The sequence below is a fragment of the Ictidomys tridecemlineatus genome, chromosome 7 (assembly GCF_052094955.1).
Source record: "Ictidomys tridecemlineatus isolate mIctTri1 chromosome 7, mIctTri1.hap1, whole genome shotgun sequence".
In the NCBI taxonomy this organism is placed as follows: Eukaryota; Metazoa; Chordata; class Mammalia; order Rodentia; family Sciuridae; genus Ictidomys; species Ictidomys tridecemlineatus.
In genome coordinates, this window is record NC_135483.1 from 45189816 (window position 1) to 45766531 (window position 576716).

The 576716-nt window shown below is 34.0% G+C and overlaps 1 protein-coding gene and 1 pseudogene across 1 annotated transcript; one reads left to right on the top strand and one right to left on the bottom strand.

The window, feature by feature from the left end:
- Window positions 1–141010: 141010 nt before the first annotated feature.
- Mmp16 (matrix metallopeptidase 16) lies at window positions 141011–398953 on the top strand. The gene is made up of 10 exons (XM_005328635.4): window positions 141011–141426; window positions 257417–257565; window positions 266875–266997; window positions 280302–280606; window positions 314731–314892; window positions 316947–317158; window positions 357169–357307; window positions 375198–375348; window positions 384657–384772; window positions 388798–398953. The coding sequence occupies exons 1-10, from the start codon at window positions 141295–141297 to the stop codon at window positions 389130–389132; spliced, it is 1824 nt and encodes a 607-aa protein (XP_005328692.1). The 5' UTR covers window positions 141011–141294; the 3' UTR covers window positions 389133–398953.
- On the bottom strand, window positions 341568–346400 carry LOC106144980 (small ribosomal subunit protein uS10 pseudogene; annotated as a pseudogene).
- Window positions 398954–576716: the final 177763 nt, after the last annotated feature.

Consider the following 576716-nt stretch of genomic DNA (forward strand, 5'->3'; position numbering starts at 1 on the left):
TTAAATATAAAGGAAAGGTATGATAGAGCTGCAAACTTTGTTGGGTAAAAATATACCTCTGATGGAGAAAAAAAGGTGCTAATCTGAAGTTCTTGAGAATAGCTGTGGCACTTTAAGAGAAAAAAATAAAAGGATATATTCCATCTTTTCTTCTGGTAAGATCCATGATATATCTACCTTGGTTCTTTCTTCTATCTCACTGGGGTTTTTAGTCATTATTCCATGTTACAATAATCCTAATACTATTGCTTACTCCATGGTTAATATTAAAATAATATCAAAATTAACATTCTACAAGTAAATCTCTTATAATTTTAAACTTATGTTTTAGATGATATATTGCATTAATTATATGTACAATTTTTATATGGAAATATAAATATTAACATTTCATGATTCTTCTCAAATTTATGATGGTCTTTTCTAGCACTTTCTAGTTCTTTGTTCTAATTCTTCTACTTTCCTACACAGAAAAGTTGTTAAAAAGGAAAAGAAAACAGGTAAACATGGGAACATTTAATGAGTAATACTTTTGTGTCTTTCCAAAAGAGTTTGTGCCAGTATGTTAGTCTTATGCATAAAAAAAGATGTCAAATTAGAAGTTCAAGATATACTGATAGTCTAAGAAGCAGAGATAGATTTGACTATATGAAGAACCCAGACTTATAAGCCAAGTTAGCCCACCACTTTAACAAAATTATCACTATTTCCTTGACTGTACTCACTCTTTGTATTAGAGTTATGTTTTGTTTTGTTTCTTTTTTAATTGTGTCTACCAGGTGGAAATACCAGCTTTAACTCTGGCTATTTTTGTAGTATTCTGGGAAAAAAAAAACAGCAGGCTGGGTTATTTCAGTAAGCTAATTCTTCAGACAATTTATGTTCTGAAAAATAATACTGTCTTTCTTCAAAAATAAAATTTCTAGACCTTTTTAAAACATTTACTAGAAATTTTTGTCATCCTAGTTTTTCTTACTTTTAACATATTTTCTCTTAAGATATGGTATTTTCCAAACCTTATCTTTGAAATTAAATCAAGATAAACTAGGAACATTATTAAATCACACTTATTTCAGGACTTTAAGGAAAAATTAAACATTGAAGAGTCAAAATTTGAGGCCAACCAACCTCCAAATAGTAATAGCTCAGACAATGAATAAACTTGAGGATGGGGCTGTTAGTGAATTTTGAACAAGGGTTCATAAATTGCTTATGATTTCAAATTGTAAAGAATGCCATTGCATTCCCTGATTTTGAAGATAATTCTGAAAAATGAGATAAATTACAGCAGCAATAGAAAACTTACCCTATACTTAAGTCCTTATTGTTAGGTAACATGACTATGATATTAATTTTATAGAGAATGGTTTCGTTATTATTCCTGATTTTTTTGCAGGTCCTTTGTGGATGTCAGTGAGTCCTGAATATTGTGTAACTTACTCTTCTCTAGAAAATGACACTTATCTTGTAATATAACTTGCATTTATAAAAAGCCATAATATTTTCCTATTTTTCTAATGAGTTACAGTAAGTTGACAAACTAATCATAGTAAAATGTCAGCTTTTGGATGAAAATTTGTGTATATCCCAGTGATATGCATGTTGTATAAAACCTCCATGTCTTGCACTAATATTGTACCAGATGGCACCATCTTGCTGTGGGGAAACCATGGATCTTGTATTATATTTCAAATTAGAATAGGTTGATCTTATTATAGACTGTGAAATTGTATTGAACATCAGATAAGCTATTGCAAATCAGTTCATTTATGATAATAAAAATTAACTTTTATGAAGTGTCTCGGAAAACTTCTGAAGTTGAATTAGGGAACTACAATAGTTCTAATAGGGAGTTTCAGAGAGATTAAAATTTCAGCCAGTATAAGGAAGGGTGAGAATAAAAGTCTAAATCCACAGATTTGATAACTTAAGAACAAAAGATTCGGAAGTAAGCTTTAAAATAGGTAGTAGGAATAGGCGGATGAAAGTCCTTAGCAGGATTTTATACTCATAGGGTCTGGAAATAAGCCAATGGAGTGGGCCAGACTTCTTGAAGACTCATGACACAGGAGATTTCCAAAGGGAACAAACTGACCTCTGAACTCAATTGCAATGTAGGCCAGTCTATAAAACAGCTCTATATAATTGACCAGTCTATGTATTTGGCCTTTATCTGTCACCTTATTGTTTTTCCAACTACATCTCCTACTGCCTCCCTCAGGTCTCACCACACAAGCACACAGACTCCATGTTCGTATTCAGATATCCCATTTGTCTTCCTTTCCTAAGGCTGCTACAAAAATTACCAGAAATTTGGTGGTTTAAAACACAAAAATGTATGCTCTCAGAGATGTAGAGGCGAGAAGTCTGAAATCGCAGAGTCAGCCTGGTGGCACTCTCCCAAAGGCTCTGAAGGAGAATCCTGCTTTGCTCCCTCCAACTCCAGGGGGCTCCAGATGTTCTGAAGCTGTGGCTGCATCACTCCAGCCTCTGCTTTGTCTTCACATGTTATTTACTTCTGTATATCAATCCTCCCTCTGCTTTTTTCTTATATAGTCATCTGCCATTAGACTCCATGGGATAGTCTAGAATTATCTCAAGATCCTCGATTTAAGGATATCTACAAAAGAGCTTTTTCCAAATAAAGTCACAGTTCTGGGGCTTGAAATGGGCATGTATATGTTGGGGAAACAACCCTTAATACTCTACAACACACACTCTTTACTTTCAGAAATCACATTATTTTTCCTGTTTCTTCTGATAAAATTGTTTTCATGAACGTGAGTAGTTCATCTCCTCTCCTGAGTCAGATCTTCCATCTCATCTCATTTCACTTGTCTGGGGAGACTTCCCAGAACATGCCATTTAGAATTGCAATGTCCTTCCCACAAATCCACTGACATCTTGGAGCGCCCTTCTTCCTTATTACCACACAGCATATTACATCTTCATTCCCTTTTACTGTATATATCCATGAATATGTGAGCTCCACATAATAATGATCATTATCCGCTGTTTAATAGTTTGTTCCCAGAACCTAGGAAAGTGACCAGACAGGTGTATAACTAGTAGTCAATAAATAATATTTGAATGAATTTTTTAAATGTAAGCATTGAAAATGTAAAACAATTGTTGAGAAGTGAGAAGACATCTGGTGCACTGAATGAATGGCGTTATTTTCAATAAATGAAACTAAATAAATTACACATCCACCTAAATGCTTAAACAAGGAACCTAAATCATAATTAGTGCTATTCATAGATATTGCTTTTGAATAGGTTATAGATTAAAATGAGAAATGTATAACAATAATGTCTTCAGAAGAAAATATAGTAAATTATATCTTCAGAAACTTGGAGTAGGCAAAGATTTCATTTTAAAAGCACAAAACTACAAATGGCAAAATCTGATAGATAATAATTATTTAGTAACTCTAAATATCAATTAAAAGTGCCTTCAAACAACATCATTAATTGAATTTGAAGGCAAACTATGGACATATAAAAATTATTTGAGATTCTCATTTCCAACTAATGACCCAAAGGAATTTGAAAAGCTACATCACAAAGTATATTCAAGTGCCATTAGAGATATGAAAAGATATGAGTTTCAATCAGCTATCAGGACAATAAAGATAAAACCATAATATTATTTGTACCTATGTCAATAGAAAGGCTAATACAATAACGGATAATAATTAGTTAGATGAAGAATATAAAACTGGAGGCACAACGGAGCTGGTCAGAATGGAAATTGAGACAAGGACTTTGGACAACTCTTTGGAAATGTCTCCTAAAACTGAACAGATATATGCCAAGTACTTTCACTCTTATATTCCAATATACAGTAGAAATATGCGTATATACTTACCAAAAGACAGGCACAATAATGTTCATAGTAGAAATTATTTATAATAGTAACCCTAAATTGGGAATACCTGAAGTGCTCTTCAGTAGACTATTGCACAGCAATGAGAATAAACAAATTTCTAATGTATCCAACATTGATGATGAATCTCACAAATAAAATGTGAAGTGAAAGAAACCAGACACAAATAGGATATTCTCCATACATTAATTTATAGAAAGTTCAAAAACTTTTATCTTGCTTATGGGTAAAAGCTATGTTTATGACTTTGGGGGTGCAATAACTGAAAGAATTTATAAATGGTCTTCTGGATAATGTTCATTTGAGTTCGAAATATGGGTGTATATTAAACTTTCTGATCATTTATCAAGCTATACCCCAGTATTTTAAAATATTTATGTGTGAATATTGTGTTTTATTTTTGAAAGTTTTTTTTAATATCTACCAATCTTTGCACTACTTTTTCAGAAGTCTTTTGTCTGTCACCCCACCATATGTGTGATAGAGTCCCTCTTTCAGTAGGTGCCATATGTCCTCTGAAGTGTTGGCAGAGAAATTTCATAAATTCAGAAAAAAAAAATCAAAAATCAGTCTAGGTTTCACCAAAATTTTACTGTGAATCTAATAGTGTTTCAATGTACCATACATCTCTCTCCATGCACAAAAGGGGAGAAAGAAAAGACTGAATACTTAGGAAAGAAATTTACATAGTTCAGCAACTGTCTTGTGAGCTGGAATTGTATGCTTAGGGTCCAAACTTGGGTGATAGATACATTATTTGTCTACTTATCACAGTGCACTACTATGCAAAAAGCATCATAAATAAATATTCCAAATTTCAGTTCCATTATGTTTGTTGTAATGAACTTTCTCTCCTCCATATTGTCAGTGGATTGAAAATGTTCTTTTTCCTTTTTTATGCTTGAGACAATGACACAATAACTGTTCTTTATTATCTTATTATTTCTCTGAGCAGAAGATGCTTCAGGGTGACCCTGGGGAAAGTCTGTGTGGAGACCTCATTTCTATTACCACTTCTTCACTTGTGTCAGTTAGCATAGGTGAGTGAGTCTCTGGTGTTAATGTCTCTGAAGAGGAATTGAAAAATCCTCCTTCTTGCTCCCCTGTTTTATCAGATAATGAATGCTGATTTTAATAAAGTTGAGTATTAAACTGCATTTGTAATAAGTGGTCGGTAGAATAGTTGCTGATTCTTTGATTATAATTAATCTGCTTGATTTAAAAGGGCTTCTAGACCAAAACTCAGGATACAAGTAAAATACAAAAATCTCAGAACAAAATATCAAAAGCTCTAAGCAATTTTTATTTTGCTCAGAAATTAGTGATAACAATAATTCCTAGAACATACTGTGAGGTCTCAGCAAGGTATAAGTAAACAATAATTGTGGTGGCATTACTACTAAGTTAAACCCTTTACACTATTAGTAATTTGATTCATTTAAAAAAATTGAAATCACCACATAAGCCCTGTGAAATAGGTATTATAAGTATCCCTCATCTCTTAGTAAGAAATCTGAGGCAGAGATTTAAGTAACTTCTCTCAAAGTAATACAGCCAGTGTATGTTGGAACAATACTTAATCAAGTGCCACAGAAACTTCTAGCATCCTGGACATTCAAAGTTAGGCAGCTTTCTAGAAAAAAAAAATATTATAATTGGAATCCATAGTATAAAATTGGGATAAAATTTTTGTAATAAAATTCAGTTTCATTTTCAAAATGCTACATGCATTTTTTAGGAACCATCAGGATATAATATTATATAATTTCTGTGAGAAAATTCTGTTAAATAATACTAAATAGTTTAATATTATTAAGGGATTTGTTTTATTTCTCTCTTTACCAAAATGATGCCATAATAACTATTTATATAGCTAATGTTAAGTAGCTTATGAACAAAAAGGCCAATTTTGGATATAAAGAGAGGTGTCTCAATCTGAACATGGAAAGATAAATGATTGATTCTTTTTGTTTTCTGGTGAGAACACTGAATGCTAGTCGACACACACCTAACCAGATTTCATAAGAAATTTAAAGAATTGTCATTGTGTCATTGTCTAAGTAATCTTATGACAAGTGATTTCCACTTAATATGACTGAGCTGCTGACTCCAGAGCCACTGATAAGGATGTTGGGAAATGAAGGTGCATCAGTGGCTGGCACTGGCCAAAGCAGCTTTGAGGCTAGAACTATGTTTGTCAGCAATTTGCGTAATGCATTAGTCACAGCTCTGTGTCAGAAAAGGGCAGAACATTCCGGGGTTCAGCATCACAGGAAGAAAAATTACTACGTATTTCAATGGGTAAAGGAATACATTTTATAAACTCAGGGGTTAGCAAAGAATTTGAACAAATTGGAAAATATATGTATTCATTATGTAATGTAAGCAAAAGAAAAACATTTTCTATTTCTGAATTGTTCCAAAGACCTTGAAAATTGCAGTTGGATTCTTTTTTCCTTTTACTAATTCTAGCAAGACAAAACCAAACCAAACCAAACCAAAAAGAAAAAAAAATATCAAATAATTTATTTTTCTTATATGGTTATTACACAGATATCTTAATACCATAAACATTTTTTTCAGCCTTATTATTGTTCTCCTTTTCCTCTTCTTCTTTTTCTCCTCAGATTAGTACATTGAACTATCAATAGGAACAGTGGTTGAATTAGTTGCTCTGATATAGATGCATCTTAACATTTTGTGGGTGCACTTATTCCCTCTTAGTTTGTTATGATTCCACTTGGTTGTGAGAGCAGTATCCACTGCAATGACAAGTGTCCCAAGTGACTTGCCTTGGCAAGTAGGAACCTACAAAATCCTCTTCTGATACTGCAGATTTTCAAGTTTTCTCAGAAAAAAAAAATGTACTTTAAAGAATTAAACCAGAAAGTTTATCCTTGTGAGTCTTTCCTAGTTGTTAAAAACCTAATCCTTCTATCTCACTTGGCCCCCATGTTTTTGCCTCAATTCTTCTCAATAAGTACATGTTACCTAAGGAAAAACAGCCAAAAAAGAATGCTCCTGCTACACTGTTCAGGCTTATAAAATATTTTTACAATATATACAACTACTCTCACACACCCACTTTAATATAATCGCTCCCACAACTGTTGAAGTGTAGACTAAGATGCTAATCTATTAGAGTAGAGATGACTAATTTCATTCAATAAAATTTTTAGTCAGCACCTACTGTACTTTAGGCACTGTGCCAAATTCATGTCCTCTTAGTAGCTCAGACTAAAAAGTGAATCTACAAATGAAATTCAATGTGACTAATTCCACAGAAGAACTGTGAGAATTCCAAGTTAAAAACAAATAACTCTTATTATGATCTGTGAACTGAAAAGGTATCACAGTGAAGACAACATTTGGGCCAGATGTTGAACATAATTAGAACTTTACCAGAGAAGTGAATGGAAGTGAATTTAGCCAGAAGGAACAACTTAGGTGAGACATCAAACATGACAGCATGGCCAAAGGATGGCAAGATGCATGAGATGATGAAAATTATACTGAAACAGAAAATTAGATTTAAGTCGGGTTCTGAAGGGACCATTCCTATTGGCAAATGGAAACAATTGTAGTTATACAGCAGATAAGTAAAAGGATTGTTTTGTATATTAGGACAAAAATTCATTGGTAATGAAAGTCAGAAATAAAAACAAATTCAGTGAGAAGTAGTAGAGGCAGCTCAAATGAGAGAGGGAAAAACTGACAGGCCATCTTAATTATTGACTATCATGATCAAAGCAGATGGAGAAATTTACATTGACATTTTGGGCTTAATAACAGGTGGCCCATGGTACAATTAAGCAAGGTACAAAAAGAAGCACGAGTGTATGGGAAGTTACTTCTTGAATATTCTAAATTTTGACTTTTGAGTTGCTTATAAAAAAAATTCAAGCAGTTCTACCCGGTAGGGAAATTCAAAATACTTAATGGCTCTTATTCTTATCACCACCTGTCTTATTTTTTATCAATCCTGATAAGAAGTGAATGAACCTTAATTAGCCAGTGTAGAAAAAGAAAAAGTACCAATTCAGAGAAAATCTAAAGTCAGACTTTTTCCTTTGCACTCATAAATCATTTCTGCCTTTCCTCTTTAATTTAACATCTTTCCCACTTGTATGTCTCTGAGGACGGTAAGCACACAAGTATTCCTTTCACCAACATTTTCCCATAAAGACCATCATCTCTTCGTTCTTCTTCTTTAACGTGAATCAACTCTTTTCCCACACAAACTGTTTTTATGCTAGGTAACCAATCAAATAAAAGGGATAAATCATTGAGAAATTCACTATTATTATCAACTCTTTTAAGAAATATTTGCTAACATAAAGCAATTTGACATGAATGAAATCTAAAGCAGTTGAAAAGTTATCTTTGGGATACAAAGCAGTCTTTTTTCATACACACTAAAAAGTAAGAGTGTTGAGTATGAGGAGTGATCAAGTAGAATAAGAAGTGAGGAATTTTTTTTTAGATTAAAACAATTAGCAACTTATCAAATTACTGAAGCTCCCTAAGTTGTCCAGGATGTCCTCAAACTTGCCATCCTCCTTCCTTAGCCTCCTGATTCACTGAGGTTACAAGTATGCATCACCACACCCTGCTACTTTAACATTATTCTTGATGAAGGACCAGAGTCAGTATGATTTGAGCATTTGTGTAAAATATCCTTTCTATATGAAATGAAATAATTCTTATTTGTTATTTATAAAGTAGCTTATTCTCAACTAATTAAAGCACATAAATTTAAATTAGTTAAGAAATTAAGATAATATGAAGTACCAAGACCTTGACAATAGAGTACTTGGTGAATAGCATTAGGTTGTTAAATGAATGAATTTCAAGTCCGTGATTTTGGTTAGAACTTTAAATATATTAAGAGAGTTCAAATGAACTCAGCACAGCAACTGTGCAGGTACGTGATGTTTAGGACAGATGTTAAATAAAAAATTATGATAGTTAATAAATATTTATGTCACATAAAAATCTTCTTTTAACAAATACTGTCATGTTGTCTAGTATAATATAATAAGGTTATTTTTCACAACTGAAACTACAAATTACCTCAGTAAATACTTGTAATTAACTCTAAAGGAATCTTATTTACCAGATAAGAATAATACTGGTAATAATAATTTTGTTTATATAGTATTTCATGACTTCCTAAGTATTTTCATATGTGTCATCTCATTGTCTTGCCCCAACAACTTTCTAATGAGGAAATTACTTGGTACATTTGCCATTTTAGGTAAGAATATAATTTATTATAGTTTGTTCAGGTTACCTTAGACATGTCATGCAGGCTTGATAGACTATGTTGACTATATCTTGATGGGAAGTCTATCCATTTATTCAACCATTTTCTAAAAAATCCATATTTACCTCCCAATTCTACTTTCAGTGCATTGATACAATGATGAATAAGACAATGTCCTTGGATTTTGTAGAGCTAAAAATTAAATTAATAATTGTTTATTACTGCTATGTTTGGGCTATATACTGTCTGCAAGAGACCCGGATCAGTGATATTAACTTGTGGAGTTGCAGAAAGTGAAACCATGCCAGATGTGTAGGTGAAGTTCAAAATGGTTTTATTCATTTGTTCAAAAGAATGTATTGAGTACTTACCATGTGTCAGACACCATTGTAGGCAATAACATGACAATGAACAAACTAGGCAAAAAAAATCATTTCATTTAGATTTGTGTTGGAGAAATAATAAGCAATAATTTAATAAATAAGTACATATTTATAGCATATTTAATGGCTATAAGTAGGTAAGGAAAGAAAAACCTATGAGTTCAAGAATGTCTATAATTTTCAATGAAAGGCCAAGAAATGATTCTTTAGAATGAAACATTTAGAAACTCTAGTTGGTAGAGAATGAGCCAGGCAGCTCTTTGAGAGTTTCTCAGGCAGAAGGAAAAAATTACAGAGGCCCAGAAGTGCTGTGTTGTCCTTGTTGGAGAAACATCAAGGAGGCTAATAGTGGTGTAACAATTGAACAAGGAGGAGGAAGAGTCAGAATACAGTGAGAGATGTGTTGCACCTATTTCAACATGAGCAGGGATGATCCATTCCACAAATATTACTGCAGGACTCTGTGAACCATCTTTCCTTTTCAATCAACATAAAGCTCAACACCAATGTATGAGAACAAAAAGAAAGATATGAACTCTTATGCAGGAAATATCCACAGTAGAGGCAGGATTCAATTATGATTGATTCTGGACCCAGGAGCATATGAGGGCCCCAATCTCTGTACTCTGGCTTCATCAAATCAAGTGCAGCAAAAGCACTGAGATCCTCTCTGATTGGATGGGCTTGGGTGGATTGGGTGATATGTCTATCATAAACAATATCATGAGGGCCAGGGAGTGGGATATTCTGTGTAACCTAGTGCTGAGTTACCCTAATAGCACCAGACCTATGCGGGAGGGATATTTTATTCTTATGAAAGAAGGATAAAATCAATGCTGAGAAGCTAATAAAAAAATAACCTACAGCAAACCCACAAGGGAAATTATACCTACAATGACAACCAAACAGAGATGATAGTGGACATGAATGTGGAGCCAGAGGAAGGGATTTATAAGACATAGTAAAGAGCTTTGAATTTATTAAAGACAGTAGGCAATCACTGAGGGTTTTCCAAAGGAGAAAAAAAAGATATCTCAGTTTTTTAAAACGGTCATTCAACAATATTAAAAATGAGTTGCAGTAGAACCAGGCAGAGGTGGAAAGACACCACAGTTTAGCCTACTGATAAAACAGATGATTGAAATTTGGAATATCAGTAGCAATAAAGAGAAGTGGATAGTCTTGAGGCACATTTTGAAAAAATCAGCAGGCTTGAAGCCCAGGAGAAAGAAGGGAGAAAGGTAGAATTATAAATGTTCACAAAAGGGTCTTCACAAAATTTGGCAATATTATATTTCTTAAACTTGTCGATACTATTTGGTATGCTTTGTAAATGTATTATGTTGATTTTCTTATTTTATGTCATATATCACTATATACACAGCAAGGAAGTTTTCTTCTCCACTGTGGAATTTAAAAATACCATAACAAGAACAAGCCTTCATCCCCAAAGCTCTAAATAACTGTGTCTGAATTTGCCTTAAGGGTAGTACTTAGCTCAGTCCTCAGCTATTTTTTAACATCATATGAATCTTTATTTTGGTATGATTTTTCATAAAGAAGGGCAGAATTGAGGGCAATCCTTACTTTTTTTGAATGTATAAAAGCACTAAAATAGAATTTTGCATTTATATTCCATTAATTGTCACTAAATATTATACTACAAAGACTCACACAGAATTAAGTATGGGGTCTATCTTTGGTCCATTCACTTTCTTCTCCTGTCCCATTTTATGGTTCAGGGAGGCACACTCCTTAAAAAAAAAAACTATGTTATCAGACTCTTTTATTGTATTGGCTTTCTTCAGAATCTTTTAATACTGTTAATTATAATTTAACCACATCTTCTAGAGGATTCAGAGTTTCTGGCTTAATATAATTCTAGAAATCCATTACTGTACTCACTTTTCAAAGACAGCTGAGTCAGCATGATTCATTGTTCACCATCCATGGTGCTAATGCTGCTGTGGCAACATTTAAACCAGCAGAAGTGACTTCATAGGACTGGTTCAATAGCATGGCTATGAGCAACACTTTATGGCCAGGAATTCAGGTCCTCATAGACATTATGTGAGTCACAGGATATGTTTTAGTATAGACCATCTCCAACTTATAATGGTTTAAATGATGATTTTTGGTCTTTTCTATGGTGAAAAAGTGATACATATTCAACAGAAAGTGTGCTTCAAATTTTGAGTTTGGATATTACCCTGGACTAGCAATATATAGTAGGATATACTCTTTTGATGCTGGACAGCATTAATGAGCCACAACTCCCAGTCAACTTAATCACAAGGGAAAATATCCCATATGCTACAGGGCACTGTGCTTGCTAAGCTGTGATGTTCAGCAGGTTAAGTACATTAAATTACTTATGACATTTTCATTAATGATGTGTTTTTCAGGATACATCCCCATTGTAAGTGGAAAAGCATCTGTATTTTCCTGTGCTATTTAAATTAAAATTGGTTTCTGATTTTTTTTAACTAAACACTTAATTGATAGATACACCAGTATGCACATTTCATAATTCTCTTCATTTCTTCTCAACAACTCGAGTCAAGGTATAGAGAAGGCTCCCTCAATCTTGGATTAATATGGCATTAACTTTGCCAGAAGGATGATGAGCACAGAATCAAAATCAGACAGGAAGGGAAATTGAAATGGATGAATAAAAGGAAAGTCATCCAAACAGATGTATAGAACAATTAAAAGAAGGAGGAGGCAAGAGAGAATGTTTTACTGAGATAAGAAAACCATCTAATTTTGGAGATGAAATGTTGCTGATAATCTCCAGATTCGGGGTATTGCGAGGAAAGAAATTCAGTGAAGTGAAAGGGAGGTTATTGAAAATGTGCATATACACAACCTGAGGGAAAATTAAGGTGAATGGTTCACATATAGTGAATCATAAAGATTATGGGCTAAGATTTCCAATGAAGGAATGCAAGAAAATTGATTTCTATAGTGTTAACGATAAAGAGGGGGCCTTAACAAGAAATGGGCAACAAAGTCAGTTTTGAATGAGAGAAGAGAGCACTGGTGTGGAAACAGTCATCACACTGACCCTGCAGGAGTGTTGGATTTAGCCTTCTGGCCAGTCCTGTGTTTTGTAAACAATACACTTCAAATTAGTGTTTACAAGGCTAAGATGCCATGCATTATTGAGCATAACTAGAAAGAGCCGAAATAAGACATCAAAATCTATACATATATAGTGATAAAACGCTTCCATTTTAATTAGAATGTGGAAATGTGAAGGTCCTTTTAAGTTAATAAATATAGGATGCTGCCCAAATTTTATTTTGGCAAAAATTTTGGCACAATATTAACTTATTTTAAAGTATCTCTTAGTTCTGTTAAATAACATTATGTGTCATTTCTATAGAGAGCTTAAGGGTTTTGTTCAATTATCTAACTTTTATTTGGAGTCACATAATCCTTAAAGGAATGTAATATAGATACTGATGAAGGTACTTGCATTCATGAAAACAACCTTTGGACCCTCCTTTAATGCTTTCTTTTTATAATGTAATTTTAGAGAGTAAAATGCTATAATTACTTAGGAAAACCATTATGAGTTTGCAAATTTGCACCTGTATATTAAAGAAAAACAGCAGAATAATCAAGTAAAACAAAAAAGCACAGCTTACTGAGTGAATTTCTTAGGTTTCTAATGAGGATAAATATTGTTTTTTAAATTTTTTATGGAAAACTATATTTCCTTTTAATATATTGTCCATCTTTTTCTTTTAATCATTTTTTTTCTTATGCTTTAAGGATAGCTAATATTTTACCTATATATTCCAAGTATTTTCATTACCATTTATTTTCCTACTTCCTTTTAGGCTGGCTGACATTTGGTAGTTTTAAATTTCATAAAACATCTAAGTTTCCCTGCAAATTTTCTGGGTTTTGAAGTTTTCACTGAACTGCATCTGAGATCAAAAAGAGTTTTAGTATAACCACTTCTTAATTTTCCAGAAATTATGTTGATATGAGTTGTGAGATGCTGTCCTAAACTTTATTTGCTTGTTTATTACTATTTATTATTATTTACTCATACTTATCATAGCACTAATTACCCAATCTGCACTCATGTAAGTTGATAATTTGAGATAATTCATTTGTCTTCCAACTACTTTCTGGACTTCCTGGTCTGTTCCAATTATCTGTCTGTGCCAGGATCAAAATGTTTCATTTTTAGTTTTATATAAACTTTGATTTTTGGAAGAACAAGTTTGTGGTTTATTTATTCTCATTTGTATTTTATTCTAGAAGAACATTTTAAAACCAATTTGCTAATTAAAATATGGTTTTATTTTTGTTGCAATTGAATTAAAACTAAAAACTAGATAAAATTTGACTTCTTGGAAATATTGAGTCCTTCCTTTGAAAAATATAAACAAATAGAATAATATACCAAACCCTCTTTTATTCATTCTTGCAATTTTAGACGATTTATACAAACACTTAGCACTTCTTAATAAGATATTATATGCAGTCTTCTTTTTATATCATATTTTCTAATTTTAGAAGTACTTGGAGTAGTATTGGGCTCTTTACCTACCTAATTATTTTTAGAAGTCCTAATATTTTTGGTGTCTTTTACTTTTATAAATATCAGTAAAAACTTTCTATTTTCTTTTACAATATTTGTTACCTCTTCTTGTGTGTATGATGTATTAGGAAAAGATTTCATCGTAAAGGGATCACTCTGCACAACATAAACATCATTATAATATTTCCCAAATTTAATTGTAATAGTCTTAGATCACTTATTATTTTAAGAGATACCTTGTATCCCAGACAAAAAAGCAGTGCTTCTATTTCACTTTTATTCTTAATTTAGAAGGGAATTTGTATTTATCAAATGCCTTTTTAACATCTATTGAGTGACCTTTTTTTTTTTTTTTTTTGGTAAGGGGGGGATTGAACCCACGGGCAATTAACCACTGAGCCACAACCCCAACCCTTTTGTGTATTTGCTGAGTTGCTTAGGGTCTCCCTAAATTGCTGAGGGTGACTTTAAACTCATAATCTTGCTGCCTTAGCCTCCAGAGCCGCTGGAATTACAGGCATGTACCACCATACCCAGCAAATGAGTGATCTTAATTTTACTCTTCAGAGTTATTGGCGTGATAAAAATGTTACTTAAAATTAAGAAATCATTGTGCACTAGAACCTAATCACTGTTTATGTGTGCCTTCTCTTATATAAGCTATTCTACTACACATTCCCAAGAGGAACTCGCTAGATTTTATAACTTTGGTAAATGTTTGGCTGTGTGGTGTCCTTCAAAAGCTCATGTGTGAGACAATGCAAGAAGGTTTGGAGGAGAAAAGATTGGGCTATAGCCTTAATCTAATCAGTAAATTAATCTCTAATGGGATTAACTGAGTGGTAACTAGAGGCAAATGGGATGTGGCTGGAGGAAGTGGTTCACTGGGGTCATGGCTATGGGGAATATATTAAGTATAATGATAAGTTATAGAGAGTGGAGTTTTTCTTTCTTTGCTTTCTGATCATCATGTGAGCTACTTCCCTCTGCCATACTTTTCCACCATGATATTGTGCCTCACCTTGAGCCCCAAGGAATGGAGCCAGCCTTCTGTGGACTAAGACTTCTGAAACCATCAGCCCTCAAATAAACTTTTCCTCACCTACAATTGTTTTAGTCAAATCTTTTAGTTCCAGCAGTGGAAAAGTCAACTAAACCAACCTCTTTGCATAGATTTCTGTGAAACTTCAAAACAGTACTAGAGATTTAGATTGATTATACATAGTTTGCCCTTCTTTTTCTTTTTCTGCTCTAGCAATGTGTGATTTAACAAATAGAAACCATATATATTTAAGATGTACACATATACTATTCATTTACTCTAAAGTATTATTCAGATCTACTCTTTGTTGATTCTCTCTCTAGACGAGCTATCCATTGTTGAAAATGGGGTACTGAAGTACATTCTGTGTATACTCTCTCTCTCTTTTAAATTCTGTTATTGTTAAGTTTATATAGTTAGATGCTCCAATGTTGGGTGTAAATGTATTTATTATATTTTTTTGATCAACTGACCCCTTAATCATTGTATCCTGACCTTCTTTGTATCTAGTGACAGATTTTTTACTTAATATCTATTTTATCTATATAAATAAAGCCACCTCTACTTTCTTTTCTTGAATGAAGTATTTTTGTCACCCTTTTAGCCTATGCATGTCCTTCAAACTGAAGTGAGTGTCTTGGAGGCATATAGTTTTTCATCCATTTTATGTCTTTTGATTAGAGAATATAATCTAATGATATTTAAAACAGTTATTAATAGGAAGAATTTGCTACTAGCATTTTGTTAATTATTATCTAACTGCTTTGTAGTACATTTAAGCCCTTGTGCCTCTCTTTATTTTATTTTGGGATTTGATGAACATTTGTAATAATTCGTATTTATTAAGTTTTTTGACCTTCTTATAGTTATGGAAATTATATAAAATAGACAAAAGTCTCTTTTAGCTTGATAAATTAAATCATATGCAAAATTAACTTCTCTCTCCCCATTTTATGTTACCAATGTGACTATTTACATATTTTCATACTGTGCTTTATTTAACAAATTATTGTATTAATAGATATTTTTAAAATTTTTGAAAGTGTTCATTATACTTAAATATGATATATATTATTCTAGTGTTACTCTGATATTGACTATATTCTGACATTTATAGTAAGTTTTACACTTTCCTTTTTTTTTTTACTGCGGGACAGAAGGGATTAAACTCAGGGGCACTTGATCACTAAGCCACATCTCCAGTCCATTTTGTATTTTATTTAGAGACAGGGTCTTACTGAGTTGGTAAGTGCCTCACTTTTTTGGAGACTGGCTTTGAACTCGTGATCCTCCTGCCTCAGCCTCCCAAGCCACTGGGATTACAGGTATGTACCACAGCACCTGGCTTATACTTTCTTATTTGTTTGTTTGTTTGTGGAGCTGAGAATTGAACCCAGTGCCTCACACATGCTAGGTAAGCACTCTTCCACTAAGCCACAACACCAGCCCCCTACTTTGTACCATTATTTAGTATCTTTTCATTTCAACTTGAAGAACCTTTAGCATGTTTTTCTAAGCCAGATCTTGTGGTGATGAATTACCTGACTTCTGTTTTTCTGGGAAGTCTTTATCTCTCATTCTTGAAGGAAATCTTTGCTGATATAGTCCTCTTGGTTGTCAGAATTGGTTTTTTTTTTTTTCCTTGTGATTGTTCTTTGTTATTTTTTTTTTCAGTAGGATGATTTCATCATCCTACTCTCTCTCAGCCTTCCAGGTTTCTAGTAGTCTTATGGAATTGCCTTAGCATGTGAATCATCACTTTTATCTTTTATCTTACTGCTTTCAAATCTCTCTCTTATTTCACTTTTAAGAATTTGATTATAATAAACGCCAATGAAGATCTCTTTACATTTAATATTTGGGGTGTTCCTTGAGCCTAATGTATCTGAATGTTTATTTCCTCTCCAGATTTGGAAATATTGTGTTATTTCTTTAAATAACTTACTGTTCTTTTTCTTTTGGTCTACTTCTTGTGGAACTCTCATAATGCATGTGTTGGTTTGATTGAAAGTGACTCATAGGTCATGTAGACTTTCTTTACTCATTATTCTTTTTTTGGTTTTTGACTATTTTCAAATGACTTATTTACAAGCTAGACTATTGTTTTCTGCCTTTGAATTCTAAATGAAACTTTTTATTTCAGTCATTTTGCTTTTTTAGCTCTAGCATTTCTGTTCAGTTCTTTATTGAAGTCTACCTCTCTGCTCAATTTCTCATTTTGTTCATGTATTGCTATCCTAATTTGGTTTAGTTCTGTTGAAGCTCACTGAACTCCTTTAAGACTGTTAGTGGAATTATTTTTCAGGAAGTTCTTATGTATTCATTTCTTTAAAACGGCTACTGATGCTTTATTTTATTTCTTTGGAGGTATCACATTTCTGCATTATTTGTGATACCCTGTGGGGTCTTTTGTTAGTGACTGTACCTTTGAATAGGTAGATACCTCTTCTTTACATACTAGCATTATTAGAGAAAACAGTCCACTTGTGAGACTGTCCAAATGTTCTGGGCAGTCAGAGTAGAAGTTTTTGCAACTTGCTTCTAAAATCTTTGGGTAGGTTATCCTAGTACATGGGCAAAATCAGCATATTCACTAGAGCTGGGATGATCCCAGAAGTTATGTCTGTACAGGTTGGGCTGTGTGGTGCTACAGGTACTGACCTGGAGCTGGAACATACCTGGAACTGGCCATCCTAGGGCTGGGCTAGAATCTAGGGTTCAGTGAGCCAACCTGGCACAAGGACTGTGCTGGTCCCTAGAAGATGGGGAAATGCCTAGAGCTTGGGACTGCAGTGCCTGACTGGTACCAAGGTAGGCTTACAGCTTTTGGTTCCTGGCTCGGCCCAGAGCCAAGGTACATAGTAACGAGGCTGGAGACTAGGTCTGTGGAAACCAGCCTGGAGCCTGGAGCTATAGGAGTTGACCTAGTACTGAGGTGGTCCTGGAGGATGTTTCCAGAGTGCGGTCCTAGAGTCTGGGGCTGAGAGTTCCAGCCTGGCACAGGAGCAGCCTGGAGCCTGAGCCTACAATGACCAGACTGGCACCTGGGTTCACTGTGATAGGCCTGGTCCTGTGGATCCTGGCAAAGTTTGGTGCTTACTTCATTCTCTTTCACCCACACAGAGGGTATCTCTCCACTGTGGTAGGCACTGGTTTGGAAGAAGGGTGACAGGGATAATGTTAAACTGTCCTTTCTACCATTTTCAAAGGTCTTTTTTCCTGTGTTCTGCTAAGGTATTGTAATCTCTTACTCAGATTCCTTAGCCTTTGTGATGGTATTTTTGTACATTGATGATAATCCAAATTGATGATGTGAGGGGTGAGGAATAAGTGCTGGAACCTCTTGCTCTCCCACTTTGCTTTGTCTTTTCACATCATTTTTGTTTTGTTATGTTGGAATTTTAAGTGGAAATAAACACAATTTGCAATTTGACATAGAAAAAAATATATCTAAATTTTCTAATTAAAACTGGCATTTCAGGAAAAATTCAGATTAACTGACATTTATTGTATCCTACAATTTGAATTTTCTATTTTATACCGTTTAATGACTCACGTGTATTTCTGTATTTCCACAATTAATAAGAGGACATGATGTGGAATTTCCTTATGAAAATGGTAAGAAAATCGAAAACACAGTGCTTCCTTTAAAGGACCTTATTGATTATCTCAGTGACATGAGACCATAAAGCCATATGATGAATATGCCTGTTCTCATAAGAAATTCTGCTTCAAGATATTAGTTTGTCTAACATTGAAACACATGTGGAGATTGACTTTATGTGGCAAGACACTGATGAAAAGAGATTTGTCAGATTTGTTGACAGATCCTAAATGTCAGGTCTCTCATTATTTCCCAAGTAATGTTATTCATATGTTAACCTTTATTTGGGAGTTGTTATTAATCCATCACCTACTAATTACAATATCCTTCATTTATATTTTCTTCTGTAATCACTGTGATCAACTTCACCAATAGAGTCATGGGGACCTGCATGCCCTGCTATTAGAAAGGCCATTAGCTCTCCTCTGAGGTTTCTCCAACTATTTCAATAATTTAAGATCACTAGTCGAGGGCTCAGTTTTTCTGTGAGTATAATACAGACTCTGCTAGCAAACATACACATGGCTTATTGCTATAATTTTAAATTCCTCCTGAGGACTCATCTTCAGAAGTTTGGCAGATGTCTCCAACTTGGGCTCTGGTTTATCACTATTTAAGCTCTTCCTCAATACATTTTGTCATTTATCCCAGAGAACATATTCTGTACCCACTTTGTCAGATCTGGAGACATTTCCATGATTAGTCAGTTGCCATAAAAATGAAGCCTACCAACATCATTACACCTTTCCTCCTATATTCCTAGGTTCTTCCGCACTTTTTTGAATCTCTGGGACTCACTTCATTTCAAAGGACTCATTATCTTTCTCTTCTACAATGATCTACCTTAGCAGTATCTCAGATAAAATGGGGAAATATTGGTGCACACCATTATCTATCTATCTATCTATCTATATCAATATATCTATTTTTTGGGGGGTTATAAGCAAATTTTTAATGAGTAGCAAATTCACAATTATGAATATTAACTAAAACTTAACAAAAGTTTGTAGCTAAATTTGTAGCTTTTTTAATAAAATTTATTTAGTTCTTGATGAACCTTTTATTTTATTCATTTATTATTTTTTCTTTTTTTTATTGATTGTTCAAAACATTACAAAGCTCTTGACGTATCATATTTCATACATTAGATTCAAGTGGGTTATGAACTCCCATTTTTATCCCAAATACAGATTGCAGAATCACATCGGTTACACATCCACATTTTTACATAATGTCATATCAGTGACTGTTGTATTCTGCTACCTTTCCTATCCTCTACTATCCCCCCTCCCCTCCCCTCCCATATTCTCTCTCTACCCCATCTACTGTAATTCATTTCTCTCCTTGTTTATTTTCCCAATCCCCTCACAACCTCTTATATGTAATTTTGTATAACAATGAGGGTCTCCTTCCATTTCCATGCAATATCCCTTTTCTCTCCCTTTCCCTCCCACCTAATGTTAATCTTTTCCTCCTGCTCTTCCTCCCTGCTCTGTTCTTATTTGCTCTCATTATATCAAAGAAGACATCTGGCATTTATTTTTTAGAGTTTGGCTAGCTTCACTAAGCAAAATTTGCTCTAGTGCCATCCATTTCCCTGCAAATTCCATGATTTTGTTATTTTATAGTGCTGCGTAATACTCCATGGTGTATAAATGCCACATTTCTTTTATTCATTCATTTATTGAAGGGCATCTGGGTTGGTTCCACAGTCTAGCTATTGTGAATTGTGCTATGAACATCGATGTGGCAGTATCCCTGTAGTACACTCTTTTAAGGTCTTCAGGGAATAGTCCGAGAAGGGCAATAGCTGGGTCAAATAGTGGTTCCATTCACAGCTTTCCCAGGAATCTCCATACTGCTTTCCAAATTGGCCGCACCAATTTGCGGTCCCACCAGCAATGTACAAGAGTACCCTTTTCCTCACATCCTCGCCAGCACTTGTTGTTGTTTGACTTCCTATTGGCTGCCAATCTTACTGGAGTGAGATGGTATCTTAGGGTGGTTTTGATTTGCATTTCTCTGACTGCTAGAGATGGTGAGCATTTTTTCATGTACTTATTGATTAATTGTATGTCCTCCTCTGAGAAGTGTCTGTTCAGGTCCTTGGCCCATTTGTTGATTGGGTTATTTGTTAACTTATTGTCTAATTTTTTGAGTTCTTTATATACTCTGTATATTAGGGCTCTATCTGAAGTGTGAGGAGTAAAAATTTGTTCCCATGATGTAGGCTCCCTATTTACCTCTCTCATTGTTTCTCTTGCTGAGAAAAATCTTTTCAGTTTAAGTAAGTCCCATTTGTTGATTCTTGTTATTAACCCTTGTGCTATGGGTGTCCTATTAAGGAATTTGGAGCCCAACCCCACAATATGTAGATCGGAGCCAACTTTTCCTTCTATCAGACGCAGAGTCTCTGATTTGATATCAAGCTCCTTGATCCATTTTGAGGTAACTTTTGTGCATAGCGAGAGGAGGGGATTCAGTTTCATTTTGTTGCATATGGATTTCCAGTTTTCCCAACACCATTTGTTGAAGATGCTATCCTTCCTCCATTGCATGCTTTTAGCCCCTTTATCAAATATAAGATAGTTGTAACTTTGTGGATTAGTCTCTGTGTCCTCTATTCTGTACCATTGGTCCCCCCACCTGTTTTGGTACCAGTACCATGCTGTTTTTGTTACTATTGCTCTGTAATATAGTTTGAAATCTGGTATTGCTATACCGCCTGATTCGCTCTTCCTGCTTAGAATTGCTTACAATGTTGAGGTAAGAATTGCTTACAATGTCGAGGTAAGTTCCTGTTATCCCTAGTTTTTCTAATGTTTTGAACATAAAGGGATGCTGTACTTTGTCGAATTTTTTTTCTGGTCTATCGAGATGATCATATGGTTCTTATCTTTAAGTCTATTGATGTGGTGAATAACATTTATTGATTTCCGTATATTTAACCATCCTTGCATCCCAGGGATGAATCCTACTTGATCATGGTGCACAATTTTTTTGATGTGTTTTTGTATCCAATTCGCCAGAATTTTATTGAGGATTTTTGCATCTAGGTTCATTAGAGATATTGGTCTATAGTTTTCCTTCTTTGAGATGTCTTTGTCTGGTTTTGGAATCAGGGTGATGTTGGCCTCATAGAATGAATTTGGAAGAGCTCCCTCTTTTTCTATTTTCTGAAATAACTTGAAAAGTATTGGTATTAATTCTTCTTTAAAGGTTTTGTAAAACTCTGCTGTATACGCATCCGGTCCTGGGCTTTTCTTGGTTGGTAGTCTTTTGATTGCTTCTTCAATTTCATCCATTGATATTGGTCTGTTCAAATTGTGTGTATCCTCCTGACTCAGTCTAGGCAAATCTTATGACTTAAGAAATTTATGGATGTCTTCACTATCTTCTATTTTATTGGAATATACTTTTAAAAATCATTTCTAATTGTCTTCTCTATTTCTGTAGCATCTGTTGTGATATTGCCTTTTTCATCCCGTATGTTAGTAATTTGAGTTCTCTCTCCTCTTCGTTAGCATGGCTAAGGATCTGTCGATCTTATTTATTTGTTCGAAGAATCAATTTTTAGTCTTGTTAATTTTTTCAATAGTTTCTTTTGTTTCAATTTTGTTGATTTCTGCTCTGATTTTAATTATTTCTTGCCTTCTGCTACATTTGCTGTTGTTTTGCTCTTCCTTTTCTAGGTCTTTGAGATGAAGTGTGAGCTCATTTATTTCTTGGTTTTTTCTTTTTTTGAGGAATAACCTCCAGGCGATGAATTTCCCTCTTAAAACTGCTTTCATTGTGTCCATAGATTCCAATATGTTGTGTCTGTATTTTCATTTCTCTCTAAGAATTTTTTGATTTCCTCCTTTATGTCTTCTGTAACCCATTAATCATTCAGTAACATATTGTTCATTTTCCATGTGATGTAGGATTTTTCCTTCCTTCTTTTATCATTGATTTCCAGTTTCATTCCATTATGATCAGATAAAATGCATGGTATTATATCCACCCCTTTATATTTACTGAGGGTTGCCCTATGGCATAATATATGGTCTATTTTTGAGAAGGATCCATGTGCTGCTGAGAAAAAAGTATATCCACTTGATGATGGTTGATATATTCTATATATGTCAGTTAAGTCTAGGTTATTGATTGTGATATTGAGTTCTATAGTTTCTTTATTCAACTTTTGTTTGGAGGATCTGTCCAATGGTGAGAGAGGTGTGTTGAAGTCACCCATAATAATTGTGTTGTGGTCTATTTGATTCTTGAACTTGAGGAGAATTTGTTTTATGAATGTCGCAGTACCATTATTTGGTGCATAAATATTGATAATTGTTATGTCTTGTTGATGAATGGTTCCTTTTAACAGTATATAATGTCCTTCCTTATCCCTTTTGGTTAACTTAGTCTTGACGTCAATTTTATTTGATATGAGGATGGCCACCTATTGTTGGATTTGTTTTTTTAATTCATGTTACCAGCCTATGTCGCTTTATTGGAGAGTTTAAGCCATTAACATTTAGAGTTACTATTGATATATGGTTTGTACTTCCAGCCATGTTTGATTATTTATCTTTTTTTAAAATTTAGTTTGTTTCTCCATGATTATCTTTCCCCGCGTCCTCTCTCTTTTTGAGGCACTTCCCACTGATGGTTTTGGTTGTTGTTTTTCATTTCTTCCTCGTGTAGTGTTTTGTTCAAGACGCTTTGCAATGCTGGTTTTCTGGCTGCAAATTCTTTTAGCTTTTGTTTATCATGAAAGATTTTTATTTCGTTGTCATACCTGAAGCTTAATTTTGCTAGATACAGAATTCTTGGTTGGCATCCATTGTCTTTCAGTGTTTGTAATACATTGTTCCAGGATCTTCTCGCTTTCAGAGTCTGTGATGAAAAGTCCGTTGTTAACCTTATTGGGTTACCCCTGAATGTAACCTGCCTCCTTTCTCTTGTAGCTTTTAATATTTTCTCTTTGTACTGTATAGTGGATATCTTCATAACAATGTGTCTTGGCGTTGGTCTACTGTGATTTTGTGTGCTCGGTGTCCTGTATGCATCTACAAGTTGTATATCCGTTTCCTTTTATATTTCTGGAAAGTTTTCTGTAATTATTTTATTCAGTAGGTTACTCATTCCCTTGGTTTGAATCTCTGTACCTTCCTCTATCCCAATGACTCGTAAGTTTGGTTTTTTTATGTTATCCCATATCTCTTGGATGTTTTTCTCGTGATTTTTTACCAGCCTTTCTGAGTTGGCTAGACTCTTTTCAAGATGATATATTTTGTATTCATTACCTGAAGTTTTCAGGCTTCTACTTGCTCCACTCTGTTAGTGATACTCTCATTTGAGTTTTTAATTTGGTTTATAGGTTCCTTCATTTCTAGAATTATTGTTTGATTTTTTTATAATCTCTATCTCCTGATAAAGATGCTTAACTTCTTCTTTTATCTGTTTATGTAATTCCTTCTCAATGTGTTCTTTCACTGTTTGAATTTGCTGTCTCATGTCCTCTTTAAGGTTCCATTCCATCTGTCTAAGGTGTTTCTTGAGTTCTTTATTTGACCATTTTTCTGATGACTCTAGGTCCTCCTGAGTATTTAGGCTGTCCTTCATTGTTTGTATTCCTTTTCTTCCTTGCTTTTTCATGCTGCTCATGTTACTTCTTGTTCTGTTTGACTGCTGAGTTTACTGTTTACTCCTATAAATTTATTTGATGCTGTCGCCGCTGGTTTCAATGACGTTATCTCCTCCGCCGCATTCTGGTGACGTCAGTTCTCTGCCATGGTGGTATCCCATGTAAATGGCGACAGTTAGTTTCCCTTTGCTGAGTGACAAATGCAACAAGTGGGTCCTGACTGGCTCTCCCAAGCCCCTTTTCAATCTTGTGGCCACTGCCTATGAAGGCTTGGTTGGCATTTACCTCTGTAGGTTCAGAAGGGTCGACCAGTTGTTTCAGTGAGATCGTTTAGTGCTGAGTCACAGCAGTTTGTTTGCGAGAAGCAGGCGAACTGGAGCTTGAATTCAGCCCATCCGGGCTCGGTGTATGTTCTGAGAGGTCCAGACTGTTCACCCCAGATCCACGTCAGCTCAGCATTGCCTAGTGATCCTGAGCAAACAGCATTTAGACAGTTTACAACTCCCTATGCCCGCGCAGCTGAAGAGGTCAGAGACTTGATCTCTCTGCGCCCGCCGCCATGTTGATTTGTCATCAATATATCTATATCTGTATCGATATATATCTATATCTATATCTATATCTATATCTATCTATCTATCTATCTATCTCTATATATATTCCCCTGTGGCTATATCAAGAAATGAGTAAGTATAGACTAAGAAACAAAAATACACATATGCAAATATACAAGCAAACCTATGTTTTGTGTATATATGTGAGAAATTTTCTTTTGTGTGTGTATCCTGAGAAAATTGTTCTTTTACATAATTAAGAATAGTTCTTTTACATAATTAACTTACTTTTACATAATTAAGAAAGGTAATTGAAGTGTCAACACTAATGAGTAGGTCTCTGTGTTTTTCCAGTCAGCGATTTCTAGTCTTGGGACCTTAGCCAAAAAACAGTGTCCACCTCATAGCCACCTTATAGAATTTGTATTTAATTTGTCTGCAAATACAAGAATTCTTCATACATGTGTTTTAAATATATATATAAAATATATAAACAAAACATATAAACATATAATATATATGCATAAACTATATCTTTTATATATAAACATATATTATATCTATTTCTGATGAGGTTAACAATGTGGAATGTAACTGTTTTCTCATAATTGCAGAATCTCATTTTGCTTCTCAAAATTTGCCAATTATACTGTATTAAAGTGATGAGAACAAAATTCATTTCTGCTGATTACCATCTTAGTCTCTCTCCTAAATTAATATGGCAATTGTCTCTAAATTATACCCCTGAAGACAGAACAAAGACCCAGCTATCCCACTCCTCGGTATATACACCAAAAGGACTTAAAAACAGCATACTACAGGGACACAGCTACATCAATGTTTATAGCAGCAAAATTCACAATAGCAAAATTGTGGAACCAATCTAGATGCCCTTCAGTAGATGAATGAATAAAGAAAATGTGGTATATTTACACAATGAAATATTACTCTGCATTAGAACAGAATAAAATCATGGCATTTGCAGGTAAATGGATGAAGTTAGAGAATATTGTGCTAAGTGAAGTAAGCCAATCCCCCAAAACCAAATGCTGAATATTTTCTCTGATATGAGGATGCTGATTCATAATGGGGGTGGGGCATGGGAGGAATGGAGGAAGTTTAGATAGGGCAAAGAGGATAGAGGGAAAGGGAAGAAGCATGGGGGTAGGAAAGATGGTGGAATGAGATGAACATCATTACCCTAAGTACATGTATGAAGACATGAATGGTGTGACTCTACTTTGTGTACGACCAGAGACATGAAAAATTGTACTCTATGGGTAATATGAATTGAAATGCATTCTAGTGTTATATAACAAATTAGAATTTAAAAAAAGATAATATTTTCTTTATTCTTGATATATTTCATACTTGAAAAATACCTAACTAATATAATAGATTTTTTTACAAGTAACTAGTAAAATTCACTTTGTTCTAATAGTTAATATATCATATCTACTGTATAAAATGTTCTTTATCTATTCACTATCCCCTAAAATTGACAAATGGGGTGAAAGAGAACCAACCACGATAATGCTATTGATTTAATATTATTTGCTTTAAAAAGACTGTTAAGTGAAGCAACAATTAGCAGGAGGTGACTCTTCCTTGCTAAAATTTCTGCCACAATTGTACCTATGTAGGAAACTTATTTAGAATTACCATTCTAATATAGCCTTGCTAAGATATTTTCTACACATTTTGGTTAAAATGTATACAAATTCCTTTGTTGCTATCAGAGAATTTTCTTAGTACCTTTGTCCAATTAGAAACAAGAAAGCTCAAGAATTCTTGCTATCATGATGTAGTGTAACAACATGTTTCACTGTAACATGTTTTTAAAAAGGTCAAATCTATAAGTGTTTCATACCTGAAATTGTTTTTAAGAAAGAAATTATTTGGCATGAAGTTTTTTGTTTGTTTGTTTAACACACATATATAACACAGGTGTGTTTTGTATTTACATTTTTTGATGAGCAAAAAATGACCTCCATTAAAAATAACTTTATTCTGTATTGTTTACATGTAACTGATAAAAATTAACATGTAACTAATAAAATATCAAAGTAAGCTACTTAGATAACTTTTCTAAGAAGTTTTGACTTAGATAACCTTTCTGCAAAATATCAAAAGTAATTTTACCCTGAAAGAAAATTCTTTCTCTAACTATTATTAAAGGGTGATCAGTTTCTTAATCCAAACAGTTTTTACTAAATTTAGATAGTCAACCTAATATAAGTAGAATTTAAAGTAGAAAATGGTATAAGATTTATAAGATTCAATCAACAATATATACCAAAATATATAAAGTGTATGATTCCTTTTGCATTATTAATTCACTCTAACAAATGTATTTCAATACAATATTTTAAACTTCTATAAGATGCACTTGCATCAATGCAATATTTATAATCAGAAGCAATTAAAATAATGTGAATTTCAAATAAGATATAAATACCTTAATAAGTCAAGACCCATCAGTACAGTGGAAAATAATGCAAGCTATAAAAATAATGTACTAAATAAAACATTTTACAGAAACATATTTGCTAATTAAAAAATATGTCATGAATGAGACATAATGACATTTTTACTTAGTAAAGATGGTATGCTTATTTTAAATATATAAATAAAATAATAATAAATAAAAATACCTTTGTATAGTATGGGTTTAGAAAATATACTCATAATATTTTTTTGTGGAGGAGAATTGGCAATTAAACCCATGTGTGCTTTACCAATGAACAACATCTTTAGTACTTTTTATTTTTATCTTAAGGATAAGATATCACTACCTTACTGAAGCTGGCCTCTAACTTTCTAACCTCCTGCTTCAGCCTCCCAAATGGCTGGGACGGCAAATATGTGCTACCATTTCTGGTTATATTCATAATTTTTATAAAAGCATATAAAAGGAAATATATAAAATGTACTTTTTGAAATGCATGCATATACATTTGAAAACTTTTATAATTTTTAAAAAATTTTTATAAAAGAATTATTATAAAAGCTTAACCTTATCTTTATAATCTTTATATGTTAAGATTAGCTTTAAAATTTAAGATAAGCAGTTTTATAAATTTTTAATGAGGGATAAGAATTATCTTGCAACAAGAAAAAATAACTATAACTTATACTGAGAGAGAGAGAAAGAGAGAGAGAAAGAGAGAGAGAGAGAGAGAGAGAGAGAGAGAGAGAGAGAGAAAGTAAAAAGAGACAATCTGCAGTGTCATTTTTAAGACACATGATAATACATCAGTCAAGATCCTGACACACTCCTAAATCATACTTATATCTAGGAAGTTATGATTGTCATGGTGATTTCAGTGTACTTATTCTGATTCTGAAATGCAAAGGCTAGTGATTGAACTAAACACTCCTAGAAGTATTAGATATAGTGGTGTTTTTCTGCTCAGGTAGAGTTTGCTTCTACCAATTCAAACCAAGGAATAAATTTTCTGCCTTCAAAAAGAATAGCCTTTATAGATTGTAAGCTTTTGTGATTTTTCACTGATTTTAAAACTTCTTACCCTTGATAGCAGAACAGTTTCCAAAGAGATTCTTATCTGAATTATAAAACTACAAGGAATATTTAAGAATATTAAAAAATCAAGATGGAATTGTTTTCCCCAATTAAGGCTGTATAATTAATACTAGCAGCAAGCTGCCTCCTTAGCCTTTCCCAGCTCCTCCCCAGTGGTTACCCACGAAGCACCTCCAGGCTCTGTAGAACTATGTTTGAAATTGTTGACTTATAACATGATTCAGCCAAAAAATATGGAATTAATTTTAATTTCCTATAGAAATATATGAACAAATGTTACATAATCCTCTAATACGATAAAACTCCCAATAAATTATAGCTACTGTTATATATGATGATGATAAAATGCTAATTACATCGATGCTCAATTATTAGTGTGTAAATGAATTGCTTGTGTGTCTTGTTGAAAATGAAAATTCCTAGATTCTATCTTCAAACCTTTTGAAGGTGATTCTAATTCTGGTAAACAATAATTTAGGGGATTATAAGAGTAAATTTTGGAAAACAACAGCCAAATAGGTTTCACTTGTAGACCCAGGTCAATTTCTAAATCACTTCCAAAGGAAGTTTATTATAATATGGCTCTTCTCAGCTGTTTATTAAATAATAATTGATAAAACTAACAATAATATTAAATAAGAAAGGTGAAGATAAAATATGATCTAAAAGTTGACTAGAAGAATTAAAATAGATTTACATATAAATATATTTATACATTATATATACGTACACATATAGTTTTAAAAATCAAACACACATTAATTTGGTAACTTTGATGTTCAAGCACAGAAATCAGTGGTATTATGGAATGTACTGTCATTATATAGGTCAGAACACAAAGCACATATTCATGGAAATTATTAATTCAACCTGAATAAGTATGACTTTTTTCTGTCAACTACCCCCTGTCAGAAAATAATACCCTATTATATGGTTAAGCTTAAAAGAATACAATTTCAGACTGACATCACAGATTTAAAACATGATAAATTTTTTCAGTTTTTGAATTGGAATGAATACATACCTTTCCATATATACATGAACACATGTAAATACACATATGCACATTTATATGAGCATGTATGCATACACATGAGTACATACATATATATTTATGTGTGTATATATACATAGTAACATATATACACACCTTCATATATTTGGGTGTGAATGTGGGAAAACAACCCCTTTTAAACTCTGCAGTAGCATATACATATTGACATTTTCTTGACAAATAAAAATGAGACAATGTTTAAAAGTTATTTGTGTACATAAAGTTAAGCCAAGAAAATTATCTATAAAGCTCAAAAATACATTTATAAGACAAAATGTTGTCATACGTATCTTCAATCCTATAACTGCATTTTTATGCTTGTAGAGATTGAAACTGTCATAACAGTAGAGACTGAAGGCAGTTAGAGATCATTTACCCTTTCCTTCCTGACAGTTATCATTGCCCTTCTCTCTTAGTGGAAATCTTCAAGGACACAATCAGTAACAGAACTCAGGAGTTACTGCTGAGCAGTTCAGTGAATGGCCTGATAGTAAATATTTTCTTCTTTACAGACTGAAAGGTTTCTGTGGCAACTGCTCAATTCTGGTATTGTAGCAGGCAATGCACCAACCAATGAGTGTGAATGTGTTCCAAAAGCATTTTATTACAGATGCTAAAATTTGAGTTTCATATAAATTCCCTATTTCATCAAATATTATTCTTTTTTTGAAACTTCTTCCAAACTTCTAAAAATAAAGTAACTACTCATAATTCAAGACCCCTAAAAAGGAAGCAGTAGGCTGGAATTGACCTAAAGGTGAGGCTTCTAGGCACCTGCTGAAGACGGAGCGAATCAGTAATTGTAATGGTGGTGATCAGTAAGGAGGGCTGCCAAGACCATTGCCATGTTCCAAGGACAGTCACATATCAGTAGAGATACGAGAGTGAGAATATATACTTTTCTTTATTTTTTGGCCACCTAGGTAATTGTGTTAGTTTTTTGCTTGTTTGTCAATTCCCATAATTAAGTATTTAAGACAAATTACTTTATGATAAAGGGTTTATTAACTCATAGTTTGGGGTGTGTTACAAAGTTGTAACAGCTGCATTCTAAGAAAGTCCTCTCATCTTGGTGAAGGCTCCTTGGCAGATGGTAGATGGTAGCAAGGGCAAGTGTTTGTTGGTGCAAGCATCGTATCTAGAGCCAGGAAGCAGAGAGAGCTGGGAGGAGTCAAGCTTGCTCCATTTATAGCAACCATCTCTAAGAAAGCAAGCTGTTTCAGGACAACTGCCTTCTAAGAGTTCAAGGACCTCCCACTAGACCCCATCTCTTAAAAGTTCCATGGTGCTTCCCAGTACCACCATTTCCTCTGGGAACCATGACTTCAATCAAAATGGACCTTTGGGGGATACTCAAACCACAATCAAACAATATTAGTAATAAATTGAGACTCTGAGGACTTCTAATCTAAACTTGAGAAATAAACAAAAACTTATTTTAGTACCATGATAAAATTTCCTATATTGTTTTCTAGAAATAAAATAGATGAGCACATATGTCAAGCAAAGGTGATTCATAATTCACATTCATAAGTTCTCCTTTTTCATTGCAATTATGCAAACTGGAAAACAGCAGTTGAAAATAGTACTTGAAAATAGCACATAGATCCTGCCATAATTCCTCTAAGAATAACAATAATGCTCTCCCAATGTAATTTATTTTTATTAGAAGAAAAATGTCTTTGTAAGTTAGTAACTAAATAGTCTCAGATTCCATACAAGAAATGTTCTTAGTAGTTTGCATTGACCAAAGTTGTTCATCATAGCCCTTTTTATGATAGCAAAAAAAAAGGAAACATTTAATTTTCAAAAAAATAAGTAATTGTAATAACTGGGCATACATTAAAACTAGAATATATCACAGATACTTAAGTGATTATAAAAATTGCATTTTTCATCTTTGGAAAATACTGGTTTCTGCTTACAGCAATATGGCAGACTAGCAAAACCTGAAAGCCTTCTCCTAGAGACACGTAGAAATCCTAGATGAAATATATGCTTTTGTCAATCCTCTTAAGGAATGGAATAAAGTTCACTAGAAAGAAAATTTATGTTTCAAAATTAAAGAAAGTGCTGACAACCAGAGTAATAAATGTGAATGCTGATAGTGGACATGCCTGGGAGGGCTTTATTGATCTTGTTACCTAAGAGTGTGAATATTATCACTGAGTAAAAGGAAAACAAGAGAGAAAATGAAACACTGCATATTTTACAACCACTTAGAATTTATTTTAACAATGATTCAAGTTAACATGCCTGTGTAATCATTCCACCACACTGTAGAGATTCCAACTGTCCATCAACAATGCTTCAGGATTACTAGCGTTTCGTTTCAACCTTTCCTGAACTTTGCATTATATTCATTTTGCTGGTATTGTCTTTAAAATAAACAAATAAATTCTCCATCCACTACTATGTAAGTCTATTTATATGTAAGCCCATTTACGACTATTATAGCCCCTCACAAAAACATAACCAGGATTAAGTTCATAGCTTTTATAAAAATAGTTTTGGACTCATATTATTCTAAGTAGATTTAGAAATAGTCTACAAACTCTTCAGAATTGTTTTAAACTACTTACAGGGAGGAGTGCATTAAGTTTTCACAGTTTTCAATACTAGTTTATTCTTCCATGTTAAATAACCCCCACAACATTATCACTACTGCAGAGTTCTAAGAAAGTCCTCTCATCTTGCCTTTGCATGTTTTTTTTAAACAAATATATAATAGGATTGGCCTGACTTGCAAAAATGGGCTAATTAATGATTAATTTGGACATGTTCACAAAGCATTAAATACCTGATAATTATCAAGATGAAAAGGGCCTAATAGCCTCAAATTATGTGCCATCATTTGTCCTTATGAAACTCCTATAATCATAGGCTTTCACAGAGCTTTTCTTTGTTATTACCAAAAACTGGAGCACAGAATTATAGAGCAATTCTAACCAGATAAAGGATGTTTTTCCTCTATTCAAAATAGATTCTATTGAAGATAAAGAAGTAAATATGTGTTTTGCTGGTTGTAATTCTAAGACAATCAACCTAATAATAATTAACTGAAATTTCCTAATCAGAAAATATTCAGAGACTTTGAATGTATGAGTTGAAATTTGTGTGGTGATATATAGAAAAAAATATAAATTATGTATATAAAAATGTTTTTATTCTTGTCTTTAGTCTTTTGTTAGTTTAATTAAGATGATAATTATGAATTCAGAATTGTCTGGAGTTCATAATAAACTGTTTAAGTATATTGATTTATATGCCAGTGGTGGTGTCATCCATCACAAATGTCTTTCTGTTTTGAAGTCCTACTATTTCATACCTGATCCTCTTACTTTCTCTTCTTTCTTATTTCACAGACACTTAATAGTTTCTACCTCTGCCCTGATCCCTAAGTCCCATTCTATGGAGAATGCTATTCATAAGACTAATGATATGTGCCTATTTACTCACTTAAAAAGTACTTTGTGTCCCCCATATTAACTGGTTTCTCTTCAGGACTTGCTACTGTCCACCCTTTGCACTGAATATTAACTTCTCACTTACTTGGAAACTGGGACTAGAATTTTCTTGTTTCCAGTTCCTTTGTTTCTACGTTCATGGAAGTTTTCTCCTTTTATGCTACCTTCTTTTCTGTCAGAGACTTCCCAGGATTCTGTCTTTGATATTTTTCTTTATCTCGCTGTATATTATACCTGGGAAACATCCAGATATTGTCATAGTTCTAAATGACAACTACATGCCAATAACTTAGAAATGTCCCTTTCCTCTCCTTATCTCCTGGTGCCAAAATCCAACTGCTTTATAATAATTAGGGTAAAAATAAAAGACAACTCGCTGTAATTTGGATCATCCAAATATATACATATTTAATGTCTGGCAATTTATATATAATGTGAATTTCTTAAAAATTCAAAATACACATGAGGAAAGAAAAATATAAATGTGGTGAAATTTAACAATGAACCTAGAGGCTACCTATTATTTTCAATTATTTGAAATTTCATATTATGATGGGTTGCTTTCATATTTCTTTTTGTTGTTTTACTGAATATCATGCAACATCAATTTAAGAACATGAAATTTATAGAGCATAAAAGTAAGAAATGTGATGAGGTTTCAGAACCCTTTGTGATCACTATTCTTATAAAGTTACTTACTACTTTGGCAACCAAAAAAGATCCAGAGCTACATCTGTTATTTTATATCCTAAGAGTCTCTTGTCACTGTATTCATGCTCTTCGATCAACACATGCCTTCATTATTAAACAAATTGCTTTTTTAAATATTTGCATATTTCTTTTTTAAATATTTGCATAATCTATTTGGTCTACCAATTACTACAGATGTAATCTTGACAAAATTCTTAGCCTCTTTCTGAATCTTTTGCCTTCTTATAGAATGAGAATAATGATGTCACCAATCACATATGATTCAGGTGAATGTTAAATGAATTATTTGCTGAATAAGTAATTTCAAGTATTATTATTTTATTTGCATTATTATATCTGAATGTCAACTATGTGACTATATATATATATATACATATATATATATATATATACACACACACATATATATATATATATATTTCCTATTCAATCTAGTGCTTACATTTTTATATTTTATCTCAATTAAGCATCATATGATCCTCATTAATACAACTATGGAGATTTTAATAATTTTTTGTTCAATAAATATATATCCAGCACTTAAGAGCTTAAGATGAGGCTATGGAGTAAATAGGAAGTGAAAGATTGAAGACATATCATCATATGAAAAATGAAAGAAATTAAGAGTGCATTATATTTTTTTCAATTAGAAGTTTATTGACAACATGGTAAAAGAGTTTTAATAGAATTACTAAAGTGAAACTGATCGTATGACCCAAGTTCTTACATGAGAAGGTATAAACAACAATTAGACATAGGAACAATTTCCAAAAGCTTGGTTATTTAAAAAAATAAATAAAACAAATGAAGAAATTGAGAGAGGACACATTATAAATATTTTTATGAGAATGCAGAATATGTGAGAGGATTAGCAGGAGAGAGCAAGGAAATTTTTGTTTGTTTGTTTGTTTTTTATGATTTTTTTTTATTGTTGGTCGTTCAAAACATTACACAGTTCTTAATACATCATCTTTCACAGTTTGATTCAAGTGGGTTATGAACTCCCAACTTTACCCCGTATACAGATTGCTGTATCACATCAGTTACCCTTCCATTGATTGACATATTGCTTTTCTAGTGTCTGATGTATTCTGCTGTCAGTCCTATTCTCTACTATCCCCCCTCCCCTCCCCTCCCTTCCCCTTTTATCTCTCTACCCCTTCTACTGTAAATCATTTCTTCCATTTGTATTATCTTGCAAGGAAATGTTTGTTCTTAAAACATTGGTATTTATTTTAAATGATGATATTTCAAAAAGCTAAATATTCATACATATTTCAAAAACATCTTCAAAATATCTGAGTTAACATCAGGACTGTGATTTTTAAAATTATTGTACTTACCCTAAAATCATTAAGGAATATATGAATGGATAGATTTCAAATACTAGATTCAGTAGCCATTTGAATATTCTCAGTTAATGTTTGAAAATTGATATGTTCACCTCCTTTCATTCCAAGATACTGTGAGTCATTGCTACTTTAAATATACCGATATATGATCACTTAGACAATATCTCATGTTACTAAGAAACATATATGGAAATTTTCATGTATCTTTAATGGTAGTCAAAATATTTTATTCTGATTAACAACTTAGTAACTATCTTGATTCATTTGATTGTGCATTAGGAATTTTGGTGTCTAGATAAGCTGTATTCTCTATTTAACTTCCTTATCCTGTTGGGAATAGATAAAAAGACAGCTTAGTGTTCAACAGCATATCTAAGTGTGCTCAATACCATCTCAATTTTACATTAGCTCTTTATGCAAATTTAATTAAAGGCTGATGATTTTATACTCAACCATATTGTGTCAAAATAGAAAACTGTCTCTTAAAACTATTATAAAATTTTGCTCAAGAAGAACTGGTGAAACCAGCTACCAATTAATCATAGTACTCTGTAATATCGTAGGTCAAATGATTAACAACGAATATCTCTTTGATTTCTATGTTCACTATTTTTGTAAATTAGCTTACAAACTCTCAAAATAATCATTTATTCATATTTTATCTTTAAATATCAATAAATATGTTAGTTGTCTCTAACTGTGAGAAAATAAACATAGAAGAGGAAAGATGTATCTGGGCTCATGCTTTTGGAGGTTTTAGTATATTGTTGTATGACTTCACTGCTATGAGCCTCTTTGAGGCATAACATCACATAGAGGAGATAGTGAGTTGGAGTAGAGCCACTCACCTCATGTTGGCTAGAAAGCAAAAAGAGAGAGAAAGGGGCTAAGGACAAGATATAGTCACCATAGATACTCCCCAAGGTCCTACTCTTTTCAACTACAGTTTCTACTACAGTTGACCATTCAATTATGAATCTATCAATGACTTAATCCTGTGATAAGGTGAAAGCTCTCATGATCCAATAACTTCCTACTTGTGAACAAAAGTCCCACTTGTGAACATCACTACATTGGGGACCAGGCTTTACCATCAGTCTTTGGGGGACATTCTAGTTCCAAACCATAATAGTACCTTTAGGGCAAAACCATGGTCTTCCTACTCTAGAATTATATGTTCCTTGACTTCAAAAATATGTGCACTCAAGTTGTGTTGTTTTTAATCTTTTAAATTTCATGTTTGTGAGCATTCAGAGTGCAATCAGGTATGTGATTTGTAGTATGTATTTTCCAACTGATAATGTAACACGTGATGAACTAATCTAAGATTTGATTCACTATGTGTAGGAAAGAAAAACCACTGAAGAGTAAAGAAATGAAGTTCAGGCAACTTTTAAAGCAATTTAATATGGAAACAGACTTTATTTTCTGTGAAGGTATTTCTGAACCTCTCACAGACACTTAAAATTTCAATTACTTGAACTCAACTATCATACAGAACCTTACAAAATTTTTCAACTTTGTGACAAAATGAATTTAAAGTTTTGCCATTCACCAGATAATTTGAAAAATGTCATGCTAGTTAATACATATTTTACACTCTAAGTTTGTTTATTTCCTAAAAAAAGGATAATTGCATTTGTCTACTTCACCTTGATTAACACTTTTCACATTTAACAATCCTCATCAATATTTATTGTCTACAATAAAGTGGGGCAGATGGAGGTAAAACTTAATTATTACTTGTAACATTAAGTCTATGGTTTCTCTTTCAAATATTTTACATGGTAAGTATTGAATATTTGAAAATTTCATATTTAACCTTAAAGTGGAGCATATTTTGTGACTCTTTTGTAGGAAAAAAAAACCTCCTGTTTTATAAAAGATATTGGTTTTAATTTGCTGCTAATTAGATATTGGTGAATTGCAAATAGAGTACTCAGTTTTAGTGACTTGATTTTTTTGTTGTTGGTATCAGGGATTGAACTCTGGGACACTTAGCCACCTAGCCATATCCCCATCCCTTTTATTATTTTTTAAACAAAGTCTTGTAAAGTTGTTTAGGTTTGGTAACTTTTAAAATCTTGAACTTTTATAACATATTTACCCAAACTTGATTTTTTGGGAGATACCCTCTATTTTACCTATTTTATAGGATATGAAAAAAAATTATGCAGGAATTAAATATGATTTATTGAAGAAAAATAAGGAACTTTATAATTTAAAGTCAGCATCTTAGTCAATTTTAGGTGCTATGAAATAAGATGCCATAGACAAGATAGATTATAGACAACAGAAATTTAAGATTCTAAGGCTATTGCCAAATATAGATAATTAACTCTGCCATGCACCAAAACAAGAATGAAATAAAAAAGGAATTTCTGAGAAATAGCGACATAAAATTAAATTCAAGACGTAAGTGTACTCATGATGGAGAGATTGAACAAAATTGGATGCAGGCAGCTGGCTGAGCTCATTAATCAGCAAACTGAATTTATTTTATTTAAGACGAAGAGAAAATGAAATGTAGAATGGGATGAAGAAAATGGAAATGCAGGCTCACTGACTGAGATAATTATGCCACTAGAATTTTACCAGGGTTTTTGACAATTCCATTATAACTGCTACAGAAATCACAATAACTGTGAAGTTAAGTTTTCTTGATTTTTGACATTATACGAAATCTTATGGTATCAACTTGTCACTTATACATCAGGCATACAAGTCATATGAAAGTAGCAGGGTACCACACTATGATCTCAAAGTTACCCAGAGTATGAACCACGATCTTAAAAGTAAGAAATTATTCATTACTAGGAATTTTAGTAAGTGTGAGAATATATGTTTAGAAAGATAACTAACTGTACCGTGAATTAGTTCTGAAGGAATACTTTTATGAGGACTCTAATGTATATTTATTTAAGTTAAAATGAAATGTAAGGTTTTTAGACTGAAGAGGCAGAATTTGTAAGTACACGCACATGAGGTATCTGTTAAGATCTTAGCAAATTATTGTATTAAAGATGGAAACTAAGTTCTCAGTGTTTTTCTACTGGGTATTCATCTCATTAATGAAGAAAATGGGGGTGATGGACAGGAGAGGAGTTGTCAGGTACTTCTTGTATCAAGTCTCAGTGGTGTCCCTAAATTGCTAATGCTGGCTTTGAACTTGCGATTCTCCTGCCTCAGCCTCCTGAATTGCAAGGATTACAGGACATTGGGCACTCCTTCCTTCTTCAAAGAATGACATGATATGTGAAAGGACAAGAGAAGTGGAACATTTTTCTCCTGGATGGCTGTCAAACTGACAGGACATGTCCATCCATCTGACCATCTTTCACCTCAGGGAGGGCTCTAAACAATCTTTAAGGAAAAGTCCAAATAGAAGGAGTGAGTCCTAGAGATTTATCCCATAGTATCAAACTGTTTCTTCTACTCTGCCTCTTTTCTTCTGAGAAATGAAGACCCAACATTTAAATAAATAACAATAAAAACATAGAAATAAGCAAGAAAGAATATTGTATGTTCCAACAGTACTGATTAAAACTCTTGAAATTTCAAAATGCATACTGTATTTAAATCACTGACACACTTGAGCTAAATAAAAATATATTTCAATGATGGAAAAATCTATCAATATACTGAAACCAGGGTCAGGTGAAATGGCCTAATAAACCCAGCAGTTCAAGATACAGAGGCAGGAAGATAGCAAATTCAAGGTCAGCCTCAGCAACTTAGTCCCTAGGTATCTTAGTGACACCTTGTCTCAAAATAAATAAATAAAAAGGGCTGGGGAATGTTATGTTATTTAGTGGTTATGCACCCCTGGGTTCAATCCCCAGTACAAAAAAAAAAAAGAAAGAAAGAAAGAAAAACAATCTATCAGTAGGATTCATACTACTTCAGATTCATGCTATTTTATTTATTATTATTATTTTGGTTTTATTGATTTTATTTTTTTAAATACAAAACAGTGGAATGCATTACAATTCGTATTACAAATATGAAGTACAATTTTTCATATCTTTGTATATAGAGTTATGTTCACGCCAATTCATGCTTTTTTCACATTATAATTCTTATTACACATATATACCACAATTTTTCATATCTCTGGTTATATATAAAGTATGTTGACACCCAATTCAAGTCTTTATACATGTACTTTGGATAATGATGTCCATCACATTCCACCGCCCTTGCTAATCTCCTGTCCCCTTCTTTTCTCTCCCACCCCTCTTCCCTATCTAGAATTCATCTAATCCTCCATGCCTCCCTACCCCACTATGAGTCAGCCTCCTTATACCAGAGAAAACATTTGACATTTGTATTTTTGGGATTGGCTAACCCCACTTTGCATTATTTTCTCCAATGCCATCCATTTACCTGCAAATGCCATGATCATACTACTTTAAATCGTGTATATTTTACACAGTTATCTCAAAGAATACCTTTGAACTCTAGTGATTTTATCAAATTATTTTATCTTTGTGATTCATACAGACAATCCATGCATTAGTGTGTCATACATACCTAGTGATACTTATAAGCATCTTACAAAATATTAGACAAAACTGATTATCAAAAGTTTCTACTTAATATTTAGTGGAGTTAATTAGGAAAGCATCAACTGCAAATCAGTATGCAATTTTCCAATTCAAAATCGGAGCTACTTTCTGGTCTGGGGCTGTGAATCAGTGGTGGAGCATTCACCTGGTATGTGTGAGGCACTGGGTTCAATCCTCAATACCACATAAAAATAAATAAAAGAATGGTATTAAAAAAACTTGGAAAAAAATTGGAGCTACTTTCTATTTGTCTTCCTCTAAGTACTATCGTTTAGAAATTAAGAACTTTTTGTATGAGAAATTACATGAAAGTTAAAGAACTAGACCTGAGTTCTGTCTTATAATTATGCTTTCATACTAAGTGAATCATAATTCATTTACTTTCAGGCCAGTTCCCTTCTTATCAGTCTATAATGTAATCATTTGTAAATATGTAGGACTGACTTCACTTCATCCTTTTAAGAAAACTTCCCTAATAGTTCAAACAAAATAGAGAAAGTATTTATTGATTAACATTCCCTCAAGTGGATCCTGCAGGCATTTTTATAATGAAACAATTAGACCTTCCGAGAAGTGCACTACATTTGTTTACTTAGTGAGAAAAGTCTTGAGGTTCATGTAACATGGAGAAGTCATGGCACATTCAAAAGCATTCCTTTTTCCTAACAGTATGCACCAGTAAAATGTCTGTCACATGACAATCTGTGTCATGTTCTTTCAAAAAAAAGTACTTGAAAATGACAAAATATGTTCACAGGATGTGCAATTTTATGTACCACTTCATTCTGAAATTACAGTTGTACCATCAAATCTGAGTTGAGTTCTTACTGATGCTCCATGATTTTAGTTACTAACTTGTCAAAAATATCTTTCAAAGAATGGCTCCTCTGGGTGTCCTTTTATTACTCTATAGACTTTATTATTTTAAGTATTGTGAAAAATTTATTGAACACAATGTCATATACAGTGCTAGCAGAGAAATTGTTTCTCTACTCACAACAACTCTGAACCAAATATGTAGGCTTTACAAATTAAGCATCTCTCCGGATTTCTACAGACACCAACTGGTTATCCTACAATTTAATTTAATTCTGCCACTAAGTACTTAGGGTTAGCACAGACCACACACAGGTTGGGCTAGTCTCATGCAACTGTTATCACTTTAGATTTCAAGTTCTAGTGGCTAAGAGCACTCACACTTTTCCTCCATTGATACAAACGGAGGAATTATAGTAACCCACTCCTCAGGTTCAATCATCTGCTATTATGGCTCATAGAACTCAGGGAAACACTTTCCTTACATTTACCAATTTGCTAAAAAGAATTTTATAAAGAATAGAAATGAACAGTTTGATGAAGAGTTTTCCAGGGAAAGATTCAGAGCACAGGAACTTCTTTCTCCATGGAGTTAGGATGTACCACTCTTTCAGCACAAGAACGTGTTCACCAGCCCAGAAGCTCTTTAAATTCAGTAGTTTGGGATTTTTATGGGGCTTCATCATGTAGGCATAGTTGATTACTAACTCAAATCTCCTCGTCCTCTCCTCTTCCTAGAGAATAGGAGAAGGAGGAGCTAAAAATTCCAACCTTCTCATCACAGCAAGGTCCTTCTGGAGATCAGAACCCAGCCTCAAGCTACCTAGGAGCCCCATGAGAGTCTTCTCATTAAAGTACTTCTCATTAAAGTACTTTCCCATCATGTAGAAATTTTCAAGGGATTTAGGAACTCTAGGTAAGGTGTTTCTATCAATCCCATCACTCAGGAAAGGGTTTTAGGAACTCTGATTGAGGAACCATTAATAGACAACAAGAATATAGTTATTTTTATATCATAGCTACTGCATAAAACACTGTAGCAACTCATGCAATAGCATTATTTTTTCTTTCTTTTTATTTTTATTTGTTTTAATTAGTTATACATGACAGTAGAATGCATTTATGCACTTTGATATATCATACATAGATAGGATATAATTTCTCATTTTTCTGAGTGTACATGTTGCAGAATCATATTGGTCATGAAGTCACATATATACATATAGTAATAATGTCTCTTTCATGGTACTATCTTTCCTATCCCCACATCCCCTCCCCTTCCTGAGATTTCTCAGAAAATTGGGAATGGAACTACCATTTGACCCAGCTATCCCACTCCTTGGCTTATACCCAATGGACTTAAAATCAGCATAATATACTGATGCAGCCACATCAATGTTTATAGCAGCTCAATTCACAATAGTTTGACTATGGAACCAAACTAGATGTCCCTCAATAAATAAAGGGATAAAGAAAATGTGGTATATATACTCAATTGAAATATTACTCATCTCTAAAGAAGAGTGAAGTTATGGCATTTGCCAGTAAATGGTTGGAGTTGGAGAATATCATGCTAAGCTAAATAAGCCAATCCCACAAAACCAAAGGCCGAATATTTTCTCTAATATGTGGATGCTAATTCACAATAAGTTGGGGGGCACTAGAAAAGAATAGCAATAATATTCTTATGAATATTTTGTGAAGAATATGAACTACATGAGAGTAAGAAATATGCCTGGTTTATCACAGTACCTCAGTGATTAGTACTGTGCACAGAACAAGTGTGCATTACCCACTGGAATCATTTAGCAAAACAGTGCTAAAATAGAGGAAAACCAATCCAAAAAGGATTCCTTCATTGTATTCATCTTTACCAATATTTTATGTTTTCTTGTTACTTTCACTTTCTACTTATATTTTTCTTTAACATTTGTATTCTATATTTTGAAGTTGCAAAAATTGGGTTTTAAGTTAGTACCATATTGAAGAGGAATTCATTTGTAATTTCTTTTTTATTGCAACCTCACTTAAAACAAACAAACAAAAAAACAAATGATGAGAGTTGTCTATTCATTTCAGACCAATGAATTAAATTTATAGCAAATGCTCTGGATTATTCTAGCAGAAAAAACACTGTTAAAATCATATAATCTGAAAACACTATCATTAACATTGGAGCTCTATTTCTCAATGGGCAGCCTATGTTTCCTATAGAAAATTTATCTAATTAAAATGCACAACAACAAGGTGCTGTTTTTACTGATTATGTAAGCTTGCTTTTTCTAATGGTCACTAAGTACAATCTGTGGGAAAAAGAATAACTTTGTGGTACATCTCCAACCAATATCATTATTTTTCTGAAGGGTGCAGAGATCTTGGGTGCAGGAGATCACAACTTGTCCTTGAGATAAAATGCACTTTATCTTTCACTTTTATTTTATCCCAAACATGGATACCAGGGCAGAATCTTATTCAATTTTATCACATGTTTACTTAATTGTAACAGAAAGGCAGTGTCCTACAGTAGAAAACATTTTGTAGTATTTTGGCAAAACCCCAAAATAATCATTCTAAAGTTCTGCAGATTTCTTTTTCCAGATGGTATACCTGAAAATTGCAAATTATTTACATAACATGTAAGATATACAGATAACCTTTAACATTCAGCACATGTTTTATTACAACAGAGTGTTATACGGGGTTAAAAAAATGTAAAACAGTTTTTTAAAGAAGCAGTATTAGAAAAATTATTGAAAAGATTTAAAATGCTCAGCGACCACATACTTTCATTCTTTGAAATTTGTATATTTTGAAGCCATTTGGCATTTTTAATACATCCTTAGTTTCTTCCTACTAAGATATTACAAAAATGAATATGTATATGTCTTTGTTGGCTCAGGCTGCGATAATCACAGACTGGGTGGCTCACACAACAGAAGTTTACTTTCTCACAGTTCTAAAGGTTTAAAGTCCAAGATCAAAGTTGTGGCCCATTTGGTTTCTGGTTAGGGCTCTCTTCCTTGCTTGATGTCAGCCATCTTTACTCTGTGTAATCACACATGTGGAGAGGAGAGAGATCTTTATCCATCTCTTCTTATCAGGCTCCCAATTCTATGACACTAGGTCCCCAGACTTTTTTTTTTTAATATTTACTTTTTTAGCTGTAGTTAAATACAATACATTTATTCTAAACATTTAGTTTTATATAGTGCTGAGGATAGAACCCAGAGCCCTGCGCATGCTAGGGGAGCTCTCTACCCCTGAGCCACAACCCCAGCCAGCCCTGGTCCCCAGACTTATGACCTCATGTAACCTTTATCACCTCCTAAAGATCCTTATCCAAATATTGTCACATTAGGGGTTAGGGCTTCAAAATGTTAATTTGGGGAGATATTAATTCAGTCCAAAGTAACATAGTTACTGTTTCTTTTTTGGTACTTATACTTCTAAAATAATTTGAATTCAATATAATAATAATGAATGCCTTCTGAGAAAATTTAGAAAGTTAAAAATGTATATCATCAATATTTTATGATTTTAAGTATAAACCCAACCAATATATAACTTTTACTAGAAAACATATTTTCTACTGTTTTTATTAATAATCCTTTATTCTTTATATATAATTATTTAATCCTATTGCTGGAAATAGAAAATATATAGTTCATGTATCACATGCATGAACTACTCTGATACCAACTGATAAAACTAAAGAAATGTTGCCCTTTTTAAATGAATGACAGTAATTTTCATAAAAGGTACATTTTTTACATTCTGATACATGTTAATTTAAATAAAGATGCTAAAGTTCATATTTTTGGAAGCATTTTTAATTATTGTTTTACTAAACTTTAAGAAAAATATTTTTTATTATTCTCTTTTGAAACATAATAAAATATTCTTTACACAAAAACTACTAGCAAAGATTAGAAAAGAATCCTCCATTGTTACTTTAGAAAAGGCAATGAAGGAGAGAGATAAAATGCTTTATATGGTTTTTAATAAACTTCTCCATTTCCCAAATTGAATCATCAACCACAGTTACCTTAGCTCTGTGCTTGCTTAACCAGGAACAATATGTGGATTAATCATCTGATTTACACAGATACTGAGTTCTAGTCATGGAATGTATCTCTTTAATGAAAGAATAAATCTGAAATGTTTCCTAGAAAACTATTACTATTATTTATTCAATACCATATTTTAGTGACCAAGATTCAAACATATGAAATTATATTGTAGGAACAATAGTTTCTGGGCATTATCAGTTTATAGATTGCTCCTGCATTTACAGTAGCAGGCAATGAATGCTCATTTTCCACTGTGATAGGTGGAGGAATGAATTGTTTTCTGGGTCCTAATGATTCTTCAACCTTATTTCCCATTCTACATAAATCTTTACATTCCAATTAAAATGTAATGAATCAAAGGTGGATTCATTTGATTGGTCAAAACGATTTGTCATGGATATTGTTTAATATTGTTTTGAAGTTTTACTTTTGCAAGAGATTGACATTGCCCTTTTAATTTAGTAACCATGAATGAGAATAATTTTTAAAAAGTTTTAGTTTTTTAAATTTCTAAAAGTTTTAGTTTTTTAAATTGCTAAATGCAATTCAATAATAGAAAAGTGATACTCTAAGCTTATTAACATGATGATTACCATTTCTTTGTATGTATTCATTCTTGCAAAAATTTAAAATTGATGTTTCAACAAATAAAACACAAAAGATTTTTGTTTAATTTGGGAGTTATCAAAAATGCTCATCCATCTGTTATAGTTAATATTCATATTTTAACAATAAATCTGAATAACATGCATTATTTAGACCACTAATAATGGTGATTAATATGATGCTCACACATTCATTGATCAGGTTTACTATAAGTTCACAAACATCAGAAATGTATTTAAATGAACATGGAACAATTAATCCTTCCAAAGGTCAAATCTATACCTGACACCAAAGAGAAGATTTTGGCAAAATTGAAAGGTCAAGGATAGACTCTGGAGTATTCCTAGTGACTATTTTATTATTTCATTTTACATATAGGGAAATTTAATTTTAGTAAGTGGTAGACTCAAGAGTACAACTAAGGAAATAAAATTTTCTTTCTCTTCACATAAATTTAGTGAGCATGGTAATTATAGCCTGATAAAATTCCCTTTTCTCTTCCCAATTAGACAATGAAGTATGAGCTGCTCCATCTGCATATAATTATTTCAGGCCAAAATATCTCAGGATATTCATTCATTTGAAAAAAAACTGTGTACTTTTTGAGGGTCAGGTACTCTTCATAATATTAGGAATACTGTAATAAATTAAATAATGTTCTTTCTTTCATGAAACATGTTGAAGAGTGACAGAAAAAAAAGTGAATGAATATGTAATGAGCCAAACAGAAAAAGTAAAACAATAGTTCAGAGGATGAGAAGGCATGCTATATTAGATGAATAGTCAAAAAATTATCATTGAAAATGGTGACATTTGATTAGATATCTGATTGAAACAAGAGAGATCTTTAAAATATTTAACATAAAAGTTGTCTCTACAGGTGAAAATAGAAAACTTTTAGTTCATTTATAACTGCTTAAGGAAAAATTCATTGAGAGAGGTCCCACTGAGGCAAAATCATTATTGTGGTTGCTTCCCATGTTTTCTTCAAGAAATTTTATAGTTTGTTTTCACTTAGAACAGTTCTGGTAAACTTGGGGATGGTGTAATGTAAGTTTCAATGTGTAGATCCCATATAGATATCAAGTTATTGCAGCAGTATTTATAGAAAAGATTTTCTTTGTTCTGTCAAATGACATTGGCACCTTATAAAAAATCAATTGGACAAATATCTTTGAAACTATTTCTGGACTCTTTATTCTAGTCCATTGATCTATGTGTCTATTTGTCAAATCTAAACAATCTTTTTTTGGTGGGGGGGTGCTTGGGGTACCCATGCTTGACCCCAGGGGCCACATTGACCACTGAGCCACATACCCAGACCTATTTTGTATTTTTTTTAGAGACAGGGTCTCACTGAATTGCTTAGCACCTCCCTGTTGCTGAGGCTGGCTTTGAATTCATGATCTGCCTGTCTCAGCCTCCCAAGCTGCTGGGATTACAGGAGGGCCCCACCACACCTGGCTCAAGTCTAAACAATCTTGATTGCTATACCTTTTATAAATTACTCTAAGACTAATATTTTCTAAAAACTTAAGTATCAGTTTATCGATCTCCACCAAAAAGCTGATTATAGTTTATTATCTGTAGCTCAATTTGGGATTAATTGGTATCTTCAAATTGATGAACATGATTAATTGATCCATTTTTCTAGATCTTCTTCAATTTATTTTTAGCAATGATTTGCAATTTTCACTGTACAGATTTTAGATATCTTTTGTTAGAAATCTTATTAATATTAGATAATTTGTGTACTATTGCAGACAAAATTTGTTTTATAATTTTATCCCTCTTTTTGCTTTCAGTAAGTAAAAATGCAATTGATTTTTGTACATTGCTATTGCTTCCTCCCTAATTAACACATTAATTTTAGTACCTTTATAGATTCTTTAGGATTTTCTAAATCAACATTTACTTTATCTGCAATCAAAGGCAATTATTTCTCTGTTTTCTATCTATATACCTTTTCTTTCTTTTTCCTACTTTATTATAATGGCAAATATCTCCAGTTCAGTAAGCCCAGCATGAGTTAAATTAAGCATCTTTGCCTTATAATGGATCATTTACCCTGACATTTTCCTATCTCAACTAAGTGAGACCCTGTGTCTAAATAAAATATAACAAAGAGCTAGGGATGTGTCTCAGTGGTGAAGCACGCATGGGTTAAATCTCTGGTACCAATTAATAAATAAATAGGGCTGGAAATATAGCCTAGGTAAAGTGTGTCCCTAGTTTCATCCCCAGTACTATGGGAGGAAAAAAGAATATCCAAGAACCTCTACTACAATGTTGAAAAGAAATGGTGAGAGTAATTATTTTATCTTAAAGTGGTGGTTCTAACCTGGGGCTAATCTCACCCCCCTGTGTCCCAGGAGATATTCGTATATTCTAGAGATAGTTTTGGCCTATGCAAATTGGCAACCATTAGATAAGGGTCAGTGATACTGTTGAGCATCCTATAGTTTATCACAACAGGGATTAATGTCTCAAAAATATCAGTAGTGCAAAAGTTGAGAAATTCTGTCTTAGAGGGAAAGTATGCAATCTTAGACTTTTATGCTAAATGTAAACCCACAACCCTAGGGATAAGATAAATTAAATCTTTCAAAAATGAAATCCATAATTATCATAAAGTAGATCCTAATTTAATTAAAACAATAAATTTCCATTATATATGCCTTGTAGAGAGGCAAGATAAAAACTTCTAAAGTGAAAGAAAGTAATAGAGACTTGTGCAATATATTCTTCATTCAGTCAAAATTATTTGAAAATATGAAAAATATACTTGATAACCAAAAAGAAAAATATATTTGAGGACATATTTATAAGAGTTCACAATATTAGCTCTAGCATATAGGAAATTTAAGTAAGATATGATTGTGTTGAATGCATAGAAACAGAGAGAAGATGGTGATTACTAAGTGCTGGAATGAGATGTTGGTAAAAATGTGCAAAGTTTCTGTAAGATAGGATGAGTGCATCCTAGAGGTTTAATGTACAACATGGCAGTAACAGGGCAGTAACAATTCCTCATTGTTTAGCCAAAAGAACTAAAATCAGCATACTATAGTGAGACATGCATAACAATATATATAGTAACACAATTCGTAATTGCCAAACATAGAGTCAGCTTAGGTGCCAATCAGGAGATAAATAGTAAATAAAATATGGCATATACACAATGAAATCTTTCTTAGCCATAAAGAAGAATGAAATTATGTCATTTTCAGGTTAATGCATGAAACTGGAAAACATCATGCTAAGTGAAATAAGCCAGACTCAGATTGTCAAGTGTGGGATTTTTTTTTCATGTGCAAAAACTAGAAATAAGTAAGGAAATTTATAAAAAGGAGAAGCTTGTGAAAAAGAATGGAGAATAGTGGAGTAGAGAATGGGTATTAATGTGGAGGGAGGAGGGATGGGAAGTGGGAGGAATAGTGAAATGAAATTGACCAAACTGTGCTATATGCATGTATAAATATATGACAATGAATTTTACTTTTATGGATAACTTTGATTCACCAATTAAAAAAATAATTAATAGAAGAAAACTGAATAGAAACAGATCAGGAGGACAGAGGAGTACAAAGGGGGTGAGTACAAGGGGGGTTAATACCAGGGATTGGAATAGAGTAAATTATGTTATATGCAATTATGGATATTTCAAAATAAATCCTGCAATTGTGTGTAACTATAATGCATCAATTAAAAATAAAAGTATAAATCAAAAATAGAGAAAAAATATTTTGAAAAACTTCCAGGAAATGTGAGTAAAGAATTCAAACCCAATACAAAATTAGAAATGATCTACTACAGAAAATCTAAAGATAAGCACTCAGTCAGGACTCAGCACTCTGTGGTAGAGCACTTAACAAACACAGTTGAGATTCTGAATTCATTCCAAAGGAGTAGAAAAAGGAGAAGAACTAATCAGTGAATGGGTGTAATAGTATATTGGACAAAACAAAATATAAAAATATTAAACTTGAATACAGACCAATAGAAATTATTCAAAGCCCAGAGTTTAAACAAATCAAAAGGAAGGAAAATGTAAAATATGTGTGAGACAAAGTGAATATATGAAATTAGAATCAATTAGAAAAAGTGAGAAGAGAAATGCAATCAGAAATATATGAAAAGGTAATGTCAGGAGATTTCAAAATGGTGGACTAGATGAAGGGTGCATTCTTAGTTGCTCTGTGCCTCAGAATTCAGGCAGTGGGAATACTGCTTCTTAGAAAGGTAGGTGAAAATGGGATTTCATTAAAATTCAATAGATATAGTCAGAGTGTCTTTGAGACTCAGAAATTTGGGGCATATTAAACAAAGAATAAAGAGTACATTGGTGCCTAGCTGGTATGGCAGCAGCAGCAGTGCCAATACGAGGATTTGCCACAGAAGGAGGGAAAACACAGAAAGAAACACAGGTTTGGTATAGAAAAATTTGAGATCATGCATCCAACCTGAAATGTGCTGATACAGAGGCTGCACAGTGCACTGGTGTTTGAAAAGTGCTCTCTGTTCCCTGGCCTCAGGATGGGAGCCATCTTGAGGTGGTCACAATTCCCTTGGTGCTGGGGAGCCAGCATATTAGAGCAAACAATGCCACAAGGTCCTAGCAAGCTCCTACTGTGCAGCCTAGGGTGTACCTAGCATAATGGGAGTAAAACAGCCACAGAGAAGATTATACCTAGGGGAGGATTCAAGTCAGAAAAGTGCAGGGAATCCCAGTCTTCTTCTGCTTTGAGCCTAGTGACTCATATAACCAGCTGAAGTGGATCTGGAATCTGACCACGCAGGTATGAAAATACTCAGCGACTGTGAGCCAGGTAAGCCTGTGTTCCTGGACAGCAACTGGGCATCAATGTGTGTGAAGGATTGACTCCTCTGTGCCACAGGTAGAATTCTTGAGAGGCTCCTGAGATGCAGACTCCTGACAGAGATTGGCAACTACCAGCCCTTGGGTTGCATTGATCTAATCTCTCCAGAGCAGTACCACCCAATAAATTCCCTAAGGCCAGATTAGACCTAAGCCCCATACACAGGAACTCCACTCATAGAACTCTGCAACAGCTCCACACTGAAACTGCACTGATCTGGTCTGAGTGGACAAAACTCCAACTGACAGTATTTCCCACCCTGGCCTACCTCAAACTGTTAAGAAGGGAAGTTGAGACTTATTTCATCCAACTTCAGTCTTAGGCTATTCCAATAATCAGCTCAGAATGGGAAGGGTTAATAACCACCAACCCCTCTTGAGTGTGCATGCTCCACCCCCACAATAGCTCAAGAAAAAACGAGAAATGGAAAGAAAGGCACAAACAGTGACTACCATCCATTCTTATCAACTATTTTGGCTATCCCAGTGGAGACAATGTCTTCATTTTTAATTAAAAATTCTTTTCCCTCTGTGAGAGAGACAGAAAGAGAGAGGTATTTATGTATGCTGATTGGTCAAGGATACATACACACACACACACACACACACACACACACACACACATACATATATATACATTAAAAATATAGAGAGAGCATAGATAAAAAACAAGTATATAATATATTATATAACATAATTGTTTCTTTTATTCTCATTTTTGGCATTTTTAATTGTAGCTACTTTTTTGTGCTATGGCTTTTGAGGGTTAGAATTTATTTGGCTTGCATATTTTGGGTTTGTCTTGATGTATTTATTTCTTTTGTTTCTCTTTCTCTCTTTTCATCTCCTGCTAACAGCTAAATTACATTATTCTCTTCCTTTCTCCCTTTACCTTGTTACTTCTATTTTTATCCTCCCTCCTTATAACGATCACCTGCTACATCTCTTCTGCATTCTGTTTACTTTTTGAAATTGTAAAATCTTTCCTACCTACCTAGCATTTTCTTTTGTCTTAATTAACTGTATTTTTACCATCTTTTAAAACTAATTGATATATGCAATTCCTGACACATCATTAATGCTGATGTATTTATTACTGCTGTGGATGGCATAATTGATACCTGCTGTTTGCTTTAAATCCAGATATTGTTTGTATTGTTTTTACTGTTGACAATTTCTGGCCCCACCATTCTTGTTTTTTTATGGTAACTAGTATTGTAGATGCCATGGTACTCACTGGATGATTACCTTAGTGCTCTGTATTGTTTGCATTGGTTGTTTTATGGTTTGTTTCACCCTATTTTGTGAGGTGCTGGGAGACTACAAGGATACTGCAAGTTCACAGGGTAGAAACCCTGCTGCCAAACTAAATTTAACCAAAAGACAGCACATCTTCCTGCACATGCAAATTAATACACTCAATCTTTAGCTGTACATTAATACAAAGAATAGGAGGAGACAAAAATCCCAAAACAGCAACCATAGAAGTGGTTAGAGGTGGGTCCCTAGTTCCCACCTATGGACATCCACTGCTACAGCAAAAAGAGATTTAATACAAAGAGTGCGATTACCACACCTATGAGGGGGTCTCAATCTGGATTACTCAATGACACTGTTACAAGTGACTGTACCCTAAAAAGGACCACTCATAAGATGTATCTCAAGGCTCTTGGGGAAAAAAACTAATTCCAAAACCTGTTGAAGGAAGAAAATAATTAAGATCCAAGTCAAAATCAATGAAATTGAGAATTTAGAAAAAAATTCAAAAAGTCAGTGAAGCAAAAAGTTTGCTCTTTGAAAAGATAACTAAGATTGATAAGCCCTTAGCCAAACTAACCAAAAGAAAGAGAGAAAACACAAATTAATAAAATTAGAGGTGAAAAAGGAGAAATCACCACAGACATCTCAGAAATCCAGTAGATAGTTAGGGACTATTTTGAAAAATCATACTCAATAAATCAGAAAATTGAGAGGAAATGAATATCTTTCTAGACAAATGTGATCTTCCCAAACTAAATCAAGAGGCCATAGAATACCTAAACAGATCAATGACTTGTAATGAGATAGAAGCAGTAATAAAAAGCCCTCCAACAAATAAAAGCCCAGGACCAGATGAATGCTCAGCTGAATTCTACTAAATGATTAAAGAAGAACTAATGCTAATATGCCTCAAATTATTACATGAAATAGAAAGTGATAGAACACTTCAAAATTTATGGGAAGCCAGTATCACACTCATACCAAAACCAGATAAGGACACATCAAGGAAAGAAAACTACAGAGCAATATCTGGAATGAACTTAGATACAAAAATATTTAATATTATAAAATATTAGATAATATTAGAAAATCATGCTCAACAACATATTAATATTGTACACTACAACCAGTTTGGTTTTTTACAGAGTTAATAGACTGGTTTAATATAGGCAAATCAATAAATGTAACCTATTACATAAACAGAATTAAGGATGAAAATCATTTAGTTATCTTAATAGATGCAGAGAAGGACTTCAAAAAAATTTAACACTAATTTATGTAAAAACACTGAAGAAACTAAGGGATGGAAGGAAGCTACCTCAATATAATCTATAACAAACACAAAGCCAACCTCATAGTAAACAGGAAAAAAATGGAAAACTTTTTGTTTTTTTAATCTGGGTAAGGTTGTCCACTCCTACTTAATATTAAGAAATTTTAGCCAAAGCAATTAGGCAAAAGAAGGAAATAAAAGGAATAAAATAGGAAAGGGAAAAGTATCTCTGTTTGTAGATGATATCATCCTATACCTAGAAAATCCAAAAACTCCACCAAAAGACTACTAAAGCTAATAAGAGAATTTGACAAAGTAGCAGATTGCAAAATAACCATACAAAAATCAACAACTTTACTATATACCAACAATCAATCTTCTGAAAAAGAAATCAGAATAAAATTACATTCACAATAGCCTCAAACACACACACACACACACACCAAGGAATCAATCTAATCAAGGAGATGAAAGAACTCTACAATGAAAACAATAGAGCAGAGAAAAGAAATTGAAGAAGACCTCAGAATAGATGGACCTCCCATGTTCATGGATAGGCAGAATGAATATTGTTAAATTGGCCTTACTACCAAAAGCAATATACAGAATCAGTGCAATCCCCATCAAAATATGAATGAAATTCTTCATGGAACTAGAAAAAACAGTCCTAAAATTCATTTATAAGAATAAAAAAATCCTAGACTAGCCAAAGCAATATTAAGACAAAAAAAAACACAATACTGGAGACATCACAATACCCAATTTCAAATTACATTATAGAGCTATAGTAACAAAAACTGCATTGTACTGGCATAGAAACAGATACATAAAAAATGGTACAGAATAGAAGAGACAGAGAAAATTCTACACCTCTACAGTCATCTGATTCTTGATAAAGGTGCCAAAAACTTACATTAGAGAAAAAGACAGCCTTTTATACAAATGGTGCTAGGACAAGTGGTTATCCACATGTAGAAGAATGAAACTACACACTTATCTCCCATCAGGTATGAAAATAAACTCAAAATGGATCAAAAACTGAAAACTTAGACCAGAAACAGTATAATTCATAAAAGAAAATGTAGGGTCAACATTCCAGTATGTAGGCACAAGCAACAACTTTCTCAATAGGACCACTTAAGCTTAGGAAATAATGCCAAGAGTTAATAAATGAGATGGCATCATGTTAAAAAGCTTTTTTTTTTTAAAGAGAGAGTGAGAGAGGAGAGAGAGAGAGAGAGAGAGAATTTTTAATATTTTTATTTTTTACTTCTCGGCGGACACAACATCTTTGTTGGTATGTGGTGCTGAGGATCGAACCCGGGCCGCACGCATGCCAGGCGAGCGCGCTACCACTTTAGCCACATCCCCAGCCCCCTTAAAAAGCTTTTACACAACAAATAAAACAATTAGGAATGTGAAGACAGAATCTACATAATGGAAGAAAATCTTTTAGATACTCTTTTGACAGAGGATTAATATCTAAAATCTATAAAGAACTCAAAAGACTTTGTACCAAAAAAATCAAATAATCCAATTAATAAATGGACAAATGAATTAGAAACTTATCAAAAAATGCAAGTGGCCAAAAAATAGATGAAAAAAATGTTCAACATCATTAGCAATTATGGAAATGCAAATTAAAACTACACTGAGATTCATTTTACAGCGTTGAGAATGGCAGTCATCAAGAATACAAATAATACTACATGCTAGAGAGGATGTGGAGAAAAGGAACACTATTACACTATTGGTAGATTTTAAATTAGTAAACCACTGTGGAAATCATCATGGAGATTCCTCAAAAGACTAGGTATGGAACCACAATATGACCCAATTATGCCACTGCTCAGCATTTTTTTTAAAGACCTGAAGTCTTCACACATACATGCATACCCATGTTTATAGCAGACTAATTCACAATAGATAAACTATGGAACCAGCCTAGGTGTCTATCAATAGATGAATGGATAGAGAAAATGTGTTATATATACACAATGGAGTTTTATTCAGCTCTAAAGAAAAACGAAATTGTGTCATTTGCAGGAAAATGGTTTGAAAAGAAACCATTATGTTGAATGAAGTAAATCAAACTCAGATAGTGATGGGACATTTGTTTTCTCTCATGTGGAAGCCAGAGAGGAAAAAGAAAAAAAAAAAGAGGTGGGAGTGGATCTCATGGAAATCGAAGGGAGATCAGTATAGGAAAGGGACATGGGTGGGCAGAGCTGAGGGAGGGGGAAAGTGGTGGGGAGTGATATTGGCCAAATTATATTGTTATATGTTGTGCAAGTATGAATATGTAAAACAAAACCACATCATTACATACCACTATAATGTACCAATAAAAAATGTGTGGAAAGCAGCATGAATATCATAAACTGCTATAGATGTAACAGAATTTCAAATAGCTATGAATATTTGTTGGTAGTCATAGGAAAGTCATTTAGCTTGTAGAGTAGATCTAGCCCATAGTTTAGTTTAGATGTGCGCTAATGGGCAACTGCTTCTTTTGTGCAGCAGAAATCTCTTATCCCTGTGTAGGTTAAATTCTACATAATCAGAAAATAAATTTAAATAAGAAAAGTATATTTTTCTGAGTCAAATACTGGCTAATACAAAGGTAACAAGTTGTTATTAACAGGGGAAACATAACAAGAATCAGTGCTGCATAAGGTAGTATTTTTCTCAACTTAATTGAATTTTTATAAGTATCTTTTGAATTTATTATATTTCTCTAAATAACTATTGGAACTTTGGAAATGCCTTATTAAAAAGAATTCATAAAATGTAAGGGAAAATTTATAAGTAACAAAACTTTTAAATTAAAAAAATCTCATTTTTATGAGTAAAAACAAAGAAGGTATTTTACTTTTATCTGCATGCCAGATAAAAGTAAAATATTTAAGTTTCAAATCATATTCAACCAATTCACTATAAAAGAATACTTGATGGCTGAGTTATAGACAGTAATGTGATCCTGCCTAGTATGGGCAGTAACACAGTGATCTGCCATTGTATGTTAAAATGATACTATGCCATTCTAAGAATAGGGAGAGATAAGTTCACACTTAAACACTGTTCTCTTATATGTATGTTTTCCAGGAAACAATTCATGAATCAAATGGTGTTAAGGCTAAATGGGGTACCATTAAGCAGTATGTGTATGTGTTGATTACAATTTGTGAAAGGAATTTATTGCAAAACAGGAGCTTTATAGGGTAATAACTATAAATGCATAACATATTTCAAACACAGTGAATATTTTGATTTTCTCATCCAGGAAATTATATTAAGCTTATTTCCTTATTAATTCAATTTTAGCAACTATTTTCATAAACCTCAAATTTCACATGTATTATACAGTTATGTATTACTAAATAATGGGGCTATGTTCTAAGAAATGTGCTATTAGGCGAGCTCATTATTGTGTAACCATAATAGACTTAAACTAAGATAGCTACAAAGTTACTAGGTAATATAATCTGGTATATTCTATTAAATATAATGTAATCCATTGTATATATGCTATGTGATTGACTGAAATGTTATGTTTTTCATGACTATATTTTATCTAATAGAATGATTATATCCAAAGTAATATGAAGATTTCCTAAATGCTTTTTTGTCATTCAACTTTTTCTCAAAAAGTTCAAGTAAGAAAAAAAATTTCAAATTTATGAGCAAAACACATCTTCTGCTCTTTAGACCAAGCAAAGAGGTCATTTTGAGTTGCAATTTTTCCTGCAAAAATAGAAATTCCATCAAGAAAATATGTGCAATGACCTTTTGGAAATCTACTGCCAAAGACTCCCCACATTTCTGTGGAAAGTAAGAAGTTTCTTCACAACAAACAGTGCCAAATCAGGATGATAGATTAAAATCTGTGTGGCAGACAGTAAATGGTGTTTAAACTGATAAGAGTCTATTTCTGATAGAAACATATATTACTACAGCCCACATTATTTTAGAAAATATTTTTTAAAGTGATGTTTCTTACAGTGCCTTTTTAAAAGTATGTAAGCACATTTAAGCTTCACTCAATTTTGGAAAATAATTTAAAGAAGTTGTGTCTAATAAAAGTAGCTAGACATTACTACTTTTAAAAGACTCCCTAAACTATTTTCTGCTGACTAGTAAATTACAAACTGAGTGATTTAATAAGTGCTATTTTGACTTGGAATTTTTTTATTTTTTATTTTTTTGTATGAAAAGGCCATTATACAGAAGTTCAGCATTTACCCCTAATCTGATCATTCATTAATAATGTATTCCCAAAGTCATTCTTCTTTTAGTTTGTCACAAATTTCTGTTATGCAGATAACAAAAAAGTACAGTAATACTCAACAGAAGAGTACAAATTGGTAATCTTGTGCTCAGAATGCAGAACTGAAAAGTAATCTAACCACCTGAATGACAAGTCAGTACAAAATCATAATAAGAGGTCCATTGATAACTTCGTGTATTTTTTACATATAGTTTAATCTGAACATGCGCAGAGGGCATTTTCTGTAAATGGATGCATAGAGTGAGGTGAGACTTGAATAAAATAGGAAAGAACACAAAATTGTCCATTTATTCATTCAGTAGTCAAATATTCATTGAGATAAGCATTCCTATTTACTATGGAAAGAATAATGGCCAGACCAATGGGGAAAAAAGATAATCATTGAAGAGCAATAAAAATATCACTTATAATGACGTATATGTGGTACCTGTCACAATTCAGTATTGGAGGATCTAGGGAGAAATGTTCAGTGGACATTTTCCCTCAGTTTTTGGCTGTTACAAATAAAACTACTAATATGTCTCTGTGTTAGTTAGCTTTCTATCCCTGACACAATACCAGAAATAATCAACTTAAAAATAGGAAAGGTATATTTTGGCTCACAGTTAGTGCATGGTAACTTGGTTCCATTGCGTTTGGGTCTATGGCAGTACATCATGGCCAGAGCACATAGTGGACCAAACTAGTAACCTCATGGTTGCTGGGAGCAAGGAGAGAGAGCAAGAAAATTGTGTCACACAATACCCATTGAGGGCAAGACCCAAACACCTCCAGGCCATATCTCTTCAAAGTTTCACTATTTCCTAATTGTGCCACTGTTAGGTACTAAAGTGACTTAGAGTTCTTTGCTAAAACTAGAGTTTACAAGTACTAAAGGCAAAGAGAGGTTGCAGAAACTTTACTAAATGTGGGTCAAGCAGAGAAGCACATGAGGAAAGAAATTGAAACAAATGACAGGAAAGTCTAAAGCTTATCCCTGAGCTAAGGAAGCGTTATCAGAATGATGACCTTTAGCGGTATTTGGTGAAATCACTCTGAAATAGTTAAATTTAACTTAGGAAATGAGTCATTGCTATTGTCTTAAAAAAAATAGTTCTTTAAAATGAAGCGGTACTAAGTAGCTAACAAATAATCATTGCATGCAGGCTGTGCCCAGCTTGCACTGTGGTAAATTTTTAAGAATTAAATGCTACACTGTTGAACTATTTCCAAAAATCAATGTGAAAGGGGGTCAAAGAAGAGTATGGCAATTCTCAGGCATGGATGAACAATTATAAGCTAAAGGAAATGCTTAAATGTTCCACTCTCCTTAGGGAAATCTCTGTCTCAGAATTCTCACTACCTTTAAAAGAAAATTATTTCCTTTGAAAGAGAACATTTTCAAAGACTTTCAAGACTGTGAACTGGCATCAGAAGAAACCAGCTTCATTTTGTGGATGTTTACAAGACAATTAGCTACATAATAGGAAAATAAACATAGTCAAGCACAAGTAGGGAAAGAAAATGAGAGATAAGGAAGACACAATACTAAAAAGAACCACAAAATACTATAACATAAAAAGGGATAATTTAGGCTTGCAAAATTCTATTAGCTATTGCTCCCAAAAAATATTTTTTGAAATGTAAAATATTTGATAATAAATATTTTATTTTACAATCTCCAATTCTCAGCCTTCAGATAATTATGTATTTTGTGGGTACACCAAGATTTTTGAGTCTTATCTTTAAAAACATAAGAAAAGCAAACCAATTAAAATATTTTCTATAAACAATGCTAAATCTAGTTGAAATAATTTTCCCAATAATTGATATAACTAATCAATTCTCTAAATGCCAGCCCAAACTGTAAATTGTTACAGTTGTGCTCTCAATAATTTTAATCATTTTAGATCTTCTTAGAATGTTTACCAGAAGTTGGGGTGAGACCAGAATAGAAGTGAATTTCAAATAGTGCAATTCCATTTTATACATTAGGTTGGACAAAAAAAAAAAATGGTTTCAAAGATAAAGGAGATTATAGATTAAGAATACCCTATCTTCAATTTCTCTACTATTTTAGTATCCATATTATCTTCTTTTTTAAACAAAACTGGATATAATTAATAGTTTCAATGGTTTCTTTGCCAGTACTCAAGGTACATTAGAATAAAATTACATAAAACAATTATATTCATAACATATGTGGAACTGCTTTATAATATCTAAACCCCATTTATTGAGTTTCCAGAATTATATTTTATGGTATCTTTTAGTCTAGATAGATGAGTAGCTGTCTGAAAAAGCACACATTGGTCTACCTCTTTGACCTTTAAGAAGCCCGGATGCATCTCACAATCTCCATACACATCACTCAGATGCCCACCCCCTTGCATTGTTTGGCATCCTAAGTTTCCTATCTTCAAAGCCTCTTCTGCTCTTCTTTATGATCCCAAAATGAAATGTCTCAGCAGTTTCTCCTTTCAATAAAGTCCAGAGCATGTCTGTCATAGTCATTAGACAGCAAAATGTTGCTTGAGCATCCACCCACTGTGTAGAATGGATTGGCCTAATGCTAAGGAAAGAGCTAGAATGAGGTTAAAGAAAACAGCACAGTGTGGAAAAGCTATCTGTTTAGTGAATGCCTCGACTTTCTCTCTTGATTTTTGTGGGTACACTAGATCCTAAGAGTTTTGAGAAGTGTAGCATTTTATTCACAGGAAAAACAATTTTCCCTCACTGGGCCCAACATAGATACATGAGCTAGCTTTTTAAAGTATACTCCACATCTTAATTTTCTATTTTTCCTGAAAAATATTTCCTAAAGGCTTTTAAGTAGTTCTCAGTGATGATTAACTCACTGCATAAAAGAGCATTTTTTAACTACTCAATTTTCTGCTTTATCTCATGAGCATTCAAAAGGTAGACTCATAAGGCATCAGATTATATAACTATAGCTCAAAATGCATTCATATTGTGAACTACAGTGGATAGAGAACCAAACTGAAACATATCCACTTCAAATAGCCATATCACAATCAACAGTTAATTTCCTGTTATGTAGACATCATTAAACCTTTTAAAATTAATGCTTCTCAAAGCTTATTTATAATAGTACAGAAAAGTAATGATATATGTATATATAAAATATTCATTTTATATTATGAACATATACATATATATGTCTTTTCTGTGATAAGGAAACAAATATATATTTTTGTTAAAATTGCTTTAAATCATTAGGCTGAACTTGAGGGCCTTTTAAACCTTTAAAACAAAATGTGAAATTTTATGCTTCTAGTCTTTACAAATATTCTCATGTTTTATGCCCCCAAATGACAAAAGCAATGTAACAAAATAAAAGAAGCACAGTACATAGGAACTGCTCTATGTGGAACTGGCTAAGGAAAACCTACTCTCAGCTAACCCTGGGAGTAACCAAAGCACCTCTGCTGTGGAGGATGGGCTTTGGCTTTGGGCTGCAAGGTTGAAAGAAGCTTGTGCTGCTGACCTTCCACTCAGAGTTGGATACTGCATGCACCATTCAACAAACTAGCCATTAATTTTTTTTCAAATCCATATGGCAGCAATTGTTTGCCTAGAAATAATATGCAGAACATATTAGCATGCTCTTTTAGTTATGTAATAAGAATAACTGTATAATTACACATCACAGGTACATTAGTTTGCTAGAACTGCCATAACAAGATAACCCAAGCTGAGAGGCTCTAAACAATAACTTGCTGTCTCACAGTTCTGAAGCTTGACATTTGAGGTCAAAGTGTTGGTGGGCCATCCTTCCTCTAAAAGTGCTTGGAAAGAAGCTGTCCCAGGTATTTATCCTAACTTTTGGTAGTTCCTGGGCTTATACCAGCATAACTTCAATCCTGAAATGGTGTTCTCTCTGTGTGTGCATGACCTTGTTAAAATTTCTCCTTTTCATAAGGACATACCATATTCTAGTATGATCTCATCTTAACTGATTATACCTACAATGACCCCACTTCTATACAGGCTCACATTCTGAGATGCCAGGCACAAGGACTTCAACATGTAAATCCTTAGAGGACAACAAAATATAAATGGACACACAAAAAAATATAAATGTCTTTCTATAAGAAAAAACTATAGATGGATACAAATTAATATATTCTGATACCCAGACAAATAATATTTGTAAGTCTCATGTCACTCATGCATAAAGTGAGTTATATCAACATATAAGCATGGTAAATAAAATAAAGGCCAATTGTCTTACTCTAATGTTCTTTTTCTTAAAATTTAAATTTATTTTAACTAATACATAAAATCACAAATATAAAATATAGTAATGAGGTACCGTATCATGTTTCGATACATGTATATATTTTGTAATGTTTAAATCAGGTAAAACATATCTATCTCCTCATATATCAGTCTTTTTATTTTTATTTATTTATATAGTTAGTTAGTTAGTTGTTGATAGACTTTTATTTTTATTTATTTACATGCGGTGCTGAGAATCGAACCCAGTGCCTCACACCTGCCAGGCAAGTATGCTACTGCTGAGCCACAGCCACAGCCCCCAAATATCGATTTTTTTTTTGGTGAAAATATTCAAAGCTTTTCTTCTAAGTTTTAAAATATACAGTTCATTATTATTATCCATCAATATTCTATTGTAGATAGCAATAGCCCATCAGAACTTCTTTTCCTATATAACCCTAACTTAGTAATCATTAATCAATCTTTTCATGCCCTCTCTCCTGCTAACTTTCCAAAGCCTCTGGTAACTATCATTTTACTCTCAACTTCTATGAGATCAAATTTTTTAGAATCCACATATGGATGGGATTGTGCAGTATTTTCTTTCTATTCCTTAATGCATCAATTAGTGTAATATTCTCCAATTTCCATCCAGTGTCATAAATATCAAGATTTTATTATTTTTATGGTTGAATAGTACTCCATTGTGTATGTGGGCCACATTTTCTTTGTGCATTTATCAGTTGATGGACACTTAGGATATTTCTATTTCTTGTCTCTTCTGAATAGTGCTGAAATAAACATGGAAGTGCATATGTGTGTTTGACATATTGATTTTATTCCCTTTGGATATACACTCAATTGTAGGGTTGATTACATAATAGTTCCATTTGAGTTGACTTTTGTAAATAAAAAAATTCTATCTTTCTTTAAAAATCAGCATATGTAGATAAGATTAATTAAAGATTAATTAAAAAGGTACTTCCATATGATTTTCAACATTTCAAATTTAGTGTCTTATATGTTAAGAAAAACATTGACCTTGAAATGTTTAAATTTTTTTTTTAGAATTAATGAAATATATTATTTTGTATAGTTACTGGATTTTCCTAGGACACAAAGAAAATCTAAAACTGGCTGAAAGCTCTTGATTTTAGTACAAAATTGATATAATTAACTTATTTTCACATTAACTAATGATTTACAAACAGACAAATCTCTGGGAAACCACTCTTATCAGCATGAAAAAAAAATGTTTTAAAATCTCTCTTTTATAAAAAATATTTATCAAACAATTGTAGAGAGATTTTAAGGTTTACACCTCTGATATGTATTTTATACAGAGTTAACATTAAAGAGAAAATAAAGGGCTTCAATGTTGTTATACTTAAATATTTTTTCCTATGTCTTTAGTTTCAAAAGGCATAGAAAGGAAAGTTACCTGTTTTTGCAGATAAAGACCTTTAAAAATATATGTAATGAGATTCTCAATAAACTTAAATTGTCAGAAACCCTCAATTCATTTAATATGATAAAGGTGTGATTTGCCAACAACATGAAACACATTATAGCAAGGACTATGGAAGATGAAAAGGAAAATAAGACATAGTCCCTATCCCTGAAGAGGCCATAGTCCAATTAGAGAAACTGAAAGAACTGAAATAAAAAATTAATGACATGCAATATAACTATATAATTAATTAATAATTATTATTATAGTTATAACTAATTTAATAATTATAACAATAGCAATCATATGATGCTTAACAATGATATGATGCTTCTTTTGTGCCAACAGCTATTCTAAATGCTACACATACAGGTATGCACGCGCACACTTGCACACTTGTTTGAGCTTGACAACAATATTATCACAATGATACTCTTATTTCCCCTATTGTACAGATATAAACAAAGTGGTAAAGAGAGTTTCTCTAATTTTGGTGCTGAGGCTGCAGTTACCAAGAGTTGCATCTATGACTCAAATGTAGTCAGTCTGTCTCTCCAGAATTGTTTTCTGAGCCATTACCCGGCTCGGCCTCTCTAATCATAGTATCTCTGGCACCAGATGGCAAATTAGGATATTTTAAATCTACACACTAATCAGGAACCCATAAAACACTAAAAAAAAAGATAAGAATGAAGATAGAGCCATGTCCCCTATTCAAAATCTATGAAAAATATCTTTCAAATTTTGTGATTTTTAGACATGATGAGGATATTGGGGGAAAATATCAGCTGTTGTAGATATGGAGTAAGAGAAGCACTACTAGGCTTTCTCTGACAAATTCCTCCTCAGAACTCACTTAAAGGACAAATTTCATCAAAAGTTTTAAAAGCTGCCCAAGAAAAGCTTCTTACTTGGAATAATGAATCTAAGGGAATGGAAGGATCATGGGGAGGAAAATGGCATCTTAGAAAAGACCAAGTGCTGGCTGCCAAGAAGCAGAGATGCTTACAGGAACCACCACCTCCAGTTTCTGGAGTCCACTCCTCTGATATAGAGAAAAGGCTGGAGGCCCCAGGGTAAAATGGCAAGGGAAGAAGCAGTCACCCCAGCAGGCCCTGTTCAGTCGTGTGAGTAGAAGTTAGCAGCACAAGGAGAATCTGCCACATGAGGATTCACACACTGACTCATTTTTTCCTGAAGGAGAAAGTGCCAATAATTACAGAGGATTTGTTTAGAAATTAATTACTCCAGATTTATAAATTGAAATTGCCAATTGCCCTGGCTTACTTCCACATCCTATTTCTGAAATGAATCATAAGCAACATGAGGCGCAGGCCAAAATACTTTTTTTTTTTTAAATCAAGAGAAAATAACAAGCAAAGATGACCCCCCACTGTCATGATCAGTTTTATAAGTGCTTGTGAAATTCAGAAGAAGACTCCTCAATTAGTGCTTTTAAAATAGCATTATGACTCTATGCTATTGAAACCCAAAGGCGGCGCAGTCCCTTCCATATAACTAGTCAAGAAACTTGTGAGACTAAGTTAATCATTAAAAATATGGTTTGGATGGCCAACACCTTTATCTGCCTTAACCAATCAGGATAAATACTGGCATCTTTGTTAATGTAAGTTCAGGTCAAAAGCCCCAACTTACTGGGACATCTGTGTTCATTAGGACTTTGATTCTCAGCTGGCTGTCACTGTTCTTTAATCTGACCTATTCCCTAGACCCTTTCCTTCTTTTACAGTTGGTCTCAGATACTGCAGGTCTGGGCCAGAAAACTGCTCTAAATGCATATTTACTTGAACTTTCCCAAAACCTTCTTATCTTCATTGAGATGGCTTTTCCCCAAGGGCACTGCTTCTTCTCTCAAAGGGAGGCTATTTATCTCTCACCTCCCAAGTACATCAGGCTGTCTCTGCACTTGAGTCACCAAAAACAGCAGGAGGATGCTGCTGGGGCAGAAAACAAGTGAACTTGTTATAAAATGCACTAATAAATGCAAAGTCGATTGTTAAAAGTAAACCAAACTCCCATAACTATAAAATTATTTTAAACAATACTCATCTGAAAATAATTGTTTTGATTTTTGCTTCTTTTTTTTTTTTAATCTGACCCCTAAACAGATGAAAATGTGACCAGACAGGTTCCTCTCTGCAGTTGCTGATATCTAATTTAATTTGCAGTGATTCTTAGCTTAAAGTCTAGAGGCATGGTCAACTAAAAGCTCAGAAAACTGAATTACCCTGATGAGCTTAAATCATTAAAAGGAATGAATTAATTTGGTAAACTGACCTTTGGCAATAGTGAATTGAGAATCATTTGCTTCTCAATGTGACCCACTCCAGCAATTGACCCTAAGCTTTCCTTTTTCCCTTCTCTTCCTAAATGAGCTCATCTATTCCCATGAATCTAAATACCATACCTGTGATGACAATGTGAATATTCATATCACAATCCTATATCATTCTTCTATAGTCTAAACCCTTATAACCAAGTGCCTACTTAAATTTCCATTTCAGGCCTTCTATAATAATAATCATGACATTAGTTTTCTCCCTTACCACTACTCAAATCAAACCAAGAGCCTCACCATATGACTCTTATGAAAAAATGATATCATCCTTTCTCTGATAAATCAAGGTTTACCCATGGTTCCTTCATTCTCCTAACCTCCTTCACTGAATCCATTTTAAGTCTCTGGCTCCAACATATCTCACATCCCTCTGCCCCGCTCTGCACTCTTAGCATAAATCACTGTTATCTCTCATTTCTTTTATTGCATTTACTCTTCATTATTCTCCCTGCCTCTTTCTCTGACTTGTCCAACTACAATCCATTTGCACATTGCTACTCTCCTGCTTAAAGACCTCTAGAAAATTCTCATTCAATTTAAAATTACATTCATTCTCCTTCCCTGAGAATCCTAAATCAGTGGTCAGCGAACTTTTTCTACAAGGAGTCAAATAGCATCTCATTTAGGCTTTACAGCAAGGTCCTATGTTTGTGTAAACCAATGGGTATGGCCATATGCCAAGAAAATTTTACTGATGGACACTGAAATTTGAAGTTCATGTAATTTCATATTTCACAAAATGTTATTATTATTTTTATTTCTTCCAAGCATTTAAATATATAAAATCTTTTCTTCATTGCCACACACAATTAGGTGGCAGTCCAGATTTGGCATATGGTCTTAGTGTACCAACTCTACATAAATAATTGCCTCAGATTACCTTTCTGACATCTCCTTGTTCCTGTTTTCTCTCAGATTGGTATCTCCCTGCTCTACTAACTTTCCTTCTGTTCTTTTTTATGTAATTTTTTAATTTATATATGACAGCAGAATGCAATACACTTCTTATTACATATAAAGAACACATTTTTTTCATATCTCTGGTTGTATACATAGTATATTCACACCAATTCATGTCTTCATACATGTACTTTGAATAATAATGATCATCACATTCCACCATCATTAATAACCCCATGCCCCCTCCCTTTCCCTCCAACCCCTCTGCCCTATCTAGAGTTTGTCTATTCCTCCCATGCTCCCGCTCCCTATCCCACTATGATTCAACCTCCTTATATCAAAGAAAACATTCCACATTTGATTTTTTGGGATTGGCTAATTTCACTTAGCATTGTCTTCTCTAACTCCATCCATTTACCTGCAAATGCCATGATTTTATTTTCTTTTATTGCTAAGTAATATTCCATTGTGTGTATATGCCACATATTTTTTTATCCATTCATCTATTGAAGGCATTTAGGTTGGTTCCACAGTTTAGCTACTGTGAATTGTGTTGCTATAAACATTGATGTGACTGTGTTTCTGTAGTATACTGTTTTTAAGTCCTTTAGGTATAGACTGAGGAGAAGGATAACTGGGTCAAATGGTGCATCCATTCCCAATTTTTCAAGAACTCTCCATACAGCTTTCCATATTGGCTGCACCAATTTGCAGTCCCATAGTAGTGTATGAGTGTACCTTGCCCCCCACCATCCTCGACAACACTTATTGTTGTTTGTATGCATAATAGCTGCTATTCTGACTGGAGTGAGATAAAATCTTAGAGTGGTTTTAATTTGCATTTCTGTAATTGCTAGTGATAATGAGCATTTTTCCATGTATTTGTTGATTGGTTGTACATCGTCTTCTGAAAAATGTCTCTTCAGGTCCTTGGCCCATTTATTGATTGGGTGGTTTTTTTTTTTTTGGTGTTTTGCTTTTTGAATTCTTTATATACTCTAGAGATTAGTACTCTATCTGATATGTGAGGGGTAAAGATTTGCTCCCAAGATGTAGGCTTTCTATTCACCTCACAGATTGTTTCATTTGCTGAGAAGAAACTTTTTAGTTTGAGTCTATCCTGTTTACTAATTCTTGATTTAAATTCTCATGCCACAGGAGTCTTATTAAGGAAGTTGGGGCCTCATCCCCCATGGGGACTACTTTTTCTTCTATTAGACGCAGGGTCTCTGGTTGTATTCCTAAATCCTTGATCCATTTTGAGTTGAGTTTTGTGCATGGTGAGAGATAGGGGTTTAATTTCATTTTGTTGCATATGGATTTCCAGTTTTCCCATCACCATTTGTTAAAGAGGCTCTCTTTTCTCCAATGCATGTTCTTGGCACCTTTGTCTAATATAAGATAACTGTAATTTTCTTCTGTTCTTAAATTACTTAATCTTCTTCTTACTTAGGTCCCTTGAATTCATTCTTCTCTTGACTTCGCCTATGGCTCCCTTGTGATGTGGGATTGGCTAACTTTACTTAGCATTAATTAATAAATTATTTATCCCTCCACAAAGCACAGTCTCCTCATATATTTGTCTCTGACTTTCTCTCACTAGTGTAGCATTTTTGCCCCATCCTTAATGTCCTTCATTCATAACACTGATCACTCTAGGAAATTAACTGCACAGTGTCAAGCATATAGTAGTCCCTCAATGAAAGGACAACTAGAAAAATTCTCCACTTATTTATTTTTTCCCTGAGTCTTAATATAGAGGGGGAGATTCTTTCAATTAAAATAATTATTCTTTCTTAACTATCATGGATATATCTGATATTAAAATGTGCTTTTAAAAAAATCCATTTCTATAGATAAAATAAATACCAGATGTTAGGTCAGGAAGATAGCAACAGATATCTTGTATTATGGAATTTTGGCACAACCTCTCCAAAAATTAACTGAACATGTCTGTAGTCTCAGTGACTCAGTGGACTCAGGCAGGAGGATTGCAAGTTCAAAGCTCTAAACAATTTGGTGAAATACTGTCTGAAAGTTTAAATATTAATAATTATAAAAAGGGCTGGGTATATGGCTCAGTATACCTGGGTTCAATCCCAAGTACTACAAAAAAATGACAATAATAACAATAATAAGAAATGGGAACAACTGAAAGATTTCTAAAAGATTTTTTTAAAGCACAGTTGAATGTCAGCTATATCCATGATAATTAAGAATGCATAATTGTTTTAATTGAAAGAATCTCCCTCTCTATATTGACTCTACCTATCTCATCTCATCTTGGTTCCCCTACTTTATGACTGTATTTTGGCTACTGAATGTAACAATCTTAAGAAATAGATAATCTCCCCTCAGACATGGCCAAGATAATAATGGAAATGAAAAGGTTGGGGGAATACATAAAATTACTTTGGACAATCTGTATACCCATTCTGGTGATTACTAGGTATGATGTTTTATTCTTTACCCCAGTGACAAATCCTTTAGGATCCTCTGACTAGTACATTCTCCAGGTGACAGCCAGGCCAAATAAATCTCAGGACCACAAACAACTCAGATTACTTCATATAGAATCATTTGTTAGATTAACTGGTCCAATATAACAAAGATAACGACCACTTAGTTAAGTTCGCTGCTCACCAGCCTGCCAACCCTGAGCGACATGTGCCAGGCTGGAGAACACAGTGTGTCTTTCAAAGTTTCAGGGAATTCTTTTGCACCTGAGGCAGGAAGCTCATGTCTTCTACAAGCATCTCAAATCTTTGGGAGGCTAACTGTGTTTTAAGCTGGCAAGGAAAGACTAACTTCAGAATGTACGGAAACTTGACATTTATATTATTTGAATGATACCTTTTTTGAGCTTTCTTCACTTTTTTATGCATAATTTCCCCTCGAAAATATTTAACTAAGATTAATATATTATTGACAAATACACAATAACATTCCAAACTGAAGCTTTTTCAACTTCGCATTTTGGAAATAAACTCCAAGACTGGAAGTAAGAAGATACAAGATAAAGTTGCAGCATCTTGTAGTTAACACCTCTTTTTAAAATTATTATTATTATTATTAAGTACACAGTAAAAGGGACAAACTCAAAAGAAGTTTCTTAACCAAAGCTGAAACAATTTGCACAGGAAATAAAATGTAGTACTAAATTGTAATCTGAGGCATGTTATTATTATCATCAACTCCACACTCACATAAATAAGTTATTAAAAATACATAAATGAATAAATAAGCTCTCATGAAGAAGAGCTCAACATAATTTATTTAGTTTTTGTTTAAATGAAATATAACTCTCCAGCCCTTAAGTGAGAATTTCACAAAACGATTCTTTCCAAGAGTGCTGTATAGAAACTTGCTGATATCATGTACTTTTGTAATTATATGAGGAAAATAAGATTTTTTCTCTGTGATCTTCCTCCCCACAATTCATAAACCCTGTAGAACCATGAGACAAACATCACACAAACTGAAATGGAAAGGCAGTCTAGAAAAGACTTAACTAATATTTCTCAAAACTGCCAGATCATCCAACACAGGGTTGTCTGGGAAATCATCAAAGTCTACAGAATACTAATGAGACATGGGTAGACTTCATGAGATCCTGGAACTAAAAAGGAAGGTTATTAGGAGAACACTAGAGATATATGATTATAGTATTATCTTTAGTTAATAATAACACATGAGGATTGGTTTATTAGTTGTGAGAAGCACATCATAATAATGCCATACACAATCAGGTGGCAGGCCAGATGTGACAGTAGGAGAACTTGGGGGGTAAAATATATGGAACTGTCTACCATTTTCACAATTTGCAGTAAATCTGAAAGTATTCTAAAATATTCTTCCCCCTTTTGATATTTTTACTTTATTATTAAATACTTGTATATTTTTCTCTGTAGACATTTATATAATTAAATTCCTATATTAAATGTCTTCATTTCCACAAAGAACACTGAATATGTAATTTAAGGTAAACATACCCAAAAACTGTAATATTTATTCCTTTGGAGAAGGAAATTACATTGGGTTCTTTTTAAAGGTCATTTACTATAGATGTGTTTATACCTTTACTTTTCTATGAAATCTAATTTTTTAATTTCTCTACTTTTATAACTCTTCTGTGCCATGCCTTACTGTTGAATGCACAAAGGAACATATGCAGGCTACTGTGTAGTGGGTGAAAGAAAGTTTTCCATCTATTCTTTTCAAAAGCAGAGTATATAAAATATTTGGCTGAACTCTGTGTTGTCTTTACATTTCCACTTCTTCTCAGGTTTATTTATGAGATTCCAGTCTTTGAATATTTTTCATTTCAAGACGAGTTCTACTTTTTATTTGTTCTTAAGACTCAAAGAATACAAACACCAATAATTTCTATACATTGCAAATGATATTTTACAATCTCATTCCCTTTTAAAGGAGCAAATCTTTTCCAGTAGGGGCATTTTAAATTTGAATGGATTCTGACAAACAATGAAAGTGTGTTACAAAAGTTTCTATGGGAGTAGCTCCCACATGCAGATAGATTAATGGATAAAAATAGGGTGATCACAATTACATCTTTCTCACAAAACTGTTGTGAGAATTGAATGTAAAAATTTTTCAATGCACTTAGAAAAGTGATATTGCATAGATAGCAATTAGGTAATATAATCACTAGGAGGATTTAATAAATATTATTTTGGGGGGCATACATGCATTATATATATAATATTCAGACCAAAAATTATGAAGAAGCTGAACATACCTTGAGACATGGCTAATATTGCCTGTGTTATTTCTAGATTCAAAACATCCCTTTTGTAGCTAGATTTTTAGTTACCACAAGGAATGTTCAGCAAGTGTTTTCTATAACCAAAATATGGAAAAATTACTTATTAAATTTTGGAAAATGTGTTAATTATTTTTCAGTATTTACTCATTTCTAAATAGGTCAATTACTATTTGCCTACCTTGCGTCTGGCTTTATTTCAGGAATTGCATTTGTTGCTGATGATTCAATTTTCAAAGACAGACATTGTCCCTTTCTTTTGTTTATTATCTAGCTGTATCAAAGACCAAGGAAATTTAATTTTACATGACTATGTAAGCAGGTTAAAAAAAGTTTGACTCTGTAGCTAAAATAAGAATGTAATAAGAATATAAACCTAGTTGGACAATTTGGCCAATGAATTGGTAACCTCACTAAGGAATTTATAAAGTTACCAGAAGAAACAATAATTAAGAAATAAAAAAACAAATGCAGGAGAGAGTTCTCAGGTAATTCAGGACTTAATGTTTTATAGAGGAAGGAAAAGGATCAGTCAGAGAGGATATGTTAAACCAAGTGAATGGGAGGTGATAGAAATCAAGGACAGAACTTGACTTAAGGAGAAAGTGACCAAATATATTGAATGCTGAGAATTGAAAATAATTCACTGAAAGTCTTTACTGACCTTAATAACAATACTATTGATGAAATAGTGGTGTACAATGTAGTTTAGGGTTAATGAGTAAGGAGAAATAAGAATTGAGCATGAACATAGAATTTTTTATGAAATTTCACTAAGAAAGGTAAAAAAGGATTGAGACACAACTTTTGTTTCAATGTGGGACAGACTTGGATATTAATGGCTATAAGATGGACCAGACAGGGAACCAATACTACAGAACTTAGGGGACTGCATCTAGTACATAATTGATCCAAGATGAGAAGAGTCATTTTAGACTTTAATAGGAGGGTAAAATGAGGAGGTTTCCAGATATAGATAAATTTAAAAATTTGATGATGACAAACTGATGAAATACTTGTCTGAGGGCTTCTATTTTATCACCCAATTATAGGCACAATCACATATAGAACAGGCCAGTTAGGGGCTTTAGGACAGTCAGAATAAAGATTGAACCTACACCTAGATTAAGAAAATAGGAGAGTGATTTGGAGAAATATCATAGCAATGATAATCACATTGCTTGTTCAGAATACTGAAGTCAGACCAATGGAGGTTAATATGTGAGGGGAGAAAACAACAGAAGTAAATTCTGCAGACATCAGTAGAGGTCAAGTAATTTACATCTTGTAGGTCTTTGGAGAGAATCTAGATATGACCCTGAAGCCAAAAGAGGGCAATAAGGGATGCTAAAGAAGAAAATTACAGAGGAACAATATTAAGAGTTATTATAGATAGATGATATGTTTTAGAGATGTTTAATTGTTCAAACAGGTATATAAGTTTCAAATATGTCAAATATATCTCTTTTTTACTTTCCAGAAACATCATAAGATAAATGATTGTAAATAATCTGATTTTCATAGTAAATTTCAGTTAAATATCAAATCTAGCCAGGTATGGTTAGCCAGGCACATGCCTATCATTCCAGCCACTTGAAAAGCTGAATCAGGAGGATCTTAAGTTGGAGGCCAGCCTCATCAACTTAGCAAGACTCTGTCTCAAAGTAAAAAGGATTAAGGATATAGCTCAGTGGTAGTGTACCCCTGGGTTTAATCTCAAGTACCAAAAAAAAAAAAATCATATGTTGGGTTGTATTTCTCTGTCCTTCAAAAGATTCTACTCAATAGTAGGTGTTGGTGTGGAAATGTAAGGGTTACTGGATTGCATTCTTTGGTGGATGTAGCTTCATTAATACAGAATTAAGAAGATGAGCATATATATGCAAGGAATATAATAAGATGAACATAGGTAGCTAAATTCAAGGTATTCATTCATTCAGTAAATATGTATTCACCTCCTTATATCTTTCAGGTACTTTGGAAGAGGAGTGTGAGATATATTACTGAAAAGTACTAATGAGACAGCATGTTTTCTGTGAAATTACATGGGTTATCTTAATGCCTGGCATATAATTGTATAAAGAAGTTTGGACCTGAAACATAGAAAACAAATTGGGCCAGAAAATAGAAAATTAAAACATATTTTTGCTTACATAAGAATAAGCAGAAAGAAGACATTTTCCAAAAGATCAAATCTTGAGTCACATCAGTATATTGAGAACTGTTCAAAGTACCCTTTAAAAATATAGAAATGATGAATCTCTGCACTGATTTCCTAAGAAGTTGTACTAATTTGCAGTCCCATCAGCAGTGTATGAGTATGTCTTTCCCCCTACTTCCTCACCAGCATTTTGTATTCTTGATGATTGCCATGCAAACTGAAGTGAGGTTGAATCTCAATGTTGTTTTGATGCGTATTTTTTTCCCTGATTGCCAGTTATGGTGAACAGTTCTTTAGTATATTTATTGGCCATTTGTATTTCTTTTGTTGAGAAATGTCTGTTTAGTTCTTTTGCCCATTTATTGATTGGGTTATTTGTTCTTTGAGTTCTTTATAGATTCTGTTAGAAGAGTAGCTGGCAAAGACTTTTTTTCCCATTCTATAGGCTTCTCTTAATGCTCATAATTGTTTCTTTTGCTGTGCAGAAGCTGTTTAATTTGATGATGTCAAATTAGCTGATTTCTAGTTTTATTTCTAGAGCTTTAAGGGTCTTGTGAAGGAGTCAGTGCCTGTGCCAATATGTTGGAATGTTGACCCTATGTTTTCCTCTAGTAGTTTTAGGGTTTGGGGTCTTTATTCTCAATTTTTGATCTGACTTTTGTGAAGGGTAAGAGATAGTGATCTATTTTCATTTCCCTGCATATGGATATTTAGTTTTCTCAGCAGCATTGATTAAACATATACTTTAGCACCTGTCTCAAATGTCAGATGATTATAATTATAGGTGTTTGTCACTGTTTCTTCTATTCTTTCTTCATTTCAATTTTTCTGCCAGTGCCATGCTGATTTTGTTACTATAGAACTACAGTACATAGACCCACCATATGACCCAGCTATCCCACTCCTACAAAAGAGTTAAAATTAGCATACTATTGTGATACAGGCACATCAATATTTATAGTAGCACAATTCTCAATAGCCCAGTTATGGAGCCATCCTAAGTACCCATCAACAGATGAATGGATTAAGAAAATGAAGCATATATACACAATGAAGTTTTGCTTAGCCATAAAGAATGATTATGGGATTTCTTGGTAAATGGGTGGAACTGGAGACAAGCATGCTAAGTGAAATAAGCCAAACTCAAAAAGTCAGGGGTCGAATGTTTTCTCTCATATGCTGAAGCCAGGGCAAAATAAAGAAAAAAAGGAGGGGTTGAATCTTTCAAAAACAGAAGGAAGATGAGTGGAATAAAGGAAATAGATTGAGGGGAAGCAAGGGGGGATGAAGGATAAGAAAAGTGAGGAAATGCTTAATGAAATTGACAAAATTAGGCTATGTACTTGCATAAATATACCACAGTGAATTCCACCTTCATGACTATTCTTAAAAGCACCAAGAAGACCAACCAATAGAGCAGAGAAAAGGGAAAACAGGGAGGGAGAAGGGGAGGCGAAGAGGAAGCACTGGAGACTAAAATGGAGTAAATTCAATTCCATGCATGTATGACTGTGTTAAAATGAACTCCACTATTATGCTTAACTATAATGAACTAATACAAGCATTTTAGAAATGTAGAAATGAGATGAACAAGTTATCCATAAATTAATTTCTAAAATTCTAACAAGTTACTAAAGTAGAAATTCTGAATGAACACAAATTATAGTTTTAGTTTGCTATTAATTTGCATCTGAAAAAATGTTCTGAGAGGGAGGAGATGAAGGATAGAGGGTGGGAGGGATAGGTAGAGAAAGTGGGGAGATGGGGAGTGAGAGAGGAGTGAGGATGAATTTGTCGTCCTTAATCAATTAGTCTCAGATGAACCATTATTTCTGCCAAATTCTGTTTTTCAAGACAATTATAAAAATGATCATGATTTGTCACCATACTATAAGGGAAGAGGAAATAAACTTCATAAATTCATCAGAAAGTGGAGGCCCTTATGATCATGTGTGATCAGAAATATTGCAATGGCCATTTTTTTGAAAATTAGCCACATCAAATTTTACTTAAACTTTCTGGATTTTGTTTAGAATTTCTGTGGATCTAAATACCAAATGTTGCACAATAAGTCATTACTAAATAATAAGTGTCTATCCATAAATAATTTATTTAGTTTGTCATATAGCTCTTATAAAGTTTATACTTTTTACTACATATATATTATAAATATTGTCAGATTTTTCCCTCTTCTGTGATGCTCCTATAAGTTAGACTTTTCTCTCTATATTATTTCCTAAAGTTGAAATGTAGTTATCATTCAGGTATTTATTTTATACTCAGTAATAATTGCATGGTAATATAGTATTGCTAAAAAAAAAAGTCTACAGATTTTCTTTCCTAGTAGCTTTTTAAATTCACATGCAAACATTTGTTTAGTTTTATGCATTTGGGCAAATACATATATCCATTTAAGCTACCATCACGATAAAAATAGTAAATATTTTCATCAAATCAGAAGATTCCTTTGTACCTCTATCCAGCAAATCTAGTGCACTGAAATATAATTAATACTTTTATTCCTATAGCTATAAATAAACTTCATTTACATAGAACACCAGACAAATAGAATCACACAATCTGACCACTTTTATATGTGCAGATTTTTCCTCAACAGTTTTTGCACTTATCTTTGCTGTTTTGTTTATCAGCATTTTGTTCCTTTTATTGTCTGTTATGGTTTAGATATGATATGTCATCTGAAAGCTTATGTGTTAGAAATGCAAGTATATTTAATGAAAATTGGGTTATGAGATCTTTAACCTAATCAGTGCATTAATCCACTGATAGGGATAAACTGAGTGGTAACTGCAGGCAGGTAGAGTGTGTGGAAGGGGTGGGCCATTGGGGTATGCCTTTGGAGTATATATTTTGCCCCTGATGGGAGCTCTCCACTTCTTTGTTGTCATGTCCCATGCTTCTTTCCTTCTCCACATACATCCACCATGATGTTCTGCCTCATCTCAGGCAAAGAGCAATGGAGTTGGCCATCTATGGACTGAGACGACCTTTGAAACCATTAGCACTGAATATTTTTCCTCTAAAAATGTTTTTGTCAGTTTTTTTTGTTCACAGCAACAAAAACACTGAATAAAGCAGTCCATTTTATCAATGTACCACAACCTGTCCCTTCTCCTATTGTAGAATAAAACAATTTGGATACAACAGAGAAAGTGAAGCCACATAGTAATTTAAACAAAATGTAATATTAAGAATAATTAACTCCAAATAGGAGTTTCAAACATGGAATTGGCTAGTACAAATTAAATAGAACTTTAAAGAATATGGAAATGGCAGCTACCTGTAGCAACTGCTCTTCTTAGGTTTGAGGTGGAGTTCTTGCGAAGACATTCCTTCTAGTCTGAGATGCAGATCTTGTTGGAAGAAGACAGGCAAGGCAGAAAAGCCCTATGGCACCTGAACTTGCTGGAAATAAATGTTCCAAATTTACTAGAAATATGACCTCTAGAGTCAGGAAGCTGGAGAAAGCTGTTCATAGGAAAGAATGTCACCAGACACAATTAGCTACAAAATCACCCAAACTGTGTGCTGGGGGAGGCTGAGTGCCACTGGCTACAGAAACTGTGATCTAAGGAAAACTTATAGACCACAGCAGCCAGAAGAGCAAACCCACTGAGACAAGTAAGCCACACTCTCTTTTCTCCTGCAAAGTCTCTCTTTGTACTCTTTCACCTGAAATGCAGTCCAATTTGATATAAGCAAAAATATTTAAAGGGCCCAGATCCACTTTTAAAATCAGTCAAAAAGGTGATTTAGATTTAGACCAATAGGCAATAAATCTAAAACCAACAATTGGACCTTTGAATAGTTTGGGATAAAACTATTATAAATGTATTTTGGAATTGTTTGTGGAGACATGCTTTCCTTTCTTTTGGAAAAATGCCTAGGAGTAGAAAATTGCTGGTTCATAAAACAGACCATTTTTAAATTCATAAAAGAATATTTAAAGGGTAGCCATGTTATGGAATTAGCTTATCAGTTTTTACAATAAGCCAACAAATATTTTGAATAGGATTACATGAAAACTATCAATTTTAAAACAATTGACATATTAATGATATTTGGTGATCTAATCTGTGAATATAATATATCTCCCTGTTAAAGTCTTCTTTCATATCTACAATAATGTGTTATAGTTCTCATGGTACAGTTATACACAGCCTTTGTGAATTATTCCAAATAATTCATGTTTAAATTATTATTATAACATGATATTTTAATCTTATTTTTTCATTGTTTGTTCTTATTATACAGAAATATATTGATTCTTATATATTGACCTTGTATCCTGAGAGTACAACACATCTATTAGACATTCTACCAGTTATTTTTCATAGATTCTGTGAGATTTTCTTTTTACACAATTGTATAATTTGTAAATAAGCAGTTTTACTTTTTTTTCTTCCAAGCTTTATATCTTTTTGTTGCTTACTTTGTTTTTCTCTATTATTTTGAACATCTAATTCAATGTAGAAGTGGTCTGTGAAGACATTTTTTTTGCCTTCTTTCCCATCTTAGGGGAAAATAGTAAATATTATATGATTAAGTATAATATCAAAGTTATATTTTGCAACCAAGGCTATACTGACCTGATAAAATTAATTTTAAATTATTCATTCTTGGCTTCCTAAAAGTTTAAGCTTAGTATAAGTTTTAAAAAAGTTGACAAGGTTACCAATAATGTCATCTGGACCTAGATGTTTGTGTGTAAAAAAAACTGACTTGCAAATTCAGTTTTTTCTGTACGTATAAATTTACTCATTTTCTCTTTATTCTTGTCTTGAATTATATACTTTGCACCAATATATTTAATATTCTTGTTTTACCTATGGTTTCTCACTGATTTTCATATTTGTAATACTTATCCCTTTTAGGTACATTTCTAAAGTAAATTTAAAATTCTTAAATTGGTTTGTTTTAATATTCATGCTTATATTTATGATACAATCCATAAAACTTTGCATATGTTTTTTTTTTGCATGTGTTATCTTGATAAAAATTTTACTTCTCTAATATCTTATTTCATGGGCCTCTGAGGTCACGTTTCTGCTAGGAGTATCAGCACTGTGAGACAGTGAAGGTTGGACCAAGTTAGCCCCCAAAAGTTTAGGGAATGAACAAACAAGTTCCTAGGATAGGGATTTGTAGCACTCCTACGTTAGGCCAAAGCAAGTTAGCTTTCCATCATTAAAACAAATACCTGAGATAATCGACTTATACAAAAAAAAAAAAAAAAAGGTTTGATTTGGCTCATAGTTTTGGAGGCTTCAGTCCATGAATGATTGGTCCCATTCTTTGGGGGGTTGTGGTGAGGAGTATTTGGAAAGCAAGAACACTCACCTCACCAGGGGGAAGAAAAAAAGACAGAAAGGGGCTTGTGTACTATAACTTCCTTGAAGAGTATGCCCTAATGACCAGAAGACCTCCCATCAGGCCCTACCCTGCAAAAGTTCCATCACCTCCCAATAATGCCCAGTCTCCAGGCAAGTCTTTACCACACAGGCCTTTTAGGGGACACTTACCCAAACCTTAGCACAAGACCTGGTGTTTGAATGGCTAGAGGGGGGCAACTGCTCAGGTTTAGGTTGCCTTCAAGATCCTCTTGGACACAAGGCTTTACCACTTTCCTACCTTTATTCCTGAGAACATCTGAGCAAGAGCTTTAGGACACTCTTACTGTCACCAGGCACTGACTGGGGAATGGCGAGACTAGAACGCAACAATTTGTTTTCCAACTTCATTTTCATTCATCCATGCTGCATTTTCTCCTGCCACACTTTATAAGTGAAGTCAAAAGGCCTGCCACCCAAGATTTGAGTTTACTATCATGGATTTTTGTGGGTTTTTAATTTTTATTTTATTTTACTTTATTTTTACCATTTTATGATGGAACTTTGTCCAAGGACCCAGTTAAGATATAAATTTGAAGCTTTTAATTTTCATTTAGATACTGAAAACCCTAAGGAAATTCTTAGCTTGGGTTCATATGAATTTGACCTTACACACTGAAAATATTCAAATACCATTGTTATCAGAATAACACATCTAAAAGTCTAAAAAAATAAATTTAGTCAGCTAATATTGACAGAATTATGTAAAACTTTAAAGTTGCTTTTATTTACTTTTCTATTTCATTGGCTTTAAATGTATTCTGGTTTATCTCATGGAAGCACTTTCTGAACTTTCTTACTCATATTGGAGATAAACGTGAATTGTATTTCAAAAGCATTTCACATGGACATGTTTTGAAGTATTTAATAAATCAACTGCTTAGAAAGACTAAGGTTATGTTAATCATTTCATTGACCATGATGTAAGACAGAGAATGAAACAGGGACTTGGAAGCTTTATAGAATACAATGATAGATAATGATTACAGCAGCTTTAATATCAATTGGAAATTCTTGCTTCAATTAACATAAGCCTAAAATGGGACTTGCTAGATCTTAGACTATGAAAATCCACAGATTTAACACCTTGCTTTTGGGGTTGTTGTTTACTTATTCATTTAACATTTTCTCTAGAATTTCAAGGTGGTTTGTGGCAGTATTTTCCAACTCCTCATAGGTATCCTTCCAAATTGCTAAAAGTGAAATTCTTGTGAACTTTAAAACTTGTAAATCATGTTTTGTCTTTTTTTTTCATTCAGAGATGGGTTTCCCCAGTTTCATTGAGCCTCCTTGAGATTCTCATGACTTAAATAATCTTCATATTCTTCTTTCTAGTTTTATCATTCTAGAAGCCAACAATTCTATTTATGTTGGTATTCTTTCCTTATGTTACAGAGTTCCCTCACGTATGTTATAATTCACCTTTAGGTATTAATGATTTGGTATTTCTTCAGCATGATTCAGTCAGATCTTTTGACACAACTCAGTCATATCATTCTAGATAAAAGATTCTAACCATTTTAGTCTTAGTTATTGAGCTAATAATCTACGGTTATGAGCTAATAGTCTAATAAGCTAATAAGTTTAATGAGCTAATAAGCTAATAAGTCTACTGTTGAGGTGTGAAGGAGAGGAATCAGTCCTGTAATTGCTTGAGTGCTTCTTTCCAACTACATGGGTTAGATGTAATTCTGTTTGAGCGTCGTGTGCCCATAAACCTACCCTAAATATTTGGGGTGGTTGTGGAGGGAAGAATCCATATAACACAAGTGGACATGTATTGATTTCATCTTCCTCCACACATTCTTTGGCTTATGTCTAGAAACACAGGGAATAGCATTTTATCCAGAATTCAGAAAGCTCTCAGGTGAATATAAGTTTCAAATGTGAATTTGAGCATTTGGTACAGAGAAAATTTAAGAGGGAGGTTCAGCAATTCATGATTGCATTAATATCCCCACTAAATATCTCTTCTAAGCCATAAATGTGATTTCCAAAGAGTTAATTTTGGATGATTATATTTTCTATCAACAAACTATAAATGTCTATTATATTCAAAACCTAGATGAGAACAGAAAAAAATGGTTATCTTAATCTGAAATTAATCTGAATCTCCTCTTTGGAGAGTAAAAGTAAACAAACCTAAATACATTTCAGAAGATATACAAAGGAATTGAATTATATATAATGGTGTTCCACTCATGAGTATATTCATTTTTCATCAATGATACCTTAAACAGTGGCACAACTGCAGCTCTAAAATATTTAGGTATTTTAGCTGTTCCCTAAAATGCAGTTCTGAGGCAGAGTAAAAGTTAAATTTAAAAACTTGAAGCTAGAGTAAAATAAAGGAAAGGGAGAGGGAAGGACAGGAAAACATAAAAGGGAAATCAGTAATATAGAAAAAGGAGATCAAGAGGCAGAGTAGAAGGATGGGTATGGGAAGCAATGCAGAATGAATTCTTAGAAAATCATGTTACATGCATATTTAAATATATCACAGGGAACCTCACCTTTATGCATGGGTAGAAAGAACCAATGAAATATAAATTAACAAATTAGTGAAAGGAAATCTGATAGAGTAGAGGAATGAGAATGGGAGAAGGGAAGAAAGATGGAAGGAAAAGGGAAAGAAAGGATCATGAACTGAAATTGAATTCTGTAAGTTTATGGACTTGTTGGGATGAACCCAACAACTATGTTTAACTCTAAAGCTCTGATAAAAAATGTGAAAAATTACTCCAGCTAACCTGCTCATACTTTACTTCATTATATCTATCACAATGACTGTTACTGGACTTCCAGGTCAGGACTAGAAAATTCTTAGACATCATTAATGAATTTGCCAAAGTCTCTACATATAGGCACCTGGTATCAGATTATAAATTATCTATAATGAACACAAAGTGATACAGGAAAAAGATAAGCACTGAAATTTAAGAACTAGTTTTCTATCTTTCAGTTTAAATAAAATTATGAGTGAGCTTATATAAAAATATCATTTCTTTTGGTCTTAAACCATCCTAGGTAAAAAGATGGAGCAGAACTAGATGAATGATCAGGTTAGTTGCACTTTCAGTATTTCAGGACCCAATCTAAGATATATGTTATAAAATGTAAATGTCCTGGGTCATTTATATCTAATCTTTAGATAAAGAATCCCAATTAATGAGTGCTTTGGGGTATTAGAAACTTTCTTGCCACCATAAAATTATACAATATATTTAGTCAATTTCTCCTCCAGGGACTAATTCATAAACAAGATTATTTGGAATTTAACAATACTTATTATGATATAAAATGTGACAAAAGAAAAGAAATTAACATTAGGCTCTGAATATGTGCATGTTTTGTGCATGCATGGGGATCCTTTTTAATAGTTAATAGTTTTAACTCTGAATCACTTAATAGATCTAAAACTCAATTTCCTCATCTGTAAAATGGATATGATACCACATATATTACAATTTTAAGCTGAGAACTAAAAGGATGGTGCACTTTTCATCTCATAAATGTCCACAGGCCATCGTTATGCATTTTTGCATACTCCGTTCATCTAAATAAAAGTATTTTGTTACTTTTAATTTTTTTCCCAGCGTGATTTTCAAGAGTGTTTTATTTCTCCAGGATGCTCATTTTTCAATTGAAAGTGCAGTATATAATTTAATATATCATCTCATCCCAAATAGCCTGTTTGCAGTTGCTGTGTACTTTTGGCACAACTGCATAGAGCTCTCCACTATAAATGTCACCTGTGATAGATACTATTGGCTATCAGGCCACTGGCATCTCTGGCCCATGGAACAGGTCAGCAGGCAATTTTGCAGAGTGTCTGAGCAATCTACAGGAAGAACTTACTCAGCAGCAATACCAATTGCTTTTACTCAAAATTTAATTTGTATGATGAGTGCTTAAAGCAAGTTTTTACTCTTACCACCACATCAATAGCTTCCAAGAAGAAACTTCAGAGGCATAAACAAAAGAAAGGAGATGAAGAGGCAGAAACTTAATAGGAAACAGACAGTTTGGAATGTGAAAGGCCAATTTCTTCTTTAACTTCTGTGACTGTCTGAGGCAGCCCATGTACAAGATTGACTCAGGCAGCAAATGTCATGGGTTCCTTTTCCCTTATCTTGTTCCTTTTAAAACTATGTCCTTCCTTTCAAGTGACAAAAAATATTCTCTCTGATACTGGAACAAACACAGCCAAGTTTAGAGGCTAATTTAACTATTAAGTCTATAAATCATTAGGTTCTTTGAGAAATCTTCATCAGGAGTGACTTGGACTGTATATAGAGAGATTTAAAGGATGTAATTGAGCAGTGTAAAATCATAAGGTGGAAACTCTGGAGCACTGGAAAGCATGAAAAGAGTAGTGATTGACTGAGAAATGGTTAAGTTGGGTAAAGTTAGGCAGCCACAGAAAGTGTCTATTTTGTGATCTCAGCCATAATTTTAAATGTGTGGTTTACAAGCATCACGGTGGGTTTGAACTGTTAGGTCTGTCCAAATGGATTCATTTAAAAAATTATTTTGCAATTACAGGAATTAACCTGTATATTGAAGGGCTACAAATAACATCTTTATAAGTTATAATATATTTGCCCATTTTCTCCTGACCCTTGAAAATAAATGGAAAGTTTTATTTACAATTCAAGTATGAAATTTTAAATCAAGGAGATTGACATGAATTAAAATACAGAAGTTTAATTAACTTTTTCAATAACTTTCTAAAATCCAAGATTTTCCTTGCTGCTTTACATACAGGAGTTAAAACAGGGACTTTTAAAAATTAACTCAGTATACATACTACCTCTATTCTAGAAAATGTATCAAATAATGATGTTTTGATGTACTTGTTAAGTTTGTTAGTAATCTAATGTGTCTGTCTAAAATGGTGGAAATATTATGCCTTTAATTACCATATAGATGAGTTATGTAATTCATTTAAATAAAGATTTTTTTTTCTAACATTTATTTTTTTTAGTTGTAGTTGGACACAATATCTTTATTTTATTTGTTGATTTTTATGTATTGCTGAGTATTGAACCCAGGGCCTTGCACATGCTAGGTGAGCGCTCTACTGCTGAGCCACAACCATAGCCCCCTGAGCTACAACCCCAGCCCCAAGATTTTATTAGGCCTGGTAATTATGTGTAAGTTCAGAAAAAAATGATTTATTTTAAAATTAAATTTCCCAATTTTAACTTAAGGTTTTGTCAAAAATGGTAAATGTTATGTGTTTTATTTTTGTTTTTTAATTTTTTAAACTACATCCCCAATATTATTCTTTGAATATTGATTTTAGTCAACAAATATTACACTATTTTTAGTTATTAGGTTTTTTAAATTTATTAATTAATATCTATTGTAATGACACAGTATAAGTTTCACAGCTCACGTTTAAGTTAAGACTGACTGTACTTATGCCACAAGATATTATGTGAATTTTATAATTTCTTTCTAAAATAAGTTTAACTTGATGAAGTGGGATAGTAGCTAAATATGATCCTTGGCAATTCCCACAGACACACCAACTTGAACACTCATGCACCAAGCTACCTTTACAAGAGCTAAAGTGATCAGTGTTAGAGAAGGCAAGAAGAGTTGCCCTCCTTTCCCTTCCCTTAACCCTAAGCACCTAAACTGGGATAGGGGGAGGTACCTCCCATTTAGGGTTAACAGAGAGAATTGAATCCAGACCCTAGAATTAAAATCCAGTACCCTGACCACTGTGGTGAAACCTAGTACTGGGCAAAGGCCCTCGACCCATATCACCAGGCTAATTCCCACTGACTGAGCCACTGAAGTTGCTAGGTAGCGAATGGCCTCCATCACCCATTCACCCTCTTCCAGCAGCATACTGGGCAATAAGACTAACCTAGTGGAGAGCAGAGCAGAAAAGCTAGCACTAGGTTGGACTTGGAGGCCTGTGCCAGTCCTACCATGGTGAAATCAAGCACCCAATAGAAACCGCAGTCCCTATATGTAGGCCAGAGCCCACAGAGCCTCTAGACTGGCTTCATTGACAGGCAAAGACCTATGCACCAGCAGAATACAATCAAGTTTCGGTCATAACAGTTCCAGCCTTAGAATGATCCTGGGCTATACCACTTACTGAGAGGTGATGGAATATGGGAGTAATCAGGACACTGCCCTGGAACTTAGTGCATCTAATACTAGGAAGATCTTAAGAGTATTCATTCTTTGGCCTGCCTGGAGATGGAGCCTCTGGAACAATTCCAGTGCCAGGGGAAGACACTCAGCCCCATTCTGCTAGATTTGTATTCCAGCTAGTGTCATCTGCAGCTGGTTGTAGCAGTCATGGGCCATAAGTCCACTGTAGCAACTCGTAGCAGGGTGGGCCTTGGCTCCTAATCTGGCATTTTGCTGATCTCGGGCTGTGGGCTCAGGGTGTGACACAGCTTGGCAGCTTTGGTAGCCACAGTTTGACATAAAAGCCTGGAAGTGGTCCATTTGTAACCACTCTGCCCACAGTTGGACAGAATCCTTTCTTTATATAAAAACTTTTCAAAATCCTGCAAGCACCTGAAAACTTGATAAATCATGGATGACTTCATCCTGCTCCAAAATTTCTTTTTTTTTCTTTTTTCTTTTTTGGTATCAGAGATTGAACCCAGGGCACTCAACCACTGAGCCACACCTCCAGGTCTTTTTTAATCCTTTATTTAGAGATGGGGTCTTCTTGAGTTGCCTAGCCTTGCTAAATTGCTGAGGCTGTATTGGACTTGAAATCCTCCTGCCTCAGCCTCTTGAGCTGTTGAGATTATAGGTATGTGCTACCATGCCTGGCCTGCCCCAGAATTTCCAACAAGGTGGGCCTAAGAATGTGCATTGTATCAACTACCTAGGTGGTGCTAATGCTGCAGGAGCATGGCTGTACTCTTTCTTTATGATGAATTTGTCATGACTTTTGATCTGTGTTGGCATTTTAAATTGGTACTGTTTTTGTTTGTGTTTTGGCTCTGGTTATAAAGTATATGTTTAAATAATATACACAATTTCATTTTGTCACAATCCCTAATATTTTTAGTGCCTGATTTTTCATAAAGCAAATCTTTTTAAGAATGCATACATTTTATTATAGTATTATCATTTGTGTCAGGACATGAAGTATTAAAATATTTTTCAAGAAAAAAATAAATTTATCTTATGGATGTGGAGCAGGCTTTTGGCAATGAAAGACTATGATTTTATTTCCAGTTCTGTGAGCATAAGGTAATTAATTCAGGGAATGCTGGTATCTGCCATAATGATTCTAGGAAATAGTTTTCTTTTTTTTCCATTCAAGAAGACAAATAAATAAAAAACAAAGACATAGCAATAGTTAGCTCCTTCTTATATCTCACAGACTTATAGCTGTTATAGCTTTGGAAAATGAAAGGGCTGACAAACTTTATTGAAGGATATTTTTTCTCTCTTATTTTGCTATCCTGTTTTACAAATAAGATATTTATAGTCATTGCTCTTTAATATTCTTTGAAAAATACTGTCTTAGAGTCTAACTTTGGGAATACAAGTACAAAACCTGAAACTAATTTTTTTCTTTTTCTGTACCCTCACCAATACCATCATGTTGTACTGACCATCTTTTACTGATAGGTGACCTACTGTAGGTGGCCAGGGTCACTGGAAAAGGAATATGTCTTTCATTCATGGCTCAGCTTAGTTTTTAGATACTTTTTATGTGGAACTACATGTTACTTGACATCACCAGGACTAGTGAAATAGAATAATAAAATATTCTCTTTGTATATTTTATTAGAGAGTAGACATCAAGCAGAATTAATTTTCCTTTTGTGATAGTTAGATGGGCTATCAAGGTGCAAATGAAGCTGAGACGATGAAATCTTTAGTGGAGACAGTATTGGTCTTTTTTTTTTTTTTTTGAACCAATAGTACAATACTACCAAGTAAATTTTTAAAAACTTTTTTAGTTGTCAATGAACATTTATTTATTTATATGTGATGCTGAGATTGGAACCCAGTGCTTCACACATGCTAGGCCAGTGCTCTACCACTGAGCTTCAACCCCAGCCCTGACTAAGCAAGTTCTACAGAAAGGAGCTGAAGCCCAGAGCTCTAAAGCTGAGGCCTGCATCTGGTGATAGTTTTTTTTTTTTCCTGGCATAGTCCTTAGGTGGTACTGAGCATCACATGGGAAGAGACAAGGAGCTCATGTGTGTGTGTGTGTGTGTGTGTCTCTCTCTCTCTCCCTTATCCTATAAGGCCATCAGGATCCAATCAAGAGGACACCACCCTAATGACTTCAAATCCTATCACTTCCAAAGGCACCTCTAAACACTAAAGTTGGATTAAGTTTCCAATTCATACTTTACAGTGAAGATTTCATTTTAATACATGAAGGTATGGGGACACATTCAAATTATATCCAAATTATATAGTGTGTATTTTCCTGCTATAGTTATCACCTATGAGAATGAAACAGCAAATGATTAAATTTCTCTTTATGTAACATTAGATGACTCTTAGTTTGCTGATAATTATTGAAGCAATAAATTTAGAGAGTACTATGAAGAATACCCTGCTTTGACTAAAAGGATACCTTTATAATCCATATATACAATATGATATGATGAGATATTTATTTATTTAAATAAAATACAAATATTTTGTAAACTGTTCTTAAGATTAATTTTTACATATATATGGAGTACATCAATAAACCTTTGAGTTGTGTCTTATGAGCTAGCTCTGTAGAATTGACTTTATACGCCTGGGATCATTGGGATACAGGGTCATTCTAAAATACTTAAACCTTGCAAAAACTTGTTACTTATGAATATAAATGGGAATGTTAAAATATACTAAATTTTACAGATATCAATTACAGATATCAATATACTTCTCGGCTTTATCTGTAAAGTTGCTGGACATAGATTTATAATTCAATGCAAGAATTATTTAATGCACTACAAACTTCCTGACTGAAATCTTGTTTACCATCGGTACAAAGAGATGAAATAGAAGTAGTGCATCTAGAAAAACAAAGGTTACATCTAAAAAAGGCTACTAATAGGGTGCTAAAGCATTTCTGAGGAAACCACAAGTCAAATTTGTGTACCCATTCGGCGATGCCCCAGAAAATGAAGGCATGTGTGCTGTAAGCCAGGAGTACCTCACCTTACTGTCACGCCTAAATGGTTGGCATTAAGCTTTATCCACAGCACCTATAGAAGGTCTTGACAGAGTCCGAAAAGATGCAAGGATACAGCCCCTACTGAAATTTTCAGAGCTAAATGGAAGAGTAAAATATTTTTCAAGTCACATCCTCTTTAGTGATGAGGTCACATGTTCCTTTGGTGAAGTGCCAATCATCAAGTCATCTCATAGGGCAAAGAAAAACTAATCTGTATACAAGCAGATTAGGGATTCTCCAAAACTTAATATTTACTTTCCATGTCATATGAAACATGAATCTTGGGGGTACATTTTGCTAAAACCACAACAACCAGAAACATGCAGCTAGGTAGGAAAATTAGTTGTGTGTCTGTGCTTAGGGGATCTGGATTTGACTTTCTATGGGATTAAGACTTGGCCTCACCCTCACCGTGTAGCATGGACACTTTCAGTGAAACTCTCGGGGTTCAATAAATTGAGAATTCTGTTCAAAATGTTGCTTTCTCCAGAGCTGACAGCAACCTAGTTTCCAAATATTGTTGTCACAGGGCCAAGGTATGGAGCCAGGGCATCCACAGCAGTCTTAGGGTGCTGGTTCTTGTGATTCCACTGGAAGGAATTCAAGAAAAACAGAGTAGGAAGCAAAAGTTGAATGGAGTAAGAAGCAAGGGTAAGGTACAGCATAGGAACTGCTCAGACCACCTGAAAGAGAGGAGGATGGTGGTGCTCACAGAATTGGAGATGTTAAGGAAATCGAGTACTGCTGGGCTTGCCTCAATTCCTGTTCCCTTAATCAGTTAATTACCCTTTGTACAGAAGTCAGCAGTCTTTATTTGTGAAGGTGTTACATTTGGAGGTTTGACATATCAGACCCTATCTTCCAGGTACCTGTCAGATAAGCCTCCCTGTGGTTTTTAGTGGCCTTCCATTGTTCTTTCTTCCTACCAACCTGGCTTACTACCCCTACATCACAATATCATTCCCATGGAACTTTGTCTTAATATAGTTAAGACCTGCTTAGGTATATCTTAAGACCTGCTAGGTATCTTAAGTTCTGCCAAATATGGGGATGACTTCCAAATTTAGGACCGATTGATTGGCTTTTTATATTGAGGCATTGAGGCAAGGAAAAAATGAATCTTATCTGTCCCATTAACACTGAGTTGCAACAAGTGGACTAGGACAAATTACTTTACAAATTGATGGATGCTGTATGGCCAAAGGAGCAAATTTTGAGCATAAGACTATGGAAGTAATACAGATAACTTGCTTCATCAATTGGTTTACATTACACATTCATACATGAAATCTGCAATATATTTGTGTGTACTTTGGTTTTGTGTTGCTTTTAAGCATCTGTATTGCTGAAAGTTTTAGAAGATGGCAAAGAAAACGTTAGCTTTACATCAATAAGAGATAGATACATACTGATCAGACTTCAGTTATATGATTTTTTTATTCTCTTCTTGCATCCAGGTATGACTTTTCCTTTCTCTTAATTAAAAGAACTTTTCAAACTTTATATATAAAAAGTCGTCAAGTCTTAGTTTTTGGCTTCTTATATTTTTTTCCTCCAAGTTTTCTCTAGTTATGTGATTTTTTAAGCCATCTTATGTATTACTCAACATTTTTATCTCAAGATCTTTTTGCTAACATCAAGTTCCATGTCTTTTAAATTCTCTCTACTCCTTAGCATGTTTATATTCCCCGATCATCTCACATTCAAAATACCCACAATGAACTCATTAGTGTCTATTCACATTTTGTCACTTTTCCTGATGCCATTGCTTTTCCCTCAGCCACTCAACCCTATAATAGCACCTGTTTTTAAGTATTCTAATTTCATAACAAATTCTTTTTTAAAAAATGCATTCACTAGGTATCTTAAGATCTGCCAAATATGGGGATGACTTCCAAATTTAGGACAGATTGATTGCTTTTCTTAATGAGATAGAACATTTAGCACACCAACTAGCAGAATTCTCAAGGGGTTCACATGCCCTTTAATCCCTATCAAGTGAAATGCCCATCAAAGTTCTAGGAATTACCACCATGGCTTGTAGCTCTTTGTCTGAAAGAGGACTATTAATTTGTTCAGCCCACAGAACTAAAATAACAGCTTCCTTTGTGAATAGAGTAGATCACAAGGAGGTGTTCTAAGATTTATAGATGATCCTCAGCAAATACAACCATGTTTCACCTTTTGTTGTTATTCTTCTTTGGGGAGAATATTTGAATAATAGTGAAATATATTTTAACCTCTTTTATATTATAAGGATAAAAAAGACATGTTTTCTGTCTAATTTATTTTGGAGGATCTAAATGTCTAAAAATAAAAAAGGCTAGACACCAAAGCTAATGGATTAGTCAGCTGTTTCTCATTAATTCTGTTGAAGGTTTGCAGCATGTCTCTCAGGTAAAGACCTCAGAGATTTTCTTTTTTCATTTTTCTGAAAATCAAATTTATTTTTAACAGGCACATAAAACAAAAAGTGCATATTTTTCCTCTTTTTTTCAAACTTTTAGCCAGTTGTATTTTTAAAAAATTTATTTGTTCTTTTTAGATAAACATGACATTAGAGTATATTTTGACATATTTATACAAACATGAAGTGTATATTAATGGGGTACTGTATGTTTTGATTACATGCATACATTGTATAATGCTTAAATTATTTATAAACATGACTAGCTCCCCATACACTTACCATTTCTTTATGGAAAAAACTTTTTAAAATCCTTCTAGCTTTTTGATATGTACAGTACATGGTTGTTATCTATAGTCCCCATACTGTGCATGGCACACCAAAATGTCTTTCTCTTCTACTTGTAGTTTAGCATCTACTGATCATCTCTCCCTCCTCATCCCTCATCCTCTACATTCTGCTCCACTTCTCTGCCATCAACAGTTCAAATTCCAAATGTGAACAAGTGTCCTCCATACTGAGGAAATTTTTAAAAAACTCTTAAGTGGCCAGTCCCTAATGTTTTGTACCACTTTAGGCTATTTCTCCAATTATCTTCAATAACAATCATGTTTGTCCATTTCACTCCGATTACTACTGCAATCTATAATTTCATTGTATCCGAATTTTCTTTCTACCATGCTCTTCCACAGTTTTACTACACTGGTTCCAAATCATTCATACATTTAAAATGTAATTGTAGCCTGGAAATCCTTCCTTATTTTCTGCCATTCTCAAATTCTTATGATTAACAATCAGAACTCTTAGGTTTTCACCTTTTTTCTTGAGATTTTATTTCTTTTTTAAAATTTGTTCTTTTTAGATAAACATCACAGTAGAGTGTATTTCAACATACCATACATACATGGAGTATAACTTCCAATTTTTGTGGCTATATGTGATATGGAGTTACACTGGTCAGGTATTTATATGTGAACATAGGAAAGTTATGTCAGATTTTTGTCAGATTACTTCTACTATCTTGCTATTCTAAATGTCTCACCCTTCCCATAATTCCCCTTTGTCTAACCCACTGAAATTCTATACCTGCCTGTTATTCTGTGTTAGCATCCACATATCAGAGAGAGAACATTTGGCCTTTGTTTTTTGGGATTGCCTTATTTCATTTAGCATGGTAGAAAAGATTGCCTCTTCAACAAAGGGTGCTGGGAAAACTAAAAATCCATCTATAGCAAAATAAAATTAAACCCCTATCTCTCATCCTGCACAAAATCAACTCAAAGTGGAAAAAGGACCTAGGCAAGAGATCAGAGAACCTTGATCCTTCTAGAAAAAAGTGTAAGTCCAACTCTCCATCATGTCAGTTTAGGAACTGAATTCCTCAACAAGATTTCTAAAGCTCAAGAAGTAAGGTCAAGAATCAATAAATGGGTTGGAATTAAACTAAAAAGATTCTTCATAGCAAAGGAAACAATCAAGAACATGAAGATATAGACTAAAAAATAGAAGAAAATCTTTGCAACCTGCATCTTAGAGCATTAATCTCCAGAATAAAAAACTCAAAAAACACCAAAATACCAAATAGCCCAATCAATAAATGGGCAAAGGAACTGAACAGACGCTTCACAGAAGAGGAAATACAATTGGTCAACAATATATGAAAAAAAAATGTTCAACATCTGTAGCAATTAGAGAAATACAAATTAAAACTACACTGAAATTTTATCTCATTCCAGTCAGAATGGCAATCATCAAGAATATAAGAAACAATAAATGTTGGCTAGGATGTGGGGGAAAAGGTTCATTCATACATTGTTGGTGGAACTGCAAATTGGTGCAACCACTCTCAAAAGCATATAAAGATTCCAGGGAAAACTTGGAAACATCATTTGACCCAGATATCCCACTCCTCAGCATATACCCAAAGGAATTAAAATCAGCAAACTATAGTGATACAGCCACATCAATGTTTATAGGAACTCAATTCACAATAGCTAAGCTATGGAACCAAATTAGATGCCCTTCAACAGATGATTGGATAAAGAAAATGTGGCATTTACACACAATGGAATACTACTCAGCCATAAAGAAAAATGAAATTATGGCATTTGCCGGTAAATGAATGGAAATGGAGATTTTATTTCTATTTTCCCGAATTCACCTTTTGCAAATATAGTCAATTCTCTTTTCTGATGTAGTTATTCTATATTCTTCTAGTGACTTCACCCTTATTTTTGTTCACTTAGAATTTCCTGTTTCCATTTTTCAAATGATCAAAATCAATCTTTCCTTATTGGACTGTAGTGCTATATGCTTCACGCGGAAATGACCAGTGTAGGTGACCTATTTATCCCACCTACCTATCATGCTATTGACATTTTTTTCTGAATTGACCCTTAATTAAAACATGAAATGTATAAAAGTAAAGTTCTTCAGTCAATCTTTAGGCTATTGAATAACAGGAGATTGTAAAAATAACAAACAGCACATTCGATTCTTTTCTGACATTTTTTATTAGTTGATTGGTAATTTGAAAAATTACAGATGGATTCTTCTCAGGAATAGAGAATTAAATTACTTTTTTTACTGCTCTATTTATTATATGTTTATCATAAATGCAAAAAGAACAAGAGGGAACGGAGTTTTTTGTATTTCCTATAATAGGTATCTATTAAATGAACAAGTTATGAATCTATTTGCTTTTCTCCTATGACAATGCAAAGGACTTTGCTTAAAATTGACCTCTATAAGTTTGCTAATGCAAATATATTTATAAACAGTATGATTGCATACTTGTGTATATGTGTGTATATGTATTTAACAGTGCTGGGGATTGGACCCAGGACCTCCCACATACTAAGCAAGCACTCTACCACTGAGCTATAAACCCCATCCTGCATCCTTGTACCCTTATATGTTTCACTTTTATATTTGTTTTGGAATCATGTTTAATGCCTTTGTTCTCTACGATGATAACGCTATGGTTTTTGCACAACATTGACCATCATTTCAATGAGTGCATCTGCCTCTTCTCCCATAGACTCTAATACATAATATTAAAAAATTTAATATCCTCACCTACTATAATGACCATAAAAATTTCAAAAGTTTATTATAATCTCTTTCTAGTTTTAAATGGTAAAAAAGAAAAATTGTAGCTTTCTTTTTCATCAGAATAAATACCTAAAACAATGATATCAATTTAAATCATGTTCATGTGTTACATATTATCATTGTTTATTGTTGTTTTTGGTTTATTTGTTTGTTTTGTTTTTCCCCCTTTGGTAGGGGGAATTGAACCCAGGGACATTTATCTACTAAGTCATATCTTCAGAACTTTTTATATTTTATTTTGCTGAGGCTGGCTTTGAACTTGCAATCATCCTGCCTAATCCTCCCGAGCCACTGCCATGACAAGTGTGCACCCCCATGCCTTTTTCTTACTTGGATGATATACTTTCAGTAGTGAGGAAATTTTTAAAGATGAGCAAAGAGGCCTCCTACTTTGTGAAATAAGGATAATGACAATTAACATGAATATAACCAAAATTTTATACACTTTAATTTAAAAGAATATTGCTTACCTGAAAACTCTGCATCATTACAACTATTTGATTTAAAGGGCACCCAAACAGAAGCATGTGCTCAGTTTCAAGATTATATGGAAACATAACAGTAGCATGCTCCTATTGAGGCTAATGTTCAATTTCTGAGGGTTTATGGTTCACAAGATTCCATCATGATGGTTTTGAATGAAAGTGTGAATTTTTTTTGAAAGAAACAACATTCTTGAAGGATTGATTTTAATTTTCCTGCTCTTGTACATTTGAAGCACTCTTAACATGCCACATATAATATGAGGATATTCAAGAGCATCTCTGATAAATCTTTTTAATTTAAAAGTGACCCTATGGAGAAAGCTCCATTTTTCCAAATCATTCCCTAATTGGTATGTATTACTAAATACCTGCAGTATGTCTATGTTACAGTGTAAGTTATTACGCTATTCTCCTTCCTCTTGCAATGGAATCACTGCTATATTAGCCAAGGTAAAGATTCATTGACTTTACCCAAGACATTTGAGTATATTTTGAGATTAAAAAGTCGGGATTTTGCCTTTCTGAGAAGTAATCCAGGTGATTCTTTTGTACACTCTCAAATTATTGTGTTAGTGGTTAAAAGGATAAGTAAGATATTTGAACCACTTGATTGGACTCCCATTCACTTCATTCAAAGGATGTTCATTTTTATTGGGCAAATTAAAAATAATTAATTAAAAATAAAATTAAAAATAAAAAATTAACAATAAAAAATTATGCTTCAGTTTCCTTGCTACACATAATCTCAATTAAAAAGAAAACCAGATCCATCCATTTTCCAGCAAATGTCTTAATTTTACTCTTAAAATCAGCATACTGTAGTGACATGACCACATCAATGTTTATAATAGCTTAATTACTAATGGCTAAACCATGGAACCAACCTAGATACCCTTCAACAGATGAATGGATAAAGAAAATGTGGTACATATACACAACGGAATATTACTCAGCCATAAAGAAAAATGAAATTATGGCATTTGTAGGTAAATGGAGGAAGGTGGAGAAAATCGTGTTAAGCTAAATAAACCAAACCCCCAAAACCAAATCTGAATGTTATCTCTGATAAGCTAAGCGGATGTTAATCATAATGGAAGGAAGAGAATGAATAAATTTTGAATTGTGCAGAGGAGAATGAGGAGGGGGGAGGGCATGTGGGGATGGGAAGGAAAGTGGAATAAGACAAACGTTATTACCCTATGAACTTGTATGATTTCACTACTGATGTGATTCTACATCATGTTTAGCCAGAGGAAGAAATGTTGTGCTCCATTTGTGTACAATGTGTCAAAATGCATATTATGGTCATGTATAACTGATTAGAACAAAACTTTAAAAAATAAAAAAAAAATTCAACACCTCCCCCTAAAAAATTTAAGGAAAAGAAAGAAAACCAGAGATTCTATGGTACATTGTTTTTATGTACCAATGTTGTGCTGAATAAAGTTTCTAAAATAGTTTCATACCTATTAGGTCCTAAGATCCATGTTAACTTGCATATATTTAAGAATAGATGAAATAACAAATATCTCTTTTTTTTTGATACTGGGGATTGAATTCAGGGGTACTTTACCACTGAGCCCCACCCCCAGCCCTTTTTTGTATGTTTTATTTAGAGACAGGTCCTCACTGGATTGCTTAGGGCCTATCTAAATTGCTGAAGCTGGCTTCGAACTCGCCATCCTCCTGTCTCAGCCTCTCGAGCTGCTGGAATTACAAATGCTCCATGGTGCCAGGCCCAATATCCTTTTATCTGGACTTTAGCAGCTATTGGAATTTTAAAATGTGTTCTGGGCTGATGAGGATGATGATGGTGAAGACAATAGAGGATTACAAAGGAAAAAGAACAAGAAAAACTGCAAGACTAAAGTACTATCAGGAAGCTTCTTAAAGGAGAAGGCCCCAAGAAGAATACGGCTAGACCCCTTCTGTCTCCTCTGTGCTTCATGCTTTGTGTGCTTCTGGTAATACTCTTACCCTGGTAACTTGTTTTTTGTGTTAAAATGCTGCTGCATCTCATCACAGTGAGCCAGCAATGATAACACTTTATCAGCATTCATACGGCAAGACTCACAGACACACACAGACACTGAGAGTTTTAAGTTTAATAGTTATATACCTATCATCTTTTTTGGAAAAGTGACATTCCATTTTTATTTCACCCTTCATTATTCCCCCTATATTACCTTTCTACCCCAATGGTTCCAGAGAATCAGGAGTTTTCCCTTGAATATGATGGAACCAGCTCTTCAGTACCTTGAGGCTTATAGTCCAGGAGCTGTGTCTCAGAGTGGTCTAGTTGCTAAGTCAACATACTCATATATATGAAGAGGTAAGCTCAAGACTAATTTCAGATCATAATAAGCACTAGGAACAAAACGAGGCAAGGTGAAGGCATTCAAAGTGATAAGGTGAGCTGCTTCAGAGTAGAGCGTGAGGAAAATAATCTTCATATGTGGCATGTTTAAAAAATGAATTTCTTGAAGAATAGAGTCTTTCAAGAAGGGACGGGCACTTTAGGAAATAAACATATCTTCATGTGAAGAAAGCAGAGTCTACAGCCAAGTGAGCAAGTTATTCCAAAAAGAGGTCTCCAAACACCATGTTATGTGTGGTCTTGAAGGTTATGATAAGGTTTTCTTTTTTATCCCAAGAATAAGCCCTAGCCATTGAGGGATTTGAACAGTGGAGTGAAATAGTCTGATTTATGCTTTTGAAAGTTGAGTCTGGCTGCTTCGTAAGTGGTAGGACACAGTGGGGCAAGAACAGAGGAGAAGGGGACACTAGGAAACTTTTGTAAATCTCTAGGTGAAAAAAATGATGGTAGTATTGATTTTGGTGTAACACTAATGGTTGGATTGAAGAAATATTTTGGAGGTGAATTTAAGCATATTTGCTAATGGATGGAGTGTCTCTTATGAGGGGACATGAAGATGAGTGCCAATCCTGTATCTGAGGATTCGGTAGGATGGTACTTATTGATAAAAGGAAGGCTTGCAAAAGTAGTTTTGATCACTTAAATCTGAAATGTCTAGAATTGGATAATGAGTTCCAGGAAAAAGATCCATTTGAATGTCATCCAGGTGTAGGTTGTAACCTCATGGAATGAGATTGTCTAGTTAGAAATTATGCCAAGAAGAGGGAAATGTCTGAGAGGTAGGATATTTACATGTTTTGTGGAGGAGGAGTCAATAAAGGAGACTTTGAAAGGAGAATAAGGACCCAGGAAGAATATCATGCATCTTGAGTGTATGGGAAAGCAAGAAAGGAGGTGTGCTTCAGGAAAAAAATGGTGCTCACTCAAGTCAGATGTTGCTAGACAGTCAAATAAAACAGGACAGTGAACTGGCCACTTGTTTTGAATATTTATAATCTTGAAAAGAACTTTTCCATTGTACTTTCATGGAGAAAGTCCTAATTGTAAGTTGAAGAGAGAATCAGAAGATAGGGAAAAACAAAGAGCAATAAAAATAGACAACTCTTTTATGATAGTTTTGCTTGAAAAGGGAATGAGAAACTAGGATGTGACTAGAGGAATGTGGAGTTATGTGATGATATTTTTAAAAAAAGGGGGGAGAATCATATTTAGGCATGTTGCAAGCCAATTGGAATGATCCAGAAGAGAGAGAAAAAAAATTGGTGATATTACTGAAAGAAAATGCAATTGCAGAAGCAATCTCATAGAGAGAAAAAAAGAAGAAGAAGAAGAAGTGGAATCCAGGGCATAGATGGAGGGGTTAACTAAACAGGTCCATGAACTTGTCTACTATTAAAATGAGAATTTCATAGAATTGATGTAGGTAAATTGATGGGATTGGTAAAGATATCATCTAGATTTTTTAATGTAAGAATATATTAACACATTAGTACAAACAAGAAATGATTTCTTTAAATGCCCATCATGACTATATTTTTACTGCATGCTGTCCTTATCGATAGTATTTTAAGTATAAATTTTGGCAATTTTACCTGCTTTCAGTGTTCAGTAAAATATTGTTTTTTATTGGTCCTGTCACTTTAATGGGTTGGAGACACAGATGCAAGTTTGCCTTTCTGTACTTACCCATCCTTATAATCATATGTCTGCAAGCTGTTGGAATAGACTGATACTGCCTGTCATTTTTCCTGACACCATTTAAATCATAGAGATGGTTGTATAGTTTCCTAAAAATGATGCTGTCATTAATTCACTTCCTCAATGAGCAAGTTCTACTTTAAGAAATATATTATGTTCAAAGGATGTGGAATATTTGTTTTTATGTGAATAAATGAAACCTATGCCTCCTTATAGGAGACTGAGTGGTCTATTTTAACTCAAATAAGAACACATCAAAGAAAACACCCTGGGGTTGTAAACAGCAGCATAATCTTGGCACCAGGAAGATCTGAGTTTACATCTCAGCTTTCCCAAGTCTTCTGAATTTGGGAACCACTTGATTTTTATTTCTGTGATCATGATAATTTCTATTGCTAGTAGATAGTATTAATGCTTATTACTTGTCATTACATAGATTTAACTATTTAATATGTAAATTCACTTAAATACTACTAAAATTATTGATAGTATTTTTAACAGGAGTAAGAGGAGGAAAAAGAGAAGAGGAGGAGAAGTGATACAAGAGGAGAGGTTTGTTGAGGATCACCCAGCCTCGTCATTGGCAGAGCATATGTGGAGTTCAATCCCTGGCAGTCTTCTATAACCCAAACTCTTAGCCTCGATATTTAACCGGATCTCCCCACTTGTTTCCATAAACAAAGATATGTCTTCTCTTTTATCCTATTAATAGAGGATATTTCTAGTAGTTTTTGTTATTTTTAGTACAGCTGGCCCTAAAGACAATTGCAAGAATGAGGATCTTATTTATTACTTAGTTCTGACTAGATCTTTCCATTTGGAAGAAGAAATGTTTCTGTATCTGTATACTCAACATTCTATAGAAACAAATGACAGAGGTAGTAACTAAAACTCCACCAGGAATTATACGAAATTCATATAATTACATGATATAAAACATACAGATTAAAATACAAAGGACAGGTTTTATCTTTCAGAGAAAATCCTTTTATCTTTCTGTGTGAAGTGGTGTGACCTCAAAGGTCTCCAGGTCTCATTTAACTGGTCTCTGATTGATTCTGATAGCCAATAAAAAGAAAGCACTTCATACTTTCTGCATGACATTATTTTGTATAGATTATATGCATCACCTTATTCCTGTTTGGCCACAGAAATTGCAAGCGCCCAGATTTGTCAATACGAGGGCAGTCCTGATTCTCTTCTGAGCATTTTCTCTTTGCCTAAGGCACTCCAACTGTCTCAGTAATATGGTTTACATAAATACTTTAGCTCAAAGGGCTCTGAGTGAATGTACTACTTTTCCATGCTGTGACTGAAAGTATCCTCTGGTGTTGAAGCGGAGTTGGATTTTAGTATCAATTAGAATTATAGAAATGCTCTTTTCTCTGCCAGACAGGAAAGACTGAGGTGCAACTGAAGTTGTACTTTAAATTTCTCATGTTCAAACAGTTGTCACATAGACCTTTTTGAATTTACTGAAAAGGTATTCATATGTGAATCACTGAATAGTTTTGAGACAAAATAACCTTTCACAATATGGGGTCAAACAGATTTTGGCTCAAATTCTCACTTGATCACTTACCACCTGTGTGATTCTCAACTCCATCTTTAACATGCAACTTCTAATTATACTTCATATTGATGAGAATATTAGCTGAGATAATAAACGGAACATATTTGTCATCCTTTATACAAAACCTTGATCAGTCAAGAGTAATAATGGTCATTTGTATGTTAGAGTTTGTTCATGTACATGTAAAATATAAACCAAACTGGATCTAATTTTAAGGAATTTATTGGCTCATGTAATTAGAGGACTAGGAGGAAGGTCATCTTGAAGACTGACTGATGTCAATGCCTTTTGTGCTTTGTTGTATTTGTGAATTTTTTTCCCACTGTGTCCTCTGTCATGTGGCTTTATTGGGCAGATTATTGGAAGAAAAAGCTCTTTTAAATCTATGGTTCACACTCTCATTCACAATGTAAGAGACAGAAGAAATGTCTTTTCTCTCTTTATAAGTCTGGTGAAACCTGCTATGCAAGTTTTGACATGAATTGAATAACCTGCTCATATACCAGTCATTCTTGGTAGCTAGAGGTATGTCATGTATTGATTGGCTTAGTCCAAGAAAGATATGCCAATCATTATAACAAGAAGGATGAGAGTTGCCTTTACACCAACAGGTCAAATAAGGAAATCTGAAACCACAAGAAGGTAATTTGGAGGAGGAGGAAAAGGTTGGAATAGACTTGAAAGAGGTGACAAATACAATAATTTCTATTTCACTTTATAAAGAATGTTCCTGAGAGTTTTTTCCTCTGAAATAATTAATGAGAATCTTAGTATGTTTGAATGACTTTTTGCTGTGTAATCAAAAACATGTAGAAATGATATTTCTCAGTCTAGTGATGGATAACATGTCAAAAATAACAAAGTCTTGAGGGACCAGAATCATGAAAGTTTAAATACGATCTGAATACATTCCTGTCTGAAAGTACAATAAAAGGATACATGGTGATCCTTTTCACACAAGCTCTGAATTAGCAGTTTTTTATCTTTAAAAAAACTCAACAATGATATTTTAAATTCTACAAAACATGTAGTATTTTAACGGCATCTGAAGTGCTCTATAATTAGAATTAATAGGTAACAATTAAAATTTTATATATAAATTTGTAAATATATATATATATACATGTATAGCTATATTTAAATTACATTTCAGTATTTCTTGAATTAATTTGGCAGATGTTTTCTTTATTTCCAATAGGAGTAGTGATAGCATTTGATTAATTAATATCCAGCCTTCTTCATAAATCCAGCAACAAATACATAATAATTCTAGTGATCATCCTTGGCATTAATATAACTCATAGATTTCCAGATATTTTGATTGCACTGTGTTTTTCCTATGCTCTGGTCTATGGTCTGTATGGTTATGAAATCTAACACCCTCAGATCAGAAAGGACATTTTGATCAGTGGAGATGCAACCTAGTCATTCCATATTGATTCTCCTAGAGATAGATGTTACTTGGATACCCCACTGAAAAATGATACTTTAAAAAATTGTTTGGGTTATTTATGTGTTAGTTTGATTTCACCAATCAATAATAATAAAAAGTAATAAAAATATTGAAATTAAATTAAAACAAATAAATGCAGAATTTGGGAATGTTTACATCCATTTCTGGGGAACAGTTATGATGTGAGTTATTTCTTAATAAACAGGAAAAACCTTATAGAGAAATTTTTCAATTCATATGATATTTGAAGATCACATTTCAGAATAACTGTATTAATTTGATAAAAGAAAAGAAATGTGTACAACAAATGAGGATACAATCAGACCTCATTTTCCCTATTTGTCAATAGGGTCTATGATTTTCATTGTGCTAGGGTTGTATGGCAATCCAAGACAATTTTTTTTTTTTGTCAGGGTGGGTACTGGGATTGAACTCAGGGGCACTCAATCACTGAGCCACATCTCCAGCCCTTTTTTGTATTTTATTTAGAGACAGGGTCTCACTAAGTTGCTTAGAGTCTTGCTTTTGCTGAGGCCGGCTTTGAACTTGTGATCTTCTTGCCTCAGCCTCTCAAGTAGCTGGGATTACAGGCATGCACCATCTCACCCAGCCCCAAGACTATTTTTAATCTACCTCTGTGGTTGACCAATAAGTACAAGAAGCTAATTCAGTCTCATCAGAACATTCCTTTTGCCATGTTTTATCATGTGTTTCCTTTAGTTTTCTTGATATTCTATCCAAGGTGTTAAGAGCAGCTAGAAATGCTGCATTTACTCTACAGCTAGCAAAGGAAAAAAAAAAAATCTCTTCCAAGACTACAGTTCAATTTCATAAACAGGTATTAGAGTTGTGAAGATGAAAGTCTGTTCTTCACTAAAATCTGAACCAGGAGAGCATACAGACTTTCTACTTGATTTTGGCAAGCCAAACTCAAGTTAGTCTCCCCAGAAAGAGATAACAATGATATCTATTTGGCTAATATAACAAGCTATGACCTTTTCTATTGGTCAAAGGAAGCAAAAGACTGCTTGAAATAACTTTATAGTCACTGGGGAAGATCAAAACATTTCACATCATCTGCCTACTTGTTGTAAACAGAAAGATTCAAAACACTGAAATCCCTTAGCTCAGACAGAGTAGTCATCCTTGAAATAGCCGGAGAGTGGTGAGCAATAAATATTTACTCTCTTGAAAACTGCAAGATGAAGATGCTACATTGTGCTCTGTTAAAATTAAATAGATTAGTGCTCCCTGCAACCAGCGTGCATAGGCTGGGCACTGACAATCAGCCGAGAAGCTGGGGCTGCCAGTGGCAGTTCCAGAAGCACAGCAAGAGATTGATTAAAGTGAGCTTTCTACCATCTGTGGTCACGTTATGCTTGGGATAGTTCATATATCTGCAAGGGCAGCAGTAAATATGCCAACAGAGGCAACAGGTTTCCTTGAAGCAGAAAAGAAAGTGGAGTCAATCAAGCTAAAGCTATAGCTTAAATCTGATAGTACAGGATTCATGGAAAAGAGCTGACTTTGGCATTCTGTGTGAAGAGACCATCCAAGATGGAAATGTTATGCTAGAAAGATGATTCTTACTGAGAGGATTTATGATTAAATTTTTAATTTGTTCTAATATTTGTCCAATTAAATCAGTTATAGGCATTTTGGCTGAAAATCAACCTTTACATTAGGAAGCAATATTTTTAAAAAGGGTTTGGCTGAAAGTGGTTGTGTTTTATTTGGATGAGAATAAGAAACCGAGAAGGAAGAGGGGATAAGATAAACAATTGTAGAAAAGGCAGCTCTTTCCCCAAAATTCAGTGTTGCAGTTTATTGAACAATCTCTTAATCTTATAAAATCCTATGCTTCAGGATTATCATACATTTCTTCATTTATTAATTCAACAATACATATTGTGTGCTTAATTTGCACAGAGTGTCAATGATGACAGCCCAAGGGAGGCAAGTGTCCTTGCCTCTAGGAGTTTAGACACATAGTTTACTAGAACTTAAACAATATACACAGGTAATTATAGACTACATTTATAAATGCTGCAAATTCTTTGATCAGGGGGAAATAATAGCACCTCAAATGGCATACAGCCATTCTACTAAGTAACTCTGTTCTTGTCTCTGTGATAACTATTCTACCCCTCATCCTTGCTCTGCAAATACCCTACATCCTTTAGGAACTTCTCTTTTCCTTTTTTTCCTGAAAAAAATTGAGGTGGGATCTGTTGGTACCATGTCTTTCATGATTCCACACAACCACCTTCTCTATGACTCTACCTCTTTGATCATTTCTCTTTCTACTGGATGATTTCTATATTCTAGAAATCACAGCTCCACATGTTTCATACCATTTTAAACAGAGAAACTTATGACACTTGTAGGTCACACTAGGGAAAGCCCATGTGGCTATTCAGAGAGGGGAATAAGACTCTCCCCTTGTCTCAGACTAGCCAGAGCACTGAGACCCATCAGTGGGCCTGGCCATTGATGTGGGATGGTTTACATAATAAAATGTGTTATCTTTTCTAATAAAACAAACAAGACAATTTTTAGAGAACCATCCTGATCCAATATGTTCTCTCTGTCCCTTGCTGATTTTCACATTTAAAAATTCTCGAAGTGATTTTAAATACACTTTTTATAACTACTAATCTCTCATTTTCCTTTAAAAATACCACAGTCTAAATTGTCTTCCTTCTTCTCTGAAACTTCCATCATCAAAGTCACCATGATCCTGTTTTAACAAATTTAATACATAATGTTGCTTTTCATTTAAAAGCTTCCTTCTCTGATCTCTCTTTTACTTGACTTCTGTGATACAGTTTCCTGGCACGTTCCTGTTCTTTTTAACTATATTGCTCCTCATCTTCTTTGTTGGCTCTTTTGCGTCTACTTGACCTGAGAACTGAGTTCCTTCCCACTTTTTCTTTCTCCTTAGGTCATTTTCACCAGTACTTGGTTTTCATTACCACATATGTATCAAAAAAATAAAATTTAAATCCTCACTCTCTTGGCATTTGTATTTGGATGTTTTAAACTTAATGACTCTAAAATTAAAGTCTTCCTTCCTTTCTTGCCCAGTCTTCTCCACTTCAATAAAAACTCCATAAGACGGACAGCTTTGTCTGAGTCACCTGAATTCTCGCCTTTTCTCTTGCCTCCCTAAGCAGTCCATCAGTAAGTCTCAGCACCTCAATCTTCTCATTCATACAGAATCCATTGTCTCGCTTTTTTCCTGCTACCATCTGAACTCAAGCCACCATGATCTTTCTCTCGAATCACTGACATAAGCTACAAATTTTTATCTTCTCACCATTTTTCTTCAACCTACTCTCCTCAAAACAGCAAGATGCTCTGCTAAAAAAAATATAAATTATTCCATCAAATATTTCAAAGTGCCAAAAATAGCACTGGTACTCTATTGTAGCTTATATTGCCCTGAATAATGCATCCTGTATCTCTACCTCTAAACTCTCTTTTATTGGGAAAGGGGAGAGCATGTATATAGGGGATGGAACCCAGTGTGCTTTAACACTGAGCTTTCTTGTCAGCCCATCCTATGTTGTTTGTTTGTTTCTTTGTTTGGGACAGAATCTCACTGAGTTGCTAAGGCTGGCCTTGAACTTGCATTTTGTTTTCTAGTCAGTGGTTGCTGTTGGTTTCCTAAACAACAAATCTGAAGTTGTTGGACTGTTTTGTTATTCCCACTCATAAGATACTGTCCTCCTAGGAGTCCTAATTATATTTTTGTTATTTGTTTACCTATCAATTGTCAGTCATTGTCACTAAAAGGTAAAAATTTTTAAGGCCCCAAACCATTTTGTTCTGTTCATAAAAAATGGCAGCATGGTGCCACAAAGTAGGTGCTGAATAAAAGTTTTGTTGAATGTGTCCCCTTTCAATATGGTAGATTGAAACTTATTCTCTTTCTTGCTTTCCTTGCTCGAAACCCAGTAAAAAAAAAAATGTGAAAATAATTAAAACAAAGAAAACATAAGGATACTCCACTATTGGATATTTTCCCCACATTTTTGAAAAACCAAAGAAGATAACCATTATAGATTGTTCATGGGGAGCAGAGGAAATCACAGTTTAGAATACACTGGAATATGACACTGGGTGAGGAGGGCAACTTGAGCAGCAAATTCAGGGCTAGGCAGAGGGGGTGGTTGAAAGCAGAGGCACCAAGTGAAGGTGCATAAGTGGAACCATGGGTTTGCCTGTGCCTTGCCTCTACACACTAGGCAGAGAGAAAAAAGTTTTCAGAAAGGTGCTTAAGCTAGGTAAAAATACTGGGGGTTATTCTCTATAAATAAGAATGACCTGTAAAGTTAAAGCTGACACTGCAAGTTTCATCATGTCAGATAAAAGCTGTATTCTTTTTGGCATTTAGGGGCTCTCCAGGGTAATGAATAGGAACTGATCCTGTGCCCTTACAGCAAAGACCAATTGGCTGTATTTACCTAGGTACATGAGGTCTTCTTTATTGCCTTAAATTAAGATGTGAATAAATAATCAAAGAATCAACAGTCACCCAAGAATCAACATAAAATTTTTTTTAAAAAAAGTAGAGTAGAATTTCCCAGAAGAAACTAAAAATATATCAGAAATAGTACTAATTAAGCAACAGTCACATTAGTATCTTTACAGAGATTTCATCAGAAGAGACAAGAAAGAGTTCTTTAAAATTAAGCATATAAGTACAAACCTGAAAAACTGTAAGAAAATGAAAGATAATATGCAAGAACTATCCAAAAATGTAGGAGATAAGGCAAATAGTTGGGCAATGTGATTTTTAAGAAGTAAATGAAAGATATTCCAAATTAATATAGGATGTTATTTTTTTTCAAACTTGATTCTAGAAAACAAAGGGACAGAAATTACCAGAATACACAGTGAGAAGAAGATGAAACTTCCAATATGTTGGGAAAACTGCATTCCACATGCAGAAGAATAAAATTATCCCAGACCACATGTAAAAGTCAACTCAAATATAAGATCTTAAATTGTAAAATTATTAGAAGAAAAAAGGGGGAAAGTTGCACATTAGTCTAAACAATAATTTATTTATAAAATATTTTTTGACTTCATTAAGTACAAGTTACCATAGCAAGAATAGACAAATGAGATTATATCAAACAAAAAATATTTTTTATCACAAATAAAATAATTGATAGATTGTAGAAACAACCCATGAATTAGAAGAAAATAATATCTGGTCATATATCTCATAAGGGGTTAATATTCAGAATAGGTAAGAAGCTCAAATAACTGTAGAAACAAAACAGTCTGATTAAAAATGGGCTAGGGACCCAAACAGATGCATTTCAAAAGAAGACATCCCAATGAGCAAGAGATAGATAAAAAATGTTCAACGTCACTGATTCATCAGAAAAATGCAAGTCCAAACTGCAATATCACTATATGCTTGCTAGAATGGCCTTTATCAACATGACAAAAGTATTACCAGAGCAGATGAAGATGTGGATAGAAAGGAATCTGGTAAACTGGGAATGTAAATTGGTGTAGTCATTATGAAAAACAGTATGGGGGTTCCTCAAAAAATTAAAAATAGCATGACCATATGATCCAACTGTCCCACCTCTTGGTATTTCCCTAGGAGGTTTGAGATGAGTATGTTAAATAGATGTTTCACTCCCATGTACATCGAAGCAGCATTCAAAATAGCCAAGATATGAAATCAACCTCAGGGTCCATCAACAGATGAATGAGTAAAGAAAATGTGATTTATCCACACAATAGAATTTGATGTATCCTTGAAAAAGAAGAAAATTCTGTATTTACAACATAGATGGATCTGGAGAACATTATGCTAAGTGAAATAAGCCAAACACAGAGAAATGCTGCCTGTTCTCACTTTGGTTAGATTTAAGTGCTTATTTGCTACTTCCAAATATTTCCCCTCTCCAGGCCTTTGGACAACAACTCAGCTGTGGAGCCCACACACCAGAATGCAAAGTGCTACCAGCAGTTGCCCTTGTTTCCTTCCCAGTGACTTTTTGAGCTTTGGAGGATAGGAATGGCTGTGTGTGAGGTGAGGGAACGGGATGGAGAAACATTTGTCTTTAAAAGCAGTATTTCTCCAAGAGAATAAAAACTATTGATTTTTTTTCACAGAATCTGGGTTTGAGGGCCAATGACAATGAGCAAAATAGGGTTGTAAGACATTTAATCCTCTCTCAGTTGCTGTAAACCAACTAGGGGATACAAAGAAAGAACACTAATTGTTTTCACCAATTTCTGCCAGTCTATCAGTGGATAGATCCCCCCCCCCTTCTCCTTAACATGCATAGTAGGTGTTTCCATCTTTTCAGTGTTTTCTTGGAAATTGTCATGAAAAAGTAGAAGAGGTTGTTGTGCTGAGGAATGCTTGCCAACTGCTATGCATCACCAAAAATCAAACTAAAATATTTTTTAAAGTGGCATTTTCTGCTTAAATCAACAAACAAGCAACTAATATAAGTACTCATCAAAACTTTGATATAACTTTTATTTATAAATAAATAGGAATGTTAGGTCAATCTTAGAATAAATGATTGGTCTATAATATCCATAGGAAGGTTTCAGTACTGTGTTTTAAATGTCTAAAATAATTATAGTACATGAATAATACAGATGAAAACTCTTCAGCATCTGAAAGGATTAAACAAAGGCGACTGGCAGAATGGCTTTAGAGTCCTCTCAGCTTGGCTACACTGTAGACAGGTGTCTTCCTGATAATAAATCCCTAACCTCCCTTTCCTTGGAATATTTCATTTAGATCACTTGGAATGATTAATTTTCTCTCTCTCTCTCTCTTAAGATTTAAATCCTCTCCCAGACACCAGCCAGTGTCCAAGCTCAGTCATGTCTTTTCTGAAAGATTAGGAACCATCCTTTTGAAATGTTATCATCAGGAAAAAGAGTGCCCCTATATCCCAGTCTCTGTAGGAAGGTAAGCACCAGCCTTCTTCAAATGCAAATCAGCAAACACAAAATTAACAAGGAGACCCTCAGTAACTTCCTCCATTGATTTTGCACTAGCTTACCTCTGTGCATAAAAAGTCTCCCATCTTTTATTTCAACAGATTTGAGTTTAATCACTTTCCCCTATTGCAGTAGTCCTGAAGAGTCTTCCTTATAACTTTAGTGCAATTTTTCTTTGAAACAGAAATATGTTTTTACATTTGCTTTTTCATAGAAATTATGGAGATTGTGTTTTTAGATAAATGTGGGCTTATTTTGTTTCTAAGTTTGTAGTCTGAACCTGATTATTTTGATTGATGTTCTAAAATAGGATGTAGTTCAAAAAAAAACTTTTTAAGATTAAAATAAAGAAATATTATGAAAGGATGGTCCACCATAAATAAGGAGAAACTACTGAATGAAAAAAAACATTTGAAAAGGAACACAATTAACTTTGTAAATATTATTTTCCCATTTTCTACTTTTATCCCTTTCCCCTTCCTTCCTGCCTGCCCTCCCTCCCCTCCCCCATTTTCATCTTCCTTTGTTCTTCTCTTTTTTCTTTCTTTTTTGTAGGTTTCCCTTCTCAGGTAGCTTAAAGGACACAATCTGCTTTCCAATATGTTTTAATCATCATTTTAAAAGTAGAAAAAAATTCAGTGAACTTTGGGAAATTTCACATGATTCATAGAATTTACACTAAACACGATTTCTGTAAAAATTATAAAATGTCTTGATCCTGTTTGAGAAAAAATATTATATCTTCAGTTAATTTTCTTGCTTCATATCAAACAGAGGAAATAAGAGGTGATCTTAACATTTTTACAAACTCAGGGGTCTCCCACTCATCTTAACCTTGCCAGATTTTAGAGCAGTTTATTGTGAGCCAATTGTCATATTCCAATTCATTTGTTGCTTATTTTCTTGTTATTATTATAATTTTTTTCCCAGATCAAGTTTAATTCACAATGTGGAAGATGTTGGGATTATTGCTGATTCATCCAAAGACCATTATTTGCAATTTTAGAATTCAAATGTGTATAAGAATCCTAACAGGTGCTTGTTAGAAGTACAAATATCTGAACCCACTCCCAGCAATTCTGATTCAAGTGGCTCAGAATGTACATTTTGAACAAGTACCTTAGATCTTTCGTTTTATGTAGGAGAGTTTGAGAAACATCAATGTTGCTATGGTTTGGATATGAGGTATCTCCCAAAAGTTCCAGTTAATGCAGGAAAATTCAGAAGCAAAATGATTGGAGTATGAGAGCTTCAACCTAATAACTCCATCCTAACACAAAAGCCCTAACTGCATAGTTACTATAGGCAGGTGGGGGGTAGTTGGAGGAGGTGAGTCCTCAAGGAGCATGCCCTAAAGGTTGCATCTTCCCGAGAGGCTCCTTTCCATCTCTATCTCTGCTTCTGACCTTGCCATGAGCTGAGCAGCTGTCCTCCACTGGACCCTTCCCCCATGATGTGTTCCACCACCTGGGTGCAGAGCAATGAAGTCCTATGAACTGAGACCTCTGAGATTGTGAGCCCCAAATAAAATTCCTCCTTTAAGCTGTTCTTATTAGTTATTTTGGTCATAGTGATGAAAAGCTCTCTAAAACAAAGGTGGAATGAAACTGAGATAATTCAAAAGTAAAAAGTTGAAAAGATTTACTACGTAAGACTAGCATTAGAGAGAGGATATGCAAGCATACGCTCATTAAATAACAATAAATGAAAAGGAGGTGCATTTCTGGCCCTGGCCATATAGGCCTTCCATACAACTTTAATTGTGAACCTCAGCTATGTCTACCTTGCATAAGAAGGAAGCTATACTTCAACCATTCTGTACTTTTAAAATAAAATCTGTTTAAATTGCAGCAATTAAATAAGTTATTTACCTAAAAATGAAATCCCATCCCTACCCCTCTTCACCTGTCACACATTTATGTATGCTCTCATGTGGTCCTATGTTGCTGACATCCAAGCATTTTCATTCTATTAACATAAAGAAAATTGTCATACCTATTTTTTTTTACCAAATTCTTCCTCAATTCCCTTTTTACAATGTTATTAGTTATTCTATAATACTTCAAATAAAGTACTATGGTCAATGCATCTCTTTTATTTCTCTTAGGAGAGGCAGTCAATTTGGAGAACTAAGTGATAAATGAGCTGATAATACAGTGTCAAGAAAAATGTATATTATTCACTTATTGCATACTTTTTTAAGTAAAAAATAAGGAATTAAAAAAAACAGTGACAATTGAAATAGAAAAAAATTCTAAATAACTTTTTATTGCAAAGCAATTCCAAAATCTAAAATCCCATGGAGATTGACCATGACCTCTATTTGAGGAGACCAGATCTATGCTGCTGCCTTCCACATGAGTATAAAATAGCATTGAAATGGCATTCTCTAAAAGATAATAATATTAGTTGTTTTCTAAAAACAGTTGTGTGACAACAAAGTATTAACCTATGTCATAGATAAAGATTTGGAGTAGGATACTACTCATCTTCAGCACTCATGCAATGCAGTAGGAGCTTGCCTCTGTAACTGGTACTGACATCACAGCCTGCACAACTCTTAATGGCTGCCTTCTGGATACTAGATGAAAGATAGGGTATTCATATTTTAAAATGATATCAATGTGATTTAAGCTACATATTGTATATTACCTGTTCTCTTTTTCTCACTTCTCTACTATATATAAAGTAAGCATTGAATATATGACTGAATCCATAATTGGTTTCAACAAAAAACAAACTAAAAGGAAGTGCACAGAAAAGGTGAATCATGTTTTTAGGACTCTCCTTGAACTTTTTGCTGATTATATTCCCTCTTTTAGGTAAGGTTGCCCTGGTTGGATATTGGATTAAGTCTCTAACCATTGTCTCTGGACCCATATACATCATGCTCTCCCAAATCAGAACTATTTTCTGTTTACCTTTTTGTTGAGAATATGAGTATGATCTATTGGCACATTCAAGAATTTTTCTATATATGTGGAAACCAAATGCAGCAACTTAATATGTATATTATATAACAAAACGTATGTACTTCTCAGGGGGTCTCAGTTACCACACACCTAAATCAATAGATACTTGTAATAAGTATACTATGGAATTGAGTGAGTGAGGTAAAGTAGGACCATATAATGTTAATAATGTTAATAATCAAAATTAGAAAGACTTGTGAGTGCAGATAATTTGCTTATGCATATTCATTATCTTGCAATTATAGTTTTCAACTCAACTTTGTAGCTTTGGTTATCTTAGATTCTTAATGTACACCATCTTCCAACATTGCTACTGTATTATGTATTGTATTATATATTTATTAGTAAGGGGTTTATCATTCTCAGACCTAATGCTTTTTGCTTTGAATGCCTTCTAGCTATGAAAAAAGCCATGAATGGGAAAGTAGAGTCATATATGCACAGTCTCATTTAAGATATAATTCTCTGTGCTCCCACAATGATGGTAATTTTATAAAATGCCTCAAATTCTCATTGATAATACAGAATAATTATCCCAAAGTGATGCAGTTAGTTTTTGTTTTCATACTTTTCAGAAAAGTTCTGCTTAATTTTCACTAAGAATCATATTAAAACATGCAAATTATTAATATGTTTATATTCTTTTATTAGAACCTCTCTGCCTAATTAATTAGATACATACATATTATTAGTGTTTTGGAGGATAAATGAATTGGTTAGTAAGTTGTCCCTAATTCTCCTTATGTTCTTATACATTAGCACACATAAAAAGGTTCTTTGTTGGTTGGGTTTTGTTTTTGTTTTGTTTTGTACTAGGTATTGAATGCATGGGTGCTCAGTCATTGAGCCACATTCTCAGCCTTTTTAATTTATTTTATTTTAAGACAGGTACTTGATAAGTTTTTTAGAGCCTCACTAAGTTGCTGAGGCTGGCCTTTAACTTGTGATCCCTTGCTTTGGCATCCCTTGGCTTGGATTACAGGTATACACCACTGTGCCCAGCAGTAATAAGTTTTTAATTCAAGAAACATGTATAAAGAATCTACAGAAGAAAATATACTAAATGTCCTGGAACTGAATTATTCTGACTCACGAAAGAAAGCTGAATGTGTGCATCTGTTCACAGGACTGTGTTCACTAACATTATATTAGCAATTTGCAAGAAGTTGTGATAGGACTATCTACACCACAGTAATGAGGAAATTGGATATATGGATTTTTGTTTTTCCTTGAGAGCTTATTTTTTCATCATCGTTCTTATTAATTGCTAGATATAATCCTTGTCCTTAAAGATGTTATTAATAAGTGGTTGGAAAAAAATGAACTTTCAAGATTTTCATACTGAAAAGATAATTCTAGAAGCAGCATGGAAGTTACTAATATAAGGATAAGACTGGCAGCATCAGATGTCCTGGAAATGAATAGAATGTAACTGAGTGGTAATGGAGATTTAAACTGGGAAGATGAAAGGGGAAATGTAAAGGTGGGGGCTTTTGGAGGAGGTTGACTTAAAATTAATATATTGGTCTTCACTATCATTCATAAGAGTTGAACTGCAACAGAAATTGCTTTGTTACACCAATTAGATGAAATATGTGAAAGTACTGCTTTGTATATTGGAGGATAGATAGTGCAGGACAATTATCTCTAAGAGAAGTAAAAAGAAAAATAAATTATTTGAAAGCAGAGAGACGGATCCAAAGGAGAGCCAAAAGTCCTTACTGATTTAAGATAATAGAAATTGGAGTTCCCTGTGGCTGAGGCATCAATAATATATAGGCCAGAGTAAGAAAGGAAGAAAGAAGGGAGATTAGAGTGGAGGGAGACAGATTATACACACACACATACACACACACATGCACGCCTGCTCAAAATGCGGGGAGAAAAAGAAGCCTTAGGAGTTTCTGTGATGCTCAGGCAAAGTAATTTTGTGCTTGTGTAGAAAGAAACATCACCAAAACTGAGGATTAATTAAAGAACTACTGGAAAGAAAGATATAATTCTCTGTGCTCCCACAATGATGGTGACAGCTCATGTCCACTAGCTAGAATGGAAAGAGCTAAAGTTTACTAGGTATTCATTATTGCCATCAGAATGCCTAGGCAATAGTATGGTTCTCAAATTAATTCCAGAATAAAAACTGCTCTTGATCCATCTAACAAAGTTAAAGGGAAGCTTTTAAAGATTCAAATTATGAGCCAGAGAAAAATTCTACATTTTATTTAAAGAAAAAATAAACAAAACAAAGCACACAACCATGGCAGTAGCCAAGGAAAAAGGTACCAGCTATGTGAACATTCAGGAAAATATAACCAAAAACCAGGAGAAAAATTAACTGGAAGAAAAAAATCAATAGACATAGATATAGAAATGGAAGATATTAATTATAAAGGATGTTAAAATAACTGTTATAAATGCTAAAATATATTGAAAGAAAAATGAACAGAATAATGATAAATGAAAGATAACAATAAAGATCCAAATGGAAAATTTATTGATGAAAGATATGTGAAATGAAAAATTCAGAGGAAGAAGATTATTACAATTTAAACACTGTAGAAAAGATAAGTTAACTTGAAGACACAGCAATATAAGCAATTAAAAATGAAGTGCAGAGAAATTGAAGGGGAAAAAAAGATAAACAGCACCTCAATAAAGAGCAGAAAAATGGCAAATGATCTAATTTAGGTATATGTAGAGATCTACGAAGAGAAGTTAGAAGAGGGAGCAAAAAATATTTGAATAAATAATGTTTAAATTTTTCCAAATTTAATATCTACAAATTCCTGGATGAAAGGACCACCATTCGTCCAAAGAAAAACCAGAACAATACAAAAACCAACTAAACAAACAAAATGCAAATAAAATCAAGCCAGAAGTTGAGTGAAAATAGTAGAAGCAGCCAACATGCAGAACAGACAAGAGTGAGAGAAGTCTTCTTGTCAGAGCCATGGGAAAAGAAGCCATTGAAATCGCACCTTTAAATTTCTAGAAAATATAGAATAATATAGCCAAAGATATAGAAAGCTATGGAAAGATTTTGTTTTGGATAAAAATATCTAAAAGAATTCAGAGTTGGAAATCTTTTTTCTATAAGGGAGATCTTCAGGACCTCTGAGAAAGATACCAGATTAAATTGTACTCACACAAAGAAAGTCCACAAGATATGATAAATATGTGGGTGAATATGATGAATTTCTTAAAAAGTTCTCATTACTTTTAAAAGACAGTTTAAAAATGTAGGATCTGTGACATATGTAGATTAAAACATGATAAAATAACAAAACAAATGAGAGAGAAATGAGAAATATACTGTGTCTATGTTCTTATGCAATATACGGCTGGTTTGATATTTGGAGGAAGAGTGATGAGTTACATTTGTCTAATGTATGATTAACAACCCAACAGTGAAGATGGATTCAAGATGCGTATTCAATTCATTAATGAGAAAAGTAGAAAAGGGAATAAATAACAGATGGCTCATTGTAAAAAGGGAAATTTCCAGTCTAAAATAGGCAAAAAATCCAAAGAGACATTTCTCCAAAGATATATACATGACTAAAAATCACACTGAAAATTGTTCAACATCATTAGCCATCAGAGAAATGCAAATCAAAACCAAAATGAGATACCACTTCCTACCACTAGGATGGCTATTCTCAGGAAAAGAACAGATAACAGCAACTGTTGGAATGAATGTAGAGAAATGGGAACCTTCCACAACTGCTTTGCAAAATACTGTAGCAGTTTCTCAAGTGGTTAAGCATGGAGATACCATGATTTACCACTTCTGTTCCTAAATATACATGAAGAGAAATTAAAACATATGTGCATGAAAAAACTTGTACACAAATGTTTATGGTAGCAGTATTCATAAGTCAAAAAGTGGAAGCAGCACAACTGATGCATATATAAATAATGAAATATTATTCAGCAATAAGTAAAATTGAATACTGAGGCATTCTACCATCTGAATGGATCTTGAAAATATTATGCTAAATGAAAGAAAACAATTACAAAAGGAGTACATACTGAATGATTCCATTTATAAGACATGTCCAGAATAAGCAAATCCATGGAAATGGAAAATAGACTACTGTTTGCTTAGTGTAGAGGGAGGGGGATGAGGAGTGGAATAAGAAGCCTGGTTTCTTTGGGAGTAATGGAATCATTCTAAAAATGATTGTGGTAATGGATATGCAACTCTGTGAATATACTAAAAGCCATTCATTGAATTACTCCATTTAATTCAATGTGTTTGCTATGTGAGTTATATCTTGTAAGATTGCTTCACAAAACTGAATAGATGAAATGAATAGGAAGTTTAAATGATGATTTAATTAAGCCCAACCATATAAATAATTACAGAAAATATAAATAATTTAAACAATCCAGTTGAGTGGCAAAAAATATTAAATGGATAAAAAAGCAAAACACAAGTATATTTTGTATGTAAGAAACCCATTTTAAATTAAAAGACATAAATAGGCTAAAATAAAATCATGGAGATAATTTAGTATGCTAATACTCATCATGAGAAAGGTAAATGGGTTATATTAATGAGAGAAATGGAATTCAGAAGAAGGAATATTTATCAGACACAATGCAATGGCTTTCGCCATGAAAAAGGAATCAAGTTTTCAAGAATATGTGTTTCTAATGTGCATGTACCTAGAAAGCTTCAAAATTCATGAAGCAAAAATTGATAGACTCATAAGGAGAATAGAGAAATCCACATTTAGTTGAGATTACAATGTTCTTCTCCCTTTAATTGGTACAAGTAGAGACAATATCAGAAAGGAGATATTTATATATCTCCATCCTGAATACGTATCATCAACTAACTTGACCAAGATGATATTTGTAGAACCCTCTTACCCATTTCAGTTGTGTATGAAACATTTAACAAGATGGACAAAGTTGATAAAATGCTATGTGACCTGATCATGACAAATAAAAACACAAAAGGGGCTGGGGTTGTGGCTCAATGGTAGAGCATTTGCCTGGCATCTGTGATGCACTGGGTTCAATTATCAGCCTTACATTTAGATAGATAGATAGATAGATAGATAGATAGATAGATAGATAGATAGATAGATAGACAGATAGATAGACAGACAGATAAAGGTCCATTGACAACTAATTATTTTTTTAAGAGAACAGAGAAATAAAAGTTACAAATATTGAAAATGATAGAGGAATTACTGAAGATTTATAGACAGATATTAGAAGGACAATAAGAAAACATTTGGGAATGTTTTAATTTTGACAAGATGAAATACATAAACTCTTTGAAAGACACACAGTATTTAAAGCCCCACTGGAGAAGCAATACAGTTATGGGAGGAAAAATAATTTCTGCTGTTCTATTGCAAAGTAGAGTAACTATATGTAACAATAATGCACTGTGTATTTCAAAAAAAAGTTAGAAGAAAGATTTTTTAATGTTTTCACTACAAAGAAATTATAAATGTTTGAGAAATAAATATGCTTACTTATATTTGAGCATTATACAATGTATACATGCACCCAAGTATCACATGGTACCCCATAAATGTGTTCAATTTTTAATGTGTCAGTTTATAAAAAATAGAAAAGCAGCAATAGATAACAATTAAAATAATATAATATAGTCTTAAATCAGCAATTCTGTATTGTCCTTAACTTCCTGTATCTCCATTCCACCTTCATAATCTTCCAGAAGTACTATACCTCTTATTTTGATATTGTGTTTTGGACCCACCATTAATTTAATGTATGCAACATTTAGAGTAGATATTTTAGAATTGACAGAATCCCAGAATTATCAGATTTCCTATACAAATTAAAAGAAATTGATGTTATTTATTATGTTCCATTAATGAAAAGGGGTTTAATATAAATTTGTATTAAAAGAGCATGTATGTTTGTGCCTACCCAGGGGCACAAACATAAGCAAAATAAGAACATTCCTCCTCAAACCCTTCAGGTTTAAAAGTGGAAAAGTAAAAAGAACCTCCTCTTTTCTATTTATCAGAAATCATGGCTAAAGGCTAGAGTATAGCTCAGTGGTAGAACATTTGCCTAGCATGAGCTAGGCCCTGAGTTTTATCCCCAGAGCCACAGAAAAAAAACAAAAGAAATCGCCACTAAGTGACAAGAAGAATAAAAAACACAAGACAAACTCATATTTCATGAGAGGGGTTATTAAAGTCCTAAAATTAATTTCCTAGAGAAAATCATGAATGTAAGTGCTATGTGGTTACAAAACACCAGACAAAATGGAACAATGGGGAATAAATTTTACTGTGCCACTGAATACAATTAAAAATGGAAAAATACAAGCAATGCTTTTTAGATATTGGATTTCAGATAATTTAAGACCTGAAAGAGAAGAAACAAATGATATGAGCCTTATGAATGATGCCACTTATGGCTTGTAGTGAAATTCCAGGTTGCACTGTGAAGCTGAGTACCCTGGCTGAGCCTAGTAAACTTTCTAAGCTGAAGAAAAAGAGCTAGGAATCGGAGGAAGCAAAAGAGGCAAGAATTTAGAAAGAAGATTGTAAGAGAGATGCAATGATAGAAAATTAGTGAATATTTCAGGGGGTCTCCTTGGTTCTTCAGTCAAGTACTGATCAGGAATACATTTGATGTAACTATGAGAGGCCAGGAAGAAGACTCTCTGACAAGGGAAAAGGGAATTATCCCTGAGGCTCACACTGGGACAGGAAATGTTGTATATATCCCTCAACTGATATGGAAATCTTCATAATTTGGAAGATATCAGGTAGAAGAATAAAAGTGATTGCCTCAGTAGCAGGGCAAAATTAATCCTAAACTATTCCTACTCTGCTTCTGACTAACAGGGAAGTGTGGAAAGTATCAAACCATCTCTAAGTAACTTAATTAAGTCCCATTAAAATAGGTCAATCGAGCCAGGCATAGTCTTGTCATTATAAAAAAAAAATCAATTGTATTTCTGTATTTTTGAGAATACAAAAATATCTAGTACCTCCCAATACAGAATTTATAATGTCTGAAATCCATCAAAAATTAGCAGGCGTAGAGATAAACATGGCCTTTAGTGAAGAGAAAGATAACCCATAGACACTAACTTGATTATGTATTTGTTTTGCTTGTCTGCAAATATATATATATTTATGTAGAGAGAAGAAAAATTAGTTATGTGAAGTAGAAACTTGTAGAAGATAATGTTTCTTCTTAGAGTTTTAGAGATGCAATATATAGTGTCTGATTTGAAAAGTCACTGAATGGAATTAATACATTAGACAACAATGAAAATAAGCAACTAATAAACTTAAGGACAAAGGATTAGAAATTATCCAAATGAAACAGAAAAGAGAAATACGAACAATAGAAGCAGCATCCCCAAAATCCAAAACAAAGAAACAAAACAGCACTGTTGACTGTTGGAAAATTCCACCGTGTTTACAACTGAAGTTCCTGAAGAAGAGAGGAAAGGGGTGGCAACTTTTAAGGCACAGGATCTGAATTACTAATATTGGGACTGGAGGAGGCATCATCATCTGGATTCTACAGAATTCTATTATCTGAAAGAATAGTAACAAAACAGTATGAACTTATGCTTATAAATTTTTAAAAATTAGTCTGTCTTTAAAAGCCCAAAATATCAAACACACTCATTTAGAAATAGATAATTGTATATCTATTAATAAGACAGAATTTTTAGTTAGAAACTTTGCCACAAGGAAAATTATAGTTTCAGGTGACTTTATTGGTGAATTCTACCAAATATTTAAGAAAAAAAATGATTCACATACAAAATCCTTCATAAAAGTGAGGAGGGGGGATTACTTTACCATTTATTCTATGAAGCTACCAATACTTTGCAACAAAACCAACAGGACATACTACAAACCCACAGTAGTTCAGATGGATATCTTTCATGATATATTTGCCCAAATTCTCTCCAAAATGTTACCAATGTGATCCCAGTAATGCACTAAATGGACACTATATTATGACTAGGTGTGGGTTTTCCCAGTACTATAAGGCTGATTTAATACTTTTAAAATAATCAATATTTAAGTCACCATTTTAACAGATTACAAAAGAAAAAAAAAAGTATGTTCATTTCCATATATTTTAAAAAGTATTTGGCAAAGTTCAACATCTATACTTTGATTAAAAAATCTCAGAAAGCTTAGAACAAAAAGAACTTCCTCAAGTGGCATCTATGAAATACCCACAGCAAACATCATATTTACTGGCAAGAGAACCAATGCTTCTATTCTAACATAAGCATGTGAATACCAGAAAGTATTTTCTAACATTCCTCTCTATACTCTCATAGTGGTTACTTTTATCTTATTTTCCCTGAATTGCTTTATGTTTGTCACTGACATCCATACTGTAATATGTCCTTACTCCTCATATGGATTCAACATTGTTAGATTAATCTTTGTAAAGGGTAGTTCATATTATGCCATTCTCTTGATTTAAAAATGTAATTTTAAAACTTATAATGTAATAAAAATTAAGTTACAAGTTGTGTGATTTTTGGAAGCTGTGTCCAGTTTGCTTCAAGAAATGTTGTGTGTATCTTGTACTTAATTATCACTCTATGAGGTAAGTTCTATTATTCCCTGTTTAAAGATTAGAAGATTGAGACACTAGGAGGTTAAATATCTTAGTCAAAAATCTCAGGAAATAGGGGTGTTGAAATTCAAATTGGGATAATAGGTCTTCAGTAGTTATAATCACAAAATAAATTTAATTTAAATTCTTAAAACTAGTTAATTGATTTTGTTTATTTCAGATTGCTCCAAGGCATGAACCCCAACATATTTTCTAAGTCATTTTTTATATTGAAAATTTTATATAATGTTTTACTATAATAAAACTGCTTTTATTTGTAAAATGCAATACCCCCAGGTTCTAAAAAGGATTGAATGTGGAAATAGCCTTATAAGAATGTTCCATAGATTGTTCTTCTGTCCCTCCCCTTCTTTCTTCTTCTCTATTCTTTTTCCATATATAACATATATTATTATTATATTATTATCAAGTATTTTCATGTTAAAGCGGATAACTGTCTTTTCTCTGATACCATCTCAAATTCTCCATGGTGAAAGCTTTACTCATTCTTAAGTGATACCTTTTTTAGAGTTGTCTTCCTTTGTTCACATAGAACATGTTAAATTTAAGATTTTATTTTTATTTCATCTTCATTTTCATGGTGGAAGTAAATAAATTAAATGTTTTGTTTCTTATACATTGTACCATTCTTGACACATGTTCAGTAAACAGACTAAGAAATGGATACATATGATGTCCTCTTACCCTATATTTGATTATAAACTATTACCTGTCTTTAAACCTGACAAAAACTTTTGCTTTATTCATGGAGTCTAACTGATTTTTACCAAAGTGGATAAGATTACTTTCTTTATCTAAATCCCTATAGTCCATTGTGACATTCTTGTGTCATGTACAGTGTTCTCTTTTGTTTCATAATTTGGAAATATTTTGGAATTAAGCTTTACGTGTTGTATATTAACTTCTGATTCCTTACAAAAGAGAACGTTATCATATATGGTGGAACAATGCTATTTTATTGAGCACAACCAAATTTTGCATACTGGGAAACAGATGAAATTTTAAATAGATGGATTATGGGGAATGCAATGTAATTTTAAAAGTTAGAAACTTAAAACAAAGTCCAGGATTATTATTTTTAAATTTCACTGGATAAAGTTACAAATATAAACAGTGGAAAGTAAATACAATTTAAGAATCTTAAGTTCTTCATAGCTGGCACTGAATAAATAGTCCAGTGGACACCATCAAGTGTTGGCTCAACTAAAACAGCAGTAACCAGGACTGAGAATAAAAAAAAAAAAAAATTAGAGAAATCTCTCAGAATTGAGGATCTTCCTAAAATTGTTTTGCTTCTGGAGGCAGAGGAGAGATTAAGTTTCTTCTAAAACATAGCTGCTATTTTCTTTATGTCTCTCTGGGATGCTGTGAGGTCTTGCCTGATACAGTTTGGGATATCTTCCATTGGACAAACATGGCATGTTCAACTCCCTTGTCTTGTTGTTTGTTGAGTTTGAAGTCACCCACCTCAAAATACGTGTATCATAAGAGACTAATTAATAGCTGTTTCACAAAAGGATACACCTCATAGTTATGTCATGGGAAGTCCCAGAGGGAACCATAATGTGGAGGCTGATTCTCATTGTCAGAGGCTCCTGTAGAAAATCATCAGCCATTAACACTTGTGGTTCAAATGGGACTTCAGGGATATGCAGCCCTCCATTGCCATTGCCTTATGAGGGACTCATCCCAGTCAATAGAATTCCCTCTAACACTTATGATCATTCACACTACAAGCATGTAAACTATCACTACATTTTGTAATGTTTTGAACAACCAATAAAAAAAATAAAATAAACTATCACTACAATTAAATATATTTGTCATGGTAGAACAACAGTACATTGAATTGACGTAATGGACCACACCCATAAAATCACTTAGATCTCCTTTCCCACAATGAACACTGTCCAAAAACCATCTGTTATATTGGGTATTTCTCCTTCCATGGGACCAAGTAAGATGGTTACGTGGATAACTATATCCAAAAAGCCATACATTTTGCATCCCTCTTCTCCCCCCAGTTCCCAGAGATGCTTATATTTATGGCCTTTGCTTCCTCTCAGAGACAAGAAGACCTGCACCCACCATTAATAACCCTTCCCTTTAAAGCTGCTGAGGTTGGCATAGCAGAAAAGCAGAGATCAGTGGGGACTGCGAGAGAGAAGAGCTGCACACCAAAAGGAACAGTCCATTTGTTTCAGATTTCAGGAGGTGTTGCACCTGATCACAATACTTTGTCTATATTTGTTTCACAAGGATTCATCTATTTTTTTCACTCTCCAATGAGATATTATTGTCAGCTTTGTAAATTATATGAAGCAGTAAGAGCCTTAATTTTAGTCAATAACTCATCTATGGTTTTCAACAAGAGCTTTTTCTCAGAGAATTTTTCTCCAAAGAATCAAAAATCCCTTATAGCATATAGGGACCCTTTATAAGAAAACAATAACAAAGAAAAAACTCAGATCTTCTACTATATTCTTTGAATCAATGTGAGATCAGCATGATAGGTGGCATGGGTGGGCCCAGTGAGAATTACAGTCCACTTCTCTCTTTTCCAAAGTGAACTAACCAAAAGTTTTTAAGATGCACCTGCTTTCTGCCCATCCTCTTGTGAATTCTTCTCTTTTCATGCTTATATATATAGTCATCCCGTTAACTGCTATGTGAATAGAAGCAAGTAGAATTTCTTCTTCCATTCCAGAACAAGTCTCAGTACCGGTTGTTTCAATGGAGTGGACCTCAGGTTCGTCCCCACACTGGTGAGAAACTCTCCTTCCATCCTTTCTGCTGTGTCCCTGGTCCGGCCCATACCTGGAGGATTAGCAGCTATAGCACAATGTGAAGAACAGTGGTCTTTGAACTTACTTTCTGGTTGTGAGCATGCAGCCACCTCCCCAATTTCTTCTTATTAACAGGCCATATAGTGAAGGTCCACTTACATTCTGACTAACCCATACAGTTTATCTCCTGATGACCAAACAATCTGATTCACAGGCTTACTACTACCAATCTCAGGGACTTCCCTTAAATTCTGTTATCAGCCTCTGTGACTCTCGTACTCCCAGACATCCTTATCTTTGTCTATGTCCTACATTTGCTGCCAAAATATCTTTCAATAACTACATAGAATCTGAGATTTTTACCTAACTTGCAAGACAATAAGTTAGCCTGCCACAGATTCGTGAATGCTAGAAGGAGACACTAGAATCCTAGGTTCAGATAAAGGACACTATTTTTCATGTTGTAAAATTAGCCAGAACATTTGAATTTTTTCATAGATCAAATGGACTTCCTTCACTTCTCAGCCCACAGGACTCCTGCAAATATAATGGGTTGCAGAAGAGGAACTTTAAGCATGGGAAATTAAATCTCTTATAAGAGAAAGTGAGTATTTCTTTCATTGGAGTCTTTTTCTTTATTATTCCAGGAAGCAAGGAAACCTACTCTTTGCTTAAAAGTTAATCTTCCAAATTTGGTTGTTATGTAAATATTCTTGAAAAAAAAACAGTCTAGAACAAAGATTAGCCAATGCCTCACTCACAAGACATGCATACACAGAAGAAACCTCCTGAAAATTGTCTCAACAATAATAGTAATATGAAATTATCACTAAACAGAATCCATAGTTTTTTTCACTTAAAAAAATCACAGGTTCTTTTGGAGAAGTGGAGTTAAGAACCTGTTTCGTAATGAACAAATGCTTCCCATATCAATTCAGTCTTATTATCTATAAAGTTAAAATGAATTATTCAGGGTTTCATGTATTAATTTCATACAATCAACCCTAAATGTGCACAATATTTTATTGAATTTGAAATACTTTTTTCCATTCCTCTGATTAGCTAGTAACATCATGGTTCCCCAGCAACTATGTGATCTCAGAAATAGTGCTAAAATGCTTCGTGAATGAGAAAGGATGGAAACAAATCATGAGGCATTGTATGTGTGCTGGACAGTTTCAAGAGAAGCTTGAAATTTCCTGCTTGATATATGTCGGTGACATTGAAAGGATGTTCAGAGGGCCTTAAATTCTAGTCTGGTATGTTAATGCATATTTACTATGTAATAACATGTGTAGATAAGAGACCTAACAAGTACTGTAACAATCTGCTTATATTTAATTGTACTAGTGATTTAATGTTCTATATGGAGTGGGAAGAGTTGCTTCACAAAAATTACACATTAACACAATTTTTGAGCATTGAAACAGTGCTTTCTCCTCAAAACTGGTACTTCATAGTAGCTTACTTATTGTTAGTTACAAACCACAATTTTCAACACAATTTGGATACTAAATACTGATTTATTATAGTGAATTAATTACCAATTAAAACATAAGTTTCTAATTACTCTTACAGTTATACACTTATAAGCCCCAAACCAAGAAAAAGTTGTAAAACCAGAACATTAACAATGTGATCTAGATACACACTTGGGAAAATAATATATCCAAGGTCTTGCTCTGATCAAAACTTCCATGACTACTTATTACCTACCTACCATGTATTACTTAAAGTGGTTGTGTGGAGCAAAATTTGGTCTAGCTAATGTATAAAGTGCTAAAATTTGAAGGACAGAATTGTTCTCCTAATATAGAAGCATTTTAGATATCTCAGGAAATCTGAGCTTTTTGTTTTCCAAACACTTCATTTTGGCTCATTCAGAATAAATAAGAATAGATCTGAGAAAGAATTTCTTCATCTTTGAAGTTAGTTCCATCAACATCTAAGGGAATTGTAGGGAGATGGATAAAGCAACATGGAAAATGTCACATATGCACATATTTAGTAATTTTCATGATACATGTCTCTCTATATCTATCTGAATATTTATACTATGTTTTCCTCCTCATTAGCTCTCTCTATAGTTTATGGAGTAGAACTGAACTGCTACCCACATAGCTGATCAGAGTAATACCTAAATGCTTTCTGCTCGTGTTTTAAAGGATTTTTTTTTGGTATGTAAGGTAGTGCTTGACACATAGAAGTTGCTAAATATGTACCTGAGTCACTGAAATGCAATTTTTTACCAAACAAGAAAGCAAGATTGTCTTTTTGCTTTTTCAGTGAATCACTCCCTCTCTCTCTCTTTCTGTCTGTTCCTTTCTTGTGCTTGTGTGTTCTCTCTCTCTCTCTCTCTCTCTCTCTCTCTCTCTCTCTCTCATTTTCTGGAGAACTCAAACTAATACAACATGTGTATACATATCAAATATTATCTATGATTTACATATGTCATTTACTGCATGTCAATATATCTCAAATAAAAGTTTTAAAAATAAATAATAAATAAAATAGAGCATGAAAAGGAATAATAGTATATTTAGTGTGTCTGGACAATAAAGCTCAGAATGTGATTGTGTTTACTAAACTCTCTAAGACAGTGAAATAGAAAATTTTGAATTTTAAAAGCTGTATTCAGAGCAGGAGTAATACAGATGGATAGTTATATCTTCTAACAAATCTAAAGAACTATTTCAATCTAGAAAAGGCAAAAGAGGAAAAAAATTCAGGATCATGGAGGAATTAGCATAATTAATCTCTAAATATACTCATGTATTCCATCTTCCAAATCATGGTTCAACAGTTTTCAAATGTAACATACAAATTATTTAATATAATAAGTAATTAATTATGATTGAAAAGAGGTAACCTTGAACAATTCACTTTAAATCCTGGGGATTGAATTTCCTAGATTATAAAAGAAGGTAGTTGGAAATACACTTCTTTTCTTAAGCCTTTTTTGGATGAAGAAATACATGAGCAAATTAGATTGATGTTCATATTCACCTTCCTACCAACCAACAATACTTCCTGACTATAAATAATATTGCTTATTAGGAATTCTGATAACTATAGTTCACATCTAAGACACCTTGGCATTTTGAATAAAGAGACATTTTAAAACAGTATGCCACCTTCTAATCAGAGTTGTTATTGAGACATAAATGGCATGGCACAGAGACAGTTAATATCAAGTTGACCAATTGGATCTCTCACAATTTTCCAGGTTAAGAATAGGAAGTAGACATTAATTGTATGTTTAGTTTTGGCCAGAGAGTAAACCAATACAAATCCCTATGTGCTACCTCTTAATGCCCCAGTGCTGCAGACAAAAATCTTTTTTAAGAGACATTTTGCATGATAAGTTTTTGTAATTTGTTCTTTTTAGATATATATGACAGTAGAGTATATTTTGACATATTATAAATACATGGAGTATAACGTATTTAATTAGATCCCATTCTTGTGGTTGTACATAATGTGTTCTGTTTTCACTGGAGGTGGGTTCATATAAGAATGTAGGAAAGTTATGTCTGACTCATTCCACTGTCATTCCTATTCCTATTCCCCCTCCCTTCTCTTCATTTCCCTTTGTATAATCCACTTAACTTCTATTCTCCACCCCCTTCTTGTGTGTTAGCATATGCATATCAGAGAGAATATTTGACCTTTTGTCTTTTGGATTGGCTTATTTCACTTAGCATGATAATCTCCAGATCCATCCATTTTACCAGCAAAAGTCATAAATCATTTTTATGGCTGAATACTATTCCATTGTATGTATGTATGTATGTATGTATATATATATATATATATATATATATATATATATATATATATATATATATATATATGCCACATCTTCTTTATCCATTCTTTTGTGGAAGGGCACCTTGATTGGTTCCATAGCTTAGCTACTGTGAGTTCAGCTGCTTGCTATAAACATTGACGTGGCTGTGTTGGTTGGGACAGATATCTTGATATATGTTGGAAATCAATTGGAGGAGCCAGATGACTTGCCATTTTTTTGACATCAAAACTTTTTGCTACACACAAAGTCACACTGCTGTGAAATAAGCAGTTAAGTAAAAGGGCATGACTCTTCTTGGATGTCTCCTTTCTCTTTGAATAGGCCTCATAACTTGTTGAGGATAAAATCATTGGCTTATTTATTATAATCCTCTGATTGTTCCTAGTGCAAAATCTATTCATAATAAGTGCTCTGTGCAAAGTTTATGGAACATAGTAGCATTTTTCTTTTCAATGCAAAAAAAATTTATTTTGATGGAAACTTGTATGACTCATCAATTTTCTAATTGATTTGACACATAATCCAGAACATTGTGACTTGTTTAACTTGTAATAAGTATGGGAAATAGCTTTTAAAAATAGAATACCTACATGATTTTATGAAGAATAGGACACATATATCCCATAGTTTATTTAGGAACAGTTTAATTTACTCTCATTTGCAAGCTTAACAAAAAATGAAAATGACCCTCTTACCAATAAATGTCATACTATAATCATTTTAAAAGAGAATGCATATCATGGTACTACAGAGGATAGACTTTAAATTCGCAAAAACTGAGGAAAATTAAAATGGAAAGCAACAAATTGTTGAGAATTATTAAAAGTATTATGGATGGAAGATAAAGGAAACCCATTATGTGTGTATTGTGAAATACAGAGGAAATAAATTAACATGTAAAAGCATTCATATTTGACAAAAGAAAATTTATTAAAATAATGATACCCCTGAATTTTACCAGATTAAGCCAGGGTAACACAGGCTAGGGAAATTGACTTTTGTCAGTAGTCTTTCAAAATCCAAATCACATTAAATAATCACATACCAGACCTAGAAAACCTTTTTATTTTTGAGAAAGAGTGATGTATCACTTTTATACTAACTCATTTTGTTGTTCATCAAAAGCAGGAGACGGATTTTAAAAGCCAAAAGAAATCAGAGACTTTAAGAACCATGAATGCACCTCAAAACAACTATTTTATGATAAAATTCAGAGCATAAGACTAAGAAAAATTATATATTTTTTTTACATTCTGTTTTAGTCAACTTTTTGTTGCTATGCCTAAAACACCTTACAATGGTAGTCTGAGGAAGAAAAGTTCATTTTGGTTCACAGTCTCAGAGGTTCAGTCCATGGTCAGCTGACTTCATGGCTTTAGGCCAGAGGTGAGGCAGCACATCATGGCAGAAGAGTGTGTTGGAGGAAAACATCTCAGGACAGGAAGCCAGGAAGCAGGACTAGGGCAAAGTGCCAGGGACAATATATAAATCTCAAAGACACACCCCCAGTGACCTACTTCCTCTAGCCACACCCTACATGCCTACAGTTCTCAGCAATACAGTAGTCCTTTCAAATTATTAATCCACCAAGTATATTAGGCCACTGATCAGTTTACAGTTTCCATAAACAAATAATTTTACCTCTGAATATTGCTGCATTTTCACATATATGAGTTTCAGGGGTGTTAGGGTTTGAATGTGAAGTGCCCACCAAGATTTCATGTAGAGGACAGTGTAGGGAAGTTTAGAGGTGAATTGGTTGGATGATGAATCTTGACCTAATTAGTGTGTTAATCCCCTGATATTGATTAACTTGGTAGTAATTGTGGTCAGGTGGGGTGTGGCTGGAGGAGGTGAGTCCTTAGGGGGGGTGTGCCTCTGGGGTATATATTATATTCTGCTTCACCTGAGAACCCCCAAATAAATAAATTTATTTCCTCCTTAAAATTGTTCTTGTCAGGGCTGGGGATGTGGCTCAAGTGGTAGTGTGCTCGCCTAGCATGTGTGAGGGACTGAGTTTGATTCTCAGCACCATGTAAAAATAAAATAAAGATATTGTGTCCACCTAAAAATAATGTATATTCTAAAAAAAATTGTTCTTGTCAGGTCTTTTGGTCATAGCAGGGAAAAGCTAACTAAAACAAGGGAGACCACATATCCAAACCATAACACAGGCATTGGATTGACTCATACAAGCATCAACCTTTCATTCTCTAATTCTTTAAGCAAAGATTTAGTATTCTTTGTTTCTGAGCCAGGCATTATGCTGAGCCCTGGTGATACAGTACCAGACAGCTTGGAGGAAGTCCTGGATCTCATGGGCTTATACTTTTGGAATGAGTAGTTTGGGGAATAAAACAGTAACTTACCATAGTGTTAAAAATCGAAGAAAACACAACACTTGGAAGCAGACAAGTGAGATCACAGCAATGGACAAAGGAATAGAGTGGGAAAGTTTTTTGTATAAATTTTTAGAAAAGCTATTTTTTTAAGGAGGTAGCCAGTATGCTGAGGATACTGATTGCAGCATTAGCGTAAGTGGAAATGGCCTGACTCATCAACAATGTTCACTTTCTACATTGAATTCTTCCTGAACTCTTCTTAGGAGCACTGTTATGGGTAGGGAGTTGTTTCTAATCACATACAGTGAATCTTCCTTTTAGTTTGAAATGTCACATGACTCATTACTAAGTACTTTCATAAAAAAAAAAAGTTTTTGTCTCTTTCTTTAGAATAAAATCCCAATAAGGATATTCTGTTTTTGCTAGTTAACAAAAACCATTAACTTTGTTTTGCTCTCCATGAACTTACTACCAGTTAAGTCATATACCCACACTACGCTATGTTTTAACTCATCTCTACCATAGTGACTCTCCTTGTAATAAACAAACAAACAAAAAAACAAATAAATCTGCTGGTTGCTGTGGCAATATTGCTAAATGAGATAAATAGGGACTTTATTGGTGTAAAATATGGGGTTGAGTCCTGATCCTACACCTCTACTAATGCTTCGACTTTTGGCAAATTAACTAATTTCTCTCATATCATTGAAATTTACAGATTTGCTGCAAGGCCTATTTTGGGTTCCCACTGAGTCCAAATAGTTTAATACTTGAACCAAAATTGGTTTTTCCATGACATTCCTAATTTCTATTTATTGCATGCTAAGGAGATTGCCTAATGATAATGTGGCTTTAACATGGCACCCTGATACTCTTGGTTGTTCCTGAGAATAGAGGACTGATCCTCTCCATTATCCTATAGCGCAGAACTGATGAAAGTCTCCACATCTCCTTTTCTGTTAAGACTTCAACTCCTATTCTCATTACTTTGGCTCTCTGTGATTCTCTTTTATCTTCCCCATCATTCTTTTGTTCTTTTTGCTTTCCTAGTCTTTCTCCCATACTGTTCTCAGTTTTTGTGCAATTGCTTGCTGATGGGAGTGTTGCTTTTCACCTTGTAGGAAATATACCGATTTCGGAGCATCAAGCTGAATCCTTCTTGTGCTTGGCTATTTTCACAGTCCCTAGATGTTCACAGGTCATTTTTTACAGAGCCAGAGGCATTTGTGATTTTCTTTTTCCTTTTTTTCCCTTTCCTGTTCACATTCTTACCTCTGCATCTTTCAGTAATTCTGCTTGTAACCTCATTCTTTGACCTTAAGGAAGTCTAGAGTTTGACTTTTAGATAACAGAGATGAGGCCATATCATCTGTCAATCTATACCTAACTTTCTTCCTATTATTGCTCAGGAATAGATTACCTATAGTTTATATTTATACCATATAAAACATTTTACCATATAAAACATGATTAAATTTGATTTTCAGATAAGCAACAGATAATTCCTTAGTATATGTCCCAAATATTGCCTTGGATATTTTATACTAAAAAGTCATTTGTGGTTTATCTGAAACTCAAATTTAACTGAGATTATATAATAATAAACCTCTGATTTCATTTGCTAATCTGGCAACCTAAAGTGAGTAATTTTTTACAGGAATGGTAAGTAATTTTTTTCAAATAAGCAGTATTAACTATCATTTTAGAATTTTAAATAATAAAATGCTGTTAATTGTCCACCAAGGTGATGCTGAGCAGCATTTATTATGACTAGAAATTGCGAATTAAAATGTGATCAAATGGTTGACTTATAATTTGTCACCATAAAACTACCTATTTTCATTCCACTATACATCAATCAATACACTGACTTTTAAAAAATACTTGAGCATTTTATCTAACAATTGCTAATATAGAAGTAAAACTAAGAAATTTGTGATGAGAACTGGGAGCTGAATTCTCTTAGCAGAAAAGATCTTAGGACACTTTCACATGTTTATTAATATAAAAAGCTATTTTTACATAGAATTTCACTTTTAAGTTGTTTAATTCATGAAAAAATAAAATAAAATCTGATTATCACATAGCTCTGTGCCTATCCAAAATAAAAATTAAAAGCATAGACCTTATGGAAAGCTTTCTTCCTTTCAGTCACACACAGTACGATGACCCCTAGTGGGAAAGCCAGGCAAAAGTGCCACACATTGCAGACACCCAAATATACACTGGGAACAGCTTTTAATCAGGAAGCCAAATGTGCACATCAAAACTTACCATTGACGGATATCATCTGAATTTAATTCAGGATAACCTAAGAAAATGCTGTCATTTTCCTAGTACAGGCAAGATATTGAAACTTACTGAACTAATGGAAGCATTTTTAGGTTAACTTACATTTATATCTAACCCAATATTTTAAATTCAGACTTCTTAGCAATACAGGTATAGATTATGACTTTTGAGTTAACATCAATTTATACATACACGCAGTTTGAGAACTTCCCAATACTTCAGAATTCATCTGATTCAAATTCTTCAGTTTGCAAGAGAAATACATAGAGTGTAGGATGGTTGACAGGGGTGTGCCAAGTCAATCAGTTATATACTGACAGAGCCAGAAATGAAATTCTCCAGACTATGGTTTCAATGCAATTTCCAACATTCACTAGTGTCTCCTTACTGAAAGGTCCTGCAATTTACTACAAGAGGCAAAAACAGCAGGAATCTGTGGTTGTGTATAGAGACTTAGTACTTATTAAGGAAGTTCTATAATAACTTTCTTGAAGAAGGGTGTTAATCTTATTCTCTGTGGAATACATTCAACCTAATAAAAGGCAAGAAATAAGGTTCTAAATTATGATTAATGTTAGGGTACAACTAAGTACATATATCAATGACAAATAAAACTTATAATATAATTCCAAATAGAATTTAATAGCCATAAGGATTATGTTTCAACAAAGGACCAAGTAATATCACCACATAATACTTTGAAAATATAGATTCCACCTCATAGAGAACATTTTACATTTAATTCCAATATGGAATTTTAGTTAGAGTTGATAAATATTTAAATAATTGTGAACAATGGAAATTTTTTTTAATTAAAAAGGTTAGGAACATTTTAAGGAGGATTCAAGTCCTAGAAAGGAAAATGGAGTAGTTAATCTTTAGAACAAACTCCAGAAACCTTGAGATTCAACATTTTATAGCGACTGTATTTATGCATTATTTTATTTATACCAATTTTAGAGTATTAAGCAGGTTTAAAATATTTCTTTCTGCTCCTGCTATCCCAAATCTTAAGTTTTCATGTTTTTAATTTCACTTTATAATGGAGATACTTGAATAACTCTGCTGATAATGTTAGCGGCAATAATATTGTCTCGAACTATAACTGGCTGAGAAATAACAAACAGAATATGCTAAGAATTAAATTTTCATGCATATGTGAATTGAAGCTTTTAAAATAACTGATACATACACATACAGCTATGAAAACAGTATATAATCTCAATATGGACAAATTAATTAAAGTCCCAAAGGTCACATGTATTTGGAAACTCCCAACCTGAATATTTGGCCTTGTAACATCAAATTTTCATTTCTGGTTTCCTTAAGAAGTAGCAGAATTACCGCCTTTTAGAAATAATGATATGGACTAAGTTTGTGCATCTCCCCGCCCCACCGCCAATTTCATATATTGAAGCCTAAATTCTCAACAGGATGTGTGTGGAGGCAGGGCCTCTGTGATATAATTAGGTCATAAGGTTGTAAATGAGATCAGTACCCTTCTTATAAGAAGAGACACTACAGAGATTATTTATCTCTTTGTTCTGCATGTGAGAATGAAGAGAAAAGGTGGCTGTCTACAGGCAGGAAGCAGGTCTTTACAGACACTGGGTCTGCTGGTGTCTTGAACTTGAACCTCACAGCCTTCAGACTGTCAGAAATAGGGTCTACTGTTGAAACCACACAGTCTATGGCATTCTTGTTACAGCAGACCAAACTGACTAGAACAGAATGAGACGTTTTCACTGGGTAAAAGCATGAAGTGAAACATCTGCAGCCTTTCCACCCCACAATTAGTTATTTCTATAATTTTTGGAATAACATTTGTGTCTTCACAGCCATATGTCTGGTCTCCATCTACTTGAGGGGAAATTTCATTTAAACAATATCCAATTTAATTCGTTTTCTTATGTTATAAAGTAAAAGTAATCTTAGCAAGATCTTTAAAGGTAGAAAGTAAAATATAACTTTTATATAACCATCGTAAGAATTCTTAAAATGTGAAAATAATAAAAACTGACTAAGTACAGATGTACCTTTATTAAGGATAAATTAAAATGCCAAAAGCATTTCATGTGCATATATTTCAGTTGCAGAATATTTTTACAGTAACACTTAAGTTGTATCTGTGGACAATCTGTAGTATATTTGGCTGTCCTATAGAAACTATAAGATTGTAAGAGCCTATCATATTTTTTCTGGTTTCTGTGGCTAATGTGATGATGCTTTTAGTTTGAAATATATATTGATATGTGATACTGATAAAAACATGTGACAAATTTTTCTAACTCATTTTTAGATACCTTTTTAATTTTTGTTAATATTGGTGAGTTTTAATCTTACAAATAGCTACATTTTAATCAAAGATTTAAATAAATAACAACCATTGTCAAGTTAGAATTTGTGGACACTGAAATACAATCCTTTATTAAAATTACACTAGTTACCTTTTGATTATATGAACAAAAATTTTTCAAATCCTAGCTCATTTGAAATGACTTTCACAATTTTAAAGAAATACATTCTTAGAACATAAACATCTGGATTTGTAGACATTGGTTACTTTGTAATTTACAATGGCTTTGTGAATGATGACATAAAAGCACAACCATCCAATGTAAACAGAAACAGATGTCTTAATGATATTAATATAACAATGACAAAATCTAACACATATGATACAGAAATTGATTATTGTGGGGGGATTTTATACCTGTGTATGAGTGATAAATCTTTAGCGGACTCTTGGGCCATTAGAACATCCCATTAAAAGGAAACTTACTTTCATTATCATGTAAACTTTCTTGAGCATCAACATAAGACAATTCTGCCTATTCCAGCATTGAAGGAATTAAATTTGAGATTAAATAACTTTCAAAATGATGATATATACAATGAAAACACAAAATATACTGGAACTAATTATCTGACATTTTATCATTTTAATACTATCTGTTATGGTGTGGATGTGAGGTGTTCCCCAAAAGCTCATGTGTGATACAATGCAGGAAAGTTCAGAAGAGAAATGATTGGGTTGTAGGAGTCTTAACCCAATCAGTGAATTATCCCCCTGATAGGAATTCACTGAGTGGTAACTGAAGTGGTAGGGTGTGGCTCAAGGAGGTGGGAACTGGCGCCCAGCTTTTGGGGCATATTGCATCTGGCAAGCCTCGCTGCTTCCTGATCATCATATGAGCTGCTTCCCTCTGCCATACTCTTCTTCCATGATGTTCTGCCTCACCTTGAGCCTGGAGGAATGGAGCCAGCCTTTTATGAACTAAGACCTCTGAAACCATGAGCCACTCAAATAGACTTTTCCTCCTCTGCAATTGTCCTGGTTGGGTCCATTTAGTCACAGCAGGGAAAAAGCTAACTAAAACACTGTCCTTCCTCTGATGATCACTGTACTGAATGGGTTAATTAACTTTTACTTTTGTTCTAACATGTAGAAAAAAAGGACATTTCACTTGGATTTTTGTTTTCTCATGACCCTTGGAAATTCGCTCATAAAAGTTTTCCCAAACTCTATATGTTTTGATTCCAATTTAATGTTTCTAATTGAATATAAAATATTCACTTTTAGATTATATATTTTCATTGTGATCTTATGGATTTTAATGAATACTAATATAATTTCCATTCTATCTTCCAATTTTTTTTTTGCCTGAGAAGTAATAAAAAGCGAATTTTATACATTGCAGTAGTTCAAAAGGGGCTAATTATATTTTGATAACAATGGTAAAGTCTGTCATTCTGTAGCTACTTTTCTTTTGCTAAAAAATGAAATATTTTATCATTTCTATTAATAATAGTTAGACACATAGCTAGTACTGAGCTAGTACTTCCCAACATAACTCGTGAGGAATGTTCTGAGAGTCTTCACTCTGAATGTTAATCAGAGTGCCTTGAGTCTTTGTTGCCTGCCTTTGTTTGATAGTATGCAATAGCCACGTTCTAGAGTAAGTTGCTCAGCATTTACAAATTTCCAGAAGCTTCCACATATCTCAGTTAACCGTCACAACTATTCAAAGAATATGAAACTTCATTGTAAAGATGAAGAGAATAAAAAAAAAAAGACAATGAGTTTCCTAATGCTTTGAAAGTGTCTTATGGGATACTCTTCTCCATTTTACCTGTCAACTAATGGAATGTCTTTTTTCATTAGATTTTTAATCCCTTTGGCAAACCATGGCATAACCAATAACCCAGAGAACTCTTTGATTTTAGCTTAACACAGTTATTTACATGGAACTGGTAAAATAGCAATGAAACCAGTTCTTAAACTACATTGTTTGTTCATTGTGTTTTCTTCCAAGTGTAAAATAGTTTACAATAAATCTCTTTCTTTTAATGAAGAAATCAACTGAAATCAAGCTATATGTGAGTTTTTTAAAACTTTACCAATTAGTCATATGACTTACTTAATCTTTGTGAGCCTCCATTTATTTTTCTAAATGGAGAGTTTAATGAAGACCCTAAAATATCTTTCCAATTATAAATACAATATCTATGTTGAAAATATGTAAGAAAGTAAAAGGGGGAGATTTCAATGGATTGCTCTGAAGATTAATTGGATAAAAATTGAATATATAGATACACAACTGCAGCAGTTAGCCACTAAATGACAAATGTGTGAATTAAAAGGACTGTGATTATCTGCAATGCTGGTAATGGAATGAATCAGAGTAGTGCTGGGCAAAGAGACAAAACAACCACTGGTGACTGAATGAATAGTGAGCACAACTTAATATTAGAGTTAAAGGTATTCAAGTCTTGGTAGAATAGAATACTAAATGGGGGAAACTAAGGAATATAACATCTAAGGTGAAAAGTGATGAATTTGGTTCAGGACATGCTGAATTTTAGGTAAAGGTGAGAATCATAATTCTAGATCATAGAACTGAATTTAAGCCTGGGGATGCAGATCTGAAAGTCAACAGAGTAGAAGTAAATATTAAAACTTAAGACAGAACAATCTCTCTTAGGAAGATAGTAGAGAAGGAGAAATGTCAAGTTGGAATTTGAGCTTCCACAAATCCCAGCATGTGCTATAAAGAGCCTGGTCACTGGGAAGAAAGTGGTTTCTGAAGTGCTATCAGTCCGTCTGATGGATGGACATAACTATGGGCACATGCAAGACCCCACCCCTGGCCTAATGTTATAAGGTTATAAGCCTATTGTTCTTTTTCTTCTCTGGGGGGGGGGGTTCCTCATACGTCTCAGCCATCTTGGACTTCCAAACTTCAAGAGCTCTGTGATGAAAACAATGAGGAACTAGAGGCCATTACCAGCCACTATTATCAAAATAATGTTTTTCTCTTTTGTGCTGCTAGCTCTTGCTTACTTCAATAGTAATTCCAAGTGCAAACAACTTTTAGTCCAAGCCTTCGTTCTCATCTATCTTAGAACTTGACCATACTAAGTTAGTCTATCTTAACTCACTTCACATGTTTCTTGTTAGATCTTCAGTGGCTTGGTATTTTATACTTGTTAATGAATGTTTGGTGGAAGAATAAATGAATAAACCAACCAGCAGAAGAATAAATTTGGGGAAATACTCATAATTTTGGAGGTGAAAGGAGACTGTAAATCAATAAAAAGGGAAGAAAAAAATCATGCTATTGGGGCTGGGGATGTGGCTCAAGCGGTAATGCGCTCCCCTGGCATGCGCAGGGCACTGGGTTCAATCCTCAGCATCACATAAAATAAAATAAAGATGTTGTGTCCACCGAAAACTGAAAAATAAATATTAAAAAATTCTCTCTCTCTCTTTCTCTATCTTTAACAAAAAATTATGCTATCTTCATTGCCACTAATCATAGCAAACTATTTTTATTATTTATCAAACAGGAGAGTTTTTGCACAAAATAAATTGTCAAGAAATATCATTCCACCCCAAATTAGAAATAATGTCAATAAATTCAGGCCATGAAATTATATTTTTGAGGATACAATATTTCAGTACCATAGGATTCCCCTGATTGAAATGGGCCAGCAACTTTTATTACAGCATAACATTAAGGTAGTGGATACAATAGAAGTAGCTCTACTGTGTGCATATTCTACAACAGTGCATCTCAATATTCCCATGCAAATGAATCAACAGAGAATCAAAGATTCTGCATTTCTAATAAACTCCCAGGACTTAAGATCCTCTCAGACAAAACACCTTAAATAACAAGGCTCTAGGGACCTTATCTATATATACGATCCCCCTGTAAGAAGAAAGGATGCCAATGGCTTGGCACTAATTCAATATTCTCTGAATTGAAAAAAAATAAATAAATAAAAGAGCACTGCAGTTCCAACTGATGTAAATAGGGAAGAAAGCACATAAATTGATATGATGGAGGAATGAGCAATTTCTGTAACTTCCCACACTATGGAATTCATTTAGAAGGTTCTAGTTTACTGAGAAATCTGTTTCAATGATAGTTATAATACATAATTTTTCCTCTAATGTTATTTTAGGTAGCTATAATCATTCTCATATCACAGAATGCTCACTTTTAAGTGTCTGTCATTTGCCTTTTGAGAGGTACAGGTATCATTTATTTCCTCAGATCCCTTTATCTCCCCTGTAATATTTTATTGACTTGCCATTAACCTTTGCCTTGGGAAGTTACTCCATTTTTTAAAATTTCTTTTCTCTTTTTGGTTCTGTTTCCTCTAGTCACATGTAATTCTGAGAGTGTTCATTATCTTTGTAAAATTCTGAGAAGAGAAAAGGTATCGTACCAAAAGCACACACAGCAAGAGGCAAGGTTTGTGAGGAAAGATTTCATTAACACCCTACAGGAAAGGATGATACTTTATATTTTAACTTACATGGGTAGGAAAAGCTCACAACTGCTAAGAGATGAGACTAGGAACTTCCTGATAATTCTGGGCCTGTTAAGAGATAAGCATAGATAACAGATGAGAGATGGGAGAGCAAAGTCACCCAACAAAGAAAGTGATTACATTTCTGTAGGTAACCAGCTAAGTCCATGTGGGGCAATGTTGCATCAGGTTTATTAGACAAACACAGATAAAAGATCTACACTGACCACAGATACTAAACACTTAGTGGAACATATGAGGCAAAACACATGAGAACTTCTAGAAGGCAACTGTTCCCCAAAAGTCAGCAAATATTTAACAAAGGTGGTGAAAATTTATTTCCTCCTAAAAGTTCCTTCAAGGTAAAGTTTAAAGCCAGAAATATGGCACAAAAGACCTTAGCTGATCTTATGCTTGCACACAACCTCTGAGCTTGACCTTGATTTAAACATACCCTAGCCTTTAGCTTGACAAAGGATTTGTAGTTCCACAAGTGCACTTTTGCATATTTATTCCTCCACTACCTCGTAAATTTCCACTCGTTATTCAAGATTCTACTCAAAGAATCACTTATTTTGTGATACTTTCTCCAAGGACCTCATGGAAAATCAACTACTTCCATAAGATAAGTGCCTGAGTCCAAGTGCCTGAGTCCTACAGCATTATAAAAATTATTACATGTCTGTCTCCCTCATTGGACTATGAATCCTTCTGAGCTGAGCCCCATCATTGAAGTAAAACAGTATTTTATTTCTAGAACCTTGAATACTTACTTGTTCTTTGCTCAATGGTGAATGTCCAGTGGTAAGTTTTACAAAATGATTGTAAATAAGTTAAACATTTTATCATTTTTACTAATCACAAATTTGACATTATCTTTCAAATTTAAAATTTCCTGTTTTCAATGGAGTTTTTCTTCATAGTAATGTCACTTGAAAGCATAGGTGTCCAAAGACATAACACTAGTCTAGGTCTAATGGTTTTGTAGCTGGATAAAAATCTCATTATCTCTTTGTTTCCAGTTCCTTCTCCTAGACAATACCATGCATAGTTTTAAATATTCACTAGATACCTATTCGCTAGATGTCTTAAATGGTTTAGTAACCCTTGTTTGCCTATTGCAACAAGGTTTAAGTTAATATTTTATTGCAAGCCCCCCCTCACTTTGTACTCCATATGTACTGTTAATACATCTATGTTTTGTATTTATTTATTATTAAAAAATTTTTTTTAGTTATACATGGACACAACATATTTATTTTGTTTATCTATTTTTATGTGGTGCTGAGGATTGAACCCAGTGCCTCACATGTGCCAGGCAAGCACTCTGCCACTGAGCCACAAACCCGGCCCTTGTATTTAATTTTTGACAAGTTTCTTACAGTGAGAAATCCCTTCTTGTTGACAGTCTAGCAATACTCAGTCTGTGTCCCACTTCCTTAATGAAGTCTTATATACTGGCTCATTTAGCAAGGACTTTGCCATTTATAATTGTTTTCTCATGTATATCTTGTATAAATTTATTTCACCTCCTCTTTGATACTGTCTCAACAGAATTTCAACATTTTTTTGGCATTCTCTTTTCTAATTTTACACCTTGCTAGATATAATACACACAAAAAAATAATTTCTTGATTTATTGACAAATATGCCACATCACATTTTGTTACTTTACATTGGTACAGAACACTGGACAATTTCTAGAAAATGACCTTGTTTTCATGTTGTTTTCTGTTTCTTTTATATGAATCATCTCAACCTGTGTGCACAAATCAAGATTAGGAATGAATTTTTTTATGTGGAAAGTCAGTGGAACATAGTAAGAAATACAATGATTGGGAGTCAGAAAACACCTGAGCTCTGTCACTTGTATGATGAGGTGGAAAGTTATCTTTTATTTCTATCATTGTCTTCATCTGGAAGTTGAAAACAAAACCTTCAGGGATGTTGTAGAAATTAAATGAAATACTATGTCTAGAAACATTCTGCAAATTTTAATGTTATGCAATATAATGTCTAGCTTTTTATTACATCATCAAAATAATTTTGTGGGTGGCTTATGCTGTGCACAGGGAAAACTATCAGAAAAGACACCTGAGAGTCTTGGGTCAAGTTGGGGAGATATATATATATATATATATATATATATATATATATATATATATATATTCTCTTTTCTAATTTTAGCAACAGCTGTAAAGTCTCATTCCTCACATTTTTCATTTTTCTCTTTAGGATACAAATTATTACCATCCAATACATTTTTGGCAAACTATTTTTCAACGTTTTCCATCTGCTTATCAATCATGACCTCTTATAGTCCTACTTCCTGCTTTACCAACTTAAACATGAACTATACCTTGTCAATCCTCTCTTCAACCCCACCGAGGTAGCTGTCATACCTGGAACACGCTTTATTCTTAACCTCGCCTCCCTGCTTTTCTTTTCCGTGAGCTCCTCTTCCCCTCTGCTGGCTGCCAAGGAGAAGCACATTTATTGGCACTGCCCCCAAACAGATGCCTGCCTCTCTCCCTTCCCCCTTTCTCTCCCAGCCAAACCATCACCTGCCAAGGGCTGGTGGTTGCTGCCTCCCCTGTCCACTGCCTCACATTGCTGCAGCTCCAGTCCTTTTTGGCAGCCTCTTCTGAAGTTCCCCTGCCCGCGTTCGCCTGTGCCTCTTGCCAGAAACCTCCCCCTCTCGCCTGCAGCTTTCCTCGCTCCCGCCAGCCTCTCCCCCGCTCGGTCTGCGCGCAGCCTCTTCCTCCCGCCCTTGCCAGCTGCTTTACTCGCCTTTCCTCAGGCTGCTCCCTCTTTTTCTTTACCCAGCTCTTCCTCCAGCTCCCTCAGCCGGTTTCTTTCCAACGCCCCCACCCCTTTGGTCGGATGTTTTGTTAACACTTAGGACCACCAGTGCCAGGGTGTGTCTGTCCACCGTTCCCCTTGGAAAAGCGAATTTTCATTCCCACTTTTGTATCTGATGAGTACCCCACCAAAAACCAGTGCCTACACCCCTAGCTTGGAAGGCGGAGTGCAACGATGGTAGACAGAATTCAGGGAGACAACAGGACACTGGATCGGAGGACCCCAGTAAAGTTTTGGACGTTCAGGACTTGCCATCTCAAGCCTCCCAAACTTGGTCAGCCTGGCAACTGACCCAAGTCCCCAAGGAGTGCACAGTAACTGGGGCGATCTCTCTCTCTCTCTCTCTCTCTCTCTCTCTCTCTCTCTCTCTCTCTCTCTCTCTCTAGATTCCTAGCGTCCCTAATCTTCCAGAGCCGCTCCACTGAGGATGCAGATAGTTCTTCTGGACCAGGCCTGAGCCTCTTCTCAGGCTCCACCAGAGTACACAGCCTGAGCCCCACCCAAACCCGGGCTGGAGAGGGGCGCACTTGCTTCTAGATGCGCGACCGTGATACTAGATCAAAGGATGGAGCCGCCCAGATTCCTAAGTGTCTGCTTGGGGATGAGGGGTGGGTAAAACTGATAGCTCTTCTCAAACCCGGGCCCTTCTCGCAGGATGGATACCTCCACGACGCCATACAGTAGCCAGGAAGCCTTTACGAGCCGTCTCCTTTAAGAAGCGCGCGTACGTGTGGTTCGGGCTGTGTATGCCTTGTGTCTGTATGTGTGTTGGACTGTGAGTGTGTGTGTGTGTGTGTGTGTGTGTGTGTGTGTGTGTGTGTACGCGCGCGCGCGCGCGCGCGCCCGGGGCCCTGAGAGCCGGGCAGACCCCGGGAAGGAGGAGTTATGTAGATTACGGATGAACATTCTGGAGGGGAGCGAGGAGAGGAGGGAAGGAGAAGCAGAGGCTATAGAGCGAGGAGCGGCGGAGGCCCTTCCCGCAGAAGCTGGGGGCGGCGGCGGCGGCGGCGGCGGAGTAGGCGGTGGAGGAGGAGGAGAAGGAGGAGGAGGTGGAGGACGCACGGACTGGAGGCGGCGGCGGCGGCGGCGGCGGCGGCTGCTGCTGCGGCTGCGACTGGGAGCTTTGAGTCGGAACCGCCGGTGAACTTGGGCGCCACGTTCCGGGTGACGGACCCCCCGAGGATGGTGAACGCGAGCTGCTGCTGACCCTGCCTCTGCCGCTCCTTCTCCCGGCTGCCGAGCGCCTGGGCCCCCTTTCTCCTCCCCGTGCCCGGCCGTGGGTGAACCTGCAGGCTCCTAACCCACCCGGAGGACTTTTTTTTGAAAGGAAACGAGGGAGGGAGGGAGAGGGAAAGAGGGAGAAAAAGAAGGGGAGCTCGTCCATCCATTGAAGCACAGTTCACTATGATCTTACTCACATTCAGCACTGGAAGACGGTCGGATTTCGTGCATCTTTCGGGGGTGTTTTTCTTGCAAACCTTGATTTGGATTTTATGTGCTACAGTCTGCGGAACGGAGCAGTATTTCAATGTGGAGGTAAGAGTACAAGGGCTTCTTCCTCTTCCCCTGCCTGGACTGATCCCTGAAACATTTCCTTCACTCTTCGGATCCTTGTAGCTCAGAGCAGCCAGGTCTCAACATTGTTTCCCTTGTAGCCGCTGAAACCCTTGTTGAGTTTCCCTGTGCCTTAGGTGATGGATGCATGTGAGACCCAGAATCCGTTATCCCCAGCAGCACAAAGCACGATGCTGCGCGCTCAAAGACACAATCATAACCGGTCCATGCTTCTTACCCGGGGAAGAGGTGAAGCCCTACTTATAGCAAACGTGTGGCTTAACAAGGAAGCTTGAGTTTATGATGGATAAACAGCTCAGCTCGGGAAACAAAATTGATTGCTTGGCATCCTGTGCTGCCTTGGTATTGTTCCTGAAACCTTCCTCCCCTTGGTTGGTGCCTAACAAAGGAGGTTAAAAATAAAAGAATCTAAAGGAGAACGTGGGAATACTTGATATGTTTAATAACATTACTTTGTGATAAAACACTTGAGTAGACAGAGTCTTTTTCTCATTTAAACAAAACTTAATACACTGTAACTAGATCTGGCTGCACAGAGGACATGAAATCCATCTCTTTTGAAGTGTCTTCTCTCCCCCTCCCCCGCCAATTGAAAATAAACGTGGCCCCATGTAATAGTTCTGAGGTGTGTTTTAAATTTGATTTCACACTCTCATGGCAAAAACGGAGAGGTCTTAGACTGTCATCTGTTTTACTGTGATAGCTTTGGGAACAGAAGGCACAAAGCAAAAGGGAACTTAAGGATAAGGACTTGTCAGACCTCTGCCAAAGTACTCTTCCTGTCATCAACTCAGCACTAAAGCCAGCCAGCAACGTGCAATAAATCATTGGGAACGTGAACACACCTGGGCTGTGACACAAATTTATTACATGTTCGGTAGGATGCAAAGCCAGCAAGGGGGTTTCAGTAAAATTTCCTCTGTTTGATTAGATCTGATACCTTCTGACTTTCCAAAGAATTATGGTTAAATCTACAAGGAATAATGTGATTTTCCCTTATATTGTTGATATAATAAAGCTTCCTGTCATTTTGTTGGAAGCATGTGTTTACACAATAGCAGGACCTGTTGCACAGTATTTGAACATGCTTCATGTAACCGATTTATACACAAAGTGTGCATAATAAATGCCAGGTGTGGAGGCACATTCTGAATATAACTATGTTTATATAAACTGTTCTTAGGACTCCACATAATAAGTGATAGTACAGAAACAAAGTATTTTAAAGAGTGATAGCCATTATAAATTAGTTAAATTTGCAGATGTTAAGCATCAGTATATTCCACAAAAATACAAATTTGAAAACTAAGATTTTTAACCCTTTGAGAAGCTGTGTTTTTTGTTTTGTTTTTCATTAAAAAAAAAAAAGAGAGAGAGAGAGAGAGAAAGAGAAATGGAAAAGGGCTGAAAGTCCAAACTTTTCTTGATGACAGATTTGAACTTTTGGAGTTGTGTGATACAAATGGATTTTTGTACCTAACATTTAAACCAAGAGTTTAATGTTGAAGTGAAATAATTAGTTCATAGAATGGAGGAATGAGAATGGCGATTTGTTATTTATGATTTATAAACAGAAGGGCCTATTGTCAGATTGGTGGTGCTGGAGATAGTGGTGAGGTGGGGCTTGGGAGAGGTGGTTACAACTTAAGTGCTAGGTTATGTCTTGCTCACTATGGGAAGGAAAGGAGAGATGGATGTCTACCTGCCCTGGCAAAGTCTTTGATTTGCTTTTGAGATTGGAATAACATCATTGTCTTAATTATCATTAGGTTTCCTTAGTGAGGCTAAACATAGATTGAGTTTCTTTGTATTGGAATCCTCAATCAGATATTATTATACAAAAAAGTTATGTTACTAAAAATGACAGTTTTTAATTCCAGCTATATCTTCCTTTTCAAGATGCATGTGAAAAAAAAAATAGTTCATGGAGAAGAGTTATTTTCCCATTTTAAAGTATTTTTGTTATTTCACCCATGTTTATTACAAATGCAAAGATTTAAGGAATGACAGATAAGATTCATGTGCCCTCTGGGACCTTAAAAAGCTTACTTGACACAAAGGGAGTATTCTAATGATTTATGGGTGATTATGTTTCATAGTTTGTATTATTCCCAAGTAGTTTTTTAAGCTCTTGGGCACTTCCTTGGTTGGATTGATAAGCTTTTGTGTGTATGTTGATAATCTTTTTTCCATTATTAAAATAGCTACTAGAAAAATACAAATATTATAAAGAACATAGGATGACAGGAGGTTTTCTGATATGAGTTTCTGCCTGATTCACTTTTATTAGATCTTTCTTTTTGGTGGAAAACACAAATGGAGAGAATATTCCATTACTTCCTCTCCATAAGAGGCACTTATATGTGTTCCTCATTCTTGGATGCAAAACATACACAGTAGGAATGCTGTATTTGATTGATTCTCAAGGACAGTCTTAAAATAAACAGTAACGGTATCAATCATGCATGAAGTCCATATGATCATAATTTTTTTCTGGTAAGTACACCAAGTTATTATAGTTGGAACAAAGCTTCAGAGAGAGGCTTTTTATGCTGACTGCTAAGATTATAGTGCTTTATTCATCCCTCAACTTAACAATTTGTGGTACCCCCATACTTCTCATCTCTATGATTTAGGGTTTAACCCTGTATTTTCCCCTTGGGGGCATTATATAGAGGTATTCATGTTAACACTTTCCTGTCTGATTTTTTAAAAAATTTTAAATTTTTTTCAGTTATCAGAGTGGGAGAAAAATGTTGATATGCTTATGAAAGCCTGTTATAGAGAAAGAGGATATTTGGATTCTTTGTGTTTTTTAAAAAAACAAAAAGGAACATTTCTAACAGCAGAAAGGGTTAAAGTAGTACTTTAGAACATATTCATTCATTTCTCTACCTGTATTTTAAGTGGAAACCTCTTTAAGCATTAAGTTTTCAGTATATATTTATGTAGATAAATGTTTTTATATATCACTGGACTCCTTTTTTTTTGGAAGTGATTCTTCCAATGTGTTATTATTAGCATGATGCAAGGGAGTTATATTGCTAATATTAACTAAAAGTCAAAAACTGCTGTCATTGGACAGCAGTCTGATTAGAGGTATTCATTGGTCAGAAGCAGCTAAATTATTAACAAAGAACTACAAATCATTTTATCTCTAGAATATTTACTTTGCACTGGGGATTTTCATGATTCTGGGATTTTTTTTTGGATACTGCAAATGTTTTTGTCATGAATATGTCATAATAATAGTAACAACTGCCATCAACTTTGATAGTTTGTCTAACGTTCACTCTGAGAACAACATTGAACATTATTGATTTTTAAACAATAGCACACATTTACAGTGAGGAAAATTATTTAATGTCTAATTAGTGATTGAAATGAAAACAGGTGAAAACCTGGATGAGGCATGTATCAAAGTATGAAGTTGGTAATGCTGTGCGACAAAAGAATCTTGATGAAGTAAAAGTTGATTGTGTTGTTCCTAATTAAAGGAAGAAGAGAGATTGTGGATTCCAAATGGATCTTTTATGAAATATAATATGAATTGTGAGTGTAACCATCTCATATTTTTTTCTTAAAATATGTTTTAATAACTGATTAGGATTTTTTGGCTTTCTTCAGGTTTCTCTGAATCTACCCAGAAGATCAGAGCTTGCTTGTTTGGGGTATAGCTTTGTATTGCATATAAACTTGGCAATAATTGATCATGTGATATTTCAGAGATAAAAATATATTTTACAGATTTTAAAATGTGTTATATTGAGACACTATTTTATCTTATCACTTGCTCTCTACTTGCTTAAAAATATCATTATTTAAGAATGGGGATGTACCTCTGTGATAGTGCTCTTGCCTAGCTTGTGCAAAGCCCTGGGGTTCAATCACCAGACTGCAAAAAGATAAAAGAAAAAAAAAAGCCTTATTTTATTTGCTCATGGAAATATGGTAACACCATACCTCTTTCTGTCTCAGGGAGTTTCCTGACTGATACCCTCAATTCTCCACTGTAGCCCTTATTTACTGATCAACAACAGGAGCTGTGTGACTAATTCATAAAGGTTCTTATCTGCAGAAAGACTGCAGGCTTAACAAAACATCCCAACTATGCTGAAAGTTTAAAATGTTTTTAAGGGCCAAAAATTATAGCATATGCATCAGATGTCTTGATGGTCCTGAGATTTTCCAGCTTCTCCTGCATCCCCCTCTTGGCCATGCCTTTGTCTATTCAGAGTTGCCTAGACAGGTCTTACCAGATCTAGAGTTATTCAGGAAACCTTTGCAGGTGCACATATGCTGGTAAGGTACATTTCTCCAGTGATCAACCCCCACCACCTGCCCTGGAAAAATCCACAGAAAACACAGGTCAAGTATGTTCCCCTCTCTATATAGCTGGCTCTTCTTTTTGTTTCTTTTCCCCAGCAAGTAAGGATCAAGTTGGGTTCAATGCAGCTTTCCTATCTCTGGAGCCAAGTTAAAAGTGGTAGATCTAAAGTTACTATGTTTTCTTATTTATGATATTTAGTTATTAACACAAGAAACATTTAATGTACTTGTTTAGCGACATAACTATTTTCTCTAAAGCTGGATTATTCAATTACTGAATATTCGTTTTACTCACTGACCTACCCCAACTATTCAAAATGTACCTGTTTTAGGACATTTGATAGATGATGATTTGGAATTTTTTCAGAACAACAACAATAACAACAACAAAATCCATGGGATGTTTGAATCAATGAGTCAAAATTTATTCACTGTTAGAAGAGAAAGATTTATTTTTTCATGCTCCTTTGGAAACTTTCTGACCCTTCAGCATGTGTGTTTCAAATGGAGAAAATTATTTTTCATTTAACTTTTCCATTTCAATTTAAGTATCTGTGAATGAAATTATGTACATCAGTTTCTTTTTCACTGTGAGACATGTAGTGATAAAGAGTACATTCTAGAAACGAGACTGCATGGGTTCTAATCCCATCCCTTTTACTTGCAGATTAAGTAATTCTATAACTCTCAGTTTACATATCTGTAAGATGGGGTTATTGAGAGTACTTTATCAGGTTGTTTTGATAATTAAATTGATATATGTTTACCATATGTACATATGTATTTGTGTATACAGAACTTAGAACTTGTCTTCACCTCTTTAAATACTCAATCCTTTTTCAGTGTCATTTTTAATAGAAAATAAATGTTGATGCAGATGTAGTTGACATAACATCTAATTACATAAAAAGTCTATCAGGTTAGGACATACCCACTGATCTAGGGAGATTTTTACTTATGTTTTTCATTTTTTAAAAAATTTGTAATGTACTGAAACTCAGCCATGCTTATCTAACATCAGTACATTTTCTTCCCATGGTTTTTCTTAGACAGTTTAGTTCAGGAATGTGATTTTTCACATTTTGTCTTGTCATCTGTTACTATCAGAGAATGTCAAGTTTAGCTAACACCTTCTATTACAAGTCTGGGTTTGTTGAAATCTGTTCGTCTTTTCTAATACGATAGAAAATAAATAGGTCTTTATGATTCAATGGGCCTGTTTATTTTAACTGGCTCATGTCCCAAGTACTTCCTCTCTATAGCAGGGATAGGATTCAATACATGATTTAGGCCAAGTCTGTTATATCCTTGTTCTTGTTTTTAATTTGTAGAGGAGGGATGAAATTGCAAACTGTTTCCTACAATGACAAAGGAATTTTAAAAAATTACACCCATGTAAGATTGGGAATGACAAGATAGCTAGGAAGATCCTGTAATGCATATAAGTCAAAGAACATGAGTTTCAACTCTAGGTTTTGCACTAATATAGCTTTAACTTGGACAAGTAATTTCTTTAATCCCTTCATCTGACAAAGTGAATATTGAACTAAATTGACACTAAATTCATTTGCAAATTTGAAATTTTATAGCGCTTACCCTCTAAACTTTAGTTTATGTGGCTGGAGATGTATATGAATATTTACCCTCTAAATTTGGGGACAACTTAGATCACAAAGGTAGATAGTCACCCCCACCCCCGCCACACACACTCCAGAAATGAAATGTCATGAAGAAACATAGGATATATAACGTATCTAACATGTGTTATCATCTGTAGTGAAAAAGGGTGTTTCATTTTGGAAATAATCCTAGCTTTCTGCTGAGTAGTAAAAACACTGGCAGAAAATGATATGTAAGTTTAAAATCAATTTTTGGCCAAGGTAGCAAACTTTTAAAATTTAATGTTAAAACATGGCTTAATGTTATTTTGAAAAAAAATCATATACAAGTGGTACTTTAGTCATAAAAAGGCAAGTTGGAATAAGTTCAAAATCTGAGTTTTAGCTGAATTTTTTTGTGCAAGAGTGTCTCATAATTCAAATCTATCTTTCTATCTATCCAAATATATGCATATTTTATAGTGAAATGAAGCACTCATACTGTATGCTCCGATTGCCTATTGTGGAAAATAATTTTGGCACATGCTCTCTGACAGTTATTTTTGTTCCTAACCACACATTTTATTTTGAATGTGAAAAAATTAGATTGCATTTGTTTTATAAAATATGCAGCTTATATGAACAATGAAAAATTCCATGCTAAGAGGATAAATCATATGTGTTGCAAATAGATTTTCTTTTGTCTTCATTTACTTTTTCTTGGTAATGTTATTTATAGATTTTGAGGTTATTCTTAAAACCATATTTGATTATTGCTTCCTGTCATTTAGCACTCAGAATAGATATTCTTTGTCTTAATATTTCACCACAATCATTTGGCATTGTGCCTTCTTTGGTTTGGATTAGTGAAATATCTGGATGAGCCGCATAACAGGAATTTAGCCAAGAGAGTCAAAAGTAGTCTTCTGTAGCCCTTAACCTTTGATTAAATGTGACCTCTGGGTGCAGTATATAAAAAGATGCTAGAGGGAGCTATTGAGCTGTTTATTAAGAATTCAAATGGCTTGAAAGAACTAGGTTTAAAATCAAGGATGCCAGGTGCAATCAGATGTCTTAAAATGACTCATAGTCAATCATAGAGACCTTTGAAGAAATCATTGAACATATAGTTCATGATTTAAGATGTGATCTGGGTTTACTGAGAGCCACGTAATGCCAGTAATTACATGTTTGATGAACTAAGAAGGAAATTTATCACTTCTTTGGGGTAAAAAGTTCTGAGCATGGCAATATGATACAAAGTATTATGACACAAAATTGAAATACATTTCTCTTGTTTTTATGTGTGGAATAGCTGAGAAACTATACATTTACATGAGTTTGTCACTTGCTCTAGGTTTTCCTATTTAAATTAAAACAACTAATGAAATGATGTTGGTCTCACAAATTTGAGGTGAGATAAATTTAATGTGAAAATACTTTTTAGATTATGTGTAGCAAAAATCTAATTTTATTTTATTAATTTTTATATTATTTTATTTTGACACTTGGGATTGAAACCAGGGCTGCTTTATATAGAACTACAATACAGTACTTTTATTTATTTATTTATTTTTATTTTGAGACAGGATTTTGCTAAGTTGCTGAACATCTCACTAAGTTGCTGAAACTGACCTCAAACTTGCAATCCTCCTGCCTCAGCCTCTCAAGTCACTGGAATCACAAGGTGTATACCACTACACACTGCTCAAAAATTCAACTTTAACAATTTATGAAAATTAAAGTATTTTTTAACGTCTACTTAGGATCTTATTAATGAATACTTTGCAGTGAAAGCAGATTTTAAAATACATTTTTACCTATTCTCCTTTTAAAAATATATTTGAAATTATTTTAAATATGAAACTATATGGTTAATTTAAACAAGAAACTCAGAAATGTTTCCAGTTGAATATATTATTATATAATATATATATATATTACTATATGTAATTATTATATGGTGGAAGGAGAAGGATATAAAACAATATTTGCTAATGTATTAGGGCATGCCAGCATTTAATTAAGAGACTATAACCTACTCACAAGCACCATTCACATTTTTTGAACTTTTTAAATCTAGTCAGATAAGTGAAATATGGATAAATGAAATAAATTATGTCCCCACAAACAGATGTTCCCAAGAGAAATGGTTGTTAGAGTGATTTATTCAAATGACCAATCAAACACAAATAACTACAGTAAGTATTGTTTTAGCCACCTTAAGTGAAGGCAGAATACACTGCCCTATTGTAAGGAGAAGCTGGACACTTCCATCAAGTGTGACAGATTTCCATTTCATGCCCCCAAATTGCATGCACATGATGTGACATCAATGAAATGCAGGCACATGCCTCTGCATGCAGCTGATACAGTCTGACTCTGACAGATGCCAGTGGCAACATTCTTCCATATGAACTTTTCACAGTTGACTTCCTACTTTGTGCTATTGATTTATACTGGCTTATAATGATTAAATATTTGCTTTTATTTTATATTTCTAATGTCTGTGCATTCATTTCTTTTTAAAACAATAGCCAGGCGGTGTCTTCTCATGATCCTACTTTTTCTTCTACTTGGGGTCTTGAGGGATTTCATATTTTAGGTACCTTGTGAGATCCCAGGCTTAGAGGTTGGGAAAATTTTATGAGAAATCACATATACACACCTTCGTCTTTCATTATGAATAAAGTAAAATAAATTCAAGTAACTTACACAACGAGCAGTTTGTATGCAACTGAGAAACAAGTTAAAGTCAAGAGTACTGCTAGTTATGGCTAAAATCTTTTCTAGAGGTTTGGGTGTTTCTCATACTGTAGCAGCTCTGCGCATATAGCTTATGTTTTGTTCCTGTGTGATGGATTGAGTAAGGTTGTTTGCTCCATGGGAGATCCAAGAAGATTTTTAAGAAGCCTTTGCCTTGCTTGGAGCATTTATATAATAGATACATGATCTCCATTGCTTGTTTGAAGCATGTATATAATGGCAGCACTGAAGCCAAAATGGCAAGATAGGTGGGTGCTTCAGTTCTTGCAGTGCCTCTGATAACCAGCAGTCTAGAAACAACTACATTCTGGCCTTCAATCTAGTTAGAAAAACATCTGTGACCAGTGTGTTAGTCAACTTTTTTTGTAACTATGAACAAAAGACCTAACCTGACAAGAACAACTTAGAGGAAGAAAAGTTTATTTTAGCTGATAGTTTCAGAGGTTCTGTCTTCAGTTTTATAGTTCTGGGCCCAAGGTGAGGCAGAACATCACAGTGCAAGGGTGTGGCGGAGGGAAGTAGCTCAGGACATAGCAAGCAAGCAGAGAAAGAGATTTGCCAAGCAGGGACAAAATATAAACCCCAAAGACATGCCCCCAAAGACTTACTTCTTCCAGCTACACCCTGCTTGCCAAATTTACCAGTTAATCCACATCATTGGATTAATTCGTTGATTAGGTTTTAAGATCTCATAATCTAATCATTTCACCTCTGAACGTTCCTGCATTGTTTCACACTTGAGCTTTTGGGGGTACCTCATGACAACCAGTAAAATGGAAATACCTTGGAATTTATTTCTGTGCCTTATTTTAATAGTAATAATGCAATGGTTGAACACTACATGCCTAATAGTGTTCTAAATATCTTATATATGTTAATACATTTAATTTTCAGTATAATCTTATGAATTAGCACTATTATTTCTCTTTCACAACTCAGTAATCTGAGGCCCAACAAGGGTAAGGAACTTGCCTAGGCCACTTTGGTATGAAACATTGAAGTGGAGTAGTGTGGAATCAAAGCAGGTGAGCTGGATCTAAAGCCCAGACTCCTCACCAAGTCAATAGGAGTGAGAATTAACTTCCAGCTTTTCAGTAAGGATAGCAGGATCCACTTCCATTGTTAACATATTTTGTGTTACAAACTAAAAAGAAATAATGTGCACCATGAAAAAGCTGTATCAGTCCTGAGCAAAGAGTCGTATCTGGAGTAAACCTGAATAGGCAGTTGATGATTTTATTGATTCAAAATTGATTATGTGATGATTATAATCATTTCACTGTTCAATGCCATTTGTGATATTTAATCATTACAAAATTTGTAACCCATATATGGCATAGTCTGAATTTATACACAGTATTATATCAGTTATAATATCTTATTTCTTCATTATTTGTTGTAATGAATCTTACCATTAAGTGTGTTTTATTCAAAAGATCCAGGAAAATTTGATTACGTTCTAAGATTAAAAGAATTGAACTTTACAGAAAAATGTAATCAGAAAACTTTCATCAGACTATCGTAATGGGGAGGATATGAGTGTGTTACTATGGAATGGCATGTTTTATGAGTTCTGCCATTTGCTGTTTTTATATTTTGCATGAGTTGGTAGAAGCTAAAAGGAAGAGACTTATTTTATTATTTTAAAAACATTTATTTAGTTGAACTTAAAGGGACCTTTCTCAGAGATAGATCAGGTCATTTAAAAAGTTAATGAGTACCTCTGACTTTTTGACAGTGGGTCTGATTTCTAGATATTGCTTTTGTTGTGGAGGGAATGAAAACTCCCAACTTTGTGGTTGACCAAAGTTATTAAAAAAAATCTTTAAGCCTTATATATGTTACTCTATGTGACTTTTAATACTCATAATTTATTCATTCATCTTTCACAGGAGGACTGTTTCTAAACCAACAAAGTTAAAACTCTGGTCAATTTTACAAACTTTCTCAGTGTTGACTATTCCTTTGGCTACTTTCTCACTTCCTCTAGGGGCACGATGTCATAATGGCTATATGTGAGAACTTTAGAACAAGTGCTTAAAGATTACAGCTGTGTCACTTACAGGGTGTGTAAATTTGAACAAGCTGAATCTTTGTGTGCCTCAATGTACTCACTAGTAAAATATAGATGATAATAACCAACTCAAGGGTTGTTGTAAGGTATAAAGTTAAGGGATATTGGTCAAAGATAAAGTAAAAAGCTCCTAATTTACTCCTCCCACTTTGACACATGAAAAAGCATATACCTCAAAATCATCAAAAAAAAAATTGAGCAAAGTCTATGAAACAATGATTTATGAATCACTGACCATCAGGGGCTGAAAACTGGGAGACAAATGAGCCCAGCCTTATCTTTGACTGTTCAACACTGAGGAAGTTCAACCACAGTCTTCAGATGGTAGAACCTAGGTTGAGCTGCGTCAAGTTAAGGAGTAGAGCTGAGCATTCAGGGAGATCAAGTTTCCTAGAGTTCACAGGTCAGAATACCAGAGAGGAGAAATCTGCAAAGAGAGAACAAAAGATGTCCAGGATGTCCCCCTTGAGAATGCTGTTGAGAACTCATCTGTTCTGCACCTTGCTTTAAAGTAACTTTGGGGGCTGGGAAGAATCTACCCAAAAGATTAAAAAGAATAATTCTTGCTCAGGAAGGGTTGGCAGAACTGCCTAATTCTCTAGCCTCAGCCACACTGGAAAACCTCATTTTTCACAGGGCACTGGATAGAGTGGGTACTCAAAAGCATTTTGCCTTAGTGGTAGGAAATAATCAACCCTGGACTGAACTGTGTTATGGTTCTGCTTAACAAATCTTAAAAAGGAACATCTGAAAGGATCAAATTGTTTCTAAGTGAGTTAATTGCTTTCAACTACAAAACTCAATAATATTTATTAGAATACAGAAATATCCAGTACCCAACAAGGTAAAATTCATAAATGTCTGGCACCCAATAAAAAAAATTACTAAGCATGAAAAAGAGCTGAAAAACACTACTCATAATGAGGAGAAAATTCAATATATTTAACCTCATCCCAAAATGACACAGTTGTTAGATTTAGCAAATGAGAATATTAAAGCAGTTATTATAACTCTACTCCTTAACTTGTGCCCAAAAGTTGACACATGGAAGATATTTTTTAATAAAATCCACATTGAACTTCTAGACATCAAAACTATAATATGTGAGAAGAAAAATAAACTTGAAATTAGCATCGGATTAGATTTTACTAAAGGAAAGAAAAATAGTTAGCTTTAGGTCATAGTAATAGAAACAATCTATAGTGAAACTCAGAGGAAAAAAAGAAAGTTTTAAGTGAACAGAACATTAGTGGGTGTGTGAGGCAACTACAAATGGCCTGATGTATATGTAATCCAACTCCCTTAAGAGGGGAAGAGACAAAGAATGATGCCTTTCCTAATTTGGTGGAAATTATACAAAGAAATGGAAGAAGCTCAATGAATCCCAAGAACAAAAAAAGCATGAAGGAAACTACCCCAAGGCGTAATCTAATGGAATCAATCAAATGAGTAATAAAGAGAGAACTCCTAAAAGCAGACAGTGAAAAAAGACACACCTTACATGTAGAGGAACAAAGAAAGAAATAAAGATGTCTGGGTAAAAAGAATGTGAAGAGTAACATCTTGAAACTACTAGAAGAGGGGGGTGGGGTGGAGATCCACTGTCAACTCCTGGTGGTCCTAGACTCAGTTCAAGTTTGTATTTTACATTTTTCAATGTACATAAAATATCTCCTGAATGTGAAGGCAAGAAAAAGAACTCTTCAGACATGCAAAGGTTGAAAGATTTATCTTTGGTACACTGGCACTGCATGAAATGTTAAAAGCTGTCCAAAAACTGGAAGCAGCCCAAATATCCACCAACATGTGCACAGCCCAAATATCCACCAACATGTGCACATGCAATGGAATAATATTTAGTGATAAAAAAGAATGAATTATTGATACAGAGTAAAACAAAATTGAATCCCAGTATCATTGTGCTGATTGAACAACCCCAGGCAAAAAAGGACATATAATATAATTCTATTTACATAAATTTATAGAAAACAGACACTAATCTATAGCAGTATAAAGCAGATTAGTGGTTGCCTGGGGACTCATGGATGAGGGTGGGAAAGCGTTAGCAATGAAATACAAAGAAACTAAAAGAGACTTGATGGTGATCTGTATGTTGGTTTTCCTGATCATGATGATGGTTTCACATGAATGTCAAAACTTATCAAATAGCACATTTTAAATGTATGTTTCTTATTTTATAATAATCATACTTCAATAGATGTTAAAATAGCATAATGAATGTGTAATTGGTTTTTACTATATAATAACCAGCCTAATGATAACTGCTGACAATTGCACAGACGCTGCTGTTGTCTAAACTTAGATGAAAAGGAATAGGTTGCAGTCTTCTTTGTGACACTATTTTGTAGAAATAAAATGCCAACTGTAGAATATTGGGTTGATCAGGGATTGGTTTGGAGTGGGCAGCAGATTCCTATGGGTTAAAGTACCTCTTAGAAGAAAACTCTCACCTTTGATCTAGAGTTTCCAATTCTCAAGGATTGTATTTATCTTATTGATTAATAGTCAACTAGTGAGCAACTTGGAAATCTAGATTTTTTTCATTCATTCCCTCATGTTACATCAGTATTTCTGTTATAAATGATGTTTTCTATCTTTATTCACCAATAGTACATTTATATCAATACTTTTCATTTGCTACTAAAAGTATGGTAACATTGGTCTGGGTTTCTGAGGTATGTATTGGAATGCCCAAGGGAAAATACAAAAGGAAATTTACCTTGTTCTAGTTCAGTGACTTCAGTTGAGTTATTGCTATTAATGAACAGCAGCTTCCCACAAGAATTTCCAGGAAAGAGCAAAAACAGTTTTACTTGTATTTCACTGGAAGTCTTAATTCATTTCCATCCTTCTTTTAGCTACATGGATGAGAAGATAAAGAGTTGATGTGCTGTCAACTGCTGTATCTATTAGCATGTAAAACTCTTAAGCATGAATAATCATATAATAACTTGAATTTATTTTCAATTGCTTACATGAAAATTAGATAATCCTTTGTGTTCTCACAAACAAAATATTGAAGTTCCATGAAGAAGTTGCTTTGGAACTGTTAACAGTTTAATGGACTTCTCATCCTGCCTTTTACCTTCATGTTGGTAAAGGGCAGGATGAGAACTGGGATAACAAAACTTGCTTCACTCTTTTGTTGCTACATGCACAGTCTGCATGGATTCCATCTCACTTATGAAGAAAGAAAGGGAGCCTCTGAATCCTAATCAGTCTCTCAATCACATATGCACTTAACAGGAAAAACAAGCTTGGTATGCAGAGTGGCAAAACATACTGTGCCTGTTGTTTGGGGCTAGCCATTTGTCCAGTGGTTGCAGGTTCCTTTCAATTTGTTTTAAACCTAGTTTTCTTTATTTTTGTTATTTGAAAAATTTCCAGAAATTTTTTACACACACTCACACATACAAGACCTCCCTCCCTCCTTCCTAATGGAAATGCATTTTATAAATATATAAAGTAATTATTACTTTAAAAAATATAACAGTATACTTCAAAGATTTTTTTGTATTAGTCCTGATAATACAACCTCATACTTGTATGGTAACAATGTAAAATGTATTTTAGTATAGGCAGTGAAATTATAAATAAAATTTAATTTTTCTCCAAATTATCTAACAGGTGCTTCAGCATTACCTTTTCCTATTCCTATTTTCCTTTCCCTATTTCCTATTTCCTAAATATTGCTTAGGTTTTTTTGAGAACTAACAACTATAATGTGCAGTGGCATGTGGCTAATGTCATATTGGATTTCCTGGATGTGTAGGTGGTCAGGGCAACTCTGCAGCCTATAGGGTGGCTAAGGTAGTGCTGCCATTTATACCTATCTCACATGCTTCTGGAGCCAGTGGTAAACTGAAACACATTTCCTTAGTGCCAACAAAAGCACTAGAGAGCAAGCAGCCACTTTGATGAGTCTTAGCAACACATGATCTCCTTGACCCTATTCATTTGCCTAAAGCAAGTTGCTCTCTGCTAAAGCCAAAGCAGGGGAGCTGGATATACACTATGCCTAGACAAAGCTATGGTAAAGGTGTGAATACAGGAAGAAGCAAAGTCAGGACCAGTAATTCATTTTATGACATTTTCATTGATTCAGTTGATACCTTTATGAAACACTCATTTTCACACGTCAGCCTATTTCCAAACATAATTTTATCCACTGATTTATGTAAATCTCTCTGGCAAAATACATAGTTATTTTGCTCATTTCCTGCAGTGGTATTATGCAGCTTTCAGCAAATAGGACTTAGTGTCTTCTTTTTCATTGCTTTTAAGGATGGGAACCTTACTGTATTTACCAAAGGATATATGTTTAAAAATTTTATTCTATCCTTTATCAAGTATTTTTTTAACCAAGTGATTTTTATTTAACAATAAAACATAGATTTGTATATGTTAATTTTCAAATGGTTACCTCATATTAGATCATCATATCATTTCATAGAATCTTTCTATAGATTTTATTGAACACTGTGGTACCTGATGATATCTAAAAGTAATCTTGCTTCCTTTTCCATTTTTGTTCTCATTCATTCTTTCAGATAATTGCATCGTCTTTAATTATCTGAAATAATATCCAAAGCAATATTAAGTAATTATTGTGATACTAGGCATAATTGTCTTTATTCTCTGACATTAAGGGAAATGAAGACCCATTTGTTTCCAATTATCAATCATTAACCTTATAAACAATTAAAATCGTAGTCATTTTATCCAACATAATTAATACTAGAATCTTTTTTTATTAGTTGCTCATGACAATACAATGATCTTGACATATCATACATTTGAATCAAATGGGGTATGAATACTAGAATCTTTGTATATTGTCTTTAAGATTGATAGTGAGAGGCTAAATGGTAGTGTCTGGTTTGCATGTGCAAAGCCCTGGGTTCAGTCCCCAGCACCTTAAAAAAAATTGATGGTTAGGATATCACCAGAATCACAAGAAATTGAATATTGATATTTGGCATTGTATCATCTGTTTCTTTGTTCAGTATTCTCTATTTCTTCCTTGATTTTTAATGTGTTTTCCTTTTTCTTTCTTTCTCTCTTCTCTTAATATTTCCTTTAAAGTTTGGATTCTTGACTTGCTAGGGTATCACAGTTTGATAGCTATCACAGTGATGGAAGGATAGAAATTGTTTTTTGAATGAAATAACCCATAGTCATTAATTTTTTTATGGCATTTAGACATTTCACTTAACTTTCATTCAAGACCCTTGGTTTCAGGCAACAACAAAAACTAATTTGAATTACCATGAGCACTAGAGGAGGTTTACTGGGAAATACTAATACAGTTCACAGATTGTTGAGAAGGGTGGACCAAGCAAGCCTGAGACAGTTGCAGGGTCTTAAACCTGATACCTTTGCAGAACTTTCTCTCTTAGCCTCATCTCTGCTTCTTCTTACTAATGGGCTTCACTCCTTCTCACCGCAGTTTGTCTTTCTCCAGGTGATGTGGGTCTCCTTTTACCTGGCACCTTTCTTTCTTCCTTCCTTATAACCATCTGTAAGAAAATAACTGTTCTCTATCCACATTCATTTACGTCTATGGAAACTCCAAGAAGATTTGCAATTAGCCCATTTGGATTACAGCCTATTCTTGTAGCTGGAGGTAGTTTGTGGGGGCCATGAACGTCAGGTCCCACTATAGTCAGATGGTAGGAGGATGAGAAGAGTGATTTCATCAGAGAAGTGAGAAGGCATGTTGGACTTTAGCAATAGATGTATGAAACAGAAACAGTTGAATTAATTTTTCCTTCTTTTTCTTTCTGCTCTTGTCTTTTATCTGTTCTCCCTTCTTCTGCAATTCCAGGTATCTCACACACATGCATGATTACTTTTCTATTTTCTGTTTTCTTTTTCTCTTTCATTTTCCTTCTGCATCCCTGGTGAGTTAGGATATTAGAGTGTGCCTTGTACTTTAGGGTTGTTATCTATTTAGAGACAATTATTACAAATGCAGGGGTGAAGTGTCAGTGCAGAAACAGCAGGGACCTCATTTTTTGCACAGATTATATAATAAACAAAGGACAGAAATTAGACTAAGTAAGGCAATTCTGAGCCTGGTGCAAATGAGAAAAATCCTGAGCTGAGAGGTTTGGCTTAAGCAATAATTTGGGGATTTATAATATACATTTTTCCTCAAGAGGGAGAAATGAATAACTTTTCCACCTACAATATCTTTGTGTTGTGTTATTTGATGATGCAACAGCAAAATGCTGAAAAATTTGCTCTTTGCTTTCCTAGCTATTTTCCATGTGAAAATCTTAACTATAATGTAGATCAATTACTTCTTATATGAAGAATTTGGGGAATCTAACTTTCCCACAAGCTTCACAGAAAAATCCATGGTAAAAACTAGAATAGAAGTGGCACCTTAGATTCTAGTGTTTCTGTGAGGCTTTATGAGCCAGTGAGCTAGAGTTAAAAACAAACAAAAAAGTGTGTGTGTGTGTGTGTGTGTGTGTGTGTGTGTGTGTACACGTGCATGTGTATAAATATTCTGCTATCATGCTTCCTTTTAATGGTTACATTTCAGGAATTACCATTGTGATATGTTAATGATAAATGTTGTTTTATTATTATATAAATTCATGCCCACTGTTGACCTTGTGAAATGATGGAGTTTCAGCCATTTGCATACTGATGTATGAATTTATTAGTGTATTTCCTGAACACCAATTTGGATAGAGCAAAAAGAGCGAATATACTAGGATATTTTCAGATATTTTGTGAATTCAGACTCTAACAAATTCAGTTTTCCTCGAATAATTTCAGTTGAGATATATATATTTTCTCAGTAGCAAAGACGTTTACATTGTACCTATGATTCAGTTATCTCTGTTCTAGGCACTATTAAATAAGAGCATCTTTGTTTCATCTTTGTTTAAATTTGTATATAATGTAACAACTAAACAGGTTTCTAACTATATACAAGTAATGTCATATCCATGTATATATCTGTATGTTCATAAAGGAAAAATTTAGAATACAGCATATGTATGCATGCATATATTGAAAGAGTTTTCAAAAATAGATCAGCTTTTTACACGTCTTGGGATTTTTATCTTATTTTTAAACTTTATAGCAAATAAGTTCCAGAGATATTAAAAGAAGATAACTGTTTTCTTGCTTCCAGGAAAGAGTAAAGAAGAGGATAAGACAGTTAAGCTCTAGGGGTTCTTCTTCTTTAGGTCTCACATGTAAGACTTATTGCAGTTATAAAACAGAGAGAGGCAGAGGAGGAGGAGGTGAGAAGCAGGATATTTAGGGAACAAGAAAAGGCTGAGAAAAGACTTTCTTTCCCTTCGCACATTATCCCTAGAAGAGTAGCTTTGCTATAAAGAATATTTGTCCTTTGTTCTAGAATTATTGGTTGGAGCCCTATGAGAGGTAATCCAAGTCTTTCATCAAGGTAGGTTTAAAATAAAGGGTGATATTATTTTTGTGCAAGACAAATGACTTATTAAATGTTAATGCATTTATAAAAGCAGCAATAAAGATTTAAATGGTACCTTTTCTTACATTAATCTTTGAATTTCCTCTCTCTCCCTGCCTCTAAACAAATACATAGGAGACTGTAAACTTTGCGATTCCTGTGCTTAATTTTTCTATTTATTATTGCTGTGAGGTCATTTTGTACTGGTGATTGAGGATATTCATAGTCTGGTGTAATTGCTATTCCAGTTTCATGTCCCGCTTTTTCTTATGTCAGAAAAGTTCAGGTTTAGTTTCCTTCTTTCTTTCTTTTTTCCTCCCTCTCTTTCTTCTTTCTCTGAGAGAACTTGGGGGAATGAATATATTTTTTAGGTCTAATAATTATTGGACAGTGTTTCAATAAGGAAGATTTCCATGTTGCAATTTAAAAGTCTCACTACTGTTTTCCCTGATAGAAACAATTGGATACATTTTTAATTCTTTGGATACAAGTTTGATTATTGATACTGTAAACATTATCCACTCTTTTCCAGAGATATAACTTGTGGTCATCCTCATTTCTATAAACCTTTTTGATGTAAATGTTTTTTGATATTTTCCCACATGGCAGAGTTTTATATTTACTTTTAATAGGAAAGAAATATGAGCAGGGACAGAGTGAATACATACTCTAGTTTGCATCTAGTACCTAAGACACACAAAAAGTAGATAATAAGGCTTTTGCAGTATTCTTAGTATAGAAAAACAAGGAATGCAGGTGTGAAATTAGTATGAAAAGTAAGTCAACATACTTCCAAGCTCTGACATTTGTAATACAAGCTGCCATTTATAGACTCCTTTATGGACTCATTTATAGGAGGTTAGAGAGGAATGGCTTCGTTTTCTGAGATGCAGTTGATGTAATGTTTTTTTTTCCTCCCAAGTCTTATGACAGGAATTTCTTACCAACAACCTAATGAAATCATTATAAATCACCTTGAACTAACTCATTGGATGAAGCCATGACAAACCAAAGTTCTTAGGTGGCAATGTGCTTTGGAAAATAGTTAGGAGCTTCAAAAGTGGCAGGCAGAACTATCCACTTTTATGTTTTGTATGGTAGGAAAGTCTGTGATAGTACTGTTTTCAGAAGGATTCTTTGAAGACAAGAGGAAGTTGATGATGGAAAATAGTATTTCACTTCCCAGGAGTCTTATTGTTTAGACTTATCACCTCCAGATGGACTCCAGATAGAGGATCAAGAGATACCATGTTGGCATTAAAGAACTTGGAGTTTGGAGTACTTTTACTGTTTTCATTTTTATTTAAACATCATATTGATACCAATGTATAAACAAAAGCATGAGCAAGGATTTATACAGTCACTTTCTGCAAAGAAGAGGTTGGCCATGAAAAAATGAATCTGTTTGCAATATACTTTCCTGAAATTGAGAGCAGATGCATTTGTGGCTTCAGAGTGTAGTTAAATAGGAGTGAGCTTTTCTCTAAATAAACTCAACTTTATTCCTCTGTCCATTGAAAATTTCCACCATAGAAGGTCATCTCTTCCCTCTTTCCCTACTACTATATGATCTAATAGATTAAGCCTGAAAGGCAAACATTTGGATTTGTGTTCAGCAAGTTACTAGTTATAAATGTAAAATTAAAGCTTCTATGATTAAAATATGTCAGCAGCTCAGTTTAAAATTAATTCTAGTCATGTTCTGAAATTCAGTTTGATTTCTCAAACCATGTACTCTTACCATGTAACATGTATATGTGAAGATGTGAAGTAAGACATTGTTAAAAACAAGATATTTAACACTAATTATATAAGGGTCACAGAAAAAGTGGCATTGGATCACAAAAGCTGTGTTAGTATTTGTCTATGTTTGTTTGTTTACCTATTCCTACTGTCAGTTTTTTTCTATACTCTGAAGCTATGAGTCTCAACTTCATTCTTCAGATGAGCAACCTGGGGAACGTTGTCTAAAGTGATGACTCCTGGTTCTTCCCCTGAAGGTCTATTCAGGAGGTCTGGGGTACAGCTCCAGAGTCTACAACTTGAAAAATGTCTCCCATCTCCCTATGTGATTTTAATGCTGCTGAAGCATTGCTCTTGCGTTGGGAAGCACAGTTATAGAATTTCCTCAAGGATTGTTATCTGAGCAATTGCATGTGTTTTCCATTTCTTTTTCTAAATTGAATTCAGGTTTATTGGCCTGTAATTCTCTGGTTCATCTCTTGTTCCGCACGTAAATTTGGCAATTACAAGCAGTCTATTTTCTACCTCCCAGCCTGTCCTTTGATGCTTAAATGGATCTGCGTTCTGATACTATTCCTAACGTGGGTTGTTTGAAGGAGAGGAGGAAGAAATGTCATGTGGCTGAGTTTTACCGAATGTACTCAAAATGTTCCTATGACACTCTTCTGCTTCCCTAATGGAGACCTTTCCTGGCTTCTTAACCTTCTCTTTTTACCCCCTAAATCACATGGAGCAGACACAGGTATAATTTTAGCCACCTTTTAATTTTATTCCACTATTGTTTTCTTTTTTCCCTACCCTTTCTAAAGGGCCCAAATCTTGCTGTGTGCACAACTAGGCTTACTGAATCCATTGCACGTGATAGAACTGTCATGATTAGTTGCTCTGAACTTCCTGTATTTAGGTTGTCATCTTCATAGACTTGATTCCTTTGCCTCAAAAAGTAGCCAATTTTTTTTTTTAACCAGGGATTAAACTCAGGGGCACTGAACCAGTGAGCCACATCCCCAGCCCTATTTTATATTTTATTTAGAGACAGGGTCTCACTGAGTTGCTTAGTGCCTCACCATTGCTGAGGCTGGCTTTAAACTTCTGATCCTCTTGCCTCAGCCTTCTGAGCTGCTGGGATCACAGGCATGTGCCTAGTTTGTATTGAACTCTTTGCAAATGTGCTGGATACTGTGCTAAATGTTACATGTATTTGTTTATTCTGCTTTTAACTTTCTGAAGTAAATATGGTATATTCCAAGTTGAACATCCCTATCCAAAATGCTTGAGACCAGCAGTGTTTTAGGTTTGGAAGTTTTACGACTTATGGAATGTTGCATAGAATTTACTAATATAACATTCCTAATCAGAAGATCCCAAATCAGAATCGCTCGAAAATTCAAAACTTCTGAGCTGTGACATCAAGTTGCCAATGTGGGAGCATATTGGATTTAGGATTTTCACACTGGGGATGCTCAACCCATATTATCATATTAATTTTACAGATGAGGAAATCGAGGTCACAGAGTGAAGAAGCTTGCCTAAAGTCTTGCAACTAAGAAATGGGAAGCTGGGAATCAATTCCAGGTAGTCTAACTTCAGAGCACACTTGTGCAACTGCTGGGCAATTGAAATTAGAATCTACAGGCTGGGGTGGTCTGGCTCCAAAGCAGCCCCCATCTCTACTCTATCAAGACCCTCACTATCAGGGCTGAAGTCATGAGGAAGAAAATGCTATCATTTCTTTTTTCTCCTGGGCAAGTTCTTAAACCTTTAGTGACTCATTTTGATCTTTGATGTGGGTCATATTCGGAGAGGTCATTGCTGTGGTCAATCAAAATCACTTTTGCAGGTTTCTTCTCTATGGAAGTCACAAGGGACTCTCTTCAAGTTTCAGAGACCTTAATTAGAAGTGGTCTGAGTTTAGAGGAGGCAGCTATAGGGCTTCCTCTCCAGATTTTGCCCTTCTTCCATGGAAGCACTCTGCTCTGTATTTGCCATGAACAGCAGCTATTGGTGGTGGCACTCATGTCCACCTCAGGGCCCTCAACAAACTTCCCTGCCTGGTTCCTCTCTTGGTGGGGCTCTTTTTCAGACCTGAGTATGCATTTAGGATATTGGGAACACATGTTTAGCTTCATGGGATCTGAATGTTTTGTGGGAGCTGGTTTTTGGACAAAATTGTATTTTAGCCACCCTAATAAAAATATAACTAGAATAATATAATAATATTAATATAATAATAAAATGTGAAGTGCCACATTTGAACAACATAATATACTGATTCTTTGCAACAAACATACTAGAAATTTATTTCAAATTTAACATCATAATTTTACTGTCCCTAGTCATGGACATTAACTTGGAAGTTTTGAATTTGCTTTATTTTTAAAGAAAAATGGAACCAACAGTACTATTAGGAATAAAGGGGTGGAAGCTATTACTTTAAGTCATTATTTATTTTATTATAGATATCTTTTAGAATTATTTTTAATTTTTTTCTTTCTTTCTGGAGCTGGACACGATGCCTTTATTTTGTTTATTTATTTTTATGTGTGCTGAAGGTCAAACCCAATGCCACACATGTGCTAAGCAAGTGCTCTACCACTGACCCCCAGCCCCAGCCCATAGAATTCTTGAAGATGTAGTTATATTGTTATTCAACTTTATATCCCTGAATAGTGTCTGACAGTAAAAGCTAAGTAAATGAATGTTGAGTGAATGAATGAATGAATGAATGAATGATGAAGAATGGAAATTTGAGTTAGCAAAGAATGCTAGATTCTGAACCAATTGTTGGGTATTTTATTCAGATTAGTCTTGATTAGTAATTAGGAGTAATGCTTCATTGATATATTGCCTTTATAAAATTTGTATTGTACTCAAGCAAAATAGTATATCTAAGGTTTTCTTATGTCTTTTCTGGGTTTTGTTTTGTCTCACACCTATTATAGTGCTGTTTCATGTTTTGTTAGTGAAAAAATGGTATTGTACAGAGTTCATGATAATATCATTCTGCATAAAAATATATCCTGCAAGAACAATGTAGTACCATCTGTGCTTCACTTATAATCTCCAAAGAAATTACTATACAATTTCCAGAATTACTTTACCTCTTAAATCAACATGTGTTTCATAAAAACAGATTAAGGGCTGGAAAACATTTCTGAATTATTTTCAGATACCTCCAGGTTTAATTGATTTGAGAAGTAATAATAAGAAGAGACATTCGAAATACTTTTCTTTGATAGGCTTAGCCCCTTTGAAAAATTGAGATCATCACTCAAAAAATACTTAAATTACTCTTTTAAGATAAATGATATGTTGTCTGTGTTATAAGGTCTTCTCTGAACCTGTCTGGATACATAGTTTTGTGAGCTCTGTCTAACCTGTAACTATGTATCATCTTTTTCTTTCCATTTTATCTTCTTTAGTTTCTTAATCTGTGGATTGCTGCTACTTATATCATTTTCCCCTTGAAATTGTTGGGCTTTGTTCAGATGTGTTTTTTTTTCCTTTTCTTAATCTTTGTAGAACCCATGCTATGGATTCTATGAATAGGCAATCAATTATTTGTTACTAATGGAAATGGGAATTTGGTGTGATGCATACCTTCTTTTAGAGAAGGAGAGAATAGTTTAAATTCAGGGAGAAGCATTGTGTGCTTAATTGTTGCTAATCCCATTTGTGAGTTTGGACAAGACCTGGTTCATATTTCCTTTGTACCATATCCCAAAGCATGCACTATACTTTCTAAGATGCAGGGCACAGTTGGAAAACTAATCTTGAAAATAGGACATAAGACTCAAGTGGATTTTGTCTCTTCTGAATTTTATTGCTTATACTGAAATATTAGGTTCCACAAAAAGAAACACAAAACATCCCCCCCCCACACACACACACACAAACTTAACCATCAACTCATGCGGACTAGTTGGTATGGATTTCAAATCCAAATGTTGATTTAGGGAATTGTAACCCAAGCCCACATGAATTGTCCAGAAAGCTTATTGTGTGTGCATAAAAATGTGCACAGATAGACTATATGGTTCCCTTAGTTATAGGAATGTTGGGATTTTTCAAAACTCTTTATAGAAAGTTAATAAAAAATGCATATATCTACATATATCAAGTTTCAGTAACTTTACATTTATGCTGGTTGAGTGATATAATTCAGTGGTGCTGATGCCTGGTCTAGTTTTAAAGTGTTCCAGCATAGTATGCAGACTGTTACTTATTTTTCCTTTCCTTTCAATCTTATCAACTGAGAGCATGTTCAATAAAATGTCTGATAACAATGTTATTTACCAAATGTTGGATAATAGAAGTCATTGTCCTGGATTTAAACCCTAACTTCATTTCTTCTATATGATCTTAGACAAATTGTTTAAACACTGTGAATTTCATTTGTGTCTCTAAAATAAATTAGCCTATATTATAGATAATAGGTTAATAGTACTTATCATAAAGCTCTGAGGATTAAGTGAGATTTCAAAATATGTATTGTCTGCTTAAACTTGTTCCCATATAGTTTTGTTGTTTGTTCAAATTCAGGAATGAACTTTGCTTCTTAAGAGCAGTAAAGATTTTAGAATGTTGTTTATTCTCAATGTGATTTAAATTGGAACTTTGTTTGTAAAAAAAAAAAAAAAAAAGAACAGTAACTAACTAGGATTTTGTTAAATTGATAATGAGTTTGATTAGATAGAGGCCCACTTGCCAGTTCAAAGCTACTCTCTATCAGTCACCAAATTTTAGAGTTTGTAAGACAACTGTAGATCCTTTGGAGAGGGAAAATAGCTTAGATCACTATTAGTTAAATAAGTGGTGACTAGAAACAGTGGGAAAAGAGTAAGACATAACAACCAGTTTCTAGTATTTAGAAAACTTTGTTTAATGTTTAGGTGTTTCAACTAAGTCGTGTTTAATCTACTTGTAATCACCTGTGATATATTCTATACTGGTAATGATATCACCAAAATTGTAATTATGTGATGTCATTTACCTTTAAAGACATTGATGGAGTTTCTATAGTGGAGTGTTCATTACCTGAACTCCACAGGGTCCAGTATGTTGACATGAGGGCACCCTGAACCCTCTTAGGTCATTTCTAGCATTTGACTACATGAGTTTTCTAGAGGTGTTTTCTTCAGATTCTCAGAGGTTCAAAACCCATCATCAACTAGGAGTTAAAACTATTGTGTTTACCTTTCATATGTTTTTTTTTTCCTCAAAACTTTTTTCTAACTTGCAGTTTAGGTCCAGAAATGACCAATCTTATTTCAGGGCTGCTTGATTTGTCTAGCCAGGCCAATAGTTGTACCTAGTACTGGAAGCTCCTTACCTGCAGTATGCAGGACCCCAGAGAGCTAACCGTATGGGCATCAGAGTTCTGTGAACCTGCTGAAGCCAAGTGTGATGTATTTATATCTAGGTATTTTCTCAGCTTCTTTTCTTCAAATTCTCAAGGGAGGCCATAATAGCTTTATCAACCAAGAGTTAAAATTTCTATCAACTAATAAAAAATAAATAAAAATTAAATTAAAAGTGAGTCAAAGAATTTTGGGAACTTCAATTTGCAAATATAACTTTTCATTAAATGTTAATCTTTTTAGCAAAGCAGGTACTTCTTTTAGAACAATTCTCGATAAGTATTGATTATGGCTTTTCTGTTACCGTTTTCAGGAGGCAGCATCCACCGAGCAGAGGAAAGAGAGTATCCAAGTAGGATACTTTGGAATTAGTATCCAAGCAGGTCTAAGTTAAAATACTAACTTAACCACTAACTACATGCAGCCTTGGGGAAATTTTTAGTATATTTTTGTCTTAGCATCCTCATGAGCAAAACTAAGACAATAATTCTTACCCACTACTGTTAATGAGAAGATCAAAGAAAATATTTATAATGTACCACATCCTCAAAAAGATGGCAATTATTATTCACACATAAAAACTATCTATTAAAAATATAATTTGTTTTCAGTTTTCGTCCTTGTTTCAATTTTTTGTTCACCCAAAATATTAGCTTGAGATAATAAAATCTGTTGCTAATGGTTATTCTTCATCTTTCAATTTTTATTTACCCAAAATATTCACTTTTAATAAAAAGTATTGCTAATGGTTGTTCTCCAAATATCTAGTGTTTGCCTTTTAGCTTTTATTAATGTGTTCACCACAAGTAAGTTCTACTTGATTAAGAAGAGGCAGCTTCAATTTCTCTCTACCACAGTCTGGAAAAGCATGTGCTTCTTTTTTTCTTTATAACACCGAGTTTACTTTTTAACTTCTAATAGAGCAGTGAGTGAACAAAGACCCTCATATATAAGCTCTGACATATACATCCAGGGTATAGGAAATATCTGTCCATCTTCCTGTGGTCTTGTAGTTGCTCCTGATTTTGACACTAAGGATTAATTCTGGGTTAATGGGGCTTTTTAAAAAACTAGCAATGACCATAATAGGACCTATCTTTTATTAAATCCTAATTTCCTTTAAAAATTAATTTTATTTATTTTTGAACCGATTTCAAATGTCAGTTAAGATCTTTTTCATTAAAATGGGATAATCTCTTTAGTTCTTGAATAGTTAGTGAGAGCTTTCCTATTGTGTTTGTACAAACAAAACTTGAGTAAAAAAATATCTGGTTGAGTTTATAGTTACTCTGCTTTTGCTTTTATCTTTATGATAGTCAGTTTTTCATTACTATGACCAAAATATTTGGAAAATAAAATCTTAAAAAAGGAAAAGATTTTTCGGGGGCTTACAATTTCAGAAGTTTAGTACATGGTTGATTGGCTCAGGCCTGAGGTGAGGAAAACATCATGTCAGAAGGGTGCCGTGGTGGAGGAAAGCTACATACCTTATGGCAGCTGAAAAGCACAGAGAGAAGGGGCCATGTCCCCAGTGACCTTATTCCTTATCTCTTATTCCTTATTCCTCCAGCCATGCCTCACTGATTATAGTTATCACCCTACAGTCCATTCACATTATTAATCCATCAAATGAATTAAATAACTAGATCCCATAATCTAATAATTTCCCCTCTAAACATTGCTATATCATGTAACACATGAGCTTTTAGGGGGACATTAAAGATCCAAACCATATCAATCTTCTAGAAGGTTGAAAATCAAGTAAGATTTCATGATTTTGTGAACATCATTCTTGTATCTTTGTTAATTTGGAATTGGTGTTTAAATTTAGCATTAAATGAATCAGGAAGTCTTTGTCTTTTCCATCCTCTTTAAGATGAAGAGATTTTTGGATTCTATTAACTCTAAGGAAATCATCCCTCACAAGTGAGCTATAACTTACTGAGTTACTATTAGATAAATAAATTTATTACATGTCTATGAGTTCATAAATTTCCCAGAGTCGAAAATGTTTAAAAGTGGGAAACTTTGGTGTTCTATAGATTTGTGGTTAAAAGAAAATTCTGAGATTATATAATCCACACAACACCTTAGAATAAGAGGGAAATTTCACTTTAAAGAATTTATATATATTTGGAGAAAAACATCTGAAAGTTTTCAACCTGACAGAGCTCTTCCTACTTTATCAAACACAATTAAGGCACACAGAAACTTTTTTATTTAAGTATCCCAGGATGACATGAACTCATCCACTATGAAGGTGTTTCTATGTATACTAGATCCTTGTTAGCTGTCATTATTTGTGGATTCCGTATCTGCATATTTGCTTACTCCCTGTAAGTTGTTATCTCAGGATAAATGTTTGTGGCATGGTCCTGATTGTTCATGGAGCATGCATAAAGAGGTGAAATTTTTTTGTAACCTAGTACACAAAACATTCCCAATTTTGTTAGCACCTTTACTATAACAAATATCAAAGATAATCAATTTATAAAGAAATAGTTTATGTGGATTTAACAGGCTCAGAGTTTCCATTCGTGACTGATCGACCCCTTTGCTTTTTGGCCTTTGCCAAGGCAGAACATCATGGTGGTTGTTTGTTGTGGCACAAAACTACTCATCTCATGGCTAGAAACTGAAAGAGAGAAAGGAAAGTCTTGTGTCCTGTAGTCCCTTTCAGGGAAATGCACCTCAGTGACTGAAAGACCTGCCACTGTGCCCTTCCTCCTGAAATCATCACCTCTTTCTAGTAGTGCCATCCTAAGAACTAAGTTTTAACACATGCACCTTTGGCAGACACTCCATATCCAAACAATAGCACCAGTTGTTAATGATGAAGGCCACATTCAGCCTTCTTGTTTCACCTCTCATGCAGAGAGGAAAAGAGGATGGAAACAAAAGGCGACATTGTGGCACAGTCCATAGCCAACTGGAAGAGTTTTAATTCCCAAATTTGGTGCTTGGTTCAAACAGTTACTTAACACATCTGAATCTTGTGTTCATATATATCATATGAATGGAATCTACCAGTCTGTATTGTTAAGATTATAATCTATGTGAAGTGTTAGTGTGTATTTCTTCTAGGAACAGTGATTCAGTATTTGCTAAGTCAATGTTTATGCTAACTACCTAGAGCATAATTATACCCAATAACAACAACAACAACAACAAAAACAAAGACTATTATTTTTAAGTACAAAAAAGCTTTGTATGAAATGATGAGCACTGTTGCAAACATACTTCATATGTGAATTTGTGTGTGTGGGGGGGGCGGTATATGTATATTTTACATGTTAAAGCTTTAAAATCTGTTGCTGTGTTTTTTTTCCTGACAATAGTCCTCTGATGTGAGAATCATTTGATGACAAACTTTGTGGCCATTATGACTGTGTTCTATCTGATTAGATTTTTTCCCTTGGTTGTTAATGGGCCTTTAATTAATTAATAATAATAATAATAAATTAATTGATACATGGTGCTATGAATCTAACTCAGTGCCTCCTACATTCTAGGCGCGTACTCGACCATTGAGCCCTGTATTTTATTACCTTTTGTAATAGCTTTTTAAACATGTTTTTCCTCCTGCTGAACAATGTAGGAAATTTAGCAATGTGGAAACACATAAGAAAGAAAACAGAACTGACCCATCTTTCTATAACTTGTGATATTTTCCTTTAATCTTTTTTCTCTGTAGTTCTTTGCTGTGCTGATTCACCCCTCCAGTGTGCTGCTCTTTGTCTGAGCTGTATCATGTGATTGGAATGTTCTCCTTTGGCTCTGTCTCCCTACAATTCATGTGTCTAATATATAACTTCTCTTTTCTTCAGGTGTCAGCTAGAACCTTTCTGATCCTCCTTCTACAAGAAGGAAATGCCTTGTTTGTACCTCCAAGTTGGAAATCTCTGGTTCCTTGTGGCTTTCCAGTTAGATATATAGTGGCAGAATGTCTCTTCCTGTCCCCCAGAAGATGTTCAATATTACTCATTGAATGAAGGAATAAAATGAGCATGATTGATGAATTAGACTTGTGAATTAGTAAATATATCTTTGTACATATTCCCAATTATTTCCTTGAGCTACAGTGGTAGAAAATGAAAATACTAAGTCAAAGCTGATGGACATTTTGAAGTTCTTGATACATAATAAATATTGCTTTTCTGAAAGGACATACTAATTTATATGAGAATTTCTATTTTGGTACATTCAAACCAACTTCAATTTCTACATAAAATATCACTGTCATTTTATGGGAGAAGAAAAATATAGATTTTTAAATGTTTTAATTTGTGACATCATTGCCCTCTGAAAATACTAGAGCCCTGGTTAGTGGATAATCAGCAGTTTTGGGTTTATGGACTGTATACATCAGTGGTAGTTAGTCAACGATCTGTATGAGTTTTAAATAGTGTCCACAGCCTTTCAGCAAAAAGTATGGTCCTGCAATGTTTGTGTTAATTGCTGAAATTAATTAATTGTTTATGTGTCAGAGAAGTGTGTGTTGTACAATTGCTCAAGCTTAAAGCAAATTATGTTTGATAATGTAACGGTTATATTAATTATTATAATATTTTGCATACAAGTAGACATCATAGGTATGTGGTCACCCATTATCATATTCAATAGTTTCATGAATCAAAATCAAGTAAGACTATGAATTGGTGTTGGAGAGTGGTATACATAACATTATTTTTTAGGCAACTCAAGGACTATTAAAAGTACATTTGTATTATGTTGGAAATGAGTCAGTAGCATCACTTGTTCAAGAAACTCAATCAGACTCTAAAGTTTCACTGACCTTGGTGTTATTCTCTCACTTTCTGCTTAATTGGCCTTAAGCAAATCACAGAAAGTTTTGAACCTCTGTTTATTCATCTATAAAGTAAGGCTAATACTAATACCCATCTCAATCCATTTGTGGCAATAACACAAAAAAGTTATGGCCTGATCACTCAAAGCTCAAGGATTGTTTCAGATGCATTAAAGGTGATTAATCAATATTGATAATTGCCTAATATTTTGATTGGTACCAAGCATGAGATACTCCGTAATTATACATTTAAGAAATGAGTTTTTTATATGAATATTTTAGGACCTTCCAATTTGTGTGTTCATTGTTTTGCTCAATACAACTTATTAGGAGCCCCCTGTATTGCAGGTATTAATTAAGTGGAGGCTATATAACAGCAAAAAAGCATGATCATTGCATCAAGTCAAGAGTTTGAAGTGAGGTTCACGTGTAAATTAAACAAATACATCATTTGTGAAGTAGTAGGTGCTATGCAGAGAATATACTTGATCATATAAGAACTACTAATAAGGTTTGACACAGCTGTGGCAGATTTCTCTTAACAAATGACATTTGATCTGCCTTCAAAATAATGGGCACGAAATTGTATATTTAAAATATGTAGAGGGCTGGAGAGTCTCCCAGGCAGATGGAGTAACATGGAAAAAGTGGGGGAGAAGTGGTGTTGGAAACAAAGGGCAGACAGTTGAGAGTATGGACAGCTTGGTAAGTGGCTTTGTCTATTCCAGGGGCAACAGAAAGACTTTGCAGGGTCTTAAAGGGCAGGGATGTGGGGGTATATGTTACAGTGAGGACAAAGTATGAAATTGGAACCAGGGTGGATGCAGTTATACCTAATAGATGGCTATTGCAGCATTTTAGGTGAAAAACTAGATCGAGGGTGGTGGCACTGAGGAAGATAACCAAGAGGGAAATTTAGAGAATAAAATCTTTAGTACCAATGGAGGAGTAGGAGGTGTCAACACAGAGGTCTAGGTCCCTACCTCATGAAACAGATTGAATAAAGGGACATTCTCTGAGTTAAGAGGACGTGGGAAGAGAGCAAGCTTAGGGCAAATATTAGAAGTTTTCATTTGGAACATGTGGCGTTTGAGGTGCTTATAGAGAAAGTAATATTCAAGACTTTTTTTTTAAGCTCAAAGGAAAGGTTTTAGCTGAACTGTCATATATAAATATGTGTGTCTAAAATATCTGGGTTGGTAACGAAAGCTAAGGATAGGAACAAAGATTAACTACAGAAGGAAAAAAGCCATCATGAAGAATGGAGAGGACCTGGTGGTGGAGAGCCTTCAGGGACTCTTATTGTCTGTCTCTGTGTAGATAAAGGTAAATAGGAAAGATACAGAAAAGAAGCACAGGGAGGGATTCCTATCTCGGGCTGGGCAAGTGCATGAGGAGCGCAGTCAGGAGAAAGGAGTGTCCATCAGTTCATCATGCCTTGAGAACTGAAGGAGCTCCTTGAATAACCTCATCACCATGGAGAGTATGACTGAAGAAGGTGGTGCTTAGTCCTAGTTGGAGTGAGTGAGGCGCAGGAAGGCAGTGAATATTATGGAATATGAAGTTGGCTTGGGATAGAAAGAGAAAGGTTCTAACTGGAAGATGAGAAGACAGATATTCTCTGTTTCGTCATGTAAATGTACTTATTGTCTCTAAATAGTACACTAAAATGGTAAACATTATATGTAATTTACTGAATAACAAAATTTTAGGAAAAGAAAAACAAAACCGCTGGAAGTATCCAGTTGATAGGAAAAAGGTGTAATACACCATAAAGAGAATTATCAAAAGTTTTCTTGCTTCAATAAGGCAGGAAGAAGCATGGGATCTCACCTGGTTAGAGGAATTTGCCTTAGGAAGAAAAAAAATAGCTCATCTTTCATAATTAAAATTGATACTGTGGAAATGAAGGATTTTTCATGGGCAGTTTCTTTGAGCTTTATTGCCTTGGGGGATAAGATAAAGTGGTGAGAAAGATTAAAAAAAAAAAAAAAAACAGTCCTTGCCCCTGCTGGAATTTATAATGTATCAGGGAGACAGAAAAATGAAAAAGAAATAACAAGAGCAAATGCTAAATACTCTTATGGGGGAAAATAAACCAGTTACCCAGTTACGGGAATATATTATCAGGAGCTGGTAATAGGGACCAGCAAGAATCAGGAACATGTATTCTGAGGAATTTGCATTCAAGTTACAGACTCAAGGAAAAGAAGGAATTAACTAGGGCTACACAAGAAGAAGGAAGATTGTTTCTGAGAGAGAAAAAAAAATTAAAAAAGGAAGTAGCCTTGGGGGAATGAGAGTTTGAAGCATTCAGGGAAGGAATTAAAGCTCTTCGAAATAGGCTGGAGTGAAATTATTTTAGGAAGCATTGATTCAAAAACTCGAGCTGCAGAGAGAGGCCAAATGTGCACCTGGTGAGTAAATAGCACTGGGCAGCATCCCTGTTGTCTGGCATCTTCTGAGAAGTGCTTCCCCACATATCCACACCACAGTGCTGGTATCCACAAAAAGACAGGGGTTGTTCTGAGAAGAGCATTGCAGGAGGGATCAGCAGACCTATGCTCTGTACAGCCTCTGTTGCTCTGCTTATGAGGGTTTAGGTAAGTGATTTAACTTGTTAGAGTATCAACATTGTTAATGGAGTTTGACATTGTCTCAGATGGTTTCTAACTAAATATGTTTTAAAGTTATCATCGTAGGTTAGATCAGCACATATTCAGGGTGCAGCACATTAACAACAAAAGCCAAGTATTTACAGCAATTATTCAAGAACTGTATACTCTGGGTTGTATGTCTGTGTTGCATAAACAGGATCATTTGTAAAATCTGTTGGACTGGTGTGTGAAGACAGTGCTTCCTCTATTTTGAGAGTTAACAGTACCTTGCCACCCTGGATGACATAGCATTGTCATTTGCCATTTCAAGTGACTTTTTGGTAAAACAGTGGAAGATGGTGGTATCTTAATCAAATAATTGTTCTGATAAAATACTGTTCCTGGAAAAGGTGGTGGTGATTTGATGCATCATCTTTCACTTTCACTAAAGGCCAAGGATTTATTATTAACAATCATCATTAACTGTTCTAATGTTTATTCAATGCTCAGAGAACTGTCAGTCCCATTAAATGCTTGAAAAATATTATGATTCACTCTGTGACAATGAGTTAGTCCACATAAGTAATGACATCATGTTGTCCATGTGCAGCTTATACGGTTAAGGCTTTGTTAGAAGAAAACACATCCAAACAGTACATTTGTGGGAATATGACTAAATTCTACATGTGTTTTTGTTTTCACAAATCAGTATATAACCTATTATTATCGATAAAATTTCTTTTAAAATTAGTATTTCTTGCATTGTTTTTGTATACTTGCAAATAAAATGATGTGCATTCAGTTAATGGGGTGAGGACTTTAAGCAAGACAGTGTGACATCCCTAAAGGATGCAGTAAGTCATGGATATGTATCATAAATGGAGAGTGGAGGTATAGGTTGGGAAGAAATGGGCAGATAGGTACATTGTGTGCATTGTTCCTTTTAATCTTTATAATAACTTTTTGAGTTAACTTCTGTTTTCACCCACTTACCCTATAAAAAGAAACTATAGCAGACAGAGGTTAAGTAGCTTGCCCAATGCTACAAATCTGTAAGCTTCAACACCTGTACCCAGAAGTATGGTCTACCTAAGTCAAATATTGATGCAATTAATGCCATGCTTAGTTGTGTTAATATAAAAGAAACAAAGTTAGGTGAGGAAGTAAGGGGAAAGGAAGGAAGATGGAAGGAAGATGGAAAGAAGGAAGGAAGGAGGAATGTAAGTACAGTGTTTTTGTATGAAATAGCTCATCTTGATCCTTTTTATCTTTCAAGTCTGTCAGTTAATTGGTACCAATGGAGTTCTGTTGCAGAAGTAGGAGATTTAAAAAATAGATTAAAAAAAAAGACTAGGAGGATTAATACTGTTTATTAAATGATCTTCCTCAGTGTACCCAGAATCAATTGTCACCTGGCCCAGGCGCATAAAAGATATGATTACTGACCTTGAGTTAAAAGGCCTGGATTCTGATATTAGCAGCCACAAGAGTCTGAGTATCCTTCTTAGGACAGCCAAAGCTATTGTCATTCCACTATGACATCAAGTTTCCTTTAGGATCATTTTGAAAATGACTTTCCCCTTCCTCTGACCCATCTCCCACTGATGTTTCAGTGAAGAAGCACTGTGGGATGCTCTCTTGACCTTGGGTGCTCTCTCTTAAATCTAACACTGATCATTGACTATTTCCTATGAGACAATACAATGTTTTCATAATCCTTTTATACTCTAGGTAATTTTATAATGAGGCCTAATATAGTATAAAATGAATACTTCATTGACACAGTCTTATCTAACTTCTTTTTCTGTTACCTTCAAAATTCTTAAAATATATGATTTTAAATTCTAGATGAACTGGGTAATCAGAAGAATTAGTTTAAATTTGAAATTTCAAATACTTCCTTTGATCAAGAGCTTGTACTCTTTGTTATGTTTATAACTTTTAGCTCCTCATCATCCTGCAATTTAATCCTTATAATTTTGTGATCTCTTGATTTAATGTGTACTGGGTGAAGTTGATTAAAGTTAAGAGTGATATAATCAAAATGACATAGAGATTGGTCTGAGGATGTTGTCTAGGGATAGAGATCTTGACTAGTATGCATGAGGCTCTGGGCTCAATCCCTAGCACTTCATTAAAGAAATAAAAGTGAAAAGTGGGTTTAAGAAAATGTACAGAACTCACTGAAACTGTTTAAATTCACAATTTGGTTTAGTGTACATTGAAATTAGTCTGTTTTTTATTAAATGATCACTTCATATTACTGTATAGTTAATTATAGCATGCTTCAAAATTTCTGGTCACATACATTGACATTAAAATTTTTGAGCACACTTCAGTATATTTTATTTGGTTATTTATAAATTATATACATTAACCAAGGCATATCCAAAATAGAAGTAAAAATAATGACATAAAATCAACAAAGAATTTCTAGTATTTTATTTCAGCTTTTAGGTAGGTTATCTTATGCATTTCGTGGGATGAGTAAAGTTTATGTTTTAGATGTATTCCACATGTCACATCCAAAAATTTCATGTTATAATGGATTTTCAGTGAATGTTCCCTGAAAAAAATGCAAATATTATAAAATAAAAGTATTTATACTTGCTTGTTACCACTCTGTGTATATAACTAAATAAAACATTCTGATGTTGACTGAACTCACAACTTAAGACATGGACTCAGGTCCTTTTCTTAACAAAATATGATGATGGTATTTGATATTTTCAATTTTTGGCCATTTTTTTCTTAATTATAGTAACATGGGTAGAGTTCTTTTTATTTTTTAGAGCTGTATCTTTCCTTTGTGTACATTAACACATGGAAAAGGAAGTTTTGCTAAAGGAGTTCAGTCTTGAGGTGCTTTTGACAAGCATGTCTATTTCCCATGTGGACACATAGGGGAGAAAGTAAGTAAATGCAGCTGCGTTGTCCTATTAGAACTTGGGTATCTTTGCTAAGTCATTAATGTGTAAAGAGCAAATGCAGAGCAGAACATGTGTATCTGTTTTGCCCCTTAAAATAGGTGCAGTTTGCTGTTGTGTCAGCTAGCTGTAAAACCACAGGCAGAATGTTCAGTTAAGGTTGAAAGATCATTTAGGGTTGGAGGAGCAGGATGGAAATGTTGGGGAGACCTCAGGATTCTGAACCAATAGTGGTTCATGTGCTGTTGGGGACCTAATGTTAACATCTGTAGCCACCAGCACTTGGGCCCTAGGACATTTCTCCTTTTTTAAGCAGAGAGGGCTTTACGTATCTTAGAGGTATAATAGCTTCAGTGTTTCATTGAAGACTCTGTTGCCTATGAGAGCTGCATGTATAGTACCCTGAGAAGAAATGTGGAGCATCTTTGAGTGTTGCTCAATATTAAGCATATTTTGTTTTCCCCTCAATTTTGTTTTATTTTTAATTAGCATATTATAATTATACATATTTATGAGGGAAAACGGTATGATGATATGAAGTATGTACATATTATGTTATGAGAAACTCAGGGCGATTGGTGTATCCATTACATTTATGGAATCTAAAAAAGTTGATCTTTGCCAGAGACTGAGGAAGGGAGCAAAGTCAATCTCTGAGTACAAAATTGCAGTTCGGTAGGAGGAATAAGTTATGGAGTATTTCCTGCTCTTGATCACCACGTAATGTAACCCCTTTTATATTGAAATTGGGATCATTCCTCCTGAAGCACTAATTATTTAGGTCTTAGAAATATCCTTCCGGCAACTTGTGAAATTGTTTTTATGGACATTGTTGATACTTCTTTATGTTTATACGAGAACATTGCAGTGGGCAGTTCAGCCCACTAAAACTTTCATAGAAGTTCTTTGATGTTCTAAAGCCTCTAAGATATTTCTAGGTTATTACCTCACCCATCCAATACATTGGATGAGTTCTGCTTAATAGGAAGCAAGCTATGTATTTAATTTTAAATATTCTGTTAAACAAGTGTAAAAAGAACATTAATTTAAATAATGTTTTACTTAATGAAGTGTAGCCAAAATATTACCATTTCAGTATAAAAACAATAAAAAATGTAGAATTAGTAAACATGTTTGTAGGTTGCTTCAGTTTGTTCAGAAGCCATCTGTGTCTACTGACTACTGTATTAAACAGTGCAGTTCTAGACCAATAATTCACCTTGTAACTATGTCCCTTCTCTATTTGCAGCCGTGTTACTTGTGCAAATCTACCAATTAGTACTGTACAGTAATAAAGATAATAAAGTCATCATATTCCAGGCAGAACATTGCAAAATCTGTTTAATTTGCTTCCTAGAATGTGAAAGCTTTCCCATTCTTAGGCAATCCTTCACTTTCCCCAAATTTGCAAATATGATTATCCTGACATTCTTCCATTTTAGGTCAGAACAGTGGAATTTGAAAATCATGTGCAAAAGTCTCTTTCTGCTCCTATTTTTTTTTTATTTTTATTCTGAGCCACCTTGAAGAGTTTCACTTATTTTCCTTTTGCAGCCTGAGCCATTTCTATAGCTGATATAACCTTGGCATATCTTCTTGGTAATTATTATAACTTACACAGTGCTTTGAAGGTTGAATTGCTGTAACCTTGTATCTCTTATGCTTCCATCACTTCATATCCTAGGAAATTAGCAGCCTACATGAAGATATTGCTGCATATGTAAGTCTCAGGACCAAACCTGGTCAGGATAACATTTTATAACCCCATCACCATATCTGACCATTGCTCAAGCACAGATGTTTCTCACAATCCATTACAAATCTTGCTTTAGATCAACATAGTGAGGCTTAGTGTTACCTGGCAGATCAGTGTAAACAATGATGTCAATAGACAAAAATACAGGCTTCAGGATTTCAATTTGAGCAGTGATGGTTTGAAAAATAGGAGACTAGGAGGAGGAACAGATTTAAAAGATCTGTGATGACAACTTGTGTTTGGCCTTTCTGGTCTTTTCTTTCAAATATGGTTCAACCATTTTGCCTGCCATATATTGACTTTCAGCTGCCATTAGAGCCTTAATCATTGAAGATGCTCAACACGTTTTGAGGAATTCAATGTACTTAGTAGGACAAGGAAATACCCTTTATAAACCAACACAACAAATATCACTGAATGTGGACTGCCTACTGGTGAAGAAGGGCAGCTCTTCTTTTTTAGTTTCACAAAACAGAAGTATCCTTGTGAGACTGCATGGATCCATTGGATCAGAGCTAGCCTTAAAGTTGGAAACTTAAGGTGCTGAAGATTATTTTTTGCATTGCTCTTCTTACATATAGAACAGTCTTGATAGCAGATCATAAATTCACATGCTGTTGAATATAGCATTCAAAGAGTGGCTAGCTTTCCAACCTATTCCTTAGGGACATTTAAATGAAAAATTATGGTTGACAAATGTGCTTACATGTTACGTTTCAAGTCTAGATTAACATTAATTTTCAAAATAAAAAATGAGGCTGCCTAGAGCTCAAATTCAGCTCTTGAAGATCATGGGGGAAAAGGACAGTACATGTTTTGTTTCTAGTCTTCTGTCTCTGAAGGCATCTGTGAATCTGATTAGAATTTCCCTAAAGCTTTATGGTGGAGGGCTGGAGGGTACCTAGGATTGAACTCAGGGGCACTCAACCACTGAGCCATATCCCCAGCCTTATTTTATATTTTATTAGAGACAGGGTCTCACCAAGTTGCTTAGCCATTGCTGAGGCTGGCTTTGAACTCACAATCCTCTTTTCTCAGCCTCCCGAGCCCCTGAGAGAATTTCCCTAAAGCTTAGGAGAGTTTTAGTCTTTTGGCACACCTGGGTGTAGATGCAGATCTGGAGGATTTTAGATTTTGTCTAAATAACTTGAATAAAATATTCATAATTAAAGGGATTTGAAGGAAATACACAGTGACGATTTAAATATATAGGGGAGATACATTCAAAGTAAGTAGTATTGAGCTGAGATTTTCATGCTTTCACTTATATTCAGAATCTCAAATGTTTTGAAATGGGAATAAAAATTAAAATGTAAACAGTGAACATCTTTAGTTTTACTTTGGCGGTTTTAGAGTAGTTAATATATATTGCATATGTTCAGATTTATTTTGCTCTTTTCTGTATAGTGTAATTAATTTCTGAATAGTGTATTTGACTCTTTCCAGTATAGTGTAATTAAGACATTTTAACTCTAATAATATCAATACACAGAAATCTTTTGAAGTGAAATACTTATGATGTGAAAACCATGTTTAGCCAACAGTAAAGATAATTGTTTTAGTTTATTGCATTGTTGTTGAATATTTGTGATTTGTATGTTCAAATGAATCATTATAGTTTTCTTTAAAATTTTGGACACAGAAATAATGAAACTTGACCTAATAACATTTAATTAATTTAACGGATGTGCGCTTGATAATGAATCTTTCACGAATTCTCTAATTTATAATTTAGAAATGAGGAGCATTAATGTCTCTTCAGTGATAGGTAATTACCAACCCCTAAGTAGTTTTGGGTAAAGATATGTGAATATGAATGACTGTTGAATACACACTTATTTTGATGACATAAGACATGAACTAATGAAGCACAAGATTTTACTATTTTTAATCCCTCATGTTTAAAGAAAAATTTAAAAGCATTTTCCAGTAACTAATTTTTGTCTTCACAGTTACTTAGGTTAGTGCTTCTCTGGAATTTTCCAAGAGGCTGAGCTGATTATTTGCATAAATACAAAGCAATGCATTTGAACACAGGAAGCAGAGAATTACTTTCATATCTTATTTAAGCTTCTGAAGAGACTGTAGAATTATCCCCAAGGGAAATGAGTAATGCTTGAGACCAAAAATGCAGCAGACCAACAGAATATTGGCAGAATATTAAAACATACACTTGCACATGCAGACACACATACACACACACACACACACACACGCTTCCTTTTATGCTTTGAAGCTGCCCATCTTCTTGTGTTGTAAGCTATCCTTTTGTGTCTCTGTATTGTGGGTACCACATGGCCTGATTCTTTTTGTCCAATTATGCAAATTTTAAAATGTGCTTATAATTTTATAAGGTGCTTGTTTACCCTGAAATATTACAAGACCTGATGTGTAACAGCCTTAAATTATTTTGTGTATTCTATGTCAAACATATGATTTGAAAGCAGCCACCAAAAAAATAGGAATATCTGTGACATCTTTAAAAACCTACTATTTACAGAGGACTAATAGTGCTATTAGTTGATTTTCTGAAGGTCAGGTATGAGGATGTCAGATTCATAGCTTCTAAGATTATGAGCATGGATTCCCATCTTCCATAAGAAGAACATAACACTATACTATGTTTTTTAAATGTCCACAATGTTGTTATTTTTGATGTTGATGTGTTTTGTTCTCTGATATTTTTAGTGTAACTGAATATTAATAATAGGCCACCCCAGGATGCAGCTTATTAGACCCAATTATGGCATGTGGATATTAAGTAATACATAACAAGGAATGAAAAGCATGAGAGAGATCTTTGAAAAAATGGCTAAGCTGTATTGGAACTAAAATCATTATTCAAAAACTTTAAAGAGCAGAGGTAATTTATTTTAGTCTTAAAAGACATTAAGGAAGGACAATACCTTACCTGACTACTTAGGCTTATTCTATGACTCTTATTCAATTATCACATGATATTTTTATTCCAAAGAATTCATTCATTTAGTATATATGTATATGATAATTGTTTCTACTTTTGTAAATTATTAGCAGGTATTCCTTTTGATATTTACCTAGATTCACATAAAGTAATGGAAAGATTAGCATACGATTTTTATTCTTTCAATTCCTTTTCAGAAATGGTACATTAAAGCTAAATTCTTCATGTTCCTATTTATTTTAGATGTTTGAATATCCTCATATATCTTGTCTGGCTAGCCATTGTTTTCAGGTAGTGACTTTTATTGTTCTTTACTCCTTAATGTGATTCTTTTCCTAGAAGACAGTGATCTTTTGTAAGGATAGGTCAGATAATTGGGTATTTGGCTAATGATGCATAAGTGTATTTTTGTATACATATCCAGAATACTTTTAAGGAAAGTTCTTGTGACATTGATTGAATTTGTCTTTCTGGGTTTGCTGAAGAATGTCTTTGTAGTGATGTTCGTCACTCTGATTGTTTATTCCTCCTCAGACTGGCTTTAAGTATCTCTTTTGGTATAATTCTTTCTATCACCTGGTACCTGGATATTAATTTCCTTCCTTTTTAGAAGAGCACAGATGAACAAGTCTTATCAGAATCATTTCCACAGGTACAAGAGCTTAATAATTACAGATTAAATATCTTGCATTTTAGTAGTGCATCTGTTGGAATCTGTTTTGAAGTGAACTTTGTTCATTATTTTATTCAAGCAGTCTTTATTTTCTTACATTTGTTTATTCCATTTTCATTTTAGGGTCTACTTTGTAGTAAGTATATTACTGGGTGCTAGAGATATGAAGAATACAGAGTTTCTATCTTCAGGGAACTTTCACCTCTGTTGGGGAAAACAGGTATAGGTTTCTGTACCACTCAGAGACCCAGGGGAAGCCCTGAGGGTTTCAGAAGCACAGAGGGAACTAATTGAAGAACTGAGGATCAAAAGACCAATTAAGTGCTTAGCAAGTGAAGAAGAGGAAGAAAGAGTGGAGAAATTCAAGAGAAGGGAGGCAGTGTTTGTAAAGGGATAAAGATGATAGAACACCTGATATATTTAGGAACCTGCCTTCCAAGAGTTGAATGAGTCTGTGGGCTTAGCTATTAGTGGTGAGTGAGAAAATGTGTGATTGGAAAAGTAACCAGTAACCAGAGAGAGAGTCACAAAGAGTGCTATTAAAAAACAAACAAGCATAATCCCTCTCTAGAAATACAGTCTTCTGTTCTTTACTTGACTGTACTCATTAGGCAAGTCTCTTAGCTCTAGGTACACTCTCCTATTGATAGATTCTGTGCTTACCCCTATGTAGATGAACAATGCTGAAGGAAAACAGAGATTTAGTGATTGCTCTTACTTTAAATCCGTCACCATACAAATCTAACACACTTACTGGGGATAAGTGAACACGCTGAATCTTCTGAGGCCATCCTGTGGTGTTTACTTTCCTGCTACAAAAAATAACCATTTCATACCTCTTTATTGCTAGTCAATAAATACTAGAAAGTGGTGATGGTGATGAAGATGACCAAAGGACAGGTGTGACAAGGCTGACACTGCATTTTGGTATCCTGCCCATCTTATTACCCACAACTTGTGTGATGGTTAATTTGAACTGTCAACTTGATTGGATTATGAGAAACTGATGATTTAGAGGCTTATGGGTATGTCAGTGAGGGTGTGTCTGGGAATGATTGGCATGTGGGATAGCCAACTGAAATGGAGACCCTCCCTAAGTAGGGCAGCACTGTCCAATAGAATGACAGCTTGAATGGAATAAAAGTTGGAAGAACAAGGAAGCAGCAGCAGGATGCTTCTTGAGTGGGTTCTTGGTTGTTCTTACATCATCTGAGGATATTGGACTTTCACTTCTTCACTCTTCCAAAGTAGACTCTGCCAGTGATTCTCCAGAAGCTTTTGGTCTTGGACTAGGGTAGCACCATTGTTCCCTCTTATTCCAGGGCTTCAGCCTCTTGGACTTCTCAGCTACTGGTGCTTCCAGCTCTCCAGCCTGCAAATGGCCATTGTGAATTATCCAGCTTCTAGTCGAGTAAGCTACACTAGTAAATCCCTTTTTTCATAATTATACTTGCTGTTGTTGTTCCTTTAGAGAACCCTGACTCATACACCTTGATTCTGCAGTTGTTCCTTTCTGCTCTATAACATCCATTTATTTCTTTCTTTACTTACTTGTTTCTGTTGCTATCAATGTTATTTTCTAGTTTTCTCCACATATGCACACAACTGTCCGTATCTGAGAGAGAGAACGGCTAGGAGGGGTCAGTATCCCCTGAACTACTGCTTCATTTCTCTACTGTCCTTTATAATAAAAATCCTTGAAAACATGATTTATAATTGCTGCCGTGGCTATCCCACCATCAGTCCAATATTTACACTCCCCTTGCACTGAATCCCATGTTTTTAAAGAATTCCGATGATCTCTGTGTGTGGCCAAATCCCCTGGTCCTCTTTGCTGCTCTTCACTACTCCATTCCTTTTGAAGCACTATTCCTGATTTCTTTGCCTTGGCTTGAGCTGGATTTCCTTCTACCTAGGGCCTGCTCCTTCCTGGCCTTTGTGAGGACTTCCCCTCAGTTTTGCATTTTGTCAGCATGAAGTTTCTTTGCTCTTAAGACACTCCATTTTATCACTGAGTTCTTTCCTAAGGAACATAATAATTTGGGGGATACAGTTATTGCAGCTGTTAATTATTAAGAGGGAAGAGTTGCATTTGAAAATACTGCTTAACCATTTCTAGTATTTGTAAGCCTTCAGCAATAATTTTACATGGATTTTTAATTACTTGAATCAGAAAAAGTATTTCCAAGAAAAAGTCCACTTAAATCTATAAAACAATGGAAAAGCTGACAGCTAATTCCAAGTATTCTATTTAAGACATGATCATGTTGGTGCATGACTATTCATTCATTTAATTTATTCAGTTTAAGTCTGGGGGGGTATAACGTAGTGGCATGCACTTGCCAAGTATGTATGAGACTCTGGGTTTGATCCCTAGCTTGGCACACACACACAAAAATTAATTTGTAACTAAAAGGTGAATTAGTGTGTCCCGTGTCAGAATATATGTATTCTATGTCATTGTGCAAGATTAACACAGAGAGAAATGGGATGTTACTCAAAGGGATCAGCTCAGAGGATCTAGGACTAGTCTTCTTTCAGGGATGCACTTTCTTTTTATAAGGTTTTATCTGAAGCCAGCCAAGTATCAGAGACTCAGCCCTGGTGTTCCATTGTACTTCTAGTTCATGAGATTTGTATAAGATTATGGAGTCACAGACTAGGGAGCAGAGTCCTGAGATCAGACAGGCTAAGCTTCCATTCAATGTCCCTGACACATTCACCTCTCGTGATTTCTCTTCCCTTCACTGTGTGCTTATAAAACATCTCTGCTAGAATTTCATCAGGGATTGATGCTCACTGGTCTGCAGTTTTGGAAATTCATTTCCTGCCAGACTTTTCAATATGGGCTTCACAATTGTATGTCTGTAGGTTTTGGCTGCTTTCCAGTTTCTCATGACAACACAAATATTATCCACCGTGATTATGGGGTCACATTTACTTGCAAATTATTCCATTTGCCCCAGAATATCATTTGTATGGATTTAAAGAGGGTGAGTTCTTAGTCTCCTGTTCTCTATCTCAGGACTTCAGGTCTCTCTTCCTTATGTTCATGCTACCTTTTTTACTGTTTATGGTGATTTCCCTCGATAGAGAGAGAAGCAGAGACAAAGTAGGATTTGAGTCATTCTGCTCTTTTCTGTTCTTGGTTATGGCACATATGTCTCAAGTATGAAATGTTACATATTCTTTGCTATATTTTTACTCTGGCATGGAGTAAAAGTATTATCTTCTGGTCTGAAGTGCAGATTATTGCAGATGATGATGATGATACTGATTATGAAGATATGATGATGAGATAATAATGATAACCATACAATTAATATGATACCACTATAGCCCTGAGAATGATAACAATGATAATGTTACTACTAATATAATGTCAACACTACTGGTACACACTTATACATTCACACATGTGCACTTGACAGCGTTTGCTATGTGTGAAAAACTATATCAAGTACTTTATATGTACCATCTCATTTAATCTCCACAAAAGTTATATGAGGTAGGTGTTCCCCCATTTTACAAATGGACAAAGTGACAACTGAAATACCTCTTAGCAGGTTTATGGGGCAGAAATTGAGCCTTATTGTAACCCCAAAACCCATTTGTATGGCTATAATGTTCAAATCCAGCCTTTTCTAGCCCCAAAGACCATTTATATTATGGTAATGTAATATATGCATGGATACAAACTTCACGTGCTTAAGCTAACTTTTCTTTTAACTGATAAGTTTTCTTATATTTGTTTTGTGGCTGTTCCTTTTACTGCCTCATTTTTAAGCCAACATTTTTTTTTTAAAACTTGGGACTCTAAAATTTTAGGTTATTGATTATTTTAGCATTTGTGTCTATACAATTACCCTTAAATGTTTAGCTGGAATTTTGAGACTTAACTTTTTCTGAAATTCAGATCCATTCAAGAATGTATCCCTCAAAGTCTTTTATAAAAATCTGTTGAGATATCCTGATATTCCTATTTCACCAAACCGTTTCTTACTTATTTCAGATCAAATTTAGGGAACATTTTCCTACATTTTCTTCCATCCAAGTTATGGAAGAATGGTGAAAAGCACACACAGAGCCATCGCTATTATTTTTAGTAAATTAGAGCTCTAAATAGTCACAAGAAGTTAAAGTTTTTCATGAGTACTTCTTGGTGTAAGTTTAATAACTCATATATGATAATTTATCTATTTATTTAGGCAGATTGTGGTATACTCTCCCATTGAATTTTATGTATTTCCCCATTCATTTTCTGTTCAACTGAGTTGGAATTCAAACTTTAGCCCAAGTCCAAATCAAGAGTGCCTACTTAGGTGTATGCATAATAAATGAGACAAAAACTAACAAGTGCCAGGCACTGTACCAGGTCCTGGGTGAGAGTAGAGGTAAGTGAAGTAGATATACTCACTTATTACATTTTCAAATTGTTGCTGGAATGTCAAGGATTGGTTTGGATTATGATTCATGTTAATTAGGCCATTCTTTCTAGGAGCTCTGGTGGGAAGACAATTGACTGTATAAAAACAATGAAGTTGGATGAGCATTAGAAGAGAAAACAGAATACTTGGAAGGCATGAAAAAAGGAATGTTGCATACTTTAGGATTGTAAGGGGACATTTTGAAAGAAACAATGGTGGGTTTGACATTCAGTGAAATGCAAAAGAGTTAACTCTGGATGCTCATTTTGATTTTGTGCCCAAGACTTTTAATAGCTTAGATCAAACATTCATTAATTCAGTTACTACCTACTCCTACATCTTTGCTTGCTAGGAGGCACTTCTCAGACACTCTACTTCCTTATATACAATATTTGCATAATAAGGTATTGTATATATTCAATAAGCAATACGCATGTTTTTGTAAAGTATACATTGACTTTCAAATCACTTCTTTTATTATGCTTCCATTTCTACTTAAGATAGTATGTGACTTGCAGTTGTAGTAAAAAATTGCAGGCTCTTTTCTCTGATTCCTGTACAGAAAATTCATTCATCCTTCTTTTTCTCCTTGGTTTTCACATGAGTGATCTGATACATTTGGTAGGGAATTTGAAAATAGAATTTGTAACATTAGGTGTCCTAAAATTCATTAAAATTGTTTTATTGACTCTGTGACTTGAATCTGGTCTTCAGTTTCCTACATGAATTTGGACATTTTACTAAACTTTTCATACCTTTATTCACCAATAATTTATTGAGATCCTGTATCAGTCACTGCGTGCTGCCCTGGAGTCTTTAAAAAGTCTTTAAATGCTGTTCTTTGTCCTTTTTTTTTTTAATTTTATATGTTTGTATGTCTATGTGGGTGGATCTGGGCAAGGCCTGAGCTCTCGTGATGGTTTGCTGGTCTGAAGAGGTGGTCCTGTGCCAGAGCCTGAGTTCTGGAGAGGGTGTATTCTGGTGGCAGGATGGACCTGGGTCTACTGTGAGCCCGAGTCCTGATCAGGTCCATGTGTGCGAATCTGAGCCTGGCCTGAGCTCCCAAGGGGTCTGTCCTTTGTCTGTACAAAGTGGGTCAGGAGGTATTTCCTTTCAAAATGGTTGAATTGAACATTAATTAGCTCATCAATTCATTCAGACTTCATTGGTGTTAAAAGTTGCCTATTCTTGATTTAACTAGAATAAAGGAAACAAAAGGTAAGGACCTTTTATGCCTGAGTCTGATATAAGATAATCTAGTGTCTGTGAACATGTGAAACAATTATGTATTTTGGGGGGAGTGGTACCAGAGATTGAACTCAGAGGTATTGGACTACTGAGCCACATCCCCAGCCCTCTTGTATTTTATTTAGAGACAGGGTCTCACTGAGTTGCTTAGTGCCTCGCTTTTGCAGAGTCTGGCTTTGAACTCTTGATCCTCTTGCTTCAGCCTCCTGAGCTACTGGGATTATAGTCATGCACCACCAAACCCATCTGGTACAGTTATGTATTTTAAGAGAATAGCTTGAGAAAATGAGCTCTTTGTTTTAGGTCTTTTTTGGGGAAGGGGGAGAGGGGCAACTTCACCTAAAAACTAAAGTGTCTCCATTAGGAGTAACGCAAACATATTTTAATAGATGCTAAAACAAAGCAGTGACATGGGGTGTATCAGGATCTAGAATATGACTGGTGACTCTTGTCATAACAGGCTCCCTGAGGCTGGAGCCTAAATACCTTACATCAAGTCCCTTTGGAGGCTGAAGGAAATGCCCGAATGACAAAATTATACGGTACATCGAATATTGGTTAAGATCCATCCCAGTGCCCTGACAGAAACACCTCAGTGACGATATATTATCACTAATAACTACTTAGTACTATTTTCCAGGAATAAAATTAAAATGTTAATTATTAAGATGGTAAAATGCTAATGAAGAAACACCTTGGCACATTACCAGTATGTCCTGTCCTCCCTGCAGTCTGTTCTGCAGAGCCCTCCCTTATCAGCAAGTACAGTGGCTTCTGGTTGCCATTACATACATTGAGTGCTTCAGTCTTGATTGCCACTTTTTTACACTTGGGGAACTCTGCTTAGATTCTGCCTCTCTCTCAAGGTCCTGTGAGAAATACCCTGTCTTTGTGTAGGAAATTCAGCGAAGAACAGTGGCAGGTGTTCAATGCTTTTTGTATGGGAGTTGACACCTGGGAATGGAGATAGTGGAAGAATCATGATCAGGAAGATCAGGAAACAAATAGCAATAAAGGAGTAGGAAATTTCAGAAGAAATGGAGAGAGAAATACTTATTGGCATGAGGATGAACACAGCAACACATGTACATAAATTTTCCATTATGTGGATGGGAAGGCAAAAACTAAGCATTTGCTTAAAATCCAGATGTTTGAAAGAGTAGATTAATAAGTCTCTGTGTAGAGATTGACTTCTGAGGAGTAAAAGGAGTGGAGCTATTGCTGCCCTCAATGTCGTCATCACTTTTATCCAGAATAGGTTTAATTTTGTCTCATTTATTTGCTAGAGTTCCTATTAAAAATTTTATTTGGGGAGGAACAAAGAATTGTCTTAGGTTGGGGCTGGGAGTATGATAATCATAAAAGGAAGGTATATACTTCTTTGAATTCCTGTATTCTTTGTGTGTGGCATAGAGTAGGTGTGTTTGTTGAGTAGGTGAATGTATTCATTTTTGATGGGAGATTTGTTGTTCTCTGGAGACCCTCGTATGTTAGACAGGCTCTTCAAATTTATACAGATAAAGCCATGATTAAATTTAGTTGTTTTTTTTAAATTATATGAGCCACATTAAAAACTGAAGTTTTTTCTTTAAGCTCTTCATTCAGAACAGAAGAGCTTAGATATATAATATATAATATATAAATATATAATGATGGATACATTCATCAGTTTCATTGTATAGGAATATGAGGTGAATTTTGGGATGTTACATAATTTTCTCAAAAACCGTGACCTAAGTTCTACAGTTTTAGCTTTTTACTTATATATTAATAAACATATAAACTTACAAAAATTTAATTATACTGAATATAATGCAACTCGAATTTCCTTGTGACTTTTTTCAGTATTTAGGAACCAACAGCATTTCATTATATGCTATATCTGGGAATTCTACTAATCCTTAATTTTTTACATAATGAAAAAAATATATAAATAACCTGGAAGTGACATTCATTTTGATGTATTTAATGAGCATTTATTAAGTGCCCACCATGAATCTAGTGTTGTGCTAGGGGCTGGTTATTTGAAAGTAAGGCTGATGTGGTTCTGAGCCTTTAAAATCCCAGCCTGGTGTGATGAAGAGCCATGCTAGTAAGTGAAGTCAGCTGGCCATTTTGGGTATTGTGGGGAAACCAAGAAATTATAGTGAAAAGGGCATCTTAGGTAAAGGAAAGTATTTGAGATCTGATGTGAAAAGATTTGTATTTAACACTTGACCACTCCTAGTAGAGATATCTCAGGCAAGTTACCAACCTTTTGGAATCCTAAGTTTCTTACCTTTGAAATAGCAATGGAAAACTGTCATGTTTTATAAGAATCAAATGGTCATATTTTCTAAAGTGTTTTGTGATTTGTATGCACTATAAGATTGTTAGCTTGCTCTATATCAAGAAGGGAATGTTGCTTGTATCTATAGGCAAGTGTTGGGTGAGAATATTTGCAAATGATTGATAACATGTTGGGTGCCCACAGGTGTCTTGTAAATTAGCTCTCATCACACAGCATCTTCCTGTTTTACGCATGTTATTTCCAGTGATGATCTGGCATTCGGGACATTTGGGTATTAGATTCTCAACTCCTGTGATTAGTTTCTGTGATGAAATATTTAAAGGGAAAGTTTTCAGAAGTCATAAAATAAAATAGCTATTTGCAGGTAATTGCCACAGATTCAGCATGATTGAAACCCAAATGATAAAATTGGTTAGGAAAAGACTTCAATGTGTTCCCTTTTTCATGCTCTAGGGCCTCCCATTAAAAAACTGAACAGTTGCTCACATTCGTAGGCATATTTCTTTTTATGTTTCTACAAGGTACTAAATAGATGATCTTGTGAGAGCAATAAGTGAGATTTTACCCCTGTGAGCAAATTTCCTCAAAGTTGTGAAATGACCATTTTAGCAAAGTCAGAGGGTATGCGTGAAAACCAGAGCATCAGCTGAATAGAAGCACAGGCCCTAAAAGAAGCCCTAGATAAGATATTAGGTCTGGTTCTTATGTAACTATAACCATTTCACTATGTTGTTCATCTATTAAGTGATAAATATGTACCAGCTAATCTCCAAAAACAGTCAGAACACCGATCGATCTTATAAAAAGTTATTGAATCTCAACTTTGCTGATCTCTTTTTTCCAATTGAGTAAAGTATGCCAAAAAATAGCATATTAGAAAATGTTAGTCTGATGGATATAGCATAGTTATAGATGGCAGAATCGGAGACCTTGAGGGAAGTTAAGAATCTATCTAGCCAACTGGTTTCTACAAGGGTGGTACTCCATAGGTGTTGGGGAGAAAATTTGGAAGCATTGGAGGTGGTTTTGTATGTCACAGTAACAGAGATAGATTTGACATTTTGAGGGGCACGATGCTCAAAGTCTTATAAGGCTTGGAATTGCCCTACACAATGAAGAACTGGCCCTCATAGAAGGCCAATGGTTCCCCAGTGAGAAGTACCAGTAGAGCAAATTCTCATTTTACCAAGAAGGCAGTTTTAAGAAACAAAGGAGGATGGTCCTAAACACTGATTTCCAAGCCATTCAGTAACTAGTTTTTCTCCTAATGCCCCAGTTATCAGTATAGATTTGCTTGGGAAAGCTCTAGCAAAAAAAAAAAAAAAAAAAAAAAGCCTCTTTTTTATAGGCTGCACAAAATTTATCTAAACTATAATACCACTTGTCAGCTCTTTATTCTGGTTACATCACTTGCTTCCAGAGCATAAATCCTCTTGTAGTCATGGATTTGCTAAATATTATTTTCTCAAAGAACAAAGGAGATGATTTTGAAGGCAAGCTTGGTTGTCTGTTTCTCTTAAGGTGCTTTCACACTGTACTGGAAATAGAATCACAGGTTTTTTCTCCTTAAAGCCATCAATTCTGCTGCAGAGTCTTCTCAGACTTGCCCAAGTCGGTATAAATCTTCACACAGTTTTTGCTCAGTTGCTCCTTTCATGACATCTACAATGTTGCCATGATTTACCCAGTTAAGGGTCTTTTCCCCCCATTAAACTGAGCTCCCTGTCATCAAGGAGAATGCTTTATGCACCGTGGAACTGTCAGTGCCTCATGTAGTTTTTACCCTTCATAGTATTTCAAATGCTTGAAATCTTCAATGGAAAATTAAGAAAGGTATTGGAGCCAGAGGCCGTGATGGAGCCCACACCTCTGCTAAATTAATGTCTTATGAATTTGAGTTTTACCTGTACTCTGTGTTTTTACCTGAAAAATAGAAATGATATGTTTTACCTGGAGTTTGTCAATCCTGAGGACTGAGTTTGAGGCCTGGTAAAAAGTGAATGGCCAGACACTTTCATTATATTCAAACCTTTCTGCTGTAAATGTAAAGGATTCTGCTCGCAGCAAAGGATGTAGGTCACATCAAATAGAGAATAGTTAATCAGCCCAGTTTGTCAGGTTTCCACTTCTGTCATGGTAAAGTACATGGTAAGCCAATACAAGGTGGGGTCCTGCCAAGTATCTGAAACTGTAGCATGTTTTTCTCCAGATATTTGTGTACTCTAAGGTCTGGGTGTAGGACACTATTTTTTATAATATACCTTATCGTTTTATTAGCTTCATATTGTATAATAGTACGAACAGCACATAGCAACTGTGGTAATTACTGATGGTGCGATGGAAGTTGTATGTGTGCTGTGCCCAAGGGGTTCTGAGCATGGAAGTCCTGGTCATGGCCTAAATCATATCCCACAATTTGGAGCTGAGAATTGAGATAATCACTTTACGCATAGTAGCTGCTCATTTCATAATGATCCTTCTTAGTGTTTATCTTCTGTTTCTAATACCTTAAAGCATATAAAATATTTAAATGCTCAAAAATATGGTCTTTTATTTCTGTGTGTTTTCACATCCAACATGTATTATGTTAGATCAGTGTTAGACCTCTGTGTGTGACACATAGGTATCATGTTTGTAAAGACACTGGGCAGAACAGTATGTCAGTTCTGCACTTTGCATGTTTTGTAGTTTAAGCCCTAGCCCCTGTGTAGGGGTTCATTCTGAGAGGCCCTGCACAATGTTATCTTATTTGACAGTAGAGTTTCTATGAGATTAAAGTTAAAATGAAGTCATTAGAATGAGCTCTAATTCAGGGTGCCTGGTGATCTTATTGAAAGGAGAAATTTGGACAAAGAAACGTACAGAAGGAAGAGGATATGAAAAGAGGGAGAAAGAAGTTGGTCATCAACAAGCCAAGGAGAGGCATTTGAAACAGATTCTTTCTTCCTAGTTCCCATAAGACACCAACAATTGCTGACACCTTAATATTGGATTCTGTCCTCCATAACTGCGTTGATAATCAATTTCTGCTGGTTAAGCTGTTTGGTGTACAATACTTTGTTATGTAAGCCATAGCAAACTAATATGTGCGGTGGGTGGAGAATTTGTTCTGGTAGAGTGCCCACTCTGCCTTACCTCTCCTGTAACTTAAGCCCTACACTTTGAGGAACCTGGTCAAAACTGTTTATATGTACTCTGATACATTTGAGAGAATGAATTTCTTTGGAAAATTTAAATTACTATATCTAGGCATTGGAAAAGGAAATAAAATTGAATATATAAAGGAAATTGCCTCTTTATGTCATGTTTGCTTTTGAACACATTTGTGGTGACAGTGGAAAATGACATTATTATATTGCATACAGCAGAAAGTGTTGATTCTCACAATTGATTTTCTCTGTAATTTCTATAGAACTGTCATGGAAAAGATAGTAATGTATCAGCACTCCTCTAGAATTCCAAAACTTTTAACTCTTTCCAAATTTGCCAATTACATGAAAAGAAGTTTTTAAAATGAGGAAGAATTTTATAATTCTTGAAAAAAAAAACCCTAAAATACATAAATCTAAGAAGGAAAACACCAACAATCTACATAACTGCCTCTATATTGATAACAGAATCTGCCTGTTCAGGTTTTTGTCTTCTATGTATTCTTCCCATAAGGGGCCTCAGGGTGTGTGATTTCTGCCTAATGGATACAAACATAGTAAAGCAAAAGTGGGTAGTTTAACCCTTCCTTCTGCTGAAGTTCCAGAAAAAAAATTCTTATAGAGTTTTAAGAAGCATAATATTGGTAGAGAAATCTCTGTTTACTGTTCCAAGCTCTTAGAAAGCCTTGAGAGTCCAATCAAACAGAATCACAACTTGGAAAGTGAAATATTTAAAAAAATTCTTATCTTTTCTTGCTTTGATAAAATGTGGACATAGTTTTGTTGCATCTCTTAGGCCTGTTAAGTACCTTCATCTTATAAAACACGTGACAGTCTTTTGTAGGTTTGAATTGAAGCAATGTATTATTTATTAAGAAGTGCATTATATATTATATATAAATATATATATATATATATATAATATGATATATATAAAATACACACCACCACCACCCACCACACACATATATATATTTGTTGTGCCCATTCTTATAGCGACACATCATCCTGCAGCATATAGTCCTGAGTGTGTTTTATAGTTTCATTTGGTGAGACAAAGTTTGGACATGGATTGGTTTTCAAATGTTACTTTATTCTCAGGAATTGAAACAGCCATGTTTGGTCCTGTGCTATGCACTAGAACACAACCAGAGACATAGACCTTTTCCCTAAGCAATTTATAGTCTTTAGGTCCTACTTACCTTTTCTCTAAGTGACCTTGGTAGACCATTTTCTGAATCTTAAGTTACAGTAGTTTCCCCTGTCCCCTATCTATAGTTTTTCTGAGAGTCCAATTACCCATAATCAACAATTAGAAAATATGAAATGGGAAATTCCCCAAATAAAACATTTACCAATTTAAAATTATATGCCATTCTAAGAAGTATCATGAAATCTTTGTACCATTATATTATCTCAATCAGATTATGAATGAATCATCTCTGTGTGCAGTGTACCCACACTGTATATCTGACCAGCCCATTTGTCACTTGGTGGCACACTGGGTTATTAGATCCAGTGTCACAGTAAATCAGTGTTTGTGTTAAAGGAAGCATTATTATTTAATAATGCCACCAAAGTAGAAGAGTAATGATACTGGCAGCTGAGATATTATAAAGAGAAGTCATAAAGCAATTCTTTTAAATGAAAAGTAAAAGTTCTCAGATTAATAAGGAATGGGAAAAGATTATATACTATAGTTGTTAAGGTTTACATTAAGAATAAATTTTCCATACATTTGATTCAAGTGGGTTATGAACTCCCATTTTTTTACCCCAAATACAAGTTGCAGAATCACATCGGTTACACATCCACATTTTTACATAATACCATATTAATGACTGTTGTATTCTGCTACCTTTCCTATCCCCTACTATCCCCCCTCCCCTTCCCTCTCATTTTCCCTCTCTACCCCATCTGCTGTTGTTTAATTCTCTCCCAGGCTGACAGATGAAACAAAGACTGAGAGAAGACAACTAGGCATTGTAAGAACCACCACAGCTATCTCCTGAGTTTTCATGTCAAAGTTGCTTTAGATGTTTTTAAACTTATATTATTCTTTACTTCATAATAATGCCGGGTACACGGTAATAAAGCTTTTGAAATAAAAAAAAGAATAAATTTTCTTTCCATGAGATTTCAAAGAAGGAAAAATGGATTCATTCTAGCCTTGGGGTTACACCTCAGATTGCAAAAGTTGTGGCCATGGTGCATGATACTTGCTTAGTTAAAATGGAAAAGGCATTAAATTTGTGGGTAGAACACATAAACAGAAGACATTCCAATCAGTGACAATGTGTTGTATAAAAAAGCATTTATTTATATTTCTTCACTTCATTAAGAATCTCCTAAAGTCAGTGACACCAAGCCATTCAATCCAAGTGATAAGTGGTTACAGAGACTCAAGAATAGGTTTGGAGTGAAAAATATACAAGTTATCAGAGAGGATGTATCTGCTAACGAAGAACCTGCTACCACAACTTCTGGAAGATCTAGAAGAAGACGCCCAGTAGAACTTATATTCATAAAAGTGAGGAGAAACCAGGGCTTAAGCCAGGGAACAACAGGATAACTCTGGTGCCATGTGGCAGCACTGCAGGGCATGTGGGAAAGCCAGGGAAAATGCACAGACCAAAGACGTATGCACACTCAACAGCAAAAACAAAAATTATCTGCACATTCTGACATCATCATCAAAAAGTGTGGAATGATTTATTTATGGAATGATTCTACTACTACATCCTAGAAGTGAAAAAACACTTCCGAGAAAGGGTTGGAATTTAAAGCTTTCTTCATAATAAATAGTGCTTCTGGGCTATCCTCAATTATTTTGCCATGAAAATTTTTTAAAAAATGAGGTTGTATTTTACCACACCATGCAACTACATTGTGTTAGTCTCTTGTCCAGGACATTATTTCATTTGTAAAGGCCAAATAAACCTTCCTGGTATTTGATCACATTTGATCAGCAGTTTATGCAGACCCTAATTTGGACATGTTATAGTGCTAGAAATCATTCACTATTACTGAAATAATAACGTTCATCAAAGTTGCAATGGATGAAACCAAAAACTATAAATGCCTGCTGGAAGAACTTACAGAATGAAATCATGGATGATTTTAAAGACTTCCTGGAGATTGATAGCAAAATTAGGAAAATTAACTTAAAGTCCAGTTTGTGGAGAAGCACTTAGTGATATGTTTGAAGTGTAAAGATATTGAAGGACATCTGGAAATGTTGGAATAACTTGAGACATCTACAGAAGAAGAGGAAGAAGAAACTGAAGTAGAACCAGTAATGTGGGTATTACTGAAATCTGACAAAATGTTTTAGATTGCACAAGATATATGACATATGCTCCTCAGAGGGTACTGTTGTTCAGATCTTGAATTTTACCCAAAGATCCATGTGTTGAAGACTTGGTCTCCAGCTCATGGTGCTATTGGGAGATGGTAGAATATTTGAGAGCTGAGGTCTAATGGGAATTATTAGGTCACTGGGTTGCTAGGAGTATATCTTTGAAGGACAGATTGGAAACATAATCCCTTTCTCTCTTTCTACTTTTGCTTCTTAGCTAACATGGGGTGACCAGGCCTCCACGTTTTTGGCCATAATGAGCTATAACAGCCCTAGGCAACAGGGCCAATGACTACAGGCAGAAGCCTCTATTTCTGGGAGCTAAATTATACCCTTTTTTAAAGTTGATTATCTCAGATATTTTGTCATAATAATAGAAATCTAAATTCCCTTTCTTTTTTTTTAAGTTGATTATCTCAGATATTTTGTCATAGTGATAGAAATCTAAATAACAGATGGAACAGAGCATTAAAGTCACCTTAGGATTACCCCCTCTGTGACAACACTTATATAAGTTAAAAACAAAGAGAAAACACCTTTTGATTACAAATATTCTTCTAAAAGGTTTTGGAAATAAAACGAAACAAAACCCTCAGCTATCAAGCATCCCTACCTATTGACATTGTCTGCTCCTAACATTCAACCCTATCACCTGAAGCATACATATTATCCTCATGATATTTCATCAAAAGGCCAATAGTAGACTAATGCTATATCAGCTCATTTTTTCTCATGATAGACTCATTGTATTATCTCACAAAATTGGACAAACAGGATCATACAGTGAGAGAGATCACATCCACATAACTTATTATAGTATGCTGTTAAAATTGTTGTATTTTTATTGTTAGTATGTTACTCTGCCTAATTTATAAATTAAACTTTATCATAGGTATGAATGTATAGAATAAAATAGTGGGTTTAGGGTTTAATACTATCCATAGTTTCATTCTGCTACATATGGATTTTCAGTTTTCCTAGGACCATTTGTTGAAGAGGCTATCATTTCTACAATGTATGTTTATGACACCTTTGTATGTTTAGTATGAGATAACTATATTTGTGTGTGTTTGTCTCTGTCTTCTATTCTGTTCCATTGGTCTACAGGTCTGTTTTAGCGTCAATACTGTGCTGTTTTTGTTACTATTGCTCTGTAATATAATTGAAGGTCTGCTATTGTGATGCCTTCAGCTTCACTTTTCTTACTAAGAATTGCTTTGGCTGTTCTGGGTCTCTTCATTTTCCAAATGAATTTACTGATTGATTTTCTATTTCTAGTTCTATGAAGAATGTCATTTGGAATTTTAATAGGAATTGTATTAAATATTATGTATAGCACTTTTGGTAGTATGGCCATTTTGATAACATTAATTCTGCCTATCCAAGAACACAGGAGATCTTTCCATCTTTTGTCTTCTTCAATTTCTTTCTTTAGCGTTGTGTAGTTTTCATAGTAGAGGTCTTTCATCTCTTTTTTTTTTAGATTGATTTCCAAGTATTTTATTTTTTAAACTATTTTTTTTAAAATCTATTGTGAATCAGATAGTTTTCTTATTTCTCTATCAGTTGATTCATCATTAGTGTATAGGAATGCTATCGTTTTATGGGTGTTAATTTTATATCTGCTTCTTTGCTGAATTTTCTTGTAAGTTCTAGAAGTTTTCTGCATCTTCTAAATACAGAATCATGTCTTTGACATGGAGTTTCCAGGACTATGTTAAATAGAAGTGGTGAAAGAGGGCATCCTTATCTTATTCCAGTTTTTAGAGGGAATGCTTTCAATAGTTTCCCACATCCGCAATAGTCCTGGAACATATCTCCCATGATTCAGGAGAGACTATCATATTTATAAACTCAAAGTTGCTCTGGAGATTGAATAATATCATGAGCATATGATTTTAACTGTATCATACAGTATACAGGTTATGCTTGATATCTTCTTCCTTGACCATCAGTAGATGGTTAATGTGTGTTAAGTGTATTTACATGTAGATAAAATAGTATTGGAAAGTGCTAAAGTATTCATCTAATATTAGATACGATGATTCATGGTCGTCTTTGCCTGGTATCTTTTGCCTAACAGTTTGTAGAGAATCTGAATGTGCGAAGGAGTTTTAATTGAGTGGCAGGGTAGAAAACATGAATGGTAAAGGGGGCAAAAATACCAAGCATATTATCAACTATGAAATATGAGAGTAAAAAAGAAACAACAGGACAAAAGTTTAGGAAATTGTATTTTAGACATATAGGCTGTTATAAATTGTAGGGATTTTTGACTACTGAAAACCTAAGTGCTAAATAGTTGTAACTATAGTAACTGCTTTTTTCTAGACTGGATGATATGACTATTCATGTGAAATAATGTTTGAATCAAAGATGGGTTTTTCACCTCCCAAATGTTTTCTACATAAACTAAATAAGCCAAAACAGTATAGATCCAACCCCCTGCATGTAACTACCTGCACTTGATCATGGTAAAAATTGTTGTTCATCACGGTTCTCTTGAGGTCAAAAGGAATGATTAAATTTGAATCAAGCATGCCTACTTAATAAAGCAGGGAAATTTGCAATATATTCGAGGAGGAATATTTTCAACACTTTAAGCAATGATAGTCATATGTTAAATACCTTAAGCATTCAAAATGCAAATTATCCTCTTGCCTTTGAAAGGCTGACTAAAAGGAACTGTTTTATGTGAGGCCCTGGATTTAATCTAAGGCAGAAAGGAAGGGGAGAAGGAGAAAAAGAAAAAAAAAAGGAAGTGGGGGAGGGAGGAAGGGAGGAAGGGAGCTGAAGGGAAGAAAAGATAAGAAAGGGAGGGAGAAAAACTATGAGCATACTTTAGTGCAAGTATTTGTTGAAGTGCATTTGTTATCTGAGATCAGTAATGTAAGAATTAGCCATTTAGTATATCAGAAACCATGTATGACTTAAAATTATAATGCCTATCAAATGGCAATGATTTACTAATTTTAATGCTCTAAGATTGATATCTGACAATGAATTGTTAAAAGTTCTGTTAGCTGAGAAACACATAGAATTCATTAATAAGACATAAGAATGTTTCCATCTTTTAACTGTATTTATAGATTATTATATCTAGACTCTTTCTGATAATTTTTTACCTCTACTGTGATTGCTAAAGTTTCACTTGACTATCATTGCTTAAAATGTTAATCTTTTTTTCCTAATAATTTTATGCCTTAGCTATTTGGTTTTCTTTCTTAGTAAGAGTAGAAAAGCTCTTTTTTTTTTTTCCTTTTGGATTTTATATGTAGACTAATTTTGTCTTTAGGATACTAGACTATAGAGAGATGGTATCCTGTTTTTACTGGTAACATGAATGCTCAGTGAGTTAGGGCTCTACAAAATAGAAAAAAATCAATATATATTTATTTTAGAAGCTATTCAGAGATTTTCAATAATTGGCTCTAGAAATCAGAAAAGAAAACATAAAATTTTAGGTGAAAAATGAAGATAAATTAATGACTTAAATGGGAAGAAAAATAAGTCTTACCCTTGTTATGCTTTCATTTGTTTGATAATATAAAACAAAATATGAATGCTTAGGGAAATCTGCTTTTCAATACAGGTAAGATTTTTTTTTGGTAAAACAATGAAATCAGAGAAGATAGGTAAGAAATATACTTTTTTTTTAATCCTTCAAATGCTCTGTCTATTCTTTTCCGATGATATCATTGTGGACCTGTTTTTCTAGTCCCTTTTACTATAAATTTATATATACTTGATTTAGACCATATATATATATATATATATATATATATATATATATATATATATATATACTTGATTCAGTGAAGTAAATTAAACTAATGCTTTCTAATTTTATAATAGTGTTAAGATTTTTGGAGGCAGAATAGGAAAGCAACAATTAATCTGCTTATTTGACCCTGACATGACTTGTTTCCCCCAGATGCCAGACTGACAGACCTCTTAAAGAATCCTGCTTTAAGTCACATAGTTTCTATCCTCATTGACATAATCCTGAGGCTAAGGAGGGTTGCTCAGTAGTATTTGAAGCTGAGGAACAGACCAATATGTACCTTTTCTTAAACTAGTCTTCAATATAGAATTTTAAAACCCTGTACTTTCTTATACCTGTATTGTATTTAATGAAGTTAAGTTTCCATTGTTCATATAAAATGTACAGGTTGAATATTTCCTTCCTTCCTTCCTTTCTATCATTATTTTCTTTTTCTTTCGTGTGTGTGTGTGTGTGTGTGTGTGTGATTGTCTGAAGTATTGATTGTGACAGAATTGCTTCACAGTAAGCATACAGCAACATAGCATGTCTGTGTATTATACACTGTTTCCTCACCAGTAAATGGGTATTATCATGTTCATTTTGGTTCTTCTGTTTTAATAACTCTTATGAGCTGTTGGTCTAATCATTATACTCTACTTCTTTTGAGACATTTCCATTAAGAATGTATCTAGTTTTCTAGCATTAACCTATCTTTTAAAAATTTTTATTTATTTATGTATGACAGAGGAATGCATTACAATTCTTATTACACATATACAGCACAAGTTTTCCTATTTCTGGTTGTATACAAAGTATATTCACACCAATTCATGTCTTCATACATGTACTTTGGATAATAATGACCATCACATTCCAACATCATTTCTAGCCTATCTTTTTTTAAAGTTGGAATTCTGGCTTGCAGAAAGTATCCAGACAATTACATGTATGTTGAATGTGAGTGGTCTTTTCTCTAGGTTCCTATCTGGAGACAGATGTGGGTTCAAATGCCAGTGTGGCTTTTGGACAGGGTGCTTGCTCTTTGCTGCAGCTACTTCATTTTCATCATTTAGGTTAACAAATAATTTTTATACCCACATAATGAACCATCACAGGAGGAAGGAAAGTCACAAGTTAGTAGGCCTGTGTCCTCCTGCAGCCACCCATAGGTTCTTTGGATATTTATGGTGGTTCCAAGTTCATCATCTTGCTATATGTAAAAGTTGAAGTCTCTGAATCATGGCTCTGTAATTTGTAGATAAAACTCAACCAAATATATTTATTTAGTTTCTATCATTGCCATTCTGGTTTTTTTTTCCCTTGAGGTATTCCAACTTTTCCTCTATACCTTCTTTATAAAAAAACAATAACAAAACCCAAAATGACAATATTTCTAAGTTGTTGAGATTGGAAAAGTAATAATAACATGACTCATTTTCCCCAGGTCCACAAAGGTAAGAAAGTCCCTTTTCTGAGTTTTCCCTCTTACTGTAAACAGTTGTTTCACACATACTGTGTGCAGAGCTGTGTGGAAATCACATTAAAAAAAACATTGCTCAAAAGGCGTGCTTTGTTCATAGAAAGTTTTATTTAGTCTTGCATTTCTTTTTATGGGTTCCTTTGTTTTAGAACAAAGGGTAGCAAGCAGGATGGAAAGATTTATGGAAGAGAATGATTAGGCAAAGTGATTTCTCAAGTCAGAGAGAGAACTGGTGTGGTGTTAGGCAGGAATTAGTATGCCTTATAGCTGACTCACTGGAAACTCACTTTGGTAACTTATCCCTAGTTTTTGAAATTGAAAACCTATTTCAGCAACTGATCTTAAGCACAGGCTTCTGACTGCAGAACTAGGTGCATTTTAATCTTCCTTCTTGTTGAAGGCAGGCAAGAAAGGAAATTTTATTAACCCAGCAGAGGTATGAACACAGGTGGCTTGACAAAGGCATCGGAAAGAGAGGAAATGTGAAGCAGGGAAAAATCATTAAACTGTGACTTCTTCTAGCTTTTACCAGTTATATGACCTTCCTGTGTTTTGACTTTTCCTTACCATGAGCCTGACCTTCTGTTCCTAGAAAGTATTTTTCTTTCAGAGTTGAGAAGTAAGCAAATGGACCCCAATATTATCTTCAATGTCACTGTCAAATATTAGACAAAGGACAAAGTTTGACTGTCTTTTTTTTTTTAAGCTTGGAAATCTAATCAGTGCTCTACCACTGAGCTGTACACCCACAGCTACTCTGCTCCTCCCAGTTCCTTTCCTTTCTTCCTCCTCCTCCTTTTCTCTTTGCTGTTACTAGGGATGAAATTCAGGGCCCCACACATGCTGAGCATAGGCTCTGCACCTCAGCTATACTCTCAGTCTTTATTTCTTTTGAATCATATTTAATAAGAGAGCAAAAGCCAATATATTCCACAGGGAGTGTACTCTGTAAATGTTTATAAAAATTAAATGTTAGTATTTCATTTAGTTAGATTAACAAATAATGCATACTTTTTATACCCACTGAATGCTTATAATGCGTCGGTGAACAAAAGAACTTATATTTCGGCAAAATTCTTAGCAGAAATAAAATTAGAATGAGATTTACTCATAAAGATATTAAACTCCATAAAATTTAGATTCCTCAGAGGGCATCAGCCTATCTAGAAATATTTAATATTTGCTAGGTTCATGGAATAAGCCAGTGAGAGTAAAAAAATAATTTTAGGTTATACTTAACTTCTTGTCTGTATCTATGTTTCCAAATTAGCTACTTTTTTTTTGTACATACTTTAAAATTCAGCATAGGCATGACTTTAGTAAATGTCCCCAGCTGCTGGAGTATGACTTCTTCCTTTTTCCTGTACCATGTGTAGGTTTCTAGAGTGCATGGCCTGTATATATTTACAATTAAATATATACTATACACAGTTGGCTTCCTGAGAATCTCTGGGCTCCTTAAGGGCAAGGACTGCTTCACAAGTTTGTTGAACGAATACTAGGTTTTTAAGTTTAATTATAAATAAGTCTTTGTATGAGTACATTCTCTGGATCAAGTGTAACAAGATCAAATTCAACTTTAAGTGTTTGAAGAACTATTAAAAGGACATAAAGTGACAACTCTTCATGAAATTCAAGAAAATGATATTGTTGAATTTGAAACAGTAGAAAGGGAACAAAGACATTATTTTTGTGCAGAACACTGATCATTGTTACTGAGGATAAAAGATCTTTTTTTTTTTAGTATTGTAATGAATTTACAGTTCTTTATTTTGAAAATTTACAGATTATATTGTGTTCAGAATACCTTAAGTGGATTCTAAAATAAAGGGAAAGAACATTTGGCTGTGTAACCTGACATAAACTTTTAGAAAGAAAATTTTGCTTATAAAATATACCATTAATGTTGCTGGTAGGGATGTTATAAATCAGTGATCCTCTGAGTTAAAGGTAGGAGTAGCAATGTATCTGATGTGTGCATGTGTGCGGGGTGGGGAGGGAGAGAGAGGAAGAGGTTAATTATAGAAGAATAGGATAGGAAGGAAGAAGGGAAGAAAGCCAGATTATAGAAAATGCATCTGTATATATACGTATATGTGCATGTGCAGACTTCCGTAGTGTCTCTTTCTTCTCAGCAAAAATAAAATACCCCCTACAATTTTTTTCCCCTGAGTGTAATTTGGTGCCTAGTCCCAGACAGGAAACTCAAATATGCGTATAGGGCAGAAGGGAAGGGAGTGGAAGTGAGTAGCATGTCCTGGCCTTGTGCAGGCAGAACCCCTGGCCTTGGTTTCAGGAGGTGTTATTTTTCTTGATGGGGTGAAAGAAGCCAGGAAAGGGTTCCAGTCCCTAAAGACACCAAGAACAAAAAAGAAGCCAGAAGCTCACAGCAGCTTTTTATTGTAGTGAATGTCCAAACTGTTTCATTTATCTGATTCTTTCCTCACATTCTATATTTTACTAAAGTTAAAAAATAATAGCAGGTTTATTTTAATTGACAGTATGTGGTTGTTTTCAGGTATATGCTAGAAAATGCACGTTTAAAATGTAGCTGTTTCCAAAGTCTATCATTTTTGTCATCTAGAACATTTTCCAACTAATAGAAGCCACTCACAATTGGTCGATTAAACATGTTTCTATAAATAGCAATTCATATGCTGGGAGAAAAATTTTCCATGGATCAATCACTGTTGAATTTGAGGAAGACTTGCCAAGTTCTTTGAATGTGTTTAAAAGTCAGATTGAGCCTCATTAATCTCAAATACATGAAGACATCTTTAGTTAGAGAGGAAAACAAGGTTTTTACCTTTATTTCTATTCAAGATTTCACCTTCATTTTAAGAATTTTGTTTTTAAAAAATCATTCTACACAGAAATGTTTATTGGACACAAGAATGACTTGGTAGAGACAGCATCTATATTACAATGAAAAGGCCCGAGTTCCCACTGTTGTTTCTTTAGCTGTATGACATTGGGCAAATTGTCTAATTTCTGTACAAACCAGTTTTATCAGCCATACTATTAAACCTTTTGAGCTAGAACAGTTGATATCTAGTTGACATTTCAGCTTTAAGATGCTAGTTCTATTATGCTAACCTTAATAATGAGCGTGCTGAGTAAATATTAAGTATCTCTGGCAGGAATTTTTGCAAGGAATTTTCTGAAAATAATACCAAGGTTGTAGCCAAATAGAAGAAACTGATAAAATTTTTGTGACCTAAAACTTCTAAATTAGTTCAATGGATTGGTTTTTGTAGGTGCTTATTGCCATCTCAGAATGACTCTAAATGATTTGATTCCAGAAGTTCTTGGCAAGCCTTTAAGGACACAGTGTGAGTCTCCACTGCTGCTCATCAACAGTAGACCTTTGTATTTCATTGTTAGTGTAGGAACCTCAGGGAAAGAACAGTGTAGGAACAGAAGAAAGCCTGAATTGAGCCACAAAAATAAGATGTTTCATTGGACATGTTATTCCCTTTCCATTTCTTGTTGTCATTCATTAAAATAGTAGCATTTGAAGAAAACCATGTACTGGCTTCTCTTTTACTTTTAGACAGCCATGACGTCAGAAAGGATGTGGGTCTGAGATTTGTTAAATAGCTTAAAAAGTCTGTTTATGTATCCGATTTTAAACAATACTCTAACATTGAAGCTAAAATAATAATAGTTTAATATAGCTGTCGCCAAGCATTATCAGCTTTATTTCAAAGGCCATTTTTATGGTTGAATTTTTAATATTGATTTTTTCTCCTTGTAGATTTTTAATGATTCCAGCTTTCTATAATCTTTAAATAGTTAACATTATTTAAAAATATAAAAAGATAAAGAAAGAAAAGCGACTTCCTGAATCTGCCTGCTTTATATTGCTGTCTCCTTTAAGTTTGACTCTGCTCTTTATCTCACAGGTCATTTGTTCATTCTTAAGGGCAACAAAACAAATTATAACTACCCAAATTGTAATTCTTTGATATGCTTAGTTTCTGAGATGGTCTTCACAATTTAGTTTTAGTTCCTATCCTGAAAGAATTCAACAATTCAGCAAACACTTAAGAAAATTCTTTCACTTGCTAAAGCTCAATTATGCCTTTGAGATTAAAAGATAACTTAAACCTTGTTCCCAGGGAACTTGTCTGAGTGCATGAAAAACACTTTACCTAGGGAGACCTTTAACCAGCTTAGATAGGGCTAGGGAAACTAGGAAGCTCATCCCTCCTGTTGCTGTCTGGCTCCATCCACCTGGATGTGTTCATCTGCTCCCTGCCCATGCAGAAGAGCCTGTCCATCCAAACCGTTGTGCACTGTGTACAGGGCTCATCCCAGATCTCCACCGAGGGTTCGTGCAACTGCTTCTCCAGAGGTTGATCTCTTGTCCCCAGAACAGTAGTGTCACTGGTTGTGTAGGTCCCTGAACTGTCAGAGAAGACTTGGTAAAGCACAGCCCCACTGCTGCTGGGCACTGAAGGTCTTGGGCGGTAACCACAACTCTGGGCTGTTCCTGTTGCTGGGTGGCAGGGCTGGCCTAGTGGCCACCACTGGGAGTTGTATACATGTGGGATATAAAAGTTAGGGTTGTATATAGGAATAAGTTTATTGAATTCTGAATGTTTTGGGTCTTTCTTTCTAGTGTGTGTGTGTGTTTGTGTATATGGCATCAGAATCCTAATTGAAACTAAAGTTTGTTTCAAAAAGAAAACAAAACATTAGGTCACATAATTACACATGTAGATCATTCAGTGTTAGAGATTGTTGGGTAAAAACCATTTGAATCTTCAGTTTGGATTTTGGAAAGAACATTAACTTATATGTCTCTTTCACTGAAAAGATTCTTTTGTTTTGTTTTGTTTTGTTTTTGGTACTGGGGATTGAACTCAGGGGCACTCGACTGCTGAGCCACATCCCTAGCCCTATTTTGTGTTTTATTTAGAGACAGGGTCTCACTGAGTTGCTTAGTGCCTCACCATTGCTGAGGCTGGTTTTGAACTTACGATTATTCTGCTTCAGCCTCCAAAGCTGCTGGGATTACAGGCATGTGCCACTGCACCTGTCTTGCAAAGATTGATTCTTATTAACATAGGTTAACTACATTAATAAAATTGTTTTTACAAATGTAAGAACACTCTGTTAGTCCTGATGGTGATGAAGAAAACAATGGGAGCATTTTGTTTCTTATTTTTTAAGTATGTATACATTACTTAGAAAATGGTTATAAACTTGGCTTAGAAAATATTCTACTATGCAGGATAGAATTGGTGAAGGAAGAGTAATGGGTTAAAAATGCTGCCTAGAAAAATCACAAGCTGAAAACAGGAGATGAGCTGTTTTAATAAGATCAGGGACAGCAGGTGCAGAGACATTACAAAGATAAGCTGGGACAACCTTGAAGTTCAACCAAGAAGAAAGATAAGAATGACCTCTGGATAAATGAAAAGATAGAGTAGAAGAAAATGAAACCAGCATCTGCAGAAAAGTTCCCTAAAGCTATGACTGCAGAAATTGAGATCTAAATGATTGGATTCTACCACTTTCAAAAAGGGGCTCCCCAAGACATATGCTTTCCTGGTGGAAAAATTAGACTCTTGCTAAGTGTCTGTCAGTGGCATGAGTAAGTCTGATGTGTTTAGTGTGTGTGTGTGTGTGTGTGTGTGTGTGTGTGTGTGTGTGTGGTGCGCATGCGCATGCGCGCTAATCCTGGGCAAATATGTGTATGTTCTTTTAACTCAAACAGGTATATAGATATGTTGAGTCTTTCTTTACAATAATAATGTACAATACAGAGGCAACTCTTATATTGGAGTAAACCTTTGCTTTTAGATTTGAAAATTATTTTATTGTTCAAATTCAACCTCTACTGGTGATCCAGACAAATGGATGGATGTACAAGAACTTTTTTTCCAACTGCACACTGCATGTTAGAATGATACCTGCATGTGTGTATGTGTGTGCAGGTACATGTGAATTTGTTCCTACAGTTTTAAAATAATGTAAATGAGCATAGATTTAGATTAACAGAAGAGTTCTGATGATAATACAGATAGTTCTCAGATTGTTCAAAATGGGTTTTATCTTTTATTAACATCTTACAGTGGTATGGTACATTTGTCACAATTAATGGCCCAAGGTGGATGCCTTGATACTAAGTCTCCAGTTTGTTGTTTATTTGTTTTATACATTTCCTTAGTTTTTATCTCATGTTCTTTTTCTGATTCAGGATCTGATCCAGGGTACAACATTATATTTAGTTGTCATGTGTCCTTAGGTTCCTTTTTGCTGCAATGACTGTTTCTCAAGTTTTACTTGCATTTGAACATCTTGCTAGTTATGAAGAACAGCCGTCAGATATTTTTGTAGCATGTAGGGATTTGTCTGATGGTTTTCTTATGATTAGGTTGGGATTTGGGGGAGGGGGAGGAAGAGTACCCAGAAGTGGTACCATTTATACCACCTCATATCAAGGTCCATAGTATCATCTTGACATGTCACTGTTAGTGTTCATCTTGATTCCTGGAGGAGGAGCTGTTTCTCTCGCTTGTAAGATATTCTTTTCTTTATCTCTCCATGTTGTACTCTTTGGGAGAAAGTCACTTTATGCAGCCAACACTTAAGGAGTGGGGAGTTATGTTCTATCCCCAGGAGAAGACCCATTTTATGAGGGCTATTGTATGGACTTACTAGGATAATGCATGTAAAAAGTTTAAAAAAATCCATACAGTGTTGTGTAAAAAAATATTGTTAATGATAAACATTATAATAAGAGTGTCTAATGCATTCTTGGTGTGCTATTAACCATCATCTCTGGAAATAACCAACAGCAGTTTTATAAAGTTGAGGGGGTAGATGAGAAAATAGAAAATGGATTTTTAATTAAGAGCATAGCAGTCTTCCTAAAGAATTGTATATCAGAGTTTTCATTTCTACTGTTTAGCATTTGTTTAAATTGGTTCAGAGACTTGCTCATTTATTTTTCAAATCTAGTATGCATTTAGCACTTTTTCAAATATATTTCATTTGAGTCAGACAAATGAAGCTATCGCATTTGCATTATCCTTTTACATTTTGAGTTTTTCTACAATAGTGCTGTGATTTTTATCAAGTATTAAGCCTAGATATTCTCAGGTGAATATTAAGTTGATGTTTTTAAAATTTTTTATTATGTACATATAAGTGTTTGGGGTGTATACTTTAAAATTCTGGAAAACCATGTCAGTACAACTTAAATTTCTGAAATTCTGTTCCATTTTGTTAAAATGCTTCTTTGTTACTATTAATAAACATAAAATGTTTCTTTGTTGCTATTAAGAAAATATCTTTTCTGATATTTTCTTATTATAAATGTTATTCAACTTAACTTTTACTTGAATCTCAGTTTTAAATATGTGCCTTATATATTCCTTCTTTATGTTTAACTCACGATGTTGGTGTGTTTTTATGAAGCTGGGAAAATAGTTAAATGAAATGTATTTGCTATTCAGAAGCTGTAGTGTAGGCACTACTAAAAAGCTCTCTATTAACTTCAATGATTGAGAAATCAGTTGGAGAACTATAATTGTCCATTAAGATAATGAGCATCATAAACTAGAAACAGCATGCAGGAAAGAAGGACTAGAACATTGCACTATAGGAAAAAACTGCAACTAATAGAACATCACAGGAACTTGAGGAATATAAAAACTGCACTAAGGAATTAGAGACATTGAGGGCTGCTTTGGTAGATTCCAGGGGCTGTTAATGACTCTTTTGTATATGTTTAATGTAGATTTTAATAGATGAAGTATTTTCGTACTTTACCAATTGGTCTCTTGCAAATTTCCTATAGGATCTTGTTGATGATTTTACATGATAATCTGATTGAATGGTTGAGATTCCTTTATGCTTTCCAAGGAGGGGAAATTGCTCATATTTAAGTGGTGCTAAATTGAAATTAATAGCAGTCTCACACTTAAACCTTTATGGTTTTTATTTAATGGACTGAAAATTTCAAAATCTTCTTTTTTAATTATTAGCATTTTAATAGAAGAGATTTTTATAGTCTCAAATGCAAGGAATTAAAAACTGGGTAGGATATGATACTGTGCCCAATGAAATTCTACATATGATTATAGTGAGATTTGTTCTGTAGAAGAGCTTTCTTCATAGAGAGTTTTCAAGATTTCCTTTTGGGGAGCTACTTAAAGTCTTAATGATTTCTGGGCGTTGATTCATGAAAATGGTATAGAAACTTGTAAAACAGAAAGGAAATTGCTTAAATATGGTATAATGTAGACATGGGGTAGAAGTTATCTACTACCAGAATGTATTTCGAGTAGTGGGGAAACAGAAAAACCTGAAAGATGGGAAAATGGCTCCAGTGATGAATTTCTGCTTTTACAGCTCAATTATTAATGTTTGCAAATAGTGTCAAAATAAAAGAAGAAAAAATGTTTTATGGATTTTATATAAAATACCTATTGATAAAAAGACACAAAGGCTTAACAGAATCTTAAAGTTGGTTTTTTTGATGGACCCTTTTGCTTTAGGTTATGAAAAATACCCCCAGGTGGATATAGATAACACCTTTTATAGGCTCTTATCCTGCTTTCTCATACAATTTCTTTGCTACTGCAACCTTGACTTTGTGGCATAGGGTTTCACAACCACCAAGGTTCTTGCTTGCCTTCTCCCTAAAGCCACTGTCTGAAGTGGTTTTGGCAGAGGAGGAAAGAATAAGATTTGGAGATCTACTTGTCTACCCAGTGGGGAAGGACTTTCTCAATTTTCTTCTTCTTCTTTTTTTTTTTTTTTTGCAAGCAGAAGGACCATCCCAACACCAGGATGCTGAAGTGAGTTGTCATTCCATGACACTGAAAGGTAGACACTCTCCTGGGAGATAAGGGGCTGTAACTCTTCCTCAGCTGGAAAGGGTATCCGAATGACTACAATATCAGGAAGTCCTTCAGGTCACCTTGTCATAAAGTCCTCTGCTGGACCTAAAATCCAGTTAGTCACTTAGAACACTTCTTGTCCACATGGTTATTTGGTTCCCCACTGAAGTGCATTTTCACTGATAAGAATTTTTATGCTCATTCTTACCTGACTTTGAAATTTTGGGTTTTCCCTTAAACCATTCTCTCTCCATCATATCCATTTTTTTGCTTCCTTTTCCTTTTTTATCCTCCCCCCAGGTAAGGCATTTTGAATAACACTTTGAACCTTTGCCCTCTTGCACATCTGGTGTTTTTATCTGTTTTCATCCTGCTTTTGTTCAGTGTCCCCTGTTGTCCTCTCAGGCACAGGTTGCTGGCCTCAGGCATCTCTCTTCAAGTATGGACTCTTGATCCATCCCCAGGTGACTAGTTCTAGAGAGTTGCATTGGTGATAAGACTTCCCCCCCTTTAATGATTAATTTTATAGGAGACTGAGTAAGAGATGTTTTCCTAAAATTGAAACAAATTAAATTGCACACAAAGTTTGCTAAAAATATTCCTTTAAATTTTGGATATTGGCCCATAGTAATATAAACTGTGTTGTAAATCTGGGAAACACAGTGAAAGTGTGTTTTTAACTATGATGTCCAGTATAGCCCTAGCAACTGGATCCTCTCACCAGCTTCCACCTGGAGGATACCTCCTCTTCCTAGGGCCCATATTTCACAAGTTCTTCTGGGAGTTCTGTGATGATACATATGTGAGAAATGACAGATCACAGAGAATGGAAGTACTGGGAGCACTGGAAACCATGGGGACTTCATCCAGGAGGTCCCGGAGATGGAGGTTCTCTGATAGAGAGGAAGAAGGCAGCATCTGTGGAATCCTTTGCTATTGATGGGGACTTCTGCTTATGAATTTTCTGCCTTAATCTTCCACATCTCCAAGACTTTTCTATACCTTCCCCACCTTTAATTCTTTCCTGATAATTCTGTGGGCACTCCTTGACATACATTGTTTGCTTACTGATGCATCCCTTGTCCCAAACCATCTGTTCTTCAATCTAATTATTCTCACTATTGTATTTTACATACCCATTATCCTTAGTTATTTGTTTGTTATGTCTTCTTGCTCTTGCCCAAATTCCCAGAATTCTCATTTATCTCTGATGATATTTAATATTTTTATTTTGAAACACTTTTTGTTCCTGGGTTCATTAATTTTTTATCATATAGTGTAGATATCAGGTCGATTATCTTGTCTTTTTTATACAGAGGTTGTGCTATGGATGGGGGAATTGTCTTGGATTATCAGCTAATGGAGCCCCAGCCTTTATTTGTCTTCCAGTCTTTGGGAGCTGTATATAGTGGGAGGAAGATGCCTCAGCTGGAGCTTGACATGCCTTCAGTATCCCTAGCATCTCGCCCCTCTACCCAACAATTCTAACTCAGTTGGTCTGGGGTGAGGACCACACTGCAATATTTGGTGATATCAATGTGCACCTATGAGAACCTCAGAAACCTAACCAGTTTTGATTGGGAAAGGGTAGGAAGGAAATGCTGAGAGATTAGCCAGGTACCCATACACTGTCATGTGTTCCCATGACTTTATTATTGCGGTTGGGAACAGAGATGGAGCCATTAAACATCCACACAGAACAATGTGGAGAGAAGGGACAGCTGATGTGGACTTTGTCTCTTCTATGTCTATGACTCATCTCTATGTCCATGATCGCCTATTCTCTAGACTGCCCCACTAGGAATTCTCTTAGAAATTTCCCACGTTTTTATTAGCAGTCACTCTATTTGCACACCTTTTCTTGGATTAGCTGGAAAACAGTCTTGTTAAAAGCGTCACCGGTTCATCTTCTTGTCCTTCCACCTGTTTCTCTGTGAGTTTCCTCATAGGTTAGCCTTTCCCTAGGAAGATGGCAGAGAAGCACAGAACAGCTCCTGCTGCATAGGAAGTGTGTACCCTTTGTTTCTTGGCAACTGTCACTTCTTTATACTGCTGGGTTCCCTGTCATGTGTTTTTTGAAACTCATACAATGATAACAATTTATGTTATTTTAAGAATGACAAAATTCTACAAGTGACAGAATTGAAAATGGTTGACAATAGAAAACATTCCTGTGGAGTACTATTATTTGTACTATTATTTGACTTCAATATAATTCTCTTGAAAATCTTGTTTTAAAGGTTTATGAAAATTACTCCTACTGAAATAAATTGTCTTCTGCATATATTGTAAACATTTTGTGAAGATGTAAAATAATCAAACTGAATATTATTGACTGGTCCCCTGCACTGAATGACACCCATTAGGCCTTTGGATCTGTTTAACATTTTTTTTCATTAGTTATTATTATTTCCTTTGGCCTTAGGAAGAACTGCTTCCTCTGACTACTGTTTGATTCTGTAATAGTTAAAATAAAGTGATATTTATTTGTTTGCAGTCATATGATAAAAAATAAATTCACTCAGAATGAAATTTAATTTGATGAAAAAAATTCAATGCAAGATTTTTTTGGAATATATTTTTTGACTTCTGGGAAATGATGTTTGGCATACTCTTATTTCAGAACTATATCCCAATAATTTAATTTGCTAAATTTTAGTGACCACTGGATAAGAGAGAAGCTACTTTAATTAAATAGTCCACATGTCTTTTAATAGGATATTTTCTTCAAACAACAGCAAACTTATACTCTTACCCTCCTTCAGTACTTTAACAACTGTGTGACTTCAGGCAAGTTACTTAACCTCTCTCTGTCTTAGCTTTCTTATATTTTGATGTATCATATAGGGCTCTGGTTCGAATCAATAGTTAATGAGTATAAACTACTTATAAGAGTGTTTGGTACATACAAAAAATGATCACTATGTGTTAGCTTTAAAAAAAGTCATTATTAGGGAAAGTGTGACATGCATTGAGAAGAAAAGCAGTGATGTGCCATAGTGGAAATTGAATTTGTTTTTACCATTTGACCTTTAATCACTTATCCTCAAATAGTTATCAGAATCCTACCTGCAAAATTTTACTTAACTTTTATATTTAGGTCCATTGGTGCTTTCCATTCACATTTAAGACCCTGCAAGTAATGTAACATATTTTTGTAAAATCAGAAAGTAATGGCAGTCTTATATTTTTATATTTCCCAATTATAAAAGGTCTCTGGAGTAGGTAGGCAGGTATGTTGTAGAAAGGAGAAAAGAGAATCTGCTGAAGAGTTTGCTTTTATGCTCCTGATCTGACAGAATACAGTGCTGGCTGGGGCTGGGGTTGTGGCTCAGTGGTAGAGTGCTCGCTTAGCATGGTGAGGCCCTGGGTTCAATCCTCAGCACCATGTGTAAAAAAATAAAAAAATGAAAAAATAAGGATATTGTGTGTCCACCTCTAACTAAAAAATAAATATTAAAAAAAAAAGAATACTATGCTGGCTTCAGGCCAAAGAATTCCCTGTGATTAGAATGGCAATCAGCTGTTGCCCTAGTATAAGAAGAAGCATCATCAGCTTTATTCTAAAGTCTCTTTACTAGGATTTTTCAGTGGGTAAATTAAAAACGATAACAGCAACAACAAAAACAACCAACTTTTATTATTTTTACCTTTTGTGAAAAATAATTCTGTTAACTAATTTACCTTTGTAAGATACTAAATTGTAGCTGTCTTTTGTTTCCATGTTTCCCCTCTTGTTAATGCTTTGGCTCAAAGCATTGACTTGTAAGAGTGAAATTCAAGGAACCTGAGCTTTACATTATCTTCAACAGGCAACCTGAGGACTATTACCTAGAAAGCAGTTCATTATTCATTTCTTTTGAGCAGTTGCCCAAATGAAACAACGGTGTCATACATTATATTAACCTGCAGCACAAAAGATCCCTGCTTACTAAACAATTCTGAGCTCCACTGAAGGATTTGGGCCTTCTTCCAACTATTAAGGAAAAAAAAAATAAAAAGAAAGAAAGAAAGAAAAAATTGCCTACATCAGCAGAAAGCCTGTATTTAACGCAACTGCATAATAAATTTGAGGTTTCTTGCCCTAAATACAGTTTTTTAAGCTTCTACTGTTTCATTTTGCCTTGCTTCCAATTTGCTATAACATTTACTGAATGAAATCATGCTGACTAGAAACAAAATTAGGATATTTGTGACAGGACATAAATGTCTTTAGTTCCAAGAATGGCCAGGGATGCTGTCACCCATACTTGCAGATGGAGCCTTGGAGACAGTGGAGAGAAGACCAGGTGTGTCTTCAGCCTAGCACCCATGCTGATAGGTCTCACCACTCAGCTCTTCCAGGGCTCTCGCTTACATGGATGGAAGTACAAGCAAAAGTGGCCCATCAGATGCTTTCCTAAACCATGCCACACAAAGATTCCTAATGGTGTTTAATCTCAGTAATAAGCCTCAACAAACATATATGACCTTGGAAATACTTTTATCTTTCTCTCCTGAGACTTATTGATCACATAACTTTCATTCTGGGGCTCCACCTTCAAGCCTGAAGCTGAGATGGGGAGGAAGGTGAGAACTTGACGAAAGAACCAAGTATTGACATGCTCAAGGACACAGAATCCTGAAAAAAACGTGTGCAGGTCTACTTAGTTTTGGTTTCTGAGACCACGGGGCATTTGTTTTCAGATAGGTTAAAGAGCCATAGTTTTGCCATCACAAATGACTATCTAGTTAAGATAGGTTTGTTTGTTTTGTTTTTTTTAAAGGACACCTGAGTGATATATACTAACAAATAACACTCTTTATAGCTCCTTCTTTCCCCTGCTCCCCACTGATGTAGGGATATGAGGATTAACTCCTATCTAATAGCCACCCTCAAAATAAAGAAGGGTCAAAATTGCCAGGCATATACTTAAACCAAGACTACCATAGCCCTTTATTATTGTGATTTTCATTTCCCAAGATAGAGTTCTTCATTTAAAAGTCTCAGGGTACTGTTTTTTTTTTTTTTTTTTTTTTTTTTAACTGTAGACTGAAACCATCAGTTTGAATATGCACGTGGCATTCAGATGGGAACTTCACTGTGCCTGCGTGGAAGTTTCTAGGATGACTTGGTAACAGTGCATTTCTGTGGCTCCATCCCTCTGCAATTTATGAGAGCTTGGTTTCGAGTCCTCTGACCAGTCTGCTAGACCACATTTCTTTGTACTCCTGTGTCCAAACAAGGAAGCATACTTAACTTTATTGCGGACTACCATTTGGCTTTAAATATCTCCCCCTCCACTATAATCTTTGGAATTGTCTAGAAAGGATATTGTTGATAAGGCCTAACCTTTTGATGAAACATCTAGAAGTATCGTCAACAACTTTTACTACAAAATTAAACACAAATGTTAGGAAACAAAAGTAAGAAGGAAACAGTGATAAATCTGAATTATTCAATTTAAAATATGATTAACTATTATTATATACTCTTTGCTTTCACAATTAAGGGAGGGGGGAATAAGGAGGGGGAAGAGATCTGTTGAAATTACCTCTTGTCAAGATCTTCAGAAGAGCTGGTTTTATATATTTCTGATTTTATTTTTTATCCAAACACTATAATATTATGTGCATAGCTTCATGATATAATAAGCATCATGTATTTCCTGATACTTTTTTTTGCAGGGGGGATACTGGGGATGGAACTCAGGGTCACTCAACAACTGAGCCACATCCCACATTTTGCATTTTATTTAGAGATAGGATCTCACTGAGTTGCTTAGTACTTCACTTTTTGCTGAGGCTGATTTTGAACTTGTGATCCTCCTTCCTCAGTCTCTCCAGCTGCCAGGATTACAGGCATGCAGCACTGCACCCAGCCCTGATACATCACTTAAACTGAAAAGCTTCTACTTCCTGTCATTCCAGTAAAATTTAGGCTAATGCTTCAATTCTTAAGATTAAGCCAACTACAAAACAGGAATCAAAAATGCCACATTTGAGATTCCTATAATTATGTAAACTATATTGCCCTTGGTTTCTTTTCATATCCATCCTAGTTTATAAAAAGCATTTATTAATTATTTTCTGAACATTTAAAATAATCTTTCTGAGTTACAATGTAATGTAAAATTAAGGATAATCATGTCTGTTGTTAATGGTTGACAAGCATATTTTTTTTTCTGAAAGGAAAGTTGAATATTAACCTCTAGGGTGATATTATTAACTATATTTTGCTTATAGTTGATAATTTTTCTTCCATCATACATTTGTGAAATACAAATAATTATTTCAAATTTATTTTTGAATAGATGTTGATATTTTGAAGGAGGCATGTTGTGTTTTGTAAACTATTGATGAAAAGTATTTTGTGTATACCAAACAGAAACCTTAGCTTGTCCTCATGCTGTGCTCATTAGCCTGACAGAAACCCCAATTTAGTAACTCCTACTGAATTAAATTTTGTGGAACATGTAATCTTTGACATGTTTCTTTAAAAGCCTCTTTTAAATCAAATAATAATAAGTGAAAATGGGAAGCAAACTTTGTTACCATGGGTTATTTTATAAGCATAAAAATGTAGTATGTAGCAAAATTTTTTTTTGGCAGGGGGCATAAGTCTCCATAGGAATTATTTTTTCATATAGCAAAGCACATTTCCCTGAGATTATTTTCCTAGAATTCCGTATCTTGTCTCTAGTTAAGTATTGTTCAGACACCAGAAAAATTCTTATGTTAATAAATAATTATTTCAAATTTATTAATATGCTCGTAATTATATATAGCCTGTATGGAAGCAGAATTTTTTGTGTAATTTGTGTGTGTGTGTGTGTGTGTGTGTGTGTGTGTGCGTGATCACACATGCATGACTCAGAATTGTGACTGGTACATGGTAGATACTCAGTAAACATGTACTAATGAATGAATGACTAAATGAATAAGTAAATCACTGTAACTGAGTCAAGCTAAACATTGGTGATCCACCATGGAAGTGTAGAATATTATTTTTTATATTAAAGTTAAGTAAGTACCTTACTATTACCATCTATAGTGGATAACATAGAAAATTTATTAAATACTCTTTCAGTTTAAAAACAAACTTTCTTCTTGGTGACAGTTTTAATTCTATAAAATGTGTTACGGTTTAGATGTGAGGTATCCCCTAAAAGCTTGTATGTAAAACAATGCAAAAAAATTCAGAGGTGAAATCATTGGGTTATGATAGGGATTAACTGGGTGGTAACTGTAGGCAGATAGGGTATAGCTAGAGGAGGTGGGTCTTTGGAGGCATGCCTTTTGGCTATATATTTTTGTCCATGGCCAGATAACTCTCTTTCTCTTGGTACCATGTTCCCAACTGTTTTGCTTCATTACAGTCTTTCACCATGATGTTCTACCACACCTCAGATCCTGAGGAATGGAGTCTGATGTCTATGGACAGAAACAAGGATGGCAGGTGTTAAGATGAGGAAAGACAATCTATGAATATTTGGAAAAGTAAAAACAAAATACTAAATAATTTTATATGACTGATGGTAGTACATGGATGTCAGGTGCACCCTAGTAACATACAGCAAATATTTTTATGGTGGAGCGGGAGAATGGAAAACCCAGAAATAATCCTACACATTTGCAGTCAATTGATTTTCAAAAAAAAGATGCCAAGAATACACATTGTAGAAAGGACATCCTCTTTGGCAGATGCTTTAGGAAAACTGGATATCCACATGTAGACCCTCACCCCACACCATTAAAGGAATCATGGATTAAAGCCTTAAATATCATAGCCCAACCTATAATGATACAAGAAAAAAACGTAAGAGAAAAGCTCCATGACATTGATCTTGGTAATGGGTTTTTTGGCCATGACCCCCCAAATGGAGGCAACCAAAGCAAAAGGAGACATGTGGAATTACATCAAACTAATGTGCTGCATAGCAAAGGAAATGATTATTAAAGTGAAAAGACAGCCTACTAAATAGGTTACCTGCAAAGTATGCATCTGACAATTATTAATATTTAAAATATTTGAATATCTCGACCAATTCAATAGCAACAAAATAAATAACCCAGTTTTAAAATGGGCAAAGGCTCCAAATAGACATTTGTTAAAATAAGACATACAAATGAGCAACAGGTTTATGAAAAAAATGTTCAACATCACTAATCATCAGCAAAATAAATTAAAATCACAATGAGATATCACTTCACATAACTTAGAATGGCTCTTAAAGAATGAAGAGAGTTAAAAAGTGTAAGTGAGGAAGTGGAGTTCCCCTGAGTTCAATCCTCTGTACCCCCACCCCCCAAAAAGAGAGATCTATTGTGCGTCTTGGTGGCTATGGGTAATAACACTATATTATATATTTGAAAATGGCCAAGAGAGTTGATTTTGAATCCCCCCCCCCTCTCTCTCTCTCTCTCTCTCTCTCTCTCTCTCACACACACACACACACACACATACACACACACAGTATGTGAGATAATGCATATGTTAAATAGCTTCTTTTAGTCATTCCATATATATATCATGTTGTACATCACAAAGTTATACTTTTTTCTTGTTGATTAAATAATCATTTACGAAAAAAAAAAGGAAGAGGATAGCTTTTATCCTGTTTTTACTGTATTAAACTAGGTCATCTTATCCACACCTGTGGGAAATGCACATATTTATGAAAAGTACTTGGGATATTATTAATAAGTGTCTGCTGGACTATGAATGTCAACATGTTAACCCATTTTCTGACAATGCAGTAAGTCAAAATTTTAAAACACATGGTAGGAAAAAACATATATTATAAAATTTAAAAGCAAACTTCTAAGCAACTCAAAGGAATTGAATTCACTGTGAAAATCATGAAATATGTTAACTAAATCACTGCATAAACATCATCACTGCATATCAGTGCATGTTGGGGGCAGCTAAAGTAGTAGTTGATTTTATTGTCTTATCAAAATAGTGCTCTGGGGGAAAAAAAGAAATTTAAAGCCCAAGTGCTGTTGGAAAGACTCAAAATTCAGAATTCATTAGGTAACTATCTAACTTAGAATATAGAAAAGAATAGCTGAATTTATCTAAATAATGTAGAAAGAAAAAATGAAGATAATATCATAAATTAATGAAGGAGAAAAATCAACATAACAACATGCAATACAGTGGATTCACAGAAATACCTTGCTTCTCTAAAAGACCAATAAAATCAGACAATTCTCTGGCAGGATTACTGATTATAAAAGAGAAGGTACAAATAAATTGGAAATGGGAGAGGTGATTGTAGATACCACAGAGAGTGAACCAATAATAAGAGGGTATTATCAACACCTCTATTATGTCAATAAGCTCAGAAGACAAATGAGCTGGAACTATTCCTAGATCACTGCTGTAGAATCCATCAGCCCTCCATGCTTGGCTCTTCTTCTCAGTCCATTATCCATCCACACAGCAAAGTAACCCAGCTACAAAGCAAATCTAATCATGCTATGTTTCTGTTTAATATAAGCTTTAAGTGACTTCCTGTTACTTTGCAGAGAAAATCAGTTCTCAATATTTCTTTCAGTTCCCAACATCTTATCCCCACCCCATCTCCATCCTCATCTGTCTCTGCTGTTCTTTCTTTGTGTTCCCAACATGTGCTGAATCTCTCTCTGCCTTGGACCTTCACTCTGTCTATTCTCTGTGTTGGTGGCACTTTTCACCACATTCCTTTGTACAATTCCTACTTACCTGTCATATCTCTACTATCTGCGTGCTATGGCCTGGCCACATTGACAAATAGGATAAACCATCACAGCTGCTTAGTGACCAGTTGACCATTAGGTCACCAGGACAGGGGTCAGGTCCACTCGTTATTTCCCCTGCTCCTCATTCCACAATGCACAGCGGCCTTGCAGTGTTCCCCTGTTCAGCATCTCTTCCTGACACTTAATAAGACCTAAGAACAGGAGCAGGGTGGGTCTTTTACAGCCTGACATGCAGTATTGCAGGTTGGAGGGTTTGTGTCTAGAGTCCTCTAAGTGAACTTTGTGAAAGAAGGGATTTCTTAATAAATCCTCAAATATATTTAACCCATGTTTTAAGAAACGATTGAAAGTATGCATGTTAGTTTTTAATTATATTTAATTTTTAGCAAAGGGAATTATATCTACTAGTGTTAATTTTTTACTTTATTTCCAATTAAATAAAAAGAACAAAAAAGGACTGCAACAGTGGCATTAGTTATTATGGTTAAAAATAGTTGGAATTAAGTATTGAGCTATATTATCATCTAATGTGTCCTTTGAATTATGAGGACTATGTTGCAGACACATTGGGGGAAATTCTTAGTGTTTTAGTAATAATGTAAAAGTTTTATTTACATTTTTTGGAAGCAGTGGGGATTTTCTTTTTAATGCCTTACACTTTTTCTTTCTTTCATTCTCTCTTACAATGCATGGCTACTTCCATATAATGTACATAGAAGATCATTATAGGAACCTACCTCAAATGGTTTTTACACTGAAATGAGGTAAACATAATTCATATTTATTTTACTAGAAATAGACAACAATGGTATAAGTGAAAACCTGAAGTTATTTTATGCTGACTTTTTTTAAAAGTAAATAAACCAATCAAAAAGTTAAAGAATGTCTAATGTGTCTAAAAAGAACAACAACAAAAAGTAAAAGAAGCATTTTAATCTATTTTGGAATAATAGGAATTTCTTGTGGCTGGGGATGTGGCTCAAGCGGTAGCGTGCTTGCCTGGCATGCGTGCAGCCCGGGTTTGATCCTCAGCACCACATACAAACAAAGATAATGTGTCCGCCGAAAACTAAAAATAAATATTAAAAATTCTCTCTCTCTCTCTCTCTCTCTCTCTCTCTCTCTCTCTCTCTCTCTCTCTCTCTCTCTCTCTCTCTCTCTTAAAAATTTTTTTTTAAGGAAAAGAGGAATTTCTTTTTCCGCCGTGATACTGGATGTTGAACCTAAGACCTTGCATACCAGGCAAATGCTTTACCATTGGGTTACATCCTCAGCTCTTCTTAAATTTGATTTTGAGTCAAGAGTCCCACTGAGTTTCTCAAGCTGGTCTCTAACCTGCCATTCTCCTTCCTTAGATTCCTGAGTAGCTTGGATTATAGGTGTGTACCATCACTTCCAGATGAAATTTACATTTTCAAAATCACAGTATTTTCTTGCTATAATTAACATGAGTATCATAAAATTTTAAGCATATTAAAAGTCACTACAGAAGTCATATGTACAGTATAAAATTACTGGGAGATAGAAATGAACAATCAGAGACCCCTTCATGATATTTGATGTGGTTTTCCCCTCCATATGACTTTGATGATCTAATACATAATGGAGGGTATGGTAAGGAGACAGGCAGGATGACCTTCTCATGACAGCTTCACCATATTCCACCTGGCTTTGGTAAACATAATGAGTTTGTTTCTGAAACAATTCATCACATTTTAATTAATTTCTGTCTGCAGGTCTGCAAGAAGTACATGTTACTTTGAAGTTCATCCTGCCAACTTTAGGTTGACTGATGCTTTCATTTTTCTCCTTGATAGCTATGAGCAAACTGTTTTATGTGCTATGCTACTTATAGAAAATAATAAGTGCATTAAGTGTACAAATCATTTGCAAGTTATGTGATTGGTCATAATAACATTCACCTGTTATTTTCAATCTTTGAGATCAAACAAATAGATAAGCAGTAATATCCTTAGCTTCTTTAGAAACATTTTGGATTATGCACATGCAGAGCCCCAGATACAATTTATAAAAGTATGTAATTTGGGCACATAAATTTGGATCAGTACAATTACTGGGTAACTGTGTGATTTTGAGTAAAATGCATAATGCCTGTGCCTTATTTCTTCATTTTAAAAACAAGGTAGTCAGACACAAGTTTCAAGTTTCCCTTTACATCTGCAATTCTTGTCAGAATTTTTATAAAAGATATTATGAAAGATAATCTTATCAGTAAAATGGGGATACTGAAGTTTAGGAGGATTATTTATTCCTAGTCAGTTGCTTATAAGAGAATTTAAAATTATTTTGTATGAGACTTTGAGCAGTTGTTCAGATAAGTTTTTCACAAATTTGTGACCTGATTTGGTTTGCTTATATAATAGGAACTGTCAAGTCCTGTATGGGTTGAATTGGATGTATGATTTTACTTTTATTACAACTAATACTCATTCTGCCTAAAGTACTAAATTATGTGAGAAATGTTGAAAGGGATAACTGAAGAACAAATGTTAGATCATGTGAGATCAGTAGTGGCCCAGATATGAAAAGTGACTCATAGTGAAGAGAGAGAAGTTGAACAGCCCCAGTCCTATGGTCAGTCTTAACTACTTAATGTTAATTTTAGGTGAGACCATCTTCCATCCTGAGTATTACCACCAGCAGCCAACATCCTCAGTGAACAGTTAATGAGTGCTTCTTTGTGTCATGCACTGTACCAAACACATTGCATCTAAACCTCAAAAAAAAAAAAAAAAAAAAAACCAACGGGATGCATATGTTGAGGACACACCACAGATTTTCAAATAGTAGATTTAGAATTCATTTCCCATCCTTGGGCGCCAGAATGTGCTCTTGGCATCTCCACCACAATGCCCCTGAATCCTGCTCCTTTGTTTCCTCTACTTAACCTGCTCATCATATACTTGCCACCTCCAATTTCATCTCCCTGCACAGATTTCCACTTTACGTGACTCCTTCTGTTGCCAATTCAAGATAAAAACATTGGTTTATTTAACACTAGTACATTCCTGCTAGGAAACCTGGTTCTTCAATCAGGGACACATATGCTTATAAATTGGGAGTTTTGTTCTGACTTGAATATGAGTGTTGAAAATAATATATTTATAAAACCTATAAAAGTCACTTGGGCATAAATTAATCTGTGTTTTAACACCTCTCTTATTATTCTGTGTCAGTGGTTCTTAACATTTTTGAGGTGATACAGAATCCTTGAAGAAGTTGGTGAAGCCAAGACATCTCTGTGCAAAAGGAGAGAAAGCAGTGTATGTAAATACAGAATTTTCATAAAGCTGAAGGCAGTTGGATTCCCAAACCCCTTCCTGAGGTCACAGGTTAACAACACCTGATCCACAGTGTGAGCTTTATTTACCCTCATGCAATAACTTGGCAAATGCTGTGAGCTTATTACTATATTACTTTCTGAAAGACATTTTAACAATGAATAAGCAAGTGAAATAAAGGGCAATGTATACTCAGGGTTGTGAAAGGCCGCTTTGGCTCCTTTCTTCCATTAGTCTTTGACCTTTCTTTGCGGCCCTTCTTTACTGCAGGTCAGTTTTACTGAGTCTCTGTAGTTAAAAGGACTAATTGTAAGGGAAGGTCAGAGCCTAACCCTAGATTTCCTATACTTGTCCTAATATCTCTTGAAGGAAACAAAAGATCTGCTGCAGTCAAAGAAGGGTCAAGAAAGAAAAGTTAGTTAAATGATTAAATCAAAAAGCAGTCATTAATTTTAAAATAATTGCTAGGAAGACCCAGGGCACCCTGCAACATTAAAGCAGAAAGAGCTCAGGATATATTATTCCTAAGGCCAACTCCTTTCCTGGAATGGGTCAGTCAGAAAAGTAATTGTGTTCACTCCATTTGGGTTATACCATATGCTTGCCAAAATGCTTTAACATTTATTCAGTTCTCAGGAAACCATGAATACCACATTTTAGATCTGTGGAATACTTAAAAATACTACCTTATATTTTAGGTGAAGTTAGGTTTGCAAAATGACAGACTCATGTGAATAAACATATTTAGTTAATTAAATGAATTTCTAAGTTACATGTCTGCTGTATGGTAACATCCACATAACTTCACTTTATGTTGTTTTATTAAGGGTAAGTGATTTATGATTTTTTCCATCTCTAAAGTATGAGCATGAATCAGTGTTTCTGAGAGATTAAAGCATGCAAATAATGAAATACTGATTTAATTGTCACTCATTGCTAGATTCTTTTTTTTTTAAATCTGTAATTGAATAAAATTATTCTCAAGAGACTGGACATAGTTCCTTGGAGATGTACTTAATATATGTCAGTTTTCATGTTTGGCCGTAAAACAGAATGATCGTTATGAAATAATTAGATTTGACACTTAACTTGGGGAACCTTTCAAGGATAGTAATGAATAAAACTGGAAAGCCCGGTTATTTGGTGTCCTTAAATTTCTTTTAAGTCTTTCATTCATCACCATTCAGCATTTATCTCAGTCTTGCTTTGTGCAGAGAATGCACTGGTAACTTTGTTTATGGAAAGGAGGACAGTAAAAATTTCACTTCTGTAGTGAAAAGGGATCATCATCCAGGCAGAAAGTGCTTTCAGAATTAAAGTCAAGGAGACCTCTTGTCTGGTCACACCAGGCGAGAGGCAGCACTTAGATTTGACCAGCAAAGAAACTTGAATTTTTTTTCTTTTTTTTTATTGGTTGTTCAAAACATTACAAAGCTCTTGACATATCATATTTCATACATTAGATTCAAGTGCGTTATGAACTCCCATTTTTACCCCAAATACAGATTGCAGAATCACATGGGTTACACATCCACATTTTTACATAATGCCCTATTAGTAACTGAAGAAACTTGAATTTTATAAAGAAAATGTAAGCTAGGAAGGGCATTCAGGGTTCATAAAAGGAGAGACCCAAAGGCAGAAAAATAGGACAATGTGGGAAAATGCACCCAAAAGCAGAAGGATAGAAGAGTATGGGGAAAATTCTGGGAAGGAGACACTGCAACATTGCCAATAGAAGAGTGGTATGATAGAAATCTATAAAAGCTAACTGGGCAATAAAGTAAAAGGGCTTGAATCTCTGACTTTAGAAGTATATAATTTGTCTGAAACACAATTTTAAAGGTCATTGTTGGAAGGGAATGGTGTCATGAGGATAATAATATCTGTTATTTGCTGAACACTTATATTGTGCTAGGAACTTAGCTAAGAATTTTCATGTTATTTTATAAAATTCTCACGGAAAGTTTAAAAGTATATATTACTACCCCTGTTTTATAGAATAATAATTTGAACAATGAATAAGTAAGTGAAATAAAGGGCAATGTATATTCAGGGTTGTAGTTTGGAGTTTGGAGACATTGATTAAATTGCCCAATGGTAACTAAGTCATATACATAATATAATAAATGGCAGGGTCAGGGCTTAAAACCCCATCCACTTGACTCCATAGTCTAAATCCTTTCATTTACTATATCAAGATCTGACTCAGGCCTTAGGAAGTACATACGTGAATGTTTTGTTTTTCTAGGTAGATTCTACACTTGCAAGAAACAAAGATTGCATCTCTTATTATAGAGGCTATCCCAAACCACCTGGACTGGATGCTAAATATGTTAGCACTCAAAAAGATATTGTCATCTGGGCACTATGGTACCCACCTATCATCCCAGTGGCTCGGGAGGCTGAGGCAGGAGGATCATGAAGGTTCAAAGAGCAGTGTTATCAACTTAGTGAGGCAGTTAGCAACTCAGCAAGAACCCTGTCTCTACTAAAATATATTAAAAAAAGGTCTGGGGACATGTCTCAGTGGTTAAACACCCCTGGGTTCAAACCCCAGTACCAAAAAATAAAAATTAAAAAAAAAGAAATTGTCAACTGTTATGGTTTGGATATGAGGTGTTCCCCAAAAAGTCCTGTGTTAATTTAGGAGGTGAAATGATTAGATTATGAGAGCTAGAATTTCCCTCTGTTAAGTTGTTATTGTAGGGTATTTTGATCACAGCAACAAAAATCTGACTAAAACATCAAATAATATTGATAGTATTTGCTTCATTTTACTGTGCAAGATAGGTGTTGCTGACTTGCATTGGCTTGGTTGCTAGGTATTGATTGCAAGGTAGTCATAGATTTAACTGCTTTCTCTTAAGATCAAAACTATTTAGAAGACTTTAGAATGTATTTTGACTCTGTTTCTATGAAGAGTCTCACAATTTAGAAACTTGTGTGGATAATTTGATTTGTAACCCTATTGTTAAGTGGTCATGTGGCATCAGGTAGAAATGACCTGAAAAAGAATCATGAGAACTCAACAAATATGTGATTGTTTAATATATAGTATATATAATTCTGCCAAAATTGCAACCTTTTTGGCTGTTAAGAAGTACCTCTTTTTCTGACTCATTGAAAGATTGCTTCAGTTTTCTTATCTGTAAAATGACATAGTCCATGTTGTTTATGGTTAAGCCCATGCCATTATGGATGTAAAGCCAATTTTCTTACTAAACCACTTTGAAATCAAAGATGAAAGCTGTGTCAGAAGTTTAAATTGGCATTAAATACCCATTGAGGTTTAAATTGATGATGGGGACCACTTCTTTACTTGCCTGTATGTGAACTTTTGATCCTCATAGATGAAAGACTCTTCAAGTAAACGCTTGATAGTCTCTCATTTCCCTCCACACTCTATTCCAACTTTTTATGGTTTAATGTCTGGGCAAGAAAATAAATGTGGAATTTTGAAATATCTTGACATAGGAAGTATCATTAGCACTGTGTCACATTAGAATCTTGAATATTTTAACAGGTTTTAGATAATGTGATGAATCAGAATATGACAGTTTCAAGGTCATCACCCCCAAATACACATCTTTTTACATTGACACATATTTGGGGGGGGATATCTTTTTAAGTGGCCACATCCTATGAGAGAACTTGTTTTATACTTTAAAGTATTTTAAAATAAAGAATTTAGAATCATTTCAGTGAAATTGATATGAAAGATACATAGGTACAGAAGAGAAGGGACCTACCCAAGATACTTTTGCAGTTGATATTAAGGATGGGCAAGACTTGAAAACTTCTAATATTTGCCAGCTGGTCACTTAGGTGACTTCTTTATGGCCGTTTGTGTCACTTGTGAGCTCTGGTTTTAGAGAAGAGCTGTATGGTTTGGATCTGATTTGTGTTCTGGTTGTTCGCTTTCTTCTCTCATTGGATTTTGATCTGCATCTGGATGGAATGTGTGCTCTTTGGCACCTCTCTGTGCTGACACTAAGCTTTCTGCCTAAGGGTTTTAGGTAAAGAGATGCTGAATAATTTTTTTATTTTACTTTCATTTGATTCCAGGGAAGATGTATATATAAAACCAATCAAATGAATTATAGCCCACACTAGAATTCTCATTTTGAATAAAGAATTGGTGATTTTTATGTCTGCACTGGGTTATGTCTCTAATGGTTCGATTTGAGTTAAGTAATTCGTTATTTCAGTGAATCATTAGAGAATCTAGTTACTCTGTTTTCTGTTCCAATTTCTCTTCTCAAATCCATCATAGGTACAAAAGATCAAAAACAGAATTTTTTTTCATTAGTTTCAAGATGGTTTTATAGCTGTTTCAAGCAAAAACATCTAAATAATGCTTACTAAAGTCCTTGCACTGACATATATATTGCCTGATTCAAAGCACCAATATTTTGAAGCTGGAATTTTTTATCCCCATTTTATCAATAAGTATACTAAAACTTGGGAAATTTATATGACCTCCTCATTCTGGATAGGTAGTAAATCCCAGAGGTTTTTCACTACATGTCTTAGAATGACATGATTTCTTAGTTCTAAGGTTTTATAATACATGCCACTTCACATGACTCAGAGTAATTGTGAAAATAGATATGCAGAAAATAGATAATTTAAACTTGTAAATTAGAAAAACTATATAGCCTATTTATATAGCATTTTTGAGACTATATAGTTACCTTATAAAATATGATCACATTTATAGATAATATTAGTATTGCTTTTATCACTGTTATTATTGAAAAATACAAACTTAAAAAGCTCATGTGGTCAGATTCTCTCACCCTTACCTCTGAACTGGTTTGTAATTTATCCAGGATCAAATAGTAAAGGGAAATTTTAACTATTAGCTGTGTTTTCATTCCTTTAATTTTTATCCCTTTCTAAAAAGTGAAATCTGATCTAGTGACTAGTATAAGTATTTAGGTTCAGTTTGAAATTGCAGTCTAGGCTCTCTGGACCATAGCTTGTCATGGCTGCATCAGCCAATGAAATGAAAATACCTTTCCAAGGTCTGGTATCCAGCCTGCTCCAAAGTTATATTTCTAGATGTTAATTCATCACAGTAGTTCTCTCACCCTCACTTACTTATGATGGTTAGTTCAGCTTTATCGTTCCTTAGAGAACGTGATTCTAGGCAATGGTTCTCCCCCTGTGGTCCCTAGACAGCACCATCTGCACCACCTGAATCAGAAGCTTGGAGTTAGAACTAGCAATCCATGTTTTTAAAACGCCATCTGGTGATTTCTGAAGCACACTATAGTTTGAGATTTTCATCTCCCTTATTATCCACATCAATAGATCTTTAAGTTTAGCAATTCTATTTCTACATCTTTCTCAAGAACTATTTATTTATTTATTTATATTTAACAATCACTAGGTGATAAGGCCAGTGTTCTGGTTCCATAACTGATCAAATGCCCCTGTATTTTTTAATCTAAAACTTTTGGTATAGATAATCACTAAAATAGTTCTCTCACCCTGTCATCCTTTCTGAAAATAAAAATGAAACAAAGCAAACAGTTAATTATTTCATCAAAGTCAAATGTCTCTTCCTAAGATCTCGGTATTTTTAACCTGTCTTTGCAGCCTCATTACCTTTTTAAAAAAACAAAACAAAACAAAACAAAACAAACCTGTTTTGTAGCCATATTGAGATTTGAAAGTACACCCTGTTTTGTTGTGTTTTACTGTTTTGCTGTGTTTTCTTCTATTTTGATGTTGTTTAGTCCTGCTATAGTTTATTCTGGTATATATGTTCTCACACTACGTGTTCATCTAGTAGAACTATTAAATTCATTCACATTTTTATCTGAATATACATGAATATTTGGAAAAGTCTTAATATATATAAAACATGCAGAAGAAAGTAACAATACAGTATTATCACTTCTGTATTACTGTTCCTATTGTTTATCATCTTCCTGTGCATTTCTCTATAGTTTTAACCATATTTTATATTTAGTTTTATGTAGTAGCACTTTTAATTTAAAATATTTATGCTATTAAAATTTTGCATTCAAATGCAATTATATTCACTTCAAACTAGCCTAGTATGAAGGATCCATAGTGATTTAATAATAGTTTTTCAATACAACTTGCAGGCTATTTCCTCACATGCAGAGGTGGGGAGACCTCTTGTAAATATTGGTACAAAGCATCTTTATATGTCAGCAGTTTACCCACAGTTTTGGTTTTAAAACAGATTCTCAGAAGTGAAGTTATTCTGTTTAATTTTATAAATATTTAACTAAAAATTGCTCTTAGTGGGTCATTTAGAAGGAATTATATGTTTTCTTGCTATAAATCTATTTGAAGACTTTCTTTGACAACCATTTTTTATATGTAATTGGTACCGTGGATATTTTTTTTGATGTTTTCTAATAATATATCATTCAAGCATTTTGCCATTTCATTAGCAGGAGTTAATAAAAATCATTTTAGGGACTGTATAATGTTCCATTTGAGTATCAGTATTTAATCATCTTAATTGTTTAAAACTTTTTAGTTATTTTGATATGTCAATTAAGAAAATTCTTTATGAAACTCTTTACACAAATGAACATTTCAGTTCTCTTATTACCTTCTTATATTAGTCTCCTAGAAGTGCATCAAAGGGTATGAACATAAATTAAGGCCCTTAAAACATCATGCCAAAATTGTTTCCAGAATGGCTTGCCAATTTAGACTGTGAACACAGTATGAGAATGTCTTGATTCAGTGCTCCCTTTTTAGCACTGAAGATTATAATGTTTTAATCATTGCTAAGTTATAGGGAAAGCAGTATTTTAATTTGCATTTCTTTGATTAGTTGTGTTTGAATATTTTTCATGTTCATTAGTCATTTGTATTTCTTCTAGGAATTTTCTGTACATAATTATTGCCAATTTCTAAGTTGTAGTTGTACAGTTTCCACTTGCTGTAACGGATATTAACCCTTTAATATATTTTATTATATTTTGATGACTGTTTTTTAAACAATATGAAAATTTTTGCTTTTTTTTTTAGCTCTGCTGGGGATTGAACCTTGAACTTAGGGTACACGATACCACTGAGTCCTATCCCAAGCCCAACAATTATTTTTTTTGTGAATTTTCTCTTTAAAGCTAAAGTTATTTGCTGGTAAATAAAACCCGTTCCCAAATATCTTCAATAGTGCTATTAATATGATAATAATACCTACCCCCATAGTATGTAAGGCATTTAGAAGTTAGCCTAGAAAATAGTAAGTTTTCATTGAGCTAAAAATAATTATGGTAATTATATGAAAATTAATGTACCAGTTCACTACTTATAGTAAAAATTCACTAGGAGGAATGGAGGGGAGAGCACAGATTTGAAATAGTAACTCAATTTCACCTGAAACAAAATAAAGAGTAGGTCTGAAAACTTTTGGAAAGAGGGAATTTATATGTAAAATAAGTTTGCTGTTTGTTAGAATCAAAAGGCAAATATCTAACTCAGAAAATAATTTTAATTTATATAAAAAAGCTTTCAAAACATAAATATATAACCATGCAAGAATGTGAAATGTACCAATAGAGAAGTGGAGAAAGAGAATGAATATGCTATTCCCACATTTATATAAACACAGTTCAAACTTCCTAATAATCTAAGAAATACAAATGTAAATCATCATACATTTTTCTCTGTGAAATTGACAAAAAAACAGCTAATCCACATTGTTGTTAAGTGTGGAAAAATGGACTAGCTCATGGTAGAAGTGAAAATAATACCACCTTTCTAGAGGGAAATTTGGCAATATCAGAACTTTCAAATATTTATATATGTGGATTCTACTTATAGGAATTTTCACAAGAGAAAATAAGGATTACACATAAAGATTCTTATATAGCTTTTTTTTTTGTAATAATGACTCATGTCAAACAATCTAAATTTTCAACAGCAGAGAATGCATGGCTTAATGGTCAGCTTACACATAATAATCCTATGCAATACCTCATGTTTTAATTATATAGAAAATTATTCATAATATACCTTTTAATTGGAAAGATGAAAATAATTCAGTATTCATTTTGAACCCCGTGTGTTTATGTGTGCGTATTCGCGCTTGTGTGAATGTGTGTGTATTTGGAGTATGAGTTTATATGATGGGATGTTTAAGGGTTAACATGCTTGTTCATGAACATAGGTCATTGTGAAAATATGGGTGTGTGTGTATGTGTGTGTTTAAGGGTTGTGGATATGTGTTTGTGTTTATGGGTGTTTTCTTGGGTCAATGAATATTAAAGATAAAAAAATTCAAATATATCAAAAGAATTATAGTAACTATAACTGAATAGGTGGGATTAATTTTCTTCCTTTTTTTAAATTAATGTGCTTCCATGTATTTTATTATTCTTGGATAAATGTTATAATTACTTACAAAATAATATCATAAATATAAAGAAGTATCTTTAAAAATTAAAAAAAACCTTCTAAATCCTAATAAACATGGTAACAAATTCTAACTAACTTGGATATAATTTGTAAGCTGGATGAATTTTCAAAGCAGAAACTAGACAAACAACTATTTGTATACCTTTTTAATGTATTATGAGAACACTTCACATTAAATGTGAAGTTTTAGTTTGAACTAAACAACATTAGTGTGAACTCTTCTGTTTTTCTTTCTCAGTGCATTTTTATGCATTTTACACAACATAAAATGTCTTATGGATATTTTATGCTAAAGCAAGTTAAACTGGATAGTTTCAGAATTTATTTTTGGTTTATAAGAGATCCTTTATGCCTCAATGTAAAATTGAAGCATTTCAAATATTTAAACAGGTGCTGTTTGTTCATTAATGATTTGAAGTGTTAAGTCAGGATTTATTTAACACCTCACTCAGGAAACAGCAAAAGAAAAAAAAAAAAAAAAAAAAAAAAAAAGATCAGAGTTTAATCCAATCCTCCAGACCAGAGACTCTCTCAAACTGTGTTCGGAGATGTTAATGGGTGTTCTGGGGAAAAAAAAAAAAAAAGATTAAAAATTATATGGAAAATAATGTAGGAAAATACTGTCTATTTTAATCCTCCCATTGATTTTTCAGGTCACATTACCTCTTTGAGGTTTCTCACTTTTTGATTTATTTTTTCTTTCAAAATTTTCTTTACATTTAGGTCCAATTCATAAAAACAAAGGTTGTACATATTAATGGGTTATCACATGTCAATACATTGTGTAAGGTTTAAATCAAATTATACATAATTATCTCCTTGAACATTTATTTCTATATGATGAAAATTTTCAAAATTCCTTTTTCCAGCTATTGGACATATATAATTCATCTTGATTTTCCATGTCAACCTACTGTGTAACAGCACACCAGAACTTGTAGCTAATATCTAGTTGTAACTTAGTACCCAATAATCAAATTTTCCCATCACATTCTTACCCCCACCCCTCCATTCTACTCTCAGTTTTTATAAGATCTACATTTTCAGATTCCACAAATGAGTAAGATTATGCAATGTTTGTCTGTCTTTGCTTGGCTTATTTCATTGAACATAACAATGTCTATTTCCATCTGTGTTATCATGAAGCTTAGAATTTCATCCTTTCATATGACTGAATAGTGTTCCACTATATGTATTACCACATTTTCTTTATCCATTTATCAGTGATGGACACTCAGCTTCTTGTGAATAGTGCCGCAATGAACACAAAAGTGCAGATGTCTCTTTGACATCCTAATTTTATTTGCTTTGGACAAATACATTAGTGGGAATGCTGTATTATATGGTAGTTCTCTTTTTATTTTTTTGTCGAACCTCCATGCTGTCTAATTTCTTTTCCCATTAACAGTATACCACGGGTCCCTTTTTTCTACATCCTTTCTAATACTTGTTACCTTTTGTCTTATGCTAATAGGTGTTCTAACTCAATATCTTATTATGGTTTTGGTTTGCATTTTCCTGATGATTGTGATGGTAAGCATTTTTTCTATACTACTGGCTGATGATATATATCTGAAATACCTATTAAGACCTATTGCTCTCTTTTTTAATTGACTTATTTTTAAAAATATTGCAATTGCATTGAGTTCCTTATATTCTGTATATTAACCATTTGCAAATATTTTTCTAGAGTGAAGTTGTCTCTTCACTCTATAGATTATTTCCTTTGCTATACAGCAAATTTAGTGAATAAAGTTGTTTGTTTCCTGTGCTTTTCGAGTCTTATCCAAAAAATCCTTACTTATTACATCATCCTAAAATGTTTCCCTTGATTTCTTCAAGTGGTTTCATTTTTACATCTTTTAAATTTAGGCCTTAAATGCATTTTGAGTTGATTTTTTTTGTAACTGATGAGAGATAGGAATCTAGCTTCATTCTTTTGCATGCAGAGATTCTGTTTTCCTAGTGTCAATTATTGAAGAGGCCATCATGGTTCCAATGTGTATTTGTGGCACCTTCATCAAGAATCAGTTGACTATTTGTGCAGGTTTACACCTAGACTTCTATTGTGTTGATTGGTCTGTATGTATTTTTATGACAGTACCCTGCTATTTTGATTACCACAGCTTTGTAGTATATTTTGGAATCAGATAACTGCAATGCCTTCTTTTTTTTTTTCCCACTAGATGGCTTTGGCTATTTTGGATTTTTTTTTTTTTTGTCCTTCCATACAAATCTTAGGATTGTTGTATTTTGTTAGGTATTACATTGAATCAGTTTATTTATTTGGCAGTATTTTGATCATATTGATTGACCAGTTCATGAACACAGAATGTTTTTCCATTTCCTTGCGTTCTTTTGTTCTTTGTGTTCAGTTTGTTTTATCAATATTTTATGGTTTGGGAGATTATAGAGATCTTTACCTCTTTGATTCATTTTTATTCTTAGATTTTTTGTAACTATTGGAAATGAGATCATTTTCTTGATTCTTTTACAAATAATCTGCTATTGGAATAGAAAGGCATTGCTGAATTTTGCATCATAATTTTGTATCCTGAAACTTTGCTGAATTCATTAGTTATAATGTTTTTTTTAATGGAATCTTTTGAGGTTTTCAATTTTAAGACCTTTTTATCTCCAAATTATGACAATTTGACTTCCTCCTTCCTGCTTTGGTTATCTTTTATTTCTTACTTTACCTGCTTGCTCAGGAAAGGACCTTCAGTACTTTCTTTGAAAAAAAGTAGTAGGCATAATTATCTCGTTTCAGATCGTATGTATCATTTTCACATTTTTTTGACTATCAAAAATCTCTGATTTTTTAATTCCATACCGAATTCCTTTTGCTTGGTAAAACATTTTTCTGATTATCTCACAATTAAATAATTACTTTCTTTCTCTTGTGCAAGTTTCTTGGTTTTTTAAAATTATTATTATTCTTTTTTATAGTATCAGGGATTGAACCATTGAAACTAGGGACACTCAACCCCTGAGTTACATCACCAGTCCATTTTATATTTTGAGACAAGTTCTTGCTACTTTGCTTAGAGCCTCTCTAAATTGCTGAGGCTGGCCTTGAACTCGTAATTTTCCAGCTTCAGCCTCCTGAGCTGATGGGATTATATAGGTATATGCCAACCTGTTTACAATTTTTTCAAAGCCTTTTACATCCACCTGATTGTAAAAGGAAGTGCAATTTTTTTTTGTAAATTTATCTTCTCATTTAGTAGAGTTTCATGAGCAAGCAACATTAATAGATATACTCAATCGTCCAAGATTATCTAGAAATCTTAAATGTCTCCTTTAGAAATATGTAAGAATTTAACATTGTAGGTCATTGGACATAGTTTGGATAAGCACTAAAGGCCAATTGTCCATAACATCCACTTCATATTGACTTCACTAAAGTGATATTTCTTCCTTTTTCTCTTATCACTTTTCTTTGATCCTCAACAGTAGGTTCTTATTATTTTGTTTCTAAGAAATAAAGACCTAATAAACAAATATACCCAAATAATGATTATTAATATATGATTAGATGCATAGTGGTGGTAAAACACAATACCTATAAAGTATTTAAACTGGAAAAAAATTCAGGTACCCACACTGAATCTGAATATGCACAGCCTTCTACATCTAACTACCAGTTTACAGGACACAGGTCACTGGGGAACCACCAGATAAATGCAGAGCAGAGATGCAATCAGCATAACCTAGGCATATAGACCTAGGCATAAAGACTGAGAGATTATGTATAGAACAATCCTGTTCCTTCAACAACAACAACAAATAAGAGAATTGAAAGAAAAGAAAAAAATCTGAAACTTAAAAGGCACAATATCACAAGGCGTAGAATTTATTTGGGTTCTGGTGAAAGCAAACTATAGAAATAAATTACAAAATAAGATAAATGTTTTTTGAGAGATTGTTGCAACTTTGGGTGTAATAAAGCTAATGTTGCTATTTTTAAGAACTTGTCTGTATTAAAAATTTCTACTGAAATAGATTATTAGTTGGAATGATGCTGCTTGTGATATGTTGTATTTGCCCACAGTTATCTAAGTAGATGAAACAAGATTGAGATTGTGTTAATGATGACTAAATGTGATCTGGATGCATTAGGTTCATTTGCCATTCTTTCACTTTTGTCTTGGAAATTCTTTATTAGAAGTAGTAAAAAAAAATTAGAAACACTGCTTCAATACCTTTCAAAAGATTATTATGTCTGCTTCTGAAAAACTCAACTCAGAATTCAAAGTCCTTTGGATTCAGACAAGAAAATGACATTAAAAACGTCAGGGTACAATTTGGAATACAGAGCTCAAATTTGAAACTAGAGTATGTGTTCTGAGATATGCATGCTGATCAGACCTAGCTATTGAAATATTCATAAATAATCCTAGAAATTATGAAGATTTGTTTTATTTTAATTCCATGCACATTGTTATCATAGCAAAATATTCTAAGTGGCTTCTTTTCTCATAGCCCATTGTGTCTCTATATGTTTTAGGCTATCAGAAGACCGTATCTATTCCCCAAATGAATGAGATGCTGATCCCTCAAAGCCTACTTTTAAAATAAATTCATTATGAGCAAACAAAGAATCCATTCTCCAGTGGCCACAATATCATGCAAGGGATACATCTAAGTCCTCAAAACAGCCAATGTAGTCTAACGTTTCTTGTCTCTGCAACCTTCTTAGTTTCCTCTTACTTCCCCTTCTCCATTCTAGCCTATAGCCACTCTTCCCTAGTGTGCTTTATGATTTCTGTTCCCTCTTCCTGGGAGATTCCTAATCAACATAATTAATTTTAATGTTAATTCAGGTCATATTTTGAAATCTGACAAATGTGAAATACTCCTTCCAGTACTCTTTTGTTTCACATGAACTTGGCGCTGCTATCACAAACTTGCCCTTGCCAATCCTCCTTTCTTCCTTTTTTTTTTCCCCTGAAACATTCATCTGCATAACATATTTTACATATTTACCTTTTTTTAGACAGCCTGTTTATTTATTCTTATCTTTCCTCACCAAAATGAAAGCTGCATAAACCCAAGATTTTTGCCTAATTTATAGTTTGCTCTAATATTAGATTACCTAGCACATTTTTAGTGCTCCATACTTAATGACTTAACTATTATCTGACAACTATTGACTATATGTTAAAATGTAACAGACAATTTTTTTTAAAATGTCTCAGGTGTAATGATTGCAAACTCTTTATCGTTTTCTGCAGTTTGCTTTGGATGATAATTCAGAATCATATTATCAAGCATAACTGATGTGCAGTGCTCCTCTTGAGCACACATGAACAAACATAGGAGCTGTCAATTTCCTGGAAGAATTGTTGACAACAGGGTACCAATAATGCTTTATAGATTGGTGAACAATATTAATTTATTTTTCCAACTTTAGTGAGGTATAACTGGCAAATAAAGTTGCATGCATTTAAAGTATACAATTTGATGTTTTGATATGCATATATAATTGGTGAAACAAATACCATTATCAAATTATTTAGCATATCACCTCACATAGTTGCCAAATTTTATGTGAGAAGAGAACATTTAAGATCTACTCTATTAATAAGTTTCAAGTATGTAGTATTAATAACTGTACAGATATAGGGAGGGGAATGGGGGAGAGATTGTTTTGCTTACTCAAAATACGCAAGCAAGAGAGTCCAGAGTCATAAGATCATTTGCCTGATATAGTTGTCCACAGAGGAAGGAAACAAAGCAAAATAAAAAAAGACGTGGTGTAGCTCATCTTCTCTCCATGTTTTGTCACATATATTCAGTAACTAAGGGGTACAATAACAGAGTAGAGAGAAATCAGTTGACCATAAGCATATACTTTTCTTTTGATTTGAAAAATATATCTGCAAGCATCTGACTTACTGGCCTAGCTTGGTGATTTCTTTGAATTATCAAACAATTACATAATTTGTAAATATATTATTTTTCTATTTATTTTTGCTTTATATTAATTCAATGAATTGATAAAGTAGGGATCCATTTTTTTATGTTAAACAGAATGCCTCCAGATCAAAAGTTCTAGAACTATCTGCAGATTGCAAAGTCAGGGGAAATGGTGCTGACAGAGATTGGAGATTGGTTATATATAAGAGGATTGACTGGTTTTCACATTGTCAGAGAAGGGTATTACAAATGCTGAAATAGAGAAACCTCTATTAAGCCAGTGGCAGATTAATATTATAGAGAGTGATTTTAAGTCATGGTCTTAAATATATAGATATAGATATATAATGAATATAGATTTAAATATATATCTGAAGAGAGCAGTATAGTCATAAATGTCAATATATATGTGTATGAATGTATGTACTCACACATATACAAAATCATATATGCATATATATGCAGGAATTTCATTGAGACAGCTGAGATCAGTGAAAACTGTTAAGTGATCACACCTTTTCCCCAGATAGTGACTTCTAAATACCATTGTCTACTAAAACCAAGTGCAACCCCCTAGAGAAATGACTGATTCCATTGGGAGGGTAGGAAAGTACAAGATAAGCCTGGAACATGTTGGAAGGACACAAATTCTAGCCTGAAGGATCTACCCTGTGAGTCATGGACATTAAGATCATCAAAATAATGATAATAATAGATTATAATTCATTGAATAAAATAGCAAACCATGATCCCATGCAGATAAAAATACATACGTAAATAATTTGAAATTTCATGAGGAACAGAACACATACAGTTTCAGAATATATCACATAAAATTCCTATTAATTATAAAGTGGGGAAAGATGAGTTTATTGGCAGAATAAACCTGGCAGATACCCCTTTAGGCAAGCTATCAAAGTAAACTTCATCTTTAACAGGATTCATTGAAATCACACCTTACTGAAGCTATACACATGACATTGCTTTGAGATGGCCCTACCAAGGTAAAAAACTAAATCTAATTGTGAGACAATATCAGGCAAACTAAAGTTCTTCTCCAAAATAACTGACCAGTATGCCTCCAAAGTTTCAAAGTCATGAATGTCAAGAAGATTTGAGAAGCTACTCCAGAGAAGACATTGAGAAACTCATGCTTTTGAACTGAAGTCTTTTGCTACTAAAAATATTACTCAGACAACTCTATGATGATTTCAAATGGGGAATGATGATAATAAGGTATTGATGTTAATATTCTGACATTGATGGTTATATTTAGCTATGTAGGAAAATATTCATGTTTATAAGAAATATAGTACTCAAGGTAACTGGGCATTATAGTGTTAGCAGTTTATTCTCAACATGTTAGAAAAATTAAACTTTCATATTATAAGTTTATTGATTTTTTTTTGTTTTTAACATTTATGGATTTTCTCCAAGCCAAATCTGTGGCTAAGAATCAATTTTTAAATTTGCAATCTAAAATGCATCAATACTTATGGTAAAAATATTCTATAATATCAGATTTTCTTTTTTAAAAAAAAGGCTGCTGAAAACTTACTCATTTTCTGTACTTGTCACAGATCAATCTAGAAACAGTCATGACCCCAGGGTTGTACCAGTGTGTGGATCATGCGTTGAAGAATACTGTACTAAATTAAATATTGTCTTTCTGGTAAAATACAGATTTTTATTCTGTAAAAATGACTTTTAGGAGCTACAAATGTATGAAAAATCACACTAGATATTTTTGAGCACGCAAGCACATTATCCAATGGTTTACTTAAAGGTTATTCAAGATGATACACATATGTCTACATGACCCTGGGCTATTTTTTATTCTATTTCTGAAATAAATCTAAGTTGCTATGTGTATAAGTCATACATGACCAGTGAGGATTCTGGAAGGAAAAAAATGGTACATTCCAAAGGTTTTTCCCCCAAAAAATTTCAATATGGAACTGTTTCCTGAGATTTAGGAATGCTTCCAGGAAGCCTTTCAGAAGACAGTGAAGTGTCCTTTGATTAAAATCATCTGAAAGTGCTCACTATTCCAAGAACTATGAGAGCAAGGAAAGTAATTGAACTGTAGGAGGCAGATGAGATCTGGCACATCAAGGAGTTGCTGCCCAAGAAACATGAACCCACACAGAAATGCAGTGAGGGTCATATACAGGCATGAATATCTCAACCTCTTCTTTTCTGTGTTTTCTGGAGTTTCCTAATGGCTCAATCCAATTGCAATTCAAATGGCAAGGGAGCCTTGGTGATGCAGTGGATAGAGGTCAGCCTCTTTGGGGTAGAGAGCTGAAGGGGATCAAAAAGCAGATCTCAGATGGACAAATGGAAACGAAACTACATAGCATTTAATAAAATGTTTTTTTTTTCAGGTTAAGTTGGTACTGAAATTTAGTACTTGAAAGTTTCTTCACTATTCATTCATGAAATTCGTATCTATTATCTGTTGGTGCCTTTTCAGGTATAAGAACAGAAAATGAGTTCATGTAGTGAATGAGTTCAAATAAATTCTGCCACTTATTCTATGTTCTCATATTCAAATGTTTGGAAGGTTCCCTAAAGAATGTCACACTGGCAAATGAGAGGAAGCTAAATCAGGAGCAGAGTCAGGAAAGTATGATAGGAGGTCATTACCATTGTTTTTTTTTTTTCCAGTTTAAAAAGGTTGAGGTCCTAGAGAAAGGATACACAATTTCAATTAGGAAGGATGAGTTCAAGAGATGTATTATACAGAATGGTGACTAGTTCAGTAGCAATGTATTGTATTCTTGAGAATTGCTACAAGTTTAGATGTTAAGTGTGTTCATAAGTAAATGATGAACATAAGAAGTAATACATGTTAATTAGTTTGATTTAGCCACTTCACAGGGCATACATATTTTAAAACATTATGTTGTACACCATAACTATATACATTTTTGTCAGAATCAATCCATCATGAGTTTATTTTTAATGCTGGAAGAGAAAAAAGGTTGAGGTACTAATGTGAGACTAAGGATGGAGAGATAAGAAAGGTTTTGAAATGTATTCTCTGTACACAAGAAGTCATATGTGTAGACTGGATGATTTTGTGTGTGTGTGTGTGTGTGTGTGTGTGTGTGTGTGTGTGTGTGTGTGTGTGATGTATTCAAGATCATTCCTAGATTTGGAGTTTGGTTGATGGAATAGTATCATTTACCTATATAAATCATAAGACCAGAGTATGTTTTGTCTACACTGGGAAAATAGTGAAAGGTTGAGTCTTAAGGAAGTAAATATGAGGGCCCATGGAGGCAGCTGGATGTAGGTGTACACTACAAAATGTGATACACATTTTGGGATTTCCAGAGCATGCTTATCTGAAATCATACCTACAGGAGTCATCAGCATTTAGGTATTAAAGACATTGTTATTATCAGCATTGATACATTTGTTATTAGTAGCCTCTACAAATTGTAAAAATCATGATGTGGTAGACTCTGGCTAAAATAAGAGAGGTTCTTAGCTAGAATTCCTATAAGAACATAGGTTCTGTAAGAGTAGAGAGATTGGAATAGACAGATCATTCCCAAACATTTGGAAAGTGGTTTTTGAGAGTGTGGGAGGGAAAAGCATCTGCAAAGGGAAGAGAAAGAACAGTCTAATTTTTTTTTTCCAATTTGAGACGTACTTTTAATATTCACTATTCTACTTTTTCTAGACGGCTTCTCCTTTGGTCTATAATGGTTTAATGCTAACATAACATCTGGGGCATTGGGTCAGGAAGCTTACAAGAAAAACAGCATTTAAGATTAAAACTAGAAAAAGAATTCATGCTTCTTATAAAGCAGTCTGGTGACTCTTGTAATTGATTTCATAATTGACCATTCTTCTATTTTTGCCCTGAATTTTATGAAATACAGAGGAATATGGCGTCTATGTAGTAGAGTGTAATAAACATAGTCTACATTATTCTGCCATCAGCATTGTCTTTTTTCCTTACCACCCCCCCCCACAATGTCACACTTATCTATTACTTCCACTAAATACATTTCCACAGGAAACCCTAGATATTGAACAAGGTGGGATATTTTTAAAATGAATAAAAATGTCATCATATAACACTCTTCCAGAAAACAGTTTTCTTAAGCATCCTGGGACTGCAAAATTGACCCATTTTAAATTTTAATTTGCAGTATTTATCAAATCAATGTAGTGTGTTAAATTAAACACAAATGAGTAGTGCAGAAGAGTAAGATCTTAATGATATTGCTACAGAAATAAAGAACTCATTATGTTTTATCACTACAAGTTCGGTTCAGGAAATCCATTTACAGTGCATTGTTTTAAGTAGTCTGAAAATTTAGCAGGTTATCATATGCTATACCAATAAATAATAAATAAATTGCTTTTAACCAAGTCTCTGAATTTTTACATTTACTGTCTTTAAAACTTATAATCAAAGGTAAACAATACAGAAGAGTTTTCTATTTCAATCTTTTGCTTGTCAGTTCCAGTACTAAGAATAAACCATTTTTAGTAAATTTTTAGTAAGCATCTGTAAATTTTGGAAAATTATACACTTTTTGCTATGGTAGCATAATATGTAGACATGTGTGTTTTCACTTACACTATTTTCTGTGTAGCTCTGCCTGTTCATAGAGATCCATCTAAATATTTATTATGATTATATAATATTCCATTATTATAACAAGTGAATATAAAATTTAAAAAATGGTGGAGATTAGTTGCAGTTCAAAGGGACTATACATGAACAAATGAAATCTCAGAGAGGTTCATGAGATGCTCATCATGCCATGTGATAATGAAAGTGTTTTTTGTTTGTTTTGTCTTCTTAATTAAGATCATAGACTTTTTTACAAAAAAAATAACAAATATCTTACCTAAAATTGTCAGGTATTTAGATATTTTGGAAATTAAATTAAGTAAGTAATTGTACAAAGAACAGATTTATAATTTTTATACTTCACTGTTGAGCTGTTTTGTGCTGCTCTCTGTGCTAAGCACTCTTATAGGATTATTACATAACACACTCCCTCTGATCCTATGAAAAAATATCATTATTCCCATTTCATTATTGCCCAATATCAATATTCTCCAGATGTAGAAAATAAGACTTAGACCATGCACTTTCCTCAAGACCATAATTTGAAGGTGACCTCCCAGGAGTCCCTGAAACTGTGACCTCCACACTCAAAGTCTGTGTCCCCACCCTCCACACATCATTACCTCTCACATGATGACTTAAGTATAGAACAGGTCACCTACACAGTAAATGCTATACCAGAGGCTAAAGACTGATGTAAGGAAATACATAAACTCCAGGGAGGACAAGGACAAGGTTGGCCAACATATGCCAGCTTGAAGGACAGTGGTAGCATGTCCCAGGACAAACACAGGTGATTCATAAATAGTCCACTTTAGACAATGTCCAGGGAGTTTTTAGAGTGATGTGACCTTACAGATGAAGATATGTGGAACTTTGGGGTTTATCAAATACAGGGATAAAGAATTTCAAACCATGTCCTTAAATAAGTGATAGCAGGCATGGTGTTATAAGCAGGAAAGTTAAATAAAGAAAATGGTATTTTAGGATATGTAATCTTTCTATATTAAGAATGATAGGTCAAAATTGAAAGTCTGTGGATCCAGGGAAATCAGTAGGCAATTAGGAAAGATCTATAATATTCAGTGGTCAGAGCCTGGTATAGGAAGGTGCCCTTGTACATGGAAAGGGCACTGAGAAGCCTTTTTATAAACTCAAGAGATTTAAATTTGGACAATTGGGGGTTTTTTAGTGGTATTTAAGGTTCTCTTTTCATCTCTAATAAAAACCTACTGTAGCATTTTAGTTCCCTATTATCTGCCTGCACTTTCTGTGCCTACATCAACTTCTGTCAGCATGATTATGTCACTAATGGTTAGACTAACTCTAGTGCCTAGCACTCTGTCCAATAAAGCTTGTTTTATCTGCATATAATACCAGTATCAATAATAATAGTACCTGTACCGTGTTGGATAGCTTACAACGTTATTTTCATTTATGTCTGAAGTGAATCATGACTCCATCTGCTTACACATTTCCCCACTTTATTGCCAGAATTGCATTGACTTCCTCCCTGTTCCTTGCATTCCCTACAGAGCAGAGGCAATGTTATTTTTCTAACAAAAATCTGGTTATATCACTTACAGGCTTAAAACTCTTCTCTGCTTTCCATATTACTCTGATACATACAAAATCTTACAGGTTGTTGAACAATCTGATTGTCTCACTCTTTCCTAGACTCATTCTTTAACCACAGGGGCTTTCTTTCCCTTCTTTGAAAACTCAGAACTCTTTTAGGCTGTTCCACTTATCTACTGGGATGAAACAATCTGCCCTCAAACACAGTGAGCTGAAACAATAGCAGCATTTGTTTTGCTCACAAGTTTGTCTCTTGGCAATGCTCAGCAAAGGCAGCTTACCTTTGCTGGTGCTGCTCAAAGGATGGGAGCTGGAATCTTCAAAGGCACGTTGTTCACTTCTCTGGGGGTTGATGCTGACTTTAGATGAGACTGTCATTGGAGACACCTACATGTGACCTGGGCTGCCCCAGGAGGTGGCAGATGACTTCCGAATGTGAGTCTCCCAAAAGAGATATCCAGGCAGAAGCTGCATCATCTCTTCTCACCTAGACTCCAATGTAGTTCCACTAGTCAGAAGAAACACTAAGACCAGCCCATGTCTAACAGAAGAGGAAAGTAGGCTCCTTCTTTTGATCATGTGTCAAATAATTTGTGTACATGTTTTGAAACCACCACCCATACTACTAGGCATTTGTACCTGCCCACCCCTTTCCTTAGATCAAGCTTGATTCTCTGCTCTTTGCTAACTTGTAGTTCAACTTTCAGTTTATCACATGTGTTTTAATGTCTTCTAGATCTCAATTAAGTTTTTATAAAAATTTTTTATTTGTTTTAATTAGTTATACATGACAGTAGAATACATTTATGTTCTTTTATATATCATACATAGATGGGATATAATTTCTCATTTTTCTGAGTGTACATGTTGAAGAATCATATTGGTCATGCAGTCACATATATACACACAGTAATAATGCCTGTTTTATTCTACTATGTTTCCTATCCCCACATCCCCTCCCCTCTCCTCGCATCACTTCCTTCTACCTAACCTAAGGTAATGCTATTCTCCCCTAGTACTCCCCACCTTATTGTGAATTAGCATCCGCATATTAGAAAAAACATCCGGCCTTTGGTTTTTTGGGGATTGGCTTATTTCGCTTAGCGTGATGTTCTCCAACTCCAGCCACTTACTGGGTTTTATAATTAGACTTTCACAGCATTCTATGTCCTTTTGCACTTGTAATTTGAAATTAGGTATTTATTTGGAGGTTATTAATGTTTGTCTTTCCTGACAATCAGTGAGTAGGCTCCATGAGATCAAAGACTACTTCTGTGTCATTCATGGTTACTACTCCAAGTCCTTGCCTAGAACCTGCATGTAATAGTTTTCTGAAAATATTTATTGAATGTGTGCTCCATGGAAACAGGCTTCTGTTAGTTTTTAAAGCCCTTTCTCCTTTAGAAGAATCTGGAATGCTGCTTTGTGCTCTCAAGAAAACTTTATTTTCCACTTATTAACCCTAAAACCATAAATTTTTAAAATACAGGTAACCTTATTTTAGAAAAAGAAGTGCCTAATGTCACAAAGAACGTAATCATTCAATCATATTAATTATACAGAGGCTAAACACTTTCAATCTTCATGCTTTTACTCTCCTTTAATTAAAAAAAGAAAAAAAGTTTCACATTTCCAAGAACTGCATTGCCTCTGAGGAGGAGAAGGATGCTTTCAAGATTTTTTTTTTTTTTAATCACCAGATGGTCCCTGGAGAGAGAATGCTGATTTCCAACTGAAAGTTGGAAGAGTTGTGTATTTAAATACCCTTCCATTCTTCTATGTTCTGAAATTATAACAGGAGACTCTCCCCCGATTAAGTCTTCTTCTGCATGTAAAAAATAAAATAAGTTTAAACACAGTGATTTAGAAACCTCAGTATTGTACACCAACTGATCAGTAACTACAGACTTCTTATTACTGGGTGGAGATGGAGAAGAAGCAGGAAAGCATCTCTCCTTGTCCACAGAGGTCTGTGCTCTTCTGTGTTGAAGAACACAGAAGTTCTACTCCAGAAGATTAGAAGCTGTTGGTCTTTTAAGAGGTTCCCACTCTTTCTTTCTAACTGATACCTGGTTAACACATGGATCTTGCTGGCCAGCTAAGAAACACTTACCATGCACTTGTCATTTGTTTTTGTTTTTGTTTTATTTTTCCAACAAAGTGGCCCATTCCCCACTTATGAGATTCAGGTGCGAAAAAACAAACAAACAACAACAACAAAAAAAAACAAAGTCTGTGGATTTCTAACCTAGCATGGCCTGTGCAGATCTTCAGTGGTGAGGGCTGGGTTAGCCAAAGATCCACTCCTCTCAGCTAACTTGCAGTTGTTAAGAGCAAGAGCCATTTCAGACACACTGACACCTGCATTCCTGGATATCACCTACTTGCTCTGTAGCCCTGGGCAAGTTGATTAACCTTTCTCATCTTATTCATTCATCTGTAAGAAGAAGATAATGATGCCAAGCTCATAGACTTGTGGTGATAATTATATAACTAATGTTTTAAAGAGATTAACACAGTATCTGGCTTAATAATTGTTAGTAGATGTGTGATACTCAATATCAGTATTTTCCTGAAAGCAATTTCAAAAAGTTAAAAAATCCCATGTTGAGTTTTTGAAAATGCATGTTAATGTTATTTTTGATTGACAAATCAAATTGAAAACTTACTGAGCATGTTGAGATGTATTGATTTATATATATATATATATATATATATATATATACACACATATATATGCATATACACTTATATACGTAAACAATGTGGAATCATTAAATCAAGCTATGTAACATATCCAATACCAATTGCCTATCATCTTTGTGTTGAGACATATTGCTGGGTGTGGAGATAGAAAAGACAAAGGTAAAACTCCTAAGTTATTTCCCGATAATATCTATATTGTCACCTCCTCTTGTACTTTGCCTTGTATTTGCTTCTAAAGATGATATCTGGAAGTTAGTAACACACACCACATACCCAATAAAACAGTTTTGTTATTCACTTTAGACTACTGGACACTTGGTTTGAGTCCTAGCTATGTGCATATTGGGGGTGAGAATGAAAGTCCAGTGATTATTAAACAGCAGAATTCATGTGTGCAGTTGATTGTGATATCCATTTGGCATTAATATGTGGATTCTTCACTTAGCCCACATAATTTATTATTCAAGCTCAGGAAATGTGAGTCAGTAGCTGTTACAGGTGTTGGGTGCTATTAATAGTGTTGACAAAACATATAAGTAAAAATAAACCAAGCAAACATGTAGGGAGTGTGATAAGTTCAGTAAGCAAAATATTTGGGTGCTAAATGGTGATGGTGGTGAGATACTCAAGGGAAGCTCTCTTTGAAATGCCTGCATTTTAACTAAAGTTTAAAGGATGAAGGATAAGGAAACATTTATTTTGTGTATGTGAAAATTATATATATATATATATATTTCCACATAGGAAAGTAAATGTAGTGTCCCAAGACAGAAAAAGAGTTCAGTTTATTTCCAGAACAAGGAAAAGACAATGTTCTTGAAATATTAAGTTTCATTGAAGATAAGATCAATAGGAAACTGTCAAAGGATTATAATCAACTGGTATAGCTGGATCTAAGTTTTAAGAAGGACGGCTCATTCCTCTTCACATCATTAGAATAGCTATTTAAAGCAAAGGGAGGGAGGGGGAAAAGGAGAGGGAAAGACAGACAAGAATTGACAAAAATGTGGGAAATTTTTACCCCTGGTCCATATCTAGCAAAATGTGAAATGGTGAAGCCTCTTTAGAAAAATAATATGACACCTCAAAAAATTAAACACAATGACCACACCAAGTCCACTCCTAGATATATACCCAGAAGAATTGAAAGCAGATATTAGAACAAATATTTGTGAGTCTACATCTACAGTGGCATTATTCACAAAAACAAAAATGGAAACACAAGTGTATATTGCCTCAGTCAATTTAAGCTGCTACAGCAAAGTACCATGGAGTAGGCTACTTACCAACAACAGATTGCAACCGATTGATTCCTCACAGTTCCAGAGTAGGGAATCTGAGGACAGATGCCACAATGGTTAGGTTTGGGTAAAGGTTACACACTGCCAACTTCTCATAGTGTACTCAACATGACACAAAGAAGGTTAGAGTGCTCTACCCTCATGACCTGATTAACCTCCTAAAGACCCCCCCCCTTCCTAAAACTAGCACATTAGGGATTAAGATTTCAAGATTGAATGTTTCGGAAATATAAATGGTCATTGATGGATCAGTAGATAAGAAAAATGTGAGGAAAAAAAAATATATATATATATATAATTTTTCCCCCACTGGAAAATTCTTCAGTATTAAAAATGTCACATTTTACAATGTAAACAAACCTTAAAAAATCCTAAATGAAATAAGTGAGACATTTCACTTGTACAAGGTACCTAGAGTAGTCAAATGTATGCAGAAACAAAGTAGAAAAGTAGTCATTCAAGGTCAGCAGCAGGGGTTATGGGGAGTTACTATTTAATGGCTATGGAAACTCTGCTTGGAATGATGAAAAGTTCTGGTGATGAATGATAGTGCCAACTGCACCCCTGTGCACCAGCACACTGTGCAGTCAAAAAGCTATTGAACTGGGAAAGTTTAAGTTACATGTATTTTTACCACAAATAAAGAAAAAGGCAACTCACAGAACCTGGGTTAAAAAAAAAAAAGTAGCAGTACAAAAGCAGAGAATTCTGCAGCTTCTGGTTGGAAATCATAGTACCCTGGAAAAAGAGGTGCCAGCAGAAGAAGCTCCCATTTCAGATAAAACTGGAATCAAAAGACACAAGAAGAAAAGATGAGGGATGACTCCTATTAATTGACATTACTGAATTGATATCAGAAATAACCAATGTATAAAGAGAAGACATTTATTTTAGCTCCCAGTTTTGGAGCCTTCAGTTCATGTTAGCATGTGGCTTTCAATTCAGTGGGGAGACAACACTTCATGGCAGTAGCTCATGGCAGAGCAAAGTCTGATTGCATTGACCAGGTTATGAAAGAGAGGAAGACCAAGGGGTCCTAACATCCCTTTCCAGTGGTCACCTCAATTACCAGAGGTCCCCACAAAAGCCTTGCCTTTTAAAGGTTCCACCACCTCCCAAATGACATAGGCTAGAGACTAAGCCTTGAGCACATGAAACTTTGAGGGTACACTTCTATTGGAGAGTGATCACCAATGGTACTTATGGGATGATAATCAAGGAGAATATTGATGCAATTGAACAGCAACATCAAGATCACAAAACAGAAGTACTCTGAAAAAATAAAGTGAGGAGAAATGATGAATGGCAGACAAGGTTTCAGTGGTTTTTAAACTGTAAAACTGAAATGACCTTAAGTGAAATATTCTAGTATTGAAATAAGAATATTAATTGGGCTGTGCAAATCTTCCTATGGAAGTGGGAGTTGGTGTTACACCCTGAATATATGCAACCCCAGCTCCTTGCACTTTTGTGATGTCTAGTAGGACATGTTTACATAAAAACTGAACACTCTTGGTTATTATGGATGTGTTTTCTGACTGTTTGCCTTATTTAAAAATGTGAACAGGGTCTTCTAGGTCTTCCTAGCATTTAGATTGGCTGCTGGGTCTCTTTTTTGCCAAAGGGTAGTCTAGAATGACAAGCAAGCTTGGGTCTGGTCTGATCTGTTTAAATTCTTATTTCTTCTCTACCTGATGGGGTACCTTTAGACAAGTTACTTAATTTTTCTAGAGTTTTATTCTATCACTTATAAGACAGAGATTATGGTACTTATTTTTAAGAATTTAGTGTAAGAATTAAAGATAAAGTATGTAAATTGCCTAGTACATAGTGGGCACTAAGGCATGGGGTTGGTTGCTGTTCTTATCAACACCTCTTGGGGGAGGAACCAACATTCAGTTTGACCAAAGAATAAACTATAACAGTTAACTGATTTCAGATTCAAAATCATAAATGGCTCAGAAGTCATCCTAGGAAATTTAACAGGCTTGGGAATTGTCATAGTAAGAAGAGAATCTAATATGTAGCTATTGATAAACTGTCTTATCCTTTCTGGAGAATCAGTATAATCCATTGGAAAGAATTTAAGGAAGTAGCTTAACTTTTTAAAGTTCAGTCACTTCATACTCTCTGATCTGCAATCTTCACACTTTGGACTGTACCTAGCCATGGTTTTTTTGTTTTGTTTTGTTTTGTTTTTAACATGCACCATCTTTTAATTTATTTATGAACAGATATACTAAAAATTATGTCTTATAACACATTTAAAATAGACATATTAAGTTGACCTAAGGATGACATAAATTTTCCAAATAACTCTTGTTTTACTTATGAATTACATTTATAATTTTTGCCCTAATTTATTAGAATATCATTGAGAATTCTGTGATTGATTATACTTCCTTCTTTTTTACAATGTTTAACATTTCAAAACACAGTAATTTCAAGATCAATTTATTGCTAATTGTCATCTTAAAAATCACTGTAGTCAAAAGGATACCTATCAATGATAAATAATGCAACTAGAAAAGTTGCATTATTGCTTGGTTATAAATCATAAGTTTCATATTTTGATCCTACTCATCAATTATGAAATGATTTTTGGTAAAATTCAGCTGGCAAATTATCATCTTCCTTGCTATCTGTCAGTTTTAAAAAAACTAATCAAAAGGTGTTGAATTTTCAATTTTTAAAAATGGTTTTAAAATCCACCAAAAGTATCCTTTTGGAAGATTATTTTAAAATTATCTTGCCAAAATTTTAAAGTAAAACATCATGAGACAGTTTTAAATAGGTCATGATATTATAACTTTGTGATCAAAATTTTATGTATGATGGGAACATTTCAAAACATGCATCCTTAAAATACCCCTCATGTATATCTTTCCCTTAAAAGCAGCCTTTTTAATTTCTAGCATGCCTCTGTTATCTTGATGGGAAAGATTAAGTTTTTATTTCCCATATCCCAGAATAGCTATTAAGTAGCATACTATTTACAGCTTCTTGTCTTCACAGAAGAAAACAATGCTTTTGTCTTTTTGTAATACAAAATACAATAAATTAATTTATGTTTGACATCTTCTTTAAGTACTTTGCCATGAACTAGCAAGCAAACATCTATGTAATATAAAATGTTTTTTGTTCACTCTCCATTATGTTTTATAGTATTATTGAGATATCTATTTTTAAGATAATATCAACCATAAACCCATTTAACCTGACACAGAAGAATTGTCATGAGTTGTAATATGATGGGATCAAACTGAATATAGTAATGACAATATCAACCTCTCTACATTATGGAATTTCATCTCCTCCCTTAAGAGACCTAGTAGAACATAGGCAAAAAGTGCATGTATGACGTTTGGTCACAGTGAGGACATTAAGGTCAATATGGATAGTAAATAAAAGTAAAGTTTATTTTATTTTAGATTTCATAATAGATTACCACATTTCAGTGGGCCATTTGCATAAGCACTTTGTGTATTCTAAATGAGATTAATTTAATTATTTTTGGTGTTGATAAGGATGAATCTGCTCCAGAACATAAAGGCAAGGCAAGTCCATAATCCATCTACTACATAACTCAGGTTCAAGTGTATGCATTTTAGAAAATTTACATGGTTATGGGTGAGATGGTGTAGGCCTGTAATCCAAATGACTCAGGAGGCTGAGGCAAGAGGATCTAAAATTTGAACCCAATCTGGGCAAATTTGCAAGATCCTGTCTCAAAATAAAAACTAAAAACTGGGCAGAGGGATGTAGCTCAGTGGTTGAGCTATATCCTGGTTTCAGTCCCCAGATTTGAAGGAGACTTTAGTATTTTGTGTTTATGAGGTGATCATAATATAATGTGAAATCATGACAATGATTATTATGAGTAATTTTTGGTAATTATTTATTTCTATGTAAACATCATGAAGATTGTGGTATCATATGTGTAGTCTGCAGTTATTTGCTATTTTTTGTGATATGTTCTTTTTCTTTTTTGATCATATTTTGTATACATGAGCATGTAAACATACTTAGAAAATCTAAACACACCAAAGAGAAACCAGTAAAGATAGAGAAGGAGGCAGTCTTATATAGTCCTTATAGTCCTCTGTATCTTTCCAGAATAAAGACCAACACATGATGGAATCCCAATGAAAAGTCGTACTGGTTTTAATCACTGGATTCACTGGATGTCATCCATTACTGTGTAATGGATTTTGCTCCCACATTTGCTAAATACAAAGTAAAAAAAAAAATTACTTTTATGCAGAGTGGAGAAACTCTCCCTTCCCTTTACAATCTAAGTGTTTCATTTCTTTCATAAATGAAAGTTTTTCAAGTTGAGAGGGGAAAATGAAGAAAAAATGTATGGTCATGATGGTCATAATGACTTATACTTATGAATAAGGCAGCTGGTTTCCTGTCTCCTTGACCAAATAACAGTTGCCTCTTGATTGATGAGATGGTTGATGGAATAGCTTTTGATCTTTCTACTGTTTTATTTCCAGTTTAAGAAGCCATTTAATAGACAGTAAAATTTCCAAATGAATTGAATTCTATATATGCAATTTTATACACTGATTCATTCATGGTGGGGATGGGATGGTGATTTAGAGCCCATTTAGATTTTTGAATGAAGAGAAAGGCTAATTTCTGCCTCGTTAACTTATTCTATGAATTTTCAATTTGACCAATGCTAAATGACTCCTTCTACATCAGTTTAATTTTTTGGTTAATAGGTAGTTATAATTCATATTTATAGTCTCTTTTCAGACTAGAAAATGTAGACCCTAAATCCTGCTGTTATTTATAACCAGTGAATAAATCTTATTTCAGGGGAAAAAATCCTGAAGCTTTTGCTGACTTTGCTGATGAGTAGTAATCCATTTTTAGTATTAGTCTTAGTTTATAATAGAATTTAACAAATTTGTGTAAAAGGAAGTTAACCTTTTATAACATCAAGAACTTAGCTATTAAAACGCATTCTTTCAGTTGTATTTCAAGAAAATCAGTTAATTATATCAAAATATTAATCATTATAGATTTCAATATTTTTATCACTATTAGTTTGATATGAAGTCAGTAATTCTTAAAAAAAAATCCAAAATAATAAAAATGTTTATGTGATCATGTAAACAGAAATAATATAGTATTAAATAAGTACTATAAACATTATCATCACTGACCTTTCATTCAATAGAGAGCATCATACTTGAGATGATAAGAACTGGGTACAAGGAACTTGCCACAGCACATCTTAGCTGGAAATGAATTTCACCAACCCAACATGAAATAATGGGCTGAGCCTCAAATGGGCATTGTGGACTTACATATTTAACATATTTACATGTTTAACTTAGGTTAAATAAAATTTCCAAACCATCTCTCCTTATATTTCCCTCCAGTGATTTCTATAATTGCTAAAATGCATCCTTTCCAACCCTAATAAATTTAGTAATTAAATCACATATGCTTATTTATTTTATTTTGAAGGATGTCGGAGCACTTTGCAATTATTCAGAGTCATCATTATAAAATGTGTTCTCTCTATATTTATCATGTCAGAGGAAAATTTTTAAATTGTTCTCGAACATGTGATTTATCTCAGTAAATGAATACGGTAGCTTTATATGAAGGCATTGGCAAACTGATTATCTTCAAACACTAAAGAAATTTTTTCAATAAAATTTAACAAAGTACTTTCATGTACCCTTAATTATATGAACTACTAACATCTGCTTTTTTATAACTATTTTTCAGGATGCTAAAATTGATATATATTTGTAAATGACTGAGACAATTCATGTGGGTTTTTGCAGTATGGTACATGAAATATTATTGACAAAGACGTTTCTTTAGTGGACTTTGCTGAAATTTTGTGTGTCTGCTACTCCCTAACACTTCAGTTCAGTAATGGCAATATCTACTGGCATGGCGTTTAATATTTAACTCTTTACCTTTTATTGCTTGATATATCTTTTTGCTCTGCTGAGAACAGCAGTATTCTGTTTGTTCCTTCAATTGAATAACCACTAAGAGCAGGAAATTGGTTTTGTCCACAAGGTAGCAAGATATTTGAAGGAGTTAGTGACACAGGCAGTAATTCAGGGTAAGATTTTGTAGCTCCTTTTGAGGTACCAAGGTTATTTGTACTGGTGGCAATGGGATGGAGTAAGTCGCAGGTAGTACCTTAAGTCAAGGTTTTCCTTAAAGAAATTTGTTTGTCCCTTAATAATTTTTCTGTGCTCTTAAATGCACTTGTCATCAGTGAGCCCAATAAAACAAAGCAAAAAAAAAAAAACAGATTTAGCATTTCTAGTCATCTATGAGTGGCAGTACTTAAATAATGTTGAAAACCATGATATATTTCAAATAAGAATGGATGTCTATAGTAAAATATATTATATATATTATATATATATGCATATGTGTACATATAATACATACTCATATGTATATCTTTAAATTTCTCTGAATAGAAAATGATAGAAAGATTACATGCCAAATTATTATCCCTGGATAGTAGAAAATTAGAAGAGGTAAGGTAAACAAATACTTCATTGTAAATTTTTTTTCAAATAAGATTATATTTGTACTTTAATAGAAATTTTCTTCTAAAGTACAAATTTTTAGTAGAAATTTTCCTTTTATCATCATGACAAAATTATGATGACAAAATTATGACATTGGTTGTTAGCCAGTAAACAAACTTTTAACCATAAAAACTGTAGATCTTATAGCTTTCCTGTTATTTTACAATTAAAAAGAACTGCTCACTTCTCATTCATTTTGAAAAACAGTCTCTCATGATAAACAACATAATGTGAAAAGAACTTGAAAAAAATAAAAATTCATTTTTTTATATTATTTGAAATCATTTGTTTGGAAGGCTAAGGAATAAATCAAATATGTATTTTCTAGAACATGTTATTTTTTCATAATATACTTAACAATTATGTATTTTTATATTTTCTGTGTATATAAATCAAAGGGTTTATTATTAATGGTTTTCTCTTTACTGTCCTCATAAACATAATTGCCAGTAGCTTAGCACCCAGCAGTAACCTAGCAACAAGTCAGCTCTCCCACAAGTAAGAAATGAATGCAAACTGTTATGGAAAAAATTATTGTTTAAGAATATTGACACATGCATATTATTAAAATCTTTCAATTTTGAGAAATTATATGACTATAGGTATTAAATTTCATAAACAATATTACTACCTGCCTCCTTCATTCAGAAATATAATGGAATCTGTTTGAGACTGTACCAGTATTAACTAGGTAACAACATACTGTTTTCCCTGGCAGCCTGTTCATTCCAGAGGAGAAATGACTACCTTAGCCTGCTTTTTCTGTGTGGGAGATGACTTTACTATATTGTGTTTCACTGGTAAACTTTCTTGATATCTCTTAAATACTTTTAGGATGTATTTATTTTCAAGGGGTTAATTCTTGATACTGCATTTTTAGATATTTTGTGTTATACATTTTGAAATTTTGATATATTTAATACTGGCTCTTACAATGAAATTTAGTTTCTTTGTTATTTATTTTCACTGGGAAAATAACTCTTCCTGTGTTGTGGTTATAACGTTACAAAGGAAGAATATCAGTTTTCAGAGAAAAGCTGAAATTCCATAGGATCATTTTTATGTGACAAATAGACCTTGGAAGGGAGAGAAACACACAGGTGAATATCTTACACTAAGTAGTATTGTAACTACTTGGTTCTTATCAATTTGACAAGTAGTTTGTGGCACTTCAGTAAATCGTAGGGCCTGCAAGAAGACTGAGGGAGAAGACAGTAGGTTGGGGTGTGAGTTGAGCATTTAAAAGGAATGCATAGAGTTATCTGCTCTTAGGTGGACGTTTATTTCTTTCAGAAAATGTCCTGAGTTTTCTATTACTTTTAAAATCTAATTTTTAGTAACTTTGAATTCCTACCCCAGTCATTAGTAGGATATGAAATCTACTCTGATTTCTTTATCTCACCATCCTCCCAGATCTCCTCACTAGGGAAAGGGGAGATGCAAATCAAGAGACCCTTAGAGAGGTCTATACATACACAAGGAGACAGTTGGATTTGAGAAATATGTGCAAAGTTTGGCTGTTTATGTGATTTTGACTGAAGTGAATCACTAGGAAGGAAGAAAGGAAGGAAGGAAGGAAGGAAGGGAGGGAGGGAGGGAGGGAGGGAGGAAGGAAGGAAGGAAGGAAGGAAGGAAGGAAGGAAAGAAAGAAATAATGTTTCCTTGAAAAAGTTTTCTACCCTTGGAGGTACCTAGCTATAATTGTATAGACCTAGCTACAATAAACTTACATGCAAAGTTTTATGATGGAATAACATGGTTTATAGGTAAAGATGCTACTTATCACAACTGTAGCCACTGGTCAATAGTTTAGGCAAACAGTTTTTTAGATGTTATATATACACATTAGCTGCCCCTTCCAGCAAATATATGTACATTATTGAAAAAGTACATTCTTGATTTTGGCATGTTAAGGCCCTGGAATGCAGGGATGATCTTATTTTTCTCCCGTTGTTTACTGTACTACTTTATATGCTATAAGTTTTCAAGAAATGGTTAATTTGTTTTCATTTGGAATTTGTAGGTATGTTAGAAAGAGCCACAACTACTAAATATATATTAAAATTATTTAGGTAGAAATCAAACAAATAAAGTATCTTCTTATAGATGAAATAAAGTTTATCAGTCTATTACAGACATAAATCAAAACCAGAATATTATTGTCAAATTGTAAAGTTGATCTAAAAGGAACTGTACTTGTTATTGCAGGTTTGGTTACAAAAGTACGGCTACCTCCCACCAACTGACCCCAGAATGTCGGTGCTGCGCTCTGCAGAGACCATGCAGTCCGCCCTAGCTGCCATGCAGCAGTTCTATGGCATTAACATGACGGGAAAAGTGGACAGAAACACAATCGAGTAAGTAATGACATCCATACTCCTTTCCTTTTTCGTCTTTGAGCCAAACTAAGTAGTCTCAAAAAACTTTACACAAACTCTAGTACTAATGAAATTATTTGTCTTACTAACTTTTCTTTAAAATTTGTCATATTTTAACTCCAGTTCTCTGAGATTTCATACACCATTTAGGTCCAAAGTTAGCTTTACTCACCTGATCTTATCAACACATTTTCAATCCAGGGAAGAAAATAAAGTCAAGGTGGGTTTATGGTTGAAGCCACTTCAAGGAGGGACAATGAATAATAGAACTGTTTTGTATGTCTAGTAAGAGTATTTTCTGCAAATCTGCAGAGAGGCTACTCTCTGTTAAATGGAGTCCTGTTGATAGTTTCACATAAGCCATATAGAAATATTTACACATGAAAATTGGGAAGTGATTCAGATAAGGCCTCCTATTATGGGTGGGAAGGGAAGTTTTCAGTGGGCTAGTTGTTGATTGTTTACTAAATCCTCACTGATGACAGTTCCCCAAGTGAGATAAATCAAATAAGGGTTTTCAATGGAAAGTCTCTAAATTTCTTAACAAGTGGCTGCTTTTTACCCTTTAATAATATTTTTTATCTTATTGATTTAATCATTAATCATTCTATTTATGCAAACAGTAACTCTTTCCTGGACACTTTTTTTTTCTATGAAAGGGGCTTTATCAGGTTCAGAAGACATGAGGTCTTTGTCAAAGGAACTCTGTTCTATACATAGCTACACAGTCACAAACTGTATACTCTTCTCCACAGGCACAGGGTAAGTTCTGTAATATTATAAAGCAGCATTTTTTGTTTCTGGACAGCAAAAGAGGAAGTAATTAATTTTTTTTCAGTGGAGAAAAACATCATTTGTGTTTTTAGAGCCCTTGATACTCACAAAGTGATTCTATTTCTGTTATTTAGGTTGATGATCATACATCAACCTCCACAATGGGGAAGATATTTTTCTTCCTACTTTCTCAAATGAAGGAACTGAATGTCAAAGGCTGAGTCAAGTCCAGAATAGCAGCAGAACCCAGGTCTTTTGTCGTTTAGTCTGAAGAACTTGCCCCGCTGTGTCCTTCAAGAAATAGCACATTCATTTTTCTTTTTAAACCTTAAATACATGAGCTCTCTGGACTCAGATGTAATTCTGACACCTCAAACTAATTTAACATATAATTCTGAAATTAGATTTTGCTTTCTAATGCTTATAGCCTGTTGTTAAACAATGCATTTCTATGTCAACAAGGTAGGAAAGCACACAATAAAGGCTTTAAAATTAAACTTCAAAGTATTTTGAAAAAAAAATCTATTACTTCCTCCAACACTTTTAAGAAATGCGCAACTATTACCTTTGATCTATACCATGGCAAATGAAATCAAGAATAAACAGAACACTTTCTGCAATAATTAGAAACTTGTTATCAGTATTGGGAATAAAATTTTGATCTTTGAGACTTGCTGACCCCTAATCTTTATAATGCTTCCTTAATGGTATCATATCCAACTTTCATTTTGTGCGATAAGGATCCCTCATCCTAATAGGCCTTCAGATAGTCTTGTGTTTAGTCACTATATAGAGGAGATTTCCACTTAATTTTCACTCTTCACAACATTTCACAAAACATTCTATACATATTTCTGTTTCCCTAGTGCAGAACTGTTAGCTCCTGATTCATTTGTTTAGAAACTATGACACACTTTTTTAAGATACAAATAGATAGAGGATTTGGAAAAAAATTAAATTGTTTTAATGTCTAATTTGACTAATACCAGAATCGTAAGTAAGTATTTGGTACTTTTACTAGACATTGAAATTGAGAAATCCCCACCAAACAATGCTGGCCTTTGTTTTCAGTCTTGGTCATTAGAAGGATTCATGATGGGTAAGTTTGATTTCCTAGAGCAACTAGAGAAAGGTCTTTGTCAGGAGATAATAAAAGAGCAATGTGTGGAGGACTTATTTGGGCCCTTCACTTGGAAAGGGATCTGAACAGTTTGTTGTTGTCTGGTAGGAGAAGATAGAAAATATGGAGGTGAAGAGAAGGATGTGGGTCTTTTCTGGGTAGAGTGTGGCTCTGAGTCCAGAAGAGTAGAGATGATAGTTTTGGTGCACAGGAGTTAAATTAGAATTTCTGTGACAGAATTTTAGAAAAATAATCAACACAATAGAGAACCAAAGGAGTTTAGTTGCTTGTCTGTCTGTTTGGGTTGGATTTTGTGTATGATTATTTTAACAAATTTCAACACTGGAGTTGTGTGTGTGTGTGTGTGTGTGTGTGTGTGTGTGTGTATTTACTTAAATTGCTAATGCATTTTTCTCTTTAGAAAGTGTTAGACCTGACAGTTATTTTCAGGTGAACCCACAAATTCTTTGTTAACCCCCTCTCATTTTCCCCTATTTCCCAGCCATGCCTCCTCTAATTCTGTGTCTGCTTGGTCCTTATTGTCACCCCAACTATAACCCTGTGCCTTCATTTGCTTCCTGCCTGTTTTTTTTCCACTGAACTTCTACTCTTGATGTTATTGCTCAAGTTACTCAGATCAAGTAATGTGCTATTTTTGGAAGTATAATCAACATAATCGTGCTATTAAAGCAATTGTCTGTTCTTTTGTAATCTCAAGTGAATGTATGGTAACAATACATACTGAAATTGAATGCTATTATTTTATATAATCAAATTATAAGGTGTGAATGTTCTATCTGAGCCTTATTACATAAGGTACACTACAGGTTTAGACACAAAATTATTTCTCATTGTAAAAATAATTTCTTTTCAGAGTCTACAAACTCTTGTCTAATTTTAGATTCTTTTTCAAGATCACTTGTTTAAAAATTAAATAATGATATGCTGCTTTGGCAGACAGACATGTGGTATACTTACTCTATAATTCTTGGGTAATTAAAAGTAATGATTACAATTGTGGTAAGCCTTATATCATTTTGATGAGATTAACTCTTTTCATGCAACACATTTAGTGTTTCAAGCAACATTTGAGATATTATCTCAAATGGCATATTGTATTTCTTTTATGTCAGTTAGGACATGTTTTGTAAAGATGCTAATATTTACCTATTCTCCACCAAAAATGAATTCATTGTATGTTGCAATGTTTCTTTTAGTTTATAAGTTCATTGACTGAGCTTTGTCAGCAAATTCACTTAAATTCTTTAGTGAATGGAGAAAGCCATACTATGCATTAAAATATATATTTTTGGCAAAGAGAGAAAAAATAACAATACAATAAGGAAAAATGAGTTTGATATGTTTTTATAATGCTAAAAGTAATTTTTAAATTTTGGTTTCTTTTTCACATGTGTGGTGGTATGTAGTGAATCATGCTTGATGAAAGATTTCTTAAAGTGATAAATCTTTTTGATTTATTTTTTATTTTTTATTTTTCTTTCACAGATACATGCATATATGGCTGTGTTTTGATATATCATATAATCTGAATAAGTCTTCAGTTTATTCAAACCCTGGCCAGAAATTATACTTAATTGAAACTAAATTAACACTGAATAAGTAGCTTTTTTCAGAAAATTATTATAAACCTATAAAGATTTTTTTAACTTCTAATTTGATAATTGAGATATTTATATAACAAGATATAACATGAACCATTATATTTTTACATAATTTATCAACATGTTTCATGATTTCAATTCTTTTGTCTAAAGAACTAACAAGTTAATACTCTATCTTTTCTTTCAATTTAGACATGAATGAGGGGTTCTTTAGTAATAAAACGTTTTTTGTTTCTGAATATATTAATGGTACTCAAACACTGAAACATTATAAGATAGATCCATCCTCATTTTGGTAGCTAAAGAAGCATGGCTGGCAGCTAAATAGAGAGAGCTTAGATTCCATTCTGAAGGGTAAACGGTGAAGGCAGAATAAGAGCAGACATTGAAAGGACTTTTGTTCTCAGAGAGGCTCAGGACAGCTTAATCCACTTCTTTTCTGTACTCAGGTGTTCAAGGACTTTACCTTTGCACTTTCAGCCTTGTGAATCACATGTGTGTCCATGCAGGCAGTTAATGAGTTGATAGAAAATAGCTCTGGACCAGAATGAGCTGCCCGTCATCAACATTTTGAGCTTCAAACAAATTTGCTTTTATAAGCCTCATGACTTCTAGACCTAACTCCGTGATTATGAACAAAATTTAAGAATATATAAAGTAATAAAAACAATATAAACATATAAATATAAATATCAATATAAACATTTTTAGAAACATCTAAGGAAAAACTAGAAGCAGAAGATATAATTCTTACCTTTCATTAAAATTTGGGAAATCTGATGAAAACATGTCTAACCTATTATCTTTTTTATTTTTCTTAGAGTAGTAATTGATAAAGAATAAAACATGATTTGGCAAGTTATTTTTTTTTTCTCTTGGTAAAGATAAGGATATGTACACTGACCCACTGTGTTGTACAATTCCAGTTGCAATGGTGGCCTTCCCAGTGCACTCAGTCCTGCACTGAGTGCAGCATCACTGCAGGGCCACCAGGTACATGGACTGCAACTCCCAGTCTCCTCCTATAGTCATGCAGTGGATGGCCTTCTTTATTTTCATGGAACTCCAATTCATTAAAAAAGAAAAAGTTTTATTGAAATTAACAGACACTCCATATGCAATATATCTGTACATATACTGCAAATGTGCAAATGTGTTTGGCACTTATGGCTACTTACATAAAACAGGAAAGTGTAGATGTCCTCATCTCTATACTCAAAGTACCAGGAAGATCCCTGTTTTGCCTAACATAAAATGCTATGTATTAACTTACAGGTTAAAGTGAGCTGAAACACATTGGTTTTTGTATACAGCTACTCTTGCTGTTTTTTATATTGCTATTAGAATGTCTACTTTCTAATACTTGTAAATTCTCAATAATTATTATAAAGTAATGATAGCAGTTATTATCTGTTAGACACTATTCTCAGTGTTTTACATGATTTAACTACTTTGATCCTTACAGTAACTCAGTAAAGGTGGTAATATTATCATCTCCCCTACATAGATGAGGAAACTGAGTCATAGAATGAAACCGTGATCTGACATCACAGGCATAGTGAGTCTGCAGAAGCAGAATGACACCCAGAGTGTAATCAGAATCACTGTTCTCAACTTTTACACTCCTCTCAAACACTGATTTTTTTTTGTTTTTGAGTTAATTTAAATGATTTTAAATGACATTAATGATCTGTCCAATAGTTAAAAGTGCATGGGTTTTGAAACCATAATCAAATTGCAAATCAGCATAATATTTATGAAAATTGGGGTTGTTCCATTATTTACACCTTGATATTACAAAATGCCTTTCTCATTGCTTACACTCTCCTCCCAGTGTCCCTTCCCCATGTCTTTGCTTTGGAAGACTAAATTAAAATTCCTCTAGTGAGTCAGTAAAGAAGCACACATTTATGAGCTATATATTGCCACACAGAAAAATTAAGTGTGTTTGATCAAAGACACTTTTCACAAGTAAGCACTTTCTAAAAATAACATAGAAAACGTGACAGTCAGATTTTGATAGTTATTAGCTGGTAATGGATAAATATATACACACGTGTGTGTGGGGGGGTGTATAGATACGCATACATATATGTATATATGTCACATATTAAGTCCTGCTTCTTTTATGTATGCGAATATATGGGATTTAACAAGTAGATATATGCTACAAATATTGGGTATAGCTGCTGGTGAATTTAACAGAATATTCTCAACTTGACCAACTTTCATTAAAAGTTCTTTGCATTGTTACGAGCTGGTGTTGTGGCTCAGTGGCAGAGCGCTTGTCTAGCACTTGGGTTCAAATATATTGAGTCCAACTACAACTAAATAAACAAAATATTTTTTTAAAATAGCTTAAAAATAAATAAATAAATAACAAAATAAAGATATTGTGTCCATGTATATCTAAAAACATTTTTTAAAAAGTTCTTTGCATTGTTACTTGATGTTGGATTATGCCTACTGTTGTATTTATTTTTTCATAATATTTTGTTTATTTTTAGCACTTAAAGCTAAATCTTGAAGTAGATGACTTGTGTGAAAGTGTTCATGTTATGTCCATGTAGTAAGAATTTTTTGAAGATACAGATCTGGAAAGGGTTATAATGTTTTTCAAGAAACATGCAGGATATTGGGGAGATCAATATCTTCAAAAAAAACATGTAGACTTAGTTTATTTACTTCCTGTTGCTTATGGGAGATTTCACTGAGCACTGTCCTCATGCTGGGTTCCTTCCCTTCATTCACAGGTCAGTTGAAGATAGAGTCAGATAAATTTAAATCAGAATGCATAGTGCAGTATCTGTGGTGTTGGGATAGTGAACTGTCCCTGTGTGAGATGAATATGAAGAGTGGCTTGGGTTCTTAGGGTTAGTAAGGAGAAAAAAGTTATTCCAAATAGAGGTCACAGAAAACAAAGGCAAGAAGACAGATGTCACTAGCAGTGAGAAGGAAGGCAGTGATGAGAGTGAGAGATTCAAGAGATACTTGAAGGCAGAATAGACAACATTATGATTGAATGTGTGTGAGGAGAGCATAGTGGAGGATGATACCTCAATATCTGGCATGGGCATTAGAGATTGGTTCACATGACATTGGTTCAAGTTTGGGGGAAAAGATTATGATTTTTCTTTTCATTATGTGTAATATTTCCTATTCACAATTAGGAAATCTACCTGGAGATGTAAGAGCACTTATTCCAGCTCACGGTTAGAATCCATTGGGGGAGTTGCTTCTAGAACCCCTGCAGATACCAAAATCTGCAGATACTCAAGTCCTCTGCACATAACCTACACATATCTTCTTGTATACTTTAAATAATCCATAGATTACTTATAATACCTAATACAATGTGTGTACAATGTGAGTAGTTGTTATACTATTTTTTATGAAATAATAAAGAAATGGAATAATGGCAAAAAAATCGCAAGTTTTTTCAAATACTTTCAATAATGAAGTTATTGAATTCGCAGTTATAGAACCCACAGATATGTTGGGCTGACTATTTTAATTTCTTGTCATGCATCTTCTCTATAAATTAGGATCTTAGCAAGGAAAGGAGTCCTGCCTTGTTCATCTTTTTATCCATTCTTTCATCTTCCACATATCTTAGTAAGTTGTAAAAACTCAAAAATATGAAGCAGGATGAAATAAGTAAATGGATGAAGAAATAGAACACAGGAACATAAAAGTTTTATGGGCACATTCCTAAGAAATACATTAGGAATTCAACAGAGATATATTTTAGCATAGGAATTCAGTATTTAGTCCTAAAAATTCTGTCCTCTGGAAGATGTTCATATTTCACTGAGAAAACTAAAGTCGCTATCATATGCATAAATTTAAATGAAAGTTTAAATTATAAAATTTTAAATCATTGTCTTCATTTTTAATATTATGTATATTAAAGTAATTTTTAAAAATATACCCTATTTGAAAGTGTTCTTTATCTTGGTAAAGTTAATTTTATTTTGTCAATTTTATTCAAAATTATTTCTCTTCCCAGGCACTTATTTAAATATTATCCTTAGCTGTCACCATATCCCACATTAAGTAAATGTATTCATCTTTTATAATTATATCTCATTTATTTCCTAGTACTTTCAGTTAGATAAATAAGTATAAGTACCTATCTTAAGAAAATTATATACTTTTTGAGAATATAATTGGTGAAATAGTCATATATAAGAGTAACTTAAATCATTATAGATACATCATTAATGCTTAATATTTGTTAATTAAATCTGTATTTAGATCTTAAAATGCATTAAAAATGACCATTTTTAATTTAAAAATCACAGTGTCCCTATTCATCTATGCATTGAATATTCACTGAATATCTCATATATGCTAGGCATTGCACAAGATACTGGGAATGTGTAGATCCTCTGCCTTAAATGTTTTCCAGCCAAGTGAAATATCTCTCCAACTCAGTGGGTTTGGGAATATCCTAGATAGTTAGTAAAAATAAAAGGTATCCATTCTCACCTCCAGAGAGTTCAATACCATAGAACAGGATGGCCTCCCAAGAGTTACCATTTGTAAGACATCTCATTTGATTGAGAGAGAGTGATTTTGCAAAGTAACTATAATCCATTTAAATTTGGATGGCATTTCTTAAATCCTATGACTACAATTTCTATGTTACTGGAGTCAGAATAAAAACGCAGAAAAAAAGTATCAAGTTTCTTAAGAAGTACAAGTCATTATTGCATTGGTACATTGAAGTTATTCTTATGTTTGTAAAAGCAAGTTAACTGATTTATACAAGTAGCAAATAAACTGATTCATTTTTACAAAATGAGCACCTTTATATAGTAATTTCTGTAAAAAGTATAGAAATTGTTAAGCACCTTACAAAATATAGCCAAAACTGATTCATTTCTACTTTGTGAATCATATATTACCATAAATATTCAGCATTGGCTTTGTAGTTATTAAAGGGGTCAATGAACAGGAAAACCATTTTGTAAGCCACTAAAGGAAAACTACTCAAAGCTGTGAAAATCTTTCTCCTTAAACAGGACTTGAGAATAGATAGAAAACATTTCAATAGTCAAATAAGACTATAGAAAAGAAGCTAAATTACAATTTCTTAATAAGTATTCAAAGTAACAAATTGAAAGCAGCATTTAATGTTCAAATATAAATGTTCAACCTTGTTCTTGTGATGTTAACCCTCATATTTGAAAAATATTTTTAAGAATTGAATTTGTTATTAAAGATTCAGAGTAAATGGCTGCCATTGGGAAATTAGAACAACGATCAAAAGTGAATAAGAAAAATTGGAGAAATGCAAATGTTATTTGAACAAAAAAAAATTCATTGCTATTTAAGTTAGAATAGACGAACATATACCTATTATTTCCTGGAATTTTAAAATCATGTAATAGATTTAAAAAATTATTGATATTAAAATTGGGGGATACTTTAGTATTATATTAAGAGTGACACAATGGACTAATGATTGGTGGCCAATATTACACAAATTTTAATAGCAGGTTCTACTTCATTCTACAGTTAGCTCAAAGTGAATTAGAGAGAGGAAAATTATCTAAAAGATATGAATAGTAAATTAGTGATTTTTGATCTTTCCCAAAAAATATGTGTTACATTGATTCCAATTGCAAGGATACTTTAGTTTAAATCCTTTAGTTTATGGTTTGCATTTTCATTACCACCATCTCACATTAACTTCTTAATCAATTTCCTTTTGAAATTTATAATCATGATTGCTAGTAAGTAACCAAAATACCATGCTTTTTGCAGCTGGATGAAGAAGCCTAGATGTGGTGTACCTGACCAGACAAGAGGTAGCTCCAAATTTAACATTCGTCGAAAGCGATATGCATTAACAGGACAGAAGTGGCAGCACAAACACATCACTTACAGGTATGAGAATTGAAGATGAATTTTCTTTTCTTATATTTTGTTTGATATTTTCTGAACATGAACTACATGTTAATGAATAGTGATATGATGTTATCATTAGGAATTTAAAACTGCAATTGAGAAGAGATTGCCCATTTGGGGAATGGAATGGACCTTCTTGGAAACATTTGCAGTCTTTAGCATACCATTTTTTAGGCTTTGAATGAATGCCAATATTCTGAGGGACTTTCAGAAATATTACAATATCTGATGAACACATAATCTAAAAAGTAATGAAATATTTAAGTAATTACTATTTAAGCACAATGTCTCTGGATCTATTAATAATCTTTTAGAATCAATTTAACCATTTTGCTTTTTATCCTTTTGGTAAAGGCTCTAGGGGATCTTGCTTTTGCATTGTTTTCAATGATGTAAAGTGCCTTCCAACTGAGAGTGACCGTTGCTGCTAGTGGAGAACTTCATCTTTGTTCACCTGTTCATTGAACAACTGCTTATTGAGTTTCAGTATGAACAAAGAACAGTACTAGGTCCTGGGGATATAGCAAAACATGAGAACCCTATTTGTCTTCAGGAATTTATAGTCATATGAAATTATAATTTCACATGCATAATTATGTGAATGTGATACCTTTATGAAAAGTATGGACTGGATGCAAAGGAAATGAAAACCAGGGTCATCCAATTCATCTTTGAAAACCAGGGAGGTCTCTTACTACAATGACTTTTAGCCAAGACCTGCACAAAGAGAAAGGATTTGTTAAAGCATTGGGCAGGAAAAATGGAGAGGAAATGTAAAGAAACATCACTATCAAATTACATGGTTAGAGAACTTTACAGTTAAATTCTTTGTGTAAAAACTCCTCATATGCATGTGCTTAAAACATAAAATTTAAAATTCAGTATACATTTTGTCTGTATAATTGGAATGTGCCATTTGAATTTACTTTGGTTATTTTGGGAACACTTTTCATGTTACTTTATTTTCTATGCTGTCTTCCCAAATAGCGTAACCCTGAATTATCATTTTATGCAAATTGTTGAAAGTATTGCAGGTAAGACAAATCAAAGACAAAACGCTTTGGGTCAAGCCCATAAAGTTGGTATTACCATTATCTAAATTTGTTTATAGGATTTTTTTAATTCACAAACTTGTTCTACCATCTCTGTAATCTGAACTTCCACAAAACATTAAGAAAGTATTATTAAGACTTTTTAATGATTATCCTGTTTTAAAATACTTATCCCTTTTCATGTTCTGAGTTTCAGGAATCTATGATTTGGTCTCTGTCATTAATTTTAGAACAGTCTCAGTAATGAATTACTTCTGTTCTTTTCTTTCCTCTCCTGGTATTTTAATTATATGCCTTATATCTCACAGTTCTTAGATATTCTGGTCTGTTTTTAATTATTTTGTCTTTGCTTTTCTATTAGGGAGTTTCCATTGACATATATCTTTAAGCTCAACTGATTATTTTCTTGGCCATGTTCAGTCTAATAAGCCCAGCCCATGAAAATAATTCTTTATTTGTTGAGAGCACATGTTATTTTATATCTAGCATTTTCTTTTGATTCTTAGAGTATCTGACCTTACTTAAATTACCTATGTGTTTTCTTTATGTTGCCTATTTCTGCCATTAGAATCCTTTATCATATTGATCAGTTATTTTCAATACATTATTCGATAATTCTAAAATTTCTGCTATAGTTTAGTCTTATTCTGAGGCATATTTTCTCTCTTGATATTATGTTTTCATTTGCCTTTTAGCAAGCTTATAGTTTTTTGTTGAAAGTTTTGTATAATGTATTAAACAACAGAAACAGGGTAAATAATCTTTTATGTGATGTTTTATGTTTTCTGTGTAGGAGCTAGGCTGTTTTTAATATTTCTGTAGCTGAATTTCCTTTGATATTCTCTTTTTGTCTTTCTACTTTTAATGTCTCTACTCATTTTTTTCTTTTTTATGTAATTTTTATTTATGTATGATAGCAGAATGTATTATAATTCTTATTACATACATAGAGCACAATTTTTCATATCTCTGGTTGTATACATAGTATATTCACACCAATTCGTGTCTTCATACATGTACTTTGCATAGTAATGATCATCACACTCCACCATCATTAATTACCCCATGCCCCCTCCCTTCCCTTCCAAACCCTCTGCCATATCTAGAGTTCATCTATTCCTCCCATGTTCCCGCTCAATATTCCACTATGAATCAGCCTCCTTATATCAAACAAAACATTCAGCATTTGATTTTTTGAATTGGCTAACTTCACTTAGTATTATCTTCTCTAATTCCATTTACCTGCAAATGCCATAATTTTATTGTCTTTTATTGCTGAGTAATATTCCATTGTGTATATATGCCACATTTTTTTATCCATTCATCTATTGAAGGGCATCCAATTAGTTCCATAATTTAGCTATTGTGAACTGTGCTGCTATAAACATTGATGTGGCTGTGTCCCTGTAGTATGTTGTTTTTAAGTCCTTTGGGTAATAGACCAAGGAGAGGGACAGTTGGGTCAAATGGTGGTTCCATTCCCAATTTTGCAAGAAATCTCCAGCCTGCTTTCCATATTGGTTGTATCAATTTTCAGTCCCACCAGCAGTGTATGAGTGTACCTTTTTCCCCATATTTTCGCCAACACTTATTGTTGTTCGTTTCATAATAGCTGCCATTCTAACTGGAGTGAGATGAAATCTTAGAGTGATTTTGATTTGCATTTCTCTAATTGCTAATGATGATGAACATTTTTTCATGTATTTGTTGATTGATTGTACATCATCCTCTGAGAAGTGCCTCTTCAGGTCCTTGGCCCATTTATTGATTGGGTTATTTGTTTTTTTAGTGTCTATTTTTTTGAGTTCTTTATATTCCCTAGTGATTAGTGCTCTATCTGATGTGTGAGGGGTAAAGATTTGCTCCCAAGATGTAGGCTCTCTATTCACCTCACAAGATTGTTTCTTTTGCTGAGAAGAAATGTTTTAGTTTGAGTCCATCCCATTTATTGATTCTTGATTTTAATTCTTGCACCAAAGGAGTCTTATTAAGGAAGATGGGGCCAAATCCCACATGATGAAGATTAGGGCCTACTTTTTCTTCTATTAAGATTCAAGGTCTCTGGTTATATTCCTAAATCCTTGTTCCATTTTGAGTTGAGTTTTGAGCATGGTGAGAGATAGGAGTTTAATTTCATTTTGTTGCATATGAATTTCCAGTTTTCCCAGCACCATTTGTTGAAGAGACTATCTTTTCTCCAATGCATGGTATTGACACCTTTGTCTAATATAAGATAATTGTAGTTTTGTGGGTTAGTCTCTGTGTCTTCTATTCTGTACCATTGGTCTACCAGTCTGTTTTGGTACCAATACCATGCTCTTTTTGTTACTATTGCTCTGTAATATAGTTTAAGATCTGGTATAGTGATGTCACCTGCTTCACTCTTCCTGCTATTCTGGGTCTCTTATTTTCCCAGATGAATTTCATGATTGCTTTTTCTATTTCTATGAGGAATGTCATTGGAATTTTTATTGGAATTGCATTAAATCTGTGTAGTGCTTTTGGTAGTATGGTCATTTTGATAATATTAATTCTGCCTATCCAAGAGCAAGGTAGATCTTTCCATCTTCTAAGGTCTTCTTTGGTTCTTTCTTTAGGGTTCTGTAATTCTCAGAAGCAATCTATAATCTTATGATTAAATCTCATTCTAGTGAGCCTGACTCTCTGGGCTTTGACCTTCAGAAAAGTTCCCTCTTTGCCCCCTTCCCTCTTCCTTTTGGTGGGACAGAAAGGATAGAGGTGGCTGCCTGGTTTAATTGCCTTTCATCTAGATCAGATAAGACTCTGAAAAAAATTACTTTCTTTGAAGGCAGGCTTCATTATGGAGATTCATCCCAGTACCTTGTGTGTATTTGAAGAGCCTGGACATCCTCCTCCCTTTACTAGAAGGGTCTTCACTGCGAACCTGATGGGGCCTCTAGAGGCAAAGCTCATGAGTGTATAGAGGAGCCCCTATACTTTGTCCCTGGGTGTTTTGAATTCTCAAGCTCCTCCAGGCTTTTATTCAAGTGTCCTACTGTCCTACCCATTTCCTGGTTTGCGGGGCTGTTGCAAATGGAATTTCCAATTTTATGCATTTACTCCTTTCTCCAGTTTGCTTTGTGGCTTCAAGTATCTGATAAATTGAAGAAGCATTCGTTTTGGAGAGTGATGACTTGTGTGCAGTTTACATCTTAATGCAGAACACTGGAAGTGCATAGCTATCTTTGTAATAATTCAAAATAGACAATATATACAGTATATATATATATATTCAGTGTGCAGTCTTTAAAAGAGTAGCACTTAACATAGACACAAAAATATAAGAGCAAAGAATAACACTACCATTGTGAGCCTTTTATATAGAAAATTATGAATGTTTATTGAAAGATGTAACAAAAGGCCTAAAAATAAATGTAGAGGAATATTTTACTCTCAATAGAAAAAGCAAATATGGTGAAGGTTTAGGTTTTCCACAAATGCATTTTAATCCAAACCAAAACTCCACCAGCATTTTGGGGCATAATGGAACACAGTGAATCAAAAATATCTTGAGGAAGAATGAATGCCAAGGAAAGCATCAAGGTGCTTTCACGTAGTAGATATGAGGACTTATTTCAAATCAATACCAATTAAGAATACTAATTACATGGCATAATCTCAGAGATAGACAAATAGGCCAGTAGCACAAGCAAATGATTAGAAAAACAGACTTACACATATCAGCAAAATTTATTTATGCCAGGGTAGATTTATTAGATCAGATGGAAAAGATGGGCTATTTCATTTAGAAAATTACTGTGACCATTGGTTATCCATATAGAAAACAATAGAATTCATTTTACACTCCAACCACATTCAAAAGAAAGAATTGATAAGTACCATAAGCTTAGATAATTCCGTGTATCAATACTCATCGTTTCCATTTCAGAAAGTGGCCTTTTTGGTTGATTTCCATTCTCTTGAGAGTGCACCCTATTCAGTATCTCTGAATCCTATGATACTGACCATACATCTTCTTTTAAAGAAAGGAAGGAAGGAATAAAGAATGGAGGGAGGGAGGGATAAGAGCTGTTATATTTAGAATTGATTATAATAATTTCACTTTAGCTTGGTTTCTGTACTGACAATAGCCTCAAACAGTTGTGTACATTGAAATAATTAGGTATTTGTCCCTGGAATCTCTAAGGTTCTACATAAGGACAGCATGTGGCTGAACCCTTTTTTAAAGTAACAAAGACCTGGATTTTAATCCTGAGTCTGAAGCTCACTACTCATGAAACCATAATTGAGTTCCTTATATCTAAGTCTCCTTTTCCCTACATGTAAGTGAGAATTGTAACAATACTTACCTCACAAGGCTTGGGGAAAAACAAGTAATGTAATGGAAAAAATAATAAATTGGCACAGTGTTTGAAACATTGTAGATAGTAAATGCCAATTCTCATCAGTGTTCCTTTTAATTTATTGGACAAGTCACAGAAATACTTGAGTATATTTTAACAGGAATATAGAAAGTCAAGAATGAGAGTTAAGAACATTTCATTTTAAAGTTAACATTTAAAACATATTGAGAACTTGCCTGATGTATAAGTACTATGAAAACATTTGCCACTATTTACTTACTATATTTAGAAATATAAATACAAAATCTGACATTCGTGCCCAAAATATAATTATTCATGGAAAGGACAACTGAAGTTTTCCATTACAGGGTGCAGAAAAGATTTGGAGGTAGATCTAGTTTTTACTTGATAACAAACTCATTATAAACCAATGGCATATTGTGACTCTGAAAAAGCTAAAATTGCAAGAGTACATTGATAATATTGATAGACAGCAAATTGTTACTGATGCTAATTTCTCTGTTTGGTTTGTTGACCACACCTTTTGTCATGAGAAAGCCATGCCATCAACATAGGCCAACACATTTGTGTCTTTCCGTAGTTTCAGGATTTATTTAATAACAATACCTTCACAGTCTACACTACTTTTAGGTGTGGCACTTTACCAAATACTCAAAAGTCACCCGGTAGTCATAAGCCAGACAAACACAAGTGGTTTTATTCCAGTCTTAATTTCTAATATCTGTAACATACAAATTACACTTCACACAATGATATATACACATCATTGTGTGTGTGTGCATGCGCACATGCATATATAATAGAAAGACTAAGAAAGGGTTAATGCAGCTGCAGAATTACAGATTGCTGAGATCAGAGCACAGGCAGAGAGAAAGGGATGCAGATTTTGAACCACCATAAGTGATCAGATAAGGATTTTAACTCACCAGTTACATGGAATTTTCTAAGCATAGGGTCCAAAGGGATGGCATTTTCAGTTTGAGAGTGTGACCTTGAAGTGTCAGCTTGAGGTGTCACCTTGGAAGATCGCCATGTGTCTGTCATCATAGGCATGAGAAACTGCACTCTGCTGAAGCCCAGGGACAGAGATTCAGAGATTTGTCATCTCTGAATTTTTGATGATTTTTCTGGGTTAGGCTTCCGATGTGTGACTAGGTGACTGGGTCAAAGTGCCACTGTGTCCAGTCATGGGAGGATTCTCCTTTTATAGATCTTAGGTAAGGGGGTAATGTCCAGTGGGATTAGCAAACTGCCAAGTCTGGTGTTCCTTGTATGATTTGGGATGTTTATGTGACCAGGGACTCTTTGACTTAGTTTGATAACTTGGCACATAAAAGTTGTTTTTTTTTTTTTTTTATGAGTTTGTGCTTCATGCTTCTGCTGGACAGATGGTGATTGCTTATTTTTACAAATAAGGTGTGGAGTAATTCTACCTTGGCACTTGTACACTAGTAGTTTATGGCCAACTAATGCTTTACAAAATGGAGTAACTGGGTTTAGGCAAACCTGAAAACTGCTGTTCTGAATATATCATGGAGTGACTCTGAGCAGCCAGCTCCCCACACCTATCATGATGTATAGAGAATATATACATATGTCTTATGGCAAACACATTTTTTATTGCTTCTTGGCAAATCAAAGTACACTTCTAAATAAACCAAAATGGTAAAGGGCCCTGAATGTAGTCACATGAGGAACAGTTCAAGATTAAAGCTAAAGTTTGCCAACATGATAGAAAGAATATTTAGAGGGGAGATTTCCAGTTATTCTCAAAATGCTTATAGTCCTTTAGAAAATATAATATTTTAAATTATTGGAAAATTAACCATCATATCAATCTTCCTCATCATTCGTGGCATTTAAATTAAGAAATTTATATTCATTTTTCAAGTAAATTAGAGGCCATTTTTATAATAGTTAAAGTTAGTTGCTGAATAAATTCTAAGTAGGTTTTGCTTAAGCTTTTTCACAAAATAATAGAAACTTATTGATTACCAATTTTATTAAAGAGATTTTATTTCCCAAATTTGATGAATACTGTATAAAATAGAGTAATTTTTTCAGAGTTCTAGATTTCAAAATATTATGTAGTGGAGGGGTATTGGGACAGGAACCTAAATTGCTAGGTGAGCCTATTTTTAAAATCATAGTATATTTATTCATGTAATGCTATGATATGTTATATTGATTAGTTTTGATTTTCACAGAATAGTCATCCTTTAGCTACTCTTGATTTTAAATGAATGCCTCTATGACAACTGAAAGCACACTAGAAGTTATTTTACTTTAATAATTTATACACAGCAAAGATACTCAGAAGTTGCTAAAGAATAATCAGTTTATTAGATGAAATGTTTTCATCATTCCCTCTGAACTCAAAAAGCACACTGAGTTTGATGATCCTGTTGACTTCAAAGAGAACTCAACTCATGTGTCCGGGAGACACATAATAAACTGAGAAAGGGACCCTTTTTAAATTAGACCCAAGGTATATGTACTTAAATCTGTCTTGTCTAGAAAGCCAGCAACTTGAGAAATAACCAATTATTTAATGTAAGTTTTGTTGGAGGGATTACATGTTTAATTTACATTCCGTGACAATTTCTGTTACATAAAAATGTTGTGAAGCTATGACTATACAAAAATAATACTAATAAAAGTAAATTAGTTTTTTCAGTTTATCATGATAGAACATTATAATAATTCTCTATATATTCCCATAATTCAACCATGTTATTTATCTAGTTTATATTCTCAGCAAATGTCTATTTTCCTATACAGTAGATTTTCTTTAGTTGATAATAATTTTGCATAAAATATTAGTGAGCTGTTCCAAATAAATAATTTTCTATTTAATTGTAAATGCTATTTAACTTTCTTCATATAAAAATAATTTTGACACAAGAATAATAGTTTTATTGCAAAGGTATGTAGCTATTTTTTCTTGTTTTCTCTATTAGAGATAAAACAGTAATGTAACTTTGAAAGAGATTTATCAGTATATCAAAAAATGGAAGGATCAATAGTCTTAAATATGTAGAATTTTTATTCTGGTATGGATCTCATGATGTTAAAACTAGAAAATTCTAACTTTTTGCAGTGACCTATTGTCAGCTAAATGACATACTTTTTTGCCAGTACCAGTATTCTGATGAGTAACATCTAGAACTTTTCCCTTCATCAATATTATGTAAAATTGTATAAAGTGTGATCTAATATGAAAGATAACTATTATCAACTTTTTAGGTTAAATTTCCAAAATGTATTAAAATTGAAGTTTGAAAGAATCATTGAAATAGAATAATGAAATAACCAGATACAGACTTGAGAAAAATAAACCCATTGTCTTAAGAAGTATATTAACTTTATCAAAAAGAAGAAAAAGCAAGTAAAATATTTTAAAATTAATTTAGCTTTGTTAAGTTTTTCAGAATAAACTTTCATTATATTTATTTTATAGCATTTCTTTTTTGTTAGTATATTTAATCTTTTGCTCATTCCTTATTAGAATTGTTCAGAATATCAGTCTATTTTACTCTTATTACACATGATCTCTCTGTGCACTTTTTATTTTAGATATTAGTAAATACAAAATATACCTCTCAATGGCATAAAAGTTTCTAAACTCCTATTTTTATTTACACCAGTTTCAGAACTTGAGCTCTGATTCTGAAGCATGTTTGTATGTCTTATATTTATTAATGACACCACATGTATTGTGTTGAAGTATTTTGGAAGTTCATTAGTACATAGCTTCAAAAAAATGCAAGGATGTATTTTTCAAATCCAGACAGTGCTCCACATTCATTACCCTTTACTGTATTTTTGCTTTGTTTTCTCAGAATCATTGTGTACTTGTATATAAGTCCTACTGATAATTTTATTTTTCCTATTTGTATTATTATTTATTACTTGAAGTAAACAATTAATTTCTCTTTTTCACATGGAATTCATCACCAATCCACATTAACAGTTCTCTTTGAAAATATAGTAAAGTATAATTATTTAGAAAATATAGTAAAGTATAATTAATTAGGAAATATAGTAAAACCAGTCCTGTTTGTCTCCATGGCTACCATCCTTATCCACATTTCTATCTTCTCTTGTGTGACCTCTGAAATGTTTTATTATTTCCATTCTTGTCCCCTTCTCCATTTTCCATATTTGTGACTGGAATAATATCAAGGAACTTCTGTGCTTAAAATTCTGCAGTGGCTTCCCCCTTCACAGAATGCAATCCAATTCCCGCCAGTCCTCTCTCATTTTGTATCATTGTCTGTCATGTTCATTTTACCTCAACTCACTCAGCAGGCACATGCCTTGAACTGACCCAGTTTGCTTGACCTGCTTATTGTTCCTTCTGGTGGGAAACTCAGTACTGGGTTTCTTTTCATTCCTCCTGTCATTGAAATAATTTTTATAATCTCTTCTCTTCACCTTCCCACCCCTCATGTTGCCATCTGAAATTATCACTGTTTTATGTTCTTTTCACTGTCTATCTCTTGTCACTAAAATATGTGAGCACTGTAACAGAAGATTCTAGCATCTAGGCCAGTACCTATTATATGGTAAGTCAGTATTCAGAGTTCCAACATTATTCTGCGTACCTCTTCACCCACAAAACAGGAAATTTAGAGACCAAGCTGGACATAGGTCTGTAGTGCTCAATGTAGATGTTCATTCTTTCTCAAAATATAACTCAGAGCACAATACTGAGTAGGACACAGAATTAAATCCAACTAACAAAATAACAACAGAACACTGCCTACCTTTCTCCCTGAGAAGGCATGAATTATTTTACTCTGTTCATGGCTTGGCTGGGGTAAAAAATTTGTGGTGCCTTCCTCAGCTCTTCCTTTTCTCTCACAGCTTATGACTAATCATAAGTTATAGTGGGTTTATCATCAAAGCACATTCAAAATACAACTACATCTCAGTGTCTCTTCTACTACCACTGGTCCAAAGCACCTAGACTTGTAATTACAATAGTTCCCAATGGGTCTTCCTGTTTCAACTTCTGTTCTGCTTTAATATATTTTCTACATCATGGCTCAAGTTATCTATTTGAAGAATAAGATGCTCGTAATGCTGCAGTGACTCAGAGCTATGTCCTGACCCTCACCCCACCCGCTTTCTAACCTATACCAGGTACCATGCTATCATTTGAATTACTAAGATTATCTCCACTTGAAGACCTTCCACTTACCATTTCTTTCTGTAGCACTCCTCTCCTTCATTCCATTTCTACATGGATTGCTGCTTTTTTTTCTTGTATATAATGAATAATAGTGACCATTAATTAGTCATTGGAAACCTTACTTTTCATATAAAGAACTAGCAATAGAATTCAAGACAATGGATTCTGACAATGCTTAGGACGAAGCTTTTTAGAGCTCTCCAGATCTGACACTTAGAAAAATTTCTCTAGATTCCTGTAAACCTTAACTTCCTTTTTTGTAAGATAGGTATAAAAGCCCATCTCATTGGGTTGTTCCAGGAATATAATTAGACTTTGTAATGTGCTTGCCTGGCTTATAGTGAATGCTCAAATAATACAATTATTACTTTAGCATAACTCTTGACTGCCATTGTAGTTATCTGGACATGGTTACAATTGGGTTGAATATCGTCTCCATATTATTCTTTGCCACTGGAAAGTATATATTAAATTTTTTTACTTTTTTTGACAGGGGAGAGGAGGTACCAGGGATTAAACTCAGGGGCAATTGACCTCTGAGCCTCATCCCCAGCCCTATTTTGTATTTTATTTAGAGACAGGGTCTCACTGAGTTGCTTAACACCTCACTATTGCTGAGGCTGGCTTTGAACTCCTGCCTCAGCCTCCCAACCCCTTGGGATTACAAGCATGCATCACCACACCTGGCTAAAAGGTTTTATATGCTGATGAATAAATTTTAAAAGCAAAATAATTTTGAGTTCTATATGTACAATGACATACATTAGAGACACTGTAATTTGACTATCACTCCATCACTAGCTTCCAGTTCTTGAACATTATAGTCTTTTTTTACTAAAATATTTTCTTAGTATAAATTCATATTTGGAAGACATTATTGTTTGAAAGGGTTTGAAACTCACTTATCACTCCTGTGGAATTTACCCAGTGTGTTGTACATTCATGTCGAGGGTTTATTGTACTGCAACATTAAAAATATATAGACTAGGGCTAGGGATATAGCTCAGTTGATAGAATGCTTGCCTTGCCTGCACAAGGCCCTGGGTTCAATCCCAGTACTGTAAAAAAAATTACTAAATAAATACATACACACACACACACACACACACACACACACACACATATTAGCCAGGCACAGTGGCACATACCTGTGATCCCAGTGACTTGGGAGGCTGAGGCAGGAGGATCACTAGTTCAAGACCAGCCTGAACAATTCAGTTAGAACCCTAAGCAACTTAGTGAGATCCTATCTCAAAATGAAAAAATAAAAAAAGACTGGGGATGTGGCTCAGTGGTAAAGCACCCCTGGGTTCAATCCTCAGAGGAGAATAAAATATATATATTTATGAGGGAGAGAGAGAGAGATAGAGAGAGAGAGAGAGAGACACACACACACACACACACACACACAGAGAGAGAGAGAGAGAGAGAGAGAGAGAAAGCTTTTTCATTTCTGTGACTAAAGGATCAGACCAGAACTATAGAGGAGGAAAACTTTGAGGGCTCATGGTTTCAGAGGTCTTAGTCCATAGAAGGCTAGCTCCATTTTCTGGGGCTCAAGGTGAGGCTGAACATCACATTGTAAGAGTGTAGCAGAGGCAAGCAGCTCACATCATGGTGAACAGGAAGCAGAGAGAGTGTCTCCACTTGCCAGCTACAAATACGTATCCCAAAGCCGCCTCCTCCAGCCACACCCTACCACTTCAGTTACCACACAGTAGATTTCCATCACTCATTGGGTTAAGACTCTCACAATCCAATCATTTCTCTTCTAAACCTTTTTGCATAGTCTCACACATGAGCTTTGGGGGATACCTCATATCCAAACCATAAAACGATATATTATATAAATATATAAATATACTTATATAAATATATACATTTATATAAATCTATACATACATATATTTATATGCATAAATATATATTTATATACATATATGTATGCATATCTATTTTATGCATATATACACACATATACATACATATTAGTTTCATTTATGTTTCAGTTAGAAAAAAACAAATTATCTAGAAAAAATAAATATCTGATTAGTATAAACATAACCAAGAATAATATTGATAATATTTCATTGTTTGTGTTAGCATAAGAACAAACTAAATAGTCTGATTTGTTTCTTTAAATTCATATATGATTACTCGGTTCATTTTTAATTAGAAAAGTTAAAATAATAGTGTATCAGAAATTATAATCTTTTGTTTAAAACTTAAGAAGTGATTATGTCTGTTGAATTAGTGTTCATAAATAAAGAAAAGCATGAGTACAATATTTGAAATTGATGTGTGCAGATACAATGATGTACCTCTAAATAATTAAAAACATGAAGAAATTGAAATTTTTATTTTAAATTGAACCCATTGTACATGTTTGATTGTTTGGCAGATCTCCCTTCCTGCATTATTCTCCAGGAGGCAAATTGACTGTTAACTATTTAACCATTCTGCAAAGATCTTCTCACTGATAATATTGATAATTAAACACTATACTACTGACAATTAAATGATCCCAAGAGAGTAAAAACTAGCTATGAAGACAAGAAGAATATATAAATTTCATTTTAATTTAATATTATTAGTTTTTTCCTTTACATTTTACTGAGGTATGATCTAAATCTGAAATAAGATTGACATAGTAGAGCCGAGCTAATTATTGTCTTTTCTAACTTTCAGCATAAAGAACGTAACTCCTAAAGTAGGAGACCCTGAGACCCGTAAGGCTATTCGCCGTGCCTTTGATGTGTGGCAGAATGTAACTCCTCTGACATTTGAAGAAGTTCCCTACAGTGAATTAGAAAATGGCAAACGTGATGTGGATATAACCATTATATTTGCATCTGGTTTTCATGGAGACAGTTCTCCCTTTGATGGGGAGGGAGGATTTTTGGCACATGCCTATTTCCCTGGACCAGGAATTGGAGGAGATACTCATTTTGATTCAGATGAGCCATGGACACTAGGAAATCCTAATCATGATGGTAAGTTTATACTTTCTTTGCAGTGTAAATAGACTTGTTTTTATTTTTAGAATGCCCCATGGATTTACTAATTTACGAGCATAAGGCATTGATTCTAAATTTTCCTTTAAAGTTATAAAGCAAGATGTAAGGCTTGTTATGTTTTAGAACAAGAATTGGTATGAGTCAGTAGATAATATAGTTATTCATATGTTCTTTTGGTTAAAGATTAAAAACTTACACTGTATTTGTAAATACTATAAATTTAAAAACAACTTCATGATAAAACAACTAACATGATAGTTACTTGAATACAAGACACGTGTTTCTAGACAAAAATGCATATTTTGATTCTGATTTTTTAACATTCAATTATAGCATCTTAGACTTATATAATTCCTAAGCATCCATGTGCCTAATTCTTTTAAGACTTAAATATTTTCCCTCCTCTCTATTGTAGAATGTTGTTCTTTCTACAAGAATGCATAGCTTTGATGACAACTAATCAGCTAATAAAACTCTTAATTCCTCCTGATGAGTTAAGCCTAGTCATGAAATGAAGCTTTGTTAATGCATTAGAAGGTTTAGTTAGCTGGATTATTGTAATAGCTTCGCACATTTAGGACACCCAGGGTTCAAACATGTAATGGATAGAATGAGGTTGAGTTAAAGTAGCAATCAGTTTTCAAAGAAAACACAACTGTTCTTGTTTTCCAAAATAAATTATATTTAAATTTTTCAAAACTTTTTATTTAAAAGACAGAGACAGATTTATCAGGAGATTTCAAGTTTAGTGGAATGAAAAGCCAAAAACCTTGGAGTCAAGCAGATTAATGTTTAAAAGCTGGCTAAATAGCCATCAGTTCAAAAAGCCTCTGTCTGATGTGTATTTTCTTATTCTTACCATGTAGTTTAAATTGCAGGCTATGAAGAAATGTGAGTGGAAGCTCTTTCTATGCAGGACTATTTAAACTATATCTAAGCATCTAATAATACAATATCTGATTCTTTGTTTGATTCTTTGTGATGTATGTAAGAAATAAGAAAAAAAAGAAGAAAAAAAACTAAAAAAAAAGTTTGATTCTGATATCACTTAAAATGAAATTTTCTTTTATTTTTATCAAAGTCACACAATCATCCCAATGAAATCACTCAGACTTCAAGTCAATTGTTAGCATTTTGTTTTTGCACTCTAAATTATTAAAAAGAGTGGTACTTCTAATGGGAGAATTTTGTTGGCACAGGCAAAAGTATGTTTGCTTCCAGGGGAATAATGGTCTTGAAGTTCTGAAAACAGAAAATAATCTTTTGTTGCAATTATATATCCAATTATTAAAGTCACATTATTTTTAAAATTTAAATTAATGTTTAAAATAATAACTATATATACTTCAGGACAACATGTAACATTTCCATACATGTACACATTGTGTAAAGTTTAAATAAGATTAAATATTTCTAGCTCCTTAAATACGTATCACTTCTTTATGCTGAAACTTTAAAATCTGTAGTCTTGAAGTTGTGTTAATTTGGCTTTTTGGCCTCATAAATTAAAGTGTATTAAAATCTTATACGAAGGAGAAAACTATCAAATTGCCAATATTTTGTCTTAGTATGCTGAAATCCTTGACAAAGAAGGGCGGTAATAATTCTTAGGTGTGTGCTCTATTAATGAGCTTTTAAAGCATCAACCAGCACTTTTTAAAAATAGACAAAAGTTTTTAAGAAAAACTCGGTAAGGGGATTTGATGACATATGAAATGGAAATGTTTACACTCATTTGAGTATGATCATTGCTGTGAATGTTTTTTGTTTTGCATATTGTTTTTCAAGGAATGGGTATATAGGAAAAAAATATAATATAGGAAAAAAATCTTGTGGCCTGTAGGTGTGCAATCACTTTAAGTCACTTGTCACTGAGAGAATCCACTGGTTTATCTGTTTGCTTCCTAACTTATACTGTGGAGATGATAGAACATTCTCTGCACATACAGGCACATGACTAAAAACTTAAAACAGTTGTTTGATACTTGGTTTTTCATTTGGAGGAAAATATGTCTTTAGCACTCAAATAAGAATGTTTCGCCTTGTGAATGTGCCTAAAGGAAAGAACTGTACAAAATAATAATGTTTCAGAATTGCAAGGGATTAGTGAGATGTTAATTGACTGTAGGAAATGTAATTCCATACAGATTTACTGCTTAATTGAAATTCAAACTCTTAACCAGAAACAGCAGGGCAGCCAGGGTAGTGTCAGGCTAAAGTATTGATCATTTATCAAAAGAACAGCCTCTAGCTTTGCTTGTGGTACTGGGGAATGTGGGGAGAATTCATGCCTTTATATATACTAGATCCAAACTGCATGTGAGACTATTGTATCACAAATAATACAAGACAAAATTTTCACATCTTCATCAATAAACTTTTGTTTTTCTTTAATCTAGTCCTGGAATGCCCCTGGCTTACTTACCTGAATTATTTTCTTCCTATCCTATTTACAGCTCTTGAGCAAGGAGAAAACAGAGCAGCTTGGTTATTTAGTGAAAATGCAAATGAAAAAGCCTTTTGATAAGTACCCAGCTTATTTTCCACAGCATATTGCTCAGCTAATGAAGGCAATTTGAATTCTGTCTACCTCAAAAGAGATAAACGGTGTCTTAGGTTGCCAGTAACCCTTAATTCATTGTTATCTACTTTCCTATCAGTTTGCTTATAGTCATGATATTTTTTGAAAACTCAAGCTGAAGGCCATTAAGTAAATTAAAATAAATATCCACATTCTCCCTCTCTGTCTCACACACATACACATACTCATTGTCTCTTTCACACACATACATCCTTAAAAAAATTATGCCATTTTTCTATTTTTTAATTTATTTATTTTTATTGAGTTTTTAATTTTTGTTTACTGAATAAGTAAAATAAATCCAGAGTAATTCAAAAGAAAATATTTATCATGATAGGGTTTTTGAAAATAATATATTGACAGTAGTTTGGAAATTTTAACTCTAGAATGTTAAACTTTATTTTGGATTACATTAGCTTATAGTTTCCTTGGCTATGATATAAAGTTTAAGTGGAATTATAAATACAAGCACAAACCTATCACAAAGCTATTTCTTTTTTTAAAAAAAATACCTTTATTTTGTTTATTTAATTGTTTATGTGGTACTGGGGATCGAACCCAATGCCTCATGCATGCTAGGCAAGCACTCTACCTCTGAGCCACAACCCCAGCCCCCACAAAGCTATTTCTAAATAGACAAATATATAAGAAGTAATGAGATTTCAAATTTATCATCTCTGAACAAAAAAAAAACACCTATTATAATGATACATAAAACTTGGGATAGAATAATATCTAAATAATGTCCTATTTACCATTGCAGTTGCAATTCTGCTAACAGAAATAATGCAATACAATGACTATTTACTGTTTTGAAAGTTCATAGCCTAAAGTCAAGGGTATAGCACTCTTGTGGCAGGCTGTCCAAAAATATAAGGAGAGATTAATAATGATAAAAATGTCACCTGAGACATCAAAACTCTTAAATCTATTCTGTTTTTCAATGTGAAATTATTATTTCATCCCATCCCACTCACTCATGAATACTCAAAGGATTTTCATGATGTGATTCTTGAGTCAGTGGACCTGACTTATGCCAACAATGGAGAGTTAACACTCTGTAAGAAAGATGTAATCTTGGGTACACTAGTATAGAAAGTACATACCCTATGTAAACCCAGATATTTGGCAGCTGTCTGATACCTCCCCACACTTTCTGTTCATGTTAGAGCTGCTATGGCTATATGACATGTCTCAGAGGTACAGGTTTTTTTGTCTTTGAGGAAAGGAGATAGATGCCAACTGGTTATTATGAAGATGTCTGTCAGCCAGCAACACAGTCTGAGGGAATAATCTAGAGCTATTTATCCTGTGGTTTTTGAAGATAAGGGAAGGACTCCATATGACTAAGCAGTCAAGGTCTTAACCTGTCCTTAAACAGGCAAACTTACTGATATTTTAATTTCTAAAATGATCTCTCTACTGCATAGTTCTTAGCATTTTTTATCAAATCTTGGAAACTCTCTCTTTCTCAAAGAAATTTGGCTTTCACCTTCATGGCAGTGTTTTTTTACTTGTTTGTTTTTAAAACCATGTGTTGTTTGTTTTAAAATCTTCCTGGAATGATCTTTATTTCACAAAGTTTATTTTATTTCACTAGACTACTGACTTCAAGTTTGATAGTCTGAACTCTTTTGAAATCGTTCCATTATGTAGCTTCATTTGATCATTTTGCAGTATCAAGTTGTGTGCAATTAGAGAACAGCCTGCGAATTGATGTAGTCACACTCACAAAAACTATTTCATTATTCCAGTATTAATAAGATATATAGATAGATCATGAACATTAAAAGCCCATAATATAGATATTAATAAATGTAAAAGAGAAATGCCCATGACTTTTAACAAGGTAGAATTTAATTTCTTGTGCATTTGATGGGAGAGAGCGGCTCTCTCCCATAGAATGGGGTTTTAGCCATAATTAATACATGACATCCAAGCTTGCCTCAGATGTCAACATTCAGGCAGCAGTTAAGAGAAATGAGATAAGTGTGCCCAAGGTTTTATGTGTCCATCCTGCAAGTGGTGTCTATAACATTTCTGCTCAATTTCCACTAACTAAATTTCAACCCCATCGCCATACCTAATCACAAGGAACACTGGAGAAAGGCAGTGGATTAAATAAATAGCTAGTAAGTGACTTCTACACCAGTATGTCAGGAGATAAGCAATATTACTTGGATTTTACATACAACTCTATAGGTAAGTTGCTTAATCATAATCAGCTTTCATTTGAATTTTGACCTATTAATGATTACTTAATTTCTGTTATTTCTGTTCTTCTATAGTTGTGTAGGAAATTTCCTTCAAATTCATTTTTAAATAGGTTCTTTTTCCTTAAATCTGGATTGTCATCAACAAAACAAAATTAAATGTTTAAAATTTAGCCATTTTTATGAATATAAACAATATTTTTAAGCTTTTGAAATAATTCAATTGGCTTGAATTTTAAAATCTGCTAGTTTTACATTATTTAAATTATCTAAGACCATTAAGAAATTTCTACCTTAACTTTGTTCATTTTTTGCCACAATAACAGCCACATCAGTATAAAATCATGCATCTTTTCATTTTAGCAAATTCTATTCAGTTTAAACAGATTTATATACTCTTGTCCTTACATTTAATTTGTCACCTTCTTCTTAATTTGACAACAAATGTGACAACAAAACCTTTCTCCCCATTTAGAATGGGAGGAGAAATCAATCTTGTAAACCACAATGCTTATTTTTTCTTTTTCTTTTTTCTTTTTTTCTTTTTTTTTTTAACAGTGGTGTAATGTATCAGAAGACAAAATGGTGGGCAAGAGGAGTTTCCACCCTGTTGCATGTATTTTAACCAATGGAAATCAACTTAAGACAATGAGATATCACCCTACTTTCCAGGTTTTAGTTGAAAAGGCTAGCATATAAAATAAAATATGTAATTCAAAAATACTGATTATTTTTAATCAAAGATGCCTGAAGAAGAAAACAAAAAGTAATATTAATGGCCTAAATTACTTGTGCATTTAATATGTCCCAGATACTATTCCAAATTAGCTTTTATATATTAACTCACTTATTTTTTTGTAAAAGTTTACAAGTAGGTAATATGATCAGTTCAATTTGTAAATAAATTTAGGCACTAAAAGTTTGTTAACTTGCCCAAGGTTAGGTAGGTAGTACTAACAGAATGGTTCCATTAAAATGATAACAAAGAATTTGATAAAGGGTACATCTACTTGAAAATGCAAAAGAAGAATCTATACTGAAAATATGTTATCGAGTGAGCCAGAAAAATAATATTGGAAACAACCCTCATAAACAATTTTCTATGGACCATAAAAAGAAAACTTGTGGAAGTTTTTGCTATAAGCCATTTCCCAAAAAGATGATGATGTGAAAGCTATGAATAAAACAAGAGGTAGAAGACCAGGTAGATAGATCCAGCCTAGATATTATACATTCTTTCACCATCTCAGAAGATGATGAGTGGTAAAATAATGCAAAAGAAATAAATGAACATGTAGTTGCCAGAAAGTATTATTCTAAAGTGACATTGTAGTATTATGTAATTTGGAAGTCTACTTTTTTTTTTTTTCATTTTAGTACCAGAAGTTTGAATCCAGAGTTCTTAACCAGTAAGCAACATCCTCAGTCCTTTTTATTTTGAAACAGATTCTCACCAACTTGCTTAGGGCCTTGCCAAGTTGCTAAGGCTGGCTTTGAACTTTAATCCTCCTGCCTTAGCCTCCTGAGTCACTGGGATTACAGGCATGCACCAGCATGCCCACCTTCAGAAGTCATTTTATTCACTGAAAGTAAATAAAATAAGATCCATAAATACATACATTATGTAAGTTTTTAAAAATTCTATAAAGCACTAGACAAAACAATAAAAAATTTCTTCACAAAGGACTAAATAATAAAACGATCTCTGCTATGCAAACTACTAAAAGACACTGGAAGGTAATGTACATAATTTATATATTTTAAATACTTCCATAGTCTTCATGGTATTAAAATGTATCTGCTTAAAATATTCCTATATAAAAATATGTATGTTAGAAACTATGTGTGTCCTGAAAGACACTTCTTATGAGTTATTGATAACATAATGTGAAAGATAAGAAAAAATTGTGGTTAATCCTTCAGCATTTATGATGTTAACATACAGGTCTGATGTTGTAATTTCATATTCTCCTCCTTCAACAAAAATTTTATTGATTTTAATTTTGCTGTTATCAATCATATAATAGAAAACTGGGGAAGGACTGAGCATTGTATAAAATTTTAATGAAAATATTAATGATCTACACTATTAACAATAGTAAAATTTTACAATTTAGGGTAGACATATGTATTTGTAATATTGAATTTACGATGTAATGTAACATAATAAGCACTTATTTTTTGGTACCAGGTATTAAACCCAGGGGCACTCAATTGTTAGAGATGATGAACATTTTTTCATATATTTGTTGATTGATTGTATATCCTCTTCTGAGAAGTATCTGTTCTGAGACAGGGTCTCACTAAGTTGCTTAGGGCCTTGCTAAAATGCTTAGACTGGTTTTGAACTCATAATTCTCCTGCCTTAGCCTTCCAAATTGCTAGGATGACAGGTGTGTGCTACTGCACTGGGACATAAGAAACATTTTTAAAGAATACTTAAAATTCTTACTTCTGAAAGTCAAGGTGCTTCACAGATTTTCTCACTAATTAATAAATAAATGGGTAATAAAAAGCATATTTTTATTGAATAGTTTGGCATCACTTCTGTAAAATATATCTCTAACAAGTCAGGAAAGCAGTAAGCTAAAACTGATGTTGTGAGTGGTTGTGCACATTTAAAAATCAGACACCAACCTTTAGTTCAGGGAAAAAGATGAAATTAAATCTACTTTGACTTAAATAGATGTCAAATGATAAGGTTCAAAAGAGCACATTAAAAATTAAATGAACATTCTTTCAGCTTTGTAAGTGTCTTCAACTTTATTTCCAGTGTCTTCTCTTGAACATTTTCTACTCAGATTTTTCTACAAATCAGATACTGTTTAACTTAGATTGTTTTCTTGCTGCATGATGTAGCCAGCTTCTTGCTGTGCTTAGAATTGACCTAATGGATACTATGAAAACTATTATTCTTTAAAAATATCAATATAGATATATACCAACTCTGGCATATATATATATATATATATATACCTGAGTGTCTTTATAATTTAGATGAAGAAAAAAATTATTTAGTCTTCAAATAAAGAGGATTATTTTTTTCAACACTTAGCTCAAGTTTATTGATGATAATATAATTAAGATATCAATTCTATATTTATGACAATTCTAGGGCTTTGGATATAGCTCACTGGCAGGGTGCTTTGATTCCTAGCACTAAATAAATAAATAAATAAATAAATAAATAAAATTTATTATATATTTAACATTTTTTAATTAAGAATTTGTCTCTATGTTTATAATATAGGATATGGGAGTTAAAAAGAACATAACCACCATTTAAACATTAATATGTCAATGCACCTACTTCAATACCTGGCACATATAAGAAATATTAAAATAAATATTTGTTAGTTTCTTTCCTGGTAGTTGCAGTACTAATCAACATTTTGATTTAGTATTTCAGCCATAATTTACAATGACTCTTCAACTGTGATAGAGTTTATAATATTTTCAACATGTAAACAATACATATTCTCACTGTAAAACTCAGTGAAACTGGTTGCTAAAAAGAAAATAATTAAAATCATTTTGAATATTTCTACCCCAAGGTAACCCCTGAAAGTTCCAATGGCTTTAATCACTAACCTCAATATATATATATAACTGCTAGATAAGTGCTATAGAATGGATCATAAATGTCCCCCAAAGGTCTATGTGGTAAAGATTTGACCCAAGTATAGTACTGTATTGAGAGGTGGCACTTAAAGAGGTAGAACCCAATGCCAAGTCTTCAAGCCATTGGGAACATGCACTTGAATGAAATAGCCAGACTCCTAACCCCTTCCTCTTTTTTTCTTTTACTTCTTGTCCATGAAGTAAAACCAAGAATCAATAAACAGGACAGACTCAAACTCAAAAGTGTCTTCTCAGCAAAAGAAACAATCTGTGAGGTGAATAGAGAGTCTACTCTTGGGAGCAAATTTTTACCCCTCACTCATCAGATAGAGGACAAATCTCTAGGGTATATAAAGAACTCAAAAAGCTAAGCACCAAAAAAAAAAAAAAACCACAAAAATCCCAACCAATAAATGGGCCAAGGACCTGAACTGATACTTCTCAGAAGAGGATATATAATCAATCAACAAATATATGAAAAAATGTTCTACCTCTCTAGCAATTAGAGAAATGCAAATCAAAATTACTCTAAGATTTCATCTCACTCCAGTCAGAATGGCAGCTATTATGAAGACAAACAACAATAAGTGTTGGCAAGGATGTGGGGAAAAAGGTACACTCATACATTGCTGGTGGGACTGCAAATTGGTGCAGCCAATATGGAAAGCAGTATGAAGATTGGAAAACTGGGAATGGAACCACCATTTGACCCAGTTTGATTTTCTTTTCTCCTACCAGGATATACTACCAAGTGCATAAAGCAGTGGTATAAATTATGGATTGAAGCATCCCAAACTGTGAACCAAAAGAAGCAGGCTCTCTTTTTAAGTTTATTATCTCAGGTGTTTGTTATAGGAACAGAGACTTTACACAATAAAACAAGGGTGTAAATCTGGGCAGATATACATGTAATTGTTATTGTATTGTTTATAGTTTTAAATTATTTACCCTTTTCACTGAACTTTATTTGCCTAACATTTTCCTATTTCGCTAAAACATATTTAAATACAATCTGATGAATCTGCCATATATATATAATTTATTTAGATTATTTTAGAAACCAAAATTAAAGTTATTTCTAATTTTAGCTATTAGATATACTATAACTGAGACATTTGTACACAGAATTTTGTCTGACCCTGGTTATTTCTTTGTAATTGATTCACATAATTATTTGGCCAAAGACCATGAACTTTTTATTTATTTATTTGTTTGTTTGTTTGTTTGTTTGTTTATTTATTTGTTTATTTATTTATTTTAAAGAGAGAGTAAGAGAGAGAAAAATTTTTTTAAATATATATATATATATATATATATATATTTAGTTTTTGGCGGGCACAACATCTTTCTTTGTATGTGGTGCTGAGGATCAAACCCGGGCCGCACGCATGCCAGGCGAACGGGCTACCGCTTGAGCCACATCCCCAGCCCGACCATGAACTTTTTAAAAGAACTTAATATGTTTATAGTTAGTTTTCAAAAATTCAGAACCAATTTAAACTTTTTTAAAATTGGTTCTGAAGAGTAAGAGTGTTCAATACATTGACCCTAACCATAACTATAAATATGATGTTAGTAGTACTGAATAGATGAATTTCATGTAATCTTCATTATAACTGTATTATATAGATTGTTAGTATCCCAACTTCACATATGAGAAAAGTGAAAGATAAAGGGTTAAGTATTATGCCCATGGAAGTAAGTTATAGATGTGAGTCCAGGTAGGATGGCTGCACAGCACAAAAAAAAAAAAAAAAAAAAAAAAAATCAACCATTCAAACCTACCCATCTGCATGTTCTGTTTAGTAATTCCTGTTCTTTACTTTGACTAACTCAAGAGATAAAAATTTAATTTGCTGATTTACATATGTTATTAATATTAAAGGACACATTTTAGTGTATGTTATTCATTTGGGTTTTATAAATGTTCGTGAACAGCTGTTTTCTGCTCCTTCTTGTGGGTGGACCATTCTATTTCATTATTTTCATTATTATGACAGAGGTCTCTCAATAGAAAAGATATGGATTACTTTTCTCATTTTTCTCACATCATCATTTGCAGGAAATCAGAGAAAGAGAAAGCAAAATTATCACCCTGCACAAGGAAGGATAAAGGGGAGTCCTCTCCTTTACTTGTCTATGGGGGGATATCCTTTTCTTATTCCAGGAATACATTTTCATTAAGAGTTTCTTTTCCCCAATGTTGTATTTGTTGTTGCTGCTGTTCTATTACAAATGATTGATGAGTCTAGAGAGGTCAGTATTCATTTGATCCCCAGGGATATTTTAATTTTTATGACTTTTCAAATGGTACACCCTTTTGTATTTTAGAGTTTTTAATTTTTCCTATTGTAATATGCAGAATACATTTCTTAATTTCTTCAAACATAGAACCTAGTTTAGCAGACAGTATTTTATCTATTTTCTTTTTAAAAATTTTTGATGTGAAATAATTGGTTTTCTGAGTTCTTGTAGGCAGAAGTTCTTTCTAATCAAAATGTTATGAAATATGCTTAATAAGGTTATTAAGACTTGAAAAGTATAGGAAAATATTATAAAGAACTTCAGTATATATTCAGCATTTCACAAAAATTAATTTTGTACAATTGCATTCATAGCAAGAGTGGAAACTAGATTAATTTTATCTTCCCAGTTGCCATAATTCAATAAATTATAATCTGAGTTAAAGATACATGTGGCTATAGTGGTACTTCTAAAGCATGCCCATGAATTATTTAACACTTGTCTCTTTAAAATACAAAGTCTTGGGCTGGAAATGTAGCTCAGTGCTAGAGTGCTTGCTAGAATGAAAGATGCCATAGGTTTAATCCCAAGTATCCTTCACCCCAAAGAAAATGGGGTGAATATGGGCCGTGCTTAGTAACTTACTTATTTTTTTAATTGATTTTCTTTTTTAAATACATGACAGCAGAATGCATCACAATTTTTATTACACATATAGAACAAATTTTCATACCTCGGTTTGTTTATAAAGTATGTACACATCAATTCATGTCTTCATACATGTACTTTGGATAATGATGTCTATCACATTCCACCACCCTTGCTAATCCCCTGCCCCCTCACTTTCCTTCCCACCCCTCTTCCCTATCTAGAATTTATATATTCCTCCCATGTTCTCTCCCTCCCTACCCCACTATGAGTCAGCCTCCAGTGCGCTAATATGATGTATGATTCTAGGTTATAAATCATATCTGGAGCTAGTACCTTACCTTTTTTTCTCCCCACCTCTCTCCATCATTTATCAAGATATTTGCCTTTAGAGTCTAACCCCCATTTTATGGAAACCCATACCATATAAGTACACCCTAGTGGAGATGCACCTCTGTAAAAAGCCAGTACCAATTTGCAAGCTGCATGAGTGAACCACGCTTCACTCCCAGTGAAATCTTCAGAAGAATGAAAATCCAACTTCTATCAAATTGTTCCCACCTGAGAGACCACCCATTAAAATGTATAGTGTGAGGTTAAGAGCCAACATTCATCATTTCTATCCATATGGTATTCAGTTGAATTGGCACTATTTACTGAAAAGGACATCTGTTCCCTACTCTCCTGCTTTATAATGATTGTCATTAAATGAGAGATTATGTGTGTGGATCTATTTCTGGATGATTTGTTTAATTTATAAAGTCTCCTTGTCAATCCTTATACCAGTATTATTCATCAGTGTTGATTTTGGTAGTTTACTGAAAGTCTTTATCTGCAGTATAAGTCATCTATTGGGAAGGGGTTCTTTCCTCAGAATAGCTTTGGTTTTTTGAGGCTGTTCCTGGAGTTTTGAATACCCCTCTGCCAGAAATCCTTTAAGATTAATTCTAGTGTGGAATTGTTATGAACAAATTATATTGGCTTGTCTTTGAAAATTTATTTATTTTGCATTCCTTTCTGAGTGATATTTTTGCTGGCATAATTTTAGGTTGGCTATTATTTTCTTTAAGCCTGTAAAGATCTCATATCATTGTCTTCTCATTCTCAATGTTAATGTTGAGAAGTCGTATGCCAATTTTTCTCTCTTAAACAAAATGATTTTTCATTTTTCCAGCTGTTGTAAGATGTTCTGTTTAGATTTCATTAGTTTTACTATGATGTGTCTTCCAATAATTTTCTTAGTTTTTAATCTGACTGGTGTTCAAATGCTTCTTTTTCTAGCTATATACAGGAAAATGTTTTGAGCAGGAAATAAAATAAGCCACTAACCATAAATTGGACTTCATTATTCTTAACAATATTTATTTAATTTTAAAGTGAAGTAGCATTGAAAGTACGAAAGAAAAGCAAATCATTTATATGAAATAGATATCTGTAATGCCTGTATACACAGCAGTCACATGCAGAATATATCATTGGAAGACAATTTGTCATAAAGCATTTATGTTTCTTTACATCTTGAAAATAATTTGCTGTCCTTTTTATGATGTTTCTGTATTTGCTTATTTTTAATCTATTTATATATTTTTTAATAAAAATAGAGCTTATTTTTAAAAAAAGATGGTAAAGGTCTTTAAACTAAGACAATTTTCATCTGAGCTCCAGACCCAATTCTTCTGCCCCACAGGATCCTTAAACTGAAGAGATTCAAAAGTTAACTTACATCCCCAGATCTGCTATATTTTTTTAATCTTCTTTATCTGTGTTAATCTATCAATATCCACCTGTTGTCCAAACCAGAAACCTGGTGTTGACCTGAGTTTTTTTGTTTATGTTCAGTTTGTTTGTTTGCCCTTTATATCTGCCCCTGTCTACAAATAACTTGGTGACACTGAGTCAATTCTTTGTGCCTCTGTTAGATCATACCATGCCCACAATCCATGCCACTTCTGCCTTGGATCAGACTTTTGTTAATTCTCATGTAGGCATTTTAATTGGATCATAACTGTTTGCCCTGCCTACGGTTTTAAACTCTAATACTCAGTCCTACTTCAAAATCATAATAGAAATGTTTGTTTCCTTATCTGAGTCTTTACTCCTCAATAGATTATCCATACTTTTACCTTAAAACTTGCTACACTAAATTTTGATCACACATCTGACAGTTACAGACCAAGACTTGGAGTTTATTTGTTGAAGCCACTGTGCCTGCAACATTTTAGATGTTAAGCTTATGGCTAATGAATTATGAGTTTAGTTGTTTGAATTTTTGTTTATCTGTCTACCCTGTCAGACTAAACTCATTGAGACTTAGGTCTGTATGCTTAATCTGATGCTCAATAAGTGTTTGCTTAGTGGATAAATGCATGCAGTAGAATTAAGTTTGGCTTAAATAAACTTTGATTAAGAACTTGTAAAGGACTAAAAGATTTATAATAAAGGTTTAAAATAGTTCAAAGGAAGAGAATTGCATAAAAATAGTACAATGATTGTGAGATAAAGTTTGAATTCATTATAGAAATGGGAAAGATTTATTTTTTATCTTTGTGTGTGTGTTTGTGTGTGTGTGTGTGTGTGTGTGTGTGAGAGAGAGAGAGAGAGAGAGAGAGAGAGAGGGAGAGAGAGAGAGAGAGAGAGAGAGATGAAAAAGCTTACTGTGGAAAATTCTGTTCATACATGTTTCCAGACTTGAGCAGATTGGAAAATAACAAACCATAGGACAAGTTATCAAAATAAGCCTATATACATTATTAGCCTATTGGTGTTTTATAGGAATGTAATGGGAGAATATTTAAGGAAATGTAGACACATAGACTAAAAATAGATTTTCAAAAATGTTTAATAATTTGCAATACCAAAAAACACAAAACATGTATCTTATTTTGAATTAAGATAGTAGGTAGACCCTCTTTACCACAAAAAGAGAACTGGTTTTGAAACAGAAACTAAAAATCATAGAAAATATAGGCACTTCTCTGGAAAAAAAAAAAATGAAGTTTTGGGGTAAGATCTTCCTATTGGACAATTTAGAGAAATTTGAGTACTTTTAAGTTTGATGTGAGTTAAAGATTAATGGATGTCAAATATATAACTTTGAGGGACTAAAAACAAAATTTCTTTTTGTATGTGAGTATGAAGAAAGATGCTGTTAATGATCTAAGAGCTGTGTATCTTTAATAGACATTGACCCAATGGAGACTGGTCTTTTGAAAACCATTGCATACAGTTATTATATTATATTTGTTAGAATTGGTACTAAGTTGTTAGAGGTGTAGTTTTCTAACTAGCTGAGTAAAAAACATATTATAAAATAATTTAAAACTTTATATTTATGTGTACATTTTCTATAAATATTTTACATTTCAACAAAGCAATGTCCTACTTTTTAAAATTTTCATGCTTTGGAGGTTCTGATTAGTTATCTTTTTTGTTGTTGTTGTTTTCATTCTATTTTATATATAACAGAAAAATATAGTTAATGATCTACATATTGATGATGAATTATAATCTATTTTCTTTCTTTTTTATTTTTATATAGTTGACTTGAAGATTATATCATACATGAAGTTCAGCAGGATATATAGTGACAATAAATGAATATAATTACATGTTAGATGATATGATTGCTGTCATAATGAGAACTATGATAGAAAAAAATCAGATTTTATACTGAATTTTTAATGATAGTTGTCACACTTTTAATTGAAATCCAAGTGTTCTGTTTATTTATGCATCATTTTCTTAACCTGTAGTTTTGTTTCTCTAAAATTTGGCTACTGAACCTTAAAAGCCACTAATCTGAAAATAGATCTTTATAAAATCTTGTCAAAAATACATAGGGAAGGCTATAGATGACTCATTATTGTAACATGCATTATATGACTCTTCCAACAAAATAAAATGGAAAATACATCCTTCAGAAATCAACAAATATTGTTAATTCATTCAGTAAGGTTCATCTTATCCATCAATAACTCCTGATTGTCCAGCTCATGTGAAAGAACAGTAATTGAGGAGAGCCCCTGCAGATTCCCAGGAAGCAAGACAAAAAGGAGGAGGTCCCTTATTTCTGCATAGTTCTTGGGAGAACAATTCTAAGCACAAACATTTTATTTCAAAATTTAGCAAGTCAGATATACTGTATAATTTTTTTTTGTAGTTATCTGAGTCATGTTGAAAAGTGGGAGATTTTAAAGGTTATAATTTTCTCCTAGAACCAATTTTATTACAGTTAACAGCAGGATAATTCAGTAAGATTTTTCTTTCTTCTATGCTAAATAACAAGACAATGTGTAGAATAAAATCCATCACAATTTAGATCACTCATCATTATTATTGAAAAAGATTTTAAAAGTTGAAGTGTAAAGGGAAGAGAACATGGTGACTTTGATAACAATACACATGGGTTTGAATCCTGGGTCTTCCAGTTACTAACACAACTCCCTGTTACTTTTCTAATATTTCTGCCTATCATTTTCTTCATATCGAAAATGAAAGACTATCTATTGTATCATTATCTCAGTGAATATAAATATCTAATACATTATCTGAATCCTAGATATTGCTCCAGGATGGTAGCATTCACCATCACTGATGCTGGAGTAACCCCACCCGAGATGGTAACCAGTGATCTATCTCTTGGTAATTATACCTTGTGTTATCTCCCCCCCCTGAGTATAAGATGGATAAAAGTTATCCATATGTAATGAATGACACATAGAAGAGGCTATGGTAAATCAGTTTTAAGATTAGGTTATAAAAGACTGCAGGATCCATTTCAAGCAATCTTCATCAATCTCTGTAGAGGAGGTCAGATGTCATGTCAAGGGGACTAAGCTAATATATAAAAAGAGGAAAATACTAAAGACCATGTCCCTGTTCAATAGATAGCAAAATTCAAGAGTTGCCAACACATATTTATTGAAATTTCAGGGAGAACCACCCCTAGTCAAGTTTTCTGACAGCTCCAGCTAGCATTTTGTCTGCAACCTCATGAAAAAACATTATCATGAATAACCCATTTAAGTTTTCTCAGGTTTCTAACTCCAGAAATGTTGAGATAGTAAAATACTTTCCTTTTAATCTAGTAATTTGTGATGTGGCAATGATAAACTCCAACTCTTTTCATTATTGTTGTTATTTACAAAGAACAATTGAAAACATATTTAAAGAATTTCACCGTGGTTATTGAAACAATATTAAAAGTTTCATTTTCATACATGCAAGATCTGTAATTCCCATTCTTTTACAGAGGGGTATATAAGTAATGTAGCACATAAAACACTCTCTTTCTCCACAGCTAAAATAGTTTTTAGTAAATACCACTTTTTTATTAGTATGACTAAGAAAACAGACCAGAACAAAGCCAGAGGGAGTATTCGAATACAGTCTAGTTTCAGAAGAAATTTTTTTCTATCTGAAAAAGACACAGCAATGAGTGATAGATATGTTGTAATAAATGGAAATGCATACATGCAGTTCTGTTTTCCCTCTTTATGTTGAGTGGCTATTATTGTTTAGATATGAGATGGCCCCCAGAAGCTCATGTATGAGACAATGCAAAAAGGTTTAGAGGATAAATTATTGGGTTATGAGAGCCTTAACTGGGTTATTATTGAATTAATCCCCTGATAGGATTAACTGGTGTGGCTGAAGGAAGTGGATCATTAGTGGGTGTGGCTTTGGGGTATACATTTGTTCCCACTGAGTGGACTCTCTCTGCGTTCATCTGCCACACTCTTCTGCCATGATGTTCTGCTTCACTTCCAGCCCCAAGGAATGGAGCCACTGTGTATTATGGACTCTGAAACCTCTGAAACTGTGAGCCCCCAAATAAACTTTTCCTCCTCTAATTGTTCTTGTCAGGTCTTTTAGTCACAGCAGCAGCAAAGCTGATTGAAACACTGGCCAAGCTTGTTTGATCACAATCAAGCAAATACTAAAACTTTGAACAATGGAAGAAGAGAGGCCAATGCTTTATAGCCTTTATATATGCAGTATTAGCATGAAGAAAATGAAAGAAGTAAAAATTAATGTAGATTCTTAGGGGAACTGTTAAGAATTAAGCTCTGTATTGGTAAATAGTGGCAGATAGGTTGGAGAATAGTTTTAACTAAAACATGGGGGATTTTTAGTGGATAGTTTATAATGTAGTAAGAAAGCACTTAGGATTTTGAGTAATGGAGTACTGTAATGATAGCAATGCTTTATCTACAGAATGCAGGTAGTAGGTTTGTTTGGTGGAGTCAAGTTGATTCCTCAGGGACTTTTGATCTGCTGTGGCTTTATATACTGCTGGTTAGGCATGCAGTGGATAATAAATTCTTTCTTATTGTGATCAAAACTTACGGAAACTAACAGCCTGTGACAAACATAAGCAAGTGATATTCCTAGGGAATCAGCCTTGTTTCTCTTTTTTATTCATTTGTATCATAGTATTGCATCAATGTCCTCTACTTTTGTTTATATGATAAAGCTTTCATAGGACAAGATATATGTGTGTCAATAATAAATTACTTGAGAGTCATATTTAGCACAGGAAAAAGATTTCAGTTTCAAACCAACCTGGGAACAAACTTTCTTGTGCCACTTAGCAGCTTCTAAGTTATTTACTCTAAACCTTTTCTTCTTAAGGTATTCTAAAGTAATTATGCCTCTTAAAGGGAGTTTTGTGAGGATCAAATTCAGGGCACTAATGGGTACTCTATGAATAATTTTTCCTTCCTTTTTAGTAAATGAGAAAACTACTCCCCAATTAATTAGCTCCTTTGAAATGGAAGGATAATTAAAAGTAAAGGAAACCTCAAAATCAGAAATTGATATGCCTTGCCTCTTTTTAAGTCAGTATTTTGGGTACATTTTTAAGTCTTCCTATTTGCTGAAAGAATTTTTCAAAGACTGCAATAAAGTTACTATATGGATTTATTGCTGTAAAATCTGCAAAAAAAAAATCATGAAACACAGGTGCTTTATTCATTACTTACAAGACACATACACGGAATCAAAGATTTGACAAGTCATATATAGACATTTAGGTTATGGTTTCCTTCCAAGTCATGAATCCTAGAAAGAAAACATTCTTCAGAACATTTGAATTTTTTAACCATGTTGCCAATAGAGTATTCTGCCAACTCCTAAGCTAAAACTCTGGCCTTTCATATATTTGTTTACTTAAAAATAAGACAAGATATTTTGCTGTATCTAGGTAGGATGAAAAATAAATAAATATGATTTTTCATTACAGAATATGTTGAATAAATCACAAATATAAAGAACATCTATTATTTAAAAAACAAATGTCCTTTCATTTTCACTTCCATTTTTATCCTGCTATTTCAGTTTTAACACTCTAAAGGCAAACTAAAGAAAGCAGATAAAGAAGGCACATAGGTGACATCACATCCTTTTGAAAGATCCAGAAATATTTCTTAAAATTTGCTGTGTGAATACCAGTCCAGGCATGAATCTCCTGATTTTATTCACCATTACCATATATGTGTATCCTATAAAGTCCACTACTTTACAGAATACCTTTGATGAACTGGCTTACCTAAGCCTCGTTAATATTCACCTTACAAATAATTTTCAAAATTGTTGTCTTGCATTTCAGTTTTTTATTTCCCCCATGAAAGATAACTTATTGATCAAACCAAATTTTACATTTTGCTCTTATAACACAAATATATACTCAGAGTAGTGTTCTGAAATGAGATGTGCAGAAAGCAAACACATTCGCCTTTGCTTATTGACATCAATAGTTTTAATCATATTGAAGAATTTCTTTTAAAATAACTCTTGTCGGGAATGCCTAAATTGTTGATTGCAAGCTCTGAGTCATCAACTCTATTGGCCAGATGAGAAAATTAATGCCAACTTTTCTACTGGCTTGGAGGCACAGTGTACTAAAAAGATACAAACATTTGCACACACAGAGAGACATTAATAGGAAGCCTTCCATAAAATTGTGTGATTATATTAAGATGCTAAGATTATAATTTTACACATTTTACATTTTATGCATGTTAGTCTAATTTTACTATAAAGTGTCTTCATGAAAAAAAATATAGGCTAGGGAGAAAGTCATAAGGAAACAGGGTTGCTCTAGAGGAAAACCAAAAATGAAAACAAAATTAACATTTAAAAAAATTAACATTTGAAAAAAACCCTCCACTTTAAAGCAAAATCAGACTCTTATCTCAGAGAAATGCTTCAGTTAGAGGAAAAAGGGAAGATATCAGGACTTCTAGCTGAATCAAAATGTAGCCTCTTTTTTCTGCAATATACCTCCTATTGTTGTTTGAAATATGTATTAATGGTTTATAAAAACAGATTTGTTTGTATGTTATCATCTCTACACAAATACTTGAGCATAGATGTATTTTTTTTTATTTTCCCCCCCAGGAAGACAGAAAATTATCTATGCCTAAATCATCAGCTTGATAATGTAACTAAAATGAATAATCAGGTGGCAGTGAACTGAGAAAAGCAAAATCTAGATAATGAGTAAAAGTCCATCTTTCCCTAAATTCTAAATTCTTCAATTCTTTATGCTTCTACTTTCAGAAACCAAGCAGTTGTACTTAAATACAGGTTAGTTGTTCCTACCCATGTAAACACATCTTATGGCCTTCATGTTGGAATTTGGGCACTCCTATGAGAGACTCTGTTGTGGTCCTCAAGAGCTGGTAATTTTAACCCCACCATTCTCCAATTTTTATTTTCTTTTAGAAAGTGCAAATGAACCAGAAAACTATCTGAATCTATCCAGATGCCCAGATGAGCCATACCATCATTCCAGCTCCTTAGGCACCCTCCTTCTTAGAGGCCTTTCTTCTGGAGCCTACAAATGTCTTCCCAATATTTTCCTAAGCATACATAGTCATGATTGGCCTTGATACTTTATAGGATCAAGTTAATGAATGTGATTAAGTCATCATGTTCGCTGATTGGCACTAATCAAGGCTCCTACCCCCCACATAGAGACTAGGAGAAGATAGGGGCCTTATCTTTCTTGATGAGCGTAGGCCAAAGGGATGGCTCCCAGGTCCTTGGGGAAGACACTTTGGAGTTGTAAAACTTAGAAGAGGCTTGGAAGATTTACATCTCAGAGGGTAGAGGAAGAAATTTCTAAAGTATCATTTTTTTTTTAATTTTCTAAAGCAAATGCTATAAATAAAGGGAAGTCAGGTGCCTATAATCAGGATGAAATTTGTCTAAAGTTTACTCAAGCTAAAGGGAAAGTTAAGGCCACCTTCGTCATAAGTAAAATGATAAGCCACAAAAATGCATATCATGTTCAGCCACTGTGTAAATTATTTTGTATGCTTTAATCACAGTCATTTCTTTATCATTATGATCAGAAGTTCCTCTCCAATATAAAATAAAACAAGTTTCTGGTGCCTAAAAATTTAGGCTAAAAAAGCTGGCATCTTGTGAACAAAAAATATTAATTACTTGGTAATTATTATTCTTATATGCAAGCAGGTACTGGCTTCCAAATTTAGGAAGTATTTTATAGATGGACTGATAGCAGACAGGGGAATCTCCATGTGTTCCCATAAAAACTGACCTTGAGTTTGCAGTTGTATACTGCATATGCTATTTGCAGGGAATTGGCTCTTTCAATTCTGCCTCTTATCATCCCAGTAAGCCCAGTACTCTTCCTCAAAATGCCAACTCATCTCCTTATGAGTTAGTCCTGTGTATAGCAGCACCATATCAGTGGTATTACCATAAGCCTTCTAGGTACTTCTCTTATATGATAAGCTCCTGAATCAGAAAAGAAATGCTTGGGGGATATAGTGAAGTACATAGGAGGACTACATACAATGAGACTTTTCTGAATTACAAGTGAATAAAATGGTTTAGAAATTTTTGTACCACTTTTTTTGTTTATTATTCATCATTCCATTCAACACAAAATTTGAAAAGAACCAATTTAAGATACTATGTGAAAGTAATGTGAAATATTTGCAACTGAGTTTTAAATGGACAGATTTTTATAAGTCATAACCATTTAGTATATTTCAAAAATTAAAATAGAAATCTTAGATTTAATTTTTCTGTTTGTGGCAATAATGAGAGTATGAGATGCTTTTAACAAAATTTGGTAATTAAAGGATTATGATTAACTATTTAAAAATGAGAAATAACAAATTTTTATTTGTTTTTTCATATATACATTACAGTAGAATGTGTTTTGACATATTGTATATACATAATATAACTTCCCCTTCTTGTGGTTGTACACGACGGAGGTACACTGGTCATGTATTCATATATAAATATAAGAAAGTTATGTCCAATTCATTCTACTGTCTTTCCTAGTTCCATCCCAGATATTAAATATATGTGTATATATATATTTAATATATATCCATCACTCAAGTATTTCCTTTCCAATATCATACTCTCCTATTTCATTCTCCTTTTCACCATCCTGACAGGGTCCCTGGTCACCTGAAGACATTGACTTACTAACTTTCTTATTGCTTCATTTGCCTTCAGCCACATCTTCCCTCCAGCTTCTCTTACATACTGGGACCTCTTTACATTTCAATAGCCAAAGTACTGTATTATTTTTACAGATCGTGTTCTTAAACCTGCATTCAAAATTCCCCAAAACTTGCTCTTAATGGATCTTTCATATATGCTGTATGATGACCATGTTTAACAGGGCTCTGGTTTTGATAAAGTCAGAAGTGATAATTAGGAAGTCAACACACCTCTGACCTATTGAAATCTAATGTACTGGAACTTCAGCTTATTCTTGTGTGGTTATTATCTCCCTCAAAAGTTTGCTATAAATTTTATTAATAATAGGAATATGAGCAATAGAAGTTATAGTTGGTACTATTGCTAAAATTATAATTCTTTAAGTACTAAACTATATTCTTGTTAATGTTTCTTTGTAAAATATACAGGTACCAAACATTTATAGCTTTAAACAAATTCATTAGAGTAAATCAATATCATGAAAACAACTTAGATCTTTGTTAGCCAGGTATTATGGAGAAACTAGGAAAATATTTGGATAATCAAGACCAAAATATACATAGTATTTTTTTAGCCTACAGTTTGATTATAAAGTCTGTGCTGAATGAAATAGACATATTTTCTCCTAATCCAGAAAAGTCTAGACTCTGTTCTCTCTGTAAAATATTTGTATACATGTTATTACTCAACCTACCAACAACCCTATAAAATAGATGATGTTAGACTTATTTTACAAATGAAGAAACTGAACTGCAGAGGGATTAATAAATAGTTGGGAGCCAGTGAGAATTTTAAATCTGGTTTGTCTATTTTTTCCTTTGTATGTCTTTAAGGTGTGCAGTGTATTATTTTATATATGTTTACATTGTGAAATGATTCTCATAATAAAGTTAGGTAATACATTCATTGCCTAACATAGTTTCATAGTTTTCTTCCTTCTTCTTTTTTTTTTTTTTTTTGGTAGTGAGAACACTTAAAATTCAGTTAACAACTTATAAGTATATTACAAAGTGTCATTACCCAGAGTCATCATGCTGTGCATTAATTCCTTAGAACTTATTCATCTTAAAATTGAGAGTTTATATACCTGGGTTTGTCTTAAAGGACTTAAGTGGGGTAAAAATAACTCCATTATCATATGTAATGCTTTGCTAATACATTCATGTTTCTTGGGAGAAGTTACATGTTTTCTCAAATTCTCTGAGAGGCTTATGAGCTCCAATGAGCTCAGAATTAACTGAACTAAATGCTCAGTTCCTTAATTAAGAAAAAAGAGCCTCATATTTTCTGTCATGGAGTAGAAAATCAATTATATATTATGATAAATTTTCAGGAGTCCAGTCACTCTATAAATAGTTCCTTGCACATAGTAGGTAACTGGTAATTTTTTAAAAATATGTTGCATAGTTGCTGCTGGTATAGAAATTGTAGCACATATTATAATTACTGCTATATAAATAATAATTTGTATTATCCAAATAATAATATGTCAAATAATTCAAACCATTTTCTGAAAAGTGGATTTGCAAGTTATTACATGATTATTCTTGTTTAGTTAATTACTAAAATTGATCTCTTTTCCACTAGCTGTAGAGAAAGGCAAGTAGGATTCCAGAATCATTCTGACCAATCAGAATGAGCTGCCCTTGGGGAAAGTATGACACATGGGGAAACTTGACCACACGGGAATAAATGGCATGGCACATACCTGAGGATAAATGCTCCTAGAATCTTAACTCAAAGAGAAAACAAAGAGTTCTTTTTTTCTCTCGTGTGATTAACCATACCCTACCTTGCTATTTTTCAGTGAGACTTTTCTGAATTAAGAGAAGACATGTCTACTTCATAAAGCACAGACTTTATAAACAAATGATAGCCTAAAGGAATACTAAGTGTACTTGGCCTTGATTATCCAAATATTTTCCTAGGTTCTCCACACTACCTGGCTAACAGAGACCTAAGTTGTTTTTATTAGATTGATTTACTCTAATGTATTTTTTTAAAGCTATAAATGTTTGGTACTTGTGTGCTTTTCAAAATATTTTTACTGACTTTGGAAGACATCACCTATTTGATCGCAGTTTGTTTCCCCTGCTATCTTAGGTGCCAGTGTTGAACTCTGGCTTATAAGTGGCATGCTTCAGACCTAACCAGGTCCAAACAAGCAGCTGTGACATTCTCAGAAAACCATCCTCAATTGCTGATGAAATATTTTGAAACAGAATTCTAAAAAATTAAAGAACATGTACTATATCTTTGTACCTTTCTCTGACCTGTCACAACAGTTTCCTTTGTTTTGAAACAGGTTTTTTTGTTGTTGTTGTTTTGGGGTTTTTTTGTTTTTTGTTTTTGTGTGTGTGTGTGTGTGTGTGTGCTCTAAAGCATTTGTCTGTTTGTTTGTTTATGACAGGCTGTCACTCATTCACCCAGGCTGGCTTTGAACTTGGTGATCCTCTTGCCTCCTTCTACCTCCTGAGTAGCTGGGATTATAGTCGTGTACCACCATATCTGACTGGCTCTAAGACATTTAGACTTAATTAAAATTAAGTTGTAAGCAATGAAAGTGACTAAAATTTCCTGAGCAGCAATAATTGTACTGAGGAAGTAATCTGAATTGTGTCCTTATAAAATTTGTACGTTAAAATCTTATCCCCCATGCCCTAGGAAGATTTGAAGATAGGGCTTCTGGGAGGTACTTATGGTTAGATGAGATTGTGAAGATGGGGTGCATTTGATGGGTTCCTGTACTGGAAGAGATATCAGAGATCCTGCTTTCCTTCTGTATATGATAGTGTGAGGACATACATAGCAAGTAGCAGTCTGTGAGTGAGGAAGAGTACCCTCACCAAAGCCTGACCACGCTGGCTCCCTGATCTCAGACTTCCTGGCTCCATAACTGTGTGTGAAAGTAAATTCCTATGTTTATACCTCCAAGTTTATGGTATTTTATTATGACAGTCCAAGAAGACTGAAACAGATAATTTTTAATTTTTTTTAAAAAAATAAGTTTAGCATTAATTCAATGGAGAAAAGAAATACTATGATTTCATACTCCTAGAAAGAGCTCTTGGGAAGCATCTGTATCCTTTGAACAGGTAACTTGATAAGATGGTTCTGTCTCCTGGGATGCACATTTTGTTTCCTTTGATCTTTCAAATATTGGAGCATAAAAATAGTACTATATACAACAAAACACCTAAATTCTGAGCATAAGTGAATATAAATTAAGTGCACCCTTAATTTATCAGACACACATATAAATACTACTCATAATTGTAATTGCATTTTATTTGGTCATCAAACATAAGCACCCAGTCAGAGACTTCAATAATAGACTACCTTCATTTTAAACTATACTTGACTCGATTGGACAAAGTGTCTGATGGAGGAGCCAGTGGAATATTCTGAAGCATGGGACACTAGGAGAGCAGCTAAGCCTTAGAGGGCAGGGGAAAAAGCAAGAGGAGACCACCCAGCCCTTGATAGACAGAAACTTGCATAGAAGAGTCTACATTTTAGAAATAGAGGAGAAAAAACTACTCGAAACTGACTTCTCTTGGCTTCTGTCTTGAAGAATAGAGTTATGACCAGACTCTTTTCTGGACCTGCATCCTCAGAATGTAAATTCCAATTCTGTCTCACGTGGGCTGCCTGACTTGACAAGTTCTACAGCCTCTGAAAGTGTTATTAGTAAAGCAGAGTGAAAAAGTATAGGCCATGATGTTTCATTGACAAAGCCATTGACATTTATGGTTCATCATAGATGCTCAATAACCTGGACTTACTTCCTGTTCTTTTGATAGATTTATCTACCCCACTTCTGACTCTTTACAGGAACTTCATATTTTCCTGACCACTAAGAAAGTGAACCTCTTGTCAGTGAAGTACAAAGTAATAGCAAACATGCAACCAGGGTATCAGGTGTACAGATATGTGATACGTGCAGCAGGAAGAGAGATGGTATTTTCACCTACTGAAATTTTCAGTGACAGATTTTTCTTTAGACCTAGGGTTACTACCAAACCATTCAGTATACAAAAATGTGATTGAACTGGACAATATTTAATTTCCTTCTTTATTTCAGGATTACTGTACCCCCACTAGTACCTCAAAGGTCTTTTCAATTTTTCTTTTCCTATCTACCAATTCTAACCACATAGAGAGGAATTGAATACTAAAATTATTAATTATTTATCAATATGTAAGAAATTACCCCAAACACAACCCCTTAAAACAATAAACATTTATTATCTCACAGAGTTTTGAGGTCATGGATACAGAGGCACCTTAGCTGGATCTTCTTGATCAGGGAATCTTACAGATACCTCCACTGGCAGAGCTGCAGTCATCTGAAGGGATTGGAGAATTTACTTCCAATCTCACTCACATGGCTCTTGTAGAAAGGCTCTTGTAGAAACCTGGTTTCTCTTGCTTTTTGATGAGAGAAAGAAGACGAGAAAAGTAAGAGGGAGAAAAATGCAAAGAAAAGAAAGAAGAGAGTGGACAAAGTTGGAAGTCATGTGTGTATTTTATCAACAAGGATAAATTACAGCTCGTGTTTTATTTTTCCTGAATTGCACAATTAACTTTTCAAAAACAAAAGCTATTTTAAAAACAAAAAAAAACATAATAAGTTACAGAAGCAGTTATTATTTCCATGATCAGCAAAGAGGTCTGGTGCATTATAATTGTCTATTTCATATGTGAAAATGACACAAATTTTTTTCTGTCATTTAAATTGCAAATACACATTAAGAGAAGAAGGAAAGGGAAGATATTGGGAATGAAGTTGATTGAATTATGATATGTGAATGTACAAATACATAAAAAATACCACTATTATGTATAATTATAGTAGACTAAATAAAAGCAAGTATTAAGAGCATCAGAAGTTGTCAAGGCAATTATAGTGTGTGTTACAAACAAATTATTTTCAAAAGAACAAAAATATACAGAGACAAAGAAACTAAATTTACCTGGGGACTTGGGGAAGGCTGTTCATAAAGGATTTGACTTTGAGTTTTGTTCTTAAAGATTAATATGATTTTGTAAAAATAGCAGAGACGAACTAGAAGATAATAGGAAAGAAATGCTGAGATTCAGCAAGTCTCCACAAACAGCATACAAAATGATACTGATTTTATGAAGCTCAAACACTAGGAAAAACTTCAAATTATTGAAATATTTGATAAAAATACAGAAATATAAGCAAGATAATTGTTCATTTAAATCTTAGATTAATGATTACCTTTGGAGGGAATAGGGGAGCTAAAGTTGAGATAAGAGGAAAAAAAAAACAGATAGATTCAAAGGTGCTGGTGATCCGATTGTTGAATAGGCTTATCGAATTATAAATGTTAGAATTCCAATAATTTTCATATATGAAATACCATACAATCAATTTTTAACATTCAGAATATGTTAGCAGAAGGGACAGCATATGAATGGAGGGATGAGAGCTTGGAATAAAATATAGACATAATTATGACAAGGAAATGATAAACGAGGCATTATCTTTCATAATACAGAGTTCAGTGTTCTGAAATTGTATTGGAGGACACAAAGGGAAGGAGATTAGAGACACAATTAAAAGCCTCAAAACACAAAACTCAAAATCTTGCAAAAGAAGCAAGAACTATTTCTGTATTAAGAACCAAGAGGCTGATTTCTCTTTTGTTGCCCATGTGGCGATAAGATCAAGGCATATTCCAGTTGAGAATCTCGCATAATGTGAATTAATGATAAGTTACAGGAGCAGTTATTATTTTCATCATTACGAAAGAGGTCTGGTGCATTTTAATTGTCTAAAGCTTGTCATGTGCCAACAACTTTTGTTCCTAGTAGAATTCAAATCACAGGGTGGTACTTTATTTAACAACTTACCCTTTCAAACTATTGTGAAGCTGCAAGTAACGTTTAATTACATTATTGCCAATCATCTGAAGAATGGTAATTACTTGGAGCCCTTGGCCAGCATTTCTGATTAGAAGTACTGTGACATACTCAACAGGTTACAAGTTCATATCCCAATCCTATTAACTTTCTTTTAAAAGCCTGACTTTATTTCTTATACAACATGATTCTACCCTTAGAAATGGTGTTTAGGAATAATGTGAATGATCTGATGAGAAGCTATACATGAAATGAAATGACGTGGGCTGTAATGACCTTGTTGATAGTAGGTCTGTTTTATTTTTGTCCTTTTGCATTCCTCTTACCAGACAATACATATATAGTCACCAAGAGATTATTTTCCAGTGAGAGATTTGAGGTTTTTTTAATAATTCAGCTAGACCACTAGCCAAAAGCTTAGTGGATGACTGATAGTAATATTTTTCTGACTACATGTGAGAGAATTGGTTCCTACATATTTATCTCAAAACAAGGTTCAAGGTATTATTTTGTCCTGGTGAAGGGGAACCAGTGTAGCTTGAGGAAGCTGCTGAAGGGTGGGTTTTTTGTTTTTTGTTTTTCCTTTTGAAGAATAAAAACAAGGCAATCCTTAAAAGCCCACATTGGGACTCTAATCCCAAGAAATTGTGTCTCTTTTGCCAAACAAAGACCCAGAGATCTAAAGCTGTATTCTAAACCAGCACCATCTCCATGCTGAGCAGATGTAGCCGGCTGTTTGTGGCCAACCTCATTGCCAGCCTTTGGGTTTTCTGCTCTTGATTCTAATGTCTGGATTTTTTTTGGTCCTTTGTCTGATGGATGGATCTTTGTTTTGCCAAAAGGTCTGCTTTTGATGAGTGTTTCCTTTGCTTTCAGCCATTGATAGTACAATCCAGACAAAACCATGTGCCGAGGGTGTGGGCATGCTCAGAAGCTGACCTACCACTTCTACCACCTGTCTTTCTCCCACTTAACATATTATTTGGGGTAGCAGTCAAACTCATTGGTATCAGATTCTTGAATATATGTGTAATTTGAAAAGACAAAGGTATTGATTTTAGAGCTGGGATTGGATAATGTGCTACATCTAAAAAGGACTGTGACATCTTTTCTTTCCAATTTTTTCTTCATCTGTGAATATCCTCCATGACAGAATCCATAAAAGACTTTTTCCTAAATTTCATACTTCCAACATCTTCATCATGTATTTCCAGTGTCTACCTAAATAACTCTCTTCTTCCTTATGTATTTATTCCTTCTCCTGTGACTAGACTAGGTTGCTCAGATGATCACTGATAGCCTTGTTCCCCTAGTTTTCCACTACAGAGGAGCATTGATTTTTTTTTTTCTTTTGTGGTGCTAGGGATTGAACCCATGGCCTTGTGCATGTGAGGCAAGCACTCTACTAAGTGAGCTATATCCCCAGTCTACAGGCATTGATTTTTAAAACTACTTTTCTATGTTCCAGTAACCCAGGAGTCCTAGTCTTTTGATTTCCCAGTATCAGACCGACCATATTTAGGGTGAAATTTAACATTCTACTGTTTACTCTCCAAATCTAAACTAGCTCTCCACTCCCCGAAAGCTAGTCTATTTATTCTAGACCACTAAAAGATTAATCATCTACTATGGGCCAGCCAGTGTCTTCAGAATTGAGAACATGAAGATGAATGATGCTCAATTTCAGTCTTCTAAAGAACTCAGAATATCCTGGGAAGAGTTGTCAACAGATGATGCCAATAAAATGCATCTGTTGTGACAGGGGACACACAAGGGGCTATGAGCATCTAAAGGAGAAAACACAGAAGGATTTCCCTCAAGGAGGAAAAATATACAAAGTAATATTTTGAACAGTCATGGCAAGTCTGATGAGGTGTTCACCCAGTGCCCTACAGAGCGAAGGGTAATCTGAGACAAAAAGACAGTTATGCAGAGACCCTAAGGATTGAGCAAGCATCTATTTCTATGAATGGGAATAAGTTCATACAAGGAAAAGAAATAATACAATGTTGGAAAGGTAGGGCAAGGAATTATGCATGAAAGTTCTTGATTAATTTCCTGAAGAATAAGGAATTATCTTATAGGTAGTGGGAAAGTGATAGAAATTTTTTTAAAAAGCAGTTATTTTTTTCTGTCTCTCTCCATGTTTCTTTCCCCCAGGATCCCATCTATAATTTCACTTTCTGTATTCTGCAAAAATCATGCGCTTTAATGTCTTTTAGCACATGCTTAAGGAAATAATCTACTACATATGAAATAATGTTCAGTCTGATTATCTACTTACCTTTATTCATATCCATCAATCACCACAAGAAGCAGAGGATGCTCCTCACCTGCTAATTCCCATTGACTTGAGCATCACCAATTCTGCCTCTGTTTCTTTCTACTCTCCATCTTCTGAAACTACTACCACCAGAGAAATCCCAAGTCTTTCATTGTCCACATCCTCTTGATAATGAACTTCTGCTGTGAACATTTTCCCTTAAGTTGTTTTTTGCAACTGAAATTATTCTTTACTTTGATTATATTCTTTCTCTTACATTCTTTCCAGTGTTTTCTTCTCCATATTCTTTCTATCACAATTACTCAAATCAAGGTCTCACATCCTTTTTAATTGTACTTACAGATCATTTCCATACTCCTTCCATAAAAACGTAAAGCTCTCATGGTAATATTTGTCAGATTATTCCAATCACACACTCTCTTTGCTGTAGTCCTTTATTGACCCTCAAGTCATCTCCCTGTTTCTTTTTTTTTTTTTTTTTTTTTTTTTTTATTTTTAATATTTATTTTTTAGTTCTCGGCAGACACAACATCTTTGTTGGTATGTGGTGCTGAGGATCGAACCTGGGCCGCACGCACACCAGGCAAGCGCACTACCAGTCGAGCCACATCTCCAGCCCATCTCCCTGTTTCTTGATGATTTTTTTCTCATGGTTCACTGCCACTCTCTTCAGTACTACCGTAGCCTTAATGCTTGGTGTTCTCAACAGTCAGTAGATCATTTTTCTAGTGTTCTTGTCTCTCAGTTATTAGAGCTCCTCTCCAATTATTTAATTTCCATTCTAATTCAGAGACTTCCTTCCATAATTATATTCTTACTGTTACTCTTAAAAATCTCAATTGTGAATATCCATAATGGGTACCACTCTACACTTGTCCAACTCACTCCCAATAACATCATGACTTCCTTTGACTACATCAGAACTTAAAAGTTGAACTTCAGTTATTTTATCAACCTACCTCTTTCTTGTCTTCTTTATTTCATAGTATTAGTGCCATTTTCCTTACATGGCACAAGTACCATGGTCTGTCAAAAATCACTCCTTTACATACACCAACAGTTCCTTTTTCTTTCTACTTTTAATATTAAATGTGTTACAACTCTCTTGACTCAGCATCTACATTAACCTAGTTGAATGAGGGTGGACAGAAGAGACACAACCACGCAGTGGATCCATTTCACTTCAGAATCATGATCCTCAATATTGCCTATGTTTTCCTGTATTCCATGTCCATTCTCTTTTCAACTCCTGTATGTATATATATCATACTTTCTTCTCTCTCCTTTTTCTTCCACAGTGTTCTCTTAGTTTTCTCTTATAACTTTCTTTCTATTTCACAAAGCAAATTTAAAAATTTAGAAGAGATTTCCCACCACTACTTTCCCACCCTGTTATATTTTACCTTCTTATCTGTTACTTTAAACTGTGCATGCTTCTGAGGCCAACTTCCACATTTTATCCTAAGGATGCTTATTGCAAGTGGCTGAATTCCACTTGCAATTATCTAACTGGACTTGACATCTCCCACTGAATTTTTTTAAATGATTTCTAATTTAACACTAAAAAACCTGAACTTCTGATAATGCTCCCCAGCTCTCTGCCCCACATCCTGCCTCCATACAGATGCACACAAAAGCAATAGCAAGCAATTGACCTGGGGCTTTCTGCATCTCAGTGGATGGCAGCTTCATTCTTGCAGTTTCTTGGATCAAAAATGTGGTGTTACTTTTGACCATTTTCTTTTCTTAGACCATGCATCCTATCCTGTATTAAACTCTGTGACTCTGCCTTCAATATTATCTAGAATTGTATCATTTCTGTCTATCTTCATTGTTCCCACTTTGGTCTAGTTCAACAGCATTTTTGCCTGGATTATTTCAATAGCTTCAGATCTTGAATCATGCTGCTTCCTTGCACCTTGCAGTTGATCCTCAATAATAATTAGAGTAATTATCCAAGTGATCCTGTTTAAATGGTTGTCAGATTATGCCCCTTTTCTCCTCAAAAACGTTTGGTGCTTCCTACTTTAGTGACACCACAAACCACAACCATTACTGTTATCTACCCTGCATACATACTGTCACCCTGATGACCCCATCCTTTCCTGCTTTGCTGTTCATCCTCATCACTTATAACTATATAACGTAATATATATGTTGCTCTTTTATTTTGTTTCTTCCTAGTATCCTCCACTTAAGAATGTCAATTCTACAGGGTTGGAAATTTTTTTTTGTTGTTTACTATTATATTGTAAGAGCCAAGATAAGTGCTTAATCCATAGTAGGCTTGCAATGAATGATTGTGAAGTATGTGAATGATTTAATGAATGAAACTTGTTTTCATATGATTGCACTATATAATCTGTCATGCATGGTAATGCTTTTATAGCTGTGTGATTTAGTGTAGTGATTAAAAGTATAATCTCTGGCATCACAATAAGAACTTTTAATCGAGCTCTGCCTTACTATGTGATCTTGCATTGCATAATGTCTCCAGACATAGTTTTCTTGTTTTGTTTTATTGTTTTGTTTTGCTTTTTGTTGTTGTTTTATTTTGTTTTTAAATGGAGATGAGGATAATACATAAATTAGTCACACGACTGTTGCAGAAATTAAATGAGAAAATCCAGGTAAAATCAATATGCCCACAATAGAGTTAGGTAGCTTTCAGTGAGATAATTAGTATTCCATTACTGTAGCTAATACATATTATATTTTGCTTCTTTTGTGTCTTGATTTTCTCTTTTGGGTAATTTTATGGGAAGATTACACTCTTTGAGGTTGAAAATAGTAATATTTATTTTTTTATATACCTCTCAAATTTGACTCCCAGTTTTTAATCAGTTGTTCTTTGAGTCAGGTAAATCCCTGGAAATGTAGTTTCAGTGGTTTTTCTCAGGGTGCTAATGTCATGTGAGGAACCGGTCCCTTAATCTCATCCATTTCTCCATTACAAACTACTCCAGAATGGGGGGAAAAAGTTTGGTTATTTACCTGGATTTGTATTCCCAAAGTAGACCTTTGAAGGAAATTATCCCACTGTACTACAAAATGCTTGGAAAGGAGTTTTTCTAAAAATTATAGTCACTGAAATCATTTGCATTTGTGGCCTGTCATTTATGTAAAACTTGACACTTTAATCTCGTTGAAGATTTTGCTTAGAAACATAGTCCTGAGAAATATAACAGTCCCACTTGATGCTAATATATTATAAGTAAATGTTTAGAATTAACTAATGAAGATATAAAGTCACATTTTTCTTCCTGAGGAGTTCAATTATGAAGATTTGCTATCAGACAACATGTAGAAGTCATCAGCAGGGAGTGACTACATAAAGTCACATAATTTGCACTAAGTAGACTTGACTTTACATGTTTACTGTAAATGGGAATTTTCCGTGGGGCACAGCAGCTCTTAGATAAATATATTCTGTTCAGATTATCTATGAATTGATGAGAATTGGTATTTATAGAGCTATCATTACAATTCATTAGTACAACTGCTAACCAGTGGTTTTTTTATGCTACTATTCTACTACTGTACAGTGATATTGTGTAGTGAAAAATTAAAGATTTAGTCTAGAATTTACAATAACTTGAATACCAGTTGCAGTTTTGTTCAGTACGAGCATCAGTCTTGACAATCAAATTGTTTGTGCCTTAGTTTACCCGTCTGTATAAAAGTAGGAGTTATATCTGCTCTGTTTTTTACTGAGTTGTTGTTAGAATTTTTTAAAAATAATCTGTTATTCTTATCTTTATGTTATAAAAGTAAGGTGTTGTATATTAGGTATTATAATTGGAAGGTTATTTTAACAGCAGTATTATTGGTTTCTGGTTCTGTTGTTCTTTCTTCAACTTTTATTCTTTTTTCTAACTTCCACTTTCCAAATTTCTGTGACTTCAATAATCGCCACTATCTCCTTCCCCCCACCAACTGCTTTTTAAAAGAAGGATATTGGATTTGGTGAATAGGATAGCCAATGATTAAAGCATACTCATAGTTGAAGTAAAGAGTTCCTTTTATATTTCTTGGGTAACATTTGGAATGTCTAGATTGTTCTTTTTAATTCTTTATTTGACTATTGTTATAATCATTTTATCTTCTATTCTCCTTTGCACAGGAAATGACTTATTTCTCGTGGCAGTTCACGAACTGGGACATGCTCTGGGATTGGAGCATTCAAATGACCCTACGGCTATCATGGCTCCATTCTACCAGTATATGGAAACAGACAACTTCAAACTTCCTAATGATGACTTGCAGGGCATCCAGAAGATATATGGTAGGTTACCACTGTTTCTGTTTGGTTAAACTAGCAGTGATGTTCAGAACCCTGCTGTATTTTCTTTTTAGAAATGGATGCTGTAAGTATATAACACAGTGAAAAACTGAAGGGAAAAAAATATATGTGTATATATGTGTGTGTGTGTGTGTGTGCGCGCGCACACACATATACATACATACACATCTGGCCCACAGGGAAAATTCTTCTGTCAATTTCTCAATTGAGTTTTGTTGATACAGTTTCAGATGCTTTAATGTATATGTAATGGGGAAGTCTTTCTTATTGAAAGTTTTCGTATGGTATTTAATTGACGTTTGCAGTTATACTAATGATCTAATAAATGTTCATATTTAAAATTGAGCTAAAAATATAATAAATTAATGCAACCAATAAAACCAGTAATAAATGTAAGAATTTTATATAAGATTTTGAGGTTTTAGTACAAACTGACAGATTAGCTCACAGTTTCTGTGATTTGCTATTAGGAATTTCCCAGAAAAATCACTCTTGGAGGGCCTGAAAGCACCCTTATATGATGGATGTAATAAACTGACTTCAGAGGTAATAAACTGACCTCAAAATCATGAAGAGTGAAAGTTAACCTGCAAGGGAGTGAAAGTTAACAAGTGGCTAAGTTTATTAACACATAACATGAGATAAAATTTTAGTACAGTAATCTCATTTTCATTTATGGGATGCATTGGTTAAATGCAAATTAAGAGAAAAGGGAAGACTAGCGTGCATATTTACTATAATCCTAACTCCCTCAATACAACCATTGACCTTTTTAAAGACATTTATTTCTCACATAATTGTTAAGAACTTGACATTTATAATTTACATATAGCAAGTATGGTTTACTAAATTAATGAAGTGAAGCTTTCATTTTTACAACACAAAGACAAATATGTGCTATCTGTATGTTAATATCCAGCATCCAAAGGATGCTATTTGCATTTTTAAACAGTGTAGTTTAAGTTCACTAATTTTCTTTGCATTCATTAGTTTTTAGATTTTAATATCTCAGAGGCAAGCATTCTTGCAGGATAAAAATAGATTTGAAAAAAAGGTCAGCTTTTGTGCTGCTCTTTATTTTGTTGGAGTACTGAGAAAAAAGACCTGTCTCAGCCTCAGAGCTAAATCTCATGCATTGAATTGTTAGTTTATGCTTAAGTGTGTATCATCGGAAATTCCTCTCAAGCAGTTAGCTGAAAGAAATCTTTTTCTCATGACCTCATGAATTTAGTAGTCTAAAGATCTACAAAACAATATCCTTCCCATATTTAAATTTTAAGTGCAAACAGCTCTGTTTTTACGTTTTAAAACATAAATCCCTTGAAGAACAATGCTTACTTATCAAATTACTTATCAAATTACCAAATAACGTGTAAACTTTGGCTTGATTTAGAAGCTACATTTTAGAAAAACATCTTGACATTAATATTTTATTGGTGGTAATTTAATCAATAGGTACTTTCAATTCAATATTTAAATGAAACACTCATCCAGCAATTTGTCAAAATGTTTAATCAAAGGAAATAGTGAAATCAGTAAAAGTTTATAAAATATAGTTTTAAAAGTTTATAAGATCTACTGTAGGATAAACTTTGATTAGTTAAGTGTTTATCTTTCAGCAATATTTGCGTGTCTGTCAAAATTCAGAACTAATTTTATTGGAGCTTACATGTGTGGCTCCAGGATTTATTTTCATGTATTTATTATTTATAAACCATCCATTTCTAAAAAAAAAATTTGAGAGCAGCTTTCCAATAAGGTCTATGGTGAAGCTAATTTAAAAAAAAAATCATTAAAAATTGACAAAGAAAACCTAGTTACTTGGATTCAGAATCTAGCGTAATGAGGACAGTTTCATATAGACTTGGCAATCAGTGGGTAAGATGTTTTTCTGTTTCAGAAAATATAGGATCCTAAATACCTCTTAGCTTACTTAGTCTGTGCCCTATGCTGATAAGTGATTGTTCTCTGTAGCATATTTTCCAGCACTATTCCAGTTTTAAGTGAGCCAAGCACTGTCCTCATATTTTCAAAAGGTCCACCTGACAAGATCCCTCCACCTACAAGACCTCTACCAACAGTGCCCCCACACCGCTCTATTCCTCCGGCTGACCCAAGGAAAAATGACAGGCCAAAGCCTCCTCGGCCCCCCACCGGCAGACCTTCCTATCCTGGAGCCAAACCAAACATCTGTGATGGGAACTTTAACACTCTAGCTATTCTTCGCCATGAGATGTTTGTTTTCAAGGTAGGAGGCTAATTTTTTTTTTTTTTTTTTAAGGGTAGATCAAGTATCTGGTGTCCCTTTAGGAAACAAGTTCTCATTCATTCTGACACTACCTTCCCAGCCTCTCACTGTTGGAAGGTCCAAAAAGGAAAAAAAAAAAAAAAAAAAAAAAGCATCCTAAAAAATAAATGCACAAATGGGCTTAAATGTCTAGCAGAAGATTGCTGTAACGGTCTATTTTGGGAATACATTTATGTCAGCAGAAGCTAAAATGCCTAGAAATGTGAGGGTGAAAAATGCTGCATGTTATGAAGAGATAAAATAGCATAATTTAAATCATGAATAGGAACTAATAGGCATGATTTGCTTGGGAGCATAGCCACTTCCAAGGACACTGCAGCTATTGTATCTTTGGTGTACACATCCTTATGAGATACCTATAATTAGACTTGACAATTACGTTGTTTTGGGGGTTTTTTTGGAAGATTATTGATCATTTTGTTTGGGATCTACTGGTAGCCATTTGAGTTGAATCTTTTATGAGACTATCATTTCTATTTAACATACATGTTGTTTTATTTAGTCAGCCATTTATATCTACCTGCTTTATATTATTTGTTTAAAAGACTACAAGCTAAAATTATTTTTACATTTGTCATATACTGCTTAATGTCCTTGGTTTCTCATACAATAACGCTGAAAAACAATGTATCAAAAGTAAATTATATAATATTGAAAGGTAAATATACTGTAATATTGAAAAGTAATATTCTCCCCCAGTCTTTGTAAACTGATCTTAAACATCAAGGAAGAGTATAAATTTGTATGTTGCCAGTAGATTATTAAAATAGCTGCATTTTACCAGTATTATCCATTTAAAAGTAAATTAATATGCTCTTATTTTTGGTTGAGATGAATCAATACGTAATGAAATATTGCCCTACTTATACAGAATTTCCTGTCTACTAAGGCAATACTTTAAAAATATAGATTTCATATAATTTTTAGTAGACAAAGTACTCTATTTCCTCTTTGAAAAATAAGATCTGGAGTTGATATATTATGCATGAGACCATCGTGCTTTCCAGAAAAAATCAATGCATTTCTTCAAACATATGAATAGGTTTTTGAATTCTATAAATGCCCTGCTGGGGTTACTTAGTGGTGGAGTGCTTGCCTGGCCTGTCTGAAGCCCTGGGGGAAAATATATACCATATATACATATGCATATATAATGGGTGTTTTTATATATACTCATATCCACCATGACTTTATTATAGCTAAGTGCAGAACAACTATTAAAAGAAAACAGAGTGCAATCATTTGTTTATTTTACAAGACACCAAATGAAAAATGAAGGATTTTTGTTTTACTGTTTTGGCTGATTTCCACATTGCAACTTGTAACTTTGATATCAGTGAAATCGCCAAGTGACAATCTTACCTAAGAATATGATGAAAAATGGACTCTGGGTGTGTTCTTTTTCAATACTACTGTCTGTTTAAATAAACTGTTGTTCTCAGAGGAGTCTGGTATCTTCCTAGCTAGGGACGAGTTTGACCAGTCTCTTTGCATTGTGCATTGAAGGTGTTTAGTAAGTGCTGTTGACTGACAAAAGGAGGTCCTATGATCCCCGTTTCCTGCAATCAGAAGTGTATCAGAACGCTCAAATAGGATGCAATTGCCACAATTTTCTATATCCAAACAGATGTAGAAAGGACAAAAGAACTGCTTGCTTAAACTCTTAGGTTATCTAGGATTCCTTAATCAAAACATCCTAATGAACTAAGTTCCTAAAATCAGACTGAATTTAATTTTTTTAGTAGTCTCTGCTCTCTAAGATTAATTTATATTGAAGATAACATGATCTGATAGTCTTTGTATTCTGAATCTCCACTTTCCCCCGCTCAGTAATGTCACATAGCTTAGTAATTTTCTTATTTATCTCATCTTTCACATAATGTGTATGCATGCTGACTAGTTTATCAGACATCAAGAATGTGTGAATGGAAGCAGGCATCCCTGTCTTTATAGTGCTCATATTTCAGAAATGAAAGCAAAAAGGAACATAAACACTTCTAAGACACAAGATTAAAAGTCTATGTTATTGAAGCAAAGAAGCTACAGAGGTCTAATCAAGCAAGAAGTTTTACTGAGATAGGGCTTCTGATTAATTTTGACAGTGGCCTTTTCTAGACACATTACAGAAATTAGTAGTTTTGCCAAAACTTTGTGTATTGAGAGAGAGAAGATAGTCATGACACTGTCTAATGAAAAGCAAGCGCTAAGTGCTGTCACCCAGTTGAATACAGTATTGGATGACAGTAACAAGGACATGAACAAGTTCTGCTTGCCTTTGATTAATAACTGTCATGGACTGAGTAGCTAACATGCACCTGGATGAATCCTCAGCACACATCCTTGCTCTCTGAACCTCATAACAATTCTGTAAGTCAGGTAGTATTCTCTGTTTTATAAATGAGAAAACTGAGAATCAGGAAAGTTCAAAGTCATTAGTTCAAGTTAAATGCTTGTGAAGAGTAGTTGTACTTAGTATCCTTAACTTCAAAATTCCCCCTAAGCTTTGCTGCTGTGTTACCTGAAAGATTTTAGGAAAAGTTTCAAGGAAAGGTGGACCTCAAACTGTATTTTGAAATATTAAGTATTCCAGAAATATTTATGGCACTCCTACAGTGTGCCAGTGTTGAGGCAATGGCAGTGTAACAGAACACAAAACAGGATAGACCCTGGTGTCTTGGGGCTTGCTTTGCAGCTTTCTAGTGGGTGGATGAGAGGGCTTCACTCAGCTTCCACAGGTCAGTGTTATGGAAGGTTGTGAGAATCCATCTACATGAAGAATACATGAAATGCGATTTTTCTTTGTTAAGAACTACTGTTCTCCTGGTTTTTCTCTCTACCCACTTAGTTCACACTATTTTCACCTGTGAGTTAAAAATCATTGCCACACACCTGATCTTCCTGCCTGAAATTGCTCTCTGCCAGTCTGCCTTTTGAACTCCTGCCTTGTTAATTTTTCTTTAACATAAATCTTATTTTTCATATTTGCACCTTGTTGCCTAGCTGTTCGAATATATTTAGGAAATCCCAGCATGTGATCTCACTCTTATTAATAGCTTGATTTTCTACCTTTCTTTATTACAAACTCTGTACAAGGTAAGAAGCCTGTGTGTCTCGTCCGCTTTCCATTAGCAGCCATTTCTACCTTTGTTTTTATGTCAGGTGCTTTCTTCTCAAGCTTGTACTTACTCACACCTTCCCTCCTCCTCATCTTCCAGATGTGCATCCTGTTCTCTGTTTTATCAACCTTAAATCTTTCTAGTTATTTCTACATGTGTTCTCTACCTCCACCCAACATGTTTTCAATTTCTGTCTTCTCTATTTCTCATTGTAGGGTACTTTTCAACTAAGTTATAAACTTCCTGACATTACAGGGCAGACGCCGGCTGTGAAGCTGAGGCTGCCACAAAGACCCCTCTTCCCCTTGATTCTTATGATCATGCCAGAAAGAATTCAGACATGTTGCTCAGACATGAGCTTATTAGTAGGGGCAGGAAAAAGAGAAAAGGGGACATTCTCAAGGAAGAGGCTGGGTCCTTTCAGAGAGGAGAATATTGGGGGTCCCAAGGAAGTTCCCACAAAGTCCTAGATCTGCCTTTTGATTTTTGACTGACAGCATAGGAACTGCTTGAACCAACTTCAAGAAAGGATGGCATGATGCTCTAGAGTAGGAGTTTTTAAGGAAACTGGGTCCCCCTGTTTTGCCACTCAGTTTATTATACTTTGACCCTTAACATGCTTTCTTTGTGAGGTCTTGATCGTTTGGTTGCCAGTGTGATTGGGACTACATACGACAGGGTAATTGGGGTTATGACATAGTTTCCTGATAAGGGAACTGTGGCCGCCTAAGAGGGTGTGACATGATCTTAAGAAGATGTGATTATGATTGGAGGGAGCAGGTAACATAGCAGACAGACCCTCATTTTCTATGTGCTTATTTTTGGATAAGGCTCCCTATGGGTTTTCACTGAGCCTTCATTGTCCTTTCCTGGCTTACCATTCATGACTAAGCACCTTCCTGACACTCAGAGCAGCCGACTGGTTTCTGTGGGCTTCATGGTGCTCAAAGCTAATGGATAGGGATCTTAATGTAATAATTCAAATAATCAAGCTATAGTCAATATCATGCTTACACTGTGGTAATCAACCAAAATGAAATTATTGAAACCATTTCATTCTAGTAAATTTATATTCCTTGCGCAAAGATTTTAAAGACTATCATTTACTTAAACTCTATACGAATGATTTTTTAAGCAAAAAAAAAAAAGAGAGAGAGAGAGAGAGAGAGAAAATCTAGATATAAGCAAAAGGTAATATCTTCAGGTACATTTGTTTTCTTCTTAGGAAGAATCCTTTCTTTATAATAGAATTTCAGCGTAACTCTTTTTGGTAGCTAGCTTCCTTTTAGAGGATTTGATTTTACCTTAAGCTTTTGAGAAGCCTATTTATTTAAAGTGAGTTTGCCTGGATTTATGGTTTTTTTGGGGTAACATACACACATACATACGTGTATGTGAGTGTGTGTGTGTGTGTATACTTACATGCATGCATATACTATATACATACATACTTATACCTTCTGCATTCCTATGCATGTATGAGAAAGGTAAGACTTGCAGCTTCACTGTCTTTGGGGAATAGAAACCACTTAAAGCAAGGAAATGAAAATCACAACAAAATACTAAGCACCAGAGAAACAAAATTACAATAACAAAAGAAGCTTTGTTCTTCCTTTGGAAAGGATGATTTTAATACTACACCCTGAAGTGGGCAACCTATTGTGACAGAGCTGACAACAGCAAGATCTGATTGTTCAAGTGAATACTCTCCATGTGCCTTTGGACTGCAACATAAAAACAGTGAATATTTTGGTTTTCTTGTAGTGTGACAGTGTTACATGGCAGAGGACTGCTGTGAAGCTGAGGCTTACAATCAGGCCAGGAAGATTTCAGACATGTCACCCAGAGTAACAGATACGAGTTTATTAGGGGGATAGGAAAGGGGAAAAGGAACACTCTCAAGGGAGAGAGTGGGTTCTTTACAGAGAGGTGAAAGACCCCTCCTGCCTTCCAGTTTTATTGCAGTGCCAAAGAAATTTCCAGAGCATTGCATGTCCGCCTTTTGACTTGACTAACAGCATAGGAACTGCATGGACCACCTCAAAGAGAGGATGATAAGAGGGAGTTTTTAAGGGAATTGAGTCCCCCACTTTTGTCTCCATTGTCCAGGTTTCTCTGTTTATGCCTCAAATTCCTGCTGCCTTAATTGGTTTATTACCCTTTGAAATGCCCTCAGCAAACTTTCTCTTGAGGGTCTTGATGGTTTGATTGCCAGCGTGTTGAGGATGGTGATACAGTTTCAGGGACAAGGGAGAACTCAGGTCACCTGGTAGGATGGACTTGGTCTGGAAGCTAGTTTTTCTTAAAGAGATGGGATTAGGCTGGGGTGAACCCAGGCTGAGTCTTCCAGGTGCTTGCTGTCAGATAAGTCTCCCTGTGCTTTTCAGTCACCCTTCATTGTCCCTTCCCCTGCTCACCATTCACGGCTGACCACCTATCCAACAGAAACAGAATTAGCCAAGGTTTTACAGAATCTATCTCAATACACACTATTTTACTATGTATGAGAGAATATCATGTTAACTGTGTTCTTTTGAAGCTAGTAACAGAAAGAAACATTTTATCCAGTACTTAAGTTTCTTTAGATTTTTTTAAAATTTTTTAAATTTTTTTGATTTGTTTGTTTTTAAGGGTGGTTGTATTTTACTCTTCATCAGTTCTGTAAACAAAAAGAGGAAGCAGAGCCCAGTGCTTTATAGCAGAACTAGACAGGCCTATATGAAGAGATAAAGCTACCGTGAAACAACACTCAGAGTAGTACATAGTAGGGGTCTTCCCAATCTTTATAGGAGAGAAATTACATGGCTTTGAGTAAGAAAAGCCATTTCAACACATACCCAAAAAATCAAGCTGAAATAGATAGATGTCTTTTTTTTTTATCATAACACTGTTTAAGTAGGACTATCTTTGTTGATGACCATTGTTCTGAAGAATCAGTTCAAAGGAAATACAGAATATGGCCCAATTTTGTTTGGTAACAGGAGTTTTTGTTATTTGTTTATTATGTCTGTTTCTTTCCTAAAAGGAGAGATGAGAGAGACAGAGACTTATTGATAGTATAGGTAGTATAAACCTAGAAGATGTTGCTCTCAATTATACTGATACAATATTGATTTAGGATTAAACACTTCACAGTTGGTCAACCTTGATCCTATTGGCTCTTCTGTGTAAGAGCACTTTTCCTCTTCTCTCCCTGTCCACTTCTGTCATCCCAGTCCAAAGCACCCTCGTATCTCATCTTAAATATTTTAATATACTTCAAATTGGTTTTCCTGCTTCTCCTCCTTGCCCCGTCCCTTGCGTTCTCCCTCCAGCCTGTTGTCAGTTGCATGCAGAGTGATGTGAGAGCATGCATTAGCTGATACCACTCCTGTCAGAAACCCTTCAATCTCTGTCCGACCCCGAGTAAAAGCCAGAGCTCTTTCTGTTGCCCAGAAGGTTCAGTGGTGGACCCATTTCCCTCTGCACCTCTGACCTCATCTCCTCTGACTTGTTTTTCTCAGTGTTGCATACTCTCTCCCAGGCACACTTTTCATCCCTGTTGTTGCTCTGACTTGCCAGGTTCTTTTGGATTTGCACATCTTTCTCAGGTTCAAGATCACTTACCTTCCTGACTTCTGATTTTATACACAAAGCAACAGAAGTCTGCCAAAAACCTCTGTTCCTTTTTCAGATCATTGTTGCACAGGCCTACACGAGGCGAGGTATATGAAAAGGAACAATACTTGTACAATTTCAGAATATGGGTTGTTACATATTTAAGGCATTTTGTGACCCAGCATAATGGAATTTTCTCCCAACTCTTAACTTGGTGGTGTAACTTGTTTCTGTTGCCAGCTGTATATTGTTTATATTTGGATAGTTAATCCATAAAGTTGTAGACATCAGACACAGACTCCAGAGTCAAGTCCCACTTGCCATAGACTCCAGACAAGGACCATGTTAATTAGGTTTTCATCCAAACCAAAATACCTGATAAGAACAACTCGGTGGAGGAAAAGTTTCACACTTTCAGGGTTTCAGTCCATGGTCAGCCTACTTCATTGCTCTGGGCTAAGGTGAGATTGTAGCATCATGGCCGAAGGCTGTGGTGGGGGAAAGGTGCTTAGCTCCTGGTGGCTAGGAAGCAGAGAGACGAGGACCCAGGGGACAAATGATAATCCCCAAGGGCCCACTCCCAGAGAACCCACCTCCTCCATCCACACTCCACTAGCTTACAGTTACCATCCAGTTTGTCCTTTCATGGTATTAATCCATCTAGTGGATTGATCCACTAATTAGGTCACAGTTTACATAATCTAATCATCTCAACTCCTGAGTCCACACAGGGTTTTTTGAAGGCACCTCATATCTAAACCATAACAAAGACTGTAACTCACATAATCACTGCTGTGTTACACAGAGACCTAAACGTAGTAGCAGACAATAAATATTTGTCAGTGTTTCTTAGTTTACTTTTCAAATCTGTATATTGGCTAATAAATTCTGTCAGAGGACTATAGCATGCTCAGGAAATGATAACTGTTAAATAGAAAGATAGACTCATCATTCTAACTTATTAGTTATATTTGTTAATTCAAATACTAATGCTAAAAGTAGCATTCAAGTATAAATTGAAAAAGACTTTAATTATTACAGAGTAAGAGGAGAGACTAACAGTGTTATTGTTGTTTGTATCATATCAATTTACTCAAGGATATGATTAAAAATATTTTTTGCAAAGAATCTAAAAATACTTTACAAATTAAAAAAAAATACTTGGAAAAGCCACATACCACAGGGTTAACTAAACTTACTTTGAATCATAGCCTAATTTTGTACCACCAGAAAGCATCACCTTATGAGGATTTTTGTAGTTGGGTCTAAATTCATGTAAGAACAAAGAGAGCAAGAGCCAAGACATCAGCAGAGAATTAATTTAAATTTCCTTCTAGTACAAAAATCATACTCTTTTAAATATTTAAGTAAGCATTTAGAAACCAACTGAGATTGTAATACTGCATTTTTATGTCAATATTAATTGATTTTTTGAAATATTTGTTTTCAGATATTGAAAATTTCTCCTTGAAATCTTCGAATAAAAAAGATTGACATTTCTGACTATTTAGCTTTTGGGGAAAGTATATAATAAGTACTATTCAGTCAGAATGGATTCACAGTCACACAGTTTCGAAGTTCTTTCTTGATCACTTTGTTTTTAAGTGAGTTTAGTTTTTTTGAGCATATTTTTGTATAATTGAGATCCAATGACTATTTTAATGGTATAAAATAGTGCCTCTGATAGGTGTTAATGGTGTATATTTTGGAGTTTGATATATTTTATCCTATATATTTCATTTTTATACAAAGCTAGAGTATCGACAAAGCAATTCCATTTAATCATACAAAAATGTTTTCTGAAAGTATATTAATTGTAATTCAACTTGCTGATGTACCTAGTCCATAATAGTATAAATCTGACATTTCAAAATTTTTATTAATCCAAATCTTTTCAATGTCAAAATGTATATTTTTTTAGTTCTCAGTTTTAAAACATGCTATAATCCATCTTTTTATATTTAGATTTTTACATAGAAAGTGCTCATTTCACAATTCATGCTTCTGAACATTTTTCATGTTTCCAAACACTTTTATGTTGACTCAAAGTAACTAAGCCCAAGGCATAATGGTGCCCACCTATAATCCCAGGGGTATGTGAGGCTGAGGCAGGAGGATGGTAAGATCAAGGCCAGCCTCAGAAAATAAGAAAGAGATGGATGACATGGTTTGGAAGCAGTAGTTCTCTTAAGAGGTTATAATTGCCTAAGGCTTGGGGAGGTTTTGATATAACAGTCCCCATTTTCTAGATGCTTGCCTGCATTGATGGAGTCCTCTGTCATTTCAGTATTGGAAACAATTCTAGTACTGAAACTTCTGTATTCTCTTTGATGTCATCCTTGTAAGCTACTACCCTTCACTGTCCTTCCCCTGACCACCTTCTTATGGCTGACCTGCTACCTAATATATCCTAGTCTTGATTTAAAGATTCAGTCTTATATGAGTTCTGTGTACCCATCCTTAAATTCAGTTTAATTCTAATGCCCAGGATAACTTATAACATGAAATAGTCTGTCAACTCCAGGGCTGCAAAGGCCCCAGCATATTGTTTTTCAATCCCAAAGAAAAAACATGGAGAATTCAACAGAGAGGGTTTTCACATTTTGTTAGACACATTCCTTGGCAGCAGCAGGCCTGGATAAAATGGAGGGCTTGCATCATGATTACAAGATGGCTAAAATATATACAGGATAGATTGTATGCCACCTGTTCATATGGGATTATTCAGATTACTTGAATACGTGACTTTATGTCACAACCAAGGTCCATGTGCTGTGATTCCCACCTAAAGATGAAGATGAGGGAAGTAGCCAGTTTCCTCCTGGCCCCTGAGAATCACATTCTTGAGAGCCCTGCTTGGTTCACCTTCAGGGATGATAAGCCTTCCAAGCACTTATTTGTGTTTATCCCAACAGAAAATCTTATTGCATAATAAACTAGACAATTTTAAAGAGGGAAATGAAGAAGTAACATGGTAACAAAGAATTACCAGGTATTTAAAATAAATAACTGTTACTAAAAAGAAACAAATGATCATTGCTCCACAAATTAAAACTAATTCCACTCAAAATACCAAAAGAAGACTTGAATAAATGAAGATATACTATACTCTTTCATAAAAAGACTTGGCAAAATTAAAGTGATAATTTTAATGTAATACTAATAAAAATAACACCTGAATTTTTAACTAGGTCACAAAATATTAAATGTAAAAATATAAACATGACAAAAGCACAGACTATCTCATTGGATTGCAAAGTTTATTACTTAAAAACAAATTCACTTAAAAGAGATTGATATTATAGCATAATTAGACTGAATAGTGAGATAGAATTTTCAGAGATAAAACAACACAAAGATAGCTAAATAAATTCCAGGGTAGATTAGTCATTTAAACATAAAAATATTAAACTTTAAAAGCACTACAACAAAAGCAAGAGTTTCAAGGAACAAATTTATATTTAAGTGAGTTCAGCCTACAAAATAAAATTTTTAGAATTTATTTCATAAAAGTTGGGATAATTTTTCTATTTTGTTTATCATATCATAAACTTATACATACACTATTTAAAATCATATATAAAGTTATATACATCAAATGTCATATATAATCACATATATAAAATCTTAAATGGAGAAGATATTTCTAAATAAGACACATAATTCAAAAGCTATTAATAGTAGATTGATAATAATATTATACTATGTATAAATATTATAAATATTTATACCTGGATCAAAAACATCTATGAGTATATTTGAAAACCAAGATATGAGAACTGCTACTTTTTAATTATATAAAGAGTTTACAGATGATAAAATTAAATACACCCCATTGGAAAAAAATATCACTATGAAGATGTAATACAAATAGATCTTAAGGAAGAGGGTACACATAAACACTCATATAAATAATTGAGATATTTTATCTGCATTCATAACAGGGGTCAAAGGGACAATAATAATATGCTAATGTGAGAATGTGGACAATTAGCCTTCTTATGTTTTCACTATGAATATAAGCTTTGACCACCTTTTAAGCAAATGTTTGATCACCTGAAATCTTTACTTTGGATTTTTTTTTTTTTTGTACATCTCTCTCATAAGCACCTATAGGCTATGCACAAAAAATCATTTCAACATTGTTTACAGTGACAGAAAACTATTCAAGTGTCCAGTTGACACTGGACATTGAGCTATAGCCTAACCAATGCAAAAGAATGTAACAATGTTAAAGAATGAGGTGACTCTTTATGATATATATTTTTAAATGAAGTACAGATAAATTTTTAAACCCTGTTGTTTCAGAGGAAAAAAATTGAGGTGCCCACACTGAGACCTGGATTCATACATAGACTGTTCCTGACAGGGAAATGATAATCTAGCAACACTGGGTGCCCTCTGGGAGGAAGATATACATGGTCAGATTTAGGAGAGGAAGTTAGAAACTGCAACTTAGAAGATTATAAGGGTGTGTTCTTATAAATACATATTTATGGAATATTATATATAAAATGTATCAATGTATATGTAAATATATTTGTACATCAAAATACTAGATATCAGTGCCATCTTGTTAAAAACAAGAACAATTATCACTGGATGGCAAGATTAAAGATTATTTTTAAGATTTTTTAAATTTTTTTCTCATGGATTTTGTTTTGTTTTTCACTAAGCATTTAATTGGGGGAAATGTGTCATCAGTTTTGTTTTTGTATTTAACAGGAGAGATTAATTTGAAGGTTGAATCTGGGTTTTTATACCTCTCTTGACTACTACACTATTACTGGAGTTAAATGAAACATTTTTAGGGATCTCTAGAATTAGGCATTTCACCTTAAAAACAAGAAGGATTGTGAGAATTTGTAAAGTATTTTTTAAAAAATATTCCCTTTTACCTCTACACCAGGAATGAAAAAAAAAATGACAAGGAGACTACAGGGTGTGCAATTTTTATGGAGCTTATTTTCTTGACATGTGGCCCTGAATTGTTCTGTTTCCATTATTTGCTTCTTATTCCACTTTTCAGTTCAGAGCATTATATTGTGTTTGTTTACATGACTTTTTAAAGAGAAATTATATGTAGTATCAAAGTACAATAATAGTACGTGTCACAACAAACAGAAACATATGCAATTTTCAATATAGTAACACAATACGAAGTAAGTCATCTGGAAAAAAGTAAAAACTAAGATGAATAGTAATATACATTTCACCTTTATTGCCAGTAAGAAAAATATTTGCAAGAAAATCACATTATCCAGTTATGTAATAGCAGTACAGCAAATAACAGTAAATCAGCTCACTGGAATATATTCTAATCATTTGAAAGGTTAATTGTGAAGAACATAAGAAATACTGAGGTGTGATTATAATGTATACACAGGTAAAATAGTAAAATAGAAAATTTTGTGTGTGACATATTTTATTATTTGAAATGCATGCATTGACAAGGCATGGAAAAACTATGGGCAAAGAAAGAAATAAAAGTCTTAGAATAATGGGGTTGAGTGGATTTTTAAAAGGCATATCATTTAAGAATTTTGGACATTTAATAGCCCAAAGTATAATGGCATAAATAAAGCCTGATAAGTGTGAAGGTTGTAATATATTAAGTGATGCTAAAGACATATTATTTTTTAAAAATGTAGATAGGCAGAAGGTATTAAAGTATTCACTGAAAATTTCCCTTAGACTGTGACGAAATGGTCAAAGCTATGGTGACAAGTTTCAGTAATATAATTTAGCTAGACTAGGAAAGGTCTTCAATGGACTCTGTACCCACTGTGCATTAGTCTCCAACAGGAGTATCTTCTGCTGAACCAAACCACATATTTTGTTTATATTCAGCTTTGCCATTTTACAACCATCATGGTGAGAATTTATTCTGTTCAGTACAAGAATACTCTAAAACCATGCAAAATGACAAGATATTTGGCAATTAATTCACAGTGTTGTTAAATTGCACAATGTGAGATCTTTCATATAGCAGTCTGTCAGCTCCACAAACACTGATGAATTGTAAGCCGTATAAGAGCCTGGTACACAGCAAATGCTCAAGTAATTTCAGCAGTTGCCATTATTATTATTATATAGTTGATGATGGTGTTGATACTACTATTGTACTACCACTACCAGTGTTGAGCAAAGCACTGTATTTGACATGAAGTGATTGCAAAGGAGTATAGCTTAGGTGATTATAAGTATATGTTTTTTTAGTCAACTTTTTCACTGCTGTGACTAAAAGACTGTGACTAGAACAATTGTAGAGAAGGAAGGTTTATTTGAGGGCTCACGGTTTCAGAGGTCTTAGTCCTTAGAAGGCCAGCTCCATTCCTCAGATGTTCAGAGGTGAGTCTGAATCTCATGTTGAACTGTGGCACAACAAAGCAGCTCACGTGGGACCAGAAAGCAGAGAGAGAGAGACTCCACTCTCCAGATACAAATATATATACCAAAGCTACGTCCTAATTCCCACCTTCTCCAGCCACACCTTACTACTTCAGTTATCACTCAGTTAATCCCTATCAGGGAATTAAATCACTGAATTGGACTAAGACTCTTAAAACCCAATCCTTTCTCCTCTGAACCTTTTTTGCATTGTCTCGCATGTGAGCTTTTGGGGCCCATCTCACATCCAAACCATAGCATATGTCATTATAAATATATACACATACATATATATATATATATATAAAATAAATGAATATATCTCCACAAATACATCCATAAATAAAAATAATAGAGATCAATTCCATCTTGTTAAAAACATATTAAGAACAATTATCTCTGGATAATTTTATGATCCTTTTTTATTCTTTAATTCAAGAAACTTTTCACTGGCTGCCAAATAATAGCTAGATAAGAGACAGAGCTGATGAGTGTTGGGCAAAAGAAGGAAATGATAAGAGCAAAAAGAGCACCATTCATAAATGGTGGGACTGAAGAGCCCATTGGGAATATGGGAAGGAGACAAAAGAGCAGTTCTAAGAATTGCAATACGAGGAATGGGTGGCTGGACACAAATCACAGGGAGCCAGGACTGGACTGGAAAATAAATAAGACTTATCTTCAAGGGTTACAGAGAGCTAAAGTTGTGAAAAAAATCAGACACCAAGGAGATGTACTACCTGGAAGTGACTGAAAAGTACCATGTCTTGTATGTACAAGAATATAGGGACATCTGTAAAAAGAAGTTGTAATGTTTTCTCTTTTATGTACTGAAACTTTTTTCAAAAGAATGATGCATCATATCCTTAATCTGTCTAAAGGACAGGAAGCACTTTTATGAAGAATTGAGTGTGGCTATTGTTAAATCCCTGCTCTTTGCCTCTTGCTTGGTTGCTGAGTGTCTACATTGAATGGGCTGCACTACTTACTTATGAAGTGCAGCTATTTGTAGCAGTTGCTGGTCAGATCATTAGACAAAGACTGTTTATATCCTGAAGCTGAAGCCCAAAGGAGCTGATGTAAGAGCTGGCCATTCATGTGCCACTGACACATAAACCTCCTTGTTCATAATCCTGAAGTTCCTTGGAATAGAGACAACATTTTCTAAGTAACTGCATTTGCAGTTACTATTAGAAAGGATAACATTGAAACTTGTGAATTCCTGGAGCATTTTTTAATTGACACATTTTTTAATTGGTGCATTATAGTCATACATAGAAGTGGAATTCATACTTGCACATGAATTTGGTGAATTTCATTCTGCTATTCCCCCCTCCCGTTCTCATCCCTTCTCCCTCCCCCCTTTGCCTTTCCTCTCCTCACTGTTCTCCCTTCTGTTTGCATGAGATATCCCCCCTGCTTTTTTAAAATTCATTATTTCTTTTCCATTTCCTGAAGCATTTTCATGTATTATTTCAAATTTGTTTAATTTCTCTTTTTTAAATTATTTTTATTTTTAATTGATACATAAAGACATAAAAAGTAAACATATCTTGGGGTCTGACTAGTAATATTTCAGTAAAAGTATACATTATCTGAGGTTTAAATCAGAATACACGTATCTGTCTCCTCACTTATCATTTATATTGTGAAAACATTTGAACTCTTTTCTTCTAGCTTTTTGAAATATGCATGATGTTATGTTTATTCTACTTTGCAACATCATACCATAAACTCCTTCTCCTAGCTGACTATGCTGTGGTGTCAGTGGATAAACCCTTCCCCATATCTAGCTCCTACCTACTCTCTCCAGCATCTCTGTTAACCACTCCTTCTACTCTCAACTTCTACAATATCAACTTTTTAATATTCCACATAATAAGTGAAATTATGTCTTTCCATGCCTGATTTATTTCATTTCACATCATGATCTCCAGATTCATCCACATGGTCATGAATGACAAGATTTTATTCCCTTTTCTAGCTGAATAGTATTCTAAGGTGTGTATCTACCATATTGCCTTAACCTATTCATCAGCTGTTGGACACTTAGATCAATTCCATTTCTTGGCTATTGTGAATAGTACTTTAATAAAAATGGGAATGCAGATGTCTCCTCAACATACCAATTTCATTTCCTTTTGAAACATACTTGGGACTGGAATTGCTGGATCATATAATAGTTCTATTTTTGATTTTTTAAGGAGCTTCCATATGGTCTTACATAATGGCAATACTAATTTACATTTCCACCAGTGCTGTGCAACTGTTTCCTTTTCACCACATCCTCACCAGCACTTTTTTATCTTTAGTGAGGTTTTGTTTGTTTGTTTTATTTTGTTTTGTTTTACAATTGCCATTCTTACTGGAGTAAGGTGATACATCACTGTCCTTTTGATTTGCTTTTGAAGGTGATAGTAAGAATGCAGTGAGATGAAACTTGTATGTCTCTCTAGATCTGTTGCCAATTTTTTGATCAGGTGTTTTGTTTGATTTTGTTTTGCCATTGAGTTTTTTTGAATTCCCTATATACTTGGGTATTAACTCCTTGTTGAAAATAGTTTGCAAATATTTGTATCATTCTCTAGGTTGCTTTCTTTGCTAAATAGAAGCCTTTAAATTTGATTTAATCCAAATTTTCTTTTTTTCTTTCATTCTTTCTTTCTTTCTTTCTTTTTTTTCTGTCATTTCCTATGCTTTGGTCTATCCACAAAATTAATGTATATTCCAATGTCCTGAAGGGGTTTCCCTGTGTTATCCCCTAGTTAGCATCACAGTTCCATGTCCTGCATTTAGGTCTTTAATCCACTTTAACTTGATTTTTATAACTGATGACAGATAGAGGTCCAGTTTCATTATTCTTCATGTGCATCTCCTATTGTCCCAGCACCATTTGTTGATAAAGAATGTGCCTTCCCTAATGTGTATTCTTAGCACCTTTGTTAAAAATTAATTGGCTGCATTTATATCAGTTTACTCCAGGTTCTCTATTCTGCTTCATTGGCCTCTGTGTCTGTTTTGATGGCTACCACATGGTTTCAATTACTACTGCTTTATAATATAGTTTGAAGCTAGGTAGTGTAAGGTTTCCAGCTGAACTTTAGGATTATTTCTTCTAGTTGTGTGAAGAAGGTCATTGATATTTCGATAGAGATTGCATTGAATTGATAAATTTCTTTGGGAAAATTTGATAAATTTTTTTTTATCATTTATATATCAATCTGGTTTCCCTATTCCCTGTTGTATACATGAACAAAGTATCAAATAGAAGTTCCCAACTAAAATATATGGTTACAAATAAGAAGATTGTTTAAAAAAAAAAAACCTTACAATTTATTAAACATGCATGTAAGGATATTTTCTCCAAATCCTTATGGGTATTTATGAGAGATTTGCTTTTGTTTTACATCTCTTTTGTACAAAGAAATGATATGGAAATTATTATATTAAGGAGTATATGGAAAATAGTAACCAATATGTACTCTTTTTTTATCTGTTAATTTGAGGAATCCTGTTGTGTTTAAGAAAATATACTAGGTTACAATAGGAACAGCCAAGCCTAAACTCTGGCCACCTATTTGACCAGAACCCACTGTCAAGCTGAGTTTCCCCATCTGTAAGAGGAAAACCCTTGTAACGATCTCAATGTTGCTACCCTTAAAGAGTTTATAATCCAAGGAACAAATATGCATATATAACCTAAGGAGAACAAGACAAGTAAAATTACATAGGTATTATGTGCAAAAAAAAAAGTAGAGTGGTTCAATAAGAACATATAAATTTTTGTTTTATGTATGTTTTTAAAACCTGCTCAGTAAGATCCAGTGAGGCTTTTCAGAAGAAGGGTTGCTTGAGCTGGCTGTGAGCTGTCCTGATTTCTATATGAGAAACAACATATTCTGTTGAAAAGACATCTGGGCTAAAAGTCAGGAGACATGATTTTTAATGTCTGGATATTTTTACCTTAATGAGAATTTCAATTTGGGGATTCTACATTTCTCATGCTCAATCAGGGTAAATAAGGATAGCTGTTATACCGCTCACAATGAGCACTGAAATGTTTCAAAACAGTCCAACTGATGTGGACTTTGTCATCGTTGGCACAAATTTTAGAGTGAATTTTTTTTTTAATGTATGACACCTCTGTCAGTTTTATACTTTTCAGTCTCATTAAGTAAGTTTATGTTTTATTGAAGGGTTTAGCTGTCCTAAATATTAAGTTTCTGGAGACTGAAACTTAGCAATATAATTAATATCAGTGGTATACAAAACTGGAAAGTATAACAAATTTAAGTCAAGTCTGGGAATTAAATTTTAATAAAAATTTTAAAGTAATTCCATTTTCCCACCCTTGTTAGCATTTATTTGAAGAGCTTTCATAATGAATAAAATGTTTCTTATGTTCCGTTTATACTTGATCAAAGCCAAAAGATTGAGAAGTGATCCCATATTTTTTTTAAGAGAGAGGAGAAAGAGAGAGAATTTTTAATATTTATTTTTTAGTTATCGGCAGACACAACATCTTTGTTGGTATGTGGTGCTGAGGATCGAACCCAGGCCGCACGCATGCCAGGGGAGTGCGCTACCGCTTGAGCCACATCCCCAGCCAGATCCTATATTCTTTTTAGGACGTGTACATAGAAGCTGCATGTTGTGAACTGTTCCCTGAGTTAGATTTCCTTAAAATAATTCATTATAGATATATCATTCATTTCACAAAATTTAAGGAAAAATAATTGATAATATGATAATACATGAAAATATATTTCACTATTATTATGATAGTTAAGGTAAATAACTCATTAAGAATCTTTATATGCATATATAATTCAGAGAGTGAGAATAAAATAGTAATTGTACAATTCAGTCAGCTTTAAAAGATTTTCACCAGTTTAGATATAATTTTCCCTACCTTTTTATAGACATTATCCATCTCTTCTGTTTTTTAATTTGTGTATTTGTAAAAATAATTTTCATAATATTATATTTGGATTTGCCTTCAAAAGTGTCAAACTAGAGTGGGTCATGTTGAGACTAGTCACTAAAGTTATTTTATGCTTTGCTTTCCTTCTTTCCAAAGTCAATGAATATTAAGTATTTCCATCGAAGCATTTGGTTTTACATATTTTTTAAAATCTGTAATAGCATTCTTTACCTTTGAAATAAATACTTGCTATTTTGGCATTTCCCAAAGAGAGGTCTGTCTGGCCCTTGCCCTTACAAGAGGTAATCTGTGTGGTAACTGATAGGAGTGTCTTTGTTTAGGAAAGGGACTTGTCATACTGGATCTTAGGGTGGATCCGCCACACACAATTGTCTTAGAGACTAGCAGCACCAGAAAACCAACCATGTGATTTAAGGTAGATCACATAGTCTATGTTCACATAGAGACAGTGTGGGCTATCAATCAATCATGATAATATAATGAGCATCCAATAAAAACTCTGAACAATAAAATTCAAGTGAGCATGTCTACATGAGAACATTTGTGGATATTGTCTCAAATTGATAAAAGGACTGTAACAGACCCATCCTGAGAACAATGGAACCTTCTCCCACTGACCACAATGAATCTCTTCCTTTGACTGATTTTTTTTCTTCTTTTTGCCTGCATTCCTTCTATATAATGAACCATGAATGAAATAGTTTTCAGTGGTTTCTTTGTGACTAACAGATTATGAAACCAAAGAATGGCTTTGTGAATCCCCCAAACTTGGGGTTGGTTTCAGAAGCAAGGTCAGTCTTAGGTGGCCTCTTTCCTCTAACTTGGTAGTTGGACCCTAATGCAATATAGTTGGTATCAGAAGTTTTGTTAGACTTAGCAATGTTGAAGACTGTGGCCCAATCCTCACAGTTCTGCAAACTCTGGGTACTTGCTACCATCCATATCACCCAAATTTCCTCAACTTGGTTGAAAGTCCCACTTTTTTCATTTGAATACCTATTTTTTTAAATTAAATAATCTTTAATATATCATCTTTTTTTTTCCTAGTAATTTGTCTTCAATCTGAATAATTTAGAAGTTTATGGATTTCCTTAACATCAATCTCAGTTTCAGGTTAGGGTGATAAGGAGAGAGCATTCTATGTCCCAAATTTTTGGTCTTTTTCTTTTTAACAGAAGATTTCTGTTCCTATTCTTAGTAAAATGCTTGAGTAGGATGAATCTGTACATAGAAAATATTCTTGAAAAATCATTTAATGAGGATAAATATGGCTTACATAAATTATTTTACCTTCCAAATAATTCAAGTTGAAACCGAAATCAGAAAACATTTCTGTGATTAAGTACATAAAACTCATGTCAAGAAAATTTAAAAGGACCAACTTTCTAATAGAGATTACCGAAAGGACTATTGCAGGTGACCTCAGATATTTTAAAAATCTGCGGCAGGAAGGGGCACATTTTGAATAGGTGTAGAGGTAGAACTAAAACCAACATTAGGGAAGCAAATTTTGCCTCAGAAATGCCTTTCCTCTCAATGAAATTGTCACTGCAGAGGCACTATACTCAAATTTCAGAGTCTGAGGGAAGCAGCTTCCACTGGATGTAATAAATGAAATGTGATCACTTCTAGTATTTCAAAGTTAGAATGTGAAGTGTTAGAATATTTTCTCAGGTTCCCAATGATGGATGAGTCTAGCTGGGAAACCTAATAAAATTAAAACATACACACTCATATAGCTCCATATTTAGACAATGTTTGCTAGAAGAGGGTGTGACTTTCACGTGAGACTTGTGTATTTGATGAATTCCATCAGTCTCCACATGCCTGCTGAGAAAGCCTTGAATCAATCTTTCTGACAGCTCCTGTCTCTGGACATAACACTCTGTCTGGCAGGAAATTATATTCCTAAGGACTCAGATGATAGACCAAGAACTTAAATTCCTTGTTTTTTGAACTTGTTGTAGTTTTTGTTGTTGTTGTTGTTTATTTTTAAAACACCTCAAGACAAAAAACAAAAATGGACAACCAAGGAAGCAGAAAATGAAATGCTGTACTTATTCAAAATACTGTCATTGTTATTGCCACCTGAATTTGCAATAAGACTACTGAAGTGCTGACTTTTTTTTAATACCATGTGGCCATGTAAAATTTTTTAAAAGTTATTTTTAAAAGTATGATCACAGATCCATAAATCAATGATCAAAAACTCTTGTGGCTAGCCAGTTTTTATTTCAAAAGTCTGAATTTCTTTTTATTTCAGCAGAGTAATTCAATGCATAATATCCTCATAGGGTCCAGAGAAACACCCTACAATTAAACAATTAATGTTTTCAGTTAATATTTCTTTGGTGAAACTTCTAATATTCCAATAATGAGAGTAGTCCTAAATGTGCTAGTATAAGTTCATGAGATCATCTGCCAAGTAACTTTGTGCTAAACTCAAGAAACATCTTTCTTTTTTTTAAGCTCTCTAGATTTTAGAATTGTAGATCAGGATTGTACACTTATTCAATAAATATTGACAAACAATGTACAGAAAACATTTCGATTATTTTCCTCTGCAGTATTTTAGGAATAGCATTACAAAGTGTTTCAAAATCTTGTGAGGTACAAAAAGGTCTTGTGTGCTCAAAATTTGAACAAGTTATATTGGTTTTCTTAGACTGCTGTGTTTTTTGTTGCTCCAGTCCCAGTGCCTAGCATAGAAGATAGCTTCTGGAAGTAGGAGGGGGGAAAAAAAGGTATTTATTAGATAAACTCATTCTAGATAATCAGTGGTTTACAAATCTTTTGAATGCTTGGCTAATAACTTGATGAGGATATTCAGGAAAACATTCTCAGGGACACCTTTACATTGTCATAGGATGATTAGATAATCAGGCATAGATTCAAGTTTATAGGTTGTACTCAGTTTTGAAGTATGTTATTTATGAGAGTAGGACATCACCTTATGAAACAATATTCACTAATTAACCATGAGAGTGTTTTATTGTTGCTACTCATGTTTCGAATATTTCAAGTATCAATAGGATACTTCTTGTGAATGACTCAGTAATTTTTATTGGAGTGGGAAACTTGTCAGCTCACCCTATCTTAGTCTGTTTCCTGTTGGTTTAAAAGAACATCTGAGACTGAGACATTTATAAAGAAAAGAGGTTTATGTAGCTCACAGTTCTAGTGACAGGGAAACTCCAGGTAGGGTGGCAGCATCTGGAGAGGGCCTCCTGCTACATCATAACATGGCAGATGACATCACATGGCAGGAGCAGGGTAGCACATACTGGACAAAGGAGCCAACTCACTTTATAATAACCTGCTCTTGCAAAATGTAATCCAGTAGTACAAAAAGACATGGATCCTTCTTAAAGGTGTGTCTTCTAATGTTGCTGCTACCTTGCCAACCAAATTTCAACATGAATTTTGGCAGGGACAAACTGCATCCAAATTATAGCACCCTTATTTTCACTGCAATTTTATGCTCGAAATGAAAGAGGCACTCAAATATCTTGTATGTATGGGGAGCTAAGGACTGAGACATGAACAGCTTGCTCTAATGCACATAAGACTGAAGCCAGAAGATAGAATCAAAACCAGAGTCCAAGGCTTATACTGAGGACTCCCTGCAATGCTATTTTGACATACACTGCTAGTGAACAAAATAAATTTTAAAAAAATTAAAATAAAATAAAAAACCCTCTGCACATTTTAGTTTATCTGTAATTATAATAATAAAAATCATAACGTTGCAAAAAGTTAAGTCAATTTTCACAGCAAAATTAATAGTTTTTTTAAATGACTTTTAGCAAATTGTTGCCTTCTTTTCCTCCATACCACTAAGCATGGCCAGTAGTAAAATTTTAATGTACTGTAAAATCTGTGGAGCTTTGCCTTTTATTTTTATACCTAATCAACTCTGTCTATAATTTTGTAACTGTGCGGCCCACCCTGAATTACCGTTGCAAGCTATACGCATTAATAATATGGAAACTACTAGGAATGAAATAAACCTTTGAAAGTGGTTAAGAAGGCCAGAGAAAGAAAACTGAAATCCTCTTGACAAGCAGCTTCTAAAGCTGCTGACATTCCTTTAAAGGACTTTTTCATGTTGGCTCACAGAGAGGCTTTGCATAACACACCAAGTAAAACCTATTAAGTGCCGCTGCAGTACAAGGGACTAACAGTTTTTCAAGAGACTGGAAAGAAAATGGACAAACTTTCCTACTGCTGACATTTCAGTTTGAAACTGTGCTTTTGAAGGGTTGGGTGGGGGAAACAAAGACATCACTTCTTTCGAGACATGCTGTGGGTCCATATCTGCCCCTCTCATTCCCTTGAGAGCTGTGTTTCAACATCATAAATATTTTGTAAAATACTTTACAAATTATAAAAATAAACCCATCTTTTAAACTCTGTGCTCTATAAACTAAAGAACAGTTGAAACACAGCAAGACACATTCTTCTGTGTATCTCATATTTTGTAATTCTGGTCAGTAAATGATTTTGAAAGTAAAGCCATCACTTATCTTACTTGGCATGTGAAAGAATGTTAAGTTTAAAAATCAGTTAACAATATCATTAGTTAATTTTGTTGTGTTTTTTTTAACTCTCCTAAAAATATCAATAATTTCAGATAATTATAGTTAATTTTTTTTATAAATTAGCCTACAAATTAACAATAACACAAATAATCTTAAATCATTTTGGTGGTTAATGTTCATCAGTGGAATTTGTAGTTATCTAGCATTTATTTGTTATTTTCAAGAATTCTGTTAACTATGAACAAGACACTGCCATAGAATAGTTATTTTTAAAGCTAAAGCATGTTTGGGAAAAAGTAAATGAATGTAATTATCCCATATTAAAAATATACTACAGTACTTCCCCAAGAACACACAGTGTGTGGTTATGTTACATGTGAAATAAAGAGTTCTTTCTGTTATTTCCAGTAATATACTCCACCCTGGTCTAAGCCCAAAACAGACCCACCTTATACTAAATAAATGTGTGGCATATCATAATAATGTGAGAATTCAATGTCGATTTTGGGCAAACTCTGATATGTCATGTAGAGATTGTTTTGTTAAAGGTCTTTAATTATGGATTTTTAACATGAAAACACTTATATAGTATTGTTGAAATTGCTAATATATATATATATATATAAAAGGAAAATACCACTTAAGATTGTGCTTTATGTCCCAGTATAAGCAGGACACTACTAAAACAGGGCAGAAAGCCTCAGCATTTGTAATCCTCCCACCTAGCCAAAGCCTAAAATAATTGCTATTAAGAAGGCTACTTGGGGGTTTTTAAAATATCAACAAGCACACGTGTGATTATTCTCTTTACTCTGTTTTAACTTTTTAAATTCAATTTAATTGAAATTTCATTTAAAAATTAAGTACAAAGAACAATCCAAATCTAGAAATCAAACAATATTAAGATAGTTTAATTCAGAATTGCACTGTCTTATCTCAATTGAATTGAGATGTTAAAAATGGCCAAGAAAGACTAGGGTATAGGTTAGTGGTAGAATCCATGTTTAGCATGTCTAAGTCCTTAGGTTAAATCCTCTGTACCCAAAAACAAAACAAAACAAATGGCCAGCAAGAGAACCAGCTCATATCCAGCAAGTGGGATTAGCAGTGTTTTAAGATCTAATCCTTGGGTTTATGGGCCTCCAGTGATTTGGGCTCAGAAAGACTCAGTCAGCTTACCAAAATTCACAAAATTGGATGAAGCATAAGCTAAAAAGGTAATATCAAGTTATAGTGACAGTTAACAATTATCAAGATAAACATGGATTACTTATGCTTAAGAGAATTCTGGATCATAAACCACATTATACTCAGAAGGCTACTTCTGAAACAGACAAGCTTAATGGTATCCCTAGAACCAATCACAGTTGGATAGTCCACTGGTCCCAGTGATACTGTTAGCACATAGTTAAAAATTGTACATGGGGGCTTGTGTTAAGGTTTCAAGACATATACTCTCCTGGGCACTATGAAAATCCCTGACCAAAGTCTGATTTTTGTGCACTTTCTTCTAGACAATATACTATCTAACTTTGTTATTTCCTATTTTCAAAACCTCCTCTTTCATGGGATTTTTTAAGAATATTGTAGTAATTGAGACTTAAGTTCTTTTATCATTCTTCATTAGATTGGTACACATCCCCAGTCTCCCCAAGAGATACCCACCACCACCTAAGTCAGTTACTCCTATAGATGGCCCGTCTCATCTATTGTAGGATAATTTTTTTAACAACAAATAATCAGTTTATTAAATAATTGACTTAGGCATCTGCCATGGTGACTTCAGCCTCAACTTCTGACTCAGTACTGATGGGAGTAATCTGCTTAACAACCTCAGAAGGACTGTTCAAGTCAGTGGTTTGCCGTGGATTTTCACCTGGAAGCGATCCGATGAATTAGAACCTTTGCATAGAGAGTTTTTCTTATAGTGATTCTCAAAGTCTTGGTAGGTATGGGAACAGGTCCTTTAACCTTGAGATTCTTTTCCTTTGTTCCTGTGCCAAGTTACCACATAAGCTTTTCTAGCAATTTTACATTGCACCCGATGAGGGTAATTCTAACTCAAATGAATCGCCACCTCTGGTTTCATGGATGTCTTTTTGGTATCTTTAAGAGCTATGGCTGCAGCTCAGTCTCTTATTCCTGGGGGAGAGAGAGCAGAGGTGAGGCAGGAGCAATAGTCTGCAGAACTGAGATCTCAGAATGCTCTAGGCTTTTCTCTTTTTTTTTTTTGTACCAGGGATTGAACTCAGGGGCCACTTGACCACTGAGCCACATCCCTCACACTTTTTTATAATTTATTTAGAGACAGGGTTTCACTGAATTGCCTCACTTTTGCTGGGACTGGCTTTGAACTTGTGATCCTCCTGACTCAGCCTCCCGAGTCACTGGGATTACAGGTGTGCACCACTGCAACGAGCTAGGCTGACTTTTCATAAACATGAGTAAATACATAACTTTGTAACTAGTATACTTCAGATATAACACTTGGTAAATATGAATGGCAAATATCAAATTTAGAAAATTTAGAAAGAAAAGAAAATGCTTTTAATTTTGAAATGCCTTTATATTAAAAAAAATGGTTTTTTTTCCACTGTGAATAGCTTTCATCTCCATTTCTTGTCCAATGTGTTCATTGACTTGTTTATACTATAAATATTTACAAGGTACTTGCCTTTGCCTGGCAGCCATTTAGGATCTGGGAATATCTTAGTGAACTCCATAAAATTCCTCAAAGATTAGCTTTATTTAAGTAAAGGAGGAAACAATCAAAAGTCAAATAAATATACATAAGTATTTAGGGCATAAATGAATGTGATGGTGAAAATTTAACAGGGTAATGTGATAGAAGCAAAGAATTGAGATAGGTAGGAAGGGGATTTGTGTTAGTTAGCTTCCACTACTATGACAAAATACCTGAGATAATTTACTTTTTGGCTCAAAATTTTGGTTTCAATCTGTAAATGATTGACACTACTGCTTTGGGTTTGTTGCAAGGAAACATGCCATGACAGAGAATGGATGGTGGAGCAAACTCTTCAGCTCTTGATAGCCAGGAATGAAGCAAAAAAAGAAGAAGGTAGGGTCCTAGTGTTCCCTTTCAAAGGCATTCCCACAATGATCAAAAGACCTCCCACTGGGCCCCACCTCTCAAAGGCACCACCACTTCCAGTTCCCAGTTACACCAGGAGCTAGAGACCAGCCTTTAATATCTGGGCCTTGGAGGGAAACTTATCAAAACCATATAGGACTAATCTGGTTTTAATAGTTCAGAAGGATCTTTTTTTGAAAAGGTAACATTAAACTAAGGTTTAACCAACAAATGGAACCAGCAAAGTAAAGATTATGAAAGAGCACTCTAGTCAGATCTTTAACTAAATAACATTTTCCTCAGATTCTTAAAACAAAACAATTCTGAAAGTTGAGGTCATGGTGCCTCTCTCTACCTATGATGCTGTTAACACAGTTAGCCTTTCAACTGCCTGCACCAGCAGAGCTGTAGCAACATTTTAAGTTCAATAACTACAGTATTTCTGCTAAATATTAACCCCAATGAAATCCCTAATGCCAAAGGTTTATTTCAGTCAACATTTCCCATAGTCTTGCACCACAGCTGCATTTAGGATTTTATTCTTTTAGTAGCATAGGAGTCTTAAAACAAATCAGAATGGGAAACATCACATTCATCAAATCACACCAAAATGTGATTTTTCTCAAGCAATACTCTCCAACAGAACTTGCTGCAGTGATTGAAATCCTTTATGGACATGGTCTTCTATGTCTATTGAGCACTTAAAATATGACTATAACTACTGAGGAACTTACTTCTAATCACATACAGCTAATTTAAATTAAGTAACCATTTGCAGCTACCATATTGACAATTCAGATCCAAAGAATCAATTTTAAATAATTTATCAGTATCTTGAAACTTATGAATTAATCACTTAAAATTTTTGAAACCATGCCTTTTGACTGTTAATAAGAGGTAAAAAGAAGTTTTATGTCTTAATTGGGAATACATCAATTGAGAGAATATCTTCAACACAGTGAGAAAAAGGGAGTGTGTGTGTTTGTGTTTGTGTGTGTGTGTGTGTGTGTGTGTGTATCTGTCTGTGTAAGATAATCCAGTTTCTGCCATTCTAGTTCCTCATTTGTTTTTCCTTTATTATGTATGAGTGGAAGTAATTCTTTTTCTTCTGTGACTTTGGGGATACGATGGTGTAGTACTCTACACAGGGAAGAATTGAACCAAAACAATATTAAATTAGAAGAAGATCATGATGTGTTTTGTGATGCAGTCACTATTTCCACTATTTCTCAGGAGTAAGAAATAATTACAATGATAGAATTTGACTAAAGAAGGAAAAATTTTTATCATCTCAAAAAAATGTAGGTATTGTTGATCTTGATTTTTAAGAAATTTAATAATGAATGATAGCATAAATATTGCAAAGCAATAGGTGGTCTGTATTCTTTTTTGGTCATTACTGGTAGGAAAAAACCCCTGAATTTTTAATAATATGAATGACTTTTGCTTAATCATGGTGATTGTTTACTATTTTTTTAAAAAACTACAGAAAATAGTTATAAAAACAAATAATGTTCCCTCAGCCCCAAGACCAACTTAATGTAGGTGAAGAATGTATTTTGGGAAGTCAGTGAGAAAGAAGAAGAAAACACTTTTCCATTTCTAAGATTTTCTAGACTCAATATAGATTGCTTTTGTTAGTTTCACTTGGCAGGTTGAACTCAGATATTCATGCTTACATTAATGGGAAAGATATTTAATAGCAGTGTTAATTTTGTATAAGCTGTATCACATGAGATATTTAAAACACTAAAGCTATTTCATATTACCAGGGACTATCTTTGTCTTCTTTCAGTATTTTACTTCAGCTTTAGAATTAAATGGAACAATGCGTGTTTTACAAAGTTTTATGAAAATATATGGTGTGGCCACGTTTTTTGTTGTAATCGGTATTGTTAATTTTTTAAATTGACAATTTTTGTTAATGAATTTGAGCACCAATTAGAGGACCAGAGGGTTAGACCATGTATCACCAACTCATTTTATACATAAGATAACTCACTAACTCGGATATCCTCTCAAATCTAAGGGTCTAAATGAAACACAAAAGTATCAAAAACACTGAGCTATAAATAGTTGACCTTTAAAAACATTGTCTCAATACAAAATGATTTTATATTATTTTATACTCATTTGCATAGAAAGAGTACTTATAAAATTAAAATAAAAATGATACTATTTTTAATACCACTCCTTTAAATATTTAGCCTTTTAGTTTAATTGAAATAGTATTAGCAGTTCTTTTACAATACTGCATGTTGAACCCAGGACCTTGAGTGTTAGGCAAGCACTCTACCATTTCATTACACCCCAATCCTTTTTATTTTCTTTTGAGATACGGTATTGCTATGTTGTAAGTCTGGCCTCGAAAGTGCTCTCCTCCTGCCTCAGAATCTGAGTAGCCTGGATTACAGGCATAAACCTCACACCCAGCTATATTTGCTTTACAAAATAATCAATATCTAATTTTTCAGGAATAGATGTCTGACATAAAGTGAGATTCATTTGCATTCATGATGTGTAAAAAACTAATTACAATTGGAACTTACTTCTTAACCACAAAATAAAAATCAAGTAAAATGGAAAATTGCGTAAAATTTGGCAGAAAGATAAATGGGAATGTATCTCTCTTTTTGAATATAAGCAGAAGACAAAAAAAACTAATTTGTTCTACTAAATAAGTTGATTTCCTCTCCTTTCTTTCTTGTGAATTTGAATCCATGTGAAAAATATAAATCAGGATTATGTACTCACAATTACACTAGAACTTCCAACTATATCCTCTAACCTAAAAGATGTAAATCAGCACAGCTTAGCATTCAAAATACTATACATGATTAAGCAAGGAGGAGTATTCCTACCTATATGTTAATGTGTTTTTAAAAAAAATCCTTTTTCTTGTTTAACACTTTGAGCAGAAATTGAACTTATACTTTATTATCTGTGGTATTCTGTTCACTTAGCAGTGTCTACCCTGCCATGTGTGTTTCATTAATTAGCATTTTAGCATTTACCTAACATAAGTGCTTTTTTTTTCCTAACTTAGGTGCTTTTGTTTCCCAAGTTGTTGCAGTGGCATACTTCCCTCTTGAAATCCCTAGTGCTTTCCTTGCTAATTCCAGTAAACCCCTGTCTGTGCCCTGCCACAGGTAATACAGTGCTCTGCAGCCTGACAGATCCTTCCTGTTCTACATGTAGTTTTACTTTAGTTCCTGCTTCCTTTATTTCTTCATTTCAGTACCTGTTTACTTAGATACTGATTTACTAATAATATCACTGGATGATCCATCAAGATGCCCCATTTATCTGTTTTATATCACATTTGTGTGCAGTTGCTTCTGTAATTGCCATATCTCCTCCTTTGTTAACACCCCTCCTTCTTAGCGTAGGCACCCTTTCTATGTGTTTTCTGAATTCCTCCTAGCCTTCAAATCTTATTTCCTCTTCTCCTAAGGAAATGCATCCACTCCTACTCACCTTTACCATCAGCCTGACAGAGCATCAGTTATTATATACTCTCTTTCTCTGTGATGTGTGCCAGCTTCCTTTTCTCTAACACCTTTAAAGCTTTCCTGTGAAAGCTAAGCCAGTACCATCCTTCCTCACCATCACAGCCTTCTGAAATTTCTCTTAACTTACAAAACTTCCAGCCAAGTGAAGGAGACATATCCTCTCTTTTAAGCCAGAATGACTCCTCTACTATGTTCGGCTTCTACACATTCACAGTTTCCAACCTTAGGCATCAGTTGTATTTCATTCATCATCTGTTTTTAGATTGCTACTTGCTCAGAATGATTTTCAAAAACTATTTGACCATATCAATGCAATTGTTCAAGACTCTATTATTTAGCTGAAGAATTAGAAAATTCATTTATGGAAATTTTTCAAATTTTTCCTTCAAAGGTAAGCAAAGAGAGGCTAAAACACAGTGGTTACATTTGATAAAAAATGAACTCATAACCCAGTGCTTTCCTGTGGAGAGTGACTATGGTCCTCACTCTTCCCTCAGGATTGTCTTAGAGCTTGCTTCTTTTACTGAACTGGGAAGTTGTTTTGTGAGGACTTTCTTTGAGGGTAAGGAAGGACAGTTACCTTTTGAACTCTGTTTTTAAATAAATAAACCACAGCAGAACAGTGGCAGCAGAAGGAAGGTTCTCAAGAGCATATTAACATAAAGCAATTAGATAATGGTAATGAGGATTAGTCTCTTCTGTTTTGGCAACAACAGCTCCTGAACTCTGAAACAAAGTCACTTAGGAATCTTTCAGGGTCTCTTGCTTTGTAATTTCTTGGGAATTCTCTGCTCTGTCTAACCTTCTCTCTTAGGAGCCAACTTCTAATTCAACCTAGGGTTTCAACAATTTGTTGACATATAACTCTGTGTCCTTTTGAAAGAAAAATAAAATATTTCCCAGTGGCATATTCCCTCCTAGGCAACCCCCTACTTTCCCCATCCTCCTTGGGCCCTCTGCATTGCTCAGGGCTTTGAAGTGGATCTGTTGAGGACTATATCTGCTCCATATATTGTTCTTAATACTGACTATCTGCTCTACTTTCTATACCTTACAGCCCAACAAGTTTCCACTTGAGTGATGTAGTGAGGTCTGGGGAGAAAGAGCATATCTGACTGAAAACTAAGCTGAATACCCCAGCTTCAGCTCAAACCTTTGATTCCTCCTAAATGGTATTGTGAAACACTTTCTACCTTCCACGGCGTGACTAGGTTCTGGTGCATTGTTCAGAATTAAAGGAGCTATAGGATGCTGTGGCAATGACCAATAGGTTCAGGTAAAAGTCACAAGCAAGTATCCCTAGAGGAAATGAAACATGGAGCAAACCTTTAAAAGAAGGAGAAAAAGAAGAAGGAGAAAAAGAAGAAGAAAGCAAAGGATGATAATGATGCTCATGGGAAGGAGTATATGATCTATAATTTCCATGCGATGGTTTAAAGATGCTGGTAGATGTGGGCACCATGAGAGCAGTAAGAGTTCCAAAAAGGAATTTCTGTTAGGCCACTTACTTGGGCTATTGATAGTCCATCCCCTTAAATTCCAGGCCAAGCAAAAGATTTACTAGTTTGTCTCTCACTATCTCTGTTCTTTGTTTCCCTCTCTTTGAACACTCATTCAACAAATAGTAATGAGCATTGTTCTAGGGCTGAGAAATTTAGTGTTTTAATAAGACAGAGGAGGTACATGCTCTGATCAGAACAAATATGAATTTCAGAGACAGTTGTTAATAATAAAACATGATACTGTGATAGAAAAAGGTTGAGGAGACGGACCTCTTTTGAATGGGTGGTCAAAAACTACACCATGAGTAAAGATAGCCCTGTACATTTTTTTTATTCAGTAGGAACATCATTTTTGTTGCAAATAAGAAATCTTTCTTCAGGACACAAATAAAAAGATGGTAATTCTTGATAGGTGTGCTAATGACACAGCAGCTCATTATATTTGTTAAGTAGTAGTGCCCATTATAGAGGCAGCTACAATAGCATTTCAAGAGCATTTTGAAATCAGTAGTTTCCTCTCCTCTCTATTTTGACTATATCCACAGGTTAATAGGATTGCAGACTTAGCACCATTGTCCTCTCCCATCCTCAGTTTTCTTACCTGTAAAAGAGACAATGAAAGTATTATTGTCATTTTAGGTGGCTCAGATATATTGTGCCTGGTACATTATATACTCCTAAGAAGTTGTTGGTTTTTTATTGTTTTTGTTTTTGTTTTGGCTTGTCCAGTGAAAGTTTTCTCAATCATATAGCTTATGAATTGGTATTTAACTTGCCTTACAAATATTCATAATGTTCAGAGCCCAGTGGAAGGAAATAAAGCAAAACCATCATGTTTCTGTGTGGTACACTGCTGTTGGTTGACTGCAGCTTTCCCTAAATGCAGTGTATTAACAATGCATTGTTTTAGTAAATGGTTTTTCTCTTCTTTGCAACCACCAACAAGTGCTTTTTAACAAGAGTAGACTTAAGAAGAAATGCAAGGATGTGGGGAAAAGGGCACACTCATACATTGCTGATAAGACTGCAAATTAGTGCAATCAATCTGGAAACAGTATGGAGATTCCTTGGAAAACTGGGAATGGAGCCATCATTTGACCCAGTTATCCCTCTCCTCGGTCTAAACCCAAAGGACTTAAAAACAGCATACTACAGGGACACAGCCACATCGGTGTTTATAACAGCTCAATTCACAATAGTTAAACTGTGGAACCAACCTAGATGCCCTTCAGTAGATGAATGAATAAAGAAAATGTGGCATATATATGTACAATGGAATATTACTCAGCATTAAAAGAGAATAAAATCATGGCATTTGCAGGTATGGATAGAGTTAGAGAAGATAATGCTAAGTGAAATTAGCCAATCCCAAAAAACCAAATGCCGAATGTCTTCTGATATAAGGATGCTGATTCATAATGAAGACGTGAGGGGGCATGGGAGGAATAGACAAACTTTAGATAGGGCAAAGGGGAGAGAGGGGAAGGGAAAGGGAAGGGAAGGGAAAGGTAGAAAAGACAGTGGAATGAGATGGTCATTATTACCGTAAGTACATGTATGAAAAGACCGAATGGTGTGACTCTACTTTGTGTACAACCAGAGACACAAAAAAATGTGATTTATTTGTGTAATATGAATTGAATTGCATTCTGCTTTCATATATAAATAATTAGAATAAATAAAATTTTAAAAAGTAAAAAAGAAAAAAATGGTAAAAGATATAAGAAACTGAAAAGAGAACAGGGTCAGCGCACATGTATCTTCCTCCTCAGGCCTCTGTATACTAAGCCTAAACATATTTGCATGGTATGGTTATTTGTTCTTTATGTATGAAAATTGGATTTTAAAAAATGGGTACTTATGTTATTACATGTACCTCATTGGATTCTGCATCAAGGATTATAAACTTTACATTTTAAAAAATTAATATGCTCTCTGTCAGGATTTAATAATTACTAAATAATAAGAAAGTGGCCCATGTCAGACACAACACTGAACTCCAGATTTTTCAATATAAATTAATCTGAAAGCAAATGAATTTTTAAAAACGTTGGAGACTATAAAAACTATCACATTAATTTAGCATAAATAGTAAATAAATATTCTGAAACTACTAAGTTCCCTTTCCTTAGAAACACCTATATACAGGGCTGGGGATATAGCTCAGTTGGTAGTGTTTGCCTTGTATGCACAAGGCCCTGGGTTATAATCCCCAGCACCACCACCAAAAAAAGAAAAAGAAAAAAGAAACACCTATATACATTTTACTTATTAAATTAATTTACCTCTCTGAATCCAGCTGGTAACTATAACAGATGCCTCTTTGAACATTAAGACAGGAAGGGGAATTTCTGAATTATGAATTTAGAAATGACTTTTAATAATAATTCATCAATATATTATTTTATTCTATTAATACAGTGAGTCTATATTTTGAACATTTTTTTTCAAATACAAGCAATATTTAAAGTTTTTGACCTATTTAGATGTACCAGTGCTTCTTTTCTTCCAGAATTATGCCTGGTTGAATTTGATTGACGAACCCTGAGAGTCATGTCTACAAACACATTGCAGACATTCAGGCCTGTCTTGGTGAAAAAGCATATTCTAATGGTTGCTTTTTCTCCTGATGTTTATATACCAAAACCTAGTTTGTGTCAGCTGTTGTGATAAGATAATGAAAGGTTCCTAGAATGGCATTCTCTTTGCCAGATACATCTATTAAGCCTCCCTTAGTTTTTTTTTTTCCTTCTCCAAGCTATAATCTTATTTCTCTTTCCCATTATTGAAAAAAAGTATAGCTAATTCAATATGAATGTTTTTGTTCTTTTTAAACACAATAATGTCTTTAATAATTCTCTGTACATACAGAAAACCTGAAAGCAATAGTTTTATATAAAACTTAGTGAATTTTTAATACACTTGTATTATGTCACAGCATGTAATTCTGTTTCGAGGCCATATATATTATGATCAAATGGAGCATGTATTAAATCTAATTACACAGTGCTACATATATTTTGTTTCTTCTTTAATGCACGAAGATGTTGGCTGTAACATTATTTACTGTAGCAAATATAAATGCTTGTCAATGGAAGTTTAATGAACTTACAGTAGGTACAATAGTATTTAGCCATCACAAATATTTATAAGATTACATAATATTTTATCATAAGGTAATTGGCTCTGTGTTTTCACACTTTTAAATTACTATGTTTTTAACTTTTTATTATAAAATATTTCAAATATATAGAAAAATTTCAAGAATGAATACATTCGCACCTAAAATATAGATTAAACAACTGTTAGTGTTCTTTACATATTTGTGTATACAAATACAAAAATAAACAACACCTATGTTTTATAATAGTTAGGTCTAAATCTACACAACTATATTAACATACAGTTTTTTTTCCTTTTCTTTTCCACTGAAGATAGCACACTTCTGTCATCATAAATGACAACACAATAAAAGACCTTATACAATTCAATTCTATTATGTGATTTTGTGATGCATTTTAATGCATTGTATTTTTTATTGGATAGGCTGTATCTTCATCTGGGGTAGATTGCTAGAGAAGAGCAAATACTTATGCTATGCTGTTCAATGTTGCCATGTTGTGCCTTTTTTGCTTTCTTATTAGGAATGTATCAGGGTGCCTATGTCTATAAGCCACAACATCAAAGGAATTTGATAAGAAAGACATGGTATCACAGAATGGTTTCAGCTTTTATTTCACTGGTTTGTAAATGAGGTGTGGTGTATATTTTTCTATTGCTCAAACTTTTGTTTTCTGGCAGCTGAACATGCACATCTTCTATTGGGGATCTTCTTGAATTTTAAGAATTCTTTACATATTAGAATAATTGACCCTTTGTAATCAGGTTTGCAAGTATTTTTTCCTGCTTTTTTATATATTTTTACTTTGTGAGTTTTTTAAATAAAATATTTTATTTTATTTTACAGTAAATAATGCTACAACCAACATCTTCATGCATTAAAGAAGAAACAAAATATATGTAGCACTGTGTAATTAGATTTAATACATGCTCCATTTGATCATAATATATATGGCCTTGAAACAGAATTACTTGCTGTGACATAATACAAGTATATTAAAAATTCATTAAATTTCACACAAAACTATTTCTTTCAGGTTTGCTGTATGTACGGAGAATTACTAAAATATCTTTCATTGAGCCACATTCAACAAAACCAAAATAACATTTTTGTGTAATGTAACTAATTTTTTTAAGAAAAATAGATGTTCTAAACTTCCTTATAAATCCATAATGTTTTGAATATACTAAATCAGTTTTTTTTTGTGTTTTTTTTTTCTTTTTCTTTATTCTGGGGAAACAAAGATCCTTATCACCTTTTCAACAGAATCTGGTAATTTGTTTTAAAATTTAAGCCATTTAGAAAAGCTAATATTTTAATTATAATATGTTAAAGATTTCTACTTCTATTGGATATATTTTATTATTAAAAGTATTTTATGATGAATTCAAGTACTTTTCTAAAATACCCTAAAAATGAATGAAGTTAACCTAACAATTTTTATTAACCTTGGTTTCAGTTTTTATTTCAATACATTCAGTAATTTCGGACATGACTGCAAGATATAGGGTCAAACATATGCTATTTATTTTTTAAATAAAACAAAATTTCAAAAAATATATTGTATAATAAATTCTGATTATTTGCTTTTTCTCCATACGGCAAGTCAATGGTGAAGAGTCATCTACTTAAAAGCAGCTGTTCTGATGCACACTTCTTTTACTAACTCACTCCAACAATAGGCACTAGACCTGTTGACCTCAGATTTCCCATTTATTCTTTTTGTCCCTTCAAAAGAGTAGTGACCTGGAATGGACAAACATTTGGACATCCACCTTCATCTTAGAGCTCAGCGCTGCTCCCACTTTCTGCCCCATGTTCATAGTTACCCATGTGTTGCTGCCTCCCAGACTCCAGATGAGTCTGGCTGCCAAAAGCGGGTCCTGGGTGGAAATCTTCCCGACTACCTCAGACATCCCTTTCTGCCTGAGAAATAGTAAAAGCAAATTCAGGCCTATTGCATCTCTTCCTTTGCCTTGTAAGCCAAAGAAAGGAAGCCAATGTAAGTGGAGCACTGTGAGCAGGAGGGAGATCTCAAGGAACTAACTATGTAGGAGATGCAGGCAGGGACCCAAGTTTGAATTTCATTCTAGATGCAGTAGGAGGCAAACCAGTCTCTGGGTTGGCATTGCAGTCATTGCCGTGAAGTACGGTGATGATTCAGTCTAGTTTGATGGCACGGAGGATGATGAGAAGAAAAGAGATTTGAGATGCTGTATCCAAAATGGGAAGGTTAAAGGAAGACCAAGGTCGCTGGTCAGAGAACAGCTGAAGCCACCACTCACTGGCAACTTCTAGAAATGCTCCGTTTGAGACAAGTTGTTGATTAAATAAATGAGTTCATAAATAAGAACAGGGGTGAAAATAGATCAGCTCTAATTGGTTTATTAAGAGTCCAGAGAGTAGCATCCTTTACTGCTAGTATATAAATATATCATCACTTTATATTGAGACAACAAGAGGACACTTTCTTGTATAGTTCTTAGCAAACAATATGCATGTAACAAACCAGAATTTTAAATGGGATAGAAAAAAAAAGTAAACTGAATTTCTCCTATATGTTACTGCTTCTTAGTGTACACTATATAGTACTCTGTGGATTAATGCCTGTGAACAAAGTGGTCTTTCTGGGTCCCATGCTACATGGAAAAATAAGTCTACAAGTAAGCCTATAATTGCTTATATTTTAAGCGAAATATTGGTGTTTAAAAAGAATTCCAATTTGGTAACTGTTAAGCACTAATTTTTTTATAAGTTGACTTTGCAGATAGGCTATTTATGTTTATTATTGGTGCATCCCATCTCCTTCTAACCTCTTCTATTAGGGCCACAGCAAAATAAAAAGAGGCCAGAACAACACATAAACAATAGATGTGGAGCCCCAGAGACTTCATTCCCCTTTCTTCCCCTCACATCTAAAGTTAAAACAAAATTTATATTGTTTGAAAGGATAAGAACAAATATGTTTTTCCTCCATGGTTCAAAGACCTTTAAGTATCACTCCCTTCTAGAAACAGAATATGCCTATTCAAGTGGAATTTTTATAGTTTTGTGACCCCCACACACACACACACTTAACTTTTATTCATTTTTTAATGAGAAAGCATCTTGACCATAAAGAGAACAAACTTATATTTAACTTTAAAGTTTTGGCTTCTAAAACTTTGATCTTCCTTCCTTATGTTTTGTTTTCTTTCAAGAGATACTTATTAAGTATCTACTCCATGAAGGCACTTTTCTGGACATGAGGAAACATTAAGTGAACAAAAGGCAGATATCCTTGCCACTGTGGAGCTTGTATTCTTGTGAAGAGAAAAGTAACAAAAAAATAAGTAAAACAAGCATCATGTAAAGTAATATAAATGCAACAAAGGAAAATAAAGCCAGTAAGGGAGGTGAAGACAGTCAGCAGATGTGTTGTGGGTGGAGTGAAGGACTTCAATTTTAGCTAGGGTGGCCAGAGAACTTTTTACTTACAAGGAAAGTTTTTACAGAGACCTAAATGTCATGTTAAATATCCTTTCTGTAGGAATTGCTCCCAGGTCCCAATTCTGAAAGGGCAACCTGGGGTGAATGCAGTAGGAGGAGCATACATCCTCTGTAATAGAATACTTTCTGAATTATGTGTGCCATTGCTTTCTGCTAAAATGATAAGTTGTGGATAAGTTGAATAGACATACTGCTGGAATATTTATAAGTTAAAAAAGACTCTGCCAAGGCTTCTACCAATAAGAAATAGTCATGAATTCATCCATGGTTCACATCACCTTCTGAATTTCTGAAAATTGCCGATGCTTATCTTGAGTCAGGACTTTCATTTCTGCCTTTATTAGTAGCAAGTTGGGATTGTGTTACCATCTTCAGTATGCCAAATATGACTGTTCCAAAGAGCCCTGTGCTTCTCTGAGAAAAATTGGAATGCAGGGTTTTCACCTGGTTTCCTCTCATTCTTCAGAATAAAGAATTTTCTCTTTCATTGTTTCATAATCATGGTCAGTTATTTATAGGAATGCAGTAGGGTGTTTAGCCATTTTTGTTTATTATTTTGGTGTATAGTTTAAAGTGCTAAATACATTTTATTTGGAGGCTCACATGATTTTAAATTTAATTAAAATCCCCTCTAGTAGCTAGACAAAAATACTGCTTTGTTTCACTTTTTGTTGTTGTTGTTTTCTTTTCAAAGCTAAGAATACTAACTGCTTACATTTCATTAGCAGTAAGCTTTTGGTCTTCATGCCCATATTTATTTTCCTGGATCAACCTTTTCATGAAATAACTTTTTACTTTAGATTCTGTTTAATTTTTCTACATTTAATTCAAATACCCAGTACCATGAAAATTATCAAGATAAGGTTAATAACATAAGAAAATTTGGGGGAGAAAGAAATACATAGCCAGAATCACAATACAGCTAAAATCTATAAAGGGAACAATGAAGGAGGCATAAAACAGCAAATAGAAATACAAAGAGGAAATGTAGGATAACTAGTTACAATGTAATTTTAACAATAATAACAATGAATGATTCAAATGCTACAGTGTGCCAGTTCTCAGAAAGTCCTTTATAGTTGTTATACTAATCATATTAGTTTGCAGTTAACTCAGTGACTAGTATCTAGACAACGATGACAATAGAATGAAATAAATTACATGTTAATTAAAACATAAATAAATTTTAATTTTCTAATTTATGTTTTTCATACAGTATTCTCATATGTAAGTCAAATTTTGGGGACATAGTTAGGGAACAGAAAATGATTAGCAAATGAACTCAGAGCTACTAATTAAGTTTTTAATTAATCCTTTATAAGTAAATATTCAAAGAATTTTAAGAAAACTTTAACATTTTAAAATTTTCCACATTTTTATTAGTGCATTATAGATGCACAAACTGGTGGGATTTATTATTACATGTTCATACTTGCACACAATACAACAATACAGTTTGGACAACATCATTCCCCAGTGTTTCCCATTCCCTCCCCTTCTTCTACCTGGGTCCCATTTCTCTACTCTTCTGATCTCCTTTCAATTTTTATGAGATACCCCTCTACAACCTTTTGGAAAATGTTAATTTTTACTTATTACTGGAAAGCCAAGAATCCTTAGTGTCATATATTTTTGTGTGTATGAGTATTCAAATAAGTGAAACTTCTTAGAAAATCCAATCAGTCTAACCCATTCTTAGCTAACAGCATAGGAAAGCCCTCTAATAAATCATTTATTAATTTCTAAGTTCGGGGAAGAAAACAAGAGAGATGCAAAAAATAATTGAAGAATTTTTATGATACATACTTGTGTGTATAACAAAAATACTTAACTAAAAATGTCACCAGATGAATCATTTTTGGAAAATTTCTTTTTCTCTCCATTAGTATTTGTTTTGAAGCATATTCACTGTACATAGGCTATTTAATAACTCCACAATTTTATAGACACCAACAATGAACCAAGTCATGTGTTATTCACTAGAGATAAGAATAGATACAGTGTCCTGGGTTATGTATACAATTATTATGAGATCAGATAGCAGAAGCACTTAACCCTTATTGTAATCTGATACGATGCCTTTTGTGGGGGAGCGGGGGGGATAAATTTAGCCATTTATGGTAATCATATATTTTATCACCCAAACCATGACTCATGGTAAAAGAGTGCCCTACATATATTTTCACAGGACATTATGTGTGACATGAGCATACCAGGACACGGTGCCCAGGTTCATTTCCACCATCTCAGATATGAAGATGTGGCATTTCTCTAAAAATGTCAGGAGGTATACCTGGCCATAACCCTACCCTCATATTCAGGAAGCTGACTCACATCCCCAGATGGCAGGGACCTGTACGTGCTCTGATTTTTCCATCTAGAAAGCCTTGGAGATATGTAAAATGAGATCAAGTACTTTGACATTATGCTTTGTATAACATTGGGTGGTTTAGAGATTGGGAAATTAAGGACAAACCCTTTTGTGATCACCATGGTCGAGTTGTTTAGCTCTTTCACTGACTGTTTTGACTTAAGACAGTGACAATAAGTTGAACTTAGCTTTAAAACCATCCACCCAACCACTGCACAGTGACACGCGGGGGAGGCCTGCACTTTGAGCAATGATGGCCTTTGCTTGGGTTGCAGGACCAGTGGTTTTGGCGAGTGAGAAACAACAGAGTGATGGATGGATACCCCATGCAAATTACCTACTTCTGGCGGGGCCTGCCTCCTAGCATCGATGCAGTTTATGAAAACAGTGATGGGAATTTTGTCTTCTTCAAAGGTAAGGATGTTTTTTACCATGTTTACCAATGCTGTGTTTGGGTCATGTTGTCCAGGGACCTGTAGCAGAGACAGAGGTGAATAAGTAAAACCTATTATGGGGGATTAATTAGCAAATGGATTTTATGAAATAAATTGCATGTTAATTAAAACATAGATAAAATAAATTTTGATTTTCTAATTTATGTTTTTTATTCAGTATTCTCATATGTAAGTCAAATTTTTGGAGATATTCTATTCTCTGGGAACCTAAAGTTTTGACCTGAAGCACCAAAAAAAAATAATAATAATAATTAAAGCCAGGCATGATAGCTATATGTGCCTGTTGTCCCAGCTAGTTGAGATGCCAAGACAGGAGCAGCAGTTTAGCCCAGGAGTTTGAGACCTGCCTTTGCAACATAGTGAGAACTTCATCTTAAAAAAATAAGTAAATAACCATTTTTTTTTTTTATTTATTGGCTTATTCATTCCTAGGGTATTTAGAGTTATTGCTGGTTTATGCCATGAAATCTATTGTCCATCTTATTTTCAGATAGTCTTTGAAACTCTACCAGATTTAGTCAGTTTACATAAATAATTTACAGTAAACTAAAAAATAATCATAATCATAATCATAAAGGCAAGGAAATCATATGTGTAGAAAACTTTGCCCACTTATCAGTATCATGAAATTTATTGCCTGTTATTTATCTGAGTAAGGAATTTTAGTTTCACAAGTCCTATTAACTGCCTGACATTAAAAAGTAACAGCTGAGAAGTGAACTTTATGGATTACTTGCTCTTCCCTCTTCAAACTTGCTAATATTCAAAACAACCAACCTTAAACCTAGGAGAAAGCAAGAGATGGATTGAGTTGAATTGTTAGGAGAACACACCTGAGCTGAAGGTAAGGAGAACTACAGTGCAGAAAGAATATGATCAAACATGTTATCCAACAATCTAAAGGGCCAAAAAATCAGCTCAAACATGGATACATTCTGAGGGGAAAGAAAGAGAATCTTAACCAAAAAGTTCATTATTCTCAGGATCCAACTAGAGGAAGTTATGATAATGACGAGAGTAATGGAAACAAGAGTTTTGAGTAACAAAATTTTTAACTGAGATTCAAAGTGAAATGAAGTGAAAGCATATCTTAGAATTTACTTTCTCTTCCCAGATTATTCCTTGAAAACAGAAGCAGTATAGTGCATTATATATAAAATCATGTGTGTTCTGAGGTCGTATCACCAATTTTGAACCAGGCAGTTTGCTCAATTCTCTTTATTTCAGTTTCCCCATCTGAAAAATGGGGCTTGTATTATTCCCCATCTCAGAATGATTTTGAGGTCTAAATTATTACTACATTGAAAGTACTTGGCACAGTATGTTCTTAATAAATGCCAGCTGCTGCTGCTACTGGCAAGATTACTAATGATGCTGTTGCTACCTTTCTGCTATTCTATAATAAAAGTGTAACTCAATTGGACTTGTATTCTGCCACTGCAGGTGAAGCAAGGCTACCACCTAAAAGTTGTCAATCTTAGTAACTGGAGGGAAGTTTTCTCCCCTATACCCTTCTTTGGTCGCAGGAGTACTAGCAACAGAAAGAAGGAGAGGCTAACCCCAGGGTAGCCTCCAGTTTGAGGGTGGTCCAAAGGCCCAGTCTCACCACAGAATCAATAGTGCTTTCTAGCCAGGCACAGAAGTTCACCCCTGTAATCCAGCAGCTCAGGAAGCTGAGGCAGGAGGATTGCAAGTTCAAAGCCAGCCTCAGCAAAAGTAAGGTGCTAAGCAACTCATTTCAACCCTGTCTCCAAATAACATACAAAACAGGGCTGAGGATTTGGCTCAGTGATTAACTGCCCCTGAATTCAATCCTCAGTACCAAAAAAAAAAAAAAAAGAAAAGTATTCTCTAACACTACCACCTGAGGACTAACTGCCACCATTATAAATCAGGCTGAGACAGCTTTTTGCTTTTCTTTTTTTTATTATTCAGTTTGCCTTTCCTGCTCACTAGTGAAATAGCTGGCTCCTTTTCATCTTTCAATAACTAGTATCAAAGCCAAATCCTGGATGCCCTTCACACACCCTATTTAAGTCATTCCTTCCCACTGACATGCAGCACTTGTAACTGAAATTAAAAATTACCTATGGCATTCTAATGAAAATGTCATCAGGGATAGATCTTGTTTATATTTTTTTGACACCACTGTATGTTTAGTTCCCAAAACATTGCTGGGTGCAGAGTAGGTGCTCAACAGACATTTTAATAAAAGCAATATCATTCAATACCAATTTGATGTGGTAAGATATTACGTTATGGTGCTAACAACAGCAACAATTTGTCTCCAGCCACAAAATATTTTAATTTCTAGACTGTTATACTTGTCAGCTTTTGATACATTCTGAATACTAGGAAATATCTCCTCTAAGAAATTTTGTCACTCCAAGGACCCTGCCCTGATGCTGTTCCTCCAGTTTACTCTCCTGGCCACTTCAGTTGACTTTTCAGAGCCCAGCTAGACATGGATGAGCTCTCCTCCTCCAAATGCCATTGCTATCCAAAGGGAGCCAGAAGTCCTGGGGGTGCCCAGTGTCTACCACACACTGGCAGGAGGGAAGTGGGAGCCTGGAACCCTGGGCTTAAATCACTTACTTTCTCTATCTTCATCAGAGCAATTACAATCAAAGTGACAGTCCCTGTTTTGCACTGTCTCCTTATATCCTTTATCACCTCAAAAAAAAAAAAATGCAGAGACCCACCTCACTCCTCATCCCAAGTCTGCCATCACCATTTACCATATAGGCCATGAGGCCATCTGCACACCTCTCTGGCTGTCTCACCCTCCTTCTTCCCCCCTGCTTCAATTTTCTACATAGCATCTGACAAAAGATACTCACATATTCTTTCTCAGCATCCTTTTCAATAGAATGTTGCCGCAGCCCGGCTGGCTGGGCAAACTAACGGGGGGCTGGGGGGATGATGAGCAATTTGTGTAGATTGATACATCAGGAGTAGGAGCCATTTATTGTAGGACAGGAGGGGTATATATACATTCCACACAGCTATATATAACATTCCACACAGCTTATCTTAATTAACATAAACTAGATACAGCAGTCAATCAATAAGGAATCTCCACACTTAATGGCTTGCTGGCATGACTTCATAAACCACTCCCCCTGGCAAAGTGCCAGGCGCCATCCCGACTTGTTTACAGACCCTAACAGAATGTCAGACCCCCAAGGGAATGGTTTTCTTCCCTGTCCCTGCCCGGCTCTCCCTTTGGTCCTGTCTTATCCCCAATATCTTTCACCAGGATTTGAAAACCTTGTTCTGTAATCACCAAATAATAAATATTTTAGATTTTGTCATTACTATAGTCTCTATTATATATCCTCCTTTGTTTTTTATTCGTGTGCCTGTTTTGTTAATCTTTTAAAAATGGGAAAATTATTCTTAAGCCACAGATCATAGTTTGTCATAAGCCTCTGTCTTAAATGATAACTGCAATAGTAAGCACTCAACAAAAATTTATAGAATAATAAAATGCAAGCCCTATACTGTGACCCCAGAGCTAAACATGTTGGTCTCAGGCTACACTAGTTGGATTGGGCTCTTTTCACTCATAGGTTCATGCATTACTTCTTTAATTTTCTCTTTTCTTGTACCTTTCTTGTCTTTATTTTTCTTTCCTTTCTTTTTTTTTTGGTCTTTGACTTTTCTTCTCTGAACATAGGACTTTTATTTTTTTGTCTTCTAATTAATACTACACAATAATGCTCATATTTAATCTGCATAATCTCATATTTTCCCCTTTAACCAAAGTCCATGTTCATATATAAAACATTAGCCACATATTCCCTAAAAATATTTGGTGTTAACCTTGCTTTTATCTTGTATAAGAATTTGAAGATATAGATTCAACTATTTAGTTATAAATTATAAATGCCATCTTAGTAATATAAAAATAACCACAACCTTAATATTCATATAAACTCATAAATATCTTTGAAAGAATGGGACAATACTAGTCATAATTCAAACTACATATTTTGGCATAATTTACATATTTTCTTGAACTGTGGACAGAATTGTATTTGTACATTTATATGCAGTGAGAGTTGTGAGAACATAAATTATAAAAACTAAAAATGTAAACAATTTATTCTCTATATGCATATGATTCTATATTTTTATCATAATCTCATTACCTTTTGGTATGACTACATATAGTATATCAAAACATTAAGGGTGGCTTCAGCTTTCAGTCAAACTGTAATAACAGGTATCAGACATATCATTGTACCTTAAACACACAAAAAGTGGGCAAAGTATATGAAAGGATTATTTTCAGGACACTGAGTACCAAGGAACAAAGGACAGTGAATCTCCAGAGTCAGATGACATCTGAAATTGCTCTGGGCAATTGCTCTGCCCAGATGCCTATGAAGAATTGTCCCCCAGAGAATTTTCTAGGTTGTAGCATGAGGTGGGGAAATTCAGAAAAAAACTCAGAAGACTCTCCAATTGTGGACAGGAGTTGAGAATCCAGGATGAACAAGTGGCTACACTGTTCAGGATAAAGTCACGCAGAGAGAGCTGCACACAGAGGCCTAGGGATTGGTAGACAGTCTGCACATATATTGGAGAGAGCATTGCTTAGTGTGTGTTTAAGGAAACTCAAGTTTAGAGACTCATTTCATAGGAGCAGAAGGAGCAGTGTCTGGCACTCAGAGAGGGTTTATGATACCAACTGTTACCTGCCACCTGTCATGGGCAGTGGATGCAGTACTGAGACAGGCCTAACCTTAGTAGTCAGGAATAATTATCCTAAACTGAGTACTCCCCTGGTCCTGCCTAACAAATATTTAAGGTAACACCTGAAGTCATAAAATCAATATCAAGCAACAGGTTTATTTTAAAGTTTAAGAATATTTATAAAGATGTAAAACTACTAACCCCAAAATGTAAAATATAAAACATCTGCCATTCCCCATAAGCTCAGGAGCAAGATAAGGATTTCTGCATGTATCAAGTCTATTCAATATGATACTGGATGTTGTATCTAGTGTAGTAAGGCAAAAACTATAAATAAAAAGCATCCATATTACAAAGAAAGAATCACAGTAATAATACAGTTGTTCAAAGAGCAAATTGATTATCTATGTAGAAGTAATGCAGTCAACTAGAAAGCTTCTCAAATTGATAAGTTAATTTTGCAAGGTTGCAGGACACAAGATAATTATATGAATATCAATTATGTTTCTATAAATCTTCAAGAAATGTGAAGATTCTGAGATTTTGCCTTGCTTGCAAGCTACTAATTTAGTGTCATTTTCATGAATGTCGGAGGAAGACATGAGAATTTGCAGTCACAGAAAAAGACACACACACACATTTAGGAGCCAGAGTATAGATATTTTCAATAAGTTTTCTGAAGCCCAGTTCTCATGTTTAAATATGAATAGGGCCAGCTAACTCCTGTGTATGTAACCACTTTTGCTGCAAAAAAGGAACCACAAACTTAAAAAAACTTGAATTCATCATAGTGAGAAGTAAACCTGCCTGAATTTTTTCCTGAAGTGAAGCATTTCTTTATTGTTTTGGACAGTAAACAAACCTTCCCCTAACTGGGAAGGAGACACTGTCTCTGTAATCCCAAGACTATTTGGTATACAGATGTCTTGGAAATGTATTACAGAACAAAGGCAGTCACCGCCTCTCTGCAAGACATACTGAAAAAGAAGATGCCTATGAAGAATTGTCCCCCTTCTCAAACCAGCAAAGAACAATCAGGAATTGAAAGGGAAAAAAAAACAGATTTCATGTCATAGTGTCCCAAAACATCAAGTAGTATGGAATCAAACTACAAACAATGTGAAAGACCTACACGTTGGAAACTACAAAACTTTGCTAAGTGAAAGTAGACTTTCATACAAATATGCTTTATTTGTGGGTCAGAGCACTCAGTATTATTGCTATGCTAACTCTAACCAAATTTATCTATAAGTTCATTGAAATCCTAATTAAAATATACGCAGCATGTTTGGTAGTAATGGTCAGGCTGATTCAAAATTCATATTCAAACATCCATATAATCAAAACCACTTTGAAATTACTACTTGATTTCAAGTCTTATTTTAAATTTATGGTAATTAAGACAGTGTGAGTTGGCTTAAAAACAGAAAAAGTAGATCACCATAACAAAATAGAGACCAAAAAATGAACTCAAACATGTATGGACAAGTAATTTTTAACTAAACTTTCCTTTGAAAAGTAAAGAGAAAATTTATTACAGAAAAGAGAGACTTTTCAATAAATGTCCAAATATGAATATCCAAGGATTTTGGATATTTGTATGTAAAATAATAAACTAATCCATACATTGTATCACATACAAAAATTATTTCAAAATGACTTTATCCTAAATGTAAGAGCTAAACCTATAAAACTTCTAGAAAATATTGGAGACAAATGTTTGAAACTCTGGCTTAGGAAAAAAATATCTTAGAATTAAATGTCAGAATCATAATCCACAAAAGAAAAAATAAATTAAAAATTTCTCTCTAAAGACACTTTTTAAAATTTTTTATTCATTTTAATTAGTTATACATGACAGTAGAATGCATTTATGAACTTTGTTATACAAAGATGGGATATAATTTCTCATTTTTCTGAGTGTACATGTTGCAGAAATACATTGGTCATGCAGTCACAGATATATAACAGTAATAATGTCTGTTTCTTTCTACTATCTTTCCTATCCCCATATCTCCTACCCTCCCATCACTTCACTGTACCTAATCTAAGGCACTGACACATTTAAAGAAATGAAGTCAAGCACAGACAAGGTACAATTTTTGCCAACCAAGTATAGGATGAAGGCTTTGTAGCCAGAATATATAAAGAACTTTAAAAACTCAATGCAAAGAAATCAAAATCACTCAATAAAAACAAGGAGTTTAAACAAAATTTCACCAAGAATGATATATGGGTAAGAAATAAGTACATGAGGAAATGCTTAACTTTATTATTCATTAGGAAAATATAAATTAAATTCACAATGAGCTACCATTACCGATCTGTTAAAATGGACATAATTTAAAAGATTGACAATGTCAAGTGTTGGCAAGATTGAAAGGAACTGCAGCTTTCATTCTTAGATTATGTGAATGCAAAACTGCACACTCTTTCTGAAAAACACTTCCATACATCTATAATTGCAATATTACAAAATTGGAAACAATTCAAGTGTTCTCAAGAGGTGAATGGATAAACAAACCGTGGTACATCCAATAATGGAATTATATTCAGCAATGAAAATGAAAAAGCTACTAATTAACACTATAACACAGATGAAACTCAAAGCAGTTTTGCTGAGTGAAGAAATTTAGGCAAAGCAAAGGTACATAATGTATCATAATTTTCTTATAAAATTATTGAAAATGCCAGCTGAACTGTAGCAACAGAAAGTGCCTCAGTGGTTTCCTGGGGAAAGTTGGAGAGAAGGAATACAAAGAGGCATGAGAAAACCTGGGATGATAAAATTGTTCATTATCTTGATTATGTTGATCATTCAATGGGTATATTTGTGTCAAGATTTAACAAATGATTCACTTTAAATATATGTTGTTCATTGCATGATAATTATATCAAAATAAAGCTGTTATTAAAGAAAAAAAAACTTTACTATGCATTCCTGTCTGTGTTGGAATAGTTCATGGAAACAAAATATTCTAATTTTAGTTCCTTAGTGGTGCTCAGTGAGAGTCAGGTGGGGTGACCCCTTAAGCACAGGCACCTCGAGGTGCTCCTCAGGAACTGCCTATCAGTGAAAGTGCCAGCATCTGAGAACTTCAGTGGAATCAAAATTAGCTGCATCTTAATAAAGAATTTATCCATTTACTGAAAAATAGAGAAAAATTTTATATAATCTCAACTTAATTTTAAACAATACTAACTTACAATGATATAAAGTATTTTCTAATGAGTACCTATAATGGAAATGGCTAAAAAATATGTTGATAACCACTTCTTGTCTTATCATTTCTATATTGTTTATCTGTGTTCTATTTTTCCTGATTTCTTTAGTCTTATTTTTGTTTATTTTTAAATGTTTTACCACTTTATTACCTCTGTTTCCCATAAAAAACCTTCAAAGGAAGCAAGGTACAAGTAAGTACATAAACATTTTAAAGAATCATTTTTTTTTTTAATTCACCTATGTAGATTGTGTGGTCTAGTTTTGTTGTTGTTGTTATTATTTATGTTTGTTTGTTGTTTTTTGTTTTTAATTTTTTTTTAAATTTTGTTTGTTGTTGTGTTGGGACACCATCACACACTGCCTCCACCATAGTGAAGATGCTCTGAAGTGTTGTAGCCTGTGTTTGGCTGTGGGGGGAGGGACAAACCCCAGGCCTTTCTTATTGAATGTCAGCAGGCTGGTGGCTTGGCTTGTGTGACTATCACTGATCAACCTCTCTTACCCCTCTTCTTGACATTTGGCAGGGAACACCAAGGTATTCTCCTTTATTTGTGTTCATAGGGTGGTTTCTTTTGCTAGAGACCCAGGAATTGAAAATGCATCACACCTCAAGGAAGTCATCTGCTTTTCTCCAGCAGTGGAGTGCATTCCCCACTGTGCTTGTCAGCTATCTTACTACTCAGGTAGCTCCAATATAATAGGGCAACATTTTTGTAAACAAAACTAAGGCAGATGTTTACGTTCTCAATTGCTAGTCATATTCAGACTGAATGGTTATGAGATAATAATATTTTTTTAAAAAAAATCTAGGTTGAAAATTGAGCTGGTACAATCCTTTCAGGAAGAGAAAGTAAATTTTAAAATGAAGCTGCTAAGCATTGTCAAAATCGAGTCGTTGAAAAGTTCTCTCAAAATTCCTTTTGTTGCTATTATTTAATAACTTTAAACAGTACTTTTCACTGTGTCTGACAGTTTCATTTCAAGAAGTAAAAATCATTTATAGGATGGAAACTAAAATATATGAGGCAGAAAGAAGAGCATAATAAAATTTGGGAATAAGAAAGGCGTACAGAAGATGTACAGAAAAAGAATAATTGTCTAAAAATATGTGGCAGCGGAAGATGGCGAAGAAAAGAGCTGTTTATTTCAGAAATGGTTTCTATTACTTGCATTTTTACTTCATTTTGAATGAGTACTCATAAACCAGCAATTTCTGTATGCTGCTTAGAATTCATTGCTCCTGTGAGGTTTAGGGAGTTCTAATGAAGTTTATTTGAAATAGAAACACATTATTGCTTACATAATACAATGGATACCCTAAAAGAAATATTTCACTATACATAGGTGTGTGCAGTGACTACTTATTTTTCTGTAGAATGGAAAATTATGTCTAAAGAGCTATACTAGATTGAGGGATTTACATTTAATGGTATTAGTAACTACAAAAATGAATTTATAATATGAATTTTTTATATCAGAAAATTCTGATATTAACCTTTTATTGTATGTTGAGATGAAATGGTCATCTGAATCAAAGATCCAAACATTTGATGATTGAAATTCTTCATTGATGATATACCTATTCTTTCAACATGTATTCAATAAGTCTGTGGTGTATTTTGTTATATCTATTTGGATTTATAATTCAATCTGCAGTATTTTCATATCAGTATTATTTGCATACCTAAAAAACGTTCTTCCTCCTCAAAAACCTTTTATTCTCCAAGTGGCACAGTAAACAAAAGTTTGCAAGTATACACAGAGGCAAAGTTAGGAGGCCAAGAGGTTTACTGAAGAGGGAAGTCAGCTTTTGAAGGATCAAGGGAGAACAAGCTGCTACACCTATGACATAGTCTTGGCAAACCCAGTGTTGAAATTAGAGTGACTATTAAAAGAGTCTTATGTAGAGCAGAATGGCCAGGCTTCAGTATTCTGCTTTGTTTGTTCTTTGGCTGGAGGCTGCTAGAGAAGAGCATGCCCTTCACCCAACTGATACCAGACTCAGAAACACCTGGCTGATGGCAAGTTCTCTCTTGAAGGGAGATCTGAGCCATACACCTCAGTGGCTACCACATTTACATATGCATTCAAAATTCTCTGTTAACTAGATAATATTGTGGAACCTAGAAAACATCAATGCTAGAAACCAAAAGTTATATGACCTTCAGAGTTGTATATTTATTCAGATTTTCTTACCTATCTACTTATACACAATAGAGAAATTAAAACATATTTACAATAAAGAGCACTAGTGTAAATCAGTATACCTAGTCATTTATTATTGATATTATTTATTTACTGGAGTAAGTGAAGAGCAAATTTGACCAGTATTTCTGCTATGTTTTAATATTAAGAAGCACCATTACGGACACCATGATATTTGATATAGTATATTTGACATCTCATTATTTCCAGAACTCCAAATGAGAGGTGTTGGATCTTATGCACAAATTAAAAAAAAAAACTCAGATATAGTGAGTTTCCCAGGATCTTACAGATCATAATTGATAGCTCTGCCATCCCTATTCTGACTTTAAACCTTTTGCATGCTGAAGTAAACCAAGAATCTAACAAACAAAAAGGAAAAAAATATATATATATGCTTTTTGGTATTTTTTTCAGATTCTTGAAGTATTTTTAAAGAATACATAAATATTGAATACTAATTAGCTCAGGCTTTGGAATTATCCAGCCATTAAGAATGTACATCCCCATCTTTCCTGTAAAAGGCCACACAGTAAAGGCTTTATTCTTCAAGATCATATGATCTCTCTTGTAACTACTCAGTTCTGTCATGGAAAGGTCATAGAAAACATAGGCAGTATGTAAATAAATAGACATTATTCATAAATAGGCCAAAGCTAGTGGTCCTAGTTTACTGACCACTGTTGTAATAGAAGACGTAATATATAAATGTTTGTGTCGAGTTTTAGGGACTCTGAAAAACAAGTATAGTTGATTTTATTTTTAATTTAATTTAATTGATTTTTAGTAATGAGGCAAGAGGAGTATCTGTTGACTTAAGATACAATGAGCAATAATGAGTAAATACAATCCTGCTAATAAATGTAGAGGAAATCATAAGCAATTCTGAATACAAAGAGTGTGAACCTCTTTTGTTTAGACAGTTGATTTGGGATAATAAAGTGAGCACTGAATTAAAAGACCTGGATGATAGTACAGATCTATTAAATACTGCCTGTATGGTTTAAGGCACATCCCTTCTGGGACCTGTAAAATAAATGGAGGTGTTGGCTGGGTTCTCAACAATCTTTCTGATTTAATACATCTAAATAATACAGTGCACTTCCACCAGTAACATGGGCTCAGTTGCAGGGTTTTAGGAAACAGGTATGAATCTTAGCTTCCAGAGTAGGCACTGTCTTCTTGATTAGTAAAGAAGAAAATTAAGAGGTCATATGTCATTAGACACTACATTTATCCTAGAAGGAATGACATTTCATTTAATTATTAAATTCTTCATGGGATTTTTTTTCTCTAGTGCCTATATTCTCGCCTATTCTGTGTGCTCCACAAGAGCCTTCTTCATCACTATACCTGCAGTTCCTATTTCATTGATTTTATAGGCTCTTAATAAGCAGACTTTGACTAGGTAAATAAATGAATCCCATTGAAAAATCACCATAGTTGATGATTCATAAAGTCCTTTCTAACTCTCAACATTCTTTGTGATTATACTTTTTATTTAAAGTTTCTCAGCCGTTAGCTCTGGCTTGTTGATATTTTCCTCTACATTCTGCCAAGTACAATGTCAGTGAGGACCAGTTTTTTCCACTTGCTCTAGAATATGTTGACTCCATATGAAATCCAGCAAATACCTTCATTCTGACAAAGAAGCAGTGTTTTCTGAAAACCAGACAGTCTGATGGTAAGGTAGTTAAAAACCTACCTTTTATATTCAAAATAGAATTCGTTGATTATGAATTTCATGTACTAAAAAAAACTATAGAAATAAATCAATTTTGTCATGTGAACATCTTTATTTACTAAGATACAAAAGTAATTATATAATTGTATCTCCTTAGAAAACACTTGGAAAATTAAATGTTATCACTCATAATCATTGTTATTTCCCTGAATTCTAGGACACAAACACTGCAGGCAAGGTAGATGTCTCCCTTGAAGTTTTGTATTTAACTGCTGGGAATCCACCAGGCAAACCTACGTTTGCTTCTAAGTTTTCTGGTTTGCCTTGCTTTTTAAAGGGCACATAAGTTCATATTTTTAAAAATCACCTCATGTTTTTCCTAACAGAAATTAATGCTATTCAAGATCTTCTATAGCAAGGCTGTGATCATTAAAAGTGAATGACTGATTATTTCTCCTATTTGATGATGGAAAACACTATACCAACAGTATAGAAAAGTGTTTTTGTAATATAATAAGAAGAATTTCCAAGAACAACTGTTTGTTTTTTCACAACATCCTCTCCTGAGACACAAGGACAACTTATCAACTAAGCTTTTGTGAACATTTTCTCTTGCCATGTACACCAGGGCATCCTGGGTATTGATTCATCCAGTTTAATCCCTGGAAATAGTGTGAAGAGACTGTCGTGCAAATGATAAAATTTAGGAACTGAGAAGGGAAGTATTGTAAAGCATGCCAGAACGTTCCTGCATGAAAGGACAACTGAGTTGAACTGATTAAAAATTTACTCTAAATAGCTAGCACGGGAGACATCGAAACTATATACCCTTTCCTAATTAAAAATGAGAGGAAAGGAAAGGATGCCATGAGTCACTGAGGAGCAGGCCAGCAGAATAGGCCTTTCTTTTTCTTCTATTGTTTTAAGATCCTCTATTTTAATAGCTACAGAGATAGGACTAAACTATGGAGCATACTGAGAAACAGCTCCTTGAATGTTCTATCTCATTGAATCTGGCAAGAAAACGATCTGGACCTTTGGGTGAGGGTTTTTGTTTATGAAATTTTCAGATTTAACAAGGGCTCAGGATAGGTTTATATTTGTATGACAGTATTTCCCAGCACACAATTTAATATAATCACTTATATAAATGGTTTTCCAACAGAATACTGGGGTATGCCTTTATAGTTGCTCAGACTTGGTGGTAGTAATAAAATTCATTTCTCCTGCTCTGTTAACAGGATTCAAGACTCATGAGTACCATGTTATTGATGTAGCCTTTATTGTCCCATTTTTTTGATCCTCTATTTGATTATTCGTGTAATATTAAACATGGTTCTTTGTATCAATAATCATTTGCTAAGTACCTCTTATTTCCCAGGCATTTTTATGGGGTGCTTCAGGAAAATATCATGTCATGTATGATATTTTTCCTCAAGTCTTCTCATAGCCTGGAGTTGAGAGAAAGTTTGTGATCCATGCCAGCCAGTATAGTGTACTAGTTAACAATACAATAAAGTTAAAGACCAGGTACTCAGACAATAAATTGGCCTATGTTTCTCAAAAAGGAAATCTTTTTCAGGGCAATGACACTGTATTTTGAAAGAGTCATCAAATTTTTCCAAAAAAGGGAAAAAAATGGAATGAGAATGAGATATGTCACCTATATTGAAAGGAACCTTGAATGACATATAACTGAACTTTGAATTTTATCCTGAATGTAATGAAAAAAAAATCACTGGAAACTTTAAACAAAAGAGAGAGGAGGTTTGCCTTTTAGGGAAATCTCTTTAATGACCTTGGGAAGAGTAGATAAAAGAGAAACCAACAGGTGGCAGGGAGCTTAGAAAGGAGAATTTTGGAATAATATAAGCTAGAAAGTTGTTGTTAAGGCACCTGGCTAGATGACAACATGGAATATTGGCTAAAAGCTAGAACCCTGGTCAAGAGACTTGGGAACTCAAATGCATCTAATATCTTTTTTGACATTTAAATGTTCAAAAGTTGTATTGAACAGTCTCATTCAGTTAAATGAAAATGAATCCAGTTGGGTTAATAAAGCTTAAAGGGGATTTGTGGTATGTGACAAGAACTCACAATTCAGGAATAGAACTCTCTTTGTGACCCCCTGGTCACTCTCCCCTTCATAGTTTGCTCTTCACATCTATTCCATTCTCTTCTCTCTTTCACTCCATCTCTCTTGACACAATTTCTACCTCCTCATAATGTCTTCTTGTCCATAGCCATCATGGATTCTCAGGCTTCGTACTATATAACAAATATTTTCTCCTACTGAGTGGGAAACTCTCTCAATGCCTTCTAGGCCACATTGCCAAGTGAGAAATATGGATGGCTCTACTCATCTCTGCTCCTCTGACCGCACCATATCTCCATAGCTTCCTCTGCAGCACTTTGGCTGGCTCCAGGTTTGGAGTGATAGCATAGAGGGAGACAATGGAGGATAAGAGATAAAGCAATTATCTTTAGAAGGGATATGGAAATGCCTCATGCTAGCTACAATGAGAGTGGGATTCAGCAGACAACTTCAAGTGAGTGTTAGGAATTCAAATAAGTTGAATGTAATGAATCATTAAATATGAAAAACAATGTGAGCCCCTGACTAACTAATAGGCCATCTACCCAAAGAAGGAAAAGAAGAAGAAAGATCTTGGGATGAATACAATTTTGGACTTGTAAATTAATTTTGCAGAAAATCCCAATAGGTAACTATATAAGCTGTTTGGCTTTCAAGAGATATTTGGATTAGAGAGCGCCATTTGTTACCACTCTGTTTTTTGGCTTCTGAAATATACTATTATTTTATTCTTTCTCATTGCCTCTTCTTCTTTCTCTTCTTTTGCATATTCTTCCTTTATGTGATCTTATTTGAAAGTCACATGTTTCTAGAAGCCCAGTTCTGGCTTCTCTTTGTTTTCTCTATATACTGTCTCCTAGATAATCTCACTAAATTGTAAATTATAAACACTATATTTATACTATAACTTAAAAATTGTTGTCTTCACCCAGGCACATCCAGTTGATTACATGATTTATGTAGATATCATGCTGACATCTCAAACTCTTGATTTGAACCCACCTCCATTCATCTTTGTCTTATTGAATAACACTCTGATTCTCTTGTCTACACAAACCAGAACTTGAGAATCATCCTTGGTATTATCTTTGTTTACTCCCCTCTGCCAGGGTCTCAGAAATGCCTATAATTTCATCTCTATAATATATCATTAATTCATTTTCTCTTCTACACCTCAATTTATGCAACTTTAGTTCAAACTATGATTGATGAAAATTCTAATGCAACTATTCAATGATTTTGTCTTTGTTTTAAAACAAAATTCAAACTCCTGTAAAAGTTATCTGATCTTTACCTCTATCCTTACTCTACACTCCTATCATACTATGTTCTAGTCACATAACAAACTTCTTCTCATGACAGCATATGTTCTTGATACTTCCATCATCCAAAACAACCTTCACTGAGCTGGAGCCTTTGAATGATACAAGTCCACAATTGAATAGGAGGATCATTTCTGTGTCCACTATAAAGTAGCCCCCATCCCATCCATCTCCATTCATGTCCTTTTTCTGTTTTTAAATACTTATTCCCCTAGGGGTATCTTCATTTATTTGTTTGCTTATTTAAGGCTGGTTTTCCCACACCCATCCATTAGAATCTAAGCTTTAGGAGATAGAGATGCTGCTCTCCTTTTTCACTCCCATACCTCTGGCATCTGCAGCAGAACTTGGTATATGTATTATAGAGGTTGTTGAATGAGTGATTCAGTTAATTACTTCTTGCAAAAGAAACTTGACACGTCTTTTAATTTCTTCCTACAGTAATTCATTTTTCACGAAAGAATAAAGTCACCATTTGAAAATATAAACCTGATTGTATCCTTTTATAATTTAATCTCTGATGGTTTCCTAGTGCACTCAAATTAAAATCAGACCCATAGGTTGGTTATCAGTGCCATTCTCCTTGCTCATTACTGTCCACTAATCTTTCACTTCCTTGATAACTAATTCTCTTCTGCTTGGTCACTTTTCCTGTCATTCTTTGCATAAATACTTTTTTTTCTTTAGATTTTTTTTTTTTTTGTACCAGGGATTGAACTCAGAGACACTCAACTTCTGAGCCACATCTACCCTATTTTGTATTTTATTTAGAGACAGGTTCTCATCGAGTTGCTTAGTGCCTCGATTTTGCTAAGGCTGGCTTTGAACTCACAATCCTCTTGTCTCAGCCTCCCAAGCCACTGGAATTACAGGTGTGTGCCACCCCACCCGGCTGGTATGTTATTTTTTTAGAGATATTTTTCCCTGACCTTAAATTAAGACCCTCTATTTTTTTCTTTTTCTCAGTTTGGGGTATGTTTCTTCATAGCACTTATTAGTTTTTCTGTTGTTGCAATTATATATATGTGCATTTGGTTTCCGTCTGCCTCTTCATGTAGGATGATCATGGTGGAGATTCAGTCTTTCTCTCTTTAGTATTCTTAGTATCTAACATGATTCTTAGAATACTGAGACACTCAACATTTTACTGTAAGTTATATCAAATAGTAATAGAACGTCTTAGAAAATAAATGAGATTTCCCATGGTTTCAAACTCAAGAGTCCTCATTAAATCCAGGCTGAAGATGTGGAGTTTGGTTTTAGTTTTGTTTTGTGTTGTTTTAGGGCAGTTTAAGAATTTTAAATGTCTTTGAGGTATGACTTGAATGCTTCAGTTTACGTAGTCCTCATCCAAGAGTGGTACTTAAATATTTTAAAATAAAGCAAGGCCTTGCATTAGTTAGTAAGGACATAGGAACTCCTACTTTACCAAATATTAACCCGAGGAAAGGTGAGTAATTCAATAGGTTGTTGGATCTTTCAAAAAAACTAAGTGGTCAGAGAAGAGAGAGAGAAGCCTTTGGGGCAATGGATATTTACTGATTTTCATAGAAATGTCCAATATTAGTGAAGATACTCCAATCCTGCCATCTTCTAACTTAGCCCTTGTAGGCATCTAAGTTTGTGATTCCTTCTGTTATAGAGAAAGAAAAAATGAGAGCAAGGAACAGAGTCTCTGACAAAATAAGTTCAGAAAAGAGCACTGCAGAAGGTAGAGAGGAACCAAGAGAAAATGGCTCTCTAGCTGCTTAGGGAGGAAAGTGCACTACAATATACGGTCAATCCTGTCAGTAGATAAAGGTGAAAAACTGTTTGGAGGGCCTTGAGGGCTCCAAGAAGAAAAGAAGTTTTAATGCACTGTTGGGTATGAAATCAGCTTTCAGTGGAGGGAGAACTGGTTGGAGACAACTGGATGAGCATACTGTGAAGGACATGGTGCTCAATTGTGCTGGGGACATGAGGCAGGAGTAGATATGTCATCTGCAGAGAATTTTCAAGCAGCAATACAACTGACTGAAGTTGGCCTGCTCTTGAGTGTTATCATGCGCTGGCAGTTCTGCACAGGTTAAGGTTTAAATTGTCCTCCCCTCAGTTACCACTCTTATAGAGAGGGATAGTTTACAGCTGAAAGAGGGCAGAATCAGAGGAGGATGTTTTATAAGACTAGAGAGACTTGTGACTTTTTACATAATAAAAGGAAGAGGTCAGCTCAGAGGAAGTGCTTCAACAGAAAAGACATAATCATTAAAGCAATTTGAGGACACACAGAATGAACAAAACCCAGGGATGACTTAGCTCTGAAGAAAAATAGGGGATCTAATTCCCAGGGGCAGAATCCTGGATCTGTGACTCAGAATTATGTCTTTAGTACTAGTTGCAAATTTATTTTATTTTTTAAATGAATGCAATTTTGAATATATTACTGTGTAATTATTCATTATATCTGTTTTTGAAAATAACATTGGTGTTTCAAAAATAACATCAATATTGTAGACATGACTGCTACTAACATATTTCAAAGATTCCATGCAAATAACTTAAATGAATTGTGCTAATAGAGATATTCTAATCTGACATTCAATTAATGCATTCTGCATTTGCACTTATTTCATACAGGTAACAAATATTGGGTATTCAAGGACACAACTCTTCAACCTGGTTACCCTCATGACTTGATTACTCTCGGAAGTGGAATTCCCCCCCATGGTATTGACTCAGCCATTTGGTGGGAGGACGTTGGGAAAACCTATTTCTTCAAAGGGGACAGGTCAGTACACACATCACATAGGAAAGAGTTAATGAATGTTTCCAGAAGTCAATGTTTCTGGTCTATCATAGGCAAGCACTGTTGATAACGAATCTGTGTGGCTATAAACACAAGTTAATGCAGTAGAAAATATTTTAAAATACATTTTAAATAATATAATATTTAAGATAAATCACCATATAATGAACTAATGTGACTTTCTTATGATGTATTTTTTTAAGATTTTTCTTTCTAATACATTTTTAAATTTACTTTTTATTAGTTCTAATCAGTTATACATGACAGCAGAAAGCTTTTTAATTCATTGTACACAAATGGAGCACAACTTTTCATTTCTCTGGTTGTACACGATGTAGTATCTATTGTACCACATGTGTTGTCATATATATACCTAGGGTAATGATGTTCATCTCATTCTACTGTCTTTCCTACTTCTGTGCCCCCTCCCCTGGGCCCCCTCAAAATTCTTCCATTCCCCCCACATCCCCTCATTATGGATCAGCCTACTTATTATAGTGTATATTTCTACAATATATATTCTTTCTTTTCTCCATGTTCATTGCATGCCTATAAAGCTACATAGGCAATGAATATATGTGTCCTTATAGTGCATTTTCTTATAATTTTACTACATCTAGAAAAAAAAATACTCCTTACTACAAGCTTTGTGTGTCCTTACACTCAATGTTAAATGGTTACCCTTCACACACAGTTAATTGTGACCATTTTCAAATAATTTCAGTTTACTCACAGGTATTCCCTTAGAAGCCATTTATTAAGTTACCAACAAGCAGATGCTGTGAACTATTAACAAGCTATCACTGCAGTAGATACTGTTAGTGTGAAGTATAACATCCCTTCCCGGAAACTTTATTCTTCTCCTTTTTCCTGTGACATCACTAACAGGATTCATAAAATTTTTTTATAACTAAATTGTTAGCCTTATAACTCACAGTAGCTATCAAGTATACATAGCTCCACCCCTGTCCATTCTTTGACAGATATTACATACAAAATATATGAAGACTGTTTTTATTAATTTAAATAAATACTAAGTAGAAAAAGTAATAAAGATGAAAACTCAAATTTCAACTAAATTGTTACTAACTGGGTAACAATATGAAAGCACTAATTATCCCTCACTGGTTTGTAGGACTTACGTACGTATGCCATTGGGCTGCCTTTTCTAAGCACATTATAAAGAATACACAGGCTTTAATGTCTTATGTGCTCCTAAAGAGTTTGCCTGATTACCCTGGCATAAAATATCCCTGTTTGTTATCTCCAGCTTTAAGAGTAAAATAACTAAGGATATAAATATGTTTATTTAAAATTTATGATTTTTAATTGTAAATGATTTCAGACATTGAGTTTTATCTGTGATGAAATCCTATAATTGGCCTCCATGTGTAAGAATGTAAACTTTTGAGTTTATTCTGTTTTCAACTTTTACATATATTATATTTCTATAACAAAATATCCATAGATTTTAATTCATGAAAATATAGTCAAGGCCTTTCTAAAACACTTCTTAGTAAATCACAAACAAAAGGATTCAGCATAGAGATGTTTGCTAGAGCCACAAAAAGCATAATGACTCTCAACAGTATATAAGTATAATATAATAGAAGAGAAAAAATGAAGTACTTATTGCCACAGAATAATGACCACTAAATAAAATAAATGTGCAGACTTATATTCTTTAAAACATTATAACCCTTGAGGTTGTTTAATTCTCTAGTTTTGATTATTTACATATACTCTTTCAGGACTAGGCATAGGACAGAAGTCTGAGAAGATATGTTGGAGAGATTGGTTTTCAGACACAGAAGGAGAGTTTAGCTTTTGGGCTCTGGATATAGCACAGTGGTAGAGCTTGCCTAGCATGCATAAGGCCCTGAGTTCAATCTTCAATATGGGTTGGAGAGCTTCATACATAACATTAAAAGTTATCATTTAATTATCAGATAGTTCTTTTTCCTATATATGCCAGAAATATTTTTTAAATCTTCTTCCCCTTCTAAAAATTTAGTTATTAGAAAAATTTTACTTTACAGATAAATACTAGTTATTAGTATTAATATTAAATTAATTTGAGAGATACCTCAAATTCATGAAATCAGTTTAGATTTAATACCAAATTTATAATAAAGATTGTTAATAAATGAGAAAACGGTTTCAGTTCATTTCCTTCCTACTTCAAACACTTTTTGTAAGATAGAGCAAAGTGTATGAATATACTCTTATTACTTGTGTTTTACTTAAATCACTGTGATTTTATAGGCTTTAAAAATATTGAGAGTAGGATTCCATATAATTTCCAGGCGTATGATCTGATGTATCATGAATTATAGGTGATACATATTTATATAATTATATAATTCCAGAGTCATAACATTTATCAATACATTCATTCTAGATTTATGACCCTACCTAATTGTACCTAGCTGCCTGCAGTGACAATATGACTATAAGGCAATCAATTTCATTTTCAATAACTTTAATGTCTGCTTCCTTCAGATGTCTGTACCAGTCCTGGCCTAGCCCTCATTAATTCATTCAAAATTTATTTTTCAAAACATACTATATCACATGTGCTAGACAATAAAGATAGATAATATTTAAAACTACAAGGCTTCCCATGGCTCTTACATTCTGTTGGAGTAAAAAAAAAAAATGATGACCTTAATGGTTTTTACATTGAGAAATGTTACAAAGAAGTATGGCAAGTTTTTTAGGGATAGAGATTCATTGGAGATAAGGAGTAATTAGGAAGTAGTGGAAGTTGGAGAGGAACTCACTTGTGAATGGCACACTTGAGGAGTACCTGAAGAGGGACAGGTTTTAGCTATATGAAACTATTCAGACCAATGTGTCATGGACAGATGAAATAGTTGTGCTAAGGACATGAAAATAGGACATTCAAAAATAGAAGAAAGCATGTGGTTAGAGCATAGCCATTAAGTGGTCAGAAGAGGTCAAGCAGGTCAGTAGAGATCCAATGGCACAGCGTCCTGGAGGTCATCGGGAAGACTTTGTACTGAGTACAATGGAAAGGCAGTATAGATTTTCAGGAGCACAATGACTTGATTTTATGTGTGTCCCTAAAGGTCATTCTGGCTGCTGTGAAGAATGGGCTTCCAGAGTGGAAGTAAGAAGGGTACTTGGGAGACCACTAGACAGGCAGAGAGGACAGCAGCAGTGGAGGTGAAGCAAAAGTGATAGATGAAGGATTCCTTTTGAATGTAATCATAATAAATGATTATTCTTATGACTTGGATCTCAGGGGACATGAAACAATTTCTAGAATCTTCACCCAAAAATTGAGTAGTGTAATTTCTGGAGAAAAAGGAGACAAGGAAAAGAATATTGGGGGGGGGGAAGAGATGAAGAGATTGAAATGTCCTTGTTGGATCTGAAGCATCTATTTGAAAACCAAATGAGAGGAATCAAGTAGGCAGTTGGATAATTGAGTTTGACTCTGAATGGAAAGGTCAGTGGGAGGCACAGATTTGGGAGTAATTGACATATAAAAGGTATTGAAAGCAGAGGTCCCCATGAAATCTTTTAAGAATGGAAATAATCAAGAGTAGAGGAAATGGTGGTTCTTTAAATAGATCTGTAAATGCAGATTAAAATATCTACTCTTTCACTACTTCACATACAGCATGGAACTCGGTCCCTCAGATTCCTGCTTGCCCTTTTCATAATAGACTATAATTTGGTACTTGGATACATTTTGGTCTTCATAGCATTTAGCTCTAAAATGCTATGTTTCTAAATCACTTCTTAGCATCTTCTCACAAATAAATTCCAAGATTCTAGTGTGATACAGCATTCGAAGTTCAACTATTGAGAAATGTAAAATCATATTTTTTAAAAGACAAAATTCTGGCCCACCTTGGAATTTTTTAAATTGCCACTAATAGTCAAATAGAAAAATACTTCCAGCTTAAATTGTGTTTATGAATTAATTATTTTATGTATATTTAAATCATTCAACAACATAGTAAAAAATGATATTTTCTGTTTTGTCGCATTTTAAGTATGTTTCTGAAGAGTATGATTATTTGGGTATGAAAAAAGAAGCATTCTATTATTTTGTGGTCATAAATCTTGAATCTGGGCAAAGAATTGCAACCATGTTGGATTTATTTTTTTTAATTTTTTATTCTAATTTGTTATATATGACAGCAGAATGCATTACAATTCATATTACATATATAAAGCACAATTTTTCATATCTCTGGTTGTATGCAAAATATATTCACACCATTCATATCTTCTCATACATGTTTAGGGTAATGATGTCCATGAGATGGACATCATGTTGGATTTAAAAAAAAAAAAAATCTGTCATGTGAAATGACCCTTGGGTCCACTTGAATTTAGTTTGGAATTCAGTATCCAGCAATATCTAATTAAATTGTTTCACTACAGAAACTTCTATATTGTTTTATTTCTTAGCATAGAAAGCATTTTAAAAATTTCCATCACATGAATAACTCTTTTCTCCTATTCATGTGATTCATGATCAAGTCTAAAATCTGATTAATGAATCTTATTTCTTATCATAATTGTTTTAAAACATTAAGAATGCTTCTCTCAAAGAAACATCTAATTAAAATCAAAATTCTACAGTAGATCCCGGTGGTTCAGGAGGCTGAGGCAGGAGGATCACAAGTTCAAAGCCAATCTTAGCAACTTAGTAAGGCCCTAAGCAACTTATCAAGACTCTCTCAAAAAAAAAAAACAAAACAAAAAAAAAAAAAAACCTTAAATGCTTGGGATATGGCTGAGTTGTTAAGTGCCCCTGGGTTTAGTTCTCAGTTCAAAATTAAAAAAAAAAAAAAAAACTACAATACACATGACTGATGATCAGAATGAAAAGGTATATGATGTTCATTTATAAACTCTTTGTCATTTATTGACCCTTCCGCACAAAATTCCATATTTTCTCCACTATAACATCTAAATTTTAAAGTCCTCAAGCAGTTTAAAGAGTTCTAGCCTGAATATGCTATTTCTTTTTTAACCAATCCATAAACTTATTTTTCTGGGAGGAAAATATCAGCAGGTTGAGCTTTTTTGTTAATGTTGGAACATGTTCAAATATGTGAAAATTAAAACCCAAACCTTTATTTAACAAGCCCCAGTACCTTTAGCAAGACAACCCTGAAAATAGTTAAGCATTTCTTATCACATTCCAGACTACGGGATATTCACAAAGCTGACACACAGCAGGCAACCTGAGGGTTCAAGCCTACACTGAGATTCTCAGATTGCAAAGTGATCCCCTATTCTAATTTTACATTATCTGCTGGGAAAGAGAAAATTCATTTATTTTGTAAATTTATACCAGAATTATGTGGCTATAAAAGAATCTAATAAAACTCACATTCCATAGATATTTTCTTGAAACATACATTCTATGAATCTTATGAGTCTGGCATACAATGGAGAGGCTCAAAATGTTCTTTCCTGGCACGTGTGAGGCATTGGGTTCAATCCTCAGCATCACATAAAAATAAATAAATATATGATAGATAGATAGATAAAAGTATTGTGTCCATCTTCAACTTTAAAAAAAAAGTATCAGTGGGTGAGAGTTATCTAAGAGAGAATAGAAAAAGGAAGGAAGGAAAATTATACATAACAACTATACCTCAACAATAAGAGTGAAAAGTAAATATATTATCAGGATGCTATATGCCATGAGAGTTACTAGCAGCAACAAGGTTGAAAACATACTGAACTATGAACCAAAGAGGGCTCAGGATGCTATATGCCATGAGAGTTACTAGCAGCAACAAGGTTGAAAACATACTGAACTATGAACCAAAGAGCTCTTCCATAACACAGCAGAGCAAAGGCAAATAAGTCACTTATCTTCAAATAAAATGATGCCCAGTGCTGTGACACTGATTGAGCAACAATATACACTATAATTATAGTTATAATTATAGAGAACATTATAGTATAAAGATTTCTGAGGGAGTTAAGGGAAATCAAATAATAGAATGTATTACATAAATTTGCTTTATTGGCACAAAACACAACATAAAATATAGATATTATTACATAAAGAATAATATGACTACTTCTCAGAAACTGGTTTCTAAGTATGTAGTAATGTTACTAAATGACTGCATCATACCAGGATTTTAAATTATTCCAAAATTCAACCATTTCAAACTGACTTTAACTTATATTTTATGTCATTTAATTATGCCATTTATTGTAAGGTATATCATTATTTAATCTATCATTGAAGGGAAACCCTTCCAAGTACATTTTTTTCCTTTTTTTCTGGGGGTAGGGGGTTAACAGTGATTGAACTCTGGGGCACTTGAACATTGAGCCAAATATCCAGCCCTATTTTATATTTTATTTAGAGACAGGGTCTCACTGAGTTGCATAGTGCCTCACTTTTGCTGAGGCTGGCTTTGAACTCATGATCCTCCTGAGCCAGTGGAATTTCATGTGTGCACCCCCATGTCCTTCTTGCCAAGTACATTTTGATTCTGTAATACAACATGCATTCTGATCCCTAGAGATGTAAAATAGGGGGGGAGCTATTATCCAAGAAATAAAGTATTTCCATATTTCCTTGTGAGAAGCTTTCTTTGGTTAAGTGAAAGAAGCCACTAACATATGTGTTGTAAATTCCATTGAAGTATTAACTAAAGAGGAGAGAACTTTATATTATAACCATAGTCTCAAACACAGTGACCATTCTGTAGTCATCACAGAATGTTCTACAGGAATGGAATATTCACAAATAATTCAAAATAAGATGTTTTAAAGAACAAAGTGTGAAAGAAACTGTATTTCAGGACTGGTAGCATGACATTCGAATAATTTTACTTCATTATCCAAGAAAGATAGGCACCTATCACCATTATTTCACCTCAGTGGTTCTCCATGAAGATTTTTCTGATCTGCTCATCAGATCTGCTCTAGTTTGCCTGTGATGAGTACCTATGGCAAACAAGTGTGAGAGATTATTTCCCTTTCTGGGTTAACACAGCTTTGTAGATTACAAATGGGAACACTTCTTGAAGCAATGTTTTCCTCATTTCCATGTGAACATTGAAGATGAAGGAGATACTAATATTGCAAATATTATCTGAGTGAGTTTCTAGGTATTTATAACAAAACTTACTGCACAAAATCTGTAGATAAAGGATCCTCCATAAGAACTAGCACAGAAAAAAATTCAGAGTAGATTTTTTTTCTAATTTTAGGCAAAATGACTAATCCCAAGAAGAATTAAATCATGTCATTTACCAAACGTGGATGGATAAAACCTAGATTTCAGGGCTGGGGATACAGGTCAAGTAGTAGTGTGCTCACCTAGTATGCAAGAGGCACTGAGTTCGATTCTCAGCACCACATAAAATAAAATGGGGATATTGTGTCCACCTAAAACTAAAAAATAAATATTAAAAAAACCCACTAGATTTCATAGGTAATCATGGATGTTTAGTTGGGAGAAGGAGACATATCAAATAAATTGGGAAAATTTGGTGATATCAAGTAAATATGGAAATTATATTCATTGTGAAAAGAGTAAACTGACTTTTGAAATCAGACAAACATGTTTATACATCTATCTGTCAATAATTCTCATTCATATAGGGACAGCAATTACTTTATCATGGATTTCTTGTGAATAAAGAAGATAATCCACAGAGTTTTGTGATTTTTGGATTTGGCATTATGCCTAAAATAGGCAATATTACTCTGAATTCCAGTAGTTTTGCCCCAAAATTATGACAATGTTTATTTAATATAAAAATATAAACTTCTTTTATTCTTAGAACATATAGACAATAATGAGTGATCCAAAGTAGGGATATTCATTTTCTTTCATAGAAGTCTAGGGGTTCTGGAAAAATGGCCTGAGGGCACCCTGTGAAAGAACAGGAGCCAGATGGTTCTGACTCTAGCTGAGCTTTGCTTTACTATTTTACTACCTTGACTCCATTCAAGATCTGTCCTAAAGTCTATGCTCATATACACAATTTTCTCATCTATAATTTCACTTTGATGTCTGAATTCAACACCCTAACTCTCAGGATTCAGACTGCCATCACATATTTGTCCTTGCTTTCTTAGGACAACAGTAATCTTCCAGATTATCAGGCCCAGAGATCTAAGGTCACGTTCAATTTCCTTCTTTCTCACATTTCAAATTGGATTCATCACTAAGTCCTTTGGTCTCTTTCTTTAAAATATATCCCCAATCTGTTAAATTATCATCAGCTCTATAACTGACTCCTCATTTCAAGGCTTATTGCAGTGACTCCTTAACTAATATCTCTGCTTCTGCTTCATCTCTTTCAACTCCTTTTGCATGAAGCAATCAGCATATTCTTTTCAAGAATTAGTCATCTCTTGAAGCATCTCTACTCAAATATATATTTTCATATCCCTTAGAGGAAAACTGAAGGTTTTATGTGGTGTAAAGACCTATCTCACCTTAGATTCGGGTTCCTGCTCAGACTTTGTGTCTAATCACCCTCGCTTCCTGGTACGTGCTCAAGTACTCCATGCCTGTACTTTCCACAGGAACTTCACCTCCTCTGCCTGCAGTGTTCTCTAAATACTAAAATGTGTTGTTCCTCACTTTTCTCTGCTCAAATGTTAGCTTATCAAAGAGATCTTTTCTTTCTACTAGTTTAAAAATGGCTTCTACATATTCCTAGATAACTCTGTCTGCCTTGTTTTTTTTCTTCATAGCTCTTACCTTCTTCAATCATTGCATGCATTTTTTGATAATTGGTTTATTGTCTTTATACTCACATATCCTAAAATCTAAGCTCAAGGAGACCTGGGGCACATCTGTTTTGTTCAAGGTTGTGTTTCTTTAAAAAATCAAGATTCAGTATGTGCGCACACTTGTGAGCGCATACACACACATGGGTTTGTGATACCCTTATGAATTGCAAATATCCTTAGGTAGAATAATATAGTTAGCATTTTTATGAATTTTAGCAGACTGAATAAATGCTAATTTTAACATATACAGGATATGCATAGTAATATATACATTTTAACATATGCAGGATATGTATAATAATAAACACATCTTTAACATATGCAGGAAAGGAAATAGAATAAATACCTTATGCCCCCTGTGTCTTCAGATGTTCCATAAATCACTTACAGGTATATAGGCAATAGTGTCAAACATACAGCAATAACTTAATGAATGATAACTGTAACTATTTGGGTTTTTTTGTATGTGTGTATATATATATATATTTTTTCCTTTGTGTGTGTTGTTATGTTGTCCTTTTTAGGTATTGGAGATATAGTGAAGAAATGAAAACCATGGACCCTGGCTATCCCAAGCCAATCACAGTCTGGAAAGGGATCCCTGAATCTCCTCAGGGAGCCTTTGTGCACAAAGAAAATGGTATGCAAGATGCGCATTACACATTTCTTAAGTTTCCTAACTATTGTAGTAACACACTGTTCTTTTCCATTATGTTAAATCACTGGGAGATGCCATACTTTAGCTATGTAATATTTATATAAACTTTCCTCTTAGATTAATATTTAGTATTATGCTGTACTTTTTAACCTCAACTTACTTAATTTTGTGAAGAATCATTAGAAAGATACACAGTTAATATTTTAACATGGGGCAGTTTAGATACCTTTGAATTAAACTGACCTATATGTCTGTTAACATCTCGGAAAAGATAATAATAAGAAAATATGTGGGATAGGAACTGGCCTTGAGAGGAAGAGATTAGTATAGACTGAAGAACAAAGCACCTAATAATAATGCAAGTTGAATATTATAATTTTTATTTGCTGTTTGCTTAGAGTGTTAGCAAACAAGCAAGATTTTCATTCAGTACAGTCAGACTAGAGAGATTATATAATGACTTCGTACAAAATCAAAAGGTAAGCTATGTACATGACATTTGATAACCAGAAAATTCAAGATAATGGGATGCTGAAACATTGCCTCTACTTCACTCTTCCACCATTATATAAATCCATTGTTGTAGGAATCCTCCTTCAAGGGTCAATTTTTTTTAAAAGTCTACAGGCTCAAAATTAAGCTGTAAATGTTTATGCCTTTTACATTGAAGTGAAATATGCCTACTTATTGATACTAATTCTGCCATCTTGACCAGTGAAATATGAGTATCTGATGCCATTGAATGTCTTCTCTGTTATTAGATTGCTACATAAATTCATTATATCAAATTTAATTGTCCTACATAAGTACCTCTTTACCAACACTAAATTCGTTCAAATAACTTATCCCTGATTGTAAAATTTGCAAGATATGTACTTAAATCTTAAATCTAAGGACATTTTAGCCCCAATAAATATGATTTAATGCACTGTCTCCAAAGAGGAAACATTAATGTGTTTTTTTTACATTGTTTTGCTAAAGTAACTGGCCATCTGTTATATCTGGTTAAATTTTTCATTTGGTCATACTAGACAAACCCAGGTTTCCTGAGATTGTCACTTCCTAAGCCATCCTCCTTCCGGTTTTCCCTATAACCATCTTAACAATTTTTCTTTCTTCTTTTTTCCTCTTTACTTTTAGTTCCCTAAAATAACCGCAATAGTCCAAATTAGATTTGACTCTTTCAGAATACGGTAGAATGATTTCTTAACATAGATTACCTCACAGTGTTTTTCACACAGCAGCATTGGTTTTTAACTGTAATAAAATCATAGTAAAGAATCAACCCCTCCTTCAAATTATTCCTACATTTGTTGTCAAGTCACACTTTTCGAATATTCTATTTTTTTCTTTGGAATTCCCTTTTGAAAGAGACACAAAATTCCAATTTTAATCATCATATTTTGTTTTACCATTTGCAGCCCCATGTTTGGCCTATTAACATAATTTTGTCCCCTGGTTCCGTCAGTTTGGTGTATTTATTCTTCCCCTCAACACTCACTCTCTGTTAAAAATACCACAAGTTTGATTTAAACAAACATTTCCACAGGAGTCAGTTTATTCACAAATATTTACCAAACACTTAACTGCCTACCAATAAACATGTAAAAGCCCAAAATAGGACATAGAGGCACTGCCATTGGAGAACATCCATTCACCACTACAACTGCAATGAACTGTCATTACATTTTTAGGATGAAGCAATAGAAAACTAACTAGTGAGATCTGGCCAAACATAAAAGAAAAAAGCATCATCAAAGTATACATTGCAACCTCACTGATTTCTTTCTGAAAATTTTAATTTTTATCATATGCAGGAGCATGACATCAGAGCTGTTTTTAAAACTGAAAAAGATATAATTAACTAAGCATTTCCTCAACTAATTGACATTTCAGAAGTGAAAAAGGTAAACCTAAATTATTGAGCGAGATAGATTTTACAGAATAAAGGTTTAGCATATTTCTATTACCAATATTCCAGTCTGCTTCTTTCCAACCATATTATTTAACAAACTCCTACAGACTAGATTCCTTATTTCTAACAATTGCTTTCAGTAACTACAAATTCTGTTCCTATATATGTAGTGTGTTACTATAAAATTTGGCTTTTAGAACTGATAAATATGAAATGCCCAGTAGCACAGATAGTAATTAGCTTTGGCTAAAAATTGAAGATGAGGACACTTCCAGCTGTTAGTTTCCAGTTTATAAACATAAGAAGTACGTTCATCTATTTTGAAGGTCTGTTTAATTCTAAATCAGTGCCATTGTTCAACTGTGATCATCTAATGTGCTGTTATTTGGCAGGCCTTCAACATTTCTTCATCCAAGCTTGTTGAGTAATTACACTGGATTTCATTAGTCCGATCAAATACCAGCTCCCTACAGAAAAAATTTGAATCTACATACACCTGTTTTCACTTGGCAAGTTGCTCTGATTGCAGGACTGTCCTTCGAAACTAAAAGCCACAGCAGATTTTCATGGCTTTGAACAGAAAGACTTCCAAAAGGAAGTTGACCTGAAGTGATAGTCTATCCTTTCTGGAATTATTTTGTGCAATGTTGGAGTTCTTTATTTCAGGGGTGACATTTATTGCAACCTTTGATATTAAACCAACAACATCATTCATTGAGTGTTTAGACTTTATACACTTTATACGTATAAAAAAATATTTAAATCCTGCTTTCACCATGATACATATGTGTGTATGTGCATAGACATATATGTGTATATGCATATCATATATGTATATATTTTTTAAATCTACAACCCTCAATATATTTGTCTGAAAAAAATGAGTAGTAACTTCTACTTGACCAAGCAGTTGTGAGACTTAAAAGAGAGGGCACATACTAAGTTTCTACACTTGCATCTCCCATAATTACAACATCAGATATTTCATTTTTTCTTAGTTTTATTTCAAAAACAAGAATTAAGTCCAAGTAGCACAGCCAAAGAAACTTGACATAAAGGAGCTATAGACAGAAGAAAAGAGTAGATATCTGCCTTAAAAAAAATTAACAGCAAAGCAAAGCAAAATTATTTAGCAAATAATCCTAAATGCATACATATAATTTATTTGTCAGGAGCTCACAAAGTGAGCATCCAGAATGTTTTAGAACATGAATCATATATATTGCTGAGTTCTTTGAGCCTTCCACATACCATCTCCTCCCCCAGGAATTGTAAGTTGCTTAGAAGTATCAAAGTTATAAATGTAGATTTGTTTATTCCTAGAAAGATTAATAAGGGCTTTTAAACACTCTATAAAATATAATTAGTTGACACAAATTTAACATAAACTAAGTACAAATAAGTTAAACAACAGGGAAAAAAGAAAGGGAAAAACAGATGTGGCCTAGAGCCAAAAATGAGGTTAGCACACAAAATACTATGAATATCTATTTATTTGTTAAGATTTTTAGCAGACAAAAGAAAACACCTCCAGTTTTATGATTTATAATGATTTCTTGTCCAAATGACAAAAGAAAACCTATTTTTTGGAGGAGTACAATGATGCCTGATACTAAGACTATAAGAAATTTCCCTGGAGGTGTGGAGAGGTGAGAAGCTGCTTTATAAAATGTATTGAACAGTGTCTTCGGTGGCAGCCTGAGGGTAAAACAGTGTTTCCATTTATAAGGCTGTTTCAGTTTCTTTCAGTATAGGTTGATGTCATCACACTAATGTGTGATTCTGTGCCAGCACACCATAAGCCAACAAAAGGATAAAGTTTTCTAGTGCAGAGGTGTAGATGTGACTTCCAGCTCATCATCCTCCAGCATCCTCTGTAGATCAAATCTCTCTCTGCTGAGCTTTCCATGGGTATTAGAAGGCACAGTTCCTGGAGCACAACAGTTGAACTGAGGATAGGTTTTCTTCCTACGAAAATGGAAGGGTCTTAAAATACACCTTTTACAAATTAGCTTCTGTCATTAGCATTCCTATACTTACAGACTTTCACCAATAAGTGGTATCTGTGTGTATGTGTGTTTTCCCCCCGCAGGCTTTACATATTTCTACAAAGGAAAGGAGTATTGGAAATTCAACAACCAGATACTCAAGGTAGAACCTGGATATCCGAGATCCATCCTCAAGGATTTTATGGGCTGTGATGGACCAACAGACAGAGATAAAGAAGGACACAGCCCGCCAGATGATGTAGACATTGTCATCAAACTGGACAACACAGCCAGCACTGTGAAAGCCATAGCTATTGTCATTCCCTGCATCTTGGCCTTATGCCTCCTTGTATTGGTTTACACTGTGTTCCAGTTCAAGAGGAAAGGAACACCCCGCCACATACTGTACTGTAAACGCTCTATGCAAGAGTGGGTGTGATGTAGGGTTTTTTTTCCCTTTCTTTCTTTTTCCAGGAGTTTGTGGTAACTTGAGATTCAAGACAAGAGCTGTTATGCTGTTTCCTAGCTAGGAGCAGGCTTGTGGCAGCCTGATTTGGGGCTGACCTTCCAAACCCAGAGGGTTGCTGGTCCTGCACATGAGTGGAAATACACTCATGGGAAAGCTTCCATGATGCACAGTATCTGCCGTTCTTCAGTCCTTTGTCTTTCTTTGTCATTCAGTTATAGGCCTTTCCTCTGCACGCTCAATGCCCAGTCAAATTTCAGGATTAACTAAAGAAGAGGAAAAAAAAAAGAAGAAAAGATTCTTCTTAAAGGTTTTAAATATTATTTTCCTTCTGAAGTCTGAGCCCATTTGGGGGAGAGAGAGAGAGAAAAAAAAAAAAGCAAAAGAGAAAAATCCACAATTTTTGCTTTAAAGCAAAGGAAAAAAAAATGTTTAAACAAAAAGTCCACAATTGAACTTTCAGGAAAGTGTGAAGACCCAAAACAGCTTTGTCTCCAAAGAAGATAGCTCTGTGACTGCTATGGATAATCTCCTGCGCATCATTTTGTCAGGTGGGAGATCTGGATACACAGGCAGGACTTTAGACTGTCGGGACAGCCATTTTCCAACAAACAAGGGGCCAAAATATCTGCAATATAGTAACAGCCTTAATAATACATCCATTTTTCGTTTTATACAGCTGTTCTCAGCTATGTCCTCAATGTTTCATCACATTTCTATTCATACCTATATTCAAAACAGGACCTTTGAATTGTTTTGAAGTGTTTCTAAACCCTCTCTTGCCACCTGACCCCTCTATCATTGTGATAATATCCCCAGGTTGTATTTAGGCCAATGCCCCAGGCCTTCCATGGGTCTGTCAGGAATATTCATTACAAAGCAGAGCAAGAAGCAGTATGTTTCTGAAGTAGATTAAAGTGACAGTTATTTTGCAAGGATTTGTAATTCTAGTAATATATTGGTGTAACCCTTTGAGAACTATCAGACCAGCTTTCAGAGTCTTAGGATTGTCAGTGTTGCTATGTGGTAAATTGTAGAACTGGCCAATGTTAAAAACAGTGATAGGTTCAAGAAGTTCCAGTTTTTAAAACATATCCCATAACCTCCTTGTAATTCTAAAATGATTTACAGTACTACATGAATACACTTATAACGAACAGCAATGATGTTACCTGCCCAAAATTTTCTGGCAAATAAAAAAGATATTTTGTTAACAGTATCTCCTAAGAGTGAAATTTTATTTGAATAACTGTTTATGGCAACCTAATTCTTTTTTTTTTCCTTAGACATATTGAATTCTTGTTTTAAAATCCATTGCATGAGAATTCAATTTGCCTTGGTATACGCAGTTAGCATTGCCATTTTAAAAATGAATTAAAATGATGACTCTGAGGTTGCATGAATATCCTCCATTGCATTACCTACTGCATGTCAACCATAGTTCTCAAAGGGTTAGTATGGCTTCTGGCATTTTGCCATCCATTTGATCACTGACAGAGCCAAGAGACCACCAAAGCATTTCATTGTTGAGTGTAATTTGTCCTAAGAGCAGTATTGTCATTTTCATGTGACCTGCAGAGCAGGTTTGTATCAATATTTTTTTCCTAGAGAAAAGTCAGCAACTGACAGACCTCTTTATTGATTTTTAGGAGCTGCTTCTTGCAGTGAAAGGCTTTACAGCCACTGGGCTGTGAACTTATTAGAGATGGTCAGGAGGAATGCACCCCATGAGTCAGACATTGGCTTTGTGTGAAAGCCAGCTTTTGAGGGGATTAGCTTTTGAAACAATGAACAGCTTGCCTTGAACTTGATTATTGATCTGTTGACTGTCATTAACAACAACTTAAACATTGTCTTCTGTGAAAATTTTCCTTGAAGAGTCCTGTTCTATGTCTTTGCCCTTTGACCTTTAACTTGCAAACTGGCACAAACTGAAGGGAATATGGTGTTGCTTCTCCATGGGATTGTTAATTGTTCTCTAAAACCTCTTCAACATGAGCTGTTTCCTTAGAGTGCAGAGAGAAAGAGTGTTGATGGTGGGTCTGCAGATGGACATTTTGTCTTTACATGCACACTCTAAAAATGCCCTTTAGGTAGAAGTGGTTTTTAATTTCCTTTTCATATGATTTGAAGCCTAATTTCATCATTTTAATATGAATTACAAAAAATATAGGAAAAAAAATAACCTCAAATACTTGAATGGCCAGTGTGGCTTTTATATAAAGCAGGAATTTTATACTAGTGAAAATTTCTTACTCATTTGCTAACAATACACATTTCCAGATGATTTTTAATGAGTGTAGGTATACATTCTTATTTGGAAATGGATAGTTTGGCTGCCTTGAATTTATATTTATACTCAACATAGCATGAAAATTAGAATGCCTTTTGGTTAAACTACGTGTTTATGATTTGGTTGGGGAAAATATTTTCTAATCATGGGTGGCATGCTGAAAGCCTTGCAGATTGATATTTCTCATAATCTGAAAATATATACTGTAAGGCTAAGAGAAAAAGAACAGTTAGAAAAGAGGAATGGCTTTATAGCAAAACATTATGCAATGCAGACTATATTTTGACAAGATATCAAAGATGATGGATTTGAGGTCCCAGAAAGCAAGGAAAGAGGACCAGAATAAGCCCTATAGCTTTACTTCAGTGCTTCCATTCTAGATGATGCTGATATTATAAAAAGAGTTAGTCACTGCTAAGCATGGAGGACTTTATACATAAGCTTGTTTGTACAGTGTTTGCTTGTGGGAGGGTTTAATTCTTTCAGGACCTTAATGTCAAGAGAAAAAAAAAATGACTGGAAATTATATTTTGTGAAAGATAGAAATGAGGAACTTTGTCATTTTGGGACACGTGCAAATCATTCAGGAACTCCATCAACCTGCATTGAAAAAAAAATATTTTTTCTCTAAAATGAGAAAGAAACGAAATAAGCAATCTATTGCCTCTTTACTCATTCATCACAATATCCTGATTCATCATGAGACTGTAAGTATATAAGGGCTAGAAAATAATCATAGCATTAAGGAAAGTCTATCATGCTTGAATTCTGGCAAATGTCAAGGATAAGGCTTGAGTCATATTTACTTGAATGTAAGAAGGGGTTTATGTAATAAAAGAAGGTGCATATGGCTGCTCTTTTGAGTAAGACATTGATCAGGCTGTAAGAACACAAGAGATAAGAAAATAATAAGTACAATATAATCACAAACACTGGGATTCCATTTTTTTTTATTGTACACCAGGCACTTTGTAAGGTCTCTAACTCTTCTTCAGTTAAGATTTGGAAAAATATCAATTATAATAAAATAGTGAGAGTGACTAATTGATCTATCATATTAGAATAGTAATTCAAAAACCATATGGGATAAATTACCAACAACATAATGTATCAATCAGTCCTGTTCCAAAGAGACATGCAACCTAAGTAATATTTTTCATCTCATCCCTAACAACTTGTAAAGCTCAGACCTACAGTTTCCTAAGTCAAATGAAAACCCACTTATTCTCACAAAAATATTCTTCTGTTTTGTTATTTCTCAGTACTTTACCTATTATAAACACAGATGTAAACAAGATAATGTTCTTTATATAAAATGTCTCTATAGTTTATAATTTTAGTCAAATATTATTGTTCTGTATATTATTAACTGGACAGAATGAAGTATTAAAAGAGCTGAGCAGCTTGTATTCTCTGAAGCAGAAATTCCACATCACCCTTGTAGAGAAGATTGTAAATTAAACTCTTGACCCGTTTTAGAACAAAGTATCTGCTGATATGGCATTGTTAGCCATTGAATACTGATGCTCTTTACAGTTGCAAGTGTTATATAGCTAACTTAGAGAACATTATGTATTACTTGCAAAGACAACTTCTGTTATCAATCAGAAAGCAAGGCTTTTCTGAGTCAAATATAATAAATTACTAAGTAATGATTACCACAAAATAATTACTAAGTAATAAAGGATACAAACTAGTTTACTGAAATAAGCAAATGTTCCTCTTATTACTGAAATTTCCTATAATCTTTTTAAATTTACACATAATTTGGCTTTTCATATACTATATATTTATTTTCACTTCCTTTCTGTGTGTGATTAAAAACACAATGTGTTTGCTAGGTGTGGTGGCGCATACCTGTAATCTCAGCAACTTGGGAGGCTGAAGCCTCTCAAGCTGTCTTCACAGCATTGAGGACAGCCTCAACAATTTATTCAGTCCCTAAGCAACTCAGTGAGACACTGTCTCCAAATTTAAAGGGCTGGGGACATATGTAGCTCAGTGGTAAAGCACCATTGGGTAAAGCACTGTTGGGTTCAATCCCTAGTAACAAAACAAAACAAAAAAACCTACACACAAACACACACACAATGTGGTGGGTAAGAACATTGCCCAAACTTCTCTGGTAGTTCTAATACATGGATAATGTTGTATATACTGGATCCTAGGAATGGTAATGTAATACTTGCAAGTTCTCCATATTGTATTGCTATCTCTAGTATGGTGCAAATACCCATACTTTGTGGATCTTACAGTAGAATAACCAGTGTATTCATATTGACTAAACTCAATGTGCTGTCTAAAGAAGAATGAATGTTTTGATCAAATAGACTTGTTAAACAAGAGTCATGAAAAGAATCTCTTTTTTAAAAGTTTTCAGAGTAATTTCCAGAAGCTAATAAAGGCAGTGATTCACTGACAGTCTTGAGTCTTTGAGATTCTAGTATGTTCTGGAACAACCTTGTAGATGGTGATGAGCTCTTTTCAGCAAACAGCAAAAGTTTAATTTTTGATGCTCTTAAGAACAATCCCAAAGTATCACATATGTCAAACAGAATATGCCATCTAAACAAAAAAAGTAAAATCAGCTGACATTACAAATGCTGTAAATACAATCTCAGCCAATATATGATATCACTGAAGGTGTCAATCAGCCATATTGGAGAATCTAACCATTCCACTGGATTTCATGAACCTTTGTGATACTGATTTATTGTGACCACAGGAAACACATGCTACAGCATATGTATCTAATTTATAGTTTCCATGTTGCCAGAAAAGGAAACATACCTGCATCAGAAAAGATTTAACAGTTACATTTTAAAAGTTAGAACTTCATATAAAAAAGAAAACAGCAATCAGAGATAGTACCACACCATAAATAATGAAAGCTGTATTTAATAAATATAATGGACAAGGAAGAGGAAGAAAAGAGTCTTTTATAAAATATAAAGACACTATAGCACTTGATAAAACAACCAGTAATTTCACTTTAGCAAGTATAAAAATAGTAGAGAAAATTGCAACTTCAAGCTCTTTGCAGTAGTGATGAATATGCGATATGTCAATGTATATATTTAGCCAGTGGTCATTAGATGTTACCTGCATAAACACATGTGATACTCATGCATTGCCTTCTAGCCCAAAAATTTCAGAAATAGGTGTTCAGTAACCTCCTCCATTGGAAAGATATATAATGTTAGAATCCCCTGAGAAAAGCCATTTCCCTAGAATAGAAATTTACCTCAATAATCATGGAACACAAAACACTTGGCATAGTAGCAAAAGAGTTGCCTTAGTGTTACAGTCTCATCTAAATGTAATCTTCATCTTCAATGTACTGCTCAAATCATTCCTCATTTTTTTCTATTGGTATAATTTTGAAGTAATTCTGAAATATTTCAGATCAGATAAATAACATTCAATTACAAATATCTCTTTCAACATATGTCTACTTTGAAATTTAAACCAATAGTATAGAAAGCCTAAGAATGAACACTAATTTGACACACTTACAGAAACGGAGGGAAAAACACGTTATATCTTTCTTCAGAGCAAGGTATCATCAACCCTTATTTCGCTTCCAAAAACTGAAGGAAAGAATCATGATCAAGAGTAAAACCATAAAGTTTTTGATTTACAGAGATGTTTCTTGAGTATTTTATTTGCTTGTCTTTGTAAAATTTCTGGTAGAATATAGAAGTAACAGTCTTCATTTTTTGATCATAATTGTGAGCTTATAATGGGACATGACGTGTATCGTTTTTTTTAGAACAAAGCTAATTCGTTATACTAAGTAGGGATAATACTTTTTAATGAAAATGAGGACATACCAGTAATTCTGGCCAGTACTTAATAAGAATACAAATTATACATTAAAGACATTTATAAATGGAGGTTTTTGAGGATTCTATGCCTTTTCAATTTAAAGAGCAGTGTGTCTTAGAATTTTTCTTATACTAACATAGTGCTGAGGATAATTTTCAAATTTGTACTCAACGTGTCCTTACATTAAAGGGCACATTGGACAGTGTAGGAAGACACTTTATCAACTAGAATGATGTGCTGATTCACATAACTTTGCCATGTGCTCTGCTATAGAGCTGGATTTATATGCCCTTAAGAAGGGAGAAAAAAATCAGTTAAATATAAATATGAAAATATGATAATTATATCATGTTAGGCCCCTTAGCTTCAGAGCAAGATATCATTAATCTTTACTTCACTTCCAAAAAATGAAGGAGAGAATTGTGATCAAGAAGAAAAGGATAAACTTTTTGACTTATAGAGATGTTCCTTGACTATTTTATTCACTTGTTTTTATCCATGAAAATCTAACCATTTTCATGCCATCACGTCTGTAGCATTTGGTCTGTAGCTAGTTTGGATCCCTGGCACAATATTTTTTTCCACAGGCCTTTTTATACATGCCTCATATATAATTAAGCTTTGGTGAGATGTGACTGCATGCTAGGATGCTTTTTCCTAGGTCAGGATATGGTGCTGCTTGTACTAGCTGTGTTTTATATGAATGTATGTTGCTACATTGACCTGTCTTATCAAGATGTGGATGGAGAAAGCCTGTGTGAGCTGTCTATTGAAGTCACTAGGATGCATGTTGTGTTTGCCATCACGTAATGCCAGTTTTTAATGTTCCCTCTTTAGATATTGACAACCCGTTTTTAAGATAAAACATTGTTTTGCTTGAATTAATGATTTTCTTAGTAATACAAGGGTTATTCTTATCTAGTTTTTTTTTCTTTTTCCTATCACTGAAATAACTTTGCAGAGGCCACATTATTGTCTGTCTTCTCACAGTTCTTTAGTATACGCCACCGCCTAGGCAAAATTATGTTTTGAGTTCTTTTGGTTATTTACTCCTTTGTATCATATGGATTCCATTATTCCTGTGTTCATAAATACAAAAGTTCACAATCTTTGTTACTCCTAAAAACATGACTTCTAAACAAGGGTGAGTGTATGCCTGTTTTTTTCTGCTCCTTCAATTCTGAGATGAGTATTTGTTTGCTTTCTGTTTTTTACTCCAAAAATGAGCTATTTGGGAAGGATATTTTATATTGTGCTGTCTTATCAGTCTCTGCCTATATTTGCATTCCTTTAAATCTCCACCTTGTGTCCTCCATTTTTTTTCCTGTTGTTGCTATACAGATTTCGATTTTTCTCTTCCTCTGTGAAAACCAAAATTGAACAACCTTTTACATCAAAGGTGGCACCCAGGAAATGTCTTTTTTTTTTTTTTTAGTATTTTTCTTCACAAATTTTATGCAAAGATTTAGTCCTTGTCATTTCACACATCCCCAATCTCTGTCATTGGCTTCTAACTTTTATAGAGCTATTCCCCTGAGAAAAGTGAAATGCTGACTATACTGACTGTTGTCTGTTGATAAGACAGCTAAGGAAATTTGTTTCTGCAGAATGTATAATAAATAATTATACAGTAAAGTGAATACCATAATATAGTGTTCTGTTTAAGGTACATCATGGGGACATGAATGCCTAAAGCCTTGATTCTTTGGTCTATTTCCTTTTAAGTGTAAATTACATATACATATATAAGTATAAATGTATGTGTATATGTAATTTACATTTGATGTATACATACATATATTAGAAATAGATAGAATAAAAGAATTAGGGATATTATAGCAGCAGCTTTTCGCTGCATGGGTTGTGACTGCATCAGCATTTCTATTGTGAACCTCTATTTTTCAGGGGTTTTAGAGACTTGGCCATAAAAATTTGCTTCAAGCTTAAAAGTCTTGAAAGATTTTTTTTTAGGTATCTAATTTTAACAAATATATCTTGTTTTTTTATATTATAGGTGGGAAATAAATGGAGTTTACTAGTTCAATTTTGTGCTGAGATAACTTTTAATAAACTTAATTTTCTAACAAAAATAAAATCTAATTAGTTCATAGTTTATTGATGGTTTTTAAAAGAATCAAATATTATGGACATTGAGAAATTTGCCTGCTTCATCAGTGTAGTAACGTATTTTCAAAATGTTTTAAATCTTATGTACCTATATTAACATTATCTTGATTCCAGTAGTGAATCAGTATGATAATGAATGCAGATAACATCCATATAAGCAATCTGGTAGTACAGATTTGGAAAAATATAGTGTATATGAGATATATATGTATATATATGCAGATATATATACATGTATATGTATTTACTAGAAAGATTAAGGGGGATAAGCTCCCATGAACCTAGTTTGTCAAATAAATATTATATATTTTTTAAAAATTACATAGTAATTTATCTTTCAGAGTCCAAATGAGATGCAAGCAATTGCAAAGGAAAAAGAAAAGTTGTCTCTTGGGTAAACAATACACATTTTAAATGGAAAATCATTTTCCTTTCTATGTTGTGTTTATGGGAAATTAAAAGAATAAAAATTAACACAGACTTTATTTAAATATAACATTAAACTGTGAAGCAGGGAGAAACACCAGGAAATTAAAATTTTAGGCCATTATCTTGTGGTTGTCTGAAAATGCTTTGCCTTTTTTATAATTCCCCCTGATGTTTTCAGTTATGGAGAGAGTATTGAACTCTTACCGTTAAGTTTCTGGATTGTTCACTTTACACTATACACTCTTTTGTTAAGTTTTTGATTATATGTAGTCTTATGTGTACAAGGAATGAAATAAATAACACATTTATTTGCCAAATGAATTTTAAGATTTGCAGGTTGTGTTTTTTGCCCATACAGGATTCTATACATTTACACCATCTTAAATCTGGCAAATATATATATATAATTTTTTTCCTGATAGCTTCTACCGACAAACACAAAGCTTGTTTGTGTGCAAATATAAGGCTAAATAAATGGTGCTAAAGTGTATTATGACTGTCAGATATAATCAGGCAAAATTTTGTGGTGCTTAAATTAATTTTTTCATTGATTTATTGATCAGTGCATTGAACAGTGTTTATTCACCAGTTGTCTTTTATTAGTAAATCAAGGCCTCATAGCACATTGTTAAATAAAATGGTTGACTAGTTGACTAGTCTATGTAACAGCTCACCAAGCTATTATCTCCTTAACTCCTTATAATGTTGTGTCATTAAAGGTCAAGGGGTCATGCTATTAATCTCATTCTACAGACCATTAACATGACTGAACATTTTCACAAAGTACTTATGTTTACAATGCTATAACCCTTTGACTGCTGCGGCAACCTTTAACCACACAAATGTCACAAGCTAGAATCATCAGCATGGTTCTTGCCATGGCAATCAAAGAGTTAAGGGCTGTGCAGTGATTTGTTTTGTATTTATTAATTTATATTTATTTCATTTCCATTCAAAGTGGGGACTAGGGGTGGGGCAGTTTTTGTCTGCTGTAAGTGTCTTAACCTAGGGAAGGGTTAAATGGCTTTTTATACTATTGCATCTTCTGTATTTACCATCAATTCATTGTGTTGTAATTAAAAAAAAACCTGTCAATAAATAAGAGAACAGAAAAATGGTTCATAGATATTGTGGTTTTACTCAATGAATGATATACTCACATTTATGACTGATATGTAGGATATCATCTAGGGCAGAAGTCTTTACCATCTACATATTTCTAATTATTTTGAAACAAATTGAATGTACTTGAGTAATTGAGAGCAGCATCTCCTTTTGCCTGAATGAGCAAGTATATTAAACTGACCTCATGAACTAGAGAACCATATAATGAATCACTAGATGAATATAATTGTGAGTCAAAGACAGAAGCAGAAAACATCACTGTATCAAATATATTTCAGGCAAGTGCCTATGAGCATAAGACATATTAAGATTTCCTGGAACCATCAAAAAGGATAAAAGATAACTTTCATATAGGTGAGTTTAATCAATTATTAAAGGCATACATCCTAACTGTTCAAATAAAATTATTCAAGGGAATTAATTTTTATATCAAATCTTTGGCACAATCCCATATAAATATTTCCCTCTCCTTCTTTGTTTTTGTTTTTGTTTTCCTGCTGAAGATGAAACCCAGGGCCTTGCACATGCCCAGCACAGGCTCTCCCATTTAGCTATATCCCAGCCTTTTTTTCCTTTTAATAGTAGGTTTGTAGAAGAGGGACCCATCAATAGAGAACTGACCACAGAGAGAAAACAAAACTGAGGATAAACATTTTAATATTTAAGATCTTAATAAATGGTCTTGAACACAGAATCTATTGGAAGATGTTTTTAAGAATATCAGGTAGTTGCATATAGTCAAGTGCTAGACCAAGAGCTTTCTGAAACTCAAATGCAGAATGTGTCCATAGTTTAAAAGGGCATCTGAATTTCAGAAAGGAATTCAGAGTGCAAATAAAGTAAAAATATATTCTCTCATGCAAAAGTCAAGATGTATCTGTACACCTAGAAATTAGTCTTATAAATTTTAATCCATATGCAAAAGAGGAGTTCTAAAGCAGGGTAACCAACAAGATCACAGAGATTTAATTGCTTAAAGTAACAAAAAGTAGACTAGAGACAACTTTTTGTATTAAGTTTTGGGGCCCCTGAAAAAGTGGAGACCTCTGAAGACTTTAAGAAGAACTATAAACAAAAGTTGTCAGGTTTTACACCAGGTTGAAGAATCTGCAGTTTAACTTACCTGCAATATAGATTATTTGCAGAAGACTTTTAGTCAAAAGATAACGTTTTTTTTTTTTTGTAAAGTCATTAGTTACATAACTAAAAGCTATTAAGGATATTAAATCACAAATAGAAAGCCAAATCTAAGTGAATCTTCCTTATTCTTATCAAAGAAGAAAGAAAACTAGAAACATCAATCTGATCCAGTATAGCATTCATTTTTATGTACAAGGGTTTGTTAGTATCAAAATTTACTTTATGTGTGGTATTGAACACATAAACATCACATAATTTTTGTCATAATCAAAGTCCAAATCTACTTGTGAAAAAGAAAACTCCAGATAAGTTTATAGAGAACCTACTGCACCACAGGAACATGAATAGGATTTACCAAGTGGGATGGTAATGTCTGTGCACCTTAAATCACCTGTTTCTTAAAGTATTTGAATGGGCATAGTTTCAAACAACTTTATGTTCTCTGAAATTAGTTACCTCAGTCCACCACTAGCTCCCCAGCCCTCTGCTCCTTTGGCCTCCTCTTTCTTCTCCCTTCCCCTTCCTTTCCTTCCTTTCTTTTCTTTTTTCCTCCTCTAATTGTTCTTAGTCTACTCCTTTTTATCTTCTTTATTCACTTATTATTTCCTTCTTTTTTTTAATTTTATGGCTCTTCTCATCCCTCTACTATACCTACGTATTCAAAGGTCAACGAAATATTTATTACTAAATTGAGTCTTTCTCATTCCCTGTGTCACTTGGCTTATCCACAGTATTTAAGACCGATCATTACTCAGTCAGTACTTTTTCTAGACAGTTCCTTGGTGGCAGGCATACCATTTCTTATTCCTCTTCTATCCCGAAGGCCTGGTAGAATACCTGGTTCATAGTCAGCCCTCTGTGAAATGCAGCCTTGTAGACATTAGAGTTTACACTCTTTCCCCTCACAATGTGTAACATTTTAAACTAATTCTTGTGAGTTTACATAAGTCTCCCTTTATGATCTTCATCTCTTTCATTCTACATTAGCTCCTGGACCCTCCACTCACAACTATGGCTTAAGCTTTATGGTTACCATGGGCAATGAAATCCAGATTCATAATTTCCATCCATTTGCTGGATAAATTAATCTGGCTTTTGTTTAACTTTCCATTTTCAGTCCACTGCCTATAAAATTCTTCACCATCCTTTCCCTCCATACCCAAATGAGATACTTCTTTCTGAGTTGTCTAATTCTCCTATTGACATTAGATTTTCTTGATTACTTATCCATTAAAATTCCAAGTGTTCCTGGCCTTCTCCTTTCTTCCTCTGCTGCACAGGCCCTCTTAGACATTTGCCACATCTATGAATTCTACTTCCAAGGTATCTTGAGCATCCGATTTCTTCTTGACATTTTTATCCTATTTAGTTAGGGTCATTACTTCTTGACTTTTCAGTCTTCTTGCCTAACTCAATCTCTTCCAGCTCATCTGTACATCCTGGAATAACAATCTTCTCAAAGTAGAGTTCAAATCATATCAATCCACTATTAAGAACAAATATTTTTTTTATTCTGACACTTCAAAACCTATTCTCTACTGATCTTTCAAGATTTTTTTCTAGTACATATTTCTATACCCCAAATAATCCAGGTACTTGCCATTCCTCATCCATGGTTTGGTTCATGGATTTCTCTCCACTTGGAATTCCAACTTGCCTATCTTTGTCTTTCCTGACCTCACTGAGTAAATAAAACTTGCCCACCTTTGAAAATTTGTGTCATCTCTTTGCATGGTGTTTTGCTTAGGATGACCCCAGAATAATTAATATTATTTCCCTTTCCCTTTAAAAGTGTCCAAATGTTATTAATAAATGATATGATCATACTCTTATTCAACTATTAAAGTTTATAATTTTATGTGAACTTGTTTTTATTATTTCCTGTTAATCTGAGTTTTCTGGGCATTGTATTACTATTATTATTGTGGTTTTTTTTTTTTTTATTTTTCCCCACCTGCTGCAACATCTAATGCAGTGCCTTGTTTAAAGTAGGAGCTCCAGAAATGTGTATTGAGTTAAATCAAAGTATATTTTTTACTGTAATTAGCATTACAGAAACTTTATTTTGCTTTGTAATACATTCTCTGACCTATTTTCTGCAAATTTTATGAATAAAGATATTTAAAACATTGGTTTCCAAGATCAAATATTTTAGGCAGTTGATCTTGAGTCTTATTCCAAGACCTTACTTTTATTCCCAAAGCCGTTGAAACGTTTCTCATTAAATCATAATGAAGCCTACAGTTTAGACTAATCTTTTTTTATATTCATCAGGAAATTTTTCAGTAACAGTAACCAAATGAAGTGAGAAGACCTGTTTGCAAACATTCAATGAATAGAGCAATTATCAAAATTTAAAATATTCAAAAAAGTAAATCCTACTCTCAAATGTGTGCACATATATCTAATAAATATTTATTAGTTGACTTACCTACCGTGAGTTGGTAGAGCAGATTCCTTTACAAAAGAGACATTATGAAAAGGCTTTAAAAGTCTTTAGAGTCATTTTGCCTATTCAGAAGGAAATGAAGTTCAAATTCCTACAGGCATACCTTGGTCTAAAGAACAGGATGTTAAACAGAGTATAGTCTGGAGGTAAGGACAGCACTGGGGACAGGTGTTCAAAGGGGGAAGAAAAGCCAAGTCAAAAAGAAAAAAAGAGGAAACAGACAAACCATTTGAAGGCAGGAGAAGTAGTTTTTAAACTTGTGGCTTTAAACTGATATTATTGGGCCTTTGACTTACAGTAATTTACACCTGAGATACTTTTATTGATTCTGCCTGGTGTGTGACATACACATAAAATCTGTAGCACTTTTTCAGGTTAAATGATGGATCAAACATAGGCATATCATCTCCTTCCCTCCAAAGCCCTACTTAAGCTACAGAAAACTGGGTATTCTTTTATTTCAAAAAATCTAGGAAAAGTGGAACATGAAAGAATTAACAATTTCAACATTTGGGAAGCTCAAAGTATGTGGACATTCAAGAACTGACTTAGTAGACCCAAGAAAACCAAATAAATACTGGCAGAAGTAAGCAAAAAATAAACCCCAAATACAACAGAGAGTTTGCTGAAGACTTGAGGAGGGAAAACACCAAGTTCCTGTGGAAATCAAGTGAATGGAACAGTAAATCAAGAACAAGAACTGAACTGTCTACAAGGAACTGTTAGCTTCAGGTGGAGCCCAAGTCTCCCTGCCTTTAGGCCATATCTCCTCTCCTAAGCAAAAACACTTTTGTTCCAGAGAGAAGGAAAAAGAAAGTCTCTGAATGGAGGAATGCCAGAGTTTTGTACCCAAAACAAGGGATTAAATGGATCTCTTCTACATCTTGAATGCTGGATTGTGAGCTCCACCCCACAACTCTTTCTCTGCCTTTTCACAGGAAAGTCAGCAATGAGTATTTTTTGGGTTTGTTTTCCTCTAGGAAAGCAAATGGGACCCTTCTCTCTAGTGCAAATATATAAATAAAATATATATTTTATATATATATATATATATATAATTCTATATACTTATATAATTATTTATATGAATATATAAACATATATATGTTTATATATACATATATACACACACACTAGCATTTTCTCAGTAAATGGTTGGCAGATTATCCTTTGTTAAAGTGTTACTGATCAGTGCACCCATACAGGGTGATTCCAATCAACTTTTTGTTTTCCCCTATTAAACAGGGTCAGTCAACCAAGGATTTCTAGGTATTTGAGAAAAGGTGTAAATAGAAAGAAACCAAATAAACAAAGATACTATGAAGTAAACAGTTAACACAAGTAGAAACACTCTAAAACTATTTGCAGTATACCATTGAGGAACAAAATTAAAAATGCTTTGCTTAGAAATTGCAAACATCATAAGAACAATGAAAAACTCAATGGAGAGGCTGGAAATGTAAAGTCAAAACTCTTAGAGAGTACATACAACAGAGAAATATTTGAAAAAAAATATTAAGAGTAAAACCTTGCAAAATTAGAGGACAGATCCACAAGTTCAGAAGGCACAGCATTCAAATCTTTGGAGTTCCAGAAAAAGAGAACAAAAAAAGTGAAAGAAATAATCATCATATAATTCAGTAAATTTTTCCAGAATTTATAGATTTGAATTTCCAGGTTAACAGTCATAGAAATTTCCAGAGTAATGGATGAAAATAGACATAGCATAAGATATTTCACTATGGACATTCAAAACATGGAGGACAAAGAAAACACAAGTTTTCAGAGAAGGTAGAAAATTCACTTTCCACAGATTGAAAAAAAAAATAGAATGCCCTCAAATATTTGCAAGCTAACATCAGAACTTGAAGATTTAGAACTTTAAAATTCTGAATGAAAATCATTTTTGATCTAGAAGATTTTACAAAGGGAATTATTTATTAAATGTAGTTTAGAATAAAGACAAGTTCTCAAAAAATGTTTCTCCCTATGTAAGCTTTCTCAGCTAAAAGATGTATTCCCATAAATGATGAAAAATCTAAGAGACACCGAATTCAGAACAATGAAAAGTAGGAGGAAGAGAAGGAGGGGGAAGATTGGATGAGAAGGGAGGAGAGAAAGAAGAAAAAAATGATTATCTAAGAGTATGTTGAAGAATACTTCCAGGATTATAGTTTTGCACCAGGCATAAAAGACAATTAATTAAAACAGGATGGAACAGGATGACAGGGGAGAAGCATAGTAAAATGTTAAGGGCCTCCATGCTTGTAAGTTTTGTCATTGTATCATCTTTTTAAGCTACTGTTTATAAAATAAATTTAAAATAGGGACAATGAATCCATTTCTTGGAAAAGAAATTTCCTACAATAAAAGCAAAGGTAAATTCTATATAGCAGCCCTAGAGAAATCTAATCCAAACAGGAGAGTGGATGACTTTAATAGTGGTGTGTGTGTGTGTGTGTGTATGTGTGTGTGTGTGTGTGTGTGTGCGCACATGCTTGTGTGTGTGTGTGGAATTTCCCACATAGAATTAAACACAAAATACAAAGTTAAACACGGTATCCAAAATTAAACCAATAGATTGCTTGATGTGGGTGACCTTGTAGGAAACTAAACCTAGAGACATTGAGACATTTAGGTTCAATCAAAATGAAAACAAGCATAAAAATAAGGCAATTGCTAATTTAAAAAACTTTAAAAATTAAAATAAAGGCTCAACTCAAATGCTCAGTTCTCAACTGCTAGCTATGGTCACAATAAGGTCAAAACTGCTTTTATTTAACTAAAAATTAGAATAAATCTGTATTCAGAATAAGAGAGGGGAAACTGGATGACACAGGAAGACAGCTTAATCTTGATGTAACATAACAAGGAATCTAGAGGTGATGTCTGACTTGTTTGAATAAAAGATAAAAGTACATGTGTATCACATAGAAATGCTGAGATATTAAATTCCAGAGGGAAAAACAGCCAAAGATATTAAAAGAGAATTTGGGGAGAATGCTATGGGAGTAGAGAATGTGACTAGGAAAGGTTGAATTTGGTTATAGTAATGTTTTGGCATTATGTGATGTTTTCAATGATCAAGTGTATCAATCCAATAAAAGAAAATTTAAAGCACGAAACTAATCTATAGTCAATATGCCCACAATTTTTGCGGACATGGGATGTTCTGATCATGACTCCACTGCTTAATCACACTCATTTGATAACTGTTTTTCTTTTCTCCCACTTCCCATATTTTTTTTTGTCTTCTCCTCTTTTAAATCCTTCTTTTACATCCTTTGTGGTCTCTCACTTGGTAGAGAAAAAAAAAGGATGCCATAAAAATCTTGACAACTGCTTTTCAAAGGACATTTACCCTTGCCTTAGGGAGATATTTGATCAAAAAAATTTTTTTGGATGTTGATAACAACTTACAAATGAAAGGACTTGCCGTTTTATGAGTGTGGGAAATATTCTTCAAAGAAAAGAATCAATGGAGTAAGCAATAGCCAGTAAAATTAAACTACAACAGGATGTTAAACAAATCTACCTCTCTTTGCTTACCAGAAGGTAAGGACCATGAAGATACAGGTAAGATTTAAAATTAAGATAGAAAAATTTTTTCTGACTCTAAAAATTCTTATAACATGAACATGTTATCACCTCAATGTAATGATTTTACAGTGAAATTACAAATTAGTATTTACAAAAGAAATGATTATCAGTTTGTCTCTTTTCATTCAATATTTATTGAATGTTTGTTACATTTGTTCAAATGTTTGTCATGACAAGGTATAGGATGGGGCTGGGGTTGTAGCTCAGTGGTAGACTGATTGCCTAACAGGTATGAGGCACTGAGTTTGATCCTCAGCCCCACCTAAAAATAAATAAATAAAATAAAGGCATGGTGTCCTCTACAACTAAAACCATATTTTTTTAAAAAAAGATACAGGATGTGCAAAGTCAAGTAGGACAGTCAAATTTGCTAAAATTGTTAAGACTCATTATAACTGTATTAAATGGCAGAAAATGCAGAACAGTATACCATAATATACAACAGGTTATGTAGAAATAATGAGAACTATTACAATAAGCATGATCATTTGTTTAGGGATATCAAATGCCAATTCTGTTTGAATTAACAGGAAAGATTTTACAAAGAAAGTAAAACATGAAAAAATAAAGAAGTTAACAGATAGCATGTCAGACAAAAAGTACATTTAGAGAAAGGCATACAAGAGAGCATAGCATATTTAGGGAACTGAATTATTTTATAGCTAGAAAACAATGCACATATACAGGAGAGCTGTGAAAGGTAAATTCAAAGACATAAGTAAGGATTAGATCAAAAGGAATTTGATACCTTTAAGCCTTTTTTTTTTTTTTTGCACAGCTCACCTGATAATTCTGTAAGCTATCCATTACCCATTTATTTATTATTTATTTACTTATTTTACTACTGAGGGTTGAACACAGGTGCAGTGCATTCCTCCTGCCTCAGTCTCCTGAGTAGCTGGAATCACAGGCATGTACCACCAACCCCACTATCCCTTTAAATAAATTTATGTTTGACTGAAGTCAGGAAAATTTGGTTTCTTCTCACACAAGTAAGACCCATGACTGAGGTGGTGGTTGTCAGTTAAAGACTGGAGGATTAAGAGGACCGGAAATTATACATTTATCCTGGTTCAAGATTTAATGGTTGTTGCCGGCTGGGGTTGTGGCTCAGTGGTAGAGCACTTGCCTAGCATGTTTGAGGCACTGGGTTTGATCCTCAACACTGTGTATGAATAAATAAATAAAGTAAAGGTCCATCAACAACTTAAAAAAAAATATTCAGTTCCAGGTCTGTGGCACACACCTGTAATCCCAGTGACTCTGGAGGTTGAGGCAGGAGGATTCAAGTACCAAGCCAGACTAAGCAATGTAATGAAACGCTCAGAAACAGTAAGGCCCTGTCTCAATATAAAAAAAAACAAAAAGGATTATGGATATAGTTCAATGGTAAAGCACCCCTGGGTTCAATCCCCAGTACCAAAAATATAAATAATAAATAAATAGAATGGTGAAAGTTGGTCTATTTGAAAGGGTCATGTCTTTGGTAACTGATTGCACACAGTGGCAAAACAGACACTTAAATTCTCACTGATCATTCCTAGATTTAGTTGTAACAAAGCTTTAGAGGACCCAGTCTCTGTTGCTATGTAACTGTAGAAGACAACAGAGATATGAGGAAATTATTATTTATTTAATATTATTATTTCTAATAACAGACTAGAAATCTTCAAAAGAGAATATTAAAAGCTAAATTCATATTTTTTTGGCTCAGGTCTTTACTGAAAACCAAGGACTCTCCATGAATTTCTTTACTTTCACCTCCAAAGTACCGAGCAAGCTAGAAACAAAACCTTCATTTCATCTGATACATTGCCAAATATCAATGTCCATGAATTCACAGCCTTATCTAAAATCTCTTGCATGAAATACCAGATTGGAGTTGGAAAGCACAGAAAATTAGTGATTGGAATGGAAACATGGGAGGATTTATAGGATTCACATTGCTTCAAACTCCCAGCTTGCTATGAACTTAAATATCTCCTTTTCCCTGTCTCATGAGGTTGTTTGGCCTTCTTTAAAAACCCTGTAATATTTCTCCAATGGAGTTACCTTGCAAAGAAACGTTAACACATTTGTAACCTATTCTTAATACATTCAATTGTCATCAGATATTCCAACATCCTCTGAGAAGGAATTAATTACAATGTGAACCAATGGGGGAAATTAAAAATAATTACAAAATTTAGCTACTTTATAGTATCCAGCTGGGTGTGGGATTATGGAAGGGAATGAATCTGAACATACCAGCCAAGAACTTTTTTTTAATGAGATAAGCATATTAATATTTTTAACTGCTAGAGATTCTGCAACAAATAAGTTAAATCAAATGTTATGTAATATTATAAACCCAGAAGCATTGTTTTTTTTTCAAATAATAAAACATGAGATGCCAAAAGTTCCTTGGTATACCAAAGAATAAGTAATATAAAGACTTATGATGAGAGTATTGGAATTACATACCCAACATAGATGTATCAGAGGCAGTTTATTCACATACAGCCAATTATATCAGAGGAGGGTTCAGAAGGCAGTCCCTATGATGTGGGAGAAGGAGCATTATCTACTTTGAAAGAATCCTCTAGAGGCTGTTCTCTGCTAAACAGGGATGCTAAAGATAGAAATTATCAGTGGGTAAAGTTAAATGTTGCTCTGATACTGGTCACAATGCTTCAAATCTTTGATGCAACTAATTTGAAACTATCTGTACTATTTAAACAGGGAGTATCCTTTTTCCCGAAATGGAAAAGCCCAGGCAACACTAATTGGCCATCAGAGGCAAAAGTTTGTCATTAGTGGATCTTTAGAAGTAACTAATCATTAAAGTTTGGAGACCCAAATAAAAGTGTATCCCATAAAGTCCTATTCGAATTGTGTAACTGATTAAACATTAGATCTGATTATATCTCACTGGAGAGCTATAGCTCTTTCCCAGTTTTAGACCCGAATCAACCCATAGATTCAGTCAACTTTTAAAATAAAGAAGAAGCATCTAGTTACCTTAGTGGAAGAAACTTTCAAAATGATCACAGTTATGACAATGGCTCTTTCCCATAAACTTTCCTAAAAGGATCTGCGGCCATTTCCCAGATCAGGTACCCAGAATATGTAATCATGTTTTAGGGTTACCTCCTCTTTCTAAGGATGACTCTTCTCTGACTTTAATTTCTCAGCACCTAAATAACAAATCTGGTCTTCTAGTCAGGTGTTTTATGGAAAGAAGTTTGATTCAAGGAAGCTTCAAAGGGATTATAACATATACCATGGTTATTCTTCTAATAAATTTGAAATATTATATTTAGCATCTGGTAGAATCTTTATCTTGGGTGCCTAAGTGAAGAGTGATTATAATAAGTAGGACCCAATGGAAGATCCCAAGACTCTCTCTCCATGTGAAAATTAAAACTACCTCCTTGGAGGGACTGGGGTGTAGCTCAGTGTCACAGTACTTGACTGGCGTAATAAAGGTTCTGGGTTCAATTTTGAGTTCTGAAAAAACAAGAAACAAGAAAACAAAACAGAAAGAAACTACATACCTGGAGTAAGTAAAGGGGTAAATGCAAGAAATGAATTGCCATTGAGGATTTTAAGCATTGTGATTGGTATCAGTGCAACATTTAACTTTCTACTATACCCAGTGAAGAATAGAAAATGGGCCTTGGAAAACAATGGTGGGGCATCATCATCATAATCATATATGTGATTTAAATTGCCATGACTTTTGCAGGTGTAATCTCTTTGCTGAAATAATTTGCATAGTCCCCGTCATTTGACTTGAAGCTACTGATCTGGCAGATGATTTTAAAATTATTTCAATAAGTACAGAATGTCAGATTCAGCTGTCTAATATGTCAAAGGGCACCTTCACCATGTGACCACTGTGCTACATCAAATCTGTGTTACAATTTAGTTTGATGGATAAACTAATCTTTCAAGTCTAGCTCTACCTAGACTTCATGCTTGCTAACTGCTTTGATGGCAATGTGCTGACAAAACCTGAATTGAACCAACTAGGAGATACAAATGCATGCAAACCAAATGATTGGATATGAATGTCATGAAGACATCTGTTCTATCCAAATAAATTTCTAGGTAATGAATTGTTTAGATTAGAATATTCTCTCTAAATTTATGAATAAGTTGCTGATTTTGTAGAAACTATATAAAGAAAAAGCACACTGAATATGTAGAAATTTGTTTCTTTAACCCATTTACTTGGTCATCCAAAAGACTACTAGATTTGAGTGGAGTTCAAAGAAAGATAGTATGAATAATTGAGTATCTGGTTTTCATAATTGCAATGAAGTAGTAAATTTTTTGTATATACTTATGTTTAAACTGCCTTTAGCGGATTCAACTGGCAGTAACTAGAGATAGCTGAAATCTTTAGGGTTCTAGAACAAGAGTCATGTATTAACTTTTCATCAGGTAACTGTTTTAAGTTTTGAAAAATAATTCTCGACTTGCTACTGTGTCCTCTTATTTAAAATATTTTTTTAATTGTAGATGGACACAATATATATATATATATATATATATATATATATATATTATTTATTTCTGTGTGGTGCTGAGGATTGAACCCAGTGCCTCACACATGTGAGGCAAGCACTCTGCCACTGAACCATCAACCACCAACCACAAAGATGTCCATGCCTCTATGAACAGAATATCTGCCCTGTCATACATTCCAAAGGGCAGATATGCCATTTGGGATCCATTACCAAGTGCAAGTGTTCAGTCTATACTGTATGAGTTCCAAGGAGGTCCTGAATGTGCAAGGGGCATGAAAAGAGTAGTGCAAATTCCCAGTTTCCTTCTTTTCCTGTTTAAAGCCCCAGCAGTCACCTGAGGGGAAAAAAAAATCCCAGCTGTCATATGGGTTACTTGAAAAGATGATCACAGCATTGTAATAGTCCAACTCAGGGGTGGCTCTGAAGGAGAGTGGGGACAAGAAATTCTTCAAATGACCAATCTTCACTATGCCTGGGAATAAATGATCTGAAATAAGTGTTCACATTGATGCACTGACTGTGGCTAATCATTTGGCAGAATGATCTGGGAGTTGAAAAGGACAAAATTGGAATCACAGGAACTAATTTACCGGTGGACATTCTTTATTGTCTCAGATTTTAGAAATGGGATAGTCTCTTTTTAGAGCAATGCTTTCTCATAACTAAAATCAATACCTACTTAACTGATGGCATTGCTCATAGCTTGAATTTTCTGGCCATAAAATACTATGATACGTTAGGGGTAGAAACAATTTTTTAAAAAGATATAAAGGCTCTGACGTTGTCAGCTGGCTTGTTAGTAGATATTCAAGTATTTGAACTAGTAGCAAAGATACCAGAAAAGTCTGACCAATATTACCTGTTTTCACTAAGAGGAGTAAAGTTCTATGGTGAGGAGATCTAAATATGAGTCTAGAGAATCACTCATTAAATTTTGGGACAATGAAATGGGAATGGAACTCAGTAGTAGTATGTCTAGCATGTGTAAGGCTCAGCTCTGATCCCTAGGGTCACAAAAATAAATAAATTTTAGACAAGACAAGTCATCTCCCTGAATCCCTTTCTCTCCACCTATAAAAATGATTGCTTTATTTATTATTTTCTGTTCTAGACACTATAGATAACTATGATGAAAATATTAGTAGGATGACAGGGTTTTATTTGCTCAAAAAGGATTCATATGCTAATATGGATCCTGGAATGTTGCCTAAATAGTGAGGTATGAATGTTCCAGTTCATTTTAGGACTATTTTGGGGATAAAATAGTATGATGACTTAGATCATATTTTAGATATTGATCTTACATAGTACCTCCTTAAAAATGGTTTTGCAGTGTTTTTTGAAGATACATTTTAAATGGCCGTATAGACTCCTGAGTTCCAAACCAAGTTTGTTTATTTAATTTTAACAATTACCTCAGATTTTCCTGATGATTAGCCAAGGTTTGGATGCACAGACATTTATCATCACTTGTTCATCATTTTCTCTGCTTAGCCAACAAAAATCTTAACTTCTCTGGGAGTAGAAGCCATGTGACAGATCCCTATTATTTCCCAGAATGCATATCCAAAGTTTGGGTGCACAACAGATAGTGTATGCACATATATTTTTCAGGGTACCTTTAATATAATGAACAAGGATTGCAAAGAATGAAAATCTGACCCAGAGTAGATTTTCTTCCAAAAAAAAAAAAAAAAAAGACTTTTTATAGATCTGACAGCTGGAAGTATTCCAATTTGAATTTGTTTGTGACTGTAAATTATTCAATATACTGACAGTGATGTTTGATTTGAAAATCATTCATTCCTTCACTGGTCATGAGGCAAAACACCTCCTAAAGAGCATATTTAATTGCCCAGATGTTTGTGTGAAATTACTGCCATTAATCACAGTATTGATTATGCTTCTCCTGTTTTTCCGGCAGTCTTCTATTTTTAAACAGTCCCCTGAAGTGACATATGGAGGCATCCTTGTTATCCATGACTTTCTAGTTTGCAATCTAATTGATAGAAGGAAAATTCATTGTGCATCACTTAAAGCTGCTGTTTGTGTTGAAAAGGTAGTTATTTTTGTCACTTCCTGTTTGCTACAAAGCATGTTCTGTGCTGACCTTTCAACAAGTGGGCCACTTTTTCTCCAGTCAGCATCCCTCTGCATGTAGGACTGGCCTTAGAGGACACTGTTGAGTAGGCTAAGATTTTTGGCTCCCTCTCAGCTCACTAACCAACACACCTCCTCTCCTTCCTGCCTTTTCTCTTGTAGGCTTCCAGATTGTGCTCAATTCCCAAGACCTCAGGGATCAATTAGTTTTGCTTAAGATCTTAACAGAAGATCCTGTTTCTCCAGGATGTGTCTGTACTCTGGTAGGAACTTTAAAAATCAATACAGGTTCAATTTCCAAATCACAAAACACAAAAATTTAAAAAAAAAAAAAAAGATCAAATTGTCACCTTTTAAAAACTGTAGCACTCATCAAGAGTCATTTTTTAGACCAAGAAAATGCTTTTTGTGTTGGTGTAGGAGAGGTTATCAGTGTTAAGTGTTATCTTTCAGAGCCATAATTTCTTACTCTGTGAAAGGAAATGATTCAACAAGATTAGTCAGTCACTTCCAACTCCAGAATTTCAGTTTTTTTTCTTTTTTTAGGTGGAGGGGGGCAGGTACTGGGGATTGAACTCAGAGGCCCTGGACCACTGAACCACATCCCCAGCCCTATTGTGTGTTTTATTTAGAGACAGGTCTCACTGATTTGCTTAGTGCTTTGCTTTTGCTGAGGCTGGCTTTGAATTTATAATCCTCCTGCCTCAGCCTTTTGAGCCACTGGGATTACAGGTGTGCACCACGGTACCCAGCCAGAATTTCAAGGTCTTGAAGAGGCAGATTGCTTCCCCATGGGTCACATGGATCATGCAGTCTGTAAGAAGACACTAACCATCTGGTCAATGTAACTAATGAACGAAAATCTAAGTGGTGTTTGAAATTTGAAGCTCTTTGGTTCTAGTGCTTTTATTTGACAAAATGTAAAGAACTTTATGATAACAACAAAGATGGTTGAGTAAGCAAAGTCCTTTCTGCAAGAAGGCATGTTTGCTAATGAACAGTTAACATAAACACATACATCAAACATATATTCAAAACTGCCACAGTCTGTCTGGGCACAAATAGGCTCTCAACACAAAACCAAAACAAAAAAGTAACAGGTTGTAAATCGGTGTTAGTTTGTTCTTGTATTAACTTTAAAAAAAAAAATCACCTTAGAAAATTGGTGAACTCAAAACCAGATTTTTGTTACTCATGACCCACCTCCCAATATTCATAGGATCTGAGCTTAAAGCATGAAAGGAGGCCACATACTGAATTTCTATATGCTAAATAAACATTATTAATGAAGCCAAAGACAGTATGTTGTATTCTTCTACATTGAAACATGCATTGCCATAATAGCTGAAGTTAGACTTGAATTTAGAATTCTCAGATTTCTGCTCCTGACTTCTCAAAGTTCTACCTCAGACTGGGGTTTGTAAGAGGAGCAGTAGATAAAGCTAGGCTCATGACTGCCCCAATTTCACTTTCTACCCTGCTATGGTTTGGATATGAGATGTCCCCCAAAAGCCCACATGTGAGACAATGGAGGAGAAACAATTGGCTTATAGCCTAAACCTAATGAGTGAATTGATCCTTGATGGGATTGACTGAGTGGTAACTGGAGGCAGGTGGGGTGTGGCTGGAGGAAGTGGTTCATTGGGTGTGTGGCTATAGGGTATGTATTTTGTATCTTGAGAGTGGAGTCTTCCTCTCTGCTTTCTGATCGCCATGTGATCTGCTTGCCTCTGCCACACTCTTCCACCATGATGTCCTGCCTCACCTTGAGCCCCCAGGAATGGAGTCTGCCGATTGAGACATCTGAAACTGTGAGCCCCCATAAATTTTTATTCCTCTACAGTTGTTCTGGTTGGGTCCTTTTAGTCACTGTGGTGCTAGCATCTGCTTGGCATCTGGGGAGGCCCTCATGCTGTTTCAAAGCATGATGGAATTCACAAGAGGAAAGAAACCATATACAGGAAATATAAAAGGGAACTGAACTCCTAAATAACTAAACCCTTCCCATGGACAGTCATTCATGTATTTATGAGGGATCCCCCACATAATACAGATACCTCCCACTAAATCACACTTCCCAACACTGCCATATTGAGGAATTGAGTTTCCATCACTAGAATTTTTTGAAGAAACACTCCATAGCAGTAGCCTAGAGTACCTTGACGGCATAGTCCACTCTTGAGAGGATAGATCATACAAGTTCTGGAAACATATTTAGATATTCGTATAGAGAGTTTCAGAATCCCAGGTACACAGAGATCATGTGTGTGTGTGTGTCTCTGTGTGTGTGTGTGTGTGTGTAAAATCTCAGGTGGTTACAACCAACTTATTCCTCTGGATAATACCCTCCTAAAAAGAAGTACTGCAGGGGCTGGGGTTGTGGCTCAGAGGTAGAGTGCTTACCTAGCATGTGTGAGGCACTGGGTTCAATCCTCAGGACCACATAAAAATAAAATAAAGATATTGTGCCTACCTATAACTAAAAAATAAATATTAAAAAAGAAGAAGAAGAAGAAGTACTGCAGAAGAGCTTAAATGCAGAGTTCAAAGGCAGAGGTCCTATTGCCTGTCTAGAAGTGGCACTGGATGTGGAAGAAGAACTATTCTGTTCCATCTCTATTTCAGTATGTTTATCATTATGTTTCTATAATATCTGCTGATCCATTTTGGGGTTCTTTCCTTGGTTATAATGGGTGTAATTGAATTGCTTTTTCCTTCTCTCAGAACTTTTAAGATATCTCTCTCCCTCTCTCTCTCTCTCTCTCTCTCTCTCTCTCTTTCTCTCTCTCTTTCTCTCTCTCTCTCTCTCTCTCTCTTTCCATTTTCAGTTTCATTGTAAATATCCTATATGTCATTGTTATTCTTTTTCCTGTTTTCTATGCCTTATTTCCATAGAATTCTTGATGCAGATTATAATAACCTCTGCAAAATATCTGCTACAAACACACACATCAGGATAACTTTTATCTCCTGAGATTACTGTGGTGTTGGGCAGGTTTACATAGACTGCTCTAGCTTTAAGACTGGCTGAGAACAATGTGTACATGTCTGCCAAATAAAATCCTCCACACAGAATTCCTTATCTATTATGTACTTGACAATCACATGTTCTTCTCCCCTTCTTTTTTTTTTTTTCTGGAGTTTTTCAATTTAACCATTTTAAGGCTGCTTGAGTTAATTCCATTTACATATTAAACACTCTTGCATAATCCCATTGTTAATGAAATGATAGTCAAATCCCTATTTTAGTCATGTCATCTGAATAGGACAAAAATGTCTTTAAAATGAAAAATAATAAATTCTATAAAGGGAAATATTTCTAGCATCTAATTAAAGAAAAATTAAATGGATCTCCAACTTTCACTCTCACTCAAAAACATTAATTTAAAAAATAAATTACTTAAAAATAATTTAAAAATATCAATCAAAGGAGAAAATGACATAAATTTGTGTTCAAAAAGGTGGCTTATTTTGTAGCTCTTTAATTACAAGTAAAATGGATCATTTTAATTTATATTATCACAGTGACATTATACAACATTATTATAATAACATAATTATATGGATAATATAATTAATTTAAAAGTTTAATATAATAATAAAAAGAAATATTAATATTCCAATCCCATGGACTTTACTAAAAATAAAGATGGTTCATATATTTCAAAACTGTTCGTTTCTTCCTTAGGCAAACTTCCTTACTCAAATTCAGTTTGAATTTTCTGTTCTTGTAGTCTTTATCTCTCCAAGGTTTTCCTAGAAGACTTTGCAAGGGTTTAACTCACATGTACACTTGTAACAGGCTTCTAAGCAAATCAGGCTAAAGATTATGAAAATCTTCTGAAATGTGCATGGAACTTCTGAGTTGTGTTGATAATTTGCATGATGAGGGCAGTATGGGGCAGAATTCCAGGTGTCTTAGAGAGATTCTAGGAGCCCTAAAAATAATATAGTTAAAATCCTGAGAATCACTAAAAGATCCTTGTTCCCCAGGGGGAAACTGTTAGAAGGTAATGAAATCTTCAGAAAGTAGGAGTTTCTGGGGAGGTTTATAGGCCCATGAGGGCATGCTATCTAAAGGAATTATGGGACTGTGATCTCTTTCTCTTCTTCATTTCCTGGTGATGGTGTAAGCAGTTTTGCTCCAACCACACACTTCCTGATGTTGGCCAGCAGAACCCCAACCAGAGGCCTAAAAACAATGGGTCTGCACATTCATGCACTGAAACCTTGAAAACTGTGAGTCAAAATTAACTTTTCTCACTATAAGTTGATTGTCTCTGGCATTTATTATAATGATGGAAAGCTGAGTTAACACAGCATATCTTACAAAGAAGCTATGTTGAAAGTTGTGGGTGCACTCTGAATTTTCTTGATCTTCCCAGATTTTCAAGGAAGAGAGGAACATCACAAATGCTGCTTCATGAAATTATGTTTGTTGAAAAAAAATTTTTCTGTTGTTCTGTAGATGAAAACAGGAGAAATAATGTGATGTGCATTTATTTTAGTCATACTCTTCCCATTTTAGAGGAGAAAGTATTTGATCTACCGAAAGTGTGAAGGGGGAATCATCAAATTATTAGACATGGAAAGGACACTATAATGTTATTTCATATTTTTTGGAACTACCCTGGAGAGCAAATTAAATTCTGAACCTACTAATCAGAGCCAAGAAATGGAGAAAATATATATATATTGTAAGCCATTTTTAAGGTGTAAAAAATAACACGAACAGAAATCCTTTTTTCAGATAGAAGCATAGAAAGTAACCTCTGTCTTAATGATTGCTTTGCCATTAGGAAGAATATGGGACATTGGAGTACAATTGATACCAAGGAGAGGGGAGTGGAGGATAAATCTGTGCAGTGGATAGAGTTTGGACAGAAGTTTTAATCTCAGGGGTTTGAATCTGAACTTTTGAGTTCAAGCTCTTTCAGCTAATAGCTGGGCAACTTTGCACAGAGTAAAATGTGCTGTGGTGAGTTAAAGTTATTAGTATGAATTTATAGTTTTAAATATATATTTATAGATAGATAGTTGATATTGAAAACTGGGGTTTGCTGCTGCTGGCAGGTGGATCTGCATCAGCTGCAGGTCTTTGCAGCCAGGAGATATGCTGCAGCTGTTAGCTGTGTCTGTGCCCTCCAGGGTTGCAGCAGACCCCAGCAGTTCACCACCAACTTCTTCTTTCTGGGTTCTTATCTGATGAATTCAAAAAATGAAATGCACAAAGACGAGCGAGTATAAGAGTAAGATTTATTCAAGTGTGAATAGAAACAGAACTCCCGTCAGGTGAGAGAGGACTCAAACAATCTAAGTGTGCTAGTCTAGGGGTTTATATAGAATTTCTGTCAACATTATTGGTCCAAATTTATGCTAATCCGAGTATGGGAAAGTACTAATGTCATTGTTTAACCCTACAATCCCATTCAGGTCTGCCCCACTTCTGGTTTCCCTCAGCTCTTGGGGAATAGGAGGTGGAGATTGGCTAGGATTGTGGGACCTTAGAAGTTGTGGACTACAGTGCTCTGCAGAGCAGGGCTTCTGCACTGGGCGGGAGCTGGGCAGGCAGGTGATAGGCTGGTACACCTTGTCTTGTGACACAGTGGGCTCTGCAGATGGCAGCCCATGCTTGCTGTCCATGATCCAATCTGCCTGCCTGATCTTCCACTTCTCAGCAGGCATTGATGGGCTTGCTGTGTGCCTCTGCTACCAGGAGGATGCCATGTCAATATAAAAACATATTTGAATATGGGTTCATGTGTGTGTGTGTGTGTGTGTGTGTGTGTGTGTGTGTGTGTGTGTGTGTATATATATATATATCCCAACTCTGTTGACTGAGAGGGCCTATAATCAATGACCTAGTAGAAGCAATGAGCAAAATTGTAGTACTAAAACCTTATTTTCTAAATACCACTAAATCCACTAAAATGAACCATAGCTTCTTGGGGAGAAGGCTAATCTCAGGGTTCAGACAGTGAAAGGACAAGATGAACCTCTAGTCCTGTTGTACCAGAAAGAAGTGTTCTAAAGAGATAGAATCATATCAAAAGGAATGAAGAGTTCTTGTGCAGGGGTTCTCCATGGTCAAACTGGGAACAAATTGAATATATTTTTTAAAAAGAGAGAGATCATAACATATCAACTAAGTTAAAAATTCATGGTTCCTACTGATGTAAATATATAAACAAAGAAATGAGGGAAAAGGGAGCACTCTTTTTCTGCAGCAAGATGCTTGCTGATCAATATAGAAAGACATGGAGTTTAGAAAATCATCAATGGATACAAAAAAGCTGGTTGAAATGTCTCATCCTGGACTTAAAAAAAAAAAAAGTAGCTTAAAATATTTTATTGGTACATTGATACAGTTTAAATCTAATCTACGGATTATAAAAAAGTTTTACACCAATATTAAATTTCTCAAATTTGCTAATTAGTAAAAGAAAATATGTGAAGAGAATACCCTTTTCCTTAGGAGGCACATAATAGAGTAGTTAGGAGAGGACCATGATGTTTTCATTTGACACAGGAAAAACAGGAAGATTATAGTCTGATGTCATTATTATATAGTCATTATTTAGGGGGGATCTCATCTTCCTTTACAAACTGTGTATTAATTACAAATGGGAAATAGTAGCTTTTGAAGGGAGAAGCCTGACCGATACCACAATAACAAAATGGTGAAGTTAACACTACAGATGGTAGAAAACTGCTGTGTGCTTCCAATAAAACGCACTAAAGGGCTAGGGTTGTGGCTCTGGGATAGTGCACTTGCCTAGCATGTGTGAGGCACTGGATTAGATACTCAGCACCACATAAAAATAAATAAGTAAAATAAAAGTATTGTGTCCATCTATAACTAAAACTATATATTTTTTTAAAATGCACTTTTGAAAAAAGAAAATGTCATGGTTTCCTGGTCAAACAAAGCCTAAACCTAATAGGGAGGACACACCCCTACTGTGGTTTGGGTGTTGTCTGAGACTTCCCTAAGGGTCATTGTGTTTTTAAAGCTTGGCTTCTAGGGTGGTGCTATGTGTAGGTAGGGCCTGCTGGAGTGGAGGGGGGCAGATTTCTTAGGTCAAGGGGGAATGTCCTTAGTATTTTGCTCTTTAGGGACTACTTGGTAGTTCTTGTGAGAGAGATTTAAAACATAAGCCCGAGTTTGGTCTCACTCAGACCTTTCTGATTCCTGGCATGGAATGGGTCTGTTCACTCTAATACATGCTCCCACCATTGCCAGGTGCCAGTCACCATGAGGTCCTCACCAGAACTGAGCCCTTATAGGTGCCATGCCCTTGATCCTCCCCAAATTGTGAGCTAAATAACCTTTTTCTCTTTATAAAAATAGTGGTTCCAGATATTTTGTTATAGTCATGCAAAGCTAACATAGCCAGACAATCCCAAATAAAGGGATTTTCAACAAAATAATTGGCCTGTACTCTTCAATAATGTCAAGGCCCCACTAAAGTGATATTGGTCTTGAAAATCAGTATCAGGTCCTCATTCCCCTGGTGTTGAAGATTAAACACTGGATAAACTCTGAGGCAAAGCAGAAAGCAAATTCTATTTAAGAGATAGAACAGAGAGAGAGACTCCTCTAGAGAGGAGCCGGGGAGCCAGAGCTGGTGCCCCTGGGAGTGGAGTGCCTTGCATTTTTATAGATCTCAGGTTTCTTCCTATCTTCTCTATAAGACCAAAAGGCAGGAAAAGAGCCTTCCAGCAGTAATTGCTTGTGTTAGAAAGTGTGAGCATTCCCCTCCCCAAGAGGTGTTAGCAATTGGTTGATGGGGAAGTGCTATCTACTTATTTCCTTTTCTTTGATAATCAGCTACCTGTCCTTTGCCCCTGTCTCAAAAGAAGACTAAGTAGACCTGACAACTTAGCAAGGCCTTCTCTCAAAATAAAAAGTGAAAAAGGACTAGAGATTTGGCTCAGTAATAAGATGCCCCTGGATTCAATTCCCAGTACCAAAACTAATAATGATGGTGATAATGATGATGATGATAAATATACATGACAGCTGGTTGAAATGCCTCATCCTGGACTAAAAAAAAAAAAGTAACTTAAAATATTTTATTGGTACATTTGACACGGTTTAAATTTAATCTACGGATTATAAAAAAATTTTGCACCAATATTAAATTTCTCAAATTTGCTAATTAGTGAAAGAAAATATATTAAGAGAATACCCTTTTCCTTAGGAGACACATAATGGAATAGTTAGGAGAAGAGCACCATGATGTTTCTATTTGAAACTCAAATGATTTAGAGAGGGTAGCAGAATTGGTGATAAAGCCAATGGAACAAAATGTGATTAACTTCTGAATCTTGATTATTGTACATAGAAGTTCCTTATATAAATCTTGTAGTGTTTCTGTGAGTCTGATATAATTGAAATAGATAGGGAAGAAAGGAAGGGAGGAGGGAGGAAGGACGGTCAGCCATGGCCTTGGAGCAGAGTGGGTTTCTTCTTACTTAGTGGTTTGTCATGTTGACAGCACAGGAATAAGGGATGGGTGGAGGGGACTCTAACAAACAATTTAATTTTATCCCTGTGGGGCTAGTTACCAGATTAGCTAGTTTGCTGCATCTCCTCTATTTCTGAATTTTGACCCTCCAAATACAATAAATGGCAGGTTATATCTTGGGTCACTAAGCAAATGCTGAATTGACCTGAGGTTCTTGACATACTCTTTCTTTTCACTACTCTTTTTATTGATTGGAGTAGATATTTTTGCTACAAAATAATGTCTCTGTATATTTTAAGAACTGGGTAAAGGAAGATTTCAGAGTTAGGATGGTTATAAAATATCTGTACTAATTTAGCAACTGCCAATTTTGAGACCTACTTTATGTCTTGTTAGTTAAAACAATAACTATTAATTTAAGAAGGAAAATCCCCCTTTACTGTTGAGAAAATGAAGTGATGATTCTTCAAACATTATAACATGAAAAGGATGTAATGGAACAAAACCTCCAATGGCCTTTGAAAGTCTTAATTGGAAAATGCATTCTCAGTGTAATTTTAATTAAAGCAATTGAATTTAAGCAGTTGAGATAAACAAGGAATTCGAAGGCCTAAGCCTTAATTTATCACTTTGATAGGGCAGATTATGGAAATTGTATTTTAAATATAGGTCTCAGTTGGTTCTCATTGTAAGAACTCCATCAGATACCAGTGCTGCAAGGCACATTCCTGATCTTTCATTTAATTGTCTCCTTGCCTAGTTTATTAAATAAAGATTAGCATTTATTATCTTCACAGCATTTTACAAACTTTACAAATGAAGCTAAATCACTCTCCTATGCTGTGGACAAGCCCATTGATTTGCCCTCACAGAGAGATGAATGAAGACTAAGGTCTCAAGCATCACAGTGGTAAAGAGTAACACATCTTCTACTGAGGTCCTTAAACACTAATATTTTCAATCATTTGTTCTCAAAAAACTTGAGATCATGTCACAGATGAATTACATGACACTTGTGAGAAATCAATCTAGCTAGATTTCTGTCTTATTGAGAGCTCATGGGAGAGGTTGTTTTGCAGTAGCCACTTGGTTTCCTCTTGCTGCTATACCGCATTACCATGAACAGTGGCTTCAAACAACCCAAATGGATTATCTTGCCGTTCTGGAAGCCAGAAGCCCAATTCCACAGTATCAGGAGACTGATGCCTTTGGAAGGCTCCAAGGCAGAACTCATTTGTTATGGCTCATATATTCCCTTCCACAATTCAGCAGGTAAGGTAGACATTTAGGAGCTGGTTAGGTTACAAAGACCTCACCCCATTTATGAGATTATGGCTCTTTTAAAAGGGGTTTCCCTCAATGTTCACCTAATTCTGCTCCCTTCTGCTCCTCTGCCTTGTGAGGACACAGAGTTAGGCCTCTCTTGTCCTGTTACCCACTGGGACGTGATGCTGTAGCAAGAAAGTCCTCCTCAGATGCTGGTTCCCTGATCCAAGACTTCTTAATCTCCATAACTGTGAGGAGATAAATTTCTGGTTTTTGTAAGCTAACCTCTCTCAGGTGTTTTGTTATAGCAGCACAAACAGACCAAGACATGGTTTCCTTGCTTCAGTCAGTTTACAAGGCTACCTGCATTCTTCATCTTAGAGCTCCTTCTTCCACCTTCAGAGCCAGCAGCCTAAACCCATCCTAGCTCTTTCGCTAACTCTAGACTGACTGCCTATCTCTTATAAAGACCCTTGTGATTATCTGGAATAGTCCAGGATAATTTCGCCCATCTTAAGATCCTTAACTTGATTACATCTTTTCCTAGACAAGATAATCATGTCTCAAGTCCAGGCTCTAGGATGTGGGTCTCTTGGGGTGGCCATTATTCTGCCTACCTATCACACTTCTAAAAACTTATGTAGGAAGGAAGATAACTGATAGCGACACTTTTTTTCCTTTTCAGTGTTCAGATCAGTATTACTGAAGTCTCAGGTGGCTACTGAGATCAAAAGTAAACCCCAAGGATACGCCTCAGAATGGAGAGCTAGGGAACCATGTAATGCAGTCCATCAGAGCGGGGATTTTGTGGTAGAAAAACATGGAACCTCACTGGATAACATTATTGGATGAGCAGTCCAGGAAAGGGGTCAAGCCTCCCATTGGAGAATAAGAAGGCAAGTCAAAACAAAACAGCAAAAAGTCACCATACTTACATCAGATCTTCAAATTTCCTGGCCCCCCACCACTGCCTCTTTCCCTCTTTCAGCATTTATTTTTTATTGGTGCATATAAATTATACAGAGCAGTCAGTTTAATTGCAGTATACATATTATGTTATGTTCTATATATACATATAACATAATTTCATCAATTTTACTCCCCAATACCTCCCATTACTCTGATTTTACAAGAAGTTTTTTTTTTTTCACATTACTTCTTGAAACATCTTTTCCTCAGTCCTAAGAAGCTTCCTACTGACATGAGACATATTGGAAACTCACTCGCATCCAGAGAAAGAAACCACACAACTCCAGCTGAGGCTCCAAGTACTAGCCCCATGTGACCATTTACTAGTTTGGGTACTTTAGGCCAACTTATTCCCTGAGTCTTCATTTTCCTTTTTTGTGAAATGTGCACAATGATTCGTAGTTGATCATAGAGTTTGTAGGCTTTAAATGAAATTATGCATGAAGGCAATCTGGCAGATATTAAATAGTGGGTAATAAAATGAGCCCCCAAATGCTGGGGTCTATGCCTTTCAAGAAACTCCTCAAATTTTATTGTATTTTAATACTTTTATTTTATTTATTTATTTTTATGTGATGCTGAGGATCCAACCCAGTGCCTCACATGTGCTAAGCGAGTGCTCTACCACTGAGCCAGAATCCCAGCCCTCAAATTTCATTTTAAGCAAAAGTATTTGGGTTGTTCAGTGGGATAGTGTGAAGACTCTATGACTTGATGTGAATAAGGAGATATTCTTTTTCTTCCCTGTCAATTAATATTGAGATCCATCAGAGACTGGTGCACTCGATTTTGAAGAAGTCTTTACAACATAACTAAAAAATGCTGTGATAGAGGTATGAACAAATTGGTAGAAGGAACATAAAGTAGGTTGGGTATCTATTTTCCCCTTTCCTCTGAAATGAGTACAATAGGTAGTAAAAATATATTAGGCTTCTGCACAGATGATGTCAATGGGCAAGTAAGTATATTTGACAAAAAAGAACTTACATTCTTTTTAAGGCCTGGCCAGATAAGAAAGTGTTTCTTTTCAGGCAAGACCAGATAAACTACAGGTAAATCACTGGCCCAAGGATATCAGCACAAAATTCTTTTTATTCAGCCAATTTAGACCTGTACTGGCTGATTGCCCATGAAAACAGCAGTATTTTGTTAAACTAATTACATTGTTTCCTTGCAAAGAATAGTCTGGGTCTTATCTGATTTCCCCTCTAAATGATAGTCCCTGTTCTAACTAAATTGCTTCATTTAGCACTCAGCTACATAGTGGAAAGGGTAGGGAACCAAGGTCCCCTGTAGTTAAGCTCCTTTGTTCTTCATTTCCTCTACAATCTCCACCCAGTTCCTCCCCACCACATTCCATCACCCTAAACTGTAAATATTCCATCAACCTAAATAATCCAAATCATTCACAAGCTATCAGTCTCCAAAGAAAAGATTCAGAGGGAAGAGAGCACGGAGAGTGTATATTGGACACTTTCCTTCTTGGGTTTGAAGCCTGTTCCCTGTGCTGATTCACTGTGGAGAGATTGGACCAGGCTGGCCTTCATATTCCATTAGTACAGACTACTGTGTGATTTATAGACTCATATTACTTTTAGTAAAATTCCACTGGACCAGAACAACTCAGGGGTCCTCTAGAGTTGTTGATAATAGGATTTTATCTTTATTAGAAAGAAAGCAACACTAGTTCCAGCTGTTCTTGCTTGGGAGGTTAAACTCTAAAAAATTCACTTTTCATCAGTAGAAGGTATAAAGGGTAGCTTGACAGCTGGCCTCATATAGTTAAATGCTATTTCATGTTATTTACTTTAAAATTTCTTTTATAATGTTTGACACAGACAGGAGACCCAGGTGCTGAATAGCATATTTTTAGTTTTGATGGAATGGACTTTGTCAACAAAGTTGGAAAGTGAAAAAAGAAATAAAATACAAGTTAAGAAAACTTATTTGAATGAAATCTAAAGAATATAGCAAAGGTTTGCATGAGCTTTTTCCAAAGTGCGAATGAAAATAATAAAAATTGATTCTGTCAGCAGAACTATGCAGTATAGAAAATAAAATAGAAGCAGAAAAAAACCAACAACACAACAAAATGAAAGGGCAATATTTGTGCTTTTCCCCAGTTTCCTTCACTATGGTTGCCTCTCAAAAGGAAAACAAAAGAAACAAACATCCAAGGCTCATCAGTGTTCTTGACTTTTGGAGACATAAATGAAGGAGTTTTGCATACGTGTATAGAATGTAAACAGCAGACCATGAAGTTATCAATATGTTGCTTGTGGTAAAATATACATCTAATTCTATGTATATAGAATATATAGAGAGGCTCCTTGTCTGTGAACTAGACCATGATTTCAATGTAGTATGCAAGCAGATGTATTCAAGTTGCTTTCTTGTTATTAAAATTGCAGATGGAGCCATTCCCCACAAAAGTCATACAATTAAAAGCATTGTTATTAAAGAAGGGAAATGGTGAATAGCCAGTGCATTGTAATTTCCAAAAGCAGAATTGGGGATTATTATTAGCCCCGAAGGGAAGGGCTACTGGTTATAGAGAAGTAAGTCCCCAGGTAGCCATCACTCAAAGCCAGGCACAATCTCAGCTAATTCACAGTCTTACAGCACATTTATCAGGCAAAACAATTGAGAACTAAAATGTCATTATTTTTCTTGGTCGGTTTAGTCTAAAACTTCATCTATTTTCCTGCCATTTTAGATAGTATGCTTAAAATTAATCTCTGATCCTAATACCCTAATTGGACATTCCAGGATAACTAGAGGTGACTAGATACTATATCATGTTTAGAAACTCACAGATAATCTATGAAAGCAGCTTTTCACTATTTCTCTACAGTAGTTGTTGCCTATTTGGTGTAGCTTCAAGAGTGACATATACAAGGAGTGTGTGTGTGTATGTGTGTGTGTGTGTGTGTGTGTGTGTGTGTTATCATAGCCATCTCCATTTTCTAACTCTATGCTTATAAACCCTGAGTCTGTCCCAAAGTGAATTATCCAGAAATATTCAAAGGCATGGTAGGAAATAAAATATTTAGATAATAAACATATAACTTATAATCATTGAAACTTATGATTGTCAAATAGTCCCATGGTACCTACTATATACAAAACTCTCTATTTAAAAAAAAAAACTGTGGAAAATATGAATCCAACTGAAGCATCTGATCTAAAGATATTTATAACCCAGCAAAGGTGAAAGGAAGAGGGAGACAGTCACATAAACAACAATGAGCAAATGATATTTGATAAATGGCATAGCTAATATTTTGGAGTAGTTGTGGGCTGGGTGCTATGTTGCATACTTAACATTCATTTTTTTCATTTCTTCTTTACACTTTTTATGAGATAGATACTATTATTGTACTCATTTTATGTATGAGGATATTGAGATGCAGAATGGTTATGAGATTTGATCACTATTACATGGCCGGAATGTGATTAATTTATTAAGTGACTCACATTCATTTATTATTTCAATCAACAGTAATTTACTCTGAACTTACTGTTTGCTGGATACTGTTTTAGGTACTGAAGACAAATAGCACTGGAAAAAATCATTCAGAAAGCTTAGATTTTAGTGAGAACTGATTAGGAGACAAACAAAACACAAATTAAGAATTATATAACATATTAGGAGGCACATGTGTTATAAAGATTGAGCAAGACAAAATGATAGACAAAATGGTTATCAGTAAAATGTACATTTTTTTATAGGGTTTAGGTGTGACCTATCATAAGAGAAGCATTTATTTTGTATTTAGATCATTCAAAATTTCAAAAGTTTTGTAACTTTTTTTCTTATGGAAATAAGATATGTTCACCATAGAATATTTAGAAAGGCAAATAGCATTTGAAAATGTATAAAAGAGAAAATGAAAATAGAAATAACACAAAAAAGTTTGTTCATTATTCTATCACATATATATTACTTCTATCACTATTTTAATATGTCAGGAGATATTTAGAACATTGAGATTCCATTACTTACATATCTTTATATAGGGCCTTTTCTCTTAATTTTTGAAGGGTAAATTTTTTTGAATGGTGAGTATTTTTCAGAATTACTAAATAGTCTTGTAACATGATTTTCATACTTGCATAGAATCCAACTAAGTGAACCACAGTTTAACTTTTCTGTTACATTTATATTTTCTGTTTGATATGTACATTACTTTGAAGTTTTCACCTCTATAAATATTAACTTGATGATGACCCTTGAATATAACTTGTAAGCTTTTCTCATAATTTTTCAGTACAAATTCATAGATACTGAATTTTGGGGGAAAAATGTATGTAAAACCAAATTTGCAGTTGGGTTCAGTGGCACAGTCTTGTAACCCCAGTGAAGTGGGAGGTTGAGGCAGAAAGACCACAAGTTTGAGGCCAGCCTCAGCGTCTTAGCAATGCCCTTAGCAACTTAGGAAGACCTGTCTCAAAATTTAAAAATAGAGAGGACTGGGGATGTTGCTCATTGGTGAAATGCCCCTGGGTTCAATGCATAGTAAAAAAACAAAAAACAAAACACAAAGCCAAACAAAACAGAAAACACCCTTGATATGTGTCAATTCATAGTACTGTAATTAGTTTATATGGTTATTTTATATATCAAGTAATTTTATGGATGAAAAACATCATTCTTATTATAGTTTATGTTTGCAAGGTTTCTAATGACTTTTATTTTTATTTTTTTAATTTTTTTGTGCTACTAGGGATGTAACCCAGGACCTTGTGAATGATAGGCAAACACTATACCACAGAGTACAGAGTTATATTCCTTGCCTTGAGATTTATCTTTCATTGAAATATACTTTCTAAATTCAGAATCTCCCCGCAAAACCCAGATGACTTTTGGAAATTTGGCTTATCTGTTGTTTAGAGGCTATGCTGGTGCAAGAGGCTATTTTCAAATTATAATTTATAGGAAATCGATTGCAAAGGTCATTTTAGGATTAAATTGATTTATTCATTTTTTAAATGTAGTCACAAAATATTTATTTAGTGCTTTCCATATGACAAGCAGCATTCTAATCGCCAAAGACTGTCATGGAACAAAGCTCACTCCCTAATCTCATGAAACTTTATTCCTATGGCAAAAAAAATTAAAAAGTAACAGCAAAAGCCCTAGCATGTGAATACGGTTTTTCCAATTGTATTAATTGTTATGGAGCTCCCCACAAACATGAGATTCCCTGAGAAAAGTGGTTTTGACTATTTTTGTTGACACCTTTGTTCCTAAAACCTAGAATTGCACCTGGATCATGGTGGGTACATAGTGAGTGAGTGGTGAATAATTTAATAAATAAGTGTAATCAATATAGCAGGATAGGGAATGTTTGTTGGGGGGGGGGTTGCAGGTGGTAACTTATTACAGGATTGTTAGAGACAAGTTCTGTGCTAATGCCCATGAACAGACATTTTGGCTTCTGCAAAACAGGTAAGGGGGGTCTTCTGCATGCTGTAGAGTCAATAAGAGAGATAGGAGTAGAAGATGTGTTGTATAGCGTGTTACAGAGGTGGACCCTGTGAAGTCTCTGCCTTTTGGTCTGAGTGAGATGAAAGTCCACTCAGGAGTTAAAGGAGCTAATCTTTATATTAAAAAGATTATTCCTCTAGTTTCTAGAAGAAAGACTGTGGCAATAACCCTAGCAGAGGGGAAGTTTCCTTGACAGCGCGGATGACAAGATGTGGTCAAACTCTGAATATGGGGCCAAGAGAATTTGCTGGTTTATAGAATGTGGTGTGAGAAAAAATGGAAATGAGGGTTGATTCCAAGGATTTGGGCCTGAGCTATTAGGAGGATACAGTTTGTTTGTTTGTTTGGTTGGTTGATTGGTTGGTTGGTTGGTTTAAGGAGGCTGTGGGGGAGCAGCACAGAAAGGGAAAGAGAAAAAACTTAAATCAGAATTAAAAGACTGTTTTTCGATATGTTTAACTTGGTTTTAACCATTTTGTTAAGAAATAAGAAGTATTAATATTATTAAAAATGTTTTAAACAAGCCACTTAAAAGTCCCCACTTAAGGAATTAAGGTGCATAGTGGGAAGAAAAAACAAAACAAAACAAAATGAATTTGTGTTGAGTTATGCAGTGTCATACATATCACATGTAAAATCTGTTTCATTAAAATTCAGTAAGAAGGAGCAACAACATTGGAGTACTCAAATTCAGTATCATATGAAGGAGAAGGTTATCATTTTGTTTTTTTGGTCTTTTTTCCCTGTGATTTTCATGGGTGAATTAGAGTTGTACCTAATGGTGGGATTCATTGTTTACACCTTCACACATGCACACAGTATAGCAATATAATTTGACCAATATGATTCCCCAGTATTTGCCTTTTCCCTGTCCTTCTCCCTCCCCTCTATCCATTTCCTCTGCTGTAGCTACTAATCTCCCCCTCAATTTTTTGAAATGTCCCTCACTTTCCTCTTTACTTCTACATGAGAGAAAATATATGATCCTTGACCTTCTGAGTTTGGCTTATTTCCCTTAACAGAATGGTCTTGAGTTCCATTCATTTTATTGCAAATAACATAATTTCATTCTTCTTTATGGCTGAATAAAATTCCATTATGTATATATACCATATTTTTTCATCCATTCATCTCTTGATAAACTCCTAGGTTGGTCCCCGTTTGGCTATTGTGAATTATGCTGCTGTACACATAGGTATGCATGTATTGCTATGCAATGCTGACTTCAATTCTTTTGTTGTTGTTGTTGATAGACATTTATTTATTTATATGTGGTGCTGAGAATTGAACCCAGTGCCTCACATATGCCAGGCAAGTGCACTACCACTGAGCCACACCCCCAGCCCATGACTTCAATTCTTTAGGATAAATACTGAGGAATGGTATGGCAGGGTCATATGGTGGTTTCATTTCTAGTCTTTTGCGAAACATCCATACTGATTTCCATAGTGATTGCAGTAATTTACAATCCCACTAACAGTGTGAAATTGTTGCTATATCTCCATATTCTTTCCAATATTTATTATTGATTGTATTCTTGAGGGATGCCATTCTAATTGGAGTGAGATAAAAATCTCAGTGTATTTTTAATTTGTATTCTCCTAATTGCTAAAGATGTTGGACATTTTTTCATATATTTGTCGATCGTTTGTATTTCTTCTTTTGAGAAGTGTCTGTTTAGTTCATTTGCACATTTATTAATTGGGTTCTTTGTTTTTGGCGGTAAGCTTTTTGAGATCTTTATATATTCTAGATACTAATCCTCTGTTGAAGAGTAGCTAGCAAAGATTTTCTCCTATTCTTTACATCATATTTTAAATTGTTTGCTATACATAAACTTTTTTAGAGAGAGAGAAAAGAATTTTTTTAATATTTATTTTTTAGTTTTCGGCGGACATAACATCTTTATTTGTATGTGGTGCTGAGGATCGAACCCAGCACCGCCCGAATGCCAGGCAAGCATGCTACCGCTTGAGCCACATCCCCAGCCCTATGCATAAACTTTCAAAAAAATTAATTCTTGGTATTGTTTACTGAGCTTTAGGAGTCCTATTGAGAAAGTTGTTGTCTGCACCTATATATTGTAGTATTGACTCTATGTTTAACTTTAGGAGTTACAAAATTGCTGATCTAATTCCTAGGTCTTTGATCCATTTTCAGTTGATTTTGGGGCAGGGAGAGAAATAAGGATCTATTTTCATTCTTCTACATACAAATAAACTGTTTTCCCAGCACCATTTGTTAAACAATGTATGTTTTTTCATTGTATGTTTTTTGGCACCTTAGTCAAGGATCAGATGACTGTGTCTGTGACAGTTTGTCTCTGTGCCTTCTATTCTGTACCATTGGTCTATGTGTGTCTGTTTTTATATCAGTACCATGCAGTTTTTGTTACTATAGCTCTGTGGCATAATTTGAAGTCAGATACTGTGATGTCTCCATCATTGCTTTATTGGCTTAAAATGGCTTTGAAAATTCTGAGTCTTTGACTCTTTTAGTGAATTGTAGGACTATTCTTATTAGTTCTGTGAAGAATGTCATTGGTATTTTGACGGCTATTGCATAGAATCTGTGTGTTTCTTTTGGTAGTATGGTCTTTTTAATGATTTTGTCTATCCATGATAATGCAAGATTTTTCAATCTTCTTGTGCATCCTTCAGTTTTCTTTTTCTTCAGTGTTGTTTAGTTTTCATTGTAGAGGTCTTTTATCTGCTTGGTTAAATTTATTCCTAGGTTTTTTGTTTTTTGTTTTGTTTTTGAGGTTACTTTTTAGAGAATTATTTTTCTGATATTTTCTTCAGCAGATCAATTGTTGGTATATAGGAAAGTCATTGACTTTTGTATGTTGAACCTTTATCTTGCTACTTTGCTTAATGTTTATTAGCTCTAGTAGACATCGAATGAAGCTTTCTGGATCTTCAAAGTACAGGGTCATATCCCTGGTGAACAGTGATAATTTGACTTCCTCATTTCCCTTTTTATGCCCTTTATGTTTTTTTCGATTGCTTTTGCTAGAATTTCTAGCACCATATTGAATAGGAGTGGTGAAAGTGGACATCTCTGTCTTGTTCTCAATTTCAGAGAAAATGCTTTCAGTTTTTCCCCATTTAATAGGGTGTTAACTTTTGGTTTATTTATATAGCCTTTATGATGTTGAGATGAGTTCCTTCTATCCCTAGTTTCTTCAATTTTTTTTTTATCATGAATGGGTGCTGAATTATTTTTTGAAAGATTTCCCTGCATTGGTTGAGATGACTATGTGACTTTTATTCTTAATTTTGATTTGCACATGTTAAACCATCTTTGTGTGCCTACGATAAAACCAACTTAGTCACGATGAACAATCTTCTTAATATGTTATTGAATATAATTTATTAACACTTTATTAACAATTTTTAAAATCTAATCAGAGATATTGATCTGTAGTTTTCTTTTCTTGATGTATTTTTATCTGGTTTTGGTATGATTGTGATATTGGTTTCATGGACTGAATTGGAAATTTTCCATCCCTTTCTCTTTGATGGAATAATCTAAGGAGCATTGGTATTGGTTCTTCTTAAATTTTCTGGTGGAATTCAGCTGAGTTTTTATCTGGTCCTGGGCTTTTCTTTGTTGGAAGGCTCTTTATTATTATTTCTGTCTTATTGCTAGTTATTGGTCTGTTTAGGTTTTCTATGTCTTTTTTATGGTTTGGACGTGAGATATTCCCCAAAAGCTCACATGTGAGACAATGCAAGAAGGTTCAGAGGAGAAATGATTGGGTTGTGAGAGTCTTAACCCAGTCAGTGAATTAATCCCTTGATGGGGATTAATTGAATAATAACTGAAGTGGTAGAGTGGAGGAGGTGGGAATTAGGGGTGTGACTTTGGGGTACATATTTTGTCTCTGGAGAGTTAAGTCTCTCTCTTTCCTTCTGGATCACCATGTGAACTGCTTCCCTCCACCATACTCTTCCACCATGTTGTTCTGCCTCAACTTGAGCTCCAACCTGCTGTATATGAATTGAGAACTGTGAAACTGTGAACCACAAAATAAACTTCTCCTCCTCTGAAGGTGTTCTGATTGGGTCTTTTAGTCATAGCAGTGAAAAAGCTTACTAAGACAGTCCTCTTGATTCAATTTTGGCAGCTCACATGTGTCTAGAAATGTATCCATTTCTTCTAGGCTTTCCAATTTATTGGAGTATAAGTTTTCAAAATATTTGCTAATGACGCCTAGAGTTCTGTGATATTTGTGGTGATTTTTCCTTTTCAATCTCTAGTTTTATTAATTTGGGTCTTCCCTCTTTTTCTTTTGGCTAGTTGGGCTAATACTTATCAATATTGTTTATCTTTTCAAAAAAACCAACTCTTCATTTTAGTGATCCTTTGTATTATATTTTATTCTCAATTCCATGGATTTTGTCTCTGATTCTCTATTTTCCTTCCTTCTCCTGGTTTTGGAATTCATTTGTCCTTATTTTTCAAGGGCCTTGAGGTGGATCCTTAAGGTGGTTATTTGGGATCTTTCTAATTTTCTTATGTAAGCTTTCATGGCTATAAACTTTGAAAGGGAAAGTCTTAACAGGAGAAAAGGGGAGACTTTGGCATCTTAAAAATACTAGGATTAAGAGCAGGAAGATGTCCAGGCTAATAGAACAAAAATCACATAGAATGACTTATAAACAACAGAAATTCACTTTTTATGGTTCTGGAGGCTGAGAAGCCCAAGATCAACACAGATTTAATGGTCAGTGAAGATCCACTTTCTAACTCATAGGTGAGGACTTCTCTCCATGTCTTCACATGGTGAAAGGGCAAGGGACCTTTCTGGGGTATCTTTTATGAGGGAATTCATTTCATCAATGAAGGACACAGATATTCAGAATATTGAACAGGGATGCCCTGATACACATGCAACGCAGGGAAGACACTTATTGTATATTTTCAACACCTAGGAAAACTGTTCTTTGTGAGTCCAGGTAAGACAATTTCTAAGTTGATACTCCTAAACCAATTTTACATTTTATCCAGCTAATGATATGTGCTTGAAAATGTCAGTTAAATGGTTTTTCAGTACTGACAACTTATACTTGAACAATTTAATTCTTATTATGAATTGGTGTAGTCAATTGAAATTGATAATAGGAAAAGCTATAGACCTGTCTCTAATTTCACTTTACATTTTACTGATAAATTCAATTCTTAACCAATAGTTTTATGACCCTTCTGCAAAATATTTAAATCAATCTTTGAAGTTTTCTTATATTGGTGAAATGGGAATGAGTGCTTGGAAGGAAAACTGTATGCCTCAGCAAACTTGGGGATCGATGTGATGGTATTTCAGATCCCTTTCTGTTTCTTGATCCATCAACAACTCTTCTGTAACAAGTAAAAGGAGCAGAAGCAAAAACACAATGAAGGGTATTGGAAATCACTATAGGATAATATTTGGTGGAAACATGGGGGAACAGAGAAAGCAAAAGGAAAGATACGTAGCTTCCTCAGATACTGAGGGTGTTAGTCAAACAGATTGCATATAGAGACTTTTCAGGATTTTTCTTGCATTAACCTAATTGAACCATTAAAGCAGACTCACAAAGAAAGTAAATTTCCAGAGTAATGGCAAAAATAAATAAATAAATAAGAAAGTAAATAAATTTTATTTCTATAAAATTCACCCCAAATATTTCTAAGTCTTATGGAGTCATCTGGTTTTATGGCTCGCAATTCCTCTGAATTTTCTCTATTAATGCAGAGTCCCTCAGGGCCCTAAAGTCAGGAAGTCCCCTGCGTTCATCATAAATTCTGTAGTGACATATTTAACCCAGCTTCCTTTGCTGGAGCTCATGTATTAACAAACAACTCCTCTGACTTCCTAGAACACACACCTTTATTGAGTTCAAAATGACCGTTTTCAGGCTATTGGAACACAAAACAAAGCTCTCCTTTTACCACAGGCCCATTGAAGGCCACTTTGATTCTTCCATCAACACTGGGAACTGCCAGAAAAATTACATTTTTTCCTGTGCCTGTTGGCAGTAGGAAAGAAGCTCTAATGAATCCATTGTCAGCAAACATGGCTTTCTTGGATTGCAGAACAGTAAATGACACATCAGTTGCACTTTTAGTTTATGGATGTGAATGTGTTCTTCCTCTCCTGAAACTTTGCCAATTAGGAAGCAGATTCTCCCATCCTGTATTTCAAAGCTTTATTCATGAATTGACATTAGTGTTACGATTTCAGTAATGGACCTGAAAAAGCATTACAGCTAAATGATTCTAATTTCAATCACAAACGACATCCAATAGAATGAACGCTCAGACAGACGCTTCAGACTACAACTAAATACACTAGGTCCTAATTGCTTTGCAATCTTTCAATTCAAATCAAGGGAACACTTCAACCCTGTTGCTTCTCTCTCAGAGAAGGTAAACACTGGCCTTTAATGGGCTGTGCTAATAATAACTACTTGAAGCAGTTAAACAAAACTCCAGTTCTTTTGGGGGCTGGCAATGAAAGACAAGTTCTAAAAGGAAAGACTGTAAGAATTTTGAGATTAGTGCTAAACTTTAAAAAGTTTTAGGAACTTTTATAGCCTACATAAAGAAAAAAAAAACCCTAGTGAAATAAGTGTTTTAATATAAAGCAAAACATGAAATTCAAAGTAGACTAGAAGAGCTTGCCTTTCATTTCTTTTCATTTTTAGATCCTTATCAATGAATGGTACTAAGAAGTTCAGAAAATTTCTTTAAAAACCTGTTTTATGTAGATGATGGCTATTTTTTATTCTCTCAGAGCAAAATTTAAAAATAAATTTCCACAAAACTCTATCCAGCCTCCTATTTCTAAATGTGATCAAAAATAGGTTTGTTAAGAAGCAGTTGGCAGCAGAAAGCAGGGCACAGTATGTGGCTAGTTGTGCAGCAGATAATTCCTTTCTTTCTGGGAAGTCTACAGGCGAGTGGAGGCCTGAGACCAGTGTTGAGATTAGGACAATCCTTCCAGAGGTAAGAAGGAACACAGTAGATAAATACTCAGTGACTCATATTTGCCCTGAAATGTTAAATCTGACGTGCAAATGAAATATATTCATGCTATAAAACATTCAGTTACTCAATAAATGTTTGCTGAAATGCATTTATAAAATGAGTATGAAAAATGCAGAATTCATTACTTTATAATTATACATTCATAAGTCAATGTATGTTTACAAAGTGCTTTCCAATCCTGCTCTTCATTTTAGAGAAGAAATAGAATTGAATCAACATTAGCCATAATGACTCTCTGCTGAACAGCACTTTACAACTTTCCCATCTATTATTTCATTGTAGGATGTTAAATGCCTTGTAAAATACCACCCGACAACGCACTGAAAACAGCACTCATTCCCCGGTACCCTGGATGTGATGAGTTCACAGTACAATTTTGCTTTTTTAACAGCCCCTTATAATTATGTTCAAAAAGGCCCATAAAAAAGCAAGTCAAACACACCTATTTCTAGGAACCCATGAAATAGTATGATTTCATTTACTAAAACACATATTTCAGTTTCCCAAGTTTTATCATTTAGAGAATTCTTATTGAAGATTCCAACTTACAGTTTTAAGAAACGACATGAACAATTCAGATTCAAAAAGTGTCTATATTCATTTGGTTCAAGAAACTCTAATTCCCTTAAATTCCAATTTGTCCAATTTACAGAAACAGATTATTCCATTCTTTCAAAGTATTTCAAATTATCTCATTTAAAACCATATGAAGTTTTTTAAAACTCTTTTTGTGTGTGACCTAAGGAATATGACACAAAGGGTTCTGAAGCAACACATTGTCAATAAATATAAGCCATTACCATTATATACTGATTATGATGCAGCAAACACAAAGTTCAATAATATTCTCTAACAGCAATAATAGCAACTGCTGAATCCCTGGGTTGGCTATTAAATAATAGGAGTTTTAATTACTGAGCATTTGGGTTCACTATTTCCAGGTACTTTCACATATTTATTCATTTCATTATCACAAACAAGCTTTCATGTTATACAGCATCAGAGTTGGGAAAACTGAGGCTCAGAGCACTCAAGAAAAACAGAACAGGATAGTTAAGATTATAACTTATGATTTTAGCATCAGAGCTTCAGCAACTTGAGCGATTTACCAAAACATGGCAAGCCTCCTTTCCTCTTTGTCTTAGCTTTTGTGCTGTTGTGACTCCTGACTAGCACAATTGTAGAGGAGGAAAAGTTTATTTGGGGGCTCACAGTTTCAGAGGTCTCAGTCCATAGACAGCAGGCTACACTCCATTTCTCAGGACTCAAGGTAAGGCGGAATATCATGGTGGAAGAGTGTGGTGGAGGGAAGCAGCTCACATGAAGATGAGGAGATAGAAAGAATTCTGTACTTGCCACATACAAATATATCCCCAAAGCTACGCTCCTGATGCCCCACCTTCTCCTGCCACACCTCACCTGTTTCAATTGCCATTCAATTAATCCCATCAGGGGATTAATTCATTGATAGGGTTAACAGTCTCATAACCCAATCACTTCTCCAAACCTTCTTGCATTGTCTCATACATGAGCTTTGGGAGATGCCTCACATCTAAACCATAACACTCTTTTATAAATCAGGAATAATAATAGTACCTACTTCATAAAGTTGTGAGAATTAAATGAGAGTATTCATATAAGGTGTTTAGTATATTGGTTGGCGCGTGATAAGTATTCAATAAGTATTATCTCTATTCCATGGAGAATGTAAATAATTTATCCAAGGATACTGCTCAGAAAGTGGCCGAGCTGATTCACTGATAGTTTTTGCAAGTTCACAATCGGTGCTCCTAGACATTATACTCTACTGCTTTCCACCTCTTTGAAGAGGATATTCAACCCCAGCCTCTCCTCTTTCTCCTTCTTTGATTCCCAGCTGCTATGAGGTAAGCTGGACTCCTTTGTCATATTTTCCTGTGGTTATTTCCTTGCCACAGAACCCAAGGCTATGAAGTCAAGAGACCATGAACTATAACCTCCACAACTGTAAGCCCAAATAAACCTTCTCTGTTTAACAGTTAATTAACTCAGTTACTTGCGACAGCAACAGAAAGCTCACATAGCCCATCCAAATGTGCATCACTACTATCAACTGATAAAGAGCAAAACTATACTAATTAATTTAGTCTTTTTTATAATTGTCTTTCCTTGCTTGGAATCATTTATCTGATGTTAAAAATGTGTTCTGAAATAAGAAAAAACACATGTTTAACTCAGGGTACTTTATTAATATGTAAGTTTAAAGTGAAAAAGAAACATTGCCTTTTTGTTTGAATTCAATAAACAGAAAAAAGAGACATCATTACAAATAACTGCACATAATTCTCAAAATTTGTTTTTTTTAATTGTACATGGGCCTTCTTATTTTAATTATAATTTTGAACCACAAGGCACATTCAATTAATAGGTTAATATTTTCTTGTTTTATTGTGATGGAAATTGAACTAATACAACAAAGGAATTGATTTACTTTGAGTTTGAAAGTCAGAAAATAACTGATTCAAGCACCTCCATGAGTCTGGTTTAGGTGAAATTATTCAGATTCTGACGAATCATTTTGCATCATCCCTTTCAAGTGTGCAGTTTTATGTGGAAGCATGTAACATCAAAGCAAATACTAAGTAAAGGTAGGTAGGGATTATACACAGCTCTGGCCCTAAGTATATGCTTCATGTACAGAAGTTGGTTCAGTTGATAGCATGTTATTTAAGAATATCTGAATTTTATTTCTGGAAAGAAAGCATTTGAAAACATTACTTATTTCTTGGCAAAAAAAAAAAAAAGAAGTTTCTTTCACTGGAGTAAATTCTCATTCATATGTATCTAAAACATACTCTATTCTCACATTCATTTAACCTGTGAGATGTTCATATCCAAGGGTGTATCCTGAGAGAGTGGTCAGCAATATAATAATTATATAGTAATTATTTGTCTGCTTTATAATAATTATTTATTATGCAAAATAGTTGTGTTTGAATTTATTCATATATAAATAATATTATTTATAGATAAATACATAATACATTTCAACTTGAAATCTTCACAGATTCATATTAATAATTTATTTAAAAGTGAATAAAGAAAAAGAAAACCCATACTCTAAGGCAAACTACCTTATCTATCACAATAGAAAATATTCTGTAAATAAACAGCTTTGTTTCTGCATCATGATAAATAAAGGCTCATTTTAAACCACTGGATGCCAGAATATCAAGGAGAGGTATATAAATGAAGCTAAGCGTAGCACAGTAGAGGGCACATATGATCATCATCCCAAGAGAGCTGGCTCTTTCTGGACTATTATTGAAAAGAATAGAAAGGTGTGTATTTTGTTCTTCTACCCCGTTTTTTGTTGTTCCTACTATACTCCTCTCATTCACAATTTGATCTACACAGAACTTCAAGTGCTCCAGTGCAGTATATTTCTAGTGCATTGCTGTAAAATTTTCATATGATTGATTCAATAAAATTTTTGTGTTCTTTTTAAATTTTTTGGTGTTTTTTGAAATTTATTTATTTTAATTAGGTATATATTCATTTTTATATTCTTTTATCTGTAAAACTGTGTTAACGTCAAGTTATGACAAGTCCAATATTAAATTCAGGATATACTTATATGGCCCATAAAATTTTAATATCACAAAGACACTATTGTAGAATATCTACATATGATTCTATACACTGTATCACAGAGGTAATAGAAATAAGAGGAAAACATTGAGCAATATTAGTCTGAATATACACTGTTTATTATGCTACCATAAGAGTCATGCACAACCTGGATTTTCTGTAAGATTGTCTTACGTACTAGAATGACAGGTCCAGCTAATACAAAAATGTAGGCATGTATTACAACATTTGATTTGTAACAAGATCCTGTTGCCACAATGTACTCATCGTCACCATGGAGCTAGAACTTGGACTTCAGCCCTGTTTGACCGACCAGTCCATCCCTCTCACTCTCTTCTTGCTTCTATTCTGGTATCAGCTAGTTGCCATCAAAAGCATACTAAATGGTCTACATGGTAAAGTCGTGATCATCCTTATGGTTATATTTGTTCTACTTTGGAGGAAAGAATACTTTCCTGTGATCCACAAGATTAAAGAAGTTTTCCATTTTTCAGGAACTATGTAATCTATAAATGGGAAAAATTCAGACTGACAAAATAATTCTATTTTTAACTGATTAAATTTACTAAATATCTGACAAATAATATCAATTGGACTTTCATTGTTTTATTCATACTCTCTTGCCCCATATTTTAAATTTATAATATATGTGAAATCCAATCCGGTGAGGGGTGGTCTGCTAGAGAAAGGTCACTGACCCAAATAAGGATTCAAAATAGGAACATGATTTTATATGCATTATGTTGGAGTAAGCTGAGATAATCAGTTACCAAGAGCAGTTAAACCATTAGCTAGTGTATTTTATATAAGACATAGATTGACATTTCTTGAGTTCCTGAACTCATATACTAATTGATGAGGGATAATCTGGCAATCAGAAGATTTTGTGGGTCACTGTCATCAAATTCTACTTAACCTGATAATTTTTTAATGGATTTTGAAGAAGAATAACTGAAAATACAAAAGAACTTCTTAAGTATGCAAAGACAGTGAATGGATTAAAAGACACAAGGACTTGGGGAAGAAGGACACCAGGCCTCTTACTAAAACTAAGGTTCAGTGCTCTGTTTGAAGTAGCCTTACAAACATACAATCCCACCCTGGAAGTTTCTCTAAAATAGTAGACCATTTAATTTCAGAAAGAACCTTAAAAGTATGGATTGAGGCTCTCTCTCCACATATTACATTCAATGGAGAGACTGATATTTCAGAATTGGGAAAAAAAACCCTAAAAATGATTTCTGTAGGATGTTATAGAGACCTAGGACCCCAGTTGGGTCCCCAAGATGTATCTTTTTGAAATTTGAAAGAATGAGTTTCTATTGAGGTTTCAGAAAACCTGTTATAGGAATCAGGAATTATCTTTTAATATCTTTGGTTGTTACTGAGATGTGTTAGAACATCCAAAACAACCAGGATAAATAATAGAGAAAAGTAAGCAGAAAAAAAAAATGAGCTCCATGAAAAATACAAATTATTGAGCTACTGTGGAGGATATTTGACAAATATGGAACCAATTATAAAATTCTAAGTTTTTAGCTATAGGACACATATAGAAATTCAAGGAAGAGAATTACTTCAAAGAGGCTCTGATTTCCTTGGAAAATTGAACATCATTTTATGAATAATACAGCTATACACTTTTTGCAATATTTTAATGAGTTTGTTGGGATTGTGTTTTCACATGCAGAATATGTTAATAACTTATTATCTATATGACTAAGGAGAAATTTTAATTTAAAACAGTTTTTAAAAGGCTTGATTCAGATATTCTCCATTATATAAAAGATTTTTATAAGACAGAGAATATTCTTACTTGAATGTATACATTCTTTTGCATCTGAGAGATCTGTGGGTAAGTGAGTGATGATCTCCCCACATAGATGCATTGCAACTACAATTTTTTTGACTAGTTTATCTTCTAAGATGGCAGGTAGATTGTATAGGAGAGAAATTGCCAATATATAAAGTATTCTAATGTTTCTATTTAGAGTACCTTGCATTCAGGGTTACATAAAATAAATGTACATTGTAAGAATAGGCAAAAATGGTATTACATTTTGCACTCAGCATTTGCACATAATTTTAAATACTACCTTATATTTCTATTGTTTTTACATCTTTTGTATTGTAATAGCTGAAAAATATATTAATTCAATAGAGATTTGCTTGTCTGATCAATCCTCTGTTACAAAACAATTGTCTCTACCTTTTTATCCCCTTGGTATTACAAAATCAAGAAGAAGAATAACTTGTAGTTCATAGCTTCTTAAACCTTTTTTCTTCTCTTGACTACTTCCCTTAGAATGAATGTCTTGAAATTAAGTTACTGGTCAACAGTTTTAGATATGTTTGGTTGCTTCTGATTATGTCTGCCTACAAGGAAATAACATACATAGTGTTCAATGTTCATATGTAGATTTTCTAGACATTTTAAGATCAAAGTATGTTGATATGTATAAACAGAAATATTAATAGTAGGTTCCAATAGGTATCACTTCTGAACATAAACTGAAAGTAAATCCCATTGAGTAAATTAGCATATTTAGAAGAGTGAATGCATCTAATAAATTAGACAATATCTACCACCTTCAAACCAAGTGCTATAATTGAGAGTATGTTTTGAATTTGACATGGGTCAAATCCATGTGTGTGTACATACATGCCTATTTTCCTCTTCCTCACTGAGAATAAAAAGAATGATACATCTCTCCTCTGGTTGCCATTACAAAGAAATGAAGTGAGGGCCGTGTGAGTGCTTATCCACCAAAGACTTTTGCACTTTCTTTGGAGATCATAAAAATTGATTCAGGGTCAGTCTTAAATCTAGTAGGAATTCATATCTGGGATTATAAAGTGCTTAGTTGCCCTATATGTTATAGATAGCAAGCATGTTCAAATGAGGATGACATTTCTGTTATTATCTAAAAGCTTCTAAGTAATTCCTGATTTACTTTTGGAAAAGGGAGGAGAAGACGTGCATATTGTCATTGGTACTCAGTGATATATGGTTTTTCCTATACTGAAGGTAGCTTGAATGCTATCAATAGGAACTAGCTTCTCCTGGGAGGAACACTGGCATTCCCTCACAAGACCACTCACTGCAAGTTTGAAGAAAATTTAATTCTTAACAATGTCAAGGGCAGTTGAGGACATTGATTCTTTTGCATAAAAGTAATAATGTGAAAATATTTAAAATTTTTTACTTAAAAAAAGAAAATGTGGGCTTTATGCACATCCTGTTCACAAAGACAAGAGTTAAGATTGTCAGAAATTCTAAAGCATTCCATGCTGCTTTACCATTGCCTTGCATTTGTGCCTGTCTCATTTCTCCTTGTTGCTTTTGAGTTTCTTGCACTATTATTGTAATGAGGATTTTTTAAAGAAATAAAAATAACATAAACTTCAAACCATGTTGCTTCAATGAAATTGTCTCACAAGCAGCAGCACCCCAGTATTTAATTGTGTCAAGAATCTTCAATGCAAATGCACAGAAGTGGTGGGAGGCTTTGCTTAGCTACCCAGGTATTTGATTGATGTGAAGGCAATGCAGGCAATTAGATGCCTAGTTTTGCATTTTGTTCAGGCAAAGTGTCTGTGATTTTTATATGCCTGACTTTTCATGTGTACAATTGGGGATATGTACAGTTTACGGGTCATAAAATAAAATTTAAAAAAAACAATTAGAAGGACATAACGCAAAATTTTATTTTTTTCTGTTACCTAGATTTTTTTTAATTTTTAATTTTTTCATTAAACTTTCTGGAATCTCTCCCCCAAGTGGATGAGATTAAGAAAATGTGCTTCTTTCTACCTCAATCTAAATAGAAATCTTCTATTTTTCAAATAATACTAAATCACTTTTTCTTTATAGATGTGTTTAAATCAGCACCTAAACTTTGCTGAAATACGAAATATCCTATTTGAAGACATGGTTTACCCTCCTTGTTTTGGCACCCTTCTATTATCAACTATAGGGAGCCAGGAAAAGAGAAATGTGAAAACAGTTCATGCATCAGCTGTTTCTGAAACATTATGTTCTCTCTATAAAGAAACCCTTTTGAAAACTATGTTTCAATGAAAACAAGAAAGCATTCAAATCCTTAAGTCACATGCCTGCCACAGAGAGGGTTCCAATCTGACGTGCTAGTACATGATCTCTCACATACCTCTCAGTTATGCTGTCTTAAACACTTTGAGGACCAGACATGTACCACAGTTGCCATGGTCAGAATATGATCACGCATCACATCAACTGCCTCTACAAACTTGGTAAAGAAATAGGGATTTATTCTTGGGCATTATTCCTAATTACTCCTTGCTTGAAACCTTAAAGTAGGTTGAACACTCCTGTTCCAATATATTTTTCTTTTTGGTTCCATACCCTGATGCTGTGTAACCAATTTCCCAAGAGTACTTTGGAAATCTGCATTATTTTAGAGCACTTAAATGTACTAAAGGACTCTTTAGTTTGCAAAATTACTAATTTATTGTGTCATATTAATGAACAATCCCAAAGCAGATTTCTAAGGAGGAAAATGTGCTTGCAGAGAGTAGTTTATGCACTGAACAGAATCTATTTAAAATTCACTCACAGAAGACTTTGAAAACATTAATCAGCTAAATGATGATCTGGGTTTTTATATTTTAAACTTCAGAGCATCTGGGAAGTAGCCACTCTTTAATCATTTCTCAAGAGGCAGTCTGTTTCAGTGGTAAAGGCAAGAGCCAGGGAAGAAAAACAGGTTTTAAGTTGAATAGCGATGCCAATTGATCAGTAATGGCTTCTTGAAGTGCTGACTAGAAAAGGATTCTGGGACCGCGTGGAAGTTTAGAGCTAACGAGTGTTGAAATTGATTAGTGATGTCTGTCATGCACTCAGGATAAAGCAGTTTGTGTGCCACAGATTTGCAGTCTGCATGGACAGTGATGGCAGGAAGCCCTAGATCCCAACCACAGAGCTTTCATTTCAGAGTTCTAGTTCTTGGGCCACTAACATTAAGTTTTCTATTTAAGTTTTCCTTTCAGCAAAGAAGGGAAGGGTAGTTCCTGCATCTCAGTCGTATGGTGTAAAATAGTGGAGAACAAGTATGTAAGGCTGCCAACATAGTTTTAAGAACGTGTTTATTAATTTTTTTTGAATTTTGAGATTACTTAAAGCACAATCAAATATGGCTTTTTACCTAGACCTTTTGGTAGGGAGTAGATATTCAGGGAGTAGGGAGTAAATATTTTAATATTCAGCATACAGAAAATAGATTCAATTATTGTTATTTTTAAAATAGGTTAAGGAGGCAAAATCTGATAACTATACAAATATACTAATGTTTCTTTTTTCTTTTTTTTTTTTTTTTTAGTTAAACCAAGAACTTAATTTATGAAGTGTGGAAAGCATTTAGATCATTTGATTAAATTTTAACATAACTCCCCTCCCATATTTGTTATTTATATGCAATACCTTACATGTACTAAGCACATACATGAAATATTATGAAATATGAAGTAACAAAAAATGTTTTCTGATATCCAAATTGTTTTATAGCATTTTCAATGATAATTTATGCTTGTTCTCTTTTTTTTAAGTAGAATTTTTGTTATTAGATAGACACAGGTTAAGCAGAATTGAGAATTCAAATTTATTTATTTTTCCTTCTGATTTCTTTAGTTGAAATAACTCAGTGAAATTTATCTATTTCCTCCTAATGTTGTTTCTAAATATTTGAACCAGATATTGGCATTAGGCAAGAGGGTATCTTTGTTCAGTTTGCAGTCTCTGCATTCTGAGGACATCTTGCTAAATTTGCTCCAAGTATCTTATAGAGTTGATTTGTTTATTCATTTTGGTGGCAGCAGCTGGTAGATTTGAGAAGAGAGAACAGTAATTAACAGTGGCAGAGGGAAGAAAATTTAAACTGAAAATGACCACATTCCTTTATTTCTAATAGACAAATGATCCTATCAGAGAAGTCTGTGGCCTTAGGTTTTGTGTAATAAACCCAGAGGATATCAGCTAGCAATGTCATTTGTTATAGACACTCTCTGGGAAGCTTGAGCAACCAGTTGAAGGGTGAAAAATAATTATCGCTCAACCAGCTGTTTTATCTAAGTGAAGCAGAAAAAGAAAGTTGAGATTTTTCCACACTGCTCACTTGATACTCACTTGAAACATTGTATTAATTAGTGTCTTATTCCTTGGTGCTCAGAATTAGAATACCTCTACAATAATTTTACTGGCAACCCCATTGTAAGTTCACTAACTGTGATTGTTTGTGGATTGGTTAAATGATTTAACATCAGCCAGGTTAACTTAAATCTCGGGAGAAATATTTTTACAACTAAATGAGAACAATCTCCTTTGAGAGGTATGTCCTTATCTCAAGTTCATCAATTTTTAAAGAGAGCACTTTTCACTTGTTCCACATGGCACAGCATTTGAAACACTGAGCACAAATTAGGAGATGCAAACTGAATTCATAGATAAAATAGAATTTCTTAAATTAAAGATGTTAACTCTATGCTTGATAGACAATCCCTTTAATTATCTGCTGTCTTCTATCTGAAAAGTCATTTTTTCATTTGTTGCTGCTTTCACATAATGGCTTTATTAATACAGAGAATGTAAAAATGTCCCCTAAAATATGATTGACAGGGGAAAGCTGGAGACTTTAAAAAAATTAATTAACTTTACATATAAGGTTTAAGTATTCATTGTGACTTTGTGTTTTATAAAATCACAAAGATTTTACATTTTGCATTGGAGAAACTCAGGTTGATCTAATAGAAATAACTTTAATGGTTTTTAATGGTTTGCTGAGCAATCCTGAAGAATTTAATGGTTTTTAATGGTTTGCTGAGCAATCCTGAAGAATTTCCTACCTTGTGTGTACCTTCTGGATATAGAGTGTTTAGGTTCAAATTCTGCTCCTCTTACTGTTAGTGTCCTTGGGCAAGTTTCTTAGTCTCTTCATGCCTCAGCTTCCTTTTCTCAAAAGTGGGAAGATACTGGACATAGATTCAGTGTGAGAATTAAAAGTGAAAATGTTTTAGACCTCTGACTGATTACATAAAAATACTTGGTAAACTCTAACCATTTCTTGCATTGGTTCTTATATGTAAGGAAACTTAGCTGAGTTGTAAAGTTAATTGCCTATTCTGTTTCCCATCTTGTTGTATTCTGTTTGCTGTGTTTTTTCATGTTACAATAGTATGAGGAGCAAAAAACTTATAAATGTTATAAATATTAGAATGTAAGAAATTTTCAGGCATTGCTACTTGTACCATATATTCTGTTAAGTCTCAAGAATATCTACAATGTTTCCAAAGTGAGAATAGGATTCAATAATTTATAGCAACTATTGAAATTTTGATAATTGTGAATGTCATGCATTTTATGCTAATTCATATTTTGCTAGTTTAAAATAGTACTGTATGAAATATTAATGAAATCTTATCTTCTGAAGCAAATTTTCAAAAATACAATGCAAATGCGTATTATTATTATTTTATATAGCTTGTCTTAGCTTATGTGAGGTTCAAATAAGAAGTCTTCAACAATACATGCTTTTGATAAAAAAGATCTTACTATCCTACCATCATTTTCTTTTCCTGGGAGGTCAGGTTACTTGTTTTAAATAATAGACCAAAGAATTTCTATGAAGTAGGTACTCTTTTGTCTAAATAGTAGAAAAATTGTTCTGACTGAAATATCACATAAACACAGAAAAATGTGCAAATCACAAGGACACAGCCTGATGAATTTTTACAAATGTGATGTTTTAATCAGCACATGTCTAGAACCAGAACTTAAGAAGCTTCTTTTATGCTCACTGCCAATCACTACCACTGATAAGATAACTTCTCTCTTTACTTCTAAAACCAGTGATGGATTAGGTTTGCTTGTTTTTGAACTATTTGTAAAGAATCACTCATTATGTATTATTATGTGTGTGTTTAGCTGATTTTATGGAGTATTTTGCTTGACTTTTTTTCCTCCATAAGGAAAGCACATGGGGCTACTCATTGCAGTTAAAATGAAGTTCTATGTGTGTTTACCATTTTCTAGAAGCTATAGAAATGCATTTTATGGGTAATCTTATTTAATTATTCCATTAGTCAAAGAGCAAGTAGTTTTATTATCTAATTTTTAAAACATGAACCCTATAACCTAAGAGTAAGAAACAATTTTCTCAGGATATGGAAAGGGCAAGTGGTAGAACTGGGAGTCTACACACATCTTTCTAACTATATAGCTGGAACCCACAAACATGGCACAACCTGTCTGTATTAGAAGTTTTGTGACTCTTGCTTGATTACAGGTGGACACCTGTAATCCCAGTGACTCAGAAGGCTGAGAGAGAAGGATGTCAAGTTTGAAGGAAGCCTCAGCAATTTAGTGTGGATCTAAGCAATTTAACTAGGCCTTGTCTCAAAATAAGAAAAGGGCTGGGGGTGTGGCTCAGTACCCCTGGGTTGAAATGCTATGACCTTATCTGACTAATGTCTGAGACACATTCTTTATTCTCAGGAGAAGTAAATTTTAAATATCTAAACTTGATGTTAAACACTGTTGGCAATACACAAAATTGTATTGGTAGAAACAATTGAGTATACATAATATTTTATAACTTAGGACAGAGAGTTTTATTTGTTTACTGTTGTTAAACAGCCCACTAGTTGCTGCATGCTGAGCAATAACAAAATTTTTTAGCATTCAGTTAGAAGTTATACAGATTTATCAAGTATAATCTGGAAAAACTCATTCACTATGGCTCCCTCCACTGCTTCTCTAATAGTTGCTATAATTTATTTATTGAATTGATGCATAAAATCGTACATATTTATGAGGTACTAGGTGATGTTTTGATAAATGCATACATTATGTAACGCTGAAATCAGGGTAAACTTTTCTACCTCCTCAAGAATTTTTTTTTTTTTTGTGGAAAAAACATTCAAAATCCTTCTCATTTTATTTAAATATACAATACACATTATCTGCAGTTTACTTTTATGTGCAATAGATAACCAGAATTTATTTATCACATTTAATTATAGATGAGTACCTGCTAATCAACCTTTCCTCTTCCTGTCCCCAGTCCCTACCCTCTATATTTTACTTTCAACTTCTATTAGTCAACTTTTTAAGATTCCATATGTAAGTGGTATTTTAACACATATTGTGGTACTTATCTTTCTGTATCTGGCTTATTTCACTTAACATAATGATTTCCAGTTCCATCGATATTGTTGCAAATGAAAAGATTTAATTTTTATTGGCTGAATAGTACTCCACTGTGTATATGGATAACATTATCCATTCTCTTAGGTTGACTCAATTACTTGGCTATTGTGAATAATGTTACATAAAACGTGTGGGCAGATGTCTTTTTGACGTGTGTGTGTGTGTGTGTGTGTGTGTGTGTGTGTTTGCACCTGTGAGCATGTGTGTTGGGGATTGAACCTGGAGCCTTACATATGCTACAAAGCAGGCGCTCTACTACTGAGCTCCACCCCCTCACATCTTCAGCATTGTGATGATAACCATTCTTAGTGGAATGAGGCACTGGTTTCATCACATCATTTTGATTTGCATTTCCCTGATGATTAGGGAAGTGGAGCATTTTTTTTCCTTACATCTGTTGGGGATTTGTATCTCTTTTTTTGAGACATGCTTATTTTGGTTCTTTGCCCATTTTTTAATTGGATTACTTGTTTTTGTGCTATTGTTTGTGCTCCTTGTGTAGTTGTTATACTTTATTTTTTGAGCAAGTATCAAGAAAACCCAACATATAATGGCAGACTTTTTTTGTATCTTGGAAATGTAACAAACCTGCAGCTTCCATTTAGCTAAAAATTCAAATAAATATTTGGTAGTAAGAAATTAAAATTAGTCAATATTTAAAAAGCAATAAAGGACCAGTTTCAAAGGATGATTCATGTAATTTAATTTTTTAAATTGTGAATAATAAGTTTAATTTCAGAAATGGAATATATCATTTACAAATACATAAAACAGTGTAATAGTTAATTTGAGTCATCAACTTGATTGGATTAAGAGGTGTTGAAGATTAAAAGGCTTCTGGGAGTGTCAGTGAGGGTGTGTCTAGGAATGATTGGCATGTGGGATAGTGAACTGAAGTGGATACCCTCCCTAATCATGAACAGCACCATCTAAGAGGTTGGAGGCTTTTGGAGGCTTGGATGGAATAAAAGTTGGAAGAACAAGGAAGCAGCAGCAAATGCAAAGTCAATTTTTCTTGGACAGGTTCTTGATTGCTCTGTGACCGCCTAAGGAATTCAGACTCTTTCTCTTCCACTCTTTCAAAGCAGATTCTGCCAGGGATTCCCCCGAAAGAGTTTCCAGAATCCCTCTTGCTCTTAGGCATTAGCATCTTAGACTGTGCAGTACTGGGTCCTCCAGCTCTCCAACCTGCAGGGGGCCATTGTATATTATCCAGCTTCTCACTGTGTAAGCCAATCTAATAAATCTTTTTATCATCACAACTGCTGTTGGTTCTGTTCCTCTAGAGAACCCTGACTAACACACATGGTCCACTCAAATTTAGACTAAGTATAGGTAGAGTATTTCAACAAAATGACAACTTTCCTAAAAGGTTATAGGCACTTATTAAGAAATATTTGATAAAACAAAGAAGAATATAATCTGTAATATTTTTCATTATATTTTTCTATTTAATTTTTTTTGGTAGTTGTAGATGGACAGAATGCCTTTATTTTATTTGTTTATTTTTATGCTGTTCTAAGGCTCAAACTGAATTCCTCACACATGGTAGGTAAGTGTTCTGCCACTGAACTACAACCCTGGCCCCACAGCTTCGGAGGCTGAGACAGGAGGATCCTGAGTTCAAAGCCAGGCTAAGCAAAATCCAGGTACTAAGCAACTCAATGAGACCCTGTCTCTAAATAAAATACAAAATAGGGCTGGGGATGTGGCTCAGTGGCTGAGTACCCCTGGGTTCAAACCCCAGTATCAAAAAATAAATGAATACATTTTTTAACTGTCATGGCTTCTTCACTTTTAAATAGAGGAAAATAAAGATAACTCTTCTTTTGTAAGGATTCTTAAAACTCAAAGAAACTGTGAAAATGATGCACATTTTCTTTCTAAATTAGATTCTTCTTGTCCTCCATATTAAAAAATTCCAAGGCAAATATTTAGCTTCCTAACCAATAACTACAGTTCCCAGCATCCCTTGTAGTTAGTTCTTGCCTTGTTATTAAATATTGGGCAATTAATTATGTCTGAGAAGAGGAAATAGGAACCACTTCTCAGTCATGATCTTAAAGGGGCATTCTTTATGTTTCTCCTTTCTTCATTCATTTTCTGAAATATGGATACAGTGATGAGCTAGGTTACCCCATGTGGACTGAAACAACCTACTGGAAAAGGTAGAGCAATAATCTGGAAAGAGCCTGGGTCCCTAGGTGCTCTCTAAAGGAGCCCTGGGCAATCCGCATCCAAATTATTAACAAAGCAATAAAAAGGGGAATGTAGATTAGTGGTAGAGCCCTTGCCTAGCATGCATGAGGCCCTGGGTTTGATCCCCAGTACTTCACAGAAAGAAAAAAAATCCTATTTTATTTAAATACTTTTATTTTGGGTCTATGTTATAAACAGCTGAACTATATCCTAATTACCAAATTTTGGCACCTGCATGTAGTCTCTCTACATAACACCTCCTGGAATATGTAACATTCATTAGCTAAGCTGTCAGAAGGTGAACAGTGAAAATGAAAATATGCTGGCTGGAAAGCTGGAACGCTGTGACAAAGTATATGGTTAAATTGTCGCTTATGATATTTTGGAAATAAGATCATATGCTGAGTATTAATTCTAGGGAAATATTTTTTTTAAATTCTTGAATGCTAGAATACATTAGTATGTATTGATGCTTTTAACACATCCTACAAAGGAAATAGTAAACTCAGGCTATTGCTAACCAGCTTGCAAGGATAAATCCAAATATGCGTGTCTAGGATACTCCTGTACCCACAGGGTGATCCAAGTTGGCTGGGCTGCTGGTAACTTAGGTGACTTGAAAGTTAAAATAAAAAACAAAGACTGCTTTTGTGCATTAAATAAAACATTTATGTAACATGGCTCAATAACCAGCAAGAGATATGCCCCCAAGTATTTTTCAAACAATTGCAATTTGAAATTTTTAGACCAGAAAAAGGAAGATATCCTCATGGCAGAAATCATATTAAGGGAATTGTCTGTCCTCTAAACCTGTTATCTGGATTGCTTGCAGGGAGGTTCCATTAAGTTAAGAAAGAGAAACAGAATCTAGTGAATTAAAAAAAGAAAAAAAAAAGTCTTTACACACCAAAAGTCTTTGGTGGTGGTTACACAGACATGGAATTTGTTGGAAGCAAATATACCAGAAAGCTATTATTAACTTTCTAGAGGGCCATGTTGACAAAGAAACTCCATGGATAGATGCCATAGGACACAAGACCTAAGCAATGCCTGTTCCCCCAAAAGGGAGACATCAGGAAAAGGGCTGTAAAAGCAGTTCAGCCTCCATGAAGGACAAACTCTCCTGGGTATACTTCCAATGTGGTTATCAAGGCCAGTAAGACCCTTCTAAGGGAAAACTCAGGGACACGTGGAGAACAGTGTGAAAGGGGTTTGGAGACAGAATGGACAAGTGTTTACATGACTGTCAAGACATGGATCTAGTGAGAGTTGATCATTATAATGTGCATGGAGCTGCTGTTCATTTCTCATTCTCCTTTTTCCTGGATATAATCATAAGTGAAATTATCTTGCTTGGGCTCCATGATTGTATACAAGTTTTTTTTTTATAGGTGTGTGGGATAGATAGGTTTTAGATAACTTTTTTTCTGATTTCAGAGATCACTAGATCCTCCCCAAAGCTACTTAAATCTAATTATCATCAAGATCTTATCATAAATTGAATGCAATAACTTAATAGAAATATGGAATTGTGTCTTTTAGAAAAGAATGGGTGTGATTGGTTTATGTGTCTAAAAAATGCACAAAAAATATTTAGGTGATCAAAGGAGCACAGAACAGAAAGACTAATAGGCTCTCAATAGGCAGTTTACTCTTCCATAATTACATTTTAAAATAAAAATCAAATTGTACCAAAGAAAAATTCCCCAGACTCATTTGCAATTAGATCTGACCATTTCACTAAGTTGAACAATGGTGTAATGTGCTACCTACGTGATGCACTTAAAAGGAAGGGGTATATCTTCCTTCTCCCAACCCTGTCTTTCTTCTTGCATCACTTTGTCCTGCTTCCCAAAACCTGAAGTTGTTAAAGGTACTGCTCCGAGGAAACTGAAGTTACAAAATAGAACTGGCTGGAGTTGCTGGCTACCATACAAGCCCAGGACCACCATCTTTTCCCTTAAGGGAAATAAAGCACTATCTGGTTTAATTCACTTTAATTTGGCAGTACACCACAAAATACTGGTGTGCCACAAATGGGTTTCTAATGTGCCAAGATATTGATTTCCTCCCTCTTGGGGCAGCTGGGTAGAGACTAAAGCTGCTAGTCCCTAATTTCTCAAAGTGTTCTTTTTGTTAACCCTTTTCTACGTAGGTCCTAAGATTGGGAAATGTTGGGAAACCCTGACAAGGAGCCAGAAAGCTCCCTTTCTGGAACTATCCATCTGCCCCCACCAACACTGCATATACTTTCTCTTCTGAATGAAATCTTAAAAGTCTTGGGTACTCTACTGCATTAACTCCTCCAGAATACTCAATGTAACAGCAGGACATACAATGCAGAAGTTACGAGCTCATGCAAATGGTGGCAGGCAGAATTTCCTTTTATAGAAACCTGATGTGGCTTCTCATCCTTAAGCCTTCAGTTTATGAAAGTATGAATGCAGCCTGCAGCTCTGGCCTCCATCCTCCCAGTATCTTCCTTGAGTCCTTTGTATTATTGAAAAGACCCAACAATAGTGCCCCTTAGTAGGAAACAAGAAGGGACCAGGGATCTGTATGCACTGGCATTACCACATAGGATTCATTGCCTCGCTCCTTGGCCCAGCTTCCTGGCTGAAACAATACATGGCCTATGGGAAAGTCATTGCAGCAAATTCCCAGTTGTCATTTTTGTCTATCCTTAAACATGAATAGCAGCCTTGGTGGTCTGACTTAACAATCCCATTAGGCTTTAAAATAAACCTTTATTTGATTAATTTTAAAAATTAAGTTCCAAAGACAAAGTTGATCATCCCATTAATAAGATCATCCCATTAATCTCTTATTTGTAGATAAGAGACCTGTTGAAGAAATTTTTAATGTGGCTCCTCAGATAAGAATCTGAGAACATTTTTAGTTGTCTTTTGAATACATACAGGATCAGAGATATTCTCTCTCTCTCTCTCTCTCTCTCTCTCTCTCTCTCTCTCTCTCTCTTTTAAAGCTGATTTAATAATTCCTTGCCTGGAACACTAACTATTCACAGATGTTAATAAATATACTAAAAATGTGTTGGCAAACAAGAGGATGAGGCCCTCGAGCATTCACCCATCCTGTCATCTTCTTATGGGAATAACTCAAAGTCTTGATTTTTCCTGACCACCTCAATCTTAGAGGTCTCTATGCATCTATGACTAATAGTTTTTTTTTCTTTATTTGGAGTTTATATTTCAAACAATTTGAAGAGAACCACACCTTCCCTCCAGGCCCTTATTAACCATGAGAAAAAAAATTAGTGTTCCTTCAAATTGGTCCAAGTGGGAAGTAGAAGATACAAGTAAGCTCTCTTGTGGTACATTAAATCATGTGATAAGACATGGAGCCAGAAATCTCCCTTTCTGGTGCTGACCAACTGCCCCTACCAATACTGCATATACTTTCTCTTTTGAATGAAATCTTAACTGTGACTTTTTCTGTAGGCCACCAAACACAACCTCCCTCTGACCTGGGGTCTAGGGCCGGAATAGAAAGAACAAGATTCATCAATTAGATCTCTATTCTTAAGAATCTGGAGGAAGAAATATGAAGCAACTGTACTACTTTACAGTAGGAATCGAAGGAAGAAAGTCATAGCATAAGGAGGAAGTCTACTTCTTTACCTGGCAAACTTCTTGTCATGTAAATTCCAGTTCAAATGTGATTTTCTCAGGGAGGCCTTCCTTCAACACTTAGATTGGAGGAAATCTCCTTGCCTATGCAGTAAGGAACTTCCCATTTCACTCATTCTAACAACATGATGAAAGTCTATTTTCTCCTCTATATTGTATAGTTTTTCAAACGAGAAACATGAGTGTCATTCATGATTCTTTCCTGTCCTTCAGCTCTGTGTCCAAAGTCTCAGCAAAACCTATAAATTTTACTTCCAAAATATGTTTCAAATCTGAGTATTTTTTTTTTCTATTTCTATTGTCAGTACCTTACCCAAATTTCTGTCTTCTCTCCATTGAATGGGAAAGTTTACAACAATTTTTAATGATATTTTGATGGGTGTATTATAATAATGCATAGTAGTGGGCCTTATTATGCCATTTCTGTACCTGCAAGTAACATAGTTTCATCAATCTCATTCCCCAGTACTTTCCCTTTCTCTATACTACTGATATATTATTATTGTTACTATTATTATTATTAGTGATGTGTGTGTGTGTGTGTGTGTGTGTGTGTGTATGTCTACATACATAGGACTCACTGTAGTTTGTTCATACATGGACATAATAATGTTGTAGAGTTTTTACCCCAGTACCTCTCGATCATCTTCCTCTACTCTATTGATCTCCCTTCTGTTTTTGTTTTTTTTAAGATCCTTTTAAAAAATTCTACCCATTCCCTATTAGTCTGTCTCTCTCTCTCTCTCTCTCTCTCTCTCTCTCTCTCTCTCTCTCGCTTCCATATATGAGAGAAAACATTTGATCTTTGACTTTCTGAGTCTGACTTATTTCACTTAACATGATGTTCTCAAGTTCCACTCATTTACCAGCAAATGATATGATTTTATTCTTTTTAATTCATTCTTTTTTATGGCTAAGCAAATCTCTATTGGGTATATATACCACATTTTCCTTATCCATTTGTTTGTTGATGGGCTTGTTCCGTAACTTGGTTATTGTTAAAGAATGATGCATCAACAATTTACTGCTTTGGCATTCCAAGCAAGAAAGGGACACCATTGTTTTAATTTAAATTTATTTTTAGGTTTTCTTTGTTGATTTGTTGGTAGCTTTTGTTTGTCACTCCTAGGTGAATGTTATCTTGCTGAAGGCAAGGCCTGTATGTGTGTGTGTGTGTGTGTGTGTGTGTGTGTGTTATTCATGGCTGTATCTCTAGTAACCCTAAAAATGTTTTTAAAGAAGACATAAATTTAAAAATTAGCATTGCAGATGATAATGATGGGCAGAGAAATACAAATAGCATTAGGAAACTCTCGATATATATTGAATGTATTCCTTCTGGGGTTAGTTCTTTGCTTCTGTATAAACTTTTGTCCAATGACACATCTGTTAAAATGATGTATGGAAACTGGCATTATAAGTGAAATTCATGAATGTCAACCATGGAGAAAAGAAAGAATTGAACATCTACTATCCTAAATAGCAATTCTGCTGGAGATACTGCAATGCAAACCTTATATTTTAGGAAGGATAATGTAATCAAGGCTTTTTACCAAAAAGAAGATTACAGGATTGAAAAGGCAATTTCCTGGAATAGTACAACTTGCATTCATTTCTGTTTTTGACTTGTACATTGAAAGGAAAATCTCAGAGAAGTCTGAGAATATTCGTTCTCTAATTCAAAGGCCCTAAATTTTTGGCTGACTTAAATCCACACAGAGGATACTGTCATATGTATGCAGCCAATTTAAGAAGGATGCCATGTGTTAAGTGTTTCTTAAAAAAGTAATTTCTCAAGTAATGCCTTAATTCCCTTGTTCATTCATTCATTTAATATCTATCTATCATTCATTTAATACATATCTATCACCAATATTTGATTGGGAAATGCTGCACAAATGGGCATATAGCAATTGAAACAATTATTATTAGCTTCTATAGAGGCCTCATGAATAGTCCAGATCTTTAGATCTCAATCTTAGCTGCATATTACCATCTTGTGGGGCAATTTGGTAATTATATGTACCGAAGCCTCACCAAATGAGACCTCGTTCCAATTGAACTTGGGGTTTTGGCAGAGGAATTTTTTCAAAGATCTCTATGAATAGCTGGGGTTGCTGAATGAGTAACTGTTACTTGATAATGAGGCAGCCTTTCTTCCTTACCCTCTTCTGAACTTAGCAAACTTTCACCAAAACAGATATATATGCGAGACATCAACATCTGCCGTTTTCTTCACTTGAGGACATGACTACTGAGAGTCTATGCCTTTCTTACTTTAAAAAATATAAGCTATGTAGTACCCATGTGCTTATTTGATTTGCAATATCATTTTTAATAAGGAATTGAAAACAAGATGTTTGTCAAATCTTTACATGGAAATCTTTCCTCTGATTGGGTTATAACTTGTTGGAAGCACTGGACACAGTTAATACAAACTTTCCCAATAGTTAACTACAAATAATTTCTAGTCAGATCTCACAAGCCCCTTACATTACCTATTATATTTCACCTTGGGATTCCTCAGGTGAAAAATGTTTAATTAATTAAATATTTCTTTTATTAAAATACCAGTTTGTCAAATTAAGAGCTTAGCATTTACATAATGATAAAATTCAGTGAGTATTGGGGGCCATGAAAAACAGACTTATGGGCTTTAGGATGTTTTCTTCCCAAGTTATTGTTAAATTCCCTATAGGATCTATCTTGTCATAATTTGTCTATTATGGTATGAATCCTAAAAGTGATGAAATTTAGCAGCTGTGTGATTTTTCAGTTCAAGTGTTGCATGAAGAAAGTGAGACTTTTTCCTTCCGGTGGTGTGTGTTGATGTTAGACATTATAGGAAGTGAGAGGAGTGTGTGAGAGAAAAGACTAGTGTTGCCAGGAAAGCCGTCAGCTTGTGGTATTAATCTTGTCCTAAATGGTACTGAGTGCATGCCAGTATCCCTGGAACAAAGTGACTTATGTGGAAGCCAAGGAGAGGAAGAGCAGGTGGCTGGGCAGAGGAGCCTGGGCACCCACAAAGCTTTCCCTGTTCAGTGGTCCAGCCTTGAAAGCTGCTCTTCTCCTGGATCTGAGTGAACAAATCTGAAATGTGATCCACACACCGTGATTATCAGAGGGTACTTCTGAGTCATCATTACCATGCGCATGGAACCAGAAAATTGAAAGGAATAGCTATAATTTCTCTACCTTTATATACCAGCTCAAATGCTGGTGTTTTAAAAATCACTTCTTTATTTTTTCCAATTGACTATATATTAGATGGTTGAAGATGTACATTTGGCCAAACAAATTAATGGGGTCTCAGTAATTCACTGGTCATAGTTACTCTTCAGAGGAAAATAAATAAATAAAAACAAATGTTAAGCTGCAGTCATATTTGTTCAGGGCATTTGTCCTTTTAGTTGGGATTCCTGTTGAAAGCCAATTTTTGAATCTAATTGATCATAGGTTAGCCAAAAAAAAAAATCCAGTGACTATATATATATTTTTATTTTATTTATTTATGTGGTGCTGAGGATTGAACCTAGCACCCCACGCATTCGAGACAAGAACTGAGCCACAACCCCAGCCCCCAGTGACTATATATTTATAACATCAATTATTCATTTCTGTATCTTTACTACATTTATGAATTGTCACTACTGATGAGTCATAATATCAAAGATGTGTAGTTTCCTTTTTCTAGCAAAATTCCAGTGTGAACAATTTAGATAGGCTTAGGTGTAATGATGGGTGCATCAATAAGTTTTACAGAAACCGGAAATGTTATAATTGATTGGCTTAAAGAAATGTTAAACACTTGTGTACCTTGACATGTTACACACTGCCTATGCTTAGTATAGCATAACCTGCTCTTAGGTTTATTATGCTGTCAGTGAACATAGCTTTTATATGGATGGAGCAGGGTCTCTTGTTATAGAAAAATCTACTTTGCAAACAACACAATTAAACTAATGGCTCTGACCTTATCTTTTCCTTTATCTGGAACCTGATAACACTATTCAGTGGGAATTAATATATACAAATTTCAACTCAAAGTTGTTAAAAAGAAGCTGAGGTTTAGAAATAGATTATTATCAGTATTACTTAATTTGAAAAGTAGAAGGTATTTAAGAGTCTAATTCTGGTGGAGAAGATGATTATGGTTTGATTAAAGGTTATACTTCTCCTTGCCTTCTTCCAATGTTTCTCTATTGATGTCATATCTGTGTTTCCTCTTTGCCTAATTATAAGTCTCCAAAGGTCTACCAATTAAAAAAAATCATTGTTACCTCTTTTTCCTCTTTCTAATGTAATTACAGACGGGATTAAGTTGTTAATCCCGTCTGTACATTTGTACATTCAGATGAATTAATTCAATCAATGAATGTTTTGGTAATGCTTAGTTGAAACCAACTGTTAAAGGACAGGACTTCTAGTAAGGTGAGGAAGGATTAAAGGAGGCCATTTTGAAACCATAGTGGCTAGAGCAGATTTGGGGAAGCACTTCTTTGGGGAGCTTTAGTAAGAGGCTTGAAGTAGCATTAGGGCTCTGCAAACCTGAGGATAGAGTAAAAGGGCATGGAATAGGTTAGAGATGGTTGTAAAAAGAAATACTGAAAAAATTCATTTAAAAACTTTATATGTACTGAAGTCCTTGTTAATAGTAAAGTCATTTATTAATAGTCTAGCTTCAAAATATATGTACTCAAACACATATTAAAGGGAATTATGCTAAGTTGATGTGAGAGTTATAGAGACAACAACAACAAATGATAAAATTGGAGCATGAAAGAAGAAGTGATTCTAAGACTCCATCTCTGTATGTGAGCTTTTTGAGATTACAATCTGGACATGCCTATGTCTTATACTTTACTAGGTAGCTTACCTAATGTGTTCAATTAACCTTTGAAATAACCCGTGTAGTTAGTATTTTCCCTCTCTTATAGGAGACAAAAGATCACAGACATAAAGTAACTTGTACAAGGTGACACAATGAGGAATACTGAATCAAGACTAAAAACATAATTCTTACGATGAAATGGCAGCATTGTTTATGTGGGAAAATGTAACCTGACAAATAACATTTGAAAGTAAAATGTGATTGTTTACTGGGGCTGCCCTGCAATACAACTTTTTTTTTTTTTTTTAAGGAAAGTACTTTGAGCCAATATTATTTGTTTAATAACAAAAGATCTATGACTTTCCTGATTATCAACAAAATCTTTGACCCTTGAATAAAGGTATTGTCAATGTAGTAATATGATTTTGCAAGCCTTGTGCATTTTCACAGGTAGATCACTGTACAAAGGCAAGTGGAGGAGGGATGAGTAAAGCCAAGTTCAGTGCACACTCATTCACTAGGCTGAGTTCACAACTTACCATGTTTAATGATTCCCTTTCCTTTAGAGAATAGTACTTCTATTACATTTTTTTTTCTGATTTCTTTCTATCCAAAGAGAGTTGCTTTTTATACTATTAGAAAACTACAGCAGGTAGAGAAACTAGTAGGTATTCTCCCCAATACTGGGAATCATACATAAACACATCTATCTGAAAGAAAGCTATCCAAGAGAAAACACTGCTAGAAAAATATGAGTAAGAATGAGCATGACTGAGATGGTAACATTTTTGGTAAGAGTGAATGCAAAACAACCCTCATAAATGTGTCGTATACAGAAAAAGAAAAATGCAGAAAAAAATGTGATTTGGATAATTCAAAATATTCAGACAATTTAATAAAAATAAAACTCTTTGAAAATAAGTTTGGAATGAGGTGATAATATATTTAATGAATAATTCTTCAGCATTAATTATTTTGCTTGATAAAAAACAACTTTTAAACCTTTTATACCAGAAATAACTCAATTATTTAGTTTCCTTTAATGCAGATAGTACAAATTGATAACATTGCTAATTAAGATGATTATATTTTCATCTAGATAATTTTCTGAGCATAAAAACTGTACATAATTATAATATTAATGAAGAGTTTAGGTCTTTGGGTAAAATCTGTTTTGTTTTGTTTTAAGGTAACTTTAGGATTATTACTTGCATGTGTATCTATAAACATTTTTATTTCAGCAACAAAAATCCTTTCCTCCAGTAATGAGGAACCACAAATATCAGAATGTATTATTCAATAAGCAAAAAAATATTAGTGCATTATGAAATGAATACACAAAATCTCAAAATATAAAGTTCTACTTATATAAATAAAATAAAATCTATATTGTTTTAGTGGTCACTAGTGAACATTAAAAACTAATGAGCAAAACCCCTGTGTGACTATTCAAGTGAAGACAAATTGACAATAAGGGTGCAGAGTTGCAAAGTACATCTGAGACTGCCTTATTAATATTAATTTTATAATACATGGATGGATCAGTATAATGTAAGAAACATTATACTCTGACATAAGTATTTAAGAACAGGAAAAAATAATTGGGTTATTTCTCCTATAAAACATTTTATAAGATCAGTTTAGAGAAATATAATATCTAGAAACATGTTTGAATTATTCAAATATTTTAAAAAATGGATTTTTAGACTAGGCACAGAGAGGCAGTAATAAAGAAAAATGTGTGTGTGTAAATACAATTAATTCAATGTTAATTTAATTTACTATTTTGAATATTGAACACACAAACACAGTGTGGTTTTATTTTTGAGAGAGCTTCATGAATCTCACTCTATTTTGTATGAAATCTTGAAGGTGAGATGATTTTATATCTTCATCTGTACAATGGAATTCAGCTTATCAGGCTGTCATACTGATCAATTGAGATAATATTCATAAATACTTTCTCTATAAAGCAGAGATAAGACAGAATTACTGAACTCCATTTAATGTAATTCCATTTAATATAAATGGAATACTGTATAAAGTTGCAAATCCTATTTCCAATAAAAAAATTTTTAAATATTTACTTCCCTCCTTTGGTGGTGTTCAAGGAATTAAAAAAAAAATAGAAATAAGAGTTCTCAAATTGCATAAGACACTTGAAATCCAGTCAGGACATAGTAGCATTGGGTGAATCTGATTTCAAACCTGTGCTGACCACTGAACCATGCAATTTCCTGTTTATGAAGCATGATTCAAGTAAAAGTAATTTTTTTTCACAGAAACATTCACTATAAAATAGACCCACTTGAATTCTTTCAATAGGATATTTGTTTTTAAAACACCAAAGGGATCTTGCTGCAGGAAAATTTCAGTACTAGTGGTTCTAGTTGCTATAATAATGCTAGCAGAAATAATATCATAAGATTACATAGTGTATACATGATGCAGAAAATGGCCTAAAATAAATGATGATAGAATTGCCCTGGAAGTTTTGGGGGGATTTTGGGAGGGGTTAACAAAAACAATTATGGAAAACATTGAAAGGCATATAAAAATTACAATAGAGTTGGGTTTGAAGATAATGCTCAAATCAACTACCTTACAATGTTCATGAAGTAATAGGATCAATTTTCAACTAGGGATGCCTATTAATGTAGTCCAGACAGTAGTAAAATATCAAAGTGGACCTAAGCTCTAGTATGTATCCTAACTTGAATGGGCTCTGCAAGTGTGATGCAGGACAAATCACTTGACCTCACTGTCTTTCAGTGTTGTTTTCTTATCTGTAAGTCGAGGATAATTATAATATTTCTCTATGGTTTTATTGTGAAGATGAAATCACTCATTTAGTAAAATGATTGGAATAATATCTGACAAATGAAGAAATTTTTAGAAAACAATAATCATTCAATAAGTGTTCACTACACTTTTTTCTATTATTTCATCATGAGATTCTTATGGTAGTTACTTTCTTATTCTATTTTTTCTCATTATCATTTCATTACTTCCAGCCTCTGTAATCAACTCTCCATGAAAACATTCTTCATGAGCTTAATAACAAACTTCCAGTTACAAAAGGAAACGTTTTCAGTACTTCGTTTTGTTCTTCCAGAGATATTTGTAATATTGAATTATTTCTTCTTGTTTGAGAGTTTCTTTTCCCTTGGAAATCTATAAACATGTGTAATGAGTTTTTTTTAACAGCAACGCTATTGAATGAAACATTGCATACTTGTTAAGCCGTTAGCAATGTGTCTGGTCCACAAATACAATAATGTATAGCACTGTGAACTAGTGATATAGTTGTTGCATTATTATTATTAACATTATTCTTATTACCATGTTGATTTTTATATTTCCATACTTCTTATTATTCATATCACTGTCATAGTGGATAACATGTGTTCCAATATCTATCAGAGTACTTGCTAGAAAGTAAGCACTTCTTATAAATGTGTTGATTCAATAACTAATTAGCAAAACATGCATAGACTTTTCTCTGCACCCCTTACCCCACTAGGGATTGAACCTGGGGTCTTTTATCATTGAGCTATATCCACTTTGTATCTTATTTATTTATTTTTTAAAATTTGAGACAGGGTCTTAATAAGTTGCTGAGACTGGTCTTAAACTTGCCATCCTCCTGCCTCAACCTCCAACTTGAGGGATTACAAACTTGAATCACCATGCCCAGCTGTCACAGAGATATCTATAGCAACTTTATTCCCTATTGACAAAATTCGGAAGAAACCAAAATATCCTTCAGTAGGCGAACAGATAAACTGTGTTGATCTAGACATTGTAATATTATTCAGCACTAAAAAGAAATAAGCTATCAAGATATGAAAGGCATAGAGGGAACTTAAATGCAGATTATTAAGTGAAATAAGCCAATTAATAAAAGTTATATACTATATGATCCCAATTTTATAACATTTTGGAGAGGGGAAACTATTGAGAAAGTAAATGAACTAGTGTTTGCAAGAGCTCTAGAGGAAGAAGAGATGGATGGGCAGGCAGATCACAGAGGAATTTTAGGACAACAAAACCTTCTGTATGGCACTGGTGGATCTATTATTGTGATTATTATTTGACAAAACCCATAGACTGTACAATATCAAGAGTGAACCATGATGTAAAACAATGGACTGTGGATGTAATGATATGTAAATGCAGGTTCATCATTTGTTACAAATGTACCTATCTGACCCTGGAGGAAATTTGAAATTTATGAAGATGTGGAGATAGGAATTATATAGTTACTCTGTACTTTGAGCTCAAATTTCCTGTGTACCTAAAACTGCTCTAAGAAATAAAGTTCATTAAAAACAAACAAATGATGAACTCTTAAGAGGGAAAGACTTAATTAGTGAGGATGCACTAGAGCAACTGACATGAAACCAAGTTTGAAGCAAGAAAAAACAGGATGCCAAGGAAATCAAAGATAAAATAATACCTCAGGCAGAGGGAACAGTGTGTGAAATGTTGGGAAGCCTGAAAAGCATTTGACTTTAAAAGAAAAATAGCACAGGCAGAGTAGTACTGCTAAAATATCTATTTTTAAAATTCATATAATTAGGAAATATTTAACTTTATTTAATTCTTTATATCAGTCAGCATATTTTGGTTAATTTTAAAATATCTTAATGTGGTCACAATTAGGAACATGAGGTTAAAATATTTTGACAGACTGACCCATGACTGATTAACCTAAATAACTTCCAGCATCATTGAAAAAAGAGCCCTTTGAATCTGTTCATGAGAAAACAAGGACTCCCACTCATAGAGCTTCCTTTGTGTATCTGAGGACTATGGTTAAATAGTGTATAAGTCAGTTAAAGAGACACTGTAGTTCACTGGAATGACATCCTGCTGCCTCAAAAGGAGATTTTGATTCAGTTCCTACAGGACATGATGTGTTTTCACAGGCTTTACAAGAAAGCACTGTTTGAGTTGTAACACTAAGATTTCTTTCATCCCCCAGAGGATAACACCTATAGCAAAAGTATAGTTCACCCAACCCCGTCTATAATTGGAAGCCAGAGCAAAGAGAGATTGTATTTTAGGTGCTTTTCTTCTAAGTGGAACTAATCAATAAGGTTCTTTCCAAAGTAAGGTTACTAAAGCACAACATAGTGAATCATTTTTTTTCTACATCTCTTTATTCAAATTCATGAATGTAACCATTGATATTCTCCTGGAGTTTGAGAAGTATTTTAAAATGTGCAATAATATGGAAAATTTGTGATTCACAAGTTTGCATTTGCGGTTGTGTTTATAGTGGTAAAAATCAAACCTTGAATCAGTTTTCATTCACTTTTTATTTATTGCTTTTTCCTTTCATAAAATGATTGTTAAAAGACTCCTATGTACAAAGCACAAAAGCGAAAGAGGGGAGGGAAGTCACCAGACATGAAATCTTCTCTCAGAAGCTTCTTATTTAGAGGGAGCTTAAGTATAGTGATTTTATTCTCATTCTGTACATATGTGCGTATGTACACATGACTGCAAATTAGTACATAGTGTACATATTCACTTATAACAGTAGTGCTCATATTAGTGCTAACTACTATTATACACTAATATTAGTAAAATTTCTAATATAGTATTATTAGCATATATTATACATGTGGACTGAATGTTAGTTTATATAAAGTATATCAAATTCACTTTTAAATGGCATACATGTCATTTCTTGTGCTAATATAATACAGAAATAAATTTTCAGTGATCAGGTGTTTTTGAATGACTATTATCATTTGAATGACCAGAATCAATTCAAGCAATATAATTAACAACTTTCTGTAAATAGGTTTGTTTTCTATCTTTTATAATTTATTTTTGACAGTGAGGATGGAACCTGAGGCACTCTCCCTAACTATACCTCCAGTCCTTTAATAAAATTTTTTTCCAGATAGGGTCTTACTAAGTTGCCAAGTCTGATCTTGAACTTTTTATTCTCCTGCTATAGCTTCTCAGGTTTCTGGGATTATAGGTGTGCACCACCACATCCAGGTAAGTTGTTTTATTTTTTGGTAATAATTCAAATGTATAAATAATTAGGATTTGCCATTTTCATTGTACTTTATCTTTAAAATTGTTGAAAGGTAAAAGAAGTTCAACAGAAATGAGAGTTAACTGTGAAAAATTCAGATCTATCTCAAAGTCCAGACCTAAGATAACAACTGTTTATATTATTTACTGTAATACTATTGCCTCAAAGTTTCATAGTGAGATTCTTCCAATTTAAAAAATTATTTCTCATTATTAGGAATTTATTTTATGGTATAAGGAAAAATATAAATAGAAAGTGGTAAAATGGGAGATTGAAAAAGAGAAATTTCTCACAGTGAATAATAATTTTTTCCTCACAGTTGTCAGAATTCAGATCAGGTGGTGATTTTTGTGAAAACTATGTGTAAACCATGTACACAAGAAATAACCATGTTATTTCTTGCACAATTATATTAGAGAAACTGGTGTTTAGAGATAAGACATTTTTGAATGTTTAGAATCTATTAGAACAATTTAAATAATGAATCTTACAGGAGATGATGATGATGATGATGAAGTCTTTTTGTTTGTTTTAAACATATATATTTGCATTTTGCATTTTTCAAATTTAAAATAATATGTGATTAAATGGCAAATTGCAGTAACTAATGAGTTTTCAAGCTTTCATAAAAAATAATTTCCTTTCAAGTAATTCCTGGGATTAAAGAACATCTGAAAATGGTATTAACTTTGGGTAGGCAGACATCATTTAATTTTAAATACTATAATATTTTACACTGTCCTTCTCACAGAAACTATTAAGTAGCAATTTCACATCTGCATATGGTGACAAGTCATCCAGATGGTATTGATGTTTACTCCAAAGCTGTCTTTTAACATCTGTTATATTGAACATTAAAAATGTTTTTCTTTTGATCAAAAATTGTTTTCTGTCTTTGTTATACCATGGAAGAAAATCTCATGAAATACATTATGTAAGCAAAAAAGCTACAGGTTTTTTCCAATGGGAGCAAAAAAAAAAAAATTATGAACACACACAAAAGAAAGAAAGAGGTGGGGGTGGGGAGAGGGAGGGAGGAAGGGAAAGAATGAAAGGGAGGGAGGGAGGAAGGAAGAATCTAAAATGACATCTATGAATTTTTATACAATTATGAAAGTATTTACCCACAATCACAATTCTGTCTAGTTTTCTAAATGTTTGAATTAAATGCTTTGTTTGCAGTTCTCAGTATGCTGGTAAAATGGCTTACTAGAGATTAAAAAAAAATAATAACAAAAATACCTACCACCTGCAAATCAAAAAGAAAAAGAAGCTCTGATTTGTGGTAGTATTTGCCAATTACCATGACATGAATAAGTCATGGCTGACTTGAAGTTTTCAATGGTTAAACAGTTCTCATATAATTTTTGGTATTGAAGGATCGGCTCTTGTGAGTCAGTAACAACCAACACAAGGACATTATGATTATACCTACAATCCAAATAACAGATAAACTTTTTGATAAGACTGATATGAAGTCCAAATTCTTCTGCTGCAAAAATACAGATGTCTAAGTCTCTGTTACATCTTGAGTAGCCTTCTTTAATTGCTGGAGAATCTGCTGTATCTATCTCAAAGTCCAGAACTAAGATAACACAATGCATACATTTGGGTAATATAGTTACTTAATTGCTCCTTCAATTTTAAAGACCTATTTTCTTCTAATAGGTCTTCATTGCTTAATATGGTACATGTGTGCTGGAATGCTTGGAGTGAGATTAAATTTGATGAAAATCATAAAGAAATACTGTGAAATAGAGGGAGCACTAAGTATTTATTTCAGTCTTCCATTTTTGAACTAGCAGTAAAACTGTGTGTGTGGTATCACTAATCCCATGATGTATCCATAATAAATCCAGGAAAATATTTTGCTATTTTTCAACTTAAAACAGTGACTTTTAGTATTTTGTCAGTAGTTTTAAACATTGGAGTTTCAGTTCTAATTGGGGATGTAGCTCAGTGGTAGAACACTTCCCCAGAATGTGTGAGACCCTGAGTTTAATCCACAGTAAGGAAAATAATAATAATAATTTGGTTGACTGCCCCATTTTATGGGTATTAAGGATGTCTCAAATTTGGTTTTGGCTTCAATATTCTGCTATCTGCTCTCATGATGAAATCTGCTTTTTGGATGAAATTTCAGACTTTGAAAAGTCAAAAATAATCAAAGGCCTACTCCAGTACATTTTCCTGGTAACACTGAATTCATTCTTCATTGAAAATTATGTGATTATATAGGCTAAAACATATTTAAAAGCATAACAGCTTTAACATTAAGAACAATGTGTACCATTTATACTCATTTTCAATATCTGAATATTTACTTTTAATATTTACTGTTTATCATTCTAGAAGTAATATGGAGTGAAGTTTTCTCTTGTGCTCTATGTGGTGAAATTCTATCAGTCACATGAAATATTAATTTTATCTATTATTATAAAATTGTGAAAAATTCTATATTTATAAAGACATGATGAAATTTCAAAATAGTTAAGGGGAGAAAAGCATTGACAGCATAATTATCACAAGAGGGTTTTAGTTTAATAGTTTTATGAAAAACATTTTTGAATCAACACATTTTATAAGTACTAAATAGTAATGTGAAGCATATTTTATTATAAAAATATTAAATATGAGTTTAAAAAATTTATATTTTAACATGTATGAAGTTGTTTCCATAATTCTAATCTATATGACATCTAAGCATTAAGCATTAACTAGTATTCATAATATTAAACCAGAAAAATTTAATAGTCTTTAATTTTTAATTATTTAATTCCATTTAAGTCAAAAAACATGTCCATCTTAAAACTCTTCACATCTTGTGAAGATGGATTCAAAAATAACTAAAGTTACATGAAAAAAAGAAACTTAAAAATCAGTGACTCCACCTAGGTTAAATTGTCATCCAATTCAGATGAATAATGAATACAAATGTATAAAGAAATTAAGAAAGTTTATTATTGTCAAAGAAAATTAAAAAATAAATAAAAAAGAAGGTTTAGAAGGAACATTTCTTAAACATTTGAGCTTGCACATACTAGAAATCAAAACAAAATCTTGTTGAAGTAATTGCTATTGATTGCTCACTCTTTTCAGTAGTTAAAAGTGCAGGACTGTTGAGATTTGCCAAGGTGATTTTGTTCATTTATTCTACCAGTGTTGCTTTATGACAGCTGGTGGGCTACACTGGATATCTTGGCTATTTAAAAGATGATAAAAGCACCTTATTTTGAAATGAAGTAATTATAACAATATGTATTGATTTCAGAGAGCATTCAGTCTCATCTCTGCATGATGACAATGAAGCTTGCTGTCTGTACATGGGAAACAGGCTGAGAATCCAAGTGAATTTGCAATTATAACCACAGCCTGGTTGAGAAAATCTCTGAAATACAAACTTGGGGATCAGATCAGAGGAGGGGACAGTAAAATCCCTGGAAATAGCGACGGACCTTATTTATAGATAAACCTCATTCTTCAGCCAGCATCTGCTTGTTTGGCCTCCTCTATAACAAGATCATCTCGGGGGCCAGTGCATACATTCTTTTTTTCCTAATATTCAAGACTAAACCCTCTTTAAAAAAATTTCATCCAAGCAATACTAAGTACTCTTCAGGATTTAATGAGCCTGGTTTTCTCCCCTGTGGGGTGGAAAAACTTGCCTGAATAAACATGCCATGTAGCAGCCAGGATTTATGCAGGGAGGGAGTGGATACAGCAAGCAATGCAGTTTCCTTCCTGTGGTCAGGCTCTGGTGAACTCCACTTGACCCCCAGGGGAACCTGCTTTAACCCTGAGGCAAGTGGGAGTTGGAGAAAGGGGGAAAAAAATACAACAGGGAAAAGGAGCTTGCACCATTTCAATAAACAGAGTGATTCCCTGTTTAAGCAATAGGAATTTAGGAGAAAATCTGATAAATTCTACATAAATATGGTTTTCTAAACAAATAACAATGAAATGTCAAAACAATATGGTCTCCAGAATCAGGCAATAATTACTCTAAATCTAACTGTACATTTTAGTCTCTAAATGATCTTAGGTAGATTACCTAATTTCTGAGCCTTTTCTTATTTATAAAATTCAAATAACTATTCTAGTAGGTTATTTTCAAGGTGAAACAAAAAGATTGCTTCCCAATGATTGTTTTCTGTCCCTCAATCGTTTTCTGTCCATTTATTTTTCTAGTGAAGTATAAAAGCAAAAAATAAAACCACACAATGTTTATAGCATTTAAAATATATTTAAAATATATTCCTATTTGTATCTTATTTATTTACTTATGACTCAGTTCACTATTTAATGTGTCTGACCCCTGGGAATTGAGCTGTTAATGGTAAAATAATATTTTTTCTGTATAGAATACAGATACACCAGCCCACAATTTGAATAAATTAAGCTCTATTGTAGAGTTTGTAACATATAGAGATGGTTCTAGAATAATACAGAAGACAGAAAAACTCAATCTGAAGGAGTCCACATTGCTGAGGTAGGTATGAATTTTACTCCATAAAGACAAAGAAATATCACACATTAAATTAGGCTAAATGCTTCTTGAAACTTTCTCTCACTGGACTAGAAGGAAAATCCTATCTCAGGAGTTATTAGGGGGTCATTCTCTTTCATTAGGGTTGCAGAAAACTTCAGTAGGCTCCTTTGCTATTTTTTAAAGAGGAGACAGGTATTATCCATATTGTCCAAACCCGCATAATACCATATTTGGCAGTTTGATGCTTTGTAATAGGCTGAATAATGGCCCTCCAAAAGAGATTTGTGTTCTAATCCCTGAAACTTGTGTTACCTAAGATGACAAAGGAGATGTAAAGATGTTATTAATTTACAGATTGACATGGAGAGATTATCCTGAATTATATACACTGTCCTTAAATGTAATCACAAGGGTGCTAATAAAAGTGTGACAGAAAGATCAAAGGAGGAAGTAACAAGCAGGAGATGAAGGAACAGAATAAGACTCATTCCCTAAAGAAGTCATCAGACAAGGAGTACAGGCAGCCTCTAGAAGCTAGAAAAGTTTGAAAACCTATTCTTGCCTGAAGACACCAGAAAGAACTGGCATAGCAAACACTTGGACCTACCCAGTGAAACTGATTTCAGACTTGAGGCCTGCAGAACCGGAAGTGAATCGATTCACACTCTTTCAGACCAAGATGCTGACCTAATTTTTTCAGGAGCCTTTGAAAACTAATGCATGTTTTATGCCAAATTTGGGCCCCGGGACATTTTGCCAAGGTTTAGGGGCCTGAGACATCCTGTTCAAGAGAGTAGAGTGGACATCTCAGCTGTTTAACAACCACATGCTGAGGAAGGGATAATTAAAATCATGGGAGAAGCTTTTGCTAATTAGACATCTCTGGGTCTCAGATGAGATTTGTTGATCCTAAGTGGTACCTAAAAGCAAGAAGTAGGTAATTGGGGTCAGGAAGTGAAGTTGAATGTTTTTTTTTTTTATTTTTATGTTTTTTATTGGCATATTATAATTTTCATAATAGTGGGATTCATTGTAACCTATTTCTACTCGTGCATAACGTAATTTTATCAACCTCATCAATTTTCTTCTCCAGTATCTCTTGTTTTCATTCCCCTCCTCCTTCCTGCTAATCCCCATCCTCTACTCTACTTACCAGTGAGACTGAATTTTGCAAAAGGTTTTCAGTTTCTATGATGCCCCAACTTTGTTCTGCCTATAGACTACCTTCACATTTTGTTCTATAATTGAATCATATTTAAATATGATTAACCTTCAAGTTTTTGAATGTGTAAAAATATATGAATTTTTTGGTGCATTCACAGCTCTACAAATAAATCAGGATCTAAGTCTCTGGGAGTGGAGTAGAGAACTTAGTATCCCCTGATAATTGTCCTTGTCAGCCATATTCAGCTCAGAGGCCATTTCAAACAACCAAAGTTTCTTCTGAGAAGCAGCAATGTGGATTCTGATCTTATTTTACAAAAACAGAGTTTATAATTTGAGAAATAAAACTTTTCTTGTAATAAATATAAAAATTTCTGAAAATAATGTTAAATGAACTAAATTTAAAGCCAATAAGTTTTAGATAACCAAGCTATTTTTATTTTATTTATTTTTTTAAAATTTTTTATTATTTGTTGTACAAAACATTACATAGTTCTTGAGATATCATATTTCATACATTTGATTCAAATGGGTCTTGAACTCCCATTTTTACCCCATATACAGATTGCAGAATCACATCGGTTACACATCCATTGTTTTACATATTGCCATACTAATGTCTGATGTGTTCTGCTGCCTTTCCTATTCTCTACTATTCTCCCTCCCCTCCCCTCCCCTCCCATCTTCTCTCTCTACCCCATCTACTGTAATTCATTTCTCCCCCTTGTTTTTTTTCCCTTTCCCCTCCCTTCCTCTTATATGTAATTTTGTATAACAATGAGGGTGTCCTTCCATTTCCATGCAATTTCCCTTTTCTCTCCCTTTCCCTCCCACCTCCTGTCCCTGTTTAATGTTAATCTTCTTCTCATGCTCTTCCTCCCTGCTCTGTTCTTAGTTGTTCTCCTTATATCAAAGAAGACATTTGGCATTTGTTTTTTAGGGATTGGCTAGCTTCACTTAGCATAATCTGCTCTAATGCCATCCATTTCCCTACAGATTCCATGATTTTGTCATTTTTTTTGTGTTGAGTAATACTCCATTGTGTATAAATGCCACATTTTTTTATCCATTCATCTATTGAAGGGCATCTAGGTTGGTTCCACAGTCTTGCTATTGTGAATTGTGCTGCTATGAACATCGATGTAGCAGTATCCCTATACTATGCTCTTTTAAGATCTTTAGGGAATAGTCAGAGAAGGGGAATAGCTGGGTCAAATGGTGGTTCCATTCCCAGCTTTCCAAGGAATCTCCATACTGCTTTCCAAATTGGCCACACCAATTTGCAGTCCCACCAGCACATTTAAATTTTTTTTTTTTATTGATGTGTGGTATTTGCACATATTTTTTGAGGTAGAATAGTATGCTTTGAATGGTGTATATGTTGGATAGTGATTAACTTGGGTTAATTAACATATTCATCACCTCAAAGTTTTATCATTTCTTTATGGTGAGCATATTCAAATATAATAATAATAATAATAAATCATCTATTCTTAATTATATTCATCCTGCTGTGCCATAGAAGACCAGAACTTTTTCCTCCTATCAAACAATTACATTGACTCTTCAGTCTTCATCTTTACTTATACTCCACAGTCTCTGGAAACTACTGTTCTGCTCTCAATGTCTATGATATCTACTGTTTTAGACTCAGCTTATGAGTGAGGTCATGTGGTGTTTGTCTTACTGTACTATTTCACTTAACATGATATCCTCCAGATCTATGTTGTTGCAAATGCCAGTATTCTATTTTATGACTGAATAGTACCCCACTTTCTTTATACATTTGTTCGTTTATGGACATTGAGGTTGATTCCACATTCTAGTTATCAGAAGCTGAAAAGCTCTGTATAGTGAATCTAAAGAGCAAAGAGATAACCTACTGAATATGAAAATATATTTGTAAACTGTATATTTGAGAAGGGGTTATCATGTAGAATATATAAGGAATTCGAAGAATCCAGTATCAAAAAAATAAAAATGAAAAAAAAAACAAGCAAAAACACAATTTTAAAGTGGGCTAATGATCTAAACAGACATTTCTAAAAATGTATCATACAAATAGCCAACAAATATTTTAAAAAAATCTCCATATCATTAATAACCAGGGAAGTGTAAATCAAAACCACAATGAGATATTACCTTTATCTTAGTGAGAATGACAATTATCAAAAAGACTAAACATTGAGTACTGGCAAGGATGTGGAGAAAGAACTCTTGGGCACTGTTGGAGCAACAGTAAATTAGTACAGCCATTAAGCAGAACAGTAAGGAGTTTTTTCCAAAAACTCAAAGTAGAACTACCATGTTATATAGCAATCCAACTATTGGGTATATATCCAAAGAAATGAAGTCAACATATTGAAAGGACACCTATTCCGATGTTGATTCTAACCTATTATTTAAATAATTCTATATTAGCACTTTGAATCATGTCAAAGCAGACTTAGTAGTAGCAGAAACTCTGTCCATAATGACTCAACCTCAGGAGACATATTTATATTAAATAACACATCTGTGCACTGGTATTGTTTCATATATGATATTATGTGGAATCGTCTGTAAATCACTTTAATTAGAAAGATATTCATAAATTTTATAAAACAGCATTGTGAAAATTGCTTGTATTCTTAACTTTTTAAATTTTTAAATAATTTTAATACATAAAATTTCAAATCATAAAAAATAATCTTAATTCTTATAAATTCAGCATGAAACATATGCTTTTAATCTTTACAGTAATCAGGAATCATTGACATTTTATTAATGAAGAAATCAGGCCCATTATTGTCTGAACCTTATACTTTTTTTTTTTTGCACTTTCTAAAATTTGTTCTAATTAGTTATATATGACAGCAAAATGCATTTTGATTCATTGTACACAATGAATGGAGCACAACTTTTCATTTCTCTGCTTGTACATGAGGTAATGATGCTCATCTCATTCCACCATCTTTTCTATCCCCATTCCCCCTCCCTTCTTCTCCCTCCTCTTTGCCCAATTTTTTCCTCATCAGTGCCCTCCTCCATTATGGATCAACATCAACTTATCAGACAGAACATTTAGCCTATAAAACCCTATGCTTCTAATAATCTGACTGTTTTAAGACTTCAAATAAATCAATATACATTTTAGTAAGTGATACAGCTTTTCAATTTTTCATATTTCCACACTTTGGAACTTATAAAATGTTTTGCTTATGTGGTTAATATTATCTTTTGGGGGCTGGGGTTGTGACTCAGCAGTAGAACACTTGCCTAGCACATGTGAGACACTGGGTTCCATCTTCAGCACCACATAAAAATAAATAAATAAAATAAAATAAAGGTATTGTGTCCAACTATAACTAATTTTTTAAAAATATTATATTTTATTTAAACATTTTTACTAAATGGTCACACATAAAAAACACCTGTTATGTTTGTTTTCACTAGGGTTTTGTATTGACCACAGGTGGAATCATGCTGCCCTTTAATAAATTAAATTCAAATATAGCAGATGTTGAATACTTATGTTCCATCTTCTTGCAAATATCTTATATTTTTATATTCTTCATAAATACCCTTTGTGAGTATTTTTTTTAAATATTTCAGTCGTGTGCAAACTAAGGCTCAATAGTATTACACATGCTCATTTTCAGAAAAGAGGAAAGAGGCTATTCCAGATTTTTTTTTTCTTAACCCAGGAGGAGGAAGTGGTAGATGAAAAGGCAAAACTGAGAATGTCTAAAAACTTGAATGAACACAATTAAACTAAATTGTGCAGATTTCTTTGTTAATTCCCTTCTATTAATCCCTCTGCAATAATCTAGGCCAGGCCTTCCTTATCTCTCATACACATGGTTACTCTTTCATCTTAGCTTCCTCTGCACTATCCTCTGATTTATCCTCTAAATTTAATAACACTTTCTGTTAAACACTAAGCATAAGAGAGTGATCAACATACATGGTCAGTGCCTTCCTGTAGCTTATAATCTAGTGAAGCATATTCATATTGCTAGTCTAGGACCTAAAATCCCTAGATAGTTTTGAAACACCCTCTGAATAAGTTGCAAATATCTTTATATGTTTTTGAGAGATTTTTACAACTTAGTTCTAACCAAGCATTATAATTTCATTTCTGGAGTCATATGTCTCCTGAGTATTTTGGCTACTAAAATACTTAGTCTGCTCAAGAGGCTAAGGTCTGATACATCCCAGTACCTCTATTTAAACATGAAGTTTTATTTAAGGACTGATAATATTTGAAATAATAAATATTATTATAAATATAAATATTATTATAACCAAAGTTAGTCTCACAACATCATTTCTGAGAATATATTTCCATTAAATAAATATACCTTATATAACATGTTGATGTGCATCACAAAAAATAGTGTTTTCAAGAAATCTAAGATCATATTTTGTTTCTCAGTTCTTATTGAAATTGAACAATCACTTTCAAAATCTTCATTCTTGGCAGAAAAAAAAAAAGTGACGTCCTGGCCATTTAAAAAAGGCCTTTTGTTCTGACAAATAGTAAAACAGGAATGCAATTGATGATACAATGGTTCAGCATGAAGTCAGGTTCAAATACTGAGTTCCTGGACTTGCTGAAAGAGCATGAATGAGGTCCATAAGCCCCTGAATCTCAATGGTAGCATGGTAGTGGTACCTTCCTGATAGGATTGACCAGAGGATTAAAGAAATTGATGTCACATTAACTCTTCTTTTTAGAGCATGTCTCAGCAGATCAGGTCAACTATTTCATAGTTTAAAAAATTAGAAGAGGCTAACCTTTTCTGTTTGGAGGGAAAGGAGAGGCCAGGTTTCTGACTCTTTATTCTTTTGGTGACTTCTCCCCACCCAGCCACTACTCATACTAACATCCCATCCTTCCATCACAGAAGCTTCTGCTTAGTTACCTGTCAATGTGATTTCTGATTGCTGCCAAGTCCTGATGTCTGTTAATCCACCCATAGATAAATGTGTCTTGGATAGCAGAGTGGAATAAATATTTTCATACTGTAATTTGAGATAATATTTTGAACTCCCCAACCATGCCTTTTTCCAATTCTCTATACCTAACAAAAGTTGATCCTATATTTTTGTTTTGTTTTGTTTTCAATTTTTGTTGACATGGAGCTAAAAGTATACAAATTCTGCAGGAATTTCTAGTAAGTCTGGGCAATTGAGAACACTTAATTAAGAAATGGCCACTCACCTAGATTTAGGGAGGCCCAGAACATTTACTGCAGTTCAACTTTTAAAATGGAAAAATAATTTTATGGCAGAAGTTTTGTGAATTCATTTAAAAAAATTACTCTGTTAGTGGATAATGTGTAACAAAGTGTAAAAGAACATTTTATAAAAAAATACTGACCTTATTCCAAGTAAACAAAGAAACAGAGTGAGAAGTTATCATTGAAGAAACTTTATTTTACTCCAACTGTGTAAAAAAGCATGCTCCAATTATAAATATGTTATAAAATAAACAAATGTAGCAATCAATGACTGTTTAAATGCCTGTTATGTAAGAAATTATTTAAAAGTAAATATTATAATCATTATCATCTCTGGTCATAGTTTTGCTCTTTGGTGTTAACATCTAAAATAAATGAAAGAATTCAAATTATTCTTGGGAAGGTGTTCAACATACAGAAATCAATAAATGTAATTCATCACATCAATAGACTCAAATATATGAATCATGTGATCATTCAATAGATACAGAAAAAGCATTTTACAAAATACAGCACCTCTTCATGTTCAAAACACTAGAAAAACTAGTAACATATCTCAACATCATAAAAGCTATCTATCTCTACTAAGCCCCAGGCCAACATCATTCTAAATGGAGAAAAATTGAAAGCATTCCCTCTAAAAACTGGAACAAGACAGGGATGCCCTCTTTTACCACTTCTATTTAACATAGCTCTTGAAACACTGGCCAGAGCAATTAGACAGACAAAAGAAATTAAATAGATGCATATAGGAAAAGAAGAACTTAAATTAGCACTATTTGCTAACAATGTGATTCTATACCTAGAAGACCCAAAAAACTCCACCAGAAAACTTCTAGAACTAGTAAGTGAATTCAGCAAAGTAGCAAGATATAAAATCAATAACCATAAATCAAAGCATTTCTGTATATCAGTGACAAATCCTCTGAGAGGGAAATGAGGAAAACAACCTCATTTGCAATAGCCTCAGACAAAATAAGATACTTGGGAATCAACTTAATGAAAGAAGTAAAAGATCTATACAATGAGAACTATAGAACTCTAAAGAAAGAAATCAAAGAAGACTTTAGAAGATAGAAAGATCTACCTTGCTCTTGGATAGGCAGAATTAATATTATCAAAATGACCATACTACCAAAAGCACTATACAGATTTAATGCAATTTTGATCAAAATCCATATGGCATTCCTCATAGAAATAGAATAAGCAATCATGAAATTCATCTGGAAAAATATGAGACTCAGAATAGCTAAAGCAATCCTTAGCAGGAAGAGTGAAACAGGTGGCATCACTATACCAGACCTTAAACTATACTAAAGAACAATAGTAACAAAAACAGCATGGTATTGGCACCAAAATGGACTGGTAGACCAATGGTACAGGATAGAGGACACAGAGACTAACCCACAAAATTATAATTGTCTCATATTAGACAAAGGTGCCAAAAACATGTGATGCATGTAATGCATAAAGCTACTGGAGAAAGGATAGCCCCTTCAACAAATGGTGCTGGGAAAACTGGAAATACATATGCCATAAAATGAAATTAAAACCCTATCTCTCACCATACTCAAAACTCAACTTAAAGTGGATCAAGGACCTAGGAATTAAGCCAGAGACTCTGTGTCTAATAGAAGAAAAAGTAAGCCCTAATCTCCATCATCTGGGATTAGGCCTCAACTTCCTTAATAAGACTCCTATAGCACAAGAATTAAAACTAAGAATCAATAAATGAGATGGACTCAAACTAAAAAGTTTCTTCTCAGCAAAAGAATCAATCTGTGAAGTTATTAGAGAGCCTATATCTTTGGAGCAAATTTTTACCCCTCACTCATCAGATAGAGTACAAATCTCTAGGGTATATAAAGAACTCAAAAAACTAAGCACCAAAAAACAAATATCCCAATCAATAAATGGGCCTAGAATCTGAACAGACATTTCTCAGAAGAGTATATACAATCAATCAACAAATATATGAAAAAATGTTCATCATCTCTAGCAGTTAGAGTAGTTTCGATTTGCATTTCTCTAAGATTTCATCTCATTCCAGTCAGAATGGCAGCTATTATGAAGACAAACAATAATAAGTGTTGACAAGGACATGGGGAAAAAGGTACACTCATACATTGCTGGTGGGACTGCAAATTGGTGCAACCAATATGGAAAGCAATGTGGAGATTCCTTGGAAAACTGGAAATGGAACCACCATTTGACCCAGCTATCCCTCTCCTAGGTCTATACCCAAAGGGCTTAAAAACCAGTTTACTACAGGGACACTGCCACATCAATGTTTATAGCAGCACAATTCACAATAGCTAAACTATGGAGCCAACCTAGATGTCCCTCAGTAGAGGAATGGATAAAAAAAATGTGGTGTATATACACAATGGAATATTACTTAGCAATAAAAGAGAATAAAATCAGGGCATTTGCAGGAGTTAGAGAAGATAATGCTAAGTGAAAGTAACTAATCCCAAGAAAGACAAATGCGGAATGTTTTCTCTGATATAAGTTGACTGACTCATAGTGGAGTAGGGAAGGTGTGCATGGGAGGAATAGATGAACTCTAGATAGGGCAGAGGGGTGGGAGAGGAAGAGAGTGGGCGGAGGTTAGCAATGATGGTGGAATGTGATGGACATCATTATCCAAAATACATGTATGAAGACATGAATTACTGTGAATATACTTTATATCCAAACAGATAATGAAAAATTATGCTCTATATGTGTAATAAGAATTGTAATGCATTCTGCTGTAAGGTATTTAAAAAATAAATTAAAAAATAAAATTATCAGAAAACTTCTATATTGGAAATGCATGCAAAACTTATTTCTACTCTTATTATTTCTCCTACATAATTCTGTTCAGATCTTATAGGAAAACACAAGAAAATAAACCATAATAGTCAACACATTATCTTTAAGTACACATTCAGGCATACATAAAATATGATAACTGCCCCTCTGGTTTATTATTCAGAACCCAGTTCCCTTAGTTTAATGTAATTCCAATCTATGTGTCTGATGAGTCAGAGACTGTAATGCTAACTGAGGAATGGAAGGAAAGATTGGATACACCTCTATCTGGTCAGGATGAGGGATGTCAGTAAACACCAACAGAATCTGACATAGAATCCGATGAGGAAAAACTTACATTTTTTGGTTACAATGCTTAAAGGAATCTACCTTTCCGACTTGGAGTCTCTTGCCCTGGGATGTTGTAGAAAGGTCACTAGGTCCTTTTTATATACTAGCAAGATTTGACTTTTGTGAGCAATCTTAAGGGGACATGTTAGGGAGTCTATGATTTTCTATATTCATTTACATTTTTTATTACTATGACAACATACCTGAGACAGGCTAACTTTATAAAGAGATTGATTCAGCTCATGGTTCTGGAGGTATAAAAACATGGAGCCAGAAACAGCTTGGCTCTAGTGAGGACCTCATGGAAGATACATCACAAGGACAGTAACATATGCTGGAGAAAGAGATCACATTGCCAGACAGAAAGCCAAAGGCAGATGTGGGGATCTGGCTCAGGCTTTTATTACAACTGACTCTTGGGAGAACTACTAGAGGTGAGAAATGCCCCCAAGAGCCCAAGGACTTCCCACTAGGCCTCACTTCTCAAAAGTCCCACCAGCTCTTCCCACCAACACATGAGGGACCAAGCTCCCCACACATGAGACCTTGGGACACATTCAAACCACATCCAACCATACAAGAGTCCAAATTTTCTCTGTTTATAAGTGTGTGGTGGTACTTGTGCAAAGAGAATTCTTATGTGAATTCTTATTATGGTGTGCCGGCTGTCCATTGGAAGGCTGTTGTGGCACGTTTCCAATAACTTGTATTATCTAAGATACTGGATGTGTACATATGGGGTATTTTAAAAAGTTTTTTAAAATTAGAAAACCTGGCACTTACCTTTGAAGTTAATTATATTTATAGACAGGAGACAAAAGATGGTTTACATGAAATTTTTCTCAAACTTAGTGTCTGGTGCCCTGACTCCCAGTCTTCCTTAGTCAGACAATTACACATGCTTAAATCTTCAATTCAAATGCACCTCAATCCCCCATCACCAGTGACTGCCCTATTCTTTCAATGAAGAACTCAGGAATAATCCATGTCCCTTTTCTTTATTCCCAAGAGTGATGTTCACCTGTAATTAGCACCCTCTTCATTTACCTTGTGTAGCTCATGACCTTCTTTGAGCTCTCTGATGAGGGGAAGCACATATGGTATTGCAAATGTTCTTGCTGCTGAGCGGATTGTTGACTGATGCTGGGAAAAAATAAAATTCTTCCTTAATTTCTAATTTTGCCACTTGCCTGTCCCACGGATATGCAATAAAGTCAATAGGAATATAAAAGGAATGCTTACTCTTGCTCAGTGTTCAGATTTCCTTGGGGTCTTGAGTCCTCTTTCTTTCACCTAGTATGCTTCCTGAACATAAGCACAAATCTCTTTCTTGCAGGAACGAAGACATGAGTTTATATTCTATCTCTGGTCTTTCTTAAACTAGTGAAAATTAGCTCATAGAAAGCATTCTCTCACCCTGATGTCATCCCCAAATCCAGACAGCAGCTGGGAAATGAATCACTGTCCAAAGTTTGAAGATGTAAAGATGTAAGACAATTGCAAAAAATAGTCAGGATTTTCCCAACAGCTGTAATCCATAGTCCTTCTTTCTCCTGATTGCTCTGCTTTATCTTGGGTTACAAAAGCCACTGACATTTTCTGTTAGCTTTCAAAGTCTCCCTAATCATTCCTGATCAGGTTCCAGTGATGCTGAGTATATGCATTTGTGTAAAAATTAGCATTACCTCATTTAAAACTTGTAAAAAACTGTCTATAAATATATGTTAATACTGCCAAGTGGTGATTAGATTTTCACATAGAGGTAGCAGAAACAGAAACACATTTTCAAGGAGATTAAGTATACTCTTGGAGCTAGAAGGCTGTATGATAAAGAAAATGTCAAAGGAACCGATTGTATTAGGTAATTGAATATGAGTGATGCATTCAAGTTTCACAAAGGTACTAAGCCTTGGACACAGTTTGAAGACAATTGAAAACAATTGGATAAGGCAAATGTGATTTATTTAGAAGCCAGAGAGCAATCCATCAATAAAGCTATGTTGACTCATTAACTATCTGTGATTTGAAACCACATAGATACTGTGTTTTGCTAAAGGCTACATTTGGGATCAACATGGCAAACCTGCTTGTATCGCTTGGGGAGATAGCAAGTTCATACCATATGAACTTTGGTTTGTCAAATAGGATGAAAGACACCTAGAAGAACTAAGAAGAATCCCACCCTTCAATGCTCATCATATTTCTCTTTCCTTCCCAAATTGTGAGACAACATTCCCTGCAGATGTTCTCAGAAAAAAATGCTGCAAAAGCTAAACGTTGACATACTCTTCTAAATGGGTTTAGCAGGGCTCTCATGAATACAAGATGAGCTGGTTTAATTCTTGTGTTTTGCCAGTGAAGATCCAGAAACCATTTCCTCTGGTGACCAAAGGGATTTCTGGCTTTCCTGACTGAGAATTGAAAAGATTTAAAATTGTGCAGAAGCTGTGGTAAGGCAGAAACGTTTTCCTCTCATTGAACTGTATTCTGCTTTATTAAATCAGCTACACTTTAGAGTTTAAAAAGCAAAGGCCAATTGCCAAATAAAACAAACTACAGTATTTGTGTGCAGAAGTTAGTGGCTAACTGGAAAATGTCTTTATCTTTCTCAATGGCCAGTTATTTTTATCTTTAACCATATGGAAATGCAATTCCATGAAGAAATCCATAGGATTGCCCATTAGGAGTTATGAATTTCAAGCATAAGAAAAAAAATCTTATTTTATAATATATTGTACTTTCCTGACAAATGAATCTGTCTAGTTTCACAAATAAAAGAAGGAAAAAAAAGAAGTAGGGTAAAAAAAGTTAATATTAAGGTGGTAGCCACCAGTACCATGTCATGAATTTTCTCAGAAATAATGATCCAAATGATTTGTTTTTCCATTAAGTGTGACAAGAAAAGTTTGAACAGTTGCTAGGAAAATTTCTTTACTAAAGACACTTTGGAACGTTTTGTTAAAACTTCACTTCTTTCTCACCCTTTTCCAGCCAGTATCAAACTCTGCCTCTGGTTTTTTTTTTGTTTTTTTTTTCAATGTCTGGCTTGGTAAAATAGGTTACCGATTTAACCACTCTTGGGTCAGTCAGTAACTCGCCATTCTATCAGAGGGGCTCTAAGTACAAATTCAAGCAGGCTATTTCTTGCCTAACGTTATTTTTGAGTGTCATATACAGGGCCTTATGTGATTAGCATTTGCTGCTTCAATTTCTACCATGCTGTGTTTTATGTATTATGTTCAGTCAATATGGTTCTTTACTTAACAAGTAAGCATGAATACCTACTAAGTGTAACATACTCTCCTAGGCCATGGAACTAAACCACCCTGTCTCTGCTCCTTAGCTGACATTCCATTGCCTTTTATTCTCTGAGCTCCTTCAGCTGTTACTTAATTTGTACCTATGATTTTGATGATTTCTTTGCTTTTCCACCTTCATTTGACTCAGTCCTTCCTTTATTATTTATTTAATCTTTTATTTGTCTATTTGTTTATTATTTTTCAAGATTCTTGGGATTGAACCCAGGGACTTGCATATGCTAGGCATGTACTCTACCAAAAGAGCTATATACCCTGCCATTCTCATTTTGTCAAAGATACAAGTCATGCAACCTGTTTTCCAAGAAGTCTTCAATAATAGTTCTGAACTCTCTTAATTGTGCTAAGCTGTGCCTTCTGGATGTCCCTTCCCTGTGTTGTACTAGGATGGCGTTGAGCACAAAGCAAAATTTGTGTGACATTTGGAAGGTGGAAATGAAGTACTTGCCATTGATCTGGTGGTTCACCTTTGTGGGTTGGGAAGTACTAGAGTCTGTAGTTCTACCAATTTACTCCTGTTTTCCTCCTTTGGCTTTTCTAAGTACTGTTGAGATGTGCATGTGTATTTTCGTGGCATAAGATACAGGCTGCTTCTGCACAGTCCCTGAATTACCAAAATTAGAAATAGTTTGTGTTTATTCATGGAGTATAGTGTGTCCTCATGAAATCTATTTTTGCTTTGGGGAGCTGCAGTTTGTCATTGCTCTTCCCCTATTTCATACTACCCATTTTACATTTCTGAACCTTGGCCTTCCTGACTGTAGTTATCTCAGAACCAACCCTATTATGGAGGCAAAAGAGCAACCAGGCTTGTGTTACGTTAAATGCTGGTGACATGTATAGTGAGTCATTCTGATGTCATGTATAATGAGTCTATGTATCTGACAGAACCCTCACTGATTAAAAAAAAAAAATTGGTACCAGAAATAGGTGTCTCTGCAGTAAAGACCTATCATCTATTTGGCATTAACTTTTGGACTAGGCAATGGAAGGCTCTGCAGGGTCCTGAAAAGAGAGATAGTAGAAGCTTGTCAGGCCTCAAGTGGCAATGGGGGAGGCTTAAAGGCAAGTAGAAAATGTTATTGCAAATAGGAGGAAGGGAAAACTTTGTTGTTCAGTGAAGGGACAACTTTGTTGTGCAGCAAAACTATTACCTGCTATAATACTGAAAAATAAAATATACTTAACAAGTCATTGGAGCTGGTTAAGGAAATGCCCAGGTAGAAAAGAAAAAGTGTCAACTAATTTATTTTAGTTACATATAATAAATTGCAAATAGAAGAAAATGAGCTAAGGAAGGAAATATTCAGTTTTAAAGTAGAAATTAGAAAATATATAAGGGTCCAAGACATTGAATTTGATCATGAAGCCCCTCTCTTCTCAAGCAAAATATCCTCAACTGAAAAATAAAATAAAGACCAAGCCTCAGGGCAAAGATAGAATTCAGAGTGCTGTCAAGAAAGTGTGGCCTCTGGGTAGGTCATAGATGAGGTGAAGGGTATGACTATAAAATCCTTATTTAGGAATTTAGAAAGTTTTGGGTTGGTACTTCATAGACTCCTTGACATACATAAAAGACAAAAGACTTTCTAAGGGTCTTTGGAAGTGCCCTTTAAATAATAAGATTTCTCAGAATATTAAGTCTCCCTATTATCTCATGAGATCCAAAGTAGTAAAAGGCTAATAATTAAAAAACCCCAAACTAAAAACCATACATGTGACTTTTGTTTAATGGAACATATTTAACTTCAAACATTTTTAATAAAAAAATTGATGGTATTTTATCTTAGGCTAAAATGTATAAAGGTTGAACGAAAATGAAAAGAGAACTTTGGAACACACAATTTCTATAGATAGAAGTTAGACAGAAAACTACTCAGCTGAGAAACTAATCAGACTGATAAACTATTCAAACATGGGTTACAATTGTGAAAAAAGAAGAAGGATTCAGGATTGAAATAAAAGCCTGGAAAATAGAGCTAAGAGTCACAAAACACCACCAGACAGACAGTTGGAGCCCAAGGTAAGGGATATAAGAATTGCTATAGACCATGGACTATCCTTTTTAACCCTCTTTCTCACTTTCTCCATGGAAGAAGAGCAGGTATCATGTATGTATGAACTGTGCAATTGCTCAGAGCCTCCCTACACAAAAAGGGCTTTGGGCTTAGCTTAATTTTCTGCTGTTATCATCTTGAGATTATAAATAGTATTTGAATTCGAGGGCTTACATATTAATTTTGCACTGGACCTAGTATGGTTTGAACATCATCTCTCAGAAAACTCTTGCTGAAATTTACTCCCCTTTATGAGGTATTAAGAGGGTAGATAAATATTAAAAAAAAAAAGAGGGTAGAAACAATCTGATTATGCAGTTTAGAAATGCAGTCTTTGGAAGGTGATTAGGATTAGATAAGCTCATCAAGGTAGTGTGCCCATGAGTAAATTCTAGTAACTTTATCAGAAAACAGAGAGATCAGACAACATAGACAAGCATGCTATCTCTTGCCTTGTGATGCTCTGAATCTCCTTGAAACTTCCAACAAAAATACTATCATCTGATGGTGCACCTTGAACTTGGACCAGACCCATGAGCCAAAATAATCCTCTTTTCTTTATAACTTACCAAGTTTGTGGCATTTTATCATTATTAACAGAAAGTGGATGAACACAGTTTCTGACAAATGTCAGACTCCTCTGTCCTTGTGTATTTGGTGTGTGATGAGCAGAGAGCTTGCCTCTTGTGTTACTAGTCTTTAGTCTAAAAGGAACTGGTGGTATCACAGTCATAACAGACTTAGACTCTTAACCACACCCAGATGGATGATGATACCCTGGATCCTAAGCCTGAGCTGAATGCTGTCAATTAAAAAAAAAAAGTACTTAGAGGGCTTTAGGAAGGGGTTGATAAACTTTATTTGATGGAGAAAAATAAGTAATTTGTTCTCATAAGGTAGACAGTTCCAGCTTTAAAAAATGTCTTTGAATTTTCTTATTCATTGATAGGATATGTGTCCTTAAATCCACACAGGCTTGTGATGGCTTCAACCCACAGAGAGTAGTAGAAGTGACAGCATGTGACTTCTGAGAAGGGGTCATAAAAAGTCTAAGCTGCTTCTTCCTAGAACCCAGGAGATGCTCTCTCTCAGGAAGTTCAGAACTCAGGAGCCATTCTGTGAGAAATTTAGAATCACCTTTAAGTGCTATAATCAATGGTGACAACTGAGACCAGTCTTCGAGTAATTACAAAGTAGGTGCAGAGGAAAAAGTCTCAAGGTGTTTCTAGTCCTCAATCTTCCAAATCTTCCTATACCATGCACAGGATTTCATGCATCAAAATCAATCCACCCCACTACACACTATCCCAGCTCCTGGCCTGCGAAATCCATGAGTGTAGTTCGATGTAGTTATTTAATGATGTGAAGCTGGTAGGGGTTTATTACACAGTGTTGTTAGCAGGAATCTCCAGAAACATACCTACTTAAACTTGGTTAGATAATGCTCCTCTGTGGTTTCTCATTTAATTTGCAATCCATTCCTTCCACTTTCCACACTGGGTTGTGATTTATGTGCTCATATCCATCTTCCTATTGGCAAAGAGGAGTGTAATTCTCCTTTGTGTGACCCAGTGCTTTGCATGCAGTAGTTGCTCAACTACTGTTGGATGAAATATTCCAGGAAACTGCAAACATAATTTCTCTCACACTCTATTTCACAGCTTCAAAGACCCAACCAGGGTATCATATTAATTTTGAGTTCTTGCCTGCAATGGACTCAATGTTTATGTATCCTCAAATTAATACGATGAAATGCTACGCTGGACGGGATCGGGTTAAGGAATGGGTCTTTGGGAGGTGATTAGCTCTGCCCTCAAAAAAGAGACCCTAGGAAGATCCCTCACCCTCACTCTCTGTGAGGACACAGGGACAAGACAGTCTTCTATGAGGAAGTAGGCCCCCACTAGATAATGCATCTGCCAGTACCTAGGTCTTGTAATTTTAAGCCTCCAGAACTATGAACAATAAATTTTTATTGTTTCCAAACCACCTAATCTAAGGTATTTTTAAAGTAGAATTAACAGACTAAGCTATTGCCTCAGTAGGAATTGAATAAGAAAATCTTTGACCCAGGTAAACTATACATCTAAGCATTGGTTTCACACAATTCTGGTCTTATCACAGCTGCCTTAATGCTATTTAAGAAATCCCTGTGTACTTCCCTGGTCTCTGGTTTATTCCTCTTAAGACAAAGGCTTACAAATCCAAGTTTGTGAGTGATGACAAATAAGACAAGACTAATTCCATCCCCTTGTCTCTGCCCAATAGATAAGGCCATGTGATGCCCTACTTTGAACTATCCATCAGGACCCAATAAAAATCTGGGTGTGCAATAAGATCCTTTAGCATAATAATGTGTAACACTGGTTAAAAGATCGGCGTTTGGAGTTTGAAAGACCATGGTCTCAACTTACCTTATGTTCCTCATTAGCTCTGTGACTTTGAATTAAACTGCATGAAACATTCTGAGCCTCATTTCTTCATTTGCTAATGAGGATGATAATAGTATTTAACTCAAGGTTTGGGGTCAGAAATCAAATGAGAATATATATATAGTAGTATATAAATGAAAGTATATATAATATATACATATGTTTGTATATATATATATATGTATATATCACTCCTCCACTATATGTGTGTGTGTGTATATACACACACATATATATAGATAGACACAATATTTGGCATGACTAAGTATAATAAATAACAGCTAATATCCTTTCTAAGTCAGTCATTACTAGCTGAGCATCGAGTTGCTTCTACATTCTGTCTATCCTTGTTTTAGAAAATGGGCTACTGCTTCTTCTCAGTTACCTCCTTTTTCATCTATCTATCTATCTATCTATCTATCTATCTATCTATCTATCTATATCTATCTATCTATATCTATCTATCTATCTATCTACCTATCTATCTATCTATCTATATATATATATATATATATAGGTACCAGGAATTGACCTCAGGGGCATTCAATCACTGAGCCACATCCCCAGCCCTCTTTTGTATTTTATTTAGAGACAGAGTCTCACTGAGTTGGTTAGCGCCTCATCATTGCTGAGGCTGGCTTTGAACTTGTAATTCTCCTCGCTGAACCTCCAGATCTGCTGGGATTATAGGCATGTGCCACTGCACCTAGCTCATCCCTGTATTTTTTATGGAAAAACATGCCCTATTTTTTTGGATCCCTCTTTTATTATGTGATGCCTTTCTTCTTCCTTTTTATTTATTTTGACTTTCACTAGTAACCATTAATCTACTGATACCCTTTCCTAGGACTGTGATTTGAATTCATGTCCATCGATCCTCCACCAAAACTTTGGAATCCTGCTCTAGATCACAGTGTTGAAGATGGGGCAGTCAGTCACCAGGCATTCAGTTTCCCTGATGGTACTTGTCTTAGTGTCCTTGAGCTCTACATAGTTTATTAGATCCCTGATGTTCTCTTTATATACTGCTCATGCATAACTCCTTGATCCACTTCCTGGTGTAATGTTGGAAAGCTATACACATTTTAAATTCCATTTCAACTGCCAGACTAAATGTTCCTTATTAGTATCATCGTCTCTTACCTGGCTGTAAGTCATCAACCTTGCTCAGCTGGATTTGAGGATAATGTAATATATAGAATTTCTGAGTACAGTCTGGAGGAGCTCAGATATCTCCTGCCTCAGATCAGAGTTTATTCTAGAAAAAATAAAGAGGGGCCTACAGAAAATCCTTTCAGCTGTGAGTAGGGAAGTAAACAGAGATTTTGCTGGGCAGAAATAGGCTGAGTAAATTGTGGGAGTGTGAGATGAAGAGGAAGGGAAATATTGAAGAAGCTTACTATAAAAGGTCATCACAGAGGGCATGAAGGAAACTGGTACAGGATAAGGGGTAATGCCACTGTTAGAAAAGGAGTTGAAAAAAGGGAAATGATTTGAGTAACGATTCATTGGGGCAGGTAGACATTGAGGTCATGACAGAAAAACATGCTATAATTTTTTTTTTTTAGTGAAAAGTTGGAAAAGCATGATAAGTATTATATAATGAACCAGGATGGGGTTTAAAATTTTGGAATTCAACAACAGAGTAGGTACTGTATAAATAAATGAGAAAAAGACATAATGTAAGGAGAGCACTATGGTGAATGTGTACCTAAGAGCATAAGAAAGAAGGTGAATGAATGAAAGAAAACTGGAGGGAGCTGGTAAAGATGGAAGGTGAAATGGGGGAGTATATTAATGGGACTGTCCAGGGAAGTAGTTCTCAAAAAGAATGGATGCTCACCAGTAAGAAATGCAGCACAAAAGGTCAAGGAGGATGAAGTAGAGAGTTAACTACTGAATTTTAAACAAGATCATTGGAGTCAGCCAAGAGAGCAGTTTCAGTATCCTACGTGGATGAAAGCCAGTTTTCATGTGATGAAGAAGGGTGGTGAAAAATTAAGCAGTAAAAATTGTATTTCTAGTATCCTGACTCATTAATCTTAATGTACTGTTACAGTCACCGACTATTGGAGTTGCTGGAGACCTTAGAGATCTCATAGTTCAATATCTCAGAGTAAAAAACGTCCCGGAAGTTGGTAATAAAATCTCTACACATTAACTTCCAGGAACTTTTGGGGCACTATCTCAGGAGATAATTTATTCATTTATTTAAAGGTCCTTCTTAGTAACTTGATGTCATACAGATTTGAGTAGATATATAGTTCTCTTAGTGTGCTGTGGGTATCTATATAGCTCATGGCTCTCTAGGCTTGGATATTGACTTTTTAAAACAATCCCTTGACAGGTTTCCCAGTGCTCTTTTCAAAATAGATATTCTACATACTCGGGTTGATAGACTTTGCAGTCATTTGCCTCCTACATTCCTTGAAGTTAATGATAGTTTCTGTGTACTCTACACATGCAAAAATGAACAAAGCAGATTATGTAAAGGGAGCTGATAGAAACAACAGGATAACAATGTTACCGCTGTTGACCGGTGAGGAGTTCTTGCTTCCCCGATGTTGAAGAATAACACCAAAGAAGCACACCGAGGCAAGGTCAGAGTAGAGATTAGAAATTTATTAAAGGACAGAAGAAAAGACTTCTCCCGGAGGAAGAAGGGGACCCAGGAGGTGGAATCCGTGGAAGTGCAGTTGTCTCCCCTTTTTATAGTTTTTTCAGTGATGGAATGTAAGTTGGAAGGCCCAAGGGGTGGGACACAGGTGGGCCAAAGAAGTAGTCTGAGCAGGAAGGACTTCATTATCACTTCTTTGTGATGGGCTATCTTCAAATCTGCTGGGGGCTATTCATTAATACTTCTTCCAGGTGGACTTTGGCCTAGGGCCTCTTTGGGACTTCATTACCATTCCATGAGTTGTCCTGTGTTTTCCTTGAGTCATTCCCAGCATGGCCTCCATCTTAGATTCCACTCGGTATTAGACCCGATTTACCTAACTACACTGACTACCTAACTTTAAATCTGGCTTCAACAATACCACAGCTAATTTGTCTGTAAATATTACATTTAAAACGTAAGTAAAATTCACATAGTCCTTGATCACATGATGCTTTTGAAATGTTTTGTAATTGTATGTGTGGTCTTTGCCTTTGTTTCAGCCTTGGAAAACATACTAAGGGATTTTGTTATAAAGATACAAAGGAGACATTGAAATCAAATTTTTATAGGTGAAATCTCAGAGAAACTTCAACTTTTGTTGTTCTGTGTTTATTTTTTGTTTACTTGCCATCTATTTAGAGAAGAGAAATTTGTGAGGAGTAAGGTGTTATTTCCGTACTAAAAAGTACTTTCACACCCGTTTGCAAGACAAGATTTTAGTTGACTTGGGAGAGTTCCTGACATTTTCACAATTCACATTCTTTACTTGAATTTTCTGTAGAGACTAAAAATAGACATATCTCTGGTGACCCATTGTAATTGTTTTGGAGAGGATTGCTCAGTACAAAATGTTGCTATTCCTAAGTGCTTTGAGTACAGTACATAACTTATGAGGGCAGTTGCAATAATAGGTTATCTAAGTGTCTAAGCCCTAAACAGAATTTGAGGAATGTGAAAATGCCTAGCTCAGCACTATTGTCTCTCCTAAAGGTCCTTCTTATCATGACTCCTTCCCTACAATCTCCTTCCAGTTTAATAACACTGTCTTTCCAACAAAGGAAAAAGCCAACAGGAGCCTCTTACTCTCAGAAATCATGGACCACTTAACTTGGAGAGTGTAAAGGGCCTGATTATTACATATTCCTGTAGGCATATTGAATATACGTGGAGAATGGTCTTAAAATGCCGAAGATGCAGACAGAAGTTTTGGAGAAGAAAGATAGAAGCATTGTCTAGATTTTGTTTTAAAGCTTTCATGATATCACAATGCATAAACTTACAGAATTTCCTATGTTGTCTAACTTGAGATTGATGTACCTCACATATTCTTTACAGCTTCTTGATCCATGTGGCATGATTCTAATGATTCTTTCCAAATGCAATGTGTGTTTTCAAAAGGCTGAATATTCTTCCAAATAAAGTCACCATCCAATTTTTCTATGAGATTACTATGCAGGGTTGAAGATGAAGGTCTACATAAAGCTATGATCAGTCATAATTTAGATTCATAACAATATTTACAGCTCATGCAACTAGCTCCTAGGAAGGTTCCTAAGAACACTGAAGCCTATAACTAAGGAGACCTGCTCTAAGTCAGGGCGCCAATAAGCACAGAGTTAAAAATCCATTATGGCAGTTTCAGGCAAAATAATCTTTCTGCTTCTCCATTTCATCTGTATTTCTCTGAATATGAAATTCTTGTACCACTCTGCTCATCTTTCTGAAATAATTTCATGTATTATATTTCCTCATGATGGAAAGACATGAAGGATGATAGTGGCCAACATATAAAATAATTTAAAGTCAGAGCTGTAGGAGAAAATGGGAGAAGGCATTGTTGATTGTAACACTGATTAATTTCAAAACTTTTTCTGGAGGAAGGATCCTGAAAGGTAACACCATCTTTAGCAATTTTTTTTTTTAAATTTTTACACTCTAATGATTAACAGGATGGTAGCATTTTTCTTAATTTATGCCTTTTTTATGCCAGCGTTATGCCTGGGTGTGAGAAAGTATTCCAAACCACTTTTTATAGGTAATAAGGAAGGTTACAGGAATATACCCTGAGGAACATTTTACTTGCATTCATAAATACCATTGTTTCCTTTAAAAAAATTTTAAATACTAGTATGTATTCTAAGAAAGAATAAATAACAATATGCATAGAAATATTTTAGCAATAAAAACATAACCAACTATTGACAAGTCTATTTCCTCTGTATACATTGTTGAATTCAAACAGCAAAAATTTGTATCAATAATTATTTTAAAAGGAGAATAAATGTTATTGATGGGGAGGTATTAGAACCTTTGCACATTGATTGTTCAGATACTGTAAAAAGCAGTTTGGCAGTTTCTCAAAAAGTTAAAGAATTACCATGTAAAATAACAATTCCACTTAAGTATCCAAAAAAAAATTTTTTTTAAAACATGGTTTCAAGCAAAACCTTGTACACAAATGTTCATAAAAGCACTATTTATAATATCTAGAAGGTAGAAAGAGCTCAAATGCCCATCTACAGATGAATGGATGAATTGTAGTATATACAGACAATGGAATACTTTTTAACCATAAGAAGGATTGAAGTGTCAATACATGCTACAATATACCTTGAAAACATTTGGCTAAGAGAAAGAAGAGACATAAAATATTACACATTTTATTATTCCATTTGTATGAAATATCCAGTAGGTAAATCTCTTGGGGAAAAAAAGGGAGATTGGTAGTTGCTAGGGGTTGGTGGTCATGGGGAATTGAGGAGTACCTACTTAATGGGTGTGGGGTTTAATTTTGGAGTGATGGAAATGTTCAGGGACTAGATTTATGCTTTGATTGCACAACATTGTAAATAAAGTAAATGCCACTGAAATCTTCACTTTAAGATAGTTAATTTTAAATTATGTGAATTTTATCTGAATTAAAAAGTTTGCATTTATATAAAAATTATTGAAATCGAAGATTTAGACAATTCTTTATCATATTATATTTCATGAAGTTTTATTTATACTTCATAATCAGGCTTCTAACCAAAAAAAGAAATTAAAAGTCAAGGTATCTAACTCCCACTATTATAATTTCCATCATAAGTGGCTCTTTAAATGATATCCAATAATTAAAACAGAAGTTGGAAGACAGTTTATTGAGAATTATCTTCCAACATATTTTTTTAAACTTCAAATTTTACTTGTGTGGAAATAATTTTAAATACTGGATTGCTCCATTATTTAAAGTTGGAAGATATTTTCTAAAATGTAATTTACAGACGTTTCTACAGACATTGCAGGAACATGTCATTGCCAACAAAATTGCATAGCAGTCTTCCAAAATTTAATTGCTTCTTTATCATCCAACTGGAGAACTCGTTTCCCTGACTTCTTTGGCTCCATCAAGCATTGGAGGGAGGCACACTTGGGCATCATTCATTGGCAATTTGTGGCTAAGTGGAATATTATGACAATAAGCACAACAGATTCCTTATGTGCACCACTTACCTGGCTGCTCTTTTATGGACCGAAAATGCTTTTTGTTTGCCCCTGCACCAGCACATACTATTATAGCTGGTTCCTATTAAGTGTCATACTTCAGGGTTTCTCTTTGGGATATTTCTTCCTGAGGCCAAAATATTTGGTAGTGACTTTGGACTGAGAAAAAGGGACACATATAGCTTGTTTTCCTGAAGAATGTGGTTTCAAATAGAAGTACATGATTGAATCCTTTGTTTCATTTTATGTCCCCATTAAATAAAGTTTAATTGTTGGAGAAGAAATATTTTCTTCCTTTCACTCATAATTTTAACTTCTGAGGCCATAGAAATACTTAAGTATTTCTGGATGACTTAACAAGATTTAAAAAATAGTCACATGCCTCTTATGTTCATGTCATTTTTCCTCATCAAAATGAATCCCCTACACATACTATTGAAATAAGAATCATTTCCACTTGCTACTGGAAAGTGACACTGAATCCTACTCCCACATGTGTGTACTCCATTTGAATCATCAAATAAAGCCATGTTTTATTAATGAGAAGTGTGGATTTATGCCTTTCTATTCAGAACAGAAATCACTTGATATAATTTTCTTGACAAATATGTTCACTCAGCAAAAAAACACATCTTTTCGTATATTTTATACTATAGTTCAGTTCCTTAATATGGTTCTATTCTAGCAGGTCATGCTAACTCTAAAATCATAAATTCACTATAATTTTCAAGTAGTGGCAGCAACTTATAGACAAAATCTATGATTTTGAAGGACAAAACCTTAACTGAAATTTGTTTAAATTTGAGCTTGGAGATGCAAAGATCTTACTAGAAAGACACTGAAACAACTCCAACATTTTAACTGGTTATAAGCAGAGTATCCAAGAACCACAAAAGAACTATAAATCTGAGTATCAGGAGACTGAATATCAGTAACTGAATCTAATGCTATGATATTGTTAATACTCTAGCATTTGAAAATAGTAGTATGGTGGCAGCAATAATGCATGTTGAGTTAGAGATCTTACTGCTGGCATATTCGGCTCAGATTGGGACTTCTAATAGAGTATTAATTTTCATTATGAGAACCACATGTTTCTGATTGTGATGGAGAAGTGAGAGAATCTGAGACAATTCCTGAAATGTTTATACTGGGAAAATGAAAAATCAATGTAATCTAATTTGGAAAAAGGAAATATGAGAGGAGTCAAACTTTTTCTTTTAGTTTCTTAACTTTTAAAATGTCTATTGTATATAAGACACAGTGGACCTCTTCTGGGAGGTGTAATCATGAAGGCATGCATTTCAAGGAGAACACAGTCATTCTCAGGTGGAAAGGAAACAACAGATGGAAATTCAGATCTTTGGGAAGGGAAAAGGAACAACGGAAATGGGGAATAGATGGGTACAACTAAAAGGCATTATTTTCCTAAGTTCTACACCTACAACTATTTAAAGCAAAAATTGTAATATCGTGTTGTGAGGTTTGTAAAGTATGTCATTGTTATTCATATGACTACTGCAGAGGGTCAGTGGAGTCACAAGACTTATTTTTTTCTTTTTGCCAAGGTGGGGATCAAACTGAGGGCCTTGAACTTTTGGGGCAAGTGCTTTGCTGAGCTACATCCCCAGCCCCTGCAGCCACAAGACCTCTAAATGTCACATAAGTTTATAGAGTATGTTTTGGTGTGATTTGATATTTGTAGATACATATGGATTTATAAGAGAGTGAATAGGATCTCATGTGCACATCACAGAATTTCCTCAAAGGTAACATCCACCAAAACTGTAGAACAATGCCACAAGCAGGAGAAGGACATTGACCCATCAAGTTGTATTTCTATAGCCACAATGACTTCTCCCCAGATCTATGCCCTCCTTAATTCCTTGTAACCATTTCTAGAATTCCATCATTTTGAGAATACTGCATAATAGAAATCATACAGATGTAACTTTTTCATTCTGATTTTTCATTCACTCATAAAACTCTCTGGAGTTTCATGCATGTATCACTAGTTTGTTCCTTTTTATTACTGACCAGTATTCTATGGTATGGATGCTCCACAATGTGTATCCATTCACTTGATGAAGGATATGTGGGTTGTTTCCAATTTGGGGTTATTATGAATAAAGATACGATGATCATGCAGCTACAGGTGTTGTGTGAATATAATTGTTCATCTCTCCAGCACCAATGTTCAGGAGTGCAATTGCTGAGTTATATAATAGTTACAGGTTTAGTTTGAAAAGAAAGTACCAACCTGTTTCCCAGGTTGTATATAAAATGTAACATTCCTACCAGCAATGCATGAATGATCTAGTGTCTCTGCATCCTCCTCAGCATTTTGTGTGTTTATTGTTTATTTTAATCATTATGATAAGTGCAAAGTAATAAGTCATTGTGGCTTTAATTGGTATTTCCCTAAAGTCAGTAATGGTGAACTTTTTCCATGAGCATATTTGTCATCTGCATATCTCTTTATTCAATGAAATGTCTCTTCCTGCCTTTTTTGTATTTCCTAATTGGAATTTTTTTGTTTGTTTGTTTACAGTTACAGTTCGAAAACTTTTAAAAATATATTCTTGATGCTAGTCCTTTGCTGAATATGTGGTTTGCAAATATTTTTTTCCAGACTGTAGTTTGTTTTTTAATTTTATTAAAGGGACTTTCAGAGGGCAAATAATGTTCATTTTTTATGAAGTTCAGTTTATCAAACTTTCCACGTATGGATCATGCTTTTGGTGTCATGTCTTTGTACTTGTTACCTAGCTCTAACCTGAGGATTTTCAACATTTTTTTCCTATTAAAATAGTTTTGCATTTTGCATTTAAATCCATGATCCATTTTGAATTAATATTTGTAAAATGTGCTTCTGTTGAAAAGACTATTTTTCCTTCGTTGAATTGTTTGTTCACCTTTGTGAGATATCAGGTGCCATATTTGTGTGGACCTATTTTTGGATTCTCTAATCAGTCCATTGACATATGTGTATATCACTCTGTTAATACCACAGTCTTGATGGCTATAACTATGAAGTCATTAAGTTTGAAATAGATAAAGACTGAAGTTCTTAACTACTTTTTTGAAGTACATCTTTCAGCTCCATCCTCCTTTTATCCTTCTAGTGAGACTTCGATGACACAAATGTTAGCTGCTTTGTCATGGTTGCATAGATCCCTCATCTATGTATCACTTCTTCAGACTCACAGATTGGAAGAAGAAGCCTACAATATTTCCAAAATGGTACTAGGTACAATAGACTGCATTTATTTAAAGGAAATTTACATAATTTACATATGTATCCATGAATTTGACAAACTGATCTAAAATTAATATAGGAAAAAGAAAGGACCTAAAAGAGCTGAAAGAACTTTCAGAAATAACAATTGGAAAACCTCCTGTCTTCCAGACTGAAAATTAAGATTATGGAGTCCAGGGGCTGGGGTAGTGGCTCAGTGGTAGAGTGCTTGCTTCGTGTGTGTGAGGCACTGGGTTCAATTCTCAGCACTGCATATAAGTAAATAAAATAAAGGTCCATTGACAACTGAAAATATTTTGAAAAACATTATGGAGTCAAAATTTAATAGTGATCAACACATAGTAATATTGATACAAGGAATTTGATGGAACAAAAGAGAAAGAAATTAGAAACAAGCTCACATTTATACATTCTATTTCATTACAGTGACAGCACAGCATATGGAAAGTCTCTTCAATATTCTTGTAGATAGGCTAATAACTCTTTGTAAAATGGTCAATCTCAGCCCTATATTAAATTATCTTCCCAAAAGATTCATTTCAGATGGGTCATAGAACCCATGAGATAACTAAAATCAAATGAAACACAAGAGACCATTCCATGGAGTATATTCATAGAATTTAGTCATGCAGGTAAAAGAGCAAGTGAAAAGAGGAAATGCATCTGAGCCTCAGAGAAGGGTGGAGGGACTGAGAGGATTCCACAACTGGCTGTGGGAACTGAGGAGGTCGAAGTTATCAAATGTTGCTATGACTTTGGAACTAAGTACCAAAGGAATTATAAACATCTGGGGGAAAAAATGAAGGAATAACAGGAAAAGGAATGGAGAACACGTGTTCCCCATTTGGGCAGGGAAGAAACCTGAAAGGTTCAGGAACAAGTTCTCTTAACCACTGAAGAAGAATGAAGAGATATTACAGTGGACATACAAGGACAGTGGTGAGTGGGCAGGATTTGCCCCAGTGGAAAGCTATTTGACTAGTTAATGAATAGCTGAGGGGCTGAGGGATTGTCTGTTTTAATCAGTGAGGTAAGATGTGGTTTGGCAATGAGCAATCACCAACATCTGGTGAACTGTAGTTAAAACAGTTTTCAGTGAACCCAATTACTTACTTTTGTGTACCTCTTTGTTACGGGTCATCACGTAGACAAATCCATGATGTGTCGGAATTAATATTTTTAAGGACTCTTCAGTTGCCTATGCATCAATCCTCATGTTAGGCGGATGAAGGCATGATTCTTCAGTCAGACTGTGTCTGCTCAGTGTTTTGAGGTCTGTAGACTACAATTTCACATTCATTATTAAAGGACTAATCTCCCATATCCATTGTCAACAGTACACAAATATTTAATTAGTAAACTGGGCAGATTAGAGGAAAACATGTCTCTATCACTAAAAATTCTGAAGAAAACATAAAAATAAAAATGGAAGACAGACTGGGAATGTTCATTTAAGTGTTTTGAATTTATGTCTTCCAAAAGAAAACATGATTTAGTTTTATCCAAACATTAAAATCATTGTTTTCATTAGGTAACTTAAAACATGTTTTCAATTTTACCAACAAGTTAGAGCTTAGTTGACAATTTATTTCCCACAAAGATGAGACAACTCTTTGAGATAATGACATTTCAGTTACATTAATTTAAAATTGTAAGTCCTTTCCAGATATTTTAAAACTCAATATTAAATTATTTACTTTGAATTCTGAAAGCTAATTTATCTTTAGATTGTTCCACATTATCTTTTCTACTTTAATTCATCCTTTCTTATTGAATATAGTACTAATAGATGGATGACTCTTGAGAGGAATTGTTTTTCATTCAGTATCCCAACAAAGTCACCACAGCTTATATATAGTAATGGAAATGGACAAATGGATGCTAATTGAAATCTGTATCAAGTATTATAAGTCTTTTATAGCATAATAACATAATCATATTTTGTTTCTGAAGCAATTATCCTGCTATTAATTATCTTTTTAAATGAATGTGAAACTTAAGAAGCAATGGGTATGAGAAATTCATGCTTTTTCACGATTCATCAGTTTTTAGTTTCTATTTAATCCAATTCTATTCTGAAAAAATAGAAATTTTCCCATCTAAAATACATATTTTACTAAAGCCCTTTTGTTTTAATTTCATCTCATTTTGACCAAGGTCTTCCTTATTAAAAAACTGCCTATGAGGAATATCTAATGATTTACCTTTGTATATATTCTTTCTTATTGGTGTATATTAATTATACAGAATATTGGATTTCACTGTGGAACATTTATACTTGCTTAAAATATAATTTGATGAATTTCATTCCCCAGGGCCTCATTCATTCCTCCCTCTATAAGATTCCCTCTAAACTAGATGTCTTTTTCCTACTCTTATGAGGTCTTTTTTTTCCCCCACTAGCTTCCATATATGAGAGAAAACACCTGACAGTGTATTTCTGAGCCTGGCTTTTTTCACGTAATATGATGCTCTCCATTTCCATCCATTTTCCTGAAAATGACATAATTTCATGCTTCTTTGTGTCTGAGTAAAACTCCATTGTGTATATATACCACACTTTCTTTACCCATTCATCTGTTGAGAGATGCTTAGGCTGGGACCATAATTTGGCTATTATGAACTATGATTTAAAAACATACTTCTATGTATTTTGTATACTGACTATAGTTCACTTGGATGAATTTTAAAGAGTGGTTGTTAGGTTTGGATGTGAGGTGTTCCCCAAAAGCTCACATATCAGAAAATGCAAGCAGGTTCAGAGGAGATATGATTGGGTTGTGAGAGTCTTAACCCAATGAGTGAATTAATCCCCTTATAGGGACCAGCTGATCGATATCTGAAGAGGTGAGGCGTGGCTTTGGGGGGGTATATATTTATGTCTGGCTAGTGGAGACCTCTTTCTCTGCTTCCTGATTGTCATGTGAGTTCCTTCCCTCTGCCACACTCTTCCACCACGATGTTCAGTCATTCCCAGGAATGGAATCTGCTATCTGTAGATGGACACCTCTGAAACTGTGAGCACTTAAATAAACTTTTCCTCCTCTGCAATTGTGCTGGTCAGGTTATTTAGTCACAGCAGTGAAAAAGCTCACTAAAACAGTGGTATAGGTGGATTATACGGTAGCTCTATTTTAATTTTTTAATGAAATTCCATGCTAATTTCCATAGTAGCTGTACTAATTTGATTTCCATCAGTGGTGCATAGAGTTCCTTTTTCTCTCTATCATTGCCAGCATTTATTGTTTTGTTTGCTTTCATCTTGCCATTCTGACTGGGGTAAGGTGGAATCTCAGTATAGTTTTGATTTGATGACTAAAAATGTTGAACTTTTAAAAAAATAATTGTTTGCCATTTGCATCTGTTCTTTTGAGAAATGATGTACATTTGCTCATTTATTAAATGGGCTTTTTTTGGGGGGGCATTGAGATTTTTAGTTCTTTATATATTCTGGATATTAATCCTTGTTTGGAAGAGTAGCTTGCAAAGTTTGCTCTCCTTTTTAAAGGCTGTTGTTTCATGCTATTGTTCCCTTTGCTGTGCAGAAGTTTTTCATTTGATGCGATCCCATTTGTTGATTCTCACTATTCTGGCTATTATTTCCTAAGCTGTAGGAGTCCTATTTAGGAAATTGTTGCATGTGCCTGTATGTTGCATTGTTTCCCCTGTTTTCTTTTAGTTGTACAAAGTTTTTGGTCTTATTTCTAGAGAATTTTTTTTTAATTTTTAAAGTTTTTTGGTTTTTTTTCCCTAACTGTTTTGATTTGACATTTGGGCAGGATGAGAGACAGGGTTTAGTATCATTCTTCTGCTTTGGATATATAGTTGGGCCAGCATCATTTGATAAAGAAGCTATGTTTTTTCTAAAGTATACCATTGGCTTCTTGGTCAAGAATAAGATGATTTTTGTAGTGTCAGTTTGTCTCTATGTCTTCTATTGCATTCCCTTTGTCTATGTGTTTGTTTTTTTGTCACTACCATAATGACTTTGTTATGATGGTTCTGTGGTATAATTTAAAGTTAGGAATTGTGATTTCTTTACCATTGTTCTTGCTGCTCAAATTGTATTGGACATTCTGGGTCTTTTATTCTTCCAAATGAATTTTAGGATGTTTTTTTCCTAGCTCTGTGAAGAATGTCAATGGGATTTTGGTGGAGATTGCACTGAATCTGTTTATCACTTTTAATAATATTGCCATTTTATCAATGCTAATTCTGCTTATCTGTGAACATGGGAGGTCATTCTATAGTCTAATGTCTTCTACTTATCTTTTCAGCATTTTAAATTTTCCTTGTAGAGGTCTTCTGACTCCTAGGTTAGGGTGAGGTTTATTCCAAATTATTTTATTTATTAGAAATTGTTGTGAATGATATTTCTTTCCTTATTTTTTTTCTCAGTGGGTTCATTATTGGTGTAAATCTATTGAAAATTTATTGATTTTGTATGTTGATTTTGTATTGTTACTTTGCTGAATTTATCAGCACTGGAAGTATTCTAGTAGAACCTTTAGGGTATTTTAAGTATAGAATTGTATCATCTATAATAGGAGTAATTTGAATTCTTTCTTTCCTATTTGTATTCCTTTTATTTCCTTGCCTAATTGCTATGGTTAAAATTTCAAGTAATATATTGAACAGGACTGGTGAAAGTGGACATCCTTGTCTTGTTCTTGATTATGGAGGAAATGATTCAGTGTTTTCCTATTTAGTCTGATTTTGGTTTTGAGTTTGTCATATGTAGCTTTTATTATATTCAGGTAAGTTTCTTCTATCACTAGTTTTTTAGAGTTTCATTCATGAATGGGTGTTGAAGTTTGTCAAAGGCCTTTCCTGCATTTATTGAGTTTACCATGTGCTTTTTGTCCTTGATTCTATTTATGTGGTATATTTTGTTCATTGGTTTGCATATGTCAAAACATCCTTTCATCCCTGCAATGAAACCAACTTGATCATGGTTTATGATCTTTTTAATATACAGTTGAATTCAATGTGCAAATATTTGGCTCAGGATTTTGAATCTATGTTTATTAAGGATACTGGTCTGTAATTTTTACTGTAATTTTTCCCCTTGATATATTCTTATTTGGATTTGAAATAAAGGTGATACAGGCTTTGGAGAATGAGTTTGGAAGCATTCCTTCCATTTTTAATCCATGGAATAATTTTGCAAGCATTGATGTTAGTTCTGTTTCATAAAATTTAACTGTTAATCCATCTGGTGCTGAACTTTTGATTGAATTCTTTTATTATTGCTTCAATTTTATTTTTTCATTGATCTTTTCAGGTTTTCTTTCTTCTCATGGTTTAATTTTGACAAGTCTAATGTATTTAGAAATTTGTTTATTCCTTCCATACTTTTCAGTTTATTGGAATATAAGTTTTCAAAATAATCTCTAATGAACCCCTGAATTTCCATGGTTTCGGTTTTAATATATTCCCTTTCTCATCTCTAATTTTATTAATTTGAGTCTTCTGTTGTGTTGGTGATTTTGGCTAAGGATTTATCAATTTTGTTTATCTTTCTAAAGAAACAACTCTTTGTTTTATTGATGTTTTTATTGTTCTTTTATCCTCTATTTCATTCATTTCAGCTCTGATCTTTATTCTTTCTTTCCTTCTATTAATTTTGGGAATGGTTTCTTCTTGTTTTTCTAAAAACTTGAGATACATCATTAAGTTATTTGAGATCATTATGATTTTTTTTTATGTAGGCAGTTTGAGCTGTAAAGTTTTGTCTTGGAACTGCTTTACTATATCCCACAGATCCTATGTGTTTCTGTCTTTACTTAATTCTAATAATTTTTAAGTTTCTCCCTACTTTTTTTGATGACCAGACATTATTCAAAAGTGTAGCTTTAATAATAATTAAAGAAAAAATGTATTGTTCAATCTCCATATGTTTGCTCAGTTTTGGTAGTTTCTCTTGATGTTGGCTTCTAATTTCATAAATATGATCTGATATTTATGAAATATATTGAATATATTTTCTTTTCAGCTGATATTTATGAAATATATTCAATATATATTGAATATATTTTCTTTTCAGCATTGTTTTTATATTTGTTAAGACTTTATTTATGCCCTAATATTTGATCTGTTTTGAAGGAAGTTCCTTGGGCAGCTGAAAAGAAAATATATTCAACCATTTTTGGATATCTGCTAATTCCATTTGATTTAAAATATACTTTAACTCTTTAGGGTTATGTTTCATTGTTTGTATTGTTTTTTGGTCTGGATGACCTTTTAGTGAGAGAGGTTGTACTGAAGATGCCCAGTAATATTGTCTTGGAATCTGAGTCTTTATGTTGAGTAGTGTTTGTTTTTATGAAATTGATTTCACCAATATTCAGGGCATAAATATTAATACTCATCATGTCTTTTTTTAAATTAATTTTGGCTAGAAGTATGCTTTTTTTTTTCTTATATTTTCAGTTTCTGTTAGGTAAGTCACATGTGACTTACCTCACATTTGTTCTGCTAATAATTAATGGCACTCTTGATTATCTGGAATTTGATCTATTAAATCTAAATTTATTATTTTCTGCCTCATGAAGGCATCAGATTAAAATTTCTTATTTTTTTTTAAATCTATGACCTTAGTTTTTTTTTTTCAGCTAGATTATAAGAAGTTTATCTTTCAAGAAAAAAGGTCTTACATATCTGCGTTTCCTTTTCCATTTCTTTCTACAATTCTGCTGGCACATTTGAAAGCCTTGATCATACCTGTAGATTCAAATTCAATGTTGGACCTATATATCAAACATAAAATATTCTAAACTTTCTTTCTCTTGTAGTCTGTATATTCAACCAGTTCCAACATTCTTAAAGCCTACTTCCCTAGATTTCTCCATGTGTAACAATAATAACTGCCAAATAAAGGGTATCCTATATGTTACATGCTATGATTGGTACAGAAACATATTTTTTACTTGTAGATTTCCATTGACTACATTGGACCCAATGCAGTTCAATGCAGTTTGAGCCTTTATATGTAACAGTTATTTCAAAAATGCCCACTAACTAATCAGAGATTCCTACAGTTGGAATCTATCAAAAAAAGTAGTTTACAGAATGACCACATAGCTTCTCCCTGGAAAGCTAAGCAAGGGTGGTACAAGTTTAAAAACAATAGGTTTTTTAGATATAATTTATATTTCAGTAGGTAAAGAACTTTTACAATTCACTAGTAAACTCTAAGATATTAAGTGAAAACAAATATTATTTATACCATTTAAAAAAACATCGGTTTTTCAAATACTTTGCAGATAAACAATTAAAATTTGCTTACTTTTAAAGGGACATGTGATATCATTTTATACATAAATAGTGATAACATGGTAATATTTATAATTATATACTACTTTGTATTGCTCAAGCAAGAAAATTTATAGTGTTCACCACAAATTGTCTTTACATATCACACGTTCCATTTTCTAAGATTTTTTTTATATGAGAAGGATTATCTTACCCCTGAAATGTGTTTTTTATTCATATTTATTAAGGAAATATGACACATACACATATTTCACAAGTTCCAAATTACATAGTAAATATTCCCTTCATGAGTGCATGTATACTTTAAGTATATACAGATATATGTATGCTTCACTTGTTTATGCTGTATCAACAATGATCATGTTACAATTTATTAGTATTATTCTCCTGGATTACATATATTTATCTTCACTTCTTTGTTGTCTTCTAATTGTTAAATCTCAAATCAAGTAATTAATTTCACACTCTTCATATAGAACTGCACAGTGACCTTGAAGTTCAGATTAAAAAATGGGCCACTTTCCCTGGTGAAGCCATTTGCTGCTGCCGGTACTCCTCAAGGCATTCCAATTCACAGCACTCTTGTTTGATTCACATAAAACTTAGACCTTGACATTCAGTTCCATATCCTCCTGGCTTTTCAACAAAAAAGTATTTTATCTTTCCTCCTCTTAGATGAACTAGATAACATATTGCAGTACCCCCAAACACTTGAACATTTAAACACTGGAGAAGAGAGCAAATTTTTCATATAAATCTTTATTGTTGGAAATTCAGCTTGCATTCCATGCTCAAGCACCTAAAGTATAAAGTTATATTACCTACCGCAGGCTCTGTGGAAGTTGAGATAAACCATCATGATTGCAAAGGACTTTTTTTTTTTTTTGTAAGAATAATGATCTTCTTTAAATCATAAAAATTTGTGAAAGCATTTTGATTATGTTAATAACTTAATACTGATAGCCTAACTCTGAAGTGTGCACCTCTCAAAATCTGAGCTGTGCAGAAAATATAACTGGTTGATTAGGTTTGTTATTTTAAGTAACCGGTCTTAAAAGAAAAATAAATAAATGAAATAAATAAGCAAATCAAATAATAATTTTTGGCAGTGCGTAAGAAAGTAATTGGCTGAATAGTTTATTCTTAACTGGAAGTTTTTGTAGACTTAGCCTCAGGCATCTCTAGAAGGCACAGCTTGCTTTATTTTTTGTTTTGACTCAAAAACTTCCATCTTAAATTTCCACAACCTTTGTCTTGGATCATTTCTAACAAATACTAGCAACTTTGAGTCTAAAACATACCATTTTATTTTCTTCAAGAAAATGGTGACCTTTGTAAGGCACAGTCATAGAGTAATGAGATATTTCTTATATTGTTTATAAATCAAAGCAATGCAGGTAATTTCAAAATAAAACAGCCACAACATTTTCCTCACTTGGCATAATGTAGCTAAATTAAAAAAGCACTCAACATCTGGGTATGACTATTTTGAAGGACAGTGCTTGTTTTGTTAGAGAAATTCTGACATTCTTTCAGTAACAAACAAAACAATGAAGAATCAATGACCATGGAATTAGAGCATACTGAAGATAATGTGTTTCTTTTTTTTTTCTTTCTGCAAGTAAATTTGATTAAAGTGTTTTGGGCAAATCTTAACTTGTTAATTCTATTTTAGCCATTTGTAAGATAAACTGGATGTAAATGGAGAGACAATAAAACAGGTTGGGTGAAGATGCTGAACAAAAAGACAAGGTTGTAATCTTGGGAAAGAGCCCAAAGAACCTGCTGTCTCAGTTGGTCTCCAGCTTAGGTTCATGTGGTATGTAAGATCAAGAGATCTGTGAGGTTTAGCCTGACTCCCAATAGTAGGAAAAAGAGACCTGTTGTAGGCAGAACTTCTAAGAATAGTATGTGCAGTGCTCTCTGGCATTCTTAGCAACAGGCTGCTGGGCAAGTATGACAAGATAATTGCTGACTAATAGGGACCTGGACCACTCTGTTGTCATTTATGATCATGGCAAACCTGTGGAGATCATTTAAAATAGTCTTCTCTTTTCCTTTCTCTTTAAATAACAAAAAGGAAAAAAAAATATTTAAAAAACTTTCATATTTTCTATCCAAGACTCACTGTGGAAGTATTATGTAATGGGGGAAAAATCAACAATATCAATCTGACATTTACCAAGATACTTATTAAAACCAGTTTGATCCCTGTACTAAATTTGACAATTTCTTCCATTTGTCCTTCTCTTTAGAACTCCACCAGGGGTAAGCTAGCCTTGTGAACGTGATCAAGTAGTTCAATAGCTTGATTCTTCCTTCCTGTCTACTCTTGTGTTTTCACTGTTGATGTTTGAGTTTGAGGAAAAGGTTACGGAATTAGGGGGTGGGGGGGAATGACTCAAAGGAAGCTAAATGATTTCCTAACACAATTCACCCATGTTTCACTGTTGTTTCTAGAATTTCTCTTTGTGCTCTGATTTAAAAGTGTGTTTGTTTTAAAATCTATATTCACATCCCATTAAGAATGAGCCCCAGGAGAGGATATTCTAGATGTCAGGACTTGACTCATGTAGAAAACAGTTCAGCTTTGATATCTTATTAAACAGCTGTTCTTCAAATCTCAAGAGTCCCACTCCTACCCCTCAGCAAATAGTTCGGGTGACATTAGCTAAGACTGGGTACTTTCTTTAGAGAAATGGTATTAAACCTTTGGTGTGATGGGTGTGCTCCCCCTTCCTCTTAGGCTCACATAGAATCACAACATGGAGCCCCAGTACCTTCAGTCTTGCTGAGATCCTCAATGAAGGGAGCAGAGGAATGAGGAAAGCTGAAACACCTGGCACACCTCAAATCCAAGGTTGAGGGGCTGTCAGAGAAGGGCATTGGAGGAGCACTGGTGACTGCATAAGAACATGTCGGAAAACAAAGTCAGATTACTTAGTATGTTAGTGTGGGATATGGGATTTGAACCATCTCTTCCATTTTATCTATAACATCTTTTGTGAATGCAGAATTCATAAGCTGCTTAGTATACCTAGACTTTCTATAGACAATGGTCCAATTCCCACACTCTGCCCTAGCACCTGTTTAACCAAATAAGAAAGATTCAACCTGACTAGACTTTAATAATAGACAGCTGCACCTACATAAATGCAACAGAATTCTCTAATCCACTTACTGCATATTCATTCCTGTAACTTCAAGTCTAGCAGAAGCAGAAAAATCTAAATCCAAACCTTGGGGAATTTTCATAACACTGAGTTTCTATCAAATGGAATTTATGAATTACTCTAGTTCATAATTTTGACTGACTTCTGTCTTTGACTCAATTTTAGATAAATTGCTATTACTTAAAGCACATAGTAAAGATTACATATGTGAGTACTAGAAGGTTTTGTTCTGAGAAACAGATTGGGGTCTGACATTTAATAGTATGTTCTTTAGCTGTTACTGGATTCAATTGGACATTATTGACCTAACCTTTTGAACTTTGTTGCTTGTTGCTAAGCAACTCACTTGTTGAGCTGCAACAATGCATTCACTCCCCTTCTTCCTTTACACAAAGTAGGAGAGTGTTCTGACTATTTCATAAATGGCTATTCTCTTAGTTTGAGGGAAAACTAGAAAATGTTTTTATTGTAAATCTACCTGGATAATACAGCACCTCTTTAATGAAGCTCAATTGAAATATTTTGACTACACGTGCAGGAAAATGATGCTAGTTTTATCTAAATGTTTCCTTCCTTGACTATATTTTTGTATTCAAAAACTGCCCGTGGTTGATGACAAAATAGATCAAAGTGTATGAAGCCTGTATCACAGGTTAAACTATTAAAGAATGAAAGTGCCCAACGATTACCACTTAACAGGCTCAGCACTGTTAAACTGAAGATGGCTAGTTACATACAACTCTGGACTTGTAGATCACTGTGTGTCAAGTTGAGAAATATGTTCTAATTTATAAAAGGACCCTACCGCTCCTCTTTACTCTTACAAGAGGAAATAAAATGTTAAAAGGTTCCAGTGGTATCCTAGCAACTTACTTAGGGTCTTGAAACAAGGACATATGCATTGAATAAGTTCCAGAAATCTGTAGCACTAACTGTTGCAATGGAGAAATGGATAGGCTAGGAGAAAGAGCTGATACTTATTACATTTTAGGCAGTGTTTGTAATCAGCGGGCTAACTTTTTCCCTTTTGTTTCCCCTAGTGAACATAAAATTACTAACCTTTTGGTCAGTACTATTTCTCCACGGAAAAGTCTTCCACCCATAATTAATGAGCAGATGACAAATGTATGGCGGTATTTACAAAGTCTGGGTAGTCACATCTGTTACATTGTTTAAACTTTTCCACAGTCTTTGAAAATCAATGTTGTTATCCACATTTTACAACTCAGGAAACTGGTAGTGACGAGGACTAAATGATTTATCTGGAATGGTACATACAGTCACTGGCTTAGCTAAGATTGCAACCCTGGTTGCTAATATGCATTAGAGCAATACAGCTGTCCACTGGCCTATTGCTCTTAAAAAAGCAATGATGAATATGGTGTTTGCAATATTAATAACTCATTCATCTTTTGCAGGTTTGCAGGTCAGCACAGCACTTTAGAACTATTCAGAACTATTAATATATTGTTCTTCCTCCAGGCTAAAGGATATGTGCTTTGCTCAAACTTAATTTAAATTAATTCTCAAGAAAAGCTTTTACTGTTGCTGCCATATTGTGAGCTTGCTTTCTTTCTTTTTCTCTTTCTTCTCAACATTTGTTTAATATTGTGACCTCTAAACTTATTTCTTCAAGCTTTTTTATAATCTTCAAGCATATCTAATCTACCCAAATAACAATAAGCTCCCTGAGCAGAAATGATATCTCCTGAGTTTTTGTTTTGAAATGGAATGGTTTCAGACTTTAATCTTTGAAAATAATGGTAAGTTGCCATAAGTTCATATTTGTTTATTTAAATGCATAGACTCTATCTTGTAAAATTTGGTCTAGGTCAGCATGTAGTGATAACCTACAAATCAAACACCAAGATCCTGCACAGGAATAGCTGTCTTCATTTGTCTTCCAATTAGAGTCTCTGCTTACCATCAGGTTTGTAATGGATTCACTCCAAGTTTTTGGCCAGAGTGATTTAAATTCTTGCTTGACAGACTTCCACTCAGCGTCTCTTAAATTAGTAGAAAAGGCTCAGTGACAGTAACTCATGGTCTAAAATGTAGGTTGACTGTTTTTAAGATTAATTTCAGAAGTGCTATGTACTTAGGAGAATTCACCTAAAAGTGTAACTCAGAGTGAATAGATTTCACAGAATTGAATATCTTTGAAAAATGGTGCTTTTACATAGTAAGACCAATAAGAAAGATTAGCAGCCACCCCCTCCTCCTGCTATTAATACTTGCTCTCAAGCCAATATAAACTGTTTACAAAAATACAGATGTGCTAATAGCTTTTATTTCCCCATATTCCCTTACCTAAAGTTCCCTTTTTGAAAAATAGTTAAATGGTTCATGCAGCATTGATGATTTTCCAGAATGTCATTAATGTTTTTTTCCAATGTGAGATTATCAGACAGAAGAGCAAAAAGCCACAAATTATGCAAATGTTCCCACTGAGATTGAAAAATTTGGCTGCATATAAAAATTGTCACTGCTAATTGCAGAGTCAGAATGAATTGTGGCCTTAAGGCACTTGAACAGAAGGTCTAATGAACCTGCATCTCACAAAATGGCATAACGTGTGGCCATTAAGTTAAAAACAAAGAATGTACAGCTTGCTACCACAGAGTCACCAGAGTGGTTGGATTATGGGTGGAACGTGACCTTGTAGGCTACTTATGTTACCTTATATCATTACTGCAGTGAACTTAGAAATAAAATCTGTTTATATAAAGTAGAGCAGCTAAGCTCAGTTGTAGACCTTTACTTGATATTGGAACTTTGTGCACAAATCGAACTGGGATCACAAATGTGTGTTTGCCCTGCTTATTTTAAATTTAAATGATAATTCCCCACCCCATCCCCAAATCATTATAGTGCTGACTTCAACCTAACACCTTGCTTATCTAGCATGTCATATGGGTAGTGGTGAGATTCTGATACTTGAGCACTGAAGCACAGTGAATACTAGACATGAACTCACAGAGAGATTTCATCCCACACCCTAAAGTTCAGGACCTTTAGAGCTGTTCAGTCAATGTTTATGTTCATATAAGAGAGTTGGTTTTGGATGTAGTACCAAACCTTGTGAAAATTTCTTCCTTATTTAACTAGATTAAGCACCAAGCAAAATAACATTTACTGACTGAACAGAATGGAAATATGAAATTCCAGGGAACTTGCCACATAGGATTTTAGTTTCATTATACTGGTATCATCCAGAGAAGGAGCACAGTGCAGGCTTGACTCATATCTCCTTTGCAGATGCATCCTGCTTTTTGGGAAAATGAGTGTCATGCATGTTTCTATGGATTTTCATTTTTTTTCTATGTAAAAAGAAGCAGTTTAAAAAAATCTTTTGAAAGAGTGTTGTTTTTGAAATGTGGAAAGAAAAGATATGTGACATAAATTTTATTTTTTTTAATGCCGATCTGCCAGGTCTAAGTGGGTAACCATCACCGACTATAAACCAAGTTAAAAATAAAATGAAGTAAACACTAAATATCAGTCTGAATATCCACATTACTATTACTGTTGTGTTGGTTTAGAAACTAACTTATTTATAAAACATTTTAGTATCTTTTAAAATTCATTATATTTAAGAAAAAAATTTCTATTAGTGCATTTTTTGTTTTTTAAAATATGTTTTAGTTGTCAATGGATCTTTATTTTATTTATTTATATGCAGTGCTGAGAATCAAACCCAGTGCCTCATACATGCTAGGCAGCACTCTAACACTGAGCCACAATTCCAGTTCCCTATTAGTGCATTTTAATTATACAGATTTATGTGTTTCATTGTGACATACTGATGCACACATACAACATACTGAAAAGAATTTTACATTGCATTATGACAACAGCTTTAACTTCCATATACTTTCAGCAGTTAAAACTGAATTGGATGAAATGACAAGAGACTAATGTTCATGACTGTACATATAAAATTTTACAGCAACCAAGATCTTAGATCCTTAAATAATAAACCAAATTACAATATCCTTTCAAAAGTTCCAGAAATCTAGAAATAATTTTCCAAGGGGAGATTGAGTTGGTATAGTGTTCAATGTGATTTTACTAGGATCTTTGGGGTAACCCATATCTAAGCCAAGAAATATTACAATATTGATTAAATATGAGTCTCAACTAGAATAGTTATATTATGCTTGATTCTGTTCTAATCACATCCACCAAAGATTTAAATTCAAGTATTATTTTGAAGTATTGATTTACCAAGTCTTTTTGAAATGACAGTTTGTTGTGGTTCTAGGATTTATTTTATTTTATAAGTCTATCTTGTTGATGAAATGTTGGTAAAGCTATGGATAAAGTTTTTTTTTTGATAAATCCCCGTTACCTATAGGGTCATGTAATGTTTCTGGTCATATAGATGTTTCTGGAGGCAAAAAGCAGAGACAAGAATGTGTATACATGAGCAGACTATAGGGAGATTTATGCTGAAGCAGATATATAATGAGCTCTATCTTAGGAGTATTGTATTAGAGTATTGTATCAGAGTATTGTATACATTTCACAGAGATAATGTCAGGGAAGTACCTTGGGCTCCTGTTTTAGAAGTTCAGATTGGGAGGAAAAGCATGAAAATATGAAATGTTTTAGACTTGGAGAAAAAGGAAAACTACAACAAAGCTAGAAATGTAGTCTTTTTTGTGATTTAACCAGATTTAGCATACTTACGCTGTTATTTTATGTCTATCTTCTTTTTAAAAGAAAATTAATATTGTCATAGAGCTGAAAGAGCCATTTCAGTGAAAATACTGTGAGCTCTGCTGATATGTGTAATGCTGCAATTTTTCTCAACCTCAGGGAATCCAGTACTGCTTAGGCTTCTAACTCATTGTGTCTTCCCAGTGCATCATCTCCTTCCAATTCAGCCTCCATGTAAGGCCATGCTCTTTCTGAAACACAAACAAGATCAAATTATTTTTATTCTTTCTACTAAAAATAAATTAGAAACACCCTAAGAAAGTATTGTTTTTGGAGTATGGGTGGAAGATATGTCTAACATGAATACTGTTTTTCTTTGTGTAGACCTGCCAGATCTAAAAATATTACAATCTGAGACTATAAAAACTCAAGTACTAGATAAAATGAAGTAAGCTCTGATTAACAGTCTGAGGATCTACATTAAATATACTATTGCACTGATGGACAGCCTGAATGTTTTGATAAATCCTTGTTACATATAGGGTCATGTAAAAAAAAATCTCTTAGTGTAGTATAAAGGGCCAAAGTGATGTGATCTGTACTCATTTTTGCAGAATGTTCTTTTTTTCCCCCACACTACTTGGTATAGTCAATATTCTAGCAAGACCAAAATTAGTTAAGTCACAAAATAAACTGGGCTGTATTCAAATCTCTGTGCTTTGTGAATACTTAACTCTATTTGAAAAACCTACACTTATCTATTAAACTCTTTGTTAGCTTTGAATTTGCAATTCAAACCAGACTATAGTTTGTAGGGCATAAGCAGGGTTTCATATAAAAATTTTTGGGGAAACATAATATTGGTAAAATTTTATTTTGCAAAGTAAAGACATTTATATCAAACATACATCAAACACAATATAAATAACCAGCTATAAATAAACCACATCATTTCATAAAAAAGAAGACATTAGTACCAAAGGAAAGAATTCATATAAACTCAAAATAAAGAATAAGTTATCTTCTCAAATATATTAATTTCTGGTACTTGTTAATTCTCTTTGTATTCTGGACTAGCAAAAACTTCATTAGATAGTCAACTCTTTGACAAAGTTGTAATTTAGAACATTTTTTTTCCCATGGCAGATTCTGATAGGGCCAATTGTTTTCTATCCTCAGCAATTGTTAGTTTTTATGTTCTGTACTGCAGGTATTTCTTTTTCTTTGGCACACTGCTTCTGCTTCTATAAAGTAAATTATTAGTGACATAAACTAAGTCATATTCATCTTAGTATCATTTGCACCCACTAGAATGAGTAGTATGTGATATGCACACAACGTTGCCTGAATGAATGAAAGATTGAATGAATGAAGACAATACAACCCATGGTTGTACAGCTTTAGTTGTTAGCAACTGTCTTATGTTGAGCTGAATTGTTTCCTAGATCTTTCACTTCTGCTACAAAGAGATACAATGAATATAGATTTATTTCCTCCCTAATAGCAAGCCTTCAAGTACTTCCAGCTGTCTTTTTCTTCTTTAGGCCACATTATAGTTTAGAGATGAGGTATCCCCCCCAAAAGCCCATATGTGAGACAAGGCAAAAAATTTTCAGAGGTGACATGATTAGATTATGGGAGATATAACCTAATTGGTGGATTAATCCGCAAGACATGGGGCATGCCTTTGAGGTGTTTATTTTGTCCATAGTGAGTGGAGTTCATTGCTTCCTGGCTGTCATATTTGAGCTACTTTCCTTTGTTAAACCCTTCTGCCATGATGTCCTGCCTCACCCTAGGCCCAGAGCTATGGAGTTGGATGACCATTGGCTGAACCTCTGAACCAAAATAAACTTTTCTTCTTCTAAGTTGTTCTTCTCAGGTCTTTTGATCACAGCAAGAAAGAGCTGACTGAAATACCACATATTCACAGTTCCTCAAAATATTCCTAGTTGGAGAATGTTTGGACACTTCTCACTTCTCTCTTCCTTTTCCTTCAACTCAATCAAGTTTCAGTCCCTCTTGAATTACAGCAATGTAGTAGAGATATTGTGTAAGCTGATTTTGATTTAGAAAGACCTGGGTTCCAGTTCTTTCTTGGCCATATTAGTTCAAAGAGCAATCTACAATGACTAAGTAAAACTTCCTGAGATTTGGTTTCATGCTCAGTAAAATTAGGATGACAATGATAACTGTAAATAATGTATGCAAAATCTTGGCAAATGGTCTGTAATAGACAAAGCACTTAACTAACTGCTGCAACAGACCCAATATGTGATATAATAATAATAAAAAAGAAAGAAAGAAAATTGTCATTTACATAGCTATTCAGGGAAGTTCCCTATGGATGGGGTGGATAGCTACTCTGAAGGATTGAAGGAAGCTCTGCTCTCTTTTATACAGCTTCCAGGGTCACCATGAAGGACCTCCTAGTTAGCCAGAAGGGAAACATAATATAGCAGCATGAAAAGGATGTGTTTATGTGCCAAGCATGGAAGTGTCTTATGTCACTTTGAATCCCATACCATTTGCTAGGACTTATAGGATCATACCAAAGTTCAAAAAGACTGGGAAATACATAGCAGAATGGAATTTGATGAGATATATATGAGCATTCAGTGAAAATACAAGGACAACAGATGTTTTAGTCAGTTTTCTATTGCTGTGATAAAATACCTGAGTAAAACAATTAAAATGAGGAAAGGTTTATTTTGGTTCTTGGTTTCAGAGGTTTCTATCCATGATCACTTGGCTCCATGATTCTGGGCCTGTAGGAAGGCAGAACATCATGATGGGGAGGACAGGGAGAAGCGAACCTGTTTACCTCATTGCAACCAAGAAGTACAGTGAGAAAGAAGGAGGCGGAAAAAAAGGGTTTAGAGTTGGGACAAGATACATCCTTCAAAAATGTGTCTCTAGTGACCTACCTACTATGACCAGGCCTCACGTCTAATAGTGTCATCAACTAAGGACCAAGTCTTCAGTACATGACTTTGGGGGGACATTGCAGATCTGAAATATAATAACTATTAAATTAGACTAAGTTGACTATTTTTTTATGGCCTCACTTATGGTTGGATGATATTAATTTGTGATCATGTACATAGTTTGTGTGTTTTATAAAGTATAAATTATTCTCTACTCTTCTGTAAACTTGGACAATATTTTCACGTAAAATATCCTTTGTTTATTCATATTAAATTACAAAAGGAAAACATATTGAGTCTATTAAATTTGGAAAATACATGAAAACCTAAAGAACAAAAATAAAAATCATCTGATTTACCATTATATACATGGTGATATTGGTATCTACCTTGAGGATATTAAAAAGATATGGTTTTATATAAATGACATCATATATTGGACAAACTGGCTTTAGTGTTCACCATATTTATTAACATTTGACTGCATCAGTATCACCATTATTTTTTAAGAAAATACATACTTTGTTTTAAAACAAATGAATAATTGCCTTTATATTTTGTGTGATTCACTTTTAAATATGATGTACTTGAATTTGTGCTTTTGCAATTGTATTTATTCTTACATGCTGCAAAACACTTTCCTACAAACTAATAGCTTAATACAACATACATTTCTTTCTCACCATTTTCACAGGATCAGACCAGACTCTGAACAACTGGGTTCTCTTCTCAGGGGCTCAGGATAAAATCAATATTACCTAGGTTACATTCTCCATTAGAGCTCATTTTTCTCTTCCAAGTTTATTCAGGTTATTAGACAACTCTTTATATACTTATTCATTCTTCTTACTGGTATGTGATTGACGTTCCTATTTTCCTGGGAATGTTGGTTGGGGGCATCATCTCAGCTTTATCAGGTCCTTGTCATTTAGCTGCCTCTGATGACATCTTTCTTCATAAAAGTCAGTAGGCTAACTCTTTGGATGTTTTTATCTATTTTTTTCAGGAAGGACCTTGTCCTTTTTAAGGGCTCAATTGATTGGGTCAGGGCTAGCCAGGAGAACCTCCCTTTGGATTACCTCAAAATCAATTGATTTAAAACCTTAAATATATCTGTGAAGTTCCTTGACCTTGGTTACATAAAATTACCTAATCATAGGAGTGAAATCCATCATATATACTAGTCCAGGCAGTGTTGAAAGGGAGGTGATCATACAGAGCTAGTCCCCAGAGAAGGGATGGGATTTAGAAGTTTTGAGGGTCATTTGATGTTTCTTTTTCTTTTTAATTTTCTATTTGTTTAGCTTTATTATGAAGGGCATCTATAAATTCTGCCTATGAGAGTCATTTTTTTTTTTCTATTTGCAATAGGTATTCCTACTTTCGGTCACGTCTTTGTGATTATTCACCTGTGAAGGGTAGGATATGACATCATTTCCCTGCCCTGTGTGTTACCTATGGTTCAGTGACTTCCTTAGAAGAATGGATTATGAGAGGAAGAAACATGTGTCCTTTTGAACTGTAGTGTTGAGAACTGCTGAGGCATTGGACTCTTTTTTTTCTGAGAGAGAAACCTGCAGTAACTGAGCAAAGGGTCCTTTTCTCTTAAGCTTAAGTGATTCTGATACCATAAAGCCCTGTTGACAACGTATGACAGCATGTGACATGAACAGGAAATAACCTATGTTGTTTATAACCAATAAGCTTCATGCCTGTTACAACAGCAACTTTTTTCCTGTTATCTTAGATGAACCATTTTTTTTTCTTTTAAACAAGAGTTAAATTATATATATTCTTATTTAATTTCACTGTACTGGTCAACATACTTTTGTCAAACTTGTTAATATTATTTCAGTTCTTGATCCTGTTATTTTACCTTAGCAATGCCATTTAGCTTGGAGTCATCTGCATATTTGGTAAGTAGCCTTAGATATCTTAATCCAAATAATATGCACACATATTGATTATGACTCAAAGACTGAGCCTTCTACCATGTCCTAGAGATCCTCAGTATGACAAAGGGCCATTAATCACTGATTTCTGGAACATATTCAACCAGGGTCCTATAAATAGAGTCTCGGATTTCCTGTTCACAAAAATAACATGGGTACTGAAATTAAAGATGCCATGATGAAGCAAAAGCATGCAACATTACATAACTTTTAAAATTCCTTTTTTTTAAACATGCTGAGAAATTTAGCTATTGTTAAGTTTCCTATTCAATGATGCTGTTTTCCCTTTCCATTTCTTTGTCAAGACTTCCTCCAGAAGATTGTTCATCCTCCTCAAAATATAAAGATTTTCTGTGCCCTTCTAACTTCCTTGCTTGCAAGTCTTCTTTGCCTTTTTGTAGCAGGATTCCCCACACTGATGGTCTTTTTACCCAAAATTTACTCTTCCCAAAACTTGTCTTAACCACATATTCTTGAACTTTAGGCTAATTTACCCTATTTATGTTAGTTTTCTTTTCAACTTTGGTTTCAACTTTATAGGACCAGTATGAATTTGCTATTTAAATTCATATTGAATTTATTCACCAGCATCTGAAAATAGTCAATCAGATCAACCTCAAAATAATATTAATGATTTTATGAAAATAAACTGATTTAAAATACACTTATTTTTATAAGTATATTTCATAACTGAAAATGCACTCTCCCCCACCTGCCCCTCTCTTTATATATATAGGAATCCTACATTTATGGTAAATAGCAATATGAGATCCTGCCTGTTTTAGTCAGCTTTTTCACTACTGTGACTAAAGGATCTGACCAGAACAACTGTAGTGGAGGAAAAATTTATTTGGGGGCTCATGGTTTCAGATGTCTCAGTTCATAGACAGCAGACTCCATTCCTCAGGGCTTGAGATAAGGCAGAATATCTTGGCAGAAGTGTGTGGCAGAAAGAGGTTCACATGATGATCAGAAAGCAGAGACAGACTCCACTTGCCAGATACCTCCTCCAGCCATACCCCACCTGCTTCTAGTTACCAATCAATTAACCCCATTAGGGGATAATTCACTGTTCTATTAAGATTCTGACATCCCAATCATTTCCCCTCTAAACCCTCTCACATTATCTCACTCATCAGCTTTTGGGAGATACCTCACATTCAAACTATAACACCACCACACATATGAATGTAAACCATATCATGCTCTCTACACACACAGATTGCTCCATTTTGCTATGCATAGGTTTGTGCTCAAATTTGTCCTAGGAAGTCTTGGTTTACCACTATTTGTCTTATTATAAGAAATAATTGTATACTTTCAGTTTCAGTTTTCTATGGGGTCTCATTATGCACAACATATAATAAGATAATTATACCCTGGGTCTTTGACCCAGTCATAATCAGTATGTGTGTATTAAGATATCAAAGGCTACTTACCAAATATATTCCTGTTTATAGGGCAAAAAACATATTTACATATATATCTGGTAATATCACTAGAAAGGTGTTTGATAGTAATTCTATATGACAACTTGACTGGGCTAAGTGATGCCTAGATTGCTGGTAAAACATTATTCCTAGGTATATCTTCAAGGTCGTTTCTAAGAGAGATTAGAATTTGGATCAGTAAACTGAGTAAAGGAGATTGTTCTCACTAATGTAGGTAGGTATCATGTTATCCACTGAGGACCCTAATAGAAAAACTGATGGAGAAAGTGAGAATTTACTGTTTTAAGTTTGAACTGAAAAATTCATCTTTTCCTGCTCTTAAATATCCGTGATCTGATTTTCTTATTTTCAAATTCTGACAGAATTATACCATCAGCTCCCATAGTTCTCAGACCTTTGGACAATAGTTTTCCTGATGCTCAGCTTGTGGATGGTGGATGGCAGAACTTTTCAGCCTCCATGATTGCATGAGCCAATTTATCTAATAAATCTCAATCTATTTCTCTATCAACCTATAATGAACATACCCAATTGGCTCTGATTCTATGAAAAACTCTAACATAAATATCAGAAACTAAAATGAAGTGAAACTTGATATTTTTTTTTTAAAAAAATTGGAGTCTATCCTTATTGAAAAGAATGGAAAAGATTGTTCAGAAAAGAACACAAAGGGTTGGACCAAACGATGATCTGATACAGAGATTAAATAACCATCTAAAAAAAGCTGAACCTATTGTGCAGAAACATGGAACAATGACCCCCAAAGTAATTAAGATTTTATAAAGGCTGTCAACTTTACCGTGACCCCATCACAGAGTGCAAGAGTCTGGGGCACAGAGCAGTGTTAAATGTAAAGATGAGGCTGCAGCAGTTGAGAGATCTCGGTGCCCTGCCTCGTAGTGCCTCATCTCTTGGATTGTGCCTACCACTGCCTCACTTCTTGGACTGTTCTCCCTGAATCCCAGTTAACCATCCTCCTTAGTCACCCTATATTTTGCTATCACAGGCCTCAGTATTGCTCAGGTTATAGTACAGGAAGGTACATACAGTAAATTTTGGCAGAGTCCTGTAATTCCCTATCAACCTTCATCCAGAGTGCAGGATCCAATGACCATAGGTACTGCCACGTAGATTTAAAAGGTTGGATCTATTCAAAGCCATAAGTATCCCACCCTGACAGAAAACCACTACAGGGCTGGGCCTACTGTGCTGATCCTAGATCAGTAGAGCCATTGGCACATGATTTTACCCCAAGAGAGCTACAGGTACATAATTCAAACTCATGAGAACTACTATGGAGGCAGGGTCACCCAGAGCCTTAGGGGCCCAAGAACTATGCAACAAAGTTCAGGGGGCAAGACATCTGACTCAGTGATGTGGAAGGAAAGACTTCCACCCCAGCAGGCCTGGAGGACAGAGTGTGAATTCAAAGATTATTGTTAAGTCTTAAGGTTTAATGTTGTTTTCTCTGTTGCATTTTTGAAATTTCTTGGAATTTATTATTTTTTTCTTTCATATTTTTCCATTTTTGAATAGGAATGTCTATTCTATGTCTGTCCTACCATTATATTTTGCACATAACAGGATTGATTTCGTAACTTCATAGCTGAAGAGCAATTGCCTCAGAGTGAATCATACCTTTGAATATTACCTTTATGTAAAGTAGGTGATATTTAAGTGGGACTTTGGAATTAGACTTTGAAGTTTATGCTGGAACAAATTAAGACTTTTGGAACCACTAGGATGAAAAGGATATATTTTATATGCATTTTGAGGGGCTGGGGTTTGGAAATTTCTGTCCCCCACAAATTCATGTGTTTAAATCCTAATCCCCAACATTTCTGTCACTTCTAATACACTCAGTCTGTAGGATTTTTGATATAGCAGCTTGAATGGAATAACACAAGGTTCAACAACCTTGTCTCTGGCATTGTCCACCTCCTTTTTGGTTCTTTACCCAACCACTCTTGCTTTTAAGCTTCTTGCAGTACACTATTCCCATCATTAGCCTCTGGGTTTTCATGATGTAATTGAGAAAGATCATTTTTGAGAGTGATTTTCAGTATGTGTTATTGTCCTAAAGGTTTGTCCTTCACGCCTTCACCTCCCAGAAGTACTTCCCTTTGAAGAGTTGAGAAAGCTAAAATTCAAAGAAATATGTTCTTAATGGGAGAATTTTAAGCATATAGTAATATCTATATGTTATTACTCTCTATATATACCTATATTATATACTAATATTATTCATTATATATATACATATGCATGTATATATATACATATATAAAATTATATGACTATGACTGCCACACTGTGTATTATCATTTCAACTTGGTATTCAAAATCACCTATAATTGTGCTCACTTTAACCATTCTCCTTTACCTTTAATCTCATTCTAAATTGAAGCTCTTGCCCAAATACCATATTGTGTTTTATGTTTAATTTGCTCTCTTATCTCTATTCTTTCATGAATTTCTTCTTTTTCCAATGACTTTTCTTCTCCATTTCATCTATTTAAACCCTTGAACCCTGCTTTTTACATTAATCAAGTATACAATGAATGCACCAGTATGAGTTATGATAGAGAGATGTAAATTATATTAACAAGCTCAAAGGCAATATGAGGAAAAATAAAAACGGAATATAAGATCATGAGGAAGTCTTGTAGAATAAGAGCCATCCAAGGATGTCCACATTGTAATTTTTGGAACTTGTGAATATATTAAATTATACATCAAAAAAATATTAGAGTTGCAGATAAAATGGATCAAGATAGAGAGAGTGTTCTAGTTTCACTGGTTGGGTTCACAATAACATGAATGACTTTTAAATGGTTAAATGAGAGGCAGAAAAATTAACAAGAAAGATGACATTATAAGTAAGATTGGAACAACCATTGCTGACTTTGAAGATGGACAGAAACCACAAGCCAAGGAATATAGGCAGCTCTATAAATTAAATAAGATGCTTTGTGGTAGTTTGTTATAGCAGCAATAGAAGCTAATAGATACAACATGATGCTAGAATCAATATTCAAACAAGATATTGACAGGTGAGTATAAGAATTATTAATAAGATTTTAGAAAGTACATCATATTAGAAATAAATTGATAATATTTATTTGGGACATGGTAAATTAAGTTAGGTTTATAACAATTACATTTATGTATCTCATAGACATAGTCATAATTTAGTTGCTGATATTTTAATGCTGTATTCTAAATTCAGGTCTAGAATCTTAATCCTCATGGAATCTTTACAACAATCATATGAGCTGGATACAATTATTATTTTCCATAGGGAAAAAATAGAAACACAGAGAAGTTAACAAATTTTCCCAAGCTCTTATGTCTATTATGTGGGAAGTTAAATTTGAACAGTCTGATTCCCAAACATCTGCTCTTCCAAGTATTCTATTCTGAACGAAGAAATCCATCTATATTGTGTGATTTCAAGGGGGAAAAACTGGTATCTGAGAGGAGGTTCTAGTGATTTACACTAGTTCTTATGAGGAAAGAACTTGTAAAGCACATGCTGTCAATAGTTAATTTACTTGAGATGTGGAACCAATTGATTTGGCCAAGAACTCATAGGGACATGGTTGAGCAAAGGCTGAGATTTACTGCTGGACAGGAGTCAAGTGTTCTGAATGAGAAAAGAAGGTAGAAGTGGAGAAAGTAAGTAGTGAAAATGCTTGATCCCTTGAATAAGAAAAAAAGTAGTGTGGAAAAGATCTGGGATGATTCAGTCCCTCAAGTTGGCTGCAAAACAGTACAGTATGACTGTGAGAGGTTGATCTCTGCCAGGAAGATGAGAGAGGGAAAAAGCTGTAGGGAACTGGTTAGTTGCATAAATAGATATTTGTTATTTCATATGTCATAACTCAAGGGGTAATTCCATCACATGTCCTCAGTGGAAAGGACAAAACTTAGTTTACACTGAGACTTCGGTCTGAATGGAGTTTTAGGCCAAAAGAGCTGATTTTACTTTAAATGCTTAATGATGATTCTGTAATTTGCAGTGCTTAAACCTGAAAGCATAGCCATAAATACAGAATAAAGAACAATGCCTTAGCCAATAAAATCAAGTAAAATTACTTCTGTCCCACAGAAGTAAATGTCCCATGGCATTTACAGATGACATGAAACAAACTTTATTGACATTGGAAATTGGCATCTTCCTGAATTTGAAACTAAGTAAGTGATTTTTCCATTTCAGCATCTTCATTTCATTTTGACTAGAATTTCTAGTAAGAAGCTATTTGTTCCTTTTTGTTTAAAAAGTACCATGCAAGAGTAATTTTAATGCTAATTCAGCCCAAATATCATATTGATATCATATTGACAATGTTTACAAGATTTGATTTTTTGTTATTACATCACATAATAAATTTACCCAATGGTATTCAAAGTAGGAGGCAGAAAAGTTTAGTCGACAGATTATTTTCACTTGAAGAATTGTCCATACACTTAAAAATATTTTGTCAGCAAAACCAAATACACATATTCAAGGCCTGTAGAATGATAGATATAGATCTTCTTTTTTTTAAAACAAAGCACTTAGGTGCAAATTATGCAACTGATTTGACATGTGGTTGTAAATAATGTAAAAATTTCCCTTTGGTTTTTAAAACTTGCATTTTTAAAAATTAAAATTTAAAAATTCTTTAAAGTGTCACAAAATAAGTGGTTACTACTTAATTTATCACATTTTTACTATTACTAATAATAGGCATATAAGTAGTAAGGAAAATATATATAAGATGTGGGGATTTGATCTAGATAAAGACAAATAATAAACTTATTTCACTAAATTGTTCCATTAACTTGAGTTCCTAAATTATGTTACCATATACAAATCTTAGAATTGTTTCAAACATCCTGGGACAAATAGATCTCTTTTATTCATAAATAAGCCTTCTAGTGGGATTATCTTTCTTTTCTCTTTCAATATTATTTCATTGTCCAAAAAAATTAAAAAAAGAAGAGTCACAGTCATATATTTTATTTATCTCATTTCCTTTAGAAAAACACTGAATTGGACCAGTCACCTTCTCCTGTTCACCTCTGCACCAATAGGTGTCCTCTTTGCTCAAAACATATGCATTTTCTACTGACGTGTATTCAGTCTACTCTAAGTATCCATGGATCATCCTTGAAGTCAAGAATGGTTCCAATCATGGAAACCCAACATGTGACATATATTTGGGTCATAAATTGTACTTAGTAAATGCATATTGAATGATGACGAAAAAAATTGCTTTCTAAATGATAGTTTCATTGTCTTTACACAAATTGCTCTATTTGATAAAGAACTGACTCATTTTCACAGTGTGTATATCCCAAAATAGGAACTCCTAATGGCATTCCTAATATCATTATTTGTCAAGGAACACTTTCTGGTAAAAAAATTTTAGATTTTATTTTATTTTAGTCACTGAAAGAATTGTTGGATTTCTGTGTTGTTCCTATTATTTTTGTCATTAAGTACTCAGTTTTCAAAGATCACCTCTAACAAAATTTCTCCTCCCTTTAATAAATACATATCTCTGATAATATTGAGAAATACAAATTCTCCTCTCTAACTTCCAGATGGCCATCCCTATGTGATATTAAACCTGGGGTGACCATGTGACTGCTTTTAACCAAATGCATGGCAGAAGTGATGTCCTGGGAGTTCTGAACCAAGGCCTCAAGAAGAATAGCAGCTTTATTTTCCTGACTCTTGGAACTAATACTTCATTCTGGGAAGATTCCAAAGTGCTTGAAGAGGCAGGCAGGGCGTTGCTGATCCATAGTCCATGCTGAGCTACCAGGTGACAGTCAGCTGTACTTGAGAGCCGTTTGTGTGCACCGTCTTAACATACCAGCACAGGTGATCACCCAGATGACTTTAGGCACAGATATCACATGGAGCAGAACTGTCCAAGGAAGCTCACACCACTCTCAATATTATCAGAGATCATGGAACAGCTGCTTTTTCAGTTACCAAATTTTGGAATTATTTGCAGTGCAGCAAAAGATAACTGAAACAATAGACTATTTTATTGTAACACAAAAAGACATATTAATTTTCCAAAAATGTCTCACTTAAGACTCTAAAAGATGACTGAGCTAAAACAATGTTCTACAGAAATGATTATATTAAGATATTTTATTAATATAATATGCAGTAACTATCTTATCAAAATAATATGTAAAAGCAGAATGGTTTCCATTTTGTTGTAAAGAGTCACTTATTTTATTTATGTCATTCTATACATGCACACTGAACATTAATTTGCAATAGAAATTGCTCTTGGCCCCCAATTTTTTTCTAGTCTTCGTGTACCAGATTCTTGGCTAGATGGGTAGCAATTTAGGATATAGACTGCATTTCTCAATCTACCAAGATGCTAAAATTCCTGACCAAGGAAATATAAATGGGAATATCCTGTGTAAGCTTGTGAAGATGGCTTGCCCCTTCTCTTCTTCCTTTGAATGGAATATAAATTATATATTTACAATGTATCTTGAACCCAGAGATCAAGGTCATACCAGTGGAAAAGAGTTTGAAACTGGCACTGTGAACCTGGATTGTCTACAAGGAGTTTTCATATAAAAGAGAGGTAGCTTCTGATTTAGTTAGCACACTGTTATTAGGATTCTCCAATACTTATAGTCCAAATTAATCCTCAGTGATGTAACAAATTTACCAGGTTCTAGGCTGAAACTATTTGCTAGTAATCCACATTTCTGTAACTAATCTTTTGAAGTGAGATTGCTAAAGTACATTTTCCCCTCAGTGACAGTATTTTTTATATAAATAGAATAATCATAACCAACTTTAACTAATTTTCTTTCTAATATGCCACTAGGAAATTTGAAGTAAATGCATGATTTTAGCACCAAGTTAGCTTGGAATCTTTTCATAAGCAGAATATTTTATTTCAATATTCTTTCTTCATGTGTCTAAATGAAGAAATCATTTAGGGGAATGATGAAATGATAAAAATTGATGTACATGATACAAAATAAAATTTTCAAAGTAGTAGATGTACAAGTGTATAATAGTGTAACATGTTTACATATACACTGATAATAGTGTACATATATACATACACATTTTTCTACAAGAAAAGCTTAATAGGGTGGCACTAGCTAGACAATTAATGGTGAAGGAAGTTAGACTAGCATTAGAAGAGCGCCACAGGAAATGGCTTTTGAGCAGGAAGGTAACATGCTAATACATAATTAAAGCAGCATGCTACTGCTGATGGTGTCTAACTGTGGAGCTAAACATGACTGAGGCACAGGGTGAATCAGGGATAATATTATAGTCTTAATTTTTTTGAAAATAGTGGTAGTTTGCACTCTTGTTTCAGAACAAGTATAATATGAAAAATCAGCAGGAGTATTTCAGTAGACACAACCCAGTATCATTGCCATTCCCCACTTCCCTTATCTACATCCTTACTAGAAAATACCTTTTCCATTATAACTTTCATTTACTCTGTAATTACCCATTACCATCATCTGCTGTTAAACTTTACATGAGTGATGGTTGATAAATCTTTGTTTCCTACATTTGTAGCTGTTTCCTAATGGTAAGGTAATGTGTACAAAAAGGAGATCAAAAGATACATTGTAAATCATTTTATAAATCAGCATATTCCTTTTACCATAATACCCATAACATTTTTTTCTCTGAAAAATTACTACAATCTCTCTCTCTCTCTCTCTCTCTCTCTCTCTCTCTCTCTCTCTCTCTCTCTCTCTCTCTCCCTCCCTCCCTCCCTCCCCCCTTTCCCTCCCTCCCTGCCTCCCTCCCTCTCTCCACACACCACACACAGAGAGAGATTATCTGAATTTTTATTCCATTAAACACTAAACATTGTTTTTCATAAAATGAAGAAGGATGTCTCCATCTGGCATACATTAAATTTATTTCATAAAGCACAAGCATATATAATTTATGTCACTTTTGTCTATTTAATGTTATGACAAATGCCAGTTTTATTTATATACGCGTACTTTTTTTCTAAATCCTTCAAATATATCACATTGATTTCCTGTAGAAATGAATTTCAAGGTTTCATTACATTCATATATCTCTAAAAATTTATCTTTCTCATTTATTGATGCAGCTACTATTTCCTAGTTAACCAAATTTTTGAAACTAAACTATATCTTGATGGGAATGCACATAGCATAAAAATGTAGATTAAAATATGTGAAAATTTGCCTGGTTATTATATCTTCTCAAAAATGGATATGATTCACACAAACCTGCAAATGATGAATTTATGATTCAGTAACAAAAACATGTGGACCACTTTATATTGTTTCTGTGACTAGAGGCTTCTAATCTACATTGAACAGACATTTTGAAATGCTTCTTTGGTAGGGTCATTTCAACAGTTTCTTACTCCCTAACTACCACATAGACATCAACTCATGTCTGGGTTCTTTTAAAAATGACAAACTAAAGTAAATATTCTCACAATATCACTTTTCTTTCTTTTTTTTTGACAAAACCAAAAATTCTATCATTATGAACATTTTGTATATGGAAAGGAACCTATAAGACATTTCCTACCTGAAGAAGGCAGAAGTATCAGGTTTCCAACTCTATTAACACCTTACTGATAGCTGAGCTTGGATCCATGTTCCTACTTTGCTTTTGGGAGGTCACAACTTGATGCATTTCCCTGATACAGTTCACAAAAGGAAGAGCAAGCAAGCTCCAAAAGTGAGAAATTGTAAATTTGGAAAAAATGAAAGAAAAATAATTTCAGTATATAGTTCATTAAATTTATTCCAGTGGCTGTTATTTCAGAGATGTCTACGATTTTAGTATTAGCTATCTTCGCAATAATAACGTAAGCAAAACTTGGCATTTATAACAAAAAGAGTACCTACTAGTGATTATGTGAAACATATCTCATATTTATAGTCTTAGTTTTTGTGAAAATAGTGGTAGTTTGCACTACTGATGGTGAGGACAAGAAATAAAGATGGCCACTTCTTTAGGTAAAAAGTCTACTGATGGTTGTCCTTTGAGAATTTTCACCTCCACACTGGAATTTTTCACTAGTACTTTTGTTTTATGGGCAGGTGTTTAATTCTCCTGTGCATCACCAACTGTAGGTGCAGGCAAGAATGACAGTAAATTCATGAGGAAACACAATCTCATATGACATTTTTCTCATCAGGTTTCTAGACTCTGGAGATTTAGTTAAATGATACAGTTTTGATTTTTTCCCCTTCTAAGTTGAGCCAAATTTAAACTCTGAAACTTCAAATGCAAATGTGAAAATGGTATTTATTTTTCTTTGTTTTGTGTATGTGTTTTAAATGTTATCTGCTCTTATGTAACTTAGAGGTATTTATTTTCTTCCTTAAGATTTGAGAAATGAAGGGGCATTTCTGTAATAACATGTTTTATTTCATGAAATACATTGGACAAAGCAGATAACCTAGACCAAGAAGTATGCTTTGGATTACAGGTGGAATGCAGCCAAAAAGTATGAGTGTACATGTGTGAGTTGGTGGTGTGTGTTCACTTGGTGGGTTCAAAGTTTACTTTTACTTGCATAAGTAAAATGGAAGGGATGGCAGGTAGGAAGGGCAAAGGGGGAAAGTTGCTACTTCACTAGAGTTCTTAGGCCAACTCTGTAGTAAAGAAACAAAAGTTTTTATCTGGTTGCCAGAGTGGTTTTCCTTTATTCATGGAAATTAATTCTTTCATAATAAAAATGTGCACATGTTAAGTATGTTCTTGATAATTGATATGTGTTTGCTTTTTTACTTTTGGGTTCATAACAATCATCAACGATTAAGCAACACCTGAAATCCCTGTGGTAATCATATGTATTTAATATACTTTTTCTGTGAATTTTTATGGGGGGGGAAAGCCCTATTTTTCCAGGAGCTGATACCACTTTGTAAAGTAATATCTATAAAAAGAAACAGATCATATGGGCTTCATTTAGTTAGCGTTGGCTAGATTGCTGCTCTAGAGTAAACAACATACTATTGTAAATACTGCAATATAAAAGAACAACACTGATTTCTGATGAGTAAAGACTGAATTCAAACACTGTTACAGCAAAAACTCAGTACTCAACCAACACTGATTTTCATGCTACTATTCTTCTTTCCTAGAAACTCCCAAACCTATTTTCTATTATTCACATTTTTTTCATTTTCTTGCTTCAATGAACTTTATGTAGAACTTAATTTTAGATTACAGACTTTGTAGCAAATATATATGTTCTTTTCCTAAACTTGGAGGCATTTATCTGGACAGATGGTCATGCTAGTTGAACACATTTTGCATAAATGCTATGTAGCATGGCCAGAGTATAGAATGTTCTCTTTTATGAAATAGTTTTGTTAAGAAAAAGTTACTATATAATGAAAAAATCCCTAGTTTACTCAAGTCTGTTACTAATTTTTCAAGAACTATTTTGAATGTGAAGATCAATGTGATAATGATTTATTTTGCTTTGATTCAAAGACTCATCAACATGTGCAGTAAGTTTCACAATGTTTCATCTTAATGATTTTTCACACACGTTTGTAGGTAGGAAATAATATTTATTGCATGTGTGTTTATATTGTTATTTGATATATGCTAAGTCATTTTAATCTTGTCTCTGTCATGGAATTGTTATGATAAATATTTCAATATTACCATTGAGAAAATAGACTCAAGGGCATTAGATAATGTTCACAAAGATGGTGAATATGATAGTTGGTTCAGGGATCATACTAAAAGCAAAACTCCCACAGTGTTGTAGTCCTCAGAATCTTTGATGATATCCCATGATGCATAGATAAATTGCAAATCTCTAGTATCCATCTCCATAAATGAATTTTAATGTATATTTTTCTTTTTTTTGGCATCCTCTAAACTTTGAGCTTCAACTGCAAACTATATAATTCAACATTCTTTGAAAATGTCCTGAGCCTTCCTATTGTGCCTGGTTCATTTTCTCTGCTACATGGAATGCTCCTTTTCATTGTCTCTGGCATTGAAAATCCTAGGCTTTCTTCATGGCTGGAAACTGCCAGCTGCCCATGACCATTATCTAATTCCTTCTGGTGGAATTATTCACCTTCTTTCTAAGATCAAAATATTACTTTCCTTCATTACTCCAAATCCTTTATTCTATAGATTGGTTGCATACATTTTTATTTCCTTGCTTTTGATAAGTTAGTTATAATTTCTTTGAGATAAAGGTTACATTCTATACATATATTATTTTCTTTTTTCTATCTATCTATCTATCTATCTATCTATCTATCTATCTATCTATCTCTCTATCTATCCCCTTTGACTCATCTATTATAATTTGCTTATAATGGGCACTCAGCATTTTTTGAATTGATTTCTCTTGATGACAGAATATTTTATAAATTAGCTTTCTGTGCATTCAGAAATGTTATAAATGACAAAGATCTCGTTAATTCAGGAATACCATAGTGATATAAGATGAAAACATTTTTGAGAGGCCTGTTCAATACTCAGCATGAAAACTCTTCATAATTTTCTATTTTTATTGTCATTGCAAATTTAATTTTTATTGATTTCTACTAAGCAGCTTCTCACTAAAAACTGATTACAAATATTGAAAAATAATGAAAATTGCAAAGCAACGATTTCCTAATTATACTAAGAACAAATGATATGTCTTTAGATTCACGCCTTTCTTGCAAAACAGGATAAATTATTTATGCTTATCATCCCAGATTTTCAGTGGACAATTTAAATCTAATGCTCAGTGATTTTGTCATAGAGATAATTTCCCAGTTACAGAAATAATCTTAATAATGTCAGATGAAAGCCTTAATTCTTCAAATTGTGAGGATGGTCAAGGCCTTCTTAGTACTGGGTTTTTAGATGTAGAGATATGAATGGTCTCTCAATTTATATGACAATTATTTGTATGTGTTGCTCCTTTCTTTATGGCTATAATTTTTCACACGTTTTTGTCCAATTCTATGACTTCCTGAAATAATAGCCACTCTCTAAATTTGCAAATGAGTCCCAGAGAAATACAAACATATACATGTCATTGCCTTACTAACCCGAGTCCAGGTTTTCCAATTCTATGCAGTGAATGTTTTGAAACATTAATGCTATCAGATGACATATTACGAATTCATAACACATCTATATAATCGTCATTAATATTAAAGATGAACACAGGAAGATGATGCATGAAATGATAATAGAAGAAATTAAGCTTACCACTCATTCTTATTTGTCCTTCAATTTCTAAATTAATTCTGGAAACAGAATGTAGCACAAAGCAAGTAGTATCAACATGACCTGTTCTTAGCCTTCTTTATTTCGGGTTATTTCTTTCATGTTGAAAGTACTCTTTGAAGCTAGGGGAAACTCTGCATATTGTGACAAATCTCTGAAGTACAGAGGAAAATGACAGTGTGCCCTAACATCCGTGATAAAGTAAGCAAGCATTTGAATTATGTTTCTGCTTAGGGAAAAATAAATGATTTAAATTTTGACTTTAACAAAATTCACCATTCATTTTATTGATATCCTTTCTGACAAGGCATTTTTAAAAATAGACAAACACACATAAAAGAAAGTCAAAACAAAGAAATAGTAAACCAAAACAGATATGGCAGATATTAAAACCTTAATTATTTTCTAAGAATCTTACTTATCTTTCTGGATGAAAGGGAAAATATTTGAGGATGATTCTTGAAACACAGTAATACGCAAAATTTACTGTAAATTTTATCCATTAAAACTCAATGCAAACACCTGCTTCACTGTCCCTATCAGAGTAAACTAGAACTAGGTTTAGAAAAACAATACCTGCTGGGTTGTGGCTCAGAGGTAGAGCACTTGCCTAGCATGTATAAGGCACTAAGCTAGATTCCCAGCACTGTAAATAAATATAAAAATAAATGTCCATTGACAACTAGAAAATATTAAACAACAACCACCACCAATACCCTAGAATAACATGATAAATATTTGTTTATCCAAAGTCGTGTTTATGGCATTTCTGGTGATTTTTGTTTCACAAATTTGTGTCATGATATATTATAAGAAGTAAAACCTTTGAAAAACAACACTTCAGGGCTGAGGATGTGGCTCAAGCGGTAGTGCGCTCACCCGGTATGTGTGCGGCCCGGGTTCGATCCTCAGCACCACATACAAAGATGTTGTGTCCGCTGGAAAAGAATAAAAATAAGTAAATATTAGAATTCTCTCTCTCTCTCTCTCTCTTTAAAAAAAAAAGAAAAAGAAAAACAACACTTCATATTCAAAGATGACCTCTTCTTCTTATAGATACCGAGTTACTGATTATTTGATTAATTTGCATCTGTATCCTTTTCAAACAGGAATTGACATGACTCAATTGAGTAACTTGTTTCTCTAGGATGGGGCTCTAGTTTTGTATTTTATTTATAAATCTATAAACTTATCTATGACCCCCTAAATATACAAATATATACTAAATATGCCCACCTAAATATATATATATATATATTTCTTTCTCTCTCTACTGCCCTGACTTTTTCTTTCCCTCCCTCCCTCTCTCCACCTATGTCAAGCTATCTAGTTTACTCAAGGTCTGAACTTATTATTTATTTACTATGGTATTCTAGCCTATATTGTTTCCAGAACTATACATATATCCATTCCATTGTCTCTTCCTCAAACTTAGGTAGTTTCAACAGCATAAAGATCTCTGAGGGATGTGAGATTTTACCCCAATCTAAACACAGTTTCAGAGGTGTTGAGAAAAGACACATGACTCTGGAAAGAGACAAGACTTTATTCTTACAGCAGAACATACATGAACTCCATGTTTGCTTTGATTCTTTAGTTAAATCTCTCCCTGCAGAATGATCTGAAGGATGGACAGGAGGATGTTATACATGCAGGGGTTTTGTACCACAGTTGAAGAAACATGAATTTAGAAATATCATTATTTTATAGCCACTGCTGTAAGACTGCTCTACCTCACCCTTTGCTACAGAGGGACATATATCTTTATTTTCTGAATGGCTACCAAATGTTCCCTCTGCTCAGGAAGGAGACCTACTTCCAACTTGTGACTGTTCTCCATGTAGGTATCCTTGAAAACAAAGCCCAGAATAAAGGGTCACAGACATGGAAAAATCAGAAGGATCCATGGAGAATTCTCTTCTAACAAATGGTGGTAAACCTGATCCTTGTTTATCAAGGAGGAAGAGTATGGATAAAGTTATTGGGCATTCAGGGAGAGTAAACTTGTATCCTCTAGTATAAGATGTGTTCTTTTTTCATCTTAAGCAAAAACAATTGATGCACAAAATATAATAAAAAATTGCTATGATATAGGTGACATCAAGGAAATTAATGAAGTAGTAGTGCCCAGTGTTAGAGGGGTCAATGGAAAAACAAACATTCTCTGATGCTGTTGGTATTAGGAGTTTGGCATGTTTTTTTTTTTTTTAAATAGGCGAATATATTATTATAAATCAAAAAATTTTAAATGTGTGTGACAAATACTCTAGAAATTGTTTGCAAAAAATCAGAGATATAAAGAAAGACAAACACTTTCTGTGTTTTTATAAAAACAAGAAAATACAAATTTCCTATCTCATGATTAAAAAAGACAAAGAAATTGTAGTTCTCTCTTATAATGGACTATAATATATTTTTTAAAAATGGAAGAATTCATGTTATCATTTTAAGATATATGCAGTTTAGAGCTAGAGGCTGCAAAACAATGTCTATCACAAATCAATATATTTTTAAAAGGAAGTATGTTTGTGTGCATTTTGTGTATAATAGAGAATTATGAAAAATGATAAATTAAAATTTTACATTAATAGTATTTGGAAATGAAAAGCAAAACTGTTTTTCTTTAAAAATATTTTACTAGTTGTTGATTAATATTTATTTATTTATATGTGGTGCTGAGAATCAAACCCAGTGTCTCACATATGCTAGGCAAGTGTTCTATTACTAGCAAAATTATCGTTAATAAACTTGTTTGCTTTAGATTTTTTTCCTTGTCTAAGCTTTTGATATTATTTTTCTAGTAATTATGCATGTGTTATTTTGTAATTACAATATGCTTACTATTGAAGAATTAAATAGTGTTTACTATTTAATGGGAACTATTAAATACATGTAAAATATTAATTTAATTTAACATTATGCACCATTTAAAAAATTTTAAATATTTGCTGTATGCTACAAATTTCATGAACTGATTTTAAAATATAATTTTAATGCTAATGACCCTGAATCTTTACACATTGCATATATGTATAAATTATTGTGTTATACCCTATAAATATGTACAAATGTTATATCAATTAAATGTTTAAAGATAAAAATGTATAAATTTAATAGAATACTAATATAAATAATATTGTAACTTTAAATCACATTAGTCAATGTCATATAAAAAATATTCAAATTCTTATGTTTTATAAACTTCAGTAGAAAAGAACTTAACATACATACAAATCTGAGAGAAGGCAAGAATTTTTGAAGCATAGTTTTGAGTATGAATACATTAAAAGGCATGTTCCAAGCACAATGAAAACTTCATCTAACTAAATCTTTCATCTTCAATTCATAAAACTCACTCTTTTACATGGTGGGCCAGGAGTCTTTTCCTTACACCACTGGATACCTAACAGTATTTTTCCCATGTGCTCTCTCTTAGGACACTATCCTCTGTTGACAATATCCCAATTGCATATTCAGTGGTAGTAAGCTAGGCATGGTGAGTGTACTGACCTCATGAAAACTCTAGCAGGCTGCCAATCATTTATTTGTTCTCTTCTACATCAAAAAACAAGTGGATAAAATTAATCATGAGATCCTAACTAATACATATGGCCAATATCTTTCAATTACATCAATTATCAAATAATTTAAGCTGAGAATCAAAATTTTAAGTGTGTGTGCATGTAAAAATCAAAGAAGTCATAGTAATTACCTGCTGATGAGAATCCCCAACACTCTTCTTTAACTAGGGGGAAGAAAGTTTTGCATGAAGTTTAGGATGAGATACAACAGAATTGAGAGAATTTGTTAATAAAATAAGTTATTTTGTAAAGAGTATTATTTTCTGAGAGACTATTAATTTGTAACAGAAACTATACTACCATATACAAAATGGCCTTATTTCTTCATCATCATTTACTGAATCAATTCTAGGGTTTTTTAAAAACTCTTTAAGAATTGAATAGAAAGAGCATTATTATAGTAACAATTATTAGAAGAACTATAGATAATTACTGAGCTAATTATTAGAAAGACAGGAAAACAAATATTGATCATAACTCATGGTATTAATGTTTATTGTTGAAAACATACAGATCTAGGAAAAAAAAAGATATATGATTCCTTGCTTTACCATATTCACACAAGCTTCTTAAAAACATTAACATGAACATATAATAAATGAACATCAGTGCCAAGGTTTCTTGAAGTTATAATAATGGGCTTATCAAAAGAGAAAGAACTCCAGCTGAATACTTTCCTCCTGGTAGCAAATGCTGTAGTGTAGATATGCCACAAACAGATGGTGCAGAGGATGTGAGATGGCTTGATGATGGGAGGATAATATCACTGAACCAGAATAAATTCGTGCTTGAGCCTGAGGATGGAACTGTTCAGAAAAATAGATAAGAAGCCAACACTTTGGGGTTGGAATCACAGAGATAACTGCTTAATATCCAAATGATGGCACTCAAAATAACAGAGGAGGTAGAGGATGCAATTGAATTGTAAGATATGTCAAAGGAGGGTAGCCACCATCCTTTTGGAAGGTAATGCAAGGGTGAGCTCAAGGAACTTTGTAGAACTATACAAACCTGCAGAATTTAAATAAATGCACATCTACAAATTCCACCAAGCACTCCACAGTCTCTGCAAGCCAGGATTGCTTAACATATGGCACGTGGGCATGCAGACTCTTTTATATGTGTAGATCTATATGCAAAATGAGGAGGAATGTGGAATTGAAATGTGATAATTGTCCTTTTGTACTTGTTCTTTTGGGAATGCCTGTGTGTATCCAGGAGTGATGTGGGTGAGAAAGGCAGTAGAAGATAGCAGCGGGTCCTGTTCCATGGAGTCATCTATTGTTGACTTCAGTAGTGAAGAATCAGAATGTGTTTATTGATCTCTCCTTTACTAAAGTATAAGGCTAATGAAAATCAAACAATGGCCAGTTGTGCAACTGCTTACACAGCACAGCATCAATAGAGTGTTGAATAAGTTGACTGTGGGAGGTGTGCATTTTGCATAACTTAGCATACGGTTGAATTTTTTGCACCAAGCATGCATGGAGTGGAGATTTGAGGTTTATTTCAAGATCAATTCAATAACTAAATATAAGTTAAAATGATTTAATTTCTTATTTTAAAATCATTTGGACTCTGAGCACTGGGCAATGTAAATGAAAAAAGAAAACATAAGTTTATTACTATTATTTCACTTAGATTATTCTTCCACTGACAGTTCTATCTTAAATCATGTTATGATTCTATTTATCAACATGCCTAATTAAAAAAAAACCTGATGGACACCAGTATGTTTTATATAACTCCTCTGTGCATATTTAATGATAAAAGATGCTGTTGAGTTAGAATTTGGAGAAATTGGAAGAAAAAAAATCCAAGAGGCAGAGTTTGAGAAAATGAATCATGAAAACAATCTGTTTCTAAATAGAAGAAATTTAAAAAGCCAAAAGAATGGTGAACAGTGCCATGCACAAGTGTTAATTGAGTACAGTAAATATTATGTGTAAGTTGCAGAACAGTTGATGGTGGAAGAGTCAGGAACCTTTATATAAATAATATTTTTGAAGTATGGCATATATATAGAAATGTGTTCAAATCAGTTATGTGCCTCAGTAAATTTTTCAAATTTTTGATATTATATATGTAGGCATTGTGAAATTCTCACCTGAAACTGATTAACATATCCTTTACTTCATTTACCTTTATTTTGTATGTGCTGAGAATATTTAAGGTGAACCTTCTCAATATACAATAAAGTAGTGTTCATTATAGTCATGTTACTGTGTATTAGATTTCTAGAACATGTTCAGCTTGCATAATTGAAACTTTGTTAAACACTGATAAACATTTCCCCTTGATAAACATTTCCTCATTTTCTTCTCCCCTCAGTCTCTGATAACCACCATATTATTCTCAATCTCTATGTGTTTGATTATTTTAGATTCCACACATAAGCCAGATAATGCAGTATTTTTCTTTCTGTTTCTAATTTATTTCATTTAGCATAATGTCTGTGTTTAGCCAGGGTGTCACAAATACAACCGTATATGGACATGTAGGTTGTTTTCATCTTGATTTTGATGAATAAGGCTAAAAGATATAAAGGCATGTTGCTAACTCTTTGACATCCAGATTTCCTTCCTATGGATATACACCCAGGAGTAGAGTACTACATGATAACATAGATTCAATTTTTTGAGGAGCTTCCATGTTTTCTATGTTGGATGTACTAGTTTAGATTTACACCAATGCTATACAAGTGTTCACCATTCTTTTCATCCTTGCCAATACTTACCTTTCATCTTCCTGGTAATAAATATTTTACTTGGTTTGGAGTAATATCTGTGGTTTTGATTTTTAGTGTCCTACTAATTAGTAATGCATACTTTTTATATATCTGTCAGCTATTTGTATGGATTCTTTTGACAAATGTCTACTCAATTCACTTCTTGTTTCATTTTCTAAAATGGATTCTCTTTCTTTCTTTTGCTATTGAATTGCATGAATTTCTTTTGTATGATAGATAATAACTTCTTTCAGATGTAAGGTTTGCCAATATATTTTCCACTTCATAGGTTGCCTTTTCAATTAGTTCATTATTTTTATTTCTATACAAAAGCTTTTCAGTTTGATACATTCCCATTTGTCTATTTTTCTTTTGCTGCCTATTTGTGCTTTGGTATTATATCCAAAAAAAAAAAATCATTGTCTAGACCAATGTCAGACATTGAACTAAACTTCAATAATCTTTGCCTTTGTATTTTCTTCTAATAGTTTTATGATATTAAAAGTTGCACTTAGGTTTTTAATTCACTTGAAATTGATTTTTGTATGTATGGAGAGGCAAAGATCAAATTTCATTATTCTACAAGTTCATATTCAGTTTCTCAACACAATTTTCCAAGGACTGACTATTTTTTTTTGGGGGGGGGGTTCATGGCTTTCTTGTTGAAGATCATTTGATCAGATGTGGTTTTATTTCTAGGATCTCTATTCTTTCAACTGGTCTCTATGTCTGTTTTTATGCTAGCATCATGTATTTTGTTTACTTTAGCTTTGTAACATAATGTAAAATCAGAAAGTATTATGCTTGTTGCTCAATATTGCTTGGATACTTGTGGTCTTTCTTTTGTGAAAACATGAATTTTAGATTTCTCATTATTTCTATGTAGAATACAATTGGACTACAAAGTTATAGTAATCAAAATAGCAGAGTATTGACATAAAAACAGGCATGTATATCAATAGAACGGAACAGAAAGGCAACAAGTCCACCCATGCATCTATAGTCAAATGAGTTTTGACAGAGGTGCTAAGCATATACAAGGACAGTCTCTTCAATAAACAGTGCTAGGAAAACTGGAGAGTTGCATGCAGAAGAATGAAACCAGACCCCTGTCTCTTACTAGTTACAAAACCAACTTGCAATAAATTGAAGATTTTAAATGTAAGACTTGAAACTATGCAGCTACCAGAAGAAAACATATATGAAGCACTCAGGATGTAGAATAGGCAATGGCCCAAATAGGGTCTTTTTGGACAAAACCCCTAAGCACAAAAAACAAAAGCAAAAAATGGTTAAAATCAAACAAAAAGTATTAGCATATCAAAGTAAAAGGGGTTAATTCAGATTATATGAGTAACTCCAAAAACTCAATAGCAAAAAAATAATGTGATTAAAAAATGATCAATGGACCTAAATAGATGTTGCTCAAAATAAGATACACAAGGGATAAACAGGTATATGAAAAAATTCTCAACAACACTGACCATAAGGGAAATGCAAATCAAAATCACAATGAATTATTACCTCACCATAATTAGAATGACTATTATCAGAAAGATAAATGATAACAAGTGCTAATGAATACATCCAGAAATAAGAACACTTGCACACTGTTGGTGGGAATATAAATTAGTACGGCCATTATGGAAAACAGTTTGAAGTGTTCTTGAAAAATTAGATATACAACTACCATATGATTCAGTCTTCTCACTTCTGGGTATATATTCAAAGAAAACAAAATCAGCATATTAAAGAGACATCTGCACTCCCATGTTCATTGGAGCACTATTACAATAGCTAAGACATGGAAACAAACTGTGACTATCAATTGACAAGTAGATGTAGAAAATGTGGTACATTTTAACAATGGAATACTGTTAAATAATTTCAAAAAATGAAATCTTCTGAAGCAATGTGTATGAAACTGGAGATCATTATTTTAAATGAAATAAGTCAGCCACAGAAAGCTCTAACTCATAAGTGGAAAATTAAAAAAAATTTGATCTCATAGAGAGTAGAATGGTGGTTACCAGAGACTGGAGATGGAGAGGGAAGAATAAATGTTGATTAGTAAGTACTAAGTTACAGTTAGGAGAAAGAAGCTCTGGTGTGCACAGAAGGATGACTATAAATAACAATAATGTACTGTACATTTCAAAAAGACGGAAGGAAAGATTTTGAAAGTTTTCACTATAAAGAAATGAAAAATATTTAAGAACATAAATGTTTAAAACTGATTTAAACATTTTTAAGTGTACACATGTATTGAAACATTACATAGTGCCCCATCAAAACCACTTTATGTTTTTATGTGTCAGTTAAAAATAAATTTATAAAGGAGAGTGAAACTGGGATTTTGATAGGAATTGCATTTAATCTGTGGACTATTTGGGTGAGTATGAACATTGCAACTATATTAGTCTCAGTTTATGAGCATGAGATGACTTTCCATTTATGTATGGCTTCCTTAATTTTCTTTACCAAATTTTTATATTTTCAATATACAAGTTTTTTAAACCTCTTGAGGTTAATGAACCTAGAGGTCCACTCTGCTCCCAAGACTTAGGATACATTTAGTCATTATTTCTTTAAATAAATTTTCTATTCAGTTTTTTCTTTCTTCTCTTTCTTGAACATTTGTAAGACATATATTAGCATTCTTGATGGTGTCTCATGAAGTCTATAGATTTTATTAACTTTTTATTCTTTGATTTTTTTTATTCTCTGAGAAGATATTTTCAAATAAGCTTGGTTTTATTTTTAGGGGGTGGGTGGGTACCAGGGATTGAACTCTGGGGCACTGTACCATTGAGCCACATCCCCAATCCTATTTTGTATTTTATTTAGAGACAGTGTCTCATTAAGTTGCTTAGCACCTTGCTTTTACTGAGGCTACCTTCGAACTCATGGTCCTCCTGCCTCAATCTCCAAAGCTGCTGGGATTACAGGTATGAACCACTGTGGTGATAAATGACTTGTGTTTTTGTGTTTTGTAGATTCTTCTGCTTGACTGAGTCTGTAGTTGACACTCTATTATATTTTTTATTTCATTCATTGTATTCTTCAGCATCAGAGTATTGCTTATTTTTTTTATGATTTCTACCTTTTCCTTGAATTTTTTGTTCTGTTTATATATTTTTCTCCCATATGTTGAATTGTCTTTCTGGGTTCTCTTTTAGCTTGATGGGTTTCCTTAAAACCATTTTCAATCATTTGTCAGGCAGTTCATAGATATTCATTTATTTGGCATCAGTTATAGAAAAATTATAGTGCTCTTTTGGTGGTATCCTGATTCCATGGTTTTTCATGTTTTCTCTAGTCTTGGGTTTATGTTTGCACATTTAATAGAGCAATCACCTCTTTAGGCTTTACATACTGGCTTAAATAGGGAAGGACTTATGAATGGATGTGAGAGCACTGAATAGGAAGGATGTAAGAAGTCTAGTTCTGGGTTGGTACAGCAGCAAATCAAACTCAGGAGCAGTGATAGCAGCATTGACTTCATAGAGTTTCATTGGTCAAGTTCAGCATCAACAAAGATTGCTGGTGCTCTTGATAGCTGATGCTGTATGTAGATGCTTATAGTGTGATGAAGGCTACTTTAGACCTAGGTAGCAAAAGTTGCTAGGGTGTTCTAGTTCCTCTTTCCTTTATGGAAGGAAACTATAGCTAAGACAATATCCCATGGTGCTGAGTCTGGTATTTTGGTGTCAGTTTGATAGCATTGCCTGTTTGGGGTACAGGCATATCCACTATGGTGGTGGTGCTTGTATTTGAGGCACAAGTGCACACAAAACAGATAAGTTAGTTTTGGGGGCTTGGAGGTATATGGAATGACCATAACATTTGGCCTAGGTGCACTTACCATGCACTTGCTATGGCTGTCACTCTGGAATTTTAGATGCTGATACATGCTAAATACCAGAGAATATAAAGTGCCCATCTGGTGCTGAGAGGAGCTGATGTCTCTGGCAAAGTGAAGAATGGGGCAAAGATTGCAGTGATAAACCAGGTGAAGTAGGTCAGGGCTCAGCTGCTGCAGATTGAAGGAAGTGTTCAGTGGTAGTCTCTGGTGGGGTTCAGTGGTGATCCCTTCTCTGGAAGGTGACTGAAGCTACTCCTTGAAGAACGCACAGCAGTGGGATCTCCAGCCAGCTTTGTGTGCTTGATTCCATATGTTTACATACTGCAAGAGACGTTGGTGGAGAAAGCTGTGGGGTAAGGAGTACTACTAGTTGTCTTCTTTCCTTTCCCCTTATCAGGAAAAGGTCAGGCTCAATGGATTCCCATTAACACCAAGCTTTGCCTGACTGGGGATGGAGATGTCGCAGCTAATATTATACTTCTCTATATATGAGATCATCAATGTCCTTGTTCCACAGGGTCTCTGAAACTTGTTTGTTATACTCCAGAACTTTCCCAGAGCTATCATAGTCAGCATGTATTTGTTGATTTTGTGGGTGAGATAAGCTTTAGGCTCTCTTATTCTGTTATCTTACTGATGTTACTTCATAATTTTTTTCATTTTGTTCTTTCTTCTCTCTACCGTACCTATGTAAAGATTTCAAAGTGAGTGGAATAGAGTAAGAAATCAGGACACAAATTTGCCTGTCTCACCAGCACTTGAAAAAAGAAAACATCAGAGTAAGACTTTTGAAATAGAAGGCCATAAGTTTTTTTTTTAATTTTAATTGTAGATGCACATAATATCTGTATTTTATTTATTCATTTTTATGTGGTGCTGAGGATTGAACCTAGTGCCTCATGCATGTGAGGTGAGCGTTTTACCACTGAGCTATCGCCTCAGCACCTAGAAGGCCATAAATTAAATCCAAGGTTTTTTTTTTTTCCTTTCCATGTTCTTTGCCCTAAGGAGAGTCTTCTGAAAAAAAGGAACAGGGGAAGGTATTAAAAGGAAATTTACAGTATAAGTGGAAGTGCATCATTTGATAATTAGATTGGAGTCTCTTTTGTCATAGGTGAATTTCAACCGACCCCAAACTAACAAGAAGGAGAAATCACTGACACCAAAGTGTTTTTCCTGTTGCCTGGTACCCAGGTTGGAAAGCACACATACCCAGAAAAATATAGAGATATTTGCAGAATATAACCAAATGACCAGAGAGAGATATTAGCATAAACATCTTTTACAGTGAATACTTCTATGATTGAAGAGATGAATAGATTCCAGATGAGTTAGTTGCAAGGGCACATCCATGTCAGTCTATTGTAAATATACAGATTTTTGGACATAAGGAAAAACCCAACAGGAAAGTTAGACTGTAAAGGCTAACGTGATGTTGCTTGTCTCAGATAATATTTTTAATATCTATGTATTCCTCCAATGGGGATTGTGGGAGTTTTCAACTCCATATGTCCAGGATAATGTTACAGATTTCTCTGTTATGAATCTTTACTAAACTAATTTTGAACTCTTTAGAGAAGTAAATTTTACTTGCCAAATCCAAGCATTGCTTGTGTCTAATGCTTCCATCGATCTGAACCTACCAATAATATTTGTTATAGACACCACGCAAATAAAATATTCAACTATATAAATTAGAACACATCCATTCCATTATAAGCAAACATGGAATGTTCATAAAAACTATGTATGCATCACACCATAAGTGAATCTTCTATAGTATTTTAAAACCTGTCATATAGAATATGTACTTTATTGACAATATGACAATGTAATAAAACACGAAATTGGGAAGAACTAAAAATTTCTTCCAGTTTGGAAGATGAAAAAAATTACACACATACACATATATATTTCTAATTTATATTATATATGTGCCATGATATAAAGGGGATATAAGGGGATACATAAGGCAAAGTAATTAATAAGCAGAATTCAAATAACCAAAAGATTAACATTGTCAACACAAATATATATTAGGAGTGAATTAAATGGAGACAATAAGTGCAAGAAAATATTAAATAATGTAACCAAGTGAAGTTCTTTGAAATATTAAGATGAATGCATTTTGAGCAAAGACAGTCAAGAAAAAAAATAGAATAAAGCAAAAGAAAAAATTAGAAGAGAGAGTAGAATTTACTTCTTAGAGAAACAATAATCAAAGAACAATTAAAATATTATGAATAACTATACACTAGTATTTGGAAACCTAGACAAAATGAATAATTTGGGGGGAAAATATAAAATTTCAACATTTGACTAAAAACAAAAAGCAAAACTGAATAGATTATCACACTGGGTTCCATAATTCCAGAGCATTCATAAAACAGTAATAATAGTCTAAATTTATGTAATTATTAGATGTGCCAAACACTGTTGTGTTTTACATATTATGAGAGGTCTCTTTCCAAAAATATTCAACTAATTAGATGCTCTCCCCTTTCCTGTTGTTCAGATAGGAAACTCTAGATTGCACTAAGAGAGGGACCAGCTTCCTCACTTCTTTTGCTCCCTCTCCTGTAGATTGGAATGTGGCAGTGGCTCATGTTGTTACCTCAGTCTCTGAGAAGCCACATTTTGACTTTGTGGAACCACAGAGAAAGGGGCCCACTTTCTATTTTATAGTTAATAATCAAGGAAACACCAAAGGGTACCAAACTAAATTCTCCTGAATTTATACTGGTCAACAGAATGAAGTTTAATTATATTCCTGGCGGGCTGAATATTATCTAGTCCTTATATTAAACAGGAGCTATACATTATGAAATTTACTATTAAAAGCATAAATAAAGAGAAGCCAAGAAAACTATTTGTAAGGGAAAAGGATGTTTTCTCCAAAGAAGTTTATCAACTTTGGTTACATAGGAAACAGAATGAAATCATAGTCATTGAATTAGTACTCAGATAAAAATACTATAGTTTACCTTCATAACTTCTCCAGATTATACTATGAAGATTTCAAATAGTTTGGTATTTTGTCAAGAGATGTAGGAGAAGGAATTCTCTAAAATTAATTATTTCTCAATATTAGTAACTTTATATAAATCTTAGATAAAATATGTTATAAAATTTGGCAGGCTTGTGTATGTTTTTTTTCTGTGTGTGATTATGTACTTATGTGAGAGATTCCAAAACCAAGAATTAATCAAACATATTTTAATTTAACAATGCTTTTATTGCTTTAAGAACAGAACTTTTCAGTTCTCCCTCCACTATAGAAATGTTATTTTACAGCATACCTTTATCAAATAGGAGGTAAAATTTTATGTTGGCCAAATCAAAATTGGAGAATGTCTGAGTTCCCACACGGAATATAATAAATTCTCAGGAGGGGTAACCTTTTCATTTGGAGTCATTCACTGGGTTAAAATGAAAATTCAGAGGATAAAGAATTATATCAACACACACACAGTTTCATAGGCAAATTGACTAACCCATTATGAAATGCTAGTGACTTTTCGTTCATTATTGTTAAAACAGAACATGTTTTTATTTGCATTAGAAAGTATTTGCTTTACAGAAGAAATTATAACAACATGATATAAAAGGGTATCATGTCTTTAAAATTATTTTTTTAAAATATGAAGAGTTTTCTAGCTTTAATTTTAACATAAGCATGATAATGTTATTATTAATCACAATACTTGCAACATACTGGGACTGGTTCTAGGTACTTTGCATGCATATATATTATTTATTTATTTATGATGTTGGAAATTGAGTCTATTGGCACTCTGTCATTGAGTTACATCCTTACCCTTTTTATTTTTATTTTAACACAGGGACTCACGAAGTGACTGAGGCTGGACTCAGATTCTATGATCCTCCTTTCTTAGCCTCCTGAATTGCTGGATTACAGGCATAAGCCATCACTTGGCTATGCTGGTCTTTTAAACTAATAATTTGGTTTGACATTATAATTCCAGTTTTGAAGATGACAAAACTAAGGCACATAAAAATTGACTTGACTAGAATTACAATAATAGTAAATGATGGAGTTAAAATTCAAGTACAGGTATGTCTGCTTTTAAATTCAAGCTCTTTCTTCAATATCTCAGTGATTCATGACTTGATCAAATGTCAGATATAGAAAATAGGAGGGATTTTAATTATACTAGATATGACAAAGAGAATTCTAGACCCAGTAAAATACTAGAGGGTTTTCTAGATAGCCAGTATACAAAATACGTCCTCTCAGGTATGTTTATTTAATGCTTCCTAAACATTATCCCACCTAATGTTTCTATAGATTTATCTGTTTGTTTTGTTTTCTGACTAACTGAAGGAAATCAAATAAGCAGATAGGATTTTATACTTGTTTTACTAATTATTTTTCCTCTTTGAGGCTTTAAGTATATGTTTAATAATTTTTTTTTGGGGGGGGGGTACTGGGGATTGAACCCAGTGGAGATTAACCACTAAGTAACCTCCCTAAAGTCTCCCTCCCTTTTGATATATTTTGTTTTCAGACAGGGCTTGCTAAGTTGCATAGTATAATTTTTTTTATATTTACACAATCATAGATATTGAAATAATGAAAGATACTATCCACCTTCTACAATAGTATAAAAATATATTATGTGAGAAAGAAAACAAAATGTTGGTATAGACTTGGCTTCATTAGAAAAGGACATTTTTTTTCAGAGATGGGTTAAGCTATATCTGGGGATAGGGACACAGTTGAAAGCTAATGTATCTAGATTACAATAGGAAAGGCAGTTTAAAGCAATGTGATGCTCATTGAGTGCATTCAAATGACTTTTTAAGATTGTGAAGTCTATCTTGTCTGCCAAGGACAAATGAATGGCTCAAAAACTCAGCCAACTGTGTTGATTCATATAGGATTAAAAATCCCCCCTTCTAAATAAATAGTGTATAAAATTGAAGACACTTTTTTGGCAGAAACTCAGTAAGGTTCTGGATAGTTTCTTTGCGCATCTGCATTGACACCACAATTAAAACCTCTAATATTCAGAACATTCTATTAAAGAATAAATATGATAGGTAAATATCTAGGTTTTGAGATATCTTTGATTCTCTGATTCCAATATTATGTAGAAAAAAATTACCAAAGGGTTCTTTACCTTCATCAATGATATTTTTAACTATCAATGGCTGCAGTCTGTAATTCTTCAAAAATAGTATTAGTGTTCCCATACAATATTAATATTCAATATTTGTACTCTATACCAAGTAAACATTATTCTTTTCAGTCAGTTTTTTTAAAAAACAGGCTTTACTTTTAATATAATTTTAAGATTCACAGAAAAGTTGCGATGTAAAAACAGAGGATCCCCATATACCCCATGCTCCCACAGGTGTACAACCTTTGTGACCATTAATGTTCTCCATCATATTTGTTACAATTTATGAGCCTATGCTGTTAGTAGTCACCCAAAGTCCATAATTTATATTAGGACTCCCCCTTGCAGTTTTCAATTCCATGGATTTGGACAAATATGCAACACTGTGTATCCACCATTGTCGTATCACACAGAAGAGTTCACTGGCCTAAATGTTCTCTGTCCTATCTATTCATCTATCCCTCCCCTGTAACCTTTTGCAGCCACTAATTTTTTGTGGTACCAAGCATTGAACCCATGGGCTCTTAACCACTAAGCCACTTTCCAAGCCCTTCTTTGTATTGTATTTAGAGACAGGGTCTCACTGTGTTGCTTAGTGCCTTGCTGGTGCTAAGGCTGGCTTTGAACTCACTATCCTCCTATTCTCAGCCTCCCAAGCCACTGGCATTACAGTCATGGGCCATTGCACCCGGCTGCCACTGATGTTTTTACTGTTCCATATTTTTTTCTTTTTTTTCAGAATATCATGAAGTTGGAATGATACAGTGTATAGCCTTTTCATATTGGCGTCTTTCACTTGGCAACATGCGGTTAATTTTTTTCCATGTGTTCTTATGTCTTGATAGATCATTTATTTTTAGTGAATAACATTTCCCTAGTAATACTTCATTGTCTGGGATACATCACAGTTTAAATTATTCATTCACCTACTGAAGGATATTATGATTACTTCCAAGTTTTGGCAATTATGAATCAAGCTGCTACAAACTTCTTTGGGTAGGTTTTGTGTGGATATAATTTTTAATTTCCTTAGGATAAATACAAAGGAACATGAATGCTGGATCATAAAGTAGGAAATGTTTAGTTTTGAAAGAAACTACCAAATTACCTTTCAAAGAGGTTTGTACCATTTTGCTATTCTACCAGCAATGAAGGAGAGTTCCTGTTTCTCTATAATTATGTTTGTTTTTGTTTTATTTTATCATTCTAACAGGTATGTGTTAGTGTCACAGTTTTTAAGAATCTTGATTCCTTCTTCAAATATTTCCATACTCAAAGCCTATATTTTGAATGATAAAGTATATAGTTAGCCAAAATCAAAATGGTAATAAAAGGGTTATTGATTGTCATCAGGTTTGTAAGAGTCTGGTCAAATGATCTTAAGTTTTTAAAGTACAAATAACTCTTTTCTAGTAAAACAAAATGATTAAAAGCATAACCAGGGCTGGGGTTATGGCTCAGTAGTCAAGCACTTGCCTTGCATGTGTGAGGCACTGGGTTCGATTCTCAGCCACACATATAAATGAATAAAATAAAGGTCCCTCAACAACTAAAATAAAAATAATACTTAAAAAAAAGCATAACCTGTGGGGGCTCAAAGCCTATATTCCAATAGCACATCTAACTAGTGGAGTCATGTTATCTTAGAAAATCATTTCCTCTGGGCCTCAGTTATTTTATTTGTAAAGTAAAATAATTATCTGAAAAATAAAAATAATTATAATATTGACCTTATAGAGTTGTAGTTAATATTAAATTAGTTATTATAGGTCGGACAAAATAAGTATTTGTTTAATCTTAGTTACTGTTTATTCTATTATTTATAATTTATTACTAATCATAGAACTAATACAAAGCTATTGAGTTTATATTGTTAAATGATTTTAATCCGAATTCCAAAATTTCCTAAATGACCTAAGATTATAGAGAAAAATTTCTAAATAGAGTACATGTGAAGATAAGAAAAGCATTTATTTCAAAATCTTCCACTACCATAGGATAGCTTTTTACTATTAGAACTTGGCAACAAAAAATATTAGAAATGTTAAGTAAATGTTAGCTTATCATCCTATTATGCAATAGAGGTAGTATGAAATATGTGATGAATTCAATAAAAAATAGGAATTATTCATTCTGTAGCATTCATTTGAGATGTAAAAATAATCCTTTAAATTTCTTCTGTGATATATTGAAGGAAGTGAGTTTAAAGAGGTCAATTCAAAGTTCCTAAAGAGAAAAATTAAATTTCTCAGTTGAAGGAATAGAGATCTGTTGAGATTTTTTTCACAGCCTGGATGGCTAATATGTGAAAAACAGGGATTAACAAATGCTAGGTGAACTCAGTAAACCTATAATTTAGTCCCGACCAATCTCATTGTCTAATTGGATGAAGATAATCAGCCCTCTCCCTTCTGCCAATCTGCCTAAAAGAAAATGAATGACACCATTAGTGAAAGATGTCATCTGGAGGCCAAACAACTTTTTTATAGACAGTGTCTGGCACATGAGAAAGCAATTGTCATATGAAGAAGCAGATATATTTAACCAGTAGTCAGGGAAAAGCAAAGAATTAGAAGCAGGACAGGAAATCCATAGATTGGTGTTTGCAGAAAAAGACTTATTTGTATGTTAAAGAAAGAAAAGAAAAAACAGAGAAAAGATAGATAACATATTTTTTTAAATATGTAGAATTTCTTAAGACAACTGAAATATAATAATGAGGAATGTTGTGAGTCTAAGCTTAAAATATACAAAGTGTTTTAAGAAATTATTGTATGAATTCAGTATTATACTGGACATAGTAGAAGATAAGATTCATGAATTAAAAGACAGATCCATTGAAAATTTTTATACCATAGTGTACAGAGAGAAAATTTGGAAGAATATAGATCTCATAGAAAACATCAGAGAAACAAATGATCAAAAACACATGTAACCAAAGTCTTAAAAGCAAGGAGAGAAAAAAAATGGGGCAGAAAAATTTATAATTATGCATAACAAAGAAGTTAAGAGAAGAAGATAAATTGAATATTTTTAAAAAACATGATTATTCTAAGAAAGAAATGAAAATAAATATCAAAGATCAAATGAGACAAAAATAGAACAAGTAGCAAAATGGTGGACTTAAACCATCTACACTAGATGTGAATGGATAATTTCTTAGAGAAATGGCTAATTCTGGGGCTGAAGCAGGGGATATACAAAATGAGTCCAGACAGATACACACAATGATGGGGATATTTTAACAAGACATACAAGCCAACTGAAAGAACTTTCAATGGTCAAAGCTGGAACATTTTGAGCAAATAAAGTCTATTTATTTGATATACTATTTGAGTAAATTAATAAATCAATAAAGGAGTAAATATGAAAATATCTTTTATAGAATAATACCACACAATTTGTATAAATATTCTACCCTCAAGCTGGAGAATAAATTCAGACTCCTAAAGGCAGGCTGGGCATAATTACTTCCTTTCAAACAGTACAATATAGAAATGGAAAAAGGGAGAGTAACTCTACAATGGAGAAACCAGAGAATACTGCCTCAGTCAGGTGAGCAAAGTCAATGTCAATAATGATATGTCATGTTGACAGCATGTACCCTTCATGGTAGGGAATTTGACCTCTTTGAGCTTCCTGGTGTAATCATGAATGAAACATCAGACAAATCTAAGTTGAAAAACATTCTACAGAATATCTGAGTAGTTACTGCTCAAAATAGTCAAGGTCTTAAAACGTTACAGCCAAGAGGAGCTTAAAGGAACATGACCAACATTGTATTAACCCATGATATATTATGTATATAAGCCACCTTACATAGAAAAACAAAGTTACGTTGAAAGTAATAGGTAGGGGAAAAAAAAAGATACAGCAATTATTGATCAGAAAACCTGGTTGGATGTATTACTATTAGACAAAAGAAGCTTAAGGAGAAGCATATTTTAATATCTGAGAACATAGATTCAAAAAGTAAAAAGTTATAGAGGAATGTTTCATAAAATTAAAAATATCCATGCAATGGGAATACAAAGCAATTCTAAATTTTTGTGTACTTGGTATCATATTTTAAAATATATTAAAAAAGGCATTGACAAAATTAATAAGAGAAATATACAATCCCTTAATTTTACCAGTAGATATTTGAACACTTTATTCAGAATCTGATAGAAATAAAACTATATAACAATAAAAAATTTGAAAAATATATTTACCAACTTACTCCCTCTCTTATTCTGTTTCTTTATCTACATCTATGTTCATATTTGTGATCATGTCTTTATATGCCCAATAACTAAAGAATTTGCATTTGTTTCAAATGAACATAGAAATATAAATTAACAAATTTTAGATTATGGGTTTTACAACATATGTTTTCTGATCATTGTGGAATTATATATAAATGAAAACAGGTAACCATAAAAATTCTAAATCTCTGAAGAAAATTAAATAACAAAATTATGTTACATAGGAATTTATGTAAATTGACATAGTGGATATTGGAAAATACTTTGCAATAAATTGTGTGAAAATGATACATTTTAAGATTGGTTGAAAAGTCAAAATCTTTAAATGAAACTTTAAAATATATTTTAAAAAGAATGAGGTTGAGAACCAGCCTTCTTCTACCTGAAGAAGTAAAAAAAGAAGACCTAATTAACTTCAAAGAAAGAAAAAAATAAAAGTATTAATGTGACTATATATGTCAATGAAACAGAAATCAGGTATACAGTAGGGACATACGCAAGCCCAGATGTTATTTTAAAATATTAATAAATCTTCTGAAATTCTAAAAACATTGTTTAATACAAAGATAAAGAAATCCTAATTTCCAGTTTCTGGAATGAAAAATGAGACATGATTATAAATTCTTAGATATAAAAGGATAATGAAGTTCTATAAACATTAAATATACATAATACATTTGAAAAACTGGAAAAATGGATAATGAAATAAAAGCAAAATTAATTAAAATTGATGTAAGAAAAAATTAAAAATCATGTTCATCCCATATCTTTTGAAGAGGTTGAATTTATTATAACCATTTTTCCTAACTTCTAAATGATAAATGAAACCCAAAAGTATAGAGAAAAGACTGCACAAAGCACTCTTTGTACTTGATTTGGGAGCTAATGTGACTTTAGTAACAAAACCTAAGAGAGTATTGTAACAAATTTATCGAAAAATATTCTTTATAAACTTAAGGCACAAAATTTCAAAACACAGCACTACTACCACATCAAATCCAAAAATAAATAAAAAAGACAACACAGTAGCTCCTAGTGGAACTAATTTCAAAAACAGAAACTTGGAATTACCAGTTGAAAATCAGTCAATAGATATTATCACATTAATAGAAAGGAGTTAATATGATCTTTTCAAATGATGCAGAAAATTCCAAATGTAAAGTTCCACAATTTAGCAAAGTTATCTATTACACACACATACACACACACACACACACACACACACAAACACAAACACACAATCTCTTTTATACTGATGGAAGAGTGAATACTTTTTCTCTGAATTCTAGAACATAGCAAATATGTCCACTTTTACCACTTCTATTCAACACTTTACCAAATGTGTTAGCTGGAGCAGGAAGACAAGGAAATAAAACATCTATTATAGGAAAGGAAGAAATAACGTTATAATTTTTCACAAATTACATGATTGTATATATGGAGATATCCAAAATAATCAAGTAACTATTGGAATTAAAAAGTTAAATTAGACATGTTGCTGAATATGAGGTCAATATGCAAGTATTAGTTGTGTTTATTGCAAGGGAAATAATTGGAAAGAGTTGAAAAATTAAATGCTACCATGTCATATAGAATAAAATTACCTCAGTTACTTAGGAACAAAATTGACAAAATATTTAAGGTTTGTACTTTAAAACTATAGAACATTTCTAAGAGGAAGTAAAGGATTTGTAGAACATATGCTTAACCATGTTTGAGGCCATAATGTTGATCCTCAGTGCTCTTAAAAAAACAAACAAAAACAACAAACAAACAAAACAACAATAGAAATGTTAGCTGTGATTTATGAATAGCCTCAAACAAGAAATGATCCAAATTTCCATCAATAATAAGATTGACAAGTGATTTGCTCTATAATAATATGATTGAGTACTAAATAATAATAAGAAACAATTCTTTTATGCACAGATATGGATGAAACTCAATAAATTGATTGAAATGAACTATGGAGAAAAAAGTACAAATTGTGTGATTCCATTCTAAAACTCCAGAGCAGTGAAATGCATCTACACCATATTAAAATAAGGGAAACTGTGAGTAGACAAGAGAGGTGGCATATGGAAATATTGTATGGTATCCGTTCAATTTCATACAATCCTCAAACTTCCCTAAGTATTGTTTATTAGCTATTACTACAAAAAGTAGGTATTTATGATAACAGTAACCAGAACAATATAAAACAGGCAGTTTTTGAGCTGGGCAGCATATAAGCTATAAAAACCCATTAATGAGCATCACCAAAGATGTCCATGTCCATGTCCATGAAGAAGATGAATCTCTCTGCAAGCATCAAGCAGAACCAAGTTCAGGTCTTCTTGACTAAAGATAATGTGTAAGTTTTAAAATCAAGGCCCATAAGGTGAGCCTTCACAACTGGTGAAATTGGGAGGAACTTTAAATGTTCTAACTAGAAATTCCTCTCCCAACCCTGCTCCATTAGATATGGTCCCTAGCCTAAGAACACTTATCAAAAGGAGTAGGTACAGCGCCTGCTTATCACTGACAAGCATATTTCAGTTCCCTGCTGTCCCATGAATCATTCAAACAAGCCATTCCCATTCTCCCATGAAGATTAGGAGTCACTTCATCTCTTGGGACTTTATAGCCTACCTCCCTGATTCTTCACTGTGTTCCCAGATGCAAAATTTCTGTGTTCCTGAGCAGCATGTAGTGCTTTCCTCCCTCAAGTTGTTAGTATAGATGATAAACTGTTATCTATCTCATCTCTCCTGTGAGAATTTCAAGTATCCAGCCTTTCCTATAATACTACAGAGGGCATTGTCTCTCTCACTAATGAGATGGTTTGAAGGAGTTAACACAGATGAGTCCTGTCTTTGAGTAAAGCATATAGGAGAATCAGACTACTGGAAATGCATTCTAGAAAGTGGAAAGAGAACAGAAGTCTGCTGATGTACATACACTATGGGTCCCTGCCAACTGGTAGAAATGAGATGGATTCTTTAACTTATAGAACCTGAGGACATATAACTCTAGCAAAGTCCTTGGACAGGTAAGTGTACATATTTAGATGAATAAATTCACTCATGAAGACTATAAGTGAAGCTTTTGGACAGGTGATGACATGTGACTAAGCTCCAGAAAGTGTTCGACATTCCTAACACTGGTAGAAATCTAGCTAGTGTGTATAGGAGGATGAATGACATTCAGTCGTAAAGACTACTTGCAGAGCTTCTCTCTAATATGAGCCAGGCTGTCTCATTCTTTGCATTCCTCAGGTCTTTCTGCACTGTGAACTTTCTCATGCCAAATTAGGTTAGGTCTTATAGAAAGGCTTTCTTCAAAATTCATTGCACTTATAAAGGCATATCTGGACCATGAATTTTCTGCAGTTGATTCAGAGCAGATATTTAGTTGAAGCTTTTCCCACATAAGGCTTTTCTCTGTCCTTAACTACTTGGAGTTAAGTGAGGCTGTACTTTTTAATCTTTTCCAAACTAACTTCACTTATAAGACCTTGTTGTAGACTTCGGTGTTGAGTGAGTTTGGGGTATGGCTAAAGAACTTCCTGCATTCACCCCTTCAACCAGGCCTTCCTATATTATAAATATTTTGATGTTTAATAAGGTTGGACACACACACACACACACACACACACACAACATGTGCTGCATTTAAAATGCACTTTTGAATTCTTTGGTATAATCCTGTAGTACTCAGTAAGTGTGGAGTTATGGATGAAGAATTTTTCCTTTTCCTGCAAAATGTCTTTCCCCAGCATCAACTCTTGTGTTGTCTGTTGAATCATTGACTAAAGAATTTCCCAGAATTTCTGCATGCATATGATATTTCTCCAATGCCAATAGTAGCAGGTTAAAAAGATAAATGTATAGTTCAATAATATCCTGCATTCACTATATTCATAATGGTTTTGACCAGTGTGGATTCTGTAGTGCTAAAAAAGTATTTATTGTGATAGAATGCTTCCCCATAGTCAATGCATCTGCAATTAGTTTTTGTACATGAGAAAGTTCCTCTTCCCACCTGGTACTCCTGTGTGACACCCCTTTGCCCATGGTGAGTGACCTGATGCTTGAAAAAACCTGAAGTGGTTGGAAAACTCTTCCCACATATGACAGGTTTCTGTGACAGGTAGTCTCTTCCTTCCTCTTCTTTCTCCCAATTGTGTAATGTCCAGTGATGATAAAGAGTTGCTCTGAACCAGAAGCCTCTCCCATATGCCCAATACATGTAAGGTTTCTGCTTGGGAACACAGTCAGTGGAGAAATACTTTTCAAGAGGGCCATACCTTGCAATGGGGTGGGCCTTCTGGGTAGATATACCTGCCTTGGGAGCCTTGATCTGTGACATTTTATGTACAAAAACATGCTCTGAAGGTGCCTTCTCAGGCTTCACTCCTTGTGAACAACCTCATCAGGATTCCTACAAACCCTTCTAACTATAGCTGAAACCATTCCCACTATATCAGGCACTATGTTAGTCTCAGGAGATTGCCCTAACAAAATACCACAGACTAGGTGGCTTAAACAAGATAAATTTGTTTTCCCACCTCTGGAGGCTAGAAATCCAAGAGCAAGTTCTTGAAAGGTTTGATTTCTTGTTTGCCTGTAGACAACTACCTTCTTATTGTATGTTCACAGGGTTTTTTTTTTTTTTAAATTAATGTGTGTCTAACTCTGGTATTTCTTTCCCATTTTATAAGAATTCAATTATATTGGATTAAGAATATACCTTAAAGACCTCTTTTAACATTAATTACCTCACCAAAGAGCCTGTTTTCAAATACAATCACATTGGAAATTAGTAACATGTAACAAAATTTTAGAATGCTGCATTATTTTTTCAAGTCAAAATAATACAGTTTCTAGGAATTTGTTTCAAAAATATTATGGACATGCTGAAATTTGTTGATTTTCTACTATTTTATTTAATAATAATAAGCTATATGTAAGAATACACTTAATAAGCCAGTTTAACATTTAATATTGTGTGTGTATGTATGTATGTGTGTATGTGTGTATATATATATATAATATATATATATATATAAACATATCTCATTCTAGCATCATTTGCAATTTGTCAATGGGAGAGCTTATAAAGAAAAAGACTAGTAGTATGTGAAATGTGGGCCTTGTGATATGTCCAAAGATGTCTTCACATTTTTATTTTTTATTTTTTATTTTTTTTTTTATTGGTTGTTCAAAACATTACAGAGCTCAAGACATATCATCTTTCATACATTCGACTCATTTGGGTTTTGAACTCCCCAAATACATAATACAGACTCACTTCTGTTACATACTCACATTTTTACATAATGGCATATTAGTGACTGTTGTATTCTGCTACCTTTCCTATCCCCTACTATTCCCCCTCCCCTCCCCTCCCCTCCCAACATCCCTCTCTACCTCCTCTGCTGTTGTTCAATTCTCTCCCCTTTTTTCCCCCCACCCCCTTGCCCCTCATAACCTCTTATTATTTTGTGTATCACTGAAGGTCTCCTACCATTTCCATATGTTTTCCCTTCTCTCTTCCTTTCTCTCCCCCCATTCGTCTTAGTTTACTGTTAGTCTTTTCCTCATGCTCTTCCTTCCTGTTCTATTCTTAGTGGCTCTCTTTATATCAAAGAAGACATTTGACATTTGTTTTTTAGGGCTTGGCTAGCTTCACTTAGCATAATCTGCTCTAATGCCATCCATTTCCCTGCAAATTCTATGATTTTGTCGTTTCTTAGTGCTGCATAATACTCCATTGTGTATAGCTGCCACAATTTTTTTATCCACTCATCTATTGAAGGGCATCTAGGTTGGTTCCACAGTCTAGCTATTGTGAATTGTGCTGCTATAATCATTGATGTGGCCGTATCCGTATAGTGTGCTCTTTTAAGGTCCTCAGGGAATAGTCCAAGAAGGGCAATAGCTGGGTCAAATGGTGGATCCATTCCCAGCTTTCCCAGGAATCTCCATACTGCTTTCCAAATTGGCCTCACCATTTTGCAGTCCCACCAGCAGTGAACAAGTGTGCCCTTTTCCCCACATCCTCGCCAACACTTATTGTTGTTTGACTTCATAATGGCTGCCAATCTTACAGGAGTGAAATGGTATCTTAGGGTGGTTTTGATTTGCATTTCTCTGATTGCTAGAGATGTTGAGCATTTTCTCATGTGCTTGTGGATTGATTGTATGTCCTCCTCTGAGAAGTGTCTGTTCAGGTCCTTGGCCCATTTGTTGATTGGATTATTTGTTATCTTATTGTTTAATTTTTTGAGTTCTTTGTACATTCTGGATATTAGGGCTCTGCCTGAGGTGTGAGGGGTAAAAATTTGTTCCCAGGATGTAGGCTCTCTATTTACCTCTTTTACTGTTTCTCTTGCTGAGAAAAAACTTTTTAGTTTAAGTAGGTCCCATTTGTTTATTCTTGTCATTAACTCTTGGGCTACGGGCGTTCTATTAAGGAATTTGGAGCCCGACCCCACAATATGTAGATCGTAGCCAACTTTTCCTTCTATCAGACGCAGTGTCTCTGTTTTTATATCTAGCTCCTTGATCCATTTTGAGTTAACTTTTGTGACTGGCGAGAGAAAGGGATTCAATTTCATTTTGTTGCATATGGATTTCCAATTTTCCCAGCACCATTTGTTGAAGATGCTATCCTTCCTCCATTGCATGTTTTTAGCCCCTTTATCAAATATAAGATAGTTGTAACTTTGTGGATTAGTCTCTGTGTCCTCTATTCTGTACCATTGGTCCACCTGCCTGTTTTGGTACCAGTACCATGCTGTTTTTGTTACTATTGCTTTGTAGTACGGTTTGAGCTCTGGTATCGCTATACCTCCAGATTCACACTTCCTGCTTAGAATTGCTTTTGCTATTCTGGGTCTTTTGTTTTTCCATATGAATTTCATGATTGCTTTATCTATTTCTACAAGAAATGTCTTTGGGATTCTGATTGGCATCGCATTAAACCTGTAGAGAACTTTGGGTAATATCGCCATTTTGATGATGTTAGTTCTGCCTATCCATGTCTTCACATTTTTAAAAAATTGCATTTTAGAGAGTAAAACATATCTGTGTGAGGTGAGATTTCATAAATAAGGATTTTTTTTGAAGCAAGTGAATTGGTAATTTTGGCCAAACTGATTCTGAAGATCAATAGTCAGTAACTTTTGAAACAGACAATTTTGGTTTCAGAAAAAAAAAAATTAAGATAACTGCAAGAAAATAACTACCCATTTAATTTAGGAACAATATGTTCAGATGTAGATACTATGAAGTTAAATGCTGCATGTAACATAAATTGGGTTTGTCTTCAGCCAAATTACAACCTTGTAGAAGTGGGTAATACATTCTTCTAAGTCTATAGACTGTTCAGTTGCTTTTCCCTGAGTGGGTTAATTTTAGACAAAACAAGACAGATTTTTTAAAATGAATTGAAATTGCCTTATAAAAACACACACAGAGAGAGAGAGAGAGAGAGAGAGAGAGAGAGAGAAATAAAAGATAAGAAAGAAAAAAAAACCCACAAATGTCTAACCACATCCTGTGAGTGAGGGTGGGGGTTTCCCCTGAAGGAAATGGCCCCTCCCACTGTCCTTCCTGCTGTGGAGAGAATGGGTGGTTTTAGAAAATTTAAAAAAGGAGAGAAAAAAAAATACTTCCACTTTCTGGGGCCAAAAGGTTGAGAGTCTTTGTGGTGTCTAGAGATTTTCCTCAGCAATGTGTGGGAGTTTCTGGACACATGGAAGTGATGAGGAAATTTATAGCCACTCAGTATAGATCAAGGTCCTCTGAGTTCAAAGAGTCAGCACGGCTATTACCAGTGAAATATCTTCTCTTCCTAATTGTTGAGGTCAATACTCCTGCTAGGATGGAGACTCCTTTCCTTCCCTACTGTTGATGGTGTACTTGGAAATATTCAACAACTGATTCTGATTTGTGGCATGTGCAATCCCCATTGTTTAACTACTCCTACATTGGCCAATTTCAAATTATTGATGTGATGTTACACGTTGAGAAGGGATGCACACAAGTTAGCAGGAGTCTCTTTGTTTCTTGTCATGAGAAGCCTGAAATAACAAAGCAGAAGCTACACAGCTTAGTATTGAATGGGAATACCGCTGTACCCCTTTGAAGATTCATTTCCTTTCTGTGATTCATGATCTCTAGATCCATAAAAATGAAATTTCAACATTGAAATAAGAGATTCACCAAGCAAATCACAAAAAGCTGAACCACTTTTCTACTTCTACCTCCTTGTTTCTCTCTGACATTTTCCAACATTTTTGTGCAAGTCCCCCAGAAATTAGAAACCTTCCTGCCTCTTGTTGCATTCAGATTGAACTCTGTCTTCTCTCTGCTAGTGAAGCAGCCTTGAAAAACAATATTCCTTGATTTGTTCACACTTTTTACAGTAAAATTTTTCTTTGACAGTGATCTGACACTGTAAACTTTTAAATAGAGTCAACAGGAAAGATATACTATAATATATATAAATATTATTATATGTATAGTATATATAATACCTATATATTTTTTCCAGTAAAGATGGATCCTTCCTTCTTTCAGTGTAAAAAATCCAGTATACATCAAATATCCACCAATAACCTAGTACATGCCTCAAGTGGGAGTGTTATACTGTTGGATTTTAACTTTCACCTCTATGACAAGAATGTTACATGTTCAGCATATGTAGGAAACACTCTTCCCACTTGGTTTTATGAATCGCAACAGTATGGGATTGAACCCTTCCATAACCTTAGTCTCTGCCATCATGGTTGCATAACACATGTGAATAGCACTGTAAAGGTTGACAGCAAAGACAAAAAATTGTAAGCATCCTTGAAACTCTAGCCAGAGCAATTAGACAGTAAAAAGAAATTAAAGGATACAAATAGGAAAAGAAGAACTCAAACTATCACTATTTGCCAATGACATGACTCTATATTTAAAACATCAAAATAATTTCACCAGAAAACTTCTAGGACTAATAAGTGAATTCAGCAAAGTAGCAGGATATAAAATTAACACCCATAAATCAAATGTACTCCTGTACATCAGTGATGAATCCACTGAAAGAAAAATTAGGAAAACTATCCAATTCACAATAGCCTCAAAAAAAAAAAATACTTGGGCATCAATCTACCAAAAGACCCCTACAATGAAAACTATGGAACACTAAAAAAAGAAATTGAAAAAGACCTTAGAAGATGGAAAGGTCTCCCATGCTCTCAACTAGGCAGAATTAACATTGTCAAAATTGCCATGATACCAAAAGCATTACACAGATTTAATGAAATTTCTATTAAAATCCCAGTGACATTCTTCATAAAAATAGAAAAAGCAATCATGAAATTCATTTGGAAAAATAAGAGCCCCAGTATAGTCAAAGCAAGAAAAGTGAAGCAGACATGAAATTATACTACAACCCTATAGTAACAAAAATGGCATGATAATGGCACCAAAATAGGTATGTAGACCAATGGTACAGAATAGAAGACACAGAGACAAATCAACATAAATACAGTTCTCTCATACAAGACAAAGGTGCCAAAAACATACATTGGACAAAAGATAGCTTCTTCAAACAAGGTGCTGGGAAAACTAGAAATACATATGTACCATATTCTAGTAAACTTTATATACAAAATTAGCTATCACAATATTTATCTCTTGATAGTGGAAGATAGGATTGTATTTATTTGTAAAAATGTTTTCACCTTTTATTTTGGTTTTCCAGATTTTCTAAAATGTGCATGCAATAATTTCTAATTTTAAAAAGTCAATAAGCATTTTTTATTAAAATATTGATATAGATGCTATAATATCCTAAAGTAAATAAACCAATATGGTAGAGATGAATGAAATATCAATATCTGTAGAAAAGCAAGCAAACTAAATATCAATTGATTTCTAATTTGAAACACTATTTTTATGCAGTCCAAAAATCCGTCTTTTTCCCACAATTATCAGTAATAAAACAAATCTGATGTGATGGTCTTTGAGTTGCTTTCTGGCCTTCTGAAGAATATTTCTCTGTTTTGGTTAAAAGCAGGATAAAATTATATTACTCTCACCTTAATAGAAAGCAGTTTTAAGTTAGCTAAAGATTCTAAATAATTCAGATTATTATTAGACTGTTTCCATAATGTGTTCCATTTTTTATTCATTCTAAAATGATGTGCTGGTTTTTCCCAACATTAGTTGTTAAAAATCAGAAACAGATTAAAGCCTGGGAAACTCTTGTTCCCACCAACTCATTTCCCACCAGTTTTATTATGGAGGGAGTTAATCCATCTAGGGTGTGTACAGTGTTTCATGGAAAAACTTTGAAATCCAATGAAGTCATTTTGTTGCCATTCTCAGAGTTGCAAAAGTATGGTTTATAAGAAGAAGAAATTGTAGGATTCCCTTATCATGGGAAAACAACAGTCTTTAGGCACTTTGTGACTGTTACTGTGGTCACAAGCTCTACAATAATCTTCAGAGCATTTATAAGCTTTTAGTTACATGTACTGATATGTTCTTTTAGCAGTTTCATCAATTAACTCCTCATCCACACTATCATAGTTCCTTTATGTGAAACTTTATTTGATTGCTTTGGGAGTGTAGTTTATGCTTTTGAAAAACACGTAGTTCTAACAACTTGATGATCTTCTTTACCTTAATAATAAATTCCTCATACATAATATGAAAAAGAATTTCTCATAATTCCTTCCATATTACCTCTCTTTTCTTTTTTCCAAACTCCTTAGACATTAGGGCCTCTAGGGTAGGTCAAGTAAAATATAAAATTGAAAGCACTCAATCTTTCCCTCTATAAACTAGAGTGGAACCATGAAGAAAGACATGAGGAGTATTTTCTGGAAAATTTATTGACAATTTAGTTGAATACAAGCGTCTCTTGACTTTACTAACCACATAATCACAGTTATCGTTGCAGTTTATATTAAATTTATCTACTCAGGTAATTTTTTTGTTTTACCTAATATTATATCAAAATGTTGGCTATTTACATTCATTGAATTCTTACTTTTAGAAGTGCCGCAGTCTGTCTGGGCACAAAAACTTGTAGATTCCAACAGCAACTCTTTATTCCCAAACTCTCACCGGTACTCTACACACACGTTCTGGGAAAAATACACTCCCTCCGCCGGGCTCTGCATACCATTTCTCTCAGAACCCAGCTAGAACTCAAGGGGAACTCAAGGAGTCTGAGGCAGCAGGATATGCCCTAATCCCAGCAGGATCCGCCCTAAACCTGGAGCCGCCCTATTCCAGCAGGATCCACCCTAAACCCTAAACCTGGAGCCACCCTAATCCCTGAGCAGGGTCACCTTTCAACCCAAAAATACCATGCCTCATTCCTACTTGGCTATGGTTCTCAGCATAGAAGAACATATTTTTGATAAAAAATGACTTTTAGGGTTTTATTTAGTTATGTGTTTATTATATGTGTTTCTCTTTTTCTTATGGGGCACCAGGATTGAACTCAGAGGCACTTTACCACTGAGCCACATCCCCAGATCTATTTTGTATTTTATTTAGAGACAGGGTCTCACTGAGCTACTTGGTGCCTCACTTTTGCTGAGGGTGGCTTTGAACTCTCAATCTTCCTGCCTCCTGCCTCAGTCTCCTGAGCTGCTGGGATTACAAGTGTGCACCTCTGCACTGGGCTATAGGTGTTTTTCTTATTTGCCTGCATAGGAGTGGACTTGTTCAAAGCATGAGTTCTTAGAATAGAGAAACCATGATTGTAGGAATTTAGTCTAAGATCAGAGTAGACTAGTCCAATTCTTAATAGTGCTAGAAGACTTATAGTTTGGACATGAGGTGTCTCCCAAAAGCTTCTGTGTTAATGCTAGAATATACATAGATGAGATTAGATTATAGGATCTGTCACTTAATCAGTGCATCCTAGTTTGAAAGGACTAATTGGATTGTAAATATAGGCAGGTGGGGTGTGGCTGGAGGAAGTAGACCACTGGGAGTGTGCCCTGGAAGGGTTCATCTTCCCTGCAGCTCCTTCCCCTCTCTGCTTCCTGGCCTCCATAAATTGAGGTTTTCTTTTGCCATACTCTTCCACCATGATGTTCCACCTTATCTTGGGCCCAGAGTTACAGAGTTAGCAGATTATGAACTGAACCTTTGAAACTGTAAGTCCAAAATAATTTTTTTTCCTTCTCTAAATTGTTCTTAGGAGGTATTTTAGTCACAGCAGTGAAAAGGTAACAGAAATACTAAGAAGATACTGATGAGGATCAAATGCAAATTAGCTACAGCAACATTAAGGCTCCTGAGATAAAAGACATTGTTTGAAACAAATAGTTTTGTCTTTGATTCATTTATTGAATTCAGCATATTATATTACATTAGATTTGATGCGTCATGTAATAATTTAATAAATCATTTAATACTTAGCTATTAATTATAATATAGCATCCTAGTGTGTCGTACACAGTTACACTGTGTCACAATATATAAGTAGTTCTGGAAAAATTTACATTTTTATGTATTAGAGCAAATTCACAGTTATATTTATATTAGTCACATTATCCTTCATTATGCTGTCTTTGAATAGAAAAGAAAGAAATGCAATGACAGGTAATGATACCACCATTTACCAGTGATGAGTTCTGCTTCCCCCACATGATGAAGTTTGAACATTAGAGAAGCATGTCAAGGCAAGCATATAAAGCAGGGTTTATTTAAAAGGGGTAACATAGACTTCTCCCAGGAGGGAGAAGGAAGCCATAGCTAGTATCCTGGTGTCCCATGAAGTGAGGCATTCTGCATTTTTTATGTGTCCTAGGCTTTCTTTGTTCACTTGCTCTCTTCCCCTTATCTTTCTCCTTCCTGTCAACTTGACTAGGCCCAGGAAATGCTGGGTGGGATGGCCAAAAGGTGGGAATCAGGTGGGCTGAAGGGGGAAGGGCAGGATGGAGTATCTCAGGACACATTTTACAACTCAATGTAGGGAGGGGAAATTCCTGAAACAGAATACCTTAGTTAGCAACAGGTTGGAGTTGGGGCAGGTTATCTAGATAGGGTGGAGGGTCTCTGAAGGCATTTCAATCCCTCAGGGGGCAGTCTCCAACATCCTGAACTCACTCAATTGGCCCCCTTGATCTGACCTGACTTATTTACCTATCTATACAAATGGTCTGTCTAATTCAGGCTTCAGTAACATTTCAGGAATTTCATTTAACTTTCAAATTCAAGGGGTTATGCTAAGGATGGAAAGATTATGCATTAAATATGTCATATTGTATGAGAAAATCAGACCTCCTCCCTTACAGGAGAGTAAAGAAAGACTTATTTTTAAAAAAAACACTTAAGGAGATATGCCTAAGAAAAGTTAGAACCCATGCCTTCTGATTTCTAATTATTGTCATGAAAGTGTAGATGGATTATTTTGCTGAGAATAGAGGATGAAGACAAAGAGAAGTAGCTATTCCTCCATTTACTATGTGAATTGCCTATTAATTTTAAAAATTAGTCATGGGAAAGAATTCTACGTAGAAAGCCATGTTGATTGGTAATTATTTGCTATTTGTAAACTTAAACATAGGAAGAGGTTGATGTGTGAGAGTTCCTTAGAATGTATGATACATGCTTACCTCAGATATATTGTGGATTCCAGACTACTGTACTAAAGTGAATGTCATATTAGTGCAAGCCACATAATATTTTGTGTTTCCCAGGATATATAAAAAAGTCATGTTCACACTGTATTGTAGTCAATTAAATGTGCAATGCCATCAGGTCCAATAATATATACACCTTAATTGAAAACTATTTTGTTGCTAAAAATGCTAATAATCATCTTAATCTTTTGCCAATGGGTCCTAATCTCTTTGCTTGCAGAGCTTTGTCTCCCTGGTGAGTGAGTGATTGCAGACAGTTTACAGTAGAGGTTGCTAAAGATTGGGCTGCAGGGGGAAATTTCTTAAAATAAGACAACAATAAAGTTTGGTGCAACTGACTGTCTTCATGAAAATTTTCTCTTTAGCGTTTGATAGCATTTTATCCACAGAACTTCTTATGAAATTGAAGTTGGTCTTTTCAAACTCTGCTGCAGCTCTGTAACCTAGGTTTATGTAATATTCTCAATCTTTTTTTGTTCTTTGAACACTATTGACAGCATCTTCTCTTGGAGTAGATTTCATCCATAAAAGGAGTAATCCCTCATCCATTAATATTTTTTTTCATGAGATGACAGCAATTTAGTCATATCTTCAGGCTCCATTTTTCATTCTGCCTTTCATACAATTTCCACCATGCCTACAGTTTTTCTCAACTGAAGTTACTCAAAAGTCAATGAACCACTCAAAGTCATCCATAAGGGGTGGATTAAAGTTTTCACTATTTTTTCTATTTTGAGCTTTTCATATGAATCACAAATGTTATTAATTTCACCTAGAATGTTGAACCCTTTACAGACCGTTTTCAATTAACTGTTCCCAGATATAGTAGAGGAATCCCTAACTATGGCTGTGTGTGTGTGTGTGTGTGTGTGTGTGTGTGTGTGTGTGTGTATTTCTTAAATAATAAGAGCTAGAAGTAAAAATTCTCCTCAATTCATGGGGTACAGAATAAATGTTATGTTAGTAGGCATAAAAACAATATTAATCTGGTACATATTCATCAGAATTTTTGGGTGATCAGGTGAACTGTTAATGATCAGTAATATTTTTAAAGGAATCTCTTTTTATTTTCTTTGAGCAATAAGTTGCAACAGTGAGTTAAAAATATTTGGCATATCTTGTTATAAACAGATGTCATCCATTTTTTTGTTATATTTTTATGATTTCAAGGTAGAAGGGATTTAGTACAATTCTTGACTTTTGAAATGGTAAATAAATAATTGGATTTAACTTAAAATCACCACCTACATTATCTCTTAACAAGAGAGTCAGCCTGGCCTTTGAAGCTTTGAAGCCAAGCATTGACCTCTTCTCTCTAGCTGGATAAGTCCTAGACAGCATGTTCTTCCAACATAAGGCTGTTTTGTCTGTGTTGAAAATCTGTTGTTTGGCATAGTTATATTTATCCATTATGTTAGCTGTATCTTCCAGATAACTTCTAGATCAGGACTTCGTGCTTCACCTTGTACTTTTATGTTATGGAGATGACTTCCTTTCTTAAACCTCTTGGGCCAAATTCTGTTAGCTTCAAACATTTCTTCTGTAACTTCCTTACTTCTATCAACCTTCATAGAAATGAAGATAGTTAGGATTTTTCTCTGGATTAGACTTTGGTTTAAGGGAATGTTGTGGCTAATTTGATAGATTCAGACCACTAAAACCTCTCCATTATCAGCAGAAAGATTGTTACACTTTCTTAGCCTTTGTTATGTTCACTGGAGTTGCACTTTTTAATTTCTTCCAAGAGCTTTTCTATTGTATTCACAGTGTTGTGAACTATGTGCCACAAGGAGATCAGCTTTCAACTTGTTCTGGCTATTGGCATGCCATCCTCACCATACTTAATCATTTTTAGCTTTGGATTTAAAGTCAGAGGCTTCTAACTCTTCTTTTCACTTGAACACCTAGGGGTCATTGTAGGGTGATTAATTACCTTATTTTAGGGGATAGAGAGGCTTGAGGAGACAGAGGGAGCTAGGGAACATCTGGTCAGATAAAAAATCAGAACACACATATTCATCTATTAAGCTCTTTGTCTTATATGAATGCAGTTTGCAGCCCCTAAACAATTATAATAATAACATCTAAGATAGCAGGTCACAATAACAGATATAATAATGGAAATGTTCAAAATATTGGGAAAATGCACAAAATATGATACAGAGACACCAAATAAGCACACACTGTTGAAAAAATTGGCACTGAAATACTTGTTCAACTCAGTGTTGTTACAAAGTTTCTATCTGTAAAAATGCACCATCTGTGCATTGTAATAAAGCAAAGTGCAATACATTGAGGTGTGCCTGTAACATCAGATATTTTCAAATTGCTCCTGAAGAATAGCTCTTGTTTAGATTTTAACTTGCAAGAACTCTCTTTCCTGAACCCTAATACTCAAAGAGCAAAGATTAAAACCTGAGGTTAGGTTTCAAGTGACATTAGATTATTTTTATGTGTAGAAAATTCCATTAAAGGAAACTCCTCTTTAGGTTTTATAAAAGCTTCATTTGACCCTATCATTTAGAACTACTTAATAACCTGTTAATATTTTTTTAAATTTATTTTTAATATCTTGGAATTCTTAAAAATTTTTTTTTTATTATTAGTTGTTCAAAACATTACAAAGCTCTTGACATATCATATTTCATACATTTGATTCAAGCGGATTATGAACTCCTATTTTTACCCCGTATACATATTGCAGAATGACATCTGTAACACATCCAGGTTTTTACATACTGCCATACTAGTGTATGTTGTATTCTGCTGCCTTTAATATTTTAATAAGCATATGAACCATTTCATCAACATCTTGTTATATTAATTCAGGAACATTTTGGTAAAGTGGTTCCAAATATTTTTGTTGAAAGTATGAGCCATTGTTGAAATTTCTTCTCTAGAATTAAATGGAGGTTATAAGCATAATAATAAGTCAAGATAAATATTTCCCTCCAACTGATGAATTTTAGGAGGAAATATACAACAAATATCAAAATTATTTTGAACATTATTAAGGATAATAAATAAATTGGAAGGTGGCTTTTGAAGTTAATAAGAAAGCAGGAAAATCAAAATCTCTTAAATCATTCATAATTAAAAACATAAACATGTATCTTTGGTCATACATTATGAGCAAATCTATTATGATAAATGTGACAGGGTGTTCAAATATTCATGGGACAACAAACCCTTACCCCCCCCCCCATAGTAGTTTAGAATACTGAAGTGCAGATGTTGACCTGCGTGGGACAAAGGCCCAAAGTGGGTTTGGGTCCATCCTACCACCAGCAGACACCTGCTGGAGCTCAGGCTCCAGCATAGGACTGCCTCTTTTGACCAGCAGACCACCAGGAGCTCAAGGCTGGCCCAGATCCACCCATACAGACATAAAGGGATCCAGGCCAAGGGTAAGTCCAAGTTTGCCACCCCCCAACACCTGGGAGCCCAAGCCTAACCCACTCCATCTTGGGACACAGCAGACATTGCCATAGCCTTCCCCATGCAGTAGCTCCTACCTTTTGACAATAAACAGGGGCTAGAAGTAGCTGCATCTCAGAGCAGGCATCCCAAAGACAGTGTAAGTCTCACCCTTTTAGCCCCATCTCTGTAAGATGTTGCATCCATTTTGGGGGCACCTCCACTATTATCTCGAGTTGCCTCAGCTATTGCTGCCACAAACTTTAGTTGCACTAGCATACATTGAGGGACACCAGCAGGGTCTGGAAGCCCAACATCAAGGTGAGGTACAGACAATCTGCATGGGTACTACAAGAATACAGGGTAGAAACTGTAATATCTCAGATCCACACTGCAAGAAAGGAAGACATGTAGACAATATGAAAAAACAAGGGAGGAAAGTGCCCCCCAAAACTAAGACACTATAATAACAGAACTCATGGACAGCAAAGTTGATAAAATGTCAGAGAAGGAGTTCAGCACATTTCTAATTAAAATAATCTGTGAATTAAAGAATGACCTAAATGAGTAAATACAGGCAAAAATTTACACTCCAATAATAAGATAAGAGAGCAAATACAGGTAGCAAAAGATTACTTCAAGAGAGAGACATTCTGAAAAAAAAAAGAAAACAGAAATTCTTGAAATGAAGGATACAATAAATCAAATAAAAAACTCAATAGAAAGTATAACCAAAGAGTAGATCACTTGGAAGAAAAAATGTCAGATAATGAAGACAAAGTATACAACCTGGAAAATAAAGTTGATCACACAGTGAAGAAAATTAGAAACCATGAACAGAATATCCAAGAATTATGGGACAGCAGCAAAAAGACCAAAGCTAAGAGTTATTGGGATAGAGGAAGGCAGAGAGTTTCAAACCAAAGGGATGCACAATCTCTTCTTCAATAGACAATATCAGAAAATTTCCCAAGTATGAAGAACAAATTGGAAAATCAAACACAAGAGTCTTACAGAACACCAAATGTTCAAAATTACAACAGATCTCAAGGCATATTATGATGAAAATGCCTATCATACAGAATAAGGATAGAATCTTAAAGCCACAAGAGAGAGGAATAAGATCACATGGAGGGAGAAACCAATTTATATTTCAGCAAATTTTTCAACCCAGACCCTCAACGCCAAGAGATCATGGAAAAACATATATCAAGCTCTGAAAGAAAATGGATGCCAACCAAGCAAAATTAAGTTATAGATTTGATGATGAAATAAAAACCTTCCATGATAAACAAAAGTTAAAAGAATTTACAACTAGAAAGTCTACACAATAGAATATCTTCAGCAAAATATTCTATGAAGAGGAAATGAAAAATAATGATGAAAATCAACAGAGGGAGGTATTACACTAAAGGAAAATGTAATCAGAGGAGAAACCAAGATAAATACCAAAAATAAACAAAAATAACTGGGAGGATAAATCATGTCTCAATAGTAAACCTGAACGTTAATGGCCTAAACTTATCAATCAAAAGACATAGAGTAGCAGATTGGATCAAAAAAAAAAAAATCTGACAACATGCTGCCTCCAAGAGACTCATAGAAAAAGACATTCACAGACTGAAGGTGAAGGGTTGGGAAAAATCATACCATTCCCTGTGGAAGCAGGCAGAGATTTCCATCCTCATATGAAATAAAGCAGACTTTAAGCTAAAGTTAATCAAAAGGGATAAAGAAGGACATTACATACTGCTCAAGGGAACCATACACCAATAATACTTAACAATGATAAACATATAGGCACCAAATAATGGAGCAACTATGTTCATCAAACAATAATGGAGCAACTATGTTCATCAAACAAACTCTTTTCAAGTTCAAGGGTCAAATAGACCACAACATACTAATTTTGGGTGACTTAAATGTGGCACATAGTTCACAACACTGTGTATACAATAGAAAAAGCTCTTGGAAGAAATTAAAAAGTACAACTCCAGTGAACATAACAAAGGCTAAGAAAGTGTAACAATCTTTCTGCTGATATAGAGAGATTTTAGTGGTCTGAATCTATCAAACTAGCCACAATATTCCCTTAAACCAAAGTCCAATCCAGAGAAAAATCCTAACTATCTTCATTTCTATGAAGGTTGATAGAAGTAAGGAAGTTACAGAAGAAATGTTTGAAGCTAAATACAACTCTTTAACCTTGGATAGATCTTCCAAACAAAAGCTGAACAAAGAAACTATAGAACTCAATGATACAATCGATAAGTTAGACTAAACTGGCATATATAGAACATTTCATCTTTCAACAAGTGAATACGTTTTCTTCTTAGCAGCACATGGATCCTTCTCTAAAATAGACCATGTATTATGCCACAAAGCAACTCTTAACAAATCTAGCAAAGTAGGGATATTACCCTGTATTAGATCAGACCGCAATGGAATGGAATTATAAATCAATGATAAAAAGATAAATAAAAGCTATTCCAACACCTGGAGACTAAATATAAGCAACTGAATAAGCAATGTGTTGCAGAAGACATTAAGGAAGAGATTAAAAAATTTTTAGAGGTGAATGAGAACACAGATACAACATATCAATATTTCTGTGACACTATGAAGGCAATTCTAAGAGGAAAGTTCATTGTATGGAGTTCATTTCTTAAAAGAAGAAAAAGTCAACAAATAAATGACTTAATATTATATCTCAAAGCCCTAGAAAAAGAACAAATCTACACCAAAAGCAGTAGAAGACAGGAAGTAATTAAAATCAGAGCTTAAATCAATGAAATCAAAACAAGAGAAACAATTGAAAAAATTGACAAAAAAAGTTGGTTCTTGACAGACCCTTAGCTATGCTAATGAAGAGAAGGAGAGAGAAAACTCAAATTACTAACATACGTGATGAAAAAGAAAATATCACAACAGACACTACAGAAATCCAGAAGATAATTGCAAATTAGTTTGAAAATGTATACTCAAATAAAATTGTCTTGGAGGCATTGACAGATTTCTAGAGTCATATGATTTCCTCAAATTTAATCAGAATGATATATACATTTTATTTTTTATTTTTTTATAGTGTGATGAATATCTTGGTATATAATCTTTTTATTAGTTGTTCAAAACATTACATAGCTCTTGACATATCATATTTCATACATTTGATTCAAGTGGATTATGAACTCCATTTTTTACCCTGTATACAGATTGCAGAATCACATCGGTTATACATTCTCGTTTTTACATACTGCCATACTAGTGTCTGTTGTATTCTTCTGCCTTTCCTATCATCTACTATCCTCCCTTCCCTCCCTTCCCCTCCCATCTTCTCTCTCTACCCCATCTACTCTAGTTCATTTCTCTCTCTCTCTTTTTTTTCCTTTCCCCTCACTTCCTCTTACATGTAATTTTGTATAACAATGAGGGTCTCCTTCCATTTCCATGCAATTTCCCTTCTCTCTCCCTTTCCCTCCCACCTCTCATCCCTGTTTAATGGTAATCTTCTTCTCATGCTCTTCCTCCCTGCTCTGTTCTTAGTTGCCCTCCTTATATCAAAGAATACATTTGGCATTTGTTTTTTAGGGATTGGCTGGCTTCACTTAGCATAATCTGCTCTAGTGCCATCAATTTCCCTGCAAATGCCATGATTTTGTCATTTTTTAGTGCTGAGTAATACTCCATTGTGTATAAATGCCACATTTTTTTTTATCCATTCATCTATTGAAGGGCATCTAGGTTGGTTCCACAGTCTAGCTATTGTGAATTGTGCTGCTATAAACATTGATATAGCTATATCCCTATAATACGCTCTTTTAAGATCTTTGGGGAATAGTCCAAGAAGGGGACTAGCTGGGTCAAATGGTGGTTCCATTCCCAGCTTTCCAAGAAATCTCCATACTGTTTTCCAAATTGGCTGCACCAATTTGCAGTCCTACCAGCAATGTACAAGTGCACCCTTTTCCCCACATCCTCGCCAGCACTTGTTGTTTGACTTCCTAATGGCTGCCAATCTTACTGGAAATAGAAGAAGAGGCAGCACTTATGAACTCATTGTATGAGGCCAATATCACTCTGATTCCAAAACCAGGAAAAGACACATCAAAAAAGAGAACTTCAGACCAATATCGTTAGTGAATATAGATGCAAAAATTCTCAATAAAATTCTGGCAAATTGAATACAAAAACATATCAAAAAAATTGTGTACCTTGATCAAGTGGGTTCATCCCAGGGATGAAAGGTTGGTTCAACATATGGAAATCAATGAATGTAATTCATCACATCAATAAACTTAAAGATAAGAACCATATGATCATCTCAGTATATGTAGAAAAAGCATTCAACAAAATACAGCACCCCTTTATGTTCAAAACACTAGAAAAAGTAGGGATAACAAAAACATATCTCAACATTGTAAAAGCTGACTATGCTAAGCCCCAGGCCAACATCATTCTAAATGGAGAAAAATTAAAACATTCCCTCTAAAAAGTGGAACAAGAAAGGGATGCCCTCTTTAACCACTTCCATTTAACATAGTTCTTGAGACCAAGAACAAAAAAACAATTAGATAAAAGAAATTAAAGGGATACAAATGATTAAAGATGAACTCTAATTAGCACTATTTGCTGATGATATGATTCTATACCTAGAAGATCCAAAAAATTCCACCAGAAAACTTCTAGAACTAGTAAATGAATTTAGCAAAGTAGCACGATACAAAATCAACACTGATAAATCAAAAGCATTTATATATATCGGTGACAAATCCTCTGAAAGAAAAATGAGGAAAACTACCCCATTTACAATAGCATCTAAAAAAAATAATAATAAAAAATAAAATACTTGGGAATCAACTTAATGAAAGAGATGAAAATCCTCTATAATGAAAACTATGAAATGCTAAAGAAAGTAATTAAAGAAGACCTTAGAAGATAGAAGGATCTACCTTGTTCTTGGACAGGTAGAATTAATACTGTCAAAATGGCCATACTAGAAAAGCACTAAATAGATTTAAAGCAATTCCAATCAAAATTCCAATGAAATTCCTCATAGAAATAGAAAAAGCAGTCATAAAATTTATCTAGAAAAATAAGAGACCCAGAATAGCCAAAGCAATCCTTAGCAAGAAGAGTGAAGCAGATGACATCACTATACCAGACCCTAAACTATACTATACTTAGCAGTAGTAACAAAAAACATCATTGTATTGGCACCAAAATAGACTTATAGACCAATGGTACAGAATAGAGGACACAGAGACTAACCCACATAATTACAGTTATCTTATATTTAACAAAGGCACCAAAAATATACATTGAAGAAAAGATAGCCTATTCAACAAATGGTGGTGGGAAAATTGTAAATCCATATGCAACAAAATGAAATTAAAACCCTATCTCTAACCATGCACAAAACTCAACTCAAAGTGGATCAAGGACCTAGGAATTAAACCAGAGACCTTGAACCTAATGGAAGAAAAAGTAGGCCCAAAACTCCATCATGTAGGATTAGGCCCCAACTTCCTCATTAAGACTTCTATAGCACAAGAACTAGTATCAAGAATCAACAAATGGAATGGATTCAAACTGAAAAGCTTCTTTGAGGCAAAGGAAATAATCAGTGAAGTCAATAGAGTGCCTACTAATTGGGAACAAATTCTTATCACATGCCTGTCAGATAGAGCACTAATCTCTAGAATATACAAACAATTCAAAAATCTTAACACCAAAAAGCAAATAACCAAATCAATAAATCAGCCAAGGAACTGAACAGACACTTCTCAGAAGAAGATATACAATCAATCAACAAATATATGAAAAAATGTTTATCATCTCTAGTAATGCAAATCAAAACTACTCTAAGCTTTCATCTCACTTCAGTCAGAATGGCAGCTATTAAGAATATAAACAACAATAAGAGTTGGTGAGGATGTGGGGGAAAAGGCACACTCATACATTGTTGGTAGGACTGTAAAATGGTGCAGCCAATATGGAAATCAGTATGGAGAATCCTTGGAAAACTGGGACTGGAACCACCATTTGACCCAGCTATCCCACTCCTCAGTCTATACCCAAAGGACTTAAAAACAGCATACTACAGGGACACTGCCACGTCAATGTAGCAACACAATTCACAATAGCTAAACTATGGAACCAACCTAGATGCTATCCAGTAGATGAATGGATAAAGAAAATATGGTATATTTATACAATAGAATATTATTCAGCATTAAAGGAGAATGTAATCATGGTATTTCCAGGTAAATGGATGGAGCTGAAGAATATAATGCTAAGTGTAATTAGTCAATCCCCCAAAACCAAAAGCTGAATGATTTCTTTGATTTAAGGATGCTGATTCATAATATACTGGGGGTGGGAGGAGGGAAGTATTAAATGAACTCTAGATAGGGCAAAGGGGGAAAGTGGAGGAGGAGAAGAAAAGGGTAATAGGGGTAAGAAAGATGGTGGAATGCAATGGTCATCATTACCCTAAATATACATATGAAGACATGAAGGATGTGACTGTACTTTGTGTACAACCAGAGATATGAAAAATTGTGCTCTATATGTGTAATATGAATTACAATGCATTCTGTTTGTCATATATTACAAATGAAAATTTAAAACAAATTAAAGACTTCTGAAATGCACATTGAAAAGTTGATGTTACCACAGTATTGCAAAAGGATATAAAAAGACAATTGTGATTGGTCCTCCTCCTGTTTCAATCACATTCAATTCACATAAAAAATCTGATACCCTCATTTTAACTTTTCCCCACGGAGACATTATTAAAATCTGAGAAGGTAGTGTTCTTCCTGATTGTGCTAAGTGATAAAACTTTGTGTTATTAACAAATTGTTCTACTCATGATTTAGAGGAGCAGCATATTTAAAAACTTAATAAGGTTGAGAGAGTGATTAAAATAAATATATTAAATAATTTTTAAATCAAAAATTTAAAGAATGTCATTTATTTTAAACAATCTGATGATGCCCTCCCATCATGTATGGTTCTTCATATCATTAAGAAATACAAAGAACATTTTTCACTTTTAAGTTGCAAAGCCAGATTTTATCTGTAAGTAGTGCAGCCCTCTTTTTACATATAAATCATTACTTAAATAACATTTCCAGCTTCAGTGCTGGGAAAGGCACATTTTTGCAGGAGTCCCAGGATTGGCAATAGGATTAACATTTTAGCTTTTATTTTGTCAGTCAGATTCTGCAAATTCCTGGGTCTGATTAATAAGAAGGACCTTGCATGTATATCCTGAGGATAGAAATCAATTCCACATGTCTAGGATATAAATGACCAACTTTGGATGCAAAGTACATCAAGTGAAGGCTTCAAGAGTGTAATTGAAAGAGCATTTCCAGCTTCCTAATTATTTTATTGAACTCTTTACTTCCTTCTTAAGTAAAGATTATTCCTTTCCACAAATGGCTTTCTTTAGGAAATGTGTCCTTTTTACCTTCTGTTCTTGGGAAAAACAGAGTATTCTTCTGAGTATATTGGCAGGAAAAGGAACATGGAAAACTATTGTGTTGGTGGGTGAATCAAAACATTGACTTTATTATGTATTTTATTTACATTAATACTTCTGACAGTCCAAGAATCTTTAATAGTCTTTTTAGGTCATCATTCCTTACATAAATTCTACATCAGCTTACTTGTGTTTATGATATTTCATAATTGCTACATTCCAGTATCTGTTTTCTATTGTTTTTTTTTTTTTACTGATTTAAGCTCTTTATAGATTCTTAATAAAGAATATTTTACTGTGCCATAGGTTATCATGGAAATCTCTTATACACTAAAGATTAAAGGATTATATTAAGAAATATGACAATTAATTTGGGCAAGATTGATGTAATATTAAATCTTTCCTTGGATCACAAAATTTGTCCAAAATAAACTTACTGGAATATGATAGGACCAAGCTGATTCAAAATGTGTTTTGAAATTGTGAGGTACTTGAAAGAGGAGTATTAACAAAATTTTGAATTTGAGTCACTTCTATCCATATTTCCACTCTAGTCATTCTTCACCTGTTAATTCTCCCTGTCATCAGACAAAAGCACAATTGATGCCACCATCTGAGAGTTGGTCAATGTTCACTTGTAACTCCTTCAGACTCCCAAGCCATTCAGTGAAACTACAGTTTTCATGGCAGCAACTCCTGGAGGATGGTAGTCTTCTTCCATCTGCATGACTACTCTGCTTGTTAGGGAACTTGACCTGTCCAAGTTTACATGGTTTCCTCTCAATTTCATCAACAAATAATAAGCTGAGATGCTTTGTGTGCCTTCTTAAAATATTTCAATAGTTTCTCTTTCTACATAAAACCTTAAAGATCCTAAAAACACTTAGAGGTTTCTCTGAATTGATACCTAACTACATCTCTAAATTTATCTTGTATTTCTCATTTCTTTTTGATTTTATTGAGGTATATCTGTAAACAATGAATACTTACAATGTGATAAGTTTTTGTTTATTGTTTTTGTTTCTGTCACTGGGGATTGAACCCAGGGGTACTTAATCACTGAGCCACATTCCCAATCTTTTTATTTTTTTATTTTGAGACAGTGTCTTGTGAAGTTGCTGAGTCTGGTTTTGAACTTGCAATTCTCCTTCCTCAGCCTCCTCATCTGTTGGGATTAGAGATAATAATAATAATAATGCCACTGACCTGGTATAATGTGGTAACTTTTGATACAAGTTTATATCTGATGATTGCACTATTATCAAGGTAGTAAACTTTTAAATCACTCTCTAAATGTTCCTAATGTCCTGCTGTAATCATGACCTCCTGACCTGCCTCTTTCCCCTTCCAAGGAAACAAGTGATCAGCTTTCTATCACTATAAGTTAGTTTGCTCATTTCAGATTTTGATAAAAATGAACTAATACAGTGTGTACTTTTAAATATAATATAATCAGCATATTTTTTAGCTCCATCTATGTTGTCTCAGTAGTAAATTTCTTATCATTACAGAGTGCTATTCCATTGTATAAAATACTATATTAATTTATCCATGTACCTGTGATAAATAATTTTATTGTATACAGATTTTTGAATCCTTCAAATAAGATTAGTATGAATACTTATTTTTATATACACATATTTTTCTTCTTGGGAGAACATATAAATGTAACTGGGATATGATAAGCATATCCTTAATATTTGAAAAATCTGCCAAATTATTTGCATAGTGTACCACTTTATTTTTGTACTGTTTGAGAATGAGAGTTCTGTTTCCTCCACATCCTTATTGTAGTTTTAATTGATTTTTTTTCTAATCACTAAAGATAATGAGCATCTCTTTATGTGTTTACTTGGAATCCAATGTATATACCTTAATGAAGTATCTGTTCAAAATTGTGGGCTATTTTTAGGGATGTGTGTGTGTGTGTGTGTATGTATTATGTGTTGAAAAAAATATTTATATATGGGATATAAGTCCTTTATAAGATATATGGTTTACAAATAATTTTTTTCCAGTTTGTAGCTAAACTTTTCATGCTCTTGTCTTTCAAAGAGCAAATGTTTCTAACTT

What these genes read in the sequence shown, in the direction of transcription:
- Mmp16 (XM_005328635.4), top strand. Translation starts at nt 141,295, where the DNA reads ATGATCTTACTCACATTCAGCACTGGAAGACGGTCGGATTTCGTGCAT. An exon ending in AGCAGTATTTCAATGTGGAG is followed by an intron (nt 141,427 to 257,416) that starts GTAAGAGTACAA and finishes TTGTTATTGCAG; the next exon opens with GTTTGGTTACAAAAGTACGG. An exon ending in TATTTCTTCAAAGGGGACAG is followed by an intron (nt 375,349 to 384,656) that starts GTCAGTACACAC and finishes TGTCCTTTTTAG; the next exon opens with GTATTGGAGATATAGTGAAG.